The 576,716-nt window shown below is 42.6% G+C and overlaps 1 protein-coding gene across 1 annotated transcript; it reads left to right on the forward strand.

Moving 5' to 3' along the window:
- The first annotated feature begins 13,274 nt into the window (after positions 1-13,274).
- On the forward strand, positions 13,275-283,866 carry pde11al (phosphodiesterase 11a, like). The gene is made up of 21 exons (XM_080216102.1): positions 13,275-13,972; positions 14,162-14,741; positions 92,043-92,201; positions 144,159-144,248; positions 145,664-145,804; positions 147,796-147,860; positions 150,875-150,995; positions 174,121-174,196; positions 175,846-175,913; positions 178,468-178,560; positions 187,540-187,590; positions 197,740-197,886; positions 202,794-202,901; positions 205,329-205,438; positions 219,178-219,268; positions 249,152-249,252; positions 250,355-250,432; positions 253,939-254,002; positions 258,387-258,461; positions 263,836-263,919; positions 282,180-283,866. The coding sequence occupies exons 1-21, from the start codon at positions 13,755-13,757 to the stop codon at positions 282,330-282,332; spliced, it is 2,673 nt and encodes an 890-aa protein (XP_080072228.1). The 5' UTR covers positions 13,275-13,754; the 3' UTR covers positions 282,333-283,866.
- Positions 283,867-576,716: the final 292,850 nt, after the last annotated feature.

Raw genomic sequence — 576,716 nt, forward strand, 5'->3', positions numbered from 1 at the left:
CTATCACTAACTACTCCATTTCCTTCAAATGTGCACATATTCTGTCCCTCAGTATCTTCTCCAAAAGCTTCCTCACCTCTGATATCAGGTTCACCAACCTATAATTTGCTGCATTATCCCTTCTTCCTTTCTTAAACAAGACAGCATTAGCTGTTCTTCAGTCCTCTGGAACTTCGCCTGTGATCAAGGGGAATGTAAAGGTATCCGTTAAGGCCTCACCTATTTCTCACCTTGCCTCGTGCAGTAACCAGGGATAAATCCCATCCGGGGATTTAGACAAATAGACAGGGGACTTGTCTATCTTAATGCAATTTAGGATACTCAACATTTCCTCCGATGAAGAACATTCACACACCTATCTCTGACCTCAACATCCATCATGTCCTTTTTCTTGGTGAATGCCGATACGAAGTACTCATTAAGGATTTCACCCATTTCCTGTGGTTCCACACATAACTTCCCTCCATTGTCCTTGAGTGGGCCTACTCTTTCTCTTGCTATCCCTCTTGTTCCTAACATATACACTAAAGACATTAGTGAACCAGATGGGCTTTTACAACAATCGATTATAGTTTTATGATCACTGACTACTGAGACTAGCTTTCAATTCCAGATTTATTAAATGAATTTAAATACCACCATTTAGATTTGAACCCATAACCTTCAGACTACATCCTGTGCTGCTGGATTATCAATCCAGTGACATTACCACTAGATCACCATTTCTCCTATTTTCTGTGTGAAAACCATACCTGAATATGGCCAAAGAAATCTGTGAAAACTATGGTTCCTTGGGGAGTTGAATATTTCAATGTCCTGTATCAGACCCGGCATCACCGTTATCTATTATCATTATTGTGGATCTTAGATGCTGTTGTGGTCTGCATTTACAACCTGTGCTGGAGGCAAGGTTGAAACTTTTTCTTTCACTTATCATAATACTAACTATATACAACGCGGATTAGCACAAGGGTCCACATAGAAATATCTCTCAGCGTACTCTATTGTCATGTGACCTTCCATCACTGATGATGTAGAATGTATATTTACATATTTAACATCAATCCTTTATCTACATCTCTTCCCAAGTCTCTGACTTAAATAGTTTTCCTTCCATCGAGATCTCTGCTTTCATCTCTGGTTTGCAGAGATTAACATGATGGTTTGACCAATCTCCTTCACCTTACTCTCAATAATCTTGGAGGCTGCATAGGATTCAAGTTCTCCATGTTCTCCCTTGAGCTTTCAGGTTGTCTTCCTGCTCATATGTCTTCTTTTTGTAAAGATAACTGGACTTCTATTTCTTCTTATGATCCTGTTGGCATGTTCAACAAGAGAAGAGGTGGGATTCTATCATGGGCAGGCTGCAAGCAAGAACAGAGAATTTGGCATTCCAGCCAAAACTCTATTCACTTTCAACAGCACCTGAGAATCGCAGCTGTGAAAAAGGGCAGAAATTTTTGGCGAAGATCTCTTTTTATATCTTTTCCAGTACTCGGCCTTCTTGATTCTGGTCTCTAATTGAGAGTGCATTGCCTATATGGTGTTCTGAAAAAAATCATATCCTCTATGGTCAATTATTGTGTCTGACCTGCTATTCACAATATTCCTCCTACTTCTCCCTTCTCTCTCTATTTCAGTTGTTTTTAGATTTGGCAAGAGGATATGTGGAAGAACTGGAAGGTCAATGCATAATCTCCTTCTCGTCACAAGTTCTAACAGAGCCAAAACATTCTGAAGTGATGTGGAACAGTACCTCAACAGTGCTAAGTTAATATCATCATTCTTTTTCAATAAAGCTTTTGCTGTTGTTACATCTTTTCGGCCCGTCCAATTGCAGTGGGCACTTGGGTGAAACTGGTTAAGTGCACAAACCATAATCTTCTGTAAATTCCTTTAACGATTTATTCACAGATTGTGGACCATTGTCTGAAATAACATGATGCTGAATGCCTTGCCTGACAAAATTCCTTATAGTGAATTAATTACTGCTTCTGAGGTTGTCTAACCTCAACACATCTAGAGAAATAGTCCACATCTATGAAGAATATCATTCTCTTGAGTGCATGAAAGATCCATTTCATGATATTCCCTTGACCCGGATGGGAATGGGAATAAAGTCAGCAGTTCCTTTTGTTCTTGATGATGGATTGTATGGGTAATGCAGTTCAAAATCATTTTCCCCAATGATTTTGAGATTCCTGACCAGCAAACTGAATTTTCCATTCTGTCACAGCACTTTGTAACTCCTAGGTGTACTGGGTGTATTCTCTGAAGGATCTTGAATCTGAGGACTCTTGGTAAGACCAATCTCTCTCAATAAATTAATAAGTCACCTACAACTCTGAGATGTCTGCATTCTTTGAAGTATTATTTTAGGGTATGATAGTTTGGAATATATTCTGGCTATTTATCTTTAAAGTATTCTCCATTTTTAGCACATTCATCATCTGCTCTTTGTCCGTGTTAGATTTTGTTCAGCCTCTATGTTGTTTCTGGTAGGAATTTTGGAATAAGTGAGGGATATGTATGACTCTACATCGTTGATGAAATGTATGTCCTCCTGTTCAACCTTCTTGACAGGAAATGTGTAACAATGCATCTGCTGTTGTTTGTTGTTTATCTTGAGCATATTCGTCTTTCAGTTTCTTGCTTGTTGCAAGCTGCTTTTCCATAGAAAGAACTTGTGGTTCTTTCACGTGTTGTTCATGGGAAATCTGCCTGGTTTTCTCCGGGTTTTTGCATGCTTCTGTTAGGTTTTGGTGCTCTCGTTTCAGAATATTGTTTCAGTATTTTCAAGACCTGTGAATACTATTGGGATTTCCGTCCTGCATTCTGTAGACTTTTTGGGGCCTTCTAATCCATCAACATTATAGATTTATGCACGTTTTCCAACTTAACCTTTGTTGTGCACCACATACAAACTTTCAGTGATTTCTCTACCTTTGTACTGGAGTTTAGCAGTTAACTGTTCTTTGACCTACACTTGAAAGCCTCCTGAAACTTATGGTTAATAGCTGGAAGAATTCTGGGTCAGCCACTGTTCTGTGTCTGAAACAATTTAAACTTTTACTCCAGTCTGTAATTTGAAGACTCTTAGAGGACTCATGGAGGACCAAAGACCATCCCACCTCTCCCTGACTACTCTCAACCACATGACTATGCTGCAATGGTTAACCAAATCGTAAGATTTTCAGGAAAGTCAGAAGGAGGCCCCTCCAGTCCTTTGGTGTGGTCCACCTTTGGCGGCACTGCTGCATCACAGTGCCAGGGACCCGGGTTTAATTCTGGTCTCAGGTGACTGTCTGTGTGGAGTTTGTACGTTCTCCCCATGTTGGCGTGGGTTTCCTCTCACAGTCAAAAGATATGCAGGTTTGGTTGGTTGGCCATGATAAATGGCCCCATAGTGTCAGGGGGACACTAGCAGGGTAAATAGGTGGGGTTAGGGGATAGGGCCTGGGTGGATTATGGTTGGTGCAGACTTACTGGGCCGAATGGCCTCCTGCACTGTAGGGATTCTACGAGTCCAATATCTCAATACTGAGTTTGGAGCAAACAGGAAAAGTAAAAGGTAAAGAAATATTATTCAGAGTGGCAGAAGTTGAGGGAAGTGGTGTTCCATAAGGATCAGTGCTGGGACTACTGCTATTTAGAATTTACACTAATAATTTGGATTTTGGAATGATAAACACAAATACTAAATGCAGGAGTAGTTGATGCAGATAGTATAGACATATTTAAGGAAAGAACTAGACAAGCATTGGAGGAAGAAGGAACAGATGGTTATGATGATGGATTTATATGAGAACAGATAGGAGGAGTTTGAGTGGAGCATAAACACTGGCATGGGCTGATTGAGCTGATTGATCAATGCTAATATATTACTTTCAATTCCATGAACATTTATCTTGTTTATTCAACTTTCATGTATTACCTCAAAAATACCTTTGAAAATTCAATTACACGACACTTACTGGTTCCCTGTTATCTATACTACTTGTAACATCCTAAACAAATTGCAATAAATTTGTCCAACACAATTTCCTTTTCTTACAACTTCGTCTGATCATACTAGAATTTTCCAAGTATATTGTTAAGATTTCCTTAATAATAGATTCTAGCACATTCCCAATGACTGACATCAAGCTGACTGACTCATAGTCCCGGTTTTCACTCTCCCTCCTTTCTTGAATAGCAAGGGACAATGTAGGAGGTAGGGGTAGGGAGCTGCTAGAGACTACATTTTCCTGCAAACTAAGGGGAAATACAGCCTTCAGCCCTTGTGGCTCCCTTCCCCGTCACATTATTGTGCCTTGCCATCAGTGTGCCTCTAACCCCAACTCATCTCCTGAAAGGAGGACAATAAAGAAGTAAGTGACAGAAAAAAAGATAAAGAATGTAGCAAAAAGATTAGAGACAGAAGCATAAATTATGAAATGCAGAAGAAAGGAGCAATAGGAACAAACAATAGAGGAATCAAATAATGCTACTCACAGTGTATCCACTAGACATAGACAAAAAGACTTAGTTTATCTCACATTACATCCAATTAATTGGATATGGTGGTCCTTAAGTGGTTCTTTTTTTTAATTACTGGGGCTGTACAATTTTATCATCTAATGAATCAGCTACCAACAGAATCATAGTAATAGAGTTCTCAATTATGAACATATGAATTAGGAGCATGAGGTGATGGTCTTGTGGTATTATTGCTGGACTATTAATCCAGAAACTCAGCTAATGTTCTGAGGACCCAGGTTTGAATCCTGCCATGGCTGATGGTAGAATTTGAATTCAATTTAAAAATTCTGGAATTAAGAATCTACTGATGACCACAAAACCATTGTTGACTGTCAGAAAAACCCATCTAGTTCACAAATGTCCTTAGGGAAGGAAATTTGCTGTCCTTACTCGTTTGGTCTACATGTGACTCCAGAGCCACAGCAATATGGTTGACTCTCAACTGCCCTCAGCCAACTAGGATGGCAATAAATACTGATCAGCCAATGATAACCATGTCCCATGAATGAATAAAAAGAAGGGACTGTGGTCTGTTTCAGAGATTCAGTATGCCTGAACAAAGAACTATCTTCTGATCTAAGCCTGGCCTTAAAGGTTAAAATTGTGACCCCTCGTACCTCCTAACATTTTAAATTGTAAATCTGTTGCATGTTAATTTATCCCCTTTGTCATCTTATAAACCACAATCAGAATTATTCCTATGTCTATGCTTCTGTAAAGTGTAGAGTTCCAACTCCTTGCCTGTCTTGATAACTAAAATGCTTCATACCAAAAATTAGTTTTATGGCCTCTTGTTCATTCTTGGCAGAACCTCCTCATCACCTGCCACTTGGAGAGATGAAAAATGGACGTGATATTCCAAATAGGGCCTCTCCAAGGCCTTGTCCAAGGACAAAATAGTATGCCTAGTCTTATGACCGATGGACCTGCAAATGCATCTCAATATTCTATTTGCGCTAGCTGTTGCTTCGGAGCATTACTAATATAATAAATCCTCATTTTAAGTGTCCCCTTTTAAAGGGGTTTGTTTAAAAGGGTTTTTTTAAAATGGTTGGGATCCATTTAAAGTGCTGTGTTCCCCATTTTAATGGTGATCAGTGCAATGATATTATCATGCGCCTAATGCCATGTCATCATTATGCGACGAGGCTCAGTGGTTATATGAGTAAAGTGTGGCTTGAGATTGTTTTGGTGCCATCTTGTCCTTACTGTGCATTCAAGGAACACCATTTTTCTGCTACATTTTCAAGTCCCCCCAGCCCACGCCCCCATACTAAACCTCATTTTTAAAATGTTTATTAAACTGTGCCGTGTACTAGTTGAAGAACTCTGTAGAGTTTGTTTTGAAAAGTTCTCCACTGCACTGTTGAGAAATATACTGTAAATTTTGTTTTTCAATTTTCCCTGCTGTTTGTTTTTCATTCATTTATGAGATGTGGTCTTCACTGGCTAGGTGGAATGAATTACCCATCCCTACGTACAGTACATACCTGAGGAACTACTGTGGACTTCTGTTTCTATTCTTTGCAGTACAGGGATACTGCTCTGTACTGTACAGAACATTTGTTTGAGGGATCTGATGTAAATTTGTTGTTTTAAAGAGACCTATGCCAAGAAGAGGCCTGCAGGCAAGGCAGCCTGTGTTTCTCTCTGTCACTGCCGAGCTGCAGAGGGAGGACTTGGGGTTGATGGATATTTTCATTGTGGAGTACACTTTTAACATTGAAAGGTTAGCATCTGGTGACTGCATCGTTTGAAGTGGTTTGATTGACAGATGCGTGTTACTTACCCACTAGCAAAAAGCCTGAACTGTTTTTCTTTTCCTTCAAGGCTGAATGCATTTTAAAGAGGGCTTTTAACACCTGGGCCATTCACTATTGTGGAATGGACTATAGACTGCAGCCAGGCTTTCAGGTGTCCATGGGGTATGGATATCAAAGTGACCAGGGCACTGACAATAATGAATATCTTATCCTAGAATGGTGCCTGAAATCACCATCCTGAAAGTGAACACCACCTTCCCAAGGCAACAAGGACAAGTGTAGCCACTCAACTCCCATCCCAGGGGAGAGTCCCGTGGTCAACCTCTTCCCCTCGGTTCAAGCCCATCCAACCCCCAAGTCCCTTGGGGGGCCCTCCCTCTGCAAAAGTTAGAATGGCATATGGACACAATGTTTAGATCTTTGCTCCCCTCTTGAAGTACAAGTTGCTGCAGTAGCCGATAGACCAGATGCACCCTTGATGGTGTGAGGGTCTACCATGTTGGATCATTCTGTTCTTTGGAGTTCAAGAGATTATGGGTTCAACTCCCATTCCAGAGTCTTGAATATGTGAGCTTCCAATCCCAGTGCAGTCCTGAGACAGTGCTGCACTGTCTGTGGAGCCAGTGCTCAGTGAGATGTAAACCTGAGACCATACCTATCCTCTCAAATGGATCCAGTTTGGCTGTCTATGGGAGCTTGCTGTGTGGAAGTTGGCTGCCCAGTATCATTTCCACAGTATAGCAGTGACCATACTTTAGAAAGCAGTGAGACACCCTGGGACGTCTGACATCATGAAAGGTGATGGATGAATGTTTAAACATGATTTTTCATTTCTTCACTGATGTAAGTAAGTGAAGGGAAGCCTCATTTCAAATCTCCACCCCCTCCCCCCTCTTCCCCACCAACAGCTTCCTCACTGCTACCACAATGTATAGTTAGATCACTGAAAGATGCAGGGCAGAACTTGTAGATTTTCAAGGCGTATTTCAGAGCTACTATGTACAAATACACCGAGTCAGTCATGGTTTTAGTCTGGATCATTTCATAGCCAAAAAAGTCATGGTGTTAACACTAGACTCACTTTGAGGTTGTGGAAACTTTCTGTTATCAAAGCCCTGGGGGATACCAATGCACCCAGTGCTGTGTCTGACATTCCCCTCAGTGCTGACTCAATCGAAAACTCTGTGCCATGCTGGACTGGCCTTAATTGGTCCTCCAGCTCAATATCCTGTTTTTTGGGAACATTGGGCAGAAGGAAATTTCATGTCAGTTTCTGCTCCTGCCTAGCACACTTGCCCAACACCCATAAAAGTCAGTTCATAGTTTTTATCCCAGTTTGTTATTGTGAGTTTCCTCCTTTATCTCAGTCTAAATAACTTTTTCATCATACAATATTCACAACCCATTAGTTATCTTCAATCTCACTCATAATCATTGAGGACCATTCATTGTCCAATGCCATGTTTGGCTTTTCACTTTCAGAAATCAAACATTCCATATGATTCCAGAACTTGACATGCTTTGTTTCTTTATTCATTTGATTCCTTGCATAATTGGATAGTTGGAAGCTTTTTCCCATGGTGGAAGAGTCAATTACTAGGGAGCATATGTTTAAGTTGCGAGGGGCAAGGTTTAAGGGAGACGTATGAGGCAGATTTTTTACACAGAGTAGTGGGTGCCTGGAACTCATTGCTGGGGGAGGTAGTGGCGTCTTTTAAGGGGCGTCTTGACAAATACATGAATAGGATGGGAATAGAGGGATATGGTCCCCGGAAACGTAGGGGGTTTTAGTTAAGTCAGGCAGCATGGTCGTTGCAGGCTTGGGAGGCCGAAGGGCATGTTCCTGTGCTGTAATTTTCTTTGTTGTTTGTATAATAATTATTTTCCTATGTCATAACTGCTGTTTTAATTCTAAATTCCCAAACACAATAGGCCAAAGTTTTCTCTCCTATTAATATAATCTAAATATGTTTAAACAGAAATTATATTCCTCTTATATATGCGACTCTTGGAATACAATCAAAAATGTTCATGTGGTCCTCCTTTTAAAGTAAGTTTTCCAATTTGAGAACCTGCAAATTAATGTTGTTAAGTAGGGGATCCAACCCTAGTCACCTGGTTCCTAGTTATAAAACTTATTGCAGCATTAAAGTTGAAGAAGAATGATTTAAACAACAACAGTGTATATAGTTAGATATCTAACATGGTGAAACTATGCAGGATGCTACACAGGAGCAGATAAAAATTTACATTGACCCAAAGAGGGAGACATTAAGACAAGTGACATAGGAAATAGGAACAGGAATAGATCATTCGGGTCACCGAGCCTGCTCCCCCATCCAACAAGATCATGGCTGATCCACTGTATTTCAAATTCCACGCCACTGATAACCTTTCGTTTGCTTGCCTAACATGAATCTATCTACTTCTGCCTTAAAAATATTTACTAATCAAACGTTTGGCCTAAGGGTAAGTTTTATTGAGCAGCTTTAAAGAATAGAAACAGACAAAAATGTTTCAGGAGGGGTTCAGTCAGTGAAAGCATGGTTGTCAATGGTGGGGTGATGGAAATTGGGAGAGCACAATGTGTCAAAATTGGAGGAGTATTGAGTTTCCAGAGAGTTGTAGGGTTGATTGACATTACAGATATAAGGAATGGGGAAACCATGGAGAGATTTCAGCAAGAATTTTACATTTGAGAACTTTATCACTACATTGACTGCTAAATTTGATCAAAGACCTGATCTGGTCTTTGTTTCTTCAAAATTTAATCATTCCAATGCTTTCCTGGCTAGCATCCCAGCTTCCACTCTGTGCAATGTTGAGTTTATCAAAAGCTCCGCTGACCTTATCTAGGCTTTCATGAAATCCCATTCACCCACCATGCATACACTCACTGATGCACATTGGCTTGATTCTTATTTGACCATCAGAGACTCTTGCATTCTCTAGTCCAAGGCCTCAGTAACATCAATCACAGTGTTCAGTAGAAAAACTCCAACAGGGCTCAAGCACTTTGATGCTTTGCAATTGCTATACATTTTATTGTAGCCTGTGGTTTTGGTAAATTAGTTATACACCATTGTATCAGTCTATGTATTGGACTCCTTTGTAACCACTGCTACGTCTCGCAGTGAACTTTGCACATTCTCAAATAACTATGAAACATTGATGCTCAGAGTGCAGCCTTTCTTTATATTGACTGCTGCCGTGTATTTCCTTGATTTGCTTCAAACTGAATAATTTGTGAAGTCTTGAAATGGATTAATGGGGATATGATGCTGTTCATTTATTTTTTATTTATATGCTATCTGTCGTTGCTTTGAGAAGGTGGTGATAGGCCATCTTCTGTAGCTGTGCATCTTGATAACCCACTTCAAAAGTTATTCAGAGTCAACAACATATTATTGGACTGGCGTTACATGTAGGTAAATCTGCTGGAGATGATTAGTGTCTTCAGTGAAGTAAATCTATCTTTCATGGTATAATCTCACAAATCGCCAGGTTTACTAAATTCAATTTCAGAACTGAATTTTAACCCAGTCTCTGGGCTGCTTGTTAAAAGCATGACTTTTTTTTTACAGACCCCTTACATTTTTTACAATTGGTGCTGGTCTAAAAATATATTATATTGAATATTCTATCAAACAGAAGTAAAATTTTGGAAAGATATCTGATGCCTGTACAAAATCAGAACTATTGCCATTTACAAATCAGTTGGATATAAATGAGTTATGAATAGATCAATTTAAGAGAATCAGAAGGTAATAATGAAAAAGGCCTGTGTCTATTAAATGTTACCAATATTGCATGTGCAATTAAATCATCAGTTCTGACACCAGATCTTTGCTGTACCATTAATACACTTATAAATTCATGCAATATATTAAAAGACAGAGTTACTTACTCAGAATGTTGAACTGTGAGAAGTTTTTTTTAGCAATAATTCAAATTGAGGCCAAGCATCCTAGGTATTGATCTTCTGTTTGCTTCATGTATTTATTATATCCGTAATTAATCTATTCAGAATTCCTGGAAATTGAGTTGCACTTCTTTGTAGTGTCTAAATAAATTATTAATGGCCAGGTTTCCATACTGTACTGTAAAGGCCATTCTTTTAAAAGGAATTCTATAATTTAGTTGAGATTATATGATTATGCTGTTCAAATAGAATTTATATTAAGGCATTTGCATTAATGCTCTCATTGTGAAACTGGTGTTCAGTGAGATTGACTTGGGATCAGCAATTGAGTTATCCTAGTAGCATTCTCTCATCTGTGGAAGCAGAGTTCTGCAGATATTTGTGAATGGACGTGCAGCCTTGCTCAGGGTATGCACGCAAGTTAAATTGGAGCGCTAGCAAGCAGTTGACCTTCTGCCAAGCTTTGAATCGTGAAATTTAAAAAGATTTTGCTGAGAATTTTTGAAACAAGTAATTTGCACCAGGATGCAGCGAAATCGCAACCAGTATGTGCTAAAGTAGTATCACAGTAAAAAGTCTGACAACACCAGGTTTTAGTCCAACTGATTTATTTGATAGTAAACTCACAAGCTTTCGAGGGGACTGGGGTACACACAGTAAAAAGTCTGACAACACCAGGTTTTAGTCCAACCGAAAGCTCCCTCGAAAGCTTGTAAGTTTACTATCAAATAAATCGGTTGGACTAAAACCTGGTGTTGTCAGACTTTTTACTGTGTTTACCCCAGTCCAACGCCGGCACATCCACATCATGCTAAAGTAGTATGACAGTGCCTTCAACTAATGACATTACACAGACTTTCTCAATGTAATTTGAGTGGCCACGCCACAAAATGACTAACTCCAATCACCAATGCAAAGCAATTTAAAAATCAACCCATTGTGTGTTTGTTATTGATGCGATACCCATCAAATCCATGATGCTGCTTTTTCACCACAATCCGCGTGTCGGCATCTGCTTCAAATGTTTGTCCACTTGCCCCGATTGATAATACAACAGTCTCTGGCTGAACCACTCCCGATAGCAAAACATTCCGTTGCTCAATAGTTCTGCCTAAAGCCTCTGTTGCAAAAATATAGCAGAACAAAATCCATTCATTTTCCACACCAAAAGCTAACATTTTACTTGATCTTGTTTGATCAGTCTACTCCCCTTGTTCCTTGTGTCAGCTGTGACTCATATTTCTTGGTTCTCTTCCTTCAAAACCTACTCCAGGATATAAGCACTGTCCAGTATGAGTATTGCACTGCGGAGGTGCTGCTTTTCCCGAGGTGAGCGTCAAAGGACCCATGACATTATTTTAAAGGCGGGCCAGTGTGGTATTCCGGTCAAAATATTAATCATCAAATCAACTTCGCAGAAAGTAAGTTATCTAGTCATTATCACATAGCTGTTTAAAGAAGTTTACTGTGTGCACATTGGCTGCTATATTTCTTACATTACAACAGCAACTACAGTTTAAAAACATTTCATTGTCTGGGAAGCGTTTGGAAACATCAGGGTCTTGAGAATCACCATTCAGAAATGCGAATCTATTTAGAAGTCGCAGGACCAATAAATGGATTCAATAGACAGCTAACGTAGCACCAAATTACCCCAGACTGATAACGTTCACAGGTAAATTCTTAATAACCCAACCCTTTTCTGAATTTCAATATAGACACGTGTCGATATTTATCCTCCTGCTGTCACCAAAGGCACGATTTTGAAATGTGCATTGAATAACTGATCTATATAGCATATACAAACTAGCCTTATAGCCACATCAATATTTGTACGTGTCTTTCAGAATGAAATTTGTAGGCCAGGTCACTTTCACACCTCCGTCTAGCTGCCAGTATAGGATGCAGCAATAAGACTCCATGTGTGATTCACAAGGTCAAATGCATTTTTAAAAGTTACTACGGCTTGAACGGATTCAATTAAAACGTTTTAATTAGCTATAAAGAAATAAATTAAATAGGTAATTAGAGAAATGAATGGGGGGTTTGGTGTCCCGGGAGTAAGGCGGGAATTCATTCAAATATTTGGTAGGAAATATTTAACAGCAGTAAATACATCTCAGGGGAGTCCGCCTGACGTCTGAACAATGGGAGAAAAATCAATAGTAATTAAAGAGCAGCTTTAATGGTTCTGAAGTGGCTGAGTTTCGTGGCTGATGGTGGAAAAGATCCCTGGCGATTTACTTTTCCAATGCTACCAACATCTCCTCAATCTTCAATGACCCTGCCAGGTATGTTAAATTGTTCTGTCCTGAGTAAAACTGCGTCAGGTCCGAAAACGAACCTACTGCACCCGTTCCTTCCACCTTAGGCAAATGGAACAAGTGCATTGTGTTAGGTAGCAGTTCTGTCACTTTATTTAAGGGCAGGTAGGCAGATGTTCTGTTTTCGCTGACCCAATACAGTAGGCTTGACGTCAAGTAACTGTATCTAATGGCAACCTGGATTGTGCCTATTAATAACAAGACAACCCGGGACAGAAGCAGCGGCGTTGCTCGGCACCCAACTGTTGAAGCGGCAATCAATCGTGTGTACATTGTATGACAGAGAGTATTGGTCAGACAGACACCACGAGCGCAATCTATTTCGGTCTCGCCTTGTGGGGCCACGTGGTTTCAATGTTAAACTTGTTGCTATAGAGGAGAGTGATATTGCTGAATGACAGCAGTCCCATTTTCCACTTTGAATTTCAGCTTAAACAACACGAACAGCAAATTAAAGTTGTCACATTTACCTTGCTTCAATTTTTTAAATTTAAAAATGTGGAGTTCTTTTAAAAGATGTTCGAAAAAGAATTCCTCTCGCGGCCAAAACAGCAAAAGCAATTGAGATCTTTATTCGGCACCGAGTACATATTAATTTTTAAAACATGTACAACATTTAAAAATAAACCAGTAACTTCTGCATTTCAAAGTTACCAAGGGTCTTTGTCCTGTAGGTTTAGTGCATAGGCGATTAAATCGCCGGCTGGGGCTGATTCTGATTTTAAAAGTCATTGGGAACCCGCCTCTGTACAAACTTTCTGGCTAGGATTGCAGTGCTAAAAGGTTTATTTATCTCAGAGCAGTTACAGCGCGACCAAAGCTGAGGAGGTAGGATTTCTTCCTGACCCTGCACTGGTCTGCTGCAGTGACTGATAGCTCCTGCTTCCTGTACACCTTCGCTTGGATTAGTTAATGAATGACAGAAACTAGCACATCCCTCTGGATTGAGTTGGGCAGAACTTGCTCCTTGCTGCCCCAGGTTAACTGACAGTGCAGAATTGGCAGAACTGCAATCTGTTTTCTGCTACTTTAATGAGCTTCGGGCAGTGAGATGGCGATGTCACTGTTAGCGGGAATGCCAGCTAATAAATAGCGAGCAGCATTGTCTGGCGGCGATCCCGCCTCACTCCAGGCTCACACTTACAGCCCTGGCTGAAGATGCTGTAAGTTTGTTGTTTTGGATCACACAGGGAACTTGCTGAAGCTCTGGGACTGGAAGGCGCCATGGCCAGCATTGACTTTTCGGAGGTGGAAGCTTTCCTGGACCGACACCCGGATTTCTTCCACGATTACCTGCTGAGAAAGGGCAAACGCGAGTGGGTCAGCAAGTGGCTGAAGGCGGAACAGAAAGGCGCCAAAGTTTGCGGCTCGGCGGCCGGAGAGAAGGAGGAGGAGGCGGGCAGCATCTCCCGGGCTGAGGGCAGCTCCTCCCGGGCTGAGGGCAGCAGCATCTCCCGGGCTGAGGGCAGCAGCATCTCCCGGGCTGAGGGCAGCAGCATCTCCCGGGCTGAGGGCAGCAGCATCTCCCGGGCTGAGGGCAGCAGCATCTCCCGGACTGAGGGCAGCTCCTCCCGGGCTGAGGGCAGCAGCATCTCCCGGGCTGAGGGCAGCAGCATCTCCCGGGCTGACGAGATGCACGGACGCTGCTCTCACAAGGAGCTAAGGAGAAGTTTCGCCCGCTCCAGGGCCATGACTTCCCACCGCACCTACGACGAGCACGCGAGCCAGCGGGAGCCGGACTCGCCGCCCGGGGGTGGGGGCCGGAGGTCTCTCCTGAGGAAAGCCAGCTCCCTGCCGCCCACCACCGCCCACATCCTGAGCGCCCTGCTGGAGTCCCGGGTCAACATCCCGCAGTACGCATCCGCCGCCATCCACTGCAAGCACCAGCTCAAGCGGTCCAGCGAGAGAGAATTCTTCCTGGAGCTGGTGAAGGACATCTCCAACGACCTGGACATCACCAGCCTGAGCTACAAGATCCTCATCAATGTGTGCATCATGGTGGACGCCGACCGCTGCTCCCTCTTCCTGGTGGAGGGCCCTTCCCACAAGAGGAAGTTGGTGTCCAAGTTCTTCGACGTTCACGCGGGCACCACGGTGGTGCCTTCCTCCAGCATGGAGAACTCCAACGAAGTGCAGGTCCCTTGGGGGAAAGGGATCATTGGCTATGTGGCTGAACATGGGGAGACTGTCAACATGGCGGACGCCTATGAGGTAAATGCTCCCTTTTCCTTTTGCATTGCCCCAAGATTGTCCCTCTTCCATTCCAAAGCACAGGGGTGGGTTGTTTTCTCACCTCTTCCCTGCCCATGTTTTAATGCCACTATCTTCTAAAATTGAGCCAAAATTATTGTTCTCCCATTGGCTCATGGATGTGGGGATGAATTGACATAAATATATTTGAGAACAGGTGGGTTAGATTGGGGTAAGATTTTTTTTTAACATTTCTCAAGCCACCCACTTTTTAACTGAGGGCGGCTTAGTGGCACAGTGGTGTGGGTGGCATGGTGGCACAGTGGTCAGCACTGCCGTCTCACAGCATCAGGGATCCGGATTTGATTCCTGGCTTGTGTCACTGTCTGTGCGGAGTCAGCAAGTTCTTCCTATGTCTGTGTGAGTTTCCTCTGGATGCTCCTGTTTCCTCCCACAGTTCGAAAGACGTGCTGGTTAGGTGGATTGGCCATGCTAAATTCTCCCTCAGTGTGCCCGAACAGACACTGGCGTGTGGCGACTAGGAGATTTTTACAGTAACTTCATTGCAGTGTTAATGTAAGCCCATTTGTGACACTAATAAATAAACTTTAAAAAATTTTAAACTTTGAAAACTGACGTGTGGCAAGCAGCCAAAATGCTCACAACAGACAGCTGAAATATTTTGATGAGGCTGTGTGTCGTACATTTTCTGCTTTAAATGTATGCCTAAAACACAGGCTTTGAGACACCTGACAGCTAAAGGAAGTAAAGAATGCTGCATGGAAGAGGCAGGTGAGTTTCCAGCACTGCTTGTGGGCAAGAGGAGCACCAGCACCCTCCCACCCAGGGATAAGATACTTTCTCCCTCCATCAGTATGCATCCCACAGTGTCACTGTTCTTGGTCCCCACAGTTGGATCACTTTTCACCCCCCCCACCCCCACAATAGCCTTGAGACCACTTCCCTAACTTATTGCTGCCAACCCCATGATCTGCCCCAGATCCACAAACCATCGTGTATGCACCACCTAAATTTATTGCAGCCTTCTGGTTTAACATGGAGTTAAACCTATCAATCAGGAGTGGATCCTGATTTAAATGAAAATCGGCAAGTGTTCAAAGGAAACTGGATTTTTCCCATGAAAGAGCAAATATCAGGGCCATAAGTCAGGAGGTAGTGATTTAGGTGATGTCAAATTATGCTGATAGTGGCAGAATTATTTAATTGTTTCAGGGAGACATTACATCTTGTCTGTCATAACCCCAAAATCAGCTAAGAGTCAATAGATCTGAACAAGGGATTAAAATCTCCCAGGAACTTCCACAAACTGAAAAATAATCTCCAGGGCAGTGCTGAAACAACCCAAGAGATATGTCATGACAGAATTTAAAAAAAAAGTTCTTTTCATTTTTTTGGAATGCTTGCTTCTTAGTTACGATAATAGGAGTTGGAAGATAAAGTGCTGTCTAATAAATGAGAGTCATGTAATTGAGTCATCGCCAGTCTTATTTCCTTTCCAATAAGTGTGGGAAGACAATGTGCCACAAGGATGGGCATGTTATGAGATGAACAGTAGCAGCATATGAATGGGGCAGTTGGAGAAAAGAAGTCATGCAATGATACCTCCAGGAAAACATCTAATCAACATTGGCAGCCCTAATTTGAACTTTCTTGGTTGTGTGTGCCTGGGTGCCAGGGGAACTAAGAAGGGATAATGTCAGAAGGATACCAGTTTAAGCCTAGAGCCTCTGCCATTTGTAAGGCGTAGAACTTATATTTTCCTCTTTTGGTGTAAATTGCAGTCGCAGAATGGGCTTACAGGTAGGGCTCTCCTAAGCCTGAAGTTCCTGTAGCCATTCCTCAGTTGGGATTCAGCATTTATGAGGCAGATTATACTGGTCTACTCAAGGGCAAGTGACCTGGGGCATTAAAGAAATACAAAGTCTTTGGAACATGATTCAATCACCTAATCGGGATGTACGGTCCATGTGCTGGTGAAATACCAGATACTCACATAGGCTGTAGATCCCTGTGATTAGATAATTGAATCATGTTCCTTTGAAAGTACAGTCCATATAATTCCAATGATATCCATAGTTTCCCATTGATTTCTTCATGACAGTGCCTTGGCCAGAGTTGATTTGCCAACCAGCCAGCACCTTTCTCTCTTGTAGAATAATTTGTTATGATTGTCCTAATCAGTGCAAGACAAAATACTTCAGCAACACATCTTTTTTCAGCAAAATCTTACACAAAGTCACTTGGCTACTATACTCCTGCCAGTGGAAACAATTTATCTATTATTCTATCAAAGTATCTCTTAATTTTGAACAACCCCATTAAATCTCCCCTTCATTTTCTTTGCTCTGAGGACAGCAATCCCAATTTCTGTAGTCTGTCTACATAATTCCTCTTATAATTGGCCCTATTCTTGTCCAACTCCTCTGCACTGTTTATGAGGCCCTGACTTCCTTCCTAAGGTGTGGTGATGTGGAGATGCCGTGTTGGACTGGGATAAACACAGTAAGAAGTCTCACAACACCAGGTTAAAGTCCAGCAGGTTTATTTGGTAGCAAAAGACATGCAAGGACTGATTAGGGACAATCAGCATGGCTTTGTGAGTGGAAAATCATGTCTCACAAATTTAATTGAGTTTTTTGAAAGGGTAGCCAAGGAGGTAGATGAGGGCAGTGCAGTTGATGTTGTCTATGTAGACTTTAGCAAGGCCTTTGACAAGGTACCGCATGCTAGGTTGTTGCATAAAGTTAAATTTCACGGGATCCAGAGTGAGGTATCTAAATGGATACAAAATTGGCTTCTTGACAGAAGCCAGAGGATGGTTGCAGAGAGTTGTTTTTCAAACTGGAGGCCTGTGACCAGCGGTGTGCCTCAGGAATCAGTGCTGGGCCCACTGTTACTTATCATTTACATTAATGATTTGGATGAGAATGTAGGGGGCATGGTTAGTAAGTTTGCAGGTGACGCCAAGATTGGTGGCATGGTGGACAGTGAGGAAGGTTATCTCCAATTGCAGCAGGATTTTGATCAATTGGGCCAGTGGGCTGATGAATGACAGTTGGAGTTTAATTTAGACAAATGCGAGGTAATGCATTTTGGTAGATTGAACCAGGGCAGGACTTACTCAGTTAGTTGTAGGGTGTTGGGGAGAGTTACAGAACAAAGAGATCTAGGGGTACATGTTCATAGCTCCCTGAAAGTGGAGTCACAGGTGGACAGAGTGGTGAAGAAGGCATTCGGCACGCTTGGTTTCATCAGTCAAAACATTGAATAGGAGTTGGGACGTCTTGTTGAAGTTGGACAAAACATTGGTAAGGCCACACTTGGAATACTGTGTACAATACTGGTCACCCGATTATAGAAAGAATATTATTAAACTAGAAATAGTGCAGAAAAGATTTACTAGGATGCTACAGGGACTTGATGGATTGAGTTATAAGGAGAGGCTGAATAGACTGGGACTTTCTTCTCCAGAGCATAGAAGGCTGAGGGATGACCTTATAGAGGTCTATAGAATAATGAGGGGCATAGACAAGGTAGATAGTCAATATCTTTTCCCAAAGGTAGGGGAGTCTACAAGTAGAGGGCATAGGTTTAAGGTGAGAGGGGAGAGATACAACAATGTCCAGAGGGGCAATTTTTTCACATGGTGGTGAGTGTCTGGAACAAGCTGCCAGAGGTAGTAGTAGAGGCGGGTAAAACTTTATCTTTTAAAGAGCATTTAGATAGTTACATGGGTACAATGGGTATAGAGGGATGTGGGCCAAATGCGGGCAATTGGGATTAGCTTTGGGGTTTTAAAAAAAATAAGGGCAGCATGGACAAGTTGGGCCAAAGGGCCTGTTTCCATGCTGTAAACCTCTATGACTCTAGAAAAGCCATTAGCTTTCGAAACGCTGCTCCTTCTTCAGGTGAGTGGGATTTCAGTTCATAAACAGGGCATATAAAGACACAAACTCAATTTACAAAATAGTGGTTGGAATGGAGTCTTTACAGGTAATCAAGTCTTAAAGGTACAGACAATGTGATTGGAGAGAAGGTTAAGCACAGGTTAAAGAGATGTGCATTGTCTGCAGCTACTGATGAAGGGGCATCACATCGAAAGCTAGTGGCTTTTGCCAACAAATAAACCTGTTGGACTTTAACCTGGTGTTGTGAGACTTCTTAAGGTGTGGAGCACAGAGTTGGTGCAGTACTCCAGCCGTAAGTTAACTAGTGATTTTTAAATGGATAGCACAGACTCTGTAAGGTTCAGTGAAATATAATTGCCAGAGCTATGACCAATTCAAATTTAGGATTGAATGGCTCCCGCCCACCCCAACATTTCCATCCAGTATTAAAGGGAAATGATACTTTCTAGGATGCAGGTTACTTTTATAGCATCCAACTTGTCACCATTAGTTAAATTCATTGAAATGGTGACTAGCTGGCAGGGTTAAAATGATCATTGTTGCACAACTTTGATAGCTTAAAGGTTAGCAGTAATAATTTGAAGGGGGAGAATGTTTTAGTTGTCAGTATAAATGATCCAACAAACTGTTTTATCTTTGTCACTGCACAGCGACCAGAGGAATCCCTCCCACCAAGTGGCAAAACTATTCAATTTATTTCTAAAGAAGATCAGACAAAACATTAAGACTATATTTTTCTCTGATTTCTTGACAGCCAACAGATATTATCATGCAAATATTAATGCATATCTAGAATTCATCAAAAAGTGAAAGCTATAATAAACTGAGGCAGCATAGGTTGGAAGTGTTAGGTGCTAGAGATTATATGAGCTCAAGTCCAGTGCTGACAAATTGTTGGACCCTGACTTGATATACTTTAGTTGGAAGCGTTACTACCATTAGATCAAGAGTTGGCAGTTTTTAATGAAAATATCTGATTTACATTCAAGTAGGAAAAATATTTGGGGGAAAAAAGAGCTGGCTAACAGTAGCTAGAGGAAGTGTACAGCAGCAGTAATTGGAATTCTAATTGAATAGTAAAGACAGCATTTTCTGTTTCCCAGTACAAAAATAAGAAATGCCTATTTTCATTTTAACTTACGATCAGTTAACACATGGGAATGTGCAGTTCTGCAATTTATTCACAACACTGCAACTTCATTAGGAAACAAAAGCAGAGCCAATTCTAACACACACATAAAATGACAAATCAATTACACTTCCTAAACAGTGAATGAGCCACAAAACTTATATAAAATGACAAAATGTCAGTATACAAAAAAGGCAATAAACAAGACGCTATGTCACTGAAAGAATGATTATAATGCCTGAGTTGGAAGAAGGTCTGAAAGAAGTTTATGACTTAAAATGGCACACAAAAGACCATGTGTAAATATTACTATAAATTCACAACAGAATATATATGGGCTCTGTTATATATAGGTTAAGAAAACAGGCTAGATAAGAATTTTATCCCTAAGTAAGAGCACCATATAAGAAAGCAAATAAAATTACAATGGGTAATTCCTGGTTTGTAAGGCTTTGAATCTACAGAATGCTACAAAAAAATTAATAATTCGATCAGTTACAACAAAGATCTATAATCTTCTGACACTTTCACTTTTTACTTTTCATTAACAATAACAAAATAACATAGAACCCTTTGTGCCTAAAACAGAAATTTTGCAAAGCCACAGCCAGTTATCCCAGAAATAGTCTAACTTTTGTACTTTATTAATTAATGTTCTCAATTTTATGCCAGAGGGGCTTTGTAAAGTCATGATTGATATCTAAAATATGGATTAATAATTGACATAAAGCTATTAATGTGCATCAATTATTCACTTTTGCTGTGAATTCACTGTAAGCAGAATAAAAATAAATAATTAGAATAATAGTTTTCAAAGTAGATATATATTATATTACCTTCCTCTTCCCAATAGACAGCACTGAATAAACCTACAATGATTCTGTCATAAGCATTAATTATTCGGTGTTGTCACCACGTATCATCACCAAAGATCACACTGGCTGCCAATATCCACTATAATATCCATTATTAACAAAAAGGACAAATCTACCCTTGAATTTCACTCTGCTGAAAAATACAAATATTAGGAGTGATTTGAGAATTGTAATCTCAGTTGAAAGGTTCAGAAGACCATTACCAACCATGAGAGATTTGCTTTCATTTTATGAGGTATCCTCTGAACATCTCCAGTGGGATTCCTCCTGCTTCAAGGCATTGGCGAATGTGGACTTGCATTGGAGAGGTCCAAGATTATGCTTAAAAAAGTGCAATAGTGGTTTGCTGTTGATTTCTGGCTTCTAGTTGACCCGGAAACACTTTAATGCGAGTAGCATCTTGGTAATTATGAAAATTGAATTGACCATTCTCCAGTCCCCTAGCAGATATTTTTCTCAATAGAGGATGAAATATAATTTTGAGGGCTATCTTTTCCCTCATGATACTTGGATGGATGTGTCCATCTAGGTCTAGGAAATTTATCCTTCTTTAGAATGATGGGGCGAGTTTTACCATCCTGCCTACCACGGGAATTGGAGTGGGCGAGGGGCAGACCATGCAAAAGTCCATTGCCCTTGGATGGGATTTTCCAGCTTCAGGGCGAGTGAAGCTAGAAAATCTTGTCCGATGTTTCTAATGCTTTGGTTTTATCATACTTTCTCCCATTTCAGATTCAAGAGTATTTCCTGATAGTCTTTTATAAACACTGATGTAAAGCACTTGTTGTAAATCCCCATGAATTTCTATTTAATTCCCTTTTTACTGATTATTTGCTGATTTATTAATAGCATCACTCATTGGTTCCTTAACATTTCATAGTTAGCAGCCAGTTGATCTCTGCAATCACATGTTAATTGCAGACATTGAAAGACATTAAGTTTAGCAAGATCCTAAACTCCCTCAATTTCAGTAATCATTGATGTTTTTTAATAATTCAGATTTTAACCTCCACTTATTCTTCCTGGAAATCAATTTCTTACATTGACCACACTATGTGTGAAGAAGTTTGTTTCGTATCAGTTCTAGAAATGATTTTTTTATTGATTTGGGCATGTGCTACTATTTCAATTTATTTTGAAGTACTATTCAAGATTCACTTTTTACCATGTCCTTAATGATCTTATTTACCACTTTAAGATCTTTTCTCAGACATCCCCTGTCCAGGTTGAAAAGCATAAGTTTCTCCAGTCTTCTTACAAATTGGATCAGTTTTAAAGATCAATTTGACAACTATTCTCTGCATTGCTTCTTGTACTTGAATATTTCACTTGCATCTTATCAAAGCAAATGTAGTACTCGATGTGCTGTCTGGCCAGAGCAGCAAGTTGCTTGATCATGACTTTATCTAATTAATAATCTATATTTTTAGCTACATGGAGAGAGAAAGCTATCAAATATACAGTGCCTTTCATTATTTCATGATATCCCAAAGATTATCCATCAATGGTGTACTTTTGAAGTATAATCACTTTTGCAATGTAGGAAAGTGAAACCAGTGAATTTGTTGCATAGAAAATTTGCACAAATAGAAGAAAATACTTATTCATAATATTTATTGTTTTAGTTACAAATTTTTAGTATTATTTTCTATGACTGCTGTCTTACCAAAATAATAATTTATTTGCCATTGTTTATCCTCTGCAGCTCCTTTTTAAATATTAGATCCTTTCTTTCTTCTCTGATCAACCTTGTAAAACATTTCAGTAGTTCATTTTAATTTTCCCAGTGAGTTAAATCTCCTGTTCCTCTGTAGTGTTCATAGGTTTTATTTCTTTTTCTATGCTTTTGATTTATTTATTTTGAGTCATTTATTTTAGTCCTTAGCCTATTATTTTAGGAATAAGGAGGGACCCCCACCCCCTTCAGGTAAGGATGAATCCCTTTGCTCACTGCCAACTTGTACAGGGAAAGCTGCCATGTTGGACACTTGGTTGTGGGCCTTTGCCAACCTGGGCCGGTTACATACTAGTGATGGTAGGATAGTGCTCTTAAATGGGCATTAATTTTCCACTTACGTGGCTCAATTGGCACATGGGTGGATGGATTACCAAGTGACATACCTCGTCCACAACATTCCATGCTTATATAATTGTGGTGATGGCAGGGGTGACTGGGTGGTGGATACAACACCTGCTGCATTTAATGTGCCCTCCTGCCTTCACACCTGCTGATGGGTGAGCATTACATCCAGCCCATGGTTTTGTGCAACCTCCACCAATCTATTTGCCAGTCATTCCTTCATTTATTTTTATGCTACATCACTCACTCCAGGTTTTGGGTATTTGATTTCCAGATCCACTATAACACCATTGCGTTTGTCAGTCTCCGTAGGTGGTCTTTGCAAGGTGCTGTGTAAAATACCCAAGGGGGGAGCTTGTACGCCTTTGAGGGTCCAAATCTTAGTTTGGGATTGGGAGGACCCAACCTGTATTTCTGTAGCTTGTAGAATACACAACCAAACTATTTGTGACTACGCATGCTGTTTTTGTATTTTAACACCAAGGTCAGGTTTGCAGTCTATTTTGTGAACTATGATGGTGTGCAGGAATGTGGGTGCAGAGAGTGGGTGCAGGAGTGTGGGTGCAGGAGTGTGGGTGCAGGGCCTTTAGAAGGCCCTGCTCGGTTCTCCAACATAACAGCCCAGCTCCTAACATTATTTAAAGGCCCCTGAAACCACACACTTTACCCATGTCCCCTCTTCTTTGATCACTCACCCAGAATGTACTGTGTATAATCCTCAGAAGCCATACAACAGCAAAGGGAATTATTTTAAAATTATTGGAAACACACCTAATGGTTAACCTAAGGAAACCCTGAATGTAAACACACCATCATGGACAGAAAAGAACTCAAGTGGGAAGAAGAACTAACGGGGGGATTCTTCAGGTCTGCTAACTCATGGTGAGTATCACAATTGGCAGACAGTCGACAGTCAGGGGTCAAACAGGTTTTGCACCAGATGCGTTCCCCCCCCACCATCCCCCAGCCCCCCGCACACCCACCCCCCCCACCTCCCACACCCACCCCCCCACCCTCCCCCCCACCCCCCCAACCCCCCCCCCACCCCCCACCCCCCCCCACCCTCCCCCCTCCCCCACCCCCCACCCTCCCCCCCCACCCCCACCCCCCACCCCCACTCCCCACCCCCCCACACCCCCCCCACCCCACCCTCCCTCCCCCCCACTCCCCTCCACTCCCCTCCACCCTCCCTCCCCCCCACTCCCCTCCACCCTCCCTCCCCCTCCTCCCCCACCCTCCCTCCCCCCCACTCCCCCCCCACCCTCCCTCCCCCCCACTCCCCCCCCACCCTCCCTCCCCCCCACTCCCCCCCCACCCTCCCTCCCCCTCCTCCCCCACCCTCCCTCCCCCCCACTCCCCCCCCACCCCCCACTCTCCCCCCACTCTCCCCCCCACTCTCCCCCCCACTCCCCCACTACCCTCCCTCCCCTCCCCTCCCTCCCCCACTCCCCCCTCCCCCACTGCCCCCCCTCCCTCCCTCCCCCCCACTCCCCACCCTCCCTCCCTCCCTCCCCCCAACTTCCCCCCCACCCTCCCTCCCCCCCCACTCCCCCCCCACCCTCCCTCCCTCCCTCCCCCCCCACTCCCCCCCCACCCTCCCTCCCTCCCTCCCCCCCCACTCCCCCCCACCCTCCCTCCCTCCCCCCCCACTCCCCCCAACCCTCCCTCCCTCCCCCCCACTCCCCCCCAACCCTCCCTCCCTCCCCCCCCACTCCCCCCAACCCTCCCTCCCTCCCCCCCCACTCCCCCCAACCCTCCCTCCCTCCCCCCCACTCCCCCCCAACCCTCCCTCCCCCCCCACTCCCCCCCAACCCTCCCTCCCTCCCCCCCACTCCCCCACCCACCCCCCCACACCCCCACCCCACCCCCCCACACCCACCCAACGCCACGCTGCCGGTCCCAATTGGGTTCCTGGCCAGAGCGGGTAGCAAACCTATAAATATTCAGATGGCCTCCCGCGCATCTCACTAGGAGGCTGATTCAACAGCTGTTCAAGATGGTCCTGCCCCTCCAGCCAGAAATCATGCAGTCAGGAATTGGAACTGCTCCTGATAAGTGGGGACCTGGTGGTCTGAGCACTGAGGGTTAACAAATCGTTAGTCTCCAGTTGAAAGTTATACTGGGGTGTATGGGGGAGGTCTCACAAAGCACTTGTGGATTCTGAGGCAAGGGGCTGACCTCAGGGGTTCTTCCTCCTCTTCTTGCTTCCACCTCCCTAAAAACCTTGGGACATGGGAGTGGCCTGGCTGAATATTCTGATGTTATGGGGGAAGAGTTTAGAGAAATTGCTAAAATGCCACTCTTGGGCAACTGACCTGTCATTATGTAGCTTGGTGTCGGTTGCGTGTCTCACCTTTGATATCTCCTTCCCCAATGATAATGTCGTGCGTTCTGTCCTTCTGCAAATCTGCATTGCTGTCAAAGGAATTCGCTGGTACACTGGACTTACCCATGGGCCAGTGACCCTGAGCTGTTGGCACACCTCCATGAACTGACTCTACTCTGGCGCATTTGGAATTTTGTCCTTTCAAGACTGACTGTGGCCCATGTATAAACCCTCCCAATCTCTCTGTGACAGCTGCAGACCTGTCTTTTTTTTTGTTATTTCTGATCAAAAAAGCTATTTCAAATTAAACTCAACCATGGTCACCACATGAGAGACAAACCAGATCCAAGTTGACAGAATGAAGCATTGCAGCCCCTCCTGGGCTTGATCTAACACTTCATCTTAGCCAAAAGCCTGAGATGGCTTTGAAAAATTGCATCAGGTAAAGACTTGGTTTAACCTCACTGGCTACCCTGATCCTTTATTCTAACCTAGCTTAGGCAAACAACAATCACAAGTGTCAGTACACCCCAAATGGAATGGACTAGCCTCGATCGCTGCCTAATCATGAGGTCAGCCAAGGAAATTAAGTGAACAAGCACATCAACCAGTATCAGTTGAGTCAGTGTTCTGCCAGCCAGCCCATGTGACTTAGAGGAATTGTCTGTCGTTGAGTCAATTGCTGAAGGCCCATTAAGGATCTCACTCTTCTGTCTCAGCTCCACTGCTTAATCTGGCCACATTTATAGGCCAATGGATAGAATATCTAAACCTGCAAGCCCATTGTGAGGACCTCACTACTGGGGACACTGGTTCTCCATAGCAAGGTTAGTGATGTCTGAGGATTGAAGCACCAAGGAGCAGCTGCAAGGTAACTGGGGTGGGGATCTCAAATAAAGGCAATTAGAAGGGCTTGAAAGCTGAGCCAGCTAAAGTGAACTGGCAAATGTGCTTAAACAGATCAATAGAGGTTCAGTAGTAGACGTTTAAAACAATATTTCAGAATACACAGAATAGATATGTTTCAATGAGAAAGGAAAATTCCAAGGAGAGAACCCATCACCTGTGGTTAACTAAGTTACAGACAGTATTAAACTTAAAGAAAAAGCATATATTTGCACAAAGATGAGTGACAGGTCAGAAGATTGGAAAGAATATAAGGAACATCAAAGAATGACTAAAAGATTGATAAGGAGGGATAAAGTGGAGTATGAAAAAGCTAGTCAATAATATAAAGATGAATAGAAGGAGATTTTATAGATATGGAATGCTTTGGCTTTCTTGGGGGAGGGGAAGTGCATATCAGCCAGGCATGAGTGGAAAAGTTGCTTGTGTGACCACACTGCAGTTTGGAGTTTGATGACGTCCCGTGAAGTTAGGGAATCACTCGACTCAGACGCCATGAGTGGGTCTGAGGGAGCAGGGGCCAGTGTTTGTTCTCTGCCACCTCATTTTTGGAGGAAGCAGTTTCTGCAAGCTGCATTGTTCAGCTGCAATGGAGAGAGTTTGTTGGTCTTCCAATGTTACATGATTCAAGGATAAGTGAGGACTTGAGGGCAACAGCGTGTTTGACGGGCTTCGTCAGAGGAGGAGGAGGACAAGGACCAGCCCCCCCTACCTGGCCCCTTGTGATCCTCATGTCCCACCTTTGCCAGGCCTTTTCCCCCCCCCTTTCCCTCATTCTAGGCACCTTCCCACTCCTCCCCCCGTAACCCTGCGGCTCCATCTTCCCCTCCCGTACAGCATTCCTCTCATCTCCTTCCTCATCCTGGAACAGTCAGAGATACTCGACGTTTATGAGGGTCACCCTCGGCTGAGAGGGTGGCTGGTGGGGGATAAGGACTATCCACTAAGGTCATGGCTGATGACATGTGTGCAGAGGCCCCAGACTGAGGGGAAGTCTGTTACAATGAGGACCATTCAGCAGTGCATAAGTCCTCTAGAAATTGTCGCACAATTCCAGGATGGCGTTCACAGAGATGAAGGTGGACACATACCAGTTGATGTTCATGAAATTGTGTACCTTCTTGTTAATGAAAGGCACACCATGGAGTTTGAATGACGACATCAGTGTCATCATTTGCCCTCTGGACCTGAGGCATCCAGGAAATGGCAGAAAATCCTTCAGCCCAGGCATCCTAGTGGGCCTAGTTCAGGTGGAAGTTGATGTCATCAGATGCCCAGGCACAAAGGGCATCTGTAATGTCACAGGTATACCTGTGTACCGACATTTGAAAGAATGCAGCTCAGGTTCTGCTCTGACAGGATACTACTATCTCGTCCCTAGGGGTTGGCACAGGTAATGGTCGCTTGTTGTGTGCTGCACAACCTCGCACAGCAGCAGGACAGTTTGATGGAGATGAAGGTGGAGTAGGAGCAGGCAGCTTCGTCAAAGGAGGAGGAGGACAAGGACCACTCCCCCACCCAGACCCTTGTGATCTTCATATCCCACCTTTGCCATGCCTTGTTCCCCCTCCTTTCCCTCATTCTAGGCACCTTCCCACTCCTCCCCCCTACAATCCTTCGGCTCCATCTTCCCATCCTGTACAGCATTCCTCTCATCTCCCACCCCCACACTCCCTCCAATGGTCAGCATAGCATCACACCAGGGTGCTGGCCCTGGGTTGGTAGTGTTAGCGAGTCTCAAGGGTGATGATGACTCGCTGTAAGGAAAGTTGTGGTGCTCTTCGGCATCTGAATTCTGACTCCAACCTTTCTGATGACAGCCCACTTACCTCTTGTTTTATCATTGTTGGAGTGAGGTGTTCACTTGATTCCACATAATAGTAAGGGACTGGGGTTAGTTAGGTTCCAGGGTCAGATCATCAAGGTCCTGCATTGATGATGCTGTCAAAGGCGATGTGTAGCACTGTTATTCTGCAATGCCCGATTAGGAATGTGTGTGGAGGCCCTGTGATAATCACCAGAGAGTGCCCCAGAAGTCTGTCCTCAAACGTTTCGCATCAAGGTGAATGTCACTGCACAGTTGCTTGGTGCTGGTGAATGCAGTGGTGGTGTGTACCTGTCCTTTTCAGAGTTGTCACCTGGGGCGCTCAGAAGGGTGGCACAGTGGGGTGCCACCCTGAATGCCCTGGCCTCACCTATCGCAGATCCTGTAAGACAAAGGACACGGGGTCAGCTGGTGGAGATGTTTGACTCGTTTGAGATTGAGTCCATCTTGATCATGGTGCTTTGGGCTCTTACTTAATTGCAGTCAACAACAGCTTGTTCCTGGGTCACCCCCATGATTTCTAGAGCTCTTTTCAAAAGGGTTGAGGACCCGTACCTCAGTAATATTCCTACCCATCTTCACCCACTCCCAATCTTTGTCTGTGTGGGCGCAAAGATGACAGAGTGAGAGATTGGCCAAACTAGGATGGGGTCTGATAGCTGGTGGCATGTGGCGAGTCCAGTTAGGAGATGTGATGTGGACTGCAGTGTGGTGGTGGGGGGGCGGGGGGGATGTTTCCTGCCAACTCATGGGAAGAGGGTGGCCCTCCTCTCCTCCACAGTCTCAAGCTTCCTCTTGACCTCTGACTTGAGAAATCATGGAGCCACTCTACGCTTGGCCCTATTCCTGGCTGAAGTGAGGGTGTTGTTGAAGGGAGCACTGAAAGACTGCTCCTGCTTGTAGAGGGCTAACAGCTGAATCCCGATTGCAACAAATCAGGTGCCAGGCATTGTAAGGTCTGTGTGAAAGAGGTCAGGGGAGAGTTGGCCCATTAACATATTCTGAATCATGAGTGCCAGCAGGAAATCCTCCTGCTTTCCAGCTGGCTTGGGCACTTAGCCCCAATTTGTGAAAATCGAAGCCATAATCATTTTAAATGTCTGTAAGGTTTATAAAAAGACAAGAAACTGCAGGCACATTATGTGATTATAGGCTTATAAAAGTTTCAGTAGTTTTAAGCGTGGTGCTGAGCTGAAGCTTTTGAAATGTAGTCAAGCATTCATAGTTGAACGCTCCATTGACACAACAGATGTCCATTTTGTAGCAAGCGCCTGTCAATCAGTGGAGGGAGGTATGTGGAAACAGTTTTGTTTTACTTTTAAAATCAGCCAGATCTGGCAGTTCAATTAAATCAGAGCACAAATGCATGACAGCAGAGGACACCTTTTACAATTTTCAGAGCAACATGGTGCTTTATCCATTGGAAAAGTACTGTCATGCATGTGAAGAACTACACAGTGCTGGTAAATATGAAAGTCGACTTGCCTTTAAAGGACAGATGTCCATGATAAACACACCATTTCAAGTGAACACACTATTTGAAATGTTCCCACCTCCTTAGTAGGCTTTCTATTTTCTGTATGAACTCTCAGACCTAATGTACTTTTAACAGGCTTCCAAATTCCACGTCATCTGGTGTGAGAAGAAATCTGATTTTCCTCCCCATTTAAAATTGAGAATCTGACTTTGGCTTGTGGGGGGTGGCTGCGGTGGGGGGACATTGATAGGGTAAGGGGTTGCATCCTGCACACCAGGGGCTCAAATTTTGCAGCGTCATGGAGATTCTCTGGACCTTAAAGATGGTGGGCGGGACCCAGATATGGAAGTCCTGCTCCTATTTTCATCAGACTGCATTTTGCCATTAGACGAAAGGGGATGTCTCGTAATGCAATGGTAGCATCCTAACCTCTGGGCCAGAAGCACTGAGTTCAAGTCCCACTTCAGGAGTGGAGTGTAACTCGCATGAGGGAAACCCAAACTTTGCAGAGTCATTTGAATTCAGTGCAAACAAGCCCCATCTTTGCTGTAGCAAGAATCTTAATCCTCAGTGTGTGAGTTATGGTTTTATGAGCAGATGCTTGTGAAGGGCAAACAAAATATATAGAAATGTAAAATTATTTATATCACCAACCCTTTTAAAATGGAACAAAAAGCCTGCTTGTGTTATTGGGAGTTGGAAAACATATGTCAAGTATCATGGAATCGTACTATCCCTACAGTGCAGAAGGAGGCCATTTGGCTCATCAAGTCTGCACCGACATTCTGAAATAGCATCCCACCTGGCCCCTATTCCCATAACTCCATGTATTTATCCTGCTAATCTCCCTAATTGACACATCTTGGGACATTAAGCAATTTACCATGGCCAATCTATCTACCTTACACACCTTTGGACTGTGGGAGGAAACTGGAACATCCGCAGGAAACCCATGCAGGTACCCGTGGAATGTACAAACTCCACACAGTCACCCAAGGTGGGAATCACACCCAGGTTCCTGGCAGTGTGAGGCAGCAATGCCAACCATTATGCAATGGTGCTGCTGAAGTTATTTAACTCCCAGCCCTTTAAAAACTTGAAAGAAAGAAACAGCATGCTCATATCACTGAGAGTTGAAAAACATCTGTTTCAGGAATTATAACAGCTGTTTGTTGACGTTATCCCAAGGGCTATCACGATTAATGGTTGACTGTTTTCCATAAGCCATCATTCTCAGCAAGGAATCTTACGTTTACAGTTGATTGACAGCTCAGAGGATTAAAGGATTTGCAGTCTTTGATGTGGGACTAAAGACAAGTGTTTTTTTGTTTTGATTAGGGATTAACTATTTGGGAAGCTTGAATGGACAATCATGATTGGGAGTTTTTCTTTAATTATAAGTCATTTATTTAATCTTGGGATGGTTCCTGAGGTCTGCCCATGATAGATACTGGATGAGTTGACATAGAAAAAGGGCAAATGGTGGTGGGTCAGGTGACATGTATTGGCATAAGTTGGTATGGGTGGGACATTTGGAATTCATGGGTGATGGAGCGTGAAGATTGAGGGCTGAATATTTATTATAAAACAACTGTGACAAAGGCCCATGAACTGTGGTGGGCCTTTCAAATAGCCTATTTCAACATCTGGCAGCCAGTGGCTACCTCCAACCCTGCGTCTGGATGGTGGTGGTTGCAACTCCATTCCATACTTATGCTCTTAGACCAATGATTGCACCATTTGGGACACTTCCAGAGGTGAGTGTGCCAAGCCAGCAAATTTCCCCATGCAAGTTACATCCCTTCAGAGTGAATACCCAGCCCAAGCCATCCCGAGATTGGAAATGCAGGGGGAAATCAGATTTCCTGCAACAAAAACCAAGTGTGGCCATTGGTGCGCCACAATAAGTGTTCTGCATCCAGAAGAAAATTCAGTCTGAGATGTCTAATCGGGATGTGGGTATGCCGGCGTTGGACTGGCTTAAACACAGTAAAAAGTCTGACAACACCAGGTTTTAGTCCAACCTATTTATTTGATAATATACTCACAAGCTTTCGAGGGGACTGCCTCTTCGTCAGGTGAATGGAGAGTTCTGGCCTCAGACAGAGCATATAAAGCACAGACAGTTTAGAGATTACTGATTAAAATGCGAATCCTTACACCTAACCTGCTGTTCAAGACCTGAAGTGGCTGATAATGTGAGTGGAAGGAGCACTGATCACAGTTTAAAGAGATGTGTATTGTCTCCAGACAGTACAGTAAGTGAGGTTTTGCAAACCCAGGCAAGTCACGGGGGTTACAGATAGTGCGACATGAACCCAAGATCCCTGTTGAGACCGTCCTCATGTGTGCGGAACTTGGCTATCAGTCTCTGTTCAGCGACTCTGCGCTGTCGTGTGTCGTGAAGGCCGCCTTGGAGAATGCTTACCCGAAGGTCAGAGGCTGAATGCCCGTGACCACTGAAGTGTTCGCCAACAGGAAGGGAACAGTCTTGCCTGGTGACTGTCGAGCGATGTTCATTCATCCGTTGTCGTAGCGTCTGCATGGTCTCCCCAATGTACCATGCTTCGGGACACCCTTTCTTGCAACGTATCAGGTAGACAATGTTGGCCGAGTTACATGGTATTTACCATGTACCTGGTGGATGGTATTCTCACGTGTGATGATGGTATCCGTGTCGATGATCTGGCATGTCTTGCAGAGGTTGCTGTGACAGGGTTGTGTGGTATTGTGGTCACTGTTCTCCTGAAGGCTGGGTAGTTTGCTGCGAACAATGGTCTGTTTGAGGTTGTGTGGTTGTCTGAAAGCAAGAAGTGGGGGTGTGGGGATAGCCCTGGCGAGATGTTCGTCTTCATCAATGATATGTTGAAGACTCCGGAGAAGATGTCGTAGCTTCTCTGCTCCGGGGAAGTACTGGACGACGAAGGGTACTCTGTCCACTGTGTCCTGTGTTTGCCTTCTGAGGAGATCGGTGCGGTTTTCCGCTGTGGCGCATCGGAACTGCCGATCTATGAGTCGAGCACCATATCCTGTTCTTACGACGGCATCTTTCAGGGTCTGGAGGTGTCTGTCACGATCCTCCTCATCTGAGCAAATCCTGTGTATACGGAGGGCTTGTCCATAGGGAATAGCTTCTTTAACATGTTTAGGGTGGACACTGGAGAAGTGGAGCATTGTGAGATTGTCTGTGGGCTTGCGGTACAGTGAGGTGCTGAGGTGACTGTCCTTAATGGAGATGCGTGTGTCCAAGAATGCAACTGATTCTGGGGAATAGTCCATGGTGAGTCTGATGGTGGGGTGGAATTTGTTGATATCATCATATAGTTGTTTCAGTGATTGTTCACCATGAGGCCAAAGGAAGAAAATGTCATCGATGTATCTAGTGTATAGCATTGGTTGAAGATTCTGTGCAGTAATGAAGTCTTGTTCGAACCTGTGCATGAAGATGTTGGCATATTGAGGTGCAAATTTGGTCCCCATGGCTGTTCCATGTGTCTGGATGAAAAACTGGTTGTTGAAGGTGAAGACATTGTGGTCCAGGATAAAGCGGATGAGTTGTAAAATTGCATCTGGAAACTGGCAGTTGTCAGCATTGAGTACTGAGGCAGTCGCAGCAATGCCATCGTTGTGGGGGATGTTGGTGTAGAGCGCTGAGACATCCATTGTGAAGAGGAGTGTCCCTGGTTCAACTGCTCCGTGTGTGCTGAGTTTCAGTAGGAAGTCCGTAGTGTCGCGACAAAAGCTGGGGGTTCTTTGTACAATGGGTTTCAGGGTGCCCTCGATGTAGCCGGAGAGGTTCTCACACAGAGTTCCATTGCCCGATACGATGGGACGGCCAGGTGTGTTTGCCTTGTGTATCTTTGGGAGGCAGTAGAGATCTCCAATGCGGGGAGTACGTGGAATGAGAGCACGGAGGGTGCTCTGAAGGTCCGGATCAAAGGTCTTGATCAGATTGTTGAGTTGACGAGTGTGTTCTTTGGTCGGATCTGTGGGTAATTGTCTGTAGTGTTCCTCATTGTTTAGTTGTCGGTACACTTCTTTACAGTAATCCGTTCTGTCTAATCGGTACAGTTAATTTCATATCTTCTTCTCACATTGGATCAACTTCATTCACATCTTTTGGTTTTGAGCCATGTTTCTGTAACTGTTCTTGCAATCCCCAAATTCAATCATTCCATCATTGGTAGCCATATCATCAACTGCCTAGGCCCTAAGCTCTTGAACTGATTCCCAACATCCCTCTTCCCCCTCTTCTCTTTCACAACGTTTAACCAAATATTTGTCATAAAATCAGCTTTTGTGGTTTGATAACTTTATTTTGATAACACTTCACTGAAGCACGATTGCCAGATTGAAGGTGCTATGTAATGTAAGTTGTTGTTGTACTGCATTATAGTTTTCTATTCCACAAAAGTCTTTAGTCCTGACATTTTATTTCCAGTACTTACATCATTTCTGTACTTGCATTTTGTTTTAGATTTACTTAGCCCAGTCAGTTTATTTGTGCTCTCTGACATATCATTTCAAACCCCAAATTCAAGCCCAGTCAGTTTATTTGTGCTCTCTGACATATCATTTCTAGACATTGACATCCATAAACCCCGGCTGTCTACCTTCTGCCCATCTCACCTGGCATCCTGTTTTCTTCCTCTCCCCCACCCTCTAGTGTAAATAACTCACAATGGCTGCTTCAATTCTGGCAGATTTCTTTGTTCCTCCTCGATTTCAGTGCATCATGTCTCTCCAATACTACTTTGTGCTCTGATAATTTCCCCAGTTGGCTGAGAAGGTGTGGTGTTACTTTCACATCAGCTTGACCACCACTCCTTACATTCTGAATTTTCTTGGTGAATTCCCCACATTTTGCAAACGCCAGAAGAGCACCATGAAAATTTATTTACATTTTCATCGTTGATGCATTTATTTTGTTTATGACTTTTGAACTAACGATATTATTTTCTCTGTTAATTACCCCAAATAGGCCTCCATAAACACCTGCTGTACCCTTTAGTATCCCTTTCAACATTTTTTCCATATAGTACATATTATGCTAGTTTCAATCAGACATCTCACTATCATACGAGTATCAGCTTTATTGGATCTTGGACTGGGTCTCCTGAAAGGGTGAAGATTATTTAGGATTTTCACAGAAAAAGAGGATATTAATAAGCAGTGTTATGTAAATCGAGCAATACCCCAATCTACCTCTGTTTGTGTACACGAACATCTATGCCCAAGCTTAAAAACCTTGTAGAACTACAATTTCTTTGCACCTTGTAGATTGCATTTTATCCCAACTGTCCTTGAACTACCTATTCTTCTGAGGCATTTAAGGCAAAGTGCACTTTTGGTGGGAGTCAAATGGAGGTATTGGATTGGCAACCATACACACCCAATTTCCCACTAATAGAGGGTGCCTGATATTTTAGTTATAAAATCTCACAGTTAGGGAAGGTTTCTTACTAATTTTACCAATCTTAATTTACCTACCATTCTTCATTCTCTTTCCACCTTCTACCCTAATTCACTATTTCATGACAACTTTGACTTGATAGGAGTTAGATATCATCACAATCTCTAATACTTGATCCTTTTGGTCATTTCACTTAACTACAGTAACTCATTTATCAAAGTAATACCCTTTCAGTTCACTTATTCCTTTTGATTGCATCTACACTGTTAAGTCCATGTACATTCCTCTCGAAGCCATAATCATTTTTTAAAAATTAGCTTGTTCTGCAATAAGGCAAACTTTGTGCCTTGATTTGACTTATTATTGTCACATGTATTAGTATACAGTGAAAAGTATTGTTTCTTGTGTGCTATACAGACAAAGCATTCCGTACATAGAGAAGGAAAGGAGAGAGTGCAGAATGTAGTGTTTCGGTTATAGCTAGGGTGTAGAGAAAGATCAACTTAATACGAGGTAGGTCCATTCAAAAGTCTGATGGCAGCAGGAAGGAAGCTGTTCTACAGTTGGTTTATATTTGACCTCAGACTTTTGTATCTTTTTCCCGACGGAAGGAGATGGAAGAAAGTAAGTCTGGGGGTCCTTGATTATGCTGGCTGCTTTTCCGAGGCAGTGGGAAGTATAGACAGAGTCAATGGATGAGAGGCTGGTTGAACGATGGACTGGGCTTTATTTATGACTGTTTGTAATTTTTTGCAGTCTTGGATAGAGCAGGAGCCATACCAAATTGTGATACATCCAGAAAGAATGCTTTCTACGATGCATCTATAAAGGTTGGTGGGAGTCATAGTGGACGTGCCAAATTTCTTTAGCCTCCTGAGAAAGTAGAGGTCCGACCCACTATGGTGGTGTCATCGGCAAACTTGAAAATTGAGTTGGAGTGTTGAGGATGATCGTGGAGGGGGTGTTGTTGCCTATCCTTACTGATTGCAGTCTGTGGCTCAGGAAGTCTAGGATGCAGTCGCAGAGGGAGGAGCGGAGACCCAGGCCTCAGAGTTTGGAGATGAGTTTTGTAGGAATAATAGTGCTGAAGGCTTAACTGTAGTCATTAAATAAGAGTCTGACATAGGTGTCTTGTTGTCTAGGTGTAAGGGTTGAGTGTATGGCCAGGGAGATGGTGTCTATTGTGGATCTGTTGCAGCGGTAGGTGAACTGTAGTGGATCCAGGCAATCTGAAGGGGGGCTGGAATTGACTGGTGCCATAACTAACCTTGCGAAGAACTTCATGATGATGGATGCTAGAACCACCGGATGATAGTCATTAAGGGACGCTCCCTGGCGTTTCTTTGATACTGGAATGATATCCTGCAACACAATTACTTCAGTCATATTCTTCTTCCTATTGCCTTTTAAACTTACTTTTCTCAATTTGCTAGCTATTACATTTTTAAAAGCAGACAGTTGTTTTGTTATATTTTTTCCTTTTTGTCCTCTTAGGTTTAACTTCTCAGAGGTGCATCTTGTGATATTACATGTCCGATTCCCTATGACTTCTAATTATCACAAGTGCTTTCATTTTGATTTGACTTTCTTTCATAGTGATATTTATTTAGAAGTGATTTGTCTGTAAAATATTAGGACAGTATTCACTTCCTAGTTCTTCCATTCCTGTTTAATTTCACCTGATTGGACTGAAATGCCTCGCAGCTCTCCATTCTTTGGAGAATCGTGCTTTCCCAATAGCCAAGTATTGCCTCTTTTTTAGATCAATATCCAACTTGGATAACTCCCAGTGGAGTCCATTGACTTTTTATCGCAAAGTTCACCCTCCCTGTCTATCCAGCTCACTGTTGGCCGATTGTTCTGATGTGATCTGACCAAGGTCTTTACAATGTTGGAAGAATGAGAAATTATTTTTGTCTGATGGAGTATACTGGAATGAGGAGACATGCATCCTAAAATTAGAGCCCAGTCATTTAAGAGAGAAATTAGGAAGCAACTTTTCATTCAACGCACAGCAGAAATCTGGAATTCTGAGCTCTGGCTGTGGATGGTGGAAGCATTCACGGAATCACAGAATACTACAGTGCAGAAGAGGCCCTTTGGCCCGTTGAGTCTGCACTGATGCATGAAAAGCCCTGACCTGCCCACCCAATCCTAGTTGAAGATAGACAGATTTTTGTTAGCTAAGGGTATCCGTGGATATGGAGCAAAGACTGGTAAATGGGGTTGAAATGCAGTTCAGCCATAATTGACCTAAATACTGGAGCAGGTTCAGTGGGCAGAATGGCCTTTTTTGTTACTCTGCTCTGTTTCGTAGGATAATGAGAACCCTCATGGAATGGAACTGTCATTTTATTGTTTGCAAAAATCATAGTTTTCAATGGAGTGGTGATGGGTTACTGTTCACCTAAGGAGTCTGAATTTTTATGGGAACATGTAGTTTGGACCAGTGCCTAGTGATAGTCAAGGCTTTGATGTTCTTTTCATCAGATGGTTGACCAGGAATCGTTCCTGCCATTATTGCTTGCCATTGGCATGTGTTGGGGGATTTTGCAGATTGATGATTCAAGCTGTTTGGCTGAGTTGTGAACGCACTTCCTTCCCCATCAAATCCTGGCGTGGTACTCGAAACCAGAGCTTCTGGTTCAGAGATAGGGATGTAACCCACTGCACCACAAGACCTTTTCAGTGTAATAACCCTTTACTCTTGGTATAGAATTATTTGGTGCCTGTATGCCTTAATGCTTCTGCTATTCTTGAAAATTTGCAGGATGCCATTGGAATAGTAATGATTTAATGGTGTTTGGAACACCATTTTAGTTTCATGCACCAAAAATGGAACATATTTTATTAACAAAATTGAAAGCACAACATAAGAAACTTTGTATATCAAGACCGTATGTCACCTTGTCTGATTAACCGGAATGTATTGGGGAAAACATTAAATTGTAATTTCAAAGCAATCTTTTATGTCTTAGATTGTGACAGTTGGGGTAATATTTGCAACAGGATCTAATTATGATGGATCCCTTTTTTTTGTCCCATCCACTGTAATTTCAGGCTGATTCAGGAGTAGGTGCACAATGCCTTTCCCACATTGGATCATTAGCAATATTGGCTATTGAGGAATCCAGCATGTTCCTTGTGCTGAGTTTAAAAACCTTGGGTACATTTCATAAATCAGTCGTGCATCAAAACTAGAGAAATGACCCCAATGTTTTATAGGTTTTCAGGCTATTTCACTGACACTGCAGTTCATAATGATCTCTCCTCCCATTATACCAGTAATATGTTCAGGTGCCCATCCAATCAGTTCAAATCCCTCTAATCCTTTTGAAAAAGAGACTAGATTAGTGATGCAAGTAGCAAAAAGGTGATTGTTTTGCCTTACGCAGAAGGCTCCCCTGATAAAATTCAGCTCCTTTTAAACAGGAGCTTTTTCTCTGTAAATATTTGGCTGTACCTTATTCAGTGTGCCTTAGGAGACTTTGCATATCCTGGGGGTAAAAATTACACAAAATGAAGTCTTGTAGGTTGGAATCATGTATCCTGTGATAATACTTTTAATTAACTCTGTCAAGCAAATATCAAAACTTAAACCTAGGCTTTGAGGCCAAGATGATTTAAATTGATCTAACAATCAAACTGTGTAAAAGTCAACATAGTTCATGTTAAGTAATACTAAGGCTGCATAGTAATGAGTCATAAAAATTATCTGCAATGTCTTCAAGCTGCCAACTCCCCTTTTGAAAAATCTGATGGAGATCACTGCAAGATTCTCTTGGATATAATTCTGCAGAAAATATATTTTTCTCTTGTTACAGAGATAGAGGAGTTCCCAACATTTTGATAACATTCTTAAATATTGTTGACAATAACACTGAGATCAACCAATCATGATATTACTTTCAGTAAACTATTCAGAACTGACACTGATATGCCCTCTGACAAAAGGGAAAAAAACTTTTACTCTTATCAAAAGGCATAGAACAATGCCCAACTGTAAAGGCTGATAGTGAGAATGGAAGTATTTTTGAAAATCTGATATCTTTCTCTCTCTCTCTCCCCCCGCCCCCCCAGCCAAAAGAAAAGATTTCCGAGGTAACAGATAGCTGTCTCTAGTTGCACACGTTGTCATGACTGCAGGAATAGAAATATTAACCCAGTGACATCATTTAAAAACGCAGCAGCTGGTACCCGACACATCCAAAATTAGCATTTCAAAGCAATGAATGGCCTTGTTTCAGAAAGACATTTTAACCAGGTTACAATTAGCTGACATTGATACATAGATTGACTTTGGACACCCTCAGTTTTAAGGATAAGATATATTTTGTTAAAGCTTTTAACTTTTGTTCATATATTTACTGAAACATTTTTTTTGAATTCGAATATTGCACTCACTAAAGCTGTCCAAATGGCCCCTGATTTCCCACCTATTTCATTTATCTCAGTTTGCCTTTTCTAATTTAATTTCCCCTCTTTATTCTTATCTCTTCTTATCATTTAATGTTTTTCTAAGATAATTTTCTTTCCTTCTTGTTACTCAATTTCACATAAGGGGGATTATTCAGTGCATTTCTTTATTGTTGTGGGAAGTCTGTGGTTATTTCTGGAACCCTGTTATGTTCTTTTATAACTTGTTCTGTTTTTAATCAGCAAACTTTCATCTAAATGCTTTTCTTGATCATTTCTTTTTAAGTTCCTTACTGCTTTGATTCATGTTCCTTGTGTTTCCGTGTATTTTACTTCTGTTGCAATTTCTTGACTATGATCATTCTTTCTCAGTTTGTTTAAATAATATTTTGCTATTTCATCTATGCTTCGTTTTATATGTACAATGCTAATGTACTTTAAAACATTTTGATAGCCTCAGGAAACCAGTTAATCATCTTCTTGGATTTGTGCTGCTATGCTTTTTTTTGGGAAGGCCTCCCATTTCTTTCTATCATTTCCTCTAATGTATTAATCCACATTCTCACAGAAGCATTGCAGTTCACAAATCAATTAAACACCCACGGACCATTCTGAAAATTGCCATTTTGAAAAAAAAATTGCATTTCTTCACTTCCTACTCTTATTACAACTTGGCTTTTCTCTTTGTCTCCCAAAACATCTGCAGTTAATTCCTCATCCCAGGAGTAACATTCAATTTAGTGACAGCTGTTGGATCCTAAGGCTTCAAACTAACCTTAGTATACAATGGGAGTGAAAATATAATCCATGCCACAAAGCTTATTCTTTTCGACTGATCAGGCATAATTTGCATCATCTGAAATTCTCTATCTGTTTAACTGACTAAGCAAGGCAAATAATCACAGTTATAAATATTAAAAAAATCAAAGATAACAACATGATGGGATGTTTCATTGATGATGTTTAACTGTAATTGATAAATTATGGTTTTAATTGATTATGGTAGATGTAATTGTGGACAGTGATTTTAATTGATGGTGGGTGGTTATAATTGATGGATGGTTAAAGTTGATGGGCCATTGCAATTGATGGTGGAAGGCTATAATTGATGGATAGCTGCAGCTAATGGTGGATAGTCGTAATTAGTGAATGGTTGAATTTGATGGATGGTTGTAATTGGTGAATGGTTGTAATTGATGGATCACTGTAATTGATGGTAGATGGTTATAATTGATGGATTGTTGTAGTTGATGGTGGATGGTTGTAATTGACATTGTTGAAATTGATGGTAGATGGTTGTAATTAGTGCATGTTTGTAATTGATTGTTGGTTTTAAATAATGGTTGTAATTGAAGACTGTTACAAATTTCTGAATCACATGATAGATCATTATTAAGATTCCGCATTATTGGTCATTCCTCTGAGTTATCTTCCTATTTTCCTGTGGTTCAAAGAGCATCCTTTGTTCCAGTATTTAGTTAAATGATCATGTGGCGTGAGGTTATAATGATCAAACTGTATATCTTATTTTGATTATGCCTCTGTGAAATAACTTTTAGACTTTTTTCTATATTACAGGCATTCTATAAATGCTAGTTTTATTTACTATCCATTGGTGTCTTGCATATGCTTCCTTTCTAAGCAAGGTAGACCATGATGAAGTGAGGCACACATGTAAAATAATTGACATTTGGTTTATGAGATACACAAATGGATATGATATGCTGTCCCCAGTAAATTTCATTAATTCCTTTAGTGCTACTAGTATTAAAATCATAAAATTAGTTCAGTGAAAAACTAAAACTTACTTTTAGTTGATCTAAGGATACCTCCTTAGCCAACTTGAATTTTATTTTTAGAAGAAGATGGTAGTTTGATGTTACTGTGCTTAATTTTCTTCATGATAACGAATATTGTAGCTGTGTGAAATTGTAACTTTAATTCAGAGAAATGATATAGGCTTAAACTACAATATTTTAAAATAGCTACTCAATGTCAGGGTTAAAAAGTGAAATCTGTGGAAATTGGCAAGATAGTTTTGAAATGTCCATGTTGTAAGTGTAGAACTTGAGAATATCAAATAGTTCCCTAGACCTGTGGCTTGATAGAATTACAGGGATGGAATATCCCTGAGAGGGAAATAATGTAATAGTGTAAGTCAAAGGTAGTTGATATTTACCAGCGCTACTCGCAGGGACACCTGCGTGTTAATTCAATGATAAGGCACCAATTAATCAAACAAATGGAATTAAGTTAATGTAAAAACTGGAAACGAAGGGGAACTGTCACATGGCAAAAATAAGAAAGGGGCAAAAAGGAGACGGCTTACTGGGTATTTAGGTGAATCCCCCATAGAAGAAAATCTCTTGGTCAGCATAGATCCAGGACAGAGATAACCCTGTGCAACAATTGGTTAGAATGCACCAAGGTGTATCATGTTGCACTGGACATATTGACATGCACAATTTAATATCTATTATGCAGATGAAGGTCAACTGAAGGAATAAGGCAAGGGGTACACCTTTTTCTGGAAGGGCCTTCAGATGGGAATGATTCCATGAGGTAGGCTTCATTATCAAAAATGAACTTCTCTGACAGATCCAGAGGGATAATCAAGTACCTCATGACTTTTAGCTCATCATAATGAGAAATAAGCATGTCATTGTCATCAGCGCATACACTCCGACACTTAAAGCCACAGATAAGGCTAAGGAGGGATTCCACACAGACCTTAAACAATTCCTACTCTGAGTCTCTTTAAGCACCAAACTGAGCCTCCTTAGAGATTTCAAAGCTAGAATTGGGAAGGAGTTGGATCTCTGGAAGAGTGTGATATGAAAGGAAGGAGTAGGGCAAGTAAACTGGAGTCCTCCTCCTAATAAACGTCTAGAGCATGTCCTTGTCATAGCCTATGTCCTGTTCCACTCATGCGACAAGATGAAGACCTATGTCCAAGCAAAAACACTGCGTCAGTGTTCAAGCAAGGGACCCCAGAGGTGACAGCTACTGATGACTGCTGGACAGATCACCACATTAACTAATTATCATTTCCATCAGCTTGGCTGCCAAGCAATGGAGACATCAGAAGCCATACCTCAAGAAAGTTATCATTGAAAGCCTCAAAGATCCAATTAAGACAGCTGTTCTCACTCAGTACCTCACTGCCAACCTCTTAACCTCAAGCCACCAGGACCTACAGTGTTCCCAAATGGCCTGGTCAACCCCGAAGTCCACCATAACAAATACCTGCAAAGAGTTCCTCTCTACCAAGAAACATCATGGCTGGTTTGATGGAAGAAGGGACACCAGTCCAATTGCAGTAGTGACAGAGCAATTTCCCTCATGTCTGCCACACAGAAGATCATTGCGTGCATTTGCCTTAGCCACCTCCTCGCACTGGCTGAAGTATTCTTTCCAGAGTCACGCTGTTACTTTGTGCCCATTGAAGAATGCCACAGACATAATTTTCGTTTGAGCAGCAAATCCAAGAAAAATACAAGGAACAGCACCAATGACTCTACATGGCCTTTTTTAACTATCTTCAGAAATGTGTCACTCCTCGGCCTGCTCCATGATAACATGCAAGCTATAATCCTCACCACTGGATCCATCAGAAACCCTGTCTCCATGAAGACTGTGGACAGACAAGGAGAGTGCCAACTCACTTCTCCATTTCCTTTGCTGCAATATTTCACATGACTCTCAGAAAATTGCCCAGAGAGTAGAGATAATCAAAGGGTGGCACAGTGTTTAACACTGCTGCCTCACAGTACCAGTAACTTGAATTCAAATCTGGCCTTTAGTGACAGTCTGCCTGGGTGGAGTCTGCACATTCTCCCTGTGTCTGCGTGGGTTCTCTCTGGATGCTCCGGTTTCCTCCTACAGTCCAAAAATATGCAGGTTAGATTCATTGGCCAGGTTAAATTGTCCCTAACTGGCAGGAGGATTAGCAGGGTAAATATGTGGGTTAAGGGGACAGGGCCCTAGTGGAATTGTTATTGGTGCAGCCTCAATGGGCCGAATAGCCTCTTCTGCACTGTAGGGACTCTATGACTGAACAGATTGGAAACTGTTCAACGTATGTCATCTTTGACTTACCAGAATTCCCCCAACCTCTGGCATAGAGATTCAGTATGGACATGATTTAAGGCGGTACGGTGGCACAGTGGTTAGCACTGCTGCCTCACAGCACCCAGGACCCAGGTTCATTTCCAGCTTCGGGCCACAGTTTGTGTGAGTTTGCATTTTCTCCCTGTGTCTGTGTGGGTTTCCTCCAGGTGCTCTGGTTTCCACCCACAGTCCAAAGATGTGTGGGTTAGGTTGATCGGCCATGCTAAATTGACCCTAATGTCAGGGGGATTAGCAGCATAAATGGGTTACTGGAATAGAGTTTATGTGGGATTATGGTCAGTAAAGTCCCAAAGGGTGAGTGGCCTCCTTCTATACTGTAGGGATGCTATGATGTGTGTGAATGTACTCACACAAACTGAGTTCCAAGTCATTGCTGACTCCTCTAAAGCATATTAGAAAATGGGCCTTTCATTAAACACCCAAAAACTTGATCATCTTCTAACCAGCTCCCACAACATAAATCTCACCTTGTCAATTAAGATCAGTGGCGAGATTCTGGAATCTGTGGACCATCTTGCTTATCTTGGCGACCTCCTCATGATGAAGGCAAATATGAATGATGATATTTTGATGTAACAAGAAAGGTGAATCTAATGTCCTAAGCCATTTTGTCCAGCATCGAGGTGCTAACCACACAAAACCATCTCGACTGAGCAGGACAGGTATGCGGTTTGTATGCTGACACCAGACTCCTGAAATAACCGGTCTACTCAGAACTTAGGACAGTGGAAATGTATTCAGAAAGTCTTCAGTATCTCTGAAGAGATCAACAACTGACAACTCATTACAACCTGTTCCCTAACTAGTGACTGACCAAAATGGAAAAGGAAATGGAGAAACATAAAAACCTCCAACCATCTCTTCTGCCTGAACTTTCAAGCATCACCTGTTCTGCATATGGCAGAGCCCATAGATCATATCAGCCATCTGGGAACTTAGCAAACTAGAGTGGAAGCAAGTCATCTTCAATCACGAGTGACTGCCAAAAAAGAAGAATATCTGTTAAGAAGGAAGATGAAAATTTATAGATATTAACTTTAAGTCTTTTAATATTCTTTAAATGAGAAATTATTATAAAAAGGAAAAACTTTAAAGTAGGGTATCGTAAGGGTAGGATGAACCTCCCTTGGGCCTCTCCTACTCTGCCCTTTGGTGGAAAACTGGCGGTAACGTTGGGCAGAATTGCCTGTTCCTGTCAGTGTCAGGAATCATGGTGGGCAGGGGACTAAATTTGGCATAATGCTGAAAATCAGTTTCCCACTGGCGGGAATTTTGTTCTCCCAACTTTAGTGGGTTAAATGCAGGTCGGGTTTCCTGCTGATGTGTGTCTGGAACACATTTGAATTCATTTGAAAGTTATGAACGCTCTTTAAAAACCCAACTCACTGAAATTGTATTCCCCCCAAATGATGTGCCCCAATCAGTGGCTAATTGGATAGTCTGTTCATGACTGTACTTAGTGGGTGCCCCGGTAAGCTTTGAGGTATGTCAACACTGCTTTCGCCTACTTTTAACAGCAGTGTTGTATTATCTCAATGTTTCACCGAATTTGAGCCAAGGCTGATGCCCAGTGAGGCAAGACCAGAGGTATGGCTGGAGTTTGGGTAGATAAAGGAACAGAATGCAGTAGTAAAAAACTGTCTTGGGGCAAGATTTATAAGACTGCCTGAGGAAGAAGAGACTGTCATAGTGCTGAGACCACACTTCCTGGGTAGAGTGAAGCGGTTGACTTGTGAGTTGTGTGGACTATGCTGGAGAGATCAGCGTGGTGTCCATGTCCTGATCCTGTACAGGGCAAGGCCTTTCTGGGCAGTGATTGTCATGTACAGCATTGCTTGCAGGGCATGGTCTGTCTTTGAAAGATTTTAGCCTTGGGGTTTGAGGCTTGATACTGTGAAGCAGATGTCATGATCAGGGGAGGTATCTGCATTCTGTAAGCAGGGAGTTGGAAGTCACGGGGGGGGTGGGGGGGGTGGAGTTAGAAAGTTATCGGTGTGGGGTACTGCATGGTTGCATGGTCTCATGGGAGTGAGAATGTTCCAGAATGTCAGGGTACGTGTGGTCTCAAGAAGATGGGGCCAGTGCCACAAAGGCATGAGGACATTAATATTAAAGGTTCATAGAAACTAGAAGCATTCGGTCCTTTTGAGCCTTCTCCATCATTCATTTTGACCGTGGCTGATCATCGAATCAATATCCTGATTTTCCCCCTTCCTCCCATATCCCTTGATCCCTTTAGCCCCAAGAGCTATATTCTGTGGTAGTGAATTCCGCACATTCACCACCCTCTGGGTGAAGACATTTCTCCTTGCCTCAGTTCTAAAAGGTTATTATCCTTATCCTCAAACTATGACACCTTGTTCTAGCATTGGGAACATTTTCTATGAATTTAACCAGTAAAACCCTGTTAGAATTTTGTAAGTTTCTATGAGCTCCCCTCTCACTCTTCTACATTTCAGTGAATATAATCCTAACTGACCTAGCCTCTCCTCATATGACAGACCTGCCACCCTACGAATCAGCTTGGTAAACTTTGCTGTACTCCCTCTATAGCAAGGACATCCTTCCTCAGATAAGAATACCAAAACTGCATGAGATATTCCAGATGTGGCCTGGCTCCAAGGGAGGATAGGAATATCTACATGATGGCCTTGAGGATAATGGGGGGTGGCTGGAGAGTGTGGAGTTATGGCAGTTTGGATGCAGTGAGGAGGGAAGCACTTGGTAGGTGATAGGGGCAATTGGAATCTGGTTTCCCAGAAGTGCTGCAGCACCATTTCCAATATTACCTTGGAATGAGGCAGTTGAAAAATAATGTTAGAAAAAGAAACACTTGGGGAGGGGTCTGAAGGTGTGTGAGAGGAGTCAGCAATGACAACTTTGGGCCTATTTAAGGGACATCCGTACAATTGTCTACGAAAGACTTGGAGATCAAGACTTAACTGAATACTGATTCTAATGCCTGTTGAAGGAGTATTGTGTCTCTACTAATGTGCACATCAACTGATCTCCTCTGTTTAGTGCTCAACAGTTCCTGCTTGAGAATTCATTAAGTTTTGGGGCTATATTTGAGATGGTCTGATTGGCCGTCTGACAAGAGGAAAAAGTGGAACAGATCAAACAATTGAGGACCACAGTAGCTGGGCAGAAACTATAGACCTGATTCTCCCATCACAACCCACAACTTTCCTGGCGGGTCTGGTTGGGAAAATCACATGTCTGCCATTTCGCGGGATTCACATAAACATCAGGAACACACGTGTGTCTTCCAGAGCTAGAGAACAGTCACGGTCGAGACCGCGCTGGAAACCAGCGGGAAAAGAGGTATGTCATTTGAATCTTTTTAAAATGTATTTTAAATATATTTTGCGTGTCATTATTGAGCCCGGCACGGACCTTGCTGGGGTCAATAGCATCTCCCATCCTGCCAGGAGTACTTCATTCCAGTGAGGTTTAGAGTAGCTCCCCACATTTGGGGAACTAGCAGGAGACCTCACCTGAATGAATAGGGAGGTAGTTGGGGCCCCAAGTGGGTCAGGCGGTGGGGGTGGGGTGGGGGGGTGGTGTTCCCTGGGCATGGGCACCCTGGTAGTGCCAGCCTGTGCCCCCGACAATGCCCAAGGAGCCAAGTGCCTTGTCCTCAGGCACCGGGCACTACAACTCTCATTACAGAGCGAGCTCAGATCCTGCAGAGACATTGGCTGAACACTTTGAAGCTGTCCTCAATCGACCGTCATCTATTGACGATGAGGCAATAGATGGGATTCCCCAGGTCGATGTCAGTAGTGCCATGGATGACCCACTGGTAGTAGCCAAAGTCACGAAAGCTGTCAGCTAGCTATCCAATGGCATAGCCCCAGGGGCAGATTCCATAACCGCAGAGATCTACAAAGCTGCTGGTCCTGTACTTATCAAGAAGTTCACCAAGTTGTTCCAGTTCTTTTGGAAGCAAAGATCCATTCCTCAGGAACTTAAAGATGCTTGTGTCGTATACCTCTACAAGAGGAAGGGCAATTGGCAAGTTTGCGACAACCACCAAGGAATCTCGCTGCTTTCCATCACAGGAAAAACCCTTGCAAGAGTCCTGCTAAATCGTCTGGTCGCTCATCTGAGCTGGGCCAGCTTCCAGAGTCACAGTGTGGCTTCTGCAAAGGTCATAGGACTATCGGCATGATTTTGCTGCACGCCAACTTCAGGAGAAGTGTCAGGAGCAGAATTGCGAGCTCTACACAACCTTTGTTGACCTCGCGAAAGCCTTCAACACTGTCAGCCAACAAGGCTTGTGGAGGATCATGTCAAAGTTCGGCTGTCCCCCGAAATTCATTCAGATGGTATGCCAGTACCGTGGTGGCATGATGGCCAGAGTACTGGATGGTGGAGAATCCTCTGAGGCATTCTCAGTTACCAATGGTGTCAAACAGGGCTGTGTGCTCGCACCCACACTGTTCAGCATGGTGTTTAATGCCACGTTGAATGATGCCTTCCAGGACAGTGTTGCTGGAATCAGCCTCAAGTACAGAGTGGATGGAAAGCTCTTCAACCTGAGGAGACTCCAAGCTATTACCAAAATGAAGGAGACTGTTCTGAGAGATTTCCTCTTTGCTGATGACTGCACCACAGATACAAGTCAGTACGGACAAATTTTCCACGGCTTGTGACAACTTTGGACGCACCATCAACATTAAAAAGACCGAAGTCATGCACCAGCTTGCTCCTCATCCACGCTACACAGAACCCATAATCACAATCAAAGGGCAGAAACTACAGGCGGTGGACCAGTTCACTTATCTTGGTATCACCCTCTCCCAAGCAGCAACTATTGATACAGATGTTAACTGCAGAATAGCAAAGGCAAGTTCTATTTTTAGTAGACTGCACTCCACTGTACGGGAAAGTTGAGGAATCAGCCCAGCAACAAAACTGAAGGTCTACAGCGCCACGGTACTCACTACCCTCCTGTATGCCTGTGAAACATGGACTGTATATCAAAGGCGTGCAAAACAGCTCAATCATTTCCACATGACTTATCTTCGCAGAATATTACGCATCCGATGGCAAGACAAAGTACCAGACACTGAAGTTCTCTCTAGAGCAAGTCTACCATCAGTCTGCACACTGCAGGTCATGTCATCCGTATGCCAGATGAGCGCATTTCCAGGCAGCTCCTTTTTGGGGTACTCTCTGCCGCATGGAGGGCAGAAGAAATGTTACAAAGACACACTCAAGGCCTCCCTGAAGTCATTTGACATGGACATGACCACCTGGGAAAAGCTGGCACAAAACCGCCCTATCTGGCGCTGCCTCATTCACAAGGGCTGTCAAGCTTACGAAGCAAGGTGCATTGCTGAAGCACAACTTAAGCACCAGCTGTGCAAGTCCAGAGCCCCCAGCGCAACAACTACAGTGTTTACACAAGTCCGTCCAATATGTGCCAGGACATTCTGAGCCCGAATTGGCCTGATCAGTCATCTTCGGACACTTCGCATCCAGCCTCAAAATGACTAATGGTATCGAGGTCCTCATCGACGACGATGGATGAACAACAACAACAATCATTCATAGAGAAGGAGACAAGAGAGTGCAGAATGTAGTGTTACAGTCATGGCTAGGGTGTAGAGAAAGATCAACTTCGTGCAAGGTAGGTCAATTCAGAAGTCTGAAGGCAGCAGGGAAGAAGTGGATGGGGCCTATTGTGGGTGGGCCCTGGGGCGATTGGTGGGGGTGGGGGTGGGGGTGGGGGGTCCTCCTGCTATTCTGCATGGGGATCAGTCTGGGCTGGAGGGAGGCCAGTGATTGGAAAGGGCTGGGGGGGTGTGGTGGTCTCCCGGGGTGAGGGGGGCTTGCCTCCGGGGGGGGATTGGGGGCGGTTTGCCTCTGCTGGGGGGAGTGAGCTGAACATCAGGATGCTCTGGGGGGCAGGGGAAGTCAGGGCTAGCCCAGAAATTGTGGGGTCGGTGATCGAGCCATGGGGGGGTGCTGGAGGGGCAGCACAGCGGGGGTCCCGGTCTGGCCAGCTGAATCGGGGCCACTGCGCATGCACAGAGTTCCAGAACTGTCAGATTCTGGTGCAAATAGGCCCCGCCCCCTGGGTTTTTAATGATACTCACGATTGTGACCTCTGCAATGCACAGAGTGGGGGGATTCAGGTCTGAAGCTGCACTGAAAAAACAGTCATGATCTAGAACAGTTTTCCCACCAATTCAGCACTTTTGGGAGAATCGCTGTCCTATACATGCTCTACAAGCCCCAGTATTCTCATGTTAATTGTTATGGCATGTAGGGCACAAAATGTACAATCGTGACACGAGTACAATGCTGTCAACTTGCATTACACTATTACAGTACAATGCTGTCAACTTAAATGTACACTAGTACATTACACTAGTAATGTACTAGTGTAATGGCTAATGTAGGTAAATTGACAGCCTGACTGAGGGTTATATCACATGGATACACTCGCCCTGATTCAGACCATCTTTTTGAATGTTGTTCAGCCACCTGTGAACTTTCAGGGTGTGCTTCTGCCACAGGAGGTGGCATGAGGATGCCGTGTCTATACTGAAGGCAGTCCAAGAGCTTCACACTAGTTTGTTGGCTTGGAGATGGAGGGAGAACAATCAAGGGGAAGGTGCAATGATAGCTTCAAATCTATCGAACCAAATATGAGGAGTGGAAATTGCACTCAGGCAATGCTGCCTTCTTCATAGCTTTGATGTGACTGAGAGTAAGGGCCCATTGTAATTTGGCACAGCTCAGGGAACACCATTGATCTGAGGAACAAGAACCAGCAGGGCCCCAGGAAGATGCAGATGCTGATGAGGAGGGACAGATCCAAAAAGATGTTTGGCTTGAATATGGACTACATAAGGTGCCGCTCATACTCATGACAAGAGATAATGCTGCAGATGCCTTGGCTTGTCTGGGGATGTGGTGGCTCATTTTTTGCCGCATCTTCCTTGATGAGGCCAGTCCCTCTCAAGGTTATCACCTATACTCAACCCTTTTGCCAGTGGATCCTTCCTGCTCTCCACTGGGAACTTCTGCAGAATCTCAACAATCAAAAGGAGGTGACCAATGCCCCATTCAATAAAGCTCACCATTATGTGCAGATCAACATGGATGAAGCAAGCCAGGCTGTCAGAGCTGAAGGATTTGCTGTGGTCGTAGGCTTCCTGCAAGTGCAGGCTGCTATTGGTTGCACATAGATGGGCGGCATGATGGCACAGTGGTTAGCATGGCTACCTCACAGTGCCAAGGACCCGGGTTCAATTCTGGCCTTGAGTCACTGCCTGTGTAGTGCCTGCACGTTCTCCCCATATCTGTGTGGGTTTCTTTCGGGCGCTCTGGTTTCCTCCCACATGAAAGATGTGCAGGTTAGGTTGATTGACTATGCTCAATTTTCCCTTAGTGTCGGGGGACTAACAGGGTAAATATGTGGGGTTAAGGGGATAGGGTCTGGGTGGAATTGTTGGTGCAGGCTCAATGGACTGAATGGCCTTCTTCTGTACTAGGGATTCTATGTTAGGGTTCCCTAGCAGTATAACACATTAATAGAAAAAGTTTTCACTTTCTAAACATCTGGCTGACCTGTGATCATACCATGTAGCCCATACATGTTTGAACTAGGTGCCCTGGGAATTCTGTTGTATGTTAAATACATGTAAGTGCCACAGATCTTTAAGGGCCCTCTGTGCATAGATGGTTGGCTTCTTGGAATAAGGGATGGCGTCTGACAATGTGGATAATGACGCCTGCTTGCCATCCAGATTGCATCTGAGGAGAGCACATCAACCATAAAACCCTTAATACAGCAGACGATTGGTCTCTTAAAGATGCATTTCAGATGTTTGGATTGATTTGATGGGGCTCTCCAATACTCACCACAGAAGGTGTCCTGCATCATCATTGTTTGGTGCACCCTGCACAATTTTGTATCGCCAAGGATGAATGAATCGCTACGTGGATTTACTGTATTTCCCCTCAGAAGAGAAGGGCGTTTACAGGGATGATTTCGAGGAGAGTGAAGACTCAGACCAGCTACACGAGGCTGCAATTGCATAGGCACAACTTGGAAGATGTGCGCATGACAAGTTTGTAGCAACAAGATCTCAGGAGGAATAAAGTGAAGACAAGCTGCATCAAATGCAGTTCTCCTGACCCTTCAATGCAGGGAGAAACTAATACCTTCATTGTCATCATGAACATCTCTCAAAAGGTCACCTGTCTCAAATTGGAACATAAGCAAGGACATCTTCAGCATAATGACAGGTCATCCTTGAAAGGTGCACTTCCCTAGGGAGCATGTGACCTTGTATAATAGGCTAAGCGCTCCACCAGTGCTCACTGCTAAATAAAACACATATTACAGTCCTTTCAAACCTGATGAAGGAACAACGCTCCGAAAACTTGATTTAAAATAAATCTGTTGGACAATAACCTGGTGTCGTGTGATCTCCCTTGGAGGGAAGAAGCCACTGGCCATGGTAGTCATCAAGACCCATAAATGTTACTGTACCCATCAATGCACTCATGCGAGTGTGACAGAAGCTTAGCTGGGCAACTAAGAGGGAAATTAACTAAGAGGGGATTAAGGGTTATGGGGAGAAAGCGGGAAAGTGGAACTGAGCAGCGACAGATCAGCCATGATCTTATTGAATGGCGGGGCAGGCTCGAAGGGCTAGATGGCCTACTCCTGCTCCTATTTCTTATGTTCTTATGTAAATCATCTGTACTGCTTGTCCATCTGAAGAGGGACGTGCTTTCGCACAGCACCATCTCTCCAAATGTTAGCTCTCCTGCATGAATAATGCAGAGGCTGCATCTTGACACTGAGCCCTAGAATGCTTTTGGACATTAGGACACCATGATCTGTGACACTACAGCATGGACACAAACTTGCAAGTGATGTTAGCATTGTACTCAGAGTGGTTCAACAGTACCATTGTGTGATCTTTGACAACACTGATCTCCTTGTCTTTGTCAAAAAGCTCCCAAGCTTGCATCCTGCATTGCCTTGGCATCTGGAAGAGGTGTTGCTCAATTTGCTTTGACGCTGCATTCAGTGATAACTTAGTCCTCTCAAACATACTGATGAGTGCTCAGGAGATACACTGGAGCATCTCTTTTGTATGATGACAGTCCTTCACATGTCCATATCACAAAGGACAATATATTTTCTATGTAGCCTAAGACAGCCAAATAATAAAATCTAATTGATTGTCCTTCTGTAACCCAACATTGGGATTCTGTAAAGCAGTGCTTGGCTGCCATTCAGGATCAAAGCAATATCCTCTGAGATGATTGGTTGGATGAGTACACAACAGTAGCATTTTACACTAATTTCTTGATAATCGCTTTTATTTTGCCCTGGACATGGAAAAACAGTCACTGGTTTTCCCTGAAGACTCAGATTGAGACCATTTAAGTGATTGAAATGTATGCCCATTTGGAAAGCTATTGAAAATCGCTGAAGTATTGCGAGAGTTCAAGCTCTGAGTCAAGTTAAAAAACTCCCATTTATCATGCAACTAAAAGACAAATCAGCACGTTCCTTGGGAAAGCCAGCAGATCAGTGTGCAGAAGTGTTTGATCATCATCACTGCCCATCTTGTAGCATGGAACTGAAAACATTCACAGATTCAGTAGATGGGCTTAATTTAAATGCTTCCTTTGAAACAGTCATGAGATCAGCAGGCATTTTTTTTGCAGCTAATGCCTCCCTAAAGATGCTGCAGCGAATGGATGTTGCTAGTGGAGCCACTGCCCTTACAGCTTAACAATCCCACTGTGATGGTCTAACATTGCACAGCCGCAACTCCAACATATTTTGACCAATCAGTCCCATTGCAAATAATAATGTCACATCTATTATAATACATACAAGGGACGCATAATTGTATTTCTTCCCCACCTGTGGTGCCCTTGCAGACCATATGTTTGGAACCACCTGTATAAGGTGTCCAAATATGTAATGGTGTTAAGAACTAAATTCTATGTTGAGAAGTCTGCCCTTAATTCTGTAAATGTTGCAATCTTAGCTGCTCATTCAATAACAGTGAAACAACAGATCACGAAAGATTCTCCAGTTCCCTGCCAGTATTCGGCTTGTGGCTAGTGTCATTTCCCCTGAGCCCTCAGTTGTGATAACCTAGATTCTATATCCCACTGACTGTGTTTAACTCTTGATTATTTCAAGGTCAGTTTCTTTATGAAGTATGGGTCAATGCCTTGGTGATTCAAAATGCTATCCACGCTATTGGCCAGATGACCCATTTTATGCTTTGCTGTTATCAAGGAACTGAGCATGTCTGAACCCTGCTCTGCAGTGCAAATTTACCATGCCTTTTCATAAGTGTGTTATTCCACAAATCACATCTGTGTGCGTACACACACACACACACACACACACACACACACACACACACACACACACACACACACACACACACACACACACATATATACAGTCCAATGAAAGTCATTTATCAACTTTCAGGTGATTTTATTTAAAGATCATGGGGTGTCTGGGGATTGCTATTTGTGGCATTGTTGTGGTCTTGATGATAGTGGCCAGACCAGTTTTCTTACAATGTTCAAATGTAAGAACTGCAATACCTCCAGGAGAAAATTATCAATTTGCAATTATTTCCTACAATTTCCTGACTTTATTAAAATGTATATGGACACCAAATTGTAAACTTCCATTGAATAACACATAGGTGATTTATTCTAATTCAAATCAGAAAATTATTAGATAAATATTCAGTGATGGGATTTTTTTCTGCCTCTATCTTCTACACTCAGCGACATCCACTTGTGTTATTTTGCACAATGCATTAATTACCATTCTGGCGCATTCATGGGGCAGCATGGTGGCGCAGTGGTTACCACTGCTGCCTCACAATGCCAAGGACTTAGGTTCAATTCCACCCTTGGGTCACTGTGTGTGAAGCATGTTCAGAAACTACCTAAACTGATATTTCATAGCATTTTTTTTACATGAAGAAGGGTGGCACAATGGTCAGCACTGCTGCCTCACAGTCCCAGAGACCCGGGTTCAATTTTGGCCTCAGGTCACTGTCTGTGTGGAGTTTGCACATTCTCCCCATGTCTGCGTGTGTTTCTTCCGGGTGCTCTGGTTTCCTCCCACAGTCCAAAGATGTGCAGGTTAGGTTGATTGGCCAGGCTAAATTGACCGCAGTGTCAGGGGGATTAGCAGGGTAAATATGTGGGATTACAGGAATAGGGTCTGAGTGGCATTGTGGGCAGTGCAGGCTCGATGGACTGAATGGCCTCCTTCTGTATTGTAGGGATTTTATAAAATAGCAGCTCATACCAGTACAATTTCAATAAACAATTATGCTGTTTTGGTGGTCTTAAATTGATCTTTTACATCAGAGACAAAGCTTTTCATCAGTTTAGAGGGACCTTCTATATTTCCTGTTCTTAAGCACTTAGTCTTAGAAGATAACAAATGATCTGAATGGTTAAAGCCAAATCTATGAAAGACAAAGCATGTAGTCCAAATTGTCACCATTCTGTGCTTTAATTTTCAGAACTGCTGGATTTCTTGCTACACCATGAGTATTCATGTGGACCAAAGCACCATCCAACCGTATTCATAAAGTTAGAAGAGAATTTCCATCTAAGTATTTAATACTATCAAAGTGATTAAACAATGAGAATCATTTCAAATCTCCCAAATTCCATTTCACACATTTCAACATGGTCAGTTCTTATATGTGTGAATTTTATTTCTGGAATTAAAGGCTGTGATTTTCCCAAAAGTGCTGAATTAGTGGAAAACTAATCTAAATCCCGACTTTTTTCAGTTCAGTTTCTCACCTAAATGTCCACACTCTGTGCACTGCAGAGGTCCCAGATGTGAATATCATTAAAAACCGGGGAGGTGTGGGGGGGGTGGGTGGGTGGGGTGCGGAGAGAGAGAGAGCCTATTTGCATCAGAGTTCAACAGTTCTAGAACAGCTTGATCGCTGGCCAGCCCTGGATCCCCACAGTGCTGCCCCTCCAGCACTCCCCACAGCTCGATTGTGGCCCCTACAGGAATTCCTGGGCCAGCCTTGATCCCCCCATGTCCCAGAGTGCCCCGATACACAGCCCACCTCCCAGCAGTGGTGATTCCCCCCATTCCCCTTACCCCAGCAGACTCACCCCCACTTGCACTGTGGGGGTTCTAAAGGGTGGGATTTTCTGGCCATTCCTACCTCTGAGATTGTTCAGTTCCGCTGAAAGTCAGTGGACCTTTGGCTGAGACACGGGCTCTCCAGTGGAAAAATCCAGTGGAAGCACTCCCCCACCGGCAGATCACTCTCCCCGCCCCCAGACTGCCCTAATCGCTGCCCTTCCTCCATCCCAGACTAATCCTGTCTGCAGATTGGCAGTGGGAACCCACACCCCCACTGATTGCCTGGTGGGCAGTGCCAAGGTGCTGCCTGGGCATGGGCACTTTGCCCCTTGGGCAATGCCAGGGCACTGGCTGGCACTGCCAGGGTGCTCCTGCCTGGGGGCACCACCGCCCCCACCGCTTGACTCCCTGGGTGGCCCCGATTGCCCCTCCTTCATGTCAGTTAGTTCCCGAACATGAGGAGCTAGTCTGAACCCCACTGGAATGAAGTACTCCTGGCAGGGTGGAAGATTCAATCGGGACCTGAAAGTTCCCGATAATGACCTGCTAAACATATTTAAAATACATTTAAAACAAATTCAAATAACTTACCTGCCTTCCTGTCTGTTTCCAACATGGTTTGACCAGCGACCGTTTGCTGGCTTTGGGAGATACAAATCCTGGTACGAGGCCGGGACGCTCATCTCCCACTTCAACCCACCAGAAACGTTGTGGGTCGTGATGGGGGAATCGCAGCCAAAATTTCCCACATTTTTTACCATAATAACCAGAATGTCACTATGGCCACCAATTCTAGCTTTTGTAGCCAGAATGTTTAGTTAATCTTCAGAATTCCAATTTAATTCAAACCAATACTCATTAAAAAAAACACAACTTAATAGCAAGTGTTTTAAACAAATAAAATTTCTCTCCCACCTTCCAAAGAGTCACTGCAGACTCGATGGGCCAAATGGCCTCCTACACTGTAGGGGTTCTAAAGGGTAGGATTTTCTGGCCACTCCTACCACTGAGATTGTTCAGTTCCTCTGAAAGTCAGTGGACCTTGGCTGAGACATGGGATCTCCTGTGGAAAATCCAGGCCAAAGTTATCTCTCAGTTATACAAATCCCTTAAACATTCCCATATCAAAGAGTTAAGTTGATGGAGCTTCCCACAGCTTGTGTTTCCAGTGTGAAACATTCATATCAGCTTCCTTAAATTGAAATAAACAGACTTCCGTTCTTTCTTACATGGTAAAAATAAACTCCTGCACGCATGCATAGAGAGAATTCTGCTGTTCTTTACAGATAGCAAAAAGCCTTCAATAATATACACCCAGAACAAGCACATTCAAAACAGAATCACAGAATTTGTGACAGCTGATACACATTCATATAAACAAGAAAAGTCACTTGGTGATTTACAAATCAGAAAGTTTCTAATAGCATAATCTTGTTCTTTTTTCCCTCACGTGGCATTTTAACTTTTGCTGTATTCTCCTTAATGTTTTAAATCTTTCGAACATGTCTCTGGTATGTCATTTATCAGATGATTGCTGTTTTTAAAGCTTCATTATCTTTCTCAGTCTTTTCTATCTTTTATTTCTCATTAATCTACCCTGGGTAAATTCAGTTATCCCCTTACATGGCTTTCTGTCCTCTGCTGTGAGACAGACAACCTTTAAATTACAGAAATATAAATCCTGGATCTCTTGCTTCAAATATTCTATTTCCTTTTTTATTAACAATCTGCTGACCCTTCTGATGACCTCTTCTTTGAGTGCAATAATATGCTCTGTAGGCCCAAAAGTACTTTGTCTTCTTGATCTTCATCTTCCTGCCATCTATCCATTCCTGGATAAATGCAACTGCTTACTCAAAGAGCATATGCTTTCTTTTGATGAGGCATCATGCCAAAAACTCGTGTATCATTTATCAGGTAACTTATCTCACTTCCCCTTGTTGGCTGTCACTACATCATTGGGTTTCATACTACTATTCCTGAGTTTAATAAAGCTCATTAATTACTTGTGTGTCTTCACACCTCCTTAGAGTTTCAGTTCCTAGATCACTTTTTGGGCAGACAGTCACAATTGCAAGATCTCTATTTGCCACGAGAAATCATTAATCCCATCTTAATCAAGTCTTGTCATGGTCATCATTTGTAAGGATTCTTAGGCTTGACAAAGAAAGTGGACAGGGAAAATAGGTCAATTGGTGGCAATTTGGAAGAATTTATTAAGTATAAAAAAGGTGTAACACTTAACAAATCAGGCTGTGGCTTACAGGTTGCTATAGGTCAAACTTTCTGTCTTAACCATGTTGAGATGGAAGCCTAGACCTCATTGCTTCTTCTGTTTGTCCTGCTGTGATGTCTTTACATGATCATGATGCTGTCTGCTGTAGTGCTCCTCTTCTCCTTCATAAAAACAGGTTCTTGGCTGACTTCTTTTATCCTGTTTTGGGCATGAGCTTTCTTTTGTGCGTGATCTGTTTCTACATGATGACTGGTTCTAAAGGCATGTAATAGCTCCGTGATTGGTTTAAGCCAACTTGCCCATGTCCATGTGTCTGACATACTGTTATCTTCAGATGGCCCTATACACGTTCCTTACGTTAAGCTATTTTTCTGTGTCAGCAGTCCAAGGTGTCCAAAGGTTGTGATTCAAGCTAAGTCCACATAGCTCTTCCACCACTGCATAGTGCTGTTGCAGTTCTTAGTTACGTTTTCTGAAAGGAAAAGGGCATGAGGATAATTTTGTGGTGACAGAGGAGTGGGTGAGGGGGGAGTTAAGGGTCCATGCCTGTGAATCAGTGAAATTGTGTATTTTGGGGCTGATGAGATTTGAGAAGAGGATTAATTTGAGGGTATTGTCATCTTCTATGGTTTTGGCTCTGCTGCTAACCTTCACAAGGATTGCTTGGATCATTTCCTCCATAGGAGTTATGAATTACAGGCCACTTAGTACTTGTGGCTCTGGTTGTGAGCACTTTGATCTGTAAGAAAGAGAGGTGTGTGAAGGAGTGTGATGCTGCTTCTGTGGCTGTCATGGTTCAATGGCTGGCAGAGTTTATCAGTTGTGAGATGTGGGTGTGAGGCATGAGGCAGTGCTAAAGATCGAATTTTTTGCTGGGGATTGGAGTCCCCAGCCCCAGCAAAAAGTTTGGAATGAGCAGTCCGTGTTTGGTTGGTTTACCCTGTAGCCACTAATGGTTTTAGGTCCATTAATTAGCATGAGGTGAGGTCCCGCTTTCAAGAGCTGCTAGCCAATCAAATGTCTGCCAGCCCTCATCCCAGCAGCCCCATCTAAAGTTATGGCCACTACTGGGATTTCAGGCAGACCACTGAAAAAGAGGAACCATGGAGCTCAGACATGGGTAGGTCCTGGCTACTTACTGAAGCCAGGCTGGCAGTCCCTACTCAGGGGCTACGGTCACAATGGACAGGCAGGTTGTGAGGAGAATAGCAAGATGAGGTGAAATACCTTGAGAGAGCAATGCCACCAGGTTTAGCAGGATGGCTTGGATGCTTGGTGCTAGTCTTTCGTATTGCAGGAAATATCCCATTCATTGATTGCTTAAAGTCCCCAGTTAGCCCACAAGTAAACAAGTCACATGTATCCCCTGCCTCAGCAGGCAAAGGTGAGTAGATGACAGACACTGAGTTGTGCCTTGGCACCCAATTTTACATGACCTGTCTGCTGTCCCATCCAAGGGTAGGCAGTTGTGCGATGATATAATTCAGGCTCAAGTGAGTGAAGGTGAATTATGGCTATCAATATTAGGAGGAGCACTGATCGACAAAGTAGGTGTGTAAGTGGTGGGGTTGTGGTGTATTGAACAGTGCGTGAGGCTGGTACTGCAGTTGGTAGGATGTGGCATTTGAAGATGTGTTCACTAACTTAACCACTTGACTACAGCATTCAAATCCTTACCTCATTTCAATATGATTGGTGAGCTCAGGATGCAATCTTCTGGGCTCATTTGCCTTAATGACCTCACCAGTGGAGGTCGTCACTGGCGAGGATCACGTATGATCCCCGGCAGTGGGTTATTATAGTTACCAGCTTTTTGCCTCCCTCCCTTTTTGAATAAGGGTGTCACATTGGCAATTTTCCAATATTCTGGCATTTCTTCTGAATTCTGCATTCACTATTTCTGTAGCTACTTTTCTCTAGAATCATAGAACGCAAGCCATCAGGGCCAAGGGGCCTATCTGCCTTTAACCCCATTAGTTTGTCTAATCCCTTTGTTACTAATGAATAGCATTTTGACATTGAAGCCTGTGCGATAATCCCTAAACTATTCCTTAGAGGCTAGTTATGTTATATACACATTTCTAGAAACCAATTCTTCAGCTCCTCCGGGTCTCAATAAACCTTCTCCTGGCTAACATTTCTGTCTGATGGAGAAAGCTCCAATTGACAAATGCTTCACAGTTGACTGACAATGAAAGGTTCAAGTGATTAATGCTGTTACATTTTTAGACAGATTTTCAAAGCATCTTCCATCATAAGCTCTTCAAACATTCACTTGATTGACAAAGCAGAGACTTTACATCCCTTGATCATTATTTTCCTGTAGTCAGATTGCAGCAGCGATGAGATTCCTGTTATAACCATGTGCAATTTTACCTTAAAATAGGATGATTTGAGCTTTTAACTCAGTGCTAGAAATGAAATTTTGTTGCCAATTTAAATGGGAGGGATTGAAAGCAAAGTTCACTTCAATGATGTCTGAAGAAATTAATAATTGTTTATTGTAATCTGTCACATTCATCTACCTCATAATGTTTACAGCTATGGATACAATTTATAATTTTTAATTTTGGTGTTGCAGCATTTCGAATGACAATTCTTTTCCCTTTCAGGATAGTGATGGTATATTTAATGAATCATATTCCTATGTAGAGTCTTATGTCTCTTGGAAAATTACCAGGGATTTTCATCAATCAGTGTTAATTGGGCACAATGACATGAGAAGCATGCTTCTTATTTCCCTATATATATGCCTGGCAGATGAGGCTTTCTGCTGGGAATACTATTTCACACAGTTGGCCATATAATTATTCCAGTTACAGATATCTGAATGAAAGTTTATTTTCATATATTGCAAATAATCAACTGTGTCCCATAAATATATTTACATCATTTGAAATAACAAGTCTTTAGGAATTGTGTTTGCCACTTCCTTTTTTCACAAATTTCCTTCAAATTTAACATTAAGGTTAGCTGTGAATCCTAAATATGTCAGTGCAATGCTAAGTGTGATTATTGACGTGTTTGAAATACCTCATCTAATGTATTTATCAATGTAGCTTGTGGTTTGAACTCAATTGCAATGGAAAGACTGATACATTGAGTGTGATTTTCTAGTCCTGCCAGCAATGGGAATCGTAGAAACAATTGAAACAAACTACTGTGAGGAAATTTTAAAGGTGGCCAACTGTGTCTTAAATTAAGACAATTCAAAACTCGTAAGGCAAATATCTATGCGCACAGGTGTACCAAAATTTATTTAACAAATAAGGTATAAAATTGTTAAATAGCTCTGGGAATAGAGCAACAGAATGTCTCCAGATGATCTGAAGTACACAAAAACAGATCAATTATAATTTTTGCTAACCTATAATTCCGACTTTTATTAGCTTAAAATCAATTTCATTTAACAACCATACATCAATACAAATCTCTGTCAAGTACCTCATCCAACCATATGATACTTAATAGTATCTTATTTGTCCAACTTAAGCTGGAAGTGTCTCCCTTTTTGGCTCTGACTATTTCCCCTTTTCCTGGTGATGGCAAATGCTACCTTAAGGTCAAAGTGGATGTTCTCACTGGCTGACTGCTAAGTTGAATAGATATATATTCCTGTGTCCAGGGGCACAGATCTCTCTGAGTAGTGTTGACAAGCAGAGAGATCACAGTGTACATGTGCATAGCTCCCTGAAAGTTGGCACCCAGGTTGATAAGGTTGTTAAGAAGGCGTCCGGTGTATTAGCTTTTACTGGTAGAGGGATTGAATTTCGGAGCCGTGAGGTCATGTTGCAACTGTACAAAACTCTGGTGCGGCTGCACTTGGAGTATTGCGTACAGTTCTGGTCGCCGCATTATAAGAAAGATGTGGAGGCATTGGAAAGGTTGCAGAGGAGGTTTACCAGGATGTTGCCTGGTATGGTGGGAAGGTCTTATGGGGAAAGGCTGAGGGACTTGAGGTTATTTTCGTTAGAGAGAAGAAGGTTTCGAAGTGACCTGTTTGAGGCATACAAGATGATCAGAGGGTTAGATAGGGTGGATAGTGAGAGCCTTTTTCCTCGGATGGTGATGGCTAACACGAGGGGACATAGCTTTAAATTAAGGGGTGGTAATTATAGGATGGATGTCAGAGGTAGGTTCTTTACTCAGAAGGTAGTAAGGACGTGGAATGCCCTGCCTGCAGCAGTTGTGGACTCGCCAACTATAAGGGCGTTCAAATGGTCAGTGGATAGGCATATGGACAACACTGGAATAGTTTAGGTTAGAGGGTCATTAGATTGATTCCACTGGTCGGCGCAACGTCAAGGGCCGAAGGGCCTGTACTGCGCTGTAATGTTCTATGTTCTATTGTGGCTGCAGCATACGTGTCGATTGAGTACATGCTACAGAACGAGCTGCATTATCTCTCTCCTCTGAAACACCGAGTCTGCTGAATGGATGTCTTTTGGGGTAGCCTTCATCACTGATGCACCAACCCTGAATACATCCTCAAAGATCTGTGTACATATGGATGAATGTGATATCCTGCAGAGGTCCCCAGGGACCAAGATGCATGCAAAAAGTTGAGTGTGGCGGTCACTTTAAAGCCACTGGCAATGGATGGCCTGCCAGTCCCAGCAGCGTCAGATCCTCCCAAAGAATGTGGCAGATGTGGACCACAACATCCCCTTACAAATGAATGGAAGGACTCTTAGTAGTGTTGACAAGCACCTTCCATTAGCCCTATATTCTGTACTCCTGTTACTCTTACCAAAGTGAATCACCTCACACTTTTCCGTATTAAACGCCATTTGCCACCTCTTGGCCCAGCTCTGCAGCTTGTCTGTGCCCCTCTGCAAACTGTAACATCCATCCTCACTGTCTACAACTCCTCCGACTTTGGTGTCTTCAGCAAATTTACTAACCCATCCTTCTACACCCTCATCTAGGTCATTTATAAAAATGACGAACAGCAGTGGCCCCAAAACAGACCCTTGAGGTACACCACTTGTAACTGAGCTCCAGGTTGAATATTTCCCATCAACCACCACCCTCTGTCTTCTATCAGCTAGCCAATTCCTGATCCAAACTGCTAAATCACCCTCAATCCCAATGCACCTGCATTTTCTGCAGTAGCCTACCATGGGGAACCTTATCAAATGCTGTACTAAAATCCATATACACCACGTCAACTGCCTTACCCTTATCCATCTCTTTGGTCACCTTTTCAAAAAACTCAATAAGGTTTGTGAGGCACGACCTACCCGTGTTGACTATCCCTAATCAGTTTATTTCTCTCTAGATGAATATAAATCCTATCCCTTATAATTCTTTCCAAAACTTTGCCCACAACAGAAGTAAGGCTCACTGGTCTATAATTCACAGGATGGTCTCTACTCCCCTTCTTGAACAAGGGGACAACATTTGCTATCCTCCAGTCTTCCGGCCCTATACCAGTAGCCAATGACGACATGAAGATCAAAGCTAAAGGCTCTGCAATCTCCTCCCAGAGAATCCAAGGATAAATCCCATCCGGCTCAGGGGACTTATCTATTTTCATACTCTCAAGAATTGCTAACACCTTCTCCTTATGTACTTCAATCCCATCTAGTCTACAACCCTGTATCGCAGTATTCTCCTCGACTACACTGACTTTTTCCTGCGTGAATACTGACGAAAAATACTCATTCAGTGCCTCTCCTATCTCTTCAGGCTCCATGCACAACTTCCCACTGCTGTCTCTGACTGGCCCTAATCTTGTATTCTTGACATACCTATAGAAAGCTTTAGGGTTCTCCTTGATCCTATCCGCCAAAGTCTTCTCATGTCCTCTTCTAGCTCTTCTTAACTCTCTCTTTAGCTCCTTCCTGGCTAATTTATAACTCTCCAGTGCCCTAACTGAGCCTTCACGTCTCATAAGAATGTAAGAAATAAGAGCAGGAGTAGGCCATCTAGCCCTTTGAGCCTGCCCCGCCATTCAATAAGATCATGGCTGATCTGAAGTGGCTCAGTTCCACTTTCCCGCTTTCTCCCCATAACCCTTAATCCCCTTGCCTACCAAAAACCTATCTACCCGTGTCTTAAATATGTTTAGCGAGGTAGCCTCCACCACTTCAACGGGCAGAGAATTCCAGAGATTCACCACCCTTTGAATGAAGAAGTTCCTCCTCAACTCCGTTCTAAACTGCACCCCCCTTATCTTGAGGCTGTGCCCTCTAGTCCTGCTGACCTTTCTGAGCGGGAAGAATCTCTCTACCTCTACCCTATCCATTCCCTTCATTATCTTATACGTCTCTGTAAGATCCCCCCTCATCCTTCTAAACTCCAACGAGTACAGACCCAGTCTATTCAGCCTGTCTTCATAGTCCAACCCCCTCATCTCCGGTATCAGCCTAGTGAACCTCCTCTGCACTCCTTCCAAGGCCTAAATATCCTTGCGCAAGTGCGGCAACCAAAACTGCACACAGTACTCCAGCTGCGGCCTCACCAGTGCCCTGTACAGTTGCAGCAAGACCTCCCTGCTTTTATATTCTATCCCCCTCGCTATAAAGGCCAGCATCCCATTCGCCTTCCTGATCACCTGCTGCACCTGAAGACTGGTTTTTGCAACTCATGCACAAGGACCCCCAGGTCCCTTTGCACCGTAGCATGTTGCAGCTTTTCGCCCTTTAAATAGTAATCCCTCCTACTATTATTTCTGCCAAAGTGGATAACCTCACACTTGCTAACATTGTACTCCATCTGCCAGGTCCTCGCCCACTCGCTCAGCCTATCTAGATCCCTCTGCAGACTTTCCACACCCTCCGCACAATTTGCTTTTCCACTTATCTTCGTGTCATCAGCAAATTTTGACACCCTGCACTCAGCCCCCTCCTCCAGATCATCTATATAAATGGTAAATAGTTGAGGCCCCAGCACCGATCCCTGCGGCACTCCACTAGTCACCAACCGCCAATCAGAATAGCACCCATTGATACCAACTCTCTGCCTCCTATTAGACAACCAATCCTCTATGCACGCTAACACCTTACCCCCAACTCCATGCCCCCTAACCTTCTGAAGCAACCTTTTGTGCGGCATCTTATCAAAAGCCTTCTGAAAATTGAGAAACACCACGTCCACTGATTCCCCTCTGTCTACCGCACTAGTTACATCCTCATAGAATTTCAATAAATTTGTCAGACACAACTTCCCCTTAACGAATCCGTGCTGCGTCTGCTCTATCAAACAATTCTTCTCAAGGTGCCTCGCTATTTCTTCTTTGATGACGGATTCAAGCATTTTTCCACAACAGACGTTAAACTAACCGGTCTATAATTCCCTGCCTTTTGCCTGCTACCCTTTTTAAACAGCGGTGTAACATTAGCCGTTTTCCAATCTTCTGGCACTTCCCCAGAATCCAGCGAGGTTTGGAAAATAATCACTAAGGCATCTACTATCACCTCTGCCATTTCCTTCAGAACCCTGGGATGCATTCCATCCGGTCCTGGGGACTTGTCCACCATCAGTCCCGCTAGTCGATCAAGCACTACCTCTCTAGTGACAGTAATCGCATTCAGGCCCGCGACTCCTACCATCCTTCTATCTTGAATACCCAGCAAACTATTCGCATCCTCCTCTGTGAAGACCGAGGCAAAAAACTTATTTAAGGCCTCAGCCATTTCCTCATCCCCCACTAAATCCCCCCTCTCATCCTCTGAGGGTCCAACATTCACTCTCGCCAGCCTCCTCCTCTTTATATATTTATAAAAACTCTTACTATCCTTTTTTATATTTAGTGCTAGTTCAGCTTCGTAGTCTATCCTTCCTTTCTTTATCATCTTCTTAGTGAATCTTTGTTGATTTTTAAACCTCTCCCAATCTTCTACTCGCCCACTATTTTTAGCCACTCTAAACGCATCAGCTTTTAATTTAATACTCTCCTTTATTTCCTTCGATAACCACGGCTGATTATCCCTTCTCCTACGATCCTTCTTTACCATTGGAATAAATTTCTGCTGAGCACCAAAAAAGATCTCCTTAAAGATCCTCCACTGTTCCTCAGCAGTCCTACCGACCAATCTGCGCCCCCAATCACATTTGCCAATTCCTCTCTCATCCTATCGTACTGCCCTCTGTTCAAACAGAGGATACAGGTCCGGGACCCTACTTTCTCATCCTCCATCTGCATCAAAAACTCAACTGTACGATGATCGCTCGTCCCAAGAGGATCCCTCACAACAAGGTCCCTAATTCTACCTGCCTCGTTACATAACACCAGATCTAAGATAGCTCGCTCCCTCGTCGGTTCCGTCACACACTGTTCAAGGAAACTATCCCAGCAGCATTCCAAGAACTCTTCCTCAAGCCCACCGCATCCGACATGGGTCAACCAATCAATATGTAGATTGAAATCTCCCATAATTATCACCATTCCATTTCGGCACGCATCATTTATTTGCTTGTTTATAGCCCGCCCCACCTCCAAGTTATTATTTGGGGGCCTATAGACCACACCCACCAGCGTCTTCCTCCCCTTACTGTTCCTTATCTCCACCCACAACGATTCCACGTTCTGCTCTTTGGAGCCTATATCTTCCCTTACTACCGCCCTCATATTATCCTTAATCAGCAGAGCTACCCCTCCCCCTTTTTCCTCCTGTCTATCCTTCCTAAACACTTGATACCCCTGGACATTCAGCTCCCAGTCCCTGTCACCCTGCAACCACGTTTCCGTAATGGCCACCAGATCATATCCATTTGTGCTGATCTGCGCCACCAGCTTATTCACTTTATTCCGAATGCTTCGTGCATTCAGATAAAGTGTCTTTATCCCAGCCTTTATCTCGACCCTATTTGAAGGAACGCTACCAACCTTTCTCATGCCCCCTACTCCCTTTATTATTGGGACATCCTTATCCTTTTCCAGTATCTGTACCCTCTCTTTTACTTTAGACGTTGTAATTTCTCCTACCCCCCCCGCCCCAATTAGTTTAAAGCCCTATCTACAGTCCTAGTTATACGATTCGCCAGGACTCTGGTCCCAGCACTGTTCAGACCAAGGCCATTCCATCTGAACAGGTCCCACCTGCCCCAATACTGGTGCCAATGCCCCATAAATTCAAACCCATTCCTCCCACACCAATCCCTGAGCCACCCATTCATCTCTTTAATCCTATTTACCCTACGCCCACCTGCACGCGGTTCAGGTAGTAATCCAGAGATAACCGCCTTGTCGGTTCTGCTTTTTAATTTCATTCCCAGCTTTTCATACTCCCTCTGCAGATCCTTAGTCCCCAATTTGCCTATGTCGTTGGCACCCACATGTACCACAACGACCGGATTCTCACCCTCCCACTCCAGGTTCCTCTGCAGCCCAGGTGAGACATCCTGGACCCGAGCACCCGGCAGACAACACACCCTTCTGTATTCTTTATCCCTGTCACAAAGGACAGTGTCCATACCCCTAACTACACTATCCCCAATTACCACTACGTTCCTCTTTACTTCTTCCTCTTTGTCCTGTGTCTGCACCACTGTACCGTGGGCAGTTTGCTCATCTTTACATAAGCCTCCTTCTTCCTCTTCACCAGAGATTCAACTTCCTTAGTACACCACGGTTCATTCGCTCGACCATTTCCTCCCTGCCTGACAGGCACATATTTATCAAGGACTCGCAATAGCTGCTCCTTGAATAAGCTCCACATTTCAGATGTTCCCAGCCCCTGCAGTTTCCTACTCCAACCTACGTATCCTAAATCTCACCTAACAGCCTCATAATTACCTTTCCCCCAGCTATAATTTCTGCCCTTCGGTATATGCCTATCCCTTTCCATCACTAAGGTAAACGTAACCAAATTGTGGTCACAATATCAGACTCTTCATTTGTTCTCATCTGGTGACAGTCTCTGACATCTCTGCCTGCTGTTCCTCTGCCTGTATTTGGAGCTCCAACATTTATTCCATAGGCTGATTCCAGAGGCTTGTCATTGGACTTGTATTCAAAAGGGTCCTTGTCTCCAGAGTGCCAGAGACCTTGGCCCTCATTGCTTCCACCTTCTGTGGAGCCTTCCGTGTTGTGCTTACCAGATAGTGATCTTCAGCCTGCTCCAGAATTGGATCCCACTGCAGTGGCACTAGTGGAGGGTGCAGTTGAATACAGTGACAGGTCTTCTGTGGATGCTTCCTCAGGATCTTCATCAAAGGCACGCAGGGCTGATGCGCTGGCTGGCGATGTCCCTCTCCTTTCCTTGCTAGTGGCTGTAATAAAGAAGAGATAATTAGTGATTGGCCAGACAACAGCCTATATTAAAGAGCATGCAGATGTCCACAGATGGCTGACAATGGCTGTATGGACCCTCACTGGCTTATTGGGAGATGCTGATCTTGTCTTTGGTGCAGGAACGGTTCCTACCCTTGCAAGCCAGATCTGCCACCTGCTTCTTGAAGGGGGTGGGTGGTGGCTTCAACTCTGGCATCCCTCTCTGATCTGTGATTTCTTCGCCGGTTGTGGGTGATCATGTTCTGCATAAAGACAAACGGATAGACTGTGAGCAGCACAGATGCAAGAGCATATGATGAGTATGCATGTGTGCTGAGTAGTTCCCAGTAAGGTCTGAAGATGCAATTTGTGCAGGAGTCTCTCCAGGCACTTCTTGTAGAGCTTGGTGAAGAACGCTTCTTTCTTCAGGGGCTCATCATCACTAGCCACAGGTTCTGGGCTGCAAAGAATGAATGCATGCATAAATAATGACTGGAAAACGAATGATTTGGTGTGAGAGCCCGTTGCCTGGCATGAATCACACTGACTTTCCTGCCCACCGCTGCACTTGGTTTCCAGTATGGAAAATTCTGCTCATTGTAGATAAGTTTTCACCTTTTTAATATTTCTGAGTTAGCATCACAAAATCATGTGATAGCAAATGTAAATAATGTACATTTTTCCCAATTGAAATGAATTAGAATGAATGCAAATGTAAAACCTCGGATGTAATTGGGTTTATTTGGCAAAACAGTTTTGGAAGGAGGAAGAAAATAGTTTAATGTAAATAATTAAAACTTGAAGCTCTCCACTTCTGGGCTCACCTCCCATGAAACTGTTCAACTGTTTGTGGTGCAAACAATTCTACACTGCTACTGTCTATTAGTGAGGAAATTAAGTTAAGTGCTCCCTATATTAAATCCAGAAAGTAGCGGTTTGTGTTACTTTAGAAGTGCAGTGTGTTCCAGACGTCCTTAATGAAAATTTATCAATCATAGCCTAATTTTGGAACTCTTCTGGGGAAAATATTAATTTCAAAGGCGTATTGTTTGCTATCCCCTTTTCACAGGAATGTTTTACAAAGATAATCTTTCAGAAATTCCCATCAAACATCTTCCTTGTTCACCACATTTTCTGGAGCTGCAGCCAATGTTTCTATTGTACTAAGGATGTTGGAAGTAGATTCAATAGTAACTTCCAAAGGTAATTGTACATGTACTTGAAAAGGTAAAAAAATGCAGGGTATGGGGAAAGAACATGGAAGTGAGCAAATTGGATACATGTTTCGCAGAGCAAGTGTAAACGTGGTGGACCAAGTGGTCTCATTCTGTGCTACAAGATTGTATGGCTTTAATTTTAATATTTTGCATTGTTGTGAAAGAAAAATTGCAGAAACAATCAGAAAATAAACTTCTGACACCTGCAGGAACACTGTTGGAGTTTGCAATTATCATTAATTAGGATCTGTACCGATATGAAATCGAATGCTCATATTTTGTGGACGTTTCTGAGCGATTCCCTAAAGCAAAATCAGAAGGGGAAGAATTTTGAAAAGGTTACTGGTACAATGACAAAGTGTCATACTCAATGTATTAAACATTGACGAGGTAACTTTAATATAACTCATTGAGCAGGAAACAGACAGGATCAGATTTGCTATCACTTTCTGGAAGGTCATAAATATCGAGGCTGCTTTTCCTGCTTCAAATGGTCCAGGTTGCAAACCCTGCCTGATCGATCTGTGGGCCCCCCTTCTGCCATACCATTGAACTATACATCAACAAAATAGATCGGGGGGCATAGAAGATGGGTCCAGTGATTATTTGAAAGAAAGTGGTGGACAACTATCATCCAACCCTGTAACCAATCCCATCTCATCACAATGTTACTGGGGTGCACCTGTTTTTGCATTCCTGCTAAGAGTTTCCCTACTTTCCCTTTATGATTACAGCCTGCTCCATGCCCATGAGAAATTGTCTATCCTACTACTATTTATTGCTGTCATCAGGTATAAAAGTCAATGTTCTGTAGAATGCTGGGTCAGACTCTGAAAAAACTGTCAAAGTACTATTTGGTACACAAAATTGATTCAGTAGTTATTAATCTCTTGATAATATTATGTCCACTAAACAAAAAAAATGTACATAGAACATAAGAACATAAGAAATAGGAGCAGGAGTAGGCCATCCAGCCCTTCGAGCCTGCCCCGCCATTCAATAAGATCATGGCTGATCTGTCGCTGCTCAGTTCCACTTTCCCGCCCTCTCCCCATAACCCTTAATCCCCTCTCCTATCAAAAACCCATCAACCCGCGTCTTAAAAATATTTAGCGAGGCAGCCTCCACCACTTCAACGGGCAGAGAATTCCAGAGATTCACCACCCTTTGAGTGAAGAAGTTCCTCCTCAACTCCGTTCTAAACCGCCCCCCTTTTATCTTGAGGCTGTGCCCCCTAGTCCTATTGTCTTTTTTGAGCGGGAAGAGTCTTTCCACCTCTATCCTATCCATCCCATTCATCATCTTATACGTCTCAATGAGATCTCCTCTCATTCTTCTAAACTCTAACGAGTACAAGCCCAGTTTATTCAGCCTCTCCTCATAGCTCAACCCCCTCAACTCCGGTATCAGCCTAGTAAACCTCCTCTGCACTCCCTCCAAGGCCAAAATATCTTTGCGCAGGTGCGGCGCCCAAAAATGCACACAGTACTCCAGTTGCGGCCTCACCAATGCCCTATACAGCTGCAGCAAGACCTCCCTACTTTTATATTCAATCCCCCTCGCTATGAAGGCCAGCATCCCATTCGCCTTCCTGACCACCTGCTGCACCTGCAAGCTGGGTTTTTGCGACTCATGCACAAGGACCCCGAGGTCCCTCTGCACCGTCGCCTGCTGCAGTTTTTCGCCTTGTAAGTAATAGTCCTTCCTACCATTTTTCCTACCAAAGTGGACCACCTCACACTTGCCAACATTAAATTCCATTTTCCATTTCCTGGCCCATTCGCCCAGCCTATCTAGATCCTTCTGCAGACTCTCCACACCCTCCGCACAATTTGCCGTTCCCCCAATCTTGGTGTCATCATAGGCTGGAAATCTGAAGTGAAAACAGAAATTATTGGATGTGTTCAGCAGATAAGGCATCATCAGTATCCATTCATGTCCATGCAATTATGAAACTAGAATATTGAGTTTACTTTAAAGTGGGAATTTTTTATATTAACTTTTTCACAGCTGTGGGCATCACCAGTTAAGCCAACAATTGTTGCTCATCCCTAATTGTCCTTGAGAAAGTAGTATTGTGCCACCTTGAATCGCTGCAGTTAGGGCGGGAGTTTCAAGATTTTGACATAGTGAAAAAATCTCAAGTCAGGATGCTTTGTGCTTAGGAGGGCAACTGCAGGTGGTGGTGTTCCATGTATCTGCTGCCCTTGTTCTTCTAGATGACAATGATCATAGGCTTGAAAGGTGTTGGCAAATTACTTCAGTGCATTTCATGTACTGTACACACTGCTACCAGTGAAAATCTGTGGTGGAGGGCGTGAATATAGTCAGTGGTGGATGGGTTACCAATCAATTGGGCTTCTTTGTCCTGGGTAGTGTTAAACTTCTTGAATGTTGTTTGAGCTGCATTCATCCAGGCAAGTGGAGAGTATTCTGTCACAATCATAGGAACCCTACTGTGCAGAAAGAGGCCATTCAGCCCACCAAGTCTGCACAGTCCCACCCAGGCCCTACCCCCAAATCCCTACATATTTACCCACAAATCCTTCTTACCTATGCATCTTAGGACACTAAGGGGCAATCTTATCATGACCAATCAACCTAACCCACATATCTTTGGACTGTGGGTGGAAACCGGAGCACTCGGAGGAAACCCACACGGACATGAAGAGAATGTGCTAACTCCACACAGTGACCCAAGCCGGGAATCGAACCCAAGTTCCTGGAGCTGTGAAGCAGCAGTGCTAACCACTGTGCTACTGTGCCGCCCCACAATCCTGACTTGTGCCTTGTAGATAGTGGACAAGCTTTGGGAAATCAGGAGTTATTTGCAGCCTCTCATCTGCTTTTGTAGTCACAGTAGTCACATGGCTAGTCCAGTTAAGTTTCCAGGTGATTGTAATCCCTGAAATTAGGATATTATAATGGGGGAATGCAGTGATGTAAACGCCATTGAATGTCAAGGAGAGATAGTTAGATTCTCTCTTAGGGAGATAGATAATCATTGCCAGGCGCCTCTGTGGCATGAACTTCCTTGCTACTTATCAGCCAAGTCTGAATGTTGTCCAGTTCTTGCTGCACTTGAACACAAACTGCATGTGTATCTGAGGAGTTATGAAAGATGCTGAAGATTGCACAATCATCTGCAAACATCTAGACTTCTGATGTTTTGATGAAGGAAAAGCCATTGATGAAGCAGCTAAAGATGGTTCAACCTAGGACACTATACTGAGGAACTCCTGCAAGATGTCTTGCAACTAAGATGATTGACCTCCAACCACCACAGCCATCTTCCTTTGTGCCAGGTATGACTGCTGTGGAGAGTTTCCTCACTTATTCCAATTGACTCCAGTTTTGTTAGAGTTACATAGTTAAATGTTACCTTGATGTCAAGACCAGTCACTCTCACCTCATGTCTGGCGTTCAGCTCTTTTGCCCATGTTTGAACCAGGGCTGTAATGAGGTCAGCAGCTGAGTGATCCTGGCTGAACTCAAACTGAGCATCTGTGAGCAGTTTATTGCTGAGTAAGTGCCACTTAATAGCACTGTTGATGATCCCTTTCCTGGTGAACGAGAGCAGGCTGATGGTGTTGTAATTGACTAGGTTGGATTTGTCCTGTTTCCGGTGTACAGGACATAACCTGGCCAATTTTCCACAATGCTGGGTCTATGCCAGAGTTATAGCTATACTGGAGCAGCTTGGCTAGGGGTGTGGACAAGTTCTGGAGCACAGGTCATTGAGGCTATTGATGGAATATTGTCAGGACCTTTAGCTTTTGTACTATCCATTTTTTTGCTATCACATAGAGTGAATTGAATTGGCTGAAGATTGGCATCTGAGATCTGAGACAAACACGGAACATGGTGGACAGAGTACCCTTCGTCATCCAGTACTTCCCCGGAGTGGAGAAGCTACAACATCTCCGGAGTCTTCAACATGCCGTTGATGAAGATGAACATCTCACCAAGGCCATCTCCATGCCCCCACTTCTTGCCTTCAAACTACCGCACAACCTCAAACAGACCATTGTCCGCAGCAAACTACCCAACCTTCAGGTGAACAGTGACCACGATACCACATAACCCTGCCACAGCAACCTCTGCAAGACATGCCAGATGCACCCCAACACCTGCAATGCCGACTGGCTGGACAGAGTCGACCCTGGGGTGGCCAGAGTCAGATCTGGATGCGCTGTGCAGTGTGTGTGGAGGGGGGCGGTGGGGATGGTGATATGGAGGTTTGGTCTGCTGGTTTTAAGGAGTTAGAAGGCAAAATAGCACTTCTATTTTAGAGTAATTATATGTGTAAAGCTAGCAGAACCGCCTGAAGTTAGCAATTTAAATTGCTTTGTTAAATGGTTCACAGTACGATTGTCCAGGGAAGATTGGTGCTTCTGGACGATTCCCAGGTAAACCCTTAAGTGGAAACTTCCAAGAGAGATTCCTAGTCTATCATTGGGATACCTATCCAAATATGACACTGGGGAGCCAGAAAATTATGACTCTATGGGAGGGATTTTTGGTGCTCGCCCCAAAACGAGAAAATCTCGCGCGAGGTCAATAGAGCTTTGCATGAGGAAAAGCAGGTGAGTTACCCCTAGTGTCCTGGCCAATATTATCCCTCAGTCAACGTTACAAAAACAGATGATCTGGCCATTGTCACATCGTTGTTTGTGAGTTTGCTGTCAGCAAATTGGCTGCTCCATTTCCTCCATTACAACAGTGACTACACTTCAAAAATAGCGTATTGGCTGTGAAGTACTTTAAGTCATCTGGTAGAGCAATTAATGTTCTGAAATATAAATTCTGTCATGTATTTATCTGAATCAAAGATGGTTAAGAATTGTTAGTTTTTAAAATTTTTTTGTATGTGGACTGAGAAGCTTACTCAGGTTTGTGACTACAGGGTTGTATTCATGAGAGCTTATTCATGAAGCAGTGACAGTTGTAGAGTTAGGTATACCGTACACCATGTACAGAACATACTTGTGTGGCAGCAGACAGGTCCAGGACGTTAACCAAATTAACAACAACCAGAAGGAGGTCATTGGGCCTCTTGAATCCATGCTGGCTCTCAGGATCAATCCAGTTAATCCTGCTTTCCCTCAATTGACCTGCAATTCTTTTTTCTGCAAGCATCTCTCTGGTGTTTGTTCTTCATTTTCGAAGACGACCATGATATGAATTAGAATTCATTAAGGTAAGTTTCAGATGCAATTTTCGAAGCCATGAAGCATCAAGAAGATTACTGGTCGAAGTTGGGCACAAAAAGATCTGTTGCATGTACATGTGCGTTGTGGGGTTGAAGAGAAGCCTGTGGCTCCGGACTGAAGAAGCTCATATTTCCTATTGACATCTGAATCGCCCTGTGAGTGGGGCTTATCGCACCCGAAACCCTGCTGCTCTGATTGGAGCCTTCAACTGCGCATGCGCAGAGAAAAAAATTTGATAATTGCTCCCCTGCTACATGGCGCCCGGGCTGCAAAAAGCGGCTTGGGAGCGATGGCCCCACAGACATTGCCCATCCCCACAACAAAACTGTCCCCCATATCCATCCAATGCCCCCGCAACCCAGACTGATCATGACCCCCTGCCCCACTTCCTCCCCACCAATTGCCTGCAGAGTGGCAGCAGACCTCCCCTGCCTCTCAGCCCCCCTCCTCCCCCCCAACCAGACAACCATGTGGCTCGCCTCCCTGCTCCACCCCCCCACCAGAAAGCAATCTAGCTTGAGGCCTCCCTCTTCCTTCCCCCACCACCAGAGAATGATCCCCCCCCCCCCCCCCCCACAAAGGCCGATCCGAGTCAGAGAGCTGCTGGAAGCTCTGAACCTACCTCTTCAGAAGCTGGAGTGCCCAAAACAGACCATTGCTGAGCATGTCTGTTTCGCGCCGAATCTGGATGGGCAAACATGATGGTAAAGGTGGAAGTTTGGGCATCCACCCCATTAAGTTACTTCAAATGTATGCAAATACATTTAAATTGTCATCGTACCTGTTTTGGGTGTGGTGCTGATGGCGGCCATTTTCGGACCTTGGTAAAGGGGGAATCAGCATGGGCGCAGATCGTGCTATTCGCCTCACACACGACTTTGCCAAGTTTTTGCACCCGAAAATGGGTGCAATGCAGTGGTAAAATTGGGCCCTTAATCAGACTTCATGAATAGTGTTTATTCACTGTCCAGATAAGATGGATGCATGCTCAGACGTGGAGTCATGTGTTAATATAGTTTGGCAGTGACCTTTGGGGAAGTTATGGGAACATTCATTTGAACTTTGTAGCTGGCATCTCTAGTTACTAATGGATAAAGAATGTTAGCCAAAATGGGAGATAGCTTCCAGATTCTGCGGACTAATGAAATGCCATTATTCCAGTAGGTAAGATGTGATTGGCGAAAGTACATGGTAGGTATTATTGATTTACGTATATTAAAGATGATTGATTTAAAGCTAATAGAAACGTGGGATTAATTGATAAGAAAACGTATAATTGATCTGTTTTGAATTGTATATGTCAGAATTCATTGGAGACGTCTAGCTGCTCCATGTTGGGAACTGCCCAAACCCTTTTGATGATTTCTCCTAGAGGCCGCTGATCAAATAAAGGTTATGTCTTTAAACTGAGGCACTGGCTTTGTGAGTCATGTGTTGTTTGAAATTTTGGCGATACCCGGCCAGCTCGAAAACCCCACCAACATAATCTATATACATGACTATCTCTGTAGGAATACTAGCAAAGTAAATTTCAAACTATTGTACTAGACTTAAAGTCTCTTTTTTGATGGTGGAATATTTTTTCTGATGCCTATATAGTTTTCTGGAAAAGTATCCAGAAGTTTTTCAATTCTCTCGTCACCTTCCTGCACAAAGCGGTCCCCACACCAATGTCGTTAGCATCAATAGCCAATTTGACCTGTTTCTCATTAGTTTGAAGTACCTAACACTGGTGTAGTAGTTAAGACAGTTTTTAAGTGTCTAAAATGCTGCTTTACAGTCCTGTAACCATTTAAATGGTTTATTCTGTTATAACAGCTCTGAATGGATATACGAACTTCAGAATCTCCTTCCTTGATGTAGATTTAGGAAAATTCCAAATGGCCTGCGCCTTTGCATGGTGGCATTTGCCCATGTAACATACACTGTGTCCCAAATAGGTTATCAGTGCCTTGGGGAAATCGCTCTTTGCCAAGTCCAGCCATTTCCAAATACTCAAATAGCACCTTTAAGTGTTGTAGATGATCCTCCCAATCCTGGATGAACACTATTACATAGTTGATATACACTGCGCGGTGACTCAAAACTTGAACCTTTGTAACTCTTTGAAATTTTGCAGATGCGTTCTTCATGTCAAAAGGAATTACCTTGAACTGATAGAGTCCATTGGGTGTCACAAATGCAGAGATCTCCTTTGGTTCTCTGGGTCAAAAATACTTTAAGAGCGCTGTCCCTTTGTCAGGTGAGTGGGAGTTCTGTTCACAAACAGGGCATATAAAAACACAAACTCAATTTACAAAATAATGGTTGGAATGCGAGTCTTTACAGATAATCAAGTCTTAAAGGTACAGACGGTGTGAGTGGAGAGAGCGTTAAGCACAGGTTAAAGAGATGTGTATTGTCTCCAAACAGGGCAGTTAGTGAGATTTTGGAAGCCAGGCAAGTCATGGAGATTACAGATAGTGTGACATGAACCCAATATCCCAGTTTAGGCTCTCCTGATTTGTGCTGAACTTGGCTATCAGTCTCTGCTCAATGACTCTGCATTGTCATGTGTTGTGAAGGCCACCTTGGAGAACGCTTACCCGAAGATCAGAGGCCAAATGCCCGTGACCGCTGAAGTGTTTCCCAACTGGAAGAGAACAGTTTTGCTTGTTGATTGTCGAGCGGTGTTCATTCATCAGTTGTTGTAGCGTCTGCATGGTCTCCCCAATGTACCATGCCTTGGGCCATCCTTTCCTGCAGCAGATCAGGTAGAGTTGCAAGAGGATCTACCGTGTACCTCGTGGATGGTGTTCTCATGTGAGATGATGGCATCCATGTCGATGATCTGGCATGTCTTGCAGAGGTTGCTGTGGCAGGGTTATGTGGTGTCATGGTCACTGTTCTCCTGAAGGTTGGGTAGTTTTTTGCAGACAGTGGTCTGTTTGAGTTGTGTGGTTATTTAAAGGCAAGATGTGGGGGTGTGGGGATGGTCTTGGCGAGATGTTCGTTTTCATCAATGACGTGTTGAAGGCTCCAGGGAAGTACTGGAGACAAAGGGTACTCTGTCCACCGTTTCCCGTGTTTGTCTTCTGAGGATGTCAGTGCGGTTTTTCGCTGTGGCATGTCAGAACTGTCGATCGATGAGCTGAGCGCCATATCCTGTTCCTATGAGGGCATCTTTCAGCGTCTGGGGTGTCTGTTGTGAAACTCCTCATCTGAGCAGATTCTGTGCAAATGGAGGGCTTGTCCGTAGGGGATGGCTTCTTTAATGTGTTTAGGATGGAAGCTGGAGAAGTGGAGCATCGTGAGGTTATCCGTGGACTTGCGATACAGTGAAGTGCTGAGGTGACCGTCCTTAATGGAGATGCATGTGTCCAAGAATGCAACTGATTCTGCAGAGTAGTCTACTCCGTGGTGAGTCTGATGGTGGGGTGGAACTTTTTGATGTCATCATATAGTTGTTTCAGTAATTGTTCACCATGAGTCCAAAGGAAGAAAATGTCATCGATTATCCAATGTATAACATCGGTTGGAGGTCCTGCGCAGTGAAGAGGTCTTGTTTGAATCTATGCATGAAGATGTTGGCATATTGAGGTGCAAATGTGGTCCCCATGGCTGTGCTGTATATCTGAATGAAGAATTGGTTGTTAAAGGTGAAGACATTGTGGTCCAGGATTAAGCAGATGAGTTGTAAAATTACATCTGGAAACTAGCAGTTGTCAGCATTGAGTACTGAGGCAGTTGCAGCAATGCCAGCATCATGGAGGATGCTGGTGTAGAGTGCCGAGACATCTATTGTGACGAGGAATGCTCCTGATTCAACTGCTCCACGTGTGTGCTGAGTTTCTGTAGGAAGTCTGTAGTGTCACGACAAAAGCTGGGAGTTCTTTGTACAATGGGTTTCGGGATGCCCTCGATGTAGCCAGAGAGGTTCTCGCACAGAGTCCCATTGCCCGATACGTTGGGACGGCCGGGTGTATTTGCCTTTTGTGTCTTTGGGATGCAGTAGAGATCTGCAACGTGGAGAGCACGTGGGATGAGAGCATGGAGGATTCTGTGAAGGTCCGGATCAAATGTCTTGATCGGTCTGTTGAGTTGACAGTGTGTTCTTTGGTTGGATCTGTGCATAACTGTCTGTAGTGTTTCTATTGTTCAGTTGTCAGGTATACTTCTTTGCAGTATGATGATGGCCCCTCCTCCTTTGCTGATTTGATGACAATTTTGTGGTTGGTCTTGAGAGTGCGGATGGTATTGCGTTGTGCTAGGGTGAGGTTCGGTCGGGGCTGTCTTGTGAGTGCGGCTGACGAATCTGGTGTTGATGCACCTCCTGACAGCTTGGGCATATGTGCCAAGTCGAGGGCAGCGGCCTTCTGGAGGAGTCTAATTAGACTCCTCTTCGGTTACTGCAGTGCGGATCTCTCTTGATTGCCACTCTACACTTTACAGGTAATCTCACTCGATTACCTGTAAAGACTCGCATTCCAACCATTATTTTGTAAATTGAGTTTGTATCTTTATTTGCCCTGTTTGTGAATAGAATTCCCATTCACCTGACGAAGGGGCAGCGCTCCAAAAGCTAGTGGCTTTTACTACCAAATAAACCTGTTGGACTTTAACCTGGTGTTGAGAGACTTCTTACTGTGTTTACTCCAGTCCAACGCCGCCATCTCCACATCAAAAGTACTTGCCAGTACCTTTTCTGTAAGTTTAAGTTTATTCATTAGTGTCAAAAGTAGAATTACATTAACACTGCAAGTTTCCCTTGGTGAAGAAACTAGAATATCTGATTCTTTCAATACAGTTGTTCAAGCACGGAAAAGGGAATGCGTCTCTTCTGGTGAAAGTATTCACTTTTCTGTAGTCCACATGCATTCTTTGTGTTCTGTTAGGCTTTGACACCATCACAATAGGAGAGCTCCAATTACTAGAACTTAACTCAGTAATGTATTTTTTCAGCATAATCTCAATCTCCTTTTGTACATGTGCTAATTTAGCTGAATTCAACTGATATGGATGTTGCTTGGAATGGCATGCCCCACATCGACATCATGCGTGATTAACTTTGTTCTACCCAATCTTTGTGTGACTGCAGTAACACTTTCAGCGCCATCTGATTTTTGTCTGAAAGATAACTTAATCAGTTGTCTACATTGTCCAGGACTTCCTTATTACCCAATTGAATTTGAGGGAAGTCACTGTCAGAACTTAACCCCTCGTTTCATAAGAACATAAGAAATAGGAGCAGGAGTAGGCCATCTAGCCCCTCGAGCCTGCTTCACCATTCAATAAGATCATGGCTGATCTGATAGTGGGTTCAGTTCCACTTAACCACTCTCTCCCCATAACCCTTAATTCCCTTATTGGTTAAAAATCTATCTATCTGTGACTTAAACGTATTTAATAAGGTAGGGCAGCACAATAGCACAGTGGTTAGCACTGCTGCTTCACAGCTCCAGGGTCCTGGGTTCAATTCCTGGCTCGGGTCACTTGTCTGAGTGGAGTTTGCACATTCTTCTTGTGTTTGCGTGGGTTTCCTCCGGGTGCTCCAGTTTCCTCCCACTGTCCAAAGATGTGCAGGTTAGGTTGATTGGCCATGCTAAGAAATTGCCTCTTAGTGTCCAGGGAAGCATAGGTTAGAGGGATTAGTGGGTATAAAATGTAGGGATATGGGGGTAGGGCCTGGGTGGGATTGTGTTCGGTGCAGACTCAATGGGCCGAAGGGCCTCTTTCTGCACTGCAGGGTTCTATGGTAGTCTCTACTGCTTCATTGGGCAGAGAATTCCAAATATTCATTACCCTCTGGGAGAAGGAGTTCCTCCTCTGTTCTAAATTGACTCCCCCGTAGTTTGAGGCTATGCCCCCTAGTTCTTGTTTCCATTGTAAGTGGAAATAATCTTGCTGCTTCTACCCTGTCTAACTCCTTCATTATCTTATATGTCTCTATAAGAACCCCCCTCAACCTTCTAAACTCCAATGAGGTACAGGCCCAGTCTATCAATCTCTCCTCATAAACTAATCCCCTCATCTCCAGAATCAATCTAGTGAATCTCCTCTGTACCCCCTCCAAAGCTAATATATCCTTTCTCAAATAAGGGGACCAAAATTGTCCGCAGTACTCTAGGTGCAGCCTCACCAGTACCTTGTACAGTTGCAGCAAGACCTTCCTGCTTTTATACTCCATCCCTGTCACGATAAAGGCCAACATTTTATTTGCCTTCTTGATCTGCACCTGCAGACTGGGTTTTTGTGATTCATGCACAAGGACCCCAAGGTGCTTCTGCACAGTAGCATGTTGTAATTTTTCATCATTTCCTTTTTTTTTTGCTTCATGACTACTAAGAGCTCGCTTTTGTCCTCCTTCTCCTGATCCTTTTTAATTGTGTTGCAATTTACATCTGTCAGGTGTGTATAACAAATAATTCACATCACTCGGCTTCATTTCAAGTTAATATGGCCCACTAAATTTGACTTTGTTGTTCCCCTGATACTAGTAATAAGACAAATACTTTCACTCCTACTACAAAACTTCTAACCTATGCTTTTCTACCAGCAATTGTTTTGATTCCTTGCTGTGCGGTCTATAAGTATTTCTTTGCCAACTCATACACCCCATTTAGTATTTCTCTGAAAGTTAAGACATGGTCTAGAAGTGTAGCTTTCTGGATTTTTATTTAACAGTTTTTCCTGAATTAAATTGAGTGGTCATGTAACTGTATGTCCATAGACCAGTTCCAACGAACAAAATCTGGAAGGTTTGTTTGTTGCATCATGGATTGCGCACAGTAAAAATTGAAAACCTTTCTCCAAATAGGCACAGTGTCACAGTAGTTAACGCTGCTGCCTCACAGTGCCAGGGACCCAGGTTCAATTCCAGCCTTGTGTCACTCAGCACAGAGTCTGCATGTTCTCGCCATGTCTGTGTGGGTTTTTTCTGGTTTCCTCCTACAGTTCAAAGATGCGTAGGTTAAGTGGTTTAGCCATGGTAAATGCGTGGGGTTACGGGGGAGGAGGGGGGGTCTATAGTTCATGAGGGTGACTGTGATCATATGCTTTCTTCTTAGTCTTCAGAGTTTGATGCCACCTCTCTAATGCTCCATCTGACTCTGGATGACAGGCTGATAAATTGTTTTGTTTTATCTCCAAATTATCTATAACCTATAAATAATTTTAACATGAAATTTGACCCCTTATCAGATTGGATTTCTTTTAGTAAACCATATTAGGTAAAAGATTTGGTTAATTCCTCCACCACTCTCATAGCTCAAATACTTCTGAATGGAATGGCTTCAGGAAATCTAGTTAATATATCCAAGACAGATATCAAATATTGATTTCTACTGTGTGTCTTTGGTAAGGGACCCACACAGTCAACGAGAATGCATGAAAAAGGTTCTTCAAAAGCTGGGATAGGGGATCAAAGATGCTGGTTTAATTACAGTTTTTGGTTTTTCCACTGCTTGGCAAGTGTGACAGATTTTGCGTAAATTAGCCACACCTCTGTGGTAATTCAGGCCAGTAGATATGTGTTAATATCTTGGCTTTAGTTTCCCTTATCCCAAATAACTCCCAGTGGTATCTCATGAGCTATTATTAGAATCTATTTTCTATATTCAGGAGGTAATACAATGTGATGTCCTTCTGCCCATACATCATTTGCGCTCACATGTGGTGGTTTCCACTTTTTCATCAGGACATTATCCTTGACATAATAATATTCAGGAACGCACTGTCTTCCTCTGTTGAATAGGCTGTTTAATAAATGTGGTATAATTTGGAATCTTTTTGCTGTAGCTCAGTCAATCTGTTTGAAGTAAACACATCCGTCGTTTTTATTTTGATTTGCTCTCGCTGCAGTCAATTTGTGAAAAACCGTATCTGATTATTTACTTCATCCTGCTCCTTCAATTCTGACTGTTGTTTAAGTTTGTGTGCCTGCGATGGTAGGAAGGACTATTACTTACGTGGCGAAAAACTGCAGCAGGCGACGGTGCAGAGGGACCTCGGGGTCCTTGTGCATGAGTCGCAAAAACCCAGCTTGCAGGTGCAGCAGGTGGTCAGGAAGGCGAATGGGATGCTGGCCTTCATAGCGAGGGGGATTGAATATAAAAGTAGGGAGGTCTTGCTGCAGCTGTATAGGGCATTGGTGAGGCCGCAGCTGGAGTACTGTGTGCAGTTTTGGGCGCCGCACCTGCGCAAGGATATTTTGGCCCTGGAGGGAGTGCAGAGGAGGTTTACTAGGCTGATACCGGAGTTGAGGGGATTGAGCTATGAGGAGAGGCTGAATAAACTAGGCTTGTACTCGTTAGAGTTTAGAAGAATGAGGGGAGATCTCATTGAGACGTATAAGATGATGAATGGGATGGATAGGATAGAGGTGGAGAGACTCTTCCCGCTCAAAAAAGACAGTAGGACTAGGGGGCACAGCCTCAAGATAAAGGGGAGGCGGTTTAGAACGGAGTTGAGGAGGAACTTCTTCACTCAAAGGGTGGTGAATCTCTGGAATTCTCTGCCCGTTGAAGTGGTGGAGGCTGCCTCGCTAAATATTTTTAAGATGCGGGTTGATGGGTTTTTGATAAGAGAAGGGATTAAGGGTTATGGGGAGAGGGTGGGAAAGTGGAACTGAGCCACGACAGATCAGCCATGATCTTATTGAATGGCGGGGCAGGCTCGAAGGGCTAGATGGCCTACTCCTGCTCCTATTTCTTATGTTCTTATTATGTTCTTATCTTCTCACTACATAATCTGGGAATATTCCCAGAAATTCCTTTTGGAAGGATTCTGTAGTTAGATTGTATACAGGCTATTCAGCTACTGTGGGTGCCACCACTACCTGTGATCCTGCCAATTTATCCCTAATAGGTAATTTCACTACCAATCGTACAGTTACTTCTCCCGTCTTAAAACTGCTGCTTAAGTTGATCGTTATTAAAGGAATTTTCCTATTTTCTACATGAATGCTTGTGATTAGCAATATTTCTTTTAGCATCCCTTTGGGACAATACATATCTTTATCCCACAATATTAGGGATTGACTTGCCCCTGTATCTTTCAGAATTTTAATGTCATTCCCCACCTGTGCTTTCCACATGGAAAAACTTTTACTACACACAAAAAATCCTCAATGATATCTGCCACCTGCTGGTCACTTAGTCTCTGTACAATTTGTGCACATTTGTTCATCTCCACTCGGTGCTCATTCACTCTCTACATAAATCCTAGTTGCTTTTCTTGTTCTCCATTCTCTGATTTAATTTTCCCTTTTAAGATTAATAATTCCAACTAGCTTTCCCTTTAATATCCAGCATTCTGATTTCATGTGGCTGAGTTCATTGGAATACTAACATCTAACCTTGACGACTTTCTGAAGGGATGAAACCACTTTAGCACTATCTTTTGTTGTTGCAGGGAATTCATAGCTGCTCAACTAAGTTTAGCACCTCATTTCTCTAACTGACCAGGTGACACGCAGGCCAGAATTTTACTGACACGTCCGTCCCAGAATCGGGCAGGCGCAGCTCACAGAACAGAATTCTCCATTGGCCTCGAGTGGGACTTTATGACATTGCATACCGGCCTCAAAGTCTAAGTTAAATTTTTTCAGCCACTGTAGCGAAGCCTGCCACCCACTAGGGGCTCACAAAGGAATACAGCAGCAATTATACCTTCAGTTCACTTACAGATAATTAGCATGCACCAATCAAAAATTACATCTAGATTTATTATTGTCTATAACCTATTACAATCAGTATTTCTGCTTATGACATTCAATACACATGATTTCAGTTAATCAGTTACAGCATCACTTGCCTAATTACAATATCCAAGTACTAATAAGGCATGTCTACATAATATGTTATCTGATTGTTAATGAAGCACGTATTCAAAGTCCTTGACTGTAGCTGTTATCTGGAGCAATGGTTTGAGACTCCCTTGTGATTACCAAAGTCACCATCTTTGTCCATTGTTCTACTTTATTTGCAGTCACAGCTGCTTCACAGAAATTCTTACAGCTGTCTGATTTTTAACCCTGTCAGTGGTGCAAACTCTTTGTACGTTTTAGCCACTCCCTCTTTTTTGATTGAATGTATTTTCTCACACATTCCCATTTTCTATCCTGAAAGTCAAACAAATACTATTTCATAAAAAAATGTATCCAAGATTGGATCTGAGAATACATACAAAAAATTAACTATTCACCTTTCATACTACCCTTGCATCTATCTTGGAGTTGCCTTTGTCTGTCTCAGTGTTCCAATTCCATCAAATGTTGTTTGTTGACTTCAATGGCAAGTGCAATCTGGTGCTGTGTAAAGTCAATATTGCATCCAATCCTATCAGTTTCTACAGTGATAAGATAGGTTAAAATTGGCTTTGGGTGGCATGTATAATTTCTGACTTGCTGAGTTATAGTAAACTTGTCTCCATTGTGAGCAATGACATGGGAGCTCTCTTATTCGTTTTTACAGGCTGTGGGCATCACTGGCTGGGCCAACATTTATTGCCTGTCCTAATTGCCCTTGAAGAGGTAGTGGTGAGCTCCCTTCTTGAACCGCTGCAGTCCTCGTAATGTAGGTACACCCATAGTGCTGTTACCAGGGGAGTTCCAGGATTTTGACTCAGCGACAGTGAAGGAAAGGCAATATATTTCCAAGTCAGGATGGTGAGGAGGGGAACTTCCAGATGTGGTGATTTAACATGTCTGCTAGCCTTGTCTTTCTAGACGGTAGCAGTCATGTGTTTAGAATGTGCTGCCCAAAGGTGCCTATGTGATTTGCTGCAGTACGTTGTGTAGATGGTACACATTGCGATGGTGGAGTGTGTGAATGTTTGTGGATAGCTTGCCTATCAAGCGTGCTGGTTTGTCCTGGATGTTGTCAAGCTCCTTGAGTGTTGTTGAAGTTGCATTAATCCAGGCAGGTGGGGAGTATTCCATTATACTTCTGTCCTATGTCTTGTAGATGGTGGACAGGCTTTGGGAGTCATGAGGTTAGTTGCTCACCGCAGATTTTCTAGTCTTTGACCTGCCCTTGTACCCACTGTATTCATGTGGTCGGTCCAGTTCAGTTTCTGGTTAAATGGTACCCCCCAGGATGTTGATCGTGGGGGATTCAGCTTTGGTACTGCCATTGAGTGTCAAGGGGCAATGGTTAGATTTTCTCTTGGTGGAGGTGGCCTGGCACTTGTATAGTGCGAATTTTATTTATCACTTGTCAGCCCAAGCTTAGATATTGTCCAGGTACTGCTGCATTTGGTCATTGATTTCTGAGGAGCTGTGAATATTAGTAGTGAATGTACTGATAACAGGATTTGGTATAAATAAGAATTAAAAATAATAACCCGAAGTTCTGTTTTATTGGTTAGAAAATCAAGTGCCACAAAATGGACACAATGGGCCCGATTTTACCAATCGGAGGCTAAGGACCAGATCCGGATGTAAAAATGGATCTGAGCCCGGAATCCCTGTTCCAATGCGCCCATACGCATTTTGCCAGTTCCGAACCGGTCCGCACTGTGGGCGGGGCTTATCACTGCCGGAACGATCGGAGCTCTGAACTGCGCATGAGTCTGAAACAGCAAGCCCGGGCACGAAAAACAAAACCAGCAACCAGCAGAGAGAGCTAGGGGAGGAGGGGGGAGGATGAGCTGCAATCGGGAGGAGGATTGTGGGGGATTTGCTCTGCCGAGGGGGACCTGCCTCCCAGGGGAGTCCAGTGGGGGGGGGCGGTCTGCATCCCAGGGGGTTCAGATGAGTGGGGGGGGGGGGGGGGGGGGGGGGGGGGGTGGCGGGGGTGGTTCGTGGGGGATCTGAAAAGGGTGTTTGAGGAGGATGGGCTTCGGAGGTTCTTCCGCAGAATAGGAATCCACATTGGATTTTTATTCTGTAGGTTGATAACAGCGCAGATCCAGAACAGATCCGAAGACAGTAAAGTGGGTTTGGCGGCAGAGTTGGGTACACGGTTCATTAAATCATCAGGCTGCCCGTTTGGGGTGCAGACTGGATCCGCGCCCAAATCGGGTGTCGGTAAAGGCGCGATCTGCTCAGTTTTGGGTGCAGATCGAGTTACAGGCCCAGCGCATGAATTTACTGCGATTTGGGCGAATTTTTGGTAAAATCGGGCCCAATGTCTTTAATGCTTAATTCTCCAGCCTGCACTTGCAGAGGTGGGGGGGTGCAGGGGGTGTTTAACATACAATGATTACGTTTAATCGTAATCTTTATTGACACCGGAGCCTCCCAAAAATAAAAGCAATCATTTACACTCCTGTGCTATTCTCCTGGGTTGGGTCTTCAGACGGATGTCTTTGGTATGTGGCAAAAAACTTTGTATATATTATTGATCTTATCGATTAGCTTAGGGATTTTAAAAAAAAGGACGGCATAGACAAGTTGGGCCGAAGAGCCTGTTTCATGCTGTAAACCTTTATGACTCTCTCTTAAATTTTGTGCCATGCAGCGTTGAGAGACATCCTCACAGAGAGTTTACATAATGCCATTGCAATCTATACTTCAACCAAACAATTGGAGTACAAAATGTGTTCAAAATCCAACAATTGTGTTGCATGCACTTGTTTTTTTTTTAAACTTTATTCCAATCCAATCAAGTCAAATTAAACCCAATTCAGAGTCCCAACAAGTTGGGACATTCCCGATCCAAGCTGACAAGACAGGGCTCTCACCTCCTGTCTTGGGCTTGATCTACATGATCCAAGCTGACTGGAGTAGGTGTAGCTCCTCCTCCAGGGCTTGATCTTATTTGCATCTTAGCCAAATGGCCGAGATGCCGCTTTAAAAAATTGCTTCAAATGAAGCTGAAATGTAACCTAATGACTTCAACCAAGTGCAGCATGTCGATACTACACTTGATCTTAGCCAAAAGGCAAGGTAACCCATTGTGCTACGCACGCCAGAAATTTGAATTCAGTTCTCACCAGTCAGGCAGCGGTGAATACTTGCATTGTGATGCTGCATCTTTTTGGGTAAAATCAGACAAAGAAGAAGATCATGAAAAGTTCCCTTTTTCTACCCTGGAGAGCCAATCACCGCTTACATAATGAAGAGGAAGTGGATTTGCGATCTAGTGCATCAGGCTTCCACCACTACAAAACTGTCATTAGAATATCCCAGAGATCCCTTGTCTTGGTACGTTGGCCTGCATAAACCCACTGACTTTGTAAATGATGGTAAAGGAGGCATTTCTCACTTATTAAATATCGTGTGAAAAACAAATAATAGAATGCAAAGTACAATAAGTAACAAGATAATATTTGATATTTTATGTTCTTTCTCACAGTATTTTATTTAATTGTGAAGTGCTCTCTCTTTTAACCTTCGATATCATCCACTGTGCAATGCATATTGACACAGCACAGCCGTGTTAAGTTGAACAACGTTGATATAAAATCATGGCACTATAGCAAAGGTACAAATTACATTATTTTCTAATTAGAACGTAGAACAGTACAGCACTTTGGCCTTCGGTGTTGTGCTGAGCTATGTCTGAACCCAAGATCAAGCTATCCCACTCCCAATTGATGGCTTCTTTGCTGCCCCAAGCTATTATAGAATCTATGGGAAAATCTATATAGATCTATGATGCAACATCATAACAATGCGTATTGAGATCTTAGAATAGAACACAATGTTCTGTCAGCAGTTTGACTCTTTTCAGACTGATTTGTGAAGAGTCTGCTCTCAATACAAGGTCACTAAAGAGTCATGGACAAGGAAGGCCTTTTGACGCATCTTAATTCATCAACGCAACAAGAACCCACAACTCTTCATCATTTGCTGAATCCAAATATTTTCTTAAATCAATTCAAATTGTTTGTCCAAACTAATGTAACTACTACACATTGATCATATTGGAGTGAGCAAAGGCATTCTGCCATTCATCCTGAACTGCTGTTTTTTACTAGTTTGAATCCATATTACTTAGTTTAGTTTCAAGTAGTGTTTTGAATATCTTTTTGATACCATTTACTATGTCACATATTTCTATCAGATTACCTTTCTTGTTTTTACAATCTAAGCTATCACATTGTATGATGAGGGCAGTTGTTATTTGCTGAGAAAGCCAAATCCCAGAGGAAGCTTGTCTTACTGATCATAATCTTTTTTGTATTCTGAAAATGAGGAGAAACCTACTGATCCCAGATGTACAGAATTCCAGTAACACTGAGAATTTATAAAAATTAGAAACTTTATTAGTAAGAAAAAAAAACTTGAACACAAAGGATGAAGTTGCATATTAAAAAGTCTTATAAAGCATCTCCCCGCAAAATGCCACTTGGAATACCTAAGTAAACACCTTCTTGGTAAGACTCCTGTAATAATTGTGAGGCCCTAAAATTACTTGGCAGGAGAAAGCAATTGGTTCATATATTCGGAAAGAACTATTTACAAAGGAGGACAACAAAGACCTCCATCTTCTTCAATTCCCAAGGCTCAACCGCTGAGCTCAACCGCCGATCTCCAACTGCCATCTTTCAACCAAACAATGTGAGCTCTGCCTCCGCAGAGCCTGAGTTTGGTCACATGTTCAACCGCCACTTTGCTACCATTCCATATTCCCAAGTTCTCACTATACACTGCTTATCATGCTTTGCTGTGCTGCCACAAATTCCCTTATAGATTTAACTATAAAAATCAAGTAATATTACAGAAGGCAAAGCTGCTGTCACTTTAGTAAAAAGTATATCACACAACTTCTCACACTTTTTCACTGTTGTTGAAACACAAGAATATTCAGAGACAAGACTGCTTTCTGCATGAAGACTTTTCTGGCTTGACTGGTTGGCTGATTCAAACTTTGCACCTTCTCCCACCACCGAGCTATTCCTCTGAGGTCTCCCCCACACAAAAAACACAACACAGCTCAATAGCTTTCTTTAAATATTCTTTTCTCCTTTCATCTTATGTTCCAACACTTCTTTGAACTTAACTTTACCAAAACATAAACATCTTTTGTGTTTTTAAGAACATAAGAACATAAGAAATAGGAGCAGCAGTAGGCCATCTAGCCCTTCGAGCCTGCCCCGCCATTCAATAAGATCATGGCTGATCTGTCGTGGCTCAGTTCCACATTCCCGCCCTCTCCCCGTAACCCTTAATCCCCTCTCTTATCAAAAACCCATCAACCCGCATCTTAAAAATATTTAGCGAAGTAGCCTCCACCACTTCAACGGGCAGAGAATTCCAGAGATTCACCACCCTTTGAGTGAAGAAGTTCCTCCTCAACTCCGTTCTAAACCGCCCCCCCTTTATCTTGAGGCTGTGCCCCCTAGTCCTACTGTCTTTTTTGAGCGGGAAGAGTCTCTCCACCTCTATCCTATCCATCCCATTCATCATCTTATACGTCTCAATGAGTTCTCCCCTCATTCTTCTAAACTCTAACGAGTACAAGCCTAGTTTATTCAGCCTCTCCTCATAGCTCAACCCCCTCAACTCCGGTGTCAGCCTAGTAAACCTCCTCTGCACTCCCTCCAAGGCCAAAATACCTTTGCGCAGGTGCGGCGCCCAAAACTGCACACAGTACTCCAGCTGCGGCCTCACCAATGCCCTGTACAGCCGCACCAAGACCTCCCTACTTTTATATTCAATCCCCCTCGCTATGAAGGCCAGCATCCCATTCGCCTTCCTGACCACCTGCTGCACCTGCAGGCTGGGTTTTTGCGACTCATGCACAAGGACCCCGAGGTCCCTCTGCACCGTCGCCTGCTGCAGTTTTTCTCCACATAAGTAATAATCCTTCCTACCATTATTCCTACCAAAGTGGACCACCTCGCACTTGCCAACATTAAATTCCATTTGCCATTTCCTGGCCCATTCGCCCAGCTTATCTAGATCCTTCTGTAGACTCTCCACACCTTCCGCACAATTTGCCGTTCCACCAATCTTGGTGTCATCAGCAAATTTCGACACCCTATACTCGGTTCCCTCCTCCAGATCATCTATATAAATGGTAAATAGCTGAGGCCCCAGCACCGACCTTGGGGCACTCCACTAGTCACCATCCGCCAATCCGAATAGCACCCATTGACCCCCACTCTCTGCCTCCTATTTTTCCTATTGCCTTCCCTTCAAAATCAAATAAAATTTAACAACCTTGCCTTGTTTATTTATAAAACATTTGCAAGCTATCATAGCTGTTTACCACCCTTTTTGAAATTTAACAATTGAAAAGCCATGTCTTTATCTATCTCTTAATGCAAATTTCTAAACTAACCTATTTATTTATAAATCCAAACTACCATAGCTTCTTATGAAAACTGCACAAATTTAGCACCTCTATCACTTTTATCTCTCAAATACTTCCAGACAAATTGTCTCCATTCACCTTCCCCTGCTTAATTGACACCTTATAGAATGACAAAAAATCCCCCAAAACGTTAATAAACACACATCCTCACAACATACATAGCCCACTTTAAACTTATTATGTACATGCTGATTGGTTTGCAGTCCAAACAAGGCTGGTTTATGTATAAGCAGTGGGGTAGTGGTATTGTCATGGACTAGTAATCTGGAGACCCAGGGTACTATTGGGGCAGCACAGTAGCACAGTGGTTAGCACTGCTGCTTCACAGCTCCAGGGACCTGGGTTTAATTCCTGGCTTGGGTCAGTGTCTGTGTGGAGTTTGCACATTCTCCTCGTGCCTGCATGGGTTTCCTCCGGGTGCTCTGGTTTCCTCTCACAGTCCATCTCAGGAATCAGCCTGGTAAACCTTTGCTGTACTTCCTGTCCAGCAAGGACATTGTTCCTCAGACAAGGACACCAAAATTGCATGCAGTGCTTCAGGTGTGACCTCACCAGTACGCTATACAATTGCAGTAAAACATCCCTATTCCTATACTCAAATCCTCTTGCTATGAAGGATAACATACTATTTGCTTCTATACCACCTGCTGTACCTGCGTGCTTACTTTCAGTGACTGTCTCTCTACGTGCCCAATCAGCAAGTTTATTCACATCTACTTGTAATTTTTCCAGTCCTTAATGGTGACAAATTTGGTGTTGTCCAAAAATTTTACAATTGTGTTTTTGATTCCAAAGTCATTAGTGCAAATAGTGAACAGTAGTGATCCGAGCATTGATCCTGATGGAAAACCATGACTGGAATTCTTCATCCTTGCCTGTGGCTGGGATTCTCCTGTCCCTCCGCAATGAATGGAGTTTTGCTGAGCGCTAAATTTTCCATCCTTGCTGGCAGCAGTGGTGGGGCATGTGAGACTGGAGAATCCTGGCCCACTTCACATCTTTCGCCACTCTGTACAGCTATCCTTTACCCATGTTCTCTACATTCTGCCTCACAGCCAGCAAACTATTCATGATAGTTCCCTTAGTCCATCTGCTTTGATCGTACTCATTCATCTATTCTATGGTTCCTCATCAAAGACAACTTGGAAATATTTACAATTTGTCATCCAGGCGTCAAACTAAAATCAATAGAACTGGATATCAGGCAGTTTCTATAACAACAATATGCCTAGCTGTAACATAGGTTTAACCTACACAGGGCAGCAAGTAGAAAATCTAACCCCCACCCCACTTGCCCACCACCCCAAGCCCATATTTTAACAGACTTTTTAATCCATTTAAAATTAATGTGTTATAGCTTCCATGGCATTTTTGATGAAAACAGGCTGAGCATTTATATAGGATATAGTTCAGTTTTGTTTATAGGCTGCAACTTTAAGATGTTTGGCTGATAATGCTGTAAAGAACAAAATGATTTTTTTGTTTTCACTTTTACCTTGCCATGTTTACCAGGGTGATTCATGTTGTTTTTATTTTTGAAGGACCATCGATTCAGTGATGAAATTGACAAGCTGGTGGGTTATAAGACAAAGTCCATTCTGTGCATGCCGATCCAGAACTGTGATGGGGAGATTATCGGGGTAGCACAAGCCATCAACAAAAACCCTGCAGGAGTACCTTTCACTGACGATGATGAGAAAGTAAGAACTCGACCTGGCACTGCTCAAATTCTTCATTTATAATAAATTTCTATGTTGTAAATTGTTTCACTTTTACATTAGTGCTACATGGGGCATCCAAGATATCAGCACTATAAATATGAATTTTTGAATTAATGTTTAAAAAGAAATCAGGTTTAAAGCCCAATTACAAGTGCCTTCACTTTATTGATATCAACCGCCCTGTGGCAAAGTGTACCTGAATGCTAATATTCTTCGATTTATAGGACGTGGCTTTAAGGAAATAAGTTCATTACATAAATTCATGTTGAATTTCTAATGCCAAACTTTTGAATTACATTATTCGTTAGAGAACTTTCTTTTCCAATAGGTTTCTGGAAATTATTGCTTCCATTTGTATTTTAGTTACTGTATTGATCTAATTTTGATAAAATATGTAATTATTTTTCAGTTACCATGATCTGGGAGACAAAGGTAGATGGCCTTCCTATCATAAATCTAGTGGGGGTGTGCTGGAAAGGATAAAAATTTGGATAGGTCTCATTTGGAGTAGATCCTGTCCTTCCTTGCTAATTCTCTTCTGGGTCTCAGGGTCTGAGCCTTTGCCTGTTCACAACAATAATCTCATGCTCAGAATGGCCTGGGAGTGGGAGAGAGCTCCTGGCTGGGATTCCCTCATTCCTCATTTCAGCATGGCAAAGTAGTGGCAGAGGTGTGTGATTAGCATCTTTGGTAGTGGAGACATCCACTTTAATTGTGTAAATGGAGTGACCTCTCACTGATCTTGCATATTTTGATGGGGTAGCTTTGGCAGCCACCAGTATGTATTTCCTGGCATTACCTCTGGGATGCACGGCCTATAGATTGTAAGGACCAAAGTGAATAAGGCTCACAATACCTTTTTATTAGAAGGTAGAAACATTATTTTGGACAAAGATTTGAAGCAGTTACTAAATGGAACAGTGTTATATATTATTTCAGTGAGTTTATATGTGACCAGGACAGTTCTTTAGCTCATTGGACTGCTCCCATTTTCAAGCACAGGAGTCACAATTTGTCATTAACCTGCACTCAGTCTCTCCTGACTGAGAAAGTCACAAACATCAGCACAAAGTTTGTTGATGTTTGTGGCTTTCAGCCAAGTGCAACCCATGTTGCTGACTGGATGGGGAGCTGCACTCCCACACTATGCATTGTCTCCAGTCTTTTCTGTGTAAGTGGTTGTAAGGAGAAACAACCCAAATGGAGTAAAAGGCAAGAGAGAGGGCTTCCAGGTCCCAAGAGGTAATGTTAGAAGGAGTCTAAGGAGCTATTAGGAGGAGCAAGGCTGTGTTTCCCTAGAGTGGGTGTTTTGGAGCTGGTGGTTCAGAAGGTTCTTGAGAAGGATCTGGGAGCTGTTAGCCAGGGAGGTAAAAACCCTGAGCCTGGCTTCAAGAATCTGGCAAAAATGCCACAAGAATTTCAGTAATCTCCTGCAAGTGGTCAAGGTCAAAATGCATCTTCAAATGAAATTGCCCATCTACTGCAGCACTCTGCATATGCCCAATCACCAAGCAGCACTCCCTAGCATTTAGGATTTAGGCCTAACATCCACATGTAGCTCTTCACCCTTGCACACCAACCAATCCAATTGATCTTACACCCATCACTTAAATGCTTTGAGGCAGCTAGTACTGTAAAAAGAGGGGTGTGGCTCGTTTTGCTCCAGCTCTCTAGCCCTTGACTGAAGCCTCTGGAGCATGCTGACTATATAGTTCTCACCTGGAGTGAGTCAGAAGGTGAGTGAGAAAGGAGACACTTGATTTCTAGGTAGAAAACTAGGAGTGGAGTGGTAATCTGACTCTAGTTGCCATTCCACAGAAGGCCAGGACTTTTGTGTCTGTCTTTACTCTCTTCCACCTTCTTCTGTTGGGAAAAAGATTCAAAAGTCAGAGGTCACTTAACAACTGACTCAAGAACAGCTTTCCTGTTGCCATCAGACTTTTGAGTGATTCGACCTTATAATAAGTTAACCTTTCTCGACACCCTAGCTATGACTGTAACATTACATTCTGCGCTCTTTCCTTTCCTTCTCCCTTATGTACTCTGTGAACAGTATGCTTTGTCTGTATAGCACCCAAGAAAGAATACTTTTCACTGTATACCAATACATGTGACAATAATAAATCAAATTATGGGGGAGGATACAGGTCTTCCAAAAATACCAGGGAATGAAGAGATGAGCAAGATTAACAGGGCTCAAAATTTGATAAAACTCCTGAAACTTAGGTGGGTGGAATTCTCCCCCCAAAAAATCTAAGTATTGAATTCATGGGAAAACAGTAATTTACGCTGATTTTTTCAGCTGGGGTTCACTCTAGAATCTCCCACACTCTGTGCACTGCAGAGGCCACCAGCATTAGATTTCAGGGGGCGGGGACTATTCCTGCTCAGGAGGCTAAAACCAGTAGGCCTCTGCGCATGCACAGTGGCCATAAACAGTCAGTCCCCCATTTGCTGGCCAGCCCTGTGCCCCCACAATGCTGCCCCTCTGAACCCCCACGGCCTGGTTGAACCCCCACCTACCAGCTCATCTTGATCACTGGCCTCCTTCCTGAGTGCATTGATCCCAATGCAAAGTGGCAGTGGGATCCCCCCACCCCTACTGATCGCCCCCTATGTCCCGCCGCCAGGTCCAGGCCTCCATACGCCCCACCCCCTTGATACTGCTCGGTGGGCACTTTGCCCCTTGGGTAGTGCCGGGGCACAGGCTGGCACTGCTTGGGTGTCCATGCCCAAACGTGGAGGCTACCCTAAACCCTGCTGGTGTGAAACAATCTGGCGCAGTGGGAGAGGCTAGTGGGCCTGGAGACTTCAGTCCCGGGTGCGCTAATAACATCTAAATGATATGTAAAATATAATTGAAATGCTAGCCCTGCCTCCCTGCCGAGATACTAGCAGGGTATGAACGCTCGCGGGAATCCCGTGAATTGCCCCCTACGTGATCCTCCTGGCCTGCTACACTAAAGAATTAGCACAGCAGGATGGGAGTATCGCCCTCATGATCTAGGGGATTTTCACAGTAACTTCGTTGCAGTGTTAATATAAACCTACTTGTGACACTAATAAATAAAAGCAAAAAAAAAAATCCACATCTCATTGTTGAAAGAACTGGCTGTTTAAGTAGTGGATGCATTGGTTATTATCTTCCAAAATTTTATGGAAGCTGAAATGGTTCCTGCAGATTGGAAAGTTGAAAGTTGATTCGCTGTTTAAGTTATTTATTTGTGTCATAAGTAGGCTTACATTAACACTGCAATGAAATTTTTGTGAAAATCCCTGAGTTGCTATACTCCAGCGCCTATTTGGGTACATTGAGGGAGAATTTAGCATGGCCAATGCACCTTAAGAAAGGAGGGAGAGGGAAAACGGATAAGTACAGAATTGTTAGCCTGTAATCAATATTGGAAATGCTAGGATCTGTTAAAAAGGATGTTATCACAGGAATCTTAGAAAATGATGTTAGATTTGGGCAGAGTCAACATGGATTTATGAAAGAGAAATCATATTTGATGAACTTGTAAGAATTTTTTGAGGAGATGACTAACCGATTATGGAGAATCAATGGATGTAGTGTATTTGGATTTTCAGAAGACTCCCCATAAGTTTCCGCACATGAGGTTAGTAAGCAGAATTAGAGCACGGGATTGAGGATTGGTTAGTGGAGAGTATAGGAATAAACAGACCACTATCAGGTTGGCAGGCTGTAACTAGTGGGGTACCACAAGAATTAGTGCTTGACTCCTGGCTATTCATAATCTGTGTGAAGATTTAAATGTGGGGTCAAAATATAAAATTTGGGGACAAAATATGTATTTCCAAGTTTGTTGAAGACAAAGTACAAGATGGTAGTATTAGTTATGAGTAGGCTGCAAAGACGCTTCAAGGGGATTTAGACTTGGGGAGGAAAAGACGTGGCAGATTGAATATAATTTGGAAAAAGGTGAGTCATCTATTTTGGTTGGAAAAACAGAAATGCACTGTACTTCTCAAACAGTGAAAGATTAGGAAGTGTTGATGTCCAATGGGACATGTTACTGAAAGCTAATATGTAGGTGCAACAAGCAATTAAAAAGGGAAATTGTATTTTGCACTTTATTGCAAGAGGATTTAAATACCGGAGTAAAGAAGTCTTGCTGCTGCTTTATGGAGCCTTGGGTGAGGCTGGAGAACAGTGGGCAACTTTGGTCTCCTTACCTAAGGGAGGGTAGAGGGAATAGAGGGAATGCTACAGAGAGAATGCAACAAAGGTTCATCCGACTGATCTCTGGGATGACGGGATTGTCCTGTGAGAGGAAATTGTGGAAACTGTGGCTGAATTCTCTAGCGATTAGAAATATGAGAGGTGATTTCATTGAAATATGTAAACTTTTTACAGGGCTTTACAGGGTTGACAGATGGATGCTTCCGCTGGCTCGGGGATAAGAGATAGGCTATTTAGGATCAAGATGATGAGGTATTTCTTCACTCAGAAGGGCTGAATCTTTGGAATTTTCTACTCCAGCTCTGTGGAGGCTAGTCATTGAGTTGTTCAAGATAGCAGTGGATGGATTTCAAGTTATTAAAAATATCATGAGCTATGGGGATAAAGAAGGAACGAGGCATAATGACATATTGGTAGCCACAATCTAGTTGAATGGCAGAATGGGCTTGAGGGGCTAATGGGTTACTTCTGCTCATATTTCCTATGTTTTCATTAGGTACAGGCTGATCATAAATATTGTCCTGTTAAATACTGGGGAAGTTGATAACATTTTTGTCTCGTAGTTCACCCCACACCCAGTCCAACACTAGAATTGACCATTTCCACCTCTGGAACATTTCCTGCCTCTGCTCTGCCTCATCTTATCTGCAACTTAAACTTCTCTTCATGTCTTTGGTTCTCTAAATTTGCCTCTTCTAATGCTCTTCTGGCTGACCTCCAAACTTGGAACTCCTGTAAACTTGAGCTCCAAAAGTCTGCTACCCGTATCCCTATATCACAGCTCGTAGCAAGTTTCTTTCCCCCATCATTCCTATACCCTGGACTTAAATTGGCTTCAAGTTCAGCAATGCCCCGATTTTAAAATTTTCATCCAAAGTTTCAAATCACTCCCTTAGCTTTGTAACCTCCTCCCCTTAGGTCACTTCTCTCATCTTAAGATCTTCTCTCATGGTGCATTGCCTCCCTGCTGCAAGGGTAAAAACATCATGAAGAGAATGTAGAATATTGTACTGCAGAAAGGGAATAAGCCAGAATGTATGATATATGTTGGTATCAGCAATATTGAGAGGGCAGACATTCAGATCCTCTGTCGGACTTTCAGGGGTTAGGGAGAAGGTTAAGAAATAGGACTTTAAAGGGTAAATTGCCTGGATTATGCTTATAGCCACAAACCAATGCGAATAAAAAAGGAAGAGAGGGAGGATCAGTGGTTCTTGGAATCACCTAATTTTAAACATTCTGTGACTGGCTATGTCTTCAGCTACCTATGCCCTAAGTTCTGTACTTCCCTCCTCTCAACATTTCCCTCCCTCCTTTAAACCACTCCTTAAAACTTATCTTCGACCAGGCTTTTGGTGTGGAATTTTGTTTTAAATACTCGTTTGGAGTCTCTTGGCATGTTTACCGTTATAAAGAAAGCTGCTATAGAAAGGTCAGCTGTTACTGTGTTGAAGCAACATTATGTCTATATAATCAATGTTATTTCTCTTGGGTTTCCTGCAATCTTCTCACCAAAGTAATAGCAGGAAAGTGAGAGAAACACTACAGAAATTATAGCTGCCCACTACCCATATTTCCATTGCCGATCATGTTTGCATATCAGTGATTGACCACGTCTCCCTCGTTATGATGATTTAATGACCTGAAATTCTATGGACCTTTGATTAGCCTCCAACTATGGACAGAATTTTATAAGATTGATTCAGTGCCCAGTCAGCGTGAAAATGGGAGAGTTCCTGATCCATTTTTTTGGACGAGTTTTCATGCCAAGTCCCATGCACTTAATCACTGAAAAAATAGTCTATAGACTGTTTTTAGCTGCTGCAGGCAGTGAGCTGGGCTTAATTTGCCTGCCAGCCAGCCTGCAGAGGGAGCTCCTGCACATGTGCAGACCTCTGATTCTGCACATACTCAAAAGCAACTGCAGGGGTCTGACAGACAGAGAGCGAGCAATCAGGCCCCTGCTACTGCAGGCAGCCTCAACCAGCTTCACTCACCCCATTGCCCTCCTCACAATCATGGTGCTCATGGTTGATTGTGAGCCCCACAATGCATGAGCGTCTAGCCTCTGCTGCTGCCCTTCTCCCCACCATCCAGACTGATCAGGGCTCCCCTCTCCTGATCTGATCGCAGTTGCAGAGTGGCAGCAGGCCCCCCCTCTCCCCTGCCCACACACAAACACAAACACACACACACACACACACACACACACACACACACACACACCGATCTGATTCGGTTGTAGAATACACAACGAGCATCCCTCCCGATCAGGCCACTCCTTCATGCCTCCCCCAAGGGCCTGTCCCACATATGCCCTGCCCCCATAGGCCCTGTCCTGTATGCTCCATCTCCACAGGCCCTATTCCAATAGGCCCTGCCCCCTGGCACTGGCAAGGTGGCCGCTGGGTGTTGCCCTGGTGCCAGGGTGGCACTGTCAGTGTGCCAGACTGGCATTGCAAGGCTGGCACCTCTTGCCCTCAGCCTCCTCGGGAGTCATCAGTGGCCTCTGGTTCCCCAAGACTGTTCACTGTTCATGTGTTTTCCTCACTGGAGAGAACCTCTCCAACGAGGCCATAAAGGCAAATGAGACCGGACAATTCATTGCCAGGCTCACTAAACGCATGTAAATTAAGATTAGAATGTATTTAAATAATTTATTCAGCCTTTTGTCCATTTCCGGCAAGAGGCTGACCTCACCTGAAATCTGGCGCTCATAAAATCGCTCTCATAAAATGGATGGGGTGAGCTGGTAAAATTCTGCTCTATAACTCTGGTGAGGGACTAATGGAGTTCCAGTGAAACAGTAGCCGGGATTCTTCCAAAAAAATTCTATGTTGACAATTTGTGGGAAAATAGGAGTAAATCCTGCTAGTTTTGTTAGCGTCATTTCCAGATGAATCTCCAACACTCTGTGCACTGCAGAGTGCCTTAGCATGATTCACTTTGGAAATCTGTGGGCAGGACCTATTCCCATTCAAGAGGCTGGCAGCATAGTGCTGATTGGGCCAGTGCGCATATGCTGATCTGTCAGTGTGGAGATTTGGCACATGTGCAGAGGTCCTGCATTGCTGGTCTCCCGATTGCAACCCTCCCATCGCTGGTCATGCAGAACCCTCCGCTTCCCTGATTGCTGGCCACCTGGACCTCTGTAGGCCAGCTCCGATCGCCATTCTCCCTCCCTCCAGATCCTGTGCAGAGCGGCAGCGGGGCCCCCCACCCCCACCGATCAACCCCTCCATTGGCAGTGCCCATTGCCTGGTGGGCAGTGTCAGTGTTCCCCTTGGGCATTGCCAGTTTGTCCCTTGGGCAGTGGCAGACTGTCACAGCCAGGCTGTCATTGACCATCTGCTCCCCCCCCCCCATCTCATGGGGGGCCTTCATGGCCTCTCCTCTCCAGTGGGGTTGATCACCTGTTCCTCTTTCATAGGGAGCAGTTGTAAACCCCGCTGGAATGAACCATTCCTGGGTGGGGGGAAGGGGGGATGCAGTGGAGAAGCTAGCAGGTCCGGAGACTTCTTTCCAAGGTCCGCTAATGAAATGGAAATCCCGATTTCCATAGACTAATGAGCTCCATGCCAATTTCCGCCGTAGTGCTGATTACTCTGAAAATCTTTGGCTGGGAAAATTGCAAAGACCATGGCACCAAGCAGGACATGACGTCCCAAAGTACTTTACATTCAATTAAATGTTTTTGAAGCTTAGTCACTGTTGCATTGTAGGTTATGTGGCAGTCAATTTGTACTCACCTCCCACAAACAGCAACGTAATAATGACCAGATAATCTTTTTGGACGTTGATTGAAGGATAAACATTGGTCAGGTCACTTGAAATAACTCCCTGACCCTACAAAATTCTGTCCTGGGATCTTTTATGCCCACCTAAAAGGGCGGATAGGATCTTCCTTTAACATCTTAAAAAAAAATGGCTTCTCTAATGGTGCAACGCTCCCTCAGTGCTGCAGTTGCAACAATTGCCATGCTTTCTGTACACTGCTGTGTACAGCAGAGAGGTCTGCTGCTGTGAGATTTGAACCCACAACTTTTAGACACAGCTGAAAGTGCTACCCACTGAACCATGTCTGTCACTGCTTCATGTTGTCACCTCCTCGCTGCAATGAGTTGAATTAACGCTTGAAATGATGGCGTTGCAATCTTGCTCTTCTCTTGTTTTTTGTTTGTTTATTTCCACCCCTGGAGTGTTTATCTCATACTGCTGGCTTGACCATGATTCAGCATTATTTAAGCAGCTGACTCCCACATTTCGGATGGGATTAATGCCTTTGGATATTGTTGGCCTGATGCTTTGCCGCATGGCACTTCTGCTAATACATCAATGACTCAGAAATTTCAAGACCTCCATTTCTATTCTGTGGATAACTTGTAGGCCTGCAGTCAAAATGTTATCTTTTGATGATGTGATCATTAAAGTCAAGTGAATTCTGCTTGAACAACAGGCTAGGGATTCTTTGGAGTCACTTCTGGCATGCATCAGTAGCAAGTTTTTGCTGTCATCTTTTGCAGTTATCTGCTTTTCAATTTAGATGAACTGCCTTGTACGTAAATCTTCTCACTTGACTTGCATAAGACGTCTCTGAAAACTGATGTTATTACCTCTTTGCACTCGTATTCTTCTATATTGGGTAAACAGCCTCTCCACAACCCATCTTTTGGCAAATAAAGTTATCCGTAAATACTTTAAAGCTGTAAAGAGAATTCCACTGAGGATGATTTAACCAAACAGTGGCTAATTTAATTTCATTTAACCCTACCCAAAATGCTGCTGAAATACAGTCATGTTTTTGAAAGTTCTAATGGTTAAGATGGAGGTGGATTTTTTGGGGCCTGTATTCGCCAAACCGCCCATCCTACCTACAACCAAAAGGTTTGTGAATCAGCCTACATGTGAAATCTGATTGGCTAGCTGCTGTATGGGCACAACAACATCAGGATCAAGTAGTGACGAGTGCAAGAACTGGAAGAAGTCCCTCAATAAGACTGACAGATCCTGGACTTTAGGTGGCCTGGGGATTTTGGACAAGCCTGTCTGGCAGATCTGAGTGAGGAGGATGGTTGGGGAAGGGTTTGGGTGGCTGTATTTTAGAGGTCAGGGCCTCTAAAGGGCCTTGAAGTTGGGATGGGGAAATATGACCTTGGGGGAGTTCCTCCAATGTCCATATGGCATCCCCAAGTAAGAAGGTAACTTGTTAACCTCTCTACCCACCTACCTGACAGCAGCCTGCACATTGCAAGTTGCTGGGCTGCCTGCCCTGCTTTGTCCTTCCTTTATCACACATCTTATAGCAGTGGAGGTGGAATGAGGCCAGTAAGTGGCTATTAATGACCACTTAGAAGCCTCAGGCCCAAAGGTGGGTGAACTGCCTGGCACTTTCTCTGCCCACCATAGCATGGGAGACAAGTCAGGGTTGGCAAGAGGATGACATGCAGTCCACATATTTTATTTTATGAGCCCTCTCTCACCCACTCCTGCTCCAAGTACACTGTAAGGTTCCACCCTTGGGACCTCTAGCAAGATGGCATGATCTACTGATAGCAGGAGAAATGGCAGTAGATAAAGCGTCGTAACAGTGTGGATGAGGAGTAGTAAAGATGAGCAACGTAGCTGTAGTTAAGGGTAAGTCGGATAAGACTGTGAGGAGGAAAGGAATAGTATGTTATACTGATGAAGTTGGTTGAAGCAGGGAGGGAGGAAACTCACATGGAGCATAAACATTAGCACAGGCAAGTTGAGCAGAATGTCCTGTTGCTGTGCTGTAATACTAGCAGCAATGTGTATCATATACAGAATACACTGTAGTAATTTTCCAAGCCGCTTTCAAAAGCCTTCCAAATCTGCCACCTGTATCAATTAAAGAACATGGGCAAGTTCCCCTCTACAGACTTTCAATTCTGCCTTGCAACTATAACGTTGTTCCTTCACTGTCACTGGATAAAAATTCTGGAACTTCTGTCCTGTGTATGTACCTACACTACATGAACTGCAGTGGTTCAAGATGGTGGCTCAGCACCACCTTCTCGAGGGCAATTAGGTTGGGCCACAAATGCTGGCCTAGCCAGTGCTACTCACATCTTGTGAAAACAATGTAAAAAGGCTATTTAATATGTAAACTGAGTCATATATGCTCAGTCACTGTCTTAAGTTGCAGGATTGTGCAATCATGCTTTTCTTTCTAACCATAGAAAAAGAGTCCTTTTTGTTGATCCATATCATCTTTCCCTGTATCTAATAAACTACCTCTTTGTCCAAATATTAAAATCACATCAGTAAATAAATTAACATTCATGGTTAAACTACAACTATACTGCAAAGCGTTGATTCTTTTTATGGTTCTCTATCCTTAATTCTTCTATGAGCCTTCATTATTAGTGCTGTGAACCCAGTTGGTGTTACTACTGGATGGGAAGATCCCAGAATGGAACACTGGCTCAAAAGATCATAACTTATACTCTTTATTTTTAGAAAAACTTGATGAACTGTCGCAAAAATGGCAATTAGCTTTAAACAACAAAAAATTTAAACATGAAAAGTTTGACTATAATACAATACTTGTTCAATCCCACTTATCCTTACAAATGTACTCAAATTTTAAGGATAACACTAGTGACAAAACATATTTTCTGCTATCAAGCTTTCAGTAAACACAAAGTTTCTTTAAACCTACACTCAGACACACCCCACTCTGAAACCAAGTAAACTTCTGTGGATTTCTCATCAAATTCCCTGGATGATTTACACCATGCACCAACTTTTCCCACTGGACTCTGACTTCCACATGAGTGAGTCCAAACTCCATACTTAAGAAGGCGTGCTTTAAAAATTTCCTTCAAACAATGTTTTCCTTCAGTTGTTTTCATCAAGGATCCACTTCCAGGTTTTCAGACTCCTCTTTCAGTATCCTTTTATCTTGAATTGCTACAGCACCTAAACTTCTACACCAAGTCTCAGGTATTCAGTGCTCAACAGAATGCTATGGTTTCCAAAAGGCTGAAAATAAGGAAGCCAAATTTGTAATTGCTTCAGATGTCTGGCTTTTCTATAGCCAACTTCCCCCAGGTCTGCACTTCCAGCTTTCTCTTCAGCTTCAATGACCAGTACTCAGTTCTAATGGCAGTTCATCATTGTTTCTTTAACTATTAACTTTCTGGAAACTTCTAGTTTCTTGAACTAATTGTCCTTTGCTTCTCTAGGGCTTGCTTTAATGCCCTTTGCTACATTGAATAGCTTTTCTGCTCTGGCAGAGCTGAGAACTGTTCCCTGTCTGGTTTCCTATCTCCAAGTGCCTATAGATTCAGTTTAAAATATACTCCAAAAGTCTTTTCCCCTGAAGTGGCCTGGTTACTGACCAACAAGTTATTCTTTCTTCAACCTTGTGTTTATTTTTCCTGTTGTAAATGCTCAGTTTGAACTGAAATCAAAGGCCCCCCATACATTTGTTTAACATGAATCCAACTACAGATTCACCCTTCTTTACACAGAAACAATTATCAAACTCACTTAAACTTACACCTTGGGCAAAATGTTACCAGCGCGTCCACCCGAGGTTTGTACGATCCCGCCTGAGGCCAAAGGAGAATGCCGTTCTCCGAGTCTTGCCAGACCCTGCAGTCAGGGCAGGCGTGCTGGTAAAATTCCAGCCCTTACTTCAAATATCCAACAATACAAACATATATCACTTAAAACTACCTCTGCTCCTTGGACATTAGTGTGACAAGCTTTTTTGACTACAGTCCACAGCTGGATCAGAATCTGTCCTCACTATTTGTACAAGCACAGACCCTTCTAATACTGTTTACTGGTTAGTGAGCAAGAGAGGGGACTATCTATATTCCATCTGCCTAACCTCGTGACATTGAGGCAGAAAACAACATTCTTATCACTATTCATACACATCCTGACAGACTGAGGAAGAACTTGGGTTCGATCAATTTTTGTGACCGACCTACTAATTGGATCAACTTCACAACCTCTCAGAGGTGATTCATGTCTCTGCTAGTACCAGACAAATTATACAGCACCTTTATCACAGCACTCTTTTCACTATGAAGTTCATTAATACACAATGGAAGCGATTCTCCCATTCCAGCTGGCTAATGTTTTGGCGGGTCGGACGGGAGATGCACGCATATGCCGATTCGCGGGATTTGCGCATGTGTACCTGACACGCGTGCATCTCTCAGCGATGGAAATCCGAAGCAGTTGGGACCATGCAGGACACCGGCCAGAACAGCAGGTAAATAATTTAAATCTATTTTTAATGTCAGTTGAATGTGATTATTGGGCCTGGGATTGATTTCTCCAACCCGATACATCTCCCACCCTGCCAGTACAAATTCACTTTGACAGGGTTTAGAATAGCTCCCCATTTTCGGGGAACTAACATGAGACCCCGCTGGAGTGAAGAGGGGGGCAGTCGGGGCCCCATAGAGGGTTGGGTGGTGCCCCTGGGCATGGGCACCCTGGCATTGCCCAAGGGACAAAGTGTCCACGCCCAAGGGGCACCTTGGCACTGACCACTGGGCATCAGGCAGTGCCAAGGGGGCAGGGCTTGAGGCAGTGATGCGATCGGACCTATGGGGTAGGGCCAGCTGGGGGTGAGGCCTAGAGAGGGGGTGGTGGTGGGGATCCCACTGCCACTCTGCATGGGGATCAGTCAGGGTTGGAAGGAAACTTTGGGGGGTGGGTAGTCTACCGGGGGGAGGCCTGCCAGAGTTGGTGGGGGTGGGGGGGGTGGAATTTGCCTCTTGTAGTGGAGAGGAACTGGGGGGAGGTCATCACTGCTGGGGATGGGGCTGGAGATTGGGGTGCTCCGGGACGTTAAGGGGTCGGGGCTGGCCCGCGAATGGTCGTGATTGGGCCGTTGGGGGAGCTGGAGGGGCAACACTGTGAGAGTCCTGAGCTGGCCAGGGTTTGAGCTGGCCAGCAAACTGCAGGCTGACAGATCGGGGCCACTGCGCATGCACAGAGAGTTCTGGAACTGTCCGACTCCAGCGTGAATAGGGCCCGCCCCCTGGGTTTTTAATGATATTCACAATTGTAACCTCTGCAGTGCACAGATTCGAGTCTGAAGACCCACTGAAAAAACAGTCGTGATTTACATCAGTTTTCCCGTGAACTTAGCACTTAGAACTCTTTTTTGGGAGAATTGCCCCCAATGACTCTGAAGATTAATAATGAAAGTTATTCATTTAATATTCCCTCTAAACAATATATTATTGTGGTGCCCCTATACTTTGTCTTTTGGATTTCCAAACGTAGCATTCGACATACCATAATGATCATGCTTTACTTGTATTTTAAAGGTGTGTCGGCTGTGATTAATCTGGTATTGAATGAGACACCTCAGGACTGGTAATGACAATAATCATGTGTGAAAGATACTGATGGGAAATCACCATTTCTACAAGTTCTAGCATGGGTTAGCCAATACCTCATGCCGAAGTGGGGTGTGGAGAAAATTGTAAAGATGAAAACAAAGATTAAACTTAATCAATGATTTCTCTTGTGCCCAAAAGTTAATATGGTATTCCTCCAGTTAATTGTATTAGTTAGGAAAAATCAAATATTTATCATGTAATTTCTAATAGCTAACAGCTACCACAGGGTGGCAGAAGATACTTTTACATCTGAAAATTAAGTTGCTGTAGCTACAAAGCATGTCAAAGAAGATTTTGAACACTGCCACCAAAGGGAATTTGAGAGAATTGTCCTTTCTTCAGCGAAATTGCACAGATGTGCAACAGCAGCTGTTTTCTTAAATAACATTAAAGCTGATGCTCCACTGATTGGAAATTATGCAGCCCACATTTGACTTGAAATCTGTTGTAGTATTAAATGCTTTGCATCATCCTGAATTTGCTATCTTGCAAAAGGCTATATGAGAATTTTAAGTCACATGATGATAGCTTACTGGCTGCTGATTTCCTGCTTGTTTGGGCAGAATTTAATAAACTCCTTATTATGTTTTGGGGTTTTAGCCTCTTCAACAGCAAAGAGCAAAAGAATAGGTAGCCACACCGTGGATTATTCAATCAACAAGCCAGAGTATATTAAACTAGATGTTGCTTCTTCACAATCAAAGGTGGAAGAGAGATAGAACCCCATGAATGCTTTTCGTGATGTTACAGCATGCCATGTGACAAATCATACAGGGATGCATGGCTTTACAATACACAGCACACCTGGAGTGTAATTTGGAGACAGGAGAACATTTAACCAGGCAACAAGGTGTGGGGTGGGGACCGTAGGATGCATAGAGGGTCTTCCTGCCCAGAATCTAATTGAGGCCCTTAAGCGGGTGGTTAAGACTCATTTAGGGGCTCATCCTGTCATTGGCAGCATTCAACCCACAGAGGCAGTGGAGTCAACACATGGAGAATCTGAAAAACAGACTCCTGGGGAGTTTCCTCATTCAGCATGGAGGTGGGGAGATGAGCCTTTTCTTCACATTGCAGCCTTCAACTTCTTCCTTGAAAAACTCATGTGGATATTCTTGTTGGAAAGATTTGTTTCAGAGTTTTGAAAGGCATTCTAACTCTGTCAAGTGCAAATGCCTCTCCTCACATTCGATTCAGATCAGGTCACGGGAGCCAACATCAAAATGGTGCAGTGACCAACGACAACGACACAAATGGATGTAAAACTATAACTGAAAACATAAGTTGGGAATTCCGGCCCCAAAAACTGTGTGACTTTAAAGCAAAATGACTTAGGACAGAAGACAATGCAAAGAAGGACTTATTGTAAAACAGGACAGAAATAATGGGCCTGACCTTCTGGGCCCTGCTGGGATCAGGATCAGAGATGGGTGCCGAATGAAAATAGCCCCATCAGCCCACATGCTGGTTTTCCAGCAGCACTGAGTCCTCAGGTCATTTTTACAGAGATGGAATGGGATAATATAAGGACCTCCTGCCTCCACCTGGCAGAGAGCCAACACAGCTCATTAGCAACTGATTAACAGCAATTAATGCAGGCTGACTGGAATTTGCCCAGGCTGAGGCGAAAAAATTGGTGTGCAACTTGCAGAACCAGTGGGAACTCCATGTTGTCTTCATTGGGAAAGTCCTGTGGAATTAAATATTCATCAGACAATTAACTGGCTAGTGTCAGGCTTTCTCTGGGATTTAGGACCTAAAGGGTGGAAATCTCGCTTGCCAAGAACTACTAGTCAGTCAGAGGCTGGTGGCTCTCCATTGTCCATCAGCACTACCAGGAAGATGGTTGCTGTCAGCAATCGGAGGCCCAAAGGCCTGGGATTGACAAGGGACCTCGACCACAGGTGATTGATGACAGTACTGGGGAGGGGGGGGAGGTTTATGTCTCTGGCCAAGCGTGTGGGCGTAAGAAGTAAGGCCAGGCTGGTAGTTCTAAGCTGACCCCCACCTCTACGCTGAATGAGGGAACTCTCTGGGAGTCTGTTTTTTGGTTTTTCCATGTGGTGACTATTGTAACTCTGTGGATTGAATACTACCAGTGGCAGAATGAGCCCCTTAGTGAGCCTTAACTTCCAGATTAAAGGCCTCAATTAGATTCTGGGCAGGAAGGCCCTCTTTGCGTCCTAAGATCCCCACCCACAACTTCTTGTGAACTGATTTTTATTTTGGAGCCCCAGGTGTGCCTTCTGTGAAGTTGTACGTCGGATGAGTCATAGAGGCCATTTCAAAGTCTGTGAGAGAGAGAGAGCCACAGCAGTTACTACTGTGCATTTCAAATGGCTTTCCTTGTCTCAGGACATGTTTGCATGAAAAATGCTGGGTGCAGGCCCTTCGGGAGGCTGACACTGCAATTTTCTGATTGATTTTGGAACTCCCAAGTCTGGCCTCTGTTCAACTCTGCAGAAGTGAGGCAACCATCGGGGTGTTAATCATTCAAAGTCACCTCCTAGGAATGTTCTCAAAGCCTTCCTGAAGAGATCGGTCACCTCCACCGATCCATGGTGATCAACTAAAATGGGGGAAGGCTCACTCAGGAAGTGAAACTTCTTCAGGAACATGCGGAGGTGAAGTCAAGGTGGCAGAGAGATTGCAAAAACTAGCACCACACTGACCTTCCAAACCATACCTACCCCATAAAGACTGTGCATTAGCTTATCAGCCATTCAGAACCCATCAAACTGGAGTAGAAACAAATTATCCCCAAACTGGAGGGAATGCCTAGTAAGAAGGAGAGACTGGTGAGTGTTACTTAATTTGAATTTATACACTATTTACTTAATATTTAATGATTTATTTTGCAAGTTATTTCAGCTAGAATGCACTACTGCACATCTATGGTGCAGTATTTCAACTTGCAATTAGTTTTTTTTCCCAGGTGACAAATATCCAAAGGAACCTAACTCTAGTTTTAATATTGATTCCTATGCCAACCTATTTATGGTTGTTGACACTTACAAGTTGGTAATTTTCAGGAAGCCAATGACAACCTTAAGTGAGAACTTACTATACTTGTTGGTTTTAATTAATGCAAATAAGCACCATGTGTGAAAATAAATGATCATTTTGTCCTGGTGCGAGTGATCAGTTCTGAGCTATTGATTTCACTGCATCCATGTCAAACAAATCATCATATCCAGTTCTCGCTGTATGTAGCAACTTCATAAATGCAACAAAAAATATCTGCTGGTCATTGCTGTCAATATTCTTTGCTAACAGATAAATAATTTCACCGGTGAAACAACTGGAGAAAATTTATAATGTTACCGCAGAATGACGCAAATTTAACCACAAAGTGTTAACATGAAAAGTGGAATCTGACAGAGCATTAGACAACTTTACATGCATTTTGGAAGTTTGTAAAATAATAATTGCTCATTGTTATATTATTATTTAGCTATTTCCCTGAGCCCCACTTTTTTCAATATTATTGCTCAATTCACTAATTCTGTAATAATCTTAGAACAATCACCATTATTACAACTTCCAAAACAGTATCTAGTAGCAACTGTAAAATCTAAATGCAACCCACAATTAGATATTTTAACTATCTCTCTATGCCATCTACTGTCCTGATGTCACATAACTTGCAGGAATTTCAACTTTTTCAAAATATTGTAAACAAAATCTTTGTGCCATTACTTGTGTTGAGGATTGATTCCCATTATTTTACTGGATGACATACTGTCAGAATATTAAAAAATGAGGCTAAATCACATCTTTAGTATTCTTGTGGGCAATGTGATAATGTTAATATGCCAGGGACAATGTATTGGGTGTCACAAATGCTGTACCCTTGTTTGCTTTCTTTTGTGGCATTGCCATTTTGTACGTCAGTGCTATTTGATGTTTGATTGAAGAATTCAATAAGTATTTTTTAACCGGTGGACCTAGTTTTAATGCTGTTTTACATTTCCTGAAATACAGAATATTTCTTTTTTACTATTCATTTGTGAGATATGAATGTCACACAAAAAAACAGCACTTACTGCCCATTCCACATTCCCTCAAAAAGATGGTGGTGAGCCTTTTTATTGAACCACTGCAGCCTGTGTTGTATAGGTACACCCACAGTGATGTCACAGAATGAGTTGTGATACTTTGACCCAGCAATGGTGAAGGAACAGCAATATAGTTCAAAGTCAGGATGCAGTGCACTCAGTCATTCCTTGATACCATGTGAAATAAATTTCATTGGTTGAAAACTGGCATCGATAATGCTGGGGCCCTCAGGCTGACATGGATCAGCCACTCAGCACTTCTGCCTGAAGATGGTTGCAAACACCTTGTTTTTCACACTGGTTTCCATCATTGAGAATGGGGATGCCTGTGGAACATCCACCTCCTGCAAGTTGAATGGTCCACCACCATTCAAGACTGTAGAGCCTTGATCTGATCCACTGGTTGTAGAATTGCTTTACTTTGTGTATACCATGCTGCTTCCACTGCTTAACATGTTTGGAGTCCTGTGCTGTAGATTCACCAGGAATCTAATTTTGGTCATGCCCAGTGTTGCTCTTGGCACACTCTCCTGCACTCCTCATTCAAATCTGGTTCTTCCCTTGGTTTGGTGTAATGGTAGGGTGAAGAATGTACCAGGCCATGTGGATACAGATTGCAGTTAAGTCCAGTTGTGCTGCTGGTGGTCCCCAGCATCTCATGGATGCCCAGATTTTAGATACTTGATCTGTTCTGAATCTATTCCATTTAGCACAACAATGGTGTCATACATAATGGAAGATCTCAGTGTAAAGATGGGATTTGATCTCCACAAGGACTGTGCCGTTGTCAATCCTACCAATACTATCATGGCCATATGCACCTGCCAAAGGTGAGGACGAGGCCAAATAGGTTTCTCCCCCTTGTCAGCTCCTTCGCCACCAAGTATTGTAGGCATGTCTTGAGAATTCAAACAGTTCATTCTGTAGTAGTGCTACCAAGCCACTGTTGGTAATGGACAGTAAAGTTGCCACCAAGAGTACATTTTGTGCCCTTGCTACCCTCATTGTCAACATGGAGGAATACTGATTCATCAACTGAGGAAGGATGGTAATAACAAAATTTCCTTACTGATACTTTACCTCATGCAATCACAGGATCCAGAGTCAATATTGAAGACTTATTAGTTGAAAAATATGGTTATATGACTAAGACTGTGTCAGGCTTTTGATTATTTATTTTGTGATACAGCTGTCTCAATTTTCTTGCATTTAAATTCCCAGGTGTTCCTGAGGAGGACTTTGCTAGAATAATTGGGTTGGGTGTGCCTTTATTGTTCACAGAATCACAGAATTGTTACGATGCAGAAGGAGATCATTTGGCCCATTTTATCTGCACTGGCTCTCTAAATGAGCATCATGACTTAGTGCCTTTCCTTGCCTTTTCCCCGTAACCCTGCATATTGTTTCTATTCAAGTAATTATTTAATGCCCTCTTGAATACTTAATGAAGCTGCCTTCACCTCACTTCCAGGCAGTGCATTCCTGGAGGGCACTCATAATGTTAAAATGGCGGCGTGGGCTCGTTGGACCAAAGGGCCTGTTTCCCATGCTGTGTTGTTCTTTGTTCTTTGTTGAGATCCGAACCACTCACTCCGAGAAAATATTTCTCCTCATATCCATCACATCATGTTTACTTCTTTTGCACATTACTTTAAATCTGTGCCCTCTCATTCTTGATCCAATTATGAGTGGAGAACAGTCCCAACCTCTCCAGTCTGTCCTCATAACTGAAATTTCTCATCCCTGGAACCATTCTTGTAAACTCCTTCCACACTTTTTCCAATGTGTTCACACCTTTCCTACAGTGTGGCACCCAGAACTGTACACAATATTTCAGCTAAGATCAACCTTGTGTCTTGTTTAGGTTCCACATAACCTCCTTACTCTTGTACCCTATGCTCCTATATTGTGTGCTATATACTTTGAATACTGTATGCTTTGTTAACTATTCTCTCCACCTGTCCTGCCACCTTCAATGATCTTTGCATTGGTACACCCAGGTCCCCCTGTTCCCCCTTAAAAATTTTATCCCTTATTTTATGTTGTCTTGTATATTATATTGTTTTATATTTTTATATTGATAAGGGGAGGCAGTTTAGATAGATGAGGGGGGGCAGTTTAGATCAGAGTTGAGGAGTTCACCACTCAAAGGGTGGTGAATCTCAGGAATTCTCTGTCCGTGGTGGAGGCTACCTCGCTAAGTATATTTAAGTCGCAGGTAGATAGGTTTTTGATAGACAAGGGAATTAAGGGTTATGGGGAGACAGCAGGAAAGTGGAACTGAACCACTTCAGATCAGCCATGACCTTATTGAATGGCGGGGCAGGCTCGAAGGGCTAGATGGCCTACTCCTGCTCCTATTTCTTATGTTCTTATGTTTCTCCATGCTTTTCCTGTCAAAATGCATCACCTCACACATTTCCGTAAAGAATTACACCTGCCACCTATTTGCCCATTCCACCAACTTGTCTATTAGGTTCCTTTGAAGTTCTACACTGTCCTGTTTATAGTTTACAGTACTTCCAAGTTCTGTATCATTTGCAACCTTTGAAATTATCCCCTGCACACTAAGATCTAGATCATCAATATATATCAGGAAAAGCAAGGGCCCCAATATAGATCACTAGGTAATACATTACAAGTCTTCCTCAGCCTGAAAAATATCCATTGACCGTTTCTCTCTGCTTATTAGTTGTTAATGTCCTTTTTATTGCATGCGCTATAACTTTTTTTGCACTGTCTTAGATGCCTTCTGAAAGTCCATGTACAGTAATATCTTCATCTACCCTTTCTATTACATTCTCATAAAATTCCAACAACAGTATTATCTTCATCAACCCTTTCTATTACATTCTCATAAAATTCCAACAAGTTAGCTAAACATAAATCTGCGCTGACTTTTCCGAATCAACATTTGCCATTCTCCAGTCCTCTGGCATCTCTTCTGAGTCTAGAAAAGACTAAAAGGTTATGGGCAGCGCCTCTGCAATTTCCGTTCTTACGTCTTTTAATATCCTTGAATGCATCTCATTTGGTCCTGGCGCTTTGTCAACTTTTAGCACCAACAAACTATTCAACACTTCTTCCTTATCAATTGTGAACCCATCTAGGAACAGAGTTCCTCATCTATCACCATGTCCTGAGTAGTAATTACCTCCTTGATATAGATGGATGCAAAGTATTCATTTAATACCTCAGCCATGCAAATCGCCTTTTAGGTCCCGAATTGGCCTTATTCTTCCCCTGACCACCCTTTTACTATTTATATACCTATTGAAGATTTGGGATTCCCCTTTATTGGCTGCCAGTCTTTTCTCATAACCCCTTTTTGCTTTTCTAATATGTTTCTTCACCTCACCGCTGAACTTTCTGTATTGCTCTTGGTTCCCAACTGTATTTTCTACCTGACAATGTTCATGAACATTTTTTCTTCCTTATCTTAATTTTTATCTCCTTTTTCATCCTGGGAGATCTGGATTTTTTTGCCCTACATTTCCCTTTTAAGGGAATGTACCTTTACTGTGTCCAGACCATTTCTGTTTTGAAGGTAACCCATTGTTCAACTACAGATTTTCCCACCAGCCTTTCATTTCAGTCTAACCAGCCCAGCCTCCTCCTTGTCCCATTGAAGTTGGCTCCCCCCATTTAATTATTGCCTGTTATCTTTCAATCTGTTGCATGGTCCTGTCCTGCCCACTACAATTCCTGTGGTGGACAGGATGGGAAAATTCCATCCTTGATCTATTTTGCCCACTTTAATTCCAAGAACGAGGTCCAACAGTGTATTCTTTCTTGTTGGCCTTGACACATATTGCTGTAGAAAATTTCCTGAATTCAAGCTGGGAACATTTGCCCCTCTCTGCTGTTTACATTACCACTGTCCCAGTCTACATTTGAGTAATTAAAGTCCCCTATTGTAACTACTCTGAAATGATTGCATCTTTCCATAATTTCCCTGCAGATTTGTTCTTTTAAATTCTTCTTATTAATTGGCAATCTATAGATGACACCTTGGCTCCAGCAAAATTGATTCTGTCCTTAAACCCTCTGGGACACCCTCTTTCTTCAGCATTGCAATGCTCTCCTTAACCATACTGCTGCCCATCCTCCTTTTGTTCCTTCTCTATCTTTTCTGAACACCTTATACCCAGGAATATTTAACACCCAGCTATGACCTTCCTTGAGCCAGGTTGCTGTTTATCATCACAACATTGTATTTCCACAACACAATTTATGCTCCTAGTTCCCCAATCTTATTTATTAAACTTTATGCATTCATATTCATGCACAGTAATCCTGATTTAGACTCCATTACTTTACCCTGGCTTCGCCTATTACTTTACTAATCTCTATACTAGTGCTTCCTGTCCCTCCCAGTATTTTTTGCATCCTGGTATTCCTCTTGGTTCCCACACCCCGGTCAGGTTTGGTTTAAAGCCCTACGACAACACAAGTAAAACGACCCACTAGGAATTCAGTCTCAGCTCTGTTCAAGTGCAACCCATCAGGCTTGAACAGGTGCCTCCTCGCAACGAGCTAGTCTAAGTGTCCCAGGAATCTAAAACCCTCCCTACACTAACTTTCCATCATTCCAACATTCATCTACCTTATCCTCCAAGTTCTGTGCTCCCTGTCACGTGACACTGGGAGTAAACCAGAGATGACTACTTTTGAGGTCCTGTTTGTTATTTTATACTAGCTTCCTAAATTCTCACTGCAGAATCCCATCCTGCGTCCAATTTGGGCCACAATCTCTGGCTGTTCACCCTTCCCTGAAGACTGCCCTGCAGCCGCCCTGTGACATCCTTGACTGTGTCACAGACAGAAAACATGCTATCCTAGATTTACATTTGTAGCCACAGAATTGCCTGTCTGTTCCCCTAACTAACAAATCCCTATCACTATTGCTGTTCCCTTTGTCCATCGAAGTCGAGCCACTTCTGGTGAGACAATCCCGGCTCCGACTACACTCCCTGAAGAACCAGCACCCTCAAAAGCTTTCAAAATAGAAAACTGATTTCTAATTGGGACCCCCAGGGACCTTGCTTAGTTCTCTTGGTCTGCCTGGTTGTCATCCATTTCCTCTCTGCCTCCACACCTTAAGCTGCAGTGTGACACTTTCCTGAGTGTGCTATTCACATAGCGCTCAGCCTCACAGCTGCATGACAGTGACTGCAGCCCTTATTCGAGCCCGGAGCTCAAGTTTCTGCAGCTGGCTTCATTTACTGAACATGTGGACATCTAGGACATTGGTAGTGTCCATGACTTCACACATGTACAGGACATGCGTTTCACTTGATTGAGATCGCCAGCCATGCCTTAACTTTACTTCACTTGTGTTAACTATTCACCAAATAAGTAACCTCCTCTCTTGCAGCAGGGCGGGACCAATTTCTGAAGGTTGAAAAGTTAGAAAGCAAAAAGGCAAAAGAGCACTTCTTTCCTCTATGGATAAAATTCCAACTTTGATCCAGATTCCCGTATATACTCACTTGGACTGCATCTCACTGAAGCTGAAGGGCCAAATTTTCTGGCTTCACTTGTCCCAAAACTGGAATATCTGCTGGAGACTAACGGACCTTTGCATTGTCTGTCTCTCCTGCTCACTACAAATCCCATGGTGGACAGGATGGGAAAATTCCCCCTGAAGTCTCTCTCACTGATCTTTCACCTTTATTGATTGTGTATTTGAAAAAGTCAATCTCTTAGAGGTGAGAGGAGTCACTCACTAGCTTAGCTTCCTGTTGCAGTAATCAACACCTATTTTCCATACCCAGGTCTGTCCTGGTGATCTATCTTGTCTTATTATTACTTTACTTTTCTATAGCATTTTGAAAGAAACTGTCTAACTTGCTAGGTCATTTCAGAGGGCAGTTAAGAGTTAACCACATTGCTGTGGATCTGGAGAAACATGGAAGGCAGACCAGGTAAGGATGGTAGATTTCCGATCCTAAAGGGCATTAGTAAACGAGATGAGTTTTTATGCAATTTGATAGTTTCATGGTCACCATTGCTGAGACTAACCTTAATTCCAGATTTATTCAGTGAATTGACCGCAATGTTCCCAGTTTGCCTGGTGGGATTTGAACTCATGTTTTCTGTCTCAGGTGCATTACTCCAGGTCTCTAGATATTAGTCCAGTAACTTTATTACTATGTTACCCACTTTGTGGTTGCTGTAATGCTTAAATGCACATTTAGTTATTAAATCATTTTGTACTGAATTTCAGACTAATAACTTTCTCACCTAGGGGCTAGTTTCAATTTTTATTGGCAGCAAAAATAAGTGAGGGAAAATTGGCAGCCAGGATTTGCAGGTGTAAAATGGGCTGCCAATTCACTATGACATATATTTTGCCTGGTATAAATATTAAAATGGTCATCATTGCCCATATTAAGACTGAAACCTTCCAGGTTCTGCCCTAGCCAACATTTTTTAAGATTCTAATTTTTAAAATGGTCTCTTGTTTTCAAAGAGGTCGCAATTCAAAGAATAAACCTTCAAAGAATTGTCCTTTTTAAAGGGAGTTTCAGGGATGATTCTCAGAAATATCCTGTAAACAGGTTAAAAAGTGACAGCTTTGCTGGTTGTTTCGATCAGAAACAGGATTTACATATGATTTGCATATTGTCTGGTCGAAGGCCTGTGCTTAAAAACACACATTTCTATCAGTTCATCACGCTGGGATTAGTCCAGTGTTTACATCATATTTAATCTAACCCAGAGCCTTCTGTTTGTTGGTTTCTGTGCCAAATCTTGTGTGATTTTGTGTTGTTAAAGCAAGCACGTATTCTGTCTGGTTCATTGCTGCAGTGGTGATGAAGGTGATTTCAAGGTCTTTTACTCATGTGTTTCGGAGTTTTTGTGTGTGCTTTTTTTTTTATTTACTAAGGGAACCTAGGGAGTGAGTTATAGGAAAGAGTGAGCAAAAACAACCGAGCCATGCAGTCTCAAAAAAGATATTAGAAAAGAAACGAGATACCAGATTGTTTCAGAAATGTAAGGGCATGGCACAATTAGGACTATTTGGTTATGTTCCCCTTACTCTGACACCCCACCCAAAGACTTTGCCCTTCCGTATAGAAACATTAGTTGTAGTTCTGTTTTGTTTAAGCTCAGTCCTAACCGACAGATCATGTCATTTTTATGACCCTGCAGTCAACAATTATTTCAGAAAGGAATATTCTTCTTAGCTTTACAAAAGTCTCTTCTTCTGATTTGTATTGCATTTCTTGTCTAAACCCTTACATTGTGAGGGAACAGGAATGGTTTCATCATAAGTAGTTGAAGACTGCTTCTGGTGGCTTTAGAATAAGAATAATATCTGGGCAATATAGCTTCTTTACTGCACTATGCAGGATTCCCTTTTGTTGTGCCATTGTCAGCCACATGTGAGGCTGTTGCTCCTCATTACTGCTGAGTTTAATCTTCCCTTTTACTTTGTACAATATTCTGTTCTAGCACGTGTTGAAGTGAATAACAGTTGCCACCCTCTGTCACCATGACCAATATGTAGAAGAGGAAAACAGATGATGGATAGGTTACTTAAAATTAAAGTTTATTTATTAATCACAATTAAGGCTTACACTAACACTGCAATTAAGTCACCATGAAATTTCCCTGGTTGCCATAGTCTGGCACCTGTTTGGGTCATTACACCTAACCAGCACGTCTTTCTGAATGTGGGAGAAAACCGGAGCACCCGGAGGAACCCAGGCAGACATGGGGAGAACATGGAAACTCCACACAGACAGTGACCCAAGCCAGGAATCGAACCCGGGTCCCTGGCGCTGTGAGGCAGCAGTGCCAGCCACTGAGCTGCCCCTTAAAATTAAGGAGTGAGTACCTAATTGTTTCATTTAAAATTACTGTTTATGTGCACTGACACCTGAAAGATAATGATCCTTTTGTAACTGTTCAACTGTATCAAAGTCATTAAATTGCAGTTTGGGATAAAACCAATCCAAAACTTGTATCATCCAAGTTTTAAAAAAAGACATAATTCAAAACAATCGTACGTCTGGATTTTCATGGGAGAGGCATATAGTGGGAGTCATGAAATTTGACAGCTTGGCATACCTGCCTTATGAATAAATGTTTGAAAAGACAAGATTTTGGTTGAGGGGGAGCGTAGATGCATGCTAGAGTTGGGACTGCCATCCTGGGTAAAGTACAAGGCAGCAACAGAGTTTGTCAAATGTTGAGGTGGCCTAGTTAAAAGGCCACTATTAATTCCCTGTGAGTTGTTGTATCCAGTATTATGTCCTCCAGCCCTCACCACCCACTCCTCTAGGCAACCCATGCTTCTGCATTCATTACCAATTGCCGTCATACCCTCCATACCAACCTCCAATTCTCTAGCAACCCATTATACCCTCCATGCCGATTCATAATGCTCATTTGCTAAGTGTACATTTTGTACAAAACTAATTAACGCTCTAGTAATAGTGGCCGGATACTTAAAAAATTGCCATTCATTCATAACTTTCTTTAAAAACTGTTGCAATTACAAACCTGTAAAAGTGTCAATCAACTAGACCTTTTAAGCATCAATAGCAGAAATTACGAGCACTTGGCACCTTTCTAGCTGATATAAGTAAGCATTTGGGCACCTGATAAATAGACCTAAGAGGAAATGTTGCCAGTGAAGCAAATGTTTACCCTTGTATGCACCTGTTTCAACAGACTAATGGATAGCTAGGTTCTCAGCCAAGCCTTGTTTCTACTATTAATACACAAAAATAATAAATCCACTTTGGACAGGGTATGAATTCAGTTTCTGAATAATACAAATTGTACTCAATGCAGAATTGTACCTGTTTTTTTAATTCTACCTCCATCTTTTTGGCGATTCTAAATAGTAATAGAATTTCATTTTTTTTTGCTTTTATACAGTAATATATTATTTCAGTCATATAAATTGTTGCTTAGTTTTCATTGTGCCCATTTTATTTAAATTGTACCAGAACATAATCCATCTCCTTTCCCTGGATTTATTACTTTTATTGATTTGAGGCAGGTCAGTTAGAATTTACATAAGAAATTAGCAGAATCATCAAATTTTTAACAGAAAAACTGTTGGAATGCTCTTGTAGCAATGATGTGGCCCTTGCATTTATCCAGAAGGAATTCTTTCCAGATTCTGAAAACCCATATATTTTGGATAATTTGTGTTTGTCTTTCCTGTGTGATTAGTTGGACTACAACTAGCAAAATGCTGCATCTTGTCTTGGCACATTTGTAGCTTCTCTCTGTCCATATCAACTTGAAACTGTCAATCTGTTCAGTCGACAGTATCCTAAGAGAATAGTCCTCTGTTTCTACCTGCTATAATTTAATATATTCTCTGTATTCAAGCATACCAACTGGATTCACTTTACAAAACCAACAGACAGCAAGCTACTTTACTTCCTAGAACCATCTTAATTCTTTTGGGTGGGGTTATATTAGGTAAATAAACTATGTGGCTATTTTTGTTGCGTCATTGGGCTGTGGGCATCACTAGCAAGTCTAGAATTTATTATCCATCCTCGATTGCCCTCGGGAGGAAGATGGCAAATCACCACCTTGTACTGCTGAAATTCACAATGGTGTGGCTTGGAGGGAAACCTTCAGATTGTGATATTCCCATGCATCTGCTACAATGTAGAGTTAGAGTTAGGTGATAGAGTTTGGCAGTTGCTGTTGAAGGATCCATTTTGAGTTCTGAACTGTAAGAGGGGGGATGTTGGGGACGGCAATGTCAGGGTGGCGATGTGCGGGGTGGGGGTGAGGGTGAGGGGTTGGTGGGGGGTGCAGGATGAGGGCCGATGATCAGGAGACCAGCCACTGGGGAGAGGAATAGTATGCTGGGAGATTGGCACATGCACAGTGGCCCCCTCAGCAGTCTGATGCTGGCTTCTCGAGGGAGACTTGACTCTGCCACCAACCCTCCCCCCAATCACCCACCTACCCACGTAAATCTCCTGGTGGCCTCTCTGTTGCATCAAAATTCATTTAACTGAAGCAGAAATCTTTCCATTTTCCCACTCATTGGGCACTTAGGGGGTGATTCTCCCAGCCCGCTACACTGCTGTGAAAATGTAGCGGGCTGGGATACTCAAGCAGAGGCCCTGTAGCAGGGTTCACGCTGGGCGCCACGGCCTCTACGTATCTCTGGCTGCTGGATTTACGGCACCATCAGCTCTATGCTAGAAATCGGCACGCAGCTATAAATTATGCCAATGGACATTAGCAAAGCATTAGCGAGTCCAGGACTGAAGCCTCCTGGCCCACTAACCTCTCCGGCCCCACCGGAAGTGTTTCACTCCAGCGGAGTTTACAACACCTCTGCACTAGTGGGTAGCTGGCGGCTGGACCCTGCTGGAGTGAAGGGGGGGCGGGGAGGCCCCCAGGAGGCCAGGGGTAGAAAGGGGTGCCCCCTAGACATTGCCAGCTTGGCAACACCAGCCTGGCCTCCTGGCACTGTCCGAAGGGCAAAGTGGCAATGTCTGGGGGCACCTTGGCATTTTATAGGCAAACCTATAAAAATGTCAATCAACTAGATTGGCATCACGCAATGCCGGGGGGGGGGGGGGGGGGGGATGGTGGTAGATCAGTGGGTGTGGGGGTTCCCATTGCCACTCTGCACTCGACAGTAACAGAGGGACTGAGGCTAGCTATTGGGACTGGCCATCATGGGGAGGGGGAGGGGTGGGGGGAATGAGACTGCTGAAGGGTTGGGGGTCTGGTCAGGGCTGCTGGTGGGAGGGGGGAGTTGGGAGATGGGGACTCCTGGTGCAGGGGAGATCGAGGTACACCAGGGGGCTGGCCAACAATCAGTCAGTCTGCAATGCAGGGCTACTGGACAAGTGCCGATCTTGGCTCTGACAGGTCAGTGCATATGCAGTGGCCCGCTCAACTCTATGCTGTCAGCCTCTCCAGTGGGAATAGGGCTCTAATGGGATTCACAGTAGTGCACTCTGCAGTGCACTAAGCATGGGAGGTTCATTTTGAAGATCCCACTGTAAAAACCAGCTGGATTTACTCCAGTTTTTACATGAAATTGACACTTACAATATTTTGTGGGAAAATTCAACTGTTAACTTTTTTTTGGAAAATCATGCCCGTTATGTTTACACAGGAATTGCTGTTTCTGGAGAACCAACCCCATGTACGAGCAGCATCAATAAATATTTTTCCTGAGTCAAATGGAAAAGGGAAACATCACACTAAATGGAACTGGGACAAAAAAAGTAACATACTGTTCAGCAAAATGTTTCTGTATCCTGGAATGTGTGACAGATATTTTTTACTTTGAGGTCAGTGTAACTGAAGTTTTCTCAATAATCTAACCATTTAATATTAAAAGAAATACATGGGAAAAAACATGAACTGAAGGACAAATAAACAAGATCATTTTAAAATATTAATATTCTTTATCATAACTGAAGCTTGCCTACTGTAAGAACTATAATTAGGAGGAAAAAAAAGCCTTTTAAAAAACATATTGCAAATGTTATATAATTAAGTCTGTACTTTTAAAGTGCATTTATTTTATACAAAATAAATATCCACATAGAATCACTTGGTGCCTTTTACAGCTCAATAGAGTAAGCATCAATAAAACTAAACCATATATTTTTCAATAACAAAGAGTTGAATGTTATGTTCATTGAAGAAAAATTACTGAAGCTGGTATTGAGAAATGCCCAGGAAATAGCAAACGTGTACGTTCCACATAAATATGAAACTCTAATGAGCTCATGTCTGAAATGGAAAATAATGAATGTAAAGTAGAATTGTTCTGTTTAGAACCACCAAAATATCAGTAATGTTAATGACCGTGCATTAGTGAAGAGAGGAAGGAAGTTCAAAGTGCCAGCTGTGTGCTCTGAACTATTTTCTGTAAATGGTACTGTGACATTTAGACAACTCTGAATCACTGGAAATATTTGTAAATCGCAACAACAGTAAATGTTTGAGGAAACAAACAACACGAGTGTTGGAAAACCGAAATAACAACCAGAAAATGCATTTGGATGTGACACTTCAGTTTAGGCGTATTGTTAGTTTAAAATGTCCACATTTGGGTCAGAAAGTGCAGCAAGGTTGTTAAGAGCATCGTAGCTAGAATAGAAATACATTTTATAATGTTCTCAGCAAATCATAAAATATAGAGTCCACTCCACTTAAGTTGCTAAATATGTAAGATGTTGGTAAATGGGAACTCTATTTTAATCAACACACCCACATCATTAACTTTCAGTCTAAGTGCCTGTGGCAAGGAAACCGGTATAAGTCTAGATAATTACCGTTGACTTCACTGAGGCAGAGCAAAATGAGGTGAAGCAGAGCAAAAACCCTGGAAAATTATGGTATGGCAGGCACAATTCACTCACACCATAATTTCCTGGGACATTTATGGTATTAAACAGATCTCCAAGAAATTTTGAGCCTATGTTTATTTGAGGTACCCCACCCCTGTTGTCCATTTTTATTATTTTCTGTTTTATTTTGCTGATCGAGACTGATGTGTGAGCATGGGCAGGAAACTGGAAACATGGGCTTGCAGAGAAATACAAGCACCTCACTTAACTTCCCTGCTGGCTCCAATGCCCATTTTCTCCAACATGTAGGCAGCCTTCATCCTTTCTGTTCACAGACCTAAGCATCAGTGTAGCATATCTTTGTTTTATGTCTTCTGTTAGTCTTGCTTGTCCATTCCTTCCCTCCTACTCTTTGTTATAATTTTCCTAAACATTAAGACAATGGTTGTCCTAATGCATCTGTAATAATCGGGGCAATATTCTGTAGTATGTGTGGTTTATTAGCCTGCACCATATTACTAACATTATAAATGTTAATTGCTAATCTTCTCAAATCTGGAGTGTAAATAGCTCACTGGAAAAGTTTAAGGAATCCACAATGGTACTATTATCATAAATAGGAAATGCCACCTTTCTAAATAATGAGCATTCACATTTTAATTCTTTATAATTACTCCTTTTTCACAGGTTAACACTGCTGCCTCACAGCGCCAGGGAACTGGGTTTGATCCCTGGCTTGGGTCGCTGTCTGTGCAGAGTCTGCACGTTCACCTTGGGTCTGCATGGATTTCTTCCAGGTGTTCCGGTTCCTCCCACAGTCCAAAAAACGTGCAGTCAGGTGCATTGGTCTTGCTAAGTTCTCCCTCAATGCATCCGTTGGCACCTATATGTAAAGACTAGAGGATTTTCATAGTAACTTCTTTGCAGTGTTAATATAAGCCTACTTGTGACACTAATAAATGAACTAACTAACAATTAAATCTTGTGGACAACGGGGGGAAATGAGTCATACACCTAAGCAGCACTTATACTGCATAGATAAACCCATATTCAAAAACTAATGACAATAGTGACTTAAAAGACATGTGTTTATTCTGGGTTTTAGCACAATGCCCCTTGCTCACTAAAAATTCACAATAAACACATACCATTGTTCATTTTTAAACTTTTCAGAGTTTCCTGTGGGAAATTTTATTCCATGGTTGAGATAGCAATAGTACAGCCTGATTTCTTTTAAATATTCTTCTCTAATGTAACATTCGTTTCACATGAAGGAATCTGCAGAATAGCAATATACCTGCACCCTGCTGGTGCAGAGCAGAATCAGCCAGCCTTTTCGCTTGATACAGGGATATAATCTTCTGTTACAATCTACTGTGGCAGCAACACAAAGGAAATGGACGGATCAGTGAGCAATGTGCCAAGTGAAGTAAATCATCTTAAGTAAAATATTTCATTGTATTGCACTGGACAAATGGGAACCCAGTGCAATGGAAGGTCCCAAACTGCCAGCAGCATCAATTCTTGCTTTCACAAACTGAAATGAATCCTTCAGGAGAGCAGTGTCGTGTTTTGCTGGTTTCAAAGATGCAAAAGAGATGACAGACTGGTAATGTATGAGCAGGATGTTTCAGAATAGTGGAAATATTACCTCCCTTTTATATTATTTTGACCCCAAAACATGTAGAAACTGCTTTTAAAAATCAAATGCCTTCAGGGAAGTGTGATTACCCTTGATATGCTTTTATTTCATTCTAGCCATTTGGATTGATTCTGATTTAAAGAAACATTGTCCTTTTTATTACTTGGGTATAAAAGTGAGCCATAGGGGTCCTGCATCATTTTATATCCTCAGGTTGTGCAGAAGTCATGAGCAAATGACACAATGATTCTTCCACTATGATACATATCGTATTAATTATTTGTACACACTTGAATGAATGTTTGATGTATGTTTTTAATGAACACAATACCCCACTAAAGAATAAGGTCTGGATTTTCTGTTGTGGCAGAAATCTCAGAAATTGCCAACATTTCTAAAGTTCTGCCTCTGATCCTGACATTTCCCATCTTCATGGAGATGGGAATGGAGTCAGGTCGGGTTTGCGCGTGCGCAATTCGCAGAGGCAGGTGGCTAGTTAAATCACCAGCTGTCTCCACTGAAGTGGGAGTTTGGAAGAACAGGAATGTGGAATCTGGAATGTACAGATTAGAACAGGTAAAAGAGGCCTGAATTTGGTAGATGCATTTGGATAACCAGGGTACTCTTTGGAGCGGTAAGGTGCCTATACCTTTGGATGGAATCTTGGGATACCTTTGGAAGAATTAAGACACCCTTTGGAAAAGGCTAACCATCTTTTGGGATTGTTAATAGTGGACATGATTATGCACTTTTTATGCAAAATCTCATTGGAACTATCAAGCTGCTATCAAAGAGCTGTCCAGCTGTTGAGGAATTGTTGAGGAGCTGTCAAACCTGTCAAAGTTACCTAGGAAGTGTCAAAGCATTCAAGAAACTATTCAATGATACTAGATGAGTTTTTATGGATGGGGTGAGGACAAAGGGTGGAAGGGGAGTGGGTTGGCATGAGTTGGCACTAAGTTGGCATGGTGACACTGGGGACAGATAAAAGGACACTGGCTTTGCAGAGGTAGTGTGGGCATGGATAGAAATGCATTACATTGGCATGGGGGTATGGGAACTATGAAGGGTGGGTGGGTCATGTGTTAACATAGGTTGGCATGGATGGGACAGTGGAAATATATGGGGGTTAAGGGAGGCAGAGGGGTGAAGGCTGGAGGGATTTTTAATTATTTAAATGTATATAAACACTGTGCCAGAGCACAGAGGCTGGCCTTGCATTTAACACACCTCTGCATCCAGAGCCTGTGCATTTGTTCTGGGGTCACCAGCCCCAACTCTTGTTTCAGTTGGCCCCAGTCTGACAAATCTGACCTACGGAACAGAGGTTTTAAGGATTGAGTCGGCCAAATCAGGAGATTTGAACCTGACCCAGCTGGAAAATCTGTGCCTAAGTTTTTACGACACTCTCAAGGATAGTAAGATGCATAAGATACTGAACCTAAATATACAGTGAAGCTGAATTAATGTACATGATTGTTTCTGAAATAATATTGTGGTAAGAACTGATGTTAGTTCAACTTCTGGATTGAATCAGTGACTCATTCAAGCCAGTACTAAAATAATGTCAGCAACACTCATTGACAAGCAGAATATAGATAGAAATCAACTAGGAATGGACAAAGTAGAGTAACATAAAGGAACTGAGCCCAAAAGAAACACAAAGTCACTGAGACATAATGGGAGGGATTCTCCTGTTAACTCACCAGCAGAATCAATGCTGGTGGGGGGGATTTGGAGGGAGGTTTATACCAGCATTAAATTACAGCAGGATCTTCTGATGCTGCCACAATGGTGGATCGGGAAATCTACATGAAACTGATTTTCATGCCACTCATGGAATGTTGGTAAAGGCTTGATTAGAATCTGCCCCCCATTCCCAATTCTGTGACAACAGTGGGAGAATACACCAGTCCAGAACAATCTGGACCAATGTGGCATGCAAAAGTCAGGTCTTGAAGAAGGCCAGGAGCTGCCTCCGGTGTTCGGAATGAAGGCCTTGGAACACCACAGTAGTGGGGGTGAGGGGTGGCATCTGTAAAATGGATCTTCCAGTTTCAGTGTCATTGAGGGGGTCCATCTTACAGTCTCAGCATGTCCCTGGAAATCAATCTTTTTTCCTCAGATCAACCATCTTCTTTCTTCAACAGTGGGTCAGTAATGTTGGGCATCTATTAAATGTAGCACAGAATTGTGATATGTGACCTGTACAATCAAGCCCACCATGCCACACAAAATGGAGCAAATCCTCCAGATGCATAATTAATAAAGTTGGGACAGGTTTCCAGTTGGCCTCCACAGAAGGAAACAGTCCTTGTCCCCACCCAAGCCACAGAATTAGTTCTAGATGGGAGAATTCTGCTCAATATATGCATCTCTATTTCTTGCCGAAAAATCAGTTTTGTTCAGTGGCCAGCATTGGTCTGAAGTTAGTTCCTAACATTTCAAGACTGACTACACTTTAAAGCTACTTTATTATTTGGAAAGCATTTTGGAACATTCTGATGTTGTGAAAGGGACTATCTAAGATGAAAATCTCTCTTTCTCTCTTTTTCTCTCACCTGTTTTACAGAAATATAGAGCAGGAGTCGAGCAGATATTTTCAGGCCTGTACCATATTTTGGTCTGGCAAATGGAACTCTGTAAATGTGATTAAATACACATGATTAAATACAAACAAACATGAATTAAATATAAATTGGAACATAGGAACATGAGTAGGCCATTCAATCTCTTCGGTATGCCTGCAGAGCTCTGCCCTCCAGCACTTGAGGTTACATTTTCAATATCTGCAAGCAGTCGACAGGACTGCATAGTCTATCTGAACAGTAAAAAGATTTCCCAGTTACACTGCAACCAGTGCAGAGCTGAAGTAATGTGAGACTAATTCCTCCAGGTGGCCTCAAACTGCCTACAAAAAAAAATGTACGATTTCTTCAGAGTGGTGATGTTACGCTTGAATATTTCCAGCAATTAATTGTGGATGACAGCACAAGCCAGTGACTGCTTTCCTTTCATTTTTTGGATCAATTTGGTAAAATTCCACACACAAGACTTTTGGAACATGAAACTTGCAGTATAAGTAGCAAATTAGCCAACACATTCTAACATGGGTCTGTTCACGTTCTTCAGAAGCATTTTGGAGAATTGTGCTTTTCTTAAAATCCAGTAGTTTGCAGTTAATGGGCTAGAAGTTTCCGTAGGAGTAATGGTGATCTTATGAACACTCGCTATCAGTAAATTGGACAGCAATTTCTGGTGTTCACAAATAAGCAGTTACATGTGGCAGCCCCAAGATTGCTATCTGAGTTGCTCTGCTCCTCCAGAGACTTCACTTTAGAAGTTTCCTACAGGGAAACTCAGCATTCGTATATATGAAACTGCATTAGCTTGAACACAAAATATCAACTAAACCCAACAGCAAAGGTTAGGATTTGTCCATTCAAGTGTATTTGAAATTTTAAGAGATGTTAAGGGAGGCTCAGCCAGTTGCTGCAGTATATCTTGTGTACACTACTGACTCTGGGGTGGAAGGAGTGACTGTTTAAGTTGTTTAAATGTGGGGGTTTCTGGGGCAATGATAGGCTGCTTTGTTCAATATGGGATTGAACTTTTTAAATGTTGTTGGAGCCACAGTCATCCTGACAAATGGATAGTATTACTTCATATTCTTGACTTGTGCTTTGATTTTCTGGGCAGGCCTTGTGGAGCCAGAAGTTGCTCACTGCAGAATTCTCACAACCCGCCCTTGTAGCCAGAGTATTTCTAAGACTGGTCTAATTAAGTTTCAAATCAGTGGTAACTCCCAGGATGCTGATGGTGGCGATTCAGTGATGGTAATGCTGTTGAATGTCAAGGGAAAATAGTTAGATTCTCTTGTCAGAGATAGCTATTACCTAGAAATTGTAAAGAGCAAATATTACTTGCCTCTTATGAGGCCACAATATTGTCCATGTTTTGCTGCATGCCAACACAGACTGTTTCAGTGTGAGAAGTTGTAAATGGTACTGAAGACTTTGCAATCATTCGTGCAGATCCCTACTTCTGAACTTTTACTGAAGGGAAGGTCATTAATGAAGCAGCTGAAGATTGTTGGACATATGCAGGGATGTCCTGGAACTGAGATGATTGGCCTTCAACAACCACAACCATCTTCCAATGTACTAGATGTGAACCCAACCAATGGAGAATTTCCCTCTGATTCCCATTGAGTTCAGTCTTATGATAACAATTTTTGATGCTGGTGACCTCTGGAGGAGGCTGAGATGATAGCCCATCATGATAATATTGAGAGTTGTTTTTGTAGCCTCTTCCTCTTATTAAATTGTTGAATTGTCTGTCCACTGCCATTCCTAACAGGGTGTGGCAGGACTGCAGAGCATTGATCTTATCAGTTGATTGTGGGATTGCTTGGTGTTTTATTTGGTATGTAGGTTGTCCTATGCTGTAGCTACATCAGGTTGGCATCTCATCTTTAGCTATGTATGCTGCTAACCGTATTTCTAACAATATTGTCAACAAGAGAGGCATCTGTGACAGGTAGATTGGTGAGGCTGCGGCCTAGTAGATTTTTTCCTTCGTTGGTTCCTTCGTTGCCTGCTACAGACTCGACCTGATAGATATGTCAGGAGTTCACTGGCTCAGTCAGTAGTAGAGCCATTCTTGGTGATGGGTGCAGAATTTTTCCCACTTAGTTCTGGCTACTTCCAGTGCTTCTTCAAAGTATGTTCAACATGGAGGAGTACTGATTCATCATCTGAGGGAGGTTGGTAAGTGGTAATCAGCAGGTTTCCTGCCTTTGTTTTGACCTGATGCCATGAGACAATAGGATCTGGAGTAAACATTGAGAACTCTCTCTGAGCATGAGATCAAATGTTCTGGGCTGCTGGACTTCAGTAACATCACCACTCTGCTACCATTCTGGTAATGTTCAAAAGCATGGCATATGTCTCTTCTCTTCATTTGTGTTGGAGAATGACTTTTTTATTTCGTTTTCTTTTAGCTCTCATTTGCTTAATCCGTCTCTCTTTCCTGCTCTTCATTTCACTTTTTGTACATGATTTTAAATTTAATTATTCTAACTTACACTTTCTGGTATAGCCTCTGTGGTCAGGAAATTCGATAAGAGCTGAAAGCAGTCATGGGGATCATAATGCATAATTAACCAGCTGCTTCCATTGCCTGCAGCATGCAAACTTTTTAAAAATAATTGTGTGGAGCCAGCGCTGACTGCAACGTCTAAAAGCTTGAGCAGGAGGCACAAAATCAGTTAGACTGTACTACTTAAAACTAGCCTGCACCTTTTAAAGAGTAGGTGCATTTTGGCAGGAGCTAAGGCAGATAGTCATTATAAAAGTGATTCTGTCCTGGGAAAGGCAGCAGAATTGCTCAGCGTGGCAGAGCACAGACCCCCAACACCTTCCAATGCTGCATCTAAGGATTGATGGAGAAGGTGCCAAGGAGGAAAGATGTGGTCTATTCAAACAGGACGAGGAGACCTTTCGGATGTATTCTCAGAAGGCAGTGAGACCACAAAGCTGATCAATGCCAAAACTTTAGTCCCAATAATGTATGCTGCAAAAAGTTAAAGGACCTCACAGGAGTGGTCAAGATCAGTAAATGCAATTTAGAATGCACTAACTGCAGCATTAGTCTCACGTGTTGCTCAAGGCACCACATCCACATTACTCATCTTCAATAATCTCTATCAATCATGACTCATAACTGACATCTATACCTTCACCTCATTGCACAGACTTAGCACTGCTGCAAGCCTCACACTTCACAGCTTGCACTCACTGCCAGCTATTCTACTATGACTGTTTTATTGCTTGAAGTGTTTATGCCACATTCACTGACACACATCTGTCTCTCTAGACCTTTTAATTAACAAAAAAATCCCAGGATGTTTCTTTTTTCTGAGGTGCTTCCCTAGCTGATGGTAGCGGCCCAATGGAGCATGAATGTACTGCCCTCTCTCATGATGATGACATTCACCCTCCCTCCATTGCCTTTTTGCTTGTGCCCTTGCTGTTGCTATCAGCCAGCCAGCTTAGCCCGCTGCTGCCCATTCTGAGGTGCTGCTGTCTGCAGCTGGGCCTTTCAGAGCCAGAGCTGTCTGAGATGGCCCTGCAAGGCCATCTGCAATCTCTTCAGTGAAAATCAGAATCCTTTCACCAGCCGTACTGCAGTTTCTGAGATAGAACAGTAGAGGGGCACCAGGCAGGCAAATGCACCATGTGACAGACACTAAGGGCATGTGTAAGGATGGTTAATTGATATTTCCATGCAATCTGGGAATGATTTTGATCTTAAATATGATTTAGGATGTTTAGAATCAACAGTGGGAAAGTAGTTGTGGGATTGATGGTGAAGAGAGAATTGGAGTTGCATTGGTGTCACAATCGGATGAGTTGAGCAGGCAGTCCCTCATTTGCCTCCTCTGCTGTTGTAAAGAGCTGCCCTCTCATGATGGCGAGTTGGTGCAGTGCGTGCCAGGCCACAGTACGTCTTGACACATGCCCTGCTGAGCATTGTGGGAATCCTTGAGGGAGGCCCAGGAAGTGAAAATGTTTAAGTACCACACTTATGTGTTTAATCAGTATTCCTGTAGCAGCATGCCTTTCATTATTTGTGGATTGCCATGTGCATGTAGGTTGCACTCTGGAGTGGTGAACTTTATCACCTAGTATCCACCCTCTGATTTGTTGTGGTGGCTCAAAGCAGATGGCATAAAATGAAGGAATCCCTACATTTGTCAGGCTTCTGGGCATTGGCCTGCATGATACACTGTCTGGTCAAATACCAGTTGAACATTAAGGTTGAGGAACTCCTTCCAATTATGGTAAACTTCAGAATTGCCATTTGGTGTGCACTAACCATGGCACCTTGGGTAAGCCTGCACTTCTTGCAAAAGTAGATACTTTCTCCATCTGATTCTCTCTATCAAGAGAGAATGAAATATATTCAGTTCTCTTGGAATGCAGCACATCAGTGACCTCCCTTATTCAACACAGCATAGCAAATTGGGAGATACTGCAAATATTTTCTTTCCAGTCTGAAAGAAGCCACTCACACAAATGTTAATCATGGTCATCATCACAGCCACAGGCAATGCCATCCTCACTCTGCTCTAAGTTGTGGCTGCAAATTTCTGTGAGGATGTCCTTCTTGAAGCCAAGAAACACTGATGGTCACTGAAATTCAAACAGGAAAATTTTTCCCTGAAGACAATGGGCGGAATTTTCCATCCGTGGGGCAAGTGCAGCCGGAAAATCCTGAGGTCAACGGACCTTTGCAAAGTCCATGTTCCTAGATAACAAGGACACCTAGGTAACAAGAACACCTATGTCCGACTCCTATTTATTGACTACAGCTCAGCCTTCAACACTATTATTCCCACAAAATTCATCTCCAAGCTCCATGGCCTGGGCCTTGGCACCACCCTCTGCGACTGGATCCTGAACTTCCTAACTCACAGGTCACAATCAGTAAGGAGAGGCAACAACGCCTTGTCCATGATCATCCTCAACATCGGTGCCCCACAAGGCTGTGTTCTCAGCCCCCTACTATACTCCTCATACATCTATGTCTGTGCGACCAAATTCTCCTCCTGTTCGATTTTCAAGTTTGCTGATGACACCACCGTAACGGGTCGGATCTCAAACAATGATGAGTCAGAGTACAGGAATGAGATAGAGAATCTGGTGAACTGGTGCGGCAACAATAATCTCTCCCTCAATGTCACCAAATGAAAGAGATTGTCACTGACTTCAGAAAGAGTAAAGGAGAACATGCCCCTGTCTACATCAATGGGGATGAAGTAGAAAGGGTCGAGAGCTTCAAGTTTTTAGGTGTCCAGATCACCAACAACCTGTCCTGGTCCCCCCAAGCTGACACTGTAGTTAAGAAAGCCCACCAATGCCTCTACTTTCTCAGAAGACTAAGAAAATTTTGCATGTCAGCTAAAACTCTCACCAACTTTTACAGATGCACCATAGAAAGTATTCTTTCGGTTGTATCGCAGCTTGGTATGGCTGCTGCTCTGCCCAAAACCACAAGGAACTACAAAAGATCATGAATGTAGCCCAATCCATCATGCAAATCAGCCTCCCATCCATTGACTCTGTCTACGCTTCCTGCTGCCTCAACAAAGCAGCCAGTATAATTAAGGACCCCACTCACCCTGGACATTCTCTCTTCCACCTTCTTCCTTCGGGAAAATGATACAAAAGAATGAGGTCCCATACCAACTGACTCAAGAACAGCTTCTTTCCTGCTGCTGTCAGACTTTTGAATGGACTTAACTTGCATTAACTTGATCTTTCTCTACACCTTAGCTATGAGTGTAATACTACATTCTTCACTCTCTTGCTTCCTTTTCTATGAACGGTATGCTGTGCCTGTATAGCACGCAAGAAATAATACTTTTCACTGTATGTTAATACATGTGACAATAATAAATCAAATCAAGTCACCCTCTACGATTCCCATGGCGGGCCAGATGGAAAAATTCCATCCACTGGGTGGATATGGCCACCTGCTTAAGATCTTGCTTCCTCTCTTCTCCTGTCCAGCAATATTTTGTGCTCTGTCACCTCTGCTTACTGTCCCTGTCATGCTCTGGAACGAGAGGGCTGCAAACTACTGTACACATTTCTGGGAATAAGTACCTTGCACAGAATCCTTTAAATTGGGAAAATGTCCTTCATTATTCCCTGTAGACTTTAGTAACTTCAATCACCAATTCCAGTAAGAGCAATAAAAATTAATCAGCAACTAACCTGAAATAAGTGGATAGTCCCTTTAAATAGTATTGCTTGTGGATCCTTCCTGATATTGAATGAATGTTTAGCTCTGAAAGATTAAAAGAAAGTTTTGAGCTCCAAAAAATCAAATCAGCATTTTACATTGATTAGTGTCAAGATCTGCCTCCTCTGCATAATTCCAACAGATGCTCATTACTACATTAGCTAATACCATTACCATCAAACCAGGGGATCAACCCTGATTCAATGGAGAATGCAGACGGGAATGCCAGAAGCAGCACCAGGATACCTAAAAATGAGGTGTCAACCTGGTGAAGCTACCAAACAGGACTAGTTGCATGCCAAATGGCAAAAACAGCAAGTGATAGACAGAGCTAAGTGATCCCACAACCAACAGATCAAATCTAAGCTCTGCAGTTCTTCCACATCTCAGTAGGAGCAGCAGTATGTACTACCTACAAGATGCACTGCAGCAATTCTCCAAAAATCCTTAGGCAGCACCTTCCAAACCATGCCTACTTTCATTTGAAGGACAAGGGCAGCACATAAATGGGAACATCACCACCTGCAAGTCCATTTCCAAGCCACTCACCATCCTGACTTGGAAATATATTGCTATTCCTTCGCAGTTGCTGGGTCAAAATCCTGGAACTCCCTTTCCAATGGCATTGTGAGTCAACCCACAGAACATGGATTGCAGCGATTCAAGAAGGCAGCTCACCACCATCTTTTCAAGGGCAACTAAGGATGGGCAATAAATGCTGGCCAGCCAGTGATGTCCATGTCCCACGAATGAATTAAAGAATATATCATCACCAAAATGTGTCTGGCACAGTCAGCAGCACAGTGCATGTGCTCTGGATGCTATTTTAGTGTTAATAAAAATGGATGCTGAAGATCCAAATTTTGGTCTAAAATGGCTCTGCAAGAATTCTCCAGTCTGCTTGGTTAAGAAGTCGTGCCATTGCTTGCCCTGTTCATACACTCAGATAAACTGTAGAGCAGTGGTTTCCAACTATTTTTTATATAATGGAACACTTTTATACTATAAGAAAATTTGAGGCATATCTTGTATTTCCTCCAATTGAACTGCCTTCTTGCAAAAACATTTCATCTCTAAAATCTCCGAAAAACATGTCAAGCCACCATTGAATACAATTTTCATTCGCGTAAGAAGTTTGCAATGGAAACTTTTTCACCATTTGCAAATCAAATACAATACACTTTCAGTATGATTTGGAGAAGATGAGTGAGTGGAAAAATGTATGGCAGATGCAGCATAAATGTGGATAAATGTGAAATTATCTACTTTGGTAGCAAAAACATGAAGGCGGGTTGTTATTTGAATGGCTATAAATTGAGAGATGGGAATATGCAAAGAGACTTGGGTGTCCTTGTACACCAAAGTAAGCATGCAGATATAGCAGGTGGTAAAGAAGGCAAATGTATGTTGGTATTAATAGTAACAAGTCTCACAACAGGTTTACCTGTTGGGACTTTAACCTGGTGTTGTGAGACTTCTTACTGTATTTACCCCAGCCCAACGCTGGCATCTCCACATCATGGCATTAATAGTGACAGGATTCGGGTACAGGAGCAGGGATGTCTTGCTGCAATTATACATAGCCTTGGTAAGGCCTGGAATATTGTGTGCAGTTCTGATCCCCTTATACAGAGAGTGCAGAGAAGGTTTACCAGGCTGATTCCTAGGATGGCAAAACTAACATATGAGGAGAGATTGAGTCAGTTAGCATTATGTTCGCTGGGGTTCAGATGAGGGGGATCTCATAGAAGTTTCTAACAGGAGTAGACAGATTCGATGCAGGAAGGATGTTCCCAATGGTGGGGGAGTCCAGAAAGAGGGGTCACAGTCTAAGGATATGGGTAAACCATTTAGGACTGAGGAGAAGTTTCTTCACCAGAGAGCGATGAGCAAGTGGAATTCTGTACATAGAAGTCATTGAGGACAAAATATTGTTTGTTTTCAAGAGGGTATTAGATATAGCTTTTGGGGCAAAGAGGATCAAAGGAAATAGGTGTAGATGGGATTAAGCTATTGAGTTGGATGATCGGTTGTTATCATAACGAATGGCAAAGCAGGCTGAAAGGACTGAGTGGCCTATTGCTCTTATTTTCAAGGTTTCTATGTTTCCCTGTTTTCCCTTTTCACTTTATTTGTTCTTGTTTCTTACCTCTGGGCCTGATTTTAACATTTTGATTCTAAGCGCTAAATCTGGGCATGATTCAGATCTGACTTGTAAACGTTGTTCTCTGGTGCCCCCATACGCACTCAACCTGAAAAAAAAGCAGTGATTCTGAATTGTGCTGTGGACAGGGCTTATCGCACTTGAAACGCTGCTGCTCCGATTGGAGCCTTCAACAAGGCTCCCCTGCCACATCACTTCTGGGCCAGAAAAAGCAGATAAAGTGGCTCGGGAGCGGTGGCCCCCACAGACATTGCCCCACCCCCACAACATAACTGTCCCTCTTATCCACCCACCCCCGCCTGCTGCCTAGACTGATCATGACCCTCTGCCACACTCACTCCCCACCAGTCGTTTGCAGAGTGACAACTGCCCCTGCCACCCCCCCACCAGAGAATGTTCTGGCTTCTCCTTCTCCCATCTCCCCCACCAGAGAATGATCCCACCTGTCTCCATCCCTCCTCCCCCCAATCATAGAATGATGGTGTGGGCTGCCTCCTTCTACCTCCCCTCCCTGCCTCCAGAGATACATCTGACACGCCTCCTTCCTCCCCCCGCCGCCCCGACATACCAGAGCCTCATCCTCTCATTCCCACCCCCCACCAGAGATACATCTGGCCCTCCTCCTCTCCAAACCCCTAACCAGAGAACGATCTGGCCTGCCCCCCACCAACCCCACCCGCCCCAAACCACCGATCTGAGTCAGAGAGCCGCTGGAAGCCCTGAACTTATCAGATGCTGGAGCGCCTGAAACAGACTTTTGCCGTCTGTTTCGTGCCAAATCTGGATGAGCGAACGTGATGCTAAAGGAGGAAATAGAGGTCAATTTGGGCATCCTGCTCGTTAAGTTAATTTAAATGCATTATTCCTATTTTGGTTACGGTCCTGATCACGTCCATTTTTGGGCCTTGATAAAGGGGGAATCGGCGCAGATGTGGGTGTAGATTGTGCTATTCGCCTCACGCACAACTTTACCAAGTTTTCACGCCCGAAAACGGATGCAACGTAATGGTAAAATCAAGCCCTCTGTCTTCTTCTATGACTGGAAGCTTCTTTTTTAAACTTCTCCCTGTCTTCTCTCCTTTTTTTTTCAACCTCTCCCTGTATCCCTCGCTCCTATCCCTTTTAGTGTTTTTGTGCAGGCGTGTAGGACCTTTGTGTACCACTTTGTGATCGGCATCTCTAATTCCCAAAGAACTTGGGATCTCCTGCACATGCCAGCCGGGAAAGACCCACGCATGCGCAGTTCTGACTTTTTATATCGGTTAGGTAGGCTCATGCACATGTACCTGATCAACGTAGAAAAACATGCTTGTGTGGCCCACTCCCAGCCAGCACCTACATGGGAGGCCTGAGGTTCATTGCAACTTGTAGATGCCGATCACTGAACTGGAAACAAAGATTACACTTAGTTTTTTCACATTAACGTTCATTCATTTGTAGTCTTGTTTTGTGGCACACTGGTTGAGAACCTTAGCTGCCAAGGACACCACACCGTTTTGGATTTTTTATTATTACTACTTGTATATTACTACAGTATTTACAGCTCACCAAAGGTCTGTGGGCAAGTGTAAGTGTGGAGTGGTGAATGGACTTTGCTGCAAAATCCAGTTCAACAAAACCATATGGTTAGCTTATAAGTGTAAGGAGACAGCAAGCTGTCGAAGAGAGACGGCCTTGTGCACAAACAGCATTATGAATTTGATGGAACAAGATGGCATTAGTTAAACCTTGCCTACATCTTGTAAGTGGTTGGAAGCATGAGTGGCTAACAGTGCGGTGAGGGCAATGGGATCTGGGACTTTGAAGAACAACAGTATGTATCTCCTTGACAGCCAGATTCAAGACTACGAGATAACAAAGAGACTGAAATTGAAGGCGAATTAGAGTAGGTGAATTCAATGCCAAAACAGAAAGAAATAAAGAGCATAATTTTAACCACAAGGAGTGGTGGGGAGTTGGGGGGTGGGGGTGTGGGGGAGCGGTGAGGTGGATTCAAGTGCAGATGGGGATAGGGAGTTACAGCAACGAATAGTTATGCTCTTTTGGAAACTTGACATGATTGCAGCCACTGCATGATTCGATCCAGACAGGTTTTGCAGGCGAGTGAGAAGCTCTCATGGAGCTATAGGGATAAGTAGTTTCAATCAATCCTCAGTTAAGTCAGCATTTAACCCAAAATTCTGGCTTCACCAGGCAGTGCACGGATTTCTGAGCAGTGTGGAACTCACCAGGATCAACCAGGCAAGAACACAGTGGGGAGTACTACTTCCAGCATAACTTATTGCTGCAGCGCTGCTGAGATGAAAAGCTGCTGCCCACAGCACTTCTTCTGAAAGTGCGCTTTCATTGCCTGACAGGTGATTTCCCATTCCTTGAAAGTCATTTCATCTATCTTTAACTTTATTGACTTTGATCTACAATTCCCTGCACCCTCACTGCAGCATTGAAGAATCTACTTTAAACTCTATTGAGGAACAAAAGTGACAGTAGCAGCAGCAAAAGGGGCAACAACAACAGTAGCAGCTGTTTTCTGCTCAGACACACGCTGCTACACTGTACAGAGGGAATGGACACAGAGATGTAGCTTGAAGGATGCAATACCCCAGCTTAGGTACGTAGACAGAGGACCAACTCTCTTGACATGTGTGAGCAACTGTGCCTCAGCAGCTTTGGCCTTTCACAGCAGGTCATTGCTGGCACTCTCACCTGGAACAAAGCCTCTTTCCCAATGGATCGCCTATGGCCATCAAGCCATTACTGTGACACAAATCACCATGGAGATTCACAGTTCACCGGGTACCTGTTTTGGGCAACAAGTGACTGGACAATTTGTACATTAATAATAATGTGCAATGTTCCCTTTTTATTTAGCAAATTCCAGCTCAATATTTTTGCCTGGCCAAAGTTCACTCTGCCCATCATTTCTAAGATGTAGTTCCACAAGAGGTAGTCATTCTCAGGCCTTTGATTCAAGTGGCTATAAATCTTAATCAAAAATTGAGAGTGTGCAGACTATTTGACCAGAGGGACATCACAGTTGAGGTTGATCTTTGTCTCGCTCAATATTCCAACAGCTAGCTCCCAAATAGAGTCACAAGGTATCAATAACGAGTAGAATGTGTGCCCCTCCCAACATTTGAGGTGGATGCTGAGGCCAATTGCGAGAGTGCAGCCACCAGTCCATTTGAGATTAGCTAACTCAGCACAGATTTCCAAAGATTTGGGAAGTTTTGTGCTGGTGTGGTTTGTTACGATGTGGAGATGCTGGTGTTGGACTGGGGTAAACACAGTAAGAAGTCTTACAACACCAGGTTAAAGTCAACAAGTTTATTTGGTAGCAAACGAGACTAGCTTTCGGAGTGCTTGCTGCTCCTTCGTCAGGTGACTGGGAGATCTTTTCACACAGTAAGAAGTCCCACAACACCAGTTTAGAGTCCAACCAGTTTATTTGATAGTTATCTCACAAGCTTTTGGAAACGGTGTTCCTTCGTCAGGTGTGTGGAGGGAACACTGTTTCACACACACACCTGATGAAGGAACACCATTTCCGAAAACTTTTGAGATTATTATCAGATAAACTGGTTGGACTCTAACCTGGTGTTGTGAGACCTCTTACTGTGTTTACCCCAGTTCAACGCCGGCATCTCTACATCAGATCTTTTCACAAACAGGGCATATAAAGGCACAAACTCAAGTAATAGATTAATGATTGAAATGCAAGTCTTTACAGCTAATCAAGTCTTAAAGGTACAAACAGTGTAAGTGGAGAGAGCATTAAGCACAAGTTAAAGAGATGTGTGTTGTCTCCAGACAGGACAGTTAGTGAGATTTTGCAAGTCCAGGCAAGTCATGGGGGTTACAGATAGTGTGACATGAACCCAAGATCCCGGTTCAGACAGGGGGAAGATATGGAATAGTACCCCCCTTTTCCCACATCTCAGCTAATCACTATAGATGTGTTTTAAAGGACTGCTGTGACTTTCAAGAACAGGCACAAGACAAGCTGTCTTATAGGTTTAAATTTAAAGAAAGAATAAACATTTATTTCCTCAATACCCAAAATCTGAATACATCATCCATCCTTCATTCACATAAGATATATACTCAAGAAAAAGTGATTACAAAAAAAGAAAGGTAGCATGCACCCATGTTTTTCAACAAGGCTATGAAATCATTATTACTTTAGTTCTTTAAGATGGTGGTTGGAAATGTGGGTGGTCTGAATTTTCTTTTAGTTTATTAAAAAATGAAGGTTGGAGGTTTCTGCTGATGAACTCTCAAAAGTTTATTCCAAGCAGCAAGAGGTTTCTAGTTTTCAAGCTGATGTTGTGATTGAGTCCCTGTAGTGAAAAATATAATTGCTGGTAAAGAAATTAGTTCCACTTTTTTTGATTGTGGTACATTTTTTGGGCCATGTCCTTCCTTCATTTTGCTGGATGAGATGGCTTCCCTCTGTAATCTTTACATTCTAGACAGACTTCTCTGGGCTGTTATGAATTAATAAGATATTTCCCATCACAAGCCTGTTTGTGTCATGCAATCACATTATTGAGGTTTCCATTGTTCACACAATGGGGAATGAATGTTGTCCATTTGAACCTGCTTGTGATAAAAGTGGTTTCTTTCACACCCACTTTTGTGGGTTTTCAATTTGCAAGCAAATGCTGATAACTGTTGTATCCAAATTTCTCTAAACTGCAGAGAATGCTAATATTTAACCCCTTTTGTTATCTGTTGATGTCTCCAATGGAATATCCTCAAAAGTTTATTTACATGTTAATGGCTTTCCAGAGACTTGCCAAGACATGAATTAGTTCCTATCAGCAAAGAAGCCATAAAATGGTTTTCTGCCTGCCGCTTCCCCGGAGTCCACCTTGCCAGGGTAAATTGTCCATATTCTACGCTGCTTTTTAAAAGCAAAATTGTCCATTTTCCTTATCACTTTGCAGGCATATAGCACAGGTGTAACAGGTTGGATAAAGACATGAGTGCAGCAGTAAATGAACTTTGAAGTTGATAACTACATTGTGGTATATATTGGAAACAGCAGCTTGTATGTGTTTTGAAATAAATTGCAGTTTACTAGCTTTTATTGCAATTTAAATTGGTGCAATGACATACAAAGGGACATTTTGACATTTCTCCTTCCAAGGGTCTAAATACTCATTAGAATATGCAGTAGTAATCTGTATGTAATAGGCAAAGGATTACATGAAGCAATTTTTGCTGGTTTTAGATGACATTTTGAAAATGTCATATATTGAAATTAAACCCTGCTGCATGAAATCATACTTGCCATATCCTGTTTCTTCGTGGCAAGAAAGGTGATAGTGAAAAAAATGACAAATTCACATGTCACCAGTGTAAAGGATTGAGTTTTGAAGGCTGAGCTACAAATGTGTCAGTGGAAACATCTTGCAGAGTAGTGCTGAAACATATAAGTAAGTCTGGGGAATAATATGGTGAATTCAAACATTTCTGGCAGAACACAAGAATGACCTTAGGAGATCCATAAATATATAATAAATCAGATTAAACCAGCACAGCCTCAGGATAATAACATGTAGGCATTTACTTCATTTAAGATACTCACCTTCTATTGTAATGTAACAGCTGATATGAAATAGGTATGGTACAAAATTAAAAGCAATGTATACCAAAATGCTACTTCAGATTTCTCAGTTTGTCTTTCCAGCACTGTAGGTATTCTAAGAATAGCCAGTAGATTTTCTATAGCATTGCTTATATAAACATTGAGATCTGCAGTTTCTAATAATTATAGCAGTTCAGCTGCAATCCTAATGAAACAGTTTCACCACAAGTATAACGTAGCAAAGTTACTGAATCAATACACCATGTGATGAATAAGAAATAAGATATTGCATAAGCTTACTGACACTTAATGCTGCAGATCTTTTCAGATATAATAGGTATAATTTTTAACAGCAGTGTACCAGTTATGCTGGTAAATGGATAGGCCAGCAGTTAAAAATTGGAAAACAAAATCACCAGTTCATCTATCGGCTGCTCAGCTCGTTCAATGTAATTTTTAGGTAGGCCTCAAAGTGGGTGGCTGTCCAGCTCTAAAGGGGTATGTTATTTGTCAGTGGGTGGAGTGTGGCAGTGTGTGTTCTGATTCGTAAAGGAAATGACCCCAAAAGATTTTGTGTAATGATTTTTTGAGACCACAAAAATATTCTTTCTGCCATCTACTTATTGGCTGTCCAATCTTTGGGCCTGTTCTCTGACTTGACTGGAGTCAGGAGATGCTGTTGGATTTCCAGTCTCTGCTGCCCCCTGTGAGGAATTAACTATGGGCATTCATTGAATCAGATTATTTAGATGAGGCCCACCCTTAGAATATTTTGTGCTTCTTTAGGGGGGTGTGTATATGGCCTGTCCACCACTTGTGTGAAGTGTGCTCCAGTTGATAATCACTTCCTATTTCTGTAAAATTTGTCTGGCTTTTGTGATGGGAATAACAGTGACCCCATTATTAAAGTGAAAATCAAGCAGCAACTTCTTACATTTGCACATCACAATTAGATACAGAAATCAGAAAGTTGCTTTACATGCGGGCCCGCTCCTCAAAAAGCTTGCTCCAGCAATATCTTGCAGAATGATTTAACATGCAGTACATGATGGCCTGAATTTGGTACCGACTTGCTAAATACATCAGAAAGTGTTGGTGATTGTTCACTCAAGGATAAATGAATTTTTTATAGTCTGACAAGCACTAATTAAAGCCACTGGCCTTGGAAATTGCCTTTTATAAGTGTGGCATCTCAATCCATCAGATTTCGATTATTGTTGGAGATTTATTAAAAAAAATTAAAAATCACTTTCTCTCTTTTATGTCACTTATTCCAGTCTTTCTTTCCAGCTGTTTTACTTTCTTTACATTGAATTAAATATTCTAACAGTTTCTGTTTTGGCCTTCCCACTTTTGGTTAGCAATTCTTCAATCTGATTGGTTTAGGGAGTATACAGTTGCTTGTTCTCTTCGCACAGGTCCCAGATTTTCTACAAGAGGGCAGTGTGCTAAATGAACGTCTAATTGCTCCCTTTCCAAACTTCTTTTGATCTCAGTTATTTGCATTATAATTTTGCATTAATCCTATTTTATGTAATGGATTTCCAGTATTTGTTTACATTTAACACACTTTATTTATTGAATCTGCCTTTATTCTTTATATTATGATTCCCATAGAGACCAATAACCTGAAGAGATAGGAATACCAAATGACCTCAATGAAAGGAGCAGATGAAGAAGATTTCAGTTTTTAAACTCTCATGGTAACAATGAAAGCAAAAATTAACATCAAGTTCAGTGTGCCTTAACAGACAAATGGAGGGTGATTCTCCCATCCCACTGCGTTAAAAAATTAGCGCAGCAGGCTGGGAGATTCCAGAGGTGCTTGATCCATGGAATCTGTGCTGGGCATCCTGCCCCAATAGGATCTCCCGGTGCCGGATTTCCGCTGGTATCAGCTCCGCACTGGAAATTATTTAAATAACCATTTACATATATTTTAAATACAATTAGCGGGCCTGGGACTGAAGTCTCCAGGGCTTCTAGCCCCCGCCCCCTCCCCCCACCACTCCTGTACCAGAGTGGTTCACTCCAGTGGGGCTTACAGTAGCTCCCCACTTGCGATGAGTTAGTCGCCGACCCTGCTGGAGTGAAGGGGGACAACTGGGGACACCCAGAGGGTCAGGTCTTTTGTTGGGGGGGGGGGGCGGGAATGATGCCTCCTGGGCATTGGCACCCTAGCAGTTCCAGCCTGTGCCTAATAGGGGTGGGGCTTGATGAAATGGAAACTGATGAGATTGATGTGTGGGGATGGGGAGGGGTCCCACCGCCACTGCATTTTGGGATTGAGCAGAGGGAGGGAGGGAGGCAGGCCAGCGATCAGGGTTGGGCATTGGGGTCCGGGGGGGTGGGGGGTGGTTGGGGGTTGAGGGGACAGCCCACTGGAAGGAGTCAGGAATACAGTGGGAGGTCAGGGCTGCAGGAGAGGGGTCAGGACTACCCATGGGAGGGAGGATTGGGGTTGGGAAATCAGGCCTGCAGCGGAGGTTGTGGCTGGTCTGGGCAGCCAAATCACACAGGTAGGGACAGTTCAGTTTGAATGTTATCGTTCCTTAGTCGGGGCCACATCACAGCTTGATTCATTGATAGTACTTTTCATTCTGGACCAGAAGATTGTAGGTTCAAGTTACAACTCCTTCTTGGATTCAGCATGCAATTCAGTTTTCAGCGAGGTCGTGTTTTTTCAGAAATGCTAAATTTCGGACATGCAGTCAAATTAAGATCCTTTCAGATAAATGTAAGGATCCCCAGGAACAATTCAAAGAAGAGCAGGAAGTTCTGGTGAATATTCATTCCTTAGCTGTCGCTACCAGTACTTTTCATTTGTTCATTATTTGTTATGGAATGTTGGTATGTTTAATTGGCTGCTGCAATTGCTTATAAAATAATACTGGCATTTCAGAAGCAGTTAATTGGACATGCATTGGGAGATCTTGAGGATGTGAAAGGTGCTTTATAAGTGCAACTTCTCTATTTCTGTCAAATTCCACAATAGACCTGCCATATACTTAGAGGGGTTGTCAACAGAAACTGGAATTCCCCAGTTACCTAAAACGCAGGTGATGTTTGCAACTCTGGAACTGAAGCATATCACAGCCCCTTATCCCTAGCTCTGACAAAGAGAAAGGCGTGCAAAGGAGAAACTTCTTTCAGGCATATCCAGCATCAATGGAGTAATTCTATGGACTATTTTACTAATTTTTAGAACTGTGTAACTTTTTAAGCGCTGGTATGATAGAAGTGTTACATTTAGCTATATGTGGAAAAAGCAAATGGTGACAAAATGTGTACAAAAGTACAGCATTATGATTGTTCAAAGATCTTTTATTGATTTATTTGAATTGTTTCCTGGTAGATGTTAATACAGACTGAACATTTACTTATTGGTTCAGCAAATGCTTTTTTAATTGCTTTACGTTTAGTCAATGGGCTATTTGAGCTTATCATTTTTAAAGGTAGAGTTAAATTAAAGCAATCACCATTTATTTTTTCCTCAGAATGTACCATGGTTTTAAGGGATGCAGTTTTTACTGAGTGATCTCTGAGGTGTATCAACTTTGAGAACTTTCTTTTAATTATAAAGACGATAATATAAGGATAATGCTATCGAAGTGCTCTCCCACTGCAGAGTTTTGACTGGCAGGAGCATATGTTGAAAATTCAATTGCATGCTCCTCATGATTTTCCAACCATTAATATTACTGGATTCCTGCCCAGATTTCTGATAGAATGTGGTTATACATTACTCTTTCTGTTTCTTCCAGGTACTGCAGATGTACCTACCATTCTGTGGAATATCCATTTCAAATGCCAAACTCTTTGCTGCATCCCGTAAGGAATATGATAGAAGCAGGGTATGTGTTCTTGAGCAGTATGGTCCATAGTTTGAACTAAAATGCCGAGGGATTAATTATGATTTTGAGTGTTAGCATAAAATGGATAGTATTGATTCAGCTGCCTACTATACATTTCTCCAAATTTTGAATCATGTTGAAGTGGATGCAAATGAAAAGCAAGAGATGTGAAACAAGAGATTGAATTGGTTTTGCTCATTCTACACTTTTGCTTAATGTCAAATGTTTCTGTGGGATGTTTTGAAAACCTTGCTTTTCAGATAATCGAGGCTAAAATATTGGATTAGCAAAGCTTGTTTTAGAGTACAAATAAATCATTATTTTTGCGGGGTGGCTCAGTGGTTAGCACTGCTGCTTCACAGTGCCACAGACCCAGGTTTAGTCCCACCCTTGGGTGACTATTTGTTTGGAATTTGCACATTCTCCCTGTGTCTGCATGGGTTTCCTTCAGGTGCCCCTATTTCCTCCCATTGTCCTAAGGTGTGCAGGGTAGGTTGATTGGTCATGCTAAGGGAGATTAGCAGGGTAAATATGCGGGGTTTTGGGAACAGGACCTTGGTGGAATTACTTTTTGTACGGATTTGATGAGCTGCATGGCCTCCTTCTGCACTGTAATGATTCTGTGATTCTATTGCAGTGATAGAGGCTTGTTATTTTACTTTAGGATTGGAATGAGGGATGAAGTAGATCATTATTTCATGCTTTAAAAGTGCAGTTTCATATTTATTTTCCTGTTTAAGCTTATGATAGGCAATAGTTCTAATTGTTGAAAATTAACACTCATCCCTCCAATGCTTACTGCATTATAGTTGTCAGCCTGTAATCAACACTGACACTCAAGTATGGTGTTAAGGGGGTGCTCATTGTCAGAAGCATTATCCTTCAGATAAGATGTTAAATCAAGGCTCCCCCTGCTTTCTCTTGTGGCTGAATGAGCACTAAAGATTCCAAGATGTTATTCAATGAAAAATAGGAAGGTCCCTCAGTGGTCTGTTCAATATGCACCCCTCAATCTGCCACCAAAGATAGATTAACATGTTATTCATCTTATTGTTGTTTGTGAGGCGTTGCTGATACAGAATACCTTTTGCACTTGCATTGTATAATATGCAGTGCACTTGGGAAGTAAGTCTCCATTGTAGCAAGTTTGAACAAGATAAGGCAATATATGGGTGAAAATATCTTCATTTATCCTAACTGTGCTAAATGGCACAAGTCAAACTAACAAAATGATGGCCAGTTACTCCCCTTTAAAATGGAATGGGAACCCTGATATCTTCCCTAGCCCATGTCTCTTAGATGCTGTACATTTGGTTACTGTGTATTGTGTTGATTTCAAAATCAAGCTGGATATCAAGTTTTGTACTGTCTTGTTTATTACTGGTGTCCATTAATTATATTAATGACGGTTTCAGGCATTGCTTGAGGTTGTCAATGACTTGTTTGAAGAGCAAACAGATTTGGAGAAGGTTGTTAGGAAGATCATGCAACGAGCTCTGACCCTGCTGCAGTGTGAACGATGTTCTGTTCTCCTACTGGAAGATATTGAATCTCCTGTAAGTGTTTTATTGGTTTTCTTTGTATCAGCCAAAATAACTTACATTTCATGAGAAGAACATGATCTGTAGTTTTCATTGAAACTTCATTTGAGCCTGTCACTTATTTATTTCAAGTCCAGCACATGAATTCAAATCCAGCTTACAGTGATAAAATCAAAATATTCGCCCTCTACTGGTAGAAAGATCTTAAATACCTGTTTAAACAGTTTCAACTTAGTCCTTCTGAAAAAACAATAATATTTGGCCTAACAAGTCACTCAGTTGTATCAAATGCAAGAAGGCACCTTCTCAAGGACAATTAGGGTTGAGCAATAAATGCTGGCCAGCCAGGGATGCCCATGTCACACAAATGAATTAATTAAATACAGTAGTTTTGAGAAGAAAATAAGGGGAAGCAGATTTAGGACTGAGTTGAGGAGGAAGTTCTTCACACAAGGGTTGTGAATCTGTGGAATTCCCTGTCCAGTGAAGCAGTTGAGACTACCTCATTGAATGTTTTTAAGACAAGGATAGATACATTTTTGAACAGTAAAGGAATTAAGGGTTATGGTGAATGGGCAGGTAAATGGAGCTGAGACCACAAAAAGATCAGCCACAATCTTATTGAATGGTGGAGCAGGCTCGAGGGGCCAGTTGGCCTACTCCTGCTCCTAGTTCTTATATTCTTATGTTATCGTTTTAAAATTTATTTGGCAACACTTCTAACATCTCCAGAGGATTACTCAGTGCTATCTCGTATCTAAATTACCCTCAAAGCATCTCACAAGGTCAATATTTTCTTTGGCAAACCAGTTGCTCTAATCAAAATCTGGAACGATTTCTCCTATTTATAAAAGTTTTGAAGGATGCATGTTTTTCCTGAAAGTATTTGGCATACATTTTTCACTTTTATTTAATGAAGGCTGTTTGGTGAAGCATTTTTCTCAAATTGTCATTGTGTTGACTGCATGTGGTGTTATCGAATGGGAGAATGGTCTGTGACTGTCCAACAGTTCTTCCTCCCTGTTGTAATCACTGGACTCCTCCTTTAATGTGCCGCCATAGTATACTGTATTACTGCCAGTAAATAAAGTTTTGCATGAATGCCTCTGTGCTGAAATATCTCTATTGCTGCAACACAAATCAAATGTGTTGGGGATATGGAATTATAATTTAAAACATTTAAGTTTCTCTTATTTTTATTTCTGATTATTGTTATGGGCCACTATTTATTTCATCCACAATTTCCCCAATACTTGCTTGGATCTGAAATATTGTGGAAAAGTTTGCATAACCAAATTATTATCTAATTGTGACATTGTTTGTCTCTATTTTCAGTGCATTATTCATTACTTAAGTCTTTCAAATACACTTTGATCTCTTTCCCTCCTCTCATCTCTCCAGCCCCACCTCACAAACTGTTCTGCATATACCTACATAACCCAACTAGTATGCATTTTGCACATTCCCAATACAAAGATTTGTGCTGTCAAACTCTGCAGGCCAAATGCACAGGCAAGTGATTAGCTTTGTCTGCCATTGCTGTTTTTTAGTCAATCATCAGGAGCAATCTAATAGTAGCCCAAGTGACATGCCACCTGGGTTTCCCTATTTTTCCTATGCTTTATCTTTGTGTCTACCAGTGCTTGGTCTTAAAAGAGCATTGGCAGAGGTCTGGAAGGAGGCACCAGAGCACAGGACTCAGGCAGAACAAAGATTTTACTTGTTTCAAAACTGACTCCAATACCCAAAAACAAGACAAGGTGAACCTTCTTCAACCCAATCCAAGCATCCATACTGCTTGCAACTGGCTGTAGGAATTCAACATGAAATGAGAAGTGATTTCAAAACATGTAGCTGCCTCTAAGGTTGGTGTTGTTCAGAGTAGTTTGACCTTTGTCCTGTTTGGCAGAGCTGTGTTTCAAGCACAGCTTCAGTAAGTTCTGTCAAGCTCCAAGGTGAAATATTTCTGTGGGAGGATTACAGTGTCATGTTCCTTTGTTGAACAGGTGGTGAAGTTTTCAAAGACTTTTGAGCTGATGTCTCCATTGTGTTGTACAGACAGTGAAATCAGGTGAGGAACAGAATTAGTTTTATGTTTACAAATTATTTTTCTGTTATAGCTTCTTCACACAATGTGAGAAACTTGCTAGGATAAGATGCTTAGTTATTTAACAACAGTTTAAATTTGGATAGGATCTTTAACATGGACAATAAAATCTAATTTTACAGAATTATAAATTACTCCTGTCAACACAAATATTGAATTATTTAATAGATGCATGCCAGTAGATCACAGTGTGCAATTGCATTGTTTATAATCATGCAGAATATTGTAACTGTTATTATTTTGTTGCTGAAATTTAAAATTTACTATATTATTTGGATAATAAGCGAACAACTTTTTGCACTTGGTAACAAACTCAGAGGAACAGGAGGATGTTTTCTAAGCACTATTTGTAGCAAAACACAGTTAAAAAGTAAAACTGAGAGTCTGTGAAGGAAGATGAAAGGGAGATCTGGAGCAAAGATGTGAAACAGCTGAAAATATTTGAAAGTGGTCCACAGGTTCAGCGGTTCCTGGCTGAGATTAAGACAAAAGGCCACATTAACACTGCAGAAATTGAGGGCCGACATGTTTATCACTGAGATACAAATATCGTCCGGTGTTATTTGTGGCTCTAATTCATACTACAGAACAGACCAAATTAAGTTGCAGTTATTTGTAGTGATGTTGGACATGCTCTTAGCAAAAATGTTCAACTTAAACTTTGGCAACAATTTGTGGAGTTTCAAGAAAAATTAACATTTGAATCTTAAATGCATCAGAATGATATGCAGTGTTTCCTTTTGATTTTAGGCTGTATATAACTATTTTAAAAGACCATCAAGACATTACATAATGAGGACTGCACAGAAATGTGGTATTAGCAACCACATTAGTGGATAACTGATCCTTGGCCAGTGGGTGTGATCCATCCTGTGTAGGATGGAAATTTGAAGAGGCAACCAAACATCCATTGATCGGAAAATCCCAGTCTATGACTAAACTGACTTCTAGCATGTGTCTTTTTATCTAGTGTGGTGTAACCATTCCCACTCAATAATGGCAAAAAATGAATAGATCCCTAAGGGCGGAATTCTCCCAAAAAATTCTTAAGTGTCAAAACGATAAAAATAATCCGTGCTGGTCTCTCAGGTACGCTCCACAGCGCAGTCCTCCCACACTTAGCCAATTTTTCGGAGAGCTGAGAATTTCACACAAGTACTTGGGCGAGGGGGGACGGGAGGTCCTAAACACACTGGTGAGCCCAGCTTCTGAGTGCTCGGGTGCCATTTCGCAAAGGTTCCCAATCTCAAAATGCACTGGCAGACCCTCTTCCATCAGCCAAAGGGCATTTGAACAGGTTATGCATATTTAAATACTACTTTAAATATGTTAATTGCCGAATCACTCCATGAGGAAGAAGCCAGGAGAATTGCAAACTATTTGGCGCCGGGTGCAATCAGGTTTTTAGGTCCACACAGTATTCGTCAGGACTGGCATGATCTACTAACGGCGCAATGAGATCAGAGAATTGTCCCCCTAAACCTTTCTTCACAATAATGAAAGTTACTTAATTTGTGGATAAATGTGAATGAAAATAGAAGCCAAAATTTCTCAAGAAAGAAATAAAGAAACAGGAAGCTTTTAACTAAATTATATTTTAGATTTTTTTGACGGGGGGGAGGGCGTCAGAAACACAGCAGACCAGTCAGCACTCAGAGAGAATGAAGGCAAGTTGCTGCAGGGCCTTTTTCTGATTTGGTTCTTCTCCACAGATGCTGATTGACCTGTATTTCCAGAGCTTTCTGGTTTTGTTTCAGATTTCCTTCTGTTATGATTTAATTTGTTTTTTTTATCAGCTTATCAGTTTTTTTTTTCATTTTAATATTGATGCATGCTGAAATGGGAGGATATTTTGTTTTAGGACCGTGTTTACTTGCTGAAAAATCACAGCCTGGAGATACAGTTTGCAGATATGTGCTTCTGACATGTGCCAAGAAACTGGAAGTGGAAACCTTTTGTAACATTTGTGTTCAAATAACTCACCATGGTTACAAAGTACCAATACAGAGAGTATGGAACAAAACCTCTTTGGAGTGGCAACCAGCATCAGATTGCCGTACCCTCTACTTGTCTTGCAATACTGGACATGGGGAAGGGTGGGGCAGGTCGGAAATTGAGCAGAAGGGTCAGATATGCAGGTTAGGCGGTCTGACATTAGGGAGTGCAGGGGCCAGACGTGGGGGGGGGAAGGGAGTCGAACATTTTGGGGCATCAAACGTGGGGGTTGAGGTCTCTGACATTGGTTCTGACCAATGAGGAGAATCCTGTGCTGGTGGGGGTTGAGAGGGGGGAATAGATAGGAATACCACGGGAGACTTTGGTGGGTTAGTGGGCGGGTGTTTGTGAAGTGGGGAGGTTGTTCTCTGTGGAATTGGGAGTGTGCGAGTATCACGCGCAGAGCTTGACCTAGGTTTATTTACTGATTATGCTGAAGTTAGAGGAAGTTATGTTTCTTCTAACTGTTTCAGAGTAAGTATTAGTGTAAAACTGGCAGAACTATCCAAAGTTAACAATTTAAATTGCTTTGTCGGATGACTTGAACACAAGTATTCGGGGAAGTTGGTGCTTCTGGACAATTGTGATGCAAATGCTTACCTGGGAACTTCCGAGAGGGGTATGCTCTGTCTCTCTCTCTCTCTCTCCACCAAAGCCCCCCCTCCAAATCCCGCCCCAGATCTCACGCTTGGAGGACCTGGATGTTATCGGCCTAAATGAAGTTTGAGACTTCGGTATGGATCTCAAGAAACGCGTCGCCAAATTATCTCACCATATTGAATACTGAATTTTACACAGATCACCAGATACAGTATTCTTCCAATTACACATTTTGTAAGAGATTGCAATCTTTATTGCCTAATTAGGATTTATGGACTTTAAAGTTGTAGATGATTTCAAGACATGTAAGGATTGCCAGTGAGGGCTTTTTAACCTAGGAGAAATTCTAATTTCGATATTGATTTAATCCTTGTCAAAGCCAGCATGGAGAAATTATCCTGTTCTGATTGGTTGATAAACAACAGCATTGCAGAGCTGGTCGCATCAACAGGCCTGCCAGTGAACATCAGTGACGCCTATCAGGATCCTCGTTTTGATACTGAGGTAAGGATATTAAGAAGCAGCTTAAACGTATGTTTGTTCAAACAATGCTGAATAATCACATATGCACAGATCTGTTTTGCATTCTAATCTTTCTTGCTTTCCATCACGTTAAATCTTTATTTCCTTAACACGCTCCATCCTCTGCCCTGGAAATTTTGACGTTTTTATAATCAAATATGCTCAAAATGGTCTGTGATCATTTGACATCAAATGTTCTAATTTGGAATGAGTTTTTTATGCAGTGTTTTGCCATTTTTGACATCAAATGTGATCAAAGGCAAAAGGCAGTTGAAGCTATGGAGTGTATTCAAAGCCGTCAAACATGCTCGAAGCTATGAAATATGCCTGATGGTACTGAACATGCTCAAAGCTAACAAATACACTCTAAAGGAGGCAAATGCTTTGGAAAATACAAGAAATTTAATTATTTAATTAGAACCATAGCAAAATAATGGCACAGTAAAGTCCACTTGCCCATTGAGTCTGCACCGGCCAAACAAGAGAAAAAGAAGGAACTAATCAGGCATCACTTTCTAGCAGATTATAGGACTTCAGGTACTGCTCCAAGTACCTTTTTAAATGAGTTGAGCTCAACCATCAATTTGGGCAATTCTGAATATCCACCACCCTCTGGGTGAAAATGTTTTTCCTCATGTCCCTTCTCATCCTTTTATCAATCATCTTAAATTGAACACTCAGCTAGGGAAAAAGATATTTTCCGTTTACCCGATCTTGGCCCTTCAATTAAATCACCCTTTAGCCTCCTTTGTTCTAAGAAAAACAACTGTAGCCTATCCAATACTTCCTCATAGATTCAATTTTCAAGCCTTAGCAGTATTCTTGTTAATGAATTCTGTACTCTCTCTGGAGCAATTATGTCCTTCCTGTTAGGAAGGACCAGAACTATACACAAAATTCGAACTGGGGCATAACCAGTGTTTTATACAGTTTTGGCCTTTCTTCTCTGCTTTTGTATTCAACCTTGTAGCTCACCCAATAAAGGAACGCATTCCAAATGCTTTCTTTACCACCTTATTCACCTGTCCTGCCACCTTCAGGGACCTGTGCACATGCACTCCAATGTCTCTCACTTCCTCAAACCCCTTCAATATCTTCCTGCTTATTGAGTAATCCATTGCTTTGTTTGCCTTCCCAAGTGCATTGCCTTACACTTTTTTTGGATTGGATTCCATTTGCTGCTCTTCCGCCCACTCAACCAAACCATTGACATCACTTCTGAGAGAATGGTCAGAATTCTCCCATCCCACCTGCCACTGGAATTCTAGCGGGCGAGGGGTGGACCATGTAATGGTCCATTGAAGTCAGGGGGGAATTTCTTGTTTTCAGGCAAGCACAGCCAGAGATCCCGCCCAACAGCTATTCTCTTCGCTATCAACAATACAACTAATTTTTGTGTCATCCGCAAATTTCCCAATCACGCCTCACACATTTAAGTCCAACTCATTAATATAAACAACAAACAGCAAGGGCTCCAAGACTGAGGATACAATGAGAAGGAGGAGAAAGGTTTTAGCAAGTACAAGGGAATCAATTCAGTGGAAGCATTAATGAAGTATAAAAAGTGCAGGGGGAGCTGAGGAAAGCAAAGAGGGGATATGAGAAAGCTCTGGCTAGTAAAAGTATGCTTATAAAATATCTTGGGATTTTCTCCATCAACGAGAAGAAGATGACCAGGAAAAGAGTAGGGCTCATTAGAGACCACGGGAGCAATCTGTGGGTGGACTCTGAGGACATTGGTAGAATGTTAAATGAATACTTCACATCCATCATCACTCAAGAGAATGAGAATGAAGATATGGAATTCATGGAGAGAGAGACAGGTTCTTGAGCAAATTGACATAGGGAAGGACAAAGTGTTGACAGGCTTATAGGTGGACAAATCTCCAGGTCCAGATGAATTGTGTCCCAGGCTGCTGTGAGAAGGGAGAAGATTGCAGGTTTTTTTCCCTCAAATTTTTAATTCCTCTCAGCCCACGGGGTCAGAGGACTTGAGAACAGCTAATGTGGTTCCACTATTTAAGAAGGGTTGTAGAGATAAACCAGGGAACTACGTTGCACGTCAGTGATAGGGGGAAACAATTGGAGAAACTTCTGAAGGAGAGCATCTACCTCCTGAGGAGGAACTTCTTCACTCAAAGGGTGGTGAATCTCAGGAATTCTCTGCCCGTTGAAGTGGTGGAGGCTACCTCGCTAAATATATTTAGGTCACGGGTAGATAGATTTCTGATAGGGGAATTAAGGGCTATGGGGAGAAAGCGGGAAAGTGGAACTGATCCACTTCAGATCAGCCATGATCTTATTGAATGGCGGGGCAGGCTGGAAGGGCTAGACGGCCTACTCCTGCTTCTATTTCTTAGGTTCTTAAGACAAGGCTTGTTGAGGGATCGTCAACATAGCTTCATCAGAGAGAGGCCAAGCTGTATAAATTTGATTGAATTTTTTGAGGAGGTGACCGGATGTCTACACGAGGATAGTGTAGTTGAGGTAGTTTATATGGATTTCAGCATAGCCTTTTACAAAGTCCCACATGGGAGACTTGTAAAGAAGGCAAATGCACATGTGATCCACGGTAGTTTGATAAAGTGGCTTTAAAATTGGCTGAGTTGTAGAGACAGAGGGTGATGACAGCAGGCTGCTTTAGTGACTGAAAGCCACTATGGAGCAATTTGACAAGGAGGCATTCAATGCATGGCATGACACTAGGAAGTTCTGTGGACTAGAGGGATCTTGGCCATAGATCTCTGAAGATGGAAGCCCATATGAGTAAGATGGTGAAAAAGGCATATGGGACACTCACCTTTATCGATTGAGGCATAGATTACAAAAGCAGAGAGGTCATGTTGAAGTTGAATAGAACTTTGGTGAGGCCACAGCTAAAGTACTGTGTGCAGTTCTGGTCACCACATTATTGGAAAGATGTCATTGTACTGAAGGAGCTGCAGAGGAGATTCACTGAGATGCTGCCTGGGATGGAACATTTAACTTATGAAGAGAGGTTGGGTAGACATGGGAAGTTTTCGTTGGAACAGGGAAGATTGAAGGGTGGCCTAATTAAGGTGTGCAAGAATATGAGAAGACATGGAGAGAGTGGACATGGAGCAGCTGTTCCCCTTAATTGATGGGTCAGTCATGAGGGGACATAGGTTCAAGGTGAGGGCCAGGAGATTTAGGGGGTTGCGAGAAAAAACCTTTTTACCCAGAGGGTGGTAACGGTCTGGAATGCTCTGTCTGGGAGGGTGGTAGAAGCAGGTTGCCTCACATCCTCTAAAAAGTATCTGGATCAACATTTGACATGTCATAACAATGAAGGCTATGGGCTAAATGCTGGTAAATGGGATTAGATGGGAGGTTAGATATTTTTCACATATTGGTGCAGACTTGATGGGCCAAAGGGCCACTTCCGCACTGTATGATTCTATATTTAAAAAAAGTGGTCAGCAGTACTGCCTCACAGCGTCAGGGTTGCAGGTTCAGTTCCAGCCTTGGGTGACTGTGTCGCGTTTACACGTTCTCCCTGTGTCTGTTCTCTGGGTGCTCCAGTTTCCTCTCACAATCCAAAGATGTGTGGTTAGGTGGATTGGCCATGTTAAATTGCCCCCTAGAGGCCCAAGATGTGTAGGTTAGGGAGATCAGTGAGGTAAATACATGGGGTTACAAGGATAGGGTCCGTGTAAGATGCTCTGATGGAGAATCGGTGCAGACTCATTGGAATTTTGTAGTCCTGCCCACCACAGAAATTGGAGTGTGCGAGGGATGGACCCTGTTAGTAAGGTCTGTTGGCCTCAAGCAGGATTTTCCCGTTTTCGGGCGAGCGAGGCTGGAAAATCCCGACCCATGGGTCAAATGGCCCTTTGCACTGTCGGGATTCTGTGATTCTATGATCATGCAGAATATTCCAGAAATCCAAAAGTTGCAGTCAGTGATTCAATAGTCCTCCACATGGTGCACTGTTATTTTCCTCCCCTCATAGAATACAAACCCTAGTCCTCCACATGGTGCACTGTTATTGTTCCCCCCATAGAATATAAACCCCAAGCATTCAGTGAATTTGTGAAAACTTCCATTTTTATGTTGTTGGTCTTGTTGAAAATATACAACCTTGTTGATTGGAGTACAACTGTTTTTTTAAACCAGTGTACTAACTCCATATATACTGGTAAAGGCCCTCACCAATCCTCACAAGCTAATTTTGTATTTCTGGAATGCTAAGTTACTTCATTATGGTAAAAAAAATGCATACTGTTACTTTTTCCACTGTTTGTACCGATATTTTAGCATCTATCTAAATTCAATCATCTGAACATTTGAAATTAAAGTGACGGACAAAGTGATTCTAACTTTGTGGTTTGCTATCTATGAGAATACTTCAGTGAGATTGGCTGCTTTCCCTGTTTGCTGCCATTGCTGCTGGTGGGTACCTGGCAATCCACTTGACTTGGCATGAGATTTAAAGTGCTGCCATTGTTATGATCCAGTAGATGTTAATTGCCACACAAACCAAATTAAAAAGGGAAACTTGGTCTACGCGTTATAACTCAATTTTTTTTGTATTTTGACCAAAAGAAGATAAGTATATTGAATTGATTAACCACAAATTCCAGTTACACATTTGGGATTTTAAACATCAAGTTAAAACATTTACTAACAAAAGAGAACTAAACACACAAGATTACATATTGACGGTGAAAATTAGTCATATAAAATACTACCCCCCCGCCCCAAAACCTCCTACTTATCCAGACTCCTTACTATAAAAATGCAGTAGTGTTACCCCAAGGCAAGGAAACTATCACTTCAGTGAGGCACTCCACACAATCTCTCACTCCTTTTCCACTCTTGTGGAATTTCAAAACTTAAGACACCACACTACTTTTCCAGCCTCAGGACCTTCCTGGCTTAACTGGATCACTGATTTTAAACTGCTTTGTGAAAAACAGACACTTCTCTGGCTTGGCTGAAAGGCTGCCTCACTTTGATTCTTCACAGCTGTTTTTCTAGGTTCTCAGGAGGCCAAACCACCTAAGTTCTCAACATTGTTCCTTAAATATTCTTTTTGTTCCTTCATGGTCTTTAGCCCCTCTTTGAAACTTAACTTTCCTAGAATATAAAAATATTTTATGTTCTTCCTTTGGCCCACTTTTTGGGTCAATTAAAATTGAAAAATCTTACTTCACTGATTTATAAAATCTTTGCAAGCTGTAAAATTCCTTTTATTTCCCTTTTGAAATTTAATAACTGAAAACAATCCTTTCCTCATCTTCGAATGCAAATTTCCTCCCACTGCTTATTTACTTATAGAAAATATAAATTCGCCCTATTAATTCCAAAAACGGTCATTTAGACCTACACTCCTTTGTTGTCCTTAATCTGCAGTTTAACTGTTATCAGTTTAATTACATTAGTTTCTCACACACAAGCTCATACACACAAGCCTGATTCGTGGAATAACACAATAAACCCCAAAACATTAAAAATAATACCATCTCCTTTTGTACCCAGGAATAAAGAAATTGATAGCATGGAGATCTTTGTGATCAGCATTCTTTGAGTTCAGCAAGCGTGTTGTTTCTATATTGGCCATAAAGTCTAGTCCCATACCTTCCAAATGCTACATGTTCACTAACGGAGAGCAGCAATTCAATCAAAGTGAAATATTTTGTCAGTGAAGTTAATTGGCCTGTCTATTCTTCCTATTTTTGTTGTGTGAATAATGCTGTTTCCCTATGGCAAGCAATATTTTTCAGTGGATAATTAAACTATTGCATAAATTAGATTCTTCCAAATACTATTATGTGCAAAAGATATAATAACTTACACCAGCAAATTTAAAAGTAAAAATTTAGGCTGGCATCCCCTATTTTCTTGGCATTATATCATTCTTGATCACCCCCTTCAAATGCCTTTTTTATGCCAGCAAGAGTAAAACATTTCAACTTCTCTGTCATTAATTGGTGTAATTGGGTGTGTTCCAATTTTTGGAGCAATTCAAAGATTTGGAATTTGTAGCATTTTTAAGCCATTGTTTTTACACAGTCAAACTGTTGTGTTTTGCCATGAGAGAGAAATTCTAACTTAAATTAGTTATAGGAGAAAAAGTTCCCTCCTGCCTGCCTCCATCATTTCAAATCAAGTGCCAGATCGCTATTGGAATGGCCACCTGACAGGATAGTGGACAACCTGTGGTGCAAGGTTGGGGAGCGGTTGGACTCCATGTGTAGTCTGGAGTCTAGGCCAGGATGTCAAGCAGCAGAGAGGTTAAGCTGTGGACAGAAAGTCCGTCACAGCTACAAGTTCAAAGACCCACTGCTCTCCCAATCCCTCTCTATGTTTCTTATTAGATGTTATTAATAAGTTAGATCAAAAAGACATGGGTCAGGATTTTTGGATGGTATAGTTTCCTTCCTGCCATCCAAAGGTTTGTTGGCTAACACATCCCAACTGATACTGCTTATCTTGCAGCCATTTCATGCTCCAATGGCTTAAGGTGGCACTTCCACCCCTCAGTTGGGAATAAGCCCTATGTCAAACTGTTAACAGCTATTCTGATTGGCTGGTAGCTTTCCAGTCCCAGTGGCACAGAAAATGCAGTGGACAAACTGGTATTGTAAGCAGTAGCACCCACTGTATTGTGTAAAATCCAACCTCAAAATCCAGCATACAAAAATATAATTTGTATATCTATTAAAAGCATGCTCATAACTTCAGTAATTTAACACAATGGAATGGAACTGCTGTGTTAAAAAGTAGGGAAGAGAGTACAAAGTTATTTGAGAAGCAAGGGACAGGCTGAAAACAACCTTACTGGCTGTGGTATAATTTTAAACTAAGGAATGCAGAAGATGGCCCACATGGGTATGTGCACAGAGCGATATGTTTCATCCCTAATTAAATTTTGCCTGTCAGCAGCACTGACAGATTGAGTGTAACTGACACTTGTTAAAATTACTTGTTAGCGGCGTTTCAAGTTAATCGGAGTGCCTGCTCGTTAGATGCAAACCATCGCGGTAAAGCAAGAGGAAATCGTGACTAATTTGCTTGCCTTCAATCACTGGGCAGCGTCTCCTTTTTAAATCCTCTTCCTTTCATTTGACACTGCAGATTGGCAGGATGTTTAAGGAGTGCTGTGTAACACTCTGCAAGGTTACTGCCTCTAATTAATCTGTGTGTCGATGGACAATGTGTTTCATTCGTGGGTCTCTGGAGAAAATGTAACAATTACCACAAAGCAAGCTGTTCAAGGTAATATTGCAACTGCAGAATTATAGACTAGTCACTGTAAATTATGTTAATTACACAGGCAGAGTTATCCTTGATTATACTGCATCGGAAATGGAGTGTATCATTAGTTGTAAAGGATGTCTTCAGCAGTGGACCTTATTGCATCCAGTCAGCAGATGTCCCCACGTTAGCATAATATTTGGGAGTGAAAATTAGGGTCTTACTATGATTTGAAATAGTCTTCGGTGCAGGATTTTTAAAAACCTTCTTAGTGATACCCATTCTTCCATGGTTCACATAATTGGGAATTAGTGAATAACAAAACTGACATGGCACTGAGTTAATTTCAATTTTTTGGGTGACAGTTCTTACATTTAGGACTCAAACTTGGGGTTTTTGGTGTGGTGATAGTCCTTTTAAGAGCAATCTTACCAACTAACGGTCATGTGGTCTAAAAAAACAATCAGGACCCAGTGTGGGGAACCTCTCCGGGGAAAGGATATTTCCTCATGGTGGAGTGTTGGTGGGTGAGCTGCAAGCATGGAGCTCATAATACAGCCTTGTGAATAAAGTTCTTTTGTTCTACTAAAGGAGGCTCTGGGAGTATATCCTTACATCTGGCAATGAGAATAAACAATCTTGGCACTTCCTCTGGCCCTGCACCTGAGTATTATACTCTAACTCTAGCCTGAAAAAAAACTTACACTCACCAGAACTCTTCTCTTTGGGTGAGTAGATCCATTCAACTACTCCATAGAGGACTAGCTACAATACATTGAGTACCACAGGTTTTATTTCTAAGCAAACAAAATAGGGGAGGAGGCAAAGTGCAATGCAATTCTCCTGAGCGACTGTGGAAGCCAGGCCTACATTCTTATTTGCAGTCTTACAGCCCAAGCAGGCCCGACTCCAAATCATTCAGTGAGCAGGTGGATTTACTGAAGGGTCATTTTCAACCCAAGCCATCAATCAAACTCCAGAGATTCAAATTTAATTTGAGGGCAGGAACCCCCCCAGGTGAATTGAAACCCCAGGTGAATTGATTGTGACTTATGTTGCTAAACTGAAGCAATTTCAGAGCATTGAGATTTTGGAGTGATCCTAAAAACTTGCTATGGGACAGTTCGTTCTGTGATATGAACAACACTGTTCAATGCAGTTTGCTCGCAGAAGTCAACATAAGTTTGAAACGAGCAATGGCGATAGTGCTGATCATGGATTTACAAGAGCTGCAAAGAGTTCAAAATGGCACAGTGAACCAATTAGAGCAGGAACCAGTCGTGGCACCAAAACCACTGAAGCAGCTGTGAAGAGGTAAACATTTCCAGGTACCAACAGAGCAAAGACATATGGCAGAGGCAATCAGACAATGATTCTTATAAGTGGAATGTTACCAAAGTACAGGTAACCATGCTCCTAAATCACATAACTTTAAGGGGATTGAGTATCATCATTGTCACTAAAGAGGGTGACCAGAATGTTGCGGCCGTTCACACCCTACCACCACTGCAAGCGAGGACAGAGAATTTGGTGCTCAGCCAAATCGCTGTGCACTGCAATGGGACCAGAGAATCCTACCAGCATGAACGGCTGGAAGATTCCGGTCGACATTTCGTAAAACAATGTAGGGCTAATGTCAAGCCTGCCGATTAACTGATCAGCCAAGGTGTACACAATGCAAAAGAACCTGACACCATTGTTTCTGATATTTACTTTCTTTTAATTCTAAAGCAAGCAAGCTAAACCCTATAACTGTATTGCTCTGACTAAATAAGAAGCCTCTAAACTTCTTTAAAAATTCATTTATGGAATTTGAGCATCACTGATTGGGCCATCATTTATTGTCCATCCCTAACTGCCCTCCATTTCAGAGGGCATTTGAGAGTCAAACACACTGCTATGGATCTGGAGTCACATGTAATAGACCAGGTAAGATGGCAGATTTTCTTTCCTAAAGGACATTAGTGAACAAGATGGGTTTTTAAGCATTCAACAATGGTTTCATGGTCATTATTAGAAAATTATATTCTTTTATTAAATTCAAATTTCACCATCTGCTCTGACGGGACTTGAACCTGGGTCCCCAGCACATTGCCCTGAGACTCTGAATTATTAGTCCAGTGCCAATACTACAATGCCATTGCCTCCCCTATAAAACTGGATACAGGGGCATCAGCTATTATGATGGATAAACTATGTTTCAGTTCCTGAGAAGGGGTGCCCAAACACTGAACTTGGAGAGCACTTCTGTCAAGTTGAAGACGTACACAGGGGAAACAAAAAGGCACCACAATTATACCTGTGAGCTATGAATGGCAGTCTACCCAGCTCCTATTAATAATAGTGACCAAGTCTTCCAGGCCGTTATTTGATGAAAGAAAGAAGAAAGGAATTGTCCAAGATCTTTCAAGTGCTGGCAGAAGGACAGCCAAAAATGTTAAGAAAATACAACAATGCCATCTGAGATGAATTAGGCAAAATCAAAGGCTTGCAAGCTAAAATTTACATTGATACAGATGCATCTCCTGATTCTATAGGGCTGAGACCGGTACCTTTATGAGACCTGAGGCAGACCTATGCCTCAGGGGAAAAAGTAGATGCTGTGTTAAACAGGTTGGAAGGACTAGGTGTCGTTCAGCCAGTTCAGCTTTCGGAATGAGCAGCACCCATTGTTGCCAACTGAAACTAAATAAGACCATCTGTATTTGCAGCATTTATAAGTTAACAGTTAATCATACTGCCAAGATGGATAAATATCCATTCCTGAGAATTGAAGACCTGTATGCAAAGCTGGCAGGAGGTCAATCTTACACAAAGCTGGATATGAGTCATGCATCCCAGCAACTCGAATTAGATGATGCTTCCCAGGTTTCCCTCCTGTTGTCATTGCTTTGGTTATCGATTACCTTAAGTCCTCTGGTTGTTGATCTTTCCAGAAAGAGAACAATTTCTCCCTATTTACTTTGTGCAGACCATTCATAATTGTAAATACCGTTATCAAATCTCCTCTCAACTCTCTCTGCTCCAAGGAGCTTGAGCTGTTGCAGCTGGTGACGTTTTCTACATGTGTGGTTATCCTGGACACGGTATGTGAACACCAGGGATCAGAGCTTTCCTGCTGTTCCTCTGTCTATTAGATAATAAAATCAATACTTAAACAAAAAGCTATTCACTTCTCTACTGCTGCTGTCACTTAAGTATGGTGTAGTTAATTGAAATGCTTTACTTAATTCGTATTATCAATAGATGCATTTTTAAAATTCCCAGCTTTTTAGACTAATTCCGTTTTTTTGAAAGGAAAACAGAGCTACAATTCTCAGCAACCAATCAACTAACTGTCTAGTAATCCGGTGATCCCACGTGATGCTCTGGTGACCTAGATTAGAATCTCATCACAGCACATAGCGAAATTTGGATTTAATAAAAAAAACCTGGAATTAAATTCTAATGATGATCATTTATTGATTATTGTAAAAACCCATCCGATTCACCTGTCACTTATCTGGTCTGAACTACTTGTCTCCTGATCCACAGCAATGTGGTTGAGTCCTGTATGGTGAAATGACCTAGCAAACCATATGGTTCAAGAGTAGTTAGGGATGTGCAACAAATGCTTATTACTATCTCACTCCAGTAATCTGATTGCAAGGAGATATTAATAGATTGAGAAATGGGCAGAACTGTGACAAAAGCTTCAATGAAGGCAAATATGAGGTTGTCCAATTTGGATTGAAAAAGAGTACAATCTGTAAGAATCCACCAATCCACTGGTGAAAACTTAGAAACAAATGCAGTCTAAACAAACTTGGGGCCTTGGTGCACAAATCATTAAAATTACATGAACAGATACAGAAAATAGTCAAAAAGCCTAACAAAATTGTGGCCTTTATGTCTAAAGGATTGGAATACGAGAAGGTAGAAGTCATGCTGGAGCTATCTGATGGCCAGCCCTGATCGCTGACATTCCTCCCTCTATAGAGAGGGAGACTTCTCAGGCCTGCTAATGAGATTTAAATGAGCATGTGAATACATTATATAGCTTCTCGCCGATTTTTGGCACAGAGCTGGTGGTGCCAGAAATTCAGTGGCTGGAGACTCATGGAGGCCGTGGCGCCCAGCAGGAAGCCTGCTACATGCACTCCACTTGAATCCCCTGGCCCACTGGGAGAATTACCCCCCCACCCCGATATCTGGACTCGTTAGATTGTACTACGAGATTAGATTACAGAAACTGAGGTTATACTCTTTGGAGTTTAGAGGGTTAAGTGGTGATTTGATTGAAGTTGCCAAGATATTAAGCAGACAGAATATATAGAAAAAGACTAGTCCTGCTGGTTGGGAGTGCAGGACTCGGGGACATGGTTAAGTTATAGCTAGACCATTCAATTTTTATACAATGAGTGGTAAAAATTTGGAACACTTCTGCACATAACAATTAAAGTTTAATTAATCCATTAATTTAAAAAAGAGATTAATAGATTTTTGTTAACTAATAATAAGGGAAAAGGGGCAAAGGGAAGAATATGGAGTTGGGCCACATATTATCTATTAACTCAATGAATGGCAGATGGAATAGACACAAGGGTTTAAATGGTTTCCTCTTGTTTCTATGTTCTTATGTTTCTCTAAACATCAAGTGTGAGTTTTCCTAAATTCCTCTGTATACTGAGTTGTAATTTCCCATCATCGTATTTTAAGGCTTGTTTATGGAATTTATTTCTGCTCAGTGATTAATTTCATGGTGTAGGTCTTGTGAAACTGGGGGTAGCCTCCCTCCCTGTGAGCCAAAGTCTCCGGGTTCGAGTTCTGCTTCAGGACTTGATGGCCAAGGAAGTTGTGTCCAAAACATGACCAAACAGGTTGATTATCAGCCTGTAAATCCTTAGCAAATGCCCAATAGCATTAAGCCAGTGATCTGTTTCAGGAAAAACTGTCTGTGGAAACTGACATAAACATGTGCCTCATCTGCCTCATGTGTCCCTGGGTGCAGGGAGTTACCTGCAGCTACACTCTCTGCTTGTAATTTGTATAGCAATATCATGAGTGAGTTCATGAGCAGTTGAAGCTTAATTCTTTGAAGAGTTACAGAGCACAATGGCTTGTAGCAAAAGAACTGATTGCTGCACATGTGGCATTTGTTGTCAGCGTAAATCCCCTGCAAATTTCTTATCTGTTTCAGTGCTGAGCCTTGAGTAGGTGATGTGTGGCACTATGAGCAGAGCACAAAATAACAGAAGCAGTAAATATAAATTCGAATGAAAACGTATAAAAATTGAAATAAAGATTGGGGAACAAAAGTACATGGGATTAAGAGGCCTGGATTTTTCCCATGAACTAAAGCTTCTTTGGTTCTTGGAAATGGCCGAAAACCCAACGTTTCCCATCTTCGCAGAGTCAGGACTGGAGTTGGGCTGGGTATGTACGATTGACAGAGGCAGCTTGTCACTTGGATCACCAGCTGTCTCCACTGAAATGGAATTCTGGAAGAACGGGCACTTGGAGTCCAGAGTGTGTAGATTGAAACAGTGAAGAGAAGGTCGGAACATGGTGGATTCTTTTGATTGCTAGAGTAACCCTTTGGAGAGTGAAGTTACCCCTTTGGATATGGTTCCATGACACCTTTTGGAGAAATAACCCACATGATGAGACACCCTTTGGGAGAGTTATGGCAGCCCATGGGAGAGTTCACACATCCTTTCAATGTCAGAAACGAACATGACAATTCACTTAAACTGTCAAGCTGTAAACGAGTTGTACCAATTGTCCAGGGACTTTCCAGTTGTCAAGAAGTGTTCCAGTTGTCACAGAAATGTCCAAAAACTGTCAAGCTGTCCAAAAGCTGTCAAGTTGTCAATGAAATGTCAACATATCAAGGAAATATCCAGGAACTGTCTGGCTGTCATGGAAATATTAAAGAGCTGCCCAACTGTCAAATCTATCCAGGAAGTGTCAAAGCTGTCAAGGAATTGTCCAAGGCTACTAGGTGAGTTGGCACAGAGGGGGTAAGGGCAAAGGTTGGTGGGGGGCATGAGTTGGCACTAAATTGGCATAGGATGTATGGGGCAATGGGGCTGGGAAGCAGGCACTAAGTTGGCATAGAGGTGTGAGGGACCATGATGGCATATAAAGCATAACTGCACTGGCATAGAGGTGTGGGGTCAAAGAACAAAAACAGCCCGGGAAACAGGCCCTTCAGACCAACGAGCCCGCGTCGCCATCCCAACACCATCAGTCCCCCCCTCCACCCATGACCCTTGCCTAATGTTTTATGGCCATCCACATTGAGGGAAACTAATTTAGGGACAATTTATTACTGCCAATCAGCCTAACAGCACATCTTTGGAGTGTGGGAGGAAACCGGAGCACCCGGAGAAAATCCACGCAAGCATGGGGAGAATGCGCAAACTCCCACAGACACTGGCCCAAATCCATGTGTCTGCACAGCAATCAGTGATAGTCACTGAGCTGTCGTCTTGCTCAGTATCTGGTCCAGTTTAGGCACACACTAACGACATGAAGCACTAGGCCAATCTCAAACAACCAAGAGCAGGCCAAGTACGACCCATCGCGTGTATGCCCCTCGTTGGACACAAGGCGGACCTGTGAATGAAAAAGAGAAAAAAACCCAAAAAAAACCCCAAAAATAACAATGGGGCTAGGTGTGTAACATGGATTGGCATAGTTTGCCATTGATGGGGTATAGGGAGTGTGTGTAAGTGGTGAGATGTTGAGGACTAAGAGTTGTAGGGATTTGTTTGTTGTTTAAAATATTTAACTTATTTGAACACAGTGTCGGGGTACAGATGCAGGCCATGTGTCCAGCCCATCTCTGTACATGGCAGCCTGCAAATTAATTCTAGGGTTGACTGCCCGTCTTCTGTTTCTGGAAACCCTCTCACCCAACTGAAAATTTCACCTGACCATTTTTAAAGGTCAGATTTAATGAGCGGGTAATCACCCAACTCCGCAAACATGACCCAGGAATGAAAGTCTTAGCTGCAGATAGAAAGCACACAAAAATGTTTTATATTTTTTATATTCTCCAACCTCAATTTTTATCTCATGAACGATGAGACTCTACACTCGGTGGAATCCTCTCTCTCTGCCATCTCAAACCTGATCCCTTGCAGCAATACCCTAGATTTAGCACACCTGCCTCTGGCACTGCCTGCAATCCAACCCATTGAATTATAGAACAATTACAGCACAGACGGAGACCATTTAGCCAGTGCAGTCATTTCAGTGCAGAATCAATTGGCAAAGACTGCAGCAACAAATCCTGGGCAACAGCAGGGTATCTCTGACAGCAACTTCTGGATTTCTCAGTTTAACTGCACATGTATGGAGCCCAGAAGTTGCTGTCAGATTTATCTTGTAATAGAGTTGTTATCGTTAGAACAAAATCTGCACCATTCTGTCAGTAAATCCGACTGGCTTCATAAATTAATAACAATGATCTGAGGTATTAAAGCAAAATGACCTTGATGATATGCATTAAATTGTGATTCGTTCTCTTCCTTGGATAAATGGCTTTAACCTTTACATTGGGCCTAATCTTTAATTTGACGTTAATTAAATTAATTTGTCATTAGATCATTAATTTCAGCCTTCAGCTTTTAACCAATGTAATATTCAGATCTATTTCTATGAATGTATTCAGGTGTACCGACTCTTTGAAAAATGTGCCATTAATTTACTTATGTGTCGTTCAGTGCATTTCAGTTAAGTTACTGGGGGTGGCATGGTGGCACAGTGGTTAGCACTGCTGCCTCACAACTGCAGAGACCTGGTTTTGATTTCCAGCTTTAATCACTGTGTGGAATTTGCACGTTCTCCCACCGTCCAAAGATGTTTGGGCTAGGTGCATTGGCTATGTTAAATTGCCCCTTAGTATCCCAGGATGTGTAGGTTAGAGGGATTAGTGGGGTAAATATGTGGGGTTATGGGGATAAGGCCTAGGTGGGATTGTTGTCGGTGCAGACTCGATGTGTTGAATGGCCTCCTTCTGCACTGCACGGTTTCTATGATTATATGAAGTAAATACCGAACCTTGCATTGGCGAGGAAGGAATTCATCTTGGCCCATTGTGCATTTCTTACTGCCAACTGCAAATCAGAGCTGTCCACTTGAATTCTATTTCCCTTTTCTTTGTGAATATTTTGCTAATTCTCTGCTAACTGCCATTATTGGCTTTGTTTCAGCAGCTATCTGTAAAGTGTTCTATATCTTTGTATCAAAGCATATCTCCATGCTCCCCCCTTTATGCTTCTAAGACAAATCCTAAAGCCTATAGATTTGAGCCTATAATTTTGATTTGACATTTTCACCAGGATATGCTTCCCTATAGTTCTTTTTTTACCAAATCAATAACTTAATTGGAAAAATGGGCCTAGATGTGCTCATCTAACACCTCTGCTTCTATTTTGTATGTTTGCAAACTGATGTAAATAAGCATTCAGGAAGACTGACAGATGAGTGTCAGAAAACTGATCCTGACATATCACATACTACACCATTTTCAATGCCCTTTAAAGCCGATGACCACAAAATTTGGTAAAACCCAAAAATGGACATAATAATCACAGTCTGTTAATTTAAATGATTATTAGCTGTTTGCTATGAGTGCTGTGAGAAATTTTGGGCTGATTTTATGCTCCTCTGCCGGTGAGTCTGTAGATGGGCGGGGCTCATGAAATGCAGCACGAGGTCTACCCACCACCTACCTACTTGCCCCCAAATTTTACGGTGGATTCATCAGGTGGCCCTTCCACCATCCTTGGGCATATTGACGCCCCTCAGTGACCAGAAATTTATGAGACTTCATCCCATCTCCACTGCTATTTTACTGGCAGCAGGGGGAGGTCCATGTCAACACGGGTTGCTGTCAGGCAGTGGAGGGGGAGGGGGGAGGTTGGATGCATCCTCCCCATGGTATCTCAAACCCAGTCCCCTCAACACCCTCACCAGGGCCTGTCCGGTGAGCGACACCCCAAATTTAGTGCACTTTCCTCTGAGACTGTTTGTAATCCAGCCCATTGAATTATAGAACGGTTACAGCACGTAAGGAGACCGTTTAGCCTGCTGTTTTCATACAGCCCTCTGTAAGTACAGCTCATGTAATCTCACCGCTGCTACTTCTCCATTGCCATGACATTTTTCCCTTCAGATAAGCATTCAATTGTCTTCTGAAAACCATTGAAACTGCTTTAACCACATTTTTAGAAAGTGCCTTCCAGATCCTAACCTTTCGCTGTGTAAAAAAGCTTTTCCTTATTGCTATTTCTTCCTTTGTCAATTTACCTCAAATCAATATCCTCTGGTTCTCAACCTTTCCACCAAGGAAAACAGTTTCTCTGTATTTACTGTGTCCTGGCCTCTCATTTTTCTTAGTAATGCATCAAATCTCCTCTTAATCTTTCCTTCTCCAAACTGAATAACCCCAGCTTCTCCAATCAATACATGGAACTGAAGTTCCTCCTCCCTAAAATCCTTCTCGTGAGTTGTTTGTACACCCTGTTATGGTACATTTCAAAGTGGTAGAATGGCTTCCCTCAGTTGAATGCAACAGATGCTTTTTTAAAAAAAGATTTTGCTTGTCAATGAAGTGAGTGTTTAACTGTTTAAAAGTTGTGACTGTAAAAGATACATGCAGGTTTTATTTTAAGGTGAAAAAGAAAAAGGAACAGCATTTATTATACTTAACACCAAATCTAAACAAAATAATAAAAAATCCCTAACTCTCACTTCAAGATAGAGACTAAGAGATGTGAGATTTCTATCTCTCTCTGCACAACCACATCTCCATGCCAGTTGTCTTGAGTCAGGTTGATTCCCAGCAGGATAGTTTGAGAATCCTTCTGGTGTGGCAATGGGAATGTTGTTGCACCTTCAAAAAGTTGGGGCAAGGGGTATTAAGGGGCATTAATTGTCTCTTGTGGGCGGGGGGGGGGGGGGATGGTGATGGAGGGGAACAGAGCATGATTTTCCCATCTTAGCCCTGGGTTTATTTTTCTTTTCTACCTCTCTTGAAAGATTATGTGACTAGGGTGGTGGGAGAAGTGTTTACTCTTTATGCTCTGGTCATCAATGAGTGATTAATTGATCAACTTCTTTTTTGGTACCCATTAATTTCATTAAAGAACTCCAAAAGGCTTGCGCTAAAGCCTTCAGTTGAGAATGAGGCCTTCAGTAGGTAAGTCTCTGAGACTGGCTGAAGGGATAGCAGGCCACCATAAGGCCCTCTCACTCAACTGTGAAATACTAGGTTTTCCAGGACTTTCTGACAGCTACCACATGTAAGTCCCAGGAAGTAGCAATAAGTGAGGCAGAACAAAGCAACATTTGCTGGGTATTTGATCAACATCCCCCTAACACTGCATGTTGTAGAGAGAGAGGAGAAAGAGCTACTACTAGCAGGAGGAGAGAAATCTTGGTCGTGATTATCCCATCGCAACCCGCAACTTTTCTGTTGGGTCATGGTGGGAGACATGTGTCTCTGGCCTTGAACTGGGATTTACGCATATGCCAGGAATGCATGTGTATCTCCCAGAGCTGATGAACAGTTGCCAGTCAACCCATGCTGGAGACCAGCGGAAAGGCAAGTAAGTAATTGAAATCGTTTTTGAATGTATTTTAAATATGTTTTTTAGTTAGAAGTGCCCCCTGTCAGTTAGGAGTGCCCCCTGTCGATTATGAGTTTCCCCTATCATTTCTGAGTGCCCCCTGTCAATTCTGAGTGTCCCCTGTCAATTAGGAATGTTGCCTATCTCAATTTGGAGTGCCGCCTGTCTTGATTGGATATACCATATATCTTGATTAGAAGTGCTCGCTATCTCAATTTTGAGCGCCCTCTATTTCAATAACGAGTGCCCCCTTTCACGCTTTGGAAGACACACTATCTTGATTTGGAGTTTACCCTATCTCAACTTGGGTTTAGATTTGGAGCAGCAACTATTTCAGTTATGAGTGCCCGCATCTCAACTAGAAGCACCCCTTTCAGGTCCTGATTGAATCCGGCAGGGTTCAGCCTAGCTCCCCACATTCGGGGAACTAGAGGAGGACCCCGCTGGAATGAAGGGAGGACAATTGGGGCCCTCCATGGAGGTCAGGCGGCAGAGGGGTGGTGCCCTCAGCAGTGCTAGCCTGTGCCCCTGGCACTGCCCAAGGGGCGAAGTGTCCATGCCCAGAGGGCACCTTGACCCTCCCCACCGGGCATTGAGCAGTGCCAATGGATGGGATCTATTGTGGGCGGGGTCTAGGGGCGATTGGTAGGAGTGGGTTTCCTGCTGCCACTCTGCGTTGGGATTGGTCTGGGGTGGAGTGAGGGTAGCGATTGGGGAGAGCTGAGGGGTTAATGGTCTGCTGGGTGTTGGGGGGTGGGGGCTGCCTCCAAGGGGGGATCGGCACGGGGTATCTCCACTGCTGGAGGGGGGGGGGGGGGGGAGTGCTGTGCATTATGGTGCTCCGGGACAGTGGGGAGGTCAGGGCTGGCCCAGGAATTGCTGTGGAGGCCGTGATCAGGTCGTAGGGGTGCTTGAAGGGGCAGCACTGCAGGAATCCCAGGCTGGCCAGCAAATGAGGAGCCTGACAGATTGGGACTACTGCGCATGTGCAGAATTCCAGAGCTGTCAAACTCCAGTGTGAATAGGCCCCGCCCTCCTGGGTTTTTAATGAGATTCACAACTTGGACCTCTGCAGTGCACAGAGTCCGGAGATTCGGATGAAAAACTGAACTGACAAAACAGTCGGGATTTAGAATAGTTTTTCCATCAATTCAGCACTTTTGGGAGAATTACCCCCCCTTGTTTGAGGTGATGAGATGGAAGAATTCTTTACTATCACAATTTTCCTTCACAATTGGACAGATTCATGGAGAGGAATTTCCTCCATATCTATAATTTAACATAGGTCTTGAGTATTATTTCCATGACATGTATTTCTGTATCTTATGTATGTATAATCAGAGCTTTTTAATCTGGGTGTCGTTAGTAGCATGCTGAGGGGATGCATGTTCATTATTTCACATGATTATTCAGGGTTCCTGTGGTCCTAAGTTTGCTGCAAACCTCAGATACCCACTGTTTCTATTTTTTTAAATGTGAAAAGCCTGTTGAAACTCTGAACAGAATCTTCCGAACATAGATAATAATCAAGAATCTAGACCATTTCCAGATGTGGAGTCCGCTGTTGGTAAATGTCCACGTGGTGTTGCAACTTTGCAGAAATTTTTGAAACTTCCAACAACAATTTACTACCTGAAGGAATGAAACCTCTCACTTTTCATTGTTCACTTTCTGAGGCAGAGGGGTTGATTAGCAGTTTTTCATAACCATTGCATTGCTAGAATGCTGTTTACCTTATCATTTACTAAACCTAACATTCTGTAGTGTGTTAAAAGGGCAATTAATGTACAATTGCAACAACTTCATGAAACTTGTAGGGATGTTAAGGGCAAGATGACATTTATGGAAAGCTAACTTTGAAGTGGCACGAATTGTCCAGCAACTCATGGCGGAACTCAATTCGGTGGAGGGGGGAGTAAATTTTTGTGAGTTGTGAATTGATTTCCACATTAATAATAGTCATTCACATACCATTACTTTTTCAGCAAATTCCAGACCTTTTTGAATCTTAAAAAAAAAATTGCTTGGAATTTCCTTATGGCAGGGGGCCAGGCTGCTGGAGGGGAGGGAGGTTGTTCTCCTGTTGGATCAACAGATCAACAGAAACCTCACACGGACAACATGGACTGTCCAGCGGTTCGTCTATGCCAAAATTATGATAGCTGAATCAAGAGACCCACAGAGAAAATTTGCAGCAAACGTGTCACAGCCTTCTTGCGTTGCAATTTTCAAGTCCATTAGTAAATTTGTATTTCTTAATTAGACTGATAGTGATAGCATAAAGATGACCTGATCTGATACTAGAACCAGCTTCAGATCACCAGTCTCCAGACATTAAAGAGTGGCAGTATGATGACACAAAGTCAGATTCTCTGTATTTCTATATATGCATCATTGTAAAAATTGCAGAACCTGAGTCAGTCAGAGTGCCGCTGTAAATCTAGAAACTAATAGCTACAGAATGAATCTCCTCTTATAATGAATCAATGAGAACTGAAAGCTTCTTCCAGATGCTCAGCACTGAGATATCGTGCACAAGTAAATGTATTTGACATGTTGTTTTATTATGTGTAGAACAATTTGTACCCATAAAAAAATTAGACCAAAAAGGCAGATCACCATAGTAACAAAGGTTTTTCAGAATCCAAGGTTCGAAGACTCTCTTTCAGATTTTCATATTTATTTAGTGCACAGCTGAGCATCCCTCGCCTATTCTGCATGCAGAGTTCAAGGGTATAATTTATAGAGATGTCACATCGATCAGATCACTACTTCCGCAATTGCAAGAGATATAGCAGTGATTACAAAGAGAGATGTCAGTAGTCGTGTCCCAATCCCTGCTCCAAATCCTGGTGCCAGGTTTTACAACCCTTCTGAGACTTAGCTGCTGCAAATGAAGAAAAATCTATGTAATATTAAAGCAGCTGCTCCATCTGTGATTAAAGCCATACAGTTAGGACTAGGAGTTCACTCATAAAGAAATACTGAATCTCAACCAAGGTACTCTACATAAACATTAAAGATTAATATTTCTCTCAAGTATAGTTACTGGAAAAAATTAAAAATTTGACCAAAATGAGAAGAGATGTAGTTGGTATTATATGAGCCAGCGTACAACATGTATAAGGAATATGTGGTCTACACAAAAGGGGAAATTTACTTAGTACAAAGGAATTTTATCAGTCTTCCCTCTATATGGAAAAACAATGGCATCATACCCATAATTTCCTGACATGTCACAGTGGTGGGTCAAGCATCCCAGTATTTGGGAGATGTCCTCATAAATTTCTTCTTTAACAATAAAAATCAAAATGTCTAATTTTCTGCATAGTTATCGACCCTGAGATGAAATCACAGAAGTGTGAACTTAGTTGCAGGTTTAGTTCTCAGTTTTATAATGTAGGCTGAAGCTAAAGGAGATCTGCATCTAAAGGTGGCACAGTTGCATAGAAAGTCAAACCATAGCATCTTTCATCAGTACCCATGGATATTAGAGATCTTGCAACACTATTAGAAAATATTCTGGCCAATGCTGTTCCTTTGACCAACATAATTCATTAACTATTTGCCCAATACTGTTGTGGGACATTGTTATATAAAAACAATGTCTGGTTTAACTGTATAACAGAGATATAGTTCACATGCTTTCATTTTACACAAAAATAATTTGAGACATTTTTAAGAGATGTGATGAGGCACTACATGTATGCAAACTTTATAGTTTTTGTGTGACTTGGGTGAGATTAAGAATGAGCACTGAATATAATTTTAACATTGAGACAATACTGAGCCAAACGTTCAGGTATTTGGAGAAGTTGAGCTATTACTGAATTGGGACCAATGCTGATCCCAAAGAGACAGTATATTTAAAAAATGGTGTTGTAGACATAAGGAAGGGCAATGTCCTGTTGAGACTTTAATCTATACCTATAATGGTATTTTCTAAATTGTAGCAAAAGTTTTTTCTAGGTTTATCTTAATACTAGCAGTGATATCTATACAGATTTCTGTTAGCAATAAAGCAAACATGATCATACTTTTATTTATATGTTGAGAATTTAGTGGGAATAGGGAAAAGTCAAGTTCTAGGGTTTGTTGCATTTTAGGGGAACAAGGAAGGTCTGTCCAACTTCCAGTCAGTCTAATGGGAGTTAGAGATGAGCCTTGATGAGCTCCCATGTAGTTCTCAAATATTTTCCAGCTTTTCTTGGTGAGTTGCCTAATTTATTTGTGTACTTTGGAATGTCTACATTTTGCATGTTTAAAAATTCAAATGCGCATGTTATTTGGATTTGAAATTGGCTAATTTACAGTATAAGGTCTAACAGTGTAATTACTGCATCAAATGATCTGTTGACTAGTTTGTGGCTGAGGACCTCCCAACCACAGGGGATATGCAGTAGTGTCTATTAGGTAGTTGGTGAAAAAGCATCTGGGGAAAAGGGATACAATTAGATCAAGAAAAACAAATGAGGAAATTATTTATAAAGCGTTAACACATTTTAACTAGAGTTAAACAAGTCTACAGTTTGCAGGTATTTCAAATGTAAAATAAATGTCTATATGTAAATTTAAACAATAATTAAAAATCCTCCAATTTCAGCTTTTAACTTGTACTGCAAGCAGTGTTAGCTTGGCTCAATTTATAATATTGTCTCTGGACTAAAATATCTTCGTTCATGCCCAGGATTTAAACTGATAAGTTAGGCTAGCATTTTATGGCACGTCTGCATTGTCGTTGTGGAAAAGATGTTAAAATTCATTTCCGATCTATCCGTTACAGCATTCTGGTGGACATTAGAAGTTGAAAAACTGAACAGGATTGTCTTGGCTGTCATTTCTCAGTTAACTGGTGCCATCATGATAGTTTAATCTCATTGTTGCTTGTATAATTTTGGTGATGCTTAGAGCTGCCTCATTTGCCTACACAAAAGTTCTTAGTACACTTTAATAATATATCTTTGGAATGCTTTAATGTAAGGTACGTTATCAACGCAAGCATTATGATTCACTGCTTATCAGAGAGTAGCTTTACTTATTTAGTCTCAATCCGAACATTTAGCTCGGAGGGGGCAAAGGAAGAGTTAAACGCCTTTGAAATGTGTAGCAAGAGTCCATATTTGCCATCTGATCAAAGTTTCAAAATAATCAGGCAACATTACTAGAGAATAAATTTTGGCTTAAAGATAGTGTGGTGTCTTTCATGTTCTGAAAAAATAAAATGTTAATGATCCTCATATTTTCACTGCCTGTTTACTTTTCAGGCAGACCAGATGTCTGGTTTTCACATACGCTCAGTGTTGTGTGTTCCCATCTGGAACAGTAATCATCAGATCATTGGTGAGTGGAGACACAGATATAAATTTAACAATGTTTTTTATTGACAAAAAAATAGCCTTTATTTTGATTTCCTCCTCAGGTCGTGCACCTATGATACTGGGACAAATCTGAATAGACTGCAAGTAGCTGTAGTTTTGCATTGGATGCTGCACACAATGCAAATGTGCAAAGTTAGGTCACACTCGGAAAACATAATGCTATTTTCTTCTTTCATTTCTTTACTAATTTCTGCACAAGAACATTGACGCTGGATGATATCCAGAAGCAACTTCAGAGAGTGGTGAGGGGGTGGGAAGCTGTTGTGGAGGGATGAATTCTGACTGACTTGGTGGCTATATCTAGTCAGTAACTCAGCTGCTCAGACCAGAAAAATGTCAGGTCTGGTTGGTGCAGATTTAGCTGATTGGGCCCAAGTGCTGAAGTTGATATTAGCATCTATGAATAAGTTGAAGGCTTTTCATTGAATTCCTATCATAAATATTATCTTATTGTTCCATGCATGGGCAACTAATTTTTTATGAAATATGGAAATGTTATTTAATAAAGTGAATTATTTTTCAAAACATCACTGCCTAAGTGAAAAGAGACCGTGACATGAATTATCATCTATGAGAATGTATATCATACTGAAGGAATCACACACATGCAAGATGGGTAGTCAATAAAATGTGTACAAATGCAACACAGCAGGATAGACTTGACAAATTATTATTAGACACTTCTACTGTGCAAGATGGATTTCTTGAAGCTTCTGTGTAAAATCTATACTGCTCAAGTATTTTTCTGTCGGTGAGTATTCAAAAGATTGTAGTCAGATTACACGTTTATTGTCAATGAGGGTAACGTCAGAAGCTGTTTTTACACTGTTAGCATATTTGGCCACACTTCCGCTCCAGCCTTTGGGATAGTATTGATGCTTTAAAGGACAACAATATTTTCCTTACCATTGCAGTGAATCTTGTTTGTCACAATTTTCATCGTAGCTTATGCTGGAGTTTAGGCATCATCACTAGTTCATTTTGGATTCTGGACAAAACAATTTTCTAAGTTTGGAAGAAACAATGTGAAAACAAAGTTAGAAACTGGTTCTGTGACATCATTTAACTAGTCAAACAATAACTTAGTATTAAACTTTGGGTTATGATTCTCAAATGTTTGAGCCTCTGAATCAAAATGTAAATTTAATACAATATTGTCCCCGTTACTGCCTCTGCTTGTTTCCAAGCAAACTATGCCAGCTCAGGAGAAATTGTGCATTAAAAGAGCATTAATAAAAAAGTCATGGAATCTGAGTTCCCTGAAATATTGTGCAGAAATATTAAAATACTGAAGGTTTTGTAATCATCTTGACTACATTTTCTTTGAGATCCAGAAATTATTTTTTATTAGCTATTGATTAGTGTCAGCAATAATCTATATAAAATTTGTTGATCATGTCCAATATATTTTTGCATTGTGATACTCAGAAGGAATTCTTGTATTTGTTATTATTTCATCTGCTCTACAATAATAGGGGGTCAGTTAACTATAATCTGTATAATGCTGGATAATAACACGTTTGGCAAGTTATAAAATAAAATCAAAGATTGAAAATTCTTAAAATTCTGGGAACAACAACAGTTGATCATTTAAATTGAATTTTGTTGTAGGAGTTGCTCAGATACTTAACAGGCTGGATAGAAAAACATTTGATGATGCTGATCAAAGATTGTTTGAGGTGAGATTTTTATTTTTCCTAGACCATAATATTTGTAAATTGTAATCATGTTTGCTTTAAAAAAATGCAATATTTATCCTATTCTGTCGCAGGCAGTATGATTATCACTATAAGTCTAAGCACTGAACTCATTGTTGCATAAGGCTTTTGAAGTTTAGATATCAATTGCATAATGTCCCTTAATACTAATCTGTTTCACTTAACTGACTGGTTAAATGTATGATTGTTCACATTATGAGGCCTGTGAGAAGCAAAGTAACTACAACAATCACTGGTGCTGACTATATTCAGTACAGTACTTTTCTTATCAGAGGTCTGGGACTTAAAGAGAAATTCTGATATCAGTTAACTCATTCATGAATTGAACTATTTAAAGAATGACAATTAACTGAAATACTATATTATCCCAAAAGGTTTCTGGTGATTTTCATTTATTTTATTTTTTACATCATTAATATGTAACCAAATCACCAAACTCAAAAGAGGGAATAGAATCAGCATGACTTGAATGAGGACGGAACAGTAATTATTTTTAGTGCTTTGATAGTAGTGCTGCATGATTATACAGTGTATAACATCAACACTTTAAAATGTGTTGAACATAAGCAAACGTGTCAATTACGGGAAAAGATTCTTCCTGTGCCATGTGTAACAAAATCGTAAGCCAGTTATTTGAAATGGGTTTCTGATTATGTTGCATTTCATCTGCTGAGGAACCTTTTTCTGTCGTTCTACTACTAGAGTTCTTTGTATTGGTGCAGCAAAATTCTATTGGGATGAAAGAGTCTTTAAAGCCTGAAGGCTGACTGAGGCCCTTTACTCATATGAGTCATGCACATCAACATCTGTAAGGATTTTAAATGTGAACTCTCATTGCTGTTTATTATTCACACTATAGTATTCATACTACACCCAGAGGTACAGTGTTGCTGGTGATTTTGATGTGCAGTACAATGTAATCTTTCAACTGCTGGGCTTAGAAGATGATAGGGATAATTTTGCAAATTTGTACTTCTATAAGGCAAGCACTAGACTCAAAGAATACAAATATGGTTCTTGAAAACACATGACATCCAAAGAGATAACTACTTCTCTTCAATACTATTGACACTTGGTGGGAGATGTGCAGTACAGTTCCTGGAGAATGTAATACATTCCCTCTGTTCAGTGACTTATTTAGCATTTTGTGTAAACCTGTAACATATTTGATTATCAGGAATATCGATATGTACAGAATGTAGGAATTGTGCAGACAAAATTTTAGTGTAGTGACTAGTGAATTTTCACAGCAACTTCATTGCAGTGTTAATGTAAGCCTACTTGTGACACTAATATTTTTTTTAAATGGTACTTCTTTCATGTTTATTGAGATGAAGTATGTTGATTTTGGGGAATAGCAAATGCTTCTACTTTTTGGTGCGAATGTCAGTATTAAAATTTTCAGGTCAGCTGTAGCCTAGGCATAAAATTGAATACCATCAATTTTTTGCTCTTAGGCTGGGATGGAAATTCCCTCTAATTGTCAATGGGCATTTTTGCTGCCTGTCAAATTTTCCATCCTGTCAGGAAGAGAAAATCCCAGTCTTCGTCTGGCAAAGGGACATTATTATGCAATATTCTTGTTCATGCCGAAGAAATGCAATGGGCAATTTTGTTCTTGTACTTATTTGTCATGTCACAATCTGAACTCCATGAAGTTCCACAGGGTTCTCCTGATCTTGCACCAAACTTTACATAAAAACCTGCACAAACAGCACTTTTGCTTTGTCAACAGCATTTCCAACAATCTTTAGCCAAAGTTACAAAGGATTACTTGGGAGAATCTTTGTGGAACTTCCAGATGTATATGTTGCATATTATCATTTCTGCTGAATTATATATTGATTGTTTTTCCTGATAAAAAATTACCATGAAAAATTAATCAGGATATTGTCGACACGTAGTGGAACTAAAAATCTTAAAAGCTGACAAAGGTAGTCATAACTGTTTGCAATATTTTAGAAGGTGTTCTTGAGATCAGTTTTGTAAGTGAAAGGAATAAATTGTGCTTCATTTATAGTAGAGCAAATTTATCCAAACTGAAACAGTTTTCCCAAACCAACAGACTAAAATTAATGCACATTTCATGTGTTGCAGTGTGCTGGAATAGCAATTTGTCCAGATATTTTCTCCAATTGATGGTAGTTGCAGATAATGTCAGTACATTAGTCACAATCTGACAGGATCCGGACTCACTGTACTCTCTATGGTACCAGTGAAGTAGTGCATGTTACATTTTCTGGAATTTGAGCTGTTAATCAGAATCTGTACAAGCAATCAGTGGTTTGTTCACTCACAATCTGTGATGAAATATTTTACATGAGAAATTATCCATCTACCTAAATAAAATGACGAACATCTTCCTGAGTATATTTGTGAGGCATGTTTATATATTAAATATATGTGAACATATTAAAGGCCCAAAATAGTTGAAAGTTCTTTACCTGGTTGCAACTGTAAAGTTGTCTGTGATTTCTTATTATGGTGCTTTTGTATTTTTTTTTACTTGCTATAGGCCTTTGTCATTTTCTGTGGTCTTGGCATCAACAATACAATAATGTACAACCAAGTGAAGAAATCCTGGGCAAAGCAATCGGTGGCTCTTGATGTCAGTATTTTTTTTATATTTTACAATGCTTTAAACAAACATGGAAACCGTTGAGTGTGATGAATAAATAAAGGTTAAAATTATTTTATATAGTGTACTTGAAAAGACATTTTCAAAACTGTAGCTAGATTCTCTCGGAACAGCTACACCTGGAATGGAGCTCCTGCATCCCCATCCTCTGTCCCTGTTTGTGGTCTCAGACGTCAGGGGCAATATTTGTTTGCCTAGTACCACCACTCAGAATATGTTGATTCTCCAGGTTGGGAGAACACCACCAGCCATTACTTACATGTCCTGCAATGATACCAATCACAAACTGCATGTAAGCCAAACAGCTGGCAGCCTTGGAAGTCTGCAAAGCACCATGCAAGGTGGCTCTATTCTTCCCCCTAGCTCTTTGACAGAGTCTGACCACACTCTGCCGTTTACCCCACGCCCTAGCTTCAATGTGCCAACATTCTCACTTCCAGCGAGGTGCTTGATGACCAACAACAGCAAGTGTCACTATCTTTATCGGGCAGAAAATTGGGTGAAATAAAGTTTAAAATATTCAGACTGACATCATTGTGAATGCTGAATCTCTGTAAAGGATTAAAATCCATATGTGGTTGAGAAGTGAATTTGATGGAGAATGAATTCAGCTTGGATCACTTTACATTAATAAACATTGTTTGCATAGAAAAGATCCCATTCTGAGGAAACTACAGGGACTTGGTTCCTGCAAAAGTAAAGCATATCTTGGCAGCTGAATCTGTGCTAAAAATGTGACAGTTGCTAGTTCTAAGAAGGGGAATAATTGGGTCCTCACCATCAGTGTAAGCTGTATTCCCTGGAAACTAAATGACCACTTAGTATAAATTCCTTCTAACATTGGCCCTTTTACAATGGTGGAGGAAATTCTCATTAACTTTTTACTTTATTGCTCACATAGAAAGGGTGCTTACATGCACTGTATGGCCTGTGCATTATAAAGTGTCTGTACCTGGATCTTGGAGTACTTTAAGATAAATTAATGTAATTATTGCTCAGCAGCTCTAAGTATGGAATGTTGGACTCCAGCTGAGAAGGTCTAAATATTAAAATTGACTGATGTTTAACCTCAGAAATAGCCATTTTGGAGGTTTGGTATGAAACACATTCTAATGGCATGGCATTTCGTTTCAAGATATCATCAGTGCACATACAGACAGTGCCTGCTTTAACAATACTCAGCTGTAACCTTCCCCTCCACTTCTCTCTCCCCATTTTGTCCAACATCCAGTCTTGTCTGAGTTGCAATTTCCTCCATTAAACACTGGGATGACCAAGTCATTATTGTTTTCAGCACCCAACTCCAATGACCCTGCCTTCAATTCCACTCTTTCTCCAGTCCATCTCAGGTTCAATCAGATTGTTTGTGAACTGGACACTCTATTCAACCTCAAGCTGAACTTCCAACACAATATTTTCTCTGTTACAAAGGCTGCTTACTTCAATCTCCATAAGATCACTTATTACAACACTGCTCAGTCCATCCATTATCACAGCATGGGCCAAGGAATTCAGAAAGTAATTCTGCCTATCACAATGAAGGCCAGCTAACCACAAAGACCAGCACTTTAAACTTCTCCAAAGATTAACCACAGAAGCAATAGAGACAAGGTGTAAATCGATAAAAGCCGCCATTTGCATCCCTAACCCTAACCTCTCATTCAATTTCCAGCTGGAGACTGGAACATCCTAGAATCATACAGCATAAAAAAGCTTATCTTGCCAGCGTCAGCTCATTGAAAGATCTATCCAAGTCATCCATGTCCTTGTAAATTCAGACTTAACTATTCCAGTGCCGTCCTGGTCGACTGGCCTGCCATGCCCCATGAACTGTGAACTTCAGCTCATCCAAATCTGTGCTGCCTCTGCCCTTTCCCCAGTCTAACTCAGTAACATCTTCCAGCCCTAGAACTCCTCTGAACCTTTCACTTCTTTTACTCCAGCCTTTTGTGCATCCGTTGCCAGACGGTTGTTGGCTGTGCCTTCAGCTGTCTGAACTTTACAATCTAGAATTTCCTTCAAAGCCCCTTCACCTTCTGCTACTGCTTTAAAGCTCATCTCTCTGACCATCTGTCCTAAAATCTCCTCCTTTGACTCAGTATCTGTTTTATTTCTGGTTATGCCTCTGGGAAGCACCTTGGGCAGCTTTTCTCCGCTTTAATGATGTTGTATTAATCCAAGTTGTCCATGAAGAAAAAGAATCAGTAGAGAACGTCAAATCACACACTAATTCAGTGAATTTTCTCATAAGATAATGGGAGGTTTTATGTAAAATCAATGACAGCCTTTTCATAGGAAGAATCAAATTTCAGAAACACTGACAAATTATAAATCATTCCAGTAAGGAAGAAAGGTTTCTATTAAATGTATTATTATTAAATGTGCCTTTATTTATATTTTTAAGAAGTGTTTCACTGTTGCTGACCTCTAGTGGTAGCCTGTTCTCATTGCTTCTAGAGTCCTTTTCATTAACAATGGCAGGAATTCTCCAGCCATGTTAGTCTAAAAGCCAGAAATTCCTGCCCAACTGTCAATGGGGTTTCACATTGTCTGGAGCCCACCGGCTAAAATTCCAGTTGTGGGCGGGATGGGAGAATACCTGCCAATATGTTACTGATATTTTCTTATTGATATGATTCGGTTATGGACATATTAAAGCCGATGCTTATCAGAAAAATGAGCAATGTTTTGGAGTTGATTTTAATTTTCTCTTTCCCCATGATAAAATTAATTCTTCTGGATTTTCAGTAATCAGTCAGTGATCTATTGGAAAAACAAAGAAAGGAATTCTCCAAAAACATTTCTAAGCATTGTCCCTGGCGGGAAAAGCAGTGAGATTCCCACGGGTGGGTTGGTGCCATCCAGGTTGCAATCCACCCACACTTAAGACATTTCATTAGAGCTTGGGATGATTCCTGCCAGGAAACAGATGTGCAGCATGGCTGGTTCCTCTGAGACTGTAAGAGTGTCCTAATCAAAGAACAAAAACAGCCCAGGAAACAGGCCCTTTGGCCCAACGAGCCCGCGCCGCCATTTTAACATTACCAGTCCCCCCTCCACCCATGACCCTTATCTATGCTTATGGCATTCCACATTGAGGGAAAACTAGTTTAGGGACAATTTATTACCTCCAATCAGCCTAAGAGCACATCTTTGGGGTGTGGGAGGAAACCGGAGCACCTGGAGAAAACCCATGCAAGCACGGGGAGAATGCGCAAACTCCCACAGACACTGGCTCAAAGCCATGTGTCTGCACAGCAAACAGTGATAGTCACTGAGCTGTCGTGTTGCCCAGCATCTGGTCCAGTTTAAGCGTACACTAACGACATGAAGTACTAGGCTATTCTCGAACATCCAAGAGCAGCCCTTGTACGACCCATAGCGTGTATGCCCCTCGTTGGACAACGAGGCGGACCGACTTAAAACCTGTGAATTAAAAGAGAAAAGCAGTAGTATCATTCCACATCCTTATACATTACCAGGCTACTGAACCTTATTTAAAACAATCTCCTATATCCTTTCATCTCCAACCCACTCATGTGCCTGTCTAAGTAACTCTTAAACAACTCCAGCGTGCCTGCCTCCACCACCTTGCTTGGCAGTGCATTCCATACCCCCACTACTCTCTGTGTGAAAAACCTCCCTCTAACATTCGTGTTATACCTCTCCCCCCTCACCCTAAGCCTGTGGCCCCTCGTACCGTGCGTTTCTAACATAGGAAAAAGCTTACCACTGTTTACTGTATCTATACCCTTCATAATCTTATGTACCTCTATTAGATCTCCCCTCAGTTGCTGTCTTTCAAGGGAAAACAGCCCCAATATGCTTAATCTTTCCTCATAACCCAGTCCTTCCATACCAGGCAGCATCCTGGTAAACCTCCTCTGCACTCTGTCCAGGGTCTCCACGTCTTTCCGGTAGTAAGGCGACCAGAACTGGACGCAGTACTCCAAATGCGGCCTAACCAACATTCTATAAAACTGCAACGTTAGACTCCAGCTCTTATACTCTATACCCCTTCCTATGAAGGCTAACATACCATAAGCTTTCTTCACAGCCTTCTCCACTTGTACTGCCACCTTGTACTCCACTTGTGCACTTGCACCCCCAGATCCCGCTGCATTTCTATACTCTTTATAGGTCTTTATAACTCCCCCCTACATTATTTTGGCCAAAATGCATCACCTCACATTTATCAGGATTAAACTCCATTTGCCATATATCTGCCCAATATACCAGCCTATCTATATCCCGTTGTATTGCCAGACACTGCTCCTCACTGCCCGTCAATCCAGCCATCTTAGTGTCATCTGCAAATTTGCTGCTTACACCACTTACTCCCTGTTCCAAGTCATTTATATATACTACAAAAAGAAGAGGTCCCAGTACTGAGCCCTGCGGCACACCACTAGTGACAGACCACCAGCTAGAAAATGACCCTTCCACTACTATTCTCTGTCTCCTCTTAGCAAGCCAGTTCTCAACCCATCTAGATACCTGGCCTTGTATTCCATGAGCTTAATCTTTTCAACCAACCTACCATGAGGGACTTTGTCAAACGACTTACTGAAGTCCATATAGACAACATCAACGGCTCGTCCTTTGTCGACCGTTTTTGTCATCTCCTCAAAAAATTCTACCAGATTCGTAAGGCAAGACTTCCCCTTAACAAAGCCATGCTGCATACCCCTAATCAGATCGCAATGCTCTAAGTGCTCATACATCCTATCCTTAAGAGTCCTCTCCATCAACTTGCCTTCCACTGACGTCAAACTCACTGGCCTACAGTTACCAGGGTTATTCCTCCTACCCTTTTTAAACAACGGTAGCACGTTCGCTATCCTCTAGTCCTCTGGGACCTCATCTGTGTCCAAAGAAGAGACAACCCTACAGAACCACCCTCTACTCGCTGGTAAAGATCCCCCTCCCCCAATTTGCTGGCATTAAGCCGCACGCCCCCCCACCCCCCTCCCCCATCAGCACTACCAGTGCACATCCCTCCATTGAGTGAAACCCTGCTATGGGTTTGCCAACGGTTCCCCCCACCCCGACCCTCCATTATGGTTTCCCCCTCATGTCCTCCCTTTCAGGCCCTGCCCCTTGACAATGCCAGGGCCATGTCTCTGACCATCCAGGGGCTCCATTAGTCTCTAAACCCTCACATCTGGTTTTCATTTGTGGAGACCAGCAGTGATTTCCACAGGCTTCACGTTGCGTTGGTAGATGGATGAATTCCAGGAGCCGGGCGAATCCGACTGAAAACAGACCTTATTTAACTGAACTAATGTGGTTCATGCCCTTGCAGAGAAAATCTCAAAATGAATTCTCCCTGGTGCAAATCATGTTATGGCCTCTCTGGCAAGAGTCTCCAACCATAACGTGATTTGCACAAGCATGCAGGATGGCGGAGAATCCTCTCTGAAGTGTTTTTCCTTGACAGGCCCCACTTTATTTGAGATAAAAGAAGATAAAGAGAAGATTTTTCAAGCAACTATCTGGAATACACTGTCTGGAAGTGGTAGAAGCAGATTCCAGAATAACTTTCAGAAGGGAATTGATTAATAATTAAAAAGGAATAAAAAGATGTAGGGCAATGGGGAAAGTGCAGGAGAGTGTGACTAATTAGATAGATCTTTCAAAGAGCTTACACAGGCACAGTGATCCAAATGTTCTCCTTTTGTACTGTATGATTCTCATATATCCAGTCTCCAGCTGGAACATGAGTGGAAGGTTAGCAGAACTCCATTGAAATTATGCAGATGGCTGCCTTTATTAATTTTCACCACTTCTTTATTATTTCTATGGTCAATCTCTGGAGAAATTTGAGGTACTAGTCCTCGTCATTAGCTATCCTTTGTTGTAATAGGCAGACAGAAGCTTGATTGATTTTATGAATTCCGTGGGCCATATTTTCACTACTGAGCTCACGTTTGGAAATTTACCAATTTACACCCAATTTCCACTCCAGGGAGGAGGGGGCAGCATACAGTCAGGTCTGCTAATTGGGAAGCAAATCAAAGGTGTTCATTGGGCAGTTGAATACTGAGGCAGACTAATTATAAGGCCCACCTCAGTTCTCTAGGATTTCAGTCCCATTGTTTTTAAACTTATGCCCTCTAGCCCTCATGCCTCACACCTCCTCACTCCCCTTCTCCCCTCAATCCACTCCGCTTTCTCCCTGTTGCCCTCTATGCTTCCTTTCAGCCACTTCCATGTCACCTCATACCTCAATGCAATTTCCTTAGCCACTTGCCTTGTACCCACAATGAGCAGACTGGGGTCTTCCCATAGTGGGTACAAGGCAAAAGGTGAAGATGAAAACATAATTAAATTTAAAAAAAAGCTAATAGTGCTCCCATTCATACACATTTGATATTTAAATTAAAAACTCCCATTCATGAAACCTATTCAAAGACTTTAATTCCTCTCGTGTTCAATCCATTATAAAACAAACATTTCTATTCAGATCCTTTAATAGCCTCTTTAAACTCTGAATCAAAATGTAAATTTAACTGTTGGTATAGAAGAATCACCATTTTGTTTTTGTTTTACTGTGATGTGTTGCTGGGTAGGCCAGCGTTTATTGCCCATCCCCAGTTGCCTTTGAGAAGGTGATGGTGAGCTGCTGCCTTCTTGAATTGCTGCAATCCATGTGATATAGGCATTCCTAGAGTGCTGTTAGGGAGGGTGTTCCAGGATTTTGACCCTGCAACAGTGATTGAATAGCAATATGTTTCCAAGTCAGGATGGTATTGGCTTTGAGGGGAACTTCCAGATGGTGGTGTTCCCATGTATCTGCTGACCATGTCCTTCTAGATTATAGTGGTTGTGAGTTTGGAAGGCACTGTCTAAGGAGGTCTTACAGTGCATCTTGTAGAGGGTACACATTGCTGCTACTATAAATTTGTGATGGAAGGTGTGAATGTTTGTGGATGGGGTGCCAATCAAGTGGGCTGCTTTGTCCTGGATGGTGTCAAGATTCTTGAGTATTGTTGGAGTTGCACCCATCAGGCAGGTGGGGAGTATTCCATTACACTCCTGACTTGTGCCTTGTGGATGGTGGACAGGCTTTGAGGAGTCAGGAAGTGAGTCACTCAGGGTGATGGTTAGATACTTTCTTCTTTGAAATGTTCATTGCTTGGCACTTGTGTATATGAAAGTTTCTTGTCACTTGTCAGCCCAAGCCTGGATGTTGTCCAGATCTTGCTGTATTTAGATATTGTCTTCATAAGTGTCTCAGGAGTCGCAAATAGTGCCGAACGTTGTGCAGTCTTCAACAAGCATCCCCACTTCTGACCTTATGACAGAAGAAAGGTCATTGACAAAGCAGCTGAAGATAGTTTGGCCTGGGAAACTATCCTGAGGAACCCCAGCATTGATGTCCTCGAACCGAGTTGATTGATCGATCACCACACCCATCTTCATTTGTGGTAGGTATGACTCCAACCAGTAGAGGGTTTCCCTCCAATTCCCATTGACTCCAGTTATGTCGTGGTTACATGGATCAAGAGATGATTTCTAATTGAACTTTGCTGGTGTAAGGGAACTGGCATCAAAGCCAGTAATACAAGCAGCTGATAAGGTGTGTGTTAGGGAACTTAACAGCTATCCAGCTGCCACATACTCCCCCATCCCAGCTTTCTGTAAAGAAGAAACTGACAGTTTTATCTGACTCTTTCAAATACTAAATGTGCTCACAGCAGTTGTTTGGTTGTTTAAATATATTGACTCTGAATTAAGGTATTATTAAAATATACTGTGTAGAACTGATTTTTCAAAATAAGATTCAAATCAATAAAAAGCTATGTGCAAATAACCGTTTGTGACACTTGTGTTGAAACACTAAATTGTGTGGTCAGCGTGCAAAACATGTTTTAAAATTTCTATTTTCTGCTTTGGAATGCTGACAAGATGAATTTATCATTGACTTTTGTTTGGTGTGAACAGAATACCATAAAAAAATGCAGAATGAAGTGTATTTTAAAATGTGCACTTCCTGCTCATTTAAAAGAACATTGCCTTTATAGTAAAAAGAATTACATTTCTTTCACTTTGAAGAAAAAGGATCAATGGAAGATGATGAATTAAAAATTGTTATACATTGCACCCTTTTTTAAAACTCTCCTTAACCTTTCTCTTTGAACAAGCTTTGGGCCATCTTTCTTAATATCTCAGCATGTGGCTCAGTGTTACATTTTGTCTAAATATATTCTTGAGAAGCACTTTGGAGCATTTTACTTCATTAAAGGTGCTATATAAATGCAAGGTGTCATTTTTGGGTGGAAAACAATCTCTGCATTTGCTCAATTTTTTCAGATGTTCTATGAAGCCACCTAAATCAGGCATTAAGCTTCACACATGCTGTTGAGGGGCCAGGCACATGTTTTTAGGACCCCTTGAGAAAATTGCTATGTGATGAATGGAACAGGTGCCCATCCTGCTGCTTCTCAACATCCTACAGCAGCTGCCACTGAAGTGTTACTGTGCAGGAGTGCTCCTCAACTCCAAAGTGCTCATAGTGCCACCCCACCCCCTCAAACCTCCCTCACTACCCCCCCACACCTTCTAATATCCTCTCCCCAGCACCACACACCAGTTGCCTGCCGTCACAGGCACTTATCTTCAAGTTGCTGCTGATGAAATAAGTGGGCCACATTTGTTGCCTTCAAATGTGCAAGCTACATGTGGAGGTGGACAAGCACCAACAGCACACACCAATAATGTTAAGAAGGCCTGAAGCTCAATTTTTGGGTTGTCTGCTGTTTGGAGTGAGCACACTCTGCATGCCTGTGGTTTTGTACACAAGAATGGCCTGACCCAATTTCTGCCCCTATGTGACTCATCATGGTGTTAAATGGAAGTGATGTAGTTATATGTTTTGATTTCTTTTACCAAATGCAGTATATATTTTTAAATAAATTTCAGGATTATTTCTGTTTATTATTGCAGTTGCTGTCATACCATGCTACATGCTCAAAAGTAGAGGTCGATCGACTGAAGGTAAACTGCTCCAGTACAAATTCAATGAAAAACACATAGTACAATTGGAACTATGCTATCATTTGGCAGGCACCTCTAAAATCCTAGAAAACATGCATCTCTGAAATAAAACCTTTCTTTATAGAGATACTAAATCAATATATCTGTGCATGCTATTGGTGTTTTTTTTTACTCAACTGTGCTGAACTCTTGTTTAATAATAGATTGTCTTGGGAATTTCATTCACAAGATGTTTTATATATCAACATGCGTGACTGGGTTTATAAATTTGTAAACAGGTTGTTGATTATAAATCTAGAAGCGAGTGATTAAATGTAATGCATTCGCCTGCTGACTTTCTGCTGCCACATGAAAAATACTGAATACAAAAGAGTGGTCAGTGCAGATTATTTATTAAAGTAATAAAATCCGCTCACAGTGAAAAAAAGCAAATGGATGAATTTAAGGCCTGCTCTCCCCTATTACACAAAGAATTACTGCATATTACCTTCCTTGTGCATGCTGTTGCTATAATGTCTATTTTATGCTCTATAGTAAAATGTTAAGTATTGTGGGAAATAAATTACTATAATTACAATACTGATGAGTTATTGCAATTATTTTATCTACAGGTATTTCCCACAAACAAGTTGTATATATTAGGTGCAAATGTTTAGTTATTGCCGATGTCATTTGTGTGGAATATAGAAGTGCAAGAGTTGAATTATGTCTTTTAATGATACCATCAATTATGTTGGTAGTATTGTAGACACCATATTATGCACCCTTTCTAGGACCACAATTACCACCCCCCCTCACACCAGACACTTTTATAACACTGTTTCCTGGGATCATTTTAGCAATGTCTGGTATAATAAAGAGTTGTGACTTGCCGAGCGGGCAGTTTTATGTGAGTTCTCTATTTGTCATTTCAGCCATATTCAAATATATGTATGAGTAATCCTCTAACTTTGCACTCCCCGCAGGGAGTCCTTCCCACAGGGGAGCAGGACATTTGTGATTATTGAGTTAGTGTTTCCAATTTGCATCCAATGGGCAATGCTTCCTGTCAGGGGCACAAATCAGAAAGTTATCCTTCATTCCACTTTCCATTTCACTTTATACAGACTCTTTCTCATTTATTAGAGCATCCCCCACTTTCCTTATCTGTATCCTTCCTTTCTGTGGATGGATCACTTGGTCTGAGGCCAGGCTGAGCTAACAATATATGTACTGTTCATGGACTTACACTGGAAGAAACACAAGTGAGTGACACTACCCATTCCTCTGAATCTCTCATGCACGTTTTCTTACCTTTCATGGAGATCCAAGCTGATGTTGGACTAAGATCTTCATGCCTGGTGGACAGTTTTGCCATTATAATGCAGAATGGCTAGACCCTGTTATGTAAGCTTCTGTGTTTTCTACCTTAAGTAGTGATTATGCTGTTCAAGACACAGGAGATTTGTGCTGGGAATTTCCACATTCTAGGCATTGGGCTCAAACTGAAGCCAGATTGATAGGCATGGAGGTAATTTTTACTTTGGATAAAACTTTAAAGTGAGTGATATTTAATATTGAATCATCTGTATAGTATATCTCTCTCCCTTTTTTCATTTCTTCAATTCAAGGAAATTGAATATTAGGGAAAGGACCCCAGTGGAAGTGGTGGATTTGAGCTCCTCTCCCAAAGATGAACAACAGAATGTCGGGAGCAGCTAAATTTGAAAAAATAAATGGGCACTCATACAGTCCATGAGAATGTGCGTATTTGCAGTTTGTCCCCAGCACTTTTGGGGTCAGATTAGTACTTGCTCTGCCTCGACTATCTCTTTACCCTGTAATCACTCTCCATCCAGGAACTCTCTCGCTGATAGTCTCTCTCCCCTGCACTCATGTTTCCTAATGTGGGTATGCCGGCGTTGGACTGGCGTAAACACAGTAAAAAGTCTGACAACACCAGGTTTTAGTCCAACCTATTTATTTGATAATATATTATCAAAGAAATAGGTTGGACTAAAACCTGGTGTTGTCAGACTTTTTACTCATGTTTCCTAGCCATCTCTTTCCCTGTGGTGTCTGTCAGCCATCATTTCTCTTAGAGTCATAGAGGTTTAATGCACAGCAACAGGCCCTTTGGCCTAACTTGCCCATGCTGCCCTTTTTTTTTAAACCCCTAAGCTAATCCCAATTGCCCGCATTTGGCTCATATCCCTCTATACCCATCTTACCCATGTAACAATCTAAATGCTTTTTAAAAGACAAAATTGTACCCACCTCTACTACTACCTCTGGCAGCTTGTTCCAGACGCTCACCACCCTGTGTGAAAAAATTGCCCCTCTGGACACTTTTGTATCTCTCCCCTCTCACCTTAAACCTGTGCCCTCTAGTTTTAAACTCCCCTACCTTTGGGAAAAGATATTGACTATCAAACTGATCTGTGCCTCTCATTATTTTATAGACTTCTATAAGATCATCCCTCAACCTTCTACGCTCCAGAGAAAAAAGTCATAGCCTATCCAGCCTCTCGTTATAACTCAATCCATCAAGTCCCAGTAGCATCCCAGTAAATCTTTTCTGCACTCTTTCTAGTTTAATAATATCCTTTCTATAATAGCACGACCAGAATTGCACACAGTATTCCAAATGTGGCCTTACCAATGTCTTGTAGAACTTCAACAAGATATCCCAACTCCTATATTCAATGTTCTGACCAATGAAACAAAGCATGCTGAATGCCTTCTTTACCATTCTGGCCACCTGTGATTCCACTTTCAAGGAGCTATGAAAATGTATCTCTAGATCTCTTTGTTCTGTAACTCTCTCCAGTGCCTACCATTAACTGAGTAAGTCCTGCCCTGATTCAATTTACCAAAATGCATTGCCTCGCATTTATCTAGATTAAACTCCATCTACCATTCGTCAGCCACTGGCCCAATTGATCAAGATCCTGTTGCAATTGGAGGTAACTTTCTTCACTGTCCATTATTGCCACTAATCTTGGTATCATCTGCAAATTTACTAACCATGCCTCCTATATTCTTATCCAAATCATTAATATAAATGACAAATAACGGTGGACCCAGTACTGATCGCTGAGGCACACCACTGGTCACAAGCCTCCGGTTTGAAAAACAACCCTCTACAACCATCCTCTGGCTTCTGGCAAGAAGCCAATTTTATATCCATTTAGATATCTCACCCTGGATCCGGTGAGATTTAACCTTATGCAACAACCTACCATGCGGTACCTTGTCAAAGGCCTTTCTTCTCCAGTGATCGCTATTTCCCCGGCCTTCTTTCTTCCCCCTGAGACCTCTCTTCCCTATGATCATTCCTACCTGCAATTATTCTTCCCTGTGATCCTTCTCCACCAGGGTCCTTACCCTTGCAAACTTTCTTCTCCACCCACATCTCTTTTCCCCATGACCAATCTTTCCCCATAATCAATCTTCCCTGTGATTTTTTGCTATCTGTCATTTCTCTACCTGTAATGTTCTTCATTCCATGGATCTGCTTTCTCTCCTTCCTCTGCAATCTCTCTTTCACTATGACATCTCTTTCTCCAACAATCTCTCTTTCCCCATGCTCTCTTCCCATGCTCGCTCTTCTCCTGTGATCCCTCTTCCTCCCTGCATTCACATTATTTCCCTGCACATTGAACCCACCCTACAATTTGATGCTGGCATGCTCCCTCCCAGCACACATTGAACCCAGGCTGCACAGATGAGGTACAGTTCCCTAATATTCTGCCCCATCAAAGTACATCAGCCCCATCCTCAGTAGAGGATGATGGTTTTCCATTTTCATGCCAACCATCCTGTAAAATCCTTAAGTGAGCTTCTTAATTCTGACTTGGTTTAAATGTAGATCCTGTAATTCACGGCAGCATTGACAACCTCCACTCCCCTAATAAAATAAATACTTCCATTGTTAAATTAAACATGCCAATGAAACTTGCGTTTTGTTTTGTAATTTAAGTGATGAGGTGAACTCTATTCCGTTCTGTTCATAATCATATTGCCTTTCTAAAACATTCAGCTTAAACCACATTATTAATCCATCACTATTCATTACTGGAATTTCCTGCAGCACTTTTAATTGGTTAATGCTTCTGCTGTCTTATTACTGATGTAAATTAACTCTATTGATTACACTCATGCAGGAACCATACTAAGTAGATGAATAAAAATATGACCATAATTTATGAACAGTCAATCTAACTTTCCATCTGTTTTTCATATGATAAAAGAAACAAATATTAATGTTAAAAAATTGCTGAATACAATGTCATATTCTGATATTAACTTGGAGGAGCATTGGGAACAGGAGGTATCTGATATCATATGGGAAATTCAGATGTAAGATCAGTGAGTATTTCTTTAACTCAGGCACCTCATTGTTTTATTTCTGGCTTGGGTAGTGCTTGTTGGCAGTGAACATAATGAGAGCTCTCATGACATCATCTCAACTCCAGTATTTCAAAGGCCAATACAAAGATCAAATTTAGATGAGTTAGAAGTTGGAAGAACTTTGAAAATGAATTCGGAATGATCAAAGGACATGCCTTGGGTTGACTGATGACTCCCTTTATATATTGCTGGAGACAACGGAGCTATAGAGTGATATTCTACCACAGCAACAGGAGGTAGAAACCTGCTGTTGACACGTAGAAAGGATTGCTGGAGGTGGCCCAGGAATTTAGCGGTAGAAGTATTTTGCCACATGATTGGAAGGGCAAACTTTCTGCCCATTGAACAGAACTTTAATTACCTAACCAGGATGGGAAAGGTGAGTAAAGTTGCACAGTCCTCTCTCCCCCCCTCCCCCAACACCACCACCACCACTGCATTTTACCTTGTTAAGCCTAACACAGATCTGCAGGTTAGGAGGTTTGGCCATGCTAGATTGACCCTTAGTGTCAGGACGATTAGCAGGGTAAATATGTGGCATTATAGGGATAGGACCTGTGTGGGATTGTTGTCAGTGCAGGCTTGATGGGCTGAATGGCCTTCTGCACTGTAGGGATTCTATGATATCCATCACATCACTTCTCAGCTAGTTATCTTGCTGGCACACCCATTATTTTCTTTCAGTGCGCTCTCTCGCTCTCTGCCACCCACTCTCATACATGATGCCTCTCTCAAATAGTCACCCTCACTAAATGCACTGTCATATCATGACATTGCAGTCAGTATTTGGCCTGTTTCTCTTCCTGATGCAGATAAAGAGAGCATGTGTAAATCACAAGGGAGCAGGAGTGGATTTCACAGTTGGTAACTACAGAGCAGGATGCATTCAAGAATAGTGGCAGCTTGGTATCCCCATTCATTGGATATGGGGATCTGAGACTGTACAGCTGCCTGGAAGCAGAATGAAATATAATGTACATACATGTCAAATGGCATTCAGTCATGTTGACTTGATTTCAGCAGTGAGTCAATTTGATCTTCGTAATGATAATTTGCAACATTCTGACTTTGCCAGTACTAATTCATATCTTTCCTATCCACCAGAGCCTTCCTGTGCACAGGAGTCATTGGACCTTGTGGAGGACAAATCCTCAGAGGATCTCATTTCTTCCAAATGTGCACAGGATTCGGAGATTAGACAGATAGTTGGGTTTTCTCCTGGTGACTTACTAATGCTTCACAAATGAGCAGAAGACGATGGTGGTGAAGAGTCTGTCCTTTGCAGGCTCCAATCAGCTGAAATGAAGTGGTGTACTCCGAGACCATCGACAAAAAGAAGCATCATTGCAAAGCACTAGAGAATATGTGATGTGCTGACAAGAATTTCAAGCACCTTGACCACAATAGCTGAAGGAACAGAGGAATATTTTTCAAAGTGGGTTGATGGCCAGAGCCATGGAAGATCATTTGCGACAATCAGATGACTCCATGTCAAACTAACCATGGCCATGCAGGATCTGGGTACCAAAGTAATTGGTGCCTTGAAAAGGATCTCAGCCTTGACTTTACAGTGCCACGCTAATCTGCAACAAGTTACTCTCAAGCAATTTGGTGGCAGTAAGTGTGGTAACAGAGAGGGATGATGGAGAAAGGAACCATTTAAAAACTTAAGAACATAAGAAATAGGAGCAAGAGTTGGGAGTTTGGCTCAGTGAGCCTGTTCTGCTATTCAGGAAGATCATGGCCGACCTTCTACATTAACTTCACTTTCCTGCATTATCCTCCTATCCCTTAAATCCTTTAGCAGTCAAATGCATCAGTTGCAGCTTTGGATGTACTAATCTACTGAACTTTGATAGTCCACTTGGCAGAGAATTCCAAAGATTCATAATCCTCTAATTGTGGATTGCTAATTGGCTATGAGAAGTGATGTGATGGATATCTAATTGTGGACTGACCCTTTATTATAAGGCTATGACTCCTAGTTCTAAAGCCTCCAGCCAGGAGAAACAGCCTCTCAGGAAAAAGAACAAACCTCTGTAGTTCAGCAAATGTATAAGCATGGGTGATTGAGGAAACATTATGTTATAAAGTTTGTGATCTTTAGCAAAATCGCATAAGATTTATTACTGTAAACTTTCTCCCATCTTGCGCATTCTTGGGTGTTTTATGGTTATGATTGTGACAAGTCCTCCCCTCCTCATCCTTCTCAATCCAACTACAGCTGTTAACACAGTTGACTGCACCATCCTTCTTGAACCCCTTTCCTGTGACATCCAGCTGGCTGGAACTGCTCTTGATTCCATTCTTATCCATCCAATCATAGAATCAACTGCAATGGCCTCTCTTCCTGCTCCTGCACTGTTGCCTCTGCATCCCAATGACCCTCCTTCAATTTCTCTGCTACATACAGCCCCTTGGCCTTATCATTTGATGAATACTCATCATTGGTTGATCTAGGGGTTCCTTGATACACGCTTATACAGCTCATAATGCCCGGCGCACATAGGAAGCTAACCAGAAACACAGCCTGAGCCCCTGCTCATTCAAATTGGTATCACCACAAACAAGGCTCGCATAACTGACAGTCCTGACAAACAAGCTTGTCTTTTGCATTTATGGGCCACCAACTTGAATTTCCTGCTTAAGCCGGCAAGAGGCAAATGCGTTGAAGGCAGTGGTCACTTTTATAGCCACTGGCACTGTGCCCACCTGAGCCAGCAAGGTGCCAATCTTCCTCAGAAGGCTGCAGATGTGTGCCAGCACCTACATGGCAACCTGAGCCTCTGCAAATGCTGCTGTTCTTATAACTCAACAAACTCAACCTTAGATTACCACCCTGTATCAGGGTGTGACTTCCTACTTGCTACATGCCTCTGCTGCTTCCTCTTTTGCAGTCTTGCTGCAGGCCTGCCAATGCCTGCCTGCTGCTACTGCTGCTTCTAATGCTGATGGTCCCAAGGTATGGATGGTCTAAGAGAGTAAGAAGTCTCACAACACCAGATTAAAGGCCAACAGATTTATTTGGTAGTAAACGTCACTAGCTTTCGGGGTTTGCCCCTTCGTCAGGTGTCAAAAGCTAGTGGCGTTTACTACCAGATAAACCTGTTAGACTTTAACCTGGTGTTGTGAGACTTCTTACTGTGTTTACCCCAGTCCAATGTCGGCATCTCCACATCATGGTCTAAGAGAGCCAATACTCGTACCTGTCCTGATGTGATTCAGGAAATGTCCAAAGTGTTGAATGTAATCTGTGGAGCAATCATTTCATATGACGGTAAGATAGAAATTGTGAGGCTCACTCCTTATTGATATGCCTAACTTTTAATCAGCCCCATCAACTGTTGTTGCATTGTCACTTGCATCAGTATGTATCAAGAATCCCAGGAATGTGCCATTAAATTTAAAAGTCAGTTGAAACATTGTTCTGATTGAATGATTAATGTGTGTTGATAGGCAACCTGTTTTGTAGGGGGTATACTTAAATATTTGGAGTGATATGTGGAAACAAGTGGGCTGGAACTGCTTTCCTGACACGCTCACAAATGTCAACATCCCTCTCAGACCCTCCACGTACTCATGGTTAAAATCAACACACCAGCTACCCCCAACTCCCCCACCACAGAATGTCCTGGATAATAACTATACCTAATAAACAAGGGAAGGAAGGTTATTTCCTCCTATTAATAGCTTATTCCATGTCTAGATGTTTTGACCAGAATGATAGAAAAGTGCAAAGCTCCATGAAATTAAAACATTGAGAACTTTAAAATTATAGCCCTGACTCAGATTACTATTATGTAAATGTTCATACAAAGCTGCTATATCTAATTTTCTTACATTATAGTATCCTTTATCAGTGTACTTTTCCAGTTCTCCTGCCAAATACCAGCCATTAGTTTGTCTTCAAAAATGATTTGTGTTTGTAAGTGATTTCTGGGCCTTTTATGCTTTTAAAAATATTTCTCTTTGAGCTACTGCCTCCCTGCAGTTCCTGATTAAGCTGATAAAATGAATAGCCTGGACCAGAATTGAGTTCATTGTAATCATTGCTAAAGTAATGTGCTCAGCCAGCAGGAGATGTACTGCTGTTCCTTCACTGTATCTGGATCAGAACCCTGGAACCCTTTCATAACAGCACTGTGGATGTACCTATACCACATGGACCGCTGTGGTTCAAGAAGGTGGCTCACCACCTGTTTCTTAAGACCTGTTAAAGAGAGGCAATACATGCTGGCCTAGCCAGTGCTGCCAACATTCCATGAAAGAGTAAATTAAGAAAAATTAGGCCCAGAAACTGGGATACATTTTGAAACATTGCACATGCAGCCTCGTAATTGGATAGCATGAAGTGTTCCTCCACTAGGTTGGATAAAGACAAACAAGGGACTTCCTTTATCCATCTGGATTGGTGTTCGAAAATGAGACCTGTCCCTCACTTGAAGTCCCTGCCGCAATACCGCCCTGCCTTTGGTAACAAGCACCATTGCTGGTTGCACTCAGGCTAACCAACATGCAGATTACCTATAGAAAAGAGAAAGCTAATTATTTGTAATCCATACAGCCTCTTGCTCACTTGCACTCCTGTGTCATTTCACTTCCCCTGACCCCCCAAGTTCTGAAATTCCTGACTCTCTGGACCTGGTCTCACTCACCGCCTTTCCTGCCCAACATCAAGATCACCAACTTCCAGACCCCTACCTACAATCGTCCTGTTTCCCTTGAGACCTGTGGTCGCCCCCAAGCCTCTTCCTTAATTCCCCCAAACTTCACTGAGACCGACGATGTCTATGTTCCCCCAGCCTCAGGCCCTAAATTCTCCTAAAACCTGCAATCCCACAGATGCCCTCATTTTTTCCCATTGGCTGTGATGTCCTCACAATCCTCCTTTCCCCTGAGACCCAAGACCCTCGACTGCTTTTGAGTCTTATGATGCCCGAAAAGTCCATGATTCTCCTCAGAGACCCATGATTCTTCCTAGATCCTTAGTCCACTTTACCTTGAAATCCCCCAAGACCTTCAATTCCTCTTAGGTATGCAAGCCCTCCAAAACCCTCATTTTCACCAAAAGCCCATGATCCTCTTGGTGCCATGATTCCCTCCCAAGGCCCGAGATGTATGATTCCATGAGACTGTCATTTTCACCTCTGATTTCCCTTGATATCTGTGAACCCTGAGATCTCATTTCTAGTCCTGGTCACATGATACTGACCCTTCCCGAGATACTTATTTCCCTCTCATGCCCTTGTTGCCTCCTGAAATCCTTGCTATCCCGCCTGAGACCATAAGATTTAGGAGTAGAATTAGGTCATTCGGCCCATTGAGTCTGCTTCGCCATTCAATCATGGTTGATATGATTCTCATCCCCATTGTCCTGCCTTCTCCCCATACTTCTTGATCTACTTATTGATCAAGAACCTATCTGCCTTAAAGACACTCAATGATCTGGCCTCCACAGCCCTCTGTGGCAATGAGTTCCACAAGTTCACCAATCTCTGGCTGAAGAAATTCCTCTTTATCTCGGTTTTAAAGGAGCATCCCTTTACTCTAAGATTGTGCCTGCAGAGTAAGTAATGGATGCTCATGAATTTCTAAGCAATAATATTGTGTTAATGGGTGATGTTTTACTCAAGTATATTCAACACTAAATGTACTTTCAATGGGAAAAAGGTTAAATACGTGGAAGAACATGAAGTAAAACCTTTAATTTGTCCTTCATTTTCTGCATACTCTTTAACCTTTCTGTATTTTATTCAGGCTGCAAAACTTCCTTCTGTGAGTGAGCTGGGAATTGGTAGCTTTTACTTCAATGATTTTTCCCTTGATATTGATGGAATGATAACAGCATCACTAAGAATGTTCCTGGAACTGGGGATGGTACAGAGATTCAAAGTCGATTATGAGGTAAGGAAAATAAAAGCTGCTGGTGTACATTTAACTTTTTACAGTTTACCTCCTGGATCCTTCAGCTAGCTTGGCCCTTCTACTTGGCCAAAAATATACTTTTTTGTTTTTCACTTAGTAAGAGATGGTATAGCCACTGTTAATATTGTCCTCAAATTATCAGAAAGAATCTGGTTGGAAGGCCTGATCCAAGATCAACCACTGCAAGCTAATACATCATCTGCTGAGCCAACTCCTTAAGGCAGCAGAAATAAGTAGCAAAATAACATTTAGCTGCATAATTGAGAGCATTTCAGAGTCATCTGGAGCTTTTCTGTCCCTCTCTGGAAAATTTCTCCTCTGTTTGCAAAGTCCCTCTGACAGGCCAAACAAGGTTTGGGACATATTACTTATGTAATTTTAGGCTACAAAATGTGTCTCCCCAACATCGATAATTTGGCTACAGTGTGTGCCAGTGGGAATTACTCTATGGGGCTACAGTTTTCTACCACTGCCTTTTCTGCTCAACAGTCACCCAAACTCTCAATCCAATCACTGCAGGCAGGAAACAGAGTAAAAAAAAATGATAAATGTGGTCTTGCTGATAAATTTGGCAGGATCTCTGCCTTCTGGAATTTCTGGGTTTCCTCTTCTCCATCTCTGCCTCCCTTGTGAATATTGGAACCAACATTTTGACTTTCAGCTGGAAGAAACCCATGTGAAATAAAGTCCAATACCTTTAGCTGCCCTCTTACTATCTGTCAAGCATGGAAAGAGAGCTAATTAACATTAATTAGTATTAAATTGTTTAGGAGTGATTAGGTTAAGCTTTAAATGACTTGTCGACACAGAGAAGGAGCAGATGAGTAGGAGCACATTCTTTTTTCCAATCATTAAGCAAGGTGAACCGTAGTACTGTCTTATCAATTAAGCCCGAGTCTGTCTCACACCTTCCCTTTGGGATTTCTTTCATTGAGTTTCTGCCCCAGCACCTTTTTCATTCTTTCCCCCATCTTCAAACTTTGCAAATGCTGACAACTAGTTAGTGTATTTTGAACTTTACTGAAAAAAGAAAACGTATTTGTCGAAATGTACAGCCATTTTTAATGAAATGAGCACCTACTTTTAAATTTGAACTATGTACTAATTTTCCACATGTCCTTTTAAACTAGTTGCTGGCACCAGGCCAAAGCTGAGCAGGAAACCTAGGCTAACTGTTCAAGTTATTAACTCAAATAATCTGACATGGCAAAATTGTACACAGTGCATTCACTGTATTACAGACTAGCTTTAAACTGATACCTTTGCAATAGGATATGCAAAATCAGGTCTTATGTGGAGTCTAAAGATAAGTACTTAGCATCCTATTGACTAAGCTTTTTCTGTTTTATAAAATGCACTTATTGCAAATTAACTGCAAATTGTCATTTTGAAATTGCTATTTGCCGTAATTTTTATGGAAGTATTCTCTGGCTGTTTAATTCAAGCAGAGCTTCACTTGGAGAATCTTTTGCAAAAATTGCATTACTTATCAATCACAACACAAATCAAGATCTGAAGTGCTAAACTGCACTTCATGATGCTGCAGTTCCTGTTAATTACCCATAAATACTACATTGGTATGCCACTGAGTTCCATTCTCATAAAAATGCTCTGAAGTTAGTGGCAAATGCTAGGAACGTATGAAATGCAATCAGCTCTTTCTTTCTCCATCTCCCAGGGTGATATTTCTTCTGTAACTTGTACCAGATAGAATTCAGGTCATGAAAAATTGCAGGCTGAATAAACAGACAATCCAAAACCTCAGTAATGAGTTCAAGAGGGACTCTTAAGACCAATGCTGTCAGAACTCGTTCTCTTCCTATATATGTAGACATAACTCCGTTAATGACTGATGTTGTTTCTGGTGCATTTCAGATACCTGTGAGGGACATAATTGTTACTATCAAGCTGTCTTTGTTCGTTCATATATCTCATGTTACTGCTGCACTTAGCTCAAGAACATTAGTTCTGATATCCAGTTCTCTAGGGTGGTGGAACAATAAAACAGGTTTAATATAACCTTTACCAAATAGCAAACTTCTTCATGTTAGCTAACAGGACACGTGTCAAATGTCATAATCACTAGATTGATATGACTTCAAATCCAAAGGCAGCAATCTAAGTACAAATCCAATGTTAATCAATGCATTGAGTTACATGGGGGAAGGGACCTTCTTACCAGCTCATCCCACCAGTAGGAGTGCGAGAGAGGCGAAAAACCAGCTTTGTGCCTGGTTTCTCATCTCTTGCAATACTACTAGCCCTGATCTGCTGCTGAAAACAGCCTTGCACCTGGGAACGGTGCAAGGCTGATTGTAGAATTTGAATTTCAATATGACTAGTGAGCTCAGGGTGGAATTGTCCAGGCTCAGTTGCATTAACGGCCTTTCCAGTGGAGATCCTCACCAGCAAGGATCGCATATAGCCGCCGCCAATAGGGATCAGGCGTAATACCCTCTCCAGTGGGACTGGAGGCCATTGAGGCCTCCCGGGTGGTTGGGAGCTGGCAGTGGCCACCAGGCAGTGACAAAACTGGGGCCTAAGGGAAGAGGATGGGCATGAGTGCGCATGGGGCTGTGCACTCTGCAGCTGGGGATTGGTCATAGCAGCAATTTACCTGGGGGGGGGTTATCGGAGCAGCAATAAGTCGGGAGGAGGGGTTATCAAGGCAGCAGTCAGCTGGGATATCCGCTTTCAAGCCAGCAATGAGCCAGGAAGGCCAGCAATGGGAGGGGGATACGGTGAACAACATCTCTCAGAGTTCTATATAGACTTGTAGAAATCAAGACGCATGTGCAATGGCACATTCTAGCTATCAGCAGCTAGCTTTCTGGTGAGAATTGAGTGTCTACTTCTACTAGCATGAATCACACTTTGCCTCATTTTTGCACTAAGTGGCATGCCCTTATAAATTGAAAACTCGCTGAAAAAATGGGCATGATTCAATCCCATTTTCATGCCCGTTTGGCACTTAATTTTTTTGGTAAATTCGCTCCTGTGACCTTTCGTCCTGTAGGATCCTCTTGGCTGAGGTCTTCCAGTTTTGAGTGTACAGTGTACTAGCATTTTCATCATACTTCAGGTCATTTCACCTTTATTTGGTATCTCTTGTATCTTCTTGCTTATGAAATGATTACTTGTTACATTTCCAAATAACTGTTGCATGAGTCTTTTTCTGAGTAAGATGGAAAACCAATTAGCTAATACTAGGCAACAATAGAAATGACATACAGATCTTATACAAGTTATTATTGTAATATTTTTCCACAAGTGAATATGTGCCAGTCTTGGCTCACCTCTAAGTCAGAAAGCAATGGGTGTAATTGATCTGAAATGATTTAAATCCCCAACCTTTTATATGAGAAAAACAGCTGTTAGAGTTTTAAAAAGGTTGCTGGACTGCATTGATTGACAGGCCATTTGGTATAGCTTAGAAAATAACTATTGCTATCTGTTCCTGCAGTTTTACTAAAGTTCATTGTTGACATTCCCCAAGGACAGTTATTACAGCTGAGATTGTTATGGATATTTGGTTAAGTTTCAAAAGTTATCATCTTTGATTTGGGGGGGGGGTTTAATTTACATTTACATTTTGATTGACAGTTTAAAACACCATTAAAGGATTAGTTTTCTTTGAGGTGGTTGCTAAATATAGTTTTTTTTTTATAACAGATTGACCAATTCAGGGATTTTGAAATCTTTGAATAGGTTTCATGAATGGTAGTTCTGGTATTAAGTCTGTGTAGCTCTATTACATTGTGTGAAACTTTTATTTCAGCTCCACCTGGCTCCTGAGGTCTGGTGACCACCCTCACTACTTACTTTCTGAGATGTTCATGTCCATTGCTCTCCTCTCAGCTTTATCTAGTCCCAGAACCGGCCACCTTTCCTGGTGGCTTTGCTGAGATGGAAGATTGGCCAACCCTCCAAATGGACCACAGCTTTTGGAGGCAGCTTCTCTTTCTTTAAAGGATCACGAGCCTTAACAGCAACTAATTAATTGCTAGGTGGGCCTAAAACAAAGGAGTGTTTGCCGCCTACTTTCATGCCTGTTTTTGGACCCCCACCACCCTGACTAAAGTCATAAAACCGCTCTATCCTTTTGTGCTATACAATATGGGGGTACAACTGCTTCTTGCACCATCACACATGGATTAGTTGCAGGTCCTAAGTGAAGTAATCTGTCTTTTGCCAGTATGGCAGCAGAGAAGGACTTTCCTGCTGCAATTTACAATTAGACAGATTTGAGCCTTTACTGAATGCAGCCTCTGTTGAAGAAGAGAGCTGAGATTGATCTTAGAGTGGCTAGAAATCCCACTAAAAACTGTGTCATCAGTGGGGTCCAGGAGCCTTATGTAAATGAAAGAGACAAGATTCCACATTACAAGTTGCTGACGTATTGCCCACTGTCAATGTGTTCTCTGTGTCCATCATTCCCCACTTAAAATCGGGGTCCAGTTTATCCTTTTCTCTCCTCACATTGTGATTATCTATCCAAAAGTAGAGAGTAAGTACAGGTAGTTGCTTCTGAAACCATTAAAATGTCTGCATGAAATCCTCTCCCTACAAATTTAACAAAGATTCTAATTTGATTATTCATGAATATTTAACAACCAAGGTACATTTCCATACAATTGAAAGTTATTGACCATGTTGTAAAAAGTAATGAAGTCAGAATGGAATTCCTACTCTTTAATTACTAAAAAAACTCCTGGGGTTCACAAAATATTAGATTCTTACTTCACCTGTAAACAAAACTCAGGATTTCATTCCAGGGTGTGTGCAGTACACTAAATCAGCTTTTAAAGAGAAAAGTAAATCTGCCAAGATTATGTATTAATTTCAACAGAATAAACTAACATACATAAATTTATGTGATGTTGCAGGTTCTGTGCCGCTGGCTGCTCACCGTGAGAAAGAATTACCGTGCTGTTCCATACCACAATTGGCGTCATGCATTTAATGTTGCACAATGCATGTTTGTAATGATTACAGTAAGTCAATAGACTTGTTTGATAGTCCCTGTTAAACCAGACATTAGGACTGTGCGTAAATCACAGCATAAAGTAGATGACACCAATTAATGAAGATATGATTAAGAGGGTTTTTTTTATTTTCTCAGGCTTCATTTGATTCAAATATGTTTAAGTAAGTACTGATGGGTTTTGTTTAATAGGGACAATTTGATAAATGGGACAATTTCATTTCCATAAGGATTTCTTAACTGACTGGCAGAATTATAATTACTAACCGCTTTAGTATTTAGAAATTTTGATTTCCATGACCTAGGTTATTTCAGTGACAACATCACCAAAAGTAGCTGGCAGAGACAACTAATAACTTGATATGCTAAATAGATCATTGATGTTGTGGAAATAAAGCAGGTTAGCCATTTTGTCTAAACAAACTGTGCATAATTAAACATCAAAATATAATTGATATATGTTGGAAAATTTCTCAAAATGAGATTGTGTTCATTTTGCAATGAATATTTTCTATATGTATTTTCCTCATTCGCTATTAACATTATTTATTTTCTGTTCTTGTAACCAATTTAACTATTCCTTCCATCCATCTCTGTTCTCGATCTCTAATACTTCATTGTACCATATAGCTTACTGGGATTGTGATGGTTAACCTAAGACAACTGAACCACATGACAGATAGCTTCAATTGAAACCCAAGTCCCCCATCCCAATTTTCAAAATTCTGGTTCCCTAGTTTTACAATGTTTGCTTATGTGTAATATTCTCCAATAATTTGGGATGACTTATATGAAACTATATGAAAATTAAATATAAAGTGTATACGATGGACAAAAGATCAAATACAAGACAGACAAACAGCAAGGTTTCTGTGGACACTAGGAAATGAATGGGCCTTGCTCTTCTTCGGATAACTTGGCTGGAATTTTATCGGCATGCCCTCTCCGATTCTCACAGAACAGCATCCTCCGTTGGCCTCGGGAGGGATCTTACAAGCGGTGTGCCGGTAAAATTACGCCCTTTGTTTCAAACACTGAGAACAGCTCTGGGTTTGAAAGTGGGGCTGTCATGCCTTGGTCACAACAGAACAAATGATGGTTTCCACTCAAAGTGAATCCCTCTCTGCAGTTACAGTGTTAAAACACCTAGCTTAATATCTATTATTCTAAATATATTGAACACAGTGGAATATTGCCCCACTAAGCAGTCAATCCAATCATGAAATTGAACTTCCTCTATAAAACTTCTAACTGCAGGAATATATTGTTAAACTGTTATTTTATTGAGTTGTGTTTGAATGTTGAATAATTTTTACAATGAGATCTTGTGCAAGAACTGCCTTCTATTATACTAACCCAGTAACCTTTGAGTTTATTGGCAAGGGAATGCTTGATAGATTTGTATGACATTCAGAAGGTGATTATCCATTTTTCTGTGCCTGGGAAGCATTAATTTTGCAGGTACAGTGAAGAGGAAATTGGAGTAAATTGCCCCCATACACCACCACCCTCCCCCCACCAGCATGGGATAGCTGGAGAACCCAGATTGCGCATGACTGGACCTGTGCAGAAGTGGACCTGTATATTCCAAGCCATCCTGTCTTAGTTTCTGCTGCTGCTGCCCATGGGGATCTTCAATACCCCAGAAGGTTGACAGTGGGGTCTGCCCTGGGGCATCCTTAGAATGGTTAGTTGGAGAGGAAACCAGGGCCGCAGGGTCTTTTTGTTGTTGCCTCTGAGTGTAATGAATTGATGGAATCTCCCAGGCCTGCACCTATACTCCTGTTTCTATACCCGCAAGTAACGTGTAGCATAAAGTCATCATATCCAGTGACATATATTGTTGTCACAGTAATAGGCCTCAGCCAGAAACTTGGCATCCACCTTGAAATAGAAAAACTGACTTTATGGGAATGTTGTCATGGAGTGACAGAGAGGAACACCTTCCTCACAGATAGCAAATTTACCACTTCTATCCCCTGCACTGTACTGTTCAAGCCTAAAGCAAGGCCTGTGAATTACTATGCAAATGAGCTTGCCTCTGCAAATTGAGCATTATTGCCATTCTGTTGAGCAAAACACAGTTTCGAATTCACAATTGAAAAGAAGAGCCCGGGTTAGTACTCTTATTTCCCAGTTTTTACTGGTGTTCCATTTTAGGGTATACAAGACCCATTCAGCCCAGTATTCTTTTTCTCCAGTTTTTACTGTTTCTTCATTCCATCATAAGCATTTGCTATTGACTGAAATGAACAAAATAAAGAGGACTGTAGTATTTCTTTTGATGAGCAATCTCCTGGCATGAGACCAGCCATATTATAATGGAGAAATGCTTCAGATTTTGTAAAATTGGCTGCCCTCCTATTCACTGTGAACACACCACAAGAGATATGCTAGTGAAGAATAATTAATTATTTGCCCAATATTCTTCCCATAGACTGTTGGTTTCCGAGAAATTCTATCTGATATTGAAATCTTAGCTTTGATGGTTGGTTGTCTATGCCACGACCTTGATCACAGAGGAACAAACAATGCCTTCCAAGAAAAGTGAGTGAAAGATGTCATCTATACTTCACTAACATGTTTTAAAAAAGAAAATAACCACATTAAACCTATATTTTGCTATTTGGAATACTGTAAAGCAAAAATATATTCTAATATCAAATATTATACATGCTACACCTTTCTGCTGCAATTTGTGCCTCACTAGAGCAAGATAATGAGAAGTAATTGTGAAAGTAAATATGGAGGCAGTCATGTTTAATTTCAACATTTTTTAATTGAAAAATTACCTTTAAAATATGAAAAGTCCTTTATCTTCTTTCAATGTTTTTATTATCTGTTGTGTATTTAGATTGGTGATTGGTCTTAAGATGCAAATCAGTAGATGTAACTGCAAATGCAATGACCCATAATTTGCTTTTAAAATAATAGTGAGGCCAAAAGTGTTGTGGGTAGCATCCCTGTCACTGAGCCAGAAGCTCTTGAGTTCAAGTTCCACGCCAGGACTCAATGACCAAGGAAGGTACATTCATAATGCAGCCAAACAGGTTGAGAATCAACCTACAAAATCTCTCCAAAACAATGGTAAACGGTAAGAATGATAGAGTCTCCTGGTCAGCACCTTGGTGTGGTGCGGCACCCCTCAAACTTTAAGCTGTGGCGACCAACTAGGAACGTGTTCCAGGTAAACCTTGTTATGGAAGCAGCCTTGTGCACGGCTAGGTGCAGGAAGAAAAACAACAACAATAAAGGTGTTTGCTATTATTATTTATGCATAAATGCTACAACAATTTCAGGTGAGATTAGAGGCATAGTTCAATGTGTAAATCAGAAAGTTTCTATCTAAGATATGCCCTTAGGCCAATATCTCCACAGCAACTGCATCTATCTACCTCACTATTGTAATACAATGAATGGAATGAGGTTTGCATGGTAGATATGAAACTAAACCGGCCATAGAAAATTCAGAGTGGAATTGTTCTCTCCTGCCAGCGGCAAGGTTCATTGCAGGCGGGGGAGAAGGATATGGCACAAGTGGAAAAATCGTGGGAAACGATGGCAGGAACTTATGGTCTCAACCATCATGGCAAGGCAGGTCGCTATTCTTGCCAAGGGCCACAAGGAAGCCATTTACCTTCTCATTATTGGGATTTAAATTACCATTCAACCGGAATTGTATCCCCCTCCGTCATTCAATTACCCGGCAGTCAGAGTTCACACCAATCCAAAACACAACCAGACCGACATGGTGGACACATGTTGAGACTTGCTGGGATTGCTGGCTGGATCAGGAGAATGGCAGGGTGGGGCAGGCTGGGACAGAAGGATGGCAGCATGGAAGATGCATGGCAACAGGAGTGGTTGTTGATGGAGCATGGGGCGGGAGGAGAGGGCAGACAAAAGGTGCGGCGTAGGCATGCAGTTTTGTGGGGGAGCTGGTTGGGAGGATTGGGTAGGCACTGGGGAACAGTGCAGGAGTCAGCAGAGCAGGGACAGCGTGGGGGATTCAGCAGTGGACTGGGAGGGAGGGGAGGGTTCAGAGGTAGTGGTTAGTGGTTTAAATTATGGAACACTAGGGGGTAAACTGAGGGTACTGGGGGATAGGGAACAATACCAGTTAAAGGGGTCAGTGGGATGCGGTAAGCTAGGAGAGTGATAGTCTGTCAGTGGCAAGTGAAGGGCCTGTTTGGGTTATTGGAGGGCACTCAAAGGTTGACATGGATCTGATAGGATAAGGGTGAGCATGGGAACAGTGACTCAGATGAAGGGTCATCCAGAATCAAAATGTTAACTCTGTTTTTGCTCCACAGATATTGTCAGAGCTGCTGAGATTTTCCAGCATTTTCTGTTTTTGTTTCAGATTCCAGCAGCTACAGTGTTTTGCTTTTATACTAGGGGTGTGACAACTGTGGGCCCACTGGGGAGGGAGGGCAGCGAATTGTGACAGTGATTGGCTGCAGGTTTATAAGGAGGATTCAAGGGTGATGATTGGGAGGGTAAAAGTTGGGGTGGAGGAGAAGGGGAGGATGTGGAGTGTAGAAGATGTTAGAAACGGTTTGAAAGAAAATGTGCTCCATCCTGCTGCTGAGGCACTGTCCACTTGAGAGGTGTTGCGAGAAATGTCAGTTAGGGATCGGCAATAAATGCTGGTCCCAGCCACTGACATCCACATTCTGTAAAAAAAAGAGTGCACTCTCAGGCCCCAGAGGCTTTAGCTGGTGTGGTCAGAGACAAACAGGATGCTAAATGCTGGGGCATACTTGGAGAGTTTTGAATGGAGGCCCCAGTGTTGTGCACTAGTAGCTTCTTTGTGTACCTGAGAACCCCTCACTTATCCCTTGAGGAGAAAGGGCACCTGGAGGGAGGCTCTAGGACCTGTCCATGCTTGTCTATAGTTACAGCGATGGAGTGTAGATCTCTGTGCAGCTCCAGCAGAAATTAGGTGTTCTACTGGACCAGGCATTCCATGGCATCCGCCATCTCCCCAAGGAGACCTCAGTGCACACGTTCTGATGCCACCCCTTCAAAGAACATGCAGATTGACTCCTGCACCTCATGTGCCACTATGTTGATGGCCTCTGACACCTCTGCCTGATGTTCCCCCCACCTCTTGCTGATTCTCTAGCATCGTGTCCAGGACCGTTCCCGAGGCTCGTGTTCAGACTTGGACTTAGCAGAGGCCTTTTCCCCAGCAGCCCTCTGAGTGCGGATGACCTTGGCTGTCCCTGCCTCCTCCTCCTCCTCTTACAGACGTGTACATGTGGTGACCATCAGGATGAGAGCCTGAGCCTACACTAGACACCCACTGAGGTGTGTTTCTCTGGGCTGGTGGATGGAGTAGGTGATTGCTGTGGCAGTTCTACAGATGAGAATTCATCATCGCCGTCACTCTTCTCAGTCCTCTGCCGCCTAGGGCTGGACTCAGAATCTGTTCTCACCCTCTTCCTGTTGGTAACAACAATGGAAAGAGGAGCGAACGAGTGACTACATGGGCTGCTTCCTACACTCTTACACCGATAATCTCTCTCTGGTTCCTAACGATAGAGATTCAGCATGTTTCCTCACTGGATGGCTAGGGAAAGCTGGTCTTGCCATTGCCACAGGAATAGTGACAGTCCTCTCCTGCCAGATCGGCAGCCTGCTCTGCAGATCACATTGACTACAGTGGAGCAATGAAGCAGCTTCCAGCACCTTACTAGGGGCTTTTATGGATGGACAGGTGGCCTTGCCATTGAGGACCATGTTCCAGTTCCGTTCAGTGTGGTGAGTGTGAGGACCAGCATGTTTACATATCTTTGCTGTGTGGATAAGGTCATTCATTCTTTACCTGTACTGCTGGATGGTCCTCCTATGAGTTAAATTGATACTTTCCATCCTAATGACCACCTTCCATGCAGGGGAGACAGATGGACCTTCTGTTCCCATCCCTCCTGTCCTCCACTAGTTGAAGTAGTATTCAGCAAAGCATTGCTGAATCTTAAGGCTGGTGTTTGTTGACTCCTGTTTGCCATGTCCAGCTTCGGACTCGAACACACAATTGTGTGTTAATTAATGATGATCAATCTCTCCAGTACTGAAAATTAATTAAAATTATGAATTATCATTCCTCTGGATTTTATATTTTCCTGGAGATTTAGAAAAAAATTAAACTGCCTTTTTCTCTCTCTTTTCATATAATCTTTCTTTACCCTTCCATACTTTGTTCTCTTTCTGTAATTGACATTGAATTTGGCCATTCCAATTTACATTTCCTTCTCAGTTCATATACTGTTAATTTCTCAATCCTCCAATCTGATTGGTTAAGGAGATACAGTTGCTTACAGACTTCACTTGGGGGCGCACAAACTTGATTTCCTTCATTTCAACTCCGTCAGCTTATCGTTTCATTAATTTGCTGTACAGAAAATGTAAAACCCCAAGCATGCACAGATAAGTCTAATTGCAACACTGTTAGATTCACTCCTACAGCAGGCTATAACCCAATGCTACATGACTGATAGTGATTAAGAGAAAAATGAATGAGACTTCAAACTCCAGTTCACCTGAAGGCCAGAATGGATCTTCACTCTGTCTGTACAATGACACATGAAATTAACTGTATTGTTCAATTTTTCAACATTTGGAAATTATAATCCTGGGTCTACAGTCTCAGATCAATACTGTGAAAAATTAATTTCCACATAAATAATACTGATTAATTCTGTCTGTTTCTCGCATGGAATATGATCAACTCCTACTTCAATTAAAAGTCCAATTGTAGCAGAGTTAAATATGAAGCTCTGTTTTACTGAATAATATTGGATCATTTGAGTTGGTCTGGGCAATATAAGGAGCCATGAGAGTGGGTGGGGGGGAGTTGGCATGGAGAGTTGTGGAAAACCTAGCTTGATTCCACAAACAGCCATGGTAAATGTGCAGGGTTAGAGAGATAGGGAGGGGTGTCCAAGGTGGGCCTCTTTCTGCACTGTAGGGTTTTAATGGTTCTAAGACATAGGAAGAGATGGGAAAGAGACGACCAGCTTTCCCCATTCCATCCAGTCTATCCAGTATCAACTCATTTGATTATAGCTTCACTGAAGACAACCCTAAATCCATATTATACCACAGACACAGAACTTAAAACAGAGTTAAAGAGAAAGGGTTGTGAATCTGTGGAAATATCTACCTCAATATATGATGGACACTGGGACATAGTAAATTTAAGGAGGAGTTAGATAGATTTTTAATTGGGAATGTGTTGAAGAGTTATGGGGAGAGGCAGGAAAATGGGGATGAGGAGCCTATGAGCCTTGATCGAATGGCAGAGCGGACTCTGTGGGTCGAGTGGCCTAATTTTGCGCAGGTACCTTATGAACTCATGACACAAATCTTACCTGGCCTTGTTCACTGGCAATTGCAGCATCCAATTGGTCACAATGGAATAAAAGTCATCACAAAACAGCTGTTAAAAGTCAAATCACTTAATATTCCACAAGATAGTCAGCTAATCATCGAGGTGTATTCTTTTAGTACCTGTCTCATGGATGCCTTTGACTACCCTAATCTTATATAGTATGATGCCATGGTTGAGGCATGGCAGGTGGTAGACTGCTGACTCTGAGCAAGGAAACTCTAGGTGGCGTTTCAGGCAATCTCAAGTAGCTCTGGGCCTAGAAGCATGACTTTAGGCTGCACCACCTCAGCATTGGTGGCAGTCTGGGCTGCTGGTCCAACAGGTGCAGCAGGAGAACTGGCGGAGTGGCAGTGGTAGGAAGATGAACGCTATCATCCTAAAGAGAATGGCAGGTTTGTGCTTCACAGAGCCACTCCACTTGTCCGTAGTATCAGCTCAGCAATCCTAGTAATCTGCTGAACCGTAGATTGCTGGACTACTGTGCGAACTTGTGAAAGTTCCTTTTTGCACTGATATCCATTGCCATGTTTGCAGCAGCTTAGACCCCTGTGGCAGCAAGATGGCTTGCATGGCAAACAGCTGAGATTCATGATCTTAACCTGCGTTTCCATTGCAGCATTCAGATGTTATGTGTCTTCTATTTGTGCTGCAGTGGGTGCTGAGATATTGACCAGCAAGCACTGCATCAGAATTGGTTCTGCACCTGTTCTCTCAGAGTTGGCCACCACTTTCATGCTGGAAAAGATGGGCTCCAGGCTCTGCATAAAGCTCTTTCCCAAGTTGCTAGACTCCTCTGTGGTCCTTAACATCAGACTTTCTATGTACAGTCCCATCAGTATTTCTCATTGAAATCTTCGACTGTGTCCTCTACAGCAGAACATGTACTGCCTGCAGCACAATGAACAAATGAGGGTTAATCACTAATCGTGATCACTGTGCCTTTTATCAGACTTTGTCTAATATTCCTCTCCGTAGGTTCACTGCCTGGGAAATAAATGGCTAGAGAAGCGTTGATGCAATTTAGGATTTACTAAAACAGAAATGTTCATTCTTCTATAATTGGATTCAGGTTTTAGATGTGAGCATGAAGTGTCCTTAACTATTAGACATTTGTCATGATCTATGGCAAACACTGATCTGTTGTTCATTGTACGTTTGTAAATAATTTACTAATGTTCACATGAAAATCTCACTTCAAAGGATTTTAGTGAATAAGAAAACAGTTGATAAGAGTGATGGAGCTTCTCGTAGTTTTAAAGTTTATTTATCAATGTCACAAGTAGGCTCACATTAACACTGCAATGAAGTTACTGTGAAAATCCCCTAGTCGCCACACTCCAATGCCTGTTTTTAGTTGAAGATCAGACTATAAACTCCTCGTTGGCTTCCTGATCAAGCGATTGAACCAGTCAAGTTGTTGGGTCTGTAGTAGTTTTTAAAATTCAATGCTCTGCTGTTTTTTTATGTACAGTAAGTAGTCTCACAATGCCAAGTTAAAGTCCAACAGGTTTATTTGGTAGCACAAACTTATGGAGCATGACATGTAGACACTTTATTGGACTTTGCTTACAGTGGGTTAGAATCACCTGAAAGTCATAACTTAGACCAATGTGCTCCCTATACCTCCAGTGACAAATTGAGACTAAAGTTTGTTGGTGACTTAATTAGAATACACCTCTTGAGAGGACTGCAGCTAGTTAGAAACTGCACTGCCATTGTCCAATACACAACCAGCTTGGTGCTGAGGCCAGAGAGAGTAATATAATGGGTTATTTAGTGTTTTCCATGAAAACAAAATAGCTAACAGTTCATTCAGGTTTCCCGTTTTCATTTGTTACATATTGAGGATAAATTGAGTCACAGTATTTTTATTTTGTAAATGAACTCTTGTTGCTCATTATTATGAAGGTACAAAAGGACACCAGTGTGCCAAATCAAAGACTGCTTCATTGTTGTTGCAAATCCCTATGCCAGGTTAATTTCATTCTGACAGTCTGTCTTGTCAGAAGTAGCTGGTTGTTTTATTTTGAACAAAGTTCTGACATTAAGGTAGAGTTTGTTTGAAAGGGAAATACCAAAGCTGTTATCTGCATGTACACACCACGAGACCATTGTATAATACCAAAGCAAAATACTGCGGATACTGGAAATCTGGGATTAAAATAAAATACAGATAAAATCTGAAATATTTTCAACATTTTTCCTTTTTTCTACCATAATAACACTTCATTTCATTCCCATCTGTCCAAATAAGATTGTCATGTCCACCTGGCTTGGTTTATAGCACTCAGTATTTTGGCAGTCAGATGTTGTGTGTACAATTATTTATGAAATGGATTTCCAACAAATGTACTTGTATAATTCCTTTACTTATAATAAGATAGAACATTATAAAAGATTAATTTCGCTCACATTGGTCAATGTCAAGAAGTTCTTGCTTCTTCCTTTGTGAGACATACATTTTTAAATATATCAGTTCACCAGGTAGTTCTGTAATTGATGCTTTAGAGTATAATCTTCCTTTAATATTTTAGATTCATGGGATAGAATTTCACACCCCTTCCTGGAAGCACATTCAGCGGCTGGGGTGCCATGTGATCGGGTGGGAAGATGTAGTGTGGAGATCCTGTGGTCCTCCTGACTCTCCCTCATGTTAGATCCAGGGCAGGAAAGCTCAAGAACAGCCTTCCTGCTCAGAGGCCAACTGAGACCATTTAAGGTCTCATCTTGCTGACTAAGTATTGAACTGGCAAATGTTGGAGCTCACACCATTCAGGCTTGTGCCAGGAAAACACTGGCATATTGGCTTGTGGTCTGGTAGGTGAAGTAACACTGTAAATGCTCCCAGGGTTTGGCTAACATAGACTGCTGGAAACAAGATCTCTAGGTTCTTTCAAACATTTATTTACTTTATGGACAAGGATAGAAAAGAATGCAGCTCCTTGCAGAATTATCTCTTTCAGAGCTCTGGTTACGTTTGATCTGACACCACTGATGATTAGCCAAATAGCTATTAACCTTCCCATTCAAGTTGTTTTTGATTTGTTACTGCAGCATTACTTTGTGTCAGCAAGATATTAATTTGAGATCAGCATCGACCCTTCCTCTGTGAGTGTTTGTATCCTTCCAATCTTTCTGGAACTCCATGGTGTGCAGGTAGAAATCCCTCCTTTGTTCTCCAGCATTCCCCAGTAATCCTGGATCCCATTGTCATTGTGGTCAATATTCCAACCCTCCCACCTGAAACCCGTAACCATTGATGAGTCTATGCCCACGATGGACCTCACCACTCCCCTTCAAGGCTATGTGCACACTCATGTACAGAGGAGACCTCCACCTCTCCCCTCCAGGAAAGCTTTGAATACTGCCCTCACTACATTTCCCCTCTTTTTCAGCTGCAGATGCCTGCCCTAAGCCTGATAATCCCAACTGCAGCCCAGTATCCAATTGGATAAGACCAAAGCCAGTGACAATAAGACCATGACCATGCCCTGCACATAGAGTTGTGCCTTATCTCCATTGAGGACACAAGCACTCTCATGCAGTGGGAGCATTATGTGCATTCCATGCGTATGTGTGTAGTATGGCCGGCAAATCCCCAAGACAGCATTTAGACTCTCAGTCTGACTATGAGACCCACTTAGCCCCAAGACTGCCTTTACTCTCACACCCTGACTACTTGGCCGCTGACCAAAGGGCAGTGACTGTCTGCCACTTCTTTCCAAACGTGTTTCAGACAGATGTATTTTTCCGCTGATACAATGCTAGATTAGAAGAGGCTGTGATTCAATTAAGTGGCATTTTTGATAAGCATCCATGACAGAGTTTCCTCCCAAAGTCTGAAAGACATGCTGGTTTGGTGCATTGGCCATGTTAAATTCTCCCTCAGTGTACCTGAACAGGCATCGGAGTGTGATGACTAGGGATTTTCACAGTAACCTCATTGTAGTGTTAACGTAAGCTGACTTGTGACACTAATAAATAAACTAGTAAGGCATGCAAGTAGGATTGCTGCCATGGATCGGTGGGAAATCCTCCAGTCACCAACGCACCATGAAAGTAATGAGGGGAAAATTTCAAACTGTTTTCCCACCAGCAGGTTTCCAGTTTTTGGCTGCTCTTTAAATTGTCTGGTCCCGCCTGCCATGAAACTGGTGCTGCATCTTGGAGAGAGAAATACAGAAAATGCTGTATTTTCCATTCTTATTTCATATTTCCAGCATCTACAATATTTAGCCCTTATATTTAGTTTATTCTTTGGTAAAATCTTCCCTAGGATTTAGAAATATAATTATTAGTTAATACCACAGTAATGAAATGTTTGGTCAGACATAACCAGAGCGACCAACTGTGTATTTCCAGGGCAGCGATGTGGGAAAGTGTTGGCAGTCTCCTTTAGATGCTTTGTTTGTCTATGCCTTTCTTTGTGCACGTGCATGTTGGCCTCCTGCCTTCAGTTTCTTACCCCATGATTTCCACTGCTCCCAAATCTTGCAGAAGGAGTCTGTTCAGCCTATATGCTCGTGCTGTGAAAGCACTATATAATTATAGGACCAATGTCCCAATCTAGCTGGCCAAAATCAAAGGGATCTGAAAACTAGACATTTTTTGATTGTGCCATTAACCGAGTAAAAAACAAAAAATACTTTACAATTCAGCTAAGTTCTACATTGGCATGATGTGGTGCCAGATTAGTTATCCACTTTGCCACTTGTGCACCAGTCTATTCGCCCACTCAGGGCAACCTGTGACCTCACCCAACCCAGCTTGGTCAGAACTGCCAGACTGAAAATCCAGCAAAGCCGAAATCTGGCACAATCTTGATTCCAGCGGGACTTCATGGCCTTACTTGTGCCAGAACTGTAAAATTCCACCCAAGATCAATGGACCTTTCCATTATCCATCCCTCGCCCACTCCAATTCACATTGCGAGCGGGACGGTACAATTCCGAACATTGCACCTGTATTTCCACTTTCTTGTTTTTTCCCCGCTTTCCCAATGTTACCCCTTAAAATACTTATCCAATTCCCTTTTGAAAATTACAATTGAATCTTCTTTCACAACCCTTTTAGGAAGTGCGTTCCAGATCATAACAACTTACTGCATCAATTTTACTTTCCTCTTGTTGCCTCTACATCTTTGGGGAATTTACTTAAATCAGTGTTCCCCGGTCACTCATCTGTGTTTCCAGTTACCAAGCCTTTCACCAATGGAAACAACTCTACCAAAGCCCTTTAGGACTTTGAACATGACTGTTAAACCTCCCCTAATCTTCTGTCCTCTAAGGAGAATAATACAATAGTCTCTAATCTATCCACATCACTGACATAGTGCAGTTTTGGTACCATGCAAGTAAATCTCGGGTGGGATTCTCACAAAAAAATCTAAGTGTTGAATTCACGTAAAAACTGGAGTAAATCCTCCTGGATTTTTAAGCAGGATTTTCAACGAAATCTCTTGCATTCTGAGCGCTGCTGAGTGCCCTAGCATCAATCTCATGAAAAATCTGTGGACAAGGCCTAATCCTGCTGGAGAAGCCAACAGCTTAGGGCTGAATGGCCACTGCGCATGCGCCAGTCTGAGCTGAGATTGAGCTGGCCAGCTCCGTGACCCCCCCTCAATTGCTGACCCCCTCGGGTGTCCAGGCCAGACCCCCCCCCCCCCCCCCCCCCCCCCCCCGCCACTGGCAGTTCTAACACTGCCCACCTTCCCCACATCAGTTCCGACCCCTTCCCCTGGGGTCCCGACACCCTTCTCTCCCCAACCCAATGGCCAGCCCTAGCCTCCCTCCCACTGTCACCACCAAGTGCATAGTGGCAGCGGGATCTCTCACCCCCACCCATCTTTCCTCTACAGAGACCCTGTCCCCCATAGGCCCCACTGTCATTAGGCCCCATCCGATGCCTGGTAGGCAGTGCCAAGGTGCCCCCTGGGCATTGTCACTTTGCTCCTTGGGTAGTGCTGAGGGCCAGGTTGGCACTGCCAGGGTGTCCATTGATGTGGAGATGCTGGAGTTGGACTGGGGTAAACACAGTAAGAAGTCTCACAACACCAGTTTAAAATCCAACAGGTTTATTTGGTGGCAAACGCCGCTAGCTTTCAGAATGCTGCTCCTTCGTCAGATGAGTGGGAGACCTGTTCACAAACAGGGCATATAAAGACAAACTCAATTTACAGAATAATGATTGAAATGCGAGTCTTTATCACCATTAAGGACAGTCACTTCAGCACCTCACTGTACTGCAAGCCCACGGGTAACCTCACTATGCTCCACTGCTCCAGCTTCCTCACTTAAAGGGTGGTGAATCTCTGGAATTCTCTGCCCATTGAAGTGGTGGAGGCTGCCTCGTTGAATATATTTAAGTCACGGGTAGATAGATTTCTGATAGACAAGGGAATTAAGGGTTATGGGGAGCAGGCGGGAAAGTAGAACTGATCCACTTCAGATCAGCCATGATCTTATTGAATGGTGGGGCAGGCTCAAAGGGCTAGATGGCCTACTCCTGCTCCTATTTCTTATGTTCCACCCTAAACACGTTAAAGAAGCCATCCCCTACAGAAAAGCTGTCCGTAGACACAGGATCTGCTCAGTTGAGGAGGATCGCAACAGACATCTCCAGAAGCTGAAAGATGCCCTCATAAGAACAGGATATAGCGCTTGACTCATTGATTGACAATTCCGACGTGCCACAGTGAAAAACCGCGCTGATCTCCTCAGAAGACAAAAATGGAACGTGGCAGACAAAGTACCCTTCGTTGTCCAGTACTTCCCCGGAGCGAAGAAGCTACGACATTTCCTCCAGAGTCTTCAACATGTCATTGATGAAGACAAACATCTCACCAAGGCCATCCCCATACCCCCACTTCTTGCCTTCAAACAACCGCACAACCTCAAACAGACCACTGTCTGCAGCAAACTACCTACCCTCAGGAGAACAGTGACCACGACACTACACAATCCTGCCACAGCAACCTCTGCAAGACGTGCCAGATCATCGATACAGAGGCCATCATCTCATGTGAGAACACCATCCACCAGGTACACGGTACAACTCGGCCAACATTGTCTATTTGATCCGCTGCAGGAAAGGATGCCCCAAGGCATGGTACACTGGGGAGACCATGTAGACACTATGACAACAGATGAATGAACACCACTTGACAATCACCAGGCAAGACTGTTCTCTTCCTGTTGGCGAACACTTCAGCAGTCACGGGCATTCGTCCTCTGATCTTTGGGTAAGCATTCTCCAAGGCGCCTTCACGACACACAACAGCGCAGAGTCGCTGAGCAGAGACTGATAGCCAAGTTCCGCACACGTGAGGATGGAGTCAACCGGGATTTTGGGTTCATGTCACACTATCTGTAACCCCCACAACATGCCCGGACTTGCAAAATCTCACTAACTATCCTGGCTGGAGACAATACACATCTCTTTAACTTGTGCTTAACCCTCTCTCTACTCACCTTGTCTGTACCTTTAAGACTTGATTATCTGTAAAGACTTGCATTCCAACCATTATTTTGTAAATTGAGTTTGTGTCTTTATATGCCCTGTTTGTGAACAGAACTCCCACTCACCTGACGAAGGAGCGGTGCTCCGAAAGCTTGTGGCGTTTGCTACCAAATAAACCAATTGAACTTTAACCTGGCGTTCTGAGACTTCTTAGGGAACATGTCCCTTTGACCTCCTGGGAGCCTCTATGACGACTCACCCCCCCCTTCACTACAGAGGGCAGCAGCTTCCCGCAAGTGGGGAGCTATTGTAAACCCCGCTGGAGTGAAACATGAAACATTCCTGCGGGGGGGGGGGGGGAGAGGTGGGTGCACTAGTGTACCCAGAGACTTCAGTCCCAGGCCCAGTAATTACATGCTAATTCTATTTTAAATAATAAAGTTTCAGGTAAAAGTTTATTTATTAGTCACAAGTAAGGCTTACATTAACGCTGCACTGAAGTTACTGTGAAATTCCCCAAGTCGCCACACTCCAGCGCCTGTTTGGGTCAATGCACCTAACCAGCACATCTTCCAGATGGTGGGAGGAAACTGGAGCCACTGGAAGAAACCCACACAGAAACAGGGAGATTGTACAAACTCCACACAGTCGCCCAAGCTGGCAATCGAACACGTGTGCCTGGCACCGTAAGACAGCATACTAACCACTCTGCCACGCTGATTTCTGGCATGGAGCTGATGGTGCTGGAAATCCGGCGGCTGGAGACTCATGTAGGTCATGGCGCCCAGTAAAGAGCCCGCAAAACGGCTTCTGCTCGAGGTCCCAGTCTGCTGCGCTACTAAAGCAACGAAGTGGGCTGGGAGAATCGACCCCCTCATCTCCAAGGGCCTTGACGTCTTCTAAAGTGTGACAAGCAAAAATAGCCACAATAACCCAGTTGAGACCAAAACATTATGTTATAAAGGATTAACATAGCTTTCTTGCTTTTGTACTCTAATAATTTGTGTGAATTTTGTGTGGAAATCAGGACTGCCACACCCTGGCCCCCCTCCGCCCTTCCCACCGGCCTTTGCTTATGCCTGACATAATACTATCGGTCTCTGATAATACGCAAGTCAGGTGGATGCCAGAGTTAACCACTCACGTGTCATTTTTAAAACACTAATTAACAAGCTATTAAACATATTATAATTTCAAGTTGCCCACGCCATTTTATGGCGGGTGCACAGGAAAAATGTTCAAAGGGATTGTGCCAGGTATGTGTCACAAAGATGGATAGAAAGGCTGCCAGAGGGGCTATGGCTAACTTTAGCAGGAGAATCTCTTGGTGAAGATGGGAGGGTTTGCCATTGTTGCAAGTTTTAATAATAATTTTGGACGTCACTGTATTTCTGCCAGTTCTTACAGTTTCCACCAATTGATTCTCTGCCAGGACTGGATCTGCTTTAGCACAGCTCTATGGGACGTCAGCCACGATGGAACACCATCACTTCAACCATGCTGTAATGATACTGCAGAGTGAGGTAAGTACAACTAAAGCACTTACCCTAGGCAAAATTTGAAGAAAAAAGCCACTATTTGCAAATGCAATATAAACCGTAGAAAGGGTATCAGTTTTTAATAAACATGGTTGCTGAACTGCAAAATATCATGGTTTATAAATTATACTTTAATGCATTTATAGCATGAGAATTTATAGTGTGGTAATTATTAAGCCTAACTTTAATACCAAATATATATGCATGACTGCCCACCCTATGCAAAAGCCTGGGAAATCTAGGGTTTTATTACAAATGAAAGTTTATGCTTACGAGGATTCTTTAACGGGAATCAAGTTGATTAGTGCCACACAATTGGTTTGTTATCCAATAATTTATGCCTTTGCATTTTTAGCAAAGCACAATATTGGATGAATTGCTATCTCCATATACCAGCAATCTTTATTCATGTGTGAAACCGTGATACAAGTTCTAAACCATTACTTCTTACAAGTTGTAATTTAAATATATTTTTCTTATTGAATTCTGTGCACAGGTTTAACTAGCAGAAAGCATTCATTGGCACACAAAACTTTACTCTCATTTTTGCAGTGACAACCAGTCTTTCTTGCTGTCATTATCAGGATCTTTTAAAAATCTTTTTAAAAATTTTAAAGATAGCTAGGATCTTGGCACTCCCCACACACAAACACATGAAAATAACTTTAAAATTAAAACTGTTGAGACAGTTGTTCATTTTCAACCATTTATCTAGTTTACCTAATAGCTTGCCAGTAACCAATCAGTTGGAAATCTGCAATGTTGCTAGTAAATAGTGTATTGCTCCATGGGAAATCTTTTCATTTGTTGTTAGGCGCTACTGAGTGATTTTAGTTTGCATTAAAATGTAAGATCTTTATTCCCAACCTTAGCTGAGTTCAAGTCACCCTGTGTTTATATACGGTGATCCAGGGTTCAGGTCATAACTTCAGCCATTAAACATGAGTGCTATAGAATAATTGGGCGGGATTTTATGGTCTCACTCAAGTGAGACCAAAAATTCCCGCCTGAGGTCAACAGATATTTCCGTTGTCCATCCTTCACCGGCTCTGATTCCATGATGGGCGAGGCAGTAGAATCCCGGTGATTTTTTATTTTGAGTTGTTTATACCCTTTTCCCAAGATTCCACAAAACTGCCATTTGGAAAGCCTTTTGAAAATTCTGGGTGGTTATATATTCAGACGAAAGGTATTTCTGCCATCCACAATATTCAGTACCTATCCATTCATTATATAACCATATTTTTCCTACCAAAAATATATCATCTCACCTTTATTCACATTCTAATCCTTTTGTCCCTTCTGCCAAATGTCTTCCTGAAGACTCTTGGTTCTTCAATCTGTCTGTCAAATCTTCAGTCTCAGATCTTTGTGATTGTGTTTGCTATGTCCAAATCCAAATCACCCATAGATAATGAGAATAAAAATTAGTACACTGAGGTATATCATTTCTAACCTTTAAATTCAAGCAAATCAACGCAATTATCAAACTTCTTTGTTTCCTGTGTGTTAAGAACATAAGAACATAAGAAATAGGAGCAGGAGTAGGCCATCTGGCTCCTCGAGCCTGCCCCGCCATTCAATAAGATCATGGCTGATCTGTCGTGGCTCAGTTCCACATTCCTGCCCTCTCCCCATAACCCTTAATCCCCTCTCTTATCAGAAACCCATCAACCCGCGTCTTAAAAATATTTAGCGAGGTAGCCTCCGCCACTTCAACGGGCAGAGAATTCCAGAGATTCACCACCCTTTGCATGAAGAAGTTCCTCCTCAACTCCGTTCTAAACCGCCCCCCCTTTATCTTGAGGCTGTGCCCCCTAGTCCTACTGTCCTTTCTGAGCGGGAAGAGTCTTTCCACCTCTATCCTATCCATCCCATTCATCATCTTATACGTCTCAATGAGATCTCCCCTCATTCTTCTAAACTCTAACGAGTACAAGCCTAGTTTATTCAGCCTCTCCTCATAGTTCAACCCCCTCAACTCCGGCATCAGCCGAGTAAACCTCCTCTGCACTCCCTCCAAGGCCAAAATATCCTTGCGTAAGTACGGCGCCCAAAACTGCACACAGTACTCCAGCTGCGGCCTCACCAATGCCCTATACAGCCGCAGCAAGACCTCCCTACTTTTATATTCAATCCCCCTCGCTATGAAGGCCAGCATCCCATTGGCCTTCCTGACCACCTGCTGCACCTGCAGGCTGGGTTTTTGCGACTCATGTACAAGGACCCCGAGGCCCCTCTGCACCGTCGCCTGCTGCAGTTTTTCTCCACGTAAGTAATAGTCCTTCCTACCATTATTCCTACCAAAGTGGACCACCTCGCACTTGCCAACATTAAATTCCATTTGCCATTTCCTGGCCCATTCGCCCAGCCTATCTAGATCCTTCTGCAGACTCTCCACACCCTCTGCACAATTTGCCGTTCCTCCAATCTTGGTGTCATCAGCAAATTTCGACACCATACCCTCGGTTCCCTCCTCCAGATCATCTATATAAATGGTAAATAGCTGAGGCCCCAGCACCGACCCCTGAGGCACTCCACTAGTCACCAATCCGAATAGCACCCATTGACCCCCACTCTCTGCCTCCTATTTGACAACCAATCCTCTATCCACGCTAACACCCTACCCCCAACTCCATGCCCCCTGACCTTCTGCAATAACCTCTTGTGAGGTACCTTGTCAAACGCCTTCTGAAAATCAAGAAAGACCACATCCACCGGCTCTCCTCTATCCACCGCCCTAGACACATCCTCGTAGAACTCCAGTAAATTCGTCAGACACGACTTCCCCTTAACGAAACCGTGCTGCGTCTGCTCTATCAAGCAATTCCCCTCAAGATGCCTCGCTATTTCCTCCTTGGTGATGGTACAGTGCATACGCCAAAGTATTTCCAGCCAGCATGCTGTGAGATACTGTTTCTCATTTGATCACTTCTACAGTATGCAATTCCTCACCATTGCAATTTCAATCACAGTCCAGAATTTTACCATCCCGCCCACCACTGGAATCGGAGCGGAGGAGGGGCAGAAAATGGAAAGTTCCGTTGACCTCGAGCGAGATTTTATGGTTTCGGGGCAAGAGAGGCCATAAAACCCCGCCCAATATCTCAATTCCTCTTGCCCTCTCTCTTACAAATTCACTGTCCTGCTTTCACTACGTTTCTCGATCCATATAATCTCTCCTACCCATGATTATTTCCTCAACTATAACAGTTCCTCTGGCTTGTCAACTCCCGCAGTCTTGATCAATGTCAAGGACATCTCTGTCTCGTATCTATCATTGTGGTGGGCAACCTGCAACCCTGGGGCCACAAGCGGGCGATATGGGTTCCGAGTGAGCTCCACGAGACATTTTGTTGACCGTTGCCCACGTGCAGGGTTGCCACATTCCACTGATTCCTGTCCAGGTAGTTTTTTTCCTACCAGTATAACTGAAATGATATACACGTAAAACAAGGGCAAGTGAAATGAAATGCTTGCTGATTGCACACAACATCAATTGTGAGAGCTGTGCACGCCCTCTGCATCCAAAGTGCAAGTATTTGTTTTATTTTTGCTATTTGAAGTTGATGATAGTTTTATTAATATATAAATGATTAAACATCTTGTTTTGAAATATTTGGTGAGTGTTAAATGTATTTAATCTTACTCATGGGTTGATGGTGAGTGAACAAGCCTGATTTCAATCTTGTGGCCCACTGAAATGAAGGAGGGCCGCTCATGTGGCCTACTCACCAGCCTAGGTTGCCCATCACTGATCTATCATCTCCCACAAACTTCTACACCACACTTGTCCAACCTTGTTGCTTGGGAGGCCACTTATGAGTAAACTTAGAAAGCTAAGCAACAAAATCAGAAAATGCTGGAAAATTTCAGCAAGTCTGAAAGAATCTGTGAAGAGAGAACAGAGCCAACATTTTGCATCTGGGTCAGCATTTGTCAGAGCTGAAAATAATAGGAAATAGGATGAAATTTATAGTGTTGTGGTGAGGAGAGGGCAGGGAAGCACGGTAGCAGAGTGGTTAGCACTGCTGCTTCACAGCGCCAGGGACCTGAGTTCAATTCCCGGCTTGGGTCACTGTCTGTGTGGAGTTTGCATATTCTCCTCGTGTCTGCATGGGTTTCCTCTGGGTGCTCCGGTTTCCTCCCACAGTGCAAGTTAGGTTGGTTGGCCACGCTAAAAATTGCCCCTTAGAGTCCTGAGATGCGTAGGTTAGAGGGATTTGCGGGTAAATATGTAGGGATATGGGAGTAGGGCCTGGGTGGGATTGTGGTTGGTGCAGACTCGATGGGCCTAATAGCCTCTTTCTGCACTGTAGGGTTTCTATGATTCTATGATTGGATAAAGAGCTAGCAGATGGTGGATTTGGGAGAGATTGACAAAGGTATCATAGACAGAAAGGGAATGCAGTGATCATGGCTAAGAAGGGTGCTGATAGCAGCACATTAAAAGATCAGAATGTGTAAATGTCTAAGGACAACCTGAAACAGGTAACAGATGATCCTCGTGGAGTGGGGGGAGGGAAGACAGTGGTAGGCGGAAAAAGATGGAAAGTGAGATTAAAACAATGAAAAATGAAGCAACGGAAGAAATGAAAATAAATTTTAAAAAATAAAATAAATTGATGGAAATGGGGTGAGGGTGCAACTCCAGAATAGGATCCTTGAACTGAAGGATGCTTTCAGCTGTAAAAGAGCCAGCGCCATGTCCGCTGCCACCCTGGCTGTATCATCCTGGCTGTGTTTCCTGCATGAGTGTTTGAAGAGGACTCAGTATGGAAAAAAAAAGCCTGTTTGTAAACATTGTGGTTAAGGACAAGTACATTTATAAATATTGCAATTAAGTACAAATGCAAGTACTTGAGGTCTACTAGATTGTATCAACAATGAACTGTTTGATCTGCTCTGTAAATGTAAATCTGAGCACGATAAAGACTTCAAACAGCAGCTGCAGTCTTTTCAAGCTTTAAGAATGAATTTTCTGAGTGAAACTACTTCAAAGGGGAATTCCCCAGTGAAAATGACATCTCCTATCAGTTTCAGAAATTCAAAGGGGTCTGCTTACACCTGTGTCTTCTGAACGAGAGCAAGGGGTATGTCTTCAGTGAAAGAGAGTGCTGCTGTGACCTTTAAGGCAGCCATGTGTTCAGGGGTCATAGATATTCACGTGACCAGGCCATTTCAAAGGTTTCACAGTACATTGACAGGATTAAAGATATCAACCGGCAAGGTGCCTGGAATCACTATACCAATAGCAACTTCCACCTTTTCCATGACTAAAAGGGACACTGCAGCCATGAGACACCCATTCCAGGGGACAATCCCGAGGTCAACCCTTCCACCTAGCCCAAGCCTACTGAAGCATCAGGTCCTTTGGGGGATCCTCTCTCTACAGCTTGGCAGCAACAGAGGTGTGCATGGGCACAGCACTTACCTCCTTGCACACACACACACCCACCCCCTCCCCTTCCTTAGGGTCTAAGGCGCCAGACCAGGATGTCAGAGCCAAAGTTCCAGAAGGGAGTGCAAGTTGGCACTGAGATGTAGCTACTGCTGAGTCTATCAGCAACCAATGCATGGAGAAACCAGCATGTGATTGGATGAGTAGGCCCTGAGCATTTTTAAAAATTCTGTCAGGGAAGTTGTGGAGATTGACAGTTGCTTACACAGCAATGATGTGGCAGGCCATGTGAAAATGCCTTGTGGACTGGGCCTTGGACAAGTTTGTTCTACACCATTCCAACTCTTCTTCCTTCTGCACCTTTGCACCTTCCCATGGGAAAGCAGAATTATGCAAGGTCACTTACAGCAACACTCTCAATGTTCCAACTGCTGGTCTTTCCCCTGCCTTTCACCATGGTAACTTTTGATTTTCTCAATGCTTCCATCACCATCATCTTTGATGCCCTTACCCTTAATTACTCACCATTTCCTATTCCAATAAATGATGTAAACTTTTCTGGTAGTTAGCTACCCTTTATTCAATTTGCTTGGATAGCATCAAGTTCTCCTGTGCCTAGCTTTCCTCTTTTATACATGACCACTATTCCAGGGTCGTCCAAGATGGAAGATGGATTATCCAAGCCAGGAATACATAATAAGGCTTGGCTGAGAGCCAAGAAAACCATTAGCCTATTGAAACACCTGCAATTGACAGCGCTGGCTTTCTGATCTATGCTGTCAATTACACAATAATTATTGACACAAGATAAAGAGGTTTCAGATGCTTGCATAATATGTTTCTGATACTTTAAAGCATCTGGACAATTCATACTTTAATTGGGCCGCAATAAAAAGGAGTTTTTTTCATTATCAAATCAATGACTGTTTTAAAGCTGTTTTACACATCCTATTGTCCCGTCAGGGTTCATTGATTCTGTACAATGTATAGTGGGTGAATGGGTATGGAAGTGCCATACTTGGTAGGTTATAGTTGTTAGGTGAGGGCATATCTTAGAAAGGGGAATCATGGGTTATAATAGTTGTTTAGCAGATATATCTTGGCATATGGGGGCTTGAGGGGCCAATGTAGATGTGGGAAGCATAAGGTGGCAAGGCTGCTGGGCGTGGGGGATATGAGAGGTGAGGGCTGAAGTTCATTTCAGTTTTTATTACAACTGGGATGAAGTCCCACAGCACTGTGGCCTGTAAACAGTCTGTGTCTGCTCCCGTGAGCCCTTGTAGCTGCCTCCAAATTTCCTTCACAGCCAGCACCCTCCGTCCCCCCAACAATGATGACACTGACTTATGGGAAGTGGAGGAAGAAAAGTGCTGACAAATTTGGAACAAATTAAAAACACATAGGATAATAATCATGGGGAACTTCCAACTACTCTCTACTGGACAGGTGTTAGGCTCCTGGACCAGAACTGCAAGGTATGTTATGAAGCCAGACTAAACCCCACAATTTTTCTATTTTGGCATAACATGAGGGAAGGATACTTCCTTCCAGGAATTATTCCATCAACAAAGTAGGGATCTTTTATAGTAAAACAAACTTCATTGAGCGGTATAAATATAATTCTGATAAATGAAGCAGCTTCACAATTAACAGTTAAAACAATATTTAAAATGAAAGGAAGCAACTTTAGTTTTTGACCTTATCATTGTTTCAATTCCAAATTAGCAACATTCATCTCATATTCCTAAAGGCCACTTTAAATACAGTTGGCAATCTCAAATATAAATGCTACAGTAAGTATAGATAGCCTTTGAGTTTTCAGAGAGATATAGAGCCTTCAAAAGTCTGCAGAATTCTTTGAACTGCAACCAGATTTCAGCTACAAACTAAACTGCCTTCTGCAAAAGCTTTTTTCTCTCTGCACATATATCATCACATGACCCTGTCAATCACTCTAATTAGAAAACTCAGGGAAACTTAAGTAAACAAATGTCCATTAACTCTACTTAACATAAACACTTGAACGGCTAAAATTAGTAATTTATCCTGCTCTCCTAGAGTCTGAGCTGCATTCCCACCAGACATATTGACTGTTGGTAGCATAAAGCTGATTTTTTTCCCCCAAATACAGAGAAACAATTGATATGTATCCCTATCAATTGCACCACCACCATCACATAGAAGAGGAAGAAAAAGAGGATAAGGAGTTCCTGCATGTGTACAGGACTCCTTTCTAACCCAAACTATCAAAAAAAAGCCCAACAGGAGAAGTTTCACTATCAGATCTAATATTGAAGAATGAACCAGAGCAGGTAAGCAAAGTAGAAGCAGAGGAACATCTTCATCTGTAGCCATGTTAAATGTGCGAGATTATAGGGATAGGGTGGCAGTCAGGGCTTGGGTGGGTTGCTTTTTAGGTAAATCAGTGCGGACTCAATGGCAGATGATAAAAAGGATTTATGTATGACTAAAACCAGGTCAGTAGATTGGAGAACAGCTGAATTTTAAGGGCTGAAAACAGAACTTTGGAAAATAAAGTGGGTAACAGCATTGGCAAACAAAAATTTACAAAAGTACATGTAAAATGGTACTCAGCAAATTACAGGGAAAATATATTCTGCTAAAAGAAAAGAACACCAGTGGGACTCCACCAGTGATTGCAGACATAGAGGAACAACTGAGAATTAGATAAGAGGCATACGTTAAGCACAGAAACAGCAGAGGAATGCATGGTCAGAGAAAATGCAAAGTGATTAGGAGAAATCAAAAAACAAAAAGCGTGGCATAGATTATCAAGGAATGTAAAACAAAATAATAAAATATTATACAAGCGCATCAATAAGAAAGGAAAGCTATGGTGGGAATAGGAGCAGTTAAGGAATAGACTGGGTATGTTATCTAATTTTTTTTGTGTTCTTGGGATGCAAGCATCGCTGTTTAGACCAGCAATAATTTCCCATTCTTATTTGTCTTGAGAATGGCAAAACCATAGAGAGATGGCAGAAATATGAAACAATTGTTTTGTTCCTTTATTTACCAGAGAGATAGAACAAGTAAATATGACATTGAATGATGAGGTGAACAGTGAAATTTAATACATCTTAAATAAAAATGGGATATATTTACTAAGCTAACCAAATCAAAGAGCATAAAGTCCCTGTTTCAACGTATTATAGCCACACATTTCAAAATAATCTAGGGGAGATAGTAAAAGCATTACCGAACATATTTAATACTTTGCTAGAAAATGGTAGCATGTCAGGGATTGCTTATGTGATTCTTATGTTGAAGAAGGGGAGGGTTGGTACAGAACATATCCAGGGAATAACATCAATAGTAGAAAAAAAATGGAATTCTTACTGAAACAGAAAATAGGAGAATGTCTAGAAATGGGAAATACAATAATGAATAGTCAGCATGAATTTCAAAAGGGAGAATCTTGTCAACCTTTTCAAGTGTTTTGATGGGTACCAGAGAGAATAGACAATGGTAATGCAGCAGATGTAATCTGGAGTTTCAAAAGGGCTTTCATAAAGCATCTCATAATAGATTAACGACTAAGATCAGAGAATGTAGATTCAGGGGACAAGTGACAGAATGGATCCTAGTTGACTTCAAGACAGAAAGCAGAGAGTACTTGTTCAAAATGGTGAAGGCGGGAAGTAGTGTTCAACAAGGACCTGTGCTGGCACCACAGTTGTTAACATTTTGCAATAACAAACTGGAGTTTGCAATCAAAAACACAATATTGAAATTATGGCAGATGACACCAAATTGGAGGATAATCAATTGAGGACTGCAAGAAATTACAGAAAGGGGATGAGAATAAATTTGTAGAATGGGCAAATAATTCCCAAATTAGTTTTGACACATTAAATGTGAGGTAGTATATTTTGGCAAGATAAACAGGACAACCATTTCTTACTTGAAAATCTAAGTGCAGTCGAAGAAAAAAAGATATCTCAGAGTAAACACACATGAATTACTAAAAATTGCACCATGGGTTAGCAAGGCAAATAAAAAAAGCAAACTAAGAACTAGGCTTTATTTCAAGAGGTCTAGAATTGTCAAGAAAGAAAATTGTATTTAACCTATATCAAACCTTGATTAGGCCACACTGTACAGCATACAATTCTTTATATATAAAGGATATAAAGGAAGTGGAAAGGGTTCAAGAAAAACTGATAAGGACCTACCTACTAGAAATGCAAGGGTATACATATCAAGAAGTGATGGAAAGCTGAATCATTTCGTTTCAAAAAAAAGGGATAACCTAATAAGAGATATTAAATTCAGAAATGTTTTGAAAGAGTGGACACAGGGAAAATGTTTCTTCTTTTAAAAACTCATTACACTAAGAGTGATGAGGATGTAGTACGCACTATAATAGTGAGTGGTTGAAGAAAATAACAAGAATGGATTGAAGAGGAAATGGGATAAGTGGGTGAAGGAGGAAGAATAGAAAGTTACAATGATAGATTTAGATGAGGATTTAGGCTCATGTACAGCATAATCACCTGCATAAACTGGTTGGATTGAATGACCCATTTTTGTGCCATTTGGTTTTATTCATTTGCATGGTGTGGACATTGCTGGCTGGGCCCACTTATTGCCCATCCTTAATTGCCCTTGAACTGAGTGGCTTGCTAGGCCATTTCAAACGGCAGTTAAGTGTGAACCACATTGATGTGGGGTTGGAGACTGGATGAGAATGGCAGATTTCCTTCCCTAAAGGGAAGGAAATTAGTGAATCAGGTAGATTTTTAAAGACAATTGATGGTTTCATGACCATCATGAGACTTTCAATTTCAGGTTTTTATTGAATTCTGTATTTGCTGTGGTGGGATATGAACCCAGGTCCCCACAGCATTCATTGCCCTGGGTCTCTGGGGGGATTACTAGTCCCACGACAATACCATTACACCACAACCTGCTCCCCTAATATATATTCTCTCTAATCCTCTCTTGTCTGTCATTAGAATTGGTACAGTTTCAATTCTGAGAGCTCAAAGTAGACAAAAAGTTGAGAGTTTTCCAGCTATTGCAGCTTTCTTGTGATGGGGACTGTCCTGTCCTTTAAAAAGAATGCATAAAATGACACTTGCCTTTAGTTACCATAATGTGGTAGAATTCATGGTGTCAGCAAAAGATTGTGATGAGAAGTGCATGCACCAAGCAATTTAATTCCTTGTGAGGCTTTTAATGAAGTGAAAGCAATAGGATTGCAAGTGAAGGTTAATTGTCATTGAAGGCCGATAGTGTAAAGGGCTTTGCTTTGCTGCTGCACATTCGTGGTAAGCAATTCAAACACTTAACGTTGTATGAGAGAGGTCACTTTAACTGGCAGACATTTTTAGCACAGTGCATTCCTGGCCCATTTCACATTTCCTGTCCTGACAATGTCATTGAACTTTCTCATCCATGGCTTGTACCATTAGAATTAATACTTTCTCCTTTTAAATACTTTGATGCAAACTCATTTTGCTGGATATCTAACCCTTTGAGCTGCTATATATTAAGAGAGGGGAAAACAGTGGCAGATGGCTGTCAATGCAGGCATAAGTGAGATCAAGCATATTGGACCACCAAAGGATAAAGAAGAATATTATTTAAGTGATGAAAATCTAGAAACTATGGTGGTTCCAGAAAAGATTTAAAGCTCATGTACACAGATTACTAAAATGTAGTTCTGAGGGACAAAAAATTATCAAAATGGCAAATGGAATGTTATCCTTTGTACTTAACAGGCAAGAATATAAAAGGGAAGCTGTGTTATCACAAGTATTCATCTGGAGTGCCATGTATAGTGCATCACATCTTAGAATATTTTGTCCTTGGAAAAATTGCAGCACAGGTTCAACGAAATGTTACTAATGTTATAAGAGACTTGAGTTGACATAAACCAAGGCAATATTCATTGGAATAGAGGAGGTCAAGGAGGTGATTGAGATTTTTAGGATTTTGAACGGAATTGATAGTTTTGAGAAATGAACACATTTTTCACTGGTAGGGGAGTATCTTGGATGAAGGGACATAATTTTAATTTAGAGTCAGATCATTCAGCAGGGAAGTTAGGGAACACCTCTTCATGCAAAGGAACATAGAAATAGGAGTAGTTCATTCAGTCCCTTGAAATTCCTTTGCAATTCAGTTAGATCCTGGCTGATCATCTACAGGTTTCCCATGCTCTCACCTTGATGTCATTACTTTTCAGAAATATATTGATTCTTGTCTTGAATATGCTCAATAATTGAGCTTCCACAGCCTTCAGTGGGAGAGAATTCCAAAGATTGTCCTTAAACAACTCCCAACAAGTTTGTCAAACATGATTTCCCTTTCGTAAATCCATGTTGACTCGATCCAATTTGACCATTTTTTCTAACTATCCAGTTTCACATCCATTTTAGTAGATTCTAACATTTTCATCAACTAACAGATTTGTAGTTCTCAATTATCCCTTTTGCTCCCTTTTTAAATAGCAGGGTTAGATTTGCTGCTTTCTAGCTCGCAGGAAACTTTCTAGAATCTCTAGAATTTTAAAAGAACTACCAATGCGTCCAATATCTCTTTAGCTACCTTTTTTAACACTTTAGGATGTAACTTATCTGGTCCAGGGAATTTATCAACCTTCAATCCAGTTAACTTGTCAAGTACAATCTCTTTATTAATACTAATTTCTTCTGGTTCCCTGGTTCCATAAGTGCCTTGGTCGCCTAGTGTTTCTAGGCAATTTTCTGTATCTTCTACCATGAAGACAGATGCAAAATAACTCTTTAGTTTCTCCACAATTTCCCTATTCTCAACTATAAATTACTATGTCCCCACCTGTAATGAACCCACATTTGTCCTACCTATTTTTTTCCCTTTTTGCATACCTAAAAATTTTTTTGCAGTCTGCCTTTATGTTCCTTGCTAGTTTGCATTCATATTCTCGGTCCACCTTTGCTGGGTTCTAAATTGCTCCCAATCCTCCAGCTTATCACTTTTTCTATCATCCTTATAAGTCACTTCCTTTGATCTAAAAGGCTGATTGAAATGTGGAACTCTGTTCTATTCCAGAAAACTCATTGGTGCAGGATAGAACTCCAGATAATTTTTACTCACTTTTATATTTGATTACAGAATTACAGATCAAACTACACATCCTAACCCAACAATGTTAATCTGCGTCTATTCATAGTGCTTCAAGTGAAATCTTAGTTAATGCCCACAAAGTTTTTTTAATATTCGTTCAAGAGATGTGTGCATCACTGGCTAGGACAGCATTTATTGCCTATCCCTAATTGCCTTTGAGAAGGTAGCAGCATGCTGCCTTCTTGAACTACTGCAGGCCATGTGTTATAGAAACACCCACCGTGCTGTTAAGGAGTGAGTTCCAGGATTTTGGCCCAATGACAGTGAAGGAACAGTGATATATTTCCAAGTCAGGATGGTGTGCAACTTAGAGGGGAACTTGCAGATGGTGGTTTTCCAGTGCATCTGCACCCTGAGCTTCTTGAGAGTGGTTGGTGCTGCACTCATGCAAGCAAGTGTAGAATATTCCATTACACTCCTGATTGTGCCTAGAAGATAGTGGACAGGCTTTGGGAACCAGGAAATGAATTACATTCTGCAGAATTTCCAGTTTCTGACCTGCTTGTGTAGCCACAGTATTTATATTGCTGTACCCAGTTCAGTTTCTAGTCAGTGCATTCCTACATACAATTAATATATACGGTAGTGACTTTTAAGGGGCATCTTGACAAATACATGAATAGGAAGGTTACGGGTTTTAGTTAAGTCGGGCAGCATGGTCGGTGCAGGCTTGGAGGGCAGAGGGCCTATTCCTGTGCTGTAATGTTCTTTGTTCTACACAATTAATATGCAATTGACATTTTCCAACAAAAAACTGTAAATGTTAATTCGTTCAACTGATATCTTTAAATTTGAGATTGATAGCATTTTGGTGGATAAGGATGTTAAAGCTATGGAGTCAAGAAAGATGAATGGAATTGAGGTACAGATCAGTCTTGATTTCAGTTTATGGCACAAAAGGGAGGGACTGAATGGCCTAATCCTGTACCTACATTCCTAGTCCTTCAAAACTTGCAGCAGCACAATATTTTCTGCTCCTAATGAGGAATTCCAGATCAACAATAACTTGAATTCAGTTCCTTTAAAGTGGAAAGCATCACAAGACATCTCACACAAGCAGAGTCACAAATATGGACAACAAGCTAAAGAAAAGGATAAAGTTGATGGCATTCTTAAAGCCTTAAAAAGCTTCCTCTTCCCATTATTTGCAACTGTATTTCAGACTGAAATGATTTTCTTTGAAGAATGTGTCTGAAGTAGCATATAAAGGTAGCAGTGCAAAGTGTTCCCAGATGCCTAATGGGCGTGCAGAGTAATCCTTCAAAATACTCCAACGCTGATAGGTAATTAGCCATGATCCACATAGGAGCTTAAACACCACTGTCCATTAAAGAGAGACAATTGGTTATATAGTTTGAGGGGCATCACTCCACATCAAGGGCGGGGCAAGGTAAAGAGACAGCTCTGCACAAACTGCCACTGCTGGTGCAAGGATTGAATCAGCGCTATTGGTGTTGCTCTGCCCCACACTCTATCCATCTAGGTACTGACACTCACTACAGCTAATGACACAAGGAACACAAAGCAAGAGTACCATATATTTTTAAGGCCCCAGACTAATATATTTGTCCGGTAGATCATTGTGCTTTCAGTGCTCCAATAGGATCAGCTTTGTTCTTCCTTACTCGTTTCCAGATTCTTCAAGTATTAGGCATTAAAAATGCAACCTGTGAATCTTCATGCTGTCTGTCCTTTCTTCTAGACGATATAGCAGCCATTAAATTATGTCTTAATTCACCATTCGGCCCAAGTCAGTCATAGCTCCCTTTTTTACAGACAACTGGTAAAACTATAGCTACAGGATGTTACTATGATGACTGTGCTCCCTTACAAAGAATAAATAGAATGAATATATTATTGTGACCTTTAATTAAATTAGTCAATATATTTCAACAGTTTGTATCAATGCTGTAAATGCTAATGTCCTATTTACAGGAGTACATTTGGGACCAAAGAGAGAAAGCAATGGCTCACATCTTACCTTTTGTTCCCTAAAATGCAAATGTGGTGAGTCAGTGACTGTTTTACACTCACATAAAAGAGAAAAAAATTATCCAGAATAATTAATGAACCCTGAGGCAATTGAACATTTCCAAACACCGACCCAATAGAAATCAGTTTTCATCATTAATGTATCATAAGCTATTCAGTGAAAGAAGATTAAAATATAAATCAGCTTCAATCTTCCATATCCATGGGGAGCAACATGAAAAAGATCTGAGAGGAATTTTTAATAAATAATAATCCTCAAACTCTTCTTTTTCACATTTGCAATTTAAAGACCAAATGCCAGACCCAGATATAACCTTTGAAGCCTTCCCTCCTCTTTATGCATTTGAACATTTTGAATTCTTAGTAGCTCAGAAAAATAACACATAGGAGTCTAGAGGAAAATCTTTCAGGGGCACGTAGAATATTCCAGTGTATTTAAATAGACAGAGGCCATGATCTAGAGGCCCTGCTAGCCTTGCTGCACATCCCGTAGTGTCTGTTAAATCTCACAAGCAGACAAAAACGAGACTTACGCCAGTGAGATTTCAGTTTGTGATTTTCCCGCTTTCTGCTGGTGCGCAGAAAAGGCATGAACTTGATTTCAATACATTAACATATTTTAACATTATTAAAGGGCTTGATGATCCAACAACTGACACCACTCAGCAGCAAATTATTACTAGTTTTCACAGGTGAAAACCAGCTGTGACGACCACACCAGGTGTGCGGAGGTGCCCATAGGTCCTAGGAGTTGAGGGACAAGAGTAGTCATTGTCTCCAGCAGTGCCCCCACCCCTAGGGAGCACTACCAAGGAGGCATACAAAGTGGGCAGTGCCACATGCAGGGGGCTCTGACAGGGGAAGCATTACCCTGGGAGGTTCCTCTTTTACATATGGGTACAGGGGGCGTTTCATTGTCCAAAAAGGGCAGGGGGGGGGGTGGTTGGTCAGTAGGCAGAGGCGATGTCCATGTGTTTGGATCCCAATGTCTGTGGGTGGGTAGTTCTCATCTTTGTTTTCAAATACCTCCTTGGTCTTGACCGACCTAGTCTCTAATTTCCTCCATCCCTCCAGCCCTGTGCTGAGACACCTGTGCTGCTTTGGCTCTGATCTCTTGAGTATTCCCAGTTTAAAATCATCCATCCTTGGTAGCTTAAGCTATAGAATTCCCTATTTAAATTTTCCCATCTTTATCTTTTTTTCCACCTTTAAGTTGCTCCTTAAAATCTGCCCAAATATCTCTTCATGCGGCTGGAGTGAAACTTTGTTTTAAAATGCTCTTGTGAAGCCCTTAAATATATAATATCATGTTAAATATGCTATATAAATGCAAGTTATTGTTGTAGTTTATAATGCTCTTGAATCATAAAAGTCAGGTCTTCATACTTTTACTAAGTACATACCTGTAGTACATGCTATATTTAATATTACATACTTGATCATATATAACTTACAACCTGATGATTGAGGACTCATGCATTACAGTTCAGCACTTGGGTTTTCAGGTGAATTGAACCCTTTAAATCCAAATTCTCTTCATGATTCACCACTGTTTTCTTTTTTCTTATACTTACTGTGTGACCATTAGTATGTCTTCACATTAAATAATTTGATCAAAAGTTCTAAGTAGTTCCTTTCGAGTACAAAAGTATTTTAAATGCTGAAAATCTGAACTAGAAACAGAAAATGCTGGAAACACTGCAAATTTGGCAGCATCTATGGAGAGAAAAATTTTAGGTTGATGACCTTTTTGTCAGAACATGCCAGAGAATGCAAACAAATTTATCATTCAACGCTATGTGGCAAGTACAAAAGATAGACTGGATAAGAAAGACGATGCTGCTGCCCTTTATGTCAGGGACACCTGGGAATAAATGAAGTTGATTCTGTATGAGTGGCCAACCACAAAATGAACTTCTTTAGTGAGACATTTCCAGTATGTCCAAATCTATGCTTACACTAGGGATATGCCACAGACAACCAGGTTAGCAGAGAAAGTAGGATAGTTTTCTCTTCGAGATTGGATGGGTTTGTGAGAACTGGACAATGTTAATAGGAGACTTCAATCAGCCAAATATACACCAAGAAGCACCTAAGTTAGAAACAGTGAGAATCATTTTCACTATAGGCATGAACAGAGATTATTATGCACCACATCCAATTTTCATCTTTTTATTGATTTAAAGGTAAATCAGGCAAAATCTACAACTAATGGTGAATCTGCAGCTGCCTGCCACTTTACTGCTCACCTAAAGTAATAATGTTCAACACCCATTCATGTAATGCATGATAGCTTCCTGACACAATACATGAAGCATGTTAAGGAAGACAGTGTTCATTGCTGGTAATCATGATTGACCGAGACTATGTGCAGGAAATAGAAATCATAGCATCTGTGGGGCACAGCAAGCAAATTGAGTCAAAAATTCCCAAATCCAGCAGTAGGGTATATAATAGTAAATGGGTTAAATTCAAAGAAGTAAAGACACGACTAAAGCAAATGAATTGGGAGTTCTTCAACAACACTTCAGTACAGGTCAAATGAGACACATTTAATGGTATACTGAATACATTGCTAAAACAAATGTGCTCTGACTAATTAAACATAATACAAAATAGTTTACTAAGCAAATTAGATGTAAATTAAGGAGGGAAGTTGGCTTCTTATAAAATTTGCAGGGAAAAGGGGGAAAAGGATTGCTGAAATATAGAAAAATGCAGAAATATGACAAAAGATTGATTAAAGAGAGATTAGAAAGAGGCACAACAGCAGACTTCTCACCACAGTCAAAAGAAATCCAGGGGCTTCAATAAACAGATGAAATGATACAAATGGATTAAGAACTGTAGATAAGGACAAATAGTACATTTTCAGCTAATGGTAAATATGTTGAATGATTACAAGTATTTGCAAATGTTAAAAAAGGTAAAATCAATATGAAATAAATGAGATCAAATCACAGAAAGATTAAAAGATCTCAAAAATCCTCAGACAGAGCTAGCATTTATTTCAGAATGTTGCGAAAGACTAGCAAAAGGGTCTTGTGAGGCACTGACAAGTCGAAGAGTCAGTGACCACTGGATGATACTGATATACGTTTGGCTAATAAGCACTCAGAAATGGGGCCAGAGCAGATGTGGACAAAAATACAGGCCGTTAATCTTACTTCTGTTTTGTGTAATACAACAAAATTGATTTTCAATAAAACAACAACTTCCTTTTATATAAGTATCTTTAGTTTAGAAGAATTCTCCAAGGCATTTCAAATAGGTATAAGAAACTAAATAGCAATGCAAAAATAGGAGAAATGTTAGGAAAGATGATCAAAAGCTTGCTTCAAATCGCAGGTTTTAGACAGGAGAAGTTTAATTGAGGGAGAATTAGGGAGACAATGAAGTACCTGGGGAGGTGGGTGGTATTTAAGAATGTGAAGCTTGGCCACCAAAGGCAAAATGAAGGAGAAATGCAAAAGAAGCCAGAATCAAAGCAGTGAAGGGTAGCATTTGCAGGACTGGAGAAGGTTACAGATACAGGGAAGATAAGATCATTGAATGATTTGAACAGAAGGATAGGAATTTTAAATATGATGATTTCAGCAGCAGAAGCAAGTGATGTTTCAGTATCGAAAGTAGGCTGCCTTTGTAATAGAGAAGATATGGAATTGAAAACACAGGCCAGAATCGGGTAGAAGTCAGGTAAAGAATATTAGTCAATAATAAGCCAATTAACAGCAGTCAACATGGATTCATAATTGGTAGTGTGTACCATCTACAAGATGTACTGCAGGAACTCACCAAGATTCCTTGGGCAGTACCTTCCAAACCCACAACCACTACTATCTAGAAGAACAAGTGCAGCAGATACCTAGGAATACCACCTCCTGGAGGATCCACTCTAATTCACTCACCATCCTGACTTGGAAATATATCACCCATTCCTTCAATGTCGCTGGGTCAAAACTCTGGAACATCCTTCCTGACAGCACTGTGAGTGTACCTACACCACATAAACTACAGTAGTTCAAGAAGGCAACTCACCACCACCTTCTGAAGGGCAAATAGGGATGGGCAATAAATGCTGATGTAGCCAGTGATGCCCACATCCCTTAAATGAATTTTTAGAAAAGGAAAGGCGCTGTCTCACCAAACACCTTGTCTCCCTCAGGAAATAACATTCCAAGCAGACTGTGGTAAACAGCATGACATGCCATACCTAGATTTCTAATAGGCATTTGACAACGTCCCACCTGAAAGGCTATTATTTAATCTCAAGGCATTAGGTATTCCAGGCAAATTCAATGAATGAAGAAAGACAATGATGAAGTTTAGAAAACAGTAAGGGCTGTATTTTCATGGAGAAAGCAGGAAGGTTGAGTCGGGAAACTTCCTGACTCCACAGGCTCACCTTATTTAAAAGTGTCCCTGCCTGCTATATTATCATTTTGGGGAGTCAGGATCAGGTTGGATTTGGGCCAGCTGCCTCCAGAGGTTAGTTACAAAGAAAACCTCAGCTCTGAGACTCCAGCCAAGTTGCATTAAAAGGCTATTACACCCTCCAGCCCTCCCCTCCCCCACTCCCCCCATCCCATGTACCTCCATGCCACCATGCCCTTTGATTATCTACAGGCTGCAGACAAAGATTTTTAAAACATCAATCCTTAATGGGATGAACATTTGAGGGCTAAATGACTGGGCTGTGCAGCCAACTGGGACCAAGGGCACACATCCTGGGATGGGGGTGTAACCTCAGTTGGAGCCAAGGACAAGAGCTCTGGATGTGTATCGCTGTCCTGTCAGACCCGTATCTTGTATCTATATTTTAATAAATTAACTATCCCTTGAAGCCATAACAAGTCACCTTCAACATTAGTACACTGCCAATGAGGAAAAGCTTTGTTAGTTATCGGAAGATCATAGTGCACAGCAAAAGGCAGAGTGAGTGAGTGTCAAAGCTATGAAGAGACAGGTACAAATGCCATATAAAAAGTCTTTAATTGGAAAGAATGAGCCGTTTGTCACAGAAGTGGAAAACTGGGGGCAATATACCAAAAGGGTGCATTAGTTCTCTGTAGTAATAAGATCATTGTAGAGGAAGAACAAAAGGTGATACTACTGAATCTGTGGACTACAAACTTACAGCCCATTGAAAAGTCTTAACGAAATTGTGCGGAGGGTGTGGAGAGTCTGCAGAAGGATCTAGATAGGCTGGGCGAATGGGCCAGGAAATGGCAAATGGAATTTAATGTTGGCAAGTGTGAGGTGGTCCACTTTGGTAGGAAGAATGGTAGGAAGGACTATTACTTACGTGGCGAAAAACTGCAGCAGGCGACGGTGCAGAGGGACCTCGGGGTCCTTGTGCATGAATCGCAAAAACCCAGCTTGCAGGTGCAGCAGGTGGTCAGGAAGGCGAATGGGATGCTGGCCTTCATAGCGAGGGGGATTGAATATAAAAGTAGGGAGGTCTTGCTGCAGCTGTATAGGGCATTGGTGAGGCCGCAGCTGGAGTACTGTGTGCAGTTTTGGGCGCCGCACCTGCGCAAGGATATTTTGGCCCTGGAGGGAGTGCAGAGGAGGTTTACTAGGCTGATACCGGAGTTGAGGGGATTGAGCTATGAGGAGAGGCTGAATAAACTAGGCTTGTACTCGTTAGAGTTTAGAAGAATGAGAGGAGATCTCATTGAGACGTATAAGATGATGAATGGGATGGATAGGATAGAGGTGGAGAGACTCTTCCCGCTCAAAAAAGACAGTAGGACTAGGGGGCACAGCCTCAAGATAAAGGGGAGGCGGTTTAGAACGGAGTTGAGGAGGAACTTCTTCACTCAAAGGGTGGTGAATCTCTGGAATTCTCTGCCCGTTGAAGTGGTGGAGGCTGCCTCGCTAAATATTTTTAAGAAGCGGGTTGATGGGTTTTTGATAAGAGAAGGGATTAAGGGTTATGGGGAGAGGGCGGGAAAGTGGAACTGAGCCACGACAGATCAGCCATGATCTTATTGAATGGCGGGGCAGGCTCGAAGGGCTAGATGGCCTACTCCTGCTCCTATTTCTTATGTTCTTATGTTCTTATGTCTGTCGCTGCAGACATAGTTGCTGGAATTTTACCAGCCTGCCCGCCACAGGAATTGGAGCGGGCAAGGGGCGGTGCATGGAAAGGTCTGTTGACCTCGGGTGGGATTGTGTAGTTTCAGGATGATCAAGGCCATAAAATCCTGTCCAGTGGGTGCAATCTTGTGAAAAAAATTCAAAGTGCCGAACGAGCAAGAAAACAAGAGAGTTTCAGATTTGTTTGCTGGTGAGTTTGAAAACACAATCTTATGACGCTTAGTGTAGAAAATGTGCCACGATGTTATCCCTGCCCTCAGGGGAGCCTGAGAAGAGTAATACAGCACTAGAGGTGGAAGCTTGTTTTTGAAGTAGGGAGCACACTCCCAAGAAACTTGCTGGTGCAGAATTATAGGTGGAATTTTACGGCCTCGTTTGTCTCAAAACTGTAAAATCCTGCCCAAGTCAATGGACCTTTCCATAGTCCTTCCCTTGCCTATTCAGATTCCTGTGGTGGACAGGTCGGTAAATCTCTGGCCTGCATATGTTTCTGTTGCAAATGGAAGGGTTGTTTACAAGCATGGTGTAGAATGAAGGAAGCAGGACAGAATTTGCAATAAAACAACAGTTAGTTTAATTCTGTTAAATGAACTGGATGAGGAGCCCATTAGGGGATCCAAATTGTATACTTTAAACTAGGTCCAACTCAATAAGTTGCCTCCTTCAGAAATAGCCATAATTGTCAGTGGCAGACCTCTTAAAATGGACATTGACACAGGAGTCATAGGAGAGCAAATATTCCGATACCTTCAAAAAGGTCTGTAACCCTTGCGATTGAGTGATTCAGGAGCCATTTTGTCTATTTAGCCATTTCGTCTCCGGAGGGATGTTGAAAACAGGGCCAGTCACAGTATCCGACAGAAACCAAACGGCACAATTCTAGTGATTGAGTGTCACAGACCTTGTTTCATGGACTGAAATTAGTTGAAGCAGATAAAATTAGAGTGGTTGGAGATATTAAATATTTGGGGGGAGCGTTTCAAGAGCTACTGTACAGATATTCTGAGGTTTCCTCAAAGGAACTAGGACAAATAAAAGGGGCTAAAGCCAAAATTTATTTCAACCCCAAGGTAACACCCATATTTTTTCAGGGCCAAGCAGTGCCTTATGCACTCCATCGTAAAGTAGAAGTAGAGTTAGGAAGATTGGAAGACTTGGGTGTCATAAAATCTGTACAGTTTTCTGAATGGGCTGTGGCTATAGTCCCTATTCTAAAACCAGATTGCACTGTAGAAATCTTGGGGATTAAAAATTAACTGTAAACTGAAGAGCTCAGATACATAGATATCCTATTCTGAGAATTGAGGACATCTGTGCCAAATTAACAGGCAGCCTTAAGTATATCAGATTAGAACTCAGTTGCGCCTATCAGCAGATGGAGTTAAATGAAGATTTCCAGTGGTTCGTTATCATCAGCATCCACAAGTACACACATTAACCCTTTAGAGTCTCATCGGCCTGCGCCATTTTCCAGCATACAATAGAAAATTTATTGTAGGGCATTCCTTGATGACATTCTAATTATGGAAGCATTCCTGAGCATTCCACAGGGCCAACTGAGAGAGGGTTCTAAGACGATTTAAAGAAGTGGGCATCCGTTTGAAATGAGAGAAATGCACTTTCCAGATGGATGAAGTTACATACCTGAGGTTTAAGGTAGACACTGAAGGCTCACATCTTTTGGAGGATAAATTCAAAGCCATAAAGGAAGTACTGCAGCTTAAAAATGTATTGGAGTTAAAATCATTCCTAGGAATTGTGAATTATTAAGGCAGATGTTTAAAAACGTGTCTACAATCTTAGCCCAACTTCACCAGCTTTCAAAGAAGCATCAGTGATGGAAATGGGGAGAGGCACAAATACAGGAGTTTACAAAAGTAAAGCCTTACAGTCATCAACATTGCTTGTACACCTTGATCCAATCAAAACAATGCATCACCATATGGACTAGGAGCAGTTTTGTTCCACAAGATATCAGGTAGGGTAGAGAAACCAATTGCTTTTGTGTCAAGAATCTTATCAGATGCTGAGAAAAAGTATTCTTGGATTGACAATGTCTGGCAATAATTTATGTAGTGAACAAGTTTTATCAATATATATAGGGTAGGTATTTCACCATGGCATCAGATCACAAGCCATTATTAGGTTTATTCTGAGAGGATAAACCTGTGCGACCAATTGCCTCTGCGAGTGGGAAGAGATAGGCTCTATTGCTCGTTGCATACAGCTTCTCTCTCCAGCATAGGCTAAGGATGCAAGTATTGATTGTGGATGCAGTAATGTTACCGTCTGTACCATGAAAAATAGTGTTGGCACTGCACACAATAGAGCTATTCATATAAAACCCTGAACTGAAAGGGACCCAGTGTTGTGAAAAGTTAAGAGGATGGTGGTGCAATACTTTATGTCAGAGCAAATCAGATCTTACCTGCAACATAAGATGGCGATAACACATGAGGATAGTGTGTTATTGTGAGGAGCTTATGTCATGGTGCCACACTAGGAGCAACAACTTCTATTACAGGAATTATATGACACAGCCCCCAGACAAACTCGCCCGATGTTGTTTGATGGCCGAGTATCGATAAAGAAATTGTAAAAATGGTCAGTTAAGGCCCGAATTGTAAAGCCCAGTGGTTATTGCTGCTACTAGCAAATACTCATCCATGGAAGTGGCTGGGTCGGCCACGATCAAGATTGCACAAACACTTTGCAGGACTGTTCATGGGACGTATGTTCCTCATCCTGGTTGAAGCTTATTCTAAATGGCTGGATGTCCAATTAATGAAGTGTGTGATGGCTACAGAATGGGACCGGTCTCCTACATTGTATAAGTACAAGGTTGCCTTGTAAGAAACACATGTGAATCATCTGAGGAAGAGAGTTGGGCCAGATACAGAGGACCAATAGGTGTTTGCTGCGGTGGACTCATGTTTGCCTGTTGCTGATCCAAGAATCCCTGTTGTTAATGTGGAGCCAAGGCAACCAACAGTTTCTGAAGCCAAGAAGATAGTAGTTACTGAGGAGGATGTCGACCCTGGACGGATGAGTTTGCCTTTTGCATCTGCCTGCCCAGATTCTTTACTCACCGCAGATCATAATACTGAATTGAGATGTTCCTCCGGAGTCCAGAAGTCTCCAGACTGACTGACTTTGTGATGAGTTTTTCCTTGGGTGTCCCTTACGTCTTGTCAAACTGTGTATGATTATGTTTAATGATGTACTGATTGTTTCATTCGCAGGAGTTAGCAGAGAAGGAGTGGGGTAATGTGGGCCCTTTAAGGAGGTGCTTCTTTGTGGGCCACGTGATCGGGCTGGACCGTATGGAGAGGCTGCGCGGGAAGCCAAGCCAGTCAGGAGCAAGGGTGCGCATCCTACGACAAGGAAGAACCTCAGTTGGAGGCAGGGAAGAGAGTAGACTTGTATTAGTTTTGTCAGATCTTACCTTGTGTATATTATTATATTATTAATGAATCAATTAATGCTTGAAGCCACAGCGAGTCACCTTTGACTTTACTACAATCACCAACATCTTTAAACCGCCTTAACATTGAATACTGCAGGAATCATCCAAGTTATCAATCTATAAGACCCATAACTTCTACTGGACTCCTAAAAAGCCTGCTTAATCTATCCTTGCACTCCGTAACTCATCGTGTATGTGTGAACTTCAAGTGTGTGTAAAAGTTGGAGCATTAGACTGGGATAAGTACAACAAAATCGAGCCTCTTTTTCATTTTTGTAAAAAAATTCAAGGAAACTTGTCTGTGTCGTTTACAGTCACAGGACTTAAACAGTTAAAACACTCACTGAATTGGCAATCATATCCTTTAAAAAAAATCCTGTTGCAGTCAAAAGAGGCATGGGTGAAGAGAAGTAACCATTTCACCTTCTTCACCTGATCACAACAGGCAGAAACAAGGGCAGATTAAACTTAATGCAGGTAATTGTAAAGTATTAGTCATGGGCCTCTTCAACTTTACTGTTAATTATGTCAATGGTGTCAGAGTAGCCAGAGACGAAACTGAAAAAGACTTTTGAAAAGATGCTGAATATGTCCTACAAAGGCAGACTAGTCTTCAATAAAACAACTAGAATGTTGAACTACAAAGCCAAAACAGTGGCACACAAGGTGAAGGAAATCACTCTTGACCATGTCTGGAGTACTATATCTCTTTCTGATTTCCAAGGGACGCATTCAAGTATTCATGGCAGTGGAGAAGAGGCACAAGACTGTACTGTGCTGTAAAGGAAAAACAGTTGGAAGAAACATGGATATTTCAACCACGCAAAGGTGTGGGAGAGAACAAGAGAATGGGATTGGACTGAATAGTTTATAGGGAGTGTGGAAATTGATGGGTCAAATGGCCTGTTTCACTGCTGCTACATTCTGCACTTCAGTCTTAATAGGAATGCCAGATTGTGAGGTGTTCTGTGATGCGTGTGATGTGTTGTGCTTTTGCATTCGGTTTAGGCATTGGTATTATGGAATGGACCACTTTATTAAAGCTCCACCATCTGATTTATTTTATGCAGACATTTAGACATGATGGATTGACAGATGGTTCTGTTTATTAGCCGGTGACTGAAGAAAATTCTGCCAGGTCTCATGTTCAGTATTAGTGCTAACTCAATGGAAAATGCAGCAATATTTTCATTCACGTTCAAAATGGGAATATATTCATTCACTTTGCAGTGCTGAGCATTTTTCAAGTGGACAGTTCTGCTTTGTCCAGAAAGTCATTATGCAGTTAGAAACAAGTCATTTCACAGGGACTTTGTAAGGTGCTTCAGGGTTCATTGCCAGCATCTTCCGACTGCTGTGCATCTCCAGTTGCCTGACTGATGTAAATGCAGTAGGTTCCTGTTTGCACTTCTAATGGTTTATATGCTATGTAATTTCAATTTGCCTACATACTGCCAGTGTTTAATGCTTTTTTTGTCATTAAAATAGCATGTAGACATTGTCTCTATTTTGCATTCCTCATTATGAGGTTAATTGGCTATTAGTCATTCTAAATATTAACAACAATCATTAGTGCTCAGTGGAAACTCTGTGCTCTGGATAAATATATCGCATGAGTATTTACAGATGAAAAAAGGCAATGTTAAATTAGCCCAAACTCTCTGCAGTTAGGAGAATTCAGGCTCAACTTGTCTGCATGTAGATGGCTACCCCTTTCTACTATATTTAGCCATAATGTTCAGTTAACAAGTAAATTATGATTATCATTGTTCACAAGTGCATATCAACTGGAATAGTGAGAGATACTGGTCAATGTGTGATAAGTTTATTGATTTCAGATGTAACGGCAATAGGGGTGCTACTGTGGGACCTAGTATGTCTGGTAAGAGAAGTAGAGGGAGCGGCATAATAATGAATCAACTAGGGCTCCTACTTCAAATCACTCCAGCAAACTTGACCAAAAATAAGTGTATATGAGTGTCAAATGGAATAAAATTGGGGTTCCACTGTAATGTCTTCTTCAGCCAGATAGCCTATGAGAGCTCACTATCAAAGATAGCTTATGTAGAATGGTGACTTTGCCCAAGCACTGGAGGTCAACACGTCCCTGTAGAACAGCAACCTGGCATTATTGAGTGCATTTAAGTATTATAATTACTCTAATTTGAACATAGGCTTTCTCCTCGCCCATCTTCAGTCAAAGCTTCTGTTTTTGTCCCTTTGTGTCTCTAGCAATCTTATTAACTCATGATCAAGCCTGGCACAAAACAGGGACCCTTTTTCCAATCCTTCCACATCCATCTCAATTCCAACTCATTTCCCTGATATTGAGTCATTCAGTATTGAGGCTTGCCTTATGCAATAACCTATCAGAACTCATGTTGTTCATGTTTACTCAGCTCCTAATGATTTGGACCTTGGAAAGATACCAGTACTCAGACCAGGGGATGAACATAATTGTGGTGCCAAGAGGGATATCTAGCCTTAGCCTAGAGGATGACAGACAAATACAATGAAATCACATTTTCAAAGCCAGTGTGATTTTCAGATAGGCTCCACAGTTTCTCCCCAGAATGTCTTTCCAACAATGTATCTGGAATTATTGAAGTTAACTGACCCATCCCTGATCATGAATACTTTGGTAGAGTTGGGAGCAAGGTCACTGGGATTCCAGTTCCTACACATTTATTGCAGCAAAGTAAAATCAAAACCCCTGTTATTCAGATTTGTTTATTTTCAATATTTACCTATTTCCCAGATTTAATTTTTTTTAACTGAATTTGCCGACATTGCCATTCTCCAAAATGATATGACTTTTAGGTTTGCTTTTATGTATTTCTTTATAATATATGCACAGATAATGGGGGCAATTCTGCACTCCCACTGGCTGCAGGCAGGTTCAGCACTGGCCCATGCCACCACCACCCACTCCCCCCCTCACCCCACCACATTGTCCAGCTAGTACCAAACAATACAGGCCCTGACAAACATGGATCTGACGCCTTGGGCTCCAAGGAGGAGGCAAAGAGTAAGTTCACTGCCCATGTGCACGTCTGCCACTGCCAGATGCAGAGAGGGTTGAGTGGGCTGGGGCAAGGGGCAAACGGTTGATTTCTGGACTCTCACCCAGAATGGCAGTCTCATAGCTGGACTGCCCCTTATAACCAGTGGGAAAAGTGGAGGTCACTCTTAGCATGGTGATCTCAGGCTGCCGTGAGTTAGAAATTTTTACTACTGTTTGTGTATTATGAATCTTTTGAAGTGGCCTGGAAACTTTACTACCCATGCTCCCTTGACGCCTAGAAGCCATCAAGATCACTGCAGCACTCAATTCTACAGAAGAGATTCCCTTGTCCTCTCTCAGAAGTCCCAGGTGTGTGCAGGCCCTTTTAAGTCCTCTGACTGACAGGATGTCATTTTCACTCGTGGGATTTCCTTTTGTAGCATGGATGAGCCACAGGTGCAGCCTGGCCTCTTTGAATTGCTCTGATTGACAGCTGCAGAGCAGATCTAACAGTTCATAATGAGACAATCCAATAAACCTCAAGTACTTCCTCTTTTCACCACAGCTGCTCACTTAGCCCCATTCTTTTAACGCTGCATTTTCCTCTGGTCTCTGAGCCTTCCTAGAAAGCTCAAATATTTTGAAAAGCTTTGTTTACATTCAATTTCACACTCTAGTTCCTTTAAATGGCTTCTTGATGACAGGTCCAGGGTATTACACAGCAGGCAAGAGCTTTGTTTCTTTTTGTTTCCTTTACGGTTGAGTACATTTCAAGTACTTTCTCTTTTCTAACTGCACTGTTAATAAACAGGCTTGTTCTGATTGACAGGAATCTGATTCTTAGCAGTCAGGAACTTTCACTTCCTCTTTTCTAACCAAATGTTTATTAACATGCAGGAATAGTAGAAACCATAGCTTAATTTGCAGATGACACCATATTGGTGGGATAGTAAATTACAATAATGAAATACGATATTTAGAAATGGATATGGATAGGTTAAGTGAATGGAGCAAAATTTGGTCAGTGAAGTTCAATGTTGATAAGTGTTAGGTTTTCCATTTTGGTAGGTAAAATACAAAAGAAAAATATTATCCAAATGGAGAGAAACTTTGTAGTCCTTCAATGCAGAGGGATCTGGGTGTCCTTGTGCATGAATCGCAGACAACTAAAATACAGATACCGCAGGTAATAAAGAAGGCAAATGGAATCTTGGCATTTAGCATTAAAGGAATAGAATATAAAAATAGCAAAATGTTCCTGGTCCTTGATAAAGAATTAGTGAGACTGCACTGAGAACATTGTGTACAGTTTTGGTCCCCTTACTTGAGGAGGAATATAGTTTCATTGGAGGTGGTTCAGAGGAGGTTCACTAGATTGATTCCAGAGGTGAGGGATTTGACTTAGGAAGCAAGATTGGGCAGCTTAGGTCTATACTTCCTGGAGTTTAGAAATAATGAGGTGGTGTACTTGAGAGGTACAAGGTGATTAGGGGAAATTGACATTATGGATGTGGAGCAGATGTTTCCTCTTGCTGGGCAATCCAGAATATGAGGTTATAGTTTTAGGATAAGGCATAGTAGATTTAAAACATGATAAAAGATGAGGAGGAATTACTTCACTCAAAGGGCTGTGAGTCTGTGGAATTCACTACGCCAGAGTGTAGTGGATGCCAGAACTTTGAGTGAATTTAAGGAAGAGAAGGACAGATTTTTAATTAGTAAGGATTTGAAGGGCTATGGTGAATGGGCAGGAAAGTGGAGATGAGGCTGAGATGAGGTCAGCCATGATATATTAAATGGTGGAGCAAGCTTGGGGGGCTGAATTGACTACTAATGCTCCTAGTTGTTATGATCCTAATGCTTGTTATAAACTGCAGTATTTTTAAACAGGCTTGTTCTTTGATCTGAAGGCCTTGGTAACTTATTTTTCCCCATAATGAGCCTGCATTAGTGGTAGCTTTCAGCTTTGGAAGAGGCTGGAACTACTCCCCCGCCAGCACCAAGGCAGTGACACCCTGGCAGTCACTGCAATGTCAGTGTGCCATTGTCAGGGTGCTGGGGACAGTGCATGGTTGGCACTGCTAAGGGGGGCCTGAGGGGTATGGCACCTGAGCAGACCAGATATCGGAGTGGGGGCATAGGAAGTGAGGGCCCTGATTGGCGGGGAGGTCTCGCTATGCTCATGCCTGTAAGGTGTGAGAGGGTCACCTATTCTTTTAGTAGTGTTGGGGGATGTCCCTCTGTGCTGAAGGGTTGGGTGTGCTCCCCTTGACAGCAGAGATCGCCATGTCCCATTAAAAAAGTACTCCGATCTCTGTAAAGCAGGAGATGTTTCCCATGGAGGATTTTTTTTCCCCTAATGATAATTGACTCCCATCTGGGAATCGTAGCTAATACCAGCAGGAAACACTTTGGTGTTCCGTCTTATGGAAGCACTTGGATCAAAAACAGGAGACTGGCGCCCAATATCTGTTATGAAATGTCAGCAATATTCTTCCCCAATTCCTAATTTGAACAGCATAAAGATTGTATCAGAGAAGTATAACAAAATAGCTTTACACTTATCAAATCATTTTAATAAATAAAGGAAATTAACTAAATAAGTATGCAACCTTTTTGCTGAGTTCTTCAAACACTGAATTTCACTTTTAAAAATGTAACATCTTTTCACTGGCTTTAATTTAAACATGATTTTCAAAATCTCCAGAAATAGCTGTTTAACCTTTTATACATTTGCATTAAGATGCTGCACCTTTCCCTTAACTTTAGGGACACAACATTTTTGCCAACCTTTCATCCAAAGACTACAGTGATTTGATGCAGCTACTAAAACAAGCCATCCTGTCCACTGACCTCATGCTTCATTTTGAGTAAGTGTTTCTATTACAGACTAAATACAACACATTACATCTAATTTTCTTATTGTTAATACTATAAATGAATGTTGTTTAATAAATGTACTACTTTGTCAATTTGGTAGCCAGTTGTAAAGTTGGTAGCATACTTGCCTTTTAGTCAGAAGATTCAAGACCTACTTCAGGATCTGAGCCTGTTTGCTAGATGAGCACTTCAATAGAACATGTACTGCACCATTCAAAGTGCAATCCATTGGATGGGGTCTTGAATTGAGGCCCTGCTCATGCAGGTGTAAAAGATTTCCTGCCACTATTCAAAGAAAGAGCTGAAAATTCTCCTAGTGTCACTCATGGAATGCTCAATACATTATTCCTCCCTCTGTACCATAAGCAGATTAGCTACCATGTTTCTCTACACAACAATAGTGATTAATCTTCAAAATAATCCACTGGTCATCAAGTAGTTTGGGATGTGATGAGGCACATTTGTGCCGAAAGGGAAAAAATCCTTTCTTCTTGTGTGATTCGTGAAGTACAAAATTGCACATGAACAAAATGGGCCTGTCCAAAGCTCATGAGGACTGCTGAACTCACCCAAAGCTGTACCCAGTACCTGTAACCGTGCACAAACTCCCAGGAAAAATTTAAGCGTGCCAAGGTGGTTTGCTCTGAAGAGTTCATTCCTCAAGCTACATTTAACAGTTATTTGAAAACTAAGCATTTATTGAATCAGAAGTATTGAGGAGATTAGCAAGTTATTTGGCCAAGTTTATTGCTGCACTGTGAATGAACTTTATCAGATGTATTAATTGTAATACTGTAGGCTGGTTCAATTTGGTCTGTATTACTGGCCATTTGTATTTTTAGTATGTTAAAGTAAGCATTTTAAAACCTGTTTCATTTAATCAAATAATTAGCAGATTGCTCATATATCAACATTTATTGCTGACTGAAGCTAATTAGATGCTAGCAGTTATATGGCATACTCAGTTGTTGGTTTGTTGGAATGTGCTAATTTCCCTGAGTGTAGTATATCAACCGTGTGCAGAATTGTAATGCTACATTGTTGCTTAATACAGATACAGTAAAATATTTACTTTTTCTCATTTAAATGCAGGCAGCGCACAAAGTTCTTTGAGTTTGTAATATCTGGGGAATTTAACTGGCATCTTGAGAAGCACAGGGAAATGTTGAGGTAAAACAAGATTCTGAAAATGTTTTGTCTTTTGTTCATTGTGATTGTAATACTTTTATTTAATCTAATTTTCAATGAAGCAACATGTTAAAGAGGAACAAATTTGTTTTGCTATATGAATCAGAATCCCTACAGTGCAGGGCCGAGCGAGTCTGCACCGACCACAATCTCACCCAGGCCCTATTCCTGTAATGGTGCTAATCCCCCAATACTAGGGTCAATTTAGCACTGCTAGTCAACCTAGCCTTGCACATGTTTAAACTGTGAGAAGAGACTAGATCACCTGAAGGAAACACATGCAGACATAGAGAGAATGTGCAAACTTCACACAGACTATGACCTGAGGCTGGAATTGAACCCGGGTCCCTGATGCTGTGAGGGAGCAGTGCTAACCACTGTGCCACCCAATAATGAAAGGCACTATATAAATGCAAGGTGTTTAATTTTGACTTTAATTGCTTTACTTAGGTTAGAGTTTTAAAGAACTTTGACATACCTTTAAAGTTCCTATTTTTTATACATTTCTCTCTAATTTTTTTAACTCAGTCTATACTTCACGAAAGCAGAGGCTGATGTTAGGGATAGTTCGAGCAGCAGTGCTGGATCTCTGATGCCTACACTGTAGCTAAAAAATTACACATGATTCTGAATAATAAGTGTTGAGTGATTATTTGATTAGAAGGCTAATGGAGAGTGCGAGGAAAGACCACAGTAGAGTCCAGGGTTGTCCTCACTTGGCAGATGCGACAGTATTATTTTAACTCCATTTGAAACATGATTTTGCATTGTTTGTGTGCTGCAATGTTCATCACTGGGTAGGATTTTTGACCAGTAAACCAGCGATCAAATCTGGCTCTTAATCTTGTATCTGCTTGGGGCAATATCAAAAGATGCTGGCAAGGGCATCCACGAAGTTAAAGTATCCTATATCCCAGTTTCAGTAGGAATTTAATTAAATTGTAACTTGTGGATAGGATGAAATAGTTCAGAAACTTCGCTTTTCAAGTTGATGTATAGATACCTAACCTTGGACCAAGTTTGGGCAAATGGAATAAAAACTAATTGCAACACAGGGCTCAATCAGATCCTGTTTCTCATGCAGTTCCGTGACCATTTCAATTTGGTTATTGTGTGTCACAGACATCTCCATCCTGATAAAGCATATGATTAACTTATTAAGTACCTGTGGACGTTAAGAAAGAGAATGGTTGGAACTTTTAAACTCTATCAAGATAGATAAGTCACCGGGACCGGATGGGATGTACCCCACGTTACTGTGGGAGGTGAGGGAAGTGATTGCAGAGCCCCAGGCGATGATCTTTGCGTTGTCGATGGAGATGGGAGAGGTTCCGGAGGGTTGGAGGATTGCTGATGTGGTTCTTATTTTCAAGAAAGGGAACAGGGATAGCCCGGGAAATTACCGACCGGTGAGTCTAACCTCAGTCGTTGGTAAGTTGATGGAGAGGATTCTGAGAGACAGGATTAACGAGCATTTAGAGAAGTTTAGTATGATCAGAATTAGTCAGAACGGCTTTGTCAAGGGCAGGTCGTGCCTTACAAGCCTAGTTGAGTTCTTCAATAATGTGACTGAACACATTGACGAAGGCAGAGTGGTGGATGTGGTTTACACAGACTTCAGCAAGGTGTTTGAAAAGGTCCCCCATGCAAGACTTCTTGAGAAGGTGAGAGGGCATGGTATCCAAGGGGCTTTGGCCTCGTGGATCCAGAACTGGCTTGCCTGCAGAAGGCAGAGAGTATTGTGAATGGGTCTTTTTCTGCTTGGAGGTCGGTCACCAGTGGAATGCCCCAGGGATCTGTTCTCAGACCCTTGCTGTTTGTCATTTTCACAAATGACCTGGTTGAGGAATTGGAGGGATGGATTAGTAAGTTCGCTGATGACACGATGGTTGGTGGCGTTGTGGATAGTCTGGAGGGATGTCAGAAGTTGCAGCGTGACATAGATAGGATGCAAGACTGGGCGGAGAAGTGGCAGATGGACCTCAATGCGGATAAATGCGTAGTGGTCCATTTTGGTAGGTCCAATGGGATGAAGGAGTACAATATCAAGGGTAGGAGTCTTAGCAGTGTTGAGGAGCAGAAGGACCTTGAGGTCCGGGTCCATAGGACTCTTAAATCGCCCTCGCAAGTGGAGGATGTGGTCAAGAAGGCGTATGGTGTACTGGCCTTCACTATTCGAGGGATTGAGTTTAGGAGTCGGGAGGTAATGCTGCAACTTTATAAGACCCTTGTCAGACCCCACTTGGAGTACTGTGTGCAGTTCGGGTCGCCTCACTACAGGAAGGATGTGGAAGCTATTGAGAGGGTGCAGAGGAGATTTACAAGGATGTTGCCTGGATTGGGAGACATGCCTTATGAAGATAGGTTGAGGGAGCTAGGTCTTTTCTCCCTGGAGAGACGAAGGTTGAGAGGCGACCTGATAGAGGTTTATAAAATGTTGAGGGGAATAGATAGGGTGGATTCTTGGAGGCCATTTCCCAGGGCTGAAATGGTCGCTACAAGAGGACACAGGTTTAAGGTGCTGGGGAGCAAATACAGAGGAAATGTTAGGGGTAAGTTTTTCACTCAGAGGGTGGTGAGTGAGTGGAATCGGCTGCTGTCGGTGGTGGTAGAAGTGAACTCGCTGGGGTCTTTTAAAAGACTTCTGGATGAGTACATGGGATTTAACAGGATTGGGAGTTACAGATAGTTCTATGGCCTGGTGGGTATGGATATGATCGGCGCAACTTGTGGGCCAAAGGTCCTGTTTGTGCTGTAGTGTTCTATGTTCTTATATTCTACCTTTGGTGGAATAAATAAATTTGGTGAATTGCTGCATAGCTGACTGGTGAGCCACAGGGAATGTTATTTTCTGCATTTGCTACCAACATCACTGACTCTATCAGTTCCAGGAGTTCATGTTGCAACGCTGAATTCCTTTGAAAGAAAAAAAATCCATCAATAGCTCTACTATAATTCACTTCTGCTAACATTTCTAAATTATTTGAATTTTGATAACATTGAGACCACTTAATTATTTTACTAGTGACAGCTTCCCACCTATTTATTCTGTGCCTGTTCTCTATGGGACACTGCAACTTTATTTTTTTAAGAAATGAGATCCTGGGTGATATTTTGGCCTATGTTTCCAGCAAAATGATATTAAGCATTATTTGCATGCAGTAAATGTCTTGCCACATGTAATGTGGAGAAGGCTCAGGCAACCTGTTGCAAAATCATTTCTTTTGCCCCACTCCAGTGTGTATCCAAACTGCAGTGAAATCTATAATTAGGGATCCAATAATAGTTGTTTTCTTGAAAGGAAAATATAATTGAGAAGTCAACAGGAGGTGCAAAAGTTCAAAGAAAAAAGATAAATTGTAATAAAGCATTTTAAAGTGTTGTGATGATCAAGATCAAATTGTTCCAGCATTTCTTACAGGCACATTCAATTTCACTTGTCATGAATAGTGATGAAGTGACTACTGCATTTTATTTTGAAACATCAGATCTATGCTGATGACAGCCTGTGATTTAGGAGCAGTAACAAAGCCTTGGGAGATATCTAAACAGGTGAGTACCAGAAGCCCTTGCCCATCATGACCTGGTGTAAGAAATGCACTAAAACTACAGTATTAATAGATGTAAAGTTGCACATTTATTCCCAGTTTCATTTTATATTCTGCAGTTTTCCCATTGCTTTAAAGTAGATTCAGAATATCAGATACTTTTTGTCATTAATATTTGGGACAGCAGTGCCCAAGAGAAGTGACTTGCACAAATTCTGGCTGAAAAATGTTGCATTGAGTCAGACATAAACACAGGTTAAGTTTAGATCAGATTCTATACTTTTTGCAATGACTCTAGAATCAACTATTGTGCTACAAGTTTTTTAGTTCAATTGCAAAAGCTAATATTCTACAACAAAGTTCTTCTATGCCCTAGATACAAATGCTCTCATATAAAATTCTGTTTAACTGCAACATAGTTATTTCTGTTGCAATGGAAATCCACCTTTTTGTTTGTCATTTTAAAAGGGAGCATTGCCAAAATTTTCCCTTTCTTCCTGTGATTTGATCATGCACTCCATGCTGTCTGATGTTTCCAAAACCAAGGGAAAAAAATGTTCAGAAAGCAGATGTTATCTTCAGTAAAGCAAATCTCCAGGATCCACAAAGTATATTTGCTTTTGGAATGTGCATGCTCATCGTGTTATCATCTAAAGTATCCAAGGGACAAAGGGAAGATCCTGACATAGATAAACTTGAATGCTTATCATTTAAGACCATCTTTGAGGTTTTCCATCCCTGCCGTGGTGTATTTTCCCATGGCAGATGCAGTAATCTATTTAAATCCCCGTTGACTTTGGTGGGATTGCAAGATTTTGCCAGTGGGAGAGGCTGGAAAATTCCATCCTTTTAATTTTCAGTTAAACATAAAGGCAAGAAATGCAAATTAAAATTTTAAAAACTAAATTGGACTACGATGAAACTGAAAGATTTTTACTCAAACATTAACATGTACTCTTCTTACCATAATAGTACATTAACCACAATGGAGCATTTTCTCTTCCCTAGACTGGCAAAGGTTGGATATACATCCCGATTTCTTCCAAGAACCGTCCCTATTAGGCTCGTGATATTTCAAGATTCATATAGTGCCCTTGGCATGAGCAATAAGCACCCACTCAATATCATGATATGGACATCAAGTACAGAAAATGTCCTAAGTTAATTACTGCACCCAGTAAATTAGATAAGGGAAAGTAATTGCTCTTTGAGTTATTGCACCTAATCTCATTTGGGATGGCAGAAAAATGATTTATTCTTTTTGTGAATTATGAAGCAATCTGTCTAACTATAGTGGAACCTATTTACATATGCAACATTGCCCAGTCCTATTTACATGATGAGCGATTTCTATGCCATAAAGTATATGGATTTTCTAATGCTGTTCTTTATTAAAGGAAAATTATCAGTGTTACTGAAAAACATGAGGAATCATGCTTCAATTTCATCATGAAGAAGATGCATACAAGTAACATAATGACATTTTGCAACAGAGGGCTCATAAATCACAACATTTTGTGGAATATCTGATGAATAAGTAAAGATTTACATGCATAACCATGGAACATAGGAACATAGAAATTAGGAACAGAGTAGATCATTCAACTCCTCCTGCCTGCTCTGCTATTCAACTAAATCATGGCTGATCTTCTACCTCAATGCCATTTTCCTACACTGTATCCATTTTGCTTGATGTCTTTAATATCTAGAAATCTATTGATTTCTCTCTTGAACATGCTAATGATTGAGTCTCCGCAAATCTTAGATAGCATATTCTGAAGATTCACCATCCTGAATGAAGAAATTCCTCCTCATTTTGGTCCTAAATTGCCCTTCCCCTTACTCTGACACTGTGCTCACTCATTCTAGAGCCAAGGGAAACATACTTCCTGCATTCACCTTGTCAAGCCCTGTAAGAATTTTGTACATTTCAATGAGGTCACCTATCATGCTTCTAAACTCTGGAAAATACAGATCCAGAGAGGGATTTTCTGGCCGTGCTCACCCCAAAACCGGAAAATCCCGTCCAAGGTCAATGGACCTTTGCATGGTCTGTGTCCCACTTGCTACAATTCCCATGACAGTCGGGACAATCCCCAGTCTCCACAATCCTTCCTCATAGGACAATCCAATCGTTCCAGGAATCAGTCTGGTGAACCTTTGTTGCCATCTCTCTCTGACAATTGTATGTTTCCTTTGGCAGCAATGTATAGCAAAACTATACATAGTACTCAGGGTGCAGTGGCACCAAATCTCTATATAATTGCAACAGGACAATTGAAGAAAGTCCACTTTCTCAAGAAGGCGCTCATGGATTTAATATACTTCCTGCTGTCTTCTAAAGTGACTATTCGCAATTATTGTGCTCTTTTCTGTACTTTTTAAAAATATAGGCCGGGATTCACCCAAAAAAATTTAAACCCCTAATTCGTGTGAAAACTAGGGTAACTCCTGCTGGATTTTTTAACATAATTTTCTGAATGAATTTCCCACACTCTGAGCACTGCAGAGCGCCCTAGAGAGATTCCCTCTGAAAATCAGTGGATGGGGCTTATTCCTGCTGGAGAGGCTGTCAGCATGGCACTGAGCAGGTCACTGCACATGTCCCAATCTATCAGCACTGAGATCGGTGCACGTGCAGTGGCCCCACATTGCCGGCCTCCCAATTGTGGCCAGTCCCATTGCTGGCCAGTCCCGCAACATCCCTTCGCTGCCCTTCCAACCCCCCACACGATCGCTGGCCTCCCAAACTCTTCCAGCCGTTCTCCCCCTGCCGCACCTGACCCCTTCCCCCTCCATCATTGCCTGATGGCCAGCCCAATCACTTTCCTCCCCCCCCCCACCTGCCATGCTCTGGCAGACTGGCAGCAGGACGCCCCACTTGTCACACCCCCAACAGGCCCTGCCCCAATAGCCCCACCCATTGGCACTGCCCCAGTGTGCCAAGGGACCTGCTTGGGCATTGCCAGTTTGCTCCTTGGGCAGTGCCGGAGGCCAGGCTCGTGCTACCCAAGGGGCAACCCCCTTATCCCAATCCTTTGGGGGGCCTCCATGGCCGCTGTTCCCTCCAGTGGGGTTTGGGTCACCTGTTGGTGGGGAGTGATAGTAAACCATGCTGGAGTGAACCATTCCTGGCAGGGGGGGATATGTTAGCAGGGCCAGGGACTTCAGTCCTGGGCCAGCTAATCAGATGCAAATACTGATTTAAATATCGAAATCAACTCTTCACCAATTTGTGGTGCGGAGCTGGTGACGCTATGAATCTTGGCCACCGGGACATGTGAACATAAGAACATAAGAACATAAGAAATAGGAGCAGGAGTAGGCCATCTAGCCCTTCGAGCCTGCCCTGCCATTCAATAAGATCATGGCTGATCTGTCGTGGCTCCGTTCCACTTTCCCGCCCTCTCCCCATAACCCTTAATCCCCTCTCTTATCAAGAACCCATCAACCAGCTTCTTAAAAATATTTAGCGAGGCAGCCTCCACCACTTCAACGGGCAGAGAATTCCAGAGATTCACCACCCTTTGAGTGAAGAAGTTCCTCCTCAACTCCGTTCTAAACCACCTCCCCTTTATCTTGAGGCTGTGCCCCCTAGTCCTACTGTCTTTTTTGAGCGGGAAGAGTCTCTCCACCTCTATCCTATCCATCCCATTCATCATCTTATACGTCTCAATGAGATCTCCCCTCATTCTTCTAAACTCTAACGAGTACAAGCCTAGTTTATTCAGCCTCTCCTCATAGCTCAACCCCCTCAACTCCGGTATCAGCCTAGTAAACCTCCTCTGCACTCCCTCCAGGGCCAAAATATCCTTGCGCAGGTGCGGCGCCCAAAACTGCGCACAGTACTCCAGCTGCGGCCTCACCAATGCCCTATACAGCTGCAGCAAGACCTCCCTACTTTTATATTCAATCCCCCTCGCTATGAAGGCCAGCATCCCATTGGAGGCTATGGTGCCCAGTGGGAAGCCTGCGATACGATTCCGCTGATGTCTCCCAGTTTGTTGTATTGCTAGAACAGCGCAGCAGGCTGGGAGAATCACCCCCATCATCTTGTTTCATTGCTGAAGCCAGTTATTTGATAACTGCTCAACATAAAGATGGAGAAACCTGTAGCTCATCAGAGAAAAGGCCTAGTTCCTAAAACAATTGTATGAGATGTAGACCAATTATGTTAGTACCAGTATTCACAAATGACCAGATTGACAAGATAGGGGTTACCACTGATCGGAGGAAAGGCGGGGGTGGAGGGGGGTCAATATTGCATGGACTGTGATGCTGTGTTTGAACCTGACTTGTCATTTTTGAACTGCTACCATTATGTGGGTTTATTCAACCTGAAATCAATACAAATATGTTTTTAGAGCAATTGCATTCATGTATTGTAGGTAGCTGAATTGGTAACCAGTGAATTCTTTGAACAAGGGGACAGGGAGAGAGCTGAACTGAAACTGACACCAGCTGTAAGTATTAATTTTAAAATATAGATTTAAAATCAACACCTTGTCCTTCATATTCTATCCTCTCCACTTACTTTTATCATTTGTTAATGTGTCTGCAGACTTGCTATTCAAATTAATTGAGAAATAGGTTCTGTAGTAATCACCTCAGTCAGGTTTGTTCTTCATTCAGCTTTTGAATCTTTGCTTCAAATATTCTTCATCAGTGAATATAGGGTCACAATGTCTACCCAAAATTCAAATACATGCTGCCTTTAAAAGTTAAAAAACTGACACAAATTTGCATTAGTTTACCAAGGAAACATTTTTAAGAGAAATTGAATAATTTTGGGTTCATTGATAAATTCAGAAGAATCCAAAGTCACATTGACTTGATGATTAAACAATCAAGAAAGACTTTAATTTGAACTGTAGTCCCTGATGTGATATGAGATATAGGGCAGCCAAATTACATATAGCAAAGTCCAAGAAGAAACACAAGGATCCAAAAAGAAGAACTAGCAGCCCCTCATTACTGCACTGGAGTGTCAGCCTAGATTTCAGTGCTCACATTTCTGGAGGGAACCTGAGCCCATCCCCTTCTGACTCAGTAGTGAGAGCGTTACTATGGAGACATAACTCTCAGGTTTATTTAGTTCTAGTATCCAGCTTACACAAACTGCAATGCAATCAGCTACTTCAGTTTCCCAAATCAGCTTTTGATAATTGGAGCTAGATTTTCCAGCTGGAAAACTTTTTTTTAGGATTAACAGCTTTCTGCATCATATGAAGGAGAGTGACAGTATAAGTATTTAAAATGATAGAACATGACGTGTGTCATGGATGCCTAAGCAGAAAAAAAAGTGGGTGCTCAAGAAACCTCATGTTAAGAGGGATTTGTTTGAGACAGTAATATAAAGGAAGCTCATTTTGGACATGTGGGTTGTGAACTGTGCTTGTGTGCATGAACCACGATGTGAGCACAAAATTGTGTGAGACTCAGAAAACGGGAATCTCGCTGGGATGATCTTGTTTACCCATTTTCCCTGCCCCTCAGCAATGATCAAATGGTCCCTGGGTGGGAACCTCATACATTTTAATTATTAGTGTTTTCCCCACCTTTAGAATTCCCCCTCATTGATGAGATGTCAGTGAGGTTTACAACTGCTGTTCAAAAATGTGAAGCAGGCAAAGAGAACCTGCTGAGGATAGACAGGTAAGTATAACTTCCAGATTAAAAGGGACATGCCCAGGTAGCAGTGCCAGGGGGCAGGTTCTGTGGGGATATAATTGGGAGGTTACCCTTGTACATGGTGAGGGGAATTCTTCTTTATGTATTGCAGATCGGTGTGCTCCAATCTTGGAATTCCCAGCAGCCAGCTTTTTCTGGCGCTGCCCACCAGTGTGAAGGCATGAGCCATGTTCATCTGGTAATAACAATACTTCAGTTGCAAGTAATAAAAGGGTTAACTTTACAAACTAAATCAAAGAAAAAGATTTAATAAAGAAACATCATTACACAACCCTCGGGCCATGCCCTGGGCCACACAAACTCCCGACAAACCCATCTGCTTTCTATTTCTATCAGGTCTGCTAGTCAGCTGACCACCATATCATTTTGCCATTGGTTACATTGTCTAACAGGTCAGCTGGTCAACTGACTTTCACAGCATGTCACCTTTGGTTACATTACAACAGATTACAATGTCATCATTGGTTACATTGTAACAAGCTGTGCCCATTTTTTTCCGAAGTGTTTAAAATATGGCAGGAAAAGTTGGTAGTGCAGCTGGTGCGCTACACAACACTTTCCTCACCCAAGCCAACAGAGAGAAAAAAAATCACTAGGGATATGAACAGATGGGAAATATTTGGAAATAGAGGTAATGCAAAGCAAAACACATGAAAAATGTGCACAAGAAAGACCCAAAATGGCATGACCAGTAAAAATTAGAACCTCTTAATGGGACAAGCACTGACGGCAGTGGAGAATAGAAATTAGTGGAGCCAGATTGTTCAAAGTGTGGCCAACCGTCAGATACGAAGACAGATGAAAGACAAGAAATCATATGCCACTTGCAGTTGCAGTGTGTCATGATATTAAGCAAATTAATTGTTCGGTAAGTTGCATTGGTCTGTTGTTAGTTGATATCCCATTCACTGATAACTATATATAGAACAATACACACCACACCTGGATCTAAATAATTACAAATTTGATTTAAAAATTATGAAACCAATCCCTAAATGTCTAACAGCATAGTTGATTTTGAACATTTTTCTACAATTATGTACTTTTCCAGTTGGAACTAGAAATCTGTCTGATGGTGTAACACTAAACCACAGCTAAAAATCACGAAGTGTACCTCATCTATCTTTTTCCAATCATAAAGAAGAAGAGTAGCATCAGATATCCCACTGAGTGCTTTGAATTGTCATGTGAAATGTAGTTTAGCCAGATTAGATTTGGACTGAGTTAACACTAAGTCAACAATTCCTTATTTGACTCCTGAAGCCAATGTAAACTTTGTCCAGAGGAAGATTGATTCCATGGCTCCAGTTTGCCCAGTTGAGCTGAGAAAAGTCTTTCCCAATTGGGCATTAATCAAGTGTTTGGCACAATTGGGCGTGCACCAGCTACAATCCCAGTTGACTTGTCCTAACCTGGGGGCCAGTATGTTACTTCAGCGTTTAATCATTTCTATTTTACTTTCTCCTTTCAGACACACACAAGGGTTATTTATCTGACGTCTCGGTTCTGTGTTAATGCCCACTGTAATGACATTTTGCAAAAAATATTTTTCGTTAGTGATGGTACAGCACGTTAAAGGATCAGATATAATCCTGCTCAGTGTGATACTGAGGATGTTTGCCAGGCATATTCCTGACATGTATATTAATTCACAACAGTCCCATATTGTGTCAAAATATTTAAAGAAGCTTTACCATCAGTGCTTATTTCAAACTCAAACAGGTAAAGAAAATTCAAATTAATATTGACATCCTTTGCTTTTCTTTGTCTACTTCTGTAACATTCTTACATATTTTTCTTCAATTGCTGAGTGCCAATGACATCGCCAAGGAGCCAAGCTAGAAATTACTGCAGTGCTGAATTAATATCAGTGACAGCACTTATTAACCTAGAATATTTCAGTGAAAGTGTCGTGACTACTGTATATATGAATTCAGGCTGCTCACCCTGTCATGTGTAGTAAATCGTCAAAGCTGGTTCCTTTATGTTCTTCACTCGCACTTAAAACAAAAATATATCTTTATAGTACAGAACAATAGAGCTCGGAGATATTGTGGCACAGTGATAACATGACTTTACTCCTGTGATTTTCCATATTGAAGAGGAGAAAGAATTTCTGTGGTTGCCCTGTGTAGCAATGTCACCAGTTAAGCTTGATAAAAACACTTTTATACCAATAGATTTTTATCTTTAGCATCTGGACATTAAGCATTGTCTGACATTGTAGGAGGAAAATCTAGCAAGGAGGATCACACATAGGAAATGAATTTGAATGTTTTGCAATTTTTCTTTCTGATACTTGCCTTCATGTGCTCCATACAGCCCTCGTGGTAAATAATGTGGCCCAGCATTTCAACTTGCAGTAAATAGAGCAAAGGATATATCAGTAGTTTGTTGTCAGCTTGGCTCAGTTGGTACTGCTCTCATCTCTGTAAGAATGTTTTGAGTCCAACCTGAACCTCAGGATTTGAGCTGATGAGTGCAATACTGAGGAAGTGCCTATTAGCAGAGGTGTTGAACCAGTGAGCCCGTCTACGTTTTCAAATGAATCAAGGAGAGCAGGGGATTCTTCTGGTGTGTTGGCAACATTTAAATCTCAACCAAGAACAGACTGTTCATTATTCAACTGATTTGATTATATTTGGAATCTTGCTATGCCCAGATCATGCTTAGCTGCATAACAAAAGTAACTGCACTTCAAAAGTAAGTTATTGACTGAAGCACCTGAGGACAAGAGCACTATATAAATGCAAGTGCTTTCCTTGCCGGGTGGTGATCTCTCCTTTCTCTTTTAAATGCTAGTGTTTAGTAAGCTGATAGATAATAGAAATCCTTGTTTATATATCTGAGAATTGCAACTAATGTACAGGATTACTCGGTGTATGTGGGCTTTGGGGCATGTGAAAGAAAAATATGAAAGGACCAAAGAATATTTTCATTAAAAATCAGAGGTTGCATATTGAACATATTTGCTGGAAGAAAACTGCAAATAATGATGTAATGCAATAGAAAAGATCCAAAATGCATAATCACGTTTTAACAAGTTTTTTTTGTAAGAAAATTCTGATATGGTTTTAGTAGTTTTATTGAGACAATGTTTAAACTGGAGTCAATATACAACTTTTGCACATTTTAAAATGTTGCTTTTATATAATTGGATAAAAAGCTTTCAGAATCCCATACATTGGATGAAGATTTTATACAATAGATTCATTTGGTCATTCACGTCCAGTGATAATAGAGTGATGACTCCTAAATCAGGTGTGACATTGCTGAGCTAGCCATGTAATACAATAAAATTGCATATCAAGTCCATTCTCAGAAGACCATCTACTGCACTTCAGTAGAACCAGTCTATTCCATGCACTGAGTTCTGGATCAGCTGTTGTAATTTATGACGAACTGGTCTCACGTTAGTGTTAAATCCTCAGCACTTTTTTTGCTGCGATCCCACGTGTTCACTGGGGACAAGGCTAAGACGGCCAATTAAACTGAGTTCTAATGTGACCTTTAACAGCTGTCACGGAGACTATTGCGCCAGCTATTTATACAGGCCTACTTTCAAACTTGCTACATTTCTGCTGTTCAAATTTTCACAGGAGCATCATTTTAAACAAATATTCAGTCTAAAGTAAACAAACTAGGGATTTGTCATTTTCCTGATCTTCTAATGCCTTTAAAAAAAATCCTTTGTGAATTTAAATATTGTGGTCTGTATAGGAACTAGTCTGCCTACAGTAATGTCACAGCTGACACCGAGTGAAATACATTGATGTGTAGGCAAATGCATCCTGCTGAACTGCACTCATAATTTGATTATAAATTGCACACTAGGGATGGATGATTTATAGGTTGTCAACACCTTACTTGACTTGTGCTATAATTTCCCTTCATTAGGAGTCTTTCATTATTTTGTTTGCTTTTAACAAAATTAATGCATCTTCCTGCTCAAAAATCATACATGCATGGAGTGAGCAATGAATTAATCTTTTGACCTTGGTAGTGAACATGCAAAATGTGGGTAAAAATTCATGAAGAACTCTGAGTTATGACTGCTATTAGCAATCCGTGAATGTCAGCTCCTGCACTAACTGCACTCTTGGACGTGTGCTGAAACACAATTCTATCTTTGCAAATATTCTACAGGCTATTTTTGACCGAAACAGGAAGGATGAGTTACCGGGGCTTCAGCTGGAATGGATTGATGGGATCTGCAAGCCATTGTTTGAGGTACTTCCAACTGCGAAACAAATTGCATGCATTTATATTGTGCTGTATTTCCTCCATCTCATCCACTTTTCTCAAAATGAATTTTAAAATATGAACTTTTCAAATATGAAACGCTATGGAATTTATCATTGGGGAAAATACAAGTGAACCTTCACTTCCCTCACCTTGCATGGTCAATTTGAATGTTTTGCAGCATGCATCTAAATCGTGTAGTAATCACACTTGTAGACAACATGTAGAGTAGGGTTGCCAACTATGGTTTGAAGAATTCCTGGAACTTCGGTTCTGTGGCATTTTGACCACATCTGCTATGGTGCCTCACCACATGACATTTGATCATGTTATATTTGATCCCATGACTTTTACAAAATGTTATTACGTTTGCCTTTTAACAGTTGGGTCTTCTGAAGTCAGTTACCGTTGTTTCCAGTTTCATGCTAATAGCTGTCGTGTAACAAATTCTAAGCACCATGAGGTCACAGTGAGCGGGCAAGTAAAGACAGAAAACTGAGTCTGGAGAATGATTCACAGAGGGATAACCAGACATGGGAGGAACATTGATTCCATCAGTAACTAATGGTGGCTCTATGAAATTACATTGATCATTAATCATAAAGTTGTAATATTCAGTTGCCACTCATTGCCAACAGTAATATATTTAATCTCACTAATAGTTGTAAAACACTGATATCCTATCTGCAAATAATAGTAATCCCATAACTCACTTATATTCACCTTAAAACTGGGACTAGAGTCACTTAGTATTGCACAAGGTGCAGCCAGCCTTCCCACTCAATGTTATTTTAATTGGCTTGATCCCTTAATATCGCCTTGGATTCTGGTTTGGACACAGATTATGAAGATAATAACTCTGAACTGGAAATCTCAGTCGGATCTGATCTGTATTTGGACTTCATACATCATAGTGGTGCAGCGCAGACTGACTGAATCAAACCAAGGAGTTCCAGAGTGGATTTGGTGTTTGCCATGTTTCTCACAGTGACACATTCTAACCAACATTTCTAAAGCACTCTATGTGCTCAGTATCAATAAAGGAGAGTGTTCAGAAAATTATTCCAGCACAGGAAGATCCCATTCATCTCCTAGTGCTTTTCTGTAACCCACCTTTTAATATTCCCGTTTCAAAATATTTACCCCATCCTCTTTGAATTTATGTTTTAGATTCTACTTCAGTATGCAGTATCCCAAAGTCTTTCAGGTTAAGAATGTTCCTACTCTCCTACTTGTTTCTTTCAATGAGAATCTCTGGTCTCCATTACCACCACTGAAAACAATCCTTTATTTACCCAAGATTACACTCACCCCTTTATTGATTTCTTCTCTGTACGACTCACCATATTGGTACTTTTTTTGGCTGTGCAGGAAATGTTGGCTCTCCATGCACACCCCCTGCTCCATCCTCCACCCTGCACTTGATCACCAACCCCTAACCTATTATCACCCCCAACTTTCCATCTCTGACTCCTCATCGCTCTGAGAATCCATATTCAAGTTTCCATGGTTCCCATCTCTTGCATCCCAAACTCCCCCTCCCCAGAGTCCCTTTCTTCTCAATCTCAAGACACTTGATTTCAGTCCACTGTTCAGATGTCTTGGCCGCAATTATTCCCATCCCTGATCGCTAAGAGCCCCTCCTCAAAAATTGATGAGCTGCTGATCTCAGAGTGGGAGAAAGGTAGTGGGCAATGTAATGCAGCTGGAAATTTAAATCATTGAACCCTAAAGGTGACACTCTTGGGGGAATACCTGGCTCCAGGAAGTTTTGTTGGGAGGTCCCAATATGGGAATCCTGTCCTCAGGTGGTGGTGAGGCAATTGGACTCGTTAATATACCACTTAAAGCTAATTATAGCTGAGGCCTCCAGAATCTATTGGTGTCCCCCCTCCCATGAGCCCCTCCCCACAATTCTCATCCTGCCCTTACTTACCTGTGTCCTGGGATCCAAGGTCAGGCCTGGGCCCCTGATTTGCAGGCAGCTCTCGGGGTGGGATATCCACTTCACTGGGGGCTTCATTAAGTAGAAGGTCCAACGCCAGCCAGTTAAGTGCCTCATGGGTACTTAATTGCATCAGGCCTCCCCCTTAGAATTAGCACAGCATTCCTGCAGGCTCTCCAATTAATTGGCAGGGGACCCAAGTCACCTGAACAAAATCCAGCTGATTATTTTTTTCCCTCTGATTAACTCCCCGTACACACTTTTGACTTTAAACAGAAAAAAAGCCCATATGACAAGTTACTCCATCCTGTGGATTGAAATGGAATAACAAATCCAGGGACTGTGAAAGAATTAGCATGCAAGACAGATTTATTTAAAAAACGATCCAGAAGTTTCTGATTTATATAAACTCACCTGCAACAAAAGCAAAGTTTTGTTGCTTTGAACATATAACTGTGACTCTGTTGTCAACAATTGCCTAATCTGCGTAGGGACACAGTACTGCCAGGTAATCATAGATCATAGAATCCTGCAGTGCAGAAAGAGGCCCTTCGGCTCATCAAGCCTGCACCAAACACAATCCCACCCAGACCTGACACCCATATCCCTATATATTATACCCACTAATCCCTCTAACCTCCGCTATTTCTTAGCATGGCCTATCAACCTAACCCACACATCTTTGGACTGTGGGAGGAAACTGGAGCACCCGGAGGAAACCCACGCAGACACGAGGAGAACGTGCAAACTCCACACAGACAGTGACCCAAGCCGAGAATCGAACTCAGGACCCTGGAGCTGTGAAGCAGCAGTGCCAACCACTGTGCTACCGTGCTGCCCGTAATGGTGAAAGAACAGCCAAAGAGTCTGCTTAGCTTCTGAGATCAGAGGAGCTTGGGCGTTTTCAGACTAGTATGCCCCTAAGAATAGCTTCGTTGGGCACTGCAGGGGATGGGGTGCATTATTGACCCGAATAATCACATTTTAATTTGACGTTTCTGAAGTTTCCTTTGTACTTCACTTTTGTTTGGGCCTTACTTTTGGGGAGCTGTCCCTTTTACTTTGTCCTAATTTAATTTGAGTTTGTTTATTTGGTTTGATCTTAAAAGAGGGCCCCTAAGAACAGCCCAAAAAAGAAATCTGAGAGCAAGACAAGTGAACCTGTTAATTGGTTTATCCAAGGCTGCTGTAATAAAAGTTAGTCCCTTACATCCATCCCTATGTTCCACTGTGGGCTGCCAGAAAAGAATGATAGATAAGTGAAGCATTAACATTTTCCCCTTTGAAAAGATTGCTGTGAAATATTCAGGGTCTGCTTCATCATTGTACCCAGTCAAAACATTCTCTTACTTCACCTGGGAGAAGTTTCACTGGAGAAATTGATTGCTGAGCTTTGATGAGATGATGAATCCAAAAGCAATATTGCTATTAGAATAATTGAAACAGATTTTCCTGTTCGTCTTTGGTCATATGGGAGCACCTGGTGCCACATATGGAGGAATATTGGATGGAGAGCCCAAATGATTTTTTTGCTTGTTTGATTGGATGGATGTTTGTTCTTCTCAATCTCATGTTCTTCATTACACTTTGCCCAGGTGGAGGTCTATCTATTTATGTTTTGCCTTTTTGTTAACCAGTTGCTTTGCCCTAATGTTATCCTTTATTGGGATTAGTTAATTTAGCACAGGCTCAGATACAAACTTGGACTATCCTAGTCTCTATGTCTGATATCATTTGGGGTGATTTTATAATTTTAATATATACTTTTAAATTTTACAATAACTTTCTTATTGTCATTGCAATGTAGTAAAGAAATCCAAATGATATGAGGTATAAAAGTGCTCCAGGAGATAAAAGAACTGCATGAATTGGTAAGGTAAATGAGCAAAAGGAAATCTAATGGCAACTCTAGTTTGAGGGAAAAGCTGAACTACTTCATTTTGAATTTTAATTGAGATTTTTCTTATATAAATAAAACTTATATCTTCACTCACAGCTAGAAAGACGAGCAATAGCCAGCTGAGTTTTACTTATTAATTCCTTTTTTGTAAATCTCATGCAATAAAGAGTGAAATTGCACAGGATAATGCTGTGCTTTATATTTTAGCACAGCGCAGTAGTGATATGACAATTCTGCTGTAATAAGTGTGATTGATAATGATTAAAATTCTGAACTCAGGAAGCTGTATAATGAAGCTACAGTTCAGGAAAAAAAATGACATCCTTCTCAATTTCAGCAATTCTCCATCGTACCTCCAGATATGCTAAGAATGTTTTTTTTAATATAGCAATAAGGGTTGGAAGTGCAGTGCTATACTGCACTTCTTGGTGCTTTCTGACTGACATTTTAGGAATGAATGGGATTTTTATAATCTTACTATTCTGGAGCAGGTGCAGTAAAACAATATTGTACTTCATGGGGAGAACAAATGAAAGAATTTGGAAAGTTCTGTTTTGATTTCTGATTCAACTAATATAGGGCTGCAGCAGAAGTTACCAAAAAAAGTGTTTAATTGATTTGTATTTGAATTTATTCCATTAGATTTTTTTTAATTGCCTAACATTAACGCTCGAATTAAATCTATGATCTCTGACCCTGACTTTTGTTCATCTATAAATACACATCCTTGTACTTCTGAAAAAGAAGTGAATATTTTTATGTAGATATATAGATAACATAGCACCTTGTATTATGCTAATTAGTCAGTCTTCTTGTCATTATCCAATCTTTAAATGCTTTCAAATATAGGAGAGGTTGTTGACAAAGATTCATAGTGATGATCTTGTTTGAGATGTAGGTTACCTATAAATCTAAATGCAAACCACATTTACACAAACAGAAGGACTGTGCATGTTTATTTATACATATCCTTCAGCCATCTGAGGTGGTGATGTTAATTTGAAAATGAATGTTCGATGAAGTATGTATGCAGCGACTGATGTAGTGTTCTGAGGAGTGCAAAGAAAGAACATAAAGTAAAGATATAGGCGGAAAGAAAAACAAACATTGCAAGGATATAAAAGAAAGGACATGAAAAATAAAAATCAGCAGAAGAATGAAGGAACATAAATAAAACAATTGCTGTGTTAATGCATAAGTGAGAAAGACCTAAAGCTGAAAAACAAAATGCTAAAATCCCTATCCATCTTTTTATATTTTTGTATTAACTCTGCTTCTCCTTTTATATATTTTTTCTGCCAATTATATATATCTCTACCTCTGTATATATATCTTTCTATATTTATATTTCCCACTGTCTCTGTTTCTTCACCTCCACCTCAACTTATTTATGTTAATATCCACCTCAGTGAACAAACTTATGTCTGTCTTGTGTTTTGGCAAAATTGTCAAGTTTTGCAGTTTTATGATAAAAATGCCTGAACTATGCACATTGCAGATCATGTTCTTCATGCCATGTGCAGCAGTTGAACATCTGATTTGTGGCATACCTTTAAGGAGGGGGATGGTGTTATTAGCATAGCATCTGAGGCGTAGCAGACTTTAATCTTATCGGTCAAAATATTCCTTGGGGGCGGGGGGTGAGGGGACAGTGTGTGGTGAACCATATGTGAAGCATATCCATAAAATGATTTCTGTTGTCCATTCTTTAAAGTTATTATTGAAATCATTTATATTTTAATGCTGCATATAAGCAACAGCTTTCTTTATACAACATTCCTCATGTAAATGTATATCCTAATATCCTTTCGTAATGGGAGAGGAGGACATTAAACAAGAAGCAAAGGAGAAAATTGGGAAAACCATAGATACTATCAAGTAAAATGAATAGCAAGGAAAAGTTGCTTAGAAAAAGCTGGCAAGAAGAACTGCTGAAGGAACAAATGACCAGAGAAGCAGAGGACTGGAAACAAGTCTGAATGTGGAGATGCCGGCATTGGACTTGGGTAAATACAGTAAGAAGTCTCACAACACCAGGTTAAATCCAACAGGTTTATTCGCTAGCAAGTGCCACTAACTTTCAGGGCTTCGTACTTCCCCAGAGCGGACAAGCTACGACATCTTCTCCGGAGTCTTCAACATGTCATTGATGAAGACGAACGTCTTGCCAAGGCCATCCCCACTTCTTGCTTTCAAACAATCGCACAACCTCAAACAGACCATTGTCCGCAGCAAACTACCCAGCCTTCAGGAGAACAGTGACCACGACACCACACAACCCTGCCACAGCAACCTCTGCAAGACATGCTGGATCATCGACATGGATGCCATCATCTCATGTGAGAACACCATCCACCAGATACACGGTACATACATTGCAACTTGGCCAACGTTGTTCACCTGATACGCAGGAAAGGATGTCCCGAGGCATGGTACATTGGTGAGACCATGCGGATGCTACAACAATGGATGAATGAACACTGCTTGACAATCACCAGGCAAGAATATTCCTGTTGGCGAACACTTCAATGATCACGGGCATTCGGCCTCTGATCTTCGGGTAGACATTCTCCAAGGCGGCCTTCACAACATACGACAGCGCAGAGTCACTGAGCAGAAACTGATAGCCAAGTTCCGCACACATGAGGACAGCCTCAACCAGGATCTTGGGTTCATGTCATACCATTTGTAACCTCCATAACTTGCCTGGGCTTGCAACATCTCACTTACTGTCCTATCTGGAGACAATACACATCTCTTTAACGTATGCTTAATGCTATCTCTGCTCACATTGTCTGCACCTTTAAGACTTGATTAGCTGTAAAGACTCACATTCTAATCAGTATTCTGTAAACTGAGTATGTGCCTTTATATGCCCTGTTTGTGATCAAAACTTCCCACTCACCTGATGAAGGGGTAAAGCCCTGAAAGCTAGTGGCATTTGCTATCAAATAAACTTGTTGGACTTTAACCTGGTGTTGTGAGACTTCTTAACAAGTCTGAATTCCGAGAACCAAAGGGCCAATTTTACCCTTTTGACTCTAAGTGCTGGGCAAACTTGAATCTGTGAGTGTTTCAGATCTGACTTTTAGACCTGTTGTCTGGCACCCCCATACGCACTCTGCCTGAAAAAAATCAGTGATTCCGAATCATGCTGCAGAAGCCTGTGAACAGGGCTTATCGCACCTGAGATCCTGCAGCTCCAATTGGAGCCTTCAATGGCACAAGAGCAGTAAAAGAAAATAGAGAAGTGCTTCCCTGCCACATCTACCCTGGGCCAGATAATGCCTGCCCCTGGCCCCCACAGGCGTTGCCCCATCCTCAGAGCATTACTATCCCCCTTATCCCCCCACCCACCTGCTACCCAGACCAATTGCAGCCCTCTGCCTCCCTGCCCCGCACCCCCCCCCAACCCCCCCACTGATCACACGCAGAGTGACAGGGGACCCCCCCTCCTCCCCCACAGAATGATCTGGCCCCCTGCCCCACAGAGAGCCATCTGACCCACCTCCTCTCCTGCCACCTCCCCGCCCCCCCCCCACACCAGCTCTAGAGAGCCATCTGACCCACCTTCCTCCCTCTCCTGCCCAAAGAGCCATCTGACCCCTTCCTCCCACTCCCTCCCAACACCATCAGTCTGAGTCAGAGAGCCGTCAGAAGCTCTGAACTTACCCCCTCAGAAGCTGGAGTAGCCCGAATTGGACCTTTGCGGACCATGTCTGTTTCGCCTGGACAGGCGAACAAGGGGTAAATGATGAAGTGCCAGTCAAGTTGGGTGTCCAGCCCATTAATTCAACTTAAATGCATTTAAATTGTCGTCACAGTCCCGATCGCTGCCATTTTCAGCGATTGATAAAGGGGGAACGTCTACGGAGGCGGTTGCGGATCATGCTACTAGCCTCATGCCTGACTTTACCAAGTTTTCACACCTGAAAACAGCACGACTTGATGGTAAAATTGGGCCCAAAATTTTGCAGGATTTGATACAAGAGCGATCTCAGGCCATAAAGTTTTGGATCTACTAATGATTACATTACACCCCACAAAGTGTCTGATGAATGGTGAGTGTGGAAATATCAGCATGTAGAGAAAATGAAACTTGATCATTGAAGTTACAGCAATGCGAGGGCATTGAGAAGCATTGGAGAATCATGCAGATCCCATTTAATCACTGAGCCAGAACTGAATTAATAATGACTATTAGGAGCTTGAGTCAATTGTCTCATTTAGGGTCTCAATTGAAATCCCACCAATGGCATCTGGGTATGCCACATCGGCCCCTTCTACCCCATTGACAGACTGGCATAGAGCCTGTTCTGTGATTAAATGGATCAGGCCACCATGGTTTGCATGTCAATGCCTAGATTAAATTCCACACCATGTCTTATCAGAGGGTGATTAGCATTACAGTATTAAAAAAATCTAAACTGAAGTTCCAGCCTTACTCTGAATTATAGAACTTTAAATTCCAAATGCTGTTTTTTAAAATTAATTTATTCTTTCATGACAAGGTCAACATCCCTAATTGTCATTGAGAAGATGATGGTAAGTGCTGTCTTGAACGGCTGCAGTCCATACAATGTAGGTATATATACACTGCTTTTGGGAGGGAGTTGCAGGATTTTGATGCAGCGACAGTGAAGAAATGGCGATATATTTCCAAGTCAGAATGGTGATTGGCTTGGAAGGAAACATCCAGATGCTGATGTTCCTATCTGCCTGCTGTCCTGGTCCTAGGTTGGAGAGGTTTGGAAGGTGCTGTCTAAGGAGCCTTGGTGAGTTGCTACAGTGCATCTTGTAAATGGTACACACTTGCTGCCACTCTTCCTTGGTGTTGGAGGAAGTGAACGTGTAAGGTGGTGGAGTATGATCAGCTTTATATTTGTTTATTCATTATTCAAATTCTGGCAATTGGTAAGTATAAATAAATAAGACCTATTGAAATAATTTTGAATTTTGTTACCTTGCTTAGTTGTTTTAAGTCCTGACAAGGTGACACCAATTAACACCATAAATACAGGTATGCAAGAAAGTTGAATTGGTTAAATTCTTGCATTCATCATTTACTAACATAATTCAAGAGATAAGCTTCATTATACAAAATAAATTAGTTGTAATATTTCACTTATTTAACCATTTCACATGCATGTGAAATCAGCAGCTATCTGTTTAATTTAACACCATTGTTGTAAGCATATCACGAATTTTGCTTTTGCAATATGTTAATTTGTGAGGCTAGGTACCTTATAAACTCCCAGTTCCAAATATTTTTCTCCTCATGTTTTCTCCCTATTCCTGAAAACCTTGACTTATGATAATGTGAACATTTGATGGCTGTAATATTGCCATCAAGTGTGCAGGTCAAGCTGAAAATAACCAAAAAACCCAAAAAGGCTTGGGGAGTTCCTGCTGAAATTAATGCATGGACTCTATTAACATTTTTTATTCCATTTCCCACCAAGTCAAATGGACAGCTTGGTTGGTGGGCAGAAGGAAACAGCAGTGATTAGAGATTAGCCAAATGACCCTTGGAAGGAGGTCTCTGGGAGTCCAGAGATTAGAGAGGTCTTTGACCAGTAGTGGGGAGGCTGAAGGCTTCCCAGAGGGGCCAATAATTTGAAAAGAAAGGAATCCTAAATGACTGCAATCAAAGACATGGATGGATAGAATTTTGTTTTTTAAACTTCTAATGTAACTGTTAAACCAAAAATCAACAAAAAATGAAGCATGCATTAGTAGACAAACAGCATTTCAATAAAAACATCAAAGTTCACTTTCAATGGTGCTGGAGGAAACACTCTGGTTCCTCCTGACCCACAAGGAGTGCTAAAAAAGGAATGTAAAATGAGGAGTTGACAGTTTCTGCTTCTCTTTCACTTACAGATATCCTGATCTGCAGGAAATACATGCAGCAGCAGTAAATTTTATTTGGGCTCCAATTGAACTGTTGGAGCCCAGTTTAAATATGTTAATTAAATGACCTATCCCTCCAGGACAGGACGCTCGGAAGCTCCAATATTCACTACTGTAAAAGCAGTGGTGGTCGTGTGCGTGCATATTAGGACTCATTCCCCATATTCAGCTCTCTGACCCCCTTGCACCCATCATAGAGAGAATTCATTTCAAGGCCAATGTTTCTAGTGTGTGCCAGTTTTTTTGTTAATGAATCCAGTCAATTTGAATTACAGAATTGCATTTGCTTAAAATTAATTTTGAAAACAAGATTGAAGGAAAATGAAGAGAAAAGAAAACAGTCTGTTAGCCTTTCTGCCAAGTTTAAAATGAAGCCTGTCTTTTAACGTTATTATATTTCCTCCCTTGATGGCTGTTGTTTAAATATATTTTTTTATTTAGCAAAGTAGGAAAATTAATTTGACCTTTGTTTTTGCATGACATAAAATGCGTGTTGTTGGCATATGTGGAAATGGCCTTGACTAGTAGGCTTATGGAAAATTCATTGACTATGTTGCAGAATGAGGTGTTCAAAGACCTTGCGGAAAGATTTAACAGATTATCATAGCTGTTACAACCCTGTGTCTCATGATAAACCTGTCATTCATGCACTTACAAGGTGCTGATAATATCTCTGGTGAAGGTAATGACAGGAGATTATATCTAGCATTCCAAATTCCCATCTCAGTAATCTTAAACAATACTTCTGTGCATCACAAGACACCTGCTCAGTATTCACACTGGCAGTTGTTTCATTGACAGCATTGTGAAGACGAAGAAAATAGGCACATCCTCCATTTAAAAAAACTCCATTAAGCAGAAAGGACACCTGTGAGCTTTACAAGACTGCTAAAATGCAGCTGGTCAGCTTTATTGCTTCACATATAAAGTTTAATAGTTTTGCTATAGTTTAATTTGCTTTGCTTGCTAAACAGAGATTTGAGTTGTGTCTAGGCTTTTATTGTAATTTTTAAATTTCCATTTCAAGTGTACAAGATTTGGTTAACCTCAGCAGAATCTTTCAGCTTTGCATTGCAGGCAAAATAGGTACAGAGTATATGACTAAACTATTGCTAAGTTTGAACCTAGGGCTAAACCCACCAGTGTTGAGGGTGGGAGTAAATGGTGCCAGGTCAAATGGTAAAGCTTCCTGAAGGCTACCGGGAGTTGGGGAGGAGCCGAATGGAGCTGTCGATGAGAGAGTGGAAAATCTGGCATAAGTGATGGTCTCACCAATTGGTGGGCATGGCAGGCATACTGCCAATGCTGGTGGGTTCTGAGGCAGCAGCCTGCGCCCCCTTATGGAGGGAATGAGTGAAATACTTACATTGTGGGATGGAAAAAAGAGGCTGCTCTAGCAGAGGAAGAAGGTCTGGACAGAGATGGCTGCATGGGTGAGTAGGCTTGATGTGGTGCATCGCACGTAGATTCAGTGGTGAAAATTTTTCAATGATCTTCTGCACTCTGCAAAGGTGAGTAACAACTTGGCATGGAGCTGAGTATGGCTTAGAGAGCAGGCGTAAGTCACAGTGCTCAAGGGTGAGAGATGCATAGTGCCAAAAGCTACATATCCTTGTACATGCCAAGGATGAGAGACTGACAGGCACATGAAGCTGGCTGTTCTGGGGGGAGGTTTATGAGGCTGGAATGGTGTACATTTACATGAAGAGAAGCCATAACGTGCTGTAGCATACGTAAATGGGTGTTGGAGTGTCCACATTTGACATGGACACCCTGGACGTGGAAGTTGAGCAAGGAGCAAGATCCTCAGATATCAGAGAGATACAAGTGTTAGAGGATGGTGAGAACCCTGTGGGCAGATGAGAAATTGAGTGAGTGTGCAGGAAGGGCCAGAATGTGGTCTCTCCAATAAAAAGGGCAAATCTGGAGTTTCCAATGATTGGCCTCTCTCAGAGCTTCAGTGAAATGCATGTCCATCTAGGCAAACTACCATCATGCTTGCATGGCCACTTAAATGAGGATGTTCTTAATAACATAATTGCTTTCTCCCTTAGAAGCACCACTCTCAGGATGCACTGCTGATAACAAGAAACTGACACTCTAGGAAGAGCTGCTGAGGGATGTACCAATGTCACATCTGCTCTCTGCACCAATCACCTGCTAGGTACCCAATTGGTGAGCAGGGAGGTACAGATGTGTGTCTCACTGGTGGACGAACTGCCAATACACTGAAGGCTGCAATAGGCAGAAGTGTTCCATAGAATGACCGGAACAAAAGAGTCCTCGTAACTAGATTAATATACAAATGTAGAAACAGAGGCAGTTCATTCAGCCCCTTGAGCCTGCTCTGCCATTCAATAAGATCATGGATGATCTGTTTGCGTTTTGAATCTACATTTCCATCTACCTCTGACAATAATGCAAGTATGTCACAAAATTAGAGGCAAAGGTCTGAAATTGCAACAGAAACACAATGGCAATCTCTCACCTGAACTCCTAACAACTCACAGGGCCAATTCTCCTGGCCCTTTTTATCCTGCCTTTGGATGAGAAAAATAGAAATAACGGGATGACTACCTGCCCGTGTCACCATGTGCCAACTGGAAAATCACACTGGCAACGTAAAATTCCAATCCGTTGGACTTTATCACTCCAACTCGCTGCTTAATTGATAGAGGGCACACTGATGACTTCTCATGTGATTTCACATGCTTCCAGGTCGGAACCCATGGTAGAGTGAATAATGTAAAAAGTCTGACAACACCAGGTTTTAGTCCAACCTATTTATTTGATAATATATTCACAAGCTTTCGGGGTTAGCCCCTTCGTCAGGTGAATGGAGAGTTCTGGCCTCAGACAGAGCATATAAAGCACAGACAGTTTAGAGATTACTGATTAGAATGCGAATCCTTACACCTAACCTGCTGTTCAAGACCTGAAGTGGCTGATAATGTGAGTGGAAGGAGCACTGATCACAGTTTAAAGAGATGTGTATTGTCTCCAGACAGTACAGTAAGTGAGGTTTTGCAAACCCAGGCAAGTCACGGGGGTTACAGATAGTGCGACATGAACCCAAGATCCCTGTTGAGACCGTCCCCATGTGTGCGGAACTTGGCTATCAGTCTCTGTTCAGCGACTCTGCGCTGTCGTGTGTCGTGAAGGCCGCCTTGGAGAATGCTTACCCGAAGGTCAGAGGCTGAATGCCCATGACCACTGAAGTGTTCGCCAACAGGAAGGGAACAGTCTTGCCTGGTGACTGTCGAGCGATGTTCATTCATCTGTTGTCGTAGCGTCTGCATGGTCTCCCCAATGTACCATGCTTCGGGACATCCTTTCTTGCAACGTATCAGGTAGACAATGTTGGCCGAGTTGCAAGAGTATTTACCATGTACCTGGTGGATGGTATTCTCACGTGTGATGATGGTATCCATGTCGATGATCCGGCATGTCTTGCAGAGGTTGCTGTGGCAGGGTTGTGTGGTATTGTGGTCACTGTTCTCCTGAAGGCTGGGTAGTTTACTGCGAACAATGGTCTGTTTGAGGTTTGTTCGCAGCAAACTACCCAGCCTTCAGGAGAACAGTGACCACAATACCACACAACCCTGCCGCAGCAACCTCTGCAAGACATGCTGGATCATCGACATGGATACCATCATCACACGTGAGAATACCATCCACCAGGTACATGGTAAATACTCTTGCAACTCGGCCAACATTGTCTACCTGATACGTTGCAAGAAAGGATGTCCCGAAGCATGGTACATTGGGGAGACCATGCAGACGCTACGACAACGGATGAATGAATATCGCTCGACAATCACCAGGCAAGACTGTTCCCTTCCTGTTGGCGAACACTTCAGTGGTCACGGGCATTCAGCCTCTGACCTTCGGGTAAGCTTTCTCCAAGGCGGCCTTCACGACACACGACAGCGCAGAGTCGCTGAACAGAGACTGATAGCCAAGTTCCGCACACATGAGGACGGTCTCAACAGGGATCTTGGGTTCATGTCGCACTATCTGTAACCCCCGTGACTTGCCTGGGTTTGCAAAACCTCACTTACTGTACTGTCTGGAGACAATACAAATCTCTTTAAACTGTGATCAGTGCTCCTTCCACTCACATTATCAGCCACTTCAGGTCTTGAACAGCAGATTAGGTGTAAGGATTCGCATTCTAATCAGTAATCTCTAAACTGTCTGTGCTTTATATGCTCTGTCTGAGGCCAGAACTCTCCATTCACCTGACGAAGGGGCTAACCCCGAAAGCTTGTGAGTATATTATCAAATAAATAGGTTGGACTAAAACCTGGTGTTGTCAGACTTTTTACTGTGTTTACGCCAGTCCAACGCCGGCATACCCACAACAAGAGTGAATAATGCTCAGTCTATGGAGAAGGTAGGCTTGAACGACCAAACAGTTTATCACATTCCAACTGTCCTGTAGAGTAACCAGGCAACATGGGTTGTTTAACCATTGAAATCACTGGAATGAAAGAACAGGCTGGTTCCAAACAGGCCGGAGTGATATTTTGCCCAGAATGACTGTCCAATATATTTTGAAAATACATATGCATCACGATATTAGATATGAATACATTGGGTAGACTCAGATATAAAGACAGTCTCAATGCCAACCTCAAAACATGCAAGCTGGAGCCTGCTACATAGGAAAAAACAACCTTGGACAGGCCCTAATGGAGAAATCTGTCATCAAATGTTTTTGACATTTGAGAACAGAGTGCCTTCAGGAAAAGTGAGCGTGATGCAAAACTAGTGCCTCCATCCATGCCTCCGACACTGAGTTCATATGGAGTATTTGTATTCAGTTATGTAAACCAAGACTTAGCCTAAACATCACACAAGGTGACATTAACCTAGACTGTAAACTGGTCTTTTATTGCTAAACACTCATCTGTCAAAGGGACACAAGATTCCATTGTGCACTGGTAATAATTGGGAATAAAGAAATCATGTGAAAACTGCCTGATTTAAGTGAGATGGTGGGTGTGAATATGTTGGGCCTTGAACTTGTGCTACATTTGTAGACTGGATCTATGGGGCAGATATTCTGTCTATCCCAAACAGGGAGATTGATCAAGGAGTTTCCAAGCATCTGAATTCTCCTGTCCTGGGTTTTCACTGGAAACCAATATATATTGATGGAGAAGCTGGTTAGACCAATGTGCCTCATTGATTAGAATTGCACCCCTAAATACATATAACAATTTATAAAAAATGTTTTAAGGGATATCTCTAAGTTTCTTGTGGGGTGCTCATACTCCTCACTTGTGTCACCGCAGAAGAAAAAAGGAATGAACAAAAACAATTGAAAAAAAGCCAAAATAAAAGTGGGAAGTAGTCTTATTTTCCATTCCACTGCCTGTGCAGTAACCGGTCAGTGCAAATTGCTCGCCCACTGAAATGACTGGAATGAGAAATCAGGCGATGTGCTCTGACGTCTGATGAAGTTTACTGTCCAAGCACAAAGATGAAAATGATCCCAAAAACTAAAATAGCCCAGTGAGTTGTCCTTAAAGGAAAGAAAAACAGGGAAATAGGAGAGAGCAGTGCACATCCCCTGTAGCTGACACACTGTCTATACCTTCCCAAATCACTTTTTGTGGACAATGACCGTTCTGTTATATAAGTAACTTACTGTGAACAGTCAGAGCAGATTTGTTGTTCATATTATAAATTAGATTATATTCACAGATTCAACACACCTTGAGTATTGAAAAAAGGCATCTGCCTCCTGCTGATTTTTCTGAATTTGGTGAACTTTTTTCGAGAACAGGAGACAGGGACTTAAAAGCAGCTGGCAGTTTACAGAAACTTTTCTGAATACTCACACCTTAGAATACATCTATTTAATCTACTTCACCACAGAGCACCCTGTTCGTAGGTCATAGTGGTTTAAACAAAATTTCATCTTAATAACTGCATATAACTATCCTCAAGTTCCCAGATTAACTGTGAGCAATACCATGTAATTTATAAATATTGTGATGAAATGATTGAAAGTATTAGGAAGACCAAAGCAAAACAAAGGATCCCCTCTTGCAGAGCATGAAGGAGACCTGGCAAACTGAAATCAATGGGAATTGGGGTGAACAGGACTGTACAATATGTCCTAAAGCTATTTGGAGTCACAAAGGAAGATGTGATGTGGAGATGCCAGCATTGGACTGGAGTGGGCATAGTAAGACTCACCTGATGATGGAGCAGTGCTCTGAAAGCTCATGATTCCAAATAAACCTGTTGGACTTTAACCTGGTGTTGTGAAACTTCTTATTGTACAAAGGAAGATGGTTGTGCTTGTTGGAGGTCAACCGTCTCAGGCCCAGGACATCACTGGAGTTCCTCAGGTTAGTTTCCTAGGTCCAACCATCTGCAGCTGCTTAAAGAACGACCTTCCATCAGAAGGGAATGTTTGTTAATGATTGCAGAATGTTCAGCACCATTTGCAACTCCTCAGATACTGAAGCAGTCCATGTCTGAATGCAGCTAGACTTGGAAATATCCAGGCTTGGACTGACATGTGGAAGTAACATTCATGCCACACAAATACCAGCAATGACCATCTTCAACAAGAGAGAATCCAGTCATCACCTCTTGACATTCAACAGCATGACCATTGCTGAATCCTCAATTATCAATATCATATAACAAGATTTTGTTGCTGAGGTCCTCATTTAGCTGTTCTCATGAGATTTTAAAGTTTATTTATTTATTAGTGTCACAAGTAGACTTACATTAACACTGCAATGGAGTTAGTGTGAAAATCCTCTTTTCCACCAACATCGTCGTTTTCACCCATGGTGAGTCCTGGCAGAAAATCCCTCCCCCCCACCACGGAATCTACTTTAATCCCTAACAAGGCATGAAATCAGGAGCACAGCCCAAGAGTACTGGGATTTCCTCTTTACCCTGAATAGGGCTCCAGTTTCACACTGAGGGATGGTTTGCTGAGATTGATGAGAGAGGCTGGATGGATATAAATGAATCCCAGCAGGGGAGAGGTTAGAGTAGGTTTGTGTCCTGAACTCCCGAAGATTGGAAGATTCAGTCTCCTTGTAGAGGACACCAAAGAAGAGGATAAAGGGATTTTATGGGAACCTGACCCAAAACAGAAAAACACTCTTTCTTCCAGCTGCAAGTGGATGCTGGCAAGGCATTCAGATATTAGATTTGAATATAGTATATGTACTTAGATATAAAGAAAATCTACAGTCATGTGTGTGTGTGTTCACCAGCCCCTTGTGATGTACTGCCAAGGTCAGCACTGGAGTACACTAACCAGTGTGTTTCCAGTATAACTGTCATTCATGGTCCATGACTTTTCAGGATCACAATTGTTATGAGCTATGCCATTTCAGTCCTGGTCTTTAAAGTCTGCAGTCCCACCACGACTTCAGCACACTCTTAATCTCTTTGTGGGATCAGGCCGATTAATTAGTGGGCCCAAACCTGACATACGTACCAGAGTAAATGAGCACTGGATTTTCAGGGCCCCTGTTTCTAATTTGGTGAGTTGTCTTAATTTAGTAACGTACTGTAACTTCCTCTTTTTTATGAATTTTACATCAAACAAAATGCTCATCTGCAACACTGGGCCAATTACCTTTCACCATGTGCCTAGTAAATGCTCAGTTCCCAGCACATGGCAAAGGAGAAAGAACAGATACTATGGTCTTGATCTCAGCTGAAGATGCCTGGAGATCTCCAAGATATCTCCCAAGGGAGCAGATTGGTGCATTTGGATTGAGTTGAGATGGAGTTGGTGCCACATCACCTCCTATTTTGCTTTCCAATCATTGGGCTGTTCCCTTTTAGAAAGTGTATCAAGAAAATGTTGGCCTTGTGAGCTGAGGGGGGAGGCATTAGGCAGCAAGATCCTGAAAGACCTGAAAGGTATGTGACCTTTTAATTAAAGGGCAACACATTAAATCTTAAAAGTGAATGCCTTCACTTTGCAGCAGTTATCACCATTGCTGGCTGCTGAGGCCTGAGACCATACATTGCTGCCTCTTTTCCTAGACAGCCTTGCCGGGATTCAACTCTGTCTGATGTGTCCCTGGGTTGGCAGGTGGGGAATGGATCTATTACATTTCATCATGCTTTTCTTTCTTTTATAATAATAACAATTCTTCAGATCTGTTTGAATTAGTCCCCTTTCCTGAGTTGAAATAAATGAAAATTTGAATCTGAGATCTAAATAAATTTCCTTTGATGGGAGGTGAATTATACAATTGATATCAAGGAGTATGTGTACATATTTTATGGATGGAGCAACCTGACTGGGTTTGCAGAAAGTAGTATGGTTAGATATGAGGGATAAACCATGTGGATTTAGTTTATTGTGTTATTTTACTGCTGCTCCACATAATGCCGTTTCACTTACAGTTACAAATAGCTTTGCTCACTTGGTGAGCTGTATCACAGGCAGCTCTCTAATCCACGTATCCTTTTTATCTGCCCTTCACGTTTCAGGCATTGGCTCAGCTGAATGGAAGAGTCCAACCCTTGCTGAATGGAATCAATGCAAACAGGACTAAATGGGAGGAGCTTTATACAATGTATCGTCATTCCCATGGTGCCGCAGATGCTGCTAATTGCACATTGAAGATTGAAGCAATCAACTAGTGCAATTCAGACCTGAACATGTTTCTGGCCTGACCTTACACTACATTAGGTGGTTTGGCCCTCTGGCAGATGGAATGTTAATGACAATAATGCAAATGCTGAGAATCATCAATATTACTTTGGCCACAGAATGAACCTTCAGCCACATTACCATAAATCCCATCTGTGCGGACACAGAAGAAAAGGTGTAAAATCATTTTTCCCTCAGCTCGGAATTTGGGCATGAAATAGAGATCAGCACTGCAAATATTCAGCAACAAAGTAAACACAAACACCAGATATGGACCATTTCACATATTTCCCGTCATGCAGTGCTATGTTTGATACCTAAGAGTATCCAGTAATTACTGCAGTGATTAAAATCATCATCTGCCATCTGCTATAGCAACATTCTTCTGGTGCCTCAAAAAAAACTGTTATTGCCGAGACAGCTTTATTAAAGTGAATTCCAGTTAAATCTGTTGGCAGCAGGGTACGCTCTCAGACTGACAATAGCTTTACTGATGTTCAAGGCAAGGTGCTACCCCAACAAGAAACCGCTCTCAAACCACAGCATTGTGGGATAAATCCAGAGGACTCCATCTGAAATGTCACCCTGGGGATATTTCTGAATATTAATTGAAGGATCAATTTCTCATCAGTTTGCTGGGTCTTTGATCATGTGCATAAATGAATAGATCAGTTTCTTTAATGGGATGATTCAAACTGCATGTACAAACTTTTTAAGGCAAAGTGGATACATAGTGGTTGTCACTATTAGCTGCTGCCTATGCTGGGGGCTCATAATTAGTTTGCCACACAATCCATAATCAGTCCTTTCATTTCCCATTGTCGAGGCAGTGGCTTGCACATCATCAGATAGCTATTTTTGAGCATGCTCATGGTAACTATGCATGAATGATCCCAAAATTGATTAATTTAGTAGAAATAGAATGAAAGGGTATTGAGGCATAACTGACATGATTTAAAGATCTTCTAATGTTGCCCGACAAGTATCTGCTTTTTAAAACGCAACTTCTGCACCTCAGTGTTTGGAAGTGAGCCACTTAGAACATGAGGAGTTAATGTGATCTCAGCTGGATAAACACTAGTCACACAATGACTGACCTCAGTATGTGTGGGCAAGAGAGGGGAAAAAATTAGCCAGAGATCTTAGCCCTCATCACTCCAATTCATTAAGCATTCAATATCAATTTTTCTTCCATGTGATTGCTACTGGAAAACAACTCGTGGACCTGAGATACATATGGCAGTTAACTATGACATCCTCACCATATTGCATATGTTGCAGTTACTCATGTGCAGAATTGGAACCCCAGTGAAATAATGGAGATGCCCACAGAAAGGTGCATGAGTTACTGACACCTGAAAAAAACATATTGCGTTTTCACTGGCTTCTACTGGGTGAGGTGTAAATATTCTCCAAACATATTTTATCTTTGAAAACTTTGATCACTTTAATAAACATTGTACACTAATTCAATAGAGTATTTGTTTAGTCCGTCTGCTTTTGATAGGCTAAAGATATAATCCTCCTTCCTCCTCCTCTTATAATGGTAAGAAGGAGCAGTGCCCAGAGGGATTATGATTTGGATTATCGGGCTCCAATAGTGTAGTCCTCTCTCCAACCTACATTCTCATTGAACTTCAGCAGCTGGCTGGGTGAAGACAGGGGAACAAGGGTCAGCATGGTGCAGAAAGGTTTATTAATTGCCGTGGAGGCCAACAGGCAAAGTGTGCACAGTCACAAGAGAATCAAAGAGGTTCAGTCTCCCAGCCTCTCTTAACAATAAGGGATAAAAGGAAATGATGTTCTTTGAAGGACAAAAGATAAACTAATCAAAATATAGGACAATCCCTTAAAATACAGGATAGTTGGTCACTCAGTTCAGGAATATATGGGATAGAAGAATGAGTCCTCAAATGGCATATTCCCTTTCAGTTGAAAGCTGTGTTTTAAATTATATTACTTATTTGATGAATGTAGATTGGATTCAGTGGTAGAATTCTCACCACTGAGATGCAAGGCTGTAGGATGAGTCTCAGGCCAGGACTTGAATGTATAATTGAGATTGATACTTTGTCGCAGTATTGCAAGCTGTGTTCTTTGTCAGAGATGCTGCATTTTGGATAGGATGTTAGACCATTGCTCCCTGGCTCTCCAGCATCAGGTTTGGGATGTGGGGATCTCATGGAAGTTCCCAGATAAGGGTTTATCCGCAATTGTCCAGAAAGGTTAACTTTCCCCAGAAAATTGCCCTGAGCTGGGAACCATCCGACAAAGCAATTTAAATCGGTAACTTTGGATGGTTCTGCCAGTTTTGCCCTCATAGTTACTCTGAAAGAGAAGGCAAAAAAGCAATTCTAACTTCAGACTAAATATTTTAAATAACCCCACACCTCCAGCCACCCACACTGCCACCCAACTAAACACCCCACGCCCCAAGGATCCCACAGCCTCACCTGCATAGGCTTCCCCATCCACCTGATTGCAACTACTGCCCCCACCCCCCAAATTTGAACAACCCCAATCCTCCCCCAGCCTGTCAAGAAGGTCAGGTGAAACAGGTGCTTACCGCTTCAAGCACAAGCAAGATATTACAGAGTACTATGGCAGGCTAGTTACAGGTCATTATACATAGCCACTGATTTGTTATCCAGACAGAACTGAACATTCCATTTATGCTATTCCTGGTGCAGCAGGGAATTCTCTTCATATCCTGATAAACTCCCTTCAACTATCATTGTCAAAACACAGATAAACTGGTCATTCACCTCAATTACTGTTTGTGGGACCTAGATGGCCACCTCTTCCCAATATAACAACAATGACTGGACTTCAAAATTAATTTCTTCCTTATTAAGTGCCTTGGACATGCTAGAAGGCAATTCTCTTCAAGTTGTAAATGTCACAGCAGGGACATTTTTAGACAACAAAGTGGATACCACCCTTATTATCTACATAGGTCAGAGTTGTCTATTCAAATCTTGTATTTTAGCCTATGGTTCTATGGGACAAAGTATCTGATGTCTGTGGAGCCTAAATCATAGTTATGTGCTCATATGTTCACTAACACATAAAAACAATTGATACTCACCAATATTGAAATGGTGGAGCGTTGCATCTTTCATAGTCAAGCTGGAGGATAGACTCTTCAGAGTGATGTTGATTTGCAACAGGACTGAACAACGTGTAAGGTCACTGACAGCGTTGCATTGAAAGCAGAAGTCTTTTTATCCCATTAACAATATGTCATTGGCAGTAACTAAAAAAGAAAAAAGAATTCACACAGAAGAGTTACAGCAAAGCCTGTGAAAAATAGCACTGCAAATTGCTGTGGCATTTTGGGCATGCATTATGGACCTTTGGAAAACAGTTGGTTAACCAGGGCAAAGGTGATGCATGTAAGAAACTGCTAAGAGTGTGAGCCAGTCAGACTCACACTCAGCACACATTGTTTTGTAGCTATTTCTTAACCAAAAGCAAACTAGTGTAATTGTTGTAAATCCTAGAATAACTGTTCTAAGTACTGTGTGAACAAATGTCACAACTGCTATGATTGAAATAATTGACCACTGAAGTGCACTGAGAAAAGCATGTAATCACCATTATGCACATCATTCTGGAACCCAGCTGTTAACTGGAAGAGAAGAACTGTAATAGAACAGCATTACAGTGTAATAAACTGTTGGATGGGCTGCTTTTTGGAGCATTTGTTAAAAACTTGAAAATCTGTGACGAATAAATATTGACAGCTATCAAACCACTTATTTCAAAAGACACCAACTTGAGACAATAAAATGTTTTATTTTCATTTTATTGGAAAATGAATCTTTATAGTTTTAAGGTGTTGTTTGTTACTGTGCACATCTCAATCCTTTTAAAAATCTTAACTGGACATTTTATACTCATTGCATGTGCACAGTAAGTTGAAATATCATCTGCAGTGCACTAACTACAGCGTGATATTGGCAGCCGTTATATTTTAGAATACATTCAAAGACACTTCAAAGACAAGTCAGTAACAGCTTCAGTTCGTTGTTTATGTAACTATTGAATTAACACTTAATGAGACAATGATTAATTAATGGCATCTCACACAGGGCTGTTGCTTCACAGGGCAATTGTTTCCTCTTCATATATATCTGCATTCACCAAATTCCTGAATGTCTGATAGAATTGAAACTACGGCAGCAAATTTCCCATCCCACCTGTTGCAGGAATCATAGCAGGCAGGGCAAAAAATTCAATGGACCATGAAAAGGTCCATTGACCTCAGGTAGAAATTTCTGGTCTTGGGGCACAGCTGGAAAATCCCACCCTACATATGAAGTTGTATATTATTCACAACCAACCCAAGTACCATGAGAGCAAAGTACTGTTTCAAGTCAAAAATTATATAAAAATTGAGGAATGTCTCATTTCAGCTGATGCCATTTTGAATTATTCTCAGAATCAGGAGTGAAGATCTTATATCTTGGAAGTGGATAACAACTGCCAAGCAAAAATCTAACTCAGCCTTCTCCTAAAATCTCCCTCATCACAAAAGCCAATCTTCAACCAATTCAATTCATACAGCATCAAATTAAGAAATGGCCACGTCTATGAGTCTGACAATATTTCGCCCTTGGTGCCTAACAGTACTCAAGACTTGTTTTCCAGCATTATCTACACTTCTAAACAAGCTGTTACAGTATGACTACAATGTATAATTGACAAATCCTGAAGTCAGGAAAAATTTATCCCAGCCTATTACCGCTCCATCTGTGTATTCTCGATCATCAGCAAAATGATGGAAGAAGTCATCAAATTGCACTTACTTACCAATAGCCTGTTTACTCATGCTTAGTTTAGGTTCCACCAGGATCACTTAGCTCCAGATCACATTATAGACTTGATCCAACATGAAAAAAGATGAATTCCAGAAGTGAGGTGAGAGTGATTGCCCTTAAAAGGAGAATGCCCTAATAAAATCAAAATAAATGGGTGTCAGAGGAAATCACTTCACTGACTAGAGTCATAACAAACACAAGGGAAGATAGTTTTGGAGTTCAACCATTTCAGCCACAGGACATTGTTACAGGAGTTCTCAGGACATTGTCCTAGACCCAACCACCTTCAGCTGCTTTATTAATTAACTTCCCTTTATCATAAGGTCAAAAGTGGAGATGTTGGGAGATGATTGTGTATTGTTCAGTTTCATTTGCTGCTCCTCAAATAACAATGATGTGGATGTGCCGGCGTTGGACTGGGGTAAACACAGTAAAAAGTCTGACAACACCAGGTTTTAGTCCAACCGATTTATTTGATGGTAAACTCACAAGCTTTCGAGGGGACTCCCTCTTCATCAGGTGAATGGAGAGTTCTGGCCTCAGACAGAGCATATAAAGCACAGACAGTTTAGAGATTACTGATTAGAATGCGAATCTTTACACCTAACCTGCTGTTCAAGTCCTAAAGTGGCTGACAATGTGTGTGGAAGGAGCACTGATCACAGGTTAAAGAGATGTGTATTGTCTCCAGACAGCACAGTGAGTGAGGTTTTGCAAACCCAGGCAAGTCACAGGGGTTACAGATAGTGCAAAATGAACCCAAGATCCCTGTTGAGACCGTCCTCATGTGTGTGGAACTTGGCTATCAGTCTCTGTTCAGCGACTCTGCGCTGTCGTGTGTCGTGAAGGCCGCCTTGGAGAACGCTTACCCGAAGGTCAGAGGCTGAATGCCCGTGACCACTGAAGTGTTCGTCAACAGGAAGGGAACAGTCTTGCCTGGTGATTGTCGAGCGATGTTCATTCATCTGTTGTCGTAGCGTCTGCATGGTCTCCCCAATGTACCATGCTTCGGGACATCCTTTCTTGCAACGTATCAGGTAGACAATGTTGGCCAAGTTGCAAGAGTATTTACCGTGTACCTGGTGGATGGTATTCTCACATGTGATGATGGTATCCGTGTCGATGATCCGGCATGTCTTGCAGAGGTTGCTGTGGCAAGGTTGTGTGGTGTTGTGGTCACTGTTCTCCTGAAGACTGGGTAGTTTGCTGCGAACAATGGTCTGTTTGAGGTTGTGTGGTTGTCTGAAGGCAAGAAGTGGGGGTGTGGGGATGGCCCTGGCGAGATGTTCGTCTTCATCAATGATATGTTGAAGACTCCGGAGAAGATGTCGTAGCTTCTCCGCTTCGGGGAAGTACTGGACAACGAAGGGTACTCTGTCCACTGTGTCCCGTGTTTGTCTTCTGAGGAGATCGATGCGGTTTTTTGCTGTGGCGCATCGGAACTGTCGATCGATGAGTCAAGCACCATATCCTGTTCTGATGAGGGCATCTTTCAGCATCTGGAGGTGTCTGTCACGATCCTCCTCATCTGAGCAAACCCTGTGTATACGGAGGACTTGTCCATAGGGAATGGCTTCTTTAACATGTTTAGGGTGGAAACTGGAGAAGTGGAGCATTGTGAGATTGTCTGTGGGCTTGCGGTACAGTAAGGTGCTGAGGTAGCAGACACAGAGGAATTCATCAGGTGAATGAGGCTGCGGGAGTTTTTCCACAAACCCCAAGAGGCCAGCAGCGAACACAATGAGACAGCCGATGAACCAGAACAGTTGACAGAGAGATCCGCAGTGCAGCAACCGAAGAGGAAGGAATCCAATTGGACTCCTCCGGAAGGCCGCTGCCCTCGACTGGACTTGTATGCCCAAACCATTAGGAGGTGCATTAACACCAGATTCATCAGCCGCACTCACAAGACAACCCCGAACATCACCCAAGCACAACGCAACGCCATCCACGCTCTCAAGACAAACCGCAACATTGTCATCAAACCAGCAGACAAAGGAGGGGCCATCGTCATACTGAACAGAACGGATTACTGTAAAGAAGTGTACCGACAACTGAACAATGAGGAACACTACAGACAGTTACCCACAGATCCGACCAAAGAACACACTCGTCAACTCAACAAACTGATCAAGACCTTTGATCCGGACCTTCAGAGCACCCTCCGTGCTCTCATTCCACGTACTCCCCGCATTGGAGATCTCTACTGCCTCCCAAAGATACACAAGGCAAACACACCTGGCCGTCCCATCGTATTGGGCAATGGAACTCTGTGTGAGAACCTCTCCGGCTACGTCGAGGGCATCCTGAAACCCATTGTACAAAGAACCCCCAGCTTTTGTCGCGACACAACCCACTTCCTACAGAAACTCAGCACACATGGAGCAGTTGAACCAGGGACACTCCTCGTCACAATGGATGTCTCGGCACTCTACACCAACATCCCCCACAACGATGGCATTGCTGCGACTGCCTCAGTACTCAATGCTGACAACTGCCAGTTTCCAGATGCAATTTTACAACTCATCCGCTTTATCCTTCACCTTCAACAACCAGTTTTTCATCTAGACACATGGAACAGCCATGGGGACCAAATTTGCACCTCAATATGCCAACATCTTCATGCACAGGTTCGAACAAGACTACTTCACTGCACAGAATCTTCAACCGATGCTGTACACTAGATACATCGATGACATTTTCTTCCTTTGGCCTCATGGTGAACAATCACTGAAACAACTATATGATGATATCAACTAATTCCACCCCACCATCAGACTCACCATGGACTATTCCCCAGAATCAGTTGCATTCTTGGACACATGCATCTCCATTAAGGACGGTCACCTCAGCACCTCACTGTACCGCAAGCCCACAGACAATCTCACAATGCTCCACTTCTCCAGCTTCCACCCTAAACATGTCAAAGAAGCTATTCCCTATGGACAAGCCCTCCGTATACACAGGGTTTGCCCAGATGAGGAGGGTCGTGACAGACGCCGAAAGATGCGCTCGTAAGAACAGGATATGGCACTTGACTCATAGATTGACAGTTCCGATGCGCCACAGCAAAAAACCGTACCGATCTCCTCAGAAGACAAACACGGGACACAGTGGACAGAGTACCCTTCGTTGTCTAGTACTTCCCCGGAGCGGAGAAGCTACGACATCTTCTCCGGAGTCTTCAACATATCATTGATGAAGACGAACATCTCGCCAGGGCCATCCCCACACCCCCACTTCTTGCCTTCAGACAACCACACAACCTCAAACAGACCATTGTTCACAGCAAACTTCCCAGTCTTCAGGAGAACAGTGACCACAACACCACACAACCTTGCCACAGCAACCTCTGCAAGACATGCCGGATCATCGACACGGATACCATCATCACATGTGAGAATACCATCCACCAGGTACACGGTAAATACTCTTGCAACTTGGCCAACATTGTCTACCTGATACGTTGCAAGAAAGGATGTCCCGAAGCATGGTACATTGGGGAGACCATGCAGACGCTACGACAACAGATGAATGAACATCGCTCGACAATCACCAGGCAAGACTGTTCCCTTCCTGTTGACGAACACTTCAGTGGTCACGGGCATTCAGCCTCTGACCTTCGGGTAAGCGTTCTCCAAGGCGGCCTTCACGACACATGACAGCGCAGAGTCGCTGAACAGAGACTGATAGCCAAGTTCCACACACATGAGGACGGTCTCAACAGGGATCTTGGGTTCATTTCGCACTATCTGTAACCCCCGTGACTTGCCTGGGTTTGCAAAACCTCACTCACTGTGCTGTCTGGAGACAATACACATCTCTTTAACCTGTGATCAGTGCTCCTTCCACACACATTGTCAGCCACTTTAGGACTTGAACAGCAGGTTAGGTGTAAAGATTCGCATTCTAATCAGTAATCTCTAAACTGTCTGTGCTCTATATGCTCTGTCTGAGGCCAGAACTCTCCATTCACCTGACGAAGAGGGAGTCCCCTCGAAAGCTTGTGAGTTTACTATCAAATAAATCGGTTGGACTAAAACATCAAATAATAAAGCAGTTCTTACCTGCCTGAGGCAAGATATGGATAACTTTCAGGCTTGGGTTGGTGAGTGACTAGTAATATGCACACCACACAAATGCCAGGCAACAACTTCTTCCACAAAAGAAAGGCTAATCGTCTCCCCATGACAATTAATGGAATGACCATTGCTGACAATCAACATCCTGACAATTACCATTAATCAAAGATGTAACTATACCAACCATATACATGTAAGTACTGTGACTACAAGAGCAGTTCAAAGGCTAGAAGTTCTATGATGAATAACTCACCTGCTGACTCCTCAAAACCTGTCCACTTTCTACAAGGCACAAGTCAGGAGTGTGATGGAATACACTCCACTTGCCTGGATGGGTGCAGCTTCAACAACACTCATGAAGCTCAACACCATCCAAGTCAAAACAGCCTGCTTCATTAGCAATACATCTACCACCTTAAATATTCACGCCAATATTGACAGCTGCATATGTCATCTAGAAGATGCACTGCAGCAACTCACCAGGTCTTTTTCGGTACCAGCTCTGAAATCCTAGAAACTTGACCACCTAGGAAGATAAGGGGAGCAGATGCACGGAAACATCAACATCTGCAAGTTCCCCTCCAGTCACATACCATCCTGACTTGGAAATATATTGCTGTTCCTTTATCATCTCTGGGTCAAAATTCTCCCTAACAGCACCATGTGTGTACCTTCACCACACAGCTGCAAATGTTCAAGAAGGGGATTAAGAATTGGCAATACATGTTAGCCTTCCCAGCCCACATGCTGTGAAAAAATAAAGTTCATATATTACCAATCAATTATGTTATTAGTTAAAGGGGTTTTAATTAAACATAGCGTGTGATTTATAAAGCAGTATGGATTTATAAAAAAGACCACTAGCCACATGTGACTAATTGGGCAACCAGATTGTGCATTTTCAATCAATAAATAAAAAGAGTAATTGCCATTATCATTGAGCATGTAGTCTCAACACGCACATTCCCATGGCCTTACTTTTTGTATATTTGTTAGTTAATTGGTGCATCAGAAACAGATAATGGGAGTGTTTTTTAATTGTTGTATGAGCTTTACTTCTTTGGTTAGTGCTTATTGCCTACTGAAATGGTCCAGGCAAGGTGAAAATGCCAGTCCTCACCACCATGGAAACCCCGTGAAGATTGTTTGGAGAGGGAGCTGCCACCATAGTTAAGCTGATTCATTGGAATAACTGCTGCAGACTAACAGCAAAAAAGCAAAGCTAACCAGTAATGAATACTGTAACTTAAACATGGATAAAAGGCCAGTAAAGCATCAATTGCATTTGAAATGGAGAGAAGGGACACATCTGCCAGTTGAGCGAGTCAATATTCTCAATGATCACTTTGATAAAGGCATTCACAATTGCTGAATAAAAATCTAAAATCACAGAATTGTTAGGGTGCAAAAGGAGGCCATTTGGCCTGTCATGTCTGCACCAGTTCTTTGAATCAGCATTATGACTTATTGCCATTCTCCTGCCTGAAGCCACAGTTACATTAAGATATGCTGTGTGTTATAAATTTATGGCAGAATTCCAAACTTTGGTGAAAGTGAAAGACTGCAACATTTCACACTGAATACTGATATGAATTTGCTATGTATCCATACATGAAGTACATTTACCCATCTTGTATGCAAGTACAACGTATTTTCTACTAAAATTAGTCCATGTATCTAAAGTGTTGTTGTAGTTTTATTGGACATTTTCCCTGGAAATGTTCCTCTAAATATGATTACACATTCCCAAGGTAAGTGATTCTTTGAGTTCTGCTTTAATTGCAATAAGTGCAAACACTAACAATAGATGTACGGCAGTATATTAAAATGACGGGATATTAGAAGACATTTCTATAATGCTAGCAAGCTGAAGTAGGATTCACTGATACTGTCTAGGAGTGGAGGAATATCCAGCAGCTACTTTGCAGAGCCGAGCTGGAAGTAAAGAATTTAATTCAGGGGTCTGAGGGTGGAAGGTGTGGTATCACTGGGGAGGTTGGTGGGGTGAGATGTGTCAGCAGCAGGTAAGAAGATTGTGTAGCCATAATGAGGATTCAAAATTTTACCTCTAAGAAATGTCGGTTAGATGAATCCATGCACTTTATTCAGCGCAAGCAGATATTATCCTGAGATGAAAAATTATTTATATATCTGAGTTCTACAGAACAAACCTGTTCAGTTTCAGCACTTTACTTTTGCCACAAGTGTACTTCATGGTTGTTGATAACTGGGAATCCTCTAGGAAGTCGTTACGTGTTAACATCCATTCTGAAGGATTATAATCCTTCATTGATTCCTTTCCCAGTACTTCTGACAAAAACATTTTTGTTAAAAAAAGGAAAAGATTTTAGTACAGCATTTATAGTGCTTATTCGGACAATTTTTATACAGAGATTTGTGTTTCATATGTTAATGCAATAAATTAGAAACAATTTGAAGAGAAATGCTACAACCATACTAAGAATGTCTCTCTGATATAATGGAAGCAGTTGTAATCATGGCAAGAGAGCATTGCTATGTAGTGGTGTGTGCCTAATATTAATTCACAGCATCATTCTAATTTTATGATCATAAGAATGCAATATAAGCTTTATGGAGATTCTGGTTTTGTGATATTTTCACCCAGTAGCTTGTGTCGTGCTAAGTAGGGAAAATCAAAATATATCAGTTGAATTGCTTGCCTACCCCATTTGATACCTCAAACATTGTGCACAATTGACAAACCAACAGTGAAAACATTAACAAAAATGTGGAAACTTTAGAAATATTGATCTCTAAATAATCTATTTCCGCAATTTTAAGAATGTCTTTTTTGATCTCAATTTCATTCAATGTTTAAAAATGTATTAACACCAACCATTTATGTTTCAAAACTGATATTAAACAGAAAAAAAGTACTGCAGGAGCAACACTGATCGGGAAGGAATGGATTCTCTTCATCCAGAAAACACTACTTGGACTCATGAGGTTCTCTAGTATTTATTGTACAATAACTTACTTAATGTATCAGCAGAGGGATCATCCTGACTGCAGCTGTTCAGGTTTTCTCTCCATGGTAAATGCAGGGTAATTCTGAGCAGATACCAACCAACCGTTCAAATGCCAATTTTTGCTTTTGTGCATGTTAATTTACTGCTAATGGTAATGAAAACCATTCAATGGAACATTAAGCAACTCAATAATGTAGAAATGACTTACTTGACCTTTCCTAAAATATGTCTTATTCTGAGCTACATAGTAGCTAAACCTATACTAAGTGCAATCTGTGTTTAAGTGCGAGTCCTCAGTATGAGCTGCCTGTTTGAATGGAAGAATTCATTCCAGTTAAAAGAGCTGTATGAACTTATTTAAAATCAATTCTGTTGCAGACAATGGGCATAAATTGCCAAGTCTAATAAATATCTGCCAAAATATAAAAATTCAAACATAAAAAGAGGACAGACAAGAGGGACAATGGTGTGCTTGGACACACATTAGCCGAAAATTCAGCAAAAAGAGAAATGGACAAAATATTTACCACATCATGAATGTTAAGTACATCCACATGTCCCCTTCTGAATCTTCAGTTTGTTTAAAAAAAAATTGTTTTTTTTATTTAAAAGTATCTTACCATGTAAAATTGTAGAATGTGGCATACTAGGATGTACAAAAATATGCCTTTGGAGAACTTATCATGGGCAATGAGGAAATAGCAGAGACATTGAAAAAATATTCTGTGGTCCATCATCACAAGTTTTATATGAGAAATAAAGGATAACCTAGGGGCCAATAAGAGTGAGAAAATTAAAATAATTAATATCAGAAAAAAAGTACTGGAGAAACTCAAAGGGTTTAAATCTGACAAATCCCCAGGTGCTCATGGCCTATATCCTAGCGTCCTTAAAGAGATAGCTGCAGAAATAGTGGATGTCCTAGCTCTATATATATCTTTTCAATATTCTTTAGACTCTGGAAATGTTTCAGCAGATTGGAAGTCAGCAAATATAACACTGCTATTCAAGAAAGGAAGGAGAGAGAAAACAGCAAACGATAGTTAGCCTGACATCTATTATCAGGAAAGTGTTGGGATCCATTATTAAGGCAGTCTTAACAATGTAAATAGAAAACCATTATTTGATTATAACAAATCAACTGGTCCTCAGAAGAGAATTCCTGTTTTACAAAGGTATAGAGCTTTTTGAGAATGTAACTAGTAGGGTAGGTAAAGGGGAACCAGTATACTTGGATTTCCAAATAGCATTCAATAAGGTGCCCCACAGAAGATTAATACATAAGAGCTCAGGGAGTTGGGGATGACATATTAATATGATAAAAAATTGGTTCACGGGCAGTTATCAATGAGTATAAATAAATGGAGTATTTTGAAGTTGGTATGCTGAAACTTGTGGAATGCCACATGATCAGTGCTGAGACATTCTATTTATAACCTATAGTAATGTCTTAGATGAAGAGTTTCAGAGTAATCTATATAAGTTTGCTGATAATATAAAGTTAAGTGGGAATGCAAGGACGACACAAAGAGGCTGCAATGTGATTATAGAAAGGTTAAGTGAATGAGTATAAGGTGCCAAATGAACTATAATGTGGAGAAATGTGAGATTATTCACTTTGGTCATTAGAAATTAAAATGACAATATTTTTTAAAAGTATGGAACTTGTAAAGGTTGATGTTCAGAAAGACTTAGGTGTACCTATACAAGGAACAAGTTAACAGGTACTGTGAGCAGTTAAGAAAACAAATGGTCTGTTGACTTTTGTTGAAAGGGATTGGAGCAGAAGAATAAAGAAATCTTGTTACAATAGTTTGAGGCTTTGATGAGGCCACACCCAGAATACCACGTGCAGTTTGGTATCCATATTTAATGAAGAGTATGCTTGTGTTGGAGATAGTAGAACAAAGGATCATTTGATTGGCCCCTGGAATGAAAGAGTTGTCCCATGTTGAGAAGCTCTGTAAAGTGAGTATATATTCTACGTAACCTGTATATTTAGAAGAATGGGAAATGATCTCATTGAAATATTTAAGATTATGAAGATGCTTGACAGTATAGATATTTAGAGGTCATTTTCACTGACTGGGGAATCTGGGACAAGGGGATACAGTTTCAGGATAAGGAACCAATGATTTAGGGATGAGATGAGGAGAAATTGCTTCACTCAAAGGGTTGTGAAGCTTCGGAATTCTCTATCCCAGTGGGTTGTGAATGTGCACAGCTGAATATATTTAAGGCTGACAGAAGCAGGTTTTTGGTCTCTCGAGCAATGAAGGGATTTCAAATGTACATTTGTAGTTTGACTTAATTCAGAAACCAAAGCTTACTGGCCCCATTTATGGTACACTAAACTGTGGAGGATGAGAATGTTGAGGCAGAAGATACAGTCAAGGACATAAAAAAGGAATAAAAGGCTATATGAATGGACAGAACAGCAGCACACAAAATTAAATACAGACAAAAAGTGATAGAAATTGTAAGATCAAAAAATGCACAATGATTGGTGTTGAAATAGTTAAAGGTGAAGCAGAAAGGGAAATGGGGACAATGGTAGATTTGGCACTTAACATGTCAAATCACTGTGCTGCAGTAATAAACAACACTGAATTATTCTGCTGGGTCAACAGAGACTAAGTCACGAAGCATGATGCTAAAATGGCATCGTTGAAAGGAAACAGCTTAGAGGAGAACTCAAAATATAAGACATTAAATCTTATATCTATGGCAATCCAGAACATTACCTTGCAGTGAACCAAGCCAACAAAACAAGGAAAAAATTAATGAGAGGACAATTTATTTGATTAGGATGAACTTCTCCGCACAAAATGTAATTAAAACTTTCGTCCAGTTAAAGTAGTGGAGGCAGATTCATTCAAAATAAAGTTGGGCGTTGTGTCAAGGGGCATATAAAATGTTCTCTTCAGACACATGAGCTAATACAGGCTGACTGGTTTCGCTTATCTGCATTTAATGTGGAAGATAAAGGTCAGTTCCATACCCCCTGTGGGAGTGGTGATTTCAGGAAGTGCATCTTTGGGAATGATAGGGCACAGCCCATTAAACTAAATGGATAGAAAGCATGATCTATGTGTATACAACTTCCTGTGATGTGTTCTATGCTGGGAAAGCCAAAGGGTGGAATTAGCTATTATGTGGGCTAAGTTGGTATGGATACCAATATTAATTAAACAGCACTCAATTATGGCCCTATTTCACTGTAGTAATAATAGCAAGGATAACAGCTATGACTGCTGGGGATAATTGGCAGCAACTTCTGACAACCACACATGCACAGTTAAACATGGAAACCCAGACGCCTCTGCCAGTGATATGCTGCTGCTCCTTCACAGGCTGTGGAATTGCAGTCATTGCTGAAGGAATCAACACAGAAATTGTTGTACTGTTATGAACTATGGCTGATTACCCAGTATTATTGCATTTAAGACTTACAAAATATTTAAACCTTGTTTGAAACCTTGTTAAAAAGTCTTGACTGGCCTTTTTAATGACATAGTAAGTATTGGTGCAAAAGGGATGTAGTTGAAGATTTTTGTCTTGCACTTACCAGTTCAGATCCAAGGATACCAAATTTCAAAGGGAACAACAATTTATACTGCATGTGAAAAGAGTGCTGATTTGTTGGCAAGTGGACTCTGATTGCTTGAGGCATTTCCATGGAGAATGCAGCAGGTAACCATTGTCCCCATGCTATGTTCAATTGAGAAAAAGCAAATGCCCGGACATATTCTGTTTGCAGGACAGAACACTGTAGGTTCTAGCAAGCATAAGTGAGCCGTACTGTGATCTTAACTGATCTTAAATTGATTGTTGGAACAATTCTTAACACACTTGGGATTGTTTAGTGCTGTCCAATTACAGATGTTGCAAACATGGATGGTCAGTACTCTCTGCTTGTTGCAAACAGAAAAAAGGACGTGCTGTTTGACATGATCCAATAGGCATTGGGACATATGGCTTACATACCTGGCATCATATCAACACTGAAATTCACATACCATATTACTCATTTGTGTGGTAGAGAGAGTGTATTTTTGGCTTGACAACAGCATCCTGAATTCGTAGCAGCGTGAAATGGCTATGTTTCACCTGTTGCTCAAACTTTTGAGATTCCTTACTCTTCCAGGGTAATTTGAAGTAGACTGGGCACTTTTTAGAATCAAAAGAGGTGGCCTTAGGCCTGCTCATGATTTCAGTCTTGTCAATGACTGTTGCTGCAGAACATAAATAAGCCAAATGATTGAATGAGTTGCTCCAACTAGTTCTGAGCGAATTTCCCACATTTCACTTGCAGGATCCTTCGTAAGATGACTCCAAAAATGAATATGCATACAGCCCACCCAGTGGAGCTGGTTTGGAGTGATTAGCACCTCAATACTGTGCAAGTTGGCTTGGGAGTGGATGCTGCTGTTGGGTCACAGGCGACTCTCAGGAGTATAATGGAAATATGCTCCAGGGCTGTCCTCAAAGTATCTCCCAAGTGAGCAGACATATATGTTGACTCACAGGAGCCATTAGCTGGTGATTAACCAAAATGAAGATGGTTCATTTGGTAAGGTACTGAAAATATTGAGAGACTTTGTTGGGAAGGTGAAGTCAAGGCATGGTAGGGAGTGCACAAACCTCCAAACAAGCCACCTACCCAACCCTTAAAGCACCACCTGCCCCACATGTGTTAGGGTCTGCAGACAATTGACTTAGCAGACATCCTAGGAACTCATTGACTGGACTGGCGGCAAATCATTCTCAATCCCTAGGGACTGTCTAAGAAGTAAGAAGAAGAAGTAAGACATTTTTTTAAGGTTTGAGAAGTGTGGCCACAGCTGCCAAGCCATGGTGGGGGAGGGAAAGCTGATGGAAGCTTGTGGCCAAGACTGTGGCCCACTGTTCACTGCAGTGCCTGGGGGGTGGGGGGATTTAAAGGAGAACCCACCTTGGCCCAGTACTCACAACAGCACCAGGAGAGGGAATTGAAGAACAGACTGTGATCTTCTGCTCACCACAGTGCTGACAGGGCAGGATTTAAAGGGGAAATCACTGACCCTCTGTTCTGCCATGAGGAGACCTGCTGCAGACAAAGGCAAGACTTTAGCTTCAGCAGGGGATACTGACAGGAGAAGAACCAATTTTCCTCTTAGTGGACACTTTAATGATGTTAATAAACTGCCCTCTGCCAGTCAGGCACTGCCTCCAGCAAAATCATCTGGAGAATGGAATGCGTTGGGAAGCCACCCGGATGTGAGATTCTCTGATGTTGCACCAGTGCTGACAAACCTATCTCCACAGCATCTGGAATCTTAAACCCGTTGATTTCAGAAAGAGCAACATCATATTATTAATTTTTACTCATGACCAATACAGGAGGAAATTAGCTGGTATTATATAAATATTATATTATTAAATATATTGAGTGTATGAACAATAATATTCAGAAAGAGGTCTCTAGAGGCTGCCACCAAGAAGAAAAGCTTTTTAAAAATCTGAATGTAAAGCTGGGTGAAGCTGAAGCGTTCTTTCTGAGTTCACAGTAGTCTCAAAGATGTCTGCTCGCCCCCACTCAGCAACGTCTAGATTACCAGGGCAACATAGTGACCACAGTGGTTAGCCCTGCTGCCTCACAGCGCCAGGGACACAGGTTCAATTCTGGCCTCAGGTCACTGTCTGTCTGGAGGTTACATATTCTCCCTGTGTCTGTAAGGGTTTCCTCCAGGTGCTCCAGTTTCCTCCCACATCCAAAGATGTCCAGGTTAGGTTGTTCAACCATGATAAATTGTCCCTTAGTGTCAGGGGGATTAGCAAGGTAGGTGTGAGATTACGGGAATAGGGCCTGGGTAGGATTGTGGTTGGTGCAGATTTGATGGGCCAAATGGCCTCCTTCTGCACTGCAGGGATTCTATGTTCTATGTTACCTACCCTGTGTTTACTGCCAAGGTTTGCTGATCACTTGAATAAGGCAACATTTTCTCTCAATCTATAATTGAAATGGAAACTAATGTAACTGGAAAAGCATTGTTAAGTACTGCCAGATTTGCCTTTGACTTGATCATGCTGTGCTACCTTTAACATTCGTTATGGAGCCTAATTAGACTGAAGAGCAAAATATGTGTATTCTGGAATAAATACATAAAATGCTGGAAATGCTCAGCAGATTTGATTATACTGAAGACTGGTTCCTTAAGTTCTTTACAAGAAATTGTAACTTGAGCAGCCAACAATTAAATCAGAAAACTGGCAGAGGAAGCTTATCTCTTCCTTTCACTGCAGTGCACTGAACAACTAATTTGTTGGCTGTTAACTGGTGCAGTGCTATCTTCAAACTCATATCACTGTTAAATGTTGCACAAGTGTGCCATTATGAATGAGACTTGGGAGCTGTAGTTCACAATGAACATCATAATTATAGAGAACTACATCCCCCAATCTTCTCCAGCTGCTGCCCTCCAGATTAATATAACTGGCATGGACTGAATTACACGTACAGATGTCAGAGCTTTTTTTTATATACCCAACTGACTAATAAAAATTGCACAGAGTTACATTTTTATGATCTATAATGCCTTTATGGTTCAGCATTGGCCTTTCTTGGCTATACTAGACTGTTCGGGATTTCAGTTCCTGTAGCTGCTCCATTGTCCAAAGTAAAACACTTTTCATTTTTCAGCTGGCCAAAAATTGAAGTCAAAATGTTCATTATTCTCTCATTTTCAGATAAAGCCTTCAAGAGATCTGTGGCATTTGTAAACAGCCATTGCCACAGATCAAACTATGAGTAGCTACAAACTTAATTCTAAGTACTATACCTGAGTGGCAGGCTCTCCACTTGTAGTTACAAATAATACCCTATTGACGACACATCAGGTTACCTTACACTTCACTGTAATTCTAACAAAGCATGATACTAATATGCATCATTACTGAAGTTTACCCTGTACACCTTAAATAGAAAAATTGTACATTAAGATAAATTTCAACACTTTGATCAGCTGACATAACCTCACATGGGATGCAGTCTATGTACTAAACCAAAGAGCTGGCAGCTCTGCACAGCCAAGTTTATCACTCAGTGCCAATGTTATGGCACTCCCTGCTGCCAGGATCTTCCAGTCCTGCCAAAGATGCCCCATCCCCACCATCCCCTGCAGCAGGATCCCCCACCAGCGGGGCAGACGAGCCATACAAACTGCCAGAGACTTTTGCGGGACTGGAAAGATCCTGTCGGAAAAATCCCAGCCAATGTGTTCACCCACTAAGTCACATTTAAAATCAATCAGCAGAGCAAGAGTCCTGTTTCTGCAGAGAATAACTGAATTTCAGGCTGTTCTGTCATTCATTTATCAGTTAGATTCTACACTCTTTGGTATTTAACAGAAATGTTAGTCTTACCAATTCTTATGAAGGGAATGAGACACAAATATACTTTAATCAAATACAACGCAGGCTTAATCATTTAGTGGTTAAGTGTACTGTACACTTGGCAGAAATATGCCTCAGTTCAAGCTTCTTGTATAAAATGACACAAATTGGAGCAGAGTTCAACTTCAGATACATCCCAGTGATAACACTTGAATTACTCATTTTCTTCCTGCAAAGAAAAGCATAATTAAATAAAGAAACACATGGTTTGATATCAGGATATTTGATCAAAAAATTACTGGACTGTTTGTGTCTGTTCATGATTTTATATTTAATATAATTTTTAATAAATAAAGAAAAGCCAGTGTTGAACAATAAACATATTATAATCATTAAAAATGTAACTCTGTGCTACTTTTATTAGTACATGTAGACACAGAGGCATATCTCCCCGATGTATGGATTTTTCTTTTGCAACTGAGCTTCTCTGCATTTTCTGTATGTAGGGCAATTTGTAAGGGATAAATATGTGGGGTTATAAAATCTGAATGGAATTGTGGTTGGTGCAGACTCGATGGGCTGAATGGCCTCCTTCTGCAGTGCAGGGATTCTATGTAATTGAATTGTGGGTAAGTTTCAGTAGGCCTCAAGAAGCAGAATTTAATTCACAAATGTGATTGTGCTGTGCCTGTTTTAATCATGTAAATTGGATGCTGAATGGCTCCAACACGGCAGATGGTGTACTTGCTTTATGGCAAATGTGTGCTGCTTGACATTTTGGATCAGGATCCTCTATAAGCACACAGGATGATGCCAGGAGAATCAGAATGCTTAGCATATTTAAATAAGGATCCTATGATGCTGAGCATAATAAATTCGCCCATGGTGTGAACAGGCAGTAATGAACCATCTTTGCTGCTGGTTAACTTCTGGGCTTTTTTTCTACCCATCTTCTGACCTCTACAATTTCATTGTGATTTTAACCAACAATGTTTTGCTGGACATCTCTTGTCTGCTTTAAGCACTGATGGATGGTGTAGTAGGCCTGCCCTTGGGACTGTGAAGGAGAAGGAACAGTGAACAAGAAGACAAGAGATTGAGGAGCAGCTGGAAGAAGAGGGAGGAAGAAAATCTTATGCAGCAAACTATACTAACAGCAGCAGGCCGGGCTAACAGCAGCAGGCCGGGTGAACAGCCATAGGCCAGGCTAACAGCAGCAGGCCGGGCTAACAGCAGCAGGCCGGGTGAACAGCCATAGGCCAGGCTAACAGCAGCAGGCCGGGCTAACAGCAGCAGGCTGGGTGAACAGCCATAGGCCAGGCTAACAGCAGCAGACCGGGCTAACAGCAGCAGACCGGGCCTGCAGAAGCAGGCCGGGTGAACAGCCGCAGGCCGGGCTAACAGCAGCAGGCCGGGCTAACAGCAGCAGGCTGTGCTAACAGCAGCAGACCAGGCTAACAGCAGCAGACCTTTAGGGGGCACTTCTCCTGCTGAAGGCTTGGCCATCAATGGCGGAGCAATTAAAATAAGACGGCTGAGGAAGGCCACATTTAGAAGAATGCAGACACCATAGAGGATTGTGGGACTTGAGGGGATTACACAGATAAGGAGAAGTGAAGATACAGAGGAATTTGCAAAACAAGACTGAGAATTTTAAATTTGAGATATTGCTTAACTGGGAACCTAATATGAAGCAGTGGACATAGGTTTTGATACAAGTAAGGATGCTGTTGTATACTGCACTAAGTGATACATGCTTATCTGCAGGCGATCAGTATAGAACATGGAAACATAGAAAATAGGAGCAAGAGGAGGCCATTTGGCCCTTCGAACCTGCTCCACCATTAAGTAAGATCTTGGCTGATAATCCAACTCAGTGGTCTGATCCCGTCTTCCCCCGTATCCTTTGATCCCTTTCCCCCCAAGAGCTATATCTAACTCCTTCTAGAAAGCAAACAATGTTTTGGCTTCAACTGCTTCCTGTGGTAAAGAACTCCACAGGCTTAACACTCTCTGGGTGAAGAAATTTCTCCTTATCTGTGTCCTAAAGCAGTATGAAACAATTTTAATTACACCTCCCAAATAGAGAGGGCAGCAGATAGGGCAGCATAACAAAATGTTCTGCGGAGAGAGAATAGAGCCAATGTTTTGAGTCTAGATGACCCTTCGTCATCCAGACTCAAAACGTTGGCTCTATTCTCTCTCCGCAGATGCTGTCAGACTTGCTGAGACTTTCCAGCATTTTTTGTTTCTGTTTCAGATTCCAGGATCTGCATTATTTTGCTTTTATAAGAAAATGCTTGGCTATTACAATATAGTCATGGGAGCAGGGTTTTGGATTACCTTAAATTTGGAGCAAGGGGTGGAAGAGCATGGAAGACAGGCCAGGAATGCATTGGGATAGTCAAGCCTAGAGATAACTAACATGAGAATGAAGTTTGAGGGTTTCAGTTGGACATGAAAGTACATGCTAGTACAAAGATGGGCCAAAGTGAAGTCTGTTGATGGAGATGTCACCTCATTTGCAAGGAGCTGATGGGTTACCCACACCACTTATGGGTGCATGGAGCACAATTGTTGGATTGGCTACAGTTCCATGCTAAGTCACTTTAGCTTTCTGTGTTATGTTGTTTATGTTAAAAAATAGCTTTGATGCATCCCTTAGATGTTAGATAGCAGAGCACTTCCACATGTGGAGTTTTGCCCATGGTCGCTTCTCTGCTATTTCATTGGCTTTGTAAGAATTGGTAGGAGATTCTGCCCTTTACAAGGATGAGTAGGAATTCCAAACCAAGTGTAGGACCTGGCACATCCAAGCCCTGGCATTTTTTGATTAATTCTGCTGAATTGCTATTGAAGTCATTGCTGATGTTTAGCAGAGTGGCCAAGGAAATGTTGTCCCAAGAATTTTAGACAGAGTATATTCCACAAACCTCCTTACAGCTTGCTTCCAAGCCAAAGCAGCAGACTTTGAAAAGTCGCAAGGAAAACATCCCAAATCTTTGCAATGTCCATTCCAAATTACTCCCAATTTGATAACAGCCCTGTAAATGTTAAGGTACATTTGACTATATTAACACTGAAATTTCCAGCGTTGTCAATCTTTTATACTGGGAGTCAGGAAAAGTTTTGGTTGGTATGAATTGTCTTCCAATGTCTGGAGTTGGCAGGAGGTCAGGTGAAAGATGAGAAACTATGTTTGTCACCAGTCAATGGTACTAATGCCCTGCAGTTTGATTTTTGTCTGGCTGTTTCTGCCAGTCTCAGAGAAGACAAAACTAGTCGGAAGCTTTGTTTTGTCCCCGCCTTGGATCCTAACTGGGATGAATATTGACATATATAGCTGGATTCACACCTTTAATAGCTAAGCATTCTAGAGGCTTAAGTTGCTGCACACTTCTTAAAAAATGACTACCTATCACTTTAATAGCAAACAGATAGTTGCCACAATGGATTAAATCTTCTAGGTATTTGATTTTAACCAGTGTTCCTTGCAATAAACCCCTTACTGCTAATTAAATTCTGCTCCTTTGCCTGTCCTTTGCTTTGTACGGTATATTTTTTATGTATAGAGCACAAGAAAAAATACTTTTCACTTTCAACTAATACATGTGACAATAATAAATCAAATCCATTCAAATCAAATCTAGCAGCCCATTTTTTTTAAAGTAACATATTGCTTGCCTTGTGCAGATTACAAGATCTTACCTTATATTTTGCTCCAATACAATATCTTTGATTAAAAAGCCTATGCATGACTAGAATGTGACATAGAACGGACTTGTGTTACTGATATTTCAGATATATGAACCTAAGCCAAACTGTGGATGGCAGAAAGTTGAAACAAGTTTTCCTCTGCCATTTATAGTTTAAACAGTTTTAAATATTCAGGCAAATACAGTGTTATATTCTATCATTTGGCCATCATTTTAAAAATACTAGATTTTTTTAAAAAATCTAACAAGTTAACATTAAATGTGATGAGAGATAATCACTTTAAGTCTTGATACGAACAAGCTGCATAAAAGTCCACTGAAAGTGGACATCAGAGAGACGTGAGTAAGATGTATGACATAGGCTGTCAACAGGAGCCACTCAATAATCCTGGCATCTAGTCAATAAAGTATCTGCAGCATTTAAACCATCATTGAATCAAAGTAGGAATGGAGGTGTTGAATAATAAAAGGAAGTTACAGAACAAAATGATGAATGATTGGTCTTGATGAGTTCATCTGTTTATTTGTTTGAGACATCATTAAGTTACTTACTGAGAACATGAAGTAACACTTTGAATGTCTCCAAGGATCTAGAAGATGAAGTAATTTTTAGCCAGCTTACAACACTGGAGACAAGTCAGTTAACAAAACTCCTGGGAATGTGCTTGACAAACTGTAAAGAAAACATTTATTTCTCAGCAAATGCAGCCAAACATCTCGCAAAGTAGGGAGTAGGCTGAATTCCTTCCACCGATGTGACAGCTGGATCACTAAGATACCAGAAACTTTCCTCTAATGCAATCAAATATGCCCTTCCGAAAACAAATAGAAATGCAGTAACATTTGTGGAGGGCCAACAGAGAAGAACTAACATGAAATGTCATTTCTGAGGATTGTTCAGAGTCTCTGATTACACAGGCTGTGCACCAGGCTTCTCGCCATGCTCCAGATAAATCAGGATGTTGCCATAGGAATCGCCTAATGTGATGTTTGTTTATGGGGAACGATGAAATGACAGTGTCACCGAATGACATTTCTATTCTGAGTGAAGATTTGTTCCTGTAAATGAATCTGGCAGCTTCATCTGTTTCCCCTCAACTGTGGTGCCTCAGCAAGAAACACACTGCCAAGAACTTGACACATTGGATGTCCTTTACACATAAAATATCTTAAAACCATTATGGAAAACAAAAGAAAATATATATATTAAAGAGCAAGAATATTGGTTTACACACAATAGAGAATGTCTTGAAAGTGAAGTCTTTTTTGGCAATGACAAAGCCAGCATTGCTTCTGGACTTCCCTGCATGAAAATGAAGTTGTCCGAAATTTATTTGAACAGTCATTTTCTCACAATATTCTTGGGCTGTAACTTCCTCAGGGTGGCAATCAGTGTTGGATTGCCACTGCGTGCCCAATTACTTACATGATTTTTTTTCTCGATGTGCCTTGTCTGACCTTCCAACTCAGGCTGATTGAGATCGAAGCAATACAGCTCATCCCTGGGGTCCAAAGTCGAAGTGAAGGAGGACACGCCCCTTATTTGTACAGCAATAACAGCCATAAAGCAGGTAAGTTAAATAGGGTTGGCATGGCAGTACAGTGGTTAGCACTGCTGTCTCACAATGCCAGGGACCTAGGTTTGATTCCCAGCTTGGGTCACTGTCTGTGTGGAGTTTTCATGTTCTCCCCGTGTCTGCATGGGTTTCCTCTGGGTGCTTCGGTCTCCTCCCACAGTCTGAGAGATGTGCAGGTAGGTGGATTGGCCACTCTAAACTCTCCCTCAGTGTACCCAAACAGGCGGCAGAGTGATGACTAGGGGATTTTCATAGTAACTTCATTGCAGTGTTAGTGTAAGCCTACTTGTGCCACTAATAAATAATCTTAAACTTATTGAAATTGACAGGGCAAGGAAAAGGTAAGTGTCGAAGGTAAGTGGATAGGATTTGTGGGGTGAATAGGATTTGAGTTCTTGGGGGAGGCGTGTGTCGCAGGGGAGTGGGGGTGGTGTTGGCTCATATTATGTAAGGTCAGGCCTGTGGGGCTGGGGGTTAGGGTGGGCCAACGGGTTGGGGGGGGTGTCCAGTGAGGTTGGAGGTGGGTGGGTCAAGCCTGTGGGGTTTGGGGTAATGTGGGAGGGTCACCCTGCAGAGGAGGGTGGGTGTCGATCTGTTGTTGGATTGGGGCAGATTGTGGGCAGATGTGGGGTGAAAGTCGAGCACATGGGGGAGGGAAGAGTCCCATGTGGGTGGGGGATCCCATGGGAGCAAAATTTGGGGTCAGGGGGAGGGACAGAGTTGGGGTGTGACCCTGGCAGGATAGGGGACTGTTGTTATGGGGTGTTCAGTGGGACTGGAGATGGGTCAATTGGGGCTATAGGGGCGGGGGGATGGTTTGTCAGGGTGGTGGTGCTGGTTGGTGTGAGTTTGTATAATAGTTCATAGAATCATAGAATCTCTACATTGCAGAAGGGGGCCATTTGGCCCACCTAGCCCACACTGACAACAATGCCACCCAGGCCCTATTCCCATAACTCCATGTATTTACCCTGCTAATCCCCCTGAAACTAAGAGGTCAATTTAGCAAGGCCAATCAACGAAACCCGCACAAAATGCATCAAAACACTCAGACAAAAGTCCTGAACAGTTTTGAAAAATCAGAGAAGTATTAGTTATGTATTTGAAACATCTACAGTGACCTTGGACTTAGGCCATAACTTCTGAGCTCCCAAGCATCGGATTGGAGAGTGGGGGGGTGCGGGGTGGTTACCCCAAAGATACAGTGGGGAATCCCTCTCAGAGCTTCACAGCTAAGGGTTTACATAGTTTCTCTTCAGAAGCACAAACTTTCTCTGGACAATTGCCCTGCATTTTGAACTAAAAATGTGATTTAAGTCAATAACTTCAGATTGTTTTGACTGTCTTACACATTCTCCCAGTGTCTGCATGGGTTTCCTCCATGTGCTCTGGTTTCCTCCCCTAGCCAAAGACGTGCAGGTTAGGTGGATTGGCCTAACTCTGTCTCAACTCTATCCTCCCAACTTTATCTTCACTTGATGTCCACAAATACTTATTTACAGCATTAGCCACTGAAAAAGGTTGAGAAGCCTGAGCTCATTTCATCTAGTTGGGGAATGTTGAAGGTAAGTGCTGTGTTAACTACACTTCTATGCTACCTCGGATCACTTTAACTCAGCATGGACCTTACATTAAACATGTGTTCTTCCTGATGTGCCTATCTCAGTATTACACTGAGGGCATCCAGGACACTGAGATTAGCAATTTAGAATCACAGAATCGTAGAAAGGCATAGCACAGAAGGAGGCCATTTGGTCCATAATTCTGCACCAGCTCATAAGAACATAAGAACTAGGAGCAGAAGCAGGCCATCTGGCCCTTCGAGCCTGCTCCGCCATTCAATAAGATCATGGCTGATCTTTTTGTGGACTCAGCCCCACTTACCTGCTTGCACACCATAATCTTCAATTGCTTTACGGTTCAAAAATTTATCTATCCTTGTCTTAAAAACATTCAATGAGATAGCATCAACTACTTCACTGGGCAGGGAATTCCACCGATTCACAACCCTTTGTGTGAAGAAATTCCTCCTCAACTCAGTCCTAAATCTGCTTCCCCTTATTTTGAGGCTATGCCCCCTAGTTCTAGTTTCAACCGCCAGTGGAAACAACTTTCCTGCTTCCATCTTATCTATTCCCTTCATAATCTTATATGTTTCTATAAGATCTCCCCTTATTCTTCGGAATTCCAATGACTATAACCCCAGCCTACTCAGTCTCTCCTCATAGGCCAACCCTCTCAACTTCCGAATCAACCTAGTGAATCTCCTCTGCACCCCCTCCAGTGCTAGTGTGTCCTTTCTCAAGTAAGAAGATCAAAACTGTTCACAGTACTCCAGGTGTGGCCTCACCACCATCTTATACAGCTGTAACATAACCTCACTGTTTTTAAACTCCATCCCTCTAGCAATGAAGGACAAAATTCCATTTGTCCTGCACCTGCAAACCAATTCTTTGAGATTCATGCATAAGGACACCCAGGTCCCTCTGCACAGCAGCATGCTGCAATTTTTTACCATTTAAATAGTAGTCCATTTCGCTGTTATTCCTACCAAAATGGATAACCTCACATTTACCAACATTGTACTCCATCTGCCAGACCCTCGCCCACTTACTTTGACTATCTATATCCCTTTGCAGACTGTCAGCATCCTCTGCACACTTTGCTCTGCCACCCACCTTAGTGTCATCTGCAAATTTTGACACACTTGGTCCCCAACTCCAAATCATCTATGTAAATCATGAACAATTGCAGTTCCAACACTGATCCCTGAAGCACACCGCTAGTCACTGATCGCCAATCAGAAAAATACCCATTTACCCCCACTCTTAGCTTATTTGATCCAGTTAAGCTCACTCCTCAACCCTTTCCTCATATCTGTGTAATATCGTCTCCTTCAGAAATTTATCGAGTTCTGTTTTGGATGCTACTGTTGAATCAGCATCCATTAGCCTGTCAAGCAATTCATCTCAAATTTTAACTTGTTGAAATAAGTTTTCCTCATATCACCCCGGTTCTTCTGCCTACCTTAAAATTTTAAATAGTGTGATCAACAGCCCTCTTAGCCTCAGACACAAATCCTGAAATGGTGAACGGACATTTGCGGGATTTGTGTGGGATTTGCGTGGGACTCCCCCCCCACCGCCACCCCCCAGGTGAAGTAACCAAGTTCACACCCAGAAAGAAGTGCATGAACCTGATTTCCTTAAATCTTAATAAGTTATCATCTAATTACTGAGTCTGATGCCATAACATCTGCCCATGACATTCCTTCTCCCCCTTCAGTGGTGTGATATGTGTAATGCTGGGAGAAATTCTAGGGTCACTAGCAGGAGGTAATGGCAGGGGACATTGGCAAGTGGCATAGTTGGCATGGCCAGGGGGCAATGCCAGAAGTACATTGCCAAGAGGCAACCACTGACACAGGGCACTGACTTGAGGGCCACCCACCTCAGTTGAGTGGGGTTGTCCATCGGCATGTGGGTTTGTTTTCTTATCCACATGTGGGACATGTGGGTGAGGGGGGGGGTTCCACTTCTGCATGTTAGGGTTAGGAGGAGTTCACCTTATCCACTGAGGGGGTCCCAATGTTTGTTGGGGAGCCCTTAAGTTCAACTTAGAGATTGAATCTCAGATTTCCAGTATTGCTGTTGTGTTTAGGCCCTGCCCCTCCAACTGGCTGTGTGATCCCACCAGTACTCTGAAATTACACAGAGTGTTGTCTCATCAGGCCAGAAAAGGCCTCTGCGAAGCTGACGAGTTTCACAAAGCTTTTCTCACCTCATCCAGCACTCTGTGCAATTTTGGGGACATTGCACCTTAAATGCCTCTGGTTATAGATTTTAAAGTTTATTTATTAGTATCAAAAGTAGGCTTACATTAACACTGCAATGAAGCTATTGTGAAAATCCCCTAGTTGCCACACTCCGGTGCCTGTCTGGATACACTGAGGGAGAATTTAGCATGGCTAATCCATCTAACCTGCACATCTTTTGGACTGTGGTTGGAAATGCATGCAGACACGAATGTGCAAACTCCACACTGACAGTGACCCAAGCCAAAAATCAAATCTGGGTCCCTGGCGCTGTGAGGCAGCAGTGCTAACCACTATGCCACCATGCCATCCAGTTAGTGACCCTTCAAATATTGAAAAAAGTTTCTCTTTATTTATTCTACCTAAATCCTTCATCAATCAAATCTCCCTCTTAGCCTCTGCTGTATGCGATCCCTTCACACCTTTTCTAAAGTATGATATCCAGACTGAACTCAATACACCAGCTACGACCAAACCAGTGTCTTTTTTCCTGGTTTAGCTGAACTTTCAGGCTTTTGCACGCAGTACCTCTCTTTATATATCCTACGATCCCACATATGTTATGAACTGTTTAGTTAACTTCTCCTGACACATTCAAATACTTGTGCCATTGGTCTCTCTCCTCTTGCGCACACTTAAAAATTGTACTATTTTGTTTATATTGTCTTTCTTCATTTTTCCTATTAAAGTGACTCACTACACACCCTTTCATGTTAAATTTCATCTGCCATGTGTCCACACATTCCACCAGCCTAATGATGATTATTGAAATCTATTACCATCTTCCTCACAGTTTACATGTTTGAGTTTTGTGTCATCAATAGGTGTTGAAATTGTATCCTATACCTGCAAATCCATGTTGTTAATGATAATCAAAAACAGCAGTGGTCTTGCAGTACTGGATCTTAGAGAATACAAGTGTGTGCCTCCCAACAGTTATTCGCTAAACCTTAGCCAAGTTTGTATCTAAGTTGCTTCTGCCACTTTGTTCCACTGGCTACAATTTTGCTAATTAGCTGAATATGTGTTTCTCTATTGAACACATTTTGAAAATCCATACATGCCCTTGGTAAACAAGAGTGTAACAGCCCTCTGGCATCATCCCTGTATCTAAGGAAGATTGGTTAGGACCTCTGCAATTTCTAGCTCAGCTTCCTTTTGCAACCTAGGATGCATCTCATCACATCAGGTGAAATACTGCCAGCTTTTTCAGTACCTCCTCTGTATCATTTTTTAAAAACTCATCCAATATCCCACTCTGGTCATTTACCATAGCTTTGGTAAAGTCCTCTTCCTTGATAAACATCAATGCAAAGTGATGTGCATTATGTGTGTATCTAATAGTAATGGCAGCATTTCCTAGTTACATACAAAAAGACAGTTTTCAGCTAAAGATGAAATGTATTTTATCAAACAATATCTTAATTCTAGGTGCTCTGAATATATTAATTCATATTTTGTCTCCACTGCCCATTATCACTTTTGAGGGATGCTGCTTAGGTGCAGCATGAGAACAGACTTAACTCCATCTCAAAATCTTCTGTTCCAGCAAGGTTCAAAAAGCATAGAGTGAGGGTTGCTGACAGAAGAAAATTACAGAACACTTCACTAAATCAGACACTTATTATTAAGAAGCTAATTAATTTTCTGGTTCATCACATAACCTATGGGCACTATGCATAAAGCACTTCAGAATTTGTAGTCACAATAAATAAGAGCTAAGCTGTCATGACTCCCTGTGGTGAACTTGCTTGTGGAATGAAATATTTGAATGAAAAGGGTACGTCGTTACATAGTTAACACTTGTGAATGGTTTTGATGATTAGTGGAAGAATTTTTAATTTAAAAGCCAATGAGGGCTTTTATTAAACAAGGATCATAAAAGCTGATACATTGATCTAAACATTCTCTCATTTGTAAAGGAATGACAGACTTTAAAACAAGCAATTCAGCCAACACAGGCTTTTCTGGTTTTGTGTGAAATTACCAATTATGAAACCTGCACAGATCTTTCATAACAATCAGCAGTAATAACACTCCCCATTGATGCTAGTTATACTAGCTAGTTAAAGCTAAGAACCGAATTGAACTATTGAATCATGTAGGACATCACTCTTGTATTCATTACCAACTGCTTCACCCACTCTTTTCATTTATCAAAACAGTTTCCAAATACAAAAATACATTACACTTTCAAAATGCCATCTCACAATAATAAATTGTGAAGATAACATCTGATACAACAGTATGAACAATAAACATGCCTTTTTAAATACAATGGCACAAACAACATAGCACAGTAACAAATAGCTATTATGCATTGCAAGTTATCCATAACTATAATGCAATAAAAGTTAATAAACAACATAACAGAAATTGTCACTTCTGGGGTTATTGCCGATATCAGAACTTGTTTCAATCCCATAATTGTCCTTGAATTGAATTGCTTGCTAGGCCATTTCAGAGGGTATTGAAAATCAAGCACATTGGCGTGGGTCATGTTGGCCAGACTGGGTAAGGACAGAAGATTTCCTTGCCTAAAGGACAACAGTGAACCAAATGTTTTTTTTTAATGACCATCATTTCACGGTCAGGAGTAGACTTTTAATTCCAGATTTTAACTGCATTCAAATTCCACCATCTGCTGGGGTGGGGTTTGAACCTGAGTCCCCAGTGTATTACCTTGGGTTAGCAGTCTATTGACAATGCCACAACGCTACTAACCACAGCTATGGACTAGGGCTATGTATTTTTTTAAAATATTCACACGAGGGCCAATTGTCTACATATCCTGGATAATGGCACAGGAATAGTACGGTGAAGAATTTGGGAAGGGGGCATGTAGATTTCCATCCAGAGAATACACAGTGCATGGTCTGGTGTTCCTATTACTTAATAATCTTCCATCTTAGTAACTATGATAATAGATGATGCATGTTCCTATTATTCAATAATCTTCCATCTTGGGTAACTATGTTAATACAGTGTGCATGGTCTAGTGTTCCTATCATTCAATAATGTTCCATCTTAGTAACCTTTCACCCCCTTGATCATTATCATAATTATCAGGGGTAGGCAGGAACATGGAGCTGAAGTTCATGACAGATCGCCATGACCTATTGAATGGCGGAGTAGGTTCGAAGGCTGAGTGACTCAATCCTTTTCCTAAACTGTATGTTCATATGTACTGTTCAATTGGACAGTATAGACAGGTTCAAAAGAAAAATAAATATGTTTCTGGAAGGCACAGAGATATAGGTTGTCAAACGTGTGAGGTATTGGTCTTTTATAGTTGAAAGGCCAGAGCTGTTACCTGTGAGAAAGGTCCAATGTCTCATGAAACATATTTCACGTAAATAAGGCATTTTATAATGTAAAGGAGTGTTGTGAAATGTTTGTGAAAATGGAATTAGCTTGTTGAATTAAGATAAAATATCTTATGGTTTTGTGACTGCCTCATTATTCATTTAGAACACATGGAGAAATAATGGGCAGAATCCTATTGAGTAATCAGGAGTCTTGCTTGCTGGCTGGACAGCCAGTGAAAGACTTAGAGTACCTTTTTTTTCAGACAAAACTGTCAAATCTCACATCACTAAGGCCAGTGGCAGGCCTTCCCCTGAAGTCAAGACCCTGAGAGTGGATGTTTTGCCTCCCAAAAGCAGCTGGCCAATTAAAAGTCAGCATCTCATGTTCAGCAGCACCACTGGGGAGGTGTGGCTGCTGCCGGAAGGACAGGCAACAGAGTCCCAGGATTGTGATGTCACCCAGGCCAGAGGTAAATCATGGGAGGGGGTGACCTTCCTTCTTAAACTGCTGTAGTCCCTGAGGTATAGGTACACCCATAGTGCTGTTAGGGAGGAATTCCAGGATTTAGACCCAGCAACAGTGAAGGAACGGTTATATATTTCCAAGTCAGGATGGTGAGTGACTTGAAGAGAAGCACCCAGATTGTGTTTGCAACTGTCTGCTGCTTTTGCCTATCTAGAAAATAGTAATTGTGGGTTTGGAAGGAGTGCCTAAAGAACCTTGTTGAGTTCCTGCTCTGCACCTTATAGATGGTACATATTGCTACTACTGTGGTGGAGGGATTGAATGCTTATGGAAGGGGTAGCAATCAAGTGGGCTGCTTTGTCCTGGATGGTGCCGAGCTTCTTGAGTGTTTTTGGAGCTGCACACATCCAGGGAAGTGAAGGGTATTCCATGACACACGTGGTTTGAGTCTTGTAGATAGTGGGCAGGCTTTGGGGAGTCAGGAAGTGAGCTGCTTTCTGCAGGATTCCTAGTCTCTGACCTGTTCTCATAGCCACAGTATTTACATGGCTGGTCCATTTAAGTTTCTGGTCAATGGTAACCCTCAGGATGCTAATAGTTTGTCACCTCTGGGAGGAGGGTACCTTGCTCAAATGCACTCAGTGCCTGATCCAGGGATTGGACACTGGGAAGGAGTGGGGGGGAATTATGCTGAGAATCACCCCCTGCTTTGATGCTGACCCCCTGCAGCACCAAACCTTTTCAAAGGCAATTAGGGATGCACAACAAATGCTGGTCTAGCCCACATCCCATTAATTGAATTTTTAAAAAGCTGACCACACAGTTTGACCTGTTGTGTAAGCTGCATGGCAACTGGCCTACCTGCAGCTGGGCTAGTTCCTGTGGTGGTAGAATGAGGTCCTTGAGCTGTCATTACTTGGCCACTTAAGGGCCTCAGTTGATGGTGGGGTGGGAAGGTTGACCATAGACCTTCCCACCTAGAACTTAATACTGCTAGGAGTGGGAAGGCAGTGGGGTGCTGTTACACCATTATCCCAACTAATTACCTGCCTTCTATTATTTCCCCCCGCCCCAACTCCAACCTCATCACCAGAGAGAGCTAAATGTTCCAGCCAATTAATGTGCAAATTTGATATTGTGATCTTGTGGAATAGCCCATTTCATGAAATGGCCAATTTGTATGAATAAAAAATAACATTGCATTCACAAATATATAACTTGCTTAAATCCATTTACTATCCTCTTATGTTTCACCCAATATAATTTCCAAATTATTCAGATATAGCTTATATTCATCAGTGATTTCAATAGGGCAAAAAAGAAAGAATTCCTACAAGCATAATGTGTCTATTCATTGTACATTTCAGATTCATTGTGACATCCAAACATTTCAAATTCATTGGTTTATGTTTTGTTATATTTTATTCAGTATCACACTTGCAGCCAAGCCATTTAGATAGCTTATACATCAATGTTTACAAGAACAGTATAAATACAATGTATACATATTTAATCTGTCAGCACTGGTCAATGTTGTCACAGAATTTGTGCTTGTGACAGACACTGTTGCAGCGGATATCTGCTTGCCAGCAAAAACTTTGTCTTGATAAGCAGTTACTCCTGTGGTGACATCTCTGGAAGCCTTGCTCATCACCAACACTTTGAGTGCATGCAATCTCAGAGGCTGAGTTGTTCTGTTAAAATGTCTTTTTTACTTAGTCCACTGTATTGCACAAATTCAAACTGATTCCTAGTAATTTTACCTTTCACAATCCCATTAGTTGTTCCAGTGGTGTAACCAGCTCCATCTGCTGCCAGCACCACACCTATAACACATGGTGGGTCACCTTTGCAGACAAATGCTAACACTGGGACAGCCACATTGTCTTCAACACCAACAGCCCAAAGTCACCATGTGTTGCATGCCATGACTGCTTGGCTCGCTGTGCAGCGCCTCGGTGTGCCACCTTCCTTACACATCTGGCAGGATGAAATTCTTCATCACATATAGGGCCTGCTGAGGGTCAATCATGGAGGATGGACCCAGGCAAATCTCATGATCGTCCATGTTGAATGATTGTGGGGGCAGCTGCACCCGAGATGTCCACATTGGGTGGTCCACCAGAGTCATCAATGATGGATGGCCCTGGGACTCGCACAGGATCTTAATTGTTAGGTGGTCTAGGAGCTGACAAATTGGTGGTGGATGGTTCTGGGGCAGCTAAGGTTTCTCCATGGAGGAACTTATATTAAGTTTACATATTCTACCAACTACCAGTTGTGCCTTTGTGGACAAACTTGCTTTCCCAAATTTATAGGCTAGTATTTTATGACCTCGCTTGTTCTGCGAGCCATGCCCACCCTGATTCTGGGCAGGTGTGGTGGTAAAATTCTGGCCATAATGTCCATTGAGCAGCTTAGCACATGATGTTAAGCTTGTACACTGCAACACGCTTGTCCAAAGACTCCTGAAGGCAACAAGACAGAGGAGATACTTGCCTTTATTAGCTGAGGCATAGAATATAAGAGCAGGTAGGCTGTGATGGAGCTGTATGAAATGCTTATAAGGCACATCGAGAGTATTGTGTGCCGTTCTGATCATCAGACTATAGGAGGGTGCAGAGGAAATTCGCCAGGATGTTGCCTGGGCTGGAGCATTTCGGCTGTGAAGAGAGGCTGGTTACAGCAGAGGCATAGGTTATTTAGGAAGAACTTATTCCCCTAAGCAGAGTGGTCAATAACCAGTGGGCATAGATTTAAAGCGGCAAGATATTTAGAGGGGATTTGAAGAATTTTTTTAACCCAGAAGGCAATGGGAATTTGGAACTCACTGCTCGAAAGGGTGCTAGAGGCAGGAACTCTCATAATATTTAAGAAGCATTTAGATGAGCACATGAAATGCCATATCATACAAAGTTACGGACCAAGTGTTGAAAAATGGGATTAGAATAGATAGATAGTTGAATGACAGTGCAGACATAATGGGACGAAGGGCCTCTTTCTGAGGTGTAAAACTCCAAGACTCTAAATGTTTTTCTTTCTTGAACAGATTTAAACAAAATTCAAAAATATTTCTGGCAAAACAAGAGGGGGACATATATATATTGTTAAACATATCCAAGATTCAGTCTGAAGTTGGTAGTCAAATGGGATGATTTTCCACAGGATGGGGTTGAGACAAAATGCATTATATCTTAAAGGGGAATTGGATAAGTTTATGGAGCAGAGGAAGATGCTGAGCTATGCTGGAAGTACAGTAGTTTCAAAATGCTGTAGCAAAGAGCTAGCACAAACATGATAAGCTGAAATATTTACTTCCACACCATAAATATCTGTGGCTCTGCTCAGCATTTAAAATACTTATCACCAAGGGTTCTTTGTCTGGTTAATCATGATGCATTTGTCGGTATTAATTGTAATACAGAAGTTCATTTAACATAATCAATGTGCACTTAAGTTCGAGGGGTGGGGGGTGCGGTTGGGGAGGGGGGAGGAGAAAAAGTTACTGACCTACTTTAGTTTCTTCAAAACTTCATTGGGTTATGCAAAAATAATTTGCTTCAAGTGATGCTCATGTTTGAAATCAATAATGCATGTTCATTTATTAGACAGAAAGTAGATGCAAAGTACAGTCATAGTGAAATAGCAAAATAAGGTCCAGTGTTAAATTGGTGGAGAGTCGATGTTAAGCATGTGGGGCATTGTAAATCAGGCACTTCAGTAGACTTAGCATTTACAATCTCTATTTAAGTAGCTTACTTTTTAAATACGAATAAGCCACTATTCTCAGAACACTTCTGTATTCAATGATTTATAAACCTCTCGAAGTAGATATTACAAACCATTACTCCCATAATCTTAATTTATTAAATCAAATATCCCCAGTTTGAAAATTTGCATCTACTAAAATATAGATATATTAAATCTTTATTATGTCAGTCATTATTTATTAAACAATTTTATGAAGGTTTTATTTGATTGAGGACATCCTTATAACATAATGGCAATTATGAATTTAATGGAGTATAAATAGAACATGTAATGCAAATCAATGAAAACCTTGCAATGTACCATGAACTACCTGCATCCGTTCTTATATTGTCCACCATTATTTTTCTACAGTTGTGGTGGGGAAGGATTTTAAAATCATTGGAGGTAGAAGATGGTGAATCTTATATGAATAGTTACAAGTAATGCATATCTATTAATGACAAATAATATTTGGATCAGCACTAACCAAAACGTCCAAAGGGGATATATCATAGAACTTGAGCCTAAATAAGGATTTATTAACCTAATGAAATTATTTAATTTTAGTTCCTGCCTTCTTTACTGATACATTTTTCATTCTCTTAACAGATTGAATTCTTCTTAGCTTTTAATTGCTTCACAGTGTTGCAGTTATTTTACAAAACTTCGAGATATAATCACTGTGAAATAATATCTTTCCTGAATGCTGGAATATAACCACAGTGATGGCATCAGACTCAATTCACAATCCATGCATCAAGACAGTTTGTAGTTTAAATTAACCTATTTCAATCAAAGTAGCATTTTCATTTAAGCATTGCAACCATTTACTTAAATCACTGATATAAATAGAATGGATGAGGAGGCAGTGTGAATGTGATTATACTCCCAGGCACACCATCATTCATACGTGACTTTGTTCCTTCATGAGAAACAACGCTTTTTCGACCATGAGATATATTTGATGAGGTTGTAAATCCACTGCCCCCTCCCAATTCTGGCAAAAGTCTGATCCTGGAAATGGGCCTAGGACTTGGATATTCCAGGAAGCTGAGTCGCTGCTTACCCTTCTGACCAATGACCACATGGACGCAGGTACTCATCTCCAGTATGTAAATGTGGTCACCTTCTCCAGACCCCTTCAACAGGTCTGAAGTAAAGGTCTTCAGTGGGCAATTCTGCAGTGGCTCCACCAATTTTCAGGACCTGCATCCCTTTGTTTCCACTTATCTATTCTGCACTTAGATTATTAAAGCCCAATTTTCAGCCAGAACATTGCATATAAGCTGTGCAACCTTCCTAAGTAGTCAGCCTCTTTTCCTGCTAATTGATGCTTCTGTCTTCATGCTAGTCTCTTCTCAGTTTGAGCTGAACCCGTGAGACTCAATTACTGATCTCTTTGCATATGATCAGGCATAACAAGAATGTGACCCATAAATATCACAATAACACAAAAGCTACTGTTTTGCGTTTCACTCAAACTCAAAATGATGGACCAGGTAGAATTCTGAATAACATGGTAGAATACAAAGGAATTAAGATATAAATGGCTTAACTGAAACTACCATGATAGAATTTTTCTAATTTTGAATGTTGATTCTTTTGATTTAATATCAGTCTTTTTAGCAAAAAATAATGACAACTTCGAAAATAAATGGGAGTTTATGTGCATAAATCTTTAGAGATGGCAGGACATATTGGGGGTGTAGTTAGAAAAGTAAATGGAGTCATGGATTTTTAAATAGAGATATTAAATGCAAAAGCAATTGAATTATGCAGAACCTTTTATGAAGCTCTGGTTAGGCCACAGTGAAAATAGAGTATCCATTTCTGGTTACTGCACTATTTCTGGTGTAAGGACAGCAATGTTCCTCCATGCCTTGTCTCAGGATGCCACATGTGCAGAGATCCTCCTGAGATTGGAAGCTCTGAGGAAGACTCGGGAATGATTCAAATAGGATAGATAAGATTTTAGCTTCATCCTACAGGGTGTGCTTCTTTCTGGTTGCTGCTGCTGTCCAGTAGGATGGTTTTAGTCCAACCTATTTATTTGATAATATACTCGCAAGCTTTCGGGGTTAGTCCCTTCGTCAGGTGAATGGACTCTCTCCATTCACCTGACGAAGGGACTAACCCCGAAAGCTTGCGAGTATATTATCAAATAAATAGGTTGGACTAAAACCTGGTGTTGTCAGACTTTTTACTGTGTTTACGCCAGTCCAACGCCGGCATACCCACATCATGAGTAGGATGGTGGGCAGAATCATGGCTATAGTCCTCTCAGGCTTGCAACTACCTACTCAATTGATTTGTTCAATTCTCAGTACAAGGGCATTTCAGTTAGATGGTACAAATGAGGACTGTGCAAATAGTTCAGGAGAATAAAGTCAGGGCAATAAAGATGCAGAGTACTTCAGACATGGAAGGGGAAATGAAAGTCAATCTGAACACTGCATTATTGGTGGCATATCTCCAACCCACCAGCTGATTTCATAGAATCCCTACAGTGCAGAAGGAGGTCACTCAGCCCATTGAGTCTGCACTAATTCTCCGACAGAGCAATTCACTCAGACCCACCCTTGCCCTATGCCCGTAACCTCACACATTTAATCCATCTAAACAACTTTGAACTGTGGGAGAAAATCCAAGCACCGAGAGGAAACGCACCCCGACACTGGGAGAAGCTAATGATTCCACACAGACGGTGACCCAAGGCTGGAATTGCACTTGGACCTCTGGCGGTATGAGTTGGCAATGCTAACTATTGTGCCACCGTGCCTCCCGTATCATATAGAGTATAATTTAATTAAATAACACAAAAGGGGAAATTCAGTCCAACTACACGTGGTGCCTCATTTTAGATCTATCCATTTCTGTATCATTCCTCTTTCTCCATAATCCTGTAATTGCTTCCTTTATGTGAATATTTAATTACCTTTTGAATCTGTTCCCACTGCCTTTCAGACAGTGCATTCCAGAACATAACTCACTCTAAGAAAAACACTCACCACCCTTTTTTTTGTTAATCATGTTAAATTTAAGTCCTCTGTTTACCAAGTGTGCTGCCAATGGAAAAAGCTGTTCATTTATTTATCAAAAACGACCAGAATTTGAACACCTAAAGCAAAATATTTCAGATGCTGGAAATCTGAATAGTGAAGTTAATGATAGCGTCACATTGAAACACCATGCAAATCTGCAAAGATTGGTGACAAGTCAGAATATTGGTCAGATTTTAAGAACCAGCAAAGAATGACTTAATTTGTCCTTTTTTTTAAGAGTATGAGAGAAAGCTAGCTAAAAACATAAAAACTGATAGTAAGAGATTCTACAATAACAGAAATGAATGTTGATGTTCTTGAGAGGGAGTCTGGGAAATGATTAATGGAAAACAAGGAAATGGCAGAAGCATTGGACAGATGAACATCTCAACACCTGTAACAACAATTCAGCGCCCTTGCTTGAGCAGCTGGGTATTATTCTCCCTTCTTTTAAATGTGTTGACCATTGTATCCATTCACTTCCATGGCTCCCACTGTGTTCATGACAGCTATACCCTGATGTCTCTCACAGCTGAGCTGCCCCATGTGTCTTGATTGAATGTTTAAAACTGCTCCTCTAAGGTTTACTGGTACATCACTGAACTCAAAACATGGTTTATTGGAGGTGTGCAGGTTTCCTCACACATTTCCCCCCTCCCCCACCTTCCCTTTGAAAATTACATCTTGTGGTCCAGTGTTGCCCTCCAGAAATGTGATTTGCAGTGCTCATCCACCTCCAAACTCAACCCCAGTGGCAATTGAAAATCCAGCCTAATTTTGTCAAAATTTTGTCAAAATTTTGCCACTTGTCAACATTTTCCCAGCAACTCTGAGGGCTTCACCTGTAAATAATAAATTATTGCAGATCGGAGAGTCATCAGCAGGAAAGAAGTGCTTGGTTACGGGCACTTTGCTAAGCAATCTGCATGAGGAACGGGAGGGAAGATAATGGCCAACAGAGCAGCACCATTGGAAGAGAGGGAGAGGGAGAGAGACAGGAGGGCTCTCAACAGGAGAGCCTATCCATCCAGGGTCTTTACTCCTATATTCACCTGATCTAAGGCAACTGCATGTAGAGGTTGTGCTAAAGCAAAGAATTTGTCACAGAGACCTGTGATGTCATGGAACAAAGCCTGAAACTTTACAACCTTGCAGAATTGCCTGTGATTGTCAAGTTGACATTCAATTCCATTTCATTTTCGTTCGACGGGAATCTTTCAGTCCACCGTAGGTCATGTCTCAAAATCCTGTATGCACTTCTGCATGAGGGAGATTATTATGATTCTATATGCTCTGAGAAATGACCACATATCATTCCCAGAGGTAAAGAATTTAAGGACTTAACAGATCCACAGGATTCCCAATCGTCCAGGGTCCAGCTCAGCGATGAAGCCCCCCAATTGGCTTCCTGGGGGTATTCCATCCAATTAGGTACAGTAGCCAAATGCATAAAACTGCTGGCCCAATCAGAGGACTGGCAGCTCTGAAGCCTCAGTCATCCCTTCAAGAGAAATGGGACTTGCTGAGGCAAGTAGGGGCCTTGTGGCTTCTGCAAGTGATTCAATTAAAAATAAAATGTTCAGGGAACTTAAATTTTGAGGGGAAATTCCTTTGGGGTGTACCACTGGGCCAAAGGGGTCACTTTGCCTGCCCAAAGCCATCTCTTTCAGCCCTAGAGCCTCAGGTCCAAAGACCCCTTGGATGACTGGAGGGAGGCAAGCTCCATTGATCTGAAACCTCACCCCCTGGCAGAGGGTTACATCCATCCATGGGCGAAGTGCCAGTGGCTCCCAGAGATGTGCATACAATAGGCATTTAGTAAGTAAGCAATCAGTTGCCCACCTCCTTTGAGTCTATCGCTGTTCTCCTTGCAGTCCTCACCTAGGAAACCTCCTTGGTAGCAAGGCAGTCCGTAGTGGGAAGCCATCCCAGTGCAACTCCCCATTTTTTTTACTGGACTCCGTCTCATCTTTGTTCCTGTCACCTGGGGCCTGGTTAGATTTTCTCCTTAAAGAGGGGAGGATATTTTAATTATTTACATGCTGACTCTTGCATTCTTGTTACCGAGAAATTCTCTAAATACCAAACCATTCCACGGTCTTTTCCTTCTGAAGAAGCTGAAACCATCTTTTCAAGAACTCTCTGTCCAAAAAATGATGTAAAAAGTCTGACAACACCAGGTTTTAGTCCAACCTATTTATTACCACATCAAAAAATGATGGACAGCAGAGTTAGACAGATTCCAACAAACAATTACATGCAAAGTCCTTTCAGGAACATATTACATAGAATCCCAGCAGAGCAGAAGGAGGCCATTTGGCCCATTGAGTTTGCACCAACGGTCCAACAGAGCAATTTACCCAGGCCCATTGCCCCACCTTATTCCCATAACCCTGTCTGTTTACAATGGCTAATCTGCATAACCTACATATCTTTGCTCTGTAGGAAGAAATGGAAGCACCCAGAGAAAATGCACACAGACACAGAGAGAACATATTCAGAATGTAAAGTTGTCTCTTTAAGAGCCATTGGAGCTTTCCCAATTAAAACTTGTAGAAGTGTTGTTTCATTACCGCCTTCTTGGGTGCTGTTTCTATGATTCACAGTGGGGCAATGATCCAGGCAGTAGGTACACTTTGTCCCCACAAAGGCAGCTTGTTACTTCCGAATCTTTCTTCAGAGATCCGGGAGTACAGAATCCAACAACTTGTTAGAGGTATGACTCGATCACACAGATGCCTGCTTCACCTGCCAAACTGAATGAATTCCCTGTGCTCCTAAAACTGGTTTTAGTGAGCTGACAGATGTGTATGCTTAGATGGCACCTGGTGATATCACACACAACCCCTATGGCAGGTTGTTGGAAATGAGTTTGTGTTATAAAAGTTTAGTGCCAGGATAACTTTTACTGCCACAATCACAGATGTCTGAGCAGTTCTGTTGTCTCTTTGGTTATCGACAATCTTCACACACACAGCTCTCTCTTAGGATCTTCATAAGATTTATGGCTTGTAAATTCGTTGAGGTGAGACTTTAAACTTGTAGGGTACATCTGCCTCCCCTTCTTTGCCTCCCTCTTTTACTGCTCCCATTCCTTCTCCCTTAAAATAATCACAAAAATGTACATTGGGAATCTCATAATTGTAACTCAGTGGGGGAAGGAAACATTTTCCTGTGGGGTCACAGCTCCTCATGCTGCCAAGAGGCAAGGTCAATTTAACTAAATACTCTTTTGTAAAAAGTCTCTCCTAAGGCCAGCAATCACAATTGAAAGGTTTTTTTTGGCTTCAGATCCCAAGGTCCTGCCAGTCAGTATCAGCCAAAACTGGGATTGGCAACAGCTCTTTTATTTCATTGTCATTTCCTCATTGTCCGAGGGGAATGTTCATTGTGGCGTTTGAGTGAGTCCAGTTTGGCAGTCATTTCCATACATGAGAAAAAGTTCCCAGCAACACTGGCCTGTCTACTGTCAAGAAACCTCTGGCCCAACCTGTAAAAGCGGTGCATCTATGTTGGGCAAGAAATCAGACGCACGAACTGGTGAAGAAACCTGTCAAGATGGTGTGTGACTTCAGAAAGGTGATGGCATTTCCACAACATTTCTTCTCTTGTCTTTCTTGATGTTAGCGGTCACAGGGCTGGAGATGCTGGTAAAGTGATCTTAGTGGGTTTCTGTAGTGCACCCTATAGATAGACAAACTGCAACCTCAGTGCATCTGTGGGGAAGCGGAAGATATGGACACCTTTCAAACAAACTATGTTATGAATTGTCTTTCTAGACTCCTGACTTCTGACTCTCATACAGCAGACTCCAGAGAAAGAGATTTATTTCCTGGCAGATCCCAGTTTCCAAATCTAGAGAAAGAAGGAGGCATACAGAGAGGTACTTCTGTCCAAAGATCCCAAGCAGCAACTGACTTGATTTCTCCATGTAAACCTAATCCTGCTGAGTCACATGATCTTTCCAGCCTATAAAGCCCTATTCTGAAAAACCCCAGGGGAAAACACTAAAATAGCAGAACTGCATTAGCTCAGATTAAAACAAACATTCTAGCAATGAGGAATAATTATGCTTCTGCAGTATCAACAGGACTGCCAGTTAGATAAAGTGGCACTGGATGAATAGATCTGACAGTTACACAAAATCCTGCGCAAGAAACATGACACAAATATATTTCTTAAAGGTAGAGTATCATCACACTCTTGATGGCCAATTAGTGTCATGAACATGAGTTTCAGAAACATTATAAGGCACAATTGCTTTCTGCTTTAGGGAGAGCTGGAGCTAATAGGTACCTTTCCCAGTCAAGCTGCATCATTCAGTGATCTCATTGCTAAGATGCGTCAGGACAGCTATCCCATAGGTTAAACTATTCCCATGCCACAGACTGCATACTTCTACAATGCAGAAAGCAGTCGTGTATAGCACTGAAAGCAGGCTCTAGGGACACTGACCCTGCCTCACCCTTCTCTGTCCCACTCTGTGAGTACAGCTGTATATCCCAACAGCTTCCCTCCTCCTTCCCTGACGGCTGAAGATACGATGTTAAGACCTCCAAGTAAATGCCAATTTGTTCATGTTAATCAGAACCTGTTTGCATCATTGTGGCTTGGGGTGGTTATACCATCCCAAACCACAGTGATATTAAAAAGCATGTTACAATCATAACTTTGAAGGAAAAGCAATGCAAAAAAGTGTTCTTTCTGCTGTAGTATAATTTCTCACCGCAACTAAATTCCAAAACTAGTTTAAGAGTGAGTTATGGTAATATTACCACATGTATTTGCCACCAGGTCCTGCACCATCAACAAAACTCCATCCCTAATGTGGAATATTTTGCTGAAAAGTAGCAGCAATTTGGTACATTTTTACTCAACATCATTCTGCACTCATGTTTACCTTGGCTCAGTTCCTGGCTCATGTAAAACCAAAGAAGGAAGTATATTTGTCTAGAAGCACAATTAGGCAAATAATTGTGTCTCCCTGGACATTTAATGATGAAAGGCTTCTTCAAATGTCAAAGACAACACTCTAAGCCCAAGGCCAAGGCAGATGTGTTGTATCATTCTGAGGTACCAGGGGGTTCCAATTGCTGGAGTTGGGACCTTGGATCCAGTGTTTGGAGATCAGCACTGATAGGGCAATTTCTTAAGCCTGCTTAATAACCTAGTAAATGTAATGTCTGTGTTTGTTTGTGCACATTGACATTTTTCAGCAAATTATTGTATTTACCATGTACCAGCTTTATCAGCATTTAATAAGAGACAGGAACATCAAATTCAAATATTCTTGTGTTCAGCAAAATGGCATTGGTACCAGCTGCCGGTAGGCACAATGGACACTCTGGCATAATGATGTCATCACTGAACAAGAACATCATTATCTTAAGTATGCCTTTGGGCAAACATGCACATTATAACCAGGATGACATTATCTGAAAGTTGCAACTAAGGAATAAAGTGCTGGATGTTTAGGCTGATATGCACAAGTCTAAGATAACTATGGATATTGCCTGATATAGATGTTGAATTTCCATCTCCTTTATCGCTATGTTAATGGTGTAAAACTGGTATGTGAATATCTTTTTGGCAGGACAATTGAGCAGCGACCTTTTCTGCCATTGTTTATCTTTAAATCACTTGTGGTCCCTCATTGGCACTTCTCACAATCTGCCTGCAGAGTCCCAACTGATTTTATTAGTATTAATGGTAATGAGGATGAGGTGGTGCTGAATCTCCAAATTTCCTGTTTTTATAAGGAGACAAAAACAAAGAACAAAGAACAACCCAGCACGGGAAACAGGCCCTTCGGCCCAACGAGCCCGCGCCGCCGCATCTACCTACACCTGCCCTGTGTGTATGTGAGTGGAACCCCTAATGTAGCCAGATTCAGGGGAAAAAGGAAAGAATTACATCTTTTTAGTGCCTTTGACCACAGAACATCCCAAAGTACTTTTCAGCCAATGTTGTACTTTTTGCTATGTGATCACTAATGTAGTAAACGTGGCAGTCAATTAGTACAAGACCTTACAGACTGCAATGTGAGCAATTTTTTCCGTTTTGTTGATTAAGGAATAAGTACTTTCCAAGTCATAGAGGACAACCCTCCTGTTCTTCTTTGAAATAGTGATAGGGGATCTCTTACAGATCAAACCTCCTATCTGAAAGACAGCAACTTCAGGCTAGTAGCAGTCCCTGAGATCTGGGAGTCCCTGGCGTGTGAGGCAAAAGTGTTAACCACTGTGCCACCTTTACCACCACGGTAACTTACCTGAGATGCATAAAGGCACGCCTTGCAATGGGATCAGCTGATTCTGGCTAAAGTGAGGAGTTTCTGAAGCTGAAGGGCTGGATTTTCAAATCAGGATCAGGATCATTTCTGGGTCACAGCTCCATTCCGTATTTGTCAGGAGAGAGCAGGCAGCTCCTTGGAAGGCCACCTGCTTAACCATGCAGAAAAATTACTAGCTGTGTGGAGTTTGCACATTCTCCTTGTGTCTGCGTGGGTTTCCTTTGAGTGCTCTGGTTTCCACTCACAGTCCAAAGATGTGCAGGTTAGGTTGATTGGCCATGCTAAAATTGCCCCTTAGTGTCCTGAGATGCGTACGTTAGAGGGATTAGTGGTTAAAATATATGGGGATAATGGGGATAGGGTCCAGGTGGAATTGTGGTTGGTGCAGACTCAATGGGCCGAATGGCCTCTTTCCATACTGTAGGGTTTCTATGATTCCTATGAGTATCCTGGGGTTAGTAAGGATTGCTTAGGACTGGAATTTCTGTTTCTCCAATAAGAACTCAAGAAAGGAACAGTAAATAATGAAAAATGACTATTGCCACTATTTCTCCAGAGTTTTCCACTGAAGTGTAGTCAGGATTTGGGAGAATTCAGTGAAAATAATTCCCCTGATTATTTGGAATGTGGAAGTTGGCTCACCATTGTGATCAGAGAGACAAAAAGCAGCAAACGACTAGCCTCTTTTTTTCTGTTCATAACACAATTCTATTTTTAAAGAATGGAGTGTTTTAGCCAAAAGGTGACATTTACAGCATATTGGAGACCCTCGAAACTTTTATATAACTTGGCACTTTCTAAAAAACGGTTTATGTGAATAGACACTGCTAGCGCATAGCAGGCCACAAGAGCAAGTTCATAAATTTCTCTGGTTTTCCTGTAAGTTTAAGATGGAAAAGTAGTGATTTCAGATTAATGTGCTTTGTCAATACAGAAGGTCACAGAGCAAGCTGGCTAGCAGCATTAGATTCAAACTAGAAATCAAAATAAAGACTAGAGTCTTCCAGCTGTTCACACTGCCAGTGAGACACTTATGCTGTGCGTTTCCCAGCGCCAATGGGTACATTAAATGGGAAACCCCATTGTCACGAGGCAACATGGTGGCACTGTTAACGTCTGTTGTAGATAAAATGTTAGAATCCGTGATCAAGGAAAAAATAGCGAGGCATCTTGAGGAGAATTGTTTGATAGAGCAGATGCAGCACGGTTTTGTTAAGGGGAAGTCGTGTCTGACAAATTTATTGGAGTTCTATGAGGATGTGTCTAGGGCGGTGGATAGAGGAGAGCCGGTGGATGTGGTCTTTCTAGATTTTCAGAAGGCGTGTGATAAGGTACCTCACAAGAGGTTATTACAGAAGGTCAGGGGCATGGAGTTGGGGGTAGGGTGTTAGCGTGGATAGAGGATTGGCTGTCAAATAGGAGGCAGAGAGTGGGGGTTAATGGGTGCTATTCAGATTGGCGGTTGGTGACTAGTGGAGTGCCCCAGGGGTCGGTGCTGGGGCCTCAGCTATTTACCATTTATATAGATGATCTGGAGGAGGGAACTGAGTGTATGGTGTCAAAATTTGCTGATGACACCAAGATTGGTGGAATGGCAAATTGTGCGGAGGGTGTGGAGAGTCTGCAGAAGGATCTAGATAGGCTGGGCGAATGGGCCAGGAACTGGCAAATGGAATTTAATGTTGGCAAATGTGAAGTTGTCCACTTTGGTAGGAATAATGGTAGGAAGGACTATTACTTACATGGCGAAAAACTGCAGCAGGCGACGGTGCAGAGGGACCTCAGGGTCCTTGTGCATGAGTCGCAAAAACCCAGCCTGCAGGTGCAGCAGGTGGTCAGGAAGGCTAATGGGATGCTGGCCTTCATAGCGAGGGGGATTGAATATAAAAGTAGGGAGGTCTTGCTGCAGCTGTACAGGGCACTGGTGAGGCCGCAGCTGGAGTACTGTGTGCAGTTTTGGTCGCTGTACTTATGCAAGGATATTTTGGCCTTGGAGGGAGTGCAGAGGAGGTTTACTAGGCTGATGCTGGAGTTGAGGGGGTTGAACTACGAGGAGAGGTTGAATAAACTAGGCTTGTACTCGTTAGAGTTTAGAAGAATGAGGGGAGATCTCATTGAGACATATAAGATGATGACTGGGATGGATAGGATAGAGGTGGAGAGGCTCTTCCCGCTCAGAAAGGACAGTAGGACTAGAGGGCACAGCCTCAAGATAAAGGGGGGGTGCGGTTTAGAACGGAGTTGAAGAGGAACTTCTTCGCTCAAAGGGTGGTGAATCTCTGGAATTCTCTGCCCGTTGAAGTGGTGGAGGCTGCCTCGCTAAATATATTTAAGACGCGGGTTGATGGGTTTTTGATAGGCAAGGGGATTAAGGGTTATGGGGAGAGGGCGGGAATGTGGAACTGAGCAGCGACAGATCAGCCATGATCTTATTGAATGGCGGGGCAGGCTCAAGGGGCTAGATGGCCTACTCCTGCTCCTATTTCTTATGTTCTTACAGTGGTTAGCACCACTGCCTCACAGTGCCAGGGTCCAAGTTCAACTCCAGCCTTGGGTCACTATCTGTGTGGAGGTTGCACATTCTCCCTGTGGCTGTGTGGGTTTCCTCTGGGTCTCTGGTTTCCTCCCACACTCCAAAGATATGCGGGTCAGGTGGATTGGCCATGCTAAATTGATCCATAGTGTTAGGGGGAATATCAGGGGGATTAGTAGGGTAACTATGTGAGGTTATGGGGATAGGGCCAGGGTGGAATTGTTGTCAGTGCAACCTTTGTCATAGAATCCCTACAGTGCAGAAGGGGGCCATTCAGGACAAGAAGATCCCATTGCAGGATGACAGTGGGCAGCCTCCGTTGCTTGAAAATGTTGCCTGCCTGATGTCTTTACTCTTGATAGGAAACGGAAGCAGAATGGCCTGCTTTGGATCAAACAATGTAACATACTTATCCTTTACGGAAAATCAAACAGTAGCCACTGTCAAGTATCGCATATTTTCAGTTTGTCTTATCAGTTAAAACACATTCAATTTGATTGAATGTAACAAAAAGCAGATACCTGCATTAATGTATTGTTATATTGCATTGTAAAAATATATCCAGGCACTTAGCAAAATTAATCATAGTTTTGGAGTAATGATTCTTGTTATGTAGCAACTATTCTGCACTGGTATTGTCTCGTAGATGGCAATGAGATAAATGACTGGGTAGTCAGTTTTTGGTGAGATTTTTTGAGGGAACAGTGTTTGCCAGGACTCTGGAAGAACCATCAGTTCTTTTTTGAATAGTGCCATGGAATATTGACTGTTCTCCTGAACAAGCACATGGAGTCCTCGTTCAATGCCTTATCAGTAGGAGGGAATTTTGCAATTTTAGAAGTGGCTTACATCAGTTAAATATACCTGTAGTATAAACAATATCATGCTTTGGAGTTGCTACAATAAGGAATGAGACAGACACCCACTTGGGAATCTACCTTCAATTTATGAAGGGAAACCTGGTTCATGTAATACTGTTTCAGTTGAAGTCGCATTTTGAAAGAACACAACTTGGACATTAAGTAAGGAATTTCTGCCGATGGCATGGGGGGAGGCCACGCTCATCTCTTCCACGTTAGAGACACTCAGAAGACGTGAGTATTTGCCTTTACCCAGCTCTTTGCCTCTCTTAACAATGTGTTGAAGGCTGAGATAGATGGACTCTTAATCAGTAAGGGAATCGAGGGTTTTGGGGATAAGGCAGGAAAGTGGAGCTGAGGATTATATCAGATTCATCATGATCTCATGAAATGGCGAAGCAGACTCGATGGGCCAAGCAATTCACTTCTATTCCTATGTTTTCTGTTCTTATCAGCTCGTGGCGTTCACAGCACATACGCTAAAACTTAACTTAGGAGTGGTGGTGTATCATGAAACAGTTGAAATGGAAGTTAACTGGTTGGGATGTAGGTTACACTCCAGTGCTGCATGGATCAAATTAAACTTTTGACCCTCCTTTATCCCTTTCATTCAGCGGATTCTAGTGGAGGAAAGACATTTTATCCCAATCTCTATATTTGGATGACATGCATAACTCCACATTGTTTGGTCTTCCTATGACCTGCTCCTGGTTTGTTCATTCACTGTGTGGTTATACTATCTCATATTGTTTGAAATGTGCATCTTCCCAGTCTTGTTATTTCATGCTCTTGAGTAGTAGCCATTAGTTAGGAGCTCAGTCAGTGTAGGAAGCTGGTTCTCAGCCCTGTATCACTGACATTGAGTGCGGGTATGTTTATCCACAGATCATTATCAACATCACAGGTACTTGATCATAGGTCAACCTATCTTCTCCGTCATTTTCCTCAGCTCAGAGTAAAGCAGGGATTCTGGTCTTTCACAATGGACAGCTCATCAATTCATTTTCAATTGTAGACTGTATATTTTGATGTAATTAAACCATTCATAAGTGTCAAAGAGAGATCAATGAAAATCATTGCACTACTAACAGATCTAAAAGAGAAAACTTCAGGAAAAGTACCTCAATAGGTTCTGAAAATCCAGTGAAAGCAGCAATGTGATTTAGAAAATACAAATTTATTTTTAGATTTTGCTACTTATTTCTACTATGGATCACAAATTGTCTACCAGCTTCACTATCTCAGAGTTCTCAGGCAACTGCAATGATTCTGCCCATTCTGCTGTGCAGCGCCTCATTTCGATGGAGGATCGAGCTACGGGTAGGACAAATATTCACTTTGTCGCAGTGTCCTTAAAGTGGAGAAAAATAAAATGAAGCAATGAGCATCATCCCCTCCCACGCCATCGACAGTAGTTCCTCACTTAAAGTCCAAGTTACAGTCTTTAAAAAGACAATGTCAAACAAACAATTTTAAGTGAATCAGACTTTCCTTTTATTAAATTGGAAGTAGGTTCCTGAGTGGTCTCTCCCTGGATCCCCAGCAGGTTTCTCCCCGGAGTAGGGAAGTAAGCAGGCTGGAAGTAGAGTTGGAGTAAGAAAGCAAGTGATGCAGAGAATAGCGAGTGGGGTAGTGAGCTGGCCCATTAGTAGGGCAGGGAAGGGGCAGAAAGTGAGGCGGGGGTTATGAAAGTGGGGGGGAGGCAGTGAGCAGATCAACAAAATGGGCGGGGGGGGGTTGCGGGTAGAAATAAAACTAGTTGCTTACTTGCTCACTCATGAGACCAGGCTGGCCTATTGCTTCATACAATCTTAAAGATGGTCACGTACATCTTGGATTCAAAAAAAATCACATCATCTTGAAAATTTAAACTTTGTTATAGCCAAGCTCAGGAATGGGAAAGTGAAATTTATTCACCTCTCTAGACTTGGCCATAACACTATCTAAAAAGACAGGGTATGTTCTGACTGCAGCAGGAGCTGAAACTGGTGAAGCAGGAGTTAATGAACAGGAAGAATCTACATAAGTGGTGCAGAAAAGCAGATAATTTTCCCAAAGGTTCCCCAATGCAGAGCTGGAAGTCTTAATGCAGGTGATATACAGCCCTTGTCCCTCAGGCACAAGAATACCCTCCTAGAACGGGTAGCCATTGTGATCAACGCCAACTGTCTAACCCCAAGAACCTGGATAAAGTGCAGAAAGAACTTTAATGACTTCACACGAATGGTTTAAGTGAGTGAATGCATCTTTAAATGTTATCATCTACCAAATGCCACTTGTCTCATGTGCGGCTCCATTCACCATATCCCCTTCACTAATCTACCAACAATCTCTATCAATCACAACCCATACCTCACATTCATCATCTCACCTCATCCTCACACAGGAGTATTATTATTATTTTAAAGGATTAGTAATCTGAGTTCAAATCCCATGACAGCAGCTGAGGAACTTAAATTCAGTTAATTAAATACGTCTGGAATGAAAAAGCTCATACAGGCAATCCTTGGACTTAAGACACAATTGCTTGCTGAAAACTGTTTCTTAAGTTGAAATGTTGTAAGTCAGAACCAATGTTCTAAATCAGGAATTTGTTCCTGCACCAAGGCCTGATACCCAATTTTCAACAAAATAACCCAGACTCAATCAATTATATGGAAGAGAAATCCAGGTAAGGACAGAGGGTGGGATTGGGGACATGGAGGAATGAAGTGGGAAGGGCCTGGTATCCTGGTTGTGGTGTGGGTAAGGGGCGATGGGCATACTCAGTCAAGTAAGAAAATGAGGGCCTAAAAGGTGATATCAGTATGATACAAAATTGTGTCCATCTCAGGATGTTGAACAGTGGATTCCTTGCAGGGTTTTGAGTTCACCTTCAACATTTCAATTATCCCTCAGGAAGGTGGCCTTGAACAATGGATGGAGTATTATTGAGGATCGGGGAGGATATGATGGGGATGGGTGAAGTGGGGATGGCTTACAGTCCTGAAAGCAAAGTGGGCACGGAGCCAGCCTGCCCATGCTGATCCCCACCATAACCATTGGGGAGGAAGTCCAACCCTCAGGTGTTGATCTCCACTGGTTCCACAGCACTCAAGAGTGTGTTGGTGGGTGTTGCTGGGACAGACAGAGGAGGAGGAAAATGGCCAATGGATTCCTGGAAACAGGTCAGTCCAGTGTCTTGGGCAGGAAGGATTTAGGCAGGTCAGAGAAGAGACAGGGGATAGCAGTGGGGTTTAAGGTTTTGAGCAGTTAAGAAGAAAGGGAAGATTCTCTCTAAGATGAGCTGTCTCAAATCAGCAAAGGGCAACCTCCTAAGATAGAGCCACTCCTTGCTTCCTGCCCTTTGAAGAGATTATTTAAGAAATCAACTGCATACTCCAAATGTTTTTGTGATGTGGGCAATGTATTATTGGGGTTAATTAGCTGGATAACAAGCCTCAATAGCCCTTGATTATGTATTGCTGCCAATTTTGATGCCCACCCTGAAAGACTGAGGGAACAGCGGATTGGCACAGAATGAAAGTATCATGACTACTGCCAGGATAGCGGGCATTCATCATCATGATGTTTTAGGTGTAGTAACATACCAACTGCACGTTGAGTGACAGATACCCTTTCTGTTTCTGGCATATTTCAGCAAGGTGAAGTGCCCACAAAGCCACTTGTGCACACTCGATGGTACCCAGCAACAGGAGGGATCCCACTATCCTGGTAAAGCCATATTCTCAGCTTGCTTCCCTCTGGTTAGAGAGGACACAGCACGGATGACAGACATGAAGATGTTACAGATGTTGCCTGCTCCAGCCTGGCAGAATCACAGCACAAAGGAATTCAAGGCCACGGTCACATTCAGAACTTTGTATAAGGAGGCAGTGCCTTTCTTGCACGGCTCTGAGACTGCAGGTCTGCTTGGGAGAGCTGGGAATGTTCTGTGAGCATCTCCTTTATAAGTTGCAGCTGAGGCACATACTGTACCTGGCTTAGCTGGAAGCCAGAAAAATGCTGCCTGCAGACCCTAGACGGATAATAGTCCTTCTCCCTCTCCTCCCTCTGCAAGTAGCTTTTCTTCTCATTTGCTGCCTCTGCACCATTTCGCTCTCATGTTTTGGCCCAGGGGAGATTGCTACTATCACCCACCACTGGGAGCAAGTAGCGTGCCCTGAGCCCTTGCAATTCCAGATCATGTCTTCTCCATGTATAGCACAACTCTGTATTTCTACTGTAAACTCTCCATGCTGCCAAGATGATGTCTGGCACTGTGCCAGAGGTCAGCAGAGCTTGTGTGGATTTGGTACTAAAATGGTAGTCATCAAACGATCAGTGCTTCAGAGCCAACTTTTGTGACCAAAACTTTTAAAATGTAGTGCAACTGTTCAGATTTATTTAGAAAGAATCCAGGGGCTATGCATGGTAGAATGTGCGCACCGCCTAAAGGCAGGTTCTTGCCTCATTGGCTGCTAATGCTTCACTCTGGGCTGTTGCCTTTGGTGGTTTTTGTCAGGTGTGGTTTGCCATTGTCTTTCTCTCCCAGTTACCATGGGGAGGAGGCAGACTACAGGTCTAACTCAGCCAGGGTGGCAATCAGAGCCTTGCTGGTGGTGTTTTTCTGAACCACGCGCTGGCCCTCTGAGCTAACCAGCTCCTAAAGGTTTGATTAAATCATAAATGATTCCTTCACAAATACTTTTATGATTATACAACAGCTAGAACACAAAAATCATTTTCTTTATAGTCATTAGAGTCTCTTTTTAATATTTAGAAATGTATGGACGTAACTCGCTTAGATATTGACCAGAATTCTCCAGCCTCGCATGCCCCACTGCTGCTGCCAGCAAGAATGGAGAATTGGTGCTCAGCCAAACCTCCATTCGTCACAGCAGGACTGGAGAATCCCAGCTGTGGGTGAGGTCGGTGAATCCCGGCCATTATATAACTAGCAGCATGTTGCAGATATTGCCTGTTATATGAGGACAGAATGAATCAGTTAGAATTATGTTCACTGGAGTTTAGAAGAGTGAAAAGGGATCTCACAGAAACTTATAAAATTCTAACAGGGTTAAACAGGGAAAGAATGTTCCCGTTAGTGGGGGAGTCTAGAACTAGGGGTTATTGTTTGAGGATAAGGGATAAACCTTTTAGGACTGAGCTGAAGAGAAATTTCTTCACCCAGAGGGTGGTGAATGTGTGGAATTCACTACTACAGAAAGTGGTTAAGGCCAAACAGCTGTGTAATTTTGAAAAGAAATTAGATTTAGCTCTTAGGACTAAGGGATCAAGGGATATGGGAGGGAAAGAGGATCAGCATATTGAATTTCATTAGCCATAATCATAATGAGTGGTACAGCAGACTTGAAGGGCTGAATGGCCTACTCCTGCTTTATGTTTCTATGTAAACTTTCAGGGATGTGAAAGAATTGAGAAACCTGATGGTGGAGTCTCTGGTGCATTATGCTTGCTCTGAGATTTGCCTTGAGCCTTTCAGTACTCTGTGTGACAGTGAAAAGCTGGGCTTAGTCGCCATTGTTTCTATGGCAACTGCTCTGTTGCTTTGTAACTTAGCAAAAATCTTTTGTGTTAAGCCTTACTTTATTACCCGGAGGAAAGACCTGTGAGGTCAAAAAGCATGGATATATATAAATACAAGCACAATACACGTGTTATGATTATTTTAAATAGAGTTTGTGTAATCTCTAATTTAATGGACCAATAAAACTCACATCTAGCTTGTTAACTCTGGTGAGTAACCCTGAATCATGCTGCTGTTCAGATTCTTGGCAGTAGATAGGCAATGGCATGTTGTAAAATGTGCCAGAGTCCTGGAGAGCTCTGTATTAATTGCAGGCCACAATAAGAAACTTCCAGAGAATTGATTTCTTGAAGTCTCACTAGTATTTTGTCAGCCAGATATGACAAGGCTGCAATCTTTCATTGTCCAGTAAATATTTCAAAACTGCTGACCTCACTTAACCTTATCTCCTTCAAACATGTTCTGCTTAAATCTGGCATGACTGATTATTTTTGCAAACGACAGAAAATGTGCATACTGATGTACCCGTTATCAAATATTTATTGATCACAATTCACTGTAAATAAAGACCAGTTTTCTTGAATTATTGGTTTGTCTGTAGTGAATGCAGTCGGTGTCAGATTTTACAAATGAGCAGAAAAAAAAATCAAACTCGAATTTCCAAGTTTTGCTGATATACTTTGGCCAGGATTCTCTGATCTCATTCACCCTGTCACCATTGCCAGTCAGAATGGAGAATTTGACGCTCTGACAAAACTCCATTCACTGCAGTGGGACAGGAAAATCCCAGCCGTGGGTGAGGTCGGAGAATTCGGCTTTTAAATTTGCGTCAGGTTTTCTGAAAATGCATGCTAATATTTTATGAGCTCTTTCACAGAGATGGCAACATTGGCATCATGATCATTTTCATCTATTAATAATTCTCACAATTGATCACTGTTGAATGTGAAGCTTATTTTTTTCCAAATCCATACCTGAAAATTTCAACCAAGTTATTATCAGTGTTCCGTAAGAGCCATTAACAAGATATCATTGAGCAAAATTGTGCTGGATTTTGAACTTTTATTGCAAGTTATTAAAAAAAGCATGTATATAATTACATTGAGCTAACATAAAATTACAATGGGTTAGATGTTGCTGGAGTGGATCATCTCTGTCTTTTTATTTAAAGTTATTCTTGCACATTTACATATAAATAGTTTTGTCCACAAAGTTCCTGGAAATGACATGACATGGTAAAGGGGAAATGATATCTAGGAGCTTGGAGAATGACGATGCAAACAGTGTAATTCTTTAACAAATGAGTTTTAAGAAACAGAGGGAAGACTGAGAGAAGATGTATTAGAATCAAATCAGGTGCAGAAGCAGAAATAAAGGGCTGAATTTTACCCCAGAGCAGAGGCAGATGTGCCAATAATTTTGCAGAAGTGGATGAAATGTAAATTGCCCAACACATTGTACTTTGGCTCAATTTTACAGGAGGTGGCTACTCACAGAGAACAGCTTCTCGCCCGCAAGTGGTACACAGCAAATTAAAGTAATTAAGTAAGCAAATGAGAGGTATTTTGCCAAAGAGGTACAATGCTGTCAGAGACACACAGACAACACTTTGTGTCCATAGCCCCCTTTCAAGCAGACGAGATGACTGCACAATGGGGAGCCATTGACTAAACCAGTAACCAGCTAATCCATTGTAGATAACAAGAAAACAGCAAAGAGGAACGCGTGCATTGCCACTGCCTTGTCATAATGGAGTAAGAAGCCTTACAACACCAGGTTAAAATCCAACAGGTTTATTTGATAGTAAACACCACGAGCTTTCGGTCCACTGTTCCTTCTCAGGTGAGTGGAGAGTTCTCACTCACCTGACGAAGGAACAGCGTTCCAAAAGCTTGTGGCATTTACTATCAAATAAATCTGTTGGACTTTAACCTGGTGTTGTGAGGCTTCTGACTGTGTTTACCCTAGTCCAACGCCGGCATCACCACATCATGGTCATAATGGAAGCAGGGCTCTACGGGACTGGCAGTGGGAGGGTAGGGATAGTGGGATGGTGAGACTTGGAGAAGGCGGGAAGAAGGTCAGTCTAAGTCACTGTAAAATGGCAAGGAAACTTAACAGCTGGAGGAGTTTGTAACTGTGACTGGCCATGTCTAGCTTTGTTTCTAACCAAGTGCTCGCTGATCACAATGATATCATCTCCCAAAAAATTCAGTCAGATTTTGCTCATCAACCTAGGTGGGTGGGTGGGGGGGGCGGGGGTGGGTGGGTGGGGGCGGTGTGGTCAATAGCTGGAAATGATCACAATGTGGCATGTGTTATGCTCTTGGGAAAATTTGGCCTAAAGAGAGGGAAACAAACATTAAATTAGGACAGAGAGAAAATGAGAAGAGAGAAATAAATTGAAAATGTAAATCTTCTAAAACAATCAGTGCTTGAAGGATTGAGACTTCACGTGTGAAATAGTTCACACTTCTGAAAGAATTGGAGGTTGCTCACAATTAGCACACACAGTCAATCCTGTATGCTTCCCGGCAGCATGGAGTGGAATCAATGGGAAATCCCACTGACAGTGGTGGAATCAGGAAGATCCCGCTGCCGGACAATTTGTGCGCTACCTCCTGCCATTGGAAAAAATGCTGCAGGAGGCCGGAGAATCCTGGCAATAATAATGGTTGTATTTTGAAACCCAAACATCCCCTTTCCATAAATAACCAACAGACAACTATGTAGGTACTATCATGTGTGACTGGGAATCACCCATTGTCCCACAATCGTTTTCATGCTGTTTGTTATTCTCATTAGTCTCTGCATATGTATAAGTCATTAAATCAGGCTGGTCTCTTCATGGTACACATACACAATATCATTGGCTGTTCATCTGAATGATGTGCCTTTGCCCAGGGAGTGTCATTCCTGTGGCACTTGTTGCCGTGGAAACTACTGCTGTTGTTCCATTTCTGTTGAGACCTCAGAGGGATGGGTTTTTTATGCCTGTGCAGTTAGTGAGATCTCCTCTTCCTGATTGACCACCCGCCCACAGTGAAGGTGCAGCTTGCCTAGCTGTTTGTATATGCCTGTGGCTGCACCAGTTCATTTGGTCACCCACTACCACTGCGTAAGATTAAAGTCATACGATCCATACATGTCCCAGGTTACTCTGCGACTCCTGTTGAGAGCACTGAAGATTTGGAGCCTGATGTGCTCTCCAAGGTGCAGCTCTGGCAATGGTTTGGCAGCTTTGTCAAAATGAAATTTGGCTGCCTACTGCTTCACCTCGATTTTCTTCACTCACGCCTTTCATCATGTAGATGGAGAAAGAACAGCTACAACAATAATGGCAATATTGGCTTTAAAATGGCTATTCTAGTAGGGAATTAAGCATGCTGGGATTTTTGGTCAACTTATAATTAAAACCAGATGCAAGTTGCTCTGAGTTCGGTATCCGGTCTAGGAACTATGATCTGAAGCTTCCTGTGTTGACTAAATAAGGGAAGTTGTTTACATTTGAACAGACATCATGGCCTCAAATTTTATTGTCATTATGTGGTACATGTCATGTGAAGTAAAGTGTAATGGCATCATTTGTAAGTAATTTCATTGGATGTTCGAACCGTGTGATCGATCTCTGGTTATGCAGTTGTCTTGATGACAGAGAATCTTCTGGAAGCAAGTCGAGCATTTATGGATAAAAGGCACTGCAGACCTTTGTTTGCCAGCGACAACTCTACAGAGACTAACCATTGTTAGACGTGTGCCCTGAAGGATGGTTTAGAGAAGAAGATAGATCCTACATTGAAGATGTTTCTTGGCCAAGGGTTTTCCTAAACTCGGTGGTATTTTTTTTCAGTTAGATAATAAAGTTAAATGTTCAATCAGCATTAATGTGCAGTTAAAAGTTAAAGTTCAGTAAAAGAGTTAATGAGTTGCAACTGTTTACATTTGGGTTGGTACCTGAGGTGTTAAATAAAGAGAGAGATTGTTGAATGAATTAAAGAGTTGATTACTGTTCTTGTTTGTCTCATTAAACTGGAATACTTGAAAATTAAAAGCCAAATAGCAATCAGGTGATGACCTAGTGGTATTATCACTTGCCTATTAATTCAGAAATCCCAATAATGTTATAGGGACCTGGGTTCAAATCCCTCCCACGGTAGATGATGGAACTTGAATTCAATTAAAAACCACCTGGAATTAAGAATCTACTGATGGCCATGAAACCACTGTTGATTGTCAAAGAAACCCATCCTTTAGGGAAGAAAATCTGCCGTTTTACCTGGTCTGGCCTATATGTCATTCCAGAGTCACAGCAATGTGATTGACTCTGACTCTCAACTGTCCTCTGAAATGGCCTAGCAAGTCACTCAGTCGTAACAATCACTACAAAGTCTCAACAAAAAAAATGAAGCCAGACAGACCATCTGACATTGACCTAGGCATCAGAAAAGACAACGTCAAAACAAATAGCCCCGTTGACCCTGAAAATTCCTCCTTATTAACATCTGGGGGCTGGTGCCAAAAATGGGAGCGCTGTCTCACAGACTAATCAAGCAATTGCCTGACAGACATTCTCTTGGAATCATACCTTACGGATAACACCCTAGACACCACCATTCCCTGGATGTGTCTGTCCCACTGGCAGGACAGACCCAGCAGAGGTGGTGGCACAGTGGTAAACAGTCAGGACGGAGTTGCCCTGGGAGCCCTTAAACATTGACTCTGGACCCCATGAAGTCTCATGGCTTCAGGTTAAACATGGGCAAGGAAATCTCTTACTGGTTACCACGAACAGTCCTTCTTCAGCTGATGAATCAGTATTTCTCCATGTTGAACAACACTTGGAGGAAGCACTGAGGGTGGTAAGGGCACTAAATGTACCCTGGATGGGGGATTTCAATGTCCACCACCAAGAGTGGCTCAGCAGCAGCACTACTGATCGAGCTGGTCGGGTCCTAAAGAATATAACAGCTAGACTGGGTCTGCAGCAGGTGGTGAAGGAACCAACAAGAGGGAATAACATTCTTGACCTCATCCTTACCAATCTGCCAGCTGCAGATGCATCTGAACATGACAGTATCGGTAAGAGTGACCACCGCACAGTCCTTGTGGAGACAAAGTCCCACCCTCACATCATGTTGTGTGGCACTATCACCGTGCTAAACGGGACAGATTTCGAACTGATCTAGCAGCTCAAGTCTGGGCATCCATGATGCGCTGTGGGCCATCAACAGCAGTGGAATTGTACTCCAGCACAATCTGTAACCTCATGGCCTGGCATATCCTGCACTCAACTATTACCATCAAACTAGGGGATCATCTCTGGTTCAATGGAGAGTGCAGGCTGGCATCCCAGGAGCAGCACCAGGTATACCTAAAAATGAGCTGTCAACTTCAGGATTACTTGCATGTCAAATGGCAAAAATAGCAAGTGATAGACAGAGCTAAGCAATACCACAACCAATGGATCAGATCTAAGCTCTGCACTCCTTCCACAACCAGTCAAGAATGGTGATGGGCAATTAAACAACTCGCTGGAGGAGGGGGCTTCACAAATATCCCCATCCTCAATAACGAAGGAGCCCAGCAGATCAGTGCAAAAGGTAAGGCTGAAGCATTCACAGCAATCTTCAGCCAGAAGTGCTGAGTGGATGATCCATCTCAGCCTCCTCCAATGGTCTCTGCATCTCAATGTCAGTCTCTAGTTAATTTGATTCACTCCACGTGATATCAAGGAACGGTTGGAGGCACTGGATATCGCAAAGGCAATGGGCCCTGATAACACTCCGGCAATAGTACTGAAGATTCGTGTTCCAGAACTTGCTGCTCCCCTAGCCAAGCTCTTCCAGTACAGTTACAACACTGGCATCTACACAACAATGTGGAAAATTGCCCAGGTATGTCCTGTACACAAAAAGCAGGACAAATCCAACCTGCCCAATTACTGCCCAATCAGTCTACTCTCGATCATCAGTAAAGTGATGGAAGGGGTCATCAACAGTGCTATAAAGCAGCACCTGCTCAGCAATAACCTACTCAGTGACTCCCAGTTTGGGTTTCACCAGGGTCTCACAGCTCCTGACCTCATTACAGCCTTGGTTCAAACATGGACAAAATAGCTGAATTCCAGAGGTGAGGTGAGAGTGACAGCCCTTAACATTAAGGCCACATTCGACCAAGTGTGGCATCAAGGAGCCCTAGCGAAACTGGAATCAATGGGTATCAAGGGGCAAACTCTCTGCTGGTTGGACTCATACCTGGTACTTGGAAAATGGTTGTGGTTGTGGAGGGTCAGTCATCCCAGCTCTAGGACATCTCTGCAGGAGTCCCTCAGGATTGTGTCCTAGACCCAATAATCTTCAGCTGCTTCATCAATGACCTTCTCTCCATCATAAGATCAAAAGTAGGGATGTTCACCGATGATTGCACAATGCTCAGCACCATTTGCGACTCCTCAGATACTGAAGCACTCCATGATCAAATGCAACAAGATCTGGACACTATCTAGTCTTGGGCTGACAAGCGGCAAGTAACATTCGCACCCCACAAATGCTAGACAATAACCATCACCAACAAGAGACACTCTGACCACCATCTCTTAGCATTCTATGGTGTAACCATCACTGAATCCCCCACTGTCAACATCCTTGGGGTTACGATTGACCAGAAGCTCAACTGGACTCACCACAGAAACACAGTGGCTACAACAGCAGGTCAGAGACTGGGAATACTGTAACAAGCAACTCACCTCCTGACTCCCCAAAGCCTGTCCACTATCTACACGGCACAAGTCAGGAGTGTAATGGAACACTCCCCACTTGCCTGGATGGGTGCAGCTCTAACAACACTCAAGAAGCTCAATGCCATCCAGGACAAAGCAGCCCACTTTATTGGCACCTCGTCTACAAATATTTGATCTCTCACCACTGACACTCAGTAGCAGCAGTGTGTACTATGTATAAGATGCACTGCAGCAATTCACCAAAGGTCCTTAGACAGCACCTTCCAAACCCACGATCACTTCCATCTAGAAGGAAAGGGCAGCAGATACACCACCTGCAAGTTCCCCTCTAAAGCCACTCACCATCCTGACTTATATCACCATCCTGAAATATATCACCGTTCCTTCACAGTCACTGGGTCAAAATCCTGGAATTCCCCCCTAATGGCATTGTGGGTCAACCCACAGCACATGGACTGCAGCGATTCAAGAAGGCAGCTCACCACCACCTTCTCAAGGGCAACTAGGGATGGGCCATAAATACTGGCCAGCCAGCGATACCCCCACCTCCCAGGATGAATTAAAAAATACTTGTGGTTTCAGTAGCTTTTTTGCTATTGGAAGAGTAGTTTGTGTATGATGTGACATTAGTCTTTGAGCTGGACCACTTTCCATCCCTTTAGTCAGTGTATTTCTCCACTCAAGGATTGCCTTATATACATCTGTGTTAGATTTTCTCAATTGATGATTCCTTTGATAACTTTCACTGCAACCTCAGCCTATCCATTTGTTTGGGAATAGTGAGGAGATTAGTGTTGAATTTCCCAATCATTAATGAATGACTGAATTGTTCGCTCACAATCCTAAGGCCATTTATCACAATGTCTGGAATGTCATAACGACTGGTGTGGTTTCAAGCAACTTACTACTTCCCCAATCATCACTGATATCAGCTGGTCTAACTCCCAGTAGTCACAATAATAGTCTATAGTGATAAGGTAATCAGTTTCTGCTATAGTGAAGAGGTCAACTCTGAGCTCCATCCATCGTCTGTCTGAGATGCCATGTATCATCAACGACTCTCTATCTTGTTTAGCTTGTACTCATTACAAGCACCCCACTGGCAGATGTGATTGTTAATGTCATTACTCATGTTTAGCCAGTAGAGCACTTCTCTTGCCTTTCCCTGACTTCATTCAATTCCTTGGTGGTTTGTATAGATGTGTTTCAGCCTCTCTCCTCACATCTCCTTTGGGATAATGACTCTATTTTCTTTGTACAACTTGGGCTGTCAATTCACCTCTATGTCCAATATGCTGTTTTGACCATAAACGTATCCTTGAAGCAATCCTCATCAGTACTTCTTGTCACACTTTGGGAGTTGCATCTTGTGGGGTAGTTTGCTTGATTTGAGTAAGATGCTTATCTGTCAGATTTAATTTCTTGGCAGGGTTAATAAGTTCCAGGACATGTGAATTGTTGCCTCACGTTGAATCTGGAAGATTTCACATTCTGTTTCAGCATCTTTAACTTTCTTCATGGGGAATATTGTTCTTGACAGCATGTCAGCAATATACATTTCACCTGTTTGGATGTCCTGCCCAGATGACATCAATGTAAGTGAAGTAATATTCTTTGCTGATACTTTGGATCAGATAGGAGCAGTTTAACAAAATTCCTTTGAAGTGGCTTGCGGTCGGACTCGACTGTTATTTTGTCTCTCCCAAGCAGGTATTAAAATGCTCACGAGCAACACAATAGTAGGAGCTTTTCCCAGTCAGTGCATAACACCATTCAGCTTATATTAGTGCCTTGGATGCAAATGCAACTGCCTGTGCTTGCTGCAATAAACTTGCTCCAAGGTCTGTCTCACTGGTGTCTCACTGCAAGATGACAGTACGCAGTGGTTAGCACTGTTGCCTCACAACTCCAGGGACTCGGATTCAATTCCGGCCTCCGATGACTGTCTGCAAGGAGTTTGCATATTCTCCCCCTGAGTGCGTAGGGTTCCTCTGGATGTTCCAGTTTCCTCTGACAGCCCAAAGATGTGCAGGTTAGATGGATTGGCCACGTTAAATTGCCCCTTAATGTTCCATGATGCGTAGGTTAGATGGAATAGTGATGGTAAATGTGTGGGATTACAGATATAGAGTGGGGAAAAGGGCTTGGGGAAGGTACTGTGTCAGAGAGGCAGTGCAGACTTGATGGGCTGAATGACCTCTTTCCGCACTGTAGCGATTCTATGATATCATTGATATCATATTACTACAGCATTGATGTTGTTGTCACTAGTTATTTGGTTCCAGTGAACATTGCTCCTTGTTCGGTGCCCCATTGCACCTTCTTGGCAGTGGCTCACACTCTGACAAAAAACTGGGCAAATATTTTACTGAATTGTTCACTAGCCAACAAATCAATGCACTGATTTCATGTCTGTTTATTACTGTAGCATTGTTATAGCGCTCACCTTGTTCGGATCCATCCAAACACCTTTCGTCATCAATACGTCACCTATCTGCTTTACTTCAAGCATCTTCAGTTGCACTTTTCTCTTGTTCGGCTTCAGGTTCAGCTGCCAAGCTCCCTCCAGCAATTGTATTAAATTCTGATCATGTTCAGCTATGGATTCATAAGAACATAAGAAATAGTAGCAGGAGTCGGCCATCTAGCCCTTCGAGCCTACTCCGCCATTCAATAAGATCATGGCTGATCTGAAGTGGATCAGTTCCACTTTCCAGCTTTCTCCCCATAACCCTTAATTCGCTTGTCTATCAAAAACCTATCTACCCGTGACTTAAATGTATTTAGCGAGGTAGCCACCACCACTTCAACGGGCAGAGAATTCCAGAGATTCACCACTCTTTGAGTGAAGAAGTTCCTCCTCAACTCTGATCTAAACTGCACCCCCCCCCCACTTATCTTGAGGCTGTGCCCTCTAGTTCTGCTATCCTTTCTAAGCAGGAAGAATCTCTCTACCTCTACCCTATCCATCCCCTTCATTATCTTATATGTCTCTAAAGATCCCCCCTCAGCCTTCTAAACTCCAACGAGTACAGACCCAGTCTATTTAGTCTCTCTTCAGAGTCCAACCCCCTCATCTCCGGTATCAGCCTAGTGAACCTCCTCCGCACTCCCTCCAAGGCCAATATATCTTTCTGCAAGTGCGGCGGCCAAAACTGCACACAGTACTCCAGTTGCGGCCTCACCAGTGCCCTGTACAGTTGCAGCAAGACCTCCCTGCTTTTATATTCCATCCCCCTCACTATAAAGGCCAGCATACCATTTGCCTTCTTGATCACCTGCTGCACCTGCAGACTGGGTTTTTGCGATTTGTGCTCAAGGACCCCCAGGTCCCTCTGCACTGTAGCACGCTGCAGCTTTTTGCCTTTTAAATAATAATCCCTCCTACTATTATTTCTGCCAAAATGGATAATTCTTCCACTGTATCCCCACATCTGTAGACTAGTAGATCATCCACTCTGGGAAGATTACTGACTATCTCATATTGTCTGTGTTGATACTCTTCCAAATGGCAGGTGATTATCTGTATCTTCGAATGACATCCAGAATGGCATTAGAATGCTGTTGCTTTCATTCAGCTTCACTTGCCAATAACCATCCTTCACGTCTAGGGTAGTAAATACCTTTACCTTGATAAGTTGTGGCAACATTCTTTCAATGGTTTGCATGGGGTCATGAGATCTCTTCAAAGGTTTGTTTAGCTTCTTTGGATCCCAGCATAGTCACAGCTTCCCAGCTTGTTTCACTGCTACCGTACAGCTAATCCAGTTTGTAGGAGTTATCACTTCCTTGCGAACTCTATTGGTGTTGCACTCACATCTACTTTGAGATGATATTCCCCTGATAGACATCCAAACTTTGTAAACACATCTTTAGTTCTGTTTAGCAATGAATGGCTTTGCTGTGACACACTACCAGCCCAAGTTTCAGATTTGCTTCAGCTGAGATGAATGACTGTTGTGTAGTGTCTATAATCTGGAACTCCAGATCTTCCTTCTTGCCAGTGCATTGGGCTCACAGACTGATTTGTCCTCTTGGTATGAGTGTCATGCCATCACATCACCTCAACCTTACTTTTGAGGGCTACATTTTTGGATCGCGTGTTGAGTCACTTTGCACAGGTCTGTGAAGGTCATGATGTTGCATGATATACCAGTGTCTATCTGATACTTGCTATTCACCTGATGCTCTCCTTCTGCAATCATCATTCTAACAGTCACAAAGGATTTATCACTCGATGGCACCAACCTATTGTGTGGTGCTTCATTCGGATTTTCAGCTGATATTTCTCCAGTTGTCATCAGTATAGGCTTGGGTTGCTTCTTTCTAGCCAAACTATGTGAAATGATTCAGCTTCTTGCAATTAAAACACTGTTTCTCCCACATTCGACAATCCTTCTTTTCCTTTCTATGATCTCTTCCACAGTATTTGCACCCTGTCCGTGATGTTCTGCTCTTTCAGCCTGGAATGTATCTCAGCATGATTTGTCCCTCAGTCTGTTCTGCCAAACATTTGCTTGAGCTAATGTTTTATATTCTCTGGGGTTCAGTACATGTCTACCGCTGACTTGAGAGTAACTTAGCGGCATGGTGGTGGCACAGTGGTTAGCACTGCTGCCTCACAGCACCAGCAACTGGGTTCGATTCCCGGCTTGGATCACTATCTGTGTGAAGTTTGCATGCTCTCCCTGTGTCTGCATGGGTTTCCTCCAGATGCTCCAGTTTCCTTGCATAATCCAAAGATGTGTGGGTTTGGTGGATTGGCCATGCTAAATTGTCTCTTAGTGTCTGGGGGAGAAACTAGAGTAAATGCATGGGATTGTGGGGATAGGACTGGGTGGACTGGTGCAGACTTGATAGGGCAAAAGGTGTCCTTCTGCACTGTAGGATTCTATATACTTTCTCCTCTCTCAGTAGACTTGCCTTCACTGCAGGATCTCTTAAGCCTTGACAATTTATCCTTAATGAAATCATCTTTTAGTTGCACAAATTTGCATGATTCTGTAAGCTGTGTTACTGCAGTCACATGCTGATTAATGAACACTTAGTCATCTTGAGCTCCAATGTTGAACACGTACCATTCATAAGTTACATTACTTGGGGTACAAAATGTACCTTCAAGGTTTTCAAAATTTCTGCAATCTGCTTTTTTTGCTCTTTGGATTGATTTGGGGTGGAATAAAATTTGTATCCATCTTTCCCGAGCAGCATTAAACATATTGCTACTTGTATCAATGCTGGCTTTTCAATTATATTCTTTGGCAATGGCAAAACTATGAGATTGAAAGTGTAAAAATTACCAGCTCTGCCACACATCACTTTTCATTCCGACAGGAACTGGGAGTGGAAAATTTACAGCTATTTTTGTCTCACCTTGAAGTCTTCAGCTTGTGATAGTATTTCCTTATCTGTATTTTGTTTTCCTTCAGAAGCTTTCAGCAGATGTTTTGACGTTCCTCTTTCAGTTGCTATGGTTTATCTTGCATCTTTCTAAACTCAATCATAGCTCCACTCCAGGCACCATGTCACAAGCTCAAAGACAATATTACCAAAAATATTCTAAGTTCCGAATGAGTGTGAAAACAGCAGAGAATTGCACCCAATTTTTGGTCGAACTCTCAGATGCTGTCTTATGCCACGTTGAGAAAAAATGAAGCAAAATGTGATTCCCACCTGTAGGATAAGTGGATGGAGTCTACTGACATTGGGAAGCCAGCTGAGGACTGCTGGAGGGCACTATTGTAATGTAAATGTTAGTGCATTGGGAGATTGCTGTCTCTACCCACCTTCCTACTGGTCAATCACTGCCCCAGCAATCCCCAATTTCAGAATGCACAGCTCTCCATGCACTCAGTTTCTTGCAGGCTCCGCTCCCTCTCCTTAGGCCCCACTGCTTGGTGTCTGGTGGACAGTGCCAGGATGTCAGGCTGGCACTACCCAAGAGGCAATGCTCCCTCTGCCCTGACCACCCGGGGTGCCTCAATGGTCTCAGGTTTCACCAGCAATGCCATCACACCTGGTCCCATTGCTGAGGACTATACATGATCCTCAGCAGTGAGGATTTCCACTGGCAAGGCTGTTAAGGTAAGTGAGTCCATGCAATTGCATCCCAATGTTTAAATTAAAGTTTAAATATTAAAATCAGCCTCACACCAGCAAACAGGGCTGACGTCATTGCAAGAGGCAAGAAACAGGATATAAACCAAATTTTTCACCTCTCTTGTGATCTTACTGGCTTGCCACGCTGACTGATCAGAGCCTGTAAGATGGTTTTTCTTATCTGATGTCTTTATTGACCTGAATGTGTGATTACACCTCAGATATTCCCTCATGGCATTTGACTATTGAGAACCAGGTAGGACAACTAGCAATGACTGCATTTCTAAACTCAAACAATCATCAAACAATTGATGACAAATTGCAATACACAGGTTACCTCCACCTTATTAAATGTTAATGGTCAATTTGTATCTTAATAATGGCAATCGATATTCACAAACTTTGAAGCAAGATTGATCTCGTTTTTCTATTGTTAGGGCAAAAATTGGCAGTTATTGTGTGTCTTCAGTGTTACACAACTGGAAGTGAGATGAATGATCAGCGAATCTGTTTAATGGTAGATTGAAGGAAGAATGTTTATCAGGGCAATAGGAGACCTTCTATGCTTGAAACAGTACCACAAACTAATGGAAATCAGAAGAAATCGCTAGGAGAACCTAATCTGAATTTTGGTTAACATCTGATCTGAAGAACAACACCTCCGTTAACTCAGAATACAGGAACAGGGCTGGCCATTCAGCCATTTGACACTGTTCTACTGCTCAGGTGGACAACAGCTAGTGGTGAACTCATTCTGGTTCACTGCTACAGCGCAGTATTGGTCTTCATTAGAACCTTCAACCTTGTAAGGAACTCAGTCCCACAACCATCTGCTTCAGGGATGAGCCAAGCTAACTTCATTTTATTTTAAACTTTTGAAAAACTTTGTAATGAATTTTTTCAAATCAATAGTACAATGAGACATGGTAATGTTCTGGTTGGAATGCTCTGAGCTACAGAGTGATTAGCCGATGTAAATGTGTAGAGCCAGAGAAACTCACTATTATGTTACAATTATGCATTTGGAACAGTTGGAAAGAATCCGGAATTCTATTCAAATATCAATGTGCACATTAAAAAAAAATCCATATCTTAGCTGTAGGGTCCTGAAAATTTGGTCAAAAAATAAGTAAACTGGAAGCTAGTGGCTAGAACCAACATCAAACACATTCACAAATAATATTAAAAACTGCTTTGTTGATTAAAGTATAGATGTTGTTTAAAATATAGAAAGGCAACGTTTCAAATTTGAATGTACTTTCTTATTTTCTGCTTGACTTATGTTTTTAGGAATGTGCTAATTTGGAAAATAGTGGTCTGGAAATTGTGTTTAGTGCACAAGCAACAAATTGTACAGTATTATTTTCATAGCTCAAAGACAGTCAATGGAAAAGGGTGTTGTCCCTTTGCAACCATTCACAATTCAAATCTTGCAAATACCCTACACAATGAAATAAGAAGCGCCTATAGTGCAATATCAAATAACGTGGAGCTGTAAAATATTTGAAAATAGATGTAAAGTACATATGCAATTCTATATTTAAAAAATCTATCTTTCAAACATATAGGGTGGGTGATTCTCGCAAAATAATTCTAAGAGTCGAATTTGCATAAAACTGGAGTAAATCACACTGTATTTTCCAGGGGAATTTAAAAAAGAATCTCCCACATTCTACGCACTGCAGAGTCCCTCAGCGTAAATCCCATTGAAATTCAGTGGCAGGGCCTATTCCTGCTGGAGAGGCCAGCAGCATAGCACTGAGTGGGCCACTGCGTAAGTGCAGGTATGTCAGCACTGAGACTGGTGCATTCACAGTGGCCCTGTCTTCTAGCCTTGTGATTCCTGGCCAGCTCAATCACTGCTTGCAACCCCCCTCCAAGCATGCCCAGGTCAGCCTTGCCCCCTCACAGCCCCCAGCCCATTTTGGTCATTCCCCCTGCAACCCCGATCTTCCGATTGAACACGCCCATCTTCCCCCACTCCCACTCCCTCTACCCCAATGGCCAGGCCTATTCGCTAGACTCCCTCCCTCTGTCACTTAGCCCAGTTGCAGATTGGCAGTGGGAACCTCCTCCCTCCCCTAACTGCATCAAGCCCCACCCTCAGTTAGGCCCTGTTCCCTTGGCACTGCTCAATCCTGGTGGGCAGTGCCAAGATGCACTTTGCCTCTTGGGAATGCCAGGGGCACAGGCTGGCACTGCCAAAGTGGCAATACTCAAGGGGCACTTCATCCCCTGGTGCCCGACTCCCTTTGGAGGCCTTGGCTGCCCCCTTCACTCCAGCGGACTGGGGCCGTCAGCTCCCCATGAATGGGGAACTATAATTATCCCCACTGAGTGAAACAGTTCTGGTGGGGGGTAGAGGGAGAGGCTACTGGACTGGGAGATTTCAATCCCAAACCCGCTAACGGGACTCAAATAGTATTTAAATAAGGGCCTGTATAATTTACACAGCTCCCCACCAATTTCCAGCTGATGGTGCTGGAAATCTGGTGTTGAGTGACATGCAGAGGCACGGATACCAAGCACAAATCACACAAATCAGTCACTGCTCGACTCTCATGGCCCACTGTGCTAAAAAAAAAGCAGTGCAGTGGGATGGGAGAATCATCCCAGTGTTGTCTGGTTTTATAGGGGGATACTTTAACACCCATTCATTTTGGAATCATTTTTCTTCCAATCCTTATTTTAGCTTTATATCATATCCCTTTTGTTCACTGAAAGCAAATGCTCTTTAGTACTATTTAAATTCTAAAGAAGGCGCTCATTCTGAATTTCCTCATTCTGAATTTCACTCCTGTGTATCCTTCCTTTGGAGAATCTTAACTCAACAGAGGTGGCTTTCTTGTTTTGCCAGTTTCCTTACTGAGAAGACATTATGACAGTTGGAGCTAAACTGAATAGCATAGAATAGATTAAAATCCTTACAGCGCAGAAAGAGGCCAATTGGCCCATTGAGCCTGCACCGACAACAACTGCACCCAAGCCCTAAGCCCGTATTTATATTTCTAGTCCCCCTGACACTAAGGGACAATTCAGCATGGCCAATCCACCTAACCTGCACATTTTTTGGACTATGGGGGAGACCGGGACTACCCAGAGGAACATTGCAGACAAGAGTTCAGTATAATATCGCTCCATTATTCTGCTTCATATTGAAATACCTGGAGAAAACGACTCTGTGTATGTCTCTTTTGTGCTCTCTGCTGTCTGGCTAGCTGTGTTGTTTCCTAGCAATGGCTGGTGCCTACATTTCGCAAGCTCCCATACATCTTTTCAAAGGTTAAACAATCAGCGAGAATGCGAATAGGAACAATAATAGCACGAGGAAATCAAAGTGAATGTGAACCTTTTCCAAATTATTAGAGAGAATTGCAGTAGGACTGGTGGGCGGCTTCATTCACTTTCTGTCAATGTCAGGGTCTCATCTGTGTGAAAAGTGAAATGCCATCCTATTACCAATCATTAGGAAGAGTGACAGCATCATTTGTCAGAAGCTAGACAACATTGCAGCTGCTGCGCTTTTCCCATTTTCACTGAACAAAATTGGCTCATTATAGCCCCAGGCAGCAACAGTGCTCTTTCAAGCAAATCTGTCCCTGTGCGGAATGGCTATTATCTCTCTAGAATTTTTTTTTGAAGAGAAAAAAAACCTTGCAAAAGTCAGCAACTCTTCGGCTGAATAAGTGATAGAAATGCAATCGAAAAGAGTAAGGGATTTCTAATAATAGGATTCCTTTTATAAGTAAAACCAGATGTCACAAAGAGGGCAGATAATACCAGATATCAGCTGACCCTGGTGCTCATAGTTGTGACCTATGGCCTGAGTATAATTGCTGCAGATGCATTGCCTTTATCGTTTGTATGTTCCTTCGTGGCTCACTGTTCAACAGAACAGATGGGTCATCAGTAAATGTTCACTGTGCTCTCGTTCTATGCTCCACAAAGCTCACTTTTGGCTACCTAATAGTTAAGACTTAACCAGCTAACCATAAGCGTCCTCAATCCTCCTGCCAGCTCATATCAGCGCTTTATTTTGTATCACAAAATAGATTTAGTTTGAATGGTACCAGGAAATAACATGCAACTTTTCCCTGCATTTGAAATCAAATGGTTTGAAATAACTGCTGTTTAATTTTGATTGTTTAAATTCCTCATGCTAAACTGCAATTCTGGTACATTAAATTCCTATTATATTTTCAAATGTATTTCAATTATGATTTCCCATTACAAAATATTAATTACGTTACTACAATATTTACTTAACCAATTCTCAGCATGATGTAATGCACAAGGGGATAAAAGCTTAATGCAAGTACAGCAGATAAATCATTGGTGAGTTCACAGTAGCAAGACTGGCTTTTATGTCACACCGTCTTTAATGGAGTTGTCACTAGTATAATATGTGGTGGAAGTGCTAGTTTCTGGTGTACCAAAGAACAATTGTTTTGCTATAACTGATCCTTTTGGTCATATGATATCAGTTGCTTTACATGTTTCAGTGCAAGTACTGGTGTGGCCTTTCATCCTTTCCCAGTCTCAGCTGCCTTTGCAAAATGGGAACATGTCAAAATGTGAACAATTAAGGGTTCTGCAGCCTCGCTGATGGTGCAGTAAGTTTACCCAGTAAGTAGCTGAACCATACACACCAGTACAATCCCTGGCCTGTGCTAAGTCAGCTAATGTCAGTAGGGCTGACAGCAGGGGAGCTGCAGTTTGCTTCAGCGCCTTGGGAGTATGATAGGGAGGAAGAATTTTTGCCAAATGATGTCCCTTTACTAAAACAGGTCTTGCTTCATCTCAGTTGTCTAAGAATTCTCATATGTCCCAGCCCTAGGACAGATTTTATTTTTTTACCTGTATCATCCATACTTATTACAAATGGACAAAAATCTATAGAACTCTTAAAAATAATGAGACAAAATAGATATAGGGTGGAATTCTCCCAAGAAGGTTTCTAAGTGTCATAGCAGTTTTTGAAGAGTTGGGGCTTTTAATTTGGTATGGGTAGAGGTAGGGCCTAAACATGCTGGTGAGCCCGGCTTCAGCTTGCTCAGGCGCTAATTTTAAAGGCCCATTCTCAGGGTGCATTGGGAGACCCCTTCCCTTACCCCACGGACATTGAGGACACACCCCCTCATCAGCAGCACATTCCCACATCCCCTCCCCAACACAGGCCATTGGCAAAGGGGACCTCCCAATGGGTCCTCCTGCCCAAACCCCAACATGCTCCTTCATCAAGTCTGCCTCGTGGCCCCCACTCAGGCCCCACTCCGTTTGTACTGCTTCTGGCACACTGGCAGTGCCAGTTGGGAACTGCCAGTGAGCCAGGTGGGTCCCGATGGGCACCGCCCAACAACACCTCCAGTGGCCTCCCGGCATGAGCATCATGCCCAGTTTCTGCTGGTGGAGACCAGTGGTGATTCTCATCGTTTTCGTGCTGAGCCGGAAGGCCAGAGAATTCTGTGTGCTGGAATTTGAATGGGCTGCGCATATTTAAATACTACTTTAAATATGCTAATCAGCCTCATGCCTTTCCTGGGTGCTGTTCGGATTGTGCCATTAGATAGAGCCCAGGAGAATCACAAACAGTTTGGCGCCGGGTGCAGAATGGCCTTTTTGGCCCATATACTATTCTCCGGGACTGGCACGATCTATTAATGGTGTGGTGAGGTCAGTGAATTGCCCCCCACTGTTTCAACATATACTCAGAACTAGAAAGGCTATAATGAAATAGTTTGCCTCTTATTCGCTGTTTTGTTCTGTATAATGATCTGTTAATGTAATTTAAACCATCCCAAGTTTAAATAGCATTAACGTTAAACATACTAAATACCAAAATAGTTTCTGTTCAACTATAGAGCTGCAAAATATTTATTAAGAGATGTCTTACATATATATTGACCAGGACAGAGCAGTGGATGTTCTATACATGGACTATAGTAAAACGTTCAACAGTGTTCCTCATAGCAGGCTGATGGTACAGGAAATAATGTGCAACTTTTCCCTGTATTTGAAATCAAATGCTTTGAAATAACTGCTGTTTAATTTTGATTGTTTAAATTCCTCGTGCTAAACTGCAATTCTGGTACATTAAATTCTTATTATATTTTTAAATGTAGGTGAAGTCATATGGGATCTGAGGTGAACTGGTAAGATGAATATAAAACTGGCTTGGGCATAGAAAGCAGAGAGTAGTAGTGCAAGGGCACTTTTCTAACTGGAGGTCTGTGACAAGCGGTATTCCACTAGGATCAGTGTTGGGGCCTCTATAGTTTGTAATATATATAAATGATTTGGAGGAAAATATGGGTAGTCTGATTAGTAAATTTGCAGATGATACAAAAGCTGCAGATGACATAAAAACAGTAGCAGATAGTGAGGAGGATTGTCAGAGAATACAGCAGGATATAAATTGGCTGGAGACCTGGGCCGAAAGATGGCAGATGGAGCTTAACATGGACAAATGTGAGGTGTTGCGATTTGGGAAGTGAACAGCAGAAGGAAAGTATTCAGTAAATGGCTGAGCCCTTAGAAATATCAACATACAGAGGGATCTAGGCGTGCAGATCCACAGTTCCCTGAAGGTGGCAACTTCGGTGGACAAAGTGGTCAAGAAGACACATGACATGCTGGCATTCATCGGTTGGGGCTTTGTGTATAGGAATTGGAAAATCATGTAGCCTTGTAAGACTTTGATTAGGCCGCATTACAGTATTGTGCACAATTCTGGTCATCACATTATTGGGAGGATTTTGATGCATTAGAAAGGGTGCAGAAGAGATTTACCATGATGTTGTCTGGTTTCGAGGATATGGACTATAAAGACAAGTTGAACAAACTTCGACAGTTTTCGTAGGAATGTTGCAGGATGAAGGGGACCTGACAGAGGTTTATAAGAATATGACAGGCTTGGATAGAGTGGATAGTCAGAATCTTTTCCCCCGAGTTGATGAATCAATTACTCGGGGGCATCGGTCGAAAGTGAGAGGGGGAATGTTTGAAAGGGATGTAAGGGGCAAGTTTTTCACACAGGGGACGGTGAATGCTTGGAATGTGCTGCTGAAAGAAGTGGTAGAAACAGGTTTTATGACAACATTCAAGAAGCATCTGGATAGATACATGAATAGGCAAGAAATAGTGCAAATGGACCATGTAAATAATCAATAGGCAAGAAAATATTAGAGACGTCATTGTCGATGCAGACTTGGCGGGCCAAAGGGCCAGTTCCTGTGCTGTACTGTTTTTTGTTCTACATGATTTCCCAAAGCATGCTGTACCTTACTTCTCAAAGTGAATACAATTAATGGAGTGAGAGTTGACTTTAACACATCTTTGCCATTGCCCAAATCTTCTAGTTGTGAGGCTTAATAGTCAGGAAGCTCACTTTTAGCTAAGGGGAAGCAGAGAGTAGGGATTTTCTGGTTGGTAAGATGTAACCAGTGGGGTGCCACAGGGATCAGTGCTGGAATCTCAACTATTTCCAAGATATATCAATGACTAGGATAAAAGGACCAAATGTATGGTTGCTAAATTTGCTGATATCGCCAAAATAGGTAGGAGAGGAAGTGGCAAAGAAGCAAAAGGGGCCAGATTCTGGTCCTGGGCTTGGGTGCACAGAGTCAGGAGAACTTCTGGAATTCCAACGTGGCTATTAAAAATGTCCACCCAGAGCTCTCACTTTTGATTGAGAAAAGGACATCTGAAAGAAAAGTTGACCCAGGAATAAATATAGATGCTGCTGAGTGTGAAGGTGAGCTGGGCGACAGGCCTAACTCTGTGCTCTGACACTGTGTTTAATTAAATTAAAGGAAATAAAACAAAAAAAACGCCCCTTTAGTCCTCACACACTCATTCTACTACAATCATAAACTATGTCAACTCATGTTCCCATTACCTCTCATATCCCCATCCCAACTTAATACCCACATGCGTCAATTTATGCCAACTCATGCCCCTCTACACAAACCCCATTGCCCCTCATACCTCCATGCTAACTTAGTGCCAACTCAGGTCAGGCACACAGCACCCTTGCTGTTACCCCCCCCTTTAAACTGATTCACCCAGTATTGTTGGACACTTTCTGGACAACATTGACATTTGTTGGATACTTCCTGGGCAACACGCCAGTTCCTTGATAGCTGGACAGTTGTAATGAACTTGTGCAAAAGAAGTACATAATTATGTTTAATTCTAATAATCGCAGAGGGTACTTACCTCTCCCAGAGGTAACCCAGGACCCTTTCAAAAGGGGTATCTACCTCTCCAAAAGTGTAGCCTGGCTGCCCAAAGAATACAACAAGTTCAAACCTCTTTTGCATGCTGGGATTCTTGAAGCTAGGATTCAAACACCCAAAGCTGGTGATTTAAATGGCCAGATATAAACCCTGTCCCAACTCCAGTCCTACCGCCTCAAATCTGGGAAATGCCAGTTTCAGGGGCAAGATTAGAAAATATGGCCATTTCCAAATTTTTGCTATAACAGAGAGATTCTCCCTTATGTCAAAAAATTTGGAGCAAGGAGTCTGCAATGAATATGTAGATAGCCAAAGTGGATGGCAAAAAATTAGTAGATGGCGTATAATGCGCAAAAATATGAACCTGTCCACTTTGCCAGAAAGAGTGCAAAAGCAGTATATTATTTAAATGGAGAGAGACTGCCTTGGTGTATGACTTAAAAGAAATTAGGATGCAGCTACAGCAAGTGATTAGAAAGGCAAATGGAATGTTGTCATTTATTACAAGGGGAATGGAATGTAAAAGTAGAGAATTTTTATGACGGTTGTGCAGGGATTTGGTGAGATCATTCGTGAGGCTCACAGGATATGGGGTTTCAGAACTGCAGCCTGGGAGCACAGGCCTGCCAGGATCAACTGTACCTGCACTAACTTGGAAACTACTGGTCTACGGATTCCAGGAACTAACTCAGACATTGGTTGGAGTGAGGGTACAAATTTTCAGAAATGTTATCCTGCGAGACAGCAACATCCCTATTCCTGGTATGTGACAGCTTCAACTCCTGTGGATGATACATTAACAAAGAACAAAGAACAACACAGCACAAGAAACAGGCCCTTTGGCCCTACAAGCTACCTACGACTTTTGTGTACATCTAGTGGACTCCACAATTAGGCCAAGTCCCTGTCTACTCTTTCAGCTGGACTGAAAAGGTTCCATGACACCAAGATTCCATGGCACTATTTCGAAGAAATGTAGAGTAATTTTCCCCAACTCCCTGCTAATATTTATCCATTAACCAATATAGTGGATAATACAGATGAACCAATGATTACATTGCTGTTTGTGGGCCTCTTGCTGTGCACACATTGGTTGCAGTGTTTCATAAGTTACAAGAGTGTCTCAGAGAAGGGAGCTCTCCTCAAAGAAGGTATTTTGTTGGTTAGAAAGTGCTATGGTATATGCTGAGGTCATAAAAAAACTATATAAATTCAAGGAAAGCAGATTCAAGAAAAACATTGAGCTGTCAGAACATAAGAGATTAGGAATTTATATACAAAAACAGACAACGCTCACCTTCGCTCACCTTCTATCAACTCGATGGACAATGATACTATGGGAATGGAGTTGATGTCCAATCACAGCAACGAACCTCAATCAGTCAGTCTACAAAATACCAGAAAGGATGGGAGGACCCCTCCCTCCGCTACACCCCCAACCCTACCAATAATGGACAGCTTTGAAAGCCTTGGCCAGGAATTTACTGGGACATCCACCCCAGAATTGGGGCGGGCGAGGCTCTCAGAGCAGCATTCTCCGTTGGCCTCGGCAGAGCTTACGAACCTCGGGCTGACGAAACGGTAAAATTTCAGCACCTAGGACCAAAATCACATTTTTTTCTTTCTAAGCATCTCTTTCACCACATGTCATGTCCCAAATCAGTCATCTGATGCATCATAGGATTTATTTTCTGAAGGAAATCTAATTTGCAATTGGATAAATCGGTATGAACTGTACCCATCACCTCTGATTGATCATTCCATAGATGAACCACTTGTTCAGCTGAGCACTTCTCTACGGTGAACTGTAGGATTTGATTGACATTAAAACCGAGAAAGGAAGAAACTTGATTCTTCCATACAAACTGGCACCTGATTAACACTCTGCTTCCACCACTGATGGGTTTTCTGAACCCCAGTTGATTGAAATTTAAAGCTCTGCGCTGCTGAACAGAAATACAAGGAGAGCTGGTCCTGTGGGTCGCCTCCATTGCCACCTCCACCTGCCCCTGCCAACTTGTGTTCACTGTCTCAAAATCATCACATCACACAGGGCACTAAATTCTGAGCTGGTGCTGGCAAGAGTGGGTGACAATGTATCTTCCTCGACATTTTACCTTTTTTATCTGGCCCCAAGTCTTCTATGGATCATGGAGAAATTCGAGAAGGAAATTTTGGTGTAGTTTGTAGTTTGGTCTGACACACATTCCTGCTATCCAATGTTCATCAGGTCACAGCAGGTTACTGTGCTTGGGAGATGAATATGGGTGTGAGTGAAGTTGTTCACAAGCTTACCAAGTGTTCACCTGCTACCATAATGTCCAAAATACTTAGAAATACACATCTCATATGCATGATGCGTTTTTGTCTCAAACAAGAGACATATGTTTTTATGTTAATAAGTATAAAATGAATGTATGTCCTTGGTGTCTTATTATAGCAACAAGAAGAAACTTTAATCAGTGATTTGAGAGCACTGCTTCATACTGTCTTCATGTATTTTGAAATGACAGGAATACATCCCGCATTCATAATATCCTGCTGCACGTCAACAGAATAAATGATCCGGTGCCTCTCTGGCATCAATAAAATATTTCTGCATTTCTAGTACATATTTAATTCAAAGTAGTTAATGGCGCAGTGTGCTTCCTGTCTCCACAGATGAGTTATCCTCATTCGGGAAGTTGGATTGAACCCTGGAGAAATGGAAATCTTGGAGGAGGACGTTGATGAGGTTCATGAGATTGCTGAATTATGTCTCCCAGCCTGCAAAGTTTTGAGAAGAAAGTACCCGGGTTGACACGAGAAGAATCAATTATTTTATTAACCGAGGAGTCTTCAGGCTTTTTACGATTTTTCTCAGTGGCTTGGATTTTTGTAACGGGAAGAACAGTGAGGCACACGGCACTCGCTGTTAAGGAGGGAATTAGACAACTGTTTCTGGCTTCACACATGTACAGTTACAAGCTGAAATCCAGAATTTGTGATCAGTCCTCATCAATAGCTTGAGCACTGTAACCACTGCATTGGCATGATTCTAGGGTACAAATGGTAGTAAACTATTTTTCTCAATGGTGGGCTGGGGGGAAGAGGATGCTGAGCTGCATTTTTCCTTCCATTCTAGCCCTATTATCATAGATTTCATAGAATCATTACAGTGCAGAAAGATTTGGCCCATTGTGTCTGTACTGACTCTCCAGAAAAGCATCTGAACTAAGCCCTATCCCTGTAACCGCACACATTTATCCCAGTAATCCCCTTAACCGTCACATCCTGGGACATAAAAGGACAATTTAGCATGACCAATCCACCTAATCTGTACATCTTTGGACTGTGGAAGGAGACCAGGGAGAATGTGCAAATTTCACACACTTATCCAAGGCTGGAATTGAACCCAGGTTGCTGGCGCTGTGAGGCAGCCGTGCTCACCGCTGTGCTATGTGCTGCCCACTCTGTTTCCCTGCAAAACCAATGCTTATTTCATCCTGGAGGTGGTTCTGTACTTGTAACTGCCTGGGTCGCTTTCTCTGACGTTGTAGCAATGTTACTGAGTTTTTTCATAAGTGGGAGCTGTCAGCTCCTATTTGGCATCAGGAAGCCTGCGGGAGTCCCCAGTACACTGTGATCCTCAACCCAGGATGTTGTCTAAATGCAACACAAGTACTGACTGACAATCTCAGCCTGTGCATTGATCTCTTGTGGGCTTTAGTAACAATAACCAAAACAATGTTACATATGAACCAGATTCCACTGTTGCATAGCAGGAGAACCGGTGCCTGTCAGCAGGTCTTTCATGAGAGATCTATCAATCATAGCAAATAGCATATCTAACACAGGAGGCACAGAATCATGCTTCGGCAGCTATCACCATCTTAAAGGGACCTTGGAAAAAATAAATTCCTGGCGGTCCAGCAAGCAAATTATTTGCAAAACTTACTGCAAAACTGAACGAGACATATCAGCAGACTTATGATCCAAGATTGTTAAGAATAAAACTGAAGCCAACCTTGCAAGTATGTTCATAGAACATAGAACATAGAACACTACAGCACAAACAGGCCCTTCGGCCCACGAGTTGTGCCGATCACATCAACACCTACCAACCTACAGACCTATCTATAACCCTCAATCTCATTAAACCCCATATACTCATCCAGAAGTCTTTTAAAAGACCCCAGCGAGTTCGCCTCCACCACCACTGACGGCAGCCGATTCCATTCACTCACCACCCTCTGAGTGAAAAACTTACCTCTAACATCACTTCTGAACCTCCCTCCCCGCACCTTAAATCTGTGTCCTCTCGTAGCAACCATTTCAACCAGGGGAAATAGCCTCTGAGAGTCCACCCTATCTATTCCTCTCAACATTTTGTAAACTTCTATCAGGTCGCCTCTCAACCTTCGTCTCTCCAGGGAAAAGAGTCCCAGCTCCCTCAACCTAACTTCATAAGGCATGCCTCCCAGTCCAGGCAACATCCTTGTAAATCTCCTCTGTACCCTCTCAATAGCTTCTACATCTTTCCTATAGTGAGGCGACCAGAACTGCGCACAATACTCTAAATGAGGCCTGACAAGGGTCTTATAAAGTTGCAGCATTACCTCCCGACTCCTAAACTCAATCCCTCGATTAATGAAGGCCAGTACACCATACGCCTTCTTGACCACCTCCTCCACCTGCGAGGCCGATTTAAGAGTCCTGTGGACCCGGACCCCAAGATCCTTCTGCTCTTCAACACTACTCAGACTTCTGCCCTTGATAGTGTACTCGTTCATCCCGTTGGTTCTGCCAAAATGGACGACTACACATTTATCTGCGTTGAAGTCCATCTGCCACTTCTCCACCCAGTCCTGCATCCTATCTATGTCCTGCTGCAACTTTTGCCATCCTTCCAGACCATCCACAACACGACCAACCTTCGTGTCATCAGCGAACTTACTTACCCATCCCTCCACTTCCTCATCCAGGTCATTTATGAAAATGACAAACAACAAGGGTCCCAGAACAGATCCTTGAGGCACTCCGTCAACATCTATGAACTAATATCCAAGCTGGGAGAACTTGTGCAATACAAACATTAGAAATAGGAGCAAAGGTGGGCCATTCGGACCCTCATGCTTTTTCAGCCATTCAGTAAGATTATGACTCGTATGTTGGTGTTTCGAATTTCACATTCCCATCTACCTCTGAAAACCTTTGATTCCTTGTCTTAAAAGAACTGATCTACCCCTGCCTTAAAAATGTTCAGTGACACCTCCCCCCCCCACCTCCACTGCCATCAGACAGAGGGAATTCCTAAGTCACACAATCCTCCAAAAGAAAGCAATTCTCATCTCTGTCCTGAAAGAACTACCCCTAATTTTGAAACAATGCCCCCCCCGCCGCCCTAATTCTGGATTCATCTACAAGAGGAAAGATCCTTTCCATGTCCATCTGTTCAAGACCATTCAGGATCTTATTACTTCAATCAAGTTACCCCTCACTCTTCTAACCTCCAGTGGAAACTTGCCAGTGACCTAGTCAAGCAATAATCTGAATTAGTCATCTCACAGAATCATGTATTTTCTTGTAAAAGGTGAGATTCCTCGAGCACCATCTCTATTATCATAAATTTCACATTGAATGCATTTTGGTTGGGCGGCTTCAATGCCCATTAGCAGGAGTGGTTTGGTACTGTCACCAGTAAACATCCTGAAGGATAAGCTGCCAGATGGGACCCACGTGAGATGGTGAAAGAACCAATATGTGGGAAAGATTTGCTTGTCTCGGACACATAGGGCCACCAAAAGGAATGCCACAGTCTCATCTTCCCAGTGAGGACACTCTCCACACTGCTCTACCACTATGTTGATGGTGGGTCAAGCAGCCCAATACTGGAAATCCATAGGCCACTTTGGACCATCAATAGTAATATAATAGTTGTAAAACATCACAATCTGTAATCTCTTGGCTTCATGTAACTTGTTCCTTCATCTCTACTATGCTAGAAGATCAAGCCTAGTTCAATGGATAACACGAAAGGGATTTCTATGAGTAACATTGCATGTATTGTAGAATGACACACCAACCTCCTGAACATACAGGACCACTTGGAAAAGCAGCAGCAGGGCTGGAGATAGAACAAATCTGTAGCCTTAATGCATGCAGGCAGTTTAATAGGGAATATTTTGCAGACGTTCAATGTTCAGGAGTAACTTCCACTGGCATGTGTAGCCCTGGGTGATGACGTGTCCAAGTCAGAATGTAGAAGGCAGCAAAACTCAGGCTGCAGCCTGAAAAATCTCTGTAATGTATATAATGTATATATGTTTGTAATATATATAAATGATTTGAAGGAAAATGTAACTGGATTGATTAGTAAGTTTGTTGATGACACAAAGGATGGTGGATTTGTGGATAGTGATGAGGACCATCAGAGGATACAGCAGGATATAGATCGGTTGGAGGTTTGGACAGAGAGATGGCAGATGGAATTTAATCCGGACAAATGTGAGGTAATGCATTTTGGAAGGTCTAATACAGATAGGAAATATACAGTAAATGGCAGAACCCTTAAGAGTATTGATAGGCAGAGGGATCTAGGTGTACAGGTACACAGGTCACTGAAAGTGGCAACGCAGATGGAGAAGGTAGTCAAGGAGGCATACGATATGCTTGCTTTCATCGGCCGGGACATTGAGTTTAAAAATTGGCAAGTCATGTTGCAGCTTTATAAACCTTAGTTGGGCCGCATTTGGAATATAGTGTTCAATTCTGGTCACCACACTACTAGAAAGATGTGGACGCTTTGGAGAGGGTACAGAAAAGATTTATCAGGATGTTGCCTGGTATGGAGGGTATTAGCCATGAGAAGGGGTTGGAGAAACTTGGTTTGTTCTCACTGGAATGACAGAGGTTGAGGGGCAATATGATAGATGTCTACAAGATTATGAGGGGCCTGGACAGAGTGGATGGTCAGAATCTGTTTCCCAGGGTGGAAGATTCAATTACTAGGGGGCATAAGTTTAAGGTGTGAGGGGTAGGTTTAAAGCAGATGTACGAGACAAGTTTTTTTACACAGAGGGTGGTGGGTGCCTGGTACTTACTGCCAGGGGAGATAGTGGAAGCAGATACGATAGTGAGTTTTAAGGGGCATCTGGACAAATGCATGAATAGGATGGGAATAGAGGGATATGGTCCCTGGAAGGGTAGGGGGTTTTAGTTCAGTCGGGCACATGGTCGGTGCAGGCTTGGAGGGCTGAAGGATCTGTTCCTGTGCTGTAATTTTCTTTGTTCTTTGCTTTGTAAATTCCTGCCATAGCTCTGGGAGACCAGCAAGACCATGTGGAAAATGGATTGAAAGGATCATTTGCAAATACTGACATTGTTTTCCTTGGGGCTTCGCCTGGACTTGTAGCAGAGCACTGACAGAATCCCCATTGAATTCAGGATTTCCTTCTCTGATAGATACAGTCACTAAAGAAAGACTTCCAGCTTTGGCATAGTCAAATAACTCGACTATGGTCTGCACATCTACTTCTTTGTGCAAATGTGAATGTAGAAAGACATAAGAACATACCAACACATGAATTTGGAGCAGAAGTAGGCCATTCATCCCCTCAAACCTGTTCCACCATTCATGGCTGATCTGGTCATGGCTTCAACTCCATTTTCTTGCCTACTCTCCATGTCTTTTGACTGTCTTGTCAGCCAAGAACCTATCTAACTCTGCCTTAAAAATATTCAATGATCCTGCCTCACCTGCTTTCCAGGGGAAAAAAAATTCCACAGGTTCTAAGAGAAAGCTTAAAATCATTTTTCTTAAAACCCCTATTTTTAAACTTTGTCCCCTAGTTCTGGTCTCTCCTGCATGGTGAAGATTCTTTCAACATTCACGTTGTCAAGCCACTTCAGGATCGCATATGGGTTCAATGAGATAACCTCTCTCATTCTTCTACCTCCAATGGATACAGGTCCCTACCTGTTCAACCTTTCTTCACAAGGTAAACTTTTCATCCTAAGAATCAGTCAAGTGAACGACATCTGAATTGCCTCTAATGAAATATGTCTTTTCTTAAATACGGAGCCACAGTGCTCTAGGTGTGGTCCCCATAATACCCTATACAACTGCAGCAAAATTGCCATACTTTCATATTCCATTCCCCTTGCAATAAATGACAACATTCAACTTGCCTTCTTAATCACTTGCTGTAGCTGCATACTAACTTTTTGTGATTTATGTACCAGGACATCCCTCTGTACCACAGAGTTCTGCAATCTCTCCCCATTTAAATAATATGCTGCTTTTTTACTCTTCATGCCAAAATTCACATTTTCCCACATAATACTCCATCTGCAAAGTCAATTTGCTTAACTTATCTAGATCCCTTTGCAGACTTATGTCTTCTTCATAACCTTAGCACTTACTCTCCTACCTATCTGTGTCATCAGTAAATTTAACAATCATATTGTTCATCCAAATCATGGAAATAAATTGTAATTACTTGAGGTCACAGCACTGACCTCTATGGCATTCCATTTGTTACATCTTGCCAACCTAAAAATGACATATTTATGCATACTTGCTGTGAACTAACCAATCCTCTATCCATGCCAATGTATTGCCTAATATATCATGAGTTCTTATTTTGTGTAGTAATATTTGATATGGCACCTTGTCAAATGCCTTTGGGAAATCTTCATACTTCACATCAACAAGTTCCCCTTTATCCACATCTCTTTTACTTCTTTAAAGAACAGGACTGTAATAAATTAGTCAAATATGATTTCTCTCTCCCTAATCTATGTTGACTTTGCCTGATTGCATTAAGATTTTCCAAGTGTCTTGGGACATTTCCAAAATGCTGGGAAATTAAAACTAATTCTTTTATACCTCAGCAGCCATTTCTTGTAAGACCCTGGGCTATCATGACCTGGAACATGTCAACCATTAGCTCTAATACTTATCTAAGTACACTTTCCTTGGTGATTGTAATTGTCTGAAGTTCCTCCATCCTTTTCACCTCTTGATTTATAATTATTTCTAGTATGTTCACTTGTGTCTCGTGAAGTGTTCTGACTGGTCCCCAGGTGAAGTTTCCCAAACTTGTTAACCCAGATGAGTTCTGTCAATTCATTATCCTCCGTCCCCTCAGTGAGAATGACCTTGGCATGTGCCCCAATATGTTAACATCTGGTTGGGATGCCCCCAAATCGTCTTGCCCGAGAAAGGGATGAACTGGCTCCCTTTCTTTATTCACTGCCCCCTCCCCATAGATTGCAACAAGATTAATCTAAAAAAAAACCTTCCTTCGCAGATCCCTTGTCCCAATCCCAATATATGTTTTTAAAGGGGCCAATTTAATCAGCCTTACTTGAGTTAAAAAAAGAGTGAGTTTATTAACTACTATCGGTAAGTTAATAATAAAACACATGCATATATATTCATGCAGACTAGAAAGCAGAATTGAATCCAAAGTAAATTTTTCAAAAGTGTATGAAACAGTCCTAACATGTAAGGCGTAGATGATGAAGTTTTGCAGCAATTGCAGTTGGCAATTTGTGACTTCAGCAGGTGAATGGTTGGTTTCCAGATTCCAGTGTTCTGCAGTTTGGTTGAGAAGCTTCCCTGTTTCCTTTGCAGCTGTGGCCTTTGCTGATTTGACTTACTTCAGAGAGAAAGAGAGAGAGAGATACCTGCAAAAGCTTTTTGCAGGTGTGCTGCTACTGCTGGTTGTCTTTTTGCTCCTGTGTCACTGTGTGATATCCTAGCACTACTTCACACATACACACATTTGGACAACTTTTCAGCTGGCTTTTATCCCAGTTTTTGTAATTTGCTAGAAGATGAAATCTACAAATTCATCTGGGAGATTATGCACTGCATATTTTTTGATGAGATGATACTCATCTCTCATTCTCTTCCATTGTCTCCAGTGGAGATCACAATTAGCTTCTCTATGTGTTAGAATTATCCAAGCATGGACACAGGGTGATTCCACTGGCTTTCTCAAAGTGCACAGTGGCGCACTGGTTAGCACTGCTGCCTCACAGCACCAGGGACCCAGATTCAATACCTGGCTTAGGTCACTGTCTGTGTGGAGTCTGCACAATCTCCCTGTATCTGCGTGGGTTGCCTCCAGGTGTTCTGGTTTTTTTAATAGAGATTTGACTGCATTTATATTCTTGTATAAATCTACATGAGTATACTAATATGTGGACTGATTTCAGTAATAGCAGTCTTATCATAAGAAAGTTGTTCTGAGTTTAGGCTAAAGTATATTAAACTGTGGCACTGAATAAATTATTAAATTAATCTGGTGGGTGATATCATCAGAATTTATTCACACAGAAGGAAATATACTTAAGATGTGACTGAGTTTGTGCAATCTATTTCAAATGATCAATAGCGTTTTTGCCTAAATACTTAGCCTATTAAGGCACATCAATCAATCGTCCAGCTCTTGATGGATATATGCTCCTTAGAGTCTGCCATTGTAAATCCATTTCTCTATCACATGCTATGCTCTCAGCAAAGATGTCATGATATTTCTTAATTTGGTGGACAAGGAGAACAGTAAGAGATAAGCACCTCAGTAATAAATTAATCTGCAATCTTATTAAATGCTCCTGTTTAAAGTGGAGGACTGATTTGTTTGAATGTTTAGGCCTTAATGAAGCTGGGAATAGGCTGCCAGAGAAAACTAAAGTTCAATAGAAAGGCAATTGCATTAATCTAAACAGCAGATGTTTTTCTACACCCAGTTAAAGGAAAAAAAATAAGATTACATTTCAATTTATTCCTGGTAAAGAACTGAAATTTACAGCTGCTCTCAGGCTCTATATCTGTGCTGCAATACAATGATAAATGACCATTGTGTAAACACAGCTTTTAACTGATGATACTGATCATCACAAAGCATGCACACCTTAAGTCATATACCACTTCACTTTACCAGTACGTCTGCATCATTAAATGTGAATTCAACATGTGTACTCATTTTAATGCTGATGATATTCACGTTCTAGTGTCATCCTTCCCCAAGAATCAGTGCACCATAACTCCCATTCCCACTCGGCCTGTCGAAGAATTGTGAAGAAAATGTGAGAACTCACAGCAAGGAATAAATTAGAAAGAAGGGTCTGAGGGCAAACCAAGTTAATCCTTGCACATCAAACACTAGTAGAGGAGCACTAACTGGAACACATCACATAAATGCTCTTTATACCAGAGATCAGGGGCTGTGCATAGAATCATCATAGAAACCCTACAGTGCAGAAAGAGGTCATTTGGCCCATTGAGTCTGCACCAACCACAATCCCACCCATTCCCTACTTCTATATCCACTCGCTAATCCCTCTAACCTACACATCTCAGAACACCCAGGGGCAATTTTAGCATGGCCAATCAACCAAATCCGCACATATTTTTTGGACTGTGGGAGGAAACCGGAGCACCTGGAGGAAACCCACGCAGACATGAGGAGAATGTGCAAACTCCACACTGACAGTGACCCAAGCCAGGAATCGAACCCAAGTCCCTGGAGTTGTGAAGCAGCAGTGCTAACCACTGTGCTACCATGCAGGCATGCGCATCACAGAGATGTGCATGCTTGCAGTAAGATGGGCCTAGTGTTAATATTTCTCAGGCAAACCTACCCTTCGCATTCAAATGGGTTCCTGGATAATAATTAGTTGGTGTAATAAATGTAACCAGTAATGCAATTGAGTAGAGGAGGAGTCTTAAAAAAGCATGTCTTAAAAAGCCTTGCTTGGAGGAAGTGCTGTCTTGTTTAACTGAAAATCCCATTGGAACTCAAGGAAAATAAGAGGAACACCTAGTCCTTTTTCCTGGTATTTTCTTGGAGGTCTTATGTCAGGTGTGGTAATAGCTAATGGACATTCTGCTGAGATCCAGAAAGTGAGTACACTTCCCAGGTTAATAGAACTTGTTTATAAGTGCAGATGTTTCTGATGTGAAATGCCAAAGTAAGTGCAGTTAGTTTTTATGCATCATTATTTTTCTAATTATTGCTATTAATGGGATTATTGGATTGAAAATCAGACTCAAGGACAGAATTTTCCCTAGCTGTCTGCCGTGACATGGACTGTGCAAAGGTCGGTTGACCTTGGGTGGGATTTTCCGGTCTTGGTTTGAGTGCATCCGGAAAGTCTTACCCAAGAGGTTTTATGGTCAACTGTCTCATCCTGGATTCAATTCCCGGCTCAGGTCACTGGCTGTGTGGAGTCTGCATATTCTCCCCGTGTTTGGGTGGATTTCCTCCAGGTGCTCCAGTTTCCTCCCACAATCTGAAAGATGTGCTGGTTAGGTGCATTGGTCACGCTAAATTCTCCCTCAGTGCAACTGAACTGGTGCCGGAGTGTGGCGACTAGGGGATTTTCACTGTAACTTCATTGCAGTGTTAATGTAAGCCTACTTGTGGCACTAATAAAAATAAATAAATCCTATGTTTTTACATGCTAACATGTACACGTGGAATTTTCCAATAAAATTCGAATGACATTGAAGTCAGAAAATGGGTGTGTTCCACTTGTTTTTTCAACAGGTTTTGTCCTGCAATCTTCCCACACTTTCAGTTTTGCTGGAAGATTTGCACTGGTGGGGGAGCTCACCGGGAAAGCTGGAGTCAGCGCTCTCGGATGCCATTGTGCAGAGCATCCCAATCTCTCAGCGAACTGTGAGCCTTCCTCCCCCACCACCTCCCAGACACTGGGCCCCCCCACACCGGACCCCCCCTTCCTCCTCCATCCTTGGTGGCATGTTCCCTCAACATGCCAGAATCAGGGTTTCAGGATCCACCCAATGAGTCACCTGGCAGACCCCCTATGCCTCCCCCCCCTGCAGATCTCCCCCTCACATAGCACCTCCCCACTCGCATAAGCCCATCAACATTCCGCACACCCCCACCTTTACTCAAGTCCCACCCCACTTAGGCCACGCACCCCTGGCACACTTAATGTGCCCATCCGGGCACTGCCAGGGTGCCAGGTGGGCAGTGCTAGGCTGGTGCAACTTGATGGACACTTCCCAGCCATGTCTCCAACCACCCAGAGGCCTTCGATCCATCCGCCATGGTTATTGTGCATGGTCTCTGCTGGTGGAGACCAGTAGTGATTCTCAGCTGTGTGATGGAAGAATCAGTTGGGAGGCTGGCAGATGCCCTCCTGGATGTGCTAATTGGATCAATCCTATACAAAACTGTTTCACACCCAGCCACCAACAAAACAGGGCAATGCCGAACTAGTTTGCACTGGCCTCACAAGCTGGTAAGATCACAGCTGTACCTTTCTATATTGCAACAGTGACTACACATCAGAAAATTTGTTGCAAATTGCCTTGCAAACTGAGGCCATGAAAGATGTTCGATAAATGCAAGTCTTTTCCTTTCTGTATGATACAATACAAATTCTCATCTGTGACACCATAAGGTTAGCATAATACAGTACAATCTTTATGTTTTATACCCACCCCTTCATTATAGGAAAGTTATTGAGTACAGTTTCTTTGGGAGGGCACAAGTAGCTTTACTGTGGTACCTGTTAAAATATATGCTGAGAAGCATTAGAATTGGAGTTGAATTGCACATTGAAATGGACTGTCACAAGAGGGGATATGGCGTACCCATCCCTGCGCTAGTTTTAACATGATGTCTAAGTAGGAGCTTCCAGAAGAAGCCTATTCAAGAATGCATAGATACTATTGCAGATATGACAAAATGGCTGACAACATTTTGTGCACAGAACTTTAAAAAGCGATAGAGAATTTGGAGATGGATTCCACCAACTAATAGGCATTCTTATTTCACTAGTCTCATTCTTATCTTACTCTCTTTGTAACATGGAGCTACACATTGTAAAATGTCATCATTAATCATAGCTTCTTAATACAAGAGATTCAATTCAATGAAATCAAAGGAACATATCTCCCTCTTCTCTTCCAAGATTCTTCTGCAAATGAGGCAGTATCAGCTGGGGGAGCTTGGGCCTGAATACATCACATTGTATCACACACTGAAATGACTCATGTGCAGCACAGATTACATAACCATGTTGGGGAGAGCTTGTTGAGCCTGTCTTTAGAAATGAGCTCACTGAGAATGAAAACATCTTTGAGAAAGTGTTGCAGACCTTGCTAAGTTGTTCCAGAATGTGTGGCAGTACAGTTCTAAGCTCACAGTTGTAATAATGTATCATGCATTTTCAGAACTGCCTTGCTATTAAGTATATCGTAACTTATAGCCACCAGCCCCCATGCACACTATTACTCCAATTGTAAGACCTTTAGACTTCAACTTATAGGAATCTACTGGCAATGTAAACAAGCAGAATTGTTAGCCTAAGCAAGTATGTACATGGGCTAAGTGTCCTCCTATGATCTGTTTTCATGGATTTTAGTTGAACGTGAAAACTGTCAGTGGTGGGACAGTGCCTGGGGGCTGTGCCCAGTTGGTGCCCATAGGCAGTGCAAGGGGTGGTGCCAGGGAGTTTCCAGGGTGAATTAGTTTGCTTGCTGTGCTGTGGCAGCCTTTAAAAATGGTGGTCAATCCTTGCACTCCTGGCAGCTCTGGCAAATCCAAGGCCAGTAAGATGTCATGAAATCTGTGATTTGAACTTTCTCTTTCCAAAGTGTTACAACGTACAACAGAGAAAGCTGTCATTGCTGTTGGCAACTTCAGTGTCGCTTTTCCCACCCCAAATCAGCCTTTTCTCTTATTGGGAAGGATTTAATTTAAAAAATTCTGATTTTTAAGGCTTTAACTTTTCCCACCCATGTGAGTCAAAATTCCATTTTTTTGTTTTTGTTAATATTCTTCAATATGCTTCTACAACCCCCCCCCCCCCCCACCAACAAAGAGGGCACTCCCCAGATAATAGGCACTCACTTTCATTATATTTCTGTGGTTAGACATCACTCTGTAATTAATTAAACAAACACACAAACAAACAAATTAAAAGAGTAGGCTAATCGGCCCTTCAAATCTGCCCTGCCATTCGTTAAGATCAAAGCTGATCTGATTGTAACCTCAACACCATACTACAGAATAAGCTTTAAAATGGGGTGGGGGGTGGTGCATGAATCAAGAATCTATCCAACTCTGTCTTAAGGATGTTAAAGACTTTGCTTCCACCACCTTTCGAGAAAAAGATTTCCAAAGACTCGTGACCTTCCGAGAGAAAAAAACTTCTCTTTGTTTCCGGCTTAAACGAACAACCCCTGATTTTTAAACAACGACAATGGAATGGTAGCCATTCCTATTCAAATAGGCCCTGGAATCAGTGCCCACAGTGGGCTATCTATGATGTAGCACAAAGAGCTATCTGCAATATATGGCCTGTTCTCTTGGGAACATTGCCATTTGTGTTGTATTCAATTGATCGACTCTTTTAACAGGGAAACCGATAAAAATGTTGCAAAGATCTGCTATTTATTGATACATCTGAGCACTCTAGACTGGTTGATCACATCAGATGTATCCCATTGCAAAAATAAGAGTTAAATTCTGTGGTAATGTTTGCAGTAACAAGAATTAGTTGTCCTTATTCCAGAAGTCTTCTGCTGTCCTGCAGCAGATGACCATGATATATAAACCTTTCTTATAAAGAGGAGACTATGAAAACAGCTCTTTCCTATTATGTCCAGTTGAGATTATGGCCTTTATAAAGAGGAATCTTAGAATACAGATGGTTGCAGATACAACAAAACAGGCATTGTTGCCTCTTTATGAATTCAGTTTCCTCACATGGTTAATGCAGTATATTTGTAACTCACAATGGCATTGCAATCCTTGGCACTTAGACATGAGCTCAATTTTTTGCAGCAACTAAATGAACTGTTGAAAGACAAGTTTTCAACCACACAAATGCCACATCAACAAAAACTAATGACCAGGGCAAAATGCAGCTGAATACTAATGGGGGAAATTAAAACCCACAATCAATTTTTACTCTAATGACCTCGCCTTTAAGAATCAATTTCTCCAAAGCCTGGCCAATTGATTGGTCGTGCAGTCATTTTGATAAAGTGGAAGCTGGGAATGAAGTAACCAGTGAACACTGGGCTGCAAGACCTCTTCTGCTCAAAATGATGTTCTGTTTCTTTATGCAAATTGAGACACACAGTTCATCTGACAAGGAGGTCTGTGACCAAAAAGGCTTGTCGCATTCAGCAGCATTTTGGAAAGAGGAAAGTAGGGTTAATGCCTTTTCCCGATGTCTTCGCATATGCATACATACTTGGTGGCACAGTGGTTAGCAATACTGCTGCCTCACAGTACCAGGGAGCTGGGTTTGATTCCCAGCTTGGGTCACTGTCTTTGTGGAATCTGTACATTCTCCCCATGTCTGTGTGTGTTTCATCTGGCTGCTTGAGCTTCCACCCACAGTCCGAAAGAAGTGTTAGTAAGGTGCACTGGCCATGCTAAATTCTCCCTCTGTGTACCCGAACAGGCAGCGGAGTGTGGCAACTAGGGGATTTTCACAGTAACTTCATTGCAGTGTTAATGTAAGCCTACTTGTAACAATAATAAATAAATAGATAAATGCGCACATATCAGTACATGCACACTTGTACACATGCGTATTCCAGCAAGGCTCACTGGATACCAGATGATTCCCCTCTTATTAACCTGAGCACTGAGATGTTGCTGTAGCTCCCATATTCAGATTTGTTAACTTAGTCAGATGTTTTAACAGATCAGGAACCAAACTTGAGATCATTCTGGCTGGGTAACAGACTGGTCAATGTATTTGTCTGAGAGGTTGAGGAATGTTGGTCAAAAATTCCTAGCTGCAGCTCATTGTACTGATTATTGTCAATGTGCATCACTGGAGTGGTTTACAACCATGACAAATCATTCCAATATCTGCCGAAAATGTTAGCAATCAATCAAAGCATGACAAGGAAAAAGATGTTAGCCTAAATGTTTTGACACTCTGTTAATGATACAGAATCATCTACTACTGGGTGGCACAGTAGCACAGTGGTTAGCACTGCTGCTTCACAGCACCAGGGACCTGGGTTCAATTCCTGGCTTGGGCCAGTGACTGTGTGGGGTTTGCACATTCTCCTCATGTGTGGGTCCTCCCACAGTCCAAAGATGTGCGAGTTAGGTTGATTGGCCATGCTAAGAAAAATTGCCCCTTAGAGTCCTGAGATGTGTAGGTTAGAGGGATTAGCGAGTAAATATCAAGGAATAAGGGGTGGGGCCTGGGTGGGATTGTGGTCAGTGCAGACTCAATGAGCCAAATGGCCTCTTTCTGCACTGTAGGGTTTCTATGACTCTACTAGTTGCTGCACAAGTTAATTTACCAGGAATTTGAGAGATTACAGAGCGAAAACAAACAAGAGTTGCTGAGGAAAGGAAAAACAAATGGGAAAGTAATTCCAAGAAATCAATGGTGGGGAAGTAGAATTAATGCAAAAAAAAGAAAGCTAGCCGGCAAGGATCCAGGAAAAATAAATGAAATTAAAATTTAAATAAGAATTAATGGAAGGAAGGAATGAACTGTATGCAAAATAAAGGTGTTATTAATTTACTATATAGGGGTTAAAGATTTTGATGACTGCCATTGGAAGAATTGTTTTCTACTGCACTATACACAAGGTTATAAGTTCAGCTCTCACATGGGATGTCATTGATTTTATCATCAGCACTGCTCCAAAAAGGTATCGAATATAGTCCAAGAATTCAATAATAGGAGGTGTGGTTGTAAAATTGAAATTGCACGCTGCTTATGTGTTTGAACTTTGTTTTTCATTTAGTTTTTGAATTTTGATAGTTAAATAATATCTTTCAATTCAATTTGAAACTATTCAATTAGGTTAGCGAGAACTCAAATGCAGTATCACAACAGTAAAATCATCTATTGTAATTTATTGAGCATTTTGATCAACTTGCACTTTTTCCTATAGTTTTATTCCCTTTCTTATTCTCCCACATTTGGAGGTAGTAATTAATGCATGCTGAATGGGTGTAAAGTTGAGTCTGGTGCACATCCATACTATTTAATTCATTCTTCACCAAATAGCCCGCTAACATGCAAAAAAAACTTCCCTCTGGAGAAGTATTACTAGGTTAAAAAGTACCTGGGTCTTTCCAACAGTCACCAGCATTCCAATGGTAGTTAAGCCAAGCGGCCATTTGGCTGTGAGGGTCAGCAGGCTAATAAAATGTTAATAAAATGGACTCGTATTTGTGGATTGAGTCATGACCTAATGTGAGTAACGAATCCCTACATTCTGCAGGCTTAAGATTCAATTCAGCTCATGTTGGAACACACAAGCAAACAAACACCATGAGCAGCGCAATGACACAGTGGTTAGCACTGCTGCCTTATAGCGCCAGGGCCATGAGTTCGATTCCAGCCTCCGGTCACTGTCTGTGTGGAGTTTGCACATTCTCCCTGAGTTTGCATGGATTTCCTATGGGTGCTCCAGTTTCCTTCCACAGCCCAAAGATGTGCAGGCTAGGTTGATTGGCCGTTCTATGTTAACCTTAGTGCCCAGGGAATTAGCAGGGTAAATGTGTGGGGTTACAGGGATAGGGCCTGGGTGGGATTGTGGTTGGTGCAGACTCGATGGACCATTGGCCTCCATCTGTACTGTAGGGATTCTATAATTCTATGAAACTAAACGCATCATGCGGCAAATTGGATGTACAGCCTGAGTCTGGAGCTGGGGATTGCACCAGGGCAGCGCTTTTATCTCCTAACACAATTCGGACATCTTATTAAAAGGCTGCCAAGAAATGAAGGGACATTTGGCCAGTCTTCAGCAGGCACAACTCCAAGAAATCTCACAAGAACCATGCATCACTCAAACTAAAAGTCCAATGAGCACTTTATCTTAATATCCATTTCATTACCATCTAACCTAAGCTCCATGCCATAGATTGGCTTCAGGCCTATCAGAGAGTAATGCCATCCAATTATTGTGCTCTGAATGTAGCAATATCTATCTTTAAATACATATCATGGGCCTGATCCTCAGGCAGGTAGGATTCAGCTGGCAAACTGCAGAAACTATTTTCCTATGCCTTCCCAACCACACACCATTTTCTTTTGACCAGGTCACGTGGGCAAAACATGTGCTCAGCCCTGATGGTTTAGGGGACACTGGAAAGAAAGACAGAGGCAAATTGTTTTCTCTAATGTACACTATTTCCTTCTTCTGCCACGCATTACACAAACCTTTAAAAAACACAACTCCCCATTCGAGACGTGATCACTTTTGCAAGGTCAGGAAGATGGTGGGATTGGAGCGGAGAAATGTTCTTCCTTTTTACCATGGTGGGCCAGGTGATCTCGTTCAAGTTAGTCACTCTGGAATCTCCTGCAGACCCTCGAATGTTCTGTGTTTCTTTAATTCCATCCTACTGAACATCCCCAATGTCCATCACTCCACCAACGGATATGTCCATGCTCGGAAAAGTACTGCAGTGATTCGCCATTTCTTCTGTAGCATGGCTGACCAGTAAATTCTTGTGCTCTTACCACCTCCCATCAGGCATATGGAAAGGATTTACAGGCTGACAATCATTGACTATTTGGCCAGGTTTCAAACATATCTTCCATGACATCAAGTCCTCAAGTGGGACTTGGAACCCTGAGATTCTGGGAACACTACCATTGGCATCACAAGTCCTCCCCAAACCTCGCCAGTGTAATATAAACACAGGAATGGGAGCCAGATATTCAGCCAGTTGAGCTATAGCATATTTATTTTCTAACAAAATGCATCATCAATAGAAGGAAAGAATATTAATATAACAGATGTAGACAGATATCTCAGGTTATGAATAGTTATCGCGCCATGCAGGGAACTTACAGAATTTATTTATTCTACACCAGTGAACAATCTGACAAGAAGGACTTTCCCTTGAGTAACCAGACGTTCAAACATAAATGAAACAGCTGGTTGCTGGCACTCGCTATAACCATAACAACTTGCACCCCATAACTGCTGTTGGACTTTCTGAGGCATCAATACCATAAACAATTTTATTGGTCTACTCAGTGACACGTTCAGTGACATTTCATACAATCACACTAATGTAGCGCAGGGTGACTTCACCTGTAATGTGCTCTTTCCAAAGCCTCAATTTGTTTTATGAGCTGGAACAATTTCCAAAGCAATAAAGCAAGGGTCACTTCACTCAAAGGAAACCATTCAGAAAAAACCCTTCTGTGTGTTAATGTATTTGTCTTTATTCTGGTGCAGTTGAAAACATCAGTTGATGTAAATTGAATCAATGGACTACAACTCAAAGCAAAAGTTCCCCATAATCTCTTAGACTATATAGGGTAGAATTTTAGGGATAGCAAGCTTCAATCGCACGCCATCCTGAGAGTCATAGAATAGAATCCCTATAGTGCAAAAGAGGCCATTCAGCCCATCAAGTCTGCACCAACTCTCTGACAGAGTATCTTACCCAAACCCTCTCCCTGTAACCCCACACGTCTATCATGGTTAATCATCTAACCTACACATCTTGGGACACTATGGGGAAATTTGGCATGGTCAATTCACCTAACCTACACTGTGGGAGGAAACTGGAGCATCCGGAAGAAACCCACGCAGACATGGGGAGAATGTGCAGACTCCATACAGACAGCCACCCAAAGCTAGAATTGAACTATGTTTAACGCACTATCCCACAAAGTCTCGAAAGCCCAGTGTCATTCAACGCTCACTTGAGTGTTGATTGGCAGTGAGTAGGACTTCTGGCCATCCTTGGAAGGAAGTTCCACTTGTGAGAGCAGTCAGCTAATTAGATTAGCACAGGACTGCAGTGGCCTGAAGCGATACTGCAGCTCTCTGCCTGGAGCTAAGTCCCGGGACCATTGGAAAGATAAGTCCCAGGGGTCCAGCAGGTAAGAGGATAGGGAACACCCTAGAGAGTCAGGAGGAGGGGCCAATGTGGAGTCGGTAGGTAGAATAGAGTGATAGGGATCTTGGAGTGCCAACACCCCTGAGAGAAGGGCGCTCCAACAGTGAGACTGCCTTTAGAGTGAGGGACCATTCCTGCCCAAAGTGGAGAAACCCTTTTGGTCAGATTTCCAATTGATTCACACATGCTCGTGCCAACCTAAAGATTGAGGCTGCCTAGGAAATGGTCATTAATTAGCCACTCGTTAAGGGCCTTAATAGATGAATGGGTGAGTTTTCCACCTGAGGCTCTGCTTGCCCAAGCGTGAAATTGTGTCTGGGTTTGAGGGGCTGGTTCCCAACCATTCAATTTTACTCTCTGCTCCCCCCCCCTCCGGCCTCAGAGCCCACCTTGGGGTGAGTAAAATTCTGTCCCTAGAAAAGATCAAAAAAATCTTTTATAGTGTTTGTTTAATAGAGAACAAGAGTCTTCTTCTGCTTTGAGAGAAATAAAAACACAGTGGCTGGATTTACTGGCTCACTCTGCCCATCGATGGGCGGAACGAGCCAGTAAAATCATGCGACTCTCAAAATGGCCCAGGAGGAAAAGAATTGTAATCTTATTGATGTGTGTCTAGGATTGCCTCCATTTGCTAAGAAATACATATCCAGTGCTCGCAACGAAACCTGGTTTGAAGTTGATTGAGGAATGGTTCTTTTGTGTTTCACTTCACAAAGGACTGGTGCATTTTTCTGGAATTGTCGAATGGCAATGGAATATAAAAGACTGATTAGGGGATGCACGTGGTCTTCACACTATCTTCTTGTCATTCAGACTGTTTTTGGACTGTTTATTGACATTAGTTTGAATTATTCAGTGTTTTTTTTGTAAAAGTTAGAAATAAGAATACTGATTTGAAATGGTCTTGTATACTTTAAATTGGAACACCAGTAAAATGGGATAATACGAATACTGGTCCAAACTCTTTTTACCTTCTGGGGAACAATTGATGCCCACTTAAGGGTCTCATCCTGTACCATTGGAATTCAAACATCAACAGGCAGGGCATTATAATATTTTTGGTCTTGTGCTAACACAGAATATTTATGGAGCTTGCTGAGGTAAAGAAAATATTAGCCTTAAAGGGACATCACTTCGTGTGCCTTCCTTGCCATGAGTTCTGTAAGACATAAAGCAAGATCATGAGACATTGCATCACTTCCAGTGATGGTGTACACTATCTCAATAGCATGTCACACAACTAGAATTAACCTTTACGTTACAGCATCGGAAAATTGATAAATCCTAACATATTTGCCATCTGGTGTGTTCAAAGACTCTCTGTGCCTGACTGAGGGATTTGGCAATGGGAACAGGAGGCACACTGAGAGCCAGCCTCTCCATCACCCCCACCCTGGCAGCTGACCACCTGATGGGAGTCTGACTGGGTTATATGGAACCTGTACTTGCCAGATTTCCAATCCATAAGCTTTCAACATCAGATAGTTCACCAGGCTGGAAAAGGAAGTGGGAAGTTATTTGATTCCTGTTACCTGAGCTTCAAATGTGGACATTGCAAAACCCTGGAACTATCTTCCTCAAAAGGCAGGGGAAGCCGGGTGTTTGAATATGTTTAAGACGTATCTAAATAAATCTTGATTAATAAGGGAGTGCACGACTGTTGCAGGGTAGGCTGAAATGTGGGCTTGAAGTTACAAGTGATCATCCATGATCTCGCTGAATGGTGGAGGAGGGGCTGAGTGGCCTACTTCTGCCCCTATTCAGATGTCCGTGTGTTCATGTATCTTCAGCTAAGTTTGAGATATTCTCAATACATTTGGTCACAAAAGAATTTCCACTTCCCTCATCCTTCTGTCAGCAATATATCACTCACATGCTGTAATTTTACTCCAGAAAATACATCCGGAAAGTGTTTTTCTTTGATTTATTAACTGTCATTGTGAGTCAAGTGTATTGTAATGTGACTCCCATAAGAAGTTTGTTCTTAATTGTATCTGTCATCAACTTTTTTTCATTTGGTGTAATAGAGAAGTAAATGTTTATAAAAGAAAAGTTAAGATTTATTTTGCAGATGAAATGCTGTTTCAGCTGTTGGAACACTCGCTCCCCAATATGAACTGACTCAGTAACCCACTTATTTTTTACACACATAGGCATCTGGAGAAAAACAAAATGTAAAAGAGTTTTGCTACTTTTTAATTTGTGTGTGTGTTGTTGGCAAAGTTAAGGGCATTCTTAATTGCTGTTGGAAAGGAGGTGGCGAGCAGCCTTCTTGAACTGCTACAGTTCATGAGGTGTAGGTACATCCACAGTGCTGTTAGGGAGGGTGTTCCAGGATTTTGACTCAGCGACAATGAACTAATGGCACGATATATTTCCAAGTCAGGATGATATGTGACTTGAAGAGGAAATCATAGGTGGTGGTGTTTCCGTGCGTCTGCTCCCTTGCTCATCCAGTTTCGAGAATTGTTTTGTTCGGAAAATGCTGTCAATGATGTATCAGGAAGTTTTTGCTGCGGACCTTGTATATGGTATGCACAGTTCCCACTGTGAGCCAGTGATGGAGGGAGTGAATAATTCAGCTGGTGGATGAGATGTCAATCAGATGAGCTGCTTTGTCCTGGATGGTGTCAAACTTCTTGAGAGTTGTTGGAGCTGCACATATCCAGGCAATTGAAGAATGTTCTATCACATACCTAACTCATGTCTAATAGAGGGTAGAAAGCATTTGAACAGTCAGGAGGCAAGTTACTTTCCTCAGTATTCCCAGCCTCTTGACCTGCTCATGTAGCCTCAATATTTATATAAGGCTGGTCCAGTTCAATTTCTGGTCAATGGTAATCTCAGGATGGTGGGGAATTCAGCAATGATCTCTTTGAACATCAAGGGGTACTGGTTAGATTCTTTCTTGCTGGGGATGGACTTTACCTGGCATTTGCTGCAAATGTTGTTTGCTTCTTATTTATTCCAAATGTTACAAAAAATATGCTGACAGTACCTTGTCTGTTACGAAATATCACTCATGCTTAACACTTGAGAAACCTGCCACTCTCAGACTCACCTGATGAAGGGGCAGCGCTCTGAAAGCTTGTGGCTTGTGCTAACATATAAACCTGTTGGACTTTAAGCTGGTGTTGTGAAACTTCTTACTGTGCTTATCCCAGTCCAACGCCGGCGTCTCAACATCATGATTCTCAATCTCCTCAGTAATTCACCACTCAAGGTTGGCTGTTCTGCAAGAAATGCTAAACTGTACTGCCATGGATCTCGAAACTGGCCATTAGTACTTTAAGCTGGGCTTCTAAATTACAATAAATCTAGATATGTAGTCAGCAGGCTGAGGTTTGCTTGTTTGCATTTGGATTTTTAGAATGGCATCAGCTAAGGTGATGAAATTATGACAAGATTTGTTTATTTGTTCATTATCCTTATTTCAGTTGGCTTGTACCAAGATAGGAAGTAGGTTTGGGGCTTGTCCTTCATGGTTAATCATGGCCATCCTTTGTAGGGTGAAACAATTTGCTTTCAGTTTGGGTTGGAGTCTGACAGAATAACCAAAATTGCTATTTTAAGTTGCTTTGCCTGAATAAAGATGAATAAACTATCAAAGCTTTGGGAGAGAGTTGAGTCCAATAGCTGACTTGGTCTTATACACCTTCCAGACATCACTAACCTTGTTAAGGTTAACGTGTATGTGTGTGTGTGTGTGTAAATTCATTCATAACACTGAAAATTGAACATAACACAGAGAGGGAGTTTTTTTTTGCTAAGTTATTTCGAAGGAAAAGGCACAATTCAATCCCTCAATTCTGAAGCTTGGTCCTAAAATAAAGTGTATTTATGTTTAAATGTGGAAGTGCAGTTTGGTGTATAACTGCAACATTCCAGTCTAAGCACTGCCATTTATGAATGCCATGTATGATAGAAATAAGTTTTACCAGAAGGCAAATGTTTTCAATTATTCCATTCCCTTTCTTTTGTTCTCTTGCAAGTTATACCTGAAATGTCACAAAGAAGGGCAGGTATTAAATTAATTCAGGGTCCAGGTGTTGCTGAAGATTGCTTTAAAGATTTCAATGTGTTCTGATGGACAATTAGTTCATAGCCCTTTCACCTCATAGAATGGAATTTAAATCTAATCCAGACCACCATTCAGTATGTGAAATGAATATCAACGAAGCTTCGAGTGGGTTTAAGCACACAGCACAAAATTGTACATGATTCAGTGTAAACTGACATTCTGTGCTGTGACACAGAGAGGTCATAAGAAGGCTGTCACAGAAACAAATCAAAAATGGTCCAACAGCAGGGAGCTCTTATAAGGTTTGGTGAAGGCATGAACTTTATTAGTCAGCTAGAATTTGACGCACAGAAACCTACCATCACATGTCAGATTCTCCAAGTCAATATGCTGAGATATTCACGCAGGTCAGAAGCCTAGAGAGTTTAGACATAGGCTGCAGATTATCAGGGTTTCGAGGTGCCAAATGTACATGGTGATTTGTCAGCGATTTCAAAGATATAGCTCATAACCATGTGTGAAGAATAGTTAATCTTCAAATTTATTCCATATACATGGGCGAACTGAAATCCCTTTGAGCCATTGGCAGTTGGAAATGAATTCAAACTGTTGTCTCTGTACAAAGTGCTGACGAGTGTTGCAAGTAACTTTTGGGATAATTCTGGGGGAAAACTAAACTAAACTGCTACCACGAGACAGTGAAATTCTCGATACAAAATAGAAGCATAACACACTCACTGTGCAAATAAAATTTTCCACAGGACATGGTTAAATAGGATGTTTATTGCACTTGTGAAGACGAGTGACATAATTCATTCCTGGCTTGTTAAGCTATCCATACAACTTTATTCAGAAAGAACTCACTGTGGGGAATTCTCCCTTGCCCTTGTTGGCAGGTTAGATGGCTGGAGGTCCAGAAATCAGTTTCACGCCGATATGAGTTTCCTGCCAGATCTCCAGCTAGTGCCCACCATGGCAGGAAGAAAAACCCACCAGAGGCTCGAGTGAAGCTAACTTGCATCCTGCTAATGGGGTGCAGATGAAGGCTTATCCGGATTCTTTCTAACAAAATAAGATTTCAGCACCTCTGGGAAAGTGAAAAAAAGCAATTAGCACCTGCCCATGTTGCCCATGCGCTGACCTGGAAATTGCACAACATAAAATTCCAGTCAGTTGGACTTTAAGCCCCTTAACTAGCCATTTAATTGCTGGTGGGCATATAAGCCACTTCTACTCATAGCCATCGACCAAAACATTGTGCAAGTGTGCGGTGACAGCGGGATGTATGTCTGATGTCTTCTCCCATAATTTTACATGCTTCCACATCGGGCAAGCGCCCACCCAATCAACATAAAATTCTGGTCCCAGTGTGGTCAGATGAAGGCCATCCCCTTGGTCTAGCTTCCTCTTTCTCCAATACTGATTCCATTACTCCATTATTTAAAATCTATTTCCTCACATCAGTCTTTGAGCCACGCGTTCAACCCTTATCTACCTCAGGCCAGTTTACTCTTGGCTCAAGTACTAACCCAGAGATTATATTTTCATACTTCTGCGTTTTAATTTAGTTGCTTGCTACTCACACTATCTGAGCAGGACATCTTTCTTAATCCTACCAATGTCATTGGTAGCTATATGGACAACAAGAACTGGATCCTTCTCCTACCACTCCAAGTTCCTCTCTGGTCCCATGGAGATGTCTCTAACCTTAGCACCAGGCAGACAATGCAATCATTTGAACTAATGTTCTTGGCCACAGAGAACAGCATTGATCCCTCTAACTCTACAGTCTCCTACTACTAATGCAACATTTTATTTCCCACCACCCACCCATTTTAATGGGCCCACATACCTCAGTGCTGTGTGTAGGCTGTTCATCCTCCTTGCCGACCCTATTCTCATCCATACAGGTTGCAAGAACCATGAATCTGCTGGACAAGTGCAAGGGTCGACTCTCCTCCAATGCTTTCTTCATGATTCCCACACCTACTTCAGTCATAGTCGCATACTCCTATTTCTCACCCATAGATGAGTTACCTAACCCAAGAGGTATGACTGCTTCCTGGAACAAAGTGTGCCGACAACAATCTCATCTCCTGGTGCATTGCAGTGTCCAAACTCAGACTCTAGTTCATAAAATCTGAGCCAAAGTTCCTTGCATGGCAGACACTTACTGCAGATGTGTTTTCTGTGGATCATACTTGTATCCACTAGATCCCATATGCTACCTACAATTGCTGCACATCAGTGGCTCTATTATATTGTATTTTTATAGCCAATTAAGGTTTAGAAATATCACTCAACAATCATTCTTTGTTATATTAAGTTGTTGACCTTGTTCAGGCATAAAATTAATCCAGTACTTATGTCTCCCTGGTGGCATGGTGGCACAATTGTTAACTCTACTGCCTCGCAGCACCAGGGACATGGGTTCGATTCTGGCCTTGAGTGACTGTGTGGAGTTTGCACATTTTTCCTGAGTCTGCATGGGTTTTCTACTGGTGCTCCGGTTTCCTTCCACAGCCCAAAAGATGTGCAGGTTAGGTGTATTGGCCATGCTAAATTATGCCTTAGTGTTCCAAGATGTGTAGGCTAGAGGGATTACCAGATTAAATATGTGGGGTTACAGAGATAGGGCCTGGATAAAATACTCTGTCAGAGAGTTGGTGCAGACTTGATGGGCTGAATGGACTCCCATATCTTACTGTTATTCCTTGCTTTGGAAGATTAGAACAGTGCTTCTTCACTCTGTCATCAGATTCCTCAGTTTAGTACTCTTTCTACAAGAGTGGGATTGAGCTGCCCTCTGTGCCACTTACTCCAGACATGATCAACAACCTTCTGTATTGATGCGAGCAAGAATTCCAAAGACCTGAAGCAGGCTGTGTTGGCTTGGGAACTAGTTTTAACCAGCAACCTAGTGAGCTAACTGTGCAGCTGACACTAACAGGCAGCATTTTTGTCACAGATTAAGGCGGGAAGAAACAATAAATTAATGTTAAAGGGTTGATTTTTCCATTCCATAGCCCAGAAAATTCTGAGGCCAATTGTTGTCTGCCCATTGTCACAGAGCTGGTGTAACAGAGAACAGGAGTGTCAATGTGTGAGACTGTCAATAACGCACTAGGGTGGTCTTTCACTTACAGAGTAGTGACCTGGCAGCTACAATATTTGGAAAGACATGTTACAGAAGCAAATATCAGAAAACAGAGAAATGCTGGAGTTTACAAAAACAAGTAATTTAATCTTAATCAAGAATGCAAATGAATTAAATCAGACGGGGAAATTTGTAAATATAAGTGCTGGCTAAAGAAACTGGATGCTTTGTAAAAATAAAGAAACACGATTGTAAGGCAAAGCGCTCTGGCCATGACAGAAATTGTTGCTCCATTATACCTTTCGCGCGGCTCCTGAAAGATTCAATCATCAGCTATTGACATAGAAGAATGACAGTGAGTGCTGTGGTTCACCAGAAAAATAAACCATCGGGTAACATTAGACTGCACAACTCACAAAAGGTTTGATTCTCAATGAACAGCCAAGTCTGGCTTCGGTATCTGGCTTCTACCACCCACACTTCAATGAACCTTGACATTATATATTTATCTAAGGAAAGAAAAATCACTCGGGTCGAGGGCACTTGTTGTGGTGGAAGTTCAGCAGTTGGTACACCAATGCTGTTGGAGTTTGTGTAGTCCAGGGTAACTAATGTTCCATATCATGTGAGGTAAATAGAAAAACTAGTATTCAAAATGCAAGTAAATCAATTAGTCTAATCCACTATAAAGTCACTAATCAGACTAGAGGTTTGAAATTAATAGGTTCAACCTGACTTTGTTCACAGTATTGATAGAATGTTCACAATACCAGCTTCAAAAGACATAACAAGGATGAAGTTTGATAGCGTAATTGTAGAAATACATCATATTTAGCATTCATTTTGTTATCATAAACATGGTAAAGCATGCATACCAATAGGTATGGTTCGTGTCCTCATTAAATGTGTTCTTTTCCCAATTTTCTGAGGATGCCCCAGCATCCCTCACATTACTGCTTTGTCAGTTGTCTTGACTGTGCATTGAATAGTTTCACAATTAGTAATCATGCTCGCATAAGGGTGCAATTTGCTCTTGAAATATAAGGAAGGAAAGAGAGGATTGGGGTGGCAGTACTGATTAAGCAGAATATTACAGTATTGGAGAGACAGTATTGGAGAGGGGTCAAGAACAGAATCCATTTGGTTAGAGTTAAGAAACAATAGAGATACTGTTACAGAGATCAGCCGAAAGATAAAAGGAGCATTTTTTGCAGGGAAATTACAGAAAATTGTATTTATAATGGGAGACCATAATAAAACTTGTATAACTGTGATACTAATACTACACATTGAAGAGATAAGAAAAGTGTGTTTGGGAGAACTTTCTTATTCTGTATGATTCCAGGGTAATGATGACAGAGACATGGCTGGATCCAGTTCTGCGAATGGCTGGATCCGGTTCTGGGAATTGCAGGATCCGGTTCTGGGAATAAGGTTGGTCCAAGTGGATCAAGTGTCGATAGAGGAAACATTTAGGGAACCATGATCATTATTTCATTAGGTTAGCTATAGTAAAGGAAAAGGAACAAGCCAGAATAAAAATATTTCATTGGAGGAGGATCATTTTCAGTGGTGAGAACAGGTCTAGCCCAGGTAAATTAGAATCAATGATTGACAGGCAAAACTGCAATAGAATAATGGAGTAGCTTTAAAGAGGAGATAGTTTGTGTAGAGTTGAGGTTCATTGCCATGGGGGGTAACAAGAAACATAGCGAGTAAGATGAAACAGAAAAAAAATGGCTATGACAGATATTAGATTGATAATATTGGTGAAAACCAGATTGAAAGTTCAGAGGGGAAATGAAAACAAACCAAGATCGGCAAAAAGACAGCATATGAAGAGATATTAATACTATATTAAATTTATACTTTAAACTAGTGACTATAACAACAAATAACTGTTGGATGGTATTTCTGAACTTGAGACCCTAATTAGCTAAAAAAAGTACCATAACGATGGTAGGGCAGGTGATGTTAAATATGAAAGGGAATTCAAAAGTCTTCCATAAAACAGAAAAAAGATATTAAGAATGGGGTCAATTCAGGACAGGGAGCGTGGCTGAGGTGCTAAATAAGAATTTTGCATGTTTTCCAAGGATGAAGATGCTGCCAAATTGTGGTGAATGAGGGATTCGTTGAGGCACTGAATGGATTAAAAGCAGAGGTATGAGAAAGGTTGGTTGTTGACAGGACCCAAGATCCAGATGGGATGCACCTGAAAATACTGAGGGAAAAAGGAAGGAAATTACAGAGGAACAGACCCTAATCTTCCAAACCTCCTTCAATATCAGGATGTCAAAGAACTGGAGAATTGCAAATGCTACACCCTTTTTCAAAGAAAGGGTGCAAAGATAAGTCTAAGAACTACACAGCAGTCAGTGTTTAACAGTGGGAAAACATTGAGGAACAGTCATTCCCAACAACACTGACAGAAATCTGGAAAAGTGTGGATTACTTAAGGCAATCATGTTTAACTAACTTGACTGACAGAGTGGATTGATAAGGGTAATATGGTTGACATGTTTTACACAGACTTTCAAAAGTATTTGCTAAAATGCCACATAACAGACTTGTCAGCAAAGTTGAAGCACGTGGAATGAGAGGGAGAGTGGCAGCATAGATATGCATTTCGCTGAGTGACAGCAAACAGAGTGGTGATCAACTGTTGTTTTTCAGACTGGAGGAATGGTGTTCCCCATTGGGATCAGTGCCGGAACTCAATCTAGATTAATGACCCACATTTAGGTGAAGAGGGCACAATTTCAAAAGGTGCAGATTTTACAAAACGAGGGTTAGGAAGATAGAGATAGACTTCAAGAGGACATAGATAGGTTGGCTGAATAGGTGGCAGATGAACACATGGCAGATGAATTTTAATGCAGAGAAGTGTAATTGGTGGGAAGAATGAAGAGACGTAATACAAAGTAAATGGTGCAATTCTAAAGGAAGCACAGAAACACATAAATTTAGGATATACACAAATCTTTGAAGGTGGCAGGATAAGTTGAGAAAGCAGTTAAACAGTTTTATGGGATCATTTGTTTTATAAATACAACTTTAAAAACCACAAGTTATGTGAACCTTTATGAAACACTGGTTCAGCCTCAACTGGAGTGTCACCACATTTTAAGAACGATGGGAAGGATTTAGAGGAGATGCAGAAAAGATTTGTGAGACTGCCTCCATGGATAGATTGGGGAAGGTGGCTGTTGTCCTTGGAGAAGAGAAGATTGAGACGAGGTTTGATGGAGATGTTCCAAATCATGAGAGGTCTAAGCGGGGTAGATAGAGAGAAATTCTTCCTTTGGTGGAAGATTTAAGAACTAGAGGATATAAGGTTGCTTGCAAACAAAACAACAGTGACATGTGGAAAAAGGTCTTTACTCAGCAAATGGTTAGGATCTGGATTGCAGTGCCTGAATCAAGAAAGGTTACAGTTCTACAGGAAAAACGGCTGGGAACGCGACTAGCTGCTCTGCTTTTACAGTGAACAAGCACAAACTTGATGGGTTGTATGGCCTAATTCTGTGCTGTAATCATTCTATAAGTCAGGCCAGAGGCTTATTCATCTTTACCATCAGCATGTAATAGAAAAGGCAAATGGGATGTTGGAATTGGGATTGCTGGCTTGTGTCACTGTCTGTGTGGAGTCTACACGTTCTCCCCGTGTCTGCATGAGTTTCCTCTGGGTGCTCCTGTTTCCCAACAGTCCGAAAGATGTGCTGGTTAGGTGCATTCTCCCTCAGTGTATCTGAACAGGTGCCAATGTGTGGTGACTCACTCTCTCCTCTGTCACTTTCAGGTGCCAGCAGGAAGAGGGCCAAATCAGGCAAAGCCCTGTCCAGCACACTCACACGCCCAGAGAGGACTAAGGACATTGTGAAAGAGGGAAGTATACATTTACAGGCATCACAGCAGTCACCTACACTCTCCATCAGCCCAGAGATAAACACCTCAGTGACTATTAGATCTAATTTAGACAGGGTCTCACATTCTGGTGGTCACTGCCTGATCTTGAGTCTGCAGCAGGAGGAAGCAGGGTCACCAAGCTTACTGGCGCACAATCACAGAATCCATACAGCGCAGGAGGAGGCCATTCAGCCCATCGAGTCTGCACTGACAACAACCTCACACAAGCCCTATTCTTGTAAGCCCAGACTTGTTCCCCATAACCCCAAGTATTTACCCTGCTAATTCCCCTAACCTACACATCTTGGGACACTAAGGGGCAAGTTAGCATGGCCAATTTATTTAACGTGCACACCTTTAGATTGTGGGAGGAAACCCATGCATACATGGGCAGAATGTGCAAACTCCACATAGATAGTTACCCAGAACTGAACCTGGGTCCCTGGTGCTGTGAGGCAGAGTGCTAACCACTGTGCCACCGTGCTACTCTTGGTGACACTTGGAGGACTGCTGGGGCAGAGGCATCATCCAGTCCGATGATGGCATCTAGAATCGGCCTTCCATGAGATGCAGGAGAAGCAGCAAGAGGCGGGGGAATATTAGGCAGAGATGTTGAAAGCCTTTAACAGAGTGGTCCATGAGGTGGATTCCATCTGTCTGCTGGCTAATGAGGTGGTGCTGACCCGTGCAGACATGGAGGTCTCTGTGGACGGGATGGAGACTCCATGGAGAGCTTGGTCCAGCAGATTCTGCTGGCAGTGTGCGCAGACCTCCACTCCATCACCCTGGCTATGTAAGAGGGGGAAGTTGCACCTCAGCCTATCTCCAGCTGCCCTTCCTCTCCAGGAGTTAGGCAGGAGCCCTCAAGCACCCAAAATAGGAGAAGCAGAAGATGGACAACTTTGGGACCTCCAGTCAGGGCAGTTTAAAGGGTGTCCAACCCTTCAGAATTGCCTTGCCTATGAGCCCTTCAATCTTGTGCCCTGTTACTGCAGAGGGTGCAGCTGCTCCACAACAGCACAGCCAGATTTCCAGAGGACAGCCACCGAGGTAACCAGGCTGCCTCCTCCTCTGCTCATGATGTCAGCGGAGTACCTAGAAGAAGATGTGGGAAAGAAAAATTAAGATGTTTTGACTTCACAGGTGGATGCACAGATGAAATGTGATTGTTGTTTAATCATGACTGATGTGGTTTATTTGTGGTAGTCCTTCAGTACACCGGACCCAAGCCTATTGTTTTCTGGGGAACACCCCATGACCCTGGAATCAGGCATGTTCAGGGAGACACAGAGCTTTGTCATGGCCCTTGTGAGTCATGTGCAAGAAAACTCCCTTTGAATTAATTTCTTATTCTGTCTCTGCTCCAATAACCCTCACCCGATATCGCAGGACGCTCAGCCTCCCATTCTGCTGACTCCAAATATTCCCGTACTCTCACAATCCCTTCCTATCACCATTCCTGTGTTTGCCCCCACTGACACATCTATTAAAACCATAGCCCCCTCTCTGAAGCCCTTTTCCCTCTGCAGCCCTGTGCCTGTTCATACCTATACAAACATCCACTCTGTTCTGATCTGCTCACCAGACCCTGTCCACAATCTGCCAAGACCTTCACCATCCTCCCACTCCATACCACCTCACCCAGCAGCATCTGCCTCTTTCCCCTGTCACCACCAACCTTCCTCCCACCTCTCCAGCCCTCTGCACCCTCGCCTCCTCTTTGATTTGATTTGATTTGATTTATTATTGTCACATGTATCCACATACAGTGAAAAGTATTGTTTCTTGCGCACTATGCAGACAAAGCATACCATTCATAGAGAAGGAAATGAGACAGTGCAGAACGTAGTGTTACAATCATAGCTGGAGTATAGCGAAAAATCAACTTAATGCAAGGTAGGTCCATTCAAAAGTCTGATGGCAGCAGGGAAGAAACTGTTCTTGAGTCGGTTGGTATGTGACCTCAGACTTTTGTATCTTTTTCCCGATGGAAGAAGGCGAAAGAGAGAATGTCCGGGGTTCGTGGAATCCTCAATTATGCGAGCTGCTTTGCTGAGGCAGGGGGAGGCGTAGACAGTGTCAATGGATGGGAGGCTGGTCTGAGTGATGGACTGGGCTTTGTTATGACCCTTTTTCATTTCTTGCAGCCCTGAACAGAGCAAGAGCCATACCAAGCTCTTCACTCTCTCCATCCCATCCAATCACCTACAGCAACCCCTACCCTGCCACCACAGCCACCTAACAGTACCTCCTGCAGAAGTCCATCTGCAGCTTGAACAGTCTCTTTCTGGGAGAAAGTGCAGTTTAAATATCCACATGGTTGCTGCTCACCCACCCACTGCTGCATGTCATGATCCAGGATCCAGTCGCTGGAGGCCTCCATCATCTCTTCTAATCTCTGTAAGCTGCCCTAGACACATGTATCAACATGTACATGTCACATTGGTCCAGACATGTTTTGGAATGGCAGGATTCTTTTGCTGGTGATGTGGATGATCAGTGGCGGAGGGAGGGAGGAGGATGGTGATGGTATGTGGGTTCTGGTCAGACCTTTATTTGCATCTCATTAACAAATTGGTTTCAATCTGGCGGGAATGATGAGCTGCCATGGTGGGCAGCAGCGCAAATTCCACTGTCATCTTATGTCAATGAGAAACTGACTCTTCAGCTCCTGCTGCATTTCTCTTCTCCTCACCCGTACACCATCAAACCCACGACGGGGGTCTGGGACATTCTGCCCGTCGTCTATTAGATGAAATGCTGAACTGCAATCCGGCCTGTTCGCTCAGCTGAGTGCAAAGGTCAATGGAATGCTTTAAAGAGTAAGGGTGTTCACCTGGGTAGCTTGAGCAATATTTATCCTTCAATCACCATCAGCAAAAGCAGGTTGTCTCTATCACTTTGTTTTTGCAGAATCTTGCTGTCCAAAGTGGTTGTTACTTTTGCATTGAGAGTCTCCGGAGTGGAACAGGAATGCACAGCATTCTGACTCATAGGCAAGAGTGCTGGCACTCACTTCACTGAGTCATTGCTCCCACAGCTGAGGTTTGACTTCCAATAGAAGGTCATGCAGTTGAACATCAGATCTGAATATGACTTTAATTCTGTCTGGCGTCCTTGTTTCATGCTCACTGGTACTTTTAGTTAGAGGGCATATAACAGAAAAATGGTCTAGGAACAGTTGATTTTAAAAAATAGATCAATCTATCCGGCCTCATTTGACGCCTTTTATCAGGAAATGATGGTAACGGAGAACTTGATAGCCATCTCTCCAGTGCTTCCAACCACAAGAAAAATCATGATGCTCACTATACTAGAAAGAGAAAAATTGAGGAAAAATAATTTCAGAAGAAGAGTACTGTGAACATTTCATCTGCATGCCTTTCACAGTCCGGCACCAGTCAAAGCTTTTCCATTAGATACAAGCTGAAGGTAATGAATTGTTACTGAGCAGTTTGGGAACGTTGCTCTGTTAATAAGCTTCTGCTTCCTTGAGAGATTTTGAGGTGCCCAAGTCGAAAACCTATTTACTCATCACTTCACACTCGAATACACTTCACCTCCTTGACGAGTAATTACAGATTAAATCTCGCTCACACACAACACATTTTAAGATTTGACAAGATCTTTGCTTTTCTTCAGATAGAGTGGCAGCTACGTTGCCTTTTCTCTATTATGCGAATTGCTCTGTCAAACTTCTGAGTAGCTTTTATGTCTGCAGAGCCAAGACTCTGTGAAATTTAAGTCGGAGTGAACAGGGATGGTTTCCAAACACTTAAATTAATTCAAGGGTGTTCTGTCTTTTTGTTAATTTAAATAAATGTTAGCTGTTGCTTGCCCCATATTTAAGTAAAAAATACGAGAATCTATTGTTCAGTGTGCTGTCATTTTGTACATCTGATTTTCATTTCCAATTGTCTGGCGGGTCGATTGGAAGACCTTGGTTGCGGGTCATGTAGAAGTCCCTGGTTAATAACCTGGGTTGCCTCTCAAGAGCAGAAAAAGTCTGCAGAGGCTAATGTTCCCTGAATGTCTTCACTCATCTATTGGTAGAATATTACCTAGAAATTAGGTGGAAAAGTTGGGAAGCAGAAAACCCAACATAAAATCATGGAAATGAACTTCAATCAAGAAGAGTGGAACAAAAACGGGTGATCACATTTTGTTTGTGGGAAAATGCCATGCACAAATTGGCTGTTGTGTTTCCTTCAATACAATAAGAAGATACTTGAAAGATACATTATTGACTCTAATGTGTTTCGAGGTATCTGGTGGTTTTGAGAGGCACTATATGAACATAAGAGATTCCTCTTCTCGTTTTATGTCCTTTTTCTGTTTTCTCAAGGATTCCAACGATAACATAAGCATATTAACTGAAGTACAAACGCGACATAGGGTGGGATTTTCCAGCCGCGCTCGCCCAAAGACTGGAAAATCCTGCCCAAGGTCAACAGACCTTTGCATGGTCCATATCTCACCACAACAAAGAACAAAGAACAACACAGCACAGGAAACAGGCCCTTCGGTCCAACAAGCCCACGCTGCCATTTTAACATTGTGAGTGTCCTCTTCTACCCATGACCTTTGTCTACGCCTATTGGACTCCACAATAAAGGAATTATAACCAGATTGAGGGACGCCTAATTTAGGGACAATTTGTTAACACCAATCAGCCTAAGAGCACGTTTTTGGAGTGTGGGAGGAAACCGGAGCACCCGGAGAAAACCCACACAAGCACGGGGAGAATGCACAAACTCCTACAGACACTGGCCCAAATCCATGTATCTGCACAGCAAACAGTGATAGTCACTGAGCTGTTGTGTTGCCCATCAGCTGGTCCAGTTTAAACGTACACAAACGACGTGAAGCACTAGGCAACTCTCGAAGCAACATCCAAGAGCAGCCCTTGCACGACCCACCGTGTGTAAGCCCCTTGTTGGACAACAAGGCAACGACTCCCATGGTGGGAGGGGCCAGAAAATTCAGCTCGTAGAGTCTGGATTATAGACTCTTGAAATAGCCTTCTAAGCCTCCAGTAATGTTAGATGGAAACAAACACACAGTTCTTGGTGGAAGTGCACTGGCCATCACATTCAATGAACCGATGGCATCAAAAGCACACATGGAAACAAATATGGAAATGATTTACTTGAGGGCAGCACGATCGCACAATGATTAACATTGCTGCCTCTCAGTGCCAGGGACCCAGGATTGATTCCCGACTTGGATCACTATCTGTGTGGAGTTTGTACGTTCTTCCCATGTCTGCGAGGGTTTCTTCCGGCTGCTCCGGTTTCCTCCCACAGTCCAAAAGATGTGCTGGTTAGGTGCATTGGCCATGCTAAATTCTCCCTCAGTGTATCTGAACAGGAATTAGAGTGTGACGACTTGCAGAACTTCACAGTGACTTCATTGCCGTGTTAACGTAAGCCTACTAGTGCTGCTAATAAATAAACCTCCTGCCATATTGGACTAACTTTATTATTGATTTGTATAAAAGATGGTGCAGCCAGCGATGGAGCCTATTGGATTGTTAGTCCCTCTGCAGATCCTTCTCCTGCTCCACATTGTTCTCCCAAGGGAGAAGTGTGAACGTCACTCACGGATTATCTAATTTGGTGACCTGTTGATATTGATGATACTTTCTGCATGATACCTCTTCAGTAATCTGTGAATGAAATATTCAGGAGCCAGTCTGAATTCAGTGCAGGTAGCCAGAATTGAGAGTTTCTACACATCTACGATGTAATAGTCAGCAGAGTTTCTACAGGAATGAGTAATTGGTAGTGAGTTGCTGTAAAACCAGGGCTCTGAATTAGTAATTAGAGCTTCTACATAACCAGGGCGGACAAGTATTGAGAGTTTCTATGTGATTCAATAACCAACATTGAGAATCTCAACATGGACAGAACCCAGTAACCGGAGAAAGAAAAACCATATCTGGTAAAGAATCTGCAAAAGCTCATTTGTATTGGGAGACAAGCACAAATTCTGACTCACCAACAAACTCTGTTAGGAAAGGGAAGGTTTGTTGTCACCATTTTGACAAACATGTAATCCGTTCACTTTTCAGTGGCCCTCAGTTTAGCTTCAAAACCAGGGCTTCAACAATCCAGCGATTACAAATAGATGGTCAATCAATGAGGTCACTTCGGGGTTCAGGAACAGCCTACACTGTCGTGACTGATCATTATGTAACTCTGACCTCCTCACCGACCTTTGAACTTCTGTGACAGTGATAAGAGGCCTCAGCAGAACTTCCTTCCAAACAGAAGCTTAAAGAAGCATTTTCTTAATACTCAGTGATAACAATTCTAACAGACTATGAGTAAAGAAATAATCAGAAAATTATTATACGGGAGAGTACTTGAACATTAGCAGTTAAAACCCCTGGTTTTGTAGCAGAAGAGAAACAACACTTAGATTAACAATAAAAATATGACTTTTTTTATTTTTTCCCTTATGTAATAGAGGTTTGATTAGTAGGGAAGGGGGCAGAAAGGACTGCAAATCATTAACCAAAAATAAAATATAGACAAAATACTCCCTCATTTTGTTGAAATTCCAGATGGTGAAGGTGCCACCTTCGTGAGTGCTATCCATCTTCAAAAGAAGTCTATTAGATATGCAACACACCAAGACATTTGGCGAAGTCCTCTGAAAGGCCTCTTAAGATGCTTTGATTTTGCAATGTTAGTAAGGAGAGACTGAAAAGACCATCACTAGATGTTCCTTTCCCACAAGCCAACATATTAAAGTGGGTCAGAAGTCAAACCAAGGACCACAATGTCACTCACCAGCTCTGATCTGCCTGCAAGTATTGACATGGTCGTGACAGTTATACTTTGTGAGGTGATAGAAAGAACAGTGTGACTCAGATTAAAAGGTCATAAGGGCCAATTTAATTCTCTGATGTTTGCTGCTGTAGCCCCATTGCTTTTTACATCTAGATTACCCTGGATCTCAATCCTCTTTCGGTTTGCCAGGCTATGAAGCTGGTGACGTCTTGATTTTAAAAATCTGCTTATGTGGCTTTTGCTGTAAAATAAGTCATAAAGACTAATTGTACTGCAAACGGGATGGCCATGGCTTCATCTGGTAAGGGAATGCTCCAGTCTCATCTTTTTGCTAGTATTAAAATAGAATCTGACCTCAGGTTTTTATTAAAGGAATTCAAAATTCATGAGGCTAAAAAAAATCATTGCAATCTGCCTTTAAAAAGAAACATGCTTAGTGGCATTTTTTAAAATATTTTTAAAAGTAGTTTAAAAATTTTTTTTTAGCAACTTCAAAAAGGTTAACTAGCCTGTTGGCCAACAACACTTTTGTTTAATGATGTCCCTTTCAGGTAGAAAATCATTCCAAGACACTTCACACGTGGACAAAATTCAAACAAGACAAATGTACAGGCAGTAAATTTAGATCCTGTCGTGCCACTGGCTTTGGCACTGTGGGAACCCAGAGGTATACAATTGTCATGGATTTACATCTGGAGACTGCTGGTACAACTTGTGACAGTCTCCATGGTCAGCAGGGCCATGGCGTGGGTGTGGTGAAATCGTGCTGAATGGGTAGATCTTGACGTCAGTCAGTGGCCCTCGAGCTGCCAACACCAGCTGTTAAGCATGCACAGCTGAACACATGCCCAACAACCTGAGGAGCTATCACCGGTACTATTTAAATGGATGACAAGGAACATTCAAGTAAGAAAATTTGCACTTTCTTTAGTTGCTGCAGTGTTGGTGGAAGTGCTGCATCCAGTGTTGTTGGAGGAGTTGACCTCAGGAGGGGAGTAATACTGGGTCACAGGAGCTGAGGGAGGTGAAAGCCCTACTTAGCTAGATAATCCGGGAGTACTTCTCCCCCCGCCACGTCAGTGAGGAGTAGCGTCCGAGGTCCAATTCACCAAGAAGCTGGTAACTGAAGTGTGGGGCCTGCAGCTGCAGGGTAGGGTGAGGATGGCATTACCAACAGTCTCCAAGGTCACCATCGCCCTTCATTTCTACACTTCAGCGCCTTTCCAGGCTGCAGCCAGTGACATCAGGTTGGAATTAATGATGCCCTTTGTGGGGATATCTGTGGTGGGTAGGCTTACAATCATGGAACAGGTTCTGTATCAACGCTCTGGCAGTAATAAAAGCTCCCCTATTTATGTCAGAGGGCAGAAGGGGCTGCCCTGGGATTCCCAGCTACTGCTGGGAATATCAATTGGGTTTATTAATGAGACAAGTGGCAACCACTACCTCTAACCCACCACAATTATATGAGAGCCTCATATCTTTCCCATGTCTTCTAACGGTCGCAGAGCAAATCTAGCCTACTTGGGGAGGCCCTTCTTGTCAGGCACTTAGTGACAAACAGGGCACCCAGCATTGGGAAGGAGGAATGCTAACTGCCAGCAACCACCTTTACCTCAGGCTTGCTCCCCACGATCTCCACATGCCCCCTCCCCCCAGCTAAACCTTGGCCTGTGATCTCTCAGTTATCCTGGTACACTAGACCACTGATCATCTGTCCTGCTGACAGCCTGCTCTCCTTCTGTTTTACACAAGATCACCCACAACAACATGGAGCCGTAAAGACAAATTACTGGAATCTGAAACAAAATCAGCAAATGCTGGAAAATCGCAGCAGGTCTGACAATACCTGCGGAGAGAGCCAACATTTTGAGCAATGGGACCACACCTGGGCCGGGAGTGAGATCAGAACCTCCCAACCCAGCGAGGACCCATTGCCATGTCATCATTTAGCTGACAAAACTATGCTTCGTTATGTTGGTTGCTATGCAAACAGATGACCTTTTCTATCTTCAACAGGAGCAGCCATGAAGAGGAAAAGAGGCACAGATGGCCAGCCCATCATCCACTGCCCCCACACCATCTCGGATGAAGATCTGGAGGATCCACTTGATGAAGGCCTGTCACAGTATTCACCCACACCCTCCACCAGCTCAGAATCACACCTCGGCGGGAGCTAGTTCTAGAGCGGGCCGGGGTGTACAGTTTGGTGAGAATGGCACTGATCCTGATCCATAGCAGGCAGAGGCCTCGACATCCGAGATCTCCTGGCTGCTGGGAGCCAGGATTCTGCTGAGTCTGAGTCAGCTGACACCCCTGTGGACTTGGTCCAAATACAGACGTCAGAGCTGCAAACACAGACATGGGAACTTCAGGCAGGTCATCAGATGCCATCAGACAATAGAAGAATGTGTCCGTGTTCTGTCTGACATTGTTGCTCTGACATTCCAGCACACTGAGGGCAACATTGCCATGGAGACCTTGGTGCAGGACATAAAGCCTGATGTAAGGTGAGAGCTGCACTCCTTCACCCGAGCTATAGGTGGGGTTAATCAGTGGCTAAGCAAGAGGGGGATAGGGCACCCTCACCTCATTCCAGGTGCCCCTTCTCCTCAAAGAATTGCCCTTTGCCACCCATAGGGATGAGGGCCAGCAGCTTGACAAATTCCCAGGGCTGTCCACCGAGCTGACTCTGCATGTCCAGCTGATCCCAGTCCCCTTTTCCTGTGAGCCCACAGGCTGAGGAGGATGGATCTGACCTAAAGTAGGCCAAGGCCCTCCAGGCAATGGCCTCCAGAAGATGCTCACCAAAGTCATTAAAAACACCAGCAGACATGGCAGTCAGCAGGCTAGCTCCACCTCTGCTATGTGTGTCAGGGAGGCTCCAAGACATAATGGTAGGGTTAGAAAAATGAAGAAACACTCGGAGCCCAAAGGTAGCAGGGATATCCACTATTTGTATATTCTTTGCACATGTGTAAATATATTTCCACTCACTCTATTTCCAAGGTTGTGAATGCCCTTCATTCTGGTGATAAGCTCCTGGTCACTCAGTTGTCACTGATGCACCCTTCCACACCCCCCCTCCTCCCGGACCATCTGCTTCAGGTCTGTGATCATTACAACCATCTCATTACAGTGTCCATCCATTCTCTTCTCAGTACCAACCTGAGTGAAGCAGCAACTTTGTGGTTGGCCCGAGAATTAATGAGTCCTGCCTCAGCAGCTCATGTCATAGTGCCTCAGGAGGTTAGACCTGCAGGCTACCTTTGTCTCCCTTTGCTTCTGCATTGTAGAGTGATCAATGAGTGGCACAGTGGTTAGCACTGCTGCTTCACATTGCCAGGGGGATCTGGGTTCAATTCCAGCCTCGGGTGACCGTCTGTGTGGAGTTTGCATGTATTCCGCATGTCTGCATGGATATGCTCCAGGTGCTCTGGTTTTCTCCCACAGTCCAAACATATGGAGGTTAGATCCATTGGCCAAGCTAATTTGCTCCTTAGTGCCTCAACATGTCCAGGTTAAGCGGATTTGCTGGGCAAATGTGTGAGGTTACAGGGATGGGGGAGGGTGGGCCTGAGTTATATGCTGCAGTGGAGAGTCAGTGCGGATTCAATGGGCTGAATAGCCTCCTTCTGCACTGTAAGGAATCTGTGATTCTATGTGTATCCGAGCGGATTTAATGACAGTCTGCCTGGACTTGGTGCTTCTTTCATTGGCCTTCATGTAGCTTCCAACAGATTTGAGTGCGCTTGACTTTGGAACAAAGACCTACAGCTCCTATGTGCTACTGTCTGCCTTTGTGTACAGCTGAACATCACCTCAGTGTTAGTCCCTAACCTTCCACCTCCATGATGCAGAACTAAGGAGCTCGTAGAAAATGCTGAACCTTGTGATTCCAGCCATGTGTGTGGCCTAGATGTGGGTGCAGAAGCCACAGAAGGCTCACTTGGACATGGGGGAATGTAGTCAAAAGGTGTGATTACCATGTTGTGATTAGAGAAAGGATGCATAGAAGCTGAAGTCTGTTCTCTATTATCAATGATTTGAGTTCCTAAGGCCTAAAGGGAGTTTCAGCATGTTCTGGCCAACAGACACACAACACGGAGTGTTAAGAAATTGATATGGAGGCATGGTCATAAGTGCCTTGGATATATCAAAGCATGCATTTCCCCAACCCTCTGCAATCCAAAGAAAGATTTGCTGCATTGTATTTATCACTGAGAATTTCAGATGACTGTGGCATTAGCAATGTACACGATGCTGGGCCTCAGTAGGATGAAGAGGCCTGAACATTTATCTTTTAAGAACAATTGCCTTTGCGGAAAAGCCATCAGTCAGATTGACTTGAAGTAGATAAGCAATGAATGATGATTGCGTCCTTGAGGCACCTTGTAGGAATGTAGGAGTAGGCCACAATGAGGATTGCAGTACTGCCCCTGCCTTTTGAAGGCTGTCACAGGCCGTGGAATGTCACTGGGATGTTCGCAGAGGCTGCACTATCTGACTCTGCTCACTAAACGTCCTGTTGCAGTTCTTATCCCAGGACTGAGAGACCACATGCTTCTGAGACTGCATGGCCTTCCAAGGATGAAACCAGCGTAACATGAATGTAACTGCTCATTCAGACACCAAACAGGCATCATCAGCCATGTCTTTAGCCGGTAACCTTTATCATCAATGTTGCACCATCGCAGCTGGCGATGGCGCGACATTGAGAATTTCCAGGGTATTTAGAAAATGCCTGCATTACCTGCTTCTGATGGTTGAGAGATTGACTCCTCCTACAAGCACTGAGAACAGCCCCCATGCCCACCACCACCCACCATGGGACTTTTTCTTCCATTGTTGTTTTCCAATTGCATCATTGGATCAATCTGGAAAATGGTGGTTCTGAGGTTTTCTTACTAGACCAGCTCCCACTCCCATCGTGACCAGCGAGATCCTTCCCATTGTGCTGTGAAGCATCCTGTTCAGCTTTCAGGCTGAGCTTGTGTATTGTTTTGCTGCTGTTGTTGTTTAATACGTTCTCCCTTTTTATGTAAAATAAATCTGTAATTATAAATACAGGTTTTTTTATTCATACTAACACACAATATTCATTTCTGAAAGTTAATTGTATGGGGGAGACACAAGGCTGAAGGTTCACCTGGGGCTTCTGATACTCTTGGAACAGAAGCTGTTGGCATGGAGACAAAGGCGACCTACTCTACATATGGTGCCTGACTCCCTCTCCAACACCAGCACATGTGGACATGCTTGTACAACAAGAGCCATGCTGCAACTTTGTAGAACAAACTTTCATAGTGGCACAGTGGCTAGCATTGGTGCCTCACTGCGCCAGGACCTGGGTTTGATTCCCAGCTTGGGGTCACTGTCTGAGTGGAGTCTGCACGTTCTCCTTGTGTTTGCGTGGGATTCCTCTGGGTGCTCCAGTTTCCTCCCATAGTCCGAAAGGTGCGCTGGTTAGGTGCATTGATCTGAACAGACGCTGGAGTGTGGCGACTAGGGGATGTTCACAATAACTTCATTGCAGTGTTAATACAAGCCTACTTGTGGATGATAATTAAACTTAACCATAAACTTAAAAAGTTCAGCATCCTCTAACAATTGTTTCACCCCCTGGACCATAGTGGGTGAGACCTACAGTAAGTGCCTGCCAGAGTGTGTCTCCAAATCTGTGGTGGTCTGCTGCATATTCCACAAGGTATGAGGATGCAGCCTTTGACACCGATGTTTTGCATAAGAAATAGGAGCAGGAGTCGGCCATCTAGCCCTTTGAGTCTGCCCCTCCATTCAATGAGATCATGGCTGATCTGAAGTGGATCAGTTCCACTTTCCCGCTTTCTCCCCATTCCCCTTGCAAAGCACCTTGGGAGCAGGAAGATGAGGAGGAAACAGCCAAGATATCATTGGACTGGACAGGCTGTCTGTGAGCAGCTCATCAAATCTCTGTTCTCGTGAAACATTCTCAAATCAACAGCGCTCCACAATTCTCCATCTTTCCATCCTCTGCTATAGACCAGCACAATGTCAGCAATGGCTGAAATCCTGAAATAAAAGGCAAAAAAAAAGCCTTTACATCTTTACCCAGTAACACTTGCAAAGATACAGATGAAAATGAATTATTCACTGCTGTGAATTCCCTTAGAGCCAGGCTTGTCTGGCCTACTGCTCTGCGAGCTGTTAATTGTGAGAATGTTATTAGTTGTAAATTGTAGCATTATAGCAATAGTTTATATCTCTCATTAAATCTCCAGTAGCCTGTTAAAGATAATACAAACACAGAACAGCACTGTTACCACAGAAAATGTAGATTAGGCTTCACAGGGCAATTAGCTAGTCAAAGCTTTAACTCCAGCGCACGTCTTCATGTAAGAAATTCCTGGGTTGAGGAGGTGGAATTTCATACCCACATAGTTTCACCCAAACAGTTGTTTAGCTAACAGGACGACTGGATCTTAAGGAAGACATCCTTCCTTACAAGAGAAAGAAGAAGGGTGACCTCAAAAGCTCAGGGCTGAAATAGGGGTGGTCTAGTATGGTTATCTGTTCCTTTGCAATCAGGCAATTGAATGGGAAGATGGAATTGGATCAGTGATTGATATGAGATATCCAGAGCTAAACTCTGGCAGCCGGGGAGGAAACATCACAACAAAAGTGGAAAAACTGCTTTTCGAAGGTGAATTACTGTGAGCTTGAGTTTAGCACCTTGGTCAGCCTCTGAAGTGACTCCATGCCAGCTTTGACTTAATATCTCTGGTTAACTTGAGGGGGAACCATGAACGACAGAGACTAAGTGACCTTGCCTATCTCATCTGCTTGGGAAATTGTCCTCCTCTGTTACTGGGTTCATGTTAATTTTTCTGATAATACGATTATACGTTGAATTTGAGCTATTGCTTTGTCATTCCTCAATAAACCGCTTTAAGCTGCTTGTCGCTTTTTAATCTTTTGACTCCCAAGCCAAACTTTGCAGTCTGATGCAATTGGCTGTATCAGTGGTGGGAGCACAAATCCTGTCCTACTGAGAATAACGGAGTCACTGCCACTTCCCCAGGGAACCCCGGCAATCCACTGCAGCACTCGGGTGTTGGGTGGCTTCTCCCGGTGCTGCTATGGAGGGTGCTGCATTGAAACACTGTAATGGCACTACTGGAGGACAAGGGCTCCAAACTCTGCTCCCTGGGCCATGTTGCAGCTGAACTTTGCTATGCAGCTTGGCAATGACAACATGCTGTGTACTAGCCTATCAATGCAACGAGTTTATCTGTGTGCTGAGCCATCGGCCTTTTCCCATATATCGCCCTATTAGAGTTCTTGCCCGAGTCCTCTGCAGCAGAACCTGTTTATGAGCTTACTAGTTGGGGAGCTGGTATATGTGCTATCGTTCCCCACTGACCTGGCTGCAGCCTACACGTGGCTCCTAACATGATGAGCGCACCTCTATATTAGCCTGTGAGGTTCACACAGTGCCAGTATCTGCTGGCCGTGAGGAATGGTTCCTCTTCATCAGACACTCTTCTCTGAACCATTCACCATCATGCTACACAAGCTGGTCAGCTGGCAGATTTTAGCTATCTGAGAGAATAAGTAAGTGTCCAAGATGGGGGTTTGGAGTGAGGGAAAGAAGGATGGGTGCAATCAAGGTCCAATCACCTGCAGCTTGTACTTCATTTAGATTGCAAGATCACTCCCTGACACTCACACCCTGTACCAGTCCTTCCCCCCACCCTTGCAGAGTTTTCTTGCCACCCTCCAATCACCACCCTGCAGAGTGCCCTCACCACTCCCCCAATCATCACCCTGCAGAGCACCCCCGTAGAGTACCCCCCCCTTCCTCTGCTGCAGAGCTCCCTCACTGCCACCCCCCCCCCATCCCTATCATATTGCCACCTCGACTCGGGCTGCCCAACAGTGCCAGAATGGCAGTGCCCACCAGCCTGAGTAGACAATGCTGGCACTGCCCCTGACCACCGAGGCTTCAATGGCCTCTGATCCCCCCAATAAGGCCATTGCGTTTGTTCTCTGTTGATGGACACCAGTCTTGCCCGTTGGAAGCTTGATCAGCGAGAGGGTTAATGCAAGTTAACCTGGATGATGGCATCTGGGACTCACCAATGACATGAAAAACATGTCATAAATATGTGTGTAGGTTAAAAGATTTTGCCAACATATTAATTCTGCTTTCAATCAACAATAAATTTTAATTGACTGCTGTTTTACCTTTTGTTGCCTTTATTTCTAAGATAAGCAAATATATCTTTCTCTGATGGGGTGAGGTCTTCTTCAGAATGCCCTCTTTTCAATGCTGCATTGCTCTTTCATCATGTTCCTTGGTCAATGGGACAGTGATTGCTGCTGTCAGCACAATGGGCAAGTTTGTTAGCTTCTATCCAGGGCCTTTTCAATCCTTGGCCTGTGGTTCAGCCGTCGTTCATGTGCATTCTTGATAGGTTAAGAAATGTAATCTACCTTTAATTAATTGGATCCATTTTCCCAACCCAATCCAAGAATTGGCTGTAAACCTATTTTTGTACCAAAAGAGACTTTTGGCTTTGTTAATGTTGAAAGCTGTGAACAATTATAAATTAATCCAGATATAAACTCAACAATACGTATACCGGTATGTAAATGCTAAAAGGCTAGGAGCTTTCCAAGCCACAACATTTTAACTGACACATTTTTACACATTCCCTGACTGAAAAGAGTAGGACTTGAAATGCATAATGCTACCAGGGCTGTTGCTCTTTAGGTGCCTCTCCACTTGTCCACTGCATCGTAATGCAAGTTCAATAAGAAATAGGAGCAGGAGTAGGCCATCTAGCCCTTCGAGCCTGCCCCGCCATTCAATAAGATCATGGCTGATCTGAAGTGGCTCAGTTCCACTTTCCCTCTTTCTCCCCATAACCCTTAATTCCCTTGCCTACCAAAAACCTATCTACCCGCGTCTTAAATATATTTAGCGAGGTAGCCTCCACCACTTCAACGGGCAGAGAATTCCAGAGATTCACCACCCTTTGAGTGAAGAAGTTCCTCCTCAACTCTGTTCTAAACTGTCCCCCCCTTATCTTGAGACTGTGCCCCCTAGTCCTGCTGACCTTTCTGAGCGGGAAGAACCTCTCCACCTCTACCCTATCCATCCCTTTCATCATCTTGTACGTCTCAATGAGATCCCCCCTCATCCTTCTAAACTCTAACGAGTACAAGCCCAGTCTATTCAGCCTCTCCTCATAGCTCAACCCCCTCAACTCCGGTATCAGCCTAGTGAACCTCCTCTGCACTCCCTCCAAAGCCAAAATATCCTTGCGCAAGTGCGGCGCCCAAAACTGCACACAGTACTCCAGCTGCGGCCTCACCAGTGCCCTGTACAGTTGCAGCAAGACCTCCCTACTTTTATATTCAATTCCCCTTCGCTATGAAGGCCAGCATCCCATTTGCCTTCCTGACCACCTGCTGCACCTGTCGGCTGGGTTTTTGCAACTCATGCACAAGGACCCCCAGGTCCCTCTGCACCGTAGCATGCTGCAGCTTTTCGCCCTGTAAGTAGTAGTCCTTCCTACTGTTATTCCTGCCAAAGTGGATAACGTCACACTTGCCAACGTTGTATTCCATCTGCCAGGTCCTCGCCCACTCGCTCAGCCTATCTAGATCCCTCTGCAGACCTTCCACACCCTCTGCACAATTTGCTGTACCACTTATCTTTGTGTCATCGGCAAATTTCGACACTTTACACTCGGCTCCCTCCTCCAGATCATCTATATAAACAGTAAATAGCTGAGGCCCCAGCACCGACCCCTGGGGCACTCCACTAGTCACCAACCGCCAATCCGAATAGCGCCCATTGACACCCACTCTCTGCCTGCTATTTGACAGCCAATCCCCTATCCACGCTAACACCCTACCCCCAACTCCATGCCCCCTAACCTTCTGCAATAACCTCTTGTGCGGCACCTTATCAAACGCCTTCTGAAAATCGAGAGACACCACATCCACCAGTTTCCCTCTAACCACCGCACTAGACACATCCTCATAGAATTCCAATAAATTCGTCAGACACGACTTCCCCTTTATAGACCATGGGTGGAAACTGGAAGAAACCCATACAGGGGCAGGGAGAACATCCAAACTCCACACAAACGGTGAACCAAGGTGGAGTTGAACCTGGGTCTCTGGCACTCTGAGGCAGTAGTGCTAACCACTGTGCCGCCGTGCCGCGCATGTGGCAGCTATTTTGTGCACAGCTAACAGCAACGTGACAATGAGCAGATAATCGGTTTTTGTGATGTGTTTGTTGGCCAGGTGAGCAGAGATAACCTACCCAGTCTTCTTTCAAATAGTACAGTTGGGTCATTTACATTCACCCAAACAGATCTGGACTCAGCTTAGTGTCTCATTCAAAAGATAGCACCTCAGGCAATGTAGCATTCCCTCAGTACTGGACTGGAGAGACAGTCTTTATTCCTGTACTTAAGACCTTGTAACTAATCAGAGCAATCACACACACAAAAGAACAAATGAAATAGGACACAACTGCCTAAACTTCATTTGGATGGATACAATTTGTGTCAACTGGTACTTATTAGCATTCATTGAGATTGGCAAAGTAAGGTACCTATATAGAAATACAGCGGCATTCACAAAGATAAAGAATTGCTGAAGCCAATCGAGGCAACGCCTTATTAGGTAAGTGTATTGGCACTTGTGCAGATGATTAATGTACAATGCATATTTCAGACACTTGGCTGAACTTATCCTCTATTACAGCTTGCATTAAGAGTCTTTCTATATGACTAGTTCATTGTGTTGAAAGTTTCCCATCCAAGGTTGGAGTCATCTTCTGGCTGCTGCTGTTTTCCTTCATTTATTCTTTTATGCAATAATGTCTATTCCATAACAATGCTCCTTTGTCATGTGGATTTTTAAAATTAACACCAAGACCAATAGTTTTGTGCATGCCATACTGAATAAATCTTCCTGACCAGCCTAGGCACCAAAAACTTCATTTAAGGAACCAATGGGAAAATCTGTTTGCCATGTGTTACATTTTAATCACACGTGGTGGGACATTTACCTCCATTTAAAGGTGCAATGCAAATGTAATTAGTTTTTGCTGCTGTTGTAGTTCTGGTCCATCATAGTCAAAGGTGTGGGCAGCAAGTTTAGAGTTTTGTACATTTGTAGATGGCGCATCCAATCTCTAACTGGTGGTGCATTTCAAGGGGGATCTGTTCCATTGGGAAAAAAACAAATCTTTTTATCAGAAATTATGCATTGTGGTTCATTTTAAACACATTTATGTTTCAAATTTGATTTTGTTTTGTTCTTAAAAAGAGGAAAAGTAAAAAGACATTTGAGTTTTTAGCACACAGTCAGATCCAGGCTCCTTCCAATGCTGCTCCTTTCTCTCTCTATAACTCCCAAAAGCATTGCTTCTGGTTAATACTTCACAGAACATGGCTCACTAGTGACAAGCAATGAAAAATGACTAGAACATGGAAATTGTGTTTTTGCCAATACAGAATCGTGTGGGGTGGTAAAAACATAGACCATTGTAGAGACATCTGGAGCAAATTTGCAATTGGACTAATGACTGGAAAATTGCAAATAATGAGGATAAAGGCAAAGTAATACATTTAGGTACAACAAAAGATTAATTTTGAATGCAAGATGAATAGTCTTCCCTTGACTGAAGATGGAGGAGGAAAGAGATTTGAGAGTGGTTGCAGACCAAGCTTCAGAAATACCATTACCAGAGAGTATGTCCACAAAATGTACATGTACTAATCTGTAACGTATTAGAGAAACCAGGCTTAGATATTCTATTAAATGTTGCCTCTCAGAGGGGGCGAAGTTGCAGAACAAATGGTAGAATTGATTCCTGGGATGAAAAACATGAAGCATGAAGATAGGCTGAAGAATGTTCAGGGAAATGAACATTGCTCATAGCCAGGACACTGGAGGACAATTGTGATGTTCAGTTGCAATATTGAGGACATTTAAGGTCCAAGTACATAAGGCAGAAAGGACTAGAAGGATATGCTGATAGAGTTATATGAAGAGGGATAGGAGGAGATTTGTGTGAAGCATAAACACAGGAATATGAATTGGGCTGAATATTTTTCTCTGCTGCAGACGATATAATTCTATGTACTCCCCATGGAATTTACTAGATAGATCTTGAGATCAGATAAGTGAAAACCGGTTCTTGCAAGTTTTGTATAATGTGTATTCATGTATGTATTGATGAAGTCTGTACACAGGAAGTGACGCGTCAGTAGCACAGGATATTCCATCAGTGTGGCTCCAGGCATGGCATATAAGAGCTGTTGGAAATCTTATAGTAAACCGTTAAAGTTTTAGCCTTTGGCATCATTCCTACGCAACCCAGCAACTTTACAATGGTATCAAGAGCCGGCCAAGTTGGCACAAGGAGTTTGGCTCTTCGAACTGTTCATCTTCAATGAGAACATCATCCACAATTGGAAAAGATCCAAAAAGGAATGGTGTACATACTGCTGTGCTGGTCTCTCCGATAAATTGAAGAAACTGTCAGCAAACACACTGTTGAACCCAGTGGACGCGGAAGTAGCTGAAAGATCTGACTTCTTTGTATTCCAAGGTTGGAAAAACCAAGAGTACCCTGAGGTACCATAAAAAAAATTTGAACAGATATGTAAAATGTAGTCAGAGACAGACATGTTTTTAATGCAAATAATCGGTAACTTGTAGAATCGGTACAATGAAATGCCTTAACATTGAAAATTCTGGCAAAAACCTGCGTATTCAGTACTCTCACCGATGAACTCTTAAGACACTGTATAATGTAGGGAATACACGGGGATGCTGTGTGCAAGCAGTTGCTCCATATATAAAACTTCACATTAGAATTTGCTGTTAGTATCTGCATGCAGTTTGCGAGGAGCACCAAGGGATTAAGGAAAAGAAAGATTTCCCGATACAGAATACACGCTGCCCAAACTGCAGTGGCCAGCACCTACAAAAAAGAAGCACGGGCTTTGCATTGAATAGGCTTTGTAATAACTGTGGCAAAATCACATTGCCAAGTGTTGCAGGTCAAACCCACAGCGACTTGCCACTACTGTCACGTTGCAGCTGGAGCATAAACAAAGTGAATGAGCTGGAAGTAAATTGAAACATCCAAAGCATCAAACTCCTCATAACGTTCTGCTGTGAAAGTATTAATTTTATCACAGCAGAAGATGAAATTTTTACAACGTTAAAGATTGCTCACAGCAATGTCAAATTTAAAATCAAAACCGACACCAGAGCAAAATTCAATGTATTGTCAAAGCTGTTTCTGCTCTGTGCTGCACTGGATTCCACCAATAAAGTAAATCCCACTGTACGGATGTATTGTCATTAAACTAGTAATCCAGAGATCCAGAATAATGCACTGGGCACACAGGTTTGAATCCCACCATGATGGATGGTGATATTTGAATTCCATAAAAAATCTGGAATTAAAAACTTAATGCAACTATTGCTGATTGTCGTAAAACCGATCTGGTTCACAAATGGAGATCTGCTGTTTTTCCTACTCTGGCCTACATATGATTTCAGATGCACCGCAATGTGGTTGATGCTTAACTGCCCTCTCAAAAGAACTAGCAAGTCACTCAGTTGTATCCAAACCATACAAAAATGAATGCTGTGTCTCAAAGGCAATTAGAATCGTAGAATCCCTACAGTGCAGAAGGAAGCCATTCACTCCATTGAACCTGTACCAAAAATCCCACCAAGCCCTAATCCAGTAAACCCATATATTTACACTGCTAACCCCCTGAAAGTAAGGGGCAATTTCACATGGCCAATTAAACTAACCTGAACATCTTTGTGAGAGGAAATTGGAGCACCTGGAGGAAACCCATGCACACATGGGGAGAATGTGCAAACTCCACACAGACAGTGACCCAAGGCCAGAATTGAATCCAGGTCTCTTGTGCTGTGAAGCAGCAATGTTAACCACTGTGCCACCGTGCTGCCCTTGTTCACTGACACCTAGCCAGTGAAGTCCACATCCCTTGAGTGAATTTTTAAAAATATGGTGGACAAACATTCTCACAAAGGCATACTCACCCTACACATGACAAGTTCCATTAGTTGACCATGATGTGTTTCTAGGACAGCATTGGACTGGGGCTAATCCACTTTAGACCAGATGTACGCACCCCACAGCGCCGAAAGATGCTAGAATACAAAGACCTGCTTGATCTGTGATTTATTGGAAAACTCCCCATCATATATCACATGAGGCTAATGACTCAATAACGCTCGCTATCTGTATTCCAAGAAGAACATCCCTTGCCATGAAATGGAAGCTGGTCGATGGATTGGATAGAATTGGATAGAATGATGAGACTGAATGTCATAATCCCCACAGATGAGGCTACAGGGTGGGATTCTGTGGTGGTAGCAGTGATAATGAAAGCCTTCACAATCAGGATCCGCACTGACCCAGTTCACCTGAATAAATTATTTATGAGACCTCACTATCCTATGAAGTTGGTTGAACAGCTCATAACTAACATACCCAATGCTAAGGTTTTCAGTATCCTGGGTGCAAAGTTTGGATTTTGGCTACGTCTCCTACATGGTCCACCTGCTTACTGTCGATAGCGTAAAGTCAAATCTGAATAAGACAATAACTAAATGGCAAATTCCACTCCTGAAGACAAGCGTGCCCTGTAGTATTTCCGCAGCTTGACATATTATCTCTCAAAGTTCATTCCCTGTCTTATTAGCTCATAGCTCTCAGCATAGGCTCGGAGCAGTGTGTATCCAGATTGGCACAACAGTGGCTTTTACATCAAGAGCTCTCACTCTCTTGTAAACTCATTATGCCCAGATTGAAATGGAACTCCTTGCACGTATGAAATTCCATGATTTTATTGATGGCCATCCTGCCAACATTGAAACTGAGCACCAGCCGTCCCTCCTCACCCTTAAAAAGCCCCTCCATACTACATCAGCACTCCTGCAGTGGATGATACTCAAGCTCCAACGCTACAGCCTCAATGTAATCTATAAGTGCAGTAAGGAGCTGTACCTCACCAATGCCGTCTCCAGGGCTTTCTTACCCATCACTGAGTATACAGATCATGAAGAGGACATTGACATTATGACAGTTCAAATGCTGTCATTCTACAGAATTGAGGAATGCAAAAGCTGCCCTATAAACGGATCTCAACGCTAGGCTGCTCCATAACGTCATCATGAAAGGATAGCCTGTGACGTTCAAAGAGCTTCCTCACGAGCTCCAAACTTCTTTCGCCATGAGAGAGGAGTTAAGCATGCAAGATGGACTGATACAGCATGGCCAGAGGTTTGTTATCTCCAGCTCTCTGCAGAAGTACCACACCCCGCACCCCAGCAAGGATACCCAGGGTGGAAGCAACAAAGTGTTGGGCAAAATAAATCATGTACTGGACCTGAATGTATGGTAATAGAGAGGGCGAAGTGTTCAGATGTGCACTACACAACTCCCTTAATCCTCGTCAAACTAAAGAACCATTGCACCTCCTTGAGGTCCTGGACCTTTCATGGTCACTCGCTGTAGCAGATTTATTTGAGTGCAATGGGAGACAATATCTAGTCCTTACTGATTTATTCAGAGTGGTATGAAGCTGATTACTTGCTTAACTTGAAGAGCACCACAGCAGTTGGAAAGCCCAAGAGATACTTTGCTGGACATAGCATTCCACAAGGACTGATGACAGACAATGTCTAGCAGTTTGTCTCCAGGGAGTTTAAGCACATTGAAAACACATGGGACTTTAAACATATTTACAACCAGCCCCCTATACCCACATTTGAATGGTTTAGTGGAGCAGGCAGTACATTTAACAAAGCACCTCCTCAGAAAATGCCTCCATGACAACACAGAATTCTATCCCACACAGCTTGGTCTGCATCATCTGCCTAGAGAGAGAGTCTGCCCTCACCAGCATAGAGAATGCTTTCCAGACGCACCAGAATCATGATCCCTGCCATCAAAGCCCTTTTGCAACCCAAACTAGAAAGAAAGATGAGAAGAACCCTTGTGAAACAGTGACAAAGAGGAAAAAGATGCTATGACCATAACACCCACAGGCTCTGAACTCTGGAACTGGGCCAGGCAGTCAGAATGCAAACTACACAAGGCTATGACAAACTGGCAGTTGTTCACAGCCATGCTCCTCAACCCAAACAGTTATGTGGTTGCCTCAGTTGGTGTCCTCTATGTCAAGAAGGGGCGCCATCTGTTATAGGTACCTGAACCAGCACCGCCAACTGCCACAGAGTTTGGACACTGAGTCTATAATGTGGGTTTCCTGCACCGTTCAGTATGGAGCCTCCCCAGTACCAGTGCAGCAAGCCCTGCAGCCACTGTGAACACCCCCACCTCTACCCCTCTGCCATGTGGACAATAACCTGAGTCCAACCCAAGAACTGGTATCATTACACACGTGGGGTTTCATGAGTAGACTACACCCAAAGTTCACGGACTATGTACTGATCTGGATGTATGTGTGCGGAAGTTTTTTTATAAGGTGGGTGGGGTGGGGGGGGGATGTTTGGGGGGATGGGTGGTTGCAAGGGACACACTTTGCACCAGGTTTTGTGGCCCAAGCTCATGCTCTGTGCAATTTCAATATTCAATATATCTTGTTACTGCATTCAACATTGTTCTTTGCATATGATTGTGGATTGTCCCAACTAAAATGGGGAACATGGAGATTAAAGCAAATTACTGCGGATGCTGCGATCTGGAACTAAAGCACAAAATACTGGAAAATCTCAGCAGGTTTGACAGTATTTATGGACAGAGAATAGAGCCAATGTTTTGAGCCTGGATGACCCTGTGTCAGAGCATTGCGGGGAAGATGTTGAATGTGTATTCAGGTGTATATTGCCATGACCTGTACATAGGAAGGGATGTTTTGGTAGCATGCGAGTTCCCACCAGCGTGGCTATAGTATGGAGTGTAATGTGCTGGAGAGCTTATAGGAAATCATTTAACTTCATAGAATCCTACCGTGCAGAAGGAGGTATTTCACCCATCAAGTCTGCACCGACCACAATCCCACCCAGGCCGTGTCCTCATAACCCAACGCATTTACCCTAGCTAGTCCCCCTGACACTAAGGGGCAATTTAGCATGGCCAATCTACCTAACCCACACACCTTTGGATCGTGGGAGGAAACCGGGATACCTGGAGGAAACCCCCGCACACGTGGGATGAATGTGCAAACTCCACATAGACAGTGACCCAAGCCAGGAATTGAACCCGGTCCCTGGCACTGTGAGGCAGAAGTGCTAACACTGTGCCATCGTGCTGCCCAGAATACATCATCAGTGAGGATAGGATTTGAACCCACACAATGGATTAATACTCCTTTGCCTTAACCATTCGGCCACCACCTCATTTGTGGTCCTTTCTCAACATACCTGTACAACACAACCATTTTACAAGCCCTTCCGAGTTGAAAGCTGTTCCTGAAGAGAGGCCAGGTATCTAAAGGACAGAAAAACCATCAAGAAACAACCACTGTTTTATTCTCATCACATAAACTTGATGTAAAGTTTCTGGATTGTTGGCATTTTGAAATGAAACACAAGGCCTGAAGTGTGATATTAAGACAGTAAATCCAAAACTTTCAATAGATAGCTTATACATTCCCTTATTCTTTTAACATGAAAAACAGCTTTTTACTTGTTATTGTAATTTTAAAGGCTATTATTAATGCAGCATTTTGCACTCGGGTAACTAGCAAAGAAATGAAATCCACGTAAGAGCTAACTTTAGTCAGCTGAATGAAAGGCAGTAGCACCACAGCATGAACATTTTATAAAGGTTTTCTTGCATGTCATTGTTGCAGCAGCAATTATCAGTTATCAGAAGTAGCAGGAGGTGAGAGCAGCCGGGAAATATAAAACGCATAAAAAGAACATAATTTGCAGAACAATTTCCCAAAGCAGCACACCTAAGGCAACATATCAGCTATCCGACATAGCAGAGGAGCAGTGGATGGGAAGAATTAGTCTCAGCCATAAAGCTGTGATTGAAGTGTGCTAAGTAGTCCATGGAAATCTATGGAGATAACAATCATCCTCACTGTGCTGCCGGTGAAGGTCACTAATGCTTCAACTTTTATGTCACCTCAAAAGGACATCAAAGGATTTTGATGCTTTTCCATGCAGTCTGTCATCAAGGCATATTTCACCACATACTCACCTAGGTACACTTCGGAGCAACCAGCAAAAATTCTTCTTAGATTGCAGGCTTTCCCAAGCCAGAGGGCATCATTACTCTGGCTGTACCTGGTCAATCATTAATCCTGTGGTATCCTTATGGAGATGGTGATATGCCTGCCCAAATCTTTAACAGAGAACAGATAAAGGCTGTGTTTTTGTTTAAAGACCCTGATCTTGACACTGGGTTGAATTGCAGATTAGAAACATGCACAAAGCTATGCCAGGAACCTAGAGGAGATTTTTGAGAACATGGCGAACTAAGATGTTGACTCTGGGGACCTCCTCCAATTAAGACCAGTAGGTGGGCTCCACTGCTGGGAACAGTGGACATTGTTCCATCGGTGTTGCACCCTAGCAGCACCTCAAGATGGAGGCATTCTTTGAATGTGTATAAATGATCCCCAATTCCCATGACCACATCTGCTGGCCATATTCTGGAGGAGCGCCCCCTGCACAGGATGGTGTGCAGCTAGTAAATCTGTACTTTGGCTGCTTTGCAAGATGAGCCTTTGCCCCTCCTGACCATCCATCGTCACTATCACTATTCAATGGACTCCGGCGGGCTTGGTCTTCAACTGGTACTTTAGTTGGCCTGACTGGCTCGCTGCCGTTTGCAGGCCGGTAGCCATCATCACACAACAAGTCATGTCCCAGAAAATAGGGCAGAGGCAAGACCATGTGAGCAGACCAGTGTAGAGAGAAATTTCCAGTAAACCTGCTTCCAAACCTGCCTCCATCTTGGGATGAATTTAAACCTCAAACTTCTAAAAATGTGTGCTGAATGGCTATGACATATGGTGCACACTGTTCATCCCATGGCTCTCACATATTACATCACTTAGGATAGTATGTAGCAACCCTGAGCACCTGCCTGACACTGCAATGAAGCCAATTGTGAATGCAAATATATCTATTTATGGGAATTAAGTTTTATCTGCTCAACTTTCTTAGTAGCCAAACCAGCAGCTTTTAAAGAGACCACTATAGGCTGCCAGCTAAACTGTGGACCTCTGCCACTCACCTCTTAGATCTCTTCCCTCCCCCCACCCCAGACACACCATGAACACGGTGCTAGGCCTGACGTTCATCTTCTTCAGGATCAACGCACTGCCCCTTGGGGCATGACAAGATCCAGCCAGTAGCTTAGATGTGTCCTGATGTTATGGGAGGAGTAGTTTTACAATGGTCTTCTTACACATCAGTTTTAGCATGCACAGTCCGTGCTCCCTATTGGCTCTGCCCTTGAAGGTGCTGAGAGTTTTTTGTATATACGTTAATATGATGTGGCATTACAGCAAGGCCAGCGTTGTGACCCACCCTGTGGTGGTGAGACACGCTCTTGAACCGTTACAGCCCATGTAGTGTAAGTACACCCACAGTGCTGTTAGGGAGTGAGATCCAGGATTTCGACCTAGTGACAGTGAAAGGATGGCAATATAGTTCCAAGTCAGGTTATGAGTGGTTTGGATGTGAATTTGGTGCTGTTCCTATGTGTCTGTTTCTCTTTCAAAGAAGTGCCTGTAATTTAGTGGTAGCTCAGGGATTGGACTTGAAAGGTTAACTGTTACTCAGTTCAGAGATGCTGAGTCTTTGTAGCGTTCTTGTTCTTTCAGATTTCCAGCATCTACAGTTTTTTTTTAATATCTGCTTCTTTTTTGTAGGTGGCAAAGGCTGCGGGCTTGGAAGATGTTGTCAAAGGAATATTGGGAGTTGCTGCTATGCATTTTGTAAATCAAACACATTACTGGCCCTGTGCCCCATGGTTGGAGGGAGTGACTGTTTAAGATGTTGGATAGGGTGCCAATCAAGCTGCCTGCTTTGTCCCGGATGGCGGCGAATGTCTTGATATAGATGGAGAGGGTATTCAGTTATTCTTAGTTGCTGCAACTCAAAAAGCTGAGACTACAAAATTAATTTGTGATTTAGTTTTGAAGTATGTGTACAATACTAATATGTTCAATACATTTCAGCAAAACTGATCATTATCCTGATAATTAACATGAATATGCAAATGAGCACCTTTAATCTTTAAAATTATTACTTATTAATGTTGCGACTGAGTGCTCATAAAAACACTCATTAAAAAATATTATGCATGGAATAATTGACTGCCCCACTTGGAACACCAAAAGAAATTGTCAAGCTACAATTAGGAACTGACAAAACTTTTTATGAAAGATCCTTAATAGAACAAAGAACAACACAGCGCAGGAAACAGGCCCTTCGGCCCAACAAGCCCACACCGCCCATTTTAACATTCAGTGAGTGCCTCATTCCAATCCTTCTTCTACCTACGACTTTTGTCTACGCCTCTTGGACTCCACAATAAAGGGGTGAAAATTTAGAGAATTATATGTGTGCCACATTAAGGGAGGTCTAATTTAGGCACAATTTGTTAACACCAATCATCCTAAAAGCACGTTTTTGGGGTGTGGGAGGAAACCGGAGCACCCAGAGAAAACCCCACGAGCATGGGGAGAATGTGCAAACTCCCACAGACACCGGCCCAAGTCGGAGATCCGACCCAGGTCCATGTATCTGCACAGCAAACAGTGATAGTCACTGAGCTGTCGTGTTGCCCATCAGCTGGTCCAGTTTAAGCGTACACTAGCGATGTGAAGCACGAGGCAACTCTTGAAACAATATCCAAGAGCAGCCCTTGCACGACCCACCGCGAGTATGCCCCTTGTTGGCCAACAAGGCGAACTGAATCACCTGTGGATGTAAAAAAAGAGACATCAGTAAATATACACAGCTTACACGGGCATTCACGGAAGATCCCCAGAAGCTCAAACGTAAGAGACAGGTGAGCCATAAAATATGTTGGATGGCCCATAGGAATCTATTGATTCCCAGGAGCGTCCTGAGGCTCTTGATCCTTATTTAGAACAATCTTTTGTACCCCTCCATCTCTAGCCTGCTCATGTGCCTATCTAGGCAAGCCTTAAACAACTCTAGCGTGCCTGCCTCCACCACCCTACTTGGCAGTGCATTCCAGGCCCCCACAACCCTCTGTGTAAAAAATCTCCCTCTTACATCTGAATTATACATCGCCCCTCTAACCCTAAGCCCATGACCCCTCGTGATTTTCATATCCAACCTGGGAAAAAGCTTCCCACTGTTCACTCTATCTATAACCTTCATAATCTTATACACCTCTATTAGGTCTTCCCTCATTCTCCGTCTTTCCAGGGAGAACAGCCCCAATTTGCCCAATCTTTCCTCATAACCCAGTCCTTCCATACCAGGCAGCATCCTGGTAAACCTCCTCTGCATTCTCCAGGGTCTCCACGTCCTTCCAGTAGTGCGGTGACCAGAACTGGATGCAGTACTCCAAATGTGGTCTAATCTGAAAAGTTAACTCTGTTTTTTTATTAATTTGTGGGACAGGGTGTTACTGGCTGGCCAGCATTTTCTCAGTAAAAAGTCTGACAACACCAGGTTTTAGTCCAACCTATTTGGGGAGACCATGCAGACGCTACGACAACGGATGAATGAACATCGCTCGACAGTCACCAGGCAAGACTGTTCCCTTCCTGTTGGCGAACACTTCAGTGGTCACGGGCATTCAGCCTCTGACCTTCGGGTAAGCGTTCTCCAAGGCGGCCTTCACGACACACGACAGCGCAGAGTCGCTGAACAGAGACTGATAGCCAAGTTCCGCACACATGAGGATGGTCTCAACAGGGATCTTGGGTTCATGTCGCACTATCTGTAACCCCCGTGACTTGCCTGGGTTTGCAAAACCTCACTTACTGTACTGTCTGGAGACAATACACATCTCTTTAACCTGTGATCAGTGCTCCTTCCACTCACATTGTCAGCCACTTCAGGTCTTGAACAGCAGGTTAGGTGTAAGAATTCGCATTCTAATCAGTAATCTCTAAACTGTCTGTGCTTTATATGCTCTGTCTGAGGCCAGAACTCTCCATTCACCTGACGAAGGGGCTAACCCCGAAAGCTTGTGAGTATATTATCAAATAAATCGGTTGGACTAAAACCTGGTGTTGTCAGACTTTTTACTGTGTTTACGCCAGTCCAACGCCGGCATACCCACATCAGCATTTTCTGCCCATCCCTAGTTGAGAAGGTGGTGGTGAGCTGCCTTCTTGAATCGCTGCAGTCCATGTTCTGTGGGTTGACCCACAATTCTGTTAGGGAGGGAATTCCAGGATTTTGACTCAGTGACTATGAAGGAATGGTGATATATTTCCAAGTCAGGAAGGTAAGTGGTTTGGTGGGGAACTTGCAGGTGGTGGTGTTCCTATGTATCTACTGTCCTTGTCCTTCTAGATGGAAGTGGGTTTGGAAAGTGCTGTCTAAGGATGAAGGTTGAATTTCTGTAGTGCATCATGTACATAGTATACACTGTGCTACCGAGCACCGGTAGTGAAGGGAATGGATGTTTGTAGATGTGGTGCCAATCAAGCAGGCTGCCTTGTCTTGGATGGTGTCAAGCCTTGAGTGTTGTTGGAGCTGCACCCATCCAGGAAAGTGGGGAGCATTCCATCACACTCCTGACTTGTGCTTTGTAGATGGCGGATAAGTTCAGGAGGTGAGTTATGCACTGCAGTATTCCTAGATACTGACCTGCTCTTAAGAACATAAGAAATAGGAGCAGGAGTAGGCCATCTAGCCCTTCGAGCCTGCCCCGCCATTCAATAAGTTCATGGCTGATCTGAAGTGGATCAGTTCCACTTTCCCGCTTTCTCCCCATAACCCTTAATTTCCTTATCTGTCAAAAACTTATCTACTCGTGACTTAAATATAATCAGCAAGGTGTCTTCCACCACTTCAATGGGCAGAGAATTCCAGAGATTCACCACCCTTTGAGTGAAGAAGTTCCTCCTCAACTCTGTTCTAAGCTGCCCTCCTCCTTATCTTGAGGCTCTTGTAGTCACTGTGTTTATGTGGTGAGTGCAGTTGAGTTTCTGGTCAATGGTAACCCCAAGGATGTTGACAGTGGGGGACTCAGTGATGGTAACACCATTGAATGTCAAAGTCCAGTTTCTCTCTCTCCACAGATGCTGCCAGATTTGCAGAATATTTTCTGCATTTCTGTTTTTGTTTCAGATTTCTAGCATCTTGCGATGTTTTGCTCCTGTACAAGAAAACACTGCATCACTAGAGAGGTTACTGCAATATAATAAAGATTGATTGTTATTGACACCAAAGAATTGGAATATTCATTAACTTTCAAACAAGAACTTGAGAGAGGGTTCTTTTCCCAGGCCTACAATAAAACACACTATTTGCAATGTTATCAGCTATACTGCGCACGTATGTAAAACAAGAATACACCAACAGAATTCTAAAGGTATAAAATTATGAACATCTTTTACTGAGTGCAGGAGAGAGTACATTCTGTAGGGAAGAAGTTTCTTCTGGTTTCCCAATCTCCCAGAGTAATTTCAGTAAAAGATTGGCAGAAATCCTCAGAAAACAGATATTTTTTAACTAACTTAAAATCAGTGAGTGTTGGGAACATCCAGTAAGGAACGCAACATCAGTGGTGAGAGATTCAGAGTTAATGGCCTGAATTAAATGGAACCTGTTGAAGCGGGCAACATGGCAGAGATGCCCAGTGTATTGGATAGGAGCACCAATGTTCAATTCCCAGAAGCAGGAAGATTTTCCCTCCAGGACGGGGAGCAGGATGCCAAGTAGGCTCATAAATAAGCCACTTTAATTCAATCACCCTTGATCCCACTGGAATTTAATGATTGCTCACAGACTTAACTGGATTCACACAGCTCTCCCACGGCCCCAAAAAGCCATCCAGCAAATTCTGTTCAGTTTGTCTGTGGTTTTATTCGTGGGATCCCTCATTAACAGGCACTCAATGTCCAATAAAAGCTCCCAGCATTAGGAAGGAGGTATGGCAGAGGTCGCTAAAAGGCTGCCTTTGGATCCGACTCCCTTTCCCCCACCTTCAGTAGAGACCTGCTTGTCCATCATCCCTCCCTATTCAATTGTTTCCATGGATCCAGTGTCGATTCCCTAGGTAGTAATTGGAGCATTAATGGCTGCCGCCACTGCACTCGGTGCTATCAGCAACAGAGAGCTGTTAGCCTCTGATTGGCAGCCACTCTCAGGAGCCAGATTGCCAACCTTGAGAGCCTTAATCACCTGGGGGACCCAATGTTGTCCAATTAACTGCCTAAGTGCCCTTAACTTATGTTGGTGATACAGGGCTTCCACTGATTCTCCAAACAGTGGGGAAAGGGTACAAAAACTGCAATTGCTGGAAAGTCTCAGCAGGTCTGACAGCATCTGTGGAGAGAGAATAGAGCCAACATTTCAATAACCCTCTGTCAGAGACCTGGTTCGTGGGAATTAAATTCCACCCAGCGTTTCAGGTTGGTGATCTTTCATTCGATACCTTCAACAATTAACACAATTTTTCTGTTGTTTCCACCAATGTCACAATGGAGAGCTCTTGAAATTCTAGGAAAATACTTTCAACATTTTAAAACTATACCTCTTCCACAATCTAGTGATCCAAAGACTGGTTGTAGAAACATAATATATGGTTCACCAAGTCATCAACACAATCTACACATAGAAGCTAAATGAATGACGAAGATGTCTCTCTAACTCTGCTGTAATTTCCCAACAGAGTAGACTCCACTTACTGCGGCTCAGTATCCTTCTCAACCCAAGGCTCGAGTGTCTGATACTAGAGTATGCGTTATTGTCCTCCTGACTGAGATGATGGAGCAACAAGTTAGCCAAGCCACATGGTAAACTATGGAGTTATTTGTTTGAGGGAGCCCAGAAGAAACCTTTAATTTGCCTCTGCAGGACTTGTTTCCTGTCTTCAGCAGGAAACCTTCATCAATGTTATCATTATCCCGTGTCTGCATTTAATAGCAAACCCACTGGCTTTGAACAGAGAGAAACCTTACATCAGCCCTGACAAAGAGTCATCCAGATTCGAAGCATTGGCTCTATTCTCTCCTCACAGATGTTGTCAGACCTGCTGAGATTTTCTAGCATTTTCTTTTTTTGCTTCAGATTCCAGCATCCGCAGTATTTTGCTTTTATCTTTCCCCTTGCATTGCTTTAAGTTCAAATTGCAGCTAGCCAAATCAGGTGGGAAAGTAGGGTGTAACATAAAGAGATGGTTCTTTTCCTCAATCCCTCATCATGTGACAAAGATGGCAATCTACTGGGGATCAGAAGGGCACTCAGGCCAACAGAGGGAACATGCTGTGGAACAGTCAGATTTGAGAGGACATACCAGGGACGAGTGGAATATAGAAGGAAAACAATGGAAAAGTGGGATATAGAAGTAAAACAATTGGGAACAGTGGGATACAAAGGATACACACTAGGGAACAGTGAGATATAGAGGGAACATGCTGGGGAACAGTAGGATATAGATGGGCCATACTATGAAATAGTGAAATATAGAGGGGACACATCTAGGGAACAGTGGGAGATGGAGGAGATAGTGAGGTACAGAGAGAACACACTGGGGAGCAGTGAGATATAGAGGGAACATGCTGGAGAACAGTGGGATATAGAGGGAACACACTGGGGAAGTAAGATATAGAGGGAACACACTGGGGAACAGTGAGATATAAAGGGAACATGCTGGGGAACAGTGGATACAAAGAGAACACACTGGGGAACAGTGGAATATAGAGGGAACACACTGGGGAGCAGTGAGATATAAAGGGAACATGCTGGGGAACAGTGAGATATAGTGGGAACATGCTGGGGAACAGTGGATACAGAGAGAACACACTGGGGAACAGTGGAATATAGAGGGAACACACTGGGGAACAGTGAGATATAGAGGGAACATACTGGGAAACAGTGGGATATAGTGGGAACATGCTGGGGAACAGTGGATACAGAGAGAACACACTGGGGAACAGTGGGAAATAGAGGGAACACACTGGGGAACAGTGGAATATAGAGGGAACACACTGGGGAGCAGTGAGATATAAAGGGAACATGCTGGGAAACAGTGAGATATAGTGGGAACATGCTGGGGAACAGTGGAATATAGAGGGAACACACTGGGGAACAGTGAGATATAGTGGGAACATGCTGGGGAACAGTGGAATATAGAGGGAACACACTGGGGAGCAGTGAGATATAAAGGGAACATGCTGGGAAACAGTGAGATATAGTGGGAACATGCTGGGGAACAGTGGATACAGAGAGAACACACTGGGGAACAGTGGAATATAGAGGGAACACACTGGGGAACAGTGAGATATAGAGGGAACATACTGGGAAACAGTGGGATACAGTGGGAACATGCTGGGGAACAGTGGATACAGAGAGAACACACTGGGGAACAGTGGGAAATAGAGGGAACACACTGGGGAACAGTGGAATATAGAGGGAACACACTGGGGAGCAGTGAGATATAAAGGGAACATGCTGGGAAACAGTGAGATATAGTGGGAACATGCTGGGGAACAGTGGAATATAGAGGGAACACACTGGGGAACAGTGAGATATAGTGGGAACATGCTGGGGAACAGTGGAATATAGAGGGAACACACTGGGGAGCAGTGAGATATAAAGGGAACATGCTGGGAAACAGTGAGATATAGTGGGAACATGCTGGGGAACAGTGGAATATAAAGGGAACGCACTGGGGAACAGTGAGATATAGAGGGTACATACTGGGAAACAGTGAGATATAGAGGGAACACACTGGGGAACAGTGGATACAGAGAGAACACACTGGGGAACAGTGGGAAATAGAGGGAACACACTGGGGAACAGTGGGAAATAGAGGGAACACACTGGGGAACAGTGGAATATAGAGGGAACACACTGGGGAACAGTGAGATATAAAGGGAACATGCTGGGGAACAGTGGATACAAAGAGAACACACTGGGGAACAGTGGAATATAGAGGGAACACACTGGGGAGCAGTGAGATATAGAGGGAACATACTGGGAAACAGTGGGATATAGTGGGAACATGCTGGGGAACAGTGGATACAGAGAGAACACACTGGGGAACAGTGGGAAATAGAGAGAACACACTGGGGAACAGTGGGAAATAGAGGGAACACACTGGGGAACAGTGGGAAATAGAGGGAACACACTGGGGAACAGTGAGATATAAAGGGAACATGCTGGGAAACAGTGAGATATAGTGGGAACATGCTGGGGAACAGTGGAATATAGAGGGAACACACTGGGGAACAGTGAGATATAGAGGGTACATACTGGGAAACAGTGAGATATAGTGGGAACATGCTGGGGAACAGTGGATACAGAGAGAACACACTGGGGAACAGTGGGAAATAGAGGGAACACACTGGGGAACAGTGGGAAATAGAGGGAACACACTGGGGAACAGTGGAATATAGAGGGAACACACTGGGGAACAGTGAGATATAAAGGGAACATGCTGGGGAACAGTGGATACAAAGAGAACACACTGGGGAACAGTGGAATATAGAGGGAACACACTGGGGAGCAGTGAGATATAGAGGGAACATACTGGGAAACAGTGGGATATAGTGGGAACATGCTGGGGAACAGTGGATACAGAGAGAACACACTGGGGAACAGTGGAATATAGAGGGAACACACTGAGGAACAGTGGGAAATAGAGGGAACACACTGGGGAACAGTGGAATATAGAGGGAACACACTGGGGAACAGTGAGATATAAAGGGAACATGCTGGGGAACAGTGGATACAAAGAGAACACACCGGGGAACAGTGGAATATAGAGGGAACATGCTGGAGAACAGTGAGATATAGAGGGAACATACTGGGAAACAGTGAGATATAGTGGGAACATGCTGGGGAACAGTGGATACAGAGAGAACACACTGGGGAACAGTGGGAAATAGAGAGAACACACTGGGGAACAGTGGGAAATAGAGGGAACACACTGGGGAACAGTGGGAAATAGAGGGAACACACTGGGGAACAGTGGGAAATAGAGGGAACACACTGGGGAACAGTGGAATATAGAGGGAACACACTGGGGAACAGTGAGATATAAAGGGAACATGCTGGGGAACAGTGGATACAAAGAGAACACACTGGGGAACAGTGGAATATAGAGGGAACACACTGGGGAGCAGTAAGATATAGAGGGAACATACTGGGAAACAGTGGGATATAGAGGGAACATGCTGGGGAACAGTGGATACAGAGAGAACACACTGGGGAACAGTGGGAAATAGAGGGAACACACTGGGGAACAGTGGAATATAGAGGGAACACACTGGGGAACAGTGGGAAATAGAGGGAACACACTGGGGAACAGTGGATACAGAGAGAACACACTGGGGAACAGTGGAATATAGAGGGAACACACTGGGGAACAGTGAGATATAGAGGGAACATACTGGGAAACAGTGGGATATAGTGGGAACATGCTGGGGAACAGTGGATACAGAGAGAACACACTGGGGAACAGTGGGAAATAGAGGGAACACACTGGGGAACAGTGGAATATAGAGGGAACACACTGGGGAGCAGTGAGATATAAAGGGAACATGCTGGGAAACAGTGAGATATAGTGGGAACATGCTGGGGAACAGTGGAATATAGAGGGAACACACTGGGGAACAGTGAGATATAGTGGGAACATGCTGGGGAACAGTGGAATATAGAGGGAACACACTGGGGAGCAGTGAGATATAAAGGGAACATGCTGGGAAACAGTGAGATATAGTGGGAACATGCTGGGGAACAGTGGATACAGAGAGAACACACTGGGGAACAGTGGAATATAGAGGGAACACACTGGGGAACAGTGAGATATAGAGGGAACATACTGGGAAACAGTGGGATACAGTGGGAACATGCTGGGGAACAGTGGATACAGAGAGAACACACTGGGGAACAGTGGGAAATAGAGGGAACACACTGGGGAACAGTGGAATATAGAGGGAACACACTGGGGAGCAGTGAGATATAAAGGGAACATGCTGGGAAACAGTGAGATATAGTGGGAACATGCTGGGGAACAGTGGAATATAGAGGGAACACACTGGGGAACAGTGAGATATAGTGGGAACATGCTGGGGAACAGTGGAATATAGAGGGAACACACTGGGGAGCAGTGAGATATAAAGGGAACATGCTGGGAAACAGTGAGATATAGTGGGAACATGCTGGGGAACAGTGGAATATAGAGGGAACGCACTGGGGAACAGTGGAATATAGAGGGAACACACTGGGGAACAGTGAGATATAAAGGGAACATGCTGGGGAACAGTGGATACAAAGAGAACACACTGGGGAACAGTGGAATATAGAGGGAACACACTGGGGAGCAGTGGGAAACAGTGGGATATAGTGGGAACATGCTGGGGAACAGTGGATACAGAGAGAACACACTGGGGAACAGTGGGAAATAGAGAGAACACACTGGGGAACAGTGGGAAATAGAGGGAACACACTGGGGAACAGTGGAATATAGAGGGAACACACTGGGGAGCAGTGAGATATAAAGGGAACATGCTGGGAAACAGTGAGATATAGTGGGAACATGCTGGGGAACAGTGGAATATAGAGGGAACACACTGGGGAACAGTGAGATATAGTGGGAACATGCTGGGGAACAGTGGAATATAGAGGGAACACACTGGGGAGCAGTGAGATATAAAGGGAACATGCTGGGAAACAGTGAGATATAGTGGGAACATGCTGGGGAACAGTGGAATATAGAGGGAACGCACTGGGGAACAGTGAGATATAGAGGGTACATACTGGGAAACAGTGAGATATAGAGGGAACACACTGGGGAACAGTGGATACAGAGAGAACACACTGGGGAACAGTGGGAAATAGAGGGAACACACTGGGGAACAGTGGAATATAGAGGGAACACACTGGGGAACAGTGAGATATAAAGGGAACATGCTGGGGAACAGTGGATACAAAGAGAACACACTGGGGAACAGTGGAATATAGAGGGAACACACTGGGGAGCAGTGAGATATAGAGGGAACATACTGGGAAACAGTGGGATATAGTGGGAACATGCTGGGGAACAGTGGATACAGAGAGAACACACTGGGGAACAGTGGAATATAGAGGGAACACAGTGAGGAACAGTGGGAAATAGAGGGAACACACTGGGGAACAGTGGAATATAGAGGGAACACACTGGGGAACAGTGAGATATAAAGGGAACATGCTGGGGAACAGTGGATACAAAGAGAACACACCGGGGAACAGTGGAATATAGAGGGAACATGCTGCAGAACAGTGGGATATAGAGGGAACATACTGGGAAACAGTGGGATATAGTGGGAACATGCTGGGGAACAGTGGATACAGAGAGAACACACTGGGGAACAGTGGGAAATAGAGAGAACACACTGGGGAACAGTGGGAAATAGAGGGAACACACTGGGGAACAGTGGGAAATAGAGGGAACACACTGGGGAACAGTGGGAAATAAAGGGAACACACTGGGGAACAGTGGAATATAGAGGGAACACACTGGGGAACAGTGAGATATAAAGGGAACATGTTGGGGAACAGTGGATACAAAGAGAACACACTGGGGAACAGTGGAATATAGAGGGAACACACTGGGGAGCAGTGAGATATAGAGGGAACATACTGGGAAACAGTGGGATATAGAGGGAACATGCTGGGGAACAGTGGATACAGAGAGAACACACTGGGGAACAGTGGGAAATAGAGGGAACACACTGGGGAACAGTGGAATATAGAGGGAACACACTGGGGAACAGTGGGAAATAGAGGGAACACACTGGGGAACAGTGGATACAGAGAGAACACACTGGGGAACAGTGAGATATAAAGGGAACATACTGGGGAACAGTGGAATATAGAGGGAACACACTGGGGAACAGTGAGATATAGAGGGAACACACTGGGGAACAGTGAGATATAGAGGGAACACACTGGGAAACAGTGGGATATAGAGGGAACACACTGGGAAACAGTGGGATATAGTGGGAACATGCTGGGGAACAGTGGATACAGAGAGAACACACTGGGGAACAGTGAGATATAAAGGGAACATGCTGGGGAACAGTGGATACAGAGAGAACACACTGGGGAACAGTGGAATATAGAGGGAACACACTGGGGAACAGTGAGATATAGAGGGTACATACTGGGAAACAGTGGGATATAGTGGGAACATGCTGGGGAACAGTGGATACAGAGAGAACACACTGGGGAACAGTGAGATATAAAGGGAACATGCTGGGGAACAGTGGATACAAAGAGAACACACTGGGGAACAGTGGAATATAGAGGGAACACACTGGGGAACAGTGAGATATAGAGGGAACATACTGGGAAACAGTGGGATATAGTGGGAACATGCTGGGGAACAGTGGATACAGAGAGAACACACTGGGGAACAGTGGGAAATAGAGGGAACACACTGGGGAACAGTGGGAAATAGAGGGAACACACTGGGGAACAGTGAGATATAGAGGGTACATACTGGGAAACAGTGGGATATAGTGGGAACACACTGGGGAACAGTGGATACAGAGAGAACACACTGGGGAACAGTGGGAAATAGAGGGAACACACTGGGGAACAGTGGGAAATAGAGGGAACACACTGGGGAACAGTGGGAAATAGAGGGAACACACTGGGGAACAGTGGGAAATAGAGGGAACATACTGGGGAACAGTGGATACAAAGAGAACACACTGGGGAACAGTTGGCAAATAGAAGGGAAGAACCTGAGAAGCAGAGGGATTTAATGAAGAGAAATAGAAAACAGAGGGATATAGAAGGGAAGAAATGGGGAGGTGATGAATTTAGAGGGAACACAATGGAGAATAAATGGTTACGGAGGAACACAGTAGAGAACAGGGAAATTTAGAAGGGAAGCACTGGGAAACAGAAAGATATAAGGGGAAGGCACTGGGGAACAGAGGAATGCAGAGGAGACATGCTGGGAATCAGAGGTGTGTAGAGGGAAGGCACTAGGAAGCAGAGAGATATAGAAGAGAGGCATTGGGAAGTGGAGAGTTATAGAAGGGAGGCATTGTGAAACAGAGAGATATAGAGGAGACATACTAGGAGGCAGACAGATATAGAGGGGAGGCATTGGAAAATAGAGGGGTATGGAGAAACACATTGAGAAGCAGAGGGATATGAAGGGAGATACTGAGAAGCAGAAGGATATGGAGTGGCACACTGAGAAGCAGAGAAATATCATAGAATCATTGAATCCCTACAGTGCAGAAAGAGGCCATTTGGCCCATCAAGCCTGCACTGACAACAATCCCACCCAGGCCCTGTTCAGACATGCATTGTAATCCCACATATTTATTCTGCTAATCCCCCTGATACTAAAGGGCAATTTAGCATGGCCAATCAACCTAATTCGCACATCTTTGGATCGTGGGAGGAAACTGGAGCACCTGGAGGAAATCCACACAGACACGGGGAGAATGTGGAAACTCCACACAGTAACCCAACCCAGGAATCAAACCCGGGACCCAGGATATAGAGGAGAGATACTGGGGAATAGAGGGATTTTTATTGGATGTACTGGGGGAAGAAGGGATATAGGGGAGACATACTGGGAAGCAGAGAGATATAAAGGGGAGATACTGTAGAACAGGGGAATCTTAATGGGATGCATTGGGGTCAGGTTTCCTGGCAGAGATTGGAACTTTTGAATTTCTCAGTGATATAACGTATAATGATGCGACAATGCAATTAGAGAACAGTTAACCTGGGTTTCATTTCCTGCTTGTTTTGGATTCACACTCTGAGAAAGCTGAATTTACTCCTGTGGAGCTTTGCTGATGAAACCGAATCATCCCACAAGCAGGAGGTGCATTCGGGAGCACTGGCTACCACTAGTGGCGAGAGGTCATATTCCCCACGGGATATCAGATTAGCAATAAAAGAAAGGCAAATCATCCAATGCATGTCTGAACAGTAGCAAGGTTAACTATCCAAACACATTGACACTTCAGTATCACATGAAAAATGAACACTTGGTAACAATAATGTTTTAATTAACAAGTTAAGTCAGCTCTTGCTACGAGCTATGTTCATAGAATCCCACTGTTGCACTGCGAGGCATCGTCATGCACTGCAGCTCGGCTGCACACGATTAACTGCAAAATGTATTGTCACTTGATGACTTGGTGATGTCAACAGATGCCACCAGACTGGTTTAAATTGATGTGAAGAATTCTGACTGCTCTTCTGGGGCCGCGTGACAATCACACAAATAAACCTAGCCCATTAATGTCACAGAGTGATTAGAAACTGTCCACATTAGTTTTATGTGTAAATGTTCATCAAGTGGCTCAGGTCAAGTAGGGAAAAGTCTTACAGATCTCGCTAAATATGCGTTCTGTACTTGCCAATATTACACATGTTCCTGAACTATTTTATCATCAAGGTAGGGACAAGTCCAAATATGAATAGATAGAGATAAAATGCAGAATACAGCACTGCAATGTTTAAAACACATGAATTGACAACAACAGTGTCAGATTTTATGGCACGCATTGAGTAAGGTAGTGGCAGAAATAATGATCCTACTTTTTCAGGTAGAATGTCAGATGACAAAGCTGCATCATAAAGCAATTGCAACTAATTTCCTGAGCGATGTGAGTCACAAAACACTCATTAAAGTTAATGGACTCTGATTTGTACAATATCCAGAATCATTGCTTTGGAAGATCACCAGTGACTAGATATCCAAGACAGATCAGCAATTGACAGATTTAAGTACCAGAAAGGGTTGCAATTGAAGCCTGTGACCATCCCCCCTCTGCTTCACCCTATGCACAAGTTGCCGTCACCACATAGTTAAGTAACTGAGCTGTAGGACGGATGACAATGCTTTCCTGAATATGAGGACAAAGAAAATCAGTAAACACCCAGTAAGATTTGTGATTGAATAGACAATGGCCATTAATGTATATAAATGTGGAAATGAGAGAAAAACATAAGAGAGAATGGAATGAGAAGTCTCATGCTATATCGAGTCCACTCCTACTGCAGACCATATATAGTCTACCCTATCATCAACTCTTTGCCAATTTATTTATTCATTTCAGCGGTAGTTCTTGGTTAGTATTCAGTGACCTGCAGAGGTATTCAAGCTATCTTCCAGAATTGCAGCCCAGCCTCACATCTGTAGTATATCTGCCTAACTATTCCTCCGGTCTACACCCCAACCTAACAATACCAAAACCATTATGACCCAAGGAGCTCTTGGCCAACTCAGTCCTTAGTAAATTGCTGTAATATTCAATCCAATCAGATGTTGATCTAGCTCCTTTGATGGTGTTTTTATCAATTATGGTCAAACTCATTGGAGTTTAGAAGGATGAGGGGGGATCTTGTAGAGACGTATAAGATAATGAAGAGGATGGATAGGGTAGAGGTAGAGAGATTCTTCCCACTTAGAAAGGATAGCAGGACTAGAGTGCACAGCCTCAAGATAAGGGGGTGGGCAGTTTAGATCGGAGTTGAGGAGGGACTTCTTCACTCAAAGGGTGGTGAATCTCTGGAATTCTCTGCCCGTTGAAGTGGTGGAGGCTACCTTGCTAAATATGTTTAAGTGACGGGTAGATAGATTTCTGATAGACAAGGGAATTAAGGGTTATGGGGAGAGAGCGGAAAAGTAGAACTGATCCACTTCAGATCAGCCATAATCTTATTGAATGGCGGGGCAGGCTCGAAGGGCTAGATGGCCTACTCCTGCTCCTATTTCTTAAGTTCTTATGTTCTTTTGTTCAATTGACAGTTTGTCCACATATCCACTATTGTGTTGGGGGAGCAAGCTTCTTATATCTAGTCTCGCCTAGGCATACTCATTTGAACTTCAGTGTAAAGGAAAACCAGGCAAAAGTCCATCATGGGTCTTCCCATTTTGCACCCCCACCGGCCTTGAATTTCACTCCAGCCCCAGAGACCAAGGGGACATTTTTAGGCCCTGCCAGGCCCAGGAGCTAAAGATAATGCAGCCAGATTGTGTGTGCCAGTTCCACAGTGCTAACCCACACCTCCGGGCAATTTTCACAGCAACAGGATGGAGGGTGTTGATGAGACCATATAAGGAGAATAGCTGATCAACATGGCTGATAGCTACTGTAGGCCAATTAAAGGTGAGTGAGTGGTGTTTTCCAGTCAGCATGCAGGTCCCCAGTGGGGAGGTCAGTTACACGCTGGGAGACAGAAAGCAGGAAAATATAGGTTGGTTAACAGAACACCTGTCATTGGGAAAATAATGGACTCTATTACTGAGGAAGTAACAGCAGGATATTTAAAAAATCCAAATAAAATCTCAACAGTCAACTTGGTTTTATGAAAGGTAAGTCATGTTTAACAAATGTATTAAGGTCCTTTAAGGATTTGATTTATTACTGTCACATGTACCGAGATACAATGAAAAGTATTGTTTCGAGTGCTAACCCTGCAAATCATACCATAACATCGGCTGCAAAGAGTTGCCACACTCCTGCACCATATTGAAACATGGATATGGCCAATCCACAGTGAGATCAGTAACACATCCCCATTCTCTCTTCACTCTGTGTTGTGGAGACTGGCGGCAAGTATTTTAGAGCCCTGCGTTGAGGTCAGGTTTTGTGAATGATGTAACAGGTAGGGTGGATAAAGGGGATTCAGTAGATGTAATGTATTTGGACTTCCAAAAGGTGTTCAATAAGATGTCACATAGAAGGTCACTGCACAACATGAGAGCTCATGGTGTTGGCAGGAATATGTTAACAAGGATGGAGGACTAACAGCATTCAGAGTCAGGATAAATGAGTCATTTTCAGTCATAAACTATATCTTGTGGTCTGCCACACGGCTCAATGTTCGGGCCTCAGCTATTTACAATAGCTATTAATGACCTAAATGAAGGGACTTAAATGTATCGTAGCTAAATTTGCTGATGGTACAAAGATATTGTAGACAAGCACTTTGTGAGAAGGACTCAAAGGGCTGAAACTTTGTTCTCTCCTGATGGTGGAGGAATTCAATCAGGTAGGAGGGGTGGTGGGGGGAGGATGGGAGGGGACGACGGGCTGTAACATTCCCGCCTCCATGCCAATTACAGCTGCTGCACAAAGGCTCATGGGTGGCCTTTCCAAGTTGCTGTTAATTGGAGCATTAGGTGGGCAATTAAAATCTACTGATGACCATGAAATCATTGTCGATTAGGGAAGGAAATCTGCCGTTCCTATTTGGTCTGGCCTACATGTGACTCCAGAGCCACAGCAATGTGGTTGACTCTCAACTGCCCTCTGAAATGGCTTAGCAAGCCACTCAGTTCAAGGGCAACTAGCGATGGGCAATAAATGCTGGCTGGCCAATAACGCCCACATCCCACAAATGAATAAAAGATAAAGTAGTATCCAAGGCAAAGCAGCCCGCTTGATTGGTACCCCATCCACAAACAGTCACTCCCTTCACCACCAACAAACAGTGGTAGCAATGTATACCATCTACAAGATGCCACTGCAGGAACTCACCGAGGCTCCTTAGATAGCACCTTCCAAACTCATTATCTAGAAAGACAAGAGCAGTAGATACCTGAGAACACAACCACCAGGGAGTTCCCCTTCAAGTTACTCACCACCCTGACATGGAAATATTGCCTTTCCTTCATTGTCACTGTGTCAAAATCCTGGAATTCCTTCCCTAACTGTACTGTGGGTGTGCCTACACCACATGGACTGCAGTAGTTCAAGAAGGCAGCTAACCACCACCTTCTCAAAGGCAATTTGAGAGAGGCAATAAATGCTGGTCTAGCCAGTGATACCCACATTCCATAAATAAATAATTTAAAAAAGCACTTTTCACATTGCACCTGTCTGTCATGCTTAAAAATTTAACGGCCAGAATTTTACCACCCCGCCTGCCACGGGAATCAGAGCGGGCGAGGTGCGGGACATCAAAAGGTCCGCTGACCTCAGGCAGGATATTACGGTTTCGGGATGAGCAAGGCCATAAAATCCCACCCAATATATACTGTCCTGCAAAAGAGTCTCCAAAATCATGTCTCCAAAATTATTTCTGTTGTCCACAGCCCTGACCACCTCAGGTCTACAAAATAAAGCAGATTTCCTGCTGATCCTTTTTACTGTCTTTCCTGATTCTGATTCCTTAAAATCCCGTTTCCCCGCTCCAATCCTTGAGATGCCTATTGACCCCTCTATAACCTTCCTTACTGCATCATTTACCTGAACAGCAGCTCCTTTTCTGCATTAAAATCATTGCTCCACCATTTGTAAATCAGAATTCACATGACAAGGTTATGACAAGGGGCAGATTTTTTTTTAATTCTTTCATGGGATATGGGTGTCACTAGCAAGGACAGCATTTGTTGTCCATCTTTAATTGCTACTTGAATGGCAAGGCCATTACTGTGATATAAGTATCTGGCACATACAGGGTTAATGTGGGACTAAGTACAATGCCGCCCACACAGAGATGTTAGAAGGTACTGACCCAGAGCTAGGGGTCAGTGTGGTATTGAACAGAGACTGGAGCCAGCTCCTAGTCTGTGTCTGTTACTGTAAATAGTTCAACTTATTAATAAAGATTTATTATAAACCCACTGAAAACCATAAAGGCCTCTAAGATTTTTTTTGCAAAAATGTACTTTATTCATAAAATCTTTGAAAGAAACATTACAAAAGCATTTCAAATGGTTATAACAGTAAAGTGCAAAAATATTAACATTTTCTCCAGAATTAATTTATGGGGTATTGGCACCAGTATTGGGGTAGGTGGGACCTGTTCGGGCGGGATGGGGTTGGTCTGAACCGTGCTGGGACCAGAGTGCTGGCGAATCGAGTAAAGAGGACTGTAGTCAGGGCTTTAAACTAATTAGCGGGGGGGGAGGGTGCGAGGGGAAGTGACGTTACGAGGTCTAAAGTTAAGGATAGGGTACAGGTAAGGGAAGAGGCCGAGGATGTCCCAATAATAGAGGGAGTAGGGGGCGTGAGTATGGTTGGTGGCGTTACGGCAAATAGGGTCCAGGTGAAGGCTGGGATGAAAGCGCTTTATCTGAATGCACGAAGCATTCGGAGTAAAGTGGATGAGCTGGTGGCGCAGATCGACACAAATGGATACGATCTGGTGGCCATTACAGAGACGTGGCTGCAAGGTGACAGGGACTGGGAGCTGAATGTACAGGGCTATCAAGTGTTTAGGAAGGATAGGCAGGAGGGAAAAGGGGGGGGGGGCGTAGCTCTACTGATTAAGGATAGCATCACGGCGGTAGCAAGGGATGATATTGGAGCCAAGGAGCAGAAAGTGGAATCGTTGTGGGTGGAGATTAGGAACAGCAAAGGGAGGAAGACGCTGGTGGGTGTCGTCTATAGGCCCCCGAATAATGATCTGGAGGTGGGGCGGGCTGTTAACGCGCAAATAAGTGCGGCGTGCAGGAATGGGACGGCCGTAGTTACGGGGGATTTCAATCTGCATATTGATTGGTCGACCCATGTTGGACACGGTGGGCTCGAGGAGGAGTTCTTGGAATGCTGCCGGGATAGTTTCCTGGAACAGTGCGTGTTGGAGTCGACGAGGGAGAGAGCTATCTTGGATCTGGTGCTATGTAATGAGGCGGGTAGAATTAGGGACCTTGTGGTGAAGGATTCTCTTGGGGAGAGTGATCATTGTATGGTGGAGTTTCTGGTGCAGATGGAGGAAGAGAAAGTGGGTTCCCGGACACGCGTACTTTGTTTGAATAGAGGGGAGTACGGTAGGATGAGAGAAGAATTGGCGAATGTTGACTGGGGGAGCACGTTGGAGGGAGGGTCTGCTGAGGAGCAGTGGAGGATCTTTAAGGAGATCTTTCTTGGTGCTCAGCAGAAATTTATTCCGATGGTCAAAAAGGATAGTAGGAGGAGAGGTAATAAGCCGTGGATAACGAAGGAGGTGAAGGAAAGTGTTAAATTAAAAGCAGAGGAATTTAGAGTAGCTAAGAGTAGTGGGCGAGAAGAGGATTGGGAGAGGTTTAAATGTCAACAAAGATTGACAAAGAAGTTGATAAAGAAGGGTAGGAGAAACTATGAAGCTGGGCTAGCGCTTAATATAAAAAAGGATAGCAAGAGTTTTTATAAATATATAAAAAGGAAGAGGCTGGCTAGGGTGAACATTGGTCCTTTAGAGGATGAGAAAGGGGACCTAGTGGTAGGGGATGGGGATATGGCTAAGGTATTGAATAACTTTTTTGTTTCTGTCTTCATGGAGGAGGACGTGAATAATTTGCCGGGTGTTAGTGATGGAAAGGTGGTAGGACTGGAGGGTCTTAATGACATTATTGTTACTAGAGAGGCGGTGCTCGACAGACTGGAGGGGCTGATTGTGGACAAGTCCCCAGGACCGGATGGAATGCATCCGAGCGTTCTGAAAGAAATGGCGGAGGAGATAGTGGATGCCTTGGTGGTTATTTTCCAGACATCGCTGGATTCCGGGGAAGTGCCGGAAGATTGGAAAACGGCTAATGTTACGCCGTTGTTTAAGAAGGGTGCCAGGCAAAAGGCAGGGAATTATAGGCCGGTTAGTTTAACGTCTGTGGTAGGTAAAATGTTAGAATCCGTCATTAAGGAGGAAATTGCGAGGCATCTTGAAGGCAATTGCTTGATAGAGCGGACACAGCATGGTTTCATTAAAGGGAAGTCGTGTCTGACAAATTTACTGGAGTTCTATGAGGATGTGTCTAGGGTGGTGGATAGAGGAGAGCCGGTGGATGTGGTCTTTCTGGATTTTCAGAAGGCGCTTGACAAAGTACCTCACAAGAGGTTATTGCAGAAGGTCGAGGGACATGGAGTTGGGGGTAGGGTGTTAGCGTGGATAGAGGATTGGTTGTCAAATAGGAGGCAGAGAGTGGGGGTCAACGGGTGCTATTCGGATTGGCGGATGGTGACTAGTGGAGTGCCCCAGGGGTCGGTGCTGGGGCCTCAGCTTTTTACCATTTATATAGATGATCTGGAGGAGGGAACCGAGTGTAGGGTGTCGAAATTTGCTGATGACACCAAGATTGGGGGAACGGCAAATTGTGCGGAGGGTGTGGAAAGTCTGCAGAAGGATCTAGATAGGCTGGGCGAATGGGCCAGAAAATGGCAAATGGAATTTAATGTTGGCAAGTGTGAGGTGGTCCACTTTGGTAGGAATAATGGTAGGAAGGACTATTACTTACGTGGCGAAAAACTGCAGCAGGTGACGGTGCAGAGGGACCTCGGGGTCCTTGTGCATGAGTCGCAAAAACCCAGCTTGCAGGTGCAGCAGGTGGTCAGGAAGGCGAATGGGATGCTGGCCTTCATAGCGAGGGGGATTGAATATAAAAGTAGGGAGGTCTTGCTGCGGCTGTATAGGGCATTGGTGAGGCCGCAGCTGGAGTACTGTGTGCAGTTTTGGGCGCTGCACCTGCGCAAAGATATTTTGGCCTTGGAGGGAGTGCAGAGGAGGTTTACTAGGCTGATACTGGAGTTGAGGGGGTTGAGCTATGAGGAGGGGCTGAATAAACTAGGCTTGTACTCGTTGGAGTTTAGAAGAATGAGGGGAGATCTCATTGAGACGTATAAGATGATGAATGGGATGGATAGGATAGAGGTGGAGAGACTCTTCCCGCTCAAAAAAGACAGTAGGACTAGGGGGCACAGCCTCAAGATAAAGGGGGGGCGGTTTAGAACGGAGTTGAGGAGGAACTTCTTCACTCAAAGGGTGGTGAATCTCTGGAATTCTCTGCCTGTTGAAGTGGTGGAGGCTGCCTCGCTAAATATTTTTAAGAAGCGGGTTGATGGGTTTTTGATAAGAGAGGGGATTAAGGGTTATGGGGAGAGGGCGGGAAGGTGGAACTGAGCCACAACAGATCAGCCATGATCTTATTGAATGGCGGGGCAGGCTCGAAGGGCTAGATGGCCTACTCCTGCTCCTATTTCTTATGTTCTTATGTTCTTATGCTTCTGTTCAGTAATGAGAACATTCCATATATTTCAATATTTTGATTAGGCAGTACAATTCTTTTCAAACTATATATGTCAGTTATGTTGCACCCTGCAATGCTTCAGTGTGGTTATATACAGTTAGGGTTAAGCACATAGTCCAAGGGGATTTTACCCAGTTATCAGTTCCTCGGTGTACATTGGCTGAAAGGCCTTACACAGTGGCCTTTCCCCACTGCGCCTTGGTGGCAGCAGCACCAGGCCCTCAGCATGTAGCCCTGGGCCTTGAAATGTGTTCATGTACAACACCTGGTTGAGGAAAATTCTTTGCACTGGATGAACAACAAGTTTCAGGCAGTTCAAAGAGCGCCTTTCACCGAGTTGATGATCCTCCAGCAGCAGTTGATATTTGTCTTGGAGTGCATCGCTGGGGAGAGTCCTGTATCACAGAGCTGCTCAAGGTGAACTTTGACAAATATCCCTGCATCACTCTCAAGGCATCTCTTTGCAATGGCATATTCCACAAGGAGATGTGTGCCCACCTCTTCTTCCCTGCAGCTGCTTTGAGGCAGTGTGCGATGGCGCAGAGACTTCGAGCATGCATGAAGGATCTGACAGAGAGTGCCCTTCTCACCACCAGCCAAGCTAGGCCTGGGTCTTGTTTGAAAGTTCTGGTGATGAGGCATTTTGCTAAATGACTCTGATAATCTACTCAGGGGAATTATCCAACAGGATCCACCATCTCCTTTCCCTTCAGAGCCTAGAGAACACAACACCATTCTATAACCAATACCCTCCTGACAATTGCAGCAGGGATGGAAGAGTCAACAACATTACTGTGGATCTGGACTTATATGTAGGCCAGACTAGATCAGGTAAGAACATATTAGGAGCTAGGAGCAGAAGTAGGCCATTTGGCTCCTCGAGCCGGCTCTGCCATTCTATAAGTTCATGGCTGATCTTTACCTGAGCTCATCTCCACTTACCCACCCGCTCACCATAACCCTTAATTCCTTTACTGCTCAAGAATGTATCTATCTTTGCCTTAAAAACATTCAATGAGGTAGCCTCAACTGCTTCCCTGGGCAGGGAATTCCACAGATTCACAACTTTTTGGGTGAAGAAGTTTCTCCTCAACTCAGTACTAAATCTGCTTCCCCTTATTTTGAGGGTCTACCACCTAGCTCTAGTTTTACCCAGTGGTAGCCATGATGTGGAGGTGCAGGCATTGGACTGGGGTGGGCACAGTAAGAAGTCTTACAACACCAGGTTAAAGTCCAACAGGTTTATTTGATAGCACGAGCTTTCAGAGCATTGCTCCTTCATCAGGTGAGAAGGACCTGTTGTGAGACTTCTTACTAGTTTCATCCACCAGTGGAAACAACCTCCCTGCTTCTATCTTATCTTTCCCTTCATAATCTTATATGTTTCTATAAGATCCCACTTCATTCTTCTGAATTCCAATGATATAGTCCCATTCTTTTCAGAGCCCTATTTTACTATTTTGATTCTAAGTGCTGGGCAGACTTGAAACTGGGAGTGTTTCAGATCCGATTTTTAGACCCGTTCTCAGGCGTCCCCATAAACGCTGTGCCTGAAAAAATATCAGCAATTTAGAATTGTGCTGCAGGGGTTTAACATGCCTGAAATCCTGCAGCTTTGATTGGCGCCTCCAACTGCGCATGTGCAGAAAAAAATGATAGAACGTGGATCCCCTGCCACATCGGTCCTGGCCCAGATAACGCTCCCCCGGCCCCCACAGATGTTGCCCCAACTGCCCAACATTACTGGCCTCCTTATCCTCCCACCCCCCACCACCCAGACTGATCGCAGACCCCTCATCCCTTCCCCCTCACCGATCTCAGACAGAGTGGCAGAGGAACCCACCCCCTCCCCCCCACATTGATCTCAGGCAGTGTGGCAGCGGACCCCCCTCTTCCCTCCACCACTGATCACAGGCAGAGAGATCCACCCTCCCCCTGCCTCTCTTGTCCCCACTGATCATAGGCAGAGAGATCCATCATCCCCCTTCCACCCCCCTTCCAACCACCCCCCCCACCCCTCCCCACCTCCCTAACAATTATAACAATTGATGGTAATTGCATGGGCAGCATTACTGAGACTAGCTTTCAATTCCAGGTTTATTAATTGAATTAAATTCTATCAACTTCCGTGGTGGGAATTGAACCCATGTCACCAGAGCAATAGCCTGGCTGTTTGTATTACTGGTTCAGTGACATTACCCCTACATCATCATCTCCCCAGGACTGGTTTCACACGTTCCGTGCTTTCAACTTCATAGCAAAAGGACAAACAGCAGTTTGATAACACAGACATGTTCCCAAGCACTGCCTGGAATGAATGAGTGGTGAAGGATGTAGGGCGAGTGTGACTTTGGGAAGAACGTTCCCTGGGTGAGATGATGAAGCTCCTGTTTTTCAAGCTGTCACAAAAAAAGAATGGCTTCCCAGCTCAGTGTTTGGGAAACACTTTCCCTCTTTAAGATTTGATCAGGGTGGAACCATTGTTCTCTGCGTTTTACAGTCAGTGTCCGTGAGCATGTTGTGCAACGTGTTCGAGAATACTTTTGGAGAACATTTATTATGTTCAGTTAACAATAACACCACCTTAGTTGCATTAAGTTCTTCATACTGGCTGTTCAATGTAACAAAGGTGTAGCAATACCCACCAAACCTTAACAGCTGGAATGTAACTTGCTTGAAGATGAGTAGAAACCAGCCTTTGTCCTAAATTTCAAATATTTTACAGGCTTGTAAATGCACAAAACTGATCATGAAATTTTTGGGCTGGCCTATTTAGTTGGATATTACTATAGATGGACACACAGGAAATTCAGCCAGCACCAAAAAGATTCATGCACACCGGACATTCTCTCTTCCAACTTCTTCCATAGGGAAAAAGATAAAAAAAAGTCTGCGGTCACGTATCAACCGACTCAAGAACATCTCCTTCCCGCTTTTGAATGGACCTGCCTCGCACTAAGTTGATCTTTCTCTATACCCTAGCTTTGACTATAACAATACATTCTGCACTCTTTCCTTTTCTTCTCCATATACAGTATGCTTTGTTTGTATAGTACGCAAGAAGCAATAGTTTGACTATATACTAACACATGTGGCAATAATAAATCAAATCAAATCAAAGGAACATCAGAGTTATTTTTACCCATTTGTAACGTGCAGGGTTTGTGTCGGACAATTACTATCGGATCCAATGTTACTTTCTATCAAGGCATGTTTCACTGTTTTGTCTTGCAGCCCTCAGTCCGTTGTATAATTTTCTTTGCCTGTTTTCTCAAGGGAAACACAGCCTCTCATACTTTTCACGTAAAGATTCTGAACTAATAACAAAAAGATGAAAGATGGAAAGCAGCAGCACAATAGCGGTCTACAGATAAACGAGACATTACTCATGTACTTTTAAACACTGTCCATCATTCCAATGAAGTAGTTGACAACTGAATAAAGCTGTACAATTAGGGCCCAAGAAAAATGTGTAGTTAAGACTTAAAGTGCATAGTACTGAGTGGACTGTCTTGCACTGTCAATCAAGTTGCCTTTAAAATCCAAACAAGAGGAAAATTGTTATCGTTCAAAGCAGTATTATGTGATGTCTCAGATAACCATAACCAAGAGAATATGTAGTTCAAAAAGGTATAAGTAATTATTGAGATTCTTCCTCTTTCATTGTTCAGGGAGAGTCACATCCAATAACTGAACTGAACTGCAGTTGTCGAGAGTTAGGTATTAGCAGTTTCTTTAGCTACAGCTGTTTAAACGTTCCCTTAATTCAGAACTCAACACAGAAATAAAATAATGACAGGTCAGCAGGCAATCCTTCTGAGGTAGATTGATGGACTGACACAAAATCTTTCAACCTTAATGTAGAAAGCAGCCATCCAGCAGTAGGTAGGGACAGAGAGCGCTGTCAGATTTATGGCTTATTTCCCACCTTCTTATGTGACTGAGGTTAAAATACATCATACCACATCCTAATTGTATTTATACAGGACCACATCAAAATGTTTCAAAGCACTTCACATAGGTACTGAATCACTTCAAATTGCAATGATGATTAAGTAGGAAAATGTGTTTCCTTTGTACCTGTAGGCAGGTACAAATATGGGTAACCTCAGTCCTAAGGGAAACTATGATGGAGGTAGCCTAGTCCAACAAACCACATAGTGCTTGACGCCAGTTGGATCATATCATTTCTCTACAATGATTTTCCAATTGCTAATAAGCTGCCTGAAAAGGCGACTCTCTAGAAAAAGTGATGAGTCAACATGTACAATTTTTGATGGCCAGGTCAAGAGCATTTCCAAGGGCGTGGGAAGAGTTTTCCAGCAATTCTTCTCTTTCTCTCTCTTATGGAATCAAGTTTTAAATGAGAGAAGCTAAAAGGAGAAGAGTGTGAATTTAGCCTCAAAAAATCACTTTCAAAGAGGGCATTTTCTCCTCAAAAATCAATTATCGGTGTTCTATGGTTAGAAATACTTCAATTATTATTTTTTAACCTTGTTCTCTGCTTCCAGGGTTTTATCTTAGTTCCTGGGTCTTACCTCTTCCTAGTTACCCTTTTGTGAGTCATATGTGACCTTCTGGTGTTGCACTTTTGAGTTGCCTTAAGATCGTCAAATATAACATTGAACGATTAGCAGCATGCAACTGATAACACATCGGCCACTCCTTTCCATTGTAAGGTACTGCATGACAATTGATTGATTGTCCAGTGGAAATAGAAAATACCAGAACTAGCCAAATAAAACAAGCTTGTTCAGTAATAAAAGCAAAATACAGCAGATGCTGGAAATCTGAAATAAAAACAGAACTAGCTAGAAAAGGCCTGCAGGTCTGGAAACATCTGGGAAGAGAGTTAAAATTCTGTGTTAAATATGACTTCTGCAGAACTGAAGAAAGGTAGGGACGTGATGGGCTATATACTGCGGCAAGAAGGGAGGGAGGAAGGAAGAAAAGAAAGATAAACTCTGGGATATGATACAGGATGAGAGAAATTAAATAGCAAAAATGTCATGGAACAAAAGGAGTGTGAATGGTTGCCGTAAAGAGACAAAGCATTGACAAACCGGGGCAGCATGGTGGCTCAATGGTCAGCATGCTGTCTCACAGCTCCAAAGACCTGATTTTGATTCCAGGCTTGGGTGTGGCTGTCTGTGTGGAGTTTGCACGTTCTCTGCATGAGTTTCCTCCGGGTTCTCCGGGTCCAAAGATGCGCAGGTTTGGTGGATTGGCGATGCTAAATTGCTTCTTAGTGTCCAAAAATATGCAGGTTAGGTGGATTAGCCATGCTAAGTTGCCCCTCAGGTCCTATTTTAACATTTTGATTCTAAATGCTGGTGGACTTGAAACTGGGAGTGTTCCCCCACCCCCTCCTGATCTCAAGCAGAGAACTGTTGAGTTCTCAGCAGTTACCTCCTCACTAGCTGGAGCATTTAAATTGGACTTTTGTGGAACATGTCTGTTTCGTGCTGATTCTGAATGGGTGAACGCAGTGGTAAAGGGGGAAGTACTGGTAAGGTTGGGCATGCAGCCCATTAAGTCAATTTAAATGCATGCAAGGGGAAACCGGCGCAAAGGCGGGCGCAGATTGCATTACTCGCCTCACACCCGACTTTACCACATTCACGCACCTGAAACCAGGAGCAACTTAATGGTAAAATTGGGCCCTTAGTGTCCAAAGATGTGCAGGTTAGTTGGATTAGCCATACTAAATTGCTCCTTAGTGTGCAAAGATGTGCAGGTTAGATGGACTGGCCATGCTGAAAGTATGTGGTTACTGGGATAGGATGGAAGAATAGGCCTGGGTAAGATGTTGTTTTGGAGAGTTAGTATAGACTCAATGGGCCAAATGGCCTCCTTCTGCATTGGAATCAGTGACTTAAACAAAATGCTGGTCCAAAGCATAAATGCCAGAATAATGAACAGCGCTGTCTGAAAGCAAAAACATGAAAAACAAGATTCAAACTATCATATGGCCAAACAAACAGGATCGAAATGAGGAACAGAGTTCATGGTTTGAAATTGTTAAATTAGTCTCGAGTCCCGAAGGCTCTGTGCCTATTCTGAAGATGGGGGGTTATTCATGAAGCTCGTGTTGAACTTTGTTGCAACATTTCAGCAGGCCAAGGACAGAAATATGCATGTTAACTAAAAAGATAACTGAAAGTTCAGTGTGATGTTTGCAGACTGAGAGGAGGAGTTCTGCAAAGCAGTCATCCAGTTTATACTTATTCTCCCCCGTGGAAAGGAGATCACATTGTGGACAGTGAATGTAGAATACTAAATCGAAAATTGAACAAGTAAATTGCTGCTTCACCTGGATGGAAAGTGAGGGGAGGAGGTGAACTGGCAGGGGTGACAGGCCCTGCAATTGTGTGGGAAGGGGATGAGACGTTGGGGGTGATTAGGGAGTGGGCGAAGGTATCTCAGAGGGAATGAGTCCTCCAGAATACTAACAGAGGAGGAGAAGATATGTTTGCTGGAGGCATCAGATTGGAGATGGTGATAATAACAGTGGATGATCCTTTGAATGGGGGAGCTGGTGGAGTAGGAATTGAGGATAAAGGGATTGTGGTTGTGGGAGGAGAGGAAGTGTTGAGAGCAGAAATGTGGGAAATGGGTCAGACATGGTTGAGGGCCCTGTGGGGGGATTCCTCATTTGAGGAAGAAGGAAGGCATGTCAGAAGCCTATGTCTTCATATTCATATGTCTTCACCATTAACTCCTGTGATTTCCAGCATTTCTGTTTTTTCAAACAAGCTTGCATACATTTTGTCAAGCAACACACAAGAAGATAGAGTGAATGCCGTTGTAGGATACTTAATTTTTGGAATGTAAAACTTCCACTTCAACCAGAGCGATGGATGACAACATTTTCTGTGTGGTGACTGCAAAAGAGGTTTGGTTTTTATCTTTAATTCAACAGTAATTGTTAACTAAATTATCAATGACATCTAACCAAATTCCCTGCTTTTCAATTCTACTCTTCTAAAAATGAAATGCTTTATGACACTGCCTGAAATGGAAAGTGTCTTGCTTCTGAACATCCCTAACACTGACATGTACAAAATCTGCATGTCGTGAAGGATGAATCACTCAAAGCAAATCTTCAGAACTCTTCCTGAACAGTTTCTGGAGAATTGCCTTCATAATTTTTATTGATGTTCACCTGCATTCCAATCTCCGGAAGAAATACTGAACCACTTATCCTGGCCAGAATTTTCCATTCTCACATGCCGTCCACCGCTGCCAATGAGAATGGAGAATTTGGTGCAAAGTGAAATCTGCATTCACTGCTACAGGGCCGGAGAATCCCAGCCGCGGGCAAGGTCGGAGAATTCCAGCCCCTGTTGGCCAACTTGGGAGGTTGATGTTAACATTAAAGGGTTGATGTTATGAATGGACAGCTCCATTGGGGAATCTCTCCTGCTGGCCATTGCATTCCAGTTTTACACATGGCACCTACACAAGGAGATATTGGCCCGGATCTTCCATCAGCAGCAGTGTCACAGCAGTCACTGCTGACTATGATTTAAGCACGGCTTTACCTTTCTTCATCCTTCCAACTCGGCCTTCTTATCCCGGAGCAAGGAGAGAGGAATTGTCACAGAGATCCACCTGAAGGACTGATGAGGAGACGAGGTGAGTGGCTGTACCCATTTCTTTGTTATCAGTTCAGATAACTCCCTTATGATCATTTGTGCCATGTCAATGTATTTTTTAACTTGTTAAGATTTGTTTTTAATTATTTCTAATGTTTAAGACTTTTAATTTTTTGAGTTTGTGAGGTGCGGTGTGTGGGGTATGAATGGATGAGGAAGTTGAGTACAATACAAAATAAAGGGTAAAATTCTTATGGGAGTTCAGGGGCAGAGGTTCAGGGGTTGGTGCTGGGGCCTCAGCTTTTTACCATTTATATAGATGATCTGGAGGAGGGAACCGAGTGTAGAGTGTCGAAATTTGCTGATGACGCCAAGATTGGGGGAACGGCAAATTGTGTGGAGGGTGTGGAGAGTCTGCAGAAGGATCTAGATAGGCTGGGCGAATGGGCCAGGAAATGGCAAATGGAATTTAATGTTGGCAAATGTGAGGTGGTCCACTTTGGTAGGAAAAATGGTAGGAAGGACTATTACTTACGAGGCGAAAAACTGCAGCAGGCGACGGTGCAGAGGGACCTCGGGGTCCTTGTGCATGAGTCGCAAAAACCCAGCTTGCAGGTGCAGCAGGTGGTCAGGAAGGCGAATGGGATGCTGGCCTTCATAGCGAGGGGGATTGAATATAAAAGTAGGGAGGTCTTGCTGCAGCTGTATAGGGCATTGGTGAGGCCGCAACTGGAGTACTGTGTGCATTTTTGGGCGCCGCACCTGCGCAAAGATATTTTGGCCTTGGAGGGAGTGCAGAGGAGGTTTACTAGGCTGATACCGGAGTTGAGGGGGTTGAGCTATGAGGAGAGGCTGAATAAACTGGGCTTGTACTCGTTAGAGTTTAGAAGAATGAGAGGAGATCTCATTGAGACGTATAAGATGATGAATGGGATGGATAGGATAGAGGTGGAAAGACTCTTCCCGCTCAAAAAAGACAATAGGACTAGGGAGCACAGCCTCAAGATAAAAGGGGGGCGGTTTAGAACGGAGTTGAGGAGGAACTTCTTCACTCAAAGGGTGGTGAATCTCTGGAATTCTCTGCCCGTTGAAGTGGTGGAGGCTGCCTCGCTAAATATTTTTAAGACGCGGGTTGATGGGTTTTTGATAGGAGAGGGGATTAAGGGTTATGGGGAGAGGGCGGGAAAGTGGAACTGAGCAGCGACAGATCAGCCATGATCTTATTGAATGGCGGGGCAGGCTCGAAGGGCTGGATGGCCTACACCTGCTCCTATTTCTTATGTTCTTATGCTCTTATGTGTGTATATGTGCATTGATCATTGAAGGTGGCAGAACAGGTGGAGAGAGCAGTTAACAAAGCATATGGTACCCTGGACTTTATTAATAGTGGCAAAGGGTACAAGAGCAAAAACAACTTTTACAGGACACTATTAGACCTCTGCTGGAATATTGTGTATAGTTCTGGGTGCCACACTGTAGGAAGGATGTGAACACATTGGAGAGAATGCAAAAGAGGTTTATAAGAATGGTTCTAGGAATGAGAAACCTCAGTTATGGGAATAGATCAGGAAAAATTGGGACTATTCTTGGAGAGAAGAAGACTAAGAGGAGACTTGATTGAGATATTCAAAATCACAAGGGAGCTGGACAGAGTAGACAAGGAGAAATTGTTCCCACTTGGAAAAAGATCAAGAAAGAGAAGGTACAGATTTAAGGTGATTTGCAAAGAAAGAAAATGTGGTATGAGAAAAAAATGTTTCACATAGTTATTGGTTCAGGTCTGGAATACACTGCCTGGAAATGAGGTGGAGGCAGATTCAGTCGAGGTATTTAAGAGACGCTTATTTGAATAACAATAATGTGCAGGAGTATGGGGAAAAGACAGGGGAACGGAACTAAGCCATGATGCTCATTTGGAGAACCAGTGCAGAGATGATGTGCCAAATGGTCTTCTTCTGCGATGTAACAATTCTGTGATTCTGTGAGTTGGGAAGGGGATTTGGGGGTGAACATTTTCAGACCTGTAGTGGGTACTGAGCATAGGAAAGAATTGGGGGTTGAGGGGAGTGAGCATTTTTGAGAGAGGAGGATGAGGGGCCGAGCATTATTTTGGGTGCAAATGGGAAGGTGAGCATTATTAGAGATGCAGGGGATGAGCGGTGGTTTTTAGGCCTTCCTAATGCAGCAGCTACTATTCACAGTCCAACGCCTGGGATTAACAGTGGGAGAAGGATAAGGAAAATGTTTCTATATGGAGCAGCCCAAGTTTCCAACAATAAGGTCATCAGAGATGTTTCCAGAAGCATCCAAAGAACATAAACTGCCTGATGGAAGTTTAAGCTCCCTGGGTAAATACCACTCGTGCAGTTTGGGATTTTCTCAGTGTCCTGATGTGCTCCAGTGACAAACATCTCAATGTTCCTCAAAAGAGCGAGGCCATTGTCCTTATCTAAAGGAGGGGCAGGACAGATTGTCCAGAATGATAGCAGGTTTAGTATTATGAAAACAATTTACATTGGTGGTTTCGAATCCTGCCAGCAGCGGGGTCGCCATACATGTTGATGCAAAACCTGATTTTTGAGGGTGGCCAATTCAAGGTGAGCCAGTCAGCCAATAGGAGACATCCAGTACTGACACATCAGCACCACCCCATCATGGAGGTGGGAGCTGCCAATTTGGCTAGATGAAAGAGAGAGCACCTCAAGGTGGAGGCAATCACTGAAACCCTCTTAAAACCTTCACAAACAGAAAGTGGTCACCGCTACATAGCTGACATTTTGGAGCAGGATCTTTGGCAGGATAGTTCTAACTGTGACCATCCTGGTAGGTTGGTTCCAGAGGCAGTTGGAGGGCCTATGGGAATGAGTGTATTAAAATGATGCTGGAAAATTTCAGTTGGCACATTGCTCTCATTAAGCTCTTTCATTACCTTAATAATAAGCTGCTGCTATTCAGAGGCAGGTAGCTGTCACCCATACCCCAGCCCACACTCCTGAATCTACCTTGGGGACACACCAGCAAACTAACAACTCATTTTCTCCAACTCATTTTTTGCCTCCACATCAAGGAAGTCCCAAATCCTGTCTTCAGATTACATTCCCTTGATGGTGTGGGGGCATTTAATCAGATGGCAAGATGATAGCTCGGGATCTCGCCTTCACCCCATGGCAGGAAGGCCTGTGGGTGACTTTCTCAGCCACTTTCAATTAAGGCCTGTAAATGGGCAAGTGATGTTCACTTAAGGCTCTCATCCCACCTCCACTGGGGTATCTTCTACAAAGCCACTCAGTGCCTGGTCCAGAGACCTGGCATCAAGAACCTGCTGGAAGCCACTCCATGCCCCTGTTGCCTACCCCCTCACTAATGCCCCCATCCTCCTTCCCTGGGAGTGTAGATGGCTGCCACAGACTCACTGGTGCATTTCCAAAGAGCTGGCAGTCTCTGATTGACTAACCCTGAGCAGGCAGTGCCTCTAGCCCCAGAGTCCTTGATCCCAGCAGAAGGTTCATCACATGCCTCAGCAGTACAAGGCATGGTGGGTTTTCCCAAAAATTGTTGACGTGGGACACCCGCCAGTTCTCCAGCTAGCATTGGGAACCCCATCACTCCCACAAAATTCTACCCGTAGACACTAAACCTGGAGATATGACGACTCACTCTTTCCCAAGAGAAGCATCTACAGCAATAATAGTTGCGTTTATATTTTCCCTTCAATGTAGTAAAACACAGAACAGCATCACTCACAAAATGTGACACTCAGCTTCATAAAGATATGTCAGGGCAGGTGACAAAATAATTTGGTTAAAGAGATAGGTTTTAAGAAGTGCCTTAAAGAAGAAGAGAAAGGTGGTGAGGTTTAAGGTGGTAATTCCAGAGCTCAGATAGCTGAAGGCACAGCCATCAGGTAAATTTGTGACATTGCTGGACCAGGAGCCATTCTACATGCGTAACCATAGTGATGATGGGGAATGGGGCTGAGGACAGAGTTAGGATACAAACAGCAGCATTTTGAATGAGCTCAAGGCTGAACAGCCAGGGCCCATCCTGGGGAGCAGTGGAATCGTCCGTTTTGGAATTGAATCTTGCTGGTCGGTCTCATTCATTAGCAATCTGCAGCAAGACCGTTAGCTGCTGATTCTCAGCCCAGGATGCTGGGGAAAATGATAGCATTCTTACTGCCTTTCCAGCTCCTGCTTTCAATTCAAACTGAGTGAAAACAGTCCACTAAAGCAATAATCATGAACTTCTGAAGAACCAACTGACAGCAATTCTGGATCGTGTTGTTTCTTCAGAGGAAGGCTGCAAATTGACACACAATCTTTGTGTTCATTTCTTATAATCATCTCTAAAGTTCACAACATCTGAAATCTTCTCAAAATCAACTTGAAGATATCCTTTGATATATATATATGTATTTTAAAACTGCTTTGGAAGCTACAAAGGAAAATCAGTGTTTAAAAGATGAACCCTGCAGTAAATCTACTTGTAGTTGCAGAAACGATAGCCTACATCAAAGCATTCAGGTACATGTTATATTACCATTGTGAAAACATCTGGCTTAAAGTATCAAGTGCCATGAATCTACTGCATTTGGAGTTCAGAGGTCAAAGGTCAATTATCACACAAACTATTTTAAAACCTTTCTAACATTTGTAGCGTTAATGGCATTAAATATTTTTAGACAATAATATTAAAAGTGAACCAACGACTTATTAAACGTTCCAGGTTTTTCAATCGTATGAAAAATGTGCAACAATTTGCAATCTTTCAATCGAGTTCTGACAACCCAATGTTTGGCATGAGATTTTTACAGGAAAGATTTCCACTCGTTGTGACGTGTAGTGAAATCATTAGCAGGTTTCCTACACTCACATTTATGATTTCACTGCAAGGAGCACGCAGAGGAAATATTACCCATTAAAGTAATTTGGTATTGCATGTTGTTCATTTGATTCCAAAATACCAACAATAGTACTGCTGTATTCAAAGGTCTGTTTGCCTCTGTGACTCAACGCTTACCGCAGTCATGTAACTAATCATAGAGCATATTTTTCTATTTCCACTTAAAATAAATAAGCTAACATTGGCGTTAAATAATACCAGTGGGAAAATCGGCATCCATATGTTTCCACTCAATACCTGAGCAGAATGAAGTTTATTCTGTCTGGTTCATGACAATTGGAGCTGTAACGATTCTTTCTTCCTTGTACTTTCCTTTGAACCCAGTTAGCACCCTTCCTGAGTTATAACATTATTTTACAGCCAATGAAGTATTTTTAAAAGTATAGTCACTTTGTTGAACATCCCAAGGAGTTAAAAGTGCTTAATTAATGCAAGTTCATTCTTTCTTCTATTAACTAAAAATGAAATACTTACGCCTTGGTGCTAATTTGGTATCTCTTTTTGAGAGTACCTTTTTTTGTAAGCTGGTTGATTATTTCACTGTATCATTTTGTAAGACAAAGCCTTTCCATTCAATTCATTTGTTAGTCAGAGTTGAAAATAAAACACCACGACTTGTTTTGATTTGTTCTCAGGTTGTAATCAAATCTTTAAATAGCCATGAGCTTCTTGAGTGTTTCAACCATTCTTGCTTGAATCTTGATGCTGGTGGAAAAGTTTTCATAAATCAAGAAGTGAGTCACTTGTAGCAGAGTAACTGCCGTGCCTGGCTCCTACAGCCATGCTGCAAATTTGGTTGGCAAATTTAAGCTTCTGGTCAATGGTAACCCCAAGAGTGTAAATGGTGGAGGGCTCAGCAATGTTAGTGTTGCTGACTACAAGAGGAAATAAAAACAGGATGAAAGGGAGAAGGAATGTAGACTGGATCTAGTTTTAGAAATAGACTGCTGAGCTCTTTGTTGGTAACCACCTAAACTTTGGGGGTTTCATGGTATGGTTTAGATGATTGGTAATCTTGCACTTCATTGAGTGACATTCAATTTGATTTATTCTTTGATTTGATTTATTATTATCACATGTATTAGTATACAGTACTGTTTCTTGCGCACTATACGAAGTGTACTTTTCAGAGAAGGAAAGGAGAGAGGGCAAAAGGTAATGTTATAGTCATAGCTAGGGTGTTGTGAAAGATCAACTTTATGTGAGGTTGGTCCATTCAAAAGTCTGAATGGACTTTTGAATAGAGCATTCAGACTTTGAATCTGAATTCAAAGTCTGATTCAAATTCAGGGAAGAAGCTGTTCTTGAGTCAGTTGGTAAGTGACCTTCTGTATCTTTTTCCAGACAAAAAAAGGTGGAAGAGAGGGGTGTGTGGGGTCTTTGATTATGTTAGCTGCTTTTCTGATCAGTGGGAAGTGTAGATAGAATCAATGGATAAGAACAGAAAAACATAAGGATCAGGAGCAGGAGTAGGCCATTTGCCCCCTGGAGCCAGATCCACCATTCAATAAGATCATGGCTGATCTTTTCATGGACTCAGCTCCACTTACCTATCCGTTCACCATAACCCTTAATTCCTTTACTGTTCAAAAATGTATCTATCCTTGCCTTAAAAACATTCAGTAAGGTAGCCTGAAATGCTTCACTAGGCAGGGAATTCCACAGATTCACAACCCTTTGTGTGAAGAAGTTCCTCCTCAACTCAGTCCTAAATCTGCTTCCCCTAATTTTGAGGCTACGTCCCCTGGTTCTAGTTTCACCCGCCAGTGGAAACAGCTTCCCTGCTTCTAACTTATCTATTCCCTTCATAATCTTATATGTATCTCTAAGATCTTCCCTTATTTTTCTGAATTCCCCAGTCTACTCAGTCTCTCCTTATAAGCCAACCCTCTCAATTCTCCTCTGTACCCCCTCAAGTACCAGTATATCCTTTCTCAAATAAGGTAGATGGGAGGCTGGTTTGCTTGATGGACTGGGCTACATTCACAACCTTCTGTAGCTGTTGACCACAGGATGAAAGGGTAAAGGACTGTAGACTAGATATAGTAATGGAAGTAGACTGCTGAGCTGTTCGTTGGTAACCACCTTGCACACTCTAAACTTTGGGGAATTCATAGCATAGTTTAGATGATTGGTAATCTTGTGCTTCATTGAGTGACATTCCTATCAACAAAAGACATTGAATGAGTGAAGGACAAAAAAACTAACAAGTGTTCACAAGAGATGCAAAGGTCACTACAGATACAATTCTTTACATTATATGGATTTAATCGTTTTGCTATAACTCAACCATCAACAAAACCCAAATTAACAAAATCTGTATAATAGGAAGTCGCTTAATACATTGTAATTTTATAATTAAATCATAATTGTGCTCAGGTCAGAAGTAAATGGGGCTTTACAAATTAGCATCCTAATTGGAAGTTAAATGTATTAAAATAACTATTAGTGCAGTATGAGTTAAATAATTAGCTTGAGCACTGTCACTGCACTAATACTTTAGAGCAGTTCTATTCTATATCTGACACTGGTATCTGATAACAGTGCTGAGTGTTTAAATCAGAGTAACTCAATCAGCAGTGCTATTGCCAGTTACTCTAGCTTTTTACATTTGTCCTTGAAATCCGTGGAATGCTGCAGCAGATGAAATTCACCAAGGCGACTTAAGTGAAGAGGAAAAGCTGGTGGAATCCCATTAAATGTTAAAAAGCCTCAGACAACTGGAATTACACCAATGACAAGCATGAAAAATGATCGAGTAAACATTTTAGTCAACTGATCTTTTCAGTTTTCTTTTTACACTTTAAAAGGTTATATAAAAAGTATTATATTTCCCTTCTGGATTTAGTTTTCAACAAATTTCCAGAATAAATACACACAGATCACCCGTGCCCGTGATAATCTCCATTTCACTGTACCTTTGACTTAGTTGCATATATCAAAATTATCACCAATTCCTGCCAATGCAGGTCTGCAACCTAAATCTCAATTGAGTTGAAATGCTTTATGAGTAGCATTAATATCTTTGCAAGAGATTCCTTTTGTTAACAAGGATGTTAACTTATACTTATCAATACTTCAGTTAAAGAGAGAAAGATTTGTATTCACTGATGCCTTTTACAGGTCTGGACATCCCAGAACACTTTACAGCCAATGTAATACCTTTGAAGTGCAGTCAATGTTGTAAATGTAGTTGCAAAGCAGACTTGTAAAGGAGTTTCATGCAATGCCTGTTGTTACTAAAAACACACAGTACAATTTCAACTCCAGAAGTATTCATAAGTGCTGACTTGAATTCTCTTCTCCGCATTGATATTGACTGATCAGCACAATATTGCCAGCTTTATTTTTCAAGGTTTGCCGATTTGCTGCATTTAAAGAAAAATCCTTACAATTCCTATCTAAATATTTTACAAATTGACACCCTGGTAAAATAATAGTCAGCAATTTTATTAGTTCTTTCGAATATGTACAAAACACGTGGCCTATCTCGTAGCTCCACATTTTGAGCATCATTCTATTGCAGGTAAATGACCCTCTGTATTTATCACAGGATCATAGAATCCCTACAGTGCAGAAGGAGGCCATTCAGCCCATCGAGCCTGCACTGACAACAATCCCACCCAGGCCTATCCTCAGAGCCCTAAGTATTTACCCTGCTAATAATCCTGACATTAAGGGGCAATTTATTATGGCCAATCAACCTCACCTGCACATCTTTCAACTGTGGGAGGAAACTGGAGCACCCAGAGGAAACCCATGCAGACATGGGGAGAATGTGCAAACTCTACATGGACAGCCGCCCAAGGCCAGAGTTGAACCTGGGTCCCTGGTGCTGTGATGCAGCAGTGTTGCCTGGCTTGTGTTTTTTGTTTTAGATGTTGTTTCTAAAAGTCTTTGAAAAATGATGGCTATGTATTCAATAAATTCTTTACAGCCCAATGCAGTCGTTAAAGTTTGGGTGTTGTTTGGTTGTTTTCTATTGAGAAAAATCTTTTAACCCATTTATTCTAATCCTGCTTGATAGTTTAGATGAAACATTCCCTTTTTGTTTGCACATTGTAGCATGAGGAATTACGCATTACTTTTAGACATTACCAATATCACAAAACCACTACTATGTTGTGACAGTCAAATATAAGCATGACAAACAGGGAGCCACAAGGGTTTAACACATTGTTTAACTTTGCAGATGGAACTTAATGTAGGAAAATGTGATGTTATGCACTTTGTAGGAAGAATAAAGGAGCTGAATATTATTTAAATGGAGAAAGATGCAGAAAGTTGCAGCACAGAAGGATTTGGGAGTCCTTGTGCATAAATCAAATAAAGTTAGCATGCAAGTTCAACAGGTAATAGGGAAGGCAAATGGAATATTGGTCTTTGTTTCATAGGGAATAGAATATAAAAATAGGAAAAAGCTAAAACTATACAAGGCACTAGTTAGACCGCACCTGGGATACCATGAACAGTTTTGTTCCTCTTCTCTAAGGAAAGAAACACTGGCATTGTAGGAAATCCACAGAAGGTTTACTAGATTGATGCTGGGAATGGAGAGATTTTCTTACAAGGAGAAGTTGAGTAGGTTGGGCCTGCACTTGTTGGTGTTTAGAAAAATGAGAGGCAAGCTTATTGAGATATATTAGATTCTCTGGGGGTTTGACTGGGTGGATGCTGAGAGGATGTTTCCTCTTGTGGGAGGGTCCAGAGTCAGTGTGCATAATCTTAGAATAAATGGTTGCCCATTTAAAACAGAGATGAAGAGGAATTTCTTCACTCAAAGGGTAGTGAATCTATGGAATTCTTTACCACAGAGATCTGGAGAGGCTGGATCATTAAGTTCAAGACTGAGATAGACAGATTTTTAATCAATAAGGGAATTAAAGTTTATGGGGATAAGGTGGGAAAATGGAGTTGAGATTATATCAGATCAGCCATTTTCTCATTGAATGACGGAGCAGATGAGATGGGCTGAGTGGCCTACTTTTCTGCTCCTACATCTTATGGTGTTATGCAAATACATATTCAATACATGAGTAGTGGAATGCCACTGAACAGGTATTTACAGATCTGGAAATAGCTCATTGATGTATAATCCCAGTACTGAATCCACAGGTGCTTTTATAGCCAATGCTTGTTGGATCTATTCAGCTGGGAAAGCAATATTTGTAGAACTGCAAACCCATTTTCTGTGTGTGTGTGTGTGTGTGTGTGTGTGTGTGTGTGTGTGTGTGTGTGTGTGTGTGTGTGTGTGTGTGTGTGTGTGTGTTTAGACTTCTGCTGCTAGGTTTAGCAGAAACCTAGGGTGGCACGGTAGCGCAGTGGTCAGCACTGCTGCTTCACAGCTCCAGGGTCCTGGGTTCAATTCCCAGCTCGAGTCACTGTCTGTGTGGAGTTTGCACATTCTCCTCGTGTCTGCGTGGGTTTCCTCTGGGTACTCTGGTTTCCTCCCACAGTCCAAAGATGTGCGGGTTAGGTTAATTGGCCATGCTAAGAAATTGCCCCTTAGTGTTCAGGGATGTGTAGGTTAGAGGGATTAGTGGGTATAGTATGTAGGGATATGGAGGTAGGGCCTGGGTGGGATTGTGTTCAGTGCAGTCTCAATGGGCCGAAGGGCCTCTTTCTGCACTGTAGGATTCTATGATTCTCACAAATTGAAAAGAAGAAAGATGGAACTGGTGCAAATGCTCCACTCTCCTTTGACCTCAAGCTAAATAAGTTCCAGTATAAATGCATCTCGTCCTGTGTGAGATTTCATTTTGAATGTCAATGAAAATGGAAGCTGCATCAAGTATCATCAAAAGCAACAGAAGCTCCAGAAAGCAGTGTGAGGCCTGGAAAGTAATATAAGTGACCTATAATTGACACTGGTGTATATATCCCCAGCAAATAACTGAGTTCAGTGTCTGTAATAGCACTGCTGACTGATTTACTCTGACTCCTACAAACAGAAATGCTATCAAACATCAACGTCAGATGTAAGTAATTGGGATTAAGTGGTTGGAACTAAGAATAGCTCAGCATTATTCTTCAAGATCAGTACACTGGAGAATAGGAATGTAAAGTAATGGGGGCTGATTTTCATCTTTAAATGTAAAACAATTCTATTCCAGTTTTGCACTGCTTTATGAACTCCCAGAACCCCAGGTGCTAATAACATCAAATACTATTTGTATAGCAATTCATAATTCCAAACGCAAACTCCACTGACTCTGCAATGGGAGGAAATGTGAATTGTGAGAAGTCTAATTTCAAGTTTGAATTAAGAAAAAATTAAGTTGAGTGTCAGAAGGACAAAGTCAAAAAAATAGAAAACTGAGAGATTATCAAAAAGCAACTTGCCTCATCTGTAACCACAGCTGTCAGGGTATGGGATTATATATTGCTGGCCCATGATGAAGGATAAAGAGCTCTAAGCTGCAGGTATGAACCTGTAAACAAGTGACAGCACTAACCAGAACTTGATCTTGTCATTGATGATGCTGGATTCATTGTAAGTGCTGAATCAGATGTCCATGAGGAAGGTATTGCTCTGTACTATGCCATTATACCATATCATACACAGCACATGTATGTAGGAAGGTACAGTATGTCATAGCTGACCATTACTGTATCTGCATGTGTACAACTTCTCTCCTATATGGTAGCTACAGGTATCCTTGCAGCAGATTAACAAGCATGCCAACTTTTCCCTCTACTAATCCAAACTCTGAGAAGGCAGGTTAACTCAATTATTCTCAGGTGGCTTTTCAAGCCCTGAAGAATAGTTGGCGAGGTCTTCACTGGTATAGCCAAACTCACAACATTGGTACCCTGTTACCCTGACATGCCATCTTTCATGCAATGTCCTGTAAAGTGTGCCATGCTGTGATTTGGAGGTTTCTGAGTAATATTCCACTCTAATGATGAGACAAACATTCACATTGCAATGCAATGCCATCATTGGAGATAAGAACCTATGAAAACACTGCTAGAGTTTCCCTTCTGCTTTCTGCAAATATTTCAGCAAGAGGACCAAAGTGCCTCTTGTGCAGCTTGACCTGCCTGGCATCTATCTACTGGTTCCTTTTTTTCCCAAACATGTCACTTCAAAAGGATTCCTGGTGACAAAACATTTTGGTGCCAATAAAGAGAATTGGGGGTTAAATCAATAAATTACTGCCCCTTGGTAGGACAAAGGCTCATGTGAGCCTCTCAGTTGGAAACAGAATAGAAGCACATTAGGGGCCTACAAAATGCATAAAGTCACTGAATTTAGGTCTCCTTGCCTCATCAGCTGCAGCCTTGCATGTCTCAAGAAGTGGAGACTGGAACAGTGATAGGTTGGGCCAATCGAGAACACCATAGAGCTGGAGAGGACAGTTCTGCTTCACCTGGCTCCACTGGACTGAGTTGATCTGAATCATTATTATTATCACATGTATTGGGATATAGTGAAAAGTATTGTTTTTTGCGCACTGTACAGACAAAGCATATCATTCATAGAGTACATAAGGGGAGGGTGCAAAATGCAGTGTTGCAGTCATAGCCAGGGTGTAGACAAAGATTAGTCAGTTAGCACATGACCTCAGACTTTTGTATATTTTTCCCAACAGAGAAAAGCGGAAGAGAGTATGTCTGGGGTACTTGGGGTCTTGATTACGCTGGGTCCTTTTCTGAGGCAGTGGGAAGTGTAGACAGAGCCAATGGATGGGAGACAGATTTGTGTGAGGACTGGGCTACGTTCACAACATTTTGTAGTTTCTTGAGTTCTTGGTCAGAGAAGGGGCCATATCAAAGAACAAAGAACAAAGAACAAAGAACAACACAGCACGGGAAGCAGGCCCTTCAGCCCAACGAGCCCGCACCGCCGTCCCACTGTCTCAGTGACCTATTCATGATTTTAGTCTACGCCTAATGTGCGAGGATCAGGGAGGTCCAATATAGGGACAATTTGTTACCCAATCAATCAGCCTAAAAGCACATCTTTGGGATGTGGGAGGAAACCGGAGTACCCGGAGGAAACCCACGCAACCATGGGGAGAACGTGCAAACTCCCACAGACACAGGCCCAAATCCATGTGTCCGCACAGCAACAGAGATAGTCTCTGAGCTGTCATGTTGCCCTCGAGATGGTCCAGTTTAAGCACACTAACGACATGAAGCAATAGGCAACTCCCGAAGCAACGTCCAAGAGCAGCCCACTACAACCTGCCGCATGCATGCCCCTTGCTGGTCAACAAGGTGGACTTAAATGCCTGTGGAGACAAAAAATTCATTATTAAACAGGCAAAGACTGTAACATCCCTGAGGCAAAAACGTAATCCCAAGCCTACAATGTTTAGTAAGGCCTGCTATATCCCCCTATATGTAGCCCGCTCATGTGGCTGTCTAAGTGACTCTTAAACAACCCTAGTGTGCCTGCTTCCACCACCTTACTCGGCAGTGCATTCCACACTCCCACTACCCTTTGCGTGAAAAACTGCCCTCTAATATTTGTCTTATACCTAGCCCCCCTCACCCTAAGCCCGTGACCCCTCGTTCTATCCATTTCTAATAGCGGAAAAAGCTTACCACCATTTACTCTATCTATCCCCTTCATAATCTTATAAACCTCTATTAGATCCCCCCTCAGCCGACGTCTCTCAAGGGAAAACAGCCCAAGTTCGTTCAATCTTTCCTCATAAGACAGCCCTTCCATACCAGACAGCATCCTGGTAAATCTCCTCTGCACTCTCTCCAGGATCTCTACATCCTTCCGGTAGTACGGCGACCAGAACTGGACGCAGTACTCCAAGTGAGGCCTAACCAACGTTCTATACAACTGCAACATCAGACTCCTACTCTTATATTCTATACCCCTTCCTATGAAGGCTAACATACCATACGCTTTCCTCATCACATTCTGCACCTGCACCGACACCTTCAGGGACTTGTGCACTTGCACCCCCAGGTCTCTCTGCGTATCTATACTCCGGATAGTTCTACCTTTTATCGTATAACTCCCCTCCACATTATTCCGGCCAAAGTGCATCACCTCGCATTTCTCCGGATTAAATTCCATTTGCCATCTATCTGCCCAATCTACCAGCCTGTCTATGTCCTGTTGCATTGCCAGGCACTGCTCCTCAGTACCCGCCAATCCAACCATCTTAGTGTCATCAGCAAATTTGCTGATCACACCACCTACCCCCTCTTCCAAGTCATTAATATATACCACAAATAGAAGAGGTCCTAGTACCGAGCCCTGCGACACACCACTGGTGACAGACCTCCAATTGGAAAAGGAACCTTCCACTACTACCCGCTGTCTCCTCCTCCCAAGCCAGTTCTCCACCCATCTACATACCTGCCCTTGTATCCCATGAGCCTTCACCTTTTCTATCAGCCTACCATGAGGGACCTTGTCAAACGCCTTACTGAAATCCATATAGACGACATCAACGGCTTGTCCTTCGTCAACCGTTTTTGTCACCTTTTCAAAAAATTCCACTAGATTCGTAAGGCACGACCTCCCTGTAACGAAGCCATGCTGCGAATCCCTGATCAGATTGCAGCGCTCCAGATGTTCATACATCCTATCCTTGAGGATCCTCTCCATTAGCTTGCCTATAACTGAAGTCAAGCTCACCGGCCTATAATTCCCTGGGTTATCCCTCTGACCCTTTTTAAACAACGGTACTACATTTGCAATGCGCCAATCCTCTGGGACCTCACCTGTGTCCAAAGAAGAGACAAAGATTTGCGTCAGAGGCCCAGCAATTTCATCCCTCACCTCCCTTAGCAGCCTGGGATAGATGCCATCAGGCCCCGGAGATTTATCCGTCTTTATACTGTCTAAAAGTCCCAACACCTCTTCCCTCGTGATGACTATTTCCCTCAACGGATCCTCAAACTCCTCAAGCACAGCACCAGACATCAGGCCCCTCTCCTGTGTGAATACCGACGCAAAGTATTCATTCAAGATCTCCCCCATTCCCCCAGGCTCCAAGCATAGTTCCCCTCCTCTGTCCCTGAGAGGACCAATCTTCCCTCTAACCATCCTTTTGTTTCTAACATAGGAGTAAAATGCCTTAGGATTTCAAGCTGTGAAAGGATGCCTTCTATGGTGCATGTGTAAGAGTTGGCGAGAGTTGTAGCAGACATGCCAAGTTCCTTAGCCTCTTTAGCAAATAAGGTGTTAGTGGCTTTCTTAACTATAGCGTCAGTGTGGAGGAACAGGGACAGGTTTTTGGTGAAACCTAGAAACTTGAAGCCCTTGACCATTCCCACTTCATCCCCATTAATGTAGGTAAGGGTATGTCCTCCACTATGCTTTCTAAAGTCAAAGCTTATCTCCTTTGTTTTACAGGCATTGAGGGAGAGATTGTTATTGTTGTACCAATTCACCAGATTCTCTATTTCTTTCCTGTACTCCTTCCCATCATTGTTTGAGATCCAATCCACTACGGTGACGTCATCAGCAAACTTGAAAATCGAGTTGGAGTGGAATTTGGCCACACAGTCATAGGTGTATAAAGAGTATAATAGGGGACTGAGAACACAGCCTTGTGGGGCACCGGTGTTGAGGATGATCTTGGAGGAGCTGTTGTTGCCTATCCTTACTGATTATGGTCTGTGAGTTAGGAAGTCTAGAGTCCAGTTGCAGAGGGAAGCGCCGAGCCCTAGGCCGTGGAGTTTGGAGATGAGCTTTGTAGGAATAATGGTGTCGAAAGTTGAGCAGTAGTCAATAATACTGTAATCAATGTAATTTAAAGAAATTCTTACCTTTTGATGGTGGTTCTTGATTCATATGAGTGCTGAGTGGATTCTTAAAGTAGTGAGGAACCCACTGTTTGTTGAAAATAGCCCAATATTGGATCCAACATCTTTAGGCTTCCTTGGGGTACAGGACATTGGTCCCTGAAACTGAATCTTATTATGCCTATTAAAAATTGAGGCACATCAAGATCCAATTTCTATCTCATTCTCTGTTGGTTCTTGACGTAATAAGTGTAGTAGCCAGTACATCCCTCAGGAGCCCGTAAGCAGCCTCACACAGATTTTCTTGTCATGCTCCCCACAAGGCAAGCTTCCTGCCTGCCATTGGAGTAATGCCAGTCATGGCAGAATAAGGCATTCATTGGCAGTGGGGCAGCAAGACCTTTCTTGGGCCTTCCATCAAGAGGCTCAACTGGGGTGGAGATGGGAAAATATCCAGGTCCCCACAAACCATCCACCCACTTGGTAAATGCTCGCTGCACCAACCTTTCCGTGGTGGGGAGGGGGGGGCACATTATTCTGCCTGTAACATCTTCCTCATTCCTACACAAATTCCACTTCTCCAGACCATCCTTTTTCCAATCATTTAATCCTGTTGAAGTCTTGTTGCAAGTGTAATAGTTAAAGGCAGGCTCAAACACCATGGATTCTCAGTTGTGGGTGGTTAATGCTCAATGTGCAATTGTTAATCCACTATCAAATTCAACATGGTACATTTATATTTTATGGAAAACATTTCTCGCTCCTAATTATTTTCATGCATCTCCTTTTATACATAATAAATGATTAAATGAAGTGCAGCACAACAATTTGCTAAGATAAAAGCAAAATACTGCGGATGTTGGACCCTGGGGTGGTGATAGGAGGATATTGGGGGATTTCAGCTCTGATGAAGGGTCATCGAGACTTGAAACATTGGCTCTATTCTCTCCCCATTGCAGCTGTCAGACCTACTGAGTTTTTCCAGCATTTTCTGTTTTTGTTTTACAACAATTTGCTAGTTGCTTCTTTTACCTTGGCATCCAAGATTAACTTTGATCAAATGTAACATATATTGATAAACCAGTTCTGCTTTTATTAGGAGTTTATCTCTTTGCCCAATACACTCAGGCCTGTCATATTTGAAAAGAGGGTATTCATAAAGATCATCAGACTCGTCTGTTTTTTCTGTCTAGCCAACATATTTATGGAATTGCGAGCAACGTGGTGATGTATATCCATTAGCACTGCTGCCTCACAGCACCAGGGACCCAAGTTCAATTCCCGGTTTGATTCACTGTCTTTGTGGAGTTTGCACATTCTCCCTGTGTCTGCGTAGGTTTCCTCCCATAGTCCAAAAGATGTGCTAGTTAGGTGCATTGGCCATGATAAATTCTCCCTCGATGTACCCAAATAGGCACCAGAGTGCGGCGGTTAGGGGATTTTCACAATAACTTCATTGCAGTGTTAATATAAGCCTACTTGTGACACAAATAAATAAATTTTAAGAGGTCCCTGAATTCTTTTTTAAACGGTTCCTGTTGCACCTACTTTTGGCCACCAGATGGGGTATTGTGTGAAAGCAGAATGCAGCATCTCCTGCAGGAGAAGTAAAGAAAAAATCAACAGCATTCTCCAAAGTTTCCTCTCAGCTGCTGAAACGGTGTTGAACAATGTTGTCCCACTTTTTTGAACTGAAATAGGAAGTAACTAGGGGCAGTAGCAAGGAAAGAGTTAATATAAATTCTTGACAATAAAACATACTTGATTTGAATGTGCCTGAACGTTCTGTGGAACCAAATACAGTGGCTGTTTCGAAATCAGTGTGGTTGTAAAAGAAACCTCACATTTTAATTGTATTTTACAATCTGATAAGTTTATGAGGAAGCCGCTGTGCCAATTGTAACTAAGGTGTGATGATTATTAAGTTAGCTGATGCTCACATACTGCACAAGTCAATTGGGATTCATGAAAAATAAAAGAAACACAGGCCAAAATATTTCTCAACATCATAAGGCGTATAAATGTAAAGGAGGTCAGTGGCATATGTGGATGTAAGGCATGATTGACAAGCACACAGGAACACAGCTAAACAATATATATATATGCATCGACATTGAATCCCAGCACGAGTCTTTGCAAAGCAAAAGAGTAGATTTATGTGTAAAGTTGAGCTATAATATGTATGTGAAGTGCGGAACTTCAACTCCCCAAAGTGACCTCCTCTAAGGTTAAAAAATGATTTATACATGATTTCACAGAAATATGTCCCTGGGCCTCTTATTAAGATTTGAAACCAGTCAGTCTGTGTCATTCCCCAGCTCCTTTTATTTCCACATGAAAGTGATTAGAGATGTTTATCTGGGCCAGAAAGCTGGGGGCTGGAGCTGCTTTCATCACCGAAACCATGGAGATGTCAAATACATCAGAAACTAGCCGAGACTCGAGCCATTAACCTGCCCCCATTTCACTTGGTACGGTTGCACGTATTTGTGAGGCAGGAAATAAAACTTCCAGATTAAAACATCACAAAAAACAGGAAACTCATTTACTCATAATTTGTAGCTACAGGCCAAAAATATGAGTAAACCCCGGTGACGTAAGCCATGTTCTCACACTTTTATCCTGTTAGCTGGTACAAACGATCACGGTCACATATGATCCGATAGTGATGGTTTACAGCCGCGGATATTGCAAGCACAAATGGCTTTGAAAGAGCCAGCGACAGGAGACGTCCTGGGTAATCAAATCAATGGTATCCACTGGCCTTCAGCTGTCAAAGACATTGAAATCCAAAGGACACATCCTGAATCCGACTCCTACCTGAATAACAAAATAATATATTTAGGCTTGCAAGCCTTTTGATACTTGTTTTCAAATATTAAAAAAAACTGACCAATCAGTCATTATTATTCTCATCCTGAACCAACTCCCTGCATCCACCCAGTCATTTGGCCGTTTTCCTTTGAGACGCCATTTTGAAGTACTGATGAATAAAGGTGCTAACGCGAGCGTGTTGAGTTACAGATGTTGCTTTTGGTACTCATTATGGCTACTACTGCCATCTTGAGGGAAAACTGAGCACCCAGCACTCTCCAGTTGTCAGCTGGGATCTATGAATAATCAATTATGTTTTCAAAGATGCCATTAATCTTTCAAGTGGCTCCGCAACCATGATATTGAATGCAGTTTGTTCATCACCCCCCCACCATTTTAGTATCTTGAGCATATAAAGCTTGAATTTAAAAAGATAGAGCATCCATTCAAAGTAAAATATGAATTCTTATTACATTTTATAAATGAATCAGCAGCATAGCATAGTCTAATAGTGTCATATAATAGATTATTAAGTTTCATTGCAATTAACCAAACTTGACAAATTAAGCTTCATGATGAATTATGATTTGATAAACCCTTCTCATTTAAATGTATGAAAAATCATTATTATCTAAATAGATGTTTTAAATGCATGGTATTATATGAGGCATGCATACATACACAGCTTCACTTTCCAATTAAAAACACTGGTGTGATGAGAATAAAAGATGAACCTGGCCTCTGCTGCTTCTTAATAAATTCACAGAGGCATGTGTTAAAAAGATACAAATCAGACAAGAAAATCGCGCAACTGGAGAGAAATGAATGCGCACTTACCTAGCTTTTATCAATGCTTGCAGTTAAATAACAGAAGGACACACTCCTTACTGGAGTGGCAAATATGTCCCTACAGTGTGGCTAGCACTCTTTACAAGAGAGAGGCAAAGTATCATATTTACTGCTTCATGGTGTTGGCCTATTCTATATTCCTCCAATTCAGGCCTTTTGAACCTCCCCGATTTTAATCAGTGTACCATTGGCGGTCATGCCTTCAGTTACCAAGAGCAGAATATCATAAGGTTGGGGAGAGGGAGTAGCTGGCTTGTCCCCACCCCCCAGCCCTGCCACCCCCTCCTATCAGTGGAAAAGGCTGCACACCGATCTACCCTGCAGGCATGGTGTGCTGCAAATGGGCTAAACAAGGGCTGAGGTAATTTCCGCCCTCACCAGGGAGCAGGCCGCATCCTGGGAAGCTGCAGGTCAATCTGATTGGCTGGGAGCTCTGTCAGTCCCGGTAGCACCAAGAGTGCCACTACTGGGGCAATAAGATCAGGAAGCATTCCCGCAGTTCGCCAGGCACTGCTAAGTCCACTTCTTGGGCAGAGGGGTTTGAGCAGGTGTGGGAGGTGGAAGTGGGTTTACCTGTGGGCAGGTAGGAAGAAGGAGGGAGGGTTCAGTCTTAGAGGGCATGAGCACCCCATTGACAAAGACCAGCTCCCAAAGATAGAACTCTTCCTCCCTTCCTACCCTTCAAAGAGATTATTTTAAAAATTGGACCTTAGCTGGTCTGGCTTAAATGTGATTTCAGAGCCACAGCAATGTGGTTAACTTTCAACTGAAATGGCATGCCACTCAGTAGATTTGATTTGATTTATTATTGTCACATGTATTAACATAGTGTGAAAAGTATTGTTTCTTATGCGCTATGGATACAAATCATACCATTCATTGAGAAGGAAAAGAAAGAGTGTAGGAAGTGTTACAGACATAGCTAGGGTGTAGAGAAAGATCAACTTAATGTATGGGGGGTCCAATCAGAAGTCTGATGGCAGCAGGGAAGAAGCTGTTCTTGAGTCAGGTGGTATACGTCCTCAGACTTTTGTAACCTTGTCCTGACGGAAGAAGAGTATGTCTGGGGTGCATGGAGTTCTTAATTATGCTAACTGCTTTTCTGAGGCAACAGGAAGTGTCAATGGGTGGGAGACTGGTTTGACTAATGGACTGGGCTTCATTCATGACCCTTTGTAGTTTCTTGCGGTGATGTATTCTGGAAGAATACTTTCTAAGGTGTCTCTGTAAAAGTCAGTGAGAGTTGTAACTGACATGCCAAATTTCCTTAGTCTTCTGAGAAAGTAGGGGCGTTGGTGGGCTTTCTTTATGATAGCATCAGCATGGAGGGACCAGGCCAGGTTGTTGGTTATCTGGAAACTTGAAGGTCTCAACCATCTCTACATCATTCCCAATGATGTAGACGGGGGTATGTTCTGCCCTATGCTTCCTGAGGTCGATGACAATCTCCTTCATTTTATTGACATTGATGGAGAGATTACTGTTGCCCCACCAGTTCATCGGATTCTCTATCTCTTTCTCTTACTCCACCTCATCATTGTTTGAGATCCAACCCACTACGGTGATGTCATCAGCAAACTTGAAAATAGAGTTGGACAGGAATTTGGCCGCACAGTCATAGGTGCATAAGGAGTATAGTAGGAGCTGAGGACACAGCCTTGTGGGGCACCGGTGTGGAGGATGATTGAGGAAGATGTGTTTTATGGCTATTCTTACTGATTGTGGTCTGTGGATTAGGAAGTTCAGGGTCCAGTCGCAGAAGGAGGATCCAGGCCCCAGGCCATGGAGTTTGGAAATGAGTTTTGAAGGAATAATGGTGTTAAAGGCTGAGCTGAAGTCAATAAATAGGAGTCTGACATAGGTGTCCTTATTATCCAGGGTTGAGTGTGGCGCAAGCGAGATGGTGTCTGCTGTGGACATGTTGTGATGTAGGTGAACTGTAGTGGACCCAGGCAATCTGGGAAGCTGGAATTGATTCATACTTTTTGAAGCACTTCATAATGATGGATGTCAGAGCCACTGGACAATAGTCATTAAGGCATGCTGCCTGGGTCTTCTTTGGAACTGGGATGATGGTTGTCTTCTGCCTGCAAATACCCCATCTGCTGGTCCATGCAGGATCTGAATGCTCATCTAGATACCCCATCCAGGCCAGTTGCAATCCATGGGTTGACCTTTGTGAAGGCTATCCTGACATCTGCAATGGTGACCTCGGAAACAGGTTCGTTTGAGGCTTCCTGGGTGGAGGGTGTCCTCTCTTGTTCAAAAGAGGCATAGAATGCATTGAGTTCATTGGGGAAAGGGTGTGTTGGAGCCAGTGATTTTACATGTCTTCACCTTGTAGCCTATTCAAGGGCAACTATGGATGGACAATAAATGCTGGCCAGCCTGCAACGACCATGTCCCATGAATGAATAAAAAGAAATGATCTTGTGGAAATGTTTGGTGATAATGATGAAGGCGACCAAGCCATTTTGTGCACCATGCTGCAATATTCTGCCACTTTAGCACCACTCTGAAACTCCAGAGTAAGCCTGGCCCAAAACTTTAAACAACTAATTATCATAGCTTCACTCAGTATTAAAATCAATGGAGAGATCCAGCTTGCTAAATTACTGCCACTGTGAACACTATAACCACTTAGGCCATGACACTGGACGATTCAGAACCAGTAAAGTATGCAATTGTTCATCAGGTTGCCACAGGGTAACATTTTTACTGACTTGCTCTGGGAACTTCATTGAAAATTTAAAACTTAATTAAGTAATAAATTAGGTCTTTCAACAGCCAGGCATTTTCTGATTTCCCCAAATAATATTTTTATATTAATATTTATTGAGCTCAAGCATGAATTGCAACTGTAATGAAATATGGATAGAGAACCCACAGAGTCTGGAAGACAACCCTATGTGTATAGGTCCCTTCTTAAAGCCAATTTATGTATTTCTACAATGGTTCGAGTACAACCTCATCATTCAAATGAAATCTGACCTCGGCATTCTGTTCGTACATACTGTGACTCGTTCTGGCAATTTAAAATAGGAACCTTTGCTCCTTAGTGCATCTCTGTTTTCTATTTAACTTCTTCTGCTACAATTAGGAACATCCTGGTTGGAAACCAAAGGGACTTCTGCATCAATTACAACACTGAGGCACTGAGGTCAGGTATGACATGGAGCAGTACAATAAAGGGGAAATTCTGCAAGTGAAAACATGAAATGGGATTAGAAAATACTGAAAGCCTGAAGCTGAGTGTTCTTTTCTCATTACAGATGCTGACTGAACTGTTGCTTATTGATGGTAGTCTATTTACATGGCATAAGATGCGTGCCACTCCAACTTTAATATGACAGCATTCTCTTCTCAGAACAATACACTAGATGATCTTTTACATTCAGCACTATAAACCAACACTGTTGGGTGAAGTAGCTGATCAGTGCTATCTGTGTTGGTGAGTGTGTAGTGTCCCTGAGCCAGAAGCTATGGGTTCGAGTCTCACCCCAAGGCCAAGGAAGGTGCATTCATAACCTGACCAAGCAGGTTGTGTGTGTCAACCATCAAATCCTTCCAAACATTCCAATGACTGATGGTAAGAGTGGGAGGTTTAGCCATGCTAGGTGCAGAGTGGTGCCCCTCCAGCAATAAAAGCCTCTGGTGACAGACTGTTAGGAATTAGTAGCTATGGAAACAGATGCCTCAGAGCAGCACTAGGTGTGAGAAGAGAACTATGATGTTGGCTTTGTGCTAAACGTGTCGACTGGGAACTGGACTAACATAGTCGAAACTTACATAGGATGTTGAATAGATATTGGAGAGGAGACTGTCATGTGATCAGTTAATATTGGATTTTAATCTAGCTTTAGAAACTGAAAACAATCCCAAAGTCCCACATAAATATGAAATGTTTTTTCATTAATATACAGTATTGCAGTATCTCCATATATTTGAAGGTTGCTACTGCTTCTTGAAGTCCATTTTGACCCCAAAATCCCTACTATCAAGTGGAATCAATCCTTAAAAGTGTGTTTACCATTACACTATCGGGATTTCTCCCCAGCTGATTGCCAAAGAAAGCAGGAGTGTTTTTAAATAGATATTCCCATTGATCAGAAACTATTTATAGATGCAGTGAGCTACAAGACAAACAGATTCTCTAATTGCAGTAGGAGTCCGTGGGAATTAGGGGAATTGAAATAGATTGGTTGTTGGCTTACGCTTCCAATAAAAGTCCGCGGCTTCACAGTTGTAATCTGCCAAATGCACTACTGTTGAAAAAGTTACTGTATGTTTTCTTTTATTTCAATGTGTTTGAAAACTAGTTTAAGTGGCTGATTCAAACTGCTGACAAATCCAATGTTTTCAATGTGTGAACAGGATTGACTCTGAATTCATAAACTCCACCCATAATCTCACAGGGTACTGTTAATGTTCTCCTTTTGGAACAGTGGAGAGTAAAATTCTAGCCATAATTTATTTACAGAATGCAAAGTAAAACCACTTCAATGGTATACACACATTATTCCCTGCCTGGGATCATAGTTCAGCAGGCCCAGTCCTAGGCCTGCCTTTTAAAAGTGTCAGGTAATGACTCTCACCTGGGCAGGCCGTTGCCTGTTATCAGGGAACGCATACTCAACGAGCCTCACAGGGAGATCAATCAGTGATTCCCCATGGACCTTGTGGGAGTTATCACATTCCTCCCCTCTTCCCAACTACACCCCCCCCCCGCCCCCCCCCCGCCCACCAGACCAAAGGTTTCCTCACTCCCAAGATTATGGGACCTTCTCCAGCTCTTTGCCTATGGCTTCATCTCCATCACATGTGGGGGCTGGTTGAAGGTGTGTAACAAATATATGAATGCCTCTTCTGCAAAAAGTGTCGAACAGCCAGTACTCAATGGTGACCTCTGACTGGGTGTCCATCAGTTCTGTCTCCAAGTATTAGCCAGAACCTTCATTTTCCAGATGACTGGCTGTTGAATTTTTAGAGGACAATATTTCCCATCCAGAGGTCAATGTGAAGGATATCGACAGTGGTGTGCTCGTAGAAACAGTTGCCCCTATGGAAGGTTCCTTGTGATGGAGGTGATCCTTTAAGATTTTTTCCATGGTTTTAATTTATAAGATACCAACCCTGTTTTCTAAAGAATAGCTCTCAGAATCCACAGAGAGCAGATTCTGAAGCTCCTCAAGTAGACTCTTTCGCCCAGTTTGAAGACTCTATCTGGTCTCTGACTATCATGGCCCCCTTTCTAGGCTACTTGTTTTAACTCAATGTTGCCAGCCAAACTTGGAACATCAGGCTAAGCCTAGTCCGAAAGTATTGGCCCATCAATAGCTCTGTTGAGGTTATTCCCATCATCATATGCAGCATTGTCCAATAGTTAACAAGGAAAGATGTGAGCTTTGTTTCTGGAGAACCTGGGATTTGCTTCTTCATGCCACTTTTGAATGTTTGGATCACTCGCTCAGCCAGGCTATTTGAGGATGGGTTGTGGAATGCCTTATTCTACTCATACTCATGAAGGTTGGCTTCCATTGTCTGCCGTGAGAACCCTGGGTAAATCATGTGTACTGAAAGACTGACAGAGTTTTTCTATGGTAAGAGATGGTTGAGGCCATTCGGTGCACATTGATTTTTTTTGAATGGGGAATGGGCGTCGATGAGAATTAAAAACATGGAGCCCATAAATGGCCATGCAAAGTCTGCATCTACTCGCACCAAGGAACTTCCCCGTCATTCCCAAGGGTTCAACGAGGTTACTGGTGGGGCCTTTTGGTTTTCCTAGCAGACTTTGCACTGCTTGACACCGTTTTTGATATTGTTGTCTATGCTAGGGCACCAGACATAGCTCCTCACAAGTATTTTCATCTCAGAAATTCCTGGGTGGTGATTGTGCAATTCTTGAAGTATTCAGTCACTGGCCTGAACACGGGACAATCACCCAGGCTCCGCACAAGATGATGCCATCTCCTATACTCAACTCCTGGTATTTAGAGAAATAGGTTTCAAATCCTCCATAGGATGCCCTTGTGGTCCACCACTTAAGATGACATGATATAGTTTTGCACACGTAGGGTCCTTCTGGGTCCATGTTTGGATTTGCTTGGTAGATATTGGCAGAAAGTCCATGAAGTTCAGAGTCATGATGACTTCATCCATCTTCGGAGGAGAAGGTAGTGGCAGGTGGCTGAAGGCATCCGCCTCGGCTATATGACTCCCTGGATGATGTTCTAAGGTATAATCATAGGCACCCAGTAGCAGTGCCCAGCGTTGGATCTGGGCTGACACGATGGGAGGAATCACCTTGTCTTCCTTGAAGACGTCCAACAGAGGTTTGCAATTGGTTGTAATGATGAAATGCTGACTGTAGATGTACTAGTGGAACCATTTCACCGCAAGCACCATGGCCAAACCTTCTTTTTTAATCTAGGCGTACTTCCTCTTTGCATCCGCCAGGGTTCGCAATGCATCCGTGGCTGGATGTTATGTCCCTTTGTCTCAACGCTGCAATAATACCACTGCTGTCCCATAGGGGGAGGCATCTCAGAACATCATTATGGGCTAGCAGATTTGCTGACAGCCATTGTTGTTTGACCTTTGCAAAAGGCGTTCCCTTTGCCACGACTGCTTCTGATTTTTTTTAAACAGTAGGTGAAGGCCTGCCAGCGGGGTCACCAAGTTCAGTCTGAATTTTCCATTGTAATCTATGAGACCTAGGAAAGACTTCAATTCCGGTGTGTTCCTTGGAGTTGAAGCCCCCATGTGGCCTTCACTTTCTCTTTGACAGGGTGCAATCCTTATCAAATCTGTACCTGAGGTACATTACCTCATTGATCCGGAAAACACATTTTTCCCCTATTAGTTGGACACTAGCATCAGAAAAAAGCCATAAGGCTGCCTCCAAATGTTCCTTTGCAGTAGCTCCTGAGGGTAAAACATCATTCAGGTAGAATACCATTCAGGGAATCCTTGATGAATGTTCTCCATCACTCTTTGAAAAATGGTTCATGTTGTCATAGGGACCAAGGCCATGGTGAAAAAAATTTCCACAGCAGGCATTTTCCTTGACTCCAACATCTCCAGCATCAAGTGACCTAGAGGCTGGGATGAATGCAGTGTACAAATTCCCGGGGCTTATTTGGAAATTCAAGTCTGGATCCTCCTAACAAAAATCTTGCAATATTATAAATGGGGTCAAATGGGAAAAGTTATTAGGCAGCATCAGCAGCACCAAAACGCCAGTGCTACCTTCCCTCTCCTTCCCTCACCCTCCTGGACAAACAGGAGCAGGGCCAGAGATTTCTGGGGCTGATATTAAAATCCTTTCTAAATTTCAGCAAGTTCTTCATCACAACTGGAACAATTAATCTTGACTGTACAATCTGCAAAAACATAAAATAGAGAAATTTCAGATTGGAATGAATGAGGCCCATTTTTAGAAACTGCAATTAAATTAGTGAAGATAAAAATAATACGGAAGAATGCCTGAGGAGCAGATATAAAAGAGATGTAATTGTATTAGCAAGCAATCCTTAGCTGGCTCCTTCTAATAATTCTCAGTTCATCACTGTCATCACTCTCAATTCATCACATAGTTGGCTGTGTGGAGCTTGTGTTTTCTCTACATGTCTGAGTGGGTTTCCTCCAGATGCTCTTGCTTCCTCCCATAGTCCAGAGATATGCTGGTTAGATGGATTGGCTATATTAAATTGCCCCTTATTATCCAAGATGTGCAGGTTAGGTGGATTAGCCATGATCAATGCGTTGGGTTAGGGGCTTAGAGTGAATGACTGGACCTAGGCAGGGTGCTCTGGAGGGTCATGGCAGACTCGATAGGCTAAATGGCTTCTTCTGCGCTGTAGGGATTCTTTGATTCTATGATCACTAGATCTAATTTGTTACTTGTATCTGAGCAAGCATTATACTTATGATAAATTTCAGTAAAATCTGGAATTAAAACTCTAATGATGATCATAAAACCACTGCTAATTGTCATAAAAATCCATCTGGTCCACTAATGTTCTTTAGTGAAGGAAATCTGTCATCCTTACCTGGTATGGCTTATTAGGTTTGCAGGGGGAGGGCAATAAATGCTGGCCTAGCCAGCATTGCCCACAACCCATGAAAGAATATTTCTTTAAAATTTGACCAAGAATTAGAGGTTGTTTCCTTCCATTTTGAACCTTAAGTATCATTGCAGATTTTCCAGATTTTGTCTCCTTATTTTAATTACATCTTAAGATTTGAACGGAACCATGTTTCTGCTAAACATTTGAGATCCATCATGTCTCTTTCCATGCACAATCCACATCTGAAAAGCATTATTGTTTGACAGTCATAACAACAAAACGCTCACTGAACACTTTTACAATCTTACTTGTTATGCATATTGAAAGCATAACTATCAAATTTTAGGGAAGGTTGAATTATTACAGGAACTCTCCAACCTCATGGCCTGAATTTTGGATGCCATGGGAACACTTTAAAGATGGTGCACGAGTCCTGAATCCAAGGATGGTGTTTTCCAGTCCCTCATGCCCCCAAAACCAAGATATGGATCTTCCACGTCTATAGGTTGGCACAGTGGTTAGCACTGCTGCCTCACAGTACCAGGGACCCAGGTTCAAGTCTCAGTTTGGGTCACTGTCTGTGCAGAATTTGCACATTCTCCATGTGTCTGCATGAGTTTCCTTTGGGTGCTCCTGTTTCCTCTCAAAGATGTGCAGCTTAGGCGGATTGGCCATGCCAATCAAGGGGATGAGCTAGGGTAAATACACGGGGATAGGGGCTGGGTGGGATTATGGTTACTGCAGACTTGATGGGCCGAATGGCCTCCATCTGCACTACATGATTCTATGATTCACTCACTATACACCATATAGAACCAATAGACACTATAGTGATAACAGGATGTGTAATAATGTGTAATAAAAATAGCTTTAAAAAAGCTTTAATCGTTCATCACTTTCCATTTTGTTAAAAAAGTAATTTCACTATATCCCAAGAAAAGTGCCAATTATCCAGGCCCTTTAAAACATGAATAATAAAAACTCTAGGATCTGAAAGCTTGTGTAAAGAAACATTGTGAAATTGACAGAAGAGATCAAAGAACCAGAGCTCTCAATATCACAGTGCTTTCCTGGTCTTCAGGTATTTTAGACTGATAGATTCCAGGCAAGCTTCATTATGTATGCTTTGCTGAAAACCCAGAAACCAATTACTCTGATTAATTATCTAGATCTAGAATTACTTGATCAACAGCTCTGACTCTCTGAACTCTGCTATTAATTTGTCAATGTTTATTTGACTTGGTAGGGGACATAGTGTGAAATGGGGGGGGCATGAGGGGACATGGGGCATTGGGAGTATGTAGGGTTTGAGGCAGGGTGAAAGTTGGAAAGCTTTCCTGTTCTTATTTCAACTGGGACAAGATCCGCCAGCACCATGATGGCCCTTTTAGACAGCCCACTTCCACACCTGGCAGCCTCCAGCCTCTTACCAGGTAGGCAGCCAAGGAAAAGCCTGCTCATCGTGGCAATGAAGAACCTGGCATGCCTTGCAGGCTTATTATCCCCCAGGCGGACAGTTCATGCTGCGGTTTTTCCCAATTTCCGCAACCCATCTCATTGATGAAAATCCAAGTCTTTGTGCCTGGCTTCAGTGAGCAAACTTTGGAAACCCTGACAAGTGGGAGAGTTCCAGTGGAAATTCCCCACTGGGTTTGAAGCGTTGTGGCTTCTGGAGATCTAAAGATCTGAGCATTCCGCTTTATAAATCCAAAAAAAAGAAGCGATGGAATGAAGCTAGTCAGGGGAAATTAGTTCACCCAGTCAAACTCACTCCATCCAAAGAGTAGGTGCAATCTAATTACTTTCCTCCTTCAGCATTTAAAATCTGAGTTCCTAATCAATCCATTCTCAATTCAAACCAGCACCAATTTCTCTAATCTCTCTGCTAATACAGAGCCACCCATACTTTCTCTTCAAGTATGCTGATACTGCATATTTTCAAAGTTCCAGCCCAGCCAACACAACGCTACATCAGGAACATGAATTTTCAAAATTTGCTCTCATTTAAAAGGAAGTAATTAAAATGAAAACGATACAGGTTTCAATTTTGCTTCTAAACGTTCGCTAAAAGCACATGTGGAATGCAAAGCAGTTCCGGTCGGATTGCAAACTAGTTTTTCTCATCGGAACATCTGTTCATCATAATGGCACTGTCACATTTGGAATTTGTGACCATTTCTACATGGAATGGAAACTGGGAAACAGAGTTACTTCCAATACTGTGCTTTCAAAAAACATAATCTGCCAGTTTATAAGAAGCCTGGGCAACAAGTAGTTAAGATTTTAATGATTCAGCTTCATTTGATAGAAAAATCATAGATCCACTCCTAATCTGAGTGTAAATGTAGAGATTATGGAATTGCTGCTTATGTGTCTTCCTTATCTTCATTTTAAGAACACATTACTAAACAAAACAACACATTTTCTGAAAGCCAAAAAGTTACCATAAAAAGGTAACAGAAAAATATTTTAGAACATATTTTTAATCATTATTTTTCTCTGCTGCTCCATTAAATGCTTCTTACCAATATTTAATGGGACAGAATTAGCCACTTGGTAGAATCATAGAATCTACAGAGCAGAAGGCGGTCTTTTGGCCATCAGGCCTGCACCGACAACACGCAGGTCCCATCCCCATAACCCCACATATTTACCCTCCTAGTCCCCCTGACAAATTGCTCCTAAGGAAACCCACACAGACACGGGGAGAACATGCAAACTTCTCACAGACAGTGATCCAAGGCCAGAATTGAACCTGGAACCTTGTCACGGTGAGGCAGCAGTGCTAATCACTATGCCACTGTGCTGCCCTTGCCCGAGTGGAACTCAGCACTTGTAAACTATTCCCCCAAACTATATCCCACTGCCCCAAACTGGGCTGAAGGTAGTGCCCACCCTTAAATTAGAAATAATTTAGAAATAAGAATCTGAAGGTTACTAATCATGGTGATGGAGTAGAGCCGACCTGTTGGTGCAGTTGTACAAGTTCATGAGCATAGCTTAATAAATCTATGATGTGCGCAATGATCTGTTAGGAAATCAGGTTAAATAGAAGTAAAAATAAGAACATAAGAACTAGGAGCACGAGTAGGCCATCTGGCCCCTCGAGCCTGCTCCGCCATTCAATAAGATCATGGCTGATCTTTTCATGGACTCAGCTCCATTTACCCACCCACTCACCATAACCCTTAATTCCTTTACTGTTGAAAAATTTATATATCCTTGCCTTAAAAACATTCGATGAGGTAACCTCAACTGCTTCACTGGACAGGGAATTCTACAGATTCACAACTCTTTGTGTGAAGAATTTCCTCCTCAACTCAGTCCTAAATCTGCTCCCCCTTATTTTGAGGCTATGCCCCCTAGTCCTGGTTTCACTCACCAGTGGAAACAACTTCCCTGCTTCTATCTTATCTATTCCCTTCATAATCTTATATGTATCTCTAAGATCTTCCCTTATTCTTTGGAATTCCAATGAGTATAGCCCCAGTCTACTCAGTCTCTCCTCATAAGCCAACCCTCTCAACTCCGGAATCAACCTAGTGAATCTCCTCTGCACCCCTGCAGTGCCAATATATCCTTTCTCAAGTAAGGAAACCAAAACTGTACACTGTACTCCAGGTGTGCCTCACCAGCACCTTATACAGCTGCAACATAATCTCGCTGTTTTTAAACTCCATCCCTCTAACATTGATGGACAAAATTCCATTTGCCTTATTAAATTACCCACTGCACCTACAAACCAACTCCTTGTGATTCTTGTACAAGGACACCCAGGTCCCACTGCACAGCAGTATGCTGCAATTTTTTACCATTTAAATAATAGTCCATTTTGCTGTTATTCCTACCAAAATGGATGAACTCACGTTTACCAACATTGTACTCCATCTACCAGACCCTTGCCCACTCACTTAGACTCTCTATATCCCTTTGCAGACTTTCAGCATCCTCTGCACACTTTGCTCTGCTAGTCATCTCTGTGTCATCTGTGAATTGTGACACACTTGGTGCCCAACTCCAAACCATCTATGTAAATCGTAAACAATTGCGGTCCCAACACTGATCCCTGAGGCACACCACTAGCCACTGATCACTAACCAGAAAAACACCCATTTACCCCCACTCCTTGCTTTCTGTTAGTTAACCAATCCTCTATCCTTGCTAATACATTACCCATAACAAGGCCTAAGCATGTCAGAAGCAGCTTTAGATCCCCTAAATCCATTTGTATTTCTTGATGATAGTTTCACAGTGCAATCTACCTGCTATTTGTTGTGGCATCATCTCTCCTTGAAGTTTACCGGGGTGGACAGATGTGCTATCCAAATTGTTTGTTTATTAGTGTCACAAGTAGGCTTACATTAACACTGCAATGAAGTTACTGTGAAACCTGAGTCAAAATGGGAAAACAAAAACAACATAAAAATAACCTGGCCTATCACATTCATTGACCAGATTTTTGCTGAGTTGGGTCAAATCCAGAGACCTTTCAAAAAGGCAACTTTTACCCGCATAGAGTGGGGGTGTGGGTCGTAAACCCAGTCACTGTACTCCTGACCTGTTTGCTGTGTTACAGAAGTAGGCACTTCAAGGTTTGCAACTGTTATTACATGGCTTTTTGGTCCTGCACATTGTGCATACCTGGTGAGTGAGCATGGAGAGGGCATGGGATATGGATGAAGAATGGGAGATATAGGCAGGATTGGGAATTGATGAGTTGGGTGAGGCAGTGTAAGAGGTGAGGATTAGAGCTTAAGTCTGAGAGACACTGCCACGATAGGTGTAAAGGCAAAGAATGATGAGTGGGGCATGAATTGATATGAGTTTGCACTTTGAAGTGCCATTGCATTGATTAGATGGGCATAAGTTGGCATGGAGGTAGGAGGAGCTATGGGATGGGTAGAGAGACATAGATAGGCATGAAGGATGCAAGAGCCCATTGAGGCTGGATAGAAAGGCATAGGTGAGCCGTATGGACATCCATGAGTGATGAAGAGGAATGGGGGGTGAATGAGCATGGGGTCAGATGGGTTGGTATTGATGGGGCTTGGGGATGTAAATGGAATGAGTGGGGTGTGAATCTTGGATGCAGTACTGGAGCACAGAGGCAGGCCTTTTGCCCACACTGCTTCTGCACACTCAACTTTTGCACCCGTTCCAGGGGAGTGGGGTGGGTTCCCAGCCTGAGTCCCAGAGGACCCCACCACCCAGGACACAGAATATACAATGTGCTAATAGGCATTGCTAATGCAGGGCAGCAGAGAGGTTGGAGAAGTTTACCTTAAGAATGGAGTCCGATCACAAGACTTGGTGATAATGTCTGCTTCCATGGCATGAATCAACCATAGCTATCACATTCAGGATTTCATACTTGACCTGCACACTCAGACTGTTATCTTAACTGGGATGAACAATACCTCAGCCCCATTGACTTGCAGCCAAGTATCCGGTAGCACATTGCAAGCAGTTAAATGTACGTGGGCCGAGAGAGGAATAGTGGGAAAAGGCAACATGGGAGTGGGAACTCAGCTGAAAGCGCCTTCACTTATCACCCATTGACCTCACTTCAATCAGGACTCCATATGCTGCCTCATATCTCAATGCCTGAGCCTGAAACCAGAACCAATCTAGGTGGAGCAGTCTTTCCAAAACCCCTGTTTTATTACATATCATCAATGGGTTTAATTACATAACTGGTAATCGCATTCATCTGAAACACCTAGCGTTCATTTCTCAAGAGTCTGAGGTATCAACAGTCGCTACATTACTCTGCCTCAAGATGTGAAGAGCTGAAGGAGGCTGGGCTGCTGTTGGAGAAAAGTATCATAACAGCTCGCTGTTGCGCTCACCTCCAAAAAAGACCTTTTTCTGGTTGCATTTCAACTGCACACTAATGGAGTCAAAGTCCTTGAGACTGACAAACAGTCCTGGGTCAACAAAAGTGGCTTTATTGTCACATGTGTGAAGTTGTTGATGCCCTACGTCTGTGGGGAACTAGACAGAGCCACAAACCAGAGTGCCCATTAATTCTGACTATCATCATCTCAAGTGAGATTGGCAAAATTGGCAGCTCTGACAAATAATCCACCAGTGCCTTGTCTTATTTATTAATAGGCTGCCAATCGTGAGATTTTGCAAATGTTTGTGGCAGAGCTCTGGAAGAATTTGAAAGTAAAAATGTTGCTTGCGGTGGTGAGTTGGACAGCCACCAGTAAAGGCAACAAGTCCAGTTCTTGTCCGATCAGACTGTGATTGTCACCCCTCTGAAATTCTGGCCCTATGTGTAAATGCCAACACTTTCCAGCCCTTTCCGCTAGTGGGATCTTCCGGTCATGCCAATAATGACCCTCCGTGGCAGTGGAGGGTGCGGGGCACACAAAACCATGTAGACATCAGCGTAATTGGAAAATCCTGCTGCTGTCCAATGGTGGGCTGATTCTACCACCAGAAAATATCCTTTATTGCGGGGGGGGGGGAATGGAATGGGAGCAGGAAAATCCCACCATAAGTTCTGAAAGCATTGACCTAGGGTAGATGTCAGGAGGATTTTGATTTACACAGACACTTACTTACCAACATTTGAAAGAAGTTGCCTGCCCAAGTGTTGAGTGATGATTCTCTGAAATAGTACAGAAAAGAATTGCTTGATGTCTTTGCTGTGACTAATTATTTCCACCACTAAAGCTAGGTGGAGGTAATGTTTATTCCTCTGTTTGCCAGTCAATAATATATCTCAAAAACTAATGGAAGGATATTTATGAGGCCTGGTATGTAGACCAGATATGGTCAAGGAAGAATTGAATAGTTTTTGTTGAAGATTCGGATTTGGATCCAGACTCTAGAGTTTTTTTAAAGGATGCATCAATATTGAGTAATAGGGAAGATCGACTTTTTGTTAGAAAGTTATGAGTTGTTTTATCTGGAATGTTTCATTGATTGCTTAAATGTGCGTTGCCCATTTAAAATAGAGATGAGGCAAAACTTTTTCATTTAGAGTGTGTGCTTTTACGCCCCTCTACCTACCACTAATACACTCCATGTCAGCCTGTGGCCCATAATCACCAATCTTTGCCCTTATACCAATAATGCTACCTTACCCAATATCCTTCATGGACTATGCTATGCTGAGATTAAATGAAATAAAGTCCTAATTGTCTTTTGCAGAATTAAAAAAAAATTCATTCACTACATTTACAATCCTTCAGATACACAATCCCATATCAGAACGAACATCTAATAGATGTGCTTAAAAACGTGCTTTTAAGAAAACAAGCATTTAATTCATATTCTCACTTCAAAGAGTCTATAACTACTTGGAGTTGTCAATCACGTTATGAAATGGAAGGCATGCCATTGTAGTATTGGAAGATTGCAAAATCAGTAATGGAGAGCAAAGCCTGCTTATGTCAACAGGGAGAGTGAAATAATAAGCAATTTTTTTTATTAACCACACAGTTGTTTTCAAAAGTATAAAGAGCAGGAGTTGTAAAAACCTTGACAGATTGACAGTCTCATTCAGCAGTTGGTTTTGACACTTTTGACAGTTCCTTTGATAATTATATTTGACAGTTGCTTTTGGTATTTGAGACAGTTCCTCTTGACAGTTCTCTTCACAATTCCATTCAATTTGCACACTTTTTAATGCATATTCGTGTCCTCTTTTCACAAGCCCAAAAAGCATCTTCTCTCTCCCAAAAGGCAGCTGACCTTCCCCAAGTGTGCACCCAAACCATATCTAGAGATAATTTACCTCCAAAAGTGTACCCTGCCTTTCAAAAGTCTCCGGAAAGTTTAGACCTGCTCTTACCAGGTCTAATCAGCACACTCTTGTTCCATGTACCTAGGTCACAAAAATCAGACACTAGTTGGAGGCACCTGTTAGTTAATTTGAGTAGCTGCCTCTGTAAAATGCACATGTGCAAAACACAACCTGTCCCCATTCCCACCCCTGCAAAACAGATTGTGGCTTCTTTCACTATTCTGACGTAGAGGCTCACTGTCGAGCCAAAATCCAGGCCCAGGTGAATAAGGAATTCTGAAATTTCAATCTAATGTCACAGTCAGTTTTTGTTTTTCTTTTGCTTTTTAGCCCTAAAAACAATTCTCGAGATGATTGAAAGCTGATAAAATGTTGACATCATTCTATTATATTATTGCATAAAACACAAATCAGAATTATTGCCTCGCTAGAAAAAGAATCGCCAACTGAAAACATCCAACCAACCTGCAGTGCATTTCCAGCATCTCTGTTTAAGTTATTTGCCGAGGGTTTAAGAGGAGAATGTGCCTCTATACTTTTTGAGCATCATAGTAACTCGGTATGATTTTATGATGCTCTCCTGACCTTTTTGTTCGACTGCCACATTGCCTTTGATTCACAATCTACTTCTGTGTTTGTTGTGCAAACAATGACCTGTTCAGTCATTCTTCTGAAAACTTGCAGTATATGCCATAGTTCAAATAAAAGGATGGGGGCTTGAGTTACCTCAATTCTAACACTGCGGGGCTAGTACCTGGAGAGTGTCAGCTCACATAGCCGCAGCATGCCACGTCCATTACTCAAGTGAAGGACCTTTAGACCAGCAGTTACAGATTGTTATGATTAATTATTCTTGCATCACAATCATTTTGTTTGAATTGAACAGTATTCAAAATAGGTTCCAGCTGTTCTCCTTGGCCATTGTTGTGATGGAAATGATTAATTGTAGTGTGATTTAGGCCATGTGTGTGTGTGATTTTAAATGTTATACAAAAAAATATACAGATTTCGGGTCAGGATATAATTGAGGCATTTTGACCAAACATGGTGAAGAAATTGTGCAACTACCATTTAACAAACCCAAGTGTGATTAACTCTCATCTGGGAATGGGATTAGTTTCTGCTCTCTGTGCAGGGTCACATTGCTTGATGTCTTTCAGTGTTCAGTTTACATCCAGTCCATACAAATAAATGTATTCAGGAGCTGAGCACAATCGAGCCTTTCTATGCTAAAGTGTGCACTTGTCATTAATTATTTCTGTCTGTGCCTAGCATCAATAGATATTAATACAGCTGGCTTTACAATGAATAAATTTGACAGAAAAGTTATTTTTGTTTTGAATTTGTTTAAATAGAATATAACATTGTGCATACTTTATATATACATTCAGTATGTATATGTTATCCATGTATATAATGACAATATCTCGGCAAATTGTGTATTAAAACAAAACAGGTCATAACATAGATTCATGCAATGCACGTTATGATGTACATATATTGGTACTAAATTTATCTTTTTTAAGTATATTAATTTCTAATAGGTGTTACAGATGGATAAATTTGGTTATTTAGGTTTAGGTTGAATTTTGAACAGAGCACAGAATGTCAATGTGTAAAACCATTTGTATCTGAGGTTGTAAAAGAGTTATTAATCCTTAATGCAACATATCAGCTGCATGCCCCACACCTGATCACGTACACACAGACATCTTCCTCAAAAGATCTGTGCTAGAATGTTTCAGAATTATTAGGAATATTTTCGTGGCAAATTCAGAATAATTCTTTGCATTTACAAACAAGATGTTACCTTGGCATTTAGCACTTCTGTGAATTAATTTAAGGCCTGCGCTTTGTTAAGGCATCTGGAATCATAGAATAGAATTATAGAAACCCTACAGTGCAGAAGGAGGCCATTTGGCCCATCAAGTCTGCAACCACTCTCCCTGACAATATGCCTTACCCAGGCTCTTTCCTATCCCTATTCCTATAAACCCATACATTTCCTATGGCTAATCCATCTAATCTACGTATCTTGGCACACTAAGGGGCAATTTAGCACGGCCAATCCACCTAACCTACACATCTTTAGACTGAGGGAGGAAACCAGAGCAAACCCATGAATGGGAGAATGTGCAAGCTCCACACAGACAGTCACCCAAGGCCAGAATTGAACCCAAGTCCCTGGCGCTTTGAGGCAGCAGTGCTAACCACTGTGCCACCCCATCTAATGCAATATTTGATAGAATTATACAAATTGTACAGCTTATTACCCAGAAATTAATTACTTGACCTTTGACAACAAGCCAGATTTCTTTCCTGCCAGCCATAACTAGAAAAAAACGCACTCAAGATCCAAATGAGGCATAAACCGCATTTCAGTGAATCAGCTTCACATTGTAGGAAATGCATTCGAGGGAGATAAAAAAAACAGCTAATGAGCAACCCAAAGTTTGAGGCGAAATTGTTCCAAAAATAAATAACATCCCGACAACAAAAACAAACATCGAGAACAGCTGGATGTGTTTTAATGACTTTATACAGGGTGACTGAGGTTGAAGTGACCCATTAGAAAGCGCTATGAAGCAAGAACAAAATTGAAGCAATGCACCAAGAAAAGAAAATCCTTAAGTAAGGAAAAAAAGAGGAGAAAGTAGGACACAACAGGTGACATCACATGAGTCACCTGTGACTGAAGTTGTCAATTGATGGACAAAGTGATAGCACCCATTTGATGCTATCATTTTTGAAGACTCTCTACCATGTACTGCCCTCATGAAACAGGAATGAAACCTTGTTACAGACATCCAAGTCAGCTAAGACATCATCCTGCTTGCAACAGGAAGCTTGGCGGCTACGGGAGATTCATTTTGGCAGGAGGCCAAAAATCATGTTCCCAATGGCAGGATGAATTTTTAAAATTAAGTTCTTGGGACTTTAAAGGCAGGTCAAGCTTCCTAACAAACAATGTCACAAAGCCCTTTTGTATCCATTTGCATGTCATGCACTCATCAAAAGACTATGATGTAGAGATGCCATTGTTGGTCTGGGGTGGACAAAATGAGAGGTCACTTGGCACCAGGTTATAATCCAACAGGTTTATTTGAAATCACAAGCTTTCGTAGTGCTGTTCCTTCATCAGGTGAAGTGGACCTGATCAAACTGATGGTGGATTCTAACCTGGTTTGTGTGACATTTCATTAAAAGGCCAGTTCATCAGAACGAAGCGAATCATCCAGATTAAGGTCTCCGCCAGCAAGAAATTAGAATATTCATTTTTGTGGCTGCAAATAAGAGACGATTTGGCCTTCCTGCAGATTAGTCACAAATGTCAGCCTCTTGATTGAGTTCGGGTATTAGCCGGCCAAGCTGCAGGAAGGTGGGACAGGGAGGGGGGAATCAGTGAGGGTGGGTGGACCAGAGTCTGGACAGGATAGGGTGGGACAGTGAGGGAGGTTGAAGTATGGGCTGAACGGGAGGGAGGATAAAGGGGAGGAGGGTGGAATGGAGGCTGGACAGGGGAGGGAGGATAAGTGAGGGAGGGCGGAGTGGAGGCTGTGCAGGGGTGGGTGGGTCAGTGAGGGAGACTGGAGTGTGGAATGAGTGGGAGGGAGGATAAAGGGAGGGAGGGCAGAGTGGAGGCTGTACAGGGGTGGGTGGGTCAGTGAGGGAGGCTGGAGTGTAGAATGAATGGGAGGGAGGATAAAGGGAAGGAGGGTGAGGTAGAGGTTGGACGTGGGAGGGTCAGTGAGAGAGGGTGGAGGGTGTACAGAGGAGGGAGGATTAAGAGTGGGAGGGTATCCAGGAAGAAAGCCAGACTGGACATTTTAGATTGTCTCATGTGCCTTGGTCCCATTGTAAGGCAGTAGAAGACCTCTCTGGGTTCTGAGCACTGGAGAGAGAAGGATCTAAAGGCAAGATCTATGATTTCAAGTATTCAAGACTTATGGTGTCCCAAAATGTGTGTGCTGTTGTATGCTCTGTCAGAGACCAGAAATCTCCACTCACCTGACGAAGGGGCAAACCTCGAAAGCTTGTGGGCTTACTGTCAAATAAACCTGTTGGACTTTAACCTGGTGTTGTGAGACTTCTTACTGTGTTTACCCCAGTCCAACGCCGGCATCTCCACATCAGCATTTCCCAGCCAGCGGTGGATCTGTCTGTGATGTGCTTGCCAGATTGCGACTCTGAGCCTACGCCTGATTATGTACCATGCAAAGTGAATGTCTCTGTGCTGGTGGAGGAAGAAGGTGAACACCATGCCAGGGCATCCTTTGAGGTTCCTTCCTCAGAGCAGGGTTTGGAATGGTGCTGTGGGTGGACTCCCTCCTTTCCTCCTGCTTTTCTTGCTGGTACCTGATATGGGGAAAATAAAGATTTAGTGGTTACCTTAGCAGGCTCCCTCATCTATGTCTCACACTGTGGCTGCATCTTATAATTGCAGACTGCAGGCATCCTCACTGGTATGATGAAAGTATCCTGACTTACCTTTAGGGCAAACAGGGCCACACTCTTCCAGGATTTTAATAGCTGAAAGGCTGCCACCAATCTTGGCCCATTATCTGCTGTTGTGGGTGTTGATGTCCTGCAGAAGGATTGAGTGATATCCCAATGGGTGCATGAGCAGTTTAGGAGCATGCATGCCTTGCCAGGCCTTCAGTGCTTCCCAGTAAATGTTTAACAAGTAGGATATCCAGAAACTGATAAAAGATTGAGAGCACAAAGTGACTGCCACACATTCAATGCACTTGTCCCATCTGCTGCTGAGTCCTGCAACACAAACTCCTGTCTGGCATTCCTGTGCACACATACTTACGCTGCCTGATACCCTCATGAGAGTCACTTTGCAGTAAGCAGTCTATGTCACTGAGCCGAGTCGAGTGCAGCAAATAGTTCGTTCTTTTTCAGCACTGCTGAGATATGTGCTTGTGGGACCCCTGGGTGCTAACCTCTGCTGCAATCTCCATCCAGGCTGTCATGACCAGACTGGAGAGTTTTCTGCTACATTACTGGGAACCAGCAGCTCCTGCCTTTCTCAGACGGCCTGGAAGAGCACTTGCAGGTTAGCGTTGCCTCTATTGTCAGCTGTGTGACGTTCTGTTACCTGCAGTAGCTCTCCCCCTCCGGAACAACAGTCTGATGTTCCTGGCTTGCAGTGAATGAATGGTTAACCAGGTGCCCTTTAAATATGGCATTGGACCTTCGATCCCATGTGGTAGCAATGGGGACAGTGACCTCCTGCCTGTCCTGCCATGAGATTCACCACCCTCCTCACACACGTCTGTATAATGAGCTGAACAGCATGTGACCATGTGACTACGCCTGACCCAGGTACTGAAATCACTTCCATTTCTGCTCTTGCCAAACAAGATACTGCCTTACTTCATGCATTTTATCGTATCATTCTTTGTATGAAAATATGTTCCAAATGATGATATAATACGGGTGTCTAAAATATATAATAATGTAACAGCACAGATACACTTGCCTGGTCCACGGATAACTGCATTTTGTAAAGTTAAATGACTTATGCAGCAACATTTGTGAAAGAAAAACAACTCTTTGGTCGGTATGGAATCTAAATTCAATAAATTGTGCTTCCACTGAAATGTTCATTGCAAATTCCACTGAGCCTACATTCCATGGGCTACCGTATAACTGTGACACAGAATGCCACATCTCGAGAGGATGAAATCATCTTTCACTTGACCTGGGAAACCTGTAAGAAGAATCAGCTACATGGGTCACGAGTTAACTCCCCAACTCCTCCCTTACTGCTATGTGATGTAACCGCAATAGAAGATAGTACACTGAAAGCTAGGAGCAATAAAAGTGTAGTTGTTATGTCAGTTACTGTCAACCAGCTGTAGTGGGATTTTGCATCTTTATGTAAGTACAGGTCAGGGCACATTTAGCTGAGCGGGTAGGCTCCCGTCAATGTGCTGCTGCCTTTGTGTTTGATGACTAGCCACATGGTATTATCTGAGCACACAAATAAAATTAACCTGTGTCTTATGCACTTATGACAAAGCAAGAAAATAAACCTCCCTCCAGAGGTGGCGCTCATCAATGTCACCTCCAATACATTGGAGACTTATAAAAACCACTTCACATTTTATAGTTTTTGATATTGCAGATCTGAGGCTTGCAGCCAACTTGAAAAACTATATCCTGTACACATTGTACAATGTTCAGAATGTGTGACTATACACCATTTTCATTATCACTATGTCATTTGCTAAAATATCTTGTTTTCTTCCTTATGTTGAATTTTACACATTTACTTCATTTTAATCTTTTTATTTTAATTACTTCCTTCAATGTTTCTTTTGAATGATTTTTTTTTCTTGGAATCTCTTTGCAATGTGTCCTTAGATTTCATTACCCAGTTTTCTGATCTGATATTGTGCAGGTGAAATTGATTTTCAAGAGCAGTTAAGCACGTATGATGGTTGCAAGTGTTTCTCAATTGACTGCCTCATAGGAAAGTTCATCTTTCAGCCATTTATCACAGTATGTGATAGCCTTAGTGGCAAAAATATGTTTCTGATAATGCTTTTTTCTCTCCATCTCTCCATTTTTTCTCTTTTTGTTTCCGTCACACAAACTTTTTAGGCTTGGTTTTGATTTCCACTGTCTGGTCATAAAGTGTTGCCTTGGTGAATGTCACAGAGGACAATTGAGTGAGCAGGACTGCACACTACCTATGAAGATTTTCTGCCTGACTTCTCATTCTGTGCACTGTCTAAGTGGTGCTAAATATCCACAGGATGTAAACCAAAATCTACCCCTTTGGTGCGAGTTTTGTTTCATCCTACTGTGCTGGGATAAAGAACATTTAAAATAGAATGGCTCCATTTTCCAATTGTTTCTGGCCAATTTCCCATTTTAACACCATTGGCTCTGCTAGAGGATGTGGAGTCTGTTAAATTCAGAGTAGGTGGTTCATGCACAGATGTTAATTCAGGTCCTAAAGTGTCTGAAACACTAAAGCTTTTTAACCTGGGCTAAAGCAAATTAGCAACCCCTAGGTGGGAGGAAGAAGCTCTCGAGATAAGTCAAAAATATTCCTGAAGGATAGAAGGGCCTGGAGAGTTTCTTGGGTTCCTCACAAGGACAGTTGTTGCCTCATCAGACCCAGATACTCTCCGAATCTTCTTTCTTCCCTGACTTCTTCTCAGAAATGCTTCTCCAACACTCACCTCGGTGTGAAGTTTGGTCCATCTCCACAATTGAACCCTCGTACGTCTATTCTTTTAAAATAAATTGCTCCCATTTGCCCATCTCTTTGTTACCTTACAAACTGCAGCAAAAGTTTGGTATGGTAGTATACTGGATAATGCAGTGAATCAGTACATTGAGAACTAGGCTTCAAACCAGCTCAGTCAGATAGGAGGTAAATCTTCTTTCTCCGTTTACTGTAAGGATCCAGTATAAAATAAATCTGATTGATCTTATCCGTGCGCCTATTGGGCACAGGTCCAACAATAATTTCTAATCTTATTCATTAACATCACAGCATGGTTGGTGGAATGATGGAATCTCTATATGGCAGAAGGAGGCTATTTGGCCCATCGATCTACACCGGCATTTTGACTAAGCATCTTAACCAGGTCCTATACCGGTAACTCTGCGTATTTACCCTGCTAATTCCCCTAACCCACACATCTTGGGGCACTAAGGGGAAATTTAGCGTGGCCAATCTACCTAACTTGCACATCTTTGGACTGTGGTGGAAAACTGGAGCACCTGGAGAAATCCCACACAGATACTGGGAGAATGTGCAAGTTTCACACAGACAGTGACCCAAGGCCGGAATTGAACCCGGGTCGGTGTGGGACAGTAGGTAATAGTACACTGTTACAATAAGTGATGTTCTCTGAGGTTGGGCTCATTATTGTGACTTAGTGGATGGTTACTTACTCTACATCTAACCATTCAAGCTTCCTTAGTTCATCATCCTTGGCAATGGAACTAGTCATTTGAAATGGAGAAGTATAGTGTAAGAAACACAGCATGAAGGTACTGTAAGAAATTTGGAAGGCGTATTGCATGTTTGCATTAATTGCAATGGGTTTAAAATACAAGAATAAGAAAACCTTGCTATAGTTGTAGCGGACTTTGGTGAGACCATACCTGGAGTCTACGGTTTTAGTCTCCACTTTCGAGGAGGCAGTGTGCTAAAGGTTGACTAGGTTAGCTCCTGTCATGAGGTGGTTTCCCTGTAACAATAGACTGAGTAAGTTGTGTTCATACTCTCTGGAGTTTAGAAGATTAAGAGGGAATCTCATTGAAACATACAAGGTTTTGAAGATGTGTGACAGGGTGGACACTGCAGAGCCCCAAAAGTTAGTGCTGGACTTTAACATGGTGTTGAGAGACTTCTTACTGTGTTTACCCCAGTCCAAGGCTGCCATCTTTTCATGGAGAATCTAGAACATGGGTGCACAGTCTCAGGGTAAGGGATTAATAATCAAATACTGAGAAACAAATTTCTTCACCCAGAGGGTTGTGAATCTTTGGAATTCTCTACGGCAGGGGGTTGTGGATGCTCCATTATTGAATACATTCAAGACTAATGAATCTCTCAGTAAATCAATGTGAGCAGATGGAAAAGTAGAGTTGAGGCCAAAACTCAGCCATGATGGTATTGAATGGTAGAACAGGCTCCAGGGGTCAGGTGGTCTATTCGAACTCTTATTTCTTTTGCTCTTATGTTTTCACCTTGCAGGGGCTGGAGGAAACTGTTATACCTTTTCTTGCCCACAATCAGTGCCATAAAAACACTTAACTTATTAATTCAGCCCACTTCACCTCCTTTGACCTGCCAAGTATCCCATGGCATGGACATTCCAGCCAACTGCAGTTAAAATTGAACTTTATAAAATTGGAGAATTGTTGGTGGGGATTGTGAAGTTCAATTGTTCCCTTTCTGGGACTGTAGAGATTGAGTGACAATGCAGGAATATAAATCTCATCATTAAATTCTATTAAATGGCAGCCTTAACTTTGTGTAGTGAGTTTAATTGGCAATTAATGTCCAAATGCAGCAATTTCTTGAAGCTCAGGGAAGTTAAAAATGAGCTCCCACGTTCGCAAAGCTATGCGGTGGTTCACAATTGCTACAATGCAGTCTCCTTGAAAGCAGGTTGAGCATCTGGCCCTCACTCTGCTTTCGTCATAGCCAGAAGTGGTCGGGGACAAGACAGGCAGTGTTTCAGGCATTTTAACCTCCCTCTTAAACCAAATCTATCCACTTTGTGGCCAAAATTATATCAAAACCGGAAGAAAGAAAAATTGGAATAAGAGAGAACAAAGTCGAAGATGGAAAGCAAAAGTACAAGAATGTATCATTTAAATTTTAAACATTCCCACCAACACTTTACAATCTGTCAGGAGGAGGTTCAGTTGTTTCCTTTCTGGGACTGTAGAGGTTGAGTGACAATGCAGGAATATAAATCTCATCATTAAAATCTGTTAAAGAGCAGCCTTAACTTTGTGTAGTGAGTTTAATTGGCAATTAATTCCAAACGCAGCAATTCCCTGAAACTCAGGGAAGTTGAAAATGAGCTCCCACATTCACAAAGTTATGTGGTGATTCTCAATTCAGAAAGTATTTCTACCTCACCACAAATTACTAGCTGATTTACAAAGTAGTAATGTGTGCGTTAAACATCCCATTAATTTGCTAGCAAAATCTGGCTCCTGATTTTATTGTTTTATGCTGGGGAGTAAAGCAAAGTCCTACACTTGCACACGCTGTACTATATTACCCCAAACCATCAAGTCTACAATCAGCGCCAAAGGAATCTGAGTATAGCATCAGTGTCCTCATGCAACACTTTTGCTGGTGCAGCCAAAACAATTTTTCTGCTGAGAGATAACTAGGATAATGGCTACAGCTAAGTAAGTACCTGCTCATAAAATAGGGGAGCTGTTCCATTCTTTAACATTTATTTATTAATGCTGTGTTTTTTTTAACAATGAATGTTAAGGTAGCCCATGAAAATCTACAGTTATGGGTGCAGTTCGCCATTAATAATGCGAACCTCAGTCACTGACTGCAGCAGGGTCTGGAGATTGGAGAAGTCACCTCTCAGTTCTGGGATTTGAGAGAAGACATTTACTATTCCAGTGGCCAAAGGCCCTAAAAAAAAGTATGTACCCGTGCAATTGCTCCCTCATTAGACGACTCTTAACTCTAACAACAATTGATATCTCTGGGATTGACTGCCTTTTGATTTCTTCTCAGTGAGGCCAATAGAATGGAAGAAAAACCCCAACACCGCTAACCCCACCATGATCCCCCATTATTGTAATTAGCCAATTGCAGCTCTGAAAGGAAGGAATATTTTCAGAGATGGATTCCATCCCAAGTTGCAGTCCTTCTGTTTCCTGGGATAACCAATCTTCCTTGCAAGATGGAACTGAAATGCGAGCATCTTGTTCAAATCTACGCAAGAGTTAAATTAAAGGGTATGCATTAAATAGCGCATTTCAGAAATGAAGACAAGAATGAAGGTAAAATCAGTATATAAAAAATTACAATAGCAAATTTCACTGTATCATTCACAGTGAGTCACAAGCTATGTTGTTGCAATGCTGGAATATGGAAGTGGGGAGGGATTGACTTTACCAGCTAATTTTGAAACAATAGTTTATATTACAAGAAATTTTACTGAAACATACATGTCTAACTCCTGTGGCGAGTAAGTTACATCCACACTCCCCAAAGCATGTCCACCATCTACAAGGTGTAAGTTAGGAGTGCTGTCCACTTGCCTGAATAGGTGCAGCTCCAACAACACTCAAGAAGCTCAACACCATTCAGGACAAAGCAGCCTGCTTGATTGCTACCCCTTCTGCAAACATTCAACCCTTCCATTGCCGACGAACAGTGGTAACAATGTGTACCAAATGCAAGGTGCGCTGCAGGAACTCACCAATGTTCCTTAGGCAGCATCTTCCAAACCCACGACTGCCACCATCTAGAAGGACAAGAGCAGTAGAAACCTGACTTGGAAATATATTGCTGTTTTGTCACTGTCACTGAGTCAAAATCCTGGAGCTCCCTCCTTCCCCAACAGCACTCTGGGTGTGCTTACACCTCAGGGACTGCAGCTGTTCAAGAAGGTAGACCACCACCACTATCTGAAGCACAACTAGAGATGGGCAATAAATACTGGCTTAGCCAGTGACACCCACATCTCATAAATGAATTTTAAAAATCTGCCTTCAAAGTAAACAAACATTGCAATGCTTCTACAGTTTGTCGCTTTTGATATGAATCTCGATTGATTTAAAACTGTAATATTAATAAACAGAAGTAAAAGATCTGCAGCTAGTATAAGAACTTAGAATATCTTCATAATATATTCAAGGTCAGCTTTTCTTATTAATGCTTGGACATGCACTTCTTTCCATCCAATTCCAATTGCATCCAGATGATGCAATACTCCTAAGCCTTGTGTCGAGCACAGAAATACATTGTGTACCATGATTTATTTTTCGTGCTTTGCTGTCAAGCCTGAAAGCGTGGATGGGTATGATGTCGTGTTGACTTTTGACTATAAAGTATTTATAGCTGCCTTTCTGTCCTTTCAATCCTGATGGCATTGCTGCCAGTTCAAGGTCAGTCTCTAAATCCTTTGTGTCAAGTACATTGCAGATAAGTTAACATTTTAATTGTATTTTAACTTCTTTCTCCCTTCAAAAAATATCCATCTTTTCCACTGAAGGTGATCTTTGAAGTAATGAGGCCTATAAAGAAGAATGCGGGAAGGATTTCACACGCTCCAATAACACACGCACACAATTATACAAAGCATAAAATAAAAATACTAAGAATCTAAATCTATTTATTTACTGGAAACTAACACATAACAAACTTGCACAATCAGTCTCGTACTTATTTTCTACAGCCTGTCTAGTTGTCTGCCTCAGCAGACAACAGTTCCTCCTGTTTTCATGGAGAAATTAAAACTGCTCTTTAAACACTTGTAAAATTTCCTGGATTTAAATTTTTTCTTCTCTTGTGGATAAACTTAAACTCTTCCTAAACCTTAATATTAAAAAATGAACCCTATTCAACCTGTGAGCGTGAAATCAATGCAAAATACAATGGGTGAGATTTTACGGCCTTGCTCTTCCTGAAACCGGAAAATCCCACCCGAGGTCAACCGAACTTTCCATTGTCCAACCCTCACCCGCTGCGACTCCTGTGGCGGGCGGAACAGTAAAGTTCCGGCCATTAATGTCTTGCCAATATTGTTCTTCACAAAGGTGAAGGAATTATTTCATCTACAGAAAGCAAAGCAGCCAGGTTGAGTCCTGCCTGACCTAGTTAGATAACTGTCTGTGAGAAATGAATCTTTCAACTTGAATTGACTTTGAGGATTTGAGCTCAATGTGTCGATTGTGGACTGTAGCCTCTACCCTTTGGCACAACTAACAAAGAGTTCAACATAATCACGGATCTGTTGCCAGCCAAAGGCTCTGATCTGAAACAATGTTCGTTCTTACTGTTCCTCATCAATCGGTGACAGATTAAATTTAATCAACTACTGAACAGAAGAGAAAAGGCTGTTGTATGTTACTTCGGTTGGTGTGACATGAATTGGTTAAACTTAATATTGATTGTGCTGTTCATATGGAGATTCTGTTCATCTCACAACACGTGGGTTAAAAATGGACTACAATAGAAGCAGGGAGCCAAACTACTGCTATATTGTGCAACCCAGACAACGCACATCAGGCTTTCATTTCAATATTCCTTTATAGATTTTGTTTTATTTTTCTGTCAGTGACAAAATACAGTTTAATTTATTAATTATTTGTGTAGATGTAATGATAATCACATGTTGCAGGTGGTGAGTTGGCTATTTTCAAATGGTGAACCTTGCACAACTTGTCTGGTAACATTTTCGATTATGAAGATTTTTAAATTTCTCTCCTTTTTATTGATTTCACCCCCATCCTATAAGATTGTCTTTGTTCATCCAAAAGCAATCTTGAAGGGACCTTACAGAAAAGTTAAGAATGGCTTTTCTGTCCATTTTCTCCTCTTTGACCCACATTGGTATGTCAACTCAGTAGGAGGGGATTCACAATGTGGGGAATCGCGGTACAAACACGCAACCTGCAATGCAATACAAACTTTAAACAAATCACTGTTTCAACTGGCATATTGATGATGGTGGATTGATGGTAGTAAAGTGAAAAGGTTAGAGATTTCACTAACAACATTGACAGTTCTGGCATATCCTGCCTTTAAACTAGAGTATTGTATGTTTCAATTTTTTATGATTACACCGCCCAGTGGGTTACTTTCAGAAGATTAATTCGAACATGATATTTACGTTCACTCCTCAAATTGCACAATTCATCACATCATGTCACACACATATTTTATAAGGTGACCCTCCCTACCTTTCAACCAAAACCCTGCAAAATCTATGAACTGCTTATGAAACACCCCATTGTCAAAGAGAGTGGGAAGATTGATTTTAAGGTAGACACACTATTCTTTGTGCTGCCACAGCTGAACACAGAAAGAAGGAAGCCAGAGGCCTGAGAAAGAGGAGTGGGAGACTGGAAGCTGGAGAAAGATGAGCAAGACAATAGGGGAAGAAGCTGAGACTGAGAACAGATAGGCCATTGCCCCCAGACTGAAGTATAATGTAATCCATTCTAGAGATTCATAAGACAGCCTCCAAACAATGATTTCACTTTCTCATCTTCAGCCCACGTAGCCACAATAATTGAGTACAGAGTAGATGACAATTTGTAAAACTGACCTCCTTTGTTGCAGTTTTAAACAATATGTAATGATATTGGAGACAGCAAAAACTTTGCTGGCAAATTCTCTCTATATTTAGAATTCTCTTTCTCTGCTATTTTCTATGTTGTCCATAGTAGCCAGCCCAACCATAATGCAAACCAGGTTTGCATGTGATCCAAACAGTATGCACAGCAGCTTTCTGTAACAGGAAGGACTAAAACGGTGTCTTAATTTTCCTGATGTAACGTGAATGAACACTCCCTCATTTGCAAGATCCTATGCATTTTTGCCATCCTCAATTCATTATAATATCGACACCGTGGTTAGCACTGCTGCCTCATTGTGCCAGGAACCCGGATTCAATTCCAGGCTTGGGTCACTGTCTATCTGTGTGGAATTTGCACATTCTCCCCATGTCTGCATAGATTTCCTCCCATGGTCCGAAAGACGTGCTAGTTGGGTGTATTGGCCATAGTAAATTCTCCCTCAGTGTACCCAAACAGGCTCTGGAGTATGGCAACTAGGGATTTTCACAGTAACTTCATTGCAGTGTTAATGTAAGCCTACTTGTGACACCAGCCGATATTATAGGAGGATGGCAACAATGTATAGGATCTTGCAAATGAGGGAGTGTTCATTCATGTTACATCAGGAAAATTAAGAGACCGTTTTAGTACTTATTGTTATAGAAGGCTGCTGTGCATACTGTTTGGATCACATGGTACTCTATCACTTTATTATGGTTGGGCTGACTACTATGGACAACGTAGAAAATAGCAGGGTAAGAGAATTCTAAATATAGAGAGAACTTGCCAGCAAAGCTTTTGCTGTCTCCAATATCATTGCATATTGTTTAAAACTGCAACAAAGGAGGTCAGTTTTACAAATTGTCATCTACTCTGTACTCAATTATTGTGGCTATGTGGGCTGAAGATGAGAAAGTGAAATCATTGTTTATCTCTAGAATGGAGATAACTAAATAGACTAAAACTAAAACCAGGACTGCTCAGAATGCAGTACTATAATTCGTTCTTTAATATTATTGAAATACCTGGGCACTTTTTCCTCTCTCCGTACTTCCTTTACTCTTTTCAAAATCAAAGCTTGACATCCATACCTAGATATTATTATTGCCTGATTTCTCTCCTACTGTTTTCAATATTGGTGATGTCTTGTATACTGGCCTTGGCCCTCCCCCTGGGTTTCTTACTTTGAAGGAAAACTGAAATCCACTGCTGGAATTATTGAAGATATGCATAAATAAAACATGCAGGAGGGATTTGGACTCGTAAGGCCTGCACACAGCTTACCCTTCAAGCTCTTTAGTTATGTTCCTGACATTGTTTGACGATTTATTCGGCAGTAACCCTGTTATTTCCCGTAATGTATCCTCAATTTAAAATATTGAAATCTTCATGCACAATAGCTAAAGCTAAAATGACCAAAAGGTGTCACAAATAGTGGGAAGGAGAAAAAAAACACGTCTTCAAAATGTAGTGCTGTATTACTTTTGATCTGTTACTTAGAAGAGTCACAGAAAGTTGAGGTGTATGTTGTACATTAAAAGATTATTAGTAAATCCCCAGAAAATATTACAGTTTCTAGTTGCGGAAAGTTCTTTCACTACCTCAAGAAAGCAAAGGCCTCAATTGCCCCAGGTAACGCAACATATGTCAACCAGTTGTTGCACAAATCCTTCTTGCTATTACCAAAGGAAATGAGAGCCAGCGAAAGTATGTGTAATCCATTCCAATGTAATTTTTGCAGCTGCTATGTCAGGTCAAAGGCCAGCATTGAACTCGGAGGCACAACAGGGACAAGGCTGAAACTGTACCCTTTACAACTGAATTATCTTGTTTACACTAACTGTCTGCGTGCTAATCTTACAATTTAATTATCCTCTAAATATTTGGACACCACTTCCAAGATGATGTGTTATTATCGACAATAATTGCGTCAGAGAAGCAAACGCATTGTCAAGAGGACTGACTGACAGCCAACATTGCCGAGTGTAACATTTTGAAACAATTGCTCACCTGGCATATATAAAATGTCAAACTGAGAAAGATGTTTACCATGGCTGAGTAAATGAAGTCTATTTTTCAATTTATTTTTGAGTGAAATTGTACAGGTTTGCACAAGGCCAGCTGCTTCTGGGTCAGGTTACACGGCAGTAACCATCCCCTTGAATGGAAAAGTGAAATGAAATGCATAAAGACGGTGTTTATTGTTGGCGGGACATAGCAGGTCTAATGTGTTGAAATTGAGCGTATCACATGGGGTTTCCATTTTTAGTGGATACCGTAACTCAAAGGTGTTCCATAGGTTGTAGGCGAGAATTACCTCAGGGGTTTCCCTCGTCCATTGCTGTGAATTTGGCAGATGTCCCATATACACTGTGTGGAAGGAGTTTCCCATATTTATTTACTGATGTTACAGTGTCAATCAGAAGAAAGGCCTATAAGGAGAATGCATGCATGGCAATGATCAAGTAGGGGACAGTAGTAGAATGATTATGTTACTGGACTAATAAGCTGATGGTCTGGGCAAATGACCTGGAGACATGAGGTCAAATCCTCAGAGCACCTGGGGAATTTGCGTTCAGTTAACTAAATAAATCTGGAATAAGAACCCAAACAGTAGTGATGACCATGAAACTACTGGAAAAAAAGCCTACCTAGTTGAAAAATGTCCCCAAGAAAATGGCATCTTCCCTGATTAACCAGTCTATCTGGCATGTGACTCCAGACCCAAAGCAAGTTCCCTCTGATGTGGCCCAACCCAACAAGTCACTCCACTGTATTCAAGGACTATTAGGGATGGGCAATAAATTACAGCAATGTTCTGTGAATGAATGAAAAGAATTGTAAAAATTAACTAGGAAGAACTGTGGGCCTGACTGGGAAAGATTATAGAGGATGGTAGTATAGTGTACTGGATTAGAAATACAGAGGTCCCGAGCTAATGCAGTGACAACAGGAGTAATCCCATTTTAGCAAATGAAAATCCAATGAACTAACAAACCTGGAATAGAACACCAGCCTTATTAAGGATAATTCAAAACTAAATAAAAATCTATTGGCTTCACTAATGTCCTTCAGGGCAGGAAATCTGCCATGATTATCCTGTTTGGCATACATGTGAGACCCACAGTCATGTGATTAACTTTTAACTGTCCCCTGAAATAGCTAAGCAAGCCACTCAGTTGATTAGATTTGATTTGATTTATTATTGTCATGCGTATTAGTATACAGTGAAGAGTATTGTTTCTTGTGTGCTGTACAAACAAAGCATTCCATACTTATAGAAGAGGGTGCCAAATGTAATGTTACAGTCATAGGTAGGGTGTAGAACAAGATCAACTTAATGCGAGGTAGGTCCATTCAAAAGTCTGATGGCAACAGGGAAGAAACTGTTCTTGAGTTGATTGGTACATATCTTCAGACTCTTTCCCAATGGAAGAAGGTGGAAGAGAGAATGTCTGGGATGCGTGGGGTCCTTAATTGGACCCAGAATAGCTGGCTGTTTTTCTGAGGCAGCGGGAAGTGTAGTTAGTGTTAGTGGTTGGGAGGTTGGTTTGAATGATGGATTGGGCTAATTTCATGACCCTTTGTAGTTTATTGCACTCTTGGACAGAGCAGGAGCCATACAAAATTGTGATACAGCCAGAAAGAATGCTTCCTATGAAGCATCTGTAAAAGTTGGTGAGAGTCATCGTGGACATACCAATTTTCCTCTAATTTCCTCTTCCCCTGTGGAGATATCACTTTTATACATCATGCATTGAAATCTGCCTGTGTTCCACTCCCCTCGCCTGTTTTTATGCACCTTCCTGTTGCTCTCCATGGGTATTTCACTCACATTGCTGATGTGACTTAATGGGTACTCATGTTTTCTGCCGCTGTCTGATGATAAATCATGGAAACGGGTCATTTTGGCATTGAGGTATTTTTGTAGCCTCTGACTTTGGCCTTCTGCCAGAATATTAGCCTGTTTTGAATCATAGAATCATTGAATTCCTACAGTGTAGAAGGAGGCCATTTAGCCCATTGGGTCTGCACCAACTCACCGACAGCATCCCATCTAGGCCCTAACCCCGTAACCCTACATATTTACCCTGCCTATCTCCCTAACCTACACACCTTGGGACACTAAGGAGCAAGGGCAGACTTGCCATTCCAAGGCCACCCCAGTTTTAAATCCTTACGTGGAACCTGAAGGTAATCCCCTCCCTGCAATTTCACACTACCTCCCGGCTAAAAACCCATCAATGAGGAGGGGGGTGTCAAATTCAAGTCATGCGGTAGCCTTTAATGGCATAAATCAAATCAAATCAAAGTGGATGATTGGTGAGTAGTTGGTGAGAAATTCCACTTCCTACTTTTGAGTTTCCAATTTATAATAAAGTTTGTAAAGTAAAGGTGTAGTAGGGCAGCTCGACCGTGTGACATGTGGCCACTTCCTAGGCATGCTGTAAGGATTTGAAGTTTTGGAACTCGAGTAATGGCTTGAGTCACTGTGGTGCATCTGCTAATTGGGAACTAAGTGCATAGCACAATAAGGAAGGTGGCCACTGGTTGACAGAGTACAGGCAGAGAGGAATTGGGTGATCACCAGATTTTCTCAGAGGATCAGGTAGGTAGTGCAGATGTCCCCTGAGTCCATCTTGCTTACTAATGAGATTTCGGTTTGGATACTGGTAAGGATGATGGTATCACAGAGGAATGCTGTCCAAGACATGGACTTGGCATCACAGGTGACTCAGCTGCACAGAAGTGGAGGAAGAAGAGTGGGAAGTCAATAGTGGTAGGGAATTGTATAGTTAAAAAACAGACAGGCATTTTTGTGGCGGTAGACATGACTCCGGGCTGGTATATTGCCAGCGTGAAGTTCGGGTCAAGGATGTCACTAAGCAGCTGCAAGGCACACTTAAGAGGGAGGGTGAACAGACAGAGGTCATGATCCACATCTGTATCAATGACATAGATAGAAAAGGGGCTGAGGCCCTGAAAATAGATTTTAGAGTTCTAGGGAAGAGATTAAAAAGCATTTCAAAGGCGGTAATCTCAGGGTCACTCCCTGTGCCACATGCTAGTGAGTACAGAAATTGGAGGATAGAGCAAATGAATATGTGGCTAGAGAGGTGATGGCTGGGAGCACTGGGCCCGGTTCTGGGGTGGGTGGGACCTGCACAAGACGAGTGGATTACACCTTAGCAGTATCAGACCCAATATCCTTGCAGGGATATTTGCCAGTGCCATTGGAGAATGTTTAAACTCACTTGATAGGGGGATGGGAACTCAAGAGGGAATGCAGGTAGCAGACAAACAAAACTTGCAGTGGTAGGAAGAAAATTAGTAAGTGAAATTGGAAAGCAATAAAAACAAAGGACAGCAGGTGAATGCATGTGGTAGTTGCAAAAACGTTAGATAAATTGACAGCACAAACACCTACCATTTTGGAGACAGAGCATCACCATTTCCAAGGCTGGACATGCAAGAGTATTCAACATTTAGGAAGGATAGGCAAAAAGGAAAAGGAGATGGGGCAGTGCCATTAATAAAGGGTGAAATCAATACATGAGCAAGAGAGGATCTTAGGTTGGAAGATCGAGATATACATTCAGTTTGGGAGGAGCTAAGAAACAGCAAGGGCTAGCAAACCTTAATGGAAGATAGTTGTAGGACAGCAAAGAGTAGTGGTAATAAGGGCACACTATAAATCAGGAAATTAGAATTGCATGTATCAAGGATAATACATGGGGGACTTCAATCTACATTTAAACTGGGTAAATCTAATTAGCACTAATGCTGTCAAGGATGAATTCCTGGAATGTATATGGGGTGGTTTTCTGAAACATTATGGTGAGGAGCCAACTAGGAGGTGGACTATTTTAGATCTGGTATCATAAAAAGAGAAAGATCTAGTTAATACCTTGCTGTAAAGGAGCCTTTAGGGAAGAATGACCATGATATGATAGCATTTTACATTAAGTTTGAAAGTGATGTAGTTCAATCCCAAACTGGGGTCTTAAATCTAAACAAAGGAAACTACAAAGATACGAGGGGCAAATTGATTGTGATAAATTGGGAAACTAACTAAAAGAAATGACGTTAGCAGGCAATAACCAGCTTTAAGAAATTAATAGATGATTTACCACATATACATTCCTTTGATACACAAAAATACAACAGGAAAAGTGATCTAACTGTGGCTAACAAGAGAAGTTAAAGGTTGCATTAGATCAAAGGAAGGGACTTACAAAGTTGTCAAAACAAAAGCTTTCTCACCTCAGCCCGTACTTTGTCCACAGAGTGCAAAATTCAGCACAATGGGTGAAAATCTTCACCCTTTCCTTCCTTCCACCATCCTACCCCCCAACAAAAAGAAGGATGCAACATCATAGAAACCCTACACTGCAGAAACAGGCAATTCAACCCATCGAGTCTGCACCGACCACAATCCCACCCAGGCCCTATCCCCATATCCCTACATATTTACCTGCTAATCCCTCTAACCTGCACATCTCAGGACATTAAGGAGCAATTTTAACATGGTCAATCAACCTAACCCGCACATCTTTGGACTGTGGAAGGGAGCCGGAGCACCTGAAGGAAACCCACGCAGACACAAGGAGAATGTGCAAACTCCACACAGACAGTGACCCAAGCCGGGAATCGAACACAGGTCCCTGGAGCTGTAAAGCAGCAGTGCTGACCACTGTGCTACTGTGCCGTCTGGTATGTGACTGGTATGTTGATATCAAAAGGGTCATCTGGACTTGAAACAAAGAACAAGGAACAAAGAAAATTATAGCACAGGAACAGGCCCTTCGGCCCTCTAAATCTGCACTGACCATGCTGCCTGCCTGAACTAAAATCCTCTACTCTTCTGGGGACCGTATCCCTCTATTCCCATCCTATTCGTGTATTTGTCAAGACATTCCTTAAAAATCACTATCATATCTGCTTCCACTACCTCCCCTGGCAGCAAGTTCCAGGCACCCACCACCCTCGGTGTAACAACCTTGACTTGTAAACCTTGCTCCTAGTAATTGACTCTTCCACCCTGGGAGAAAGCTTCTGACTATCCGTTTATCCATGCCACATAATCTTGTAGGCTTCAGCTCTTTTCTCTCCTTACAAACGCTGCCAGACCTGCTGAGATTTTCCAGCATTTACACTTTTGGTTGGTGAACCACACAGGTTGTGTTATATGGGGTTAGAAGTTGTGCTAACATCATTTTCTTGCTTTGGCTGATTTTTAGTATTAGAATCTGCAAAGCCCAAGATCATCCATGAACCATAGTGCAATGAGGCAGCTGAGTCGAAGATAGAAGAGAATGGTAGCTGGTGGGACATGGATCATGCAAAGGTCCGTTGACCTTGGTTGGGATTTTCTGGCTTCGGGGCGAGCGCAGCCAGAGTTATCCTCAGCATCTGAGTCCATGGGAGGGATTTTCTGCATCCCTGAAACATGCTTTGAGGTAGCATTGGCCCACCATTGGCTGGTAGGGTTTCCTGTGGTCCGCAGCTTCCGCCATTGAGGAACCCTGGGGCGAAATGCCATCGACGGGACTAGAAGATTCCTCTGGTGGGAATGGTCATAAAGTCCTGCCTATTGTTTATCAAGCAACATTGCAAAAAGATTATCTGGGCATTATCACAAGCATGTTTGTGAGTTTTCTATGCACAAAGTAGTTGCCTTCATTGTTTCCTACATTGCATTGTCAAAGTGTTCCATAATTGTGAAAATGACTTGGAAAAATTACAATTTCATTAGTGTGTAATCAGTTTCTTGGTAAATTACATATTTTGATGTGAAAAACTCTTCAAATATGCCTACTCACACCTGCGTCTAAGAAAATGAGCAAAATGTGACAAGCCTGCCCGAACCTGTGCAAAGAGGACAATCCTTGCAGTTTTGACCCATGGTCACTTTTGTGCGTGAGGCTTCATTTGGACAAATTTAGTCATAAACCAGTGTAAAGGACTGAAGAAAATACAAGCTTCTGGTGGCTTTGAATGTAATGCATCCACATTTAAAATCTGACAATCTGTTGTACCAGTTTAGTGAAATTCTCCTGGATTACATTGATTCAAAATTGGGATTAGTTTAGGGGTTTAAAGAAAGAACTGCATGAACAAGTTGGGCTGAAGGGCCTGTTTCCATGCTGTAAACCTCTATGACTCTATAAATAAGTAGAAACTCAAACTGTACACTGTCCTCCTATCATGATACAGCACTGAACATTTAAATAAGAAAATTATATGGTGCGTATGCCGAACATTTTCAACTGTTCTCTCAACCAGGGGAGTCAGTCACCCTAATCTTCCAGTTGAGTGAAGAATTAATCAGGTACACTGCAATTTATGTGTAATGCCAGTGAATCTTCATCTGGTGGCAAACCACGTCATTTCTGTAACCTAGCGCTAAAAGTAGAAATGTGTTATTATGTAGTATAATGTTTTCAAAACTTTAACCTTTTGGGATATTTTTATTGTATCAATTTTAACTGATTAACAAACATTTTAAGACAATAGAAATTCATGTGTCAGCATTGGAGTAGATTAGCCTACTGTAGAGGACTGTTGCAGCAGAATGATTGTTTTAGCTGGGCTGCTCTGCTATACTATATATTTGTAGATATATATTTTATCTATCATATATATATACATTATATAATTATAGAATCCCTACAGTGAAGAAGGAGGCCATTTGGCCTATCATTTATATTTAGAACCATAGAATCTCTACAGTGCAGAAAGAGGCCATGCGGTCCATTGAGTCTGCACTGACTCTCCAAAAGAGTATTGCCCTCTCTGCCCTATCCCTGTAATCCCATGCATTTCCTATGTAAATCCGCCAACCTACACATCTGTGGATGCTAACAGACAATTTAGCATGACCAATCCACCTAACCGGCACATCTTTTGACGGTGGAAGGAAACCAGAGCACCCAGAGGAAACTCACGCAGGCATAGGGAGAACGTGCAAGTTACATGCAGACAGTCATCCAAGGCAGGAATTGAACCCGGGTCCCTGGCAGCAGTGCTAACCACTGTGCCATCAGGCTGCCAAACATAACAGGTGTGCCTCAGAACTGAAGTTGAAGTTTTTCATTGTTTTAAAGGTACAATTTAATAAAATCGTACATTAGCAGCTGATTTTAAAACCTGCAATGAAAATTATATTTACTTCTTTCTGGTTCAAAGTTCCAAAATCATTATTTGGTGAAACGCAGAGAGTTAACTTGAATTCAGCCAGAGTTTTCAGAAGTGTTTGCTTTCAATAAATATTAATTTAGACTGTTTAAGTGGCAAAAACAGGAAAATCCATTTGGGGTCAGCTGGGTCAGCAGCTGTGCCGAGGCTGGTCTGTATTGCACTAGTTTTAAGCTATTGCTGTAGTGTTTCTGCATATCACATTCTTGCAGATGTGTCCATCTTGCCTTGCTGAGGCCAAATACATGTCAACACTCATAAATGGTCCAGATAAAAATGCAGCTCCTGATCCAGAATTATTTCAAGCCTCTAGAAAATGGCGTAGAGATTGGTTCATGCCAGCCTCTGAGCATGAACTGGTCACAGGGAATAATTGATCCCTGCCCTAGAGCACAGCTGTTATTGGGCTTCAGGCTGGTAAGCTGAAGATACCTGGTTGTAAGGGGAATTTCAATGTTAGGCTTCTGTGACACTTAGGCCTGATCTCTTTGGTACATTCTGAGAGAAGGGAGGAAAAGATCAGGAATGACAAGCAACAGGGAGGATAAGGGTAGAGAAGGAGCCGATGACAGTGGAGAGCAGAACCTCCTCAGCAGTATCACAAATATCTCAACAGTACTGAAGCGCTTCAGTGTGCAACTTGTTTGATGCAGATAATATTTAAAATAGCTTTGCAACACGTGCAAGACCATTGTAAACATTTCATGTCTGAAACTTTTCCTTTACTGTATTGAAGCATCTCAGAGTGTTAGCTGATGTATGTAAAGAAGCTGAATATTATTGCTTTTGTGTGATAATCATTTTGGAATGTTTGTAATATTCTTACAGTTTATTTTGGATCAGGTATACTTTCGAAAAAAAGTACAGTTTTTGGTACTGCAATGGAGCTAAAACTAGCATGCCCACTCCTCGCGGCTCCTAATTGATGCCAGTGTCCGTTCTACGTTGTGCACCTGCACAACAAACTGAAAGTCTCCATGGGGGACATATTCAAGCTAACACTGTTCAGAGATTAAAGATTAAGGCCCCGATTCTCCCATTGCGACCTGCAAATTTTCTGGCAGGTCACAGTGGGAGATGTGCATTTCCCAGAGCTGGCGAATAGTCACCTGTCAGACCACAATGGAAACCGGCAGGAAGGCAGGTAAGTTATTTGAAGCTGTTTTCAATTTATTTTAAATATGTTTATTAGTTCATTATCAGGACCTCTCATGTCCCGATTGAATCTCCCACATCACCAGGAGTACTTCATTCTGGCGAGGTTCAGACAAGCTCCCCACATTTGGAGAACTATGGGGAGACCCCGCTGAAATGAAGGGCGGCTGATCAAGGCTCCCCATGGGGTCAGGCGGCAGGGGAGTGGTGTCCCTTGGGCATTGGCACCCTGACAGTGCCAGCCTGAGCCCCCGGCATTGCCCAAGGGGCAAAGTGCCCAAGACCTGGAGGCACCTTGGCACTGCCTATTGGGCATCAGTCAGTGCCAAGGGGATGAGGCCTATTGCGAGTGGGGTCTAGGGGTGATTGGTGGGGGTGGGAGGTCCCACTGCCACTCTGCAGACAGGATCAGTCTGGGATGGAAGGAGGGCAGCGATTATGGTGGGTGTGGGGGGGGTGGGTGGTCTGTGCTGGGGCGGGCCTGCCTCCGGTGAGAGGGGGGTGGGGGTGTCAGCGGGGGTCGGGTCTGCTGGGGTGAGAGTGGTGGGGGATCCCACTGCTGGGGGAGATGGGCTGGACATCAGGACGCTCCAGGATGGAGGAGGAGAGCCAGGGCTGGCTCGGAAATTGTGGGTGCTGCAATCGAGCTGGCCAGCAAATGGGCAGTGTTACAGATCGGGACCACTGCACACGCGCAGAGTTCCAGAACTGTCAAACTCCGGCGCAAATAAGTTCCGTCCCCCTGGGTTTTTAATGAGATTCCCGAATGGGACCTCTGCAGTGCACTGAGTGTGGGGATTCAGGTGAGAAGCTGAACTAACAAAACAGTTGGGATTTAGAACAGTTTTCCTGCCAATTCAGCACTTTGGGGGAATCGACCCCTAAGTTACTCTTTAGGGATTAGAATCTGTTGATTCTACAGCTATTTTGTTAAAGTATACTTTTTGTTGGTTTGACCACATGTTTACCAAGTTTTACTGAATGCTGCTTGTTTGGTGTCAATCAGCTTCTGCATGAGATTCTTGGCTTGTGAGTAGGTTTGTTCATGAATCTTATTGTTATGTGGATGTGAATAAGGGATGAGGCACTGGCAGATCAAGAAGGGACTAAGTGATAGCCAACAAGAAGCTGGGGAACCTGAAAGAAATGACGAACCATCCATCAACTTTTATGTTTGTTGTTTGATATGCAAAGAAGCATTTAGTATTTGGGAATTGCAGACTTTTCAGAGTCATTGAAAGGATTGGAAGGAACAAATGAAAAATTTGACTGCAACGCGCACTAATGCCATGAAAAGAAGCAACATGTTTGAGCTTATTCTAAAGTGAATGTTTTTTTAAAAGTAAATCAAGGAATTCTGATGTGACCCAGAAGTAGTAATCTAAATAAAATCTGGAATTTCTTCAAAAGGTCTGTGAATCAGTAATCATTTAAAATCATTTTTGAAAAGGACGTTAAAGTATTTGCATCAATCGTAAAGGGATCAATTGTAATTTCCTTGAATAAAAAAAACTTATCCATGTGACCTGACTATCCTTGATCTGCAAGCAATGTCAAAAGAAAGAAGATAAGAAAGAAGCCATGTGACTGGCAGACACAACAGAGGGCTACATGCAAGCGGAGGAATTGGAAGATGAAGGCAATCAGGGCAGACATGCAGCAGAAAGAGGAACAGAGAGAATTTTTGTGAGAAGAAACAAATCACTCTAAGGAAGAGATCATTTCTGATGGTAGAAAAGGAGGCAGGAATGTTTGAAGGCACTGTGTGAGATGGCTAAAAATGTCTACTGCCTAGAAAGCTGTCAGTGATGCTAAAGAGCTGGATGTTTTCCCAGAAGCAGTCAAACCATGGGCAGGGATGTTTGATTGGTTGAAGTTGAGGTCTGCTGGTTGGGATTTTCCGCTCCCATTTTCAGCTTCCATTTTAAAATGGAATTTAATGTTGGCAAGTGTGAGGTGGTCCACTTTGGTAGGAATAATGGTAGGAAGGACTATTACTTACGTGGCGAAAAAACTGCAGCAGGCGACGGTGCAGAGGGACCTCGGGGTCCTTGTGCATGAGTCGCAAAAACTCAGCCTGCAAGTGCAGCAGGTGGTCAGGAAGGCGAATGGGATGCTGGCCTTCATAGCGAGGGGGATTGAATATAAAAGTAGGGAGGTCTTGCTGCAGCTGTATAGGGCATTGGTGAGGCCGCAGCTGGAGTACCGTGTGCAGTTTTGGTCACCGCACTTAAACAAGGATATTTTGGCCTTGGAGGGAGTGCAGAGGAGGTTTACTAGGCTGATACCGGAGTTGAGGGGGTTGAGCTATGAGGAGAGGCTGAATAAACTGGGCTTGTACTCGTTAGAGTTTAGAAGAATGAGGGGAGATCTCATTGAGACGTATAAGATGATGAATGGGATGAATAGGATAGAGGTGGAGAGGCTCTTCCCGCTCAGAAAGGACAGTAGGACTAGAGGGCACAGCCTCAAGATAAAGGGGGGGTGCGGTTTAGAACGGAGTTGAGGAGGAACTTCTTCACTCAAAGGGTGGTGAATCTCTGGAATTCTCTGCCCGTTGAAGTGGTAGAGGCTGCCTCGCTAAATATATTTAAGACGCGGCTTGATGGGTTTTTGATAAGCGAGGGGATTAAGGGTTATGGGGAGAGGGCGGGAATGTGGAACTGAGCCACGACAGATCAGCCATGATCTTATTGAATGGCAGGGCAGGCTCGAGGGGCTGGATGGCCTACTCCTGCTCCTATTTCTTATGTTCTTATGTTCAGGGGGCAGGATTGACGAAGGGAGTAGAGAAATCACACGGGAGTCCCAAAATGGTTTTTATTCCAGGGGGATTTCCCCGATCAATTGTCTTCGTCCCTCACAATGATGTAACAGGAGTCCTGACTTTAAAAGTCGGAATTCCAATTTGCATCAACTTAGAAATCATCAACAGGCCTTCATGCCTGAAAGTCTCCCCAACATTAAACTGGCATTAAATTCATGCCAGTGTAAGGGCAAGCTGACGTGAATCACAACAGATACCCTGTGAAGTGCACCTGGGCCCACCAGAGATGAGTATATCCCGCAGGGGAGAGGGTTGGGGCTAGGCAGTATCATTTGTGCTCTTTGAAACTGGCACCCTGATCTTTTGAAGAATTAAATTGCTGACAGAGTGGAATCAATCAGAGCCTACCCCGTCAGCACAATGTTGTGGGACGCCTCTTTCATTTTTTCAGTGAAATGTTTAAAAATATGGCAGAGAAACCTGCCAACATAGCTGACAAGTTACCCTCCACTTTTCCGACTTGGGATGACACTTTGCCTAACATGGTAATATTCTGCCCATTATCACATACCATAGAAACAAGCCATCAAGTCGGCAGTGTTGCTTTTCTTCAAATGAGGCAAAAATCTAACTCTACTCTTCAGCTCATTTCTGTTAGCATTTGGAATAACAATTTAATTTGACTTTTAAATAAATAATGAAACTCTCTTCATTGACAGAAAGCTCCACAGAGCAGATATCCATTATAATTTTTTTCCTAACTTCCCATTTAACTCTTTTTATGATTATCTTGAACTTGTGTACCCTCATTCCTGTTCTGCCAATCAATGGAGAACGTTTATGACTATTTACCTTATCAGAAGCTTTCATAACTTTGTCAGCCTTTATACGTCTCCAAAACCTTCTTAGGTCCAATCAAACATGAGGTGGAGATGCCAGCATTGAATTGGGGTGGGCACAGGTTTATTATGACTGGAGGTAGGCATGCCATGTTTGTGAACCTACCTCCACTCACCTGATGAAGGAGCAGCGATCCAAAATCTCCAAATAAACATGTTGGACTTCTTACGGTGCTCAATCAAACATGGCCTATCTTTTCGAGTCTCTCTTTTTGGCTAGAACTCTTCATTCCTGGGATAGTCTAGTGACTATGGGGCAAGGACATTTTATCAATGGACAGAAAAATGGTAAATAGCGCTTCACGAGCTTGTTTTATGTGATTTTTAGGACGGCTCTGTGGCACAGTGGTTAGTACTGCTGCCTCACAGCACCAGGAACCTGGGTTCAATTCCTGCCTTGGATCAGTATCTGTGTGGAATTTGCATGTTCTCCCTGTGTCGCTGGGTGCTCTCATTTCCTCCAAAAGATGTGCTGGTTGGGTGCATTGGCTATGTTAAATTCTCTCCCTATCTATCTGAACAAGCGCTGGAGTGTGGCAACGAAGGGATTTTCACAGTAACTTCATTGCAGTGTTAATGCAAGCCTACTTGTGACACTAATAAATAAACTTTAAACTTGATTCCAGCCATACAGGTTGGAAATTGAGGCCACGATTCTCCCGTTGTGACCTGCAACTTCTCTGTCGGGTTGCGGTGGGAGATCCACGCCTGCGGCCTTGAACAGGGATTTGTGCATGCGCAGGGAACATATGCACATCTCCCAGAGCTGGTGAACAGTCACTAGTCAGACCATGCCGAAAACCATTTAAATCTTTTCTGCATGTGCTTTAAATATACATATTTGTTCATTATCGGGGCTTTTCAGACCCCCATTGAGTCTCCCACTCCGCTAGCAGTATTTCATTCCAACGGGATTCAGACTAGCTCCCTACATTTGGGGAACTAGCAGGAGATCCCACCAGAACAAAGTGGCGGGGGGGGTGGCAATCGAGCCCCCTAGGGGGTTGGGCAGTGGTGAAGTGGTGCCCCCTGGGTATGGACACCCTGGCAGTAACAGTCTGTGGCCCTGGCACTGCCCAAGGGGCAAAGTGCTTATGCCTTGGGGGGGACACCTTTGCATTGCCCATGCGGCATCGGGGTGGGGCCTGTGAACGATCGGTGAGGGGTCCTGCTGCCACCCTGCAGACAGGATTGGGATGAAGGAAGGGCAGAGATTGAGGTGGGCTGTTGGGGTGTTCTGCCAGGGGGAACCTGCCGCTGGGGGCTCTGATCCCGGGGGAGGGGGGGGGATCAGCGGGAGGATGGAGTCTGCTGAGGTGAGGCTGGTGGGGGGATTGCCACTGCTGGGTGCAGGGGGTTGGATATCAGTGCGCTCCGGGATGGGTGGGAGGTGTGGGAATCGGGGCTGGACCGGAATTGCCGTGGGGGCCACGATCGGGACGTGGGGGGTGCTGGAAGGACAGCACAGCAGGGTCCCAGGCTGGACAGTGATTGAGCTGGCCAACAAACAGGAGTTTGACAGTTTGGGGCCATTGTGCACGTGCAAAACTCCAGAACTGTCAGACGTCATTGCGAGTAGGCCCCGCTGCCCCTCCCCCCAGGTTTTTAATGAGATTCCTGACTGGGATCCCTGCAGTGCACAGAGTGCAGAGATTCGGATCTGAAGCTGTGCTGAAAAAACAGTGGGGATTTAGAACAGTTTTCCCACCAATTCACCACTTCTGGGAGCATCGCGGCCTAAGTTGCTACTTTGTCACCAGTAGTTTTTCACCAGTGACAGAAAGCAAAGCTTTTAACTTTACCATAATGAAGTTACAGCCAGCTGCCTGCTCCAGCACTAATCGGAGTGAATTAAGTGAATCTGACCAGCGAGCTATTGACTTGAAGCATATATACTGAGGCAGCATTCAGCTTCTGGCCGATGGTGAAGCCAACAACAGCTACAATAGGTGTTGCGAGACAGGCAAGGCTGAAGGAGAGGAGATTGAGCCAAATCTTGGCTAACCAAGCCAGCTACTTTGCCCTGGATGGTGTCAAGCTTCTTGAGTCTTGTTGGAGCTGCATTCATCCGGACAAGTGGAGAGTATTCCATCACACTCCTGACTTGTGCCTTTGAGATGGTGGTTAGGATTTGGGTAGGCTGTAGGCTAGCTACTCTCCCACAGAATTCCCAGCCTCTGACCTTCTCTTGTAGCCACACATTTATATGCTCATCCCATTCAATTTTTGGTCAGTGGTAACACCCAGGATATTGATAGTTGGGGAGTTAGCAATGGTAATATCATTCAATGTCAATGTTAGATTCTCCCTTTTTGGAGCTTGTCATTGCCTGGCACTTACGTAGCACAAACGTCACTTACCACATGTCAGCACAAGCAAGGATACTGTCCAGGTCATGGTGCACAGGGAAACAGGCTGCTTCAGTATTTGAGGAGTCATGAATGGTGCTGAACATTGTGCAGTCATCAGTGAACATCACCTCTTCTCACCTTTTGATGGAGGAAAGTTAATTAATGAAACAGCTGAAGGTGGTTGGGCCGGGGATACTCCCCAGAGGGAGTCCTGAACCGATGTCCTAGAACTGAGAAGATTGACCTCCAACAACCACAACCAACTTCCTTTGTGCTAATCAACCAATGGAGAGTTTTTCCCTCGGCCCCCATTGATTTGAATTTTCCGTGGTGCCATACTTGGTCAAAATCTGCCCTGATGTCAGGGGTAATCACTGTCACCTCATCTCTTGAGCTCTTTTGCCCACGTTTGGACCAAGGCTGTTATGAGGTCAGGAAATGAATGGTCCTCGTGGAACTCAAACTGAGCAACAGTGAGTAGGTCAGTGCTGTGTAAGTGCCACTTGGTAGCAATGTCTACAACACTTTCCACCACTTTGTTGATGACTGACAGTGGACTGATGGAGCAGTAAGTAGCCAGGGAGGATTTGTCCCACTTTTTGGGTACAGGGCAATTTTCCACATTGCTGGGTAGATGCCAATACTGTAGCAGTACTGGAAGAGCTTGGCTCAGGATATGACTCATTCTGAAGCATAAATTTTCAGAAGATTGCTGAAATGTTGTCAGGGCCTGTAGCCTTTGAAGTATGCATTGCCTTCAGCTATTTCTTGATATCATGTGGAGTGAATCAAATTAGCTGCAATGAATTGTTTTAATTGTCCACCACCAATCACTGGCATGACTGCAGAGCTTAGATCTGATCAGTTGGTTTGGGGATTGCTTTTTTTCATTGTGCATTTGTAATCGATTCTTAAAGCCACCTTGATCAATTCCAATACCCTTTTACTCCACCATCGTCGTTTCATTCTGGGATTGTTCGATTATTATTATACATGGATAATTTCTGTTTGAATTTTTGCTGTAGAGATTTCAGAGCACCTAATATATTATACTTGCAATCTTTAACAGCTGGAAGAGAGAGAGAAATTTTATCCCGTTTTTCTGAACTGCCCAGTGGAAGCCGCCTTATGTTCCTAGTAGGCACCATGATTCATAGCTGCCAGTGTCCTCACTCTTTTAATTGCAATTGACTCCTGCAAGCTGAGATCATAATGTTTTAGCCCCCCCTGTGCTACCTCGTCTCAACTTTCCTGCTTTGGTACAGCTCTTGATCCTTGCATGCCTGGAATCCATTTGTAATTTACATACTTGGCTGTTCTTCATCAATATTCCTTCCTTTCAATCAATGGGGTTGCGACTTGAAAGAAAGCAGGTTTCTTGGCTTTGATTTTATGATAGGAGACTTAAAATCAAAGGACATTGAAATACACCAGCTCACAGCAAATTCAATTGAATTTTTTCTTTGCTCAGTACCCAGCCACTGACAGAGACTGCCGCAACTGCAATTCAAATTTATTTTAACGCAGGTTGGTGGCATTTAGATCAGATCAGCAGTGGATATATTGAAGAGACTGCTTTGTTTTCAGTTCAGTTCAGGGCCACATTGTAGATAAAAGCTGGACTCAAACCCCTCTCCCCAGTCCTATTCCAATATATTTCCAGTGAGGCTGATTTCAGCCTTGGGATGCAGTGGGATCAAACATCTCTTCCAGGGCACACAATGATGCTGAATTTCATTAAGAGAGCTTGATTTAATTAGAATTTACTAAAGCAGTGCTTTTCTTTTCACACCTCCAACTAATTCCAGTTTCGCAATGGCCTTCTGAGGATAGAGAATCTATTCTGCGTATATTCTGTTACTGCTGTACGCATTGAAAATTTTGCAAAAAAGGTAATACTTGTATCAGTTCTCTCTTAAGCTACTCGATGTTTTGATTGCAACAAATTGCTCTTTTTGGATTTTGTTTTTCTCAAGCTGAGAGGTCAATATCTGATCATTGTAATAGAATAAAATATCTTCTGAATTGTAATCCCTGAAGATGATGCTGATGGATGGCTGTTGAAACTGGCCAATCAATCTGTTGCACTATCCATCAGCGGTGACAGACAATGGCAAACGAGAGCAGTTTGCATCAATAGGACACCCTCTACAAGGTGTTTGAGCTTCATTTTTCTTGACGAAGACAAAACTCAGTGACAGGCCAAAGCCCAGCCATTAATCAAGTCACTGCGTAGATTCAGTGTCCTATCCCCACAACAATAAACAAGCTACCCCCTCCTCCTTTATTGGACAGCTGGTGTTTGTACCTCTCTTACAGATGCTACATGCGTTGCATTTTATTTAGAAAGCCAATGTCTGCCTTGTGTGACATTTCTATTTAATTCCGCATGATTTGATTGAAGACGACGTGTACAATGTTTACAGAAACAGGCTCATCCAAATAAATTGTCTAAATATTCCCCATATTTGCTCTGCTATTAGTCCTCTCTGGCTGCATGCATAATGCCTCAGAGTTGCATTACCCTTTCTTACTACTGCATCATTAAAAGGATATGTTATTAAAGCTTCCTTTGCTGTTGCAAAATGTATAATATAAAATGATTTGTAACAATTTATTTAATTTATAGGAACAGCCACGAAACAGAGCCCACTGGAAATGGACTGTAGTGTTGTGTTTAATTATCAATGTTTAACAGCAATCACGGAGCTGCAGAAACAGATTGCTCTACATTGAATGCCAACTATCGCTGACATTGGAAGCCCCATTAGCTGATGGCATGAGTGTGATGAAAATAACCATTAAGAAACATGGTACAACCTCCAGCATGTAGTATTTGCTTTTATCGCTGATTCCAGGAACATTTTACCTAACAGAGGTGTTTAATCAAAGACAACCAAAATAAGGTTTTAAAGTCCCTTACAAGTAGGACAATGCCACTTGACAATTACAGAGCACCAGATGCCAAATTGAAGAATTGCTGGTACTTCCGTAGCACAAGGGCAGCTCCGCAGGGGCTGTCAGCCTCAGGAACATTGACAGCCCCCCTTGTGTTTCCTCACAGCCGTCATCCTTAGTGTGGGATTACTTTTATCTTGTGGACACAGGAGCTGCTTCTAATCACATTAAATCTCAGCATCGAGGGTCAAACATTAGCCCAATGTTGCGGTGAAAAGACCTGGACAAACTGTCACCTTCAGTAGACAGATAAGCTGTTGGCAGGACATGGTGAACTAGAGCAAACAGCCAGCCATCAGCAAACACCATAAATATGTCAAAATGCCAGCGGGAAGATGAGGCTTTGCACACATCCACAGTTCTATGTTTAATGGACTGTCAAGGCTTTGACGTGGTATTCATTTTCTAAAGCATGTGAATAGGCATCATTAAGAATCATTTTAATGTATTTCCCATTTTCAAGGAGCTTAGGGCTACTTCCATACATTTGCTGTCCAATATATTGCCTTATCTTTTAAGCTACTAAACCCCATCAACCATTTTATGAAATTTTAAGGCTGACTCAGAAAAAATAAATTTGCTAAGAGACCAAACAGTGTGTACATATTGTATCTGGTTTCAAAATTATAAATATTGTTTATGCGCGTTGATCATTTTTGCTCTAATCTTTCTTTACGAGGCACAGTGACAATTGGCATTGAGATTTTAGCTGCTCCCAATCAGTATACTAATGTCAGGGTGCTTTGTACTAAACTGAGAGCCTCAGTTTGTCATCTTCATTAGTGATGGGCTGAAGTGTCAAGAAGTTGCCAAGATAAAGATTTTGGTAAGTAATGTGCTTTTCCACATAATGTAGCTGATGAAAGACGCCAGCTTTAGAATGTTGCTGAGACGCCTAAAAAATTCTGGAAGTCTGTTTCCCTGACCACAACATCCACCACTAGCGGCATTTCTCAGGATAAGAGGATAGCCATTTAGGGTTGAGACAGGCAGAAAGATTTTCACCCAGAGGGTTATAAAAGTCCATACCCCAGAGGACATATGAGTGCTCGGGCATTGAACATATACAAAGCTGAAGTCAATAGATTTTTGTTCTGTAAGGGAACCAAGGGATACGTGGGACCATAATCCATGAGGGATAGTAGGTACCTCTCAGTATTAGAAAGAGACAAATCATTTGATAGTTTGAGGAACATCTCTCCACATCAAAGCCTGGGGCAAGGCAAGGAACCAGGCCTCTATGAACTAGCATAGCCAGTAGAGGAATTGAACCTGTTCAATTGGCTTCAGAGGACCTAATGATTTAATCGCTAGACTATTAATCTAGGAACTCAGCTAATGTTCTGGGGACCTGAGTTCGAATCCCACCATGGCAGGTGGAGGAATTTGAATTCAGTAGAAAATATCTGGAATTAAGAATCTACTGATGACCCATGAAACCCATTGTTGATTGTTCGAAAAACCCATCTGGTTCACTAATGTCCTTTAGGGAAGGAAATCTGCCATCCTTACCTGGTCTGGCCTACATCTGATTCCAGAGCCACAGCAATGGGGTTGACTCTCAACAGCCCTCTCAAGGGCAAATAGGGATGCATAATTAATGCTGGCCAACCAGCGACACCCATGCCCCATAAATGAAAAAAATTCCTGTATTATATTCTAGCCAAAAGGACATGAGAATTGGGTAGGAAAGTAGAGCTGAGGTTGAGGATCAAGCAGTGCAGGCAGGAGTGGTGTGTAACCTACATTTGCCCCCTTTTCTTATGTTCTTACATATCAGGTGTTGCCATGGTAATTTTGTTTAACCTGTTTACAAACTCACGTAGGCTTGTTGGTAAAATGATGCATTTCAGCTCAGCGGTAACTTTAACAGTACTCATGGTTAGCAATTAGCGATTTCAGGGATAAGGCTGTGGAATTGGGCGGGGGAACGGGGATTGTAAATGACAATTTACCTGTTTCCATTGGGTGCTGCCTGCACTGGGCGAATACTTTGCGCTGCCTGTTCATTGATGGGGTTGTAGTGAAAATCTGAAACGTGCCTTTGAGTGGCTGCATGTCAGAGTATCAGGTACAAAAATGGGAGAGGCTAGTACAAGCTGATACTTGCGTACGCTACGTAAGACCAGTCTACTCCTCTTCAAGGAGAGGGGTCTGGAGCAGTAGTTGGGAGCTATTGTAAATGTGAGTTTGACTTGGGAAAGGCACAAGAATATTATAATCTGGCAAAAGCTGGGCTCCAAGATTTTCTGATGCTGCACTAGAGCAGGAGATGGAGAGCGGAGGCCCACAAGACATCCTTTCAGTCATCCAGTTAGTCAACTCCAGGAGCTGAGCACAGATGTTGATGTAGTTCCACAACAAGCCCAATGACTCCAAACTCATGTCAAGGTCAATGATGCATCCTCATATGGTATATCCCACTAACAGCATTACTTCCCCAGCATACTACTCAATGCATCAAACCCTTATCACTCATCCATCAGTAGTCTCTGAATCAATCAGAACTCACACAACATTCATCTCACTCTCATGTGTTTCACACTCACATCTCATTGCACACTGCCAACTATTCAACTGACAGCCACATCACCCAAACCAATAGCACCACAATCAGTGACACACTTCCCCCTTTTCTTACAGGATAATGTAACACATATAGGCAGCAGCCCCTGACCAGTAGGGAGCGGGAGACAGTGAGGGCCACTATTTGACTGACCAAGACTGAGACCACGGTCAGCAGTAGAGCTGAAACCATTGAGAATGTTCATACCCAACCCTCAATGGTCTGAGCTGCACTTCCTGCTTTCCCTCCCTGCTCTCACACAACCCTACTCTTGTGCCTCTCTCCTTTCAGATATCCCAGAGCTGCGATCTGGCCACTTGGTGGTGGAAGGTCATGATGAAGAAGAAGTGCTATCAATCGCTCAGAGGATCGCAACGATCAGCTCAGATACTGACATGGCATATTCATTAGAGATGGGATGTGCAGGTTGTGACTCACCAGTGACAAGTGACCACAACTAGGGTGGGGGAGAAGGAAAGCAGAGGTGCCAGCTCACTGGAGGGTGAGCTTACACACAGGTTCTGCTGCAGGGGATTCAGATTAGCATATCGATAGTGTGATGGCTGGTGGGTACACACAGTCAAATACTTGGTGCAATGGTGGAGTTGCCAGACAGCCTGTGGCAATGTTAAGGTGCATGGAGGAACCTGCCACTAACATGGGACAGGAATTTGGAACTCATGCTTCCCAAGATGGACATGGTAACTGCTCTGCACGAGAATATTTGTGGATCTGATCAAGATGCAACATCTGCTAGCCAATGTCACAGTTTCTATGGCAGTTTGAGCAGAAACCTCTGGGTGCTACAGTGGAAGCTCAGACTGCTCTCCCAGAGGCTCAGTCCCCTGCCACATTGCCTCCACCAGCTGTCAGATCCCAGTGTACACAGAGACTGTCAGCAGTCCACTTTCTCTGTCCAAAACCTATCACTGCCAACCCAGGCTGGTGAGAGTGATTCATTGGAGGGCTAACCTACTGTCCTCTCTCAGCAAGACAGCACTCACCCTTCCATTCCATCACTCTGCTAGTGCCCCTGCTGCTGTCACCTACCAGCTAGCCATGTCCTGACTGCCACCCCCCATTCCTGTCACCTGTCAGCTAGCCACTCGCAGACTGTTGCCTGACAGCTAGCCACCCCTAGTCTGCTGCCTGCCAGCTAGTCATCTCCAGACTGTTGCCTGCTCACTAGCCATCCTGAGACTGTTGGTGCCTGTCAGCTAGCCATCCACAGACTGTTGCCTGTCAGCCACCCCCAGACTGCTGCTGCCTGTCAGCTAGCCACCCCCGGACTGCTGCTGCCTGTCAGCTAGCCACCCCCGGACTGCTGCTGCCTGTCAGCTAGCCACCCCCGGACTGCTGCTGCCTGTCAGCTAGCCACCCCCAGACTGCTGCTGCCTGTCAGCTGACCACCCCCGGACTGCTGCTGCCTGTCAGCTGACCACCCCCAGACTGCTGCTGCCTGTCAGCTGACCACCCCCAGACTGCTGCTGCCTGTCAGCTGACCACCCCCAGACTGCTGCTGCTTGTCAGTTATGATGTGGGTATGGCGTTGGACTGGCGTAAACACAGTAAAAAGTCTGACAACACCAGGTTTTAGTCAGTTAGCCACCCCCAGACTGCTGTTGCCTGTCAGTTATGATGTGGGTATGGCGTTGGACTGGCGTAAACACAGTAAAAAGTCTGACAACACCAGGTTTTAGTCAGTTAGCCACCCCCAGACTGCTGCTGCCTGTCAGTTAGCCATCCACAGACTGTTGCCGTCTGTCAGCTATCCATTCCCAGACTGCCGTCTGCCAGCTAGCCACCCTCAGACTGTTGCTTGCCTGCTAGTTAGCCCCAGAGTCATGCTGCCCATAGATAATGCAGTCTAAAGCAGGCTTTCTGAGGCAATTTGAGTTCGTCCTGTGAGGCCGTCTGCAGTTTCCACTCAACTGCCTTCAACCAACCACATTGCAGCAATGCACGGAAAAGAAAAAGGAAGAAGTCCGTAGTTCTTTTACGGTTATCAAAATACATAGTGGGAAATGAAGTGTAGTCATTGGAAGATCGGAAGCATGGCAGCCTGTTTGTCCTCAGCAAATAGCTACATGATAGTCACCAGATAATCTGTTTTGTGAAGTGTGTTGAAGGATAAACACTGACCAGGATTCCAGGGATAAATCCTCAACTCTTCTTTAAAATAGTGCCATGGGATCTTTTAGATCCACTCAAGCAGACAGGTGGGGCCTTGGTTTAACACATCATCTAAAAGGTGGCACTTTTGATAAGGCAACACTCCCTCAATACCACACTGGAGTGACACTTTGGAGATACTAGAGTGATTAATTGATATTTGCATCAAAGCTTGATCTATAAATTTGGTTATGAATGCCCATCATGTGGTGGTTTTTATTTCTGCATTATAGCCAAGTGGATGCTATGATAGTCAGTGATAGAAGCAAGGTAAGGAATGGGACAGTTGGTGAATGGAGGATCATGGTTGCAGTTAGTGGCAGTTTAATGAATTGATCACAAACACCCAGACAGAAAGTGTCTGTGTTTGTTACATCTCCCTTCTTCTGTTTCCTCAGATGCTTGCAGGTAGCAAGAACTGTGCCCTCACGAATGTGAGTTGTACAGCAACACCTCACAAAACTTGGCACGCACTTTGCTGAATACTACAGCTCAAGTGGATTGGCCAGGCTAAGTTGCCTCTTAGTGTCCCAAGGTGTGTAGGCCAGATGGATTCGCAATGTGTGGGGTTACAGGATAGGATGGGGTAGAGGGCCTGGGTAAGATACTCAGTCAGAGAATTGGTGCAGACTCGATGGGCCAAATGGCCTCCTTCTGCAATATTCTATGGATTCTATGACTGTTTCAGCCCATCGTGTCTCTAGAAGATTTCTTCCATTAGGGCAACTCACCTCATCCCATTCCTCTACTATTTTCCCATAGCCTGCAAAATTATTTGTTTTCAAACAATTATCCAATTCTCTTTTAAAGGCCTTGATTGAATCTGCCTCCCAAGCAGCGCATTCCAGATCCTAACCACTCACTATGTAAAATGCATTTTCCTTATGTTACCATTGCAATTTTTGCAAATTGTCTTAAAATATTATCCCTTGGTCTCAATCTTCTAACAAGTTTGACCCGAGCTGTTCTATTCGGACCTCTCATGATTTTGAACACATCTATCACATCTGCTTCTTAGCCTTCTCTCATTCAAGGAGAAAAGCCCCAGCTTCTTCAATCTCTCCACAGGAGGTCCTCATGCCTGGAATCATACCCGTGAATCTTTCCTGCATCCTCTTTAATGCCTTCCCCACCTCCCTCCACTCTTGAATCATACCCGTTATTTCATATTGCCTCTCTTCATTCTTCCCACCACACTTCTCTACATCTGCCACTTACCCATTCATTCCATCAGCCTGTTCCCCCCCCCCCAATCGAGGGGGCTTGTTGTGCGCAATTTTGTGCAGGAATGCCTGCGTGCCTGGGTTTTTAATGGAGCTGCCCCTCGTTAGGGCAGACCAGCTGCAGGCAGTTTGGCAGAACGTTCCAGCAAGTTCCATACAGTTTGTTTGTTAGCATTGAGGGGAAGGCAAGTGAGCACTTGCAGGTGTGCTGATGGGGAGTGGGGAGGTGTGGGGGGAGGGACAGTGGATCAGTGCCTCAATGATTGAGGACAGGGGAGAGAGAAGGGGGTGTCACGCAGCCATCGGAGTCTGGAGGAGATGGGGGCCCTTGTGTGGGAGGGTCTAGGGCAGGGGTGAGGATCTGTCAGGTGGAGGGGGTGAAAGATGGATCTCTCTGCCTGAAGTTAGTGGGGGAGACAGAGAGTTCGCTGCCACTCTGCCTGATATTGGTGGGGGGAAGGGGAGAGGGCCTGCGATCGGTTTGGGTGGTGGGGGTGTGGGGGAGAACGGGGTCAGTAATGTTGTGGGAGCTGGGGCAATGTTTGTGTGGACCAGGGGAGGGATTATCCAGCCCGGGAGGATGTGGTAAGGGAGCATTATTCAATCTTTTGTTTTTGCGCATGCGCAGTTGGAGGCGCCGATTGGAGCTGCGGGATTTTGGGCACATTAAGCCCAGCCCACAGGCTTGTGCAGCACGATACAGAATCGCTGATACTTTTTTAGGCAGGGTGCATACAGGGGTGCCTGTGATCGGGTCTAAAAGTCAGATCTGAAACATTCCCAGTTTCAAGTCCACCCCGCACTGAGAATCAAAATGGTAAAATAGGGCCCGGAAAGTTTCAGGTCGTCTTTTAGACCGGGTCTCAGGCACCCCCATATGCACTCTGCCTGAAAAACTATCAGCAATTCCGAATCGCGCTGCACAAGCCTGTGGACGGGGCTTAACGCACCCGAAATCCTGCAGCTCCAATGGACGCCTCCAACTGCGCATACGCAGGAAAATGATAGAATGCAGCTCCCTGCCACATCCCTCCTGGGCCGGATAATGCCTCCCCCTGGCCCCCCATAGACATTGCCCCACCCCCAGGACATCACTGACCCCCTTATCCCAAGCCCCACCACCGATCGTGGCCCCCTCTGCCCCTTCTCCTCACTGATCGCAGGCAGGGCGACAGCGGACCCCCCTTCTCCTCCCACCGATCCCAACCAGAGAGCCGTCGGACACTAGGCATCTAAGTCCTCACTAACTTCAGCGCCTGAATTGGACTTCTTTGGAGCATGACTGTTTCCCGCTGATTTTGGATGGGCAGACACGGTGGTAAAGGGGGAAGTGTTGGTAAGGTTAGGTGTATAGCTCATTAAGTCAATTTAAATGCATGCAAATACATTTACATGGGTGTTGCACCCATTTCGGTCGCAGACCCATCGCAGCCATTTTCAGGCCTTGGTAAAGGGGGAAGCAGCATGTAGGCAGGCGTAGATGGTGCAACTCAGCTCATGCCCAAATTTACCCAAGTTTTCACGTCCGAAAATGGGCGATGGTAAAATTGGGGCCTGTATCACTGGGTGTCAGCAGTGTGATCGTTGAAGGTGGTGGATGGGCTGCTTTGTCCTGGGATAATGTCCAGCTTCTTGAGCATTGTTGGAGCTGCACTCCTCCAAACAGGTGAAGAGTATTCCCTCACACTCCTGACTTGTGCTATGTAGGCTTTGTTGATGGCCAAGTTTTGGGGAGTCAGGAGGTGAGTTCCTCTTTGCATTGCAGCCTCTGACCTGCCCTCGCAGTGACAGTATTTACTTGGGCCGTCCAGTTCAGCTGAAACATTATCACTCAACCTTGCCCAGTTCAGTTGGAGCCATTACCATATGACCTAAGTACCAGAAATAGTGGGGGGGGCGCGATATTGCCGGAATATTGTCAGGACCCACAGCCTCTGCTGTACCCAGTGCTTTCAGCCATTTCTTTGATATCACATGGAGTGAATTGAATTGGCTGAAGACTGACAGCTCTGATGCGGGGGAGATCAAGATGGATCATCCACTTGGCACCTCAGGCTGAAGATTGTTGTAAATGCCTTGTCTTTTGTACTGATGTGCTCTCTCATGTTGGCTGTTTAACTGTCCACCACCATTCACACCTGGATTTGGCACTCTGCTGAAATTAGATCTGATCTGTGGGATCACTTAGTTCGGTCTATTGCATTGCTGCTATGCTGTTTGTGATGCAAGTAGTCCCGTGCTGTAACTTCACCAGGTTGATATCAGGCCTGCCTGGTGCTGCTGCTGGCATGCCCTTTAACACTCTTTATTGAGACAAGGTTGAGCCCCTGACTTGTTGGTAATTGTTGAGTAAGCGCCAGGCCAGGAGGTTATATATTGTAGTTGAATCAAATTCTGCTGCTGCTGGTGACACACAGCATCTCAGGAATACCCAGTTTTGGGTGGCTAGATCTGTTAAAAGTCTATATCACTTAGCACCATGGTCGTATCACACAACATGATAGCCTCCAGGTGAAGACGGTGTTTGTCTCCACAATGAAAATGTGATGGTCACACGAACCAAAACTATCATGAACAAAGCAATCTAACTGTGACAGGTAGATTGGAGACGAAGAGGCCAAGTAGGATTTTCCCTCTTGTTCCACTAGTACTTTTATCTACTTCTTCATTATTTCAGATTTCCAGCATCCATGGTATTTTGTTTTTATTTATAAAACATTGGAGAGGTTTGTTCCAGGAAGAGGAGATGGACTTTAAAGCGATGTGAATGACCGTTCTGGGAAAATAAGCTCTCAATGTGTGTAGGTGGGAAAGCCAAGAGCAGGGCTCAGGGCAGTATTAGCCTCATTTTCTTGCAATTAATCTCCAACACTAGTTCTTTTCATTCTTATTGTTTCTTTGTAATTCTATGTTTCAAAGTTCTGTAAAGGGGTCTTATCGACTCAAAACATTAACTCCATCGATGCTGCCAGACCTGCTGAGTTAATCCAGGATTCTCAGTTTTTAATTTCCCTCTTCTTGGTTCCCTCACCACCTGCTATGGACTCAATCTAGCAGCAATGTCCTTTAAGACCCAGCCAGCTTGGTGAATACCTGTGCTTCAGGCCACTGTTGATGGTAGACATTGAAGTCCCTCAGCACTCCCTCCACCACTATTTGTTGGATATGAGTCATTTGCCACTACTCTTGGAGATAAAGATGTACTCTGGGAACTCTTGCAATGGCTGCTCAGCCCTTTTATACTGCCCGGCAGTCGCCCATTCCCTCCCTATACCTGGTTATCCTTTGGCTGCAGGGTGACCACATCTATAAATGTGCTAAAACTCTCAACTTTGCAGATGTGCCACAAGGCTGTGAACTACTATGCAAGTCTGAAAGCCCGAGCTCAAGTTACTGCAACTGATGTTTATTACATATTATTCACAAGAAATATCCTGGAATCCATCAAACCTGCACGTCCCTCGGGGTTACAGGGATAGTGCTGGATGGTGGTCATGGCTGGGATGGTTAGTCAGGAGTCGGTGCAGACTCACTGGGCCAAATGGCCTCCTTCTGTCCTGTGGGGATTATGATTCTGTGGTTCTACTTTCCCTGGGCTGACATCATTGGCTATGTAGGGAGTTCAACTAAAATGTTTTTCTCAACCCTTCTTATCTAAAATCTTTAAATTATAATTTACTAAGAAATTCAGGCTTCTTTAGAGTTACGATTCCTTACTATTTATTTTAAACTTTCAACTTTCTCCCAGATCTGATTTATTAATTGTGCACTAATTTTAACTATATGATGAATTATCAAATTCACTTTAATTTTTATATTAATGAATCAGTCAAGTCATATTTTATAGTTGATTCATTTAGATTAAATTAAAAGTTCACCAGTAAACTTATCCAGCCTAATTCTGCTTTTCCCCTGATTCTGTTAATTGTGATGTCACTGAAATGTTATTTTTTGATTTCTCTTGTGTTTGATTTGACTCCCTCTGTTTTATATCCGGCCTCTGATCCCTGCTTTGCTCTCACCCCTTTATATCTTGGCCTGCTCTGTGTCACTTCTGCTCATTCTCCCTGTCAGGCAGCAGGTCAGAAGGGGATACAAGTTAATGCACCAGTGACTGGTAGTAATTGACTTGTGCAGAATCCTTGAAGTCAGGTCAAAGTCCTTCAGCACATGCCACATCGTTCCAATTTGCCAACTCTGCACACTGCTGGGTGTTCTCCCTACCCGCTCATTAACACTCTCAACAAAATGGTGTCCACCATTGATGGCCAACGCCAAAAATGTGTATGCATGCCACAGGCATCATTTTGCTGGTTAAATGCCACTCATAGCATCCAGCACTATGGAGGCAAACATTACTGCTGAAGTCAATGGTTAGACCAGGTTTGAACATTCGTACTCCCTGTAAATTCCTATTTTTTTATCTCACTTTATCTTTCCACTCGCTCTTCACCTTCAGTTCCATAGGCAACAGATGCTGTGGGGCATCAGAACATTTCACATTCCTTCGGAAGTCTCACTTGGTAATACTCTTCAGTCAAGAGTTTGGGTTTGATCCCTGTTCCTGGATTCAAGCATGTAACCCACACCAATATCCCACTGCAGTAGTGAGGGCACTCTATCTTTTGAGCTAGCCATTATCTCACACATGAGGAGCCTATAATTGTGCAACAACAGTTCTTTGAAAGAACTTGCTGTGTAACATCTATTCTGGCCAGTGGTCCAGTTTCTGATGTGGATGTCACATGCAGCATTTCTGTCTTCCACACATTACCCACTGCACAAAGCACATCGTGTGACACCCGAAAAGCGAATGCAGCTAATGTAGTGGATGCTGAAGATAATGCATATTTCCTACATGATACGTGGCCTCTGGAGCTGCAATGTCTACACCTAGACCAATATGTAACATTGCAGTGCCAATAAATACCATGCACTCAGCACTCATGCTTATGATGCACCTGTTCCCCAGCATCTTTTTATGGAGTCTGATCATTGAGTCTCCCTTAAAGCCAAGCCTGGATGGACAATGGAAGATACAAAGACCATCTCAGCACTGGAGCCATTGAATGCTGGAATTTTACATGATACAGCCGAGAAGGAAAAGACCCTCCAAAGCCTCACAAATCAGTCGATAATTAGGTTCCCTTGAGAACAACATGCCACTCATTATTATTGCTAAGAACCGGCTTTGTAATATTACCATTCACTTTGATCTCCAGTGTAAAATAAGTCAAGTAACTATATTAAAGGGGTGCTCAATGTGCTATATACAATATAAAATTTGCAGCCCTCCTCAATAACCTGCATAGCTCCAGGTTAAGATTGATGGGTTTGGATGCAGATGCACAGCAGATGTCCATTCTACCAATAGTGTAACTATCCTATCTCCCTCATCTTGATGCCCAAGGGATGACCTGGCCTGGGGGAGAATGGATTTGAGGTAAGCGGGCAGAGCTGGGGCTTGTGTTGGACACTAAAGGACAGTAAGTAATCTCACAACACCAGGGTAAAGTCCAACAGGTTTATTTGGTAGCACGAGCTTTCGGAGCACTGCCCCTTTATCAGGTGATGAAGGAGCACTCCAAAAGCTCAGGCTACAAAATAAACCTGTTGGACTTTACCCGATTGTTGTGAGACTAGTTACTGTGCCCACCCCAGTCCAATGCCGGCACATCAGACACTAAAGGAGGTATTGTGATTACATGTTTTGATGCACGCCATTGCCTTAACCATGCTGGTGCAGGCCGTATGACACAATTCCTTCCTTGCATTCTTTCTCATGCCAAAGTCCCAATGTGCAAACTGACAGCATCACCTCCAACATCACTTCCAACATCCCCACTGTCATGAGCTCCAATATCACTTGTAGCATAACCACCACAAGCCAAGTTGATTTCAACACTGACTTTCTCACCTGCTAACGGTGATTCACCATCACCAACATCCAGCTGTTCAGGCACCCTGGCAACATCCATGGCAACCTCCATACCAGTCACCAGTCCCATGGGATGAATGTGTCTTTGCCAGGCTGACCCACCACCAGTTTGGGCTATCATCATGGCATTATTCACCCTTTTTGACTGTGGCAATAACATGAGTTTATATCAGCCTGATATATAATGCACGGAGGGATATTGCTCTTCACTGTATAAGAACATAAGAACATAAGAAATAGGAGCAGGAGTAGGCCATCCAGCCCCTCGAGCCTGCCCCGCCATTCAATAAGATCATGGCTGATCTGTCGTGGCTCAGTTCCACTTTCCCGCCCTCTCCCCATAACCCTTAATCCCCTCTCTTATCAAGAACCCATCAACCCGCTTATTTAGCGAGGCAGCCTCCACCACTTCAACGGGCAGAGAATTCCAGAGATTCACCACCCTTTGAGTGAAGAAGTTCCTCCTCAACTCCGTTCTAAACCGCCTCCCCTTTATCTTGAGGCTGTGCCCCCTAGTCCTACTATCTTTTTTGAGCAGGAAGAGTCTCTCCACCTCTATCCTATCCATCCCATTCATCATCTTATACGTCTCAATGAGATCTCCCCTCATTCTTCTAAACTCTAACGAGTACAAGCCTAGTTTATTCAGCCTCTCCTCATAGCTCAATCCCCTCAACTCCGGTATCAGCCTAGTAAACCTCCTCTGCACTCCCTCCAGGGCCAAAATATCCTTGCGCAGGTGCGGCGCCCAAAACTGAACACAGTACTCCAGCTGCGGCCTCACCAATGCCCTATACAGCTGCAGCAAGACCTCCCTACTTTTATATTCAATCCCCCTCGCTATGAAGGCCAGCATCCCATTCGCCTTCCTGACCACCTGCTGCACCTGCAAGCTGGGTTTTTGCGACTCATGCACAAGGACCCCGAGGTCCCTCTGCACCGTTGCCTGCTGCAGTTTTTCGCCACGTAAGTAATAGTCCTTCCTACCATTCTTCCTACCAAAGTGGACCACCTCACACTTGCCAACATTAAATTCCATTTGCCATTTCCTGGCCCATTCGCCCAGCCTATCTAGATCCTTCTGCAGACTCTCCACACCCTCCGCACAATTTGCCTTTCCCCCAATCTTGGTGTCATCAGCAAATTTCGACACCCTGCACTCGGTTCCCTCCTCCAGATCATCTATATAAATGGTAAATAGCTGAGGCCCCAGCACCGACCCCTGGGGCACCCCACTAGTCACCAACCGCCAATCCGAATAGCACCCATTGACCCCCACTCTCTGCCTCCTATTTGACAACCAATCCTCTATCCACGCTAACACCCTACCCCCAACTCCATGTCCCCATGTATCTCCATGTATCTGTGTATTACAGTGCTCATTCACATGTGCTCTGTGCTGACCTACATGAGCAGCTTTCACATACAAACCTCAGTGTTGGAGTGGAGCTGTGTTCCAGGCTGGATACCTTTGCAGCATGCAGAGCTCTGTGTGGCTGAACCAAGCTACTCATCTTACCGGAATGCAGCAGGTCATTGAACTGCTTTGAATCGTCTTGATTGCTGCAGAGGCATTACAGTGGACAGCAAAATAGAGGAGTGGTCTCCTCTTCTGGATCTCTCCCACCAAGACATGAAGGTCTGAAAATCATGGGGCAATTAGGCCCATCCCTTCCCATGCCTCTTCTCCATGTCACATTCTATGAACACTAACGTAAGGTGAAAAGCATCATTAGCCATTCAGATTACAATGCTTTCATCCACTTTAGTGTGCTTACATATACTAACCATGTTCACCATATCATCAGAAATTACTGGTAAGGTGAGGTAGGGAAGCTGGCCTTGTGCAAATATTTGGTGACATTTATGTTGTGGCTGAGACTCCATAGTAGAATGTTGCGCTCCATGACCATTGACTGGCCTTCTGCTTTACTCTCTCTTAGTTACACTGACACAGACACTCAATCCGTGTACACCTTTGAGGGACTTACCTGGTCAACTGTGCAAGCGTATCATGTTAGATGGGTAGCAAGAAGGAAGCAAATGTGATAATGACCATGGCACCGATCATCATTCAACCACTGAGTCTACATGACGGCATAAAATGTTTACCAGGTTGTAGTGGCAAGATGATGCCATCTCCATGGCTGTGTGTTGAGAATCCATTCCGTGCTTTAAATGGTTCAGTCACTTTGATTAGGAAGCAACAATGCCAGTTCTCCCACAGGGAAATTCCATGATGGACCATCCATTCCTGGGTCAGCTAACAGTTGCATTTCATGTACAGTTTGATATCTGACAGCACATTGATGTCTCCCCTAAAGCATAGGAACTTTGCCATTGACAACCTACCACACAAATGGGTCTTTCTGAGGCTCAAATTTTTACCTGCACCAAGTTGCAAAGCCTGTGCCATGTTCTGACTGCTCACTACTTCTGATGTCACCCACTCCAGCTCCTTTTGTAGCCTGCAACCTCTCCCCACTCCTCCTTCACACATCCCGCCCCCACTCTCTCCCCCCCCAAACTGAAAAGCCAACATTATCAAAGGTTGGGTTTGCTGAGCTGGACACTCTGCTGCCTCTATGCATCCATCCCAGGAGCAGAAATCTGGGCCTCTGCCTCCATCGTGAAACCCAGAGAGGGCTCACCCATTGTCTCCCCTTCCAACTTTAACCTCATTGAATAAATACAGGCCACGCTGTGAATTGCAATTGTTCTGGGCCCATTTACCAACTTCGCAAACTTGGAATTTCCATTTAACTTGAATTTAAACATTTCAACTCCCAAACCAGAAGTTTTTTTCCTAAAACATATGAATGTTGAAATTACATATTGGAAACAGTCTCTATGGTTAGGTTAAGGGCAGTTTTCATCACTTATAAGTTAACCTGTTCTGAACAAGCCAGCTCCTGATTTAACTTGCTTCCTTAGATATTAGCTTGTTCTGAATGACTGGCTCCCCAGAGACTACTTTGCCTTCCTGGAACACTAGATGTTGACCAGATGTAGGCCAGGTCTGTTACTCTGTTCTATTTCAGCAGCTATGTTAACAGACTGCAGGTATATTGTACAGGGATTAGAAGTTCCAGATCTGGTTTGACATGTTCCTGGAGGTGTGGTCACATGACACATAATCACATGACATGATCACATGACATGCACTGCAGTTACAAATGTTATTGCATTATTGCCCCACAGTAATTAACACAATCTACACAAGTAGATAATGTATACAATTTGCAAAAAGTGGATTGTGGTTTAACCCTTGTTCCTGATTTTAAAAGTTCAGGCTTTGATTGCACATAATAATAAATACTTGTGGTCTAGCATCTAAGGTAATCAAGCTGTCTTTCAAAATCAGGAAACAATGTTGTCAGTTAAGTGGGCTGTCCAATTTCACTGCAATGCTTAAATTATTTCCTGCCAATCAGAACAAATTAAATATCCTTAGTCATTAACAGTTTAGCCAGCAAACCACTCAGAAAAAGCTGAAAATGCCAGGGTAGGTGAGCTCTAATTGGCTGGAGTTTTTGCTGGAAGGCTGAAAGAGTTGAAAACAAACTCACCCAGCAGCAACTGAAATAGCATTTGTGGGAAAAAGTGGCAAGATTAACATCCCGGTTTCTAACGGTGGAGGGGATTCCAACAATAGATAGTAGTAAATTCTGACAAAACAGCTAGCTGTCAAAGGTGGGGATATTCTCTCCTTCAAAGCCTGCTCACACACTCAGTAACTGGCAGCAGAGAAGGGTTTTATCAGTAAGCATTCACAGCACTAAGGACAGTCTGACCTTTTGGAACTGCCTACTAACTTGCCCACTTAAAGCATTAGCAGAAAAACATTTACCTTTTTTGTCCAAAAGTAAATTTAAATGCTCATCTCCAGTTTTGAAGTTTCCTGAATTCTAACTTTTCCTATTTCAAGCTCTAAGAATATTCAGTGCATTTACTGACATTTTTAATAGGTCAGTTTTCAACTATTTCTGTCAATAGAAGTACTATGCAATGAAGAAAAACAAGAAACCAAAATACAAAGAACACCTTGCACAATTGCGTGCCTTCTGTCTCTGAAATGGACAGGACATATTCTAATAAGCAGAGGATTCAAGTTATGCTTACTCATCATTAAACTCCAAAATCTGGATTGTTGCTGGGACAGTCATGTTTGGAGTACTCAATCACTAAATTCAGCTGATTACATAACAGTGAGTTCGGGCTTATCTCTGACCTGTGGCAGGTGAAGGTTCATGAGCACAACTTGAGAATGCCAAGTATGTTCCTCTTGGGTATTTAGCAGCTTGGCCAGTCCCTCTATCCTACAGACAGAAAGAGTTGGCAACCCAAACAGGGGCATATTATTGGATTATGCTCTCTGGAGATGCTCTAACTAAAAAAGGAAATTGATCATCTCTTGGACTGATTACCTTAGTTAAATAAATCTTCAGCAATCTTTAAAGGGCTATTTTGGCTGATATGAGCCCCCTTAAGGCTTTTCAAAGACAAACTCTGACAAAGCTGACTTACATAGAGTTACTTGGCAAACTTAGAAGTGTCCAATCAGTCTGCATTGGTGTTTCTCCTCTACCTGAGCATTGACTTTAATCCTAGCTACTTGTCCTGTTTCCATATCACTTTCTTCCCCTTTGCCTTCAGTTACATATCCCTCCTATACTCAAATGTTGACAAAGCCTTTGCTTTAGTGGCTAACTGAGGGAATGTAGTCCACATTGTTCACAAATAACTGTTATGCAGGAGGGACAAAGAGAAGATTTACCCCTGGATCTCCCAGCCAGAATGTACACACCCGGTCCAACTGGAAGGGGAACACCTTTTTCCCCAGGTATAAATGTGATTTACAACCACTTCATATCCAAGAATTTCACAGCCACCCAATGTTCCTTTTCTAAAATTTCTTATACCTGTAGGAAGCCAAAATAATTTGACATACTTCCTGCATACTTAAAAATGACCTTATTCACAGGAGCTTCAGACTGATCGTTTCCTTATTTCAAAGAATCCTTAAAATAGCTCTTGATCTAAGAGCATCTTTTCTAATCATGGAAGAGTCCTGTAGGATTTTAAATATCTGATCATACAAATTTAAAAGGAAATTATTATTCATATACAGCAAGTTATTTTTCTTTCCCACCTTTAACTAATAACATTTGCAACATTATATTGTGATCGGCTGGACAAAGGAACCTGAACTGCACTTGGTTTCAGATTGCTAATGTGCTGTGAATTGATTTAAGGAAAAAGCTGCTAAATTGAAACTGGATAAAAAATATTTAATTTTTACCACAAATACTCCGTGAACTATAGCATTACAAGAAAATCACCACGTTGTCTACGAAGAACTGGCTTACAATTTTGCTAAAAGCTAATTACTGCAGATGCTAGAATCTGAAACCAAAAGAGAAAATGCTGGAAAATCTCAGCTGGTCTGGCAGCATCTGTGAGGAGAGACAAGAGCTGACGTTTCAAGTCCAGATGGCCCTTTGTCAAAGCTAAAAGGCATAGCAAGTGGGAAATACTTACACTGCAGGGCGAAGGAATGAAATATGAGTCATAGCCACAGAAACCAGAGGAAAAGGCTACTAATGGCAGTCCAAAGAGAGAATAAAGGGTGAGAATGGCCTAACGGCAGAGAAACTGAAATTAGAGGGTTACCTGTGACAGATGAAGATGTGGGAGAAGGGGAGGGGGGAATGGATGGGAGAGAAGTTAAAATTTAGAAAAATGGGGAGAGGGAAAGCAAAGGGGGAGAAAAAGTAAGGGGGGGATAAAGTAGGGGAAAAGTGGGGGCAAGAAGAAAGATAATAAAGAAATAAAAGATGGAGAACAGTAAAACATTAAACAAAATGAAAACAAAGAGGATGAGTCGGGATAGAGGTAATCATCTGAAGGTGTTGAATTCGATGTTGAGGCCGGAAGGCTGTTAAGTGCTTAGCCGGAAGATGAGGTGCTCTTTCTCCAGTTCGCGTTGAGCTACAATTTTGCTATACAGAATACAGAAAGAAAATCTCCCTCCCCCAAGAATTTAACATCAGCAGGTGCTGGAAGAGTTAACTAGGGCCGCAACATCCAAACCAATCCATTGAACTCTAATTGGCCAAGATTTTACACTGTGTTGGGCTTGAGGAAAATTGCCAAGTCATAGAATCGGTGCAGAAGGAAGCCATTCAGCCAATCGAGACCCCATTGACAACAATCCCACCCAGGGCCATATCCCCATATCTCATACATTACCCTAGCTAGACCCCCGGCACATTAGCATGGCCAATCCACCTAACCCGCACATCTTTTGGTCTGTAGGAGAAAAGCGGAACACCCGGAGGAAACCCATGCAGACATGGGGAGAATGTGCAAACTCCACACGACAGTCACCCAAGGCTGGAATTGAACCCAGGTGCCTGGTATGTGAGGCAGCAAGCAGTGCTAACCACCGTGCCGCCCATGTGAAGGTTTGAAATCAAGGCTTGCATTTGGTCAAGTTTGGTGGAGTGACAAATAAAAATAATTGTGGTCCATTACCAGATACCCAGGTAATCTGAATGAAACCTTTACCGAGGTGTGCTTCATAAGCATGTTCTTGATTCCTTATTTTACAAGGAATGCTACCTTATGTACAGTGTAATAATCCCCTTGCTAAGATAGATCTAAGTTTCTATCACGCTAGAAAGATTAATTATTGTTATGCAAGCAAAGACTCATTTAATTTTCATTTGGTAGCAGAAAATGTACAGTTTGAAAAATGCTTGTGATTTTTATTCTACATACCAGAAATATTAACTGCCTAGATTTTGTATTAGAAAAAAGTGAGCCATCTGTTGGTAGAACTTGACTTTGTGCAATAATATAAACTGGATGATAGTGAGTCGACAGCCCATTTTATGCATTCCCCAGTGTTAATTTTTATTGACTTCAGGAGTTGTAAAGCCGTCTGCCAACTCATTACCACCCATTTTATACTATCGCAAAAAGTCAGGATCCACCATTTGACTTGGTCTCTGCAGTATGCTGGACAAGCTAGATGTAACTGCACAGGTCTCCCATTTCATCTCGTGTTGCATTTTCAAAGGACAGTGATAGAAAAAATGTAACCTGTCCATTTGTCATCGAGAAGCACAAATGGTCAACATGAATACTTATTCAGTTATATGGTAAACTGTAATTCGTGAGGTGCGACAGGTAACAGCGCTGGACCTTCAACTAGCGATTATTAATATTAATGACTTGGATGAAGGGACAGAATGTATTGTCATCAAATTTGATGAAGATGCAAAAATAAGTGAGACAGCAAATTGTAAGGCAGGCACAAAGGGCAAGAAATTTCCGGCCTCGCCCACCCCAAAACCGGAAAGCCTGGAATTTTCCGGCTGCGCTCACTTCAAATCCTATCATGGACCTTTGCATGGTCAGCTCCCCCCCTACAATTCCCATGGCGGGTGGGACAGGGAATTGCCCCCAAAGAGTCTGAAATGTAATGTCAATAGGTTAAGGGGATAGGACAAAAAAAATGGCAAATGCAGCATAATATGGGAACTGTGAGGATGTCCACTTTGGCAAGAAGAATAGAAATGCAAAATATTATCTAATTGCAGAGGAACAACAGAATGCTGTAGTACAGAGGGATCTGGGGGGTCCTTGCACATGGTTCATAAAATATCAGCATGAAGTTACTGCAAGTAATTGAGAAGGCAAATTGAATGTCTGCCTTCATTGCAAGAGTGATGGGATATAGAGGTAGGCAAATCTTGATATAACTCTTGGGCTGTCAGTGAGATCACATCTAGAGTTTGATATAATTCAGGTCAGAAACTCCAAAGTGTTTTATGAAGTCTACCTGGATCATAAATTTTGTGCGTTGAATTTGGCTAGGATAAGCATGATATGCTTCACCTTAGATTTGAATCAACTGACCCACAAAGAGCCTTTATCGAACAAAGTTATTTAGGAATATAGTCAACATGTCGGGAAAGATAATTAGCAATAACTTTTATTAATTACAAACAAAACCGAAACAACCATGATAATGTATAACCCTTAACAAATATATCTAGAATGTTCCAATCAAAAATAAATTTTCATAGACAAAAAAACTCTTTCCACAGTTTAATACTGCAAAGGCTAATACTCACGTGATACTGGGGCTGAGTCCTTTGGATGAAGGCTGCAGTTCTTTTGACGCACACACAGCCAAGCTTGGAGCCAGATCAGCTTCCCAGAACACCAGGACAAGACACTGGCTCAGCCATCAACAGCAGATTCTCTACTCCAGGAAGGCAAGAAGCCTTGCTTTCAGCTAACCAGCAGAATTTCCAAAACCAGGGTGAGAGAGAAACACTTCTTTTCAGTTTGGTGTTCCTTCTAAACTAGAACTGCTGCCAGCCAAATATAAATTGAAACCTTAAAATCACTAGGAAGGAAAAAAACGCATGACCTTCCTCCTAACAATGCAGGATCATAAACAATCCCAGAGTAAAATTAAGCAAAAATTAAATGGCAATAAAAAGACTTCTATAGACAATTTGGCAACACTGAGAGCTGAGAGCTGCAGAGAATGTGGCTTTAAAAAAAGCATCTCTTAAGGTGCAGTAATGTCCCAAGCTCCACATACAGTTTTCACCTCCTGATTTAAGGAGGGATTTATTTGCATTGGAAACAGTTCCAAGAAGATTCACTAGGTTGATTCCAGGGATGAAGGGGTTATCTTCTGAGGAAAGGTTGAGCAGGTTGGGTTTATATTCATTGTAGTTTAGAACAATCGGTAGTGAGCTTATTGAAATGTATATGTTGCTTAGATGCTGAAAGGATGCTTCTCCTTATGGGGGAATCTAGAACATGAAGACAGCTATTTCAGATGGAAGTGAGATGGAATTTTTTTTCTCAGACTAAACCCAGCATTGGGTAGAATTTGAGAGAACTGGGGTTCCAATCCCATTTTAATATACAATCATGATCGTAGCAGTAGTAGACCACACAATCTCTCTGGCATGTCCTGTCATTCAATACAATCATGATAGGTCATGGCATTGGTTCCACTTTCAAACCTGCTTGCCATATCCCTTAAGACCCTGAGAGGACAAAAATCTGTTTGGGTGGGATTTTATGGCCTCGTTCGTCCCAAAACTGTAAAATCCCACTCAAAGGTCAATGGACCTTTCCATTGTTCACCCCTCTTGCGCTCAGATCCCCGTGGCAGGCTGGATGGTAAAATTCTCGCCTTTATCTCAGTCTTAAGTATATTCAACAATAGAACATCCTCAAACATCTGGGACAGAGAATTCCAAAGATTCACAACCCTCTGAGGAAAGCAATTTCTTCTCACTCTTAAATGGTTGGCCTTTCATCCTAAGATTGTTGCCCAGAATTCTAGATTCCCCAGTCAGGGAATCAATTTCTCTGCTTCTATCTTATGAAGCCCCTACAGAATCTTTAACATTTCAATAAGATCGCGTCTCATTCTTCGAAATCCCAGAGCGTATAGACACAACTTACTCAGCCTCTCATCATAGGACATCCCTTTCATTCAGTGTGGATTCCAACTTTAATATATCCATTCTGAATGGAACTACCAGCCGTTGTTAGTTTATTTCATTGGTCTTCATGCCACAACATACCCCATCTTTCCATCCAAAGAAGAGAAGAAGCAAAGAAGTGGAAAAGGATGGAGAAAGAAACAAAATGAAAAATTAGGTGAAGAGAAACAAATTTTGGAGCAAATTTGCATACAATCTTACCAAGAGCAAATGGTATTGGTTGTGGGAAACTTTTTGTCCTGGACACAAGATGTCCTTATTCTTCTTTTAATAATGCTATAGGATTTACCTAAATAAACAGACAGACACATATTTCATCCAAAAAGCTGCTGCCAAAATTAAATATTCTTGCATTTTGCATTATTTTACAGGCATATGGATGCAAAGGTAATCTAGTGAGACTTAGACATATACCCAATTTTCACAGAATTTTTGAGCCACCACTAAATTGAGTGGAAGCTTTTTGTTTTGGGTTCTGGTAGCTGTCAGAAATGAGTTCCATTTCAGACCTGATGCACAAATTCCAAGTAGATTTGCAAGTTAAGAGTGCCTAACTTTAAAGTAAGCACTAGAGGCTGGTCTAGAAAAAGCCAATGTCACTAAATTCCTTCCTTTGGCTACACAGATAACTGATGGTGGTCCACCCTCAGCAATTACCTGACACCTACCTCATCGTCACCTCCCAGCTAGATTCATTCCTTGGTATTGGCATCAGCCAACATTTATTAGGCCCAATGGGAAAGCAGTGTGGGCAAGCCATTAATGTCCTCTGTTCAACCTGAATGATGACGCTGAGCTTCAGTTTAGTTTGGTCATTGGTCCTCTTCATTGTGTCATGCTCCGTGCCATTGGAACCCCTCTCAGTTTGGGACACTAACAAGTTTAGATCCAAACACCTCTGACAATTCCAATCTCCATTTTGGAACTGAAGTGTAACTTAGTATGTGCAGTCAGGTTTGTGGTACGGTATAAATAACCACAACCTACTGAGAGGGGACAGTGCCAACAACTGAACCGAAATAACATGGAATCATAGAATAGTTACAACACAGAAACCATTCAGCCTGTGGTGTGTGTGCTAGCTCATTGCAACAGCTCCTCAGCTAGTCTCATTCCCTTGCCTTTTCTCCATAGTCCTGCAAAAAAATCTTTTCAGGTTAACATTTCCATGTAAAAAATGTTTCCTTATTTCAACTTTGTTCTTTTCCCATTCCCTTTGAATCATTATCTTCTGGTTCTCGACCACACAATATATTGCATTTTATTATTATTACGTATAGCAATGATATATTCTTGAATATAACAGTGGGGAAGTTTTGCTACAGTTGTTGAGATTACACCTGGAGCGCTGAATATAGCTTTGGTCTCTTTATTTAAGGAAAGATACTATTTATTATGACCAGCTTTCCAGTGAGGTTCCCCAAAAATTGTTGAGCCAGTTGAGACTCCTCGATTTGTCACCATTTAGTTGGGATACCCCCAACTTGTTTCAAACTCAGAGGTGTGGAAGGATGACTGGCTCTTTGTCTTTATTCAACCCACCCTTTGCTGGGAGCAACAAAGGTTTAATTTAACAATGTTCTTTTTCCCTTGGATACCTTTTCCAGACTCAATAGTTAGGTTAAAAAGATTTAACTAGGCATTCTTCAGTGATGATCGAGTAAGTTTACTAACTAAAATGATAAGGAGAAATGATAAAACATATGCAACTAAATTCATACAGATTAAAAGTAAGAATTGAGTCCAGTGGAAAGTAAGTAAGTATCAATACAAAGTTATATAGAACAGTTCTTGACTTGCGAAGAGTTAATTGATGATGATTACAGCTGTTAGGCATAGTTTGCAGTATAGTTGGCTTTTGCAGGTGAGTAGTTGATTCTTTGATTCAGGTGTTCTTTTGTTTGGAGAGTTATTTCAGTTCTTTTTTCCAGCTGTGGTCCTTTTTGCTGGTTGGTTGATTTCCTCAGTCAGAGAGAGAGCTTTATTAGATAGTCCTGCAAAAGTGGCTATTTCCTTTTTACAGGACAGTTCTTCTGGTATTGTATCACACTCCTTCTGTGAGAAAAACTTTCAGATGCTTTTCCTCACAGTACACACACACACACACACACACACACACACACACACACACACACACACACACACACACACACACACACACACACACACACACACACACACACACACACAAGGTAGACAGGTCATGGGCTCTTAACCTCTCTTTGTACATCCCAACTGGAAACCCAGAATACACTTATCCATCTCGGTAATTACACCTAAGATCTTTGAGATGAGATAGTTGTTATATTCCTTTGTCCAAATGTGGTAATCAGTCTTTGGCTGCTTTTAGAAGTATCTTGTCTGGAAATAAGGATTGTTTCCACTGTTCCTTTTTAGGGAAGCACCCTGCAGCCATTCCTGTCAGTGGCTAATTGTAAATTCTCACACATCTTCAAGTTTTGTGTCCATTTCAAAATATAAAACTCGGGTCTTTTTAATATTTCTGTGTATATTTCTGTGGCTAGTTTCTCCATCGTCATAATAAATTGCATGAGAGACAAAACAAAAAAGATTTACTCAATTAATTCCTGGGATGGATGGGTTGTCTTATGCAGTAACATTGAACAGGTTGAGTCTCTATCCATTGGAGTTTAGAAGAATGAGAGGTGATCTTACTGGAACATGTAAGGTCCTGGCAAGGTGTATCCTGAAAGAATATTTCCCGATTTGGGAGAGCCAAATTGGGAGATACTGTTTAAAATTAAGGGAACTTAAAATTTTAAGACAAAGATGAGGAGAAATCTTTTCTCTCAGAGAGTCGAGTCTATGGAATTCTCTTCCTCAGAGAACCCTGGAGATAGAGTCATTGAATATTTTAAGGCTGAGTTAGATAGATTCTTGACTGACAAGGGTATGAAAGAAAGCGGAGGTCACAATTAAATCAGACTTAATCTTATCGATTGGCAAAGCAGGCTTGAGGGGCCAAATGGCCTACTCATTGTCCTAATTTGTATCTTTGACCTTTCACGTTTGTGAACAGTTTCTCTCTGTCCAGAACCCTCGGGATTTTGAATATATATATCAAATATCCTTTTAATGTAACCTTTGCCAACAGCCTTAATTCCACTAATCTATCAAAGTAATCAAAGATCCTTATCTCTGAAAACATTCCTCCTAAGTCTTTTGTGTACTCTCTTTAATGCCTTCACATCCTTCCTAAAAGTGCAGTGCGCAGAATTGGATGCAATACTCCAGCTGAAACCAAACCAGTGTTTAATGAATGATACCATAATCTCCTTGCTATGATACTTATTAAATTCTTTCTTAAACTTTCCTGCCACTTTCAACACTTTATGCACTTATGCCACCAGTCCCTCTGCTTCTGCACCCCCTTTAGAACTTTATCCTTCAATTTCTATTGCCTGTTAACATATAAATTCACACTCTCTGTATAAGTTCCATCTGCCATGAATCCGTCCATTCCATCAGCCCGTTTGGCCTTTTAAAGCCAATCTCTGGCTTTGTCATAGTTCACAGTAGTTCCAAGTTTTGTATCATCCACACATTTTGATATTTCGCTCTGTACACCCAAATGGGTGCATCCACTAGGATGGGTAGGTTGTCTTATGAGGTAAATATGAACAGGTTGGGTCGGTATCCACTGGGGCTTAGAAGAATGAGAGGTGATCTTACTGGAGCTAATCAAGCAGTATATTTTGCCCTGGATGGTGTCAAACTTCTTGAGTCTTGCACTCATCCAGGCAAATAGAGAATATGCCATGACACTTCCAACTTGTTTCATGTAAATGTTGGTGAACAGACTTTGGGGAGTCAGGAGATGAGTTACCTGTCACTGACTTCCCAGTCTTTGACCTGTTCTTGTAGCCATAGTATTTATATGGCTTGTTCAATTCAGTTTCTGTTTAATACTAACCCCCAGAATGTTGATGGGGAGAGATTCAGTGGTGGGAATGCTGTTTAAAGTCCTGGGGAAATGGTTAAACTGATATGGACTTTAAATGATTCAGTAACATACTCGTCAGAAAAGCTATTTTCAGTACACCATAAGAATAACCACCTAACTAATCATTGCTTGTATGAAGTTCAGTCACATTTTCTTGAGGAAAATAATTGCATTTCCTGGGTTGCCCCATTATGTACAATCTCTACTATCTCCAGTCCGAAACAACAAACATTCATCACTGCGCTCTGTTTCCTGTTGGGAATCAGTTAGCTCAGTTGGCTGGGCAGCTGCTTTGTGACGCAGATCAACACCAATAGCATGAGTTCAACTCCTGTACAGGCTGAGGTTATCCATGCCCTGCCTTTTCAACCTTGCTCCTTGCCTAAGGTGTGGTGACCCTAAGATTAAATCACTACCCATCAGCTCTCTTTCAAAGAGGACTGCAGCCTGTGATTATCTGGGACTATGACGAAGCACACACGTTTCCTGTCACTCAGCCAACATGGTCTGCTTTCTGCCAACGTTGTCTCTCATCTATGTGCTTTAACTTTGCTACCATGCCAGTTGTGTGGCAGTTTATCAAATGCCTTCTGCAAGTCTATGTACACCACATCATTTACATTACCCTCAAAAACTCCCTGTTACATCATCAAAAAAGCCAATCGAATTACTGAAACACAACTTGCCTTTAACAAACCCGTGATTCCTTTCCTTAATTAACCTGTACTTGTTCAAGTGACTTTTGATTTTGTCCCAGATTATCATTTCTCAAAGCTTTCCCACCTCTGAGGTTAAAATAACTGGGCTCAATGGCAGAGGTTTTCCTGGAACTATATCCTAGTCTTGAGACAGGATTCAGTTATGTCACGTTATGTGTTTGTTCTTTGGTGAAGGTGCACACATATGAAGGGACAACATGTAAATTTAGCATCTAAAAAAATTGATGCCTTATTTACTTTTTTTACAACTTAATGGCTTATTTCTCTATTCTCAATTAACTGATGAAATATATGATCCGATCACCTTTCAGCTTGGTTAAGTGTATTTGCCTTTATCAAGCCTGAGAAAAGTGGAAAAATTCTGCTCTTTAATTATTTATGATGTTAACATGACAAGCACAAGAAATAAGATTAAATGAATACATCATGTTAGCTGGCATACTTCAGACAGCTGTCAGACTTTACATCTTAAATAGGTTCACTATGAAAAATAAATCGGAAACGCTATTTTGAGATGTCAAGATATGCAGCACTACACAGTTTTATGCCTTTCTATCCACTGCTGTATTTTGTAATACATGGGCACAACTAAGGAACTCAGTGAGTCAGGTTTCAGAAGCTTACTTGCTATCTGCAATGCAAAATTAGCAGTTCATGATTGTTTAAATATTTATTTGAGAGATGTGTGGGGGTCACAGCATTCATTGTCAACCCCTCCATGTCCTTCAGAAGGTGGTAGTGATCCACCTTCTTGAATCATTGCAGTCCATTTGGTGTGGGGACACCCAAAGAGCTGTTATGAAGGGTGTCCCAGGGTTTTGACCCAGAGACAGCACAGGAACTGGAATCTCATTCCAAGTCAGGATGGTATGTATGACCTAGAGGGGAATTTACAGATAGAGGTGTTTGCATGATCTGCTGCCCTCATCAGTCTAGGTGGTAGTTATTGGTGGTTTGAAAGGTGCTTCAAATGAAGCTTTGCGAGTTGCTCCACTGCATCTAATGCCAGAATGTGCTGGTGATGGAAGGAGTGCATGTTTAAAGTGCTGCATTGGGTGCCATCAAGTGGGTTGTTTTATCCTGGATTTGTCAGGCTTCATCGAGGCAAGTGCGAATATTCCATCACACTCCCAATTTGTTCTATTAAAACAGGCTTTGGGGAGTCAGGAGGTGAATTTGCCACAGAATTCCCAGCCTCTGATCTGTTCTTGTGACCATGGTATTTATATGGCTTGTCCAGTTCAGTTTCTACTCAGTGATGACATTGGGAGATTCAGTCATGGGATTGCTGTTCACTGTCAAGAAGAAATGGTTAAACTGATGTGGAATTTAAATGAATCAATGTACCCGATACAATAGTTGTTATAACAGTAGATCATAAGATTAACTATTTAACTAATCATTGTCTGTATGAAGTTCAGTCACATTTTCTATTTTTTTATAGTGGAATAATGGTTATATTTGGAATTCCCTTGGGGTTTCTCCCCATCAGCCCAGGATCAACACAAACCCCATTTACACGTCCATCAAAATGATTGCTGTTGATCAGGAGAATGACAAGGGATGATACTTGGAATAAGCAACAATCTTAACTGAAGAACTGCTTCATTGTTTTAAAGCAGGATTTTCACACATTTGGAGAGGCTCCGCAGACTGAGACCTAATTCTGAGACTCCTGATCACATTCCCGGGGTTTCTGATTTTCAGGAGTGCGACGGTTCCGGTTATGAGCCCACACTCTGCATTCCTAACTCGGATAGCTCCATTGCAGTGATAGGCCTGTCCATGTCTTCCCATGACTATCATGGCATCACACCAGCTTTTCAAAGGGCTGTGATTTGAGGCACCACACAGATGTTGTGAACTATAGTCTGCATGAGAGAACCTTTTGAAAGCTAAGGAGGTCCTCCGCATGTCCTCTTTGTCAAAGTGTGTCCCCCACTGCTAATCAATCCCTGCATCATCTCCCCTGCAACCCCCCCCCCAACCATGCTTGGTAGCAGCCCTATGGTCCCCTGCATTTTCACATACACTTACCCACTTTATACCATATAGAATGAATTAACCCTTTGATTGTGATAGGATGTGCCAAAAAACTTTAAAAACAGTCATTCTTTGATGACAAGCCACTTTAAAAAAACTCATTTTTACCAGAGACCAATGAACAAAGAACAAAGAACAACACAGCACGGGAAACAGGCCCTTCGGCCCAACAAGCCCACTCCGCCATCTTAACAATGTATTTTTCCTACACCTCCCTTGACCCGTGTCTATGCGTATGGTACCCCCATTGGAAACCAGATTCAGGGGAGAACAATTTAGGGACAATTTGTTACACCAATCAGCCTAAGAGCACATCTTTGGGGTGTGGGAGGAAACCGGACCACCCAGAGGAAACCCACGCAACCACTGGGAGAATGCGCAAACTCCCACAGACACTGGCTCAAATCCATGTATCTACACAGCTAGCAGTGATAATCACTGAGCTGTTGTGGTGAATAAAACATGAATCATCCAGACCCTTTAAAGTAGCAATAGCAAAAACATCAAGCATTTGAAACCTCTTTATTTTGTAAAAATAAATTGTGTGATTGATGGTGCAGAGCAGGGAGTCAAAGCTGTCAATCAAGAAATGATTTTCCTGGTGGTCAGATGTTTCAATATTCTAATGAATTTCTTGGCTTTTAGCCAAGCCTCATTATGTATTCTTACTGAGAGCCCAGACATCTGTTAGTTCTATGCAATGTATAGTGGTGAATGGGCATGAAAGTGCCACAGTTTCGTAATGGGGTCATGAGGGCCATAGAGATTGGTGGGGGCATACCTTGATATGGAGGTTATGAGAGCCATGGTGGTTGGGTGGACAACACCGGGGCACCAGAGAAAGCTTTGCTTGTCACAGTCAGCGGCCCCTGTGACATCTTTCTAACTTTTTCCCAGATCAGCTGGCCTGACCACAGCCTGTCCCTGCCCCCCGGTAATTAAAATTCTATTTTTGCAAGCACTTGCTTGTCAGGTAGGCATATGGAGCAGGGATTTTTTTCCAAATTCCCGCTGCCCATCTTAAGGATAAAAATGTAGCCCATTGTTTAAGATTAAACAATTCTATACAAACAAGGTGATGTTATCCTCAATCAGGTTGCCAATTGAGTTTGGCACAATTCCAAGTAACTCCATTAAAAGCCCAGCCCAAGAAAGACCATTGACCGGCGTATATTTCTAAAAAGAAAACTGACTTGTTTTTCTCAAGGGAACAGGAATTTCTTTCATTATTAATTCAAAGTACAGTTTTTGAATGTGATAAAAGAGTTTAAAGCTACAGAGTGCAGAAGTGGGTCTACATCCAGATGTACCACACATCTGTGCACCAGAGTTCAAGTCACCAAGGAATTTCATGCAGAGAGTAAAGTGGATAACAGACTTCTTTTGTCAGTTGGTTGGAATTATGCAAAAGTTCTCCACAGGGCAGCATGTACTGATAATTATTTATTTCTGTGAATGTTAGTTATCAGTATTCACACCACCATGGTATTTAGCAGTGTGAGAACACAGAGTCAGTTGAAGATAGAGAGCTTGAGATACAAGTGCTATCTTGGAAATTTGGTACGGAGAGGGTAGGACATTTTTTTCAGCCTCCAGTCATTGGTGAGTGTTCAAAAGCATTAATTAGATGAGCAGGTAGGTGACTGGTTAGTAAGTTTTAAGTTATTATTCTTCTCATCAGGTGATAATTTAAATCAGCACCGGGAAGATCAGGTAAAAGTATTTTATATAACTACAAATAACAGTTGAGTGATATTTCTAAACTTGAAACCAACCAATTGAATAAAACATCATAAAGGTGGCAGGGCAAATGATGTGTTGCGGCTGTAGTATGTGGGAGCTGGTGGACATAAGTGTGATCCATGGCAAACAAATCTGCAGTAAGGGTCTGTAACCTGAAGGACTTTCTCCCTTCCTGATGCTTCACAGTGTCTGAGCTTGGACTCCAGCTCATCATCCCTGATACATTAAGAAGGGAGAAATTTACCTGGACACTTTGTTTCTCCCCACCCACCACCACCACCAACCCTCCCCCCCACCCCCACCACATACACACACACCCCTTTAAATAGCAGTCACACCCTACGATACCAGATACATTTCATTTCGTCATGGCCTGGGACAAGGTGAGGTGACTTCACGTGAGGGACTCCAGCCCTTGCAATTATTTAGCAAATTTGATGTTCTTGGAGCTTGTGTGAATGAGAGCAGGGATTGCAGGGTGGATGAGCAAACTGTCACTGCACTATGGTGCAAGAAACCATGAAAGTAGGGGAAGTAGAAAGGAATATGGTTGTAGTAGAGGCCAGTCTATGTAGGGAAATTGATATAATTCTCTCTAGCTGAGAGTGAGAGTTCCAAAGGCTTTGTTACCTACCCAGTGATGTGGAGACGTCACACTATCTGTAACCCCCACAACTAGCCTGGGCTTACAAAAAATCTCACTAACTGTCCAACCTGGAGACAATACACATCTTTTTAACTTTGTGCTTGGCCCTCTCTCCACTCACATTGTCTGTACCTTTAAGACTTGGTTACGTGTAAAGACTCGCATTCCAACCATTATCTTGTAAATTGAGTTTGTGTCTATGCATGCCTGTTTGTGAACACAAGTCCTCGCTCACCTGATGAAGGAGCAAGACTCCGAAAGCTTGTGCTGCCAAATAAACCTGTTGGACTTTAACCTGGTGTTGTGAGACTTCTTACTGCGTTTATCTACCCACTACTAGGGTGAAGGATATTTCCTCTGGTCTTGGAGGGGGAGTGGAAGGATCTAGTTGTCATTGTTCATGCTGGCACAGAAAACATAGGGATGACTAAGAAAGAGATTTTGCTGAAGGAATATGAGAAGCTAGCGATTAATTAAAAAGCAAAACTACAAAAGTAATAATCTCTGGATTATAAGATGAGCCATGAGCAAATTGGCATTTGGGTAAATAAGATCAGAGAGTTCAGTACGTGGCTTAAAGATTGATTGGGGTAAGTGGGTTTCGACACAAGGGACATTGGCACCAGTACTGTGGAAATACAGAGCTGTACCACTGGGACAGCCTTCATGTAAAGCTTGTTAGGTCCAGTGTCCTAGTGGTGAATTATATCACAAGGGCTACAGAAAAGGCTTTGAATGAAATAGCAGGGGTGTGGAGTGGAAGGTTTGTGTGTGGGGAGATTTGGAAAGTTAAAGAGAAAGGATAAGGCAATAGTGCAGAGTATTGGTACCAGTATTGGCAACCAAATTGTGGCAGGAAGATATGACAGAGTATACAAAAATAAGAGTGCATCAGTGAATATGGCCAGAGGAGGATTTTAAACTAACAGAGGGGGAGGAGGGTTTGGTTAAGAAAGATTTGAAATCCAGGAGTAAAAGAGGCAATGGAAAAGTATATTAATGTGAGCACAGATAAGCTGAGTGGGACAAGAAGGGATAATGAGTTCAATGGTAATAATGCATCAAAGAGCAAGGTCTTTGCAGGGGATAGTAGTAAAGACAATAAAATTGAAGTTACTTAACCTGAATGAGTGGAGCATTCACAATAAAACAGATGAATTAGTAGCACAAATAGAGTTAATTGACTTGATCTAATCACCATTGCAGAGTCATGGGGCGGTATTTGTTTGACGGTCCTCCAACTGGTTCCTGGAGTTTGCGGTGGAGGAATGGTTGATGGAATTTCTCAATCATTAATTTGTCATTGACATACAATCCAGATCTCACTGGAGTGCAGGAGTGTATAACAAGTCTCTTTACAGTAAGATTGTGGTAGTCTTTATTGTCAAACAATTACTGTCATAGCTTATAAAAAGCTGAGCTGGCACAGATAATCTATTTGGATCTGCTTCCTACTGGTAGCCTTTTGAGAGAGATGGCTGCCAAAACCTCGGAAGTGCTCAGCATATTCCAGAGGAACAGAAGTCTGGGTAGTCTTGATCCTGAAGGACAACATAAGGATATTAGTGAAAAAGGATCTTGGCTCAGAATATGATGAAGTAGAATCAGTATAATAGAGATTAGGATTAGCAAGGGTGAGAAAACACTGGTGGAAGTAATTTATAGGAACCCCTGAAAATAGTTATATGTTGAATAGAGCATTAAACAAAACATCATTGAAATTTGTAGCAAAGGCAATTTAATATTTGTGGGGGGAGGGGAGGTTTAATTTTCATTTAGAATGGAGCAATTAAATTGGCAAAGATGTTTTCATCACAATTTCCTGGACAAGTATGTTGTGGAACCAGCTAGGGATAAAGCTATATAATATGAAATTAATTAGTAACATTAGCAGATGAGCCACTGGGAAATAGTGATCATAATACAATTAAGCTAAGTTTCAAAATGACACACTCCAATCACCAATAAGAACCTCAAACAAAGCCGATTACATATCTCTGAGGGGAGAGCTGGTTATGGATTATAAAAATAGACTTAAAGATATAGCAGTAAATGCACAGTGGGAAACAGGTAAATAAACAAATCAAAATATTCCACAAAATTATGATAATGTTGAAAAACATAAAGTAAGTGGGAAAGGCCTATCTGTGCCGAACCAAACAGGCTAAAGGTAACATCAGATAAAAGGAACAGAAATGTTAGAAAGTAAGTCTGGGGGTGAAATTTTCCCTTTTCTGCACTGAGTGTTGGCTGAGGTGGGAAAACCAGCATGCAGCTTACAGCCACTTTTTCTCACCACACTGTGCAGCACTCTGTGAAATAAAAACGGAGCTATGGCCCATGCTGTCAGACTGGCAAGGTGGAACTGGAAGAACCCAGAAATGTAATTTCTTCCACACCAAACTTTGAAGCATGCACTTACCTCTTTAATCTTGTTGATCCTGTACCAATCAGGTTGTGGCTCAATTAGTAATCCAGATATTATTACCATTCCGGTTCTGCTTTTTAATTTAGTCCCTAGCTGTTCATATTCCCTCAGCAAACCTCTTTCCTTTCTCTATCTATGTCGTTGGTACCCACATGGGTGTAGATGTACCCACATGGATGAAACTAGTAGGGTAGATAAAAGGGATCCAGTAGATGGATTATGATTGGATTTCCAAAAGACATTTGATGAGGCATCACACCAAAGGTACGCCAAAGACAGATAAAGGCTCATGGACTTGGGATTGATACATTGGCATTGATAGAGATTGGTTCATGAGCAGGAGGATAGAATAGGGGTATTTTTAAGTTGGCAGACTGTGAATAGTGAAATGCTAAAAGAATCAGTGCTTGGGCTTCAGTTAATTTCAATCAATATTAAACAATTAGATTAACCTGATAGAGAATACTGTATCTATGCTTGTTGACAATTCAAAGTAGGAATGCAAGCCATAAGGAGGACACAAAGATGTTTAAAAGAGATAAAGACAAATTAAGTGAGTGGACAACAAGGTGGCAGATGGAGCATTATGTGGGGGAATGTGAAATTATTCATTTTGGTCATAAGAATAGAAAAGCAAAATGTGCAAAACTTGTATTTGGACATGGGTATATTGGGACAAGGGACACAGAAAAGTTGGCAGCAAGCAATTAGGAAGCCAAATAGCATGTAAGGGTTTATTGCAAGGGGATTGGAGCAGAAGAATAAAGAAGGTGTACTCCAGTTGTTCTGCGCTTAATGTGTGTTGTATTCTGTTTGGATTTGGATCAGAATGACTGCTACCAAAGGAGTTTTTGTTCATGTAGCCCTCTGAATGGCCTCATATTGGGCCTCATCCTTGGCATGTGCAGAGCCTAGCCCTGGTATTGATGTCCAGAAGATACATAAATGAGGGAAAGTAAAGGTGTTATTGTTTTACAGGTTCCATAGTGGCAATTCTCCCATCCTGCTGCGCTGATTTTTTAGCCCAACCAGCTGGGTGGTTTCAGTGGGGCCGAATTAGTGCAATCTATGCCTGGTGTCGAGCCCCAAGCGCAGCTCCAGCGTGCAGCTGCTTATGTATTTGCTTTTCTATTCTTATGACCAAAATGAATAACTTCCCATTCGCCCACATAATTCTTCATCTGCCACCATGATCCAATCTCTATCAATGCCAATGTATTAGTTCAAAGTCCATGAGCCTTTATCTGTCTCTGGCACATCTTTGGTGTGATGCCTCATCAAATGTCTTTTGTATTTAAGAGGACATTTTAATGTCAATTAAATCTCATTAGTGGAACTGGGATGCTATCTTCCTCCCCGCCATGAGTGTTTCACTCCAGTGGGGTTTACAGTAGTTCCCTGCTAATGGAGAGCTGGTAGCTTGACCCCACTAGAGTGAAGGGGGACAATTGGGGCCCCCCCAAAGGGCCAGATGGCAGAGGGGTACCCCATGGGCATTACCACCTTGGCAATGTCAGCCTGGGTCCCCTGGCACTACCAAATGGGCAAAGTGCAAATACCCAGGGGGCACCTTGGTATTGACCAGCAGGCATGGGCAGTACCAAATGAGTGTGGTCTAATGGAGGAGCAAGGCCTGATGGGGCAGGGCATCTGGGGGAGCTATCAGCGAGGATCCTTCTGTCACTCTGCACTGGGATTGCGGGCAAAGGGAGGGAGGCCAGTGATCAGGGCTGGGTTTTTGGGTGGGTGGGGGGAGGGGATCAGCCTGCTGGGGGTGGTCAGCACTGTGTGAGGGGGGAGGGTCTCGACTGCCAGTGTGGCAGGGAGTTAGACCTGGGCGTGTTCATGGGGTCAGTAATCGGGCCGTGGGGGGGCCAGAGAGCCGGCATTGCGGAGATCGCAGGGAAGGCTGACAGACAGGGGCCACTGCACATGCACCAATCTCCGCTCTGCCAGCCTCCCCAGGGGGAATAAGCCCTGCCACCGATTTTTACACTGCACAGGTTGGTCACTAATGTTATTCGAGCTGATCTCCCCAGCCAGGAATTCATTAAAGGATGTCATAGTGTCCCTGTAGATACACCGTCTGCAAAGGTACTGGCACTCTGAGAGCGAGAAGTAATTTACCAGGAAAATGTCTTCTCATACTGTGGACAGCCTGCTGTTGTTTCTTCTGTGCTGGCCCTTGCACAGCAGCAGGTTCCTCACCTGCCTGAAGCACTGGATTCCCCCATTCCCCCTAGTTCTTGCCTTCTCCATCTTCTCCCCCTCATTTCCCCCTCAGTGAAGAGGGCCTCCCCCAGAGAGCTCAATCACTGTGGGAGACAGCAAGATCCTGTTCCTCTGCTGGAATCCTCATCCTCCAGGATATCCCTGGTTTTAGGCCCTCTCATTCTGTACTTATTTGTCTTGGCAGCCTAGTAACAGTGAATGAATAAAGCAAAATAAACATTTCCACCTTCAGCAGCAGACTCTGACGCTACATGCAACATTATCCAGCTACCAGCCCTTTTCATTTGCTCTTTTGCTGCCAACTTCTACCTGTGCAACTCAAAATGATGTGGGCCACATAAAATCACAATCCATTGGGTGTTTGACAAGGTCAATTGTTCATTAATTGGTTTTAAAAACAGTGGACAGGCTTCCACTTTCAGTGCTACTCATCTTCTGTGAAATCAGAGACTGGCATTATGATATTAGGTTGCCCACCCAAAGTCATTGAGCCATATTTTACATAAGTGCGCAAGAGAATGGGATCTGCATGCAGTTTGGGTCTCCATATTTATGAATGGATATACTTGCATTGGGGCAGCACAGTAATGATTCATTAGATTAGTTCTTGGAATGAGAGGATTATTCACTGACATAAGGTGAGTACTTTGGGTCTATACTCTCTGATGTTCTAAGAATGAGAGGTGATCTCATTGAAATATTCAAGGCTATGGAGAAGCTCGAGAAGCTGTCTCCTATGACTGGAGAACCTAGGGAAAGGGGGCACAGTTTTAATATAAGAAGGCAATCATTTAGAACTGAGACAAGGAAAGGTTTCCTCACTCAAAGGATTGGAAGGGTTTGGAATTCTCTACCCCAGTGAGTTGTGCATGTCTAATGATTGAACACATTTAAAGCTGAGTAGACAGATTTTGGTTTTTTAGGGAATCATGGGTCAGGGAACGGTGGGCAAAAAAATGGAGTTGATGTAAGGTCAGCCATGATCATATTGAATGATGCAGGAGGGTCAATGGGCTACATGGTCTACTCCTGCCCCTATTTATTATATTTTTAGATACATTTGCCCAGATTCCAATCATCTATGTTCTAAATGTATCACTTCTTTAAATAGCTTCTATAATTCACAATTTAAAAAACAATCCTTATGGGACTTGGGTGTCGCTGGCTAGGCCAGCATTTTAATTGCCATCCCTAATGGCAATGGCCTAATGACAGAACTAGAGGGCACAGCCTGAAGGTAAGGGGGGGACGCAGTTTAGGTCAGAGTTGAGGAGGAACTTCTTCACTCAAAGTGTGGTGAATCTCTGGAATTCTCTGCCCGTTGAAGTGGTAGAGGCTACCTTGCTAAGTGTATTTAAGTCACGGGTAGATAGGTTTTTGATAGTCAGGGGAATTAAGGGTTATGGGGAGAAAGCGGGAAAGTGGAACTGATCCACTTCAGATCAGCCATGATCTTATTGAATGGCAGGGTAGGCTCGAAGGGCTAGATGGCCTACTCCTGCTCCTGTTCTTATGTTCTAATTGCTCTTGAGAAGGTGGTGGTGAGCTGCCTTTTTGAACTGCTGCAGTCCATGTGGTGTAAGGATAACCACAGTGTAATCGAACTGCCCTGTTCTGGATGTTAGTGAGTTGGAGATGCACCCATCCAGGCAAGTGGAAAATATTCCATTGCATTCCTGACTTGTGCCTTATAGATGATGGACTGGGTTTGGCGGGGAGCGACGAGATGAGTTACCCTCTACAGAACTCCCAGCCTCTGACCTGTTCTATATATGGCGGGTCCAATTCAGTTTCTGGTCAATGGTAACTCCCAGGATGTTGATAGCAGGGGATTCAGCAATGGTAATGCCATTGAATGTCAAAGATAGATGATTGTATTTTCTCTTGTTGGAGATGGTCACTGCCTTGCATTTGTTTGGTACAAATCTTTCTTGTTATTTATTAGCCCAAGCCTGGATATTGTTCAGGTCTTGCTGTATTTGGATATGGACCATATCTGAGAACCTAGAATGGAACTAAACATTGTGGAATCAACAACAAACATCCCATTTCTGATCTTATACTGGAGGGAAGGAATTAAGCAATAATGAAGGGGAAACAAGGACACACTAAGCTGCTATCTGACATTTCTTACTTTACAATGGGAAAAACACTCAGAAAGTGTTTCATTGGCACTTTGGGACATCTAACGGTCACAAAAGGCACTATATAAATGTACATTCTTTGCTTTTCTCTTTTTACCCCCCCCCCCCCCAGCATGGATTGGACTTGTCACCAATAGTTAAGTCCAAGACGATTTCTCCCATAATAGTTATCTGACGTTGTAAAAGATAAAAATGCATTTATTATTGTACCTCCCATTTCCTCAGGAAGTCTCAAAGTGCTGCATGGCCAATGAATTATTATTTGAAGTGCGGATACTGTGGGCAAACACAGCACAATAAAGTTCCCACAGGTAGTGGAGAAATAAATGTGCAGATAATTTATTTTTGGAGCTAATGGTGGCAGATCATGGAATGTTGGCTGGGACACAAAGCAAACTGCTTGATTAAAGCTATGAAATCTTTTGCATTCAACTGAATAGACAAATGTTAGCATTTGGTCTTCTCCGTGATACAGCAGAACCTGGGGCTATCATGTTCTCACGATGGGGTTCGATGGAAAGTTCCAGGCTCCCTTAAAACCTAAAATAGAAGCAAAATACTGTGGAATCTGAAATGAAAACAGGAAGTGCTGGAAAAATTCAGCATGTCTGCTGGTATCTGAGGAGACAAAAGCAGAGTTAATGGGGCCTCAGCATACCTGACACAGATTGTACCGATCCCGGAAAATAGAACATGGCCTAAAAAGGGTTTTGTACCCAGTGGTTTGCAATCGTGATCCCTTTCTAATGGCTCAAACCCAGAAAGGGTGCGAGGCCAATTAGCATATTTAAAATAGCATTTAAATATACTTAGCATGTTCAATGCCAGATTCTCCCCCTCCCGGGACCTTCCAGCCCTCGGGCCCGGTGCAAGCCTTGTGAGAATCACTACTGGTTTTCTTACTGGATGGGAGATGGTGTCTCAGGGGCAAGACATTCACAGGACATCTCCTCCCCCCGCCCCCACACCCCGCCCCTCCTGAAGCCAGGTCTCTTGATCAGGCATGGAGTGCCTTTGAATCACGGACCCCTTCCTGAATCCCGCAGGCAAATGCAACAAAGTTTATAGTCCCTGTGTGGCAACTCCCCTACTCCTGACTGGTTGAATATCAGGGGTAGTAGAATATGGCTCACTTAAGCTCTTCAATTGGCATCCAGACCAGGAAGGCTGTAAGGCTGTTTGTGAGCCTTCCTGTCCGAGACTTGATCAGGCAGAGGTGGTGGGAAGGTGGTGGTTCCATCCCTCCACCTTCCCCACTCTGCCCAGTTCAAACAATAGGAAACCCCCATTGACAGCAGCGGGACTGGAAGATACCCCTGCCGGCAAAGACAGGCTCCCCCGGTCACTGCAAAGCATGTCATGGGGGGGGGGGGGCACAGAAAATCCTGCCCAGCTTTTTGAAGACATGATGTGGAGATGCCAGCGTCGGACTGGGGTAAACACAATAAGAAGTCTCACAACACCGGGTGAATCATCACCTGACGAAGGGGCAAACCCAGAAAGCTTCTGAGTTTATAATCAAATAAATTGGTTGGATTTTAACCTGGTGTTGTGAGACTTCTTACAGCTTTTTGAATCTTCATTAGCCTTGGGACTCCTTTACATCTTCAGAGTAATTTGCCAAACTCAGTTCACAGGCATTATTGTCGCATGAATAAGGATACAGTGAAAAGTATTGTTTCTTGTGCGCTATACAGACAAAGCATACCATTTATAGGGAAGGAAAAGATAGTGTTAGAGGATATGCTGGACACAGCTTGTAAGAAGTTGCCACTCTCTGGCACTACCTTGGATCTTGATAAGGAAAATCAAGTTTGAGCTTCCAACAGTGACCCTCAGGTAAGTTCCGAAAGGTGAGTACGAGTCAGGCAATGAGACAGCAATGCATTTTACCTTCTCTCCTCTCCATCAAGGGACTGATTAATTTAAACATTCAGTAAATAATTCTAACATATGGTTGCAAAATGCATCATTTACTATGCGACAAGGTGTGACATGCCATGTATGATATATAATTTTTGATTCAATTCTTGACCAGAAACTATCTGAGAGTTGAAACAAAGCATCTTTGTACAGACTGGGTTGTGACAAAAATCAAGAGTAAGCAGTGTCTGCCGTGGCTCAGTTGATAGTACTCGCACCTCTGAGTCATATGGTTCCGAGTTCAAGTTACACTCCAGGAATTGAGTGCAAATATCAAAGCTGACACTCCAGCACAGTACCGAGGGAGTGTCAAACTGTCGGAGGTGCCGTCATTCAGATGAAACATTAAAATCTGGCCCAACTGATTGCTCAGCTTGATGTAAAAGATCCCATGGCACTACTTAGATGAAGAGCAGGGGAATTACCCCTAGTGTCCTGGCCAATAGCTTTCCCTCAATTAACATAACAAAAACAGATGATCTGCTCCTTATAACATTGCTGCTTGTGGGAGTTTGCTGTGCATGTATTGGCTGCCATGTTTCCTGTATTACAAAAGTGACTGTACTTCAAAAGTATTGCATTGGCTATAAAGCATTTTGAGACAGTGAGTGGTCATGCAAAGTGCTATATAAATGCAAGCCTTTCCTTTTTAAAAGCATTCAGCGTGAGTGCAGAGATCAAAGCTGCCTAATTAATTGTCTAAACTGAAATAATACATATTTCACCACTTTGAAATCAGTTTCTTGAAAGGACACATTGCATTTCACAATGAAACTAATTTAAACGAGTAATTACACACTGATGCATTAGGGTAGCATTAAATCAGAAGTTAATTTGTCTTAAATATAAATTAAAGAATGTCATTTTAATGAAGCCAGTCTTCACTTTTTTTTCTCTTTTTACTTTATTCTTTCTTTGTAACTTGAAGCTCGCGAATGAGGATAAATAACCTTGGCTGTTAGGCTGGTGTCAACTGATAAGGTTAAAAATGACTAAAGCAAGTCAGTGTGAACATTGATTTACTATACAGGAACATCTGGTACAGACTCTCCCTTTGTGAATAAATTATTAACAGAACTCAGTTTGACTGGGACTGGGACTCATTAACTTTGGAAAGATACTCTCAGACATTCATTATCAGGATTTAAAAGATTAAAAGCTGAAGATTAATTTATTGGCTAATAAATATCTGCAGTAACACATGATTGTCATCAGTGCAATGAGTTGTATCGCAAGAAAATCCTCAGTATTGCTACAGATTTATGAGGAAACGCGTGTTCAACAGAATTAGTTCTTAGCTCTTGACAAACATAATACCATACCGAACAGAAAATTGTCTAATTCTTTGAATATTCTTTGAAAGAACTAGTTCTTAAGTCATCAACTTTGGTAAAATATCACACTTTGTTAAAAAAAAATTATCATTAGACTTCCAACATTCTCGAGAGTAATTTAGAAAATGTTGGCAATTTGCTGTGAATAGGATTCAAACCAACTCTATCTGAATTAGGATTTTATAAAAGGCAAGTGTAATATAATGTGAATCTTTTTGGGTCTACATTGGCTTCTCCCTTTTTCGAACAGTAGAGAAATATCTTTTTCCAAGCATGCAGAATGCTGCTTCTTGTGTAATGGATGGGTAGCTGCTATGTTTGACAAAAGGGTTATATTTTGGTGCATTTGCATTACGATTTATTATTTCTAACATGTGAATTCTGCTTCGTGCTTACCTTTTCTTTAAATAGTTAATCCTTGTGTCGCAGAATGGAGCAGTTAAAGTTAGGTTTTACTGTCACACAGAAATATTACAGCAAGTGGAAAGCATGAAGGTAATGAACAGAACTGGGAGACAGAGAGGAATGGTGGATGAAAAACACAGAAAAGAGTGTGACTAGGAGACAGAACTATCAGGAAAAAGAATGACCAGTGAATTGAGTTGCCTTTCTTTATTTCTTTTTATGGACCATCAGGTAAAGTAAACTTTATTTATGAATCACAAGTAGGCTTACGTTCACACCGCGATGAAGTTACTGTGAAAATCCCCTAATCACCACATTCTCATGCCTGTTCGGGTACACTGAGGGAGAATTTAGCATGGCCAATGCATCTAACCTGCACATCTTCAGATGATGGGAGGAAAGTGGAAGAAACCTACGCCGGCACGGGAAGAATGTGCAGACTCCATTCAGACAGTCACCCAAGCCAGGAATCGAACTCGGGTCCCTGATGCTGTGAGGCAGCAGTGCTAACCACGGTGCCACCGTGCCACCCTCAGTCAGTCTTTCAAGTTAACGTTACAGAAAGCCAGAAACTATTTTGTTTTCTGCAAAAACATTTTACAGCTCTACACTTGTCTTTAATATCACCTAAACATTCTTGCTTAATAAGTTACTGGTTGCTGGTTTGAATATTTTGTCTTTGGTTAAAAAAAAGAGTAGGAGTACATTAAACTAACAGAAGTTTAAATCTTTAGAAGTTTTCCAAACAGATTTGGATGGTTCAGTAACAGATAGAATATTCAGTAAGTATGGCTGGCAGGTTATTACTGCAAAAAGAGGATCAATAGAGGTATTTCTGCCAGTCGCTCTGCCAAGAAAAGAGCTTTCAATGGAATGAAATATAAATCTAAAAGTAGTTCTATTTCTACCCCAGAGATTTAAGAAAGCTCCATTGAAGAAAACTGCTTTAGCCTTTGATGACTTCAATAATGAATGAAAACTAGACACCATATTTTCTGCTCTGTTAATTGATTTGAAAAGTAGCATGAGTAGGCAATGGAATAAAATGTGCAGACTGGAAAATAGGCTTTACCTTAATTTGTACTGTCACTTGGAGTCTTGTTCCTATCTGAAAATTGGTCACAAATGTCAGAAGAGGAAATACTTGCTGCCTGTTAAGAACTAATTAGGTCAAGGCACGTGAAATTAAAAGCAAAGGAAATACTCTGATCTTTGTCAGGTGCCTGGATTGATCATGTTTCTAATGACCCAGTGGTGGAGCTGAATTTTGACTGTTTCAGAAAAAAAATCCTTTTCAGTGTGTGATCTCAGACTTTTGATCCAGCCAATTGGAACATGGAAATATCTGAGTCCCATAGTTGGAGTCCACATATCTCATCTGAGCACTTTCCACATTATGTAGACTATTTAGTTCACATCTCTCAACCCCTGTCTCAATCCCACCCTGGCCCAGCCTCGCAGCATTGTTTTGGTCACTCTGACCCAACCTCCTCATCTGAGTATATCTCCCCAGCTACCCACCCCGATCTCCTATTAGTTGGAGCTGTCCTCCCCATCTTTTCACTCCCTCTTCTCCTTCTCACAAGCATCAATGCCAATTCCAAGGACAATCTGATGTGCTGGCCCCGCTCTACCAAGCAGAGATCCTGAATTGGCCCATCAAGCTTCATCAGCTCCACTGCCAAGGAGAAATATTGGCACCAACCCTCTGTACCCCCACCTCATTGCATTCCCAAACCCCAGTGAGCAGATAGTTTGTAAATAGACAACACATTCATATTCAAATCCTTCTCCCCACTGAGCTGAATAATGGAATCACTCCCTACCCACTTCACTGAGTTCACTCCTTCACAGTCATTAAACAGTGGCAACGCGGTCAGCCACACCACGAGATCCCCTCTACCATGGGGTAAAAGTTTCCTGAGCTTTTACAGCTGTCCCCAGGCACTGGCTTCTTAATGAACAGAGACATGTGGAATATTAAGTAGCTTAACAGTGGGCAGGAGGCTGACATGGAAATCAGTGCACCACCAATTCTTGCTCCCCACCTTTGAAAGATGGAGCATAATGCGTTTAGCAATCAATTAATGGCTGTCTGGTGGGGATGTGGCTAACAGCATCAGGAGAACAAGGAGAAACAAGTAGACGGGCAGCTGTTGATGCCATTAGAGACATCTCTTAGGGTGCCTCTGATGGCCATTTCCTCTTCTCCCTCTGTTCTTGGCACACATGCCTCCAACTGCGACGCTAACTGGTGTGCCAACTGCCACTGTGCATGAGGCTCCCACCACAATGGGGCCCTTCACAGCCTCAGGCGACCAGAGGATGGACGCCAAAGTCACCCCAGGCGAGGAACATGATGGTAAGCAGCTTATCTCCATCTCAGCGTGCAGGAAGGGTGGAGCACCATGCCGCAACACCCAGAAATATCAGCAACACATCAGTCACACTTGGGTGCAATGGGTGTCATTCTTATTTATAAGATTTGAACCTTGATATGAGTTACTGGGTACCATAAGCATGTCCAACGCTCTGCCCGCTGCCACCTGCTGGATTGTAGCCCTGTAGCCACTGCTGACCAGGTGGGTAATTGGAATGGCAGGAGCTGCTCCTCACAGGAGATTTCACTTTTGCATGTACAAGTATGGGAGAGAGGCTGTCTCTGACTGAAGGAGCAGTGGGCACATACCACTGAGCGTCATAGGGAAAAGAGAGGATTTCAGAGAGGATGGAGGAGGTGAAAGGAGCTTCCTGTGGGGCCCCTGGAATTAGACTGGTTGCAGGGCCTAAGAAGCAACATTTTGGTTATGGGACCCATTGGAGAATACACTGATTGTGGGACCCATGGAGATGGTGAAGTGTTGGTGAGTATCTGGTGAGTATCCCGTAAATGGTCAAGGGTTACTTTCTGAGGTTTAAATTTGCCCTGCAGTTTGTGATGAGATTAATTAATATCTAAAAGAAAATAAATAATTGAATACAATAATTAAGTAATTAGTTAATGATCACGAGGATGGCAGGACAAGTGATGTGTCAAGGCTGCAGTCTGTGACAGCTCATGGATACTGGTGTTAGCCAGGGCAAGCGTGGCTGCGGCTTGGGGAGATTCGGCTTAGAATCATTGAACTGGACAGAGAGCTGCAGACACCAGCGAGGGTGAGAGTTACCTGAATACACTGGGGGCGATTCTCCCAACCCGCCATGCTAACTTTTTCGTGCAGTGGGCTGGGAGAAACCGCACGTCAGCTGATTCGCAAGATTCCCACGAGTGTTCGTGCTGAGCTTGCCTTTCCCAGGCCCAGGTTTCCAGCAGCATCTGAGTGGCACACCGGAAATCGGCTGGGAGTCGGGCTAGCATTTTAAATAATATTTTACATACTATTTAAATGACAATAGCGGGCCAGGGACTGAATTCTCTGGGCCCACCAGCATCGCCCACCCCCACAGAGTGGTTCACTCCAGAAGGGATTACAGTAGCTCCCCACTAGCGGGGAACCAGTGGCCCCACCCTGCCCTCGAGTGAAGGGGGGGGTGCAATTGGGGCCCATGAGGGGGTTGGATAGCAGAAGTGGTGCCCTGTGGCCCTGGCACTGCCCAAGGGGCATTGTGCCCATGCTCAGGGGAAGCTTGGCACTGCCCACCCAGCCTGGGGAAGTGTCAAAGGGGGTGGGGCCTATTGGGGAGGGGCGTAGAGGCTGCTAGGGGCCCAAAAAATTTCTAAGTGTTAAATTCAAAGGAGTAACTCATGCTGTTATTTTCAGTGGGAGTTCACACTAAAATCTCCCTCCCTTTGTACAATGCAGAGGCCACCAACACGAATATTACACGAGATCACAGGGGCCTATTCAAGTTGCAGAGCATGCGCAGTGGCCCCGATCTGTCAGCCTCTGGTTGCTGGCCAGTTCAATTGCTGGCCGGACCAGGAGCCCTCCCAGTGCTGCTTACGCCAACCACCTCAGCACCTGTCCATTTGTGCGCCAGCCCCGAGCCACCCTACCCCCCCAAACTGGCCAGCCCCGATCTCCAGCCCCCACCAGCAGTGATGATCCCCCCCCCGCAGCAGGCAGAATCCCTCCAGCAGACCCCTTCCCCACCAGATCCCCAGCTGACCAATTCACCCCTAGCCGGCTCCGATTGCTGGCCTCTCTCCAGCCCCAACCAGGGCCGAGGATAATTAGTGGGAATGGGAGTGGGAGGTGGGGGTTCCTGCTGCCACTCTGCATTGGGGTGTGGTTGGCACTGGAGGGAGGTCTCGGACAGCACAAGCTGTGATACATTCAGAAAGGATGTTTTCTCTGGTGCATCTTTAAAAATTGGTGAGGGTCGTAGCAGACATTCTGAATTTCCTTAGCCTCCTGAGAAAGTAGAGGCGTTGGTGGGCTTTCTTAACTAAGATGTCAGCATGGAGGGACCAGGACAGATTGTTGGTGATCTGAACACCTAAAAACCTGAAGCTCTCGACAACTCCCGTATTGAGTTGGAGAAACCCAGCTGATGGAATCTTCTGATGATCAGATTTTCCTGCATCTCAGGGGCACCCAGAGCCTCCCTTCAATCAATTTGGCTCATTCCTGCTGCAGCGCACTCTCCTCTTCCTCTGATTCCTCACGAGGACAAGGCTGTCTCCCTCCATTCTTCCTCAGACAGGTATGTGGAGGGCAGGTTGTACAGCTCACAGCAGAGTGCTCCTATGAGGCAGGCTCTGACTGGTGCATAGTGATGCATCAAACTTGATCTTTCCAGGCATCCGAATCTTGGGCTGCTTAATGATTGACCTGGTCTTTGTATGGCTTTCATTTTAACGATGCAAAGCCTCCATCCTTGGACTTAGTATTGGAGTCAGCAGCCATTTCTTCAGGGGAGAGCATTTGTCTCTAAGCAGCCATCCACTCTGGTGTCTGAGGGTGTGGGCTGCATCCCAGATACCTTGCACATACCTGCATGATTCTTTGATAATGGTTGCACACTATCAGTATATTTATGGAGTGGTATTCCTTGCAGCTGCTGAAAGCCCCTGGCTACCAATTTGATGCCCACATGAGAACAATCTGTCCACTTCCACATGACTGGTGTCTGTTGTAAAGGAAATTTGCATTAACATAGCATCAGTGAGAATGGCGGTGCAGTGATGTGCTGCAAGCTGGTGATCCCATTGAGGGCCTGGAATGAGCTGGAGGTGAAGAAGTTCAAAGTGACTGTCACTTTTAAGGCCACAGGCATTGGGTGGCCATCTACACAACTGGAAGCAGTTCCAGCTGTCAATGTCTCACACAGGGACGTGAAAGGTGCAGTCATTAGAGATACTGTCGCTCCATCACCTGCGAGAGGGATATTCAGACCTGTTAAACGCAATTGGCAGGGAACAGCCTTTACCCGTGTCTGTGTGCTTGTTGCTACCTCTCCCCCACCGCCCCCACTCCTCAACAGCTTACGCACCTTCCTGTAACTCAGATCACTCCTGCCCCTGGCCAGCTGGCCTCCTCCTTCCTGGTCTCCTCCTCCTCTCTTCCTCATCAGAGGAGGTGTGTAATGCCCAGAAGGGACATTGTTTCACATCACAATCTGTGCAGTGCCCAAAGTGGACCGCAGCGCCAGATTTCTGGACCATACCCTGAAGAATAGCCCTGAATCTGATCAGAGGTTTGAGTACAGCAACACTTTCACAACTAACTAACTCACAGCAGCCTCTCCTGCTAAAGCCAGGCATCAGCCCATCTCCAGTTCCTGAAAAAAGATGTGATTCCCTCTGGCCATAGTTCCTGCGCACTCACCTTATTTATTTCACTCCATCCTTAATGTTGCAAAGCCAATGCTCAGAGTGGATTGGGCAAACCCATTCCTTGCTTGCATCAAAATCCAAATTCAAAATCCAATTGAATCCAATTCATGCTCTCCACAAGAGAGACAAACGAGATCCAAGCTAACAAGGCATTGCACCCTATCATGGGCTTAATCTGATACTTGATCTTTGTCAAAAAGTGTGGGCGATGTTTTATGGCAGTCAGTCGACCTGTTAAGTACCTAAATCGGCGTCTAAGTGCTTATTTCAAAATGGCAGACAAACTGGAGATTTTGGAACACACCCAGCCGCTGTAATTGCAAACCAACATGATGTCGTTGGATTGACTGCCATGCATTCATGTAACTCTTCTGTGGAACTATGGCAATTCCACTTTGGCCGAGCAAAAATTCTACATATGGTGATACTCTCTCCTCTCTCACACTAGGGCCAGAACACTTTTCTCCTACATTGAGGAAACCACCAACCCCGATATGTAACTCCCTGCACTGAGCAGAAATATAGGTAGCGTTTGACACCATGCTGCTGAGCGTTTGGAGTCAATCACTACCCTGGCTCCCCGCTCTACTGAGCATTCCCTGAATTCCCTGATTCCCTGAAACCCACCATTCATTTTCAGCATAGTAACAACACCCTCTCACACTGGCTGTTATCTTGCTGCTCATCTGAGTACATCTCCCATGTTACATGCATTTAGAAAACTCATATTTCTTGGCCCCTATTCAAACTCCACTCCACCCTCTGGGCATTATTTTGGCTACGTTAACCCAGCCTCCTCATCTGAGCATATCTCCCCTGCTATCAGACCTTCCATCGATTAGAGATAACCTCCTCAACTTGTCACTTCTTCTGCCTCTCATAACTATCTTCTCTCTAACACTTTTCTTCTCCCCCTCCCTTCTCTCCCTCTTCTCTCCCTCTCTTCTCCCCTTCTTCCCCTCTTCTCTCCCTTCTTTCTCCCCCCTTCTCTCCCTTTCTTCTGTCTCCCTTACCAACCTTCCTTTCCCTTCCCTTCAAGCCTCCCCCTAGAGTTATTTACAAGTTGAGCAATGTACAGAAGCAGTAAAACAGACCAAAGTAACAGTACTTAAAATGGTAATGTTCAAATCAGTACGCAGGGGATTAAAATGCACTTTGAACATATTTCTTATATAGCTTGGTAATTGACAAGACCTTTGGATGAAGCTGTCTCACAAAGCTTCATGATGTGATATCTGCGAATGAAGTGAATTTTCAATCCACAGTTCAATTTCTAGACAGAACTCAAATTAAGTAACAAGACCTTGTTACTTAAACCCTTCAAGTTATAACAATACCTTTTGAAATCACTTCTTACATCTTTGTGAGATAAAGGCTGGAATTCTCTTGTCTGGCCCATGGTTGGGAATGTCATGTACCACTGCAATGAATGGAGATTTGGCTGAGCACCAAATTCTGCATTCGCCTTGGCAATAGCAGCAAGATTGGAAAATTCTGGCCAGTTTTAAAGAGTAAGTTTAACCATTTTCTCACAAATGCATTTGAATGAATCAACAGCCAGCGTACTTAAACTTGTACATTCCACGGGTCTTTTGCTCTGCAGACATTGACATTTGATCTTAGCAATCATACAATCCCTGGCATAATTAATTTTAAGAACAGACACAAATAAAGGAACTCTATTCAAAATGGATGTCACAGAGTGAAGGTGCAGCAACTTGCACAGACGTCTGCCATAGAAAAATTAACTTCACAGAGAGATACAACTGGCTGAAACCAAACCTCAAACTGCACTTGTCCTGTTTATCTCATATCATGGGAAACATAATGGGCTGAATCTTCCTGGTTGGGTTACACTCCTGAAAGTGGCCTCAGTTCTACAATGGGAAGCTGGAAGTGGTCATGGTGAGACATTGGTCATGGATTTCCTGGTCAATTAATAAACTGCCTCTGGGCGACTGAAGGATAGCAGGTGAACTGGCAAAGCTGAAGAGCAACGTCCGGCCGGCAGTCCAGTCAAGACAGCTGCAGTGTGTTGAGCCAGGTATAATACCATGAGGGTGCCTCAAAATGGATAGATTTAAAACTCCCACATGGTCACAGCTGCCGGGGCATCATTGTGGAGGTGCTGCTTCTTCACAGGAGGGCTTTCAGCAGTCGCATCCCAGCAAGTTCCTACTGGGGTTAGTGAGAAGAGATGTGTCCCTCCGCCCCACCTCCCCCACCCACCCCCCCCCCCCCCGAACCTTCCCCCACCCCCCATCATGCTGTCAGGAATCTGTCTCCAGGTAAATGCTGGCCTCCAGCCTCTTTGGATGTCCCTCTGCTGTTGGGAAGCTCCTGGCAGGTTCGCCACCTTTTCCCTAATTGATCCATTAATCAGGCCTAATGCAGGAGTTTTCGGCATCCTACCTCAGTTCATTTCATTTAGTTTAATTGGTTATTGATTTATTTAAAATAGGAGTATTAGGCATCCTAGGTGATCTTTCAGCCTTGCAGTCACCACCCCCGCCATCCACCCAGCCCCCACTCACAAAATTACCTTTCAAAAATGTTTATTGTGCATTAGTCTGATAAAAATTATCCATTTACAATTACAGATTTATTACGCACAAAAAGGGGAAATTCTGATACTGATTGAACATTCACATTGTTCTACACTTTTCACAGGATATGTACTCAAAGAGTTGTGCATTAAAAGGTCTAACATCACTCATAAGATGTCATTCAACATGTTCCAGCAACATGATGATTTTGTCCACAATTTGCACAATCGATAATCATTATGATAAGCATGTGCGAGATTAAATTGCATTCTTTCATATTATTTATTGGCTCACTGTCTTGGAATAGTTATGTAGGCTGAGAAACAACCATAAGACCACAAGATATAGGAGTAGAATTAGGCCATTCGGCCCATCGAGTCTGCTCCGCTATTCAATCATGGCCGATATGATTCTCACCCCCATTCACCTGCCTTTTCCCCATAACCCTTGATCCCCTTATTGATCAAGAATCTTCCTATCTTTCTCTTAAAGATACTCGATGACCAGGTTTCCACAGCTCTCCGTGGCAATGAGTTCCACAGATTCACCACCCTCTGGCTGAAGAAATTCTTCCTCATCTTAGTTTAAAGGAGCATCCCTTCACTCTGAGGTTGTGCCCTTTGATTCTAGTCTCTCCCGCTACTGGAAACATCCTCTCCATGTCCACTCTATCCAGGCCTCTCAGTATTCTGTAAGTTTCAATTAGATCCCCCCCTTATCCCCCCTCCACCCGGATAGTCCCAAATAGACAGATTTTTAATCAATAAGTGAATCAAGGGTTATGGGAATAAAATAGAAAGTGGAGTTGAGGATTATACCAGATCAGCCATGATGTCATTGAATGGCGGAGTAGACTCGACGGGCTGCAATGTTTACTTCTACTTCTACATCTTATGGTCTTGCGTAGATGCACTAATTTATATAGCATAACATGTTGGATATGACTGCAACACAAAGACATCGATATTTATATGTGTGCCAGTATACGTGGACGTACATCAGTAAATCTAGATCTTTCATTCCCGCTGCTGATGCTTCTGTGTTTACTTAAGTAGCTTCATGAATAGTTCATTCAGTTTTTGCCTCCTCCCCCGAGTTTTTGCCTCCCCCCCTCACATCTCTAGCCACCCTCCAGGTTTTTGCCAGTCGAAATGATCATCTAGTTTGCCTAGTGGTTGCACTGGCTCTGCCGTTAATGGGGCTAATTGAGTACCTGTCATTGACGGGCAGCTAGCTTCTGACCTCCCCTCCAACAAGCTGGCTCCTGGTCCTGTCTCCAAACACACCTCTCCAAATACTGATAATACTGAAATTCACCACACAATTATCGAAATATTTGCAAAGTAAAGAAACTGAATGTATGCTTGCTAAGATTTGACCCTATCTGTGTACACTGTATTGGGAGTATATTTATTGTTACATTCAGACAATACTCTAGAAAGCCCAAATGAGCCTGAATTTCAGCAATCGTACCAGCCTTCAGTCCTAAGGTCAGTGGGATAAGACAGGAACTCTCAGAGAAAGGCAGGATTTTACATGTCTCCCCCCCACTACCCGCCCAGGGTGTGGTTTTGGCAGGGGAGGGGCATGTAACCTACCATATTCCTACCCACCCCCGACCATTAGATAGACAGATGCCGAAATCGGCAGCCCACCCGCCATATTTAATAATCAAGCATAAATTGAGCTTGGGAACAAGTCAACTGACCGTGACATTATGCTGCCCATGCCACAATCTGGTTGGTGTGGGCTGTCAGGTGAGGGTGGGCAGGCTGTTGTTAAAAAATAGATTTTTAAGGGTGGGTTTTTTGCAGTGGTGGTGCCCTTCATGCATCAGGAGAAGGGCAACAGCCCGAAGATCATACCCCTCCCTTTCTTTCAACCCACCTGTTCTCTAAACGCACTGCCCCCAATTCTCCAAGCTGCCCAAATCCTGCCCAATACCCCAAACTTACCTTGATCCGGGATCCATTGCACCTCCTGTTTGGATCTGTTTGCAGTCCTGGTACTGCCAGTGAATATGCTCTTGGCACTACCTGGACTGCTGGACCTTCAGACCAATGCAATTGGTTAGCAGCTCCCTAGAGAAGCTAACTGCCCATTGAAGGGTGAAATCCAACTTGTGGGCAGACTAGCTCACCCACAGGGTATTACAGCTGCAGGACCGGCTGGAATGGAGCCAATCTTTCTTCTGGGATCATACCCCTTACCCTTCTGCCCCTGTAATATGTAGTCCATAGAGCTGAAATCAGCCTTTAAATATTTCTCCAAGAACTTCATCAAACTGCCACTAAAATTGCAACAGACAATTGAGAAAGCATCTGCAGTTTTGGTGCTACAAGTGTTGATTAATATGAGAATCAGCACGAACACTGCACCCAAACACATTCTGGTGTGACATGAACCAAACGGCGTGTTGATGGGGTGGAGGATGGGTGCTATGTGCATGCACCAGAATTCTTGTGCCGTAGGCAGATCATGGCCTCAGTCAGCACCTAATGCTGATTTGACCCTTGAGCCATCATTTTTGGCTTCATCTTCCATTCATTCCATGTGGGACTGCACCCTACCCCTCCCCCACTCTCGTCAGCATTACTTCAAGGCATCACTATCCAAATTCCACTTAGTTGCTTTTTACTATTTACTTTACAGAGCCGTCCAGCGCAGAAGGAGGCTATCATGTCCACACTGGATCTTCAAATGACCAATGCACCCAATGCCATCCTTCCACTTCCTCCCCAAATCTCAGCACATTCTTCCTTTACAAATACAGTCAGATTCCCTTTTGAAGGCTTTGATTGAAACTACTTCCATTGTTGTAATATGACTTTAAGGTATAACAGCATGGCATCAACAGAAGGGAAGTGTGTCATGTGATCCAGCCTCAGTTTGGCCTATGAGCTGAACAAAGCAGATGCAATCCTGCTGCTGATGTCTTCAAGCTTTCTATCCATGTATATATGTCCTCATGTGCCTAATCTTATTGAATGAGCCCGGGGGTTCTGAAAGAAATGGCGGAGGTGATAGTGGATGCCTTGGTGGTTATTTTCCAGACGTCGCTGGATTCCGGGGAAGTGCTGGAAGATTGGAAAACGGCTAATGTTACCCCGTTGTTTAAGAAGGGTGCCAGGCAAAAGGCAGGGAATTATAGGCTGGTTAGTTTAACGTCTGTTGTAGGTAAAATGTTAGAATCCGTCATCAAGGAGGAAATAACGAGGCATCTTGAGGGAAATTGCTTGATAGAGCAGACGCAGCACGGTTTCGTTAAGGGGAAGTTGTGTCTGACAAATTTACTGGAGTTCTATGAGGATGTGTCTAGGGCGGTGGATAGAGGAGAGCCGGTGGATGTGGTCTTTCTTGATTTTCAGAAGGCGTTTGACAAAGTACCTCACAAGAGGTTATTGCAGAAGGTCGAGGGACATGGAGTTGGGTATTAGCGTGGATAGAGGATTGGTTGTCAAATAGGAGGCAGAGAGTGGGGATCAATGGGTGCTATTCGGATTGGAGGTTGGTGACTAGTGGAGTGCCCCAGGGGTCGGTGCTGGGGCGTCAGCTATTTACCATTTATATAGATGATCTGGAGGAGGGAACCGAGTGTAGGGTGTCGAAATTTGCTGATGACACCAAGATTGGGGGAACGGCAAATTGCGCGGAGGGTGTGGAGAGTCTGCAGAAGGATCTAGATAGGCTGGGCGAATGGGCCAGGAACTGGCAAATGGAATTTAATGTTGCCAAGTGCGAGGTGGTCCACTTTGGTAGGAATAATGGTAGGAAGGATTATTACTTACGTGGCGAAAAACTGCAGCAGGCGACGGTGCAGAGGGACCTCGGGGTCCTTGTGCATGAGTCACAAAAACCCAGCTTGCAGGTACAGCAGGTGGTCAGGAAGGCAAATGGGATGCTGGCCTTCATAGCGAGGGGGATTGAATATAAAAGTAGGGAGGTCTTGCTGTGGCTATATAGGGCATTGGTGAGGCCGCAGCTGGAGTACTGTGTGCAGTTTTGGGCGCCGTACTTACGCAAGGATATTTTGGCCTTGGAGGGAGTGCAGAGGAGGTTTACTAGGCTGATACCGGAGTTGAGGGGGTTGAGCTATGAGGAGAGGCTGAATAAACTAGGCTTGTACTCGTTAGAGTTTAGAAGAATGAGGGGAGATCTCATTGAGACGTATAAGATGATGAATGGGATGGATAGCATAGAGGTGGAGAGACTCTTCCCGCTCAGAAAGGACAGTAGGACTAGGGGGCACAGCCTCAAGATAAAGGGGGGGTGGTTTAGAACGGAGTTGAGGAGGAACTTCTTCACTCAAAGGGTGGTGAATCTCTGGAATTCTCTGCCCGTTGAGGTGGTGGAGGCTGCCTCGCTAAATATTTTTAAGACGCGGGTTGATGGGTTTTTGATAAGAGAGGGGATTAAGGGTTATGGGGAGAGGGCGGGAATGTGGAACTGAGCCACGACAGATCAGCCATGATCTTATTGAATGGCGGGGCAGGCTCGAAGGGCCAGATGGCCTACTCCTACTCCTATTTCTTATGTTCTTATGTTCAAAGTGTTTACACCATCCCTTATCAGTGATTGGTACCTTTATATTTTTCTAAAAACATGACTTGATGTTCACCAGTGGTTAAACAGCATGGCAGCAGGTACTACAATGTGAAGAGCTTTAGACCTTGCTACATGATATAAGATGACCCTCGATAATCTGCTCAGACCTCAACAAAGCCTCAGTGTCAGAATGTATTGAATTGACAGTATGCTGACTTCACGGAAACGCTTTGAAGAGACAGAGTGTAAACAACTAAAGAGCTGGAAAGCAGACGGATCCCTAGTTGTGAGAATGCGGTGCATAGCTTGTTAGTTACATATTGGTGAATAAATAAAACAAAATAAATATTCCTTGATAGTAAGATGATGTCATTTGATGGGCAAGCATTCATTGCCCTTGAGAAGGTGTTGGTGAGCTGTCTTCTTGAATCACTGCAGTCCCTGAGGTGTAGGTACACCAACAGTGCTGTTAGGTAGGGAGCTTCAGCATTTTGACCCATCAACAATGGAGGGACAACGACATATTTCCAGGTCAGTAAGGTGAGAGACTTGCTGGATCTACTGCCCTTGTCCTTCTAGATAGTAGTGATCATGGGTTTGGAAACTGCTGCCTAAGACGTCTCAGTGAATTGCTACCACATACCTTATAGATTGTTCAAATGGCTGCCACCTTGTGTCAGTGGTGGAGGGAATGAATGTTTGTGGATGGGGTGCTAATCAAGTGGGCTGCTTTCTCCTGGATGGTGTCTCGAGTGTTGTTGGAGCTGCACCCATTCAAGCAAGTGGAGAGTATTCCATTATGCTGCTGAATTGTGCCTTGCAGATGGTGAATAGGCTTTGGAGCGACAGGAGGTGAGTTACTCACTTTAGATTCCTAGCCTCCGATCTGCCCTTGTCACTACAGTAGTTATATGGCTAGTCCAGGATGGTAATGCCATTGACTGTCAACAGGCAATGGTTACATCCTCTCTTGTTGCAGATAGCCATTGCCTCGCACTTGCATGCACAAATGTTACTTGCCACTTGTCAGCACAAGCCAGGATATTGTCTAGATATCGCTGCATTTGGACGTGGACTGCTAAATGTTGTTGTCCTGAGATAGTGCAGCAGTTTGTTCTCCATGTAGCCATCGCCATTTCCCTGGGGTAGAGCCTCAGTAATCCAACAATTTGCTGGAGCATGGATTGTTGGACTGCTGAGAGTTTGCAAGCTCCTCACAGTACTGCTATCCACTGATTACAGCAGTCCAAGACTCCATGGCAACAAACTAAACTTACATGAAAACAAGCAGTGATATTATGAACCCAGTCAGAAATTTCACTGCAGCACTCACTTGTTGCCTATCTTGTGCTTGAGCTGCAATGGAAGCTGAGACATTGGCCATCAGATGCTGCATGTTGGTTGGATCATGGATCTCATGAAGTTGGCGACCATTTCCATACTGGAGATGATGAGCTCCAAGCTCCACATGAAACCCTGTGTCAGGTTGGGGACAGAAGTCTCCAAGCTCCTTGATAGTGACGACAAGTGGCTTTCTGGCAGGCCTATCAATGCACCAGCATTTCAGTGTGTATGGTTTCAGCATTTTTCTGAACATTTTCCCAAGCAAAACACTCATCTGCGTCCTCTAGGAGTTGATAACCATCATATCCCTTGCTCCTGGCTTGGTTACAATCAGTTCCTCAATAGATAGGTTCCAACACAAGGATTCAGAGCAGGCAAGAACAAGCAAAAACGACAGCAAGGAGAATATGGCTTTGGAATTCCTCTATTAAAGAATCAGAAGATTATAGAATGGTACAGCAGAGCAGAAAGTATTTTGGTCCATCAAGTCTACTTCGGTTATTTCAAGGGGATAGTCTTTGGTTTGGTTAGTTCAGTTGGCTGGTGTGCAAGACAGAATGATGCTGGTGCTGTGGGTTTAATTCCCATAGGGGCTATGATAATACATGAAGGACTGCCTCTTTGCATTCTTGATGTGGGTATGCCGGCGTTGGACTGGCGTAAACACAGTAAAAAGTCTGACAACACCAGGTTTTAGTCCAACCTATTTATTTGATAATATACTCGCAAGCTTTCGGGGTTAGCCCCTTCGTCAGGTGAATGGAGAGTTCTGGCCTCAGACAGAGCATATAAAGCACAGACAGTTTAGAGATTACTGATTAGAATGCGAATCCTTACACCTAACCTGCTGTTCAAGACCTGAAGTGGCTGATAATGTGAGTGGAAGGAGCACTGATCACAGGTCACAGAGATGTGTATTGTCTCCAGACAGTACAGTAAGTGAGGTTTTGCAAACCCAGGCAAGTCACGGGGGTTACAGATAGTGCGACATGAACCCAAGATCCCTGTTGAGACCGTCCTCATGTGTGCGGAACTTGGCTATCAGTCTCTGTTCAGTGACTCTGCGCTGTCGTGTGTCATGAAGGCCGCCTTGGAGAATGCTTACCCGAAGGTCAGAGGCTGAATGCCCGTGACCACTGAAGTGTTCGCCAACAGGAAGGGAACAGTCTTGCCTGGTGACTGTCGAGCGATGTTCATTCATCCGTTGTCGTAGCGTCTGCATGGTCTCCCCAATGTACCATGCTTCGGGACATCCTTTCTTGCAACGTATCAGGTAGACAATGTTGGCCGAGTTGCAAGAGTATTTACCATGTACCTGGTGGACGGTACTCTCACGTGTGATGATCTCTGCAAGACACGCCGGATCATCGACATGGATACCATCATCACACGTGAGAATACCATCCACCAGGTACATGGTAAATACTCTTGCAACTCGGCCAACATTGTCTACCTGATACATTGCAAGAAAGGATGTCCCGAAGCATGGTACATTGGGGAGACCATGCAGACGCTACGACAACGGATGAATGAACATCGCTCGACAGTCACCAGGCAAGACTGTTCCCTTCCTGTTGGCGAACACTTCAGTGGTCACGGGCATTCAGCCTCTGACCTTCGGGTAAGCATTCTCCAAGGCGGCCTTCACGACACACGACAGCGCAGAGTCGCTGAACAGAGACTGATAGCCAAGTTCCGCACACATGAGGACGGTCTCAACAGGGATCTTGGGTTCATGTCGCACTATCTGTAATCCCCGTGACTTGCCTGGGTTTGCAAAACCTCACTCACTGTACTGTCTGGAGACAATACACATCTCTTTAAACTGTGATCAGTGCTCCTTCCACTCACATTATCAGCCACTTCAGGTCTTGAACAGCAGGTTAGGTGTAAGGATTCGCATTCTAATCAGTAATCTCTAAACTGTCTGTGCTTTATATGCTCTGTCTGAGGCCAGAACTCTCCATTCACCTGACGAAGGGGCTAACCCCGAAAGCTTGCGAGTATATTATCAAATAAATAGGTTGGACTAAAACCTGGTGTTGTCAGACTTTTTACTGTCTTTGCATTCTCCCATCCCTGATGCAGAATGATGCTCCCCAAGCTACAAAACCACTTGTCTTTCTTTAACAGAGAGAGATGCCTGTTGTCCCTTATGGATGAATGACCTTACCGGATAGTCGTGATCTTTCCCCACATGCCTGCAATTCTTTCAGAGGGTGATGGGTGAGTGGAATCGACTGCCATCGATGGTGGTGGAGGTAAATTCGATAGGATCTTTTAAGAGACTTTTGGATGAGTACATGGGGCTTAATAGCATTGAGGGTTATAGGTAAGCCTAGTAGGTAGTGATATGATTGGCGCAACTTGTGGGCCGAAGGGCCTGTTTGTGCTGAAGTTTTTCTATGTTCTATGTTCTAAATATTTATCCAATTCCCTTTGAAGATTAGCACCAAGATCTTGCTGGCATTTATGTCAGTGGGATCTGACAGTCCCATCGACGATGCACCCCAACACAGGTTTCCTGAAGTGAGGGTTGCATTCAACAGGAAACCTCACTGATAATGACAGAACCATAAGATTCTGGCACCTGCGAACAGTACGCTGATTCCTGCCGATGTGAAACACACTGTGGAGAAGGAGAAAAATCTTATCCTTTTATTCAATCTGAAATCATCACCCTTTCTGGTGTTACATTCCAAATCCTAACTAATCACTGTGTAAAATAACTTTTCCTCACATCACCTCAAACCCAATCACCTTCAATTGGCATTGTCTGGTCCCCAGCTTTAAAAAACAATTTCTCTTTATTTACTCCAACTGAACTCTTCATGATTTTAATGATCAAATCTGCTCTGAGCTTTCTCTGTACCAAGGAAAACAATTCCATCTTCTCTGTTTTTTTCACCTATTGACAGGCCCTCATCCCTGGAATCATTCTAATAAATCTCATTTCTGTACCCTCCCCAAAGGCTCCCTGAGCTTCCTAACGGCTGGGACCCAGAAGTGAACACAATAATCAGCTGAGGACAAACCAATGTTTTATGTGTATTTGGTACAACTTCCTGGCTTTTGGGCTCTATGCTTCCATTCAAAAAGGTCAACTTCCCATATGCTTTATTAGTTACTTTTCTAACTTGTCCTATGACAGTCAACAATTTATACACAAGCTTCTCCAAGGTCCCTCTCATCTTCAACATTGTTTTAAGTTGCATTATTTAGTATGTATTGTCTGTCCTCATTCTTACCAAATCTATCACCTCACACTTTTCTGCACTGAATTCCATGAGCCATACGTCTGCCCCATTTACCAGTCTTCCTCTGCCTTCTCTGGATCCTGAAATTGTGTCCTATATTTGCAGATTGAATCATTAACATATATAAAAGCAGATGTACTAATATTGAACTTCCCTCCAGTTCAAAAAGCAGCAAATCACATCACACTCTGATCACTATCTGTTAGTCAATTTTGTATCCAAGCCTCTACCCCTTTTCTCCCACAGTTTTCAATTTTGCTAACAATTTTAATATGTGGTACTTCATCAAACACTCTTTGAAGATTCATATGTACATTAACAGTTCTGTCCTTATCCATCCTTCCTGTTAACTCATCAGAAAGCCAATCAAGTTAGTCAAAGATGATTTGACCTTAACAAATCCATGCTGCCTCTCCTTTATTAGTCCACGCTTGTCTAAGTGGTATTGAGTTGCCTCTGAATTATTGCTTCCAATATCTTCCTCAACACTGATATTAAACTGGCTGGCTAGCAGTTACCAGGTTTATCCCGCTCCCCACTTCTGAACAAGAATGTAATATTTGGTGGCATGGTGGAACACTAGTTAGTACTGCTACCTCACAATACCAGGTACCCAGGTTCAATTCTGAATAACTGTGTAATGATCTTCATGTGTCTGCATGGGTTTCCTCCGGATACTCCGGTTTCTTCCCACAGTCCAAAGATGTGCAGGTTAGATGGGTTGGCCACACTAAAATTGCTCCTTAGTGTCGAAAGATGTGTAGATTAGGTAGCTTGGCCATGGTAAATGTGTGGAATTACTGGGAAGGGGTGGAAGGGAGGGCCTGGGTGGGATGCTCTTTTAGAGAGTTGATGGAGACTCAGCGAGCCAGATGGTCTTTTTGTGCACTGTAGGGAGGCTATGGTTCTTTTGCAGTCCTCTAGTCCTTTGGCTCAACCCCCTTGTATCTCAGGAGGATTGGAAGATAGCACATCCACAAATTCTATCTTTACTTCATTCAGCAACCAAGGATGAGCATTTTATGAACCTGGTGACTTATCTACTTGAAGTACTGCCAGGCTTTAGGGTGCCTACTCTTTAACTGTTTGAAACCATCAAGTGTCATGGCGACTTCTTTGTTCCACATAACCTTGGCAAAATCCTATCTGTGCTGGCCAAATTCAACAGACCTTGCTGGTTTAGCACATTCTTATATGTCAAAAATTGGCCTGGTCACATCAGTGGTATGATTCAGTGTGGTAATGTGATGGTTATGGTTCAACATAAAAAACCCAAGCTGTAAAGTTCAGCTGATGCCAGCACACTGAAAATGCAAACTCTGAAAATGTGGCTGAACCTTTCTGACCAATCAACATGGCCTGCTTGATGCACCCTGACTGGTCGCTAGCTCAGACATGTTGTGCCAGAACCATGCAAAGTGTCTGGATCGTTGAATAATAGAGTGGTTACAGCACGGCTATTCAGCCCATCAGTCCATGGCAACTCTCTGCAACAGCAATTCAGCTAGCTCCAGTCGCTCACCCTTTTCCTGTAACCCTGCTCCATCTGCTTATCTGATTCCCTTTTGAAAGTCACCATGGAAATTGCCTCCAACATCCCCTCAGATCATAACCGCTAGCTGTGTAAAATATGTTTTCTTATGTTGTCTTTGGTTCTTTTGCCAATCATCTGAAATCTAAATTTTTAACCCTTCCACCAAAGTGAACAGTTTGTCTCTTTCCACTCTATCTAAATCTCTTGTGATTTGGAGGACTTCTATCAAAACTGGGGTCAGCCTTTTCTGCTTTTACACCAACTCCAGCTTCTCAAACCCATCCTCGTAATTGTTGTCCCTCATTCTGAAAACATTCTGAACGATCTTTCCTGCATCCTCTCGAAATTCTTTATTTCTTTCTTAAAGTGTGGTGCCTCAGATTGTGCGCAATATTCCCGTTGAGGTCAAACCAGTGTTTCGTAAGCTTCATCATAACCTCCTTGCTTCTGTACTTTATGTCCCTATTTGTAAAGCCCAGGATCAAAAGCCAAGGATCTCGTACATCTTTTCAATCATCTCTCAACCAGACCTACTCCAGGTTTCTCTATTCTTGCACACCCTTTAGAAATTTATCCTTTACTTTATATTGCATCTCTTGCTCTTTCTACCAATATACCGACTTGACATTTCTCAGCATTGAATTTCATTTGTTTCATATCCAGCCATTCCAGCACCCGATCGATAACTTCTCAAAACCTTCACAATGCTATCAAGTTTGTGCCATTGCAAATGTTGTAATTGTGCCATGTATGTCCATTTTGAAGGTGGTAGGATGAGTTAGCAAAAGTAAATTTAGGTCATTAATATAGATTAAAAACAGCAGCAGCCCCAGTACCAACCCCTAATGCCTAATGCTGTGTTTGTGCCCGATCTACCATTTTATATCCTGCAAGTACTGTGAACTCCTTCTCAATCACTTGCAGCTGAACATACTTGTGGCACTCCCTTCCCCGTATCAGTAATATTTAAAAGGATCAATGAGGGGCTCAGGCCAGATATTCTTGAGTTTCTTTTGCTGCTGCAGAATGGAAGTAATATGGTGGGTGTTGGTGGAGGAGTTTTTGGATCAATAGGGAGTGGTGAAAGCCTCTGACAAGGAGTCCAGAGCAGTTCAAAGGAGTCCTCACCTGGTGAAATCCTGATTTTAAGGATGCAGTGCAATAGGCTGGGATTTTCCAGCCCCGTTGTGGGTGGATTCGCTGTGGGAGATTTGACAGCCCAGCCACAAGTCCATTGACTTTCAATGGAACTGGATGGTGGGGGCTGGAAAATTCCACCCATAGTTACATTTCCTCTTGGACTGCAGTATGGAAGGGAGATGGAGTACAGAGATAGCAGAGAGGAGAAGCTTTACATGGGGCGGCATGGTGGCACAGCGGTTAGCACTGCTGCCTCACAGCGTCAGGGACCTGGATTTGATTCCCAGCTTGGGTCACTATCTGTGCGGAGTCTGCACATTCTTCCTGTGTCTGTGTGCATTTCCTTCAGGTGCTCCGGTTTCCTCCCAGAGCACCAGGGACCAGGATTCAATTCCCAGCTTGGGTCATTATCTGTGCGGCGACTGTACGTTCTCCCCATATCTGCATGGGTTTCCACCGGGTGCTCTGATTTCCTCCATAGTCTGAAAGACATGCTGGTTAGGTGTATTGGCCATGCTAAATTCTCCCTCAGTGTGCCCAAATAGGTGCTGGAGTGTGATGACTAGGGGATTTTCACAGTAACTTCACTGCAGTGTTTATGAAAACCTACTTGTGACACTAATAAATAAACTTTAAACTGATGTGAGCCCTGTTTTTGGGAGTTGTTCTTATCCCCAAAATTGAATTTTTGGAACCAGATATAGGACAAAAACGATCAAACAAATGGCTTTAAAGTTGATTTTTGGTGAAGAAGAGATGGAGTATGTAGATTCTATTAGATAGGGAAGATGTTAAGGCAGAAAAAAATGGCAAAGAGAAAATAAAGACAAAGAATTTGGGAAACTGTTGCAGTTTTGGGTTAATGTTACAGCAATAAAGTGCCTTAAGATTTGAACCAGTTAGTAACGTATAGAACTGTTTCAGCATAATGAAAAATTAAAATAATGATCAGCTTGGAATTTCCATACACCTTAAGAGTTGGAAATATCATTTATTTGAGAGTCTTCACCAGTATTGAAGTATTTGGAGCTCAGGAACAGACTGGTGCTGTGAACTAGCAAGCATGCCACACTCATCATGATAACAGCTATCGACAGACACATGGAATCTTTCATTGATAGATATTTTTCTCCTGCTGTTGAGAAATGCTAATCTCATGGGTCCTTCTGGTAGAACAAAGTAAGTGATATATGTAATATATTATTCAGGTCTTTGGGAGTATCTTTGATTTAAAATGTTCTACGTCTAGAATAATATCCCCCTTTAATTTTGATTTCTAATTGTTTGTGTTATATTTGACACAATCTTTCTCAGTATTATTAAGCAATAAAAGTAGATATCTGCGTCCTTCAGGGTACAAAGATTATTCATCCTTAAAAGGGTTAAGTTTCAATCTGTTGTAATGCACCAACAAAGTACAATGTTTGTGGCTTTCATAGTTTAGTCAGTGACAGATTGAAATTGATCTACCTGGACATAAATCTTTATGAGAGTCCAGGCTCCATATGTAAAGAATCGATTATACAGAAGAGTCAAAGTGGCCCAAAGTTTGTTCATTTGCTGCTGTTACATGAAAAATAACATTGGGGCATTTTAAGCGCAATAATTAGCCTTTCGCAATATTCAGTCTTGTTATATCAACAGTCATTAAAAGAAACAATGTAAATAGTTTGTCAGGCCTGAGACAAGATACAGCAAGAACAATAGTGTTTCTATTGATTTATGAGCAATGGTGCAATATGTTTCTTAATTCAGCTAGGAACAGAATGAAGTATTCTTTGTTCTTCATTGCAATGGCAATTGACAGCATTTTATGGCTTAAGCAGGACTGGAAACTTTGCACTTGGCTGCTCACTTTGACAAGAAGACAGCAAATGTAACAGGGTCATTATACAAGGCATATGAAAACAAAACTAGTGCATTGTTTTCTGTTAAACAGCCAACTGGACAGGGAAGGATGCAGAATATTGAAATTGTTTTTACTTCTAGAAGGGTTCATTTACTTTTCAAAGGTAGCAAAAGCTGATTACAATACTTTTAGAGTGTCACTATTGTATTTTCTGCACTTCTATCTATCTATATAAATATATACATTACCCTCATCTCAAGGAAATGTGGAGTAGATTTCACAGGTTAATAGTTATTGTTTCTGAAGAATCTTTCCCCCCACATCCTTTCATGAGTCAAAGCTGAGTTTCTGACAGATGGATAAATGCTAGTGAAAACGTACCA

The sequence above is a fragment of the Carcharhinus amblyrhynchos genome, chromosome 2 (assembly GCF_965287045.1).
Source record: "Carcharhinus amblyrhynchos chromosome 2, sCarAmb.v2.hapA, whole genome shotgun sequence".
Lineage (NCBI taxonomy): Eukaryota > Metazoa > Chordata > Chondrichthyes > Carcharhiniformes > Carcharhinidae > Carcharhinus > Carcharhinus amblyrhynchos.

What these genes read in the sequence shown, in the direction of transcription:
- pde11al (XM_080216102.1), top strand. Translation starts at nt 13,755, where the DNA reads ATGGCCAGCATTGACTTTTCGGAGGTGGAAGCTTTCCTGGACCGACAC. An exon ending in TGGAAGATATTGAATCTCCT is followed by an intron (nt 145,805 to 147,795) that starts GTAAGTGTTTTA and finishes TTTGTTGAACAG; the next exon opens with GTGGTGAAGTTTTCAAAGAC. An exon ending in ATCCTCGTTTTGATACTGAG is followed by an intron (nt 150,996 to 174,120) that starts GTAAGGATATTA and finishes TTTACTTTTCAG; the next exon opens with GCAGACCAGATGTCTGGTTT.